We start from the raw sequence: 459494 nt of genomic DNA on the forward strand, positions 1-459494 counted from the left end.
TGGCTTTGCAACTTTGCGAGCTGAATTTTATCAAAGGTTTCAGGACCTGAATATTGAGACTAAATGAGTGCCCTGAGCCAATAGGCACTACTGTTTTCTTGAAGGTGGCCTCCTCACTAATTTACGTTGGGTTTGCTTTCAAATGACAGGACCAGCAACTCTGAAACCTTAGCCACTGGAGGCCTCAAACAGAAGTGAAATAAAAGATAATAATACCGCAAGTGGACAGTGCTGAGGATTGTAGGAGAAAGCCTCCCTTGGGGGTGATCATTGCATCTTCATTCTTTGACCCCCAACACCATTTTCAGCCTTGCAGCCTAAGGGCAGCTACCTCCATAAGACCAACAGCTTTCCCATATGGCAGACAAACCTGCCTACCATCAAGGAATGCCCTTGATTATTCCAAATGGTTGTCCTCTTCTGGGCCTATCTCTTGCCCTTCAGTGCAACTCTTCGCTATTTAACCGGCACCTTCAAGCTCACTATCTAGGGGCCAATGATAAAATTCTGCCTGATAATCACAATCCTTAAAACAATTGATTGTCTGTGATGCCAGCAACTTGCCACTAGAGGGCAGAACATGACAGTAAATTAATTTTTCAATTGTCAGGATAAAATGCATATTGAGTTACTGCTGGCATCTTATGGAATTAACCATAACTCAGTCCTCCGATTGTAGTGAGTAAGTAAATGCAGCAAGGTTTCCTTTATGAGACAGAAATGGGATGGAAATTTAACCTGGAGTGTTAAATGGGTATCTGTGGATGTAAGTAGTTAACGTGGTCAAAATGCCTTCGGGTTCAAAAAGTTAAAAGTTCGCCTTGTTGAGCATAACTCACTTTGGTAGAGTGGGTGAACAATTTAATTCTGTTAATTGGTCATTTCTAGCTGTCCTTCAACTTACTATCAGAGTTAATAGCCCAACCGCAGGTTTCTGAGATAGAACAAAGAACGGGGAATGCTTGAAATCTGAACCAAAAACAAATTGCTGGAGAAATCCAGCAGGTCTGGCAGCATCTGTGGAAAGAGAAACAGAGTTAATGTTTCGGGTCCAGTGACCATTCATCAGAATTCGTAGTAGCTAGGAAAGGGTGGGACACATATGAAGACGGGGGGTTTTGGGTGTGTTCAACTGTGTCCGACCCATTTCCTGCACTTCTGCTCTCAACTCTTCTTTTCCCTCCCATAACACCAAAAGGGTCTCCTGGTCCTCACTTTCCACCCCAACAGCATCTGTATTCAAAGGATCATAAGATGCCATTTTCATCACCTTCAATGGGATGCCATCACCAGACATATATTCCCCTCCCATCTCTTGTTAGCATTTCGCAGAGACCATTCCTCTGGCTCTGTCCACTCCTCCTCCACTCTTAACACCTCTCACACCCACACAATACCTTCCCATGCAATCACAGAACATGCAACACCTGTCTATTTACTTCTTCCCTCCTAACTATTCAAAGCTCAAGACACCATCCAGGTGAAGCAGCAATATATTTGTACTTCAGGAGACAGTCTGGTCTGCAGATGCTGGAGATCAGAGTTGGGAGTGTGTAGCTGGAAAAGCACAGAAGGTCAGATAGCATTCAAGGAGCAGGAAAATCAACGGTTCGGCTGATGAAGGGCTCCGACCCGAAACATCGATTTTCCTACTCTTCGGATGCTGCCTGACCTGCTGTGCTTTTCCAGCAACACACTCTCATACTTGTACTTCATTCAATCTAGCCTATTGTATTAGCTGCTCATTTGTGGTCTCCCCTACACTGGGGAGACAAAACACAGTCTGGGCGATTGCTTTTTGGAACACCGATATTCTGTCTGCAAAAAGTACCCTGAGCTTCCAGTTTCCTGCCACTTCAACACACCATTATGTCCCTGGCCAATATTTTTCCAACGAGGTTCAGTGTAAGCTAGAAGAACAGCACTTCATTTTCTGCTTGGGGTCCCTTCAGCTTTCAGGATTCAATATCGACCTCAATAAATTTAGGCGGCACGGTGGCACAGTGGTTAGCACTGCTGCCTCACAGCGCCAGAGACCCGGGTTCAATTCCCGACTCAGGCGATTGACTGTGTGGAGTTTGCACGTTCTCCCCGTGTCTGCGTGGGTTTCCTCCGGGTGCTCCGGTTTCCTCCCACAATCCAAAAATGTGCGGGTCAGGTGAATTGGCCATGCTAAATTTCCCGTAGTGTTAGGTTAAAGGGGTAAATGTAGGGGTATGGGTGGGTTGCGCTTCGGCGGGTCGGTGTGGACTTGTTGGGCCGAAGGGCCTGTTTCCACACTGTAAGTAATCTAATCTAATCTAATAAACATCTTCGCCTTTAAATTGCATTTGTGCCTGTTCACTAACTTTCAGTGATTTCCTATTTAGAAACTATTCCTGCCCATCCAGAGTTCCTAATTTTTCACCAATAAGAAAATGTTTAAATCTATCTTTCTTGTTGGATGACCTTACACTTCTCTGCATTGACCTCTATCTGCTGTAGTTTTGCCCACTCACATAAGTTGATTAATGTCTCTTGCTACACCATTTACTGTGCCACCCACTTTGGTATGGTCAGCAAGCTTGAATATATGTTTCTCTGATCCTTCATATAAGTTGCTTATGAATTTGGTTAAAAACTGAGGTCTCAGTACTGATCCCTCGTGGACACAATGAACTTAACCTTCCCAAGTACAGAACATACTCATCACCCAACTCTCCTAACTCCGAACCTCTTCTCTACTCATGTACAAGTTGTTTTGTTTTAAGGCGCATTTTATCAACGCAAGTTCACTGTAACATGATTGATGAATAGGGAATGCTATTTCTCAAGCATGAACTTTTAAAATGTGTATTGGTTTTAACGTGATTGCATCGCCAACACTTAAGTGTTATTTGTATTGTGTGATTCTTGTATAGTGTGGGGTTGCACAGGAATGCAACTATCACAGGAATGCAAGAAATCATTGTAAATAGATTGCCAGTGACTTCATTTTTTTTTGTTAATTTTTTCTTTCCTAAACTTGTGCCTTCCAGAAGTCCAGATAAATAATATCCATATGTCCATATTCATCATGCTACTTCCTTCATCAAATATTCAAGAAGACCTTTTAAACATGACATACCCATTACAAATTCATACTAACTCTCACTCTTCAGCTCCTATTTGTCCAATTGCTTAGTCGCCCTGTGCCTGATAATAGATTCTAACTAGCAATAGATTACATTTCTATGGGTTCAGTCTAAGTAACCTGCCTTTATGATAATAAATAAGAAACAGCCATTATGAATCAGCAAAATGAAAATGAAATAAAAAGTAACCAATGAAAATATATTGAACTGAAATTGAATGAACTGCATTTTTTTTCAGGGATACTGACCAAAATACAAAGTTCTAAGAACAAACTAAAATCAAAGCAAGATTCCAACATAATCAAGTGCTTGTTTTCTGTTTAGTGATCAATCAGATATCACTTTATATGAAATCACTACAGTGTCAATACTTTAACTAATTCCTTGGGTGAGAGTGCTTTGTGAAGTCTTGAGTTTGAGAAAGCAGCTGTGTAATTGCATGTTATTTCTTTTATCCTGCACATCTCTCTGTACCCTACCAGATAACCTTTCCCTGTCCCTTTATATCCATGGCTCTTCTCTTTATTCTTCTCTTCTTCCTTTCCTCTGTCCTTATATTTGTCTCCCGTCATGTACTTCTCTTCTTCCCATCCCATCTCTTCTTTTCCCATCCACTTTCTCCCAAATGTGCATCACCCTCCATTCTCTCTCCCCATTTGCTTCCTTTAATCATTTTTATGGTTCAGTTATACCTCGCATTGATACCCTGCTTGATCCAAATATACACTTTGTCTTGTGTCACACTATGACATGCCATAGTTCATTTAGTAGTACCATGTCTACTGGGATTAACAGTTTATTTCATTGGAGCATGTTATGAGACAGTTTAAATGATAATGTACACTGTGTGATGATGATGCTCCTTTATCAAGGCTGTGTTGTACTTGTTTTTTCACAGAGCAGTTGTAAACCCAGAGACTCCGGAAGGTATAGATTTGAAGGGTTTTAGGGCCAATTTGATTAATGCTAACAGATACTACCTCAGGCAAAAGGCTGTCAAGTTTTTTTAAAGCACTTGTACAATGAAAGGGGAGTGGCCAATCCTTCCAGCTCAATTTTTCTCTGATTTGGTTTGATTTTAGCAAGCAGTCAATTGTTGTGAAGTTGCTGGACCCAAAGAAACAGGTCCATGCTGATCCTCCCTCTCTCTGACATCTCTCCTGTAAGAAGCTATGTTGGATTTTCCCATTTATTTTGCAAAAGGGTGTTTATGGGGATTGTTGCAAGTATTTGGAACAGCATCACTAAGTTAAGACAGTCTGTTGGGTTTTCAGAGGGGTTAAGTTATTTTATATTCTGTTCAGTTTTGTTTGTGTTTCATTTGGTAATCTTGCAAATAGATTCTGTTTTGTTTGAAACTAACTGGTTGGGCCAGCTGCATCACTCCTGGAATATCCACTATATCCATACTTAAAACAACTCGCAAAGCTTTGATCTGGGCTACTTTTTTGAAATGCTTTGAGGGGTCTGGCCTGGTCCTAGTGCCAGCACAGTGGTTCAGTGGTTAGCACTGCTGCTACCTCACAGCACCAGGATTCCAGGTTCAATTCCAGCCTCGGGCAACTGTCTGTGTGGAGTTAGCACATTCTCCCCATGTCTGCGTGGGTTTCCTCCTGGTGCTCCGTTTCCTCCCACAGTCCAAAGATGTGCAGGTTAGGTGAATTGGCCATGCTAAATTGCCCATAGTGTTAGGCACATTAGTCAGAGGGAAATGGGTCTGGATGGGTAACTCTTCGGCGGATCGGTGTGGACTAGTTGGGCCGAAAGGCCTGTTTCCACACTGTAGGTAATCTGATCATAACAACCACAAAAGCAAAGAATGGGATATTGTGAATTTAAACCAAATCTCCATATAGCAGGCATCTTTCTTCATGATTGTAATCTTAGCTCTGCCTGCACAACATTACATGGACAGATAAATTCCCCAAGTTACTTAATCGTCAGAATGCTTCCCTGATTGCACCAACTGTGATTTTTACTCAGGTTTCTAGAAGGGTAGGTATGTTACTCACAAAAAGCTGGTGCCCCTATCCTGCGGTATACAACTAAACAGTTTGGGACCTGATTATGTCATTATTGCAATTTTAACTAGGAACTGATCAATAACATCATTGAGGCTTTCTTAACAAGTGAAGGCTGGTTAAACCTGCCAAAAGGAAGAAGAGGCCACAATGGGAGATTTTACATTTTCCTTTCTGAGACCAGGAAGAACATGAATATTAATGTCCCACAGAGAAAAATCGTAGCTTCCTTTTGCTTGACTTCAGTAGCCCAAATTAATCATCGTGAAATCTCACCATAACTCCTTCCTCATTTTTACCCATTCTAGTCTAGAGTCAGCATCATATTAATGATACCTGGAAGTTCTCTGATGAGGTTTTTATTTCCTACTATCATTCATTCACCCAAGGTTAAATTGGTCTCCTTGGCTCCAGCAACACTCAAGAAGTTCAAAACAATTTAGGATAAAACAGTCCATTTGGTTAATAATCCATCTACAAAATTAAACATCCACTCCCTCCATCACCAGTTTATCACGCTGCAGTATATACTGTTGAGTAAGTTGCAGCCACTCATTAAATCTTCTTTGAAAGCAACTTTCAAAACAACAAGAAGGATAAGGGCTACAGGTGGACAATAATACACCTTCTTCATGTTTCCCACCAAACCATGCATTGAATCCTGAACTTATATTGCTGTTCCTTCATTGGAGTTGGGTGAAAATTCTGGGTTGGCTCTCTGAAGAAGCAGTTCCATCAGTACCATTGCATTACATTTTCCCCATAACTCTCTTTTCCTTTCAAGATAATGAACCAGTTCCCTTTTGAATACCTCAGTTCACTTTTCCTTCAACATACTCTGGGTATTGCATTTGAGATTATAACCATTTGCTGCATTAAAACACTTTTCCTAATGTCACCATTGCCCCTTTTGCTAATTATCTTAAATCTGTGTCCTCTGTTGTCCATCCTTCCACTGATGCGAGGAGCTGCTTCTGATTGATATTCTCCCAATCCAGTCCTCTCATAATTTTGAAAACTTCTATCAAATCTTCACTTAACCTTTTCTTTTCCAAGGAAAACTGTCCAACATCTCCAATCTTTCTATATAAGTATGTTCCTCATCCATGGAATCATTCTTGAGAATCTTTTCTAATGTCTTCTCTCATGCCTTCACTTGCTTCCTCAAGTGTGATGCCCAGAACTGGATACAATACTCCAGTTGTGATTGAATCTGGGTAAGAGTATAACATTTAGAATTCTCACTCCTCTAGGATCACACCTGGATTGAAGGAAGATGCCCCCCTTCATCCTTTATATCTGTCTTCTATTAGCTACCCCAATCCTCCATCCATGCTGATACATTACTTCCAATGGCAGGGCTCTTATCTAATTGGCTGGTTCATTTGAAAGAAAAAATATTCAATCAAGCCAGGATGCTGCCTATTGAAATGGCTGTAGAAACCACATTACCCACATGCTGGTAAAAACTTCACGTGGAATTGTAAACTGGATTCCTGAAAACAGTACAAAGGACCAGATTTGCATTAAGATAATTGAAATTGGCTATGGCACCAGATGCTTTTACTGCAGCAACATATGTAGACAATGATCTTCTTGAGATGTGCTTTTCTGTAAGACAGTGGTTGTATCATCCAAGAGTCAAAGCTGAGGCCTTCATATTCAGTCACCTTTGGCAAACACTTGGAGGATAGCTTACATGACATGATAGGTTAATATTTTTGTTGGATCATTAAAGCTTTGAAAACAAGGTTTGAGAGAACCCTGCTGGCTAATGGTGCAATTTGTAAGCCAGTCACATGACTGCAACCATCTCATTTAGTAACTATAGGAAAAGGCAGGATTTCGGTCCCAAGCTCCTACTTTCTTCGTACCCTGTGAGAAAGAGATGGGGCCAGCAGTATGGAAGGCCTGCCCTGGGCTTGGCGAACACGTCCAGGTAGTGGGCTATGCTGAGAGTCTAGTGTCTAACTGTCTGCCCCTCTTCTTTGGTTATATTTGCATTCAGGTATCCATTGAGAGGGAGTGTGTGGTGTCCACCAGCACAAAATAGGCCTTTAGGGGCCTGGTGGTCACTGCAGGGATTGGGGTACACCAAATAATGATATTTTGATGTGAATTTGATAAGTTTCTGTTTCAGTCCTGTAAGTTTCCATTGACCATTTACTTTGTTTTGGGACCGTCTAATCTGATTAATTTGTTTATGAGTAGAAAAGGGCAGGACAGCTTTTTCAAAGAAACCGGTAACATCCAAGAGAGTCCACAGACTGTCACAGTAACATTAAGAATGACTGATTGCAAAGCATATCAAAACATCACTCTCATTCTGCATATTATGTCCAGTACTCTTTTTTCTATTGCATATTGGACTATATCACTGAAATACAGAAATGTATTCCAAAGGAACTTCAAGTGCCATTGCTCCTGTCTGGAGAAGGACAAATTGCATTTAAAAGAGACTGTCTCCAGAAAAACAACTAGTTTACATTGGCCAGAAAACCCTGGAAAATCAAGACCACCTAGGAACATAGAATGTACAGTTCTTTTTACTTACAATTTTCAACTTTTTTCCAATTCCACGTTTCTCACACTATAACTTTGGCAATATGCGTCCATCAAGGAATTTATTCAGGTTTTGCCTTTCTAATAAATTTTATTCTTTACTTGATGGTGAGTTTTATAGTAAAACTAATTCCTTTTTTTTTAAACTCAGGGAAACTGTCCAGTTTATTTCTTAGTAGAACTTTATATGATCAAGTCGATATGATTTGAAAGATCACATATTTTTAAACATTGGAACCCTGTTATAAATAACTTGAGAAGTGAAAAGAGAGAAATGAACTCACCCTTCTGGACTTGGTCATCTGCTATAATTACTTTTGGATTCCCTTTTATGTTAGTTGCCAGTTTCTCTTTGTATTTTCTCTTTCTTTCTATTATTTGCTTTTTCACTTCCCATTTGAATCTTCTGTACTCAGCCTGGATCTCAATTGTATTAATGATGTGACAAGTGACATAAGCACATCTTCTTATAGAGTCATAGAGATGTACAGCATGGAAACAGACCCTTTGGTCCAACCTGTCCATGCCGACCAGATATCCCAAACCAATCTAGTCCCACCTGCCAGTACCTGGCCATATCCCTCCAAACCCTTCCTATTCATATACCCATCCAAATGCCTCTTAAATGTTGCAATTTACCAACCTCCATCACATCCTCTGGCAGCTCATTCCATACACGTACCACCCTCTGAGAACCTGTGGGAAGCTAGAGAAGTGTTGCTTGACCTCTTGCTGAGATATTTATATCATCGATAGTCATAGGTGAGGTGCCAGAATACTGGAGGTTGGCAAACATGGTGCCACTGTTTAAGAAGGGCGGTAAAGACAAGCTAGGGAACTACAGACCGGTGAGCCTGACCTCGGTTCTTATATTTCTTCTTACTTTCTATCTCTTTTATAAACTAGGGTGCTCTGATATATTCACCCTCTCTATCTCCTTCATTGAAATATACATTGAAATTTTTATTTGTGTGTCAGCTTCTGGCAAGGTCAGCATTTATTGTTCATCCTTAATTGCACTTGAGAAGGTGGTACATAGGTGCCTCTGTTAAACGCTGCAGTTAATGATGGGTGGGTACACTCAGAATAGTTTGGAAGGGAATTGCAGGATTTTCATCCAGCAACAATGAAATAATTATATTTTGTTTCAGTCAAGATGGTATGTGGCTTGGAGGGGAATGTGCAGGTTGTGGTGCTGTTGTGTCTGCTGCTCACCTCCTTCCTGGTGGCAGCACTTGTAGGTTTGGAAGGTACTGTCAAAGGAGCTGTGGTGAATTGTTGCAGTTCATTTTGTAGATGATACACACTGTCAGTGGTGGAAGGGGTAAATGTTGAAAGAGGTAGATGGGAAATCCAATCAAATGGGCTGTTTTTTTCCTTGACGGTGTCAAGTATATTAGGTGTTTTTGGAGCTGAACCTATTCAGACAAGTGGGGAGTATTTTATCACATTCTGACTTCTGCCTTGCAGATGTAGCCTTATAATGCTTCCTAAATGTTCCCCTTCTGAGAATTGATCCCATTGACTTACTTCTTTCCCAAGATTAAGGTCAATCATGCCTCTAATCATAGAACAGTACAGCACAGGAACCGGCCCTTCTGATCACCTTGTCTATTCCAACCAAAATGCCATTCTAATTAATCCCATTTGTCTGAACATGGTCTCTCTATTACCTGCCTGTTCATGATTAACCATTAGGTCTTTTCCAGACTTGTTGGAACCAATTCCCAGGTACTGGTCTCATTGATAGACAATTTATGCTGTCTGTTCAAATATAATGCTCTTCCCTGGCGACAAAGCAGCTGCAGAATCTTGTTCAGGAACTGACCTGCAATTCACTTCCAGGTCAAGCTCACAAATTAATAAAAGCTTGTTTGGCAGGTTTTCCTTTTCACAAGCTGCTACCCATGGTTCAAAAGCTCTTGGCTCACAATTCCCAGCTCCAAACTAAAACTGAAAAAAAGAATAAAATGAACAGAGATGAAAAATCAGTGAGAGCTCAAGGACAATCGTGGCAATCAAAGATACCAATTAGCTACTTGCTTCCAGCTGAATCTCATTTTGTACACACATCCTGGTGCGATGCTGCCCATTTGCACCTTGCCCCACTGTTTGCAATGTGTAAAGACAACTTACTATGAGTTTCAATAACTTGCTTTTTAAATATACAGCAATTTCTTCAACAGTCCTTTGTGAAACAGTCCTTTCCCAATTCAGTCCACAATGAAAAATAAAGTAAAATAAAAATATGCGACATTAGGCCTTTATTTAAGTACCACCTGCAAGTTGAAAATAGCTGTGTCTTAAAAATTCAGGCACATTTTTATTTTTTTTGTGCCTTTTTGAGGCAACTACTTTTTGATGATTGCTTAACAACATTTATTATCGGTCAATCCTGGATTATATTATAGAGATGGTAACAGTATAGAAGGATAGATGAAATAATCAAAATACTTGGATCACCTATGTGTAATAGAGGGGTAAATGTTCAATGCAGTATCCATTTCGAAATTGGTAGTATATAGTAAGCAGGGTCTTTTTTAATTGGACAGGAAATATGCTCTGGAGCACTGTCCTGGAAAAGCTTTGAGAACTCTTGCACCTTTCTGGCCCTTGATACTACTACTGTCCCAACATGTACCTGGATGATTAACGTTCTCCATTTTAACTTATCTATAATTCTTCGCTTCTGTGTAAATTCCTTGGGAATATGTTTTTTTTTAACATCTTTTGTTCGAGTTGATAACCCATAGACCCACACAGACCAGTGTAATTGCACCTTTCTTGTTCCTTTCCCTTAACTCTCTGGGGCGTCCTCTCCTCCCAAACATTATATTCAGCACCCAGTTATAAACGGTATAAATAATGAATACTACAGCATTCAGGGCAGTATTAATGCGGCTACAATATTGCATGGTCAGAATGCTACATTGAAACACAACAGTACTCAGTACCATGGATTGACATTGACGACAAATCGTTACGTGAGCCGCAGGGTCACTTGGTGATGTTGTGGGAAGGGAGGCGCCTGTGGGGAAGGAGGTGCCCATTTAAACTGGTGCCATCCGCCTGTCGGGCGGCGGTACGGTACTCTGCACTTGTTATTCTTCCAGCCCACGTACCTTACGCACCGGTCACGCAGCCGCGCCGAGGACCAGCCCCAGCTGAAGACTCCGGCAGGTTCCTAAATCCTTGGGAGATTCTCCTTTCCCTGTCTCTCTCACTACCTGCCGACCGTGTGTGGTGAACAGATCCTCCCAGGCATGTCCACCCGAGGTGAGTGACTGCAGACGGGGGAAATGGAAATGGGGAAAAGCTCAGTCCTCTATAACCTTCATCTCTGCAAATGGTTAAGGATCCCCCACCGGCTGCTGGGGACAGGCTCTCTGTGTGACTTCTGATGCAGATGAGTTTTTGTTTCATTGATTTAAGATCGTGCAGAATGGACGGCCGTTGCTCCCTGTGTGTTGGTTGCAGATGCGTGTTCTTGTACAGTTCAGATGGGTGTATTACATCAAACCACGCAGCGCCGGTGAGATGAAGGGGTAGGCAGATTCCGGGCTGCTCTTTCAGATGTGTCGTTGCCGCAGAGAACAGTGTTTGTCGTGTCAGGTTAGCCCGAGTAGTGGTCCAGGTTTCTTTCAGAAAGCCCACTCCATGCACAGCGCCTTCTGCATGAAATTAAATTGTGAATTCAGACCTCACTAATCTGTGAGCAACGCTCGGGCCAACATTGAGGATGGACCTGTCTCTCGGGACCTCCCTGGTTAGTTGAGACTGGTGGGCAAAGAGGTTAGTGTTCCTGTTAACAGGAGCAGCATCGGACTATAGTGGATGCAGATAACAGCCTGTAATGTGTGATCCTCCCCAGCAGTGCTCCCAGCGCCTATGCGGCACCTGCTCTGATATCGTTATTTTGGTACCTTCTCATGTAGACAGGAGCATCTGAAGTTTTTCTAGCCTTCGGAGCAGCAGCCTGAAATTGCGGAGCGAGCCAGGGTAGAATTCCGAGAGAGAGAGATTTGCTGCTCCCTCTGCTATTTCAGTTGTAACTGAAGGGTGCGATTTCACTCGGAGTGTGGAGTACACCAGCAGCAGATTACTCTCGTGTATGATGAAGACATAATTCTCAGTGGATTAGTTATACAAAAATAGACACTGAGAATAATCATAGGCATATCTTGAAAGGATCAGTCACCCTGATTGATCGTCGCGTTTTCCAAATGCAGTTTAACCCTTTACATGACAAAACCAATCTGATAAGTTGAATTTCTCTACACCAAGCTCCCCAGATAGCCAAAGAATTGTTAGATGGACAGAAAAAGACTTTTCGGCCCATTGCGTGCGGGCCAGTCATTCACGTCTGTGTACTCTAATCCCATTTTCCAGCACTTACCCTGTTGCCTTGGGTGCTCCGGCGCTTCAATTGTTCACTTCAGTCAGCCCCAGCCCCCCTCAGCCTTGTCTGTTCTAAGGAAAACAACCATAATCTATCTAGTATCTCTTCATAGCTGAATTGTTCTAACCACTAATGTACTGGTGAATCTCTGCAAATAGATCTGACATTGAAAGCACCTAGTACCCGGTAGTTTTACTGATTTCGATTCTACAATTTCCCAAAATAACTACCTCCTAATTCCGCCTATGTTGGCTAAAGCAAAACAAAGGTATGACTTTAGCAGTATAGTTGACCTTTGCTTATATATTCAGGTCAACCTGCGGTACAGCGACACGTGGTCCATTGGAAGTGATTTGGTGAATGCAGCACATCCTCTGTTGTTTCACTCAACCATGGCCTACTAAGCATTTTAATTTGAGTTAATTTATATTTATTTGAGGAGTTCAGTTTTGGATGCGTCATCTTTTACATGATGCTTGTCTTCATAGGAGATGGGGAAGCATTTACTGAGGTACCATTTACTGGCACAAAGTAACACTTTGAAAAGGGAAGGCAGCACATTGGAAAGCCGATAGGAAAAGATTTATCATATGTTCTTAATAGAAAGAAAAGTAGTTTCAGATGATGTTAGTTCCTTTCTTTACAGATGGGGCAGGTACATTAGCCAAAAATAAGAATTGTGTGCCTTGATTAGGTTACACACTTGCATATTACCTCTTACTGGGTCTGTTAGCAATAATCTTTTCTCTAAGTTAGAGTATTTTTAAATTAAAATTTCACTCCGCAATTAAACATTAACCCAGGTCTTACACTCTAGTAAAATGCTAAGTAGGTACTAAACTAGGCAAAACATTTTTTAACAGATTTATTAATTTCATCATCATTACTTCATTCTGTTGGAGAAAACTGATTTTTCCAGTGGTGATTGATAGTAACAATTCAAATTAGAATTATAGTGTTGTTCACTAATGGTTAAGCATTCTAAGACCAAGTCCAGGCATAAACTTTCCAGTTAGATTTTTACTTCAAGCAGCATCTGACAGCGCCAGAGACCCGGGTTCAATTCCCGCCTCAGGCGAATCTCTGTGTGGAGTTTGCACATTCTCCCCGTGTCTGCGTGGGTTTCCTCCGGGTGCTCCGGTTTCCTCCCACAATCCAAAAATGTGCAGGTTAGGTGAATTGACCATGCTAAATTGTCCATAGTGTTAGGTGAAGAGGTAAATGTAGGAGTATGGGTCTGGGTGCTATACGCTTCGGCGGGTCGGTGTGGACTTGTTGGGCCGAAGGGCCTGTTTCCACACTGTAAGTAATCTAATCTAATCTAATCTAATCTAATCTAATCTAATCTAATCTAATCTAATCTAACATAAACCTGAGCCACTTTCTGGCTGATCTCTTTTATACACATCTGAATAAAAAAAATTAATCGTTCTGATCAGGCTATGGTATACCTCCAGTTCGGGTTGCATGTGAACCTAGACCTTCTTGTCCAGAGGTAGTTACATTACCAATGCACCACAAGACGGTAACTGATGGATCCAATTAATTTGCAACAAGAAATGGGAGCAACATACCTTTGCGTCACTAGTTGATGCCTAATCTTAGCACTATGCCTACCTGGTTTTGCATGTTAGGCAACCATGATAAGTAGCACTCCACACAAACATAAGAAATAGGAGCAAGAGTAGGCCATCTTGCCCTTCAAGCCTGCTCCACCATTCAATAAGATCATGACTGATCTTTTCGTGGACTCAGAACCACTCACCTTCACTCTGACCGTATCCCTTAATTCCATTATTTTTCAAAAACATTTATCTTAGCTTAACCTGACTGCCCCGGACGACCCATCGTCTCAGCCTGCTCCTGCCCAACCGAACTCATCTCGGCATACCTCGACACGGTCCTGTCCCCATTAGTCCAAGAACTCCCCACCTAGGTTCGTGACACCACCCACGCCCTCCACCTCCTCCAGGATTTCCGCTTCCCCGGTCCCCAACGCCTCATCTTCACCATGGACATCCAGTCCCTGTACACCTCCATCCCCCATCACGAAGGACTCAAAGCACTCCGCTTCTTCCTTTCCCGCCGTACCACCCAGTACCCTTCCACCGACACCCTCCTTCGACTGACCGAACTGGTCCTCACCCTGAACAATTTTTCTTTCCAATCCTCCCACTTTCTCCAAACAAAAGGAGTAGCCATGGGCACCCGCATGGGCCCCAGCTATGCCTGTCTCTTCGTAGGGTATGTGGAACAATCCATCTTCTGCAACTACACTGGCCCCACCCCCCATCTTTTCCTTCGCTACATTGATGACTGTATCGGCGCTACCTCGTGCTCCCACGAGGAGGTTGAACAGTTCATCCACTACACTAACACCTTCCACCCCGACCTCAAATTCACCTGGACAGTCTCGGACTCCTCCCTCCCCTTCCTAGACCTTTCTGTTTCTATCTCAGGCGACCGAATCAACACGGACATCTACTACAAATCAACCGACTCCCACAGCTACCTGGACTACACCTCCTCCCATCCTGCCCCCTGTAAAAACGCCATCCCATTCTCCCAATTCCTTCGTCTCCGCCGCATCTGCTCCCAGGAGGACCAGTTCAAAATACGTACAACACAGATGGCCTCCTTCTTCAAGGACCGCAATTTCCCCCCCGACGTGGTCGACGGTGCCCTCCACCGCATCTCTTCCACTTCCCGCTCCTCCGCCCTTGAGCCCCGCCCCTCCAACCGCCACCAGGACAGAACCCCACTGGTCCTCACCTACCACCCCACCAATCTCCATGTACAGCGCATCATCCGCCGTCACTTCCGCCACCTCCAAACAGACCCCAGCACCAAGGATATATTTCCCTCCCCTATCAGCTTTCCGTAGAGACCACTCCCTCCGCGACTCCCTTGTCAGATCCACACCCCCCACCGACCCAACCTCCACTCCCGGCACCTTCCCTTGCAATCGCAGGAGGTGCAACACTTGCGCCCACACCTCCCCCCTCACTTCTCTCCAAGGCCCCAAAGGAAACTTCCATATCCGCCACAGATTCACCTGCACCTCCACCCACATCATCTACTGCATCCGCTGCAGCCGGTGTGGCCTCCTCTATATTGGGGAGACAGGCCACCTACTTGCGGAGCGATTCAGAGAGCACCTCTGGGCCACCCAGACGAACCAACCCAACCACCCTGTAGCACAGCATTTCAACTCCCCCTCCCACTCCACCGAGGATATGCAGGTCATTGGACTCATCCACCGCCAAACCACAACAACGCAACGGTCGGAGGAGGAGCGTCTTATCTTCCGACTGGGAACCCTCCAACCACAGGGGATGAACTTGGACTTCACCAGTTTCTTCATACCCCCTCCCCCCACCTTGTCTCAGCCGAATCCCTCCAGCCCGGCACCGCCTTCCTGACCTGCAGTCTTCTTCTTGACCTCTCCGCCTCCATCCTACTCCGACCTATCACCCTCACCTTGACCTCTTTCCACCTATCACATTTCCAACGCCCCTCCTCCAAGTCCCTCCTCCCTACCTTTTATCTTCTCCTGCTGAACACTCTCTGCTCATTCCTGAAGAAGGGCCTGTGCCCGAAACGTCGAATCTCCTGTTCCCTGGATGCTGCCTGACCTGCTGTGCTGTTCCAGCAATAAAGTTTCAACTTTGATCTCCAGCATCTGCAGACCTCACTTTCTCCTCCTAGTGATGTAGTGTCAACTACTCCCCTTGGCAAAGAATTCCACAGATTAACAACCCTCTGGGTGAAGAAGTTCCTTCTCAATTCAGTCCTTAATCTGCTCCCTCAAGTCTTGAGGCTATGCCTTCTTGTCCTAGTTTCACCTGCCAGTGGAAACACCCTCTCTACTGATATCTTATCCATTCCCTTCATAATTTTATATGTTTCTATAAGACCTCCCTCATTTTTATGAATTTCAATGAATATAATCCCAATCTACTCAGTCTCTCCTCATAAACCAACCCCATGCCCATACAGTGCAATACAATTAATTAATTAATTCACAAGTTGACCTTATTACCTGTAACTCCTAGGTATTCAGCATACTGTTAATAAAACTATACACTAACATACACATGCAAACAGTGCCTTTGTCCTTGTTTTACAGTGTGTATCATTAACTGAGGTTTTATTTTTCATGAGATGCGAACATCACTGACTAGGCCAGCATTTGTTGCCCATCCCTAACTGCCCTGGAACCAAGTGGCTTGCTAGACCAGTTAAAGGGTAATTAAGAATCAATCATATTCCTGTGGATCAGCAGATAAATATAGGCTAGACCAGGTAAGATTGGCAGATTTTCTGCCCCAAAGGACATTGGTGAACCAGATAATGTTGTACAACAATTAACAATGGTTACATGATTGATATTAGGTTATCTTTTAATTTCAGATCTTATGGAGTTGTCCTTTATGGAAAAATTGAATTACTCACTGGTAATATTAAGTGGCATTCTCCATTTATGCTAAGGTCATCTTCATGAAGGCATACTGGCAATATATTGTCATCATAGATACTATATAGTTAGTTTGCATGTAATGCAAAGACTTACATTGAATTCAACGTATCGGCAAAATTATGAGTGTCATCCATAGTTAGGTCTAGAAACTCTAAATGAATATAATACCACTGAGGTCATTCATTTATAACAAGTGAATAATTTCATTTTTTTTAAGTCACAGTTTTATTTAAATAACTGTTTTAAAACAAAGATATGGTACAAGTGCAAAACTGTTGCACAATTAGAATCAATAACTGCAGTGATTAAGCAGATTTGCATTATTTTGGATTATGGGTATTGTAATTCAATGAACTGATGATGAACTGCAGGATTTTTATCTAATTAATATTTGAAAATAAATTTTCTTTGAATAGTTTTATTTATTCATTTGAATAATTTTGTTTGACAAATTATGCAGTCAGAAGTGATAACAGGAGCATCATATTATTCATGTATTGCATCAAAGTAGCTCTGTAATAAATTTGTCAGTGATTATAGCTTTCCTTTGGTCACACCCGCTCTATAAAATCATCAGAAATCTACAAGATTTTGAGCTGGTTTGTTTCAGAGCTAAATGTGTCACTAAATGCTCTCTTCTTCCTTTATTTAAATAGTGACTAACTATTCCATCATACTATAAGTACATAAGCTTAATAATTTTTTTACCTTCTGCTGGGAGAGCTGAATACCAGCTGTGAAGAAGCTATATTATGATACTTGGATAGTGACTGATCTCTAATGAATGATTAGACAATTTCATCAGTCCTAATTCACTGTGATCAAATCTATAAGTATTAAAAGACATTCATTTACTTTCATTGCTGCTAGTACCTTACGCCTAAAGGAAATTCACATGGTAAACTATAGTAGTCATTGGAAAATCATTGAGGGTGCAAGTGCACACATTTATAAACAAATCAAGAATGATGGAAATAGATTAAAGCCAGACTGTTTGCCAACCATATTTAAATATGGATTGGTAGTAATTACATTTCATAATGACTGAACTGGACTAACTTGTAGCACCCACGTATTAACTGAGCTGGGAACAATAGAATCCAAAGAAATATTTCATTCTGTGATACTAGGAAACATGAACCTGCAAACTCTCATAATGAGGGTTATAGATTTGTTTCTGAAATTGCTTAATTATGTACTTATTCACTGTACTTTTGCCTTTTTTTTATTATGCAGCTTGTATAACTTGACATTTAAAACTGAAATTAAAAAACTGCAAATGCTGGAAATGTGAAACAGAAATTGCTGGAAATTCAGCAGGTTCTGGAAGCATCTCAGGATAGAAAGCAAAGTAAACATTTCAGGCTCAGTGACCTTTCTTCTGAAAAGTAATTTTAACTTTTGACAGTACTTGTCTACGTTCATGGAGTTACTTTGCTGTTACTTCAATGCGCTGAGGCATTGGACACTTAAAATCTGAGATTATGTACCCTCTATTACAGAGGTAGACTATTGCCTTCACTGCCTGTGTAATCTGATGCTCTGACAACGTGATGACAAGCACCTGGAATGGAAATTAAATGGGTTCTATAAAAGTCAGATGATCTACTCTAATAAACTAGGCAGTGAAGATGAATATTTATCTGTGAGGTAGCAGTTTTCCAGCTACTTCTCCATTGTTCTCAAAAGGTAGAAACAGAGTTACACTTTGAGAACATTAATTGATTGACGTTTCTAAAGGCTGAGTGAAGCTATCTCTTGAGTAGTTCAGTGATAAAGACCAGAAAGGACCCAGGTTCAAACTTCATTCTGTTGCTGAGCTGGTTGGTCATAGGAGTGCTTTAATTTAACTTGGCATTCCTGAGTTACGGAGGTGATAATCACTAGGGCCACTTGTGCCTGATTGCAGTCAATTTACCTCTGTTGGAAAGTTTGCATCTCTGGTTGTCATTTAAGGACAGGCTTGTGTCAAGTTGAGTGGGTTTCAAAGTTGCTGATAACATGACCCTGTAGTAATAGTGCTGGATAATCAGTGTACTTCCAAGTTGACCTTTACTCAAAACGTAAGGCAATCTGTTTCAGATATCCTCAAAATATGTAGCATATATCATGGAAGGGAGTGCCATGGCCAGCAGATTGTTGGTTGCTAGCACTTGCTCTTCAAGATGTTCAGGTTTATGGTAAAAAAAGTAGCTTGTATAAAATGGTACAATTTGCTAGAATGAAGTTACAGGATTTCCCCTGCGAAATGGTAGAGCAATTTTATCATAGTTTTTAAGTACCCTGATCTCGGCGACATGGCACTGAGGATGTCAGACCACAGCAAACTTTGCATCAGCTGTATGAGGGGAGAAGTTGATATGGTTAGAGATTTGGGGGGAAGAATGAGTCTCAGAAATTGTTGCAGTAGTTATCATTTTTAGTGAGGCAAAGGCCTCACCCAAGTTATAGTGATAATGTCAATTTAGAGACATTTCGTTGGAATTTTTACAATTTCCCTGTCACAAAACTGTGGATGCTTGATGCCTTTCACGAAGTGCGATTCTGAAGAAGTGCTAACTGTTTTATGTTCCTTAAGAAAAGTGAGTGGCATGGTGGCTCAGTGGTTAGCACTGTTGCCTCACAGCATCTGGAACCCGGATTTGATTCCCGCCTTGGGTCACTGTCTGTGTGGAGCTTGCACATTCTCCCTGTGTCTGTCTGCATGGGTTTCCTTCAGTTTCCTCCCATAATCCAAAGATGTGCTGACCAGGTGAATTGGCCATGCTCAATTGCCCATTGTGTTCGGTGCATTAGTCGGGGTCATTATAGGATAGGGGAATGGGTCTGTGTGGGTTACTCTTCAGAGGGTCGGTGTGGACTTGTTGGGCCGAAGGGCCTGTTTCCATATTGTAGGGAATCAAATCTAAAAATGTGATTGTACCTGATTGTGTATTCTGAACTCATTGCCATTACTGTGTCTATCTTTCCTGGTATGTCACAGGAGCAACAGTATAAGCATTTTCCAGAAGGGCATTTAAGTATGGTTCTGAAGTTACATCTTGTGCTATGGAGGAGTCATTAATGTCAATATTATGGTCAATGAACATAGTGATTATAAAATCTAGTTTTTTGAATGATGAAATGTGATGCTTAGGCATCCTGCTTCATATTGTGTCATAAAATCTTTGTATATAATAAGGCTCATAAGTATGCTATCTGAGGTACACTTTATTTATCACCCATAGATAAAAACAATTTTGGCTATGTTTCATTTGCATCCACTAAGAGGTTACACAGCTATCTAACAGATCAACTGCGTATGTGTTTGTACCATGATTGGATGGGGCAGGTTTAATAGTGTTAAAAGTCTTTTAATAGCCAATTTGTATATACCTTAACTATTTTTTGTTATTCTGCTGAATATAAGTTCTTTCAGTTATTTGAATAGTTTACTCAATATAATTAACAGAAATTACTCCTTAGACATAATGCTTTCCTGAGGTGAGATTAGATTCCTACATTATGGAAACAGGCCCTTTGGCCCAAAAAGTCCACACCCACCCTCCGAAGAGTAACCCACCCAGATCCATTCCCCTACCCTTTATTTACCCCTGACTAATGCACCTAACACTCTGGGCAATTTAGCATGGACAATTCACCTGACCTGCACATCTTTGGATTGTGGGAGGAAACAGGAGCACTCAGAGAAAACCCACGCGGGCACGGAGTGCATGTGCAAACTTCACACAGACAGTGGCCCGAGGTGGGAATCAAACCTGGATTTCTGGCACTGTGAGGCAGCAGTGCTAAGCACTGAGCCACTGTGCCACCCCAGTTGCTAGATTTATCCCTCAGAATGAACACTTTGATCTAAAATGTGCCATTGAATATTTTCTACATATTCATCCCAATAAATGTTGAACTAAATTCTTGAGATTAGATCATGGAACTGAGAAAATATTCCTGCCTATATTTAGATCACATGACCTAAAATACTGTGTACACTTGCACATAAAGTGGGCTTTTCACTCCCCATGGAATTTATTTTTAAATTCTGGCATTTGGGAGGCAACTGAAACTGGACAGGGTACAAGTGAAAATTCACAGGTTTAATCCTGGTATTTGACACTTTGGGCACAGGTAATTTAAGTTTAACATTCATATAACAGATACTGATGCCATAAAGTATTGCAATTGCTTGTTATCTGGTGTCAAACAATGGATGATTATTTTAGTTTCATATGTTTCTTAATTATAGAAAAGATGCCACCATTTTTGATTCAAACCTGTGATTGTAGTCTGCCAAAATTAATACACACTTTTGCTAATATTTCTTTAAAGCATCCAAGTTTACTAACTACGGAAACAATTTGACAGTACATAGAAGAGAAAATTATTTATGAATGCATAATAATACCAGAGAGAAAGAGATCATTTGGCCTATAATATCTGTACTTACTCCTCAAAGAATGATTTAATTAATCCTCTGCTCTGCTCTTACACAATGATCTGGAAAAATTCACTTTTTTTGAGTATAATCATTTTTTGTAAGTAACCATTAAATCTCCTTCAGCTATTTTTTCACGCAGCTCATTCCAGATAATAACATTCTGCTGAGTTCCAAAAAAAACTCTTCATTTTCCCATTGAGTTTTTTGGCAATTAACTTAAATCTTGAAAATTTGTCTGAAAATTTATTTATATGGGCATAGTTTTGTGCAGCAGCCATTTGCCGTTCATCCTTACACAGTAATATTTATGAAATGTTTGTGTAACCATTGCTAAAAGTGCAAGCTAATAATTTTTCAGAGAGGAAATTGGGGCAACAGGAACCTGGAACACCTGGGTATCTCCTAACCAAAGGGGAAGAAGGCTCCTGAAGTATCCCCACGATCAATGTTTAGGTAGCCCGGCATTTCGGTACAAATGACAAGGCTGAAATATCTTCAGCTAGAAGTGCTGAACGGATGATCCATCTCAGCCTCCTCTTGTGGTCCCCAGCATCTTAGATGTGAGTCTTCAGACAATTTGGACATTACGAAATGGCTGAAGACACTGGATACTGCAAATGTTGTGGGCATTGACAATATTCCATCAATAGTAATAAAGACATGTGCTCCAAGGTATGCTACACCCTGAGCCAAGCTATTCTAATATGGCGGCAGCACTACCCAACAACTTGGAAAACTGCCTCGGTATGTCGTGTCTACAAAAACAAGGAAAAGTTCAACCTGACCAATTAATACCCTATCTGTCTATCCTTGATCATCAGCAAAATGATGAACAGAGTTGTCAATGAAGTTATCAAGTAGCATTTACTCAGCAATAGCCTGCTTACTGACACTTAGTTTGCATTCTGCCAGGGTCACTCAACTCCTGATCAGATCTGATCATACACTTGATCCAACCATGGACAAAAGTGTTGAACTTCAGAGGTGAGGTGAGAGTGATTGCTTTGACATTAAGGCAACATTTAACCAGAAGTGGCATCACAGCAGTCTAGAATCAATGGGAATCACGGGGAAAACTCACCACTTGTTGGAGTCATACTAAGCACAAAGAAAGAGAGTCATGATTATTGGAGGTCAATCATCTCATTGCAAGGGTATCACTACAGAAATTCCTTGGGGTAGTGTCCAAGACCCAAATATCTTCAGCTGCTTCTTTAATGATCTGATAATAAAGTCAGAAGTGGGTTATGTTCTGCATATGATTGCACAGTGTCCAGCATCATTAACCATTAGGCAGATATGAAAGGTGATTATGTGCATGTGCAGCAAAACCTTGTCAACATCTACACTTGGGCTGATGAATGGCAGGTGACATTACTGCTACAAAAGTGCCAGGAAATAATCATTTACAACAACACAGATCTAGCCCTCTCCCTTTGACATTCAATTGCATAATCATCAATGAAATTCCTACTACTACCAATATCGTGGGAGTGACTATTGACTCAAACTGAACTGAACTTTGCCAGCCATCTGTGGCTACAAGATGCTAGGAGTTCTCTAGTAAGTAACTAATCTCCTGTCTCACCAGGTCTTGTCCACTATCTGCAAGGCACAAGCCAGGAGTATGATGAGTATACTTCATTGCCTGGATGAGTCCAACTTCAACAATGCTCAATGTTTGACACTATCCAGAAAAGATATCCTATTTGATGGTGGCCAGTTTACCACTTTCAGTATTCACTCCCTATACCACCTATGTACAATGGCAGCAGTGTGTACCATCTACATGACACATGGAAGGAACTCACCTTAGCACCTTTGACAGTGCCTTCCAAATCTGTGACTTTTACCTAGAAGGACATGGGCAACAGATGCATGGGAATATCACCTCCTGCAGTTTCCCATATTCTTGACTTGAAACCACATAACCATTCTCTCACTGTTGTTGGATCACAATCCTGGAACTTCCTTCCAAATGGTACTGTCAGTGCACCAATATACTAAGGACTGCATTGCTTCAAGAAGGCAGCTCATCACCTCTCAAGGGTAACTAGGGATGGACAATATATGCTGGCCTATCCAGTAATGTTCATACCACATAAACAATTTTTTTAAAAAAACAGATTGCTTTGAAAAAAAAAATGCAAGGACTGAGAAGGAAGTGTCAATACAGAAAGGGAAATAACTGGAAAGGGACAGAAATGGACAGATTATGAGAATAACAAAAAAAGAGCGAAAACAAAAATATATTGAAGACACTTGCCATTTTGGTAATATCTGACAAAAATTAAAATGTGAAAGTGTGTTCCAGGCAGACAGAAAGAATGTGTACACAAACAGTGTGTTTCAGCTTTCCAAAATAGCTGTTCTTTAGTTAATTTCTCAGAGCAATGCCTTGACTAATCAGAATCATCCTGCCTGTCATCATATGTAAACAAAGCTTGATATTTAATCATCATCTAACTGGTGCATTATCCATGGCAACGCCTCTGGCAATCAGAATTCACATGTCAACTAATCAGCACTCTCCTCTCATACCGTATAAATGTTGTTTTCTTTTTAATTTAGAATTTCTTGTGAATTGTTCTGATATACGCAAGATGAAAATTTTAGACAAATGTGTCTTTTTTTAATAATACTCTAATTCCATACTCATGACTACTTATAATAGTGCATTTTTATTCCAGTGAGATTGATGAACAGTAGTGATTCAACAGTTTCATCAATAGATTGATAAATATCACAAATGGTGAAATCCTAATTCCCTAAAAATCAGGAATTAGGAGTCTAACGATGACCACAAAACATGGTCAATCATTGGAAAAACCTATCTGGTTCACTCATACCCTTTAGGGGAGGAGATTTCCCATCTTTACTTGGTCTGACTTATATGTAACTCCAGACCCACAGCAATATGGTTGCCTCTTAATTGCCCTCCAGGCAATTAGGCATGGGCAATAAATGCTATACCCAAATTGCATGACCACATTTAAAAAAAGACTTCTGTACTTAGTTTTCATCTCATAAGTACAAAACTATGTGAAGAACAGTTCACTGAATGTTACAGCACATACTTTTGAATAGCAATTTTTAATGACCCTGTCTGTACTATTCTTTAAGTAAGGGGTTTAAGCAGATACTCTCTGCTATTATGGCTGTTTAACCTGCATAACAGGAAGGTGAGTAGTGATACCCATTACTTGAATTTCTTGAATTCTTCTTGGTTTACTTAGCAGCTGAACTCAAATCATTAGCTGTCTCAGTGAGAAGCACTGTAATATGCCATAAGGTACAGCCAGGCCCTGAACCAGTGTAATGCCTAAGAGTGGATATATTTTAACTGGAGTGTACATTTTAACCATGACAAAGTGAGTGATTGCTCACATTACACATAATGTTCTGTACAGAATTTCTGAAGCATCTTCAGTGCTGTACTCTGTCTACTGTGGCCAGTGTTTGACATTCTATTCCCTTTGAAAATCAATCCACTTTCCACCAGATTTAACTTTGATTTAATGGAGGTCTCTTTTCCAGAAAGCTGATGAAGTTTCTTGGCATAGAGTTGAGGTACTTAAGGGAATCAATTTTGAAAATAATTGGATGGAGTTGATGCAAAAAGCATTTCTCCTCAGACACGGCAAGTCTTAAGTTGATTACTGTGGAGGTTATATTGATAGCAGCTGAACAGTAGCCTTTCCAGAAATGAAAATTGTAATAAAATACTCTCCCAAGAGAGATGTACAAGAGTAGATCTCTTTACCAAAACACCATATAAATGTACAAGATTACATTTAGAACACTTTCTGTGATCCAAGATCAAATGAGATTCCACAGGAGATTTTCATAATCCTCCAAGGGAATTTCAAAAAATATGTCTACGTAATCAGAAAGATATGCTCTGACATTTATGATAAATAATTACGATCTTTACAAATGGCGATGCCTCAAACCCATATAGCCTTTCATAGAACCATAAGTAGGAATTTAGAATTAGGAGTAGGATTTAGCCCTTCAAAACTATTCAATTAATCAATTGATCATGACTGATCTGCACGTTTAAACACCTTAATACTGTTGACTAAGAAATGCTTCGTGATTTAATAACTTTTTTAAGAGGCAATTGTTCCAGATTTTCCCTACCCTTTGTGTGAGAAAATACTTTCTGACTTACTTCCTGAGGAACTAAGCTGTAATTTTAAGACTATGCTTCCTTGAACTTAAAAACTTTGCTGCAAAGAAATCTGCCAGCTCACTGAGAAATGACCGTTCAAAATTGATTGCCAGGATTCTGAATTCCAGACATGTGGTCATAGGCCTAAATAACTTAAATTGCATCTTGTGGCAAAAATAATTGAATTGAGAGGGCCTAGTAAGAAAAATGAACATTATAGCCTTTTCATATGAGGTACTCATCTCTGTATATTATAAACTGGAATTTTATTTTTTATGATTATTCAATTTAAAATCTGCTCAGTTAAAAATAGTTGGAAATTATACACATAACTTCTTTGTGTGTTATGAAGGTCTATAATCTGCATTTAAATAATTATTTTAAGATGATTAAATTATCATTCTTATTTTCAAATCTCTCCTTGGCCTCTTTCCTGACTGTAATTACTCCACCACTGTGTCTTTAACTGTCTGTAATCTAACGTCTGGAATTTTCTCCTGACATATCTCTGTCTTGCTTTCACCTTCAACACTCTTAAAAATCTACCTCTTTGACCAAGTATTTGTCATCTTCACTTACATTTCCTAATGTGATTCCGTGTAAAATGTTTCTTTGCAATGTCGCTGTGATGTCCATTGAGACATTTTATTATGGTTGCAATATAAATGCAACTTATTGTTGTTGATTTGTTCTATTGCCATTGAACAAATTCAAGTTCTGCAAAAAAGATACTGTGAACACTGACAATCTGGAATATAAACAGAAAATGATGGAAATAGTCAGCAGGTCAGGCAGTATTCATGAGGAGAGAAAAAGAGTTAGTGGACTTAATTTTAACACTAATTAATGAGTTTTGAGTTGGGTTAAATTCAGGTCCAACATTTCAGGTTGATGAGCTTGCATTAATTTTGTAATTGTTTGATCACAGTTTAAATCTAAAGAGTCCAGCACTGTCTAAAACGTAATTGACTTCCTCTCTTTCTTATTTCTCTTACAGCAATGGTTAATGTTATCACACATTTTACATTATTCAAGAAGAAAGAATCACAGTTTTAGAAAGAACAACCAAAGTTGTTCTCTGTTCTGGAAAAATGGCTAACAAAAAGAAATATGACATGAAAGAATGTCCAGCTATTGCTAGTAATACTTACAGACAAACAATTAACAAGTATGACATTGCTTTGTTGCTTAATTTGTCTGAGGTTTAATCAATTTTATATTCAAAGGATTGAACCCTCCAGATAAATATCCTTGCCGTCTGAAGAGGAGCCACACGCACATTGAGCCAGGGACTCCTTGTTGCATTCCCAACAAAACCTTGAAAACGCTAAACTAGTTTTACCTTTTTGGTTCTTTGCCTTGTTGATTGTTCTTCCATGGCAGGTTTCCCTGAATCCAATTATGCAGGTGTCAGTTAAGTTGCAATTGGAATCTGAGTGGAGTCATTTAATCCGGACTTCTGAATATCAATAAATATTACATTGGTCCAACATATATTCACCCTAGCATGATTTAAAGTGAACTAAACTTTGATGCAAAATGAGTGAACTGAATTTTTTTTTTGCACAATTTTTCCTTCTCAGAACTTTATAATTGATCTGTTGTCTAGTGGAAGGGGGAGTCTCAGAAAGTAATTAACAGCAAATACTAGTAGTTTGATATTGGAAAAGTACAGTTTATGTTGCTGCTAAAATGTAACTCTTGCTCAAAACATTGTGACAGCTAAGTTCCATTTCTGGCAGGTTTTGATTGTGTTCCATGCATTAATGGGCCAATATAACAAATTTGTACTTAAGAGCGAGCAAATGCTTTGATTGAAATATTGGTAATTGTAAGATAGATCCATCTGCTGTATAGATTATTTTACCAGCAGCTGCTGACTGTGGCATTTCTTTCACTAAAGCCAATTTTAAAAAGCTCTTTAATAAGATCAGAGCATTGCTAGAATCAGCACAGATTCCAGCTGGCCTGCAATGATCAGACTGAAATGTAAAAGTAACAAGGGAAACACAAATCCTCATTTTTCCCAATAGAATTCTGTTAGCACGGGAGCAGATTGTTCCACCCATTGATTGTGCACCAACCCTCTGAAGAGCACCTAGACCCACCCTATGGCTGATCCACCTAGCCTACACATCCTTAGATACTGCAGGGCAATTTAGCATGGCCAATCCACCTAACCTGCACTTGTTTGTATGCTGGGAGGAAACTAGAGTACAGAAGAAACTCACACAGATACAGGAAGAATGTGCAAACTCCACACAGTCACCTGAGGGTGGAGTCAAACTCAGATCCCTGGCTCTGTGAGGTAGCAATGCTAGCCACTGAGCCTCCGTGTCATCCTTCCAGAATGTTTATCAAAATACTTAATATATTTTGATAAGTTAACACCTAACTTTGAAAGTTTTGTTTGGTGAAATACCCCCCACAAACAGCAGGACTGTGTATTTTCTAAATTTATTCAGTAGATTATGCATTTGTTATTGACTGTATGCTTGTTAGCAAAGGTTGGCTTAAGTATATAATTCATATTGTAATTTGGGTGTGTAATTTATCTTTATTTTAATAACATTTATTTTATATGTTTTGAAATTAGAGTTAGTGACATTTAGGTTTTTCTGTGTGTCAGCAGGCTTAAATATTAACTCGTAAGTACTTCTGTAGCTATGGTAATTTCTTTTAAAACATTTGAGAAAGATAGCCTCTCTAGTACCAATGGGCTTTTGTGTACATTAGCAAAGTTTATGACTGGGAAGATAAACGGATTTCAGTTAGGTTTCAGTTAGAGGTTTCTAGACTTGATTCTTTTCTGAACTTGAAATGCACAGCCTGAAGGAAAAATGCATCTTGGTTTCAGTTTTGAGTAGTTCTGCAGAAGTCTTGGATGAAGATGCGTGTGTAAAACAGTGCTCCAGAAAAGGGAAGATGATAGTAAAAATAAATTACCTTTAAATAAGGAGTTTACTAATATGGTAATTTAAGATCAGATTACTTACAGTGTGGAAACAGGCCCTTCGGCCCAACAAGTCCACACCGACCCTCCGAAGAGCAACCCACTCAGACCCATTCCCCTACATCTAACACTATGGGCAATTTAGCATGGCCAATTCACCTAACCTGCACATTTTTGGACTGTGGGCGGAAACCCACGCAGACACAGGGAGAATGTCTCCACACAGACAGTTGCCTGAGGTGGGAATTGAACCCGGGTCTTTGGTGCTATGAGGTAGCAGTGCTAACCACTGTGCCACCCATATATGGATAAAACCCTGAAGATGTTATTTGAAGCTGAGGACATTTATGTTGAGATTCATGAGAGCTCCAGGAAGAGACTTCAGATTCTTCAAAATGGGAATTAAATTCATAGTTAAATGGATAGATGTGTTAGTCTGGTGTGAGTATTGTATGAGGTGCTGTTACTGTTAAATGTACAGATGTGTCACTCTGGTGTGAGTACTGTATGAGGTACTGTAAAGAGGCAATATTTTTGATCTGTAAAAGAGCACAACATCTTAAGAGGCATATTATTTGTAAATAGTTTGGTTTATTAGATTTCATTTTCATTTCCTTTGCCTGGTAAACCCCTGTTTTGTTGTTAAAACCAAATCTGCAACATTGTGTGTTTATATCTCAGTGAGAGACCACCAATGTATAAACAAAGCAAAATATGACCTTTCAAGTCAGATTGCAGTCTGAGTTCTGCCATTTTGAGTAAGAACTTCAGCTGGGGTAATAACATTATGCTTGATACCAAGTTCTCAACATAACTATTCGAGTCAAAACTTAGTGAAGGCTAGAGACTCTAGGATGACAATGGAAATTCTTTAGGGATGTCCAAAGAGCATCTCTGAAAAGAGTAAGCATCCCTCTGATTCATGCAAGTCCCCAGCTGGTGATCAATAAAAATAGGCATTTGCTTTATTAGTATATGGGATATGGGCATTGCTAGCAAGGCCAGTATTTATCGCATGTCCCTAACTACCCTTGACAAGATGGCGGTGAGCTGCCACCTTGGACGTTACAGTTTATTTATTCAGGAAGATATTGAACAAGTTGAGACACTTAGCCAGGAGCATGTGGACATGAAGTTAAGCCTTCAGGGAAAGCATGCAAACCTCCAAATGCCTCCAAATGCCTTCAAACTGCCTGCCTTTGGCAGAGTCTGCAGATTGAGCACTGGATTTATCAGCCAACTCAGAACTTATCAAACTAGAATGGAACAAGTCATCCTTGACCAAGGAGATTGCCTGAGAAAAAAATAATATATTAATGATTAACTTGAGAAATATTCTGCAAATCATTTGCAGGGTATTACCCCTGTTTTGGTTCTAAAGATATTAATCAGTAACGTTCTAACGGCTGAGACTGCAATGTAGATAGAGTTCAAACTGATATCATTCTTTTCTTCAGCATAATGTTATGCTGTAGTAGCCACATAATTAAATGAAGAGCTTAGCACTGATCTTGTTTGGTGAAACTCTAAATTAGTTAAATATTCATGACTCTTAGTGCATTATGAGTTTTTGTTTGATTTCTGAATTGCTGATATTAGCATTGGTGTTTCATTGCTCCAAATTAGTAGTGTAAAATGTCATGGGAGTGGGATATCATAGATATTACAGAAACATGGCTCAGGAATAGACAGTACTGGCCATTTAATGTTCCAGGGTACAGATGCTGCAGGAAGGATGGAAAGGGAGGCAAGAGAGGAGGCGGAGTGCATTTTTGGTTAGGGATAACATTACGGTTATAACTTAGGGAGGATATTCCTGGGAGATTGTCCAGTGAAATTACACATGGAATTTAAAAATAAGAGAGACATGATCACCTTGTTGGGATTGTACTATAGCCCCCCCCCCCTCAGTAGTCAGCAGGAAATTAAGAATCAAATATGTAAGGAGGTTTCAGGTATCTGTAAGAAAAATACACTTGTACTATCGGGAAATTTTACCTTTCTAAACATAGATTGGGACTGATACAGTGTTAAGGGCTTGGATGGGCAGGAATTTGTTAAAGACGTGCAAGAAATTTTCTGATTCAATATGTGGATGTACCTCCCAGAAAAGGCGCAATACTTGACCTTCTGTTGGGAAATAAGACAGGGCAAGTGACTAAGATATCAGTGGAGGAGCACTTTGAGGCAAGTGATCATTATTCTATTAATTCTAAAATAGTTATAGAAAAGGATATAACTGATCAAAAAGTTAAAGTAGGGCCAATTTTGATGGTATTAGAGAGGAGCTTTGAAAAGTTGATTGGGGAAGCTAATCGCAGATAAAGGGATGGTTGGTAAGTGGGAGGCCTTTAAGAATGAAATAACAAGAGTTCAGAGACAGTATGTTCCTGTTAGTATGAATGGCAAGCCAGGTTGGCGTAGGGAATGCTGGATGACTAGAGAAATTGAGGCTTTGGTCAAGAAAAAGGAGGCATTTATCAGGTATACAGAGCTAGGATCAAGTGAGTCCCTAAAAGGCTTTAAGGAGCATCCGTTAGAGGGAAATCAGGAGGGCAAAAAGAGGACATGAGTTAGCTTTCGCAAATAGAGTTAAGGAGACTCCAAATAGATTTTATAAATACGTTAAGGGCAAAAGAGCAACTAGGGAGAGAATAGAGCCCCTTGTAGATCAACAAGGCCGTCAATGTGTGGAACCGCAGGAGATGGATGAGATTCTAAACAAGTATTTTGTGTTACTATTTACAACAGAGGAGGACATTGAAGCTAGAAAATTTGATAAGTGTACATATTATAGAAGATGGGGTGCTGGATGTCTTAAAACAGATAAAGGCCCAAGACCTGATCAGTTGTTTCCCAAAACTTTGTGGGAAGCTAGTGAAGAGATTGCTTAGGCCCCTTGCTGAGATATTTGTATCATCGATAGTCATGGATGAGGTGCCATAAGACTGGAGGTTGTCTAATATGCCATTATTTAAGAAAGGCTGTAAGGAAAAGCTAATGATCGGTAAGCCTTCCGTCAGTGATGGGTCGTTGTTGGAGAGGATTCTGAGGTACAGGATTTACACTCATTTGAAAAGGCAAGGATTGATTAGGGATAGTTGGCATGAATTTGTGCATGGGAAATCATGCCTCACTAACTTGGTTGAGTTTTTTTGAAAAGGTGACAAAGAACATTGATGAAGCCAAGACAGTGGATGTTGTCTGTATGGACTTCAGTAGAGTGTTCAGCAAGGTTCTGTGTGGTAGACTGGTTAGTAAGGTTAGATCACGTGATCCAAGGGAGCTAGCCAATTGCATACAAAATTGACAAGAAGGTAGGAGACAGAGGGTGGTGGTGGAGGGATTCTTTTTGGATTGGAGGCCTGTGACCAGTGGTGTGCCACAAGGATCAGTGCTGTGTCTACTGCTTTTTGTCATGTATGTAAATGATTTGGATATGAATATAGGAGGTATGGTTAGTAAGTTTGCACCAACAACAAAAATAGAAATTGCAGGAGAAGCTCAGCAGGTTTGGCAGATTTACAGCATTCACAATTTTTTTTGTTTTTTATTTAGTACGTTTGCGCAGTAGATGGTGCAGTGGACAGTGAAAAAGATTATCTCAGAGTACAACGCTACCTTGATCAGCTGGGCCAATGGGCCAATGGACTGAGGAGTGGTAGATGGACTTTAATTTCAATAAATGTGAGGTGTTGCATTTTGGAAAGGTAAACCAGGGTAGGACTTATACAGTAAATAGTATAACATTGGGGAGTGTTGCCAAACAAAGAGACCAAGGGGTACAGGTGCATAGTACCTTGAAAGTGGAGTTGCAGATAGACAGGGTAGTGAAGACGATGTTTGGCATGCTTGCCTTCATTGGTCATAACATTGAGTATATGAGTTGGAATGTCATGTTGTGGCCTGTACAAGACATTGGTGAGGTCACTTTTGGATACTGCATACAATTCTGGATTCCCTTCTGTAGGAAGGATGTTGTTAAACTTGAGAGGGTGCAGAAAAAATTTATAAGGGTTTTGCCGGGTTTGAGTTATCGAGAGATGCCCAGTTGGCTGGGACTATTTTCCCTGGAGCTTCACTGACTGAGGGATGACCTTTATAGAGGTTTATAAGATCATGAGGGGCATGGATAGGCTGAATAGCCAAGGTCTTTTTCCTAGGTTGAGGAGTTCAAAACTCGAGGAAAGAGGTTTCAGGTTTGAGGGGAAAGATTTAAAAAAAGACCTGAGGGGTAACTTTCTCTCACAGAGGGTGGTGTGTGTGTATGTGGAATGAGCTGCCAGAGGAAGTGGTGGAGGCGAGTACAGTTACAATATTTAAAAGGCATCTGGATGTGTTTGTGAATAGGAATGGTTTAGAGAGATATGAGCTAAATGCTGGTAACTGGGACTAGGTCAGATTGGGATATCCGGTCAGTGCAGATGATTTGGACTGAAGAGTGTACTTCTGTGCTGTATGACTCAATGTACTTCTAAGGAGTAACGATACTTTTTTGCTAACAAAAATGGCAGAGTCCTATTCATGCCAAAAGATGCTCTGTTGACAAATTATAAGGTGTATATTATCTAAAATCGGTGGATAGTTTGGATACAATTTTAAAATGCCACTGGCTATGTTGTTGGTGGTCATGTGGTAGCAGCACTCTCCATTTTGAGGTCAATATCATACGATGAACTCCAGGTGTAATGAATGAGGTTGACCTCCATGAGTTCAAACCCCACTAAGCCAGTTTGAATTTAGCTTAATAAAAAAAAACATGTGATTTATTTTTAAAGTTATCAATTAAATTGATCATAAAGCTTTTGGATTGTCATAAATGTCAGCTGGTAAGCAACTGTTCATTTGGAACATTCTTGCTGGGCCTGACTGCATGTGACTCTAGTTGCATGCTGATGTCGCTTGGCTCTTAACTGTCTTTAAAGTGACCAAGCTCGCAACATGGACATATAAGGGCAACTTAGCATATGCAGTATATACCAGATTTCTAGTAACATTCGTACCCTTAAAAATGAATTCATAAAATCCCATTTTTTAAATGGATGCATTTGTTAATATCAAAGTTCTTCCTGAAAGAAGCTAGGGATTATGAAAATGAGGGATGAGATCTCTTTAACTTGCTTCAACTTGGGAGTTTGTTTCCATTATGAATAATGAAGAAGGATTTTAATCCTATCATCAACAATATTTCAGTTGAAAGTTCAGTTGATTCATTATTTTCAAGCTTTATTCTATTTGAATTTTCAAAAGCAAACTTATCTCATGAAGGGATCTGGAGAAATGCCAAGAAAATAATCAGATTTTCCTACAAACTTGGGAAAGTGATGGCCTTTCCTCATCAAACGATCTTTACTGAACTATAATGTACCCAGTTAAAGGAAAAGTTGAGATAATTTTGCAATTAAACATTCAAAGCTAACGTGCATCAATGAAGTAAAACCAGAAAATGCTGGGAATAGTCTAGCAACTTATCACCAATGTAGAGGGGAAAATAAGCTTCAGGATGAATATCTGTATCTCTCTCGACAGGTGCTAGGCAACTCGCTCAGTTTTTCCAGCACTTTCTGGTTTAATTGAGTTTTTCAGCATCAACAGTATTTTGCTTCTGGATGAACAGGATGTAGTTGAAACAAATTAACTGCGAATGACTGTTTTTTTCATCATAATTGACCCAAATACTGCGAGTTATTTTATGTTGGACATTTTTCTGGACAATGTACTTTGAAATGTAAGATGTATGAAATGTGGATAAAGAACAGGATATGCTGTTGAAAAATATTGCCTTGACTAATTACTTTTCTTGTAAACATTTAATCCAGTAGAAAAGGACCAGTCAGCAATATCCATTACATATGACCTGTAAAAATATACCTTCTCACTGTTTCTATTATTTAGAGGTAAGGAATAAAAATCTTTGAATTTTTATTTTAGTTTGACCTTGTAAGTTCACAAATCATAAACATGTAGGAAAGAGAAAATGCTGAGTGTTTTCATGTAACATCCACCCCCTCCACCAGCGACATTCATTATTACGTACTAGCTACAAGATGTATTGCAGTAACTTGCCAAAGTTCTCCAGCAACAACTGCCTAAGAGACAAAGTTCCTGGGATTGGAGGGGGAGGAATTGCATTTAGTCCCAGTGGTGGTACCCTCAGAATGTTGATAAAATGCCCGCTCTGATTTTCCATAAACATTTTGACCTGGATTTAACCCAACCCCCATAGTGGTGGCTAGTCTGTTGCCTACCTGCCTAGTCTTCCTCCATCTCCATTGCAATCATAACAGCAAATAAGATGGGGTTAATTAACCTATATGCCAGTGAGCCAATTAACTCCTTTAAGTGTGAATTTAATATCTATCATTGACATTTAAACATTAACAGGAAAGCCCCAGGTCAAGTGACAACCCACCAAGCTTCTCGGCATGGACTAACGATGAGTATGGACAACGGATGGCCTCTTGGGCACAAAGGAGGAACCTTCAAAGATGTAGCACCTCCACAGGGCTTGCCCTCCACCTATGGCCCCTTAAACCTCAGATCCAAACCCTCCCTGACTTCTAAATATTTCCAATCCATCACAACTCGCTTCCTCATCAGCAGAGTGCAACATTAACAGTGGTTGCCATTCCCCTTGTACAACTAATACATTGACAGAAGGCAGTTGTCCTGCCTTTGAAAGGTGAAATCCTGCCTCCAGCCTATTAAGGGCCAGTTGGCTGTGAGATGTCTGTGTAAAACCTGTCCTACCTGCTCGGGTTCACCCCAACTTTTCAGTCAGGGTGTTGTGAACAATGGCATCCCATATCATTCAACCCTTTGACATTTTGTCAGTATAGATTGAGTTAATACAAAGCAATAATTATGTTTGCCTTTGCCTTTTTTCCTCAATCTCAAACAATATTAACAAAAGTCGAAGGGGATCTTTCAAAAGTAAATAGTTAATTTAGAACTTTTCTCAACAAAAATTGAAGAAATCCAAATCTCACAATGCAAGTCGAACAATTAAAATAGTTATGGTTTATATTTGTTTCGCTCTTCATTGATGATTATACTTGGCTTGATTTATTTCTCAACTCAAATGGAATGACCCAGTAAGGAAAATCAATTCTCCCTATCTTTTGTACTGGACTGGACTAGACTTGTGTGATGCTTCCACAAATCTCACATGGTCCATATTGCTTAGATCACTTTAAGATTCTGCAGAAAAGAAAGGAAGACTAGATTAAGAGAGAGAGAGGGAAAGAGAAAGAAATGAAAAGAACAAAAGAATGCACATTTAAACTATGCCTTCAAAATTTAAAGGCTGAAGGAATGTGATTCCACACATGAAACTGAATTTTGTATCTGTTGTATCTGTTGTTCAAATACAGTGCCTTTCTAACATTCAATGGATCACAATAGTGAGGTGAAGTGGAAAATCATACAGTACATTGTTGTATGTAACCATATATTTACTTGTCACCTGAAGTTGTTGATTCATAAAGAATGGTGAGCACCCTTAACCTCACCATATTTTGACAGGAATATTAGGCCTTTTCTTCAGTTGTCTGTCTTTTTTTTTAGATTCTGAAATGACTGATTATGAAGTCAACTTATTTGATAGTATTTCTATGTTTTCCATGGAATGAATGCCACTAAGAATGGCTATTGAATTTAGAAGTGATAAAATATTATATCTGTTGTCAGTCTTGAGTTATGGGCTTTAGTAGGAGGCGATTGTTAATTCAATGAATAATTGTTAAGTCAGTGAACTAATTTCGCTATCTGTCTTGTGTGTCAGACCTGTCATTGAAACCAGGCCAGTTCTTTTCAAGAACAATACAGAATACTGTAAAGGGAATTAAGTATTAAAAATTACTGATATATTATAATCAGCACCCTGAAAATGAAATATACAGGGATTAAATATTTGTTTTACAGGCAAACTCTAAATTCTGGGAAGATTAAATTGCAACAAAGAGTGCTCTTATTGTTGCTGTGTGCTGAGATGGAGAAAGATTTCCATTTTTCATGTTCACACCTATTGCCAAGAAGAAGAATAATTCACAAAGAAATTAAAAGATTTGTGTTTAAGATGGTGTGTTGATCTACCTGATAGTTTCGAGTTCTAAAAGTGAAATAACATTTTGTGGTGCTCCGGTTTCCTCCCACAGTCCAAAGATGTGCAGGTCAGGTGAATCGGCCATGCTAAATTGCCCGTAGTGTTAGGTATAGGGGTAAATGTAGGGGTATGGGTGGGTTGCGCTTCGGCGGGTCGGTGTGGACTTGTTGGGCCGAAGGGCCTGTTTCCATACTGTAATGTAATCTAATCTAAGAAAGGAGGAGATAGATTAGGTCAGTTGCTGACAGGATGATCTCTGATGTAGTGCAATGCCAACAGCATGAGTTCAATTCCCACACCTGCTGAGGTTGCAATAAGGCACTATCAATCTCACCCCTTGTCTGACGTGTGTTGACCCTCATGATTCCTGATGAAGGGCTCCTACCCGCAATGTTGATTTTCCTGCTCCTTGGATGCTGCCTGACCTGCTGTGCTTTTCCAGCACCACTTCAATCTTGACTCTGAGCTCCAGTATCTACAGTCCTCACTTTTGCATAAACCACCACCAGTGAACTCTCACTCTCAACTTCCGCCTCTCTAAGGAGAAAGCAGCCCTATTGTCTGGTAAGATAATAGCAATTTTAAAAGAGGGAAATATATTAACAGTTCTTGTGCTAAGAGACATGATTGATCATGTATTCTCCATTATTATATCATCTTGTATCATTTTAAAATCTCTTTAAATGGAGTGAAAATTAACTGGTGAAATTTTACCAGTCTCCAGGTAGTGGGATGGAGATGGTGGTAAATTGCCAAGGAACTGTGTCGAGATGGATTCTTGATTCAGTCCTCTTGGCAGCAGAGTTCCCAGTGGTGAGAACAGTTGCAGCTTAGTCGCCAGTTAAAAAAGGTTAATACTGAAGCTTATTTAAAACAATTGGGCAAAACAATCTTCAATCACAACTTGAGAAAATATTGCCTTTCCAGTGGATTCTTGTCATGGAGGTGGAAGGCTTGTGGGGGAAGTCACATGACTGAGCATTCCTATTGCCATGGAAAGATAATAGCAACTTTATGAATTGTTTTCACTCTCAGAAGTGTCTGACTAAATCAGCCCGATGCCTTCTGAAGCAGTTTTGAGATAGCCATGGAGACGGGCAAATACTGGCAGACTGGTTCAACGGCATGGGTTGTCTGTGTGGAGTTAAAAATTAGCTTATAAAAATTACAATGTCTATAATTCCAAGGGAACAAGGTCAAAAACCAGATGACACCAGGTTATAGTCCAACAGGTTTATTTGAAGACGTTTTGGACTATACCTGGCGTCATCTAATTTTTGATCTTCTTTACCCCAGTCCAATACCAACACCTCCAAAACAATTCCAACTGAGAGTAAGTTACCCAGGGTTCCTAGGGAACTATCCGTTGGGCTTAGACAAGATCATTCCAGAATCTGACTTTCATTTTCAGTCAGTGCTAAGAGGTTTGTCGGATCAAAAGGTCTGCTTCCATGACTCTACAACTGTATAAGGAAATTTGTATGAAGCACCGAAGTGCTAGGAAATCTTTCCATGCAGTGACGTGCTAATTTGCATTGCTAAGAAAATGAAATTACAATAATGAAATTGTAGAAAAAGAAGTTATTATTAATCCCAGAGTGGAGAGAGGGATGTAGTCTGTGGGAAAAAAATGAAGTTAGGATTCTGAAGTTCCTTAAGAAAAGAAAATTGAATCTGCATCAGGTGAATGAAGCTAATTCAGGATCATAATATGAAAGCGTTATCTACAGTTCCAGTAAATATGTTGAAATTTTAACTACATCAAGCCCATCGAAATATCAAAAAAGAAAAGGCTCTCTCCTTTGGAAATGAGTGGACTGGATGTTGCTGGAACTGTAGCACTCGATGTTCTTAAAGTTATGACAATGTTTATAAGCTGTCTTGCACACCAGGGTCAACTGAATCCAGTATGAAGCTGCATTTCTGTTTAATCTATAAGGTGTGCTGCATTATTTCTCATGTGTTTTTAATGCTTTTTTAATCTGTGCATTAAGGAAAGAGTTTTTTTTTCTTTATCTTCATTTCTGCTGTTCATGAACTTTTGTTTGTTTTATTATTAAAACAAAGATTGCAACATTGCATGTTTAGGTTTTAGTAAAAGATCACTTTGAAAATAACAAAAATTATGATCTATCCAACTAAGTTCATGTCTGGGATCTGACATATCCAGTATCAGCATCAACTGGACACAATGTTATAACAATTGGGACCACTAGATCATAACAATATTAAAACAAATTGTTATTTAGTAATCATATCAAAGTCAGTTAATCCTTTAATAGCTTTAAAACTTGTCAATCAAAATCTCCATTCCCTCAGCGCAAAGTGTTTTGGAGCTTTTGAAACTCGATGAGGCATATATGGTGACACGGTGGCTCAGTGGTTAGCACTTCTGTATCACAGCGCAAATAACCTGGGTTCGATTCTAGCCTTGGGTGACTGTTTGTGTGGAGTTTGCATGTTCTCCCCATGTTTGTGTGGGTTTCCTCTGGATGCTATGGTTTCCTCCCACAGTCCAAAGATGCGCAGGTTAGGGTGGATTATCCTCCATGCAGGGATGTGCAGGTTGGTGGGTTAGGTCATGGGAAATGTAGGGTTACATGGACGGGGTGGGTCTGGGTGGGATGCTCTTCAGAGGGTTGGTGATGAGTCGAATGATCTGCTTCCACACTGTAGGGATTCTATTCTATTCTATATAATGTGCTCATCTGTAATAGTCCTTGGGAAATGTCAACAACACTGAACTCTAATGAAACTGCAGGAGTAGATGATAATGGTTTTTCGAGATAGCTTGACAATAACTGCAGTATAGCAGTGAGTGCTTTTTACTGTAAGTGAGAAAGACAGCACTTTTTTAATGTTTAAAATGCTGAGGATTCAATTGACTACAGATCATGACACTTAAAAAGAACTTATCCTCCTTTGGAGCATTATGTCTCCTTCGTCAATTCATGACTCTCTCACTGAGCTGAGGACCCAAAGACACTGAAGTTGCTGGAAAAGCTCAGCAGGTCTGGCAGCAACTGACGATGAGAAATCAGAGTGAATGTTTTGGGTGTAGTGACCCTTCCTCAGAATGGAGGAAATGAAGAAATTCAGTGAAAACTCATTTTAAACACCCATAATGAGTCCAGAGTTTCTTGTCTGTGTGATTTATACCTCAAATCTTTCTCCCAAATGACAAAAATTGCATTATCCAGAAATGGGGGTAGGACTGATTCTTGGCATTTGCCTCCTGCCCAATATTTATAAAAATTTTTGGAATTAGTCAGACCTCACAAAAATCTGGTCTTTAATTATAGAGCCAAAGAGTCATACAGCATGGAAACACATCCTCAGTCCAACGAGTCCATGCTGAACATAATGCCAAGCTAAACTAGTCCCACCCGCCTGCTCCTTGCCCATATTCCTCCAAACCTTTCCTATTTATGTACCTGTCCGAATGTCTTTTAAACATTGTACTCACATCGACCACTTCCTCAGTAAGTTAATTTCACACATGTAACACCCTGTGTAAAAAATGTGCCTTTTTAAAATCTCTCTCCTCTCACCTGAAAAAATGTGCCTCCATCCGAGGGAAATGACAACTACCAATAACTCTATCTATATCTCTCATTATTTTATAAACTTGTGTCAGGTCATCTCTCAACCTCCTGTGCTTCAGTGAAAGAAGTCACAGCCTATCCAGCCTGTCCTGAGAACTCAAATCTTCCATATCTGGCATTACCTTGATAAATCTCTTCTGAACCCACTCCAGCTTAATTTTTTTTGTGTGTATATATTTAATTGAAAGAAATTTCACTCTTTTACAAGAAAACAAACCAAAAAAGTTATAAACGTACAAAAGTACTGAAAAGTGGAAATAATACCGTATTATTATATTATATTTCACTAACGTTGACAATAAACTGCCTACGATTCTTCAAGATACAGTCGTCTCATATTTACTTAACAACCCAAATTAGCATAAAGTCAAGTTAAATAAAATATCATTAAACTACATTACAATCCATGAAAATTAAATTACACTATATTGTACTATATTACATTACTTCACTTCCATCAAGGCTCCTGTCCACAGGAGCAACAATGATTATACCCGTATTTACGAGGCCTCCCTCGCCAGGGTCCCCGAATCACCATATACAGCCCTCGTGGCTATATAAAGGCCCTAGTCAGTACCACCGACAGATCCATGTCTATGTAATTTAGAAAGGGCTGCCATGTCTTATAAAATTGCGCTGCTCCGTGGTGCACCATACTTGTCAGATAATCTTGAGGAATGTGCTCCATCACAAGTCTGTGCCACCTTTCAAGACCTGGAGGCTTTTCTGATATCCGATTCATTAGGATGTTCTTCCTTGCACAGTATGTAAGAATATTGAATAACCTCTTCCCGTGCTCACCCAAAGAGGGAAGATTCGGTAGTCCCAGAAGAAGGGATACTGAATCCTCTCTAACTTCCATTCCCAGGATCCTCTCCAGCTCATTCACTATGGCCTCCCAGTATCCGCAGATCATGTAACAGGACCAAAAGCAATGTGTAAGGATGCCAATACTGTTTTTACATTTGGGACATTTCGGGGAAGATTCTTTCTTAAACATTGCTAACCTCTCTGGCAGCATATGGGCCCTGTGGAGGATCTTCAATTACATTGATTGTGCCTTTTGTATGTTGAAATTTTCTTTACATTTCCCCATATATCCTCCCATGTTTCCAATGAGATTTCTTCTAACTCCTGATTCCAAATCTCATGCAGTCTCTCCATATCCCCCAAGGCATTCCCTCTCTCTGCACATGATATATGGTACTAACTGAGAGAGTACCCCCACATTGAAGCACTCTTCTCTCTATATCTGACTTGCAGGGCTGGGCCAAGAGCATGGTCTTTTCTGTATGTAATCCCTAACCTGGAAATATTGGAAAAGGTCCCTGTTAGGGATTCCATATTTCTGACCTAATTGGCTAATAGACATCAAGACCTCTCCCTCAAATAAATCTCCCAGACAGGAAATTCCTTTACCCTCCCATGCTCTGAAACTGGAGTCCATTGACCCCGGTTTGAATCCTGGGGCTCCCACTAATGGGGTAAAGGGCCATGTCTTAAGCAAATTGCCCTCACCTTGCCGCATATCCTCCATGCTTTTACCGTATTTATGATAATCAGACTTTTACAGTGCTCAACTACAGATCTCATCTTATCCATGTACAGTAAGTTTATGAGGGGACATCTCATCTGCGAGGCCTCTACATCAAGCCATATTGATTTTGAATCATAGCGCACCCATTTGCCTACATGTGACAATAGGGCACCTATTTGATATCTGTCCAGATCCACCCCACCCCCTCCCCAACCAAGTTACAACTTGGTAAATTTAATTAGGGGGTGCCTATGGCACTGAATAAATGATCCAAGCCATCCCACAAATCCCATCTCCACAGCATCCGTTTGGGTAATAACAATAGAAGCATCCTCATAGGATATAAAAACAGAGGAAGAACATTCATTTTAATCAAGGCTATACGGCCTAGCCATGATATGGGTAGTCCCTCCCATCACTGTAAGTCCTGCTTTATCCTCTCAAACAGCTGAACAAAGGTGGCTCTGTACAGCTGCCAAAAGTAAGGGCTAATAAAAATTCGCAGATCGAGAAAACCTTTTATGCGACCATCTAAAAGGAAACTCCATTCTGTCCTCCAGTTTCGGTAATTCCACCCATCCCCCCATGGGCATGACTTCCGATTTTGTGAAATTTATCCTGTATCCTGAAAAGCTGCCGAATAATTTAATTTTTTGTATTAGCCAGGGTATGGACTTTTCAGGGTTAGCCAAAAACAGAAGGTCATCGCCCGCATGAGAGTGATTTTGTGTTCCCTAACTCCCACTTTCGGTGCCATTATTTCAGGGTCTTTTCGGATAGCCTCTGCCAGTGGTTCAAGTACCAAGGTAAACAGTAGTTGTGACAGGGGACTTCGCTGTCGGCTGCCCCTCCCCACACCAAAATTGCTCGATTTAACCCCGTTCATGATAATCGCCACCTTGGGGTCTTCATACAACACTGCCACCCACTTGACGAAGACCCCTCCAAGACCAATTCGATCCAGAACAGCGAAGAGATATGACCATTCCACCCAATCAAAAGCCTTTTCTGCATCCAGGGAGACCACCAAACAGGAATCATTCTCTGCTGACATATTCGCACTATATTCAAAACCCACCTGATATTGTTGGAGGAGCAAAAGCCCTTGGTGAAACCTATCGAGTCCTCTTTTATAATAACGGGCAGCACCGTCTCCAGTCTCAAAGCCAACACGTTTGATAGAATTTTAAAATCCACATTTAACAATGAGATGGGTCTATATGATGAGCAATCCTTGGGGTCTTCTCCTTTCTTTAAAATAAGGGAGATATTAACCTCCCTAAGAGAGGGCAGAAGACAGTCCTGGCTATACGAATGACTATACATCTCCAGCAGTGGTTCAGCTGACATGTGTACAAATTCCCTATAAAATTCACTCGAGAACCTGGCTGGACTGGATGCCTTACCACCTTGGAGCTGCCTTACCACCTCTTCCACCTCCTGTATTGTCAGAGGCGCATTTAAAAAGAAGGCCCGATCTGCGCTTATACCAGGGAGGTCCAAATTTTCAAAAATGAATCCATTCTCACTTCTCCATCCCCACAGCCCTCCGACCGGTATAACTCTGTGTAGAACTCCCAGAATCTGGCATTGATCTTCCTCAGTTCATGAGTGACATTGCCAGTTCTCTCCCTGATAGACACAATGGACTGTGGAGCACTTTTCTTCCTAGCCAGGTAAGCCAGGTATCTATCTGCCTTATCCCCATATTCAAACAGCCTTTGCTTTGCCCCCTCTTCACCAATTGGGTGAGCATTGAGTCCAGAGCAGCCCGGAGAGCTGTGACCCGTTGCAATTTGACCACAGGTGGTCTGGTATAATATGCTGATTCAGCTGCCTTCAGCCGGGCCTTAAGCATTTGCTGCTGCTTTCCTCTCTGCCTCCTTCTTATTGTCGAGTATGAAACAATCATACCCCTTACGAATGCTTTGGTGGTCTCCTAGAGCACTGATGGATTACTGGCCATACCCCAATTGATGTCCCAAAAAACCCTGAACTCCTTTGTGATGTACTGTGCAAAGTTGTCATCCTTCAACAGAAACGGATCAATGCACCAGTGCCGCATGCTGACTCCACTACCTTTGGCCTTAACATCTAAATATACTGCCGCATAGTCCGAAATAGTTATGCTCCCAATTTTGCAGACTAACACAAAGTCCAAACAAAACAACAGAACAAAGAACATATCAATTCTTGTATGGCACTTGTGCGGGTTGGAGTAAATGCTAAAGTCGCTCCCATTCGGGTGGAAGCACCTCCACACATCCACCAGCCCCATCTCCTCACACAAGTCCACTAACTGTCTAGACTGTTGAGGTGTACCTGACAGCCCTCTTGACATCCTGTCTACCCCAGCGTCCATGAGACGATTCAAGTCTCCTCCTACATTTTTATGGCACACCCCAACAGCCATTAATTTAGAGATTGCATCAACTAAAAATTTGAGAGGATGTGCTGGGGCACAGTAAACGTTCAGGATGCCATCCTCTTCTCCGTGTATCAGCACCTTGAGAATGATGAACCATCCATACCCATCCTTTGATTTGATCTGTCACCTGAAATGAGAGGTTCTTTCGTACCAGTATGGCCACTCCTCTGCTTTTGGAGTTAAAGGAGGAAACGAATACCCTACTGTATCCCCCCCACTGTAACTTCAGATGTTCCTCCTCAGTCAAATGAGTATCTGGCATAAGCGCGATGTCAACCCTTTCCTTCCTAAGATTTGAGAGATCTTTTTCCTTTTTCTTCCACATCGTAATCCCATACATCTTTATATCAAAGGAGTAACCGACCCTCACTTAGCAAAACAGAACAATAGAATAACTAATAATCACCAAACAGATATAATATGAAACATACCAGATTTTACACAAAAGCAATACCAAGCCTAGAAGTCCTGAGATCCCAAAAGAGAAAAGAACAAAGAGGAAAGATTTAAAAAATTATATGATGCCATTGTCCACACACATCTTTTCCTCCTTCCCCCTTGGCCAAAGTCTATCATTTCAGCAAATTCAAAAATTCTTTTACTTTTTCTGCTGAGTCAAAGTTGTTGTCAGCTCCCCCATAATTGAAATGTAACCCTGCTGGGTACTTCAGAGAATATCGAATGTTTAAATCTCTTAATTTTTTCTTTACTTCATCAAAGGTCTTCCTTTTCTTACTTAAGTCCCCAGAAAAGTCATGAGAAAACCTTTATAAGTCAAAGTCTGTGGATCTCCTTCCAGTCTTCTGGTTGCTTCTATTATTAATTGCTTTTCCTTGTAATGCTGGAATCGCACTAGGACTAGACAAGGGCACTGGGCCGGCCTGGACCTGCGCATCGTGATCCGGTGGGCCTGCTCCACACTCACCCGGCCCGACTCAATCTCTATCCCCAGCAACCCCTGAAGCCACCTCTCGAGAAAATCAGCAAGGTTTTCACCTTCTTAACGCTTCAGTAAGCCCATGATCCATAGATTTATTTTCTCCGACCTCAATTTTCGAGGTTGTTCCTGCAGGCCCCGAACCTGGCCTTCCAAGTTTTGGATCTGCCCCTTGGAGCTCTCCGTCGCAGTCTCCAAGGCCATGGTCCTCTGTTCCACCACTTCTATGCGCTGATCCAAAGCCTGGTTCTCCTGCTCATGCTTTGTCAGCAGGGCAGTAATTGGTCCTAGCACTCCCTCGATTTTTTCATGGAGTTTCATAAAGTCCATGAGTAAATGCTGTTGCTTCACTGAATTTGATGGCGCCGCCACGGGAGCCAAGGTAACGGCTATGGGTGTGCACAACATAGTAGGGGAGTGCCCTGCCCTTTGCGCTCCCTTTGCTCCCTTTCCCTTGGATGTCTTATTTTCAGCTCCAGATCTGTCAAATCTTAATTTAAAAGTGCTCTAGGTATTCTACCTACTTTACATTATAAACTTTCCTCAGGGTGGCTAATGGGGGGGAAGGGTGCTCACCATGCCTGGGGTATGGCACAGAGCCCAACACAGCAGACTGTTCAGACTGCTGCCATCTTGAATCTGTCCACTCTAGCTTAATAATATCCTTCCTATAACTGGGCAACCAGAACTGGACACAATATTCCAGAAGAGGGCTCACCAATGTCCTGTACATCCTCAACATGATTTCCTAACTCCTATACTCAAAGGATTGAACAATGAAGGCAATCGTGCCAAATACCTTTTTAACCACCCTGTCTATATGTGATGAAATTTCAACGAATTATGTACCTCTACCCAGAGGTCCCTCTGTTCTACAACACTACCCAAGACCCTACCATTAATTGTATAAGCTGTACTCTTATTTGTAGTACCAAAATGCAATACAGATCACATTTATCCAGATCAAACTGCATCTGCGATTTTTCAGCCCATTGACACATTTGATCAAGATCCCTTTGTGATCTTAGAAAACTTTCATCACTGTCTACTATGCCACCATTTTGGTATCATCAACAAACTTACTCACCATGTCTCCTATATTATCATCCAAATCACTTGTATAAATGACAAACAAAACAGGACCCAGAACCGTTCCACAGCTGGTGATAGGCCTCTAGTCCGAAAGGCAATCCTCTATCACTCTGTCTCCTGCCAATTAGCCAATTATGTATTCAATTCGCAAGCTCACTCTGAATCCCATGTGACCTAACTTTACTAATTTGTCTACCATGCTGAATCTTGTTGAAGGCTTTACCAAAATGCACATAAACAATGTCTACTGCTCTGCTATCATGAATCTTTCCAGTAATTTCCTCAAAAAACTCAATTAAGTTAGTGAGACATGGTTTTCCTCACACAAAACCATGCTATTTATCCCTGTTCTTGGACCAAAGAATCATACTCAGAATTTCTCCATGTTCAGACTGCAGCATTTTGGGATTTGCAGTGCAAAAGCTTTTATTTGAAAATGATAAGTGCTCTCTAAATTTTCTCATAATTTAGTGATTAAACCCCAGCAAACTTCTGTCTGTTTGTACTTGTAATGGCAAAACTTTTCCATCTTCAAGAGGTAGATCAGATAAAAACATTGTCACTGAAGACCCAGAACAGGGCATTGTGTATTATTTGATTTTTATTTCCATATAAAACATTATATCTCATTAAGGAGAGTCGGGGGGCAGAGTTGAGTATGGTAGCCATTACAAAAGAGAAAGTGCTAGAAAAGCTAAAAGGTCTAAAAATTGATACATCTCCTTGTCCCAATGGGCTACATCCGAGAATTCTGAGGGAGGTGGCTGAGGAAATAGTGGAGGCGTTGGGTGTGATCTTTCAAAAGTCACTGGAATCAGGGAAAGTCCCAGGTGATTGGAAAATCACTGTTGTAACCCCCTTGTTCAAGAAAGGAGCAAGACTAAAGATGGAAAATTATAGGCCAATTAGCCTAACCTCAGTTGTTGGTAAAATTCTAGAATTCATCATTAAGGATGAGATTTCTAAATTCTTGGAAGTGCAGGGTTGGACTAGAACAAGTCAGCATGGATTCAGCAAGGGGAGGTCATGCCTGACAAACCTATTAGACTTCTTTGAAGAAGTAACAAGTAGGTTAGACCAGTGGATGTTATCTATCTAGACTTCCAAAAGGCCTTTGACCAGGAGCCTCACAGGAGGCTGCTGAGTAAGGTGATGGCCCATGGTGTTCGAGGTGAGCTACTGGCATGGATTGAGGATTGGCTGTCTGACAGAAGGCAGAGAGTTGGGATGAAAGGTTCTTTGTTCGGAATGGCAGCCAGTGACAAGTAGTGTCCTGCAGGGTTCAGTGTTGGGACCGCAGTTGTTCACTTTATATATTAATGATCTTGATGAAAGGTCTGAGGACATTCTGGTGAAGTTTGATGATGATATGAAGTTAGGTGGACAGGCAGGTAGTACTGAGGAGGTGGGGAGGCTGCAGAATGATTTAGACAGTTTAGGAGAGTGGTCCAGGAAATGGCTGATGAAATTCAACATGAACAAATGCAAAGTCTTTCACTTTGAAAAAAAGATACAGGCATGGACTATTTTCTAAATGGTGAGAAAATTCAGAAAGCCAAAGTACAAAGGGATCTGGGAGTGCTAGTCCAGGATTCTCTAAAGATCAACTTGCAGGTTGAGTCTGTGGTTAAGAAAGCGAATGCAATGTTGTCATTTATCTCAAGAGGGTTGGAATATAAAAGCAGCGAAGTGCTTCTGAGACTTTAGAAAACTCTAGTTAGGCCCCATTTAGAATACCAATTTTGGGCCCCACACCTCAGGAAGGACATACAGGCACTGGAGCGTGTCCAGCGAAGATACATATGGATGATCCCTGGATTGGTATGCCTAACATACGATGAACAGCTGAGGATCTTGGGATTATATTCATTAGAGTTTAGAAGGTTATGGGGAGATCTAATTGAAACTTACAAGATAATGCATAGCTTAGAAAGGCTGGAGGCTGAGAAATTGTTTCCGTTAGGCAAAAGGAGACTAGGACCCATGGGAACAGTCTTAGATTTAGAGTGGGTCAATTTAGAATGGAGATGAGGAGACATTTCTTCAGCCAGAGAATGGTGGGCCTGTGGAATTCATTGCCACAGAGCGCAGTGGAGGCCAGGATGTTAAATGTCTTCAAGGCAGAGATTGATAAATTCTTGATCTTGCAAGAAATTAAGGACTACGGGGAGAGAGCTGATCAGCTTTTAACTTGCCATATTGTTTTCTCTATTAAGCTTACTGCTATAGGTAAAATTTTGAACTTGATAAAGAAATTAAGTATTATCACACATATATTATATATTGGATTTTTTGATAATATTTATTAATTGAAAATACCTGGAACTTATATTTTTAGGATTTGTGTTTCAGAAATTCTTTAGATTTCTAGTGCTCTTAGGCTTCTTTCAAAGAAATATAGCTACAGTTGCAGACCTGCAAGATATTACATTGTCAGGTGAGGCATGAGACAGGACCTAGTCTGTTTCAGGCTGGTGAGGAGAAAGTGAGGTCTGCAGATGCTGGAGATCAAAGTTGAAACTTTATTGCTGGAACAGCACAGCAGGTCAGGCAGCATCCAGGGAACAGGAGATTCAACGTTTCGGGCACAGGCCCTTCTTCAGGCTGGTGAACCAATTTCCTCATCTCTGCTGTCCTTTCCTAAAGGACACAATATCCACTTCAAACCACAAGGTGGTCCTATTGTTACACCACCTGATCAGCCATTCTGAGCACCATTCTGATTTGAAGATGCTTGGACCACTTAGAGTGATTAGCACCACGGTACCTGAGGGAATATGTAAGACAGCCTGAAATTTAAAAACATTATAAGAAAATTATTTGCTTGCATATATGCTACCATTTTATGTGTTAAAAATGTCTCAGCTACTGTATGCTGTCTGGATGTATTCCAAAACTGAGCATTGAGTTCAGCTGAAGAAAGTTTAAAAGAAAGATAGAAGACTTTTGTTCTAACATGAATGGTGTTTCGGCTGACAAAATCTTTTTTACATGCTTAGTAGAAAGACAGCACTTTGAAGGCTGTGTCAGAACTTGCTACTTAGACATTCCTCCTTTTTGTAGTTATAAAGAAAATCTTGCAGGGAAGACATTTCAAGGAACAGAGAAAGTTAGATGAATTTTATTATTTTTATAAGTTGAAACATGAACTCTTTCAATTTGTTCTGATTTTATTTATTTAGCAATAGCAAATCCCCTGAGCTGCTGCAATAGATGGCCTAATTTCCTGAGTTTAAGCAGTGAAGGCTGGCATCCTGGTCCAAGGTTGCCACCTGTGTCAGTGCAGTCTGGACCAATGCCTTGCAGTATAGGAAAAAGGTCCTCTTTGATACCTCACACACACTCTACCCCTGTAACTATATACACATGGCACCATGGCTGAATCTCTATCTCTCTCACTATTCTCTGCAACATCTTCCTCACCTGCTGTCAACTACCCCAATCTCTGATATCACTAACCCTGCACGCCCTCCACATGTCCAATGCCTGACTCAGACACTGACCCACCGGCACCAACAGTAACAGCTAAGTCACCCATTTTCGCCTCCTATAATGCCTGTCTCTCATTCCAAGAGGGAAACTGCACACAGTAAGGCACAGAGAGTCAAGATGGGTGGTGGGCTGCCCAACATTCAGTTCTTCAACTGTTTATGTGGAGAGGGTCTTGATTCTGACCCCTCTGAAAGTCTAACTGACTGGTCTTCAGTGAATGCCCTTGATTTATTGAGCTGGGACCCCCATACTGAAGGCTTTCTTCCTTGACTTGGCCTCTAGCAAACATGCAAAGCTTCTTGGCTTTGTGTTTGTGCTAAACAACAAGCAATACAGCAATACTGTCACCACGATAAATTTGGCTGAAGGGCCAAAGTGTATAAAGACATAGAAAGGCAATGCAAATCTGGGGTAGGTTCCGAGTGACTGAGTGTTAGGAAAGCAAGTGAAGAGCCTGGAGATGCAGCATGACCCAGTCTGAGTTGAATGTATGTCTCCGAACACACAGTCTCCTTAAAGCAGCATCACCCTGATAGTTCTCGAGGTGCAGTATTGAAGTGTCCTGTGCATGAATTGGAGATGTGCCATGAGTTTACTTGGAAGCTGGCAGATGTCAGATGTCAATCTCGTTGGATGTGGGTTGCATGTGGCCAATGTCCATGGAGCATGCCCTGAGATCTTGATGCCTGGTGTCCAATATGGAGGTATTTTGGAGAAAACAATCAGCTGAAGATACTAGGTACATAGTCTGACTTCCATGCTGAGACCTTTCTTGACATCTAGCTTGTTTGGTTGTTTGGAAAAGTAAAAAGCTGAATATTAATGAGTTGCATTATGGTTTAACAAGATGTTTAACAAGCTGTCATTCTCCTTAATTTGCAACTTACCGCTGTGTAGCAAGAAACTCACTTTTTGCCTTGGCAAATACACAAAAATGGCAGTGAGCTGCCATCAATGTAAAAATAGGTCTTCATTGGTCATTTTGACAGACTGTCAAAAATCTTGCCATTGTCCACATCATTTAGTCCCCTATAAAACTCCACCCCTTTCTTTCATCAGAACAGGTTTAGATTGCTAGCATCTACAGTATTTTGTTTTTGTAGTGAAAACCTTTTATCTTTGTTTATTGCAGAATTCAAACGTGTTAAGTTTTGGAAAACTTGTAACATTGGAGAAGTAAATTCAAACAAAAGGGCAATTAGTAACACTTGATGTTGCAAATATGTTTGACACAAAGGGAAAGATACAAAATAGTTTAATCTTTTAAGTTTTATTTATTTCTTGCCTTCCACTGTAAATCTCTTTTCTTCCCTAAGCAAATAGGTTCACAAAACCGCTTCACCATATCACAGCAAAGATTTATTTAGCTAGGTGTAGTGTATGAGAAGCACAACCTGATTTATTTACCTGTCTACTCCAGGAAATGAATGTCTTATTTATTATCTATTACATGTCGACTTATTTAACTGTATGGGGAACGTCGAATCACAAAGGGTGATTCATACCTGCCAGTCTGAGGGAAATTAGGTCCAGCTGTCCTCCTCCAGGTTTGGATTTTAATCTACTCTTCTAGGTGACTGAAAGAAATGCCTGATGGAAAAACTCACAGAAATCCTCTTTAAATATGTAGTGCAGGCTCCGACAAGGTCATCAGGGCATGAGTACTTTTTGAAATTCAGGTTCTGTGTAGGACAGCTGTCTGTTGATTTCTAGAGAGGTTGATATTGAGAAAAATGATCTATTGTAAGTGCATTGGTAAATCTGATACAGCCCTGTAACAATGAGTCTTCGTCTCATACTAAACTAAATTACCATTGTCAACTTTACCTGCTATAATAACATTCTTTTGATAGTGGAGGGATTCACTTACACACCCTCCCGTTCCTCAACCTGTACAACAGTTTAGCATGCACAACTGAGAAATTCATCAGTCTGACCAACCCTACTTTCCAACTTGTCTTAAACTCTGATGTGTCAATAAATATTTTAAAATCCAAGTGTTAGATAAAGGGAAGGGAAGAATATATGACTTTTAAGTGGAGAGTCTATTTGTGTACCCTGCTCCAATCACTGCTAACTCTTTAACACGGTTTCTTTTGAAACTTTGTCGGGACAGCTGTTGTTTAATATCATAGGAGATTAGCTGGTTATCATAAAGGCTGTACCAGCATAGTTTGTGTGGGCATTAGACTCAGACTGCTTACATACATATTCAAGTTTCAAATGGAAAGAAGTTATTTGAAAAATATACTTTTATTGTAATGACCAAGTTGAAGGCTGTAATGTTTTGTTCCTCAGAAACAGCACTGAATACTATCTGGGTGAAAGTGAGGACTGCAGGTGCTGGAGATTAGAGTCAAGAGTGTGGGCTGGAAAAGCACAGCAGGTCAGGCAGCAGCCAAGTAGCAGGAGAATCAACGTTTAGGGCAAAAGCCCTTCATCAGGAATGAGGCTGTGAGCTGAGGGGGTGGAGAGATAAATGGGAGGGGGTGGGCCTGTGGGGAAGGTAGCTGACAGTGCGATAGGTAGATGAAGGTGGGGGTAATGGTGATAGGTCAGAGAGGAGGGTGGAGAGGATAGGTGGGAAGGAAGATGGACAGGTCGGACAGGTCATGAGGGCGGTGCCGAGTTGGAAGGTTGGAACTGGGATAAGGGGAGGGGAGATGAGAAAACCGATGAAATCCATAGTGATGCCATGTGGTCGGAGGCAGAAGATGAGGCGTACTGTAGAGAGAAGAGGAGAACTTCTTCAAGGTAGGCATCCTTGGAAGAGCTTGTAGAGAGAGGAGAAGAACTTCTTCAATGTAGTTTTGTAGAGAGAAGAAGACTAAGTACTATCTGCTCAATTCTAATGCATACCAGATGTAAACTATTTCTACCCATGCCAACACTGTATTTGAATCCAGTTTCAGAAGAGCATTTCTTAAGTTACCAGTATTATTAGTATTAGCAACCACAACATTATAGCTGAGCAGAGCTACTAATTATTTTGGATACCGCATTCTCCTTTTTTACTGTAGAATCATGTTTGTGGAATGTCTATGAGCTTGAGACTTCTCAAACTCTGAACTTGGACAACAGGCTGAAGGCAGGGAGTTATTTGGGTTTGATTCAAACCATGACTAAAATTGAAAGGATATTTGCTAGTCTGCAGCACCACCCAATTCCCTGCTGTTCAATTGTTATTGACTCTTTGGAATGAAATTACAGTCTAGAAGGATATTGAAAATAATTTCAGAATTCATGTTGGCTGCTTTTGTGATGTGTTTGCATACCACTCAGCTACTTATATTAATAATGATTGTTGGGATCAGGTAGTTGCTAATTATATCTAGTTGTTCCATGAGTTCCAATATAATAAAGGCTTTTCATCATTTGAAATTTTTGCATTTAGATATTCTCAAAAATATTGTTTTGTGAGATAGATTCAGAATGTTCATGTAGCAAAGTTCTGAATAGTTACATTGTGACTTATTTACTGTAATTAAACAACAATGATTGAATTTGCAGGTAAAAGGCATCACTGTATTCTGTTTTACATTATTCAAAAATACACCTTCTGCCAGCATTTGTTGTTAGTTTGTGAAGTGTTACATATGCAAGTGTCAACAAGCACTTAACACCTTCCACATTTTGACATAACAGTGAGAAGAAATGCATTTCAAAGTCATTTTATTGGCTGTCACACTGAATAATAAAATTTAGTCCAAGACTTATAGATATTATCCTCAATGATGGAAGATCCCAACACATCAATGCAAAAGATATAGGTAAAGCATTTGCAGCAATCTTCAGCCAGAGGTACTGAGTGGATTCATCATGGCCTCCACTGGCAGTCCCCAGTATTACAGATGCCAGACTTCAGCCTATTTGATTCACACAGACATGGGGAGAATGTGCAACTCCACACAGTCGCCTGAGGTAGGAATCAAACCTGGATCCCTGGCACTGTGAGGCAGCAGTACTAACCATTGAGCCACCATGCCGCCTTAATTTATTACAAGTTAGTTAGAATTTGTTACAATAATTCCAAGTTAAATTGTATTGAATTACATACAGGTTATCTCCATTCTGTCGACAAACTTTTCTGAGCATTTCTGATATCAGGTGTGGTCTTCAGGTTAAATTTAGAACAGGCAGATTTATCTTACTGTTAACTCTGTTCTTAAATCCATATTGTCTGCAGTCTCACCAAAGGAAATTATAAGTTGTCCTCCAAAATGTATTTTATTCTAAGAGTTAATCGCTGTATTTTTTAGAGTTTTATCTTGCTGCAAGTTTAGTTCTGGAGGACTGTCTTTCAGGGGATTAAAAAGGCTCATGATAACATTTTGAATAAAGGAATTATTTTGAGAATTATTTTTCAATATTTAATATTCTATTTCACATTACTGTTGTACTGACAATTCTCAAGTGCTTAGTTTCAACAAGAATCTCAAACAGGAAACAGGATAAGAATCTCAGGGCAAAAGGATTAGCAATAGTTAGAGACCTCTAGTCATATTAGTTCATATCTATACATTGCAACTTGATATAATTGTAAAACCTTTTGGCTCAAGACAATGACAGAATAAGGGAGTGCTGTGAAGGAGATAAACTGCTGATTATCATAGAATGATACAGCACAGAAAAAGCCCACAGAAAGCCCTGACTTTCTGAAAAGCTCTCCTTATACTTCTCATCTCAGTCATCAAACAATGAGGGCTTGTTTTTACCAGAAAGTGACTAAGTATTAATTTTGGCAAGTTTCTTTGAGGGTTCTTCTCTGTGAGCCCGAGTGAGATTTCTAGCGCAATTTTCTGAAACTCACTTCATTAAATTATGCACCACAACTTTACAGCTTGTTGTATCTACCCTGTGTGCACTAATGCTAGCAGTCTCCTGAGATACCTGATTGGCAGCCCACTTTGCTGACAGGGTTCTGGAGGTCCTGGTGGATAGAGTGGTATGGAGAAGGACCATCCTCTTCCCTCAGGATGGCAGTCAAGGCCAAGACACCATACCCTGCCAACTTTGTCTGAGGTTGCTACCTGAAAAAAGCACAGAATGCCACAAGAAGGTGAATGACCTTCAGTGATCTGTGAGATAATTACCATCATCTTCTCTCTGCTATTTCACACTCACTCAATCTCTGCTACTGCACCCACCTCCCATTAAGGCTCATGCTCCACCACTCTCGCTGCTGCCTGTAACATCTTTCCTCACTTGTTCTCACACAATTGCCCCAACGCTACTAACTCTACATGGCCTCTATGCCTCCTAATCATTCATTCCGGACACCCCCACTATCTTTCACCTTTCTGGCACTAGCAGTTGTGCCACCCACTTTCACCTCACTCAATCTCTCCCATTTTCTCATTCTTGGAGACTCAAAGTAGGGGCAGAAAGAGCCTACACAGGCAATGGTGTGCTTAGCACTTATTTCCTCACCCACTATGTGGAGAGGATCCTATCCTGCTCGGTGAGAACCACAACTGGATATGTGGTGATAGTGAAATCTCCATGCCCCTGCAACCAAGTAAGATGCACTGTCCATTGTTGTGTTGCTCTTCCATGACCTCAACTGAGAATGTGTTCCTAATGCACCCTCTTGTTCGCTTCTCATTCTTTCTTTTGTCTCCTGCAGGCATCAGTAGCATCTTCATAGTCTCTGCCCTCAATCAAGATGTGCCCTCCATCACTCCACAGATCCCCCAGAGGAGGCATCAGCAAGGCAACCTCCACCAGCTCAGATTCTGACACTTCAATGAATATTTTAGGTAGATTAGAATCAGAAACAAAATATGGTGAGCATATTACTGCAAGATCTCTGCAGTATGTCAAGGAAGAAATGTCCCAGGTCATTGGCGCTGGGAGGAATGCTGAAGATCAGGCACCAACTCAACCCAAGACAGGAGAGGATCCCATGGTGTTGGCCATTAGCAATTTCATGGAAATGCTCAAACAGACACTGGAGCTCTAGGCAGATTTATCATGGGCACTGATCAAACTGATTCAAATGGTTGGAGGATTGCACCCAATATTATTAATACTTTGCTGCCTCAGTTCTGAAGATGACTTATTGGACGCAAAATGCTAACTCTGCTTTTTGCTTCCAAGATGGGTTGACAGTTGCCTCAGGTGCATTCAGTATCTGCTCAATTTACTCAGACCTGCGCACACTATCTCTAGCCATTGGTGCTTAGTACTAACAGCAAAGTGACAGGGGATGAAGGACCTTTACTTCAATCCTCACAAGGAGACAGGGTTGTACTGAGGCAAAGGAGGAACTATATACAGGCACCTCTCCAACCCCACCCCCTCTCAGGACATTTCAGAAGTGACCAGGCCTTTCTTCTACATCCTGCCTGCTGCCCTCAGCCAAGTTGAAGAGGGTGCACCTGTCTCTGGGCAGGACACACTCAGTATGTCCAGCCACAAATGCCATGGGGTCACCCAACCAAACCTCCAAGGCCCATGGGCTTCACTGTAAGACAAACTCCTTCCAACCCCAGCTGCAGAAGTATTAAGATTTTCATCCCATTGTTCAGTGATGTGGGTCCATCATGTCATGACCACATGTCCTACAAATGTTTAAAAATTGTTTTGACAATTAAACTTGAGCTCAATAAAAGCTACTTGCTTAATTAAGCACTCAATTAAGCAGTTGCAATCATTCTGGAAGGACAAGTATTCTCATAGTAACATGATATTAATAGAGTGGATTTGTCAAATAAGCTTTGGCAGCACTTAAATGTTTCTGAAAAACCTTTGGAAAGGAGACAACACTCCCACACCAAAACAAGAGAAAGCTTTTTAGTTTAACGTTCTCAAAAAGCATCCATAGTAACAGCAATTCAAAATAAAGATTCCAAGGTTATGTCAGCTATTCTGTTCCATATTATTTCTCAAGATAACGCCTTTGAAAATAAATCGTACACATGAACCTGAAGGTAAACTTAAATGTAACTTAAAATATATTTGTGGCTATGTGTCACTGTGTGCAGGTTATAGTTTGAACTCCACAACATGTTACACTACTGTCACAAAGTCAAACAGAAATTCCCTTACATCTTCAAGTTTCTAGGGGCAAGAGAAAGGACATTTGATATTAAGTACTAACATAACCAACTACTAGCATTTCATCAATCTGACCCCCACCAGTGTAGGTTTACTGTCAGTGTAATGATTTTTAATTTTTGTAAAATAAATCCTCACTGTAACAATCACTTGGTCAGTTGCTGCTGTGTAATCATGATGGAACAAATGGGCGTAGTCGTCATTAAAAATCTGTTCTTGTTTTCTGAACAGTTGGACAAAATTCATGTCAAACTGTATCACCACATTTTTATGCATATTGTTATTAGGACAGAAATGAGTCACTGCTTCAGAGTTGTTCTTCCAGAGCTGGACCTTGCCAAGAGCCTGTAATTGATAGTCAATTTTTGTTGTTTCATTACAACATTGATAGCCAGTTTAAACGGGTTATACAACAAATTGATAGGGGTCTTGTGGTACAATTATAGTGTTCCTACCTTTTGGGCTAGGAGACCTGGGTTCATGTCCCACCTATCCCAGAGATGTGTAATATTAGAAATAAGCAAAACAAATTTGTCAGCTTGTGACAGGAGTATTTTTGCTTAGTCTATAGTAATTGTGCAGTAACATTTGTTTGACTGTGAATGAACTAATTCAAGGATGAATTGGTTTTTTAAAGTTTGTGTCACTTTGAATGCAAAGGAAAATATTTAAAACTAGAACTTGGCTTACCAGGGGTGACTGGCACATCCACTGGGATAGAACCTTTCTTTTCTCTCTCTAACAATGATTCATATTCAGTGCATGGAATTGGGATGTATTCTCTCTGATAGTGTCTGCCACTGGTGGACCAGAAAAGTGGGGGTTGGTATAGCAAACGAATTTGGCATGAAGTTGTAACAGGAGCTGATTTTCTGATTTTGGCAAATGTTTTTGCTGTCCAATGTGTAATTGTATTTTTACCCCAAATGACCAGTGGAGTGCCACAATGATCAGTGCTGGGCCCGCTACTTTTCTTCATTTATATAAATGATTTGGATGCGAGCATAAGAGGTATACTTAGTAAGTTTGCAGATGACACCAAAATTGGAGGTGTAGTGAACAGCGAAGAAGGTTACCTCAGATTACAATTTAGATAAATGTGAGGTGCTGCATTTTGGGAAAGCAAATCTTAGCAGGACTTATACACTTAATGGTAAGGTCCAAGGGAGTGTTGCTGAACAAAGAGACCTTGGAGTGCAGGTTCATAGCTTTTTGAAAATGGAGTTGTAGGTAGATAGGATAGTGAAGTACGCATTTGGTATGCTTTCTGTTATTGATCAGAATATTGAGTACAGGAGCTGGGAGGTCATGTTGCAGTTGTACAGGACATTGGTTAAACCACTTTTGGAATATTGTGTGCAATTCTGATCTCATTCCTACCAGAAGGATGTTGTGAAACTTGAAAGAGTTCAGAAAAGATTTACAAGGACGTTGCCAGGGTTGGAGGATTTGAGCTATAGGGAGAGGTTGAATAGGCTAGGCTGTTTTCCCTGGAGCTTCGGAAGCTGAGGGGTGAACTTATAGAGGTTTACAAAATTATGAGGGGCATAGATAGGGTAAATAGGCAAAGTCTTTTCCCTTGGGTCGGGGAGTCCAGAACGAGAGGGCATAGGTTTGGGGTGAGAGGGGAAAGATATAAAAGAGAATGAAGGGGCAACTTTTCCACGCAGAGGGTAGTATTTGTATGGAATGAGCTGCCAGAGGAAGTGGTGGAGGCTGGTACAATTGCAACATTTAAAAGGCATCTGGATGGGTATATGAATAGGAGGGGTTTGGAGGGATATGGGCCAGGTGCTGGTAGGTGGGACTAGATTAAGTTGGGATGTCTGGTTGGTGTGGACGAGTTGGACCGAAGAGTTTGTTTCCATGCTGTACATCTTTATGACTCTATGACTCTAAGACTGAGTTTGTTGTCATGTATAAAACATTAAAAGTGCGGGTGTCAGAAAAGTTGAACAGATAGGTTGGGATGTGCCAATCTTTTTCACATAATTGTTTCACCTGTTTTATAAATCTATCTGTAACAGTGCCAATAAAACAATGCTTCACACACTGGCAAACATATTGATTATTTTTGAAGAGTGTGCAACTATTCCAAGTTTATAAATCTGACCGGCTGTCATTTTTCTTTTGGTCACATCTTAAACTATTGTAACTGAGGCTGGTCGCTCCCATCTAACTTTCAATTACTTGGGCACTTGACAAAAGATGATTTGTGGTGACCTTAAACAATTTACCTATGATTTGTATTATGTGTAGTGGATTAGGGGTGAAATTGCAGCTCAATTCAGTGATTATTTTCAAGCTTTTAAAAATGTTTTTTGATTATTTTTAATTTTTGTGCTTGTCAAGGTCATCAAAGTCCATTCAAAGAGATAATACTATTCCATCTAGGTCATCTATAAAATAGCCTGGTACATAATAAAGCTGTCCCTATTCTTTCTAACTGCTCGTTGTTAGTCGGAAAATTAAAAATGGCAAGTCTTGCTGTTGGATAATCAAGTCATTCTTCAGAACAATATAGAGAATTTTGCAATCTTTATCAACCCTCAAACTAATAATTGTTTATATCTGCATGTGACATTTGCTGCATGAAGCATGTTAAAAAATGCACCTGTTAGTGTCAAAGATGTAGATACCAAGTTTACTGTTGCTCTGCCAAGGGACAACTGAATGCATCAATTTTAAAAAGGCTGATTTACTACAGTGAGCAATTCCTTTGTTAAATAAGGACTGTTTTATAACACTTTAAAGCATTGACTTGTTTCAATTAAAGCATTACAGATTCTGAAAGTTTACCATTTTGTACATGAGGATGAATTTATGCTTCTGCCTAGTATTTGTGGTGAATCTTTGTTGATTTGAATAACCTCAAAAGGTCAGATGTCATACAAATGCAGTGAACTTGTTATTAAACATTACTGTGCAATCTTTACTTCACAATATTGTAAAACCAAGGATATTACTGAATTGTCAACATTGGATAGTGATAGGTGTGAGAGTTATGAGTCATGTAGGGCAATTGTCTATTTTTGCCAAAAGCATAAACAAGTCTTAAAGCATCCAACCTATTATTTCAGTACTGCCTGAGACTTGCCAAAGAGTGTTAAGCTTTTTTTCTCTTTCCCACTATCCTGTTTGATTCTCTCTTGTATGTTTCTCTTTTTCATAACTTGCACTGATTATATAAATATTTTCCTTGGCCTTCTCGACCTCTATATATGTAGCAGAGTCGATAAAGTTGAATAAGTGAAGAAATTCACCACTAATAGGGAACTACCCATCTATGGTTGCTAATGCAAAATTCTTGAGGTTCGGAAAGGCGAGGCAAATTCTGTGATGAATCTCACAGGGAGATTTGAATCTGCCAGAGTTCAACACCATTGGCAATTTGAGTACTTCCAGAAAAATCCCAATAACACAGCTGTTTGGAAATGGAAAGGCATACAAGGACAAATATAAATGAGAGCAACTTGCCAATAGGTTTATTTTTCTAATTACCATGTAGCAGAGATGGACAGATGTGAATCATTGGCATCCAGTCCCTTTTCCTAAAGTTTCCACTGCACTAACATAAATTGCTTATTATAAACTCACTGATTGTGATTTTTATGATGCTAATGTTTGTCCAGTTATAAGAATTGAGAATAGCAAAAAAATGTATTGCTGGAAAAACGCAGCAGGTCAGGCAGCATCAAAGGAACAGGAGAATCGACGTTTCGGGCATAAGCCCTTCTTCAGGAATGAGGAGGGTGTGCCAAGCAGGCTAAGATAAAAGGTAGAGAGGAGGGAGTTGGGGGAGGGGTGCTGGGAATACAATAGGTGGAAGGAGGTTAAGGTGAGGGTGATAGGCCAGAGAGGGGGTGGGGACGGAGAGGTCAGGAAGATGATTGCAGGTCAAGAAGGTGGTGCTGAGTCTGAGGGTTGGGACTGAGAAAAGGTGGGGGGAGGGGAAATGAGAAAGCTGGAGAAATCTGCATTCATCCCTTGTGGTTGGAGGGTTCCTAGGCGGAGGATGAGGCGCTTTTCCTCCAGGTATCGTGTTGCCATGGTCTGGCGATGGAGGAGGCCAAGGACCTGCATGTCCTTGGCGGAATGGGAGGGGGAGTTAAAGTACTCAGCCACGCAGCGGTTGGGTTGGTGGTGCGGGTGTCTGAAGCATTCCTCAAGTTGGCGGCCTGTCTCCCCAGTGTAGAGGAGGCCACATCGGGTGCAGCGGATGCAGTAAATGATGTGTGTGGAGGTGCAGGTGAATTTGTAACGGATATGGAAGGATCCCTTGGGGCCTTGGAGGGAAGTGAGGAGGGAGGTGTGGGCGCAAGTTTTGCATTTCTTGCAGTTGCAGGGGAAGGTGCTGGGAGTGGAGGTTGGGTTGGTGGGGGGTGTGGATCTGACAAGGGAGTTGCAGAGGGAGTGGTCTTTCCGGAACGCTGATAGGGTGGGGAGAGAAATATATCCTTGGTGGTGGGGTCTATTTGGAGGTGGCAGAAATGATGACAGATGATACGATGTATCTGGAGGTTGGTGGGGTGATAGGTGAGGACCAGTGGGGTTCTGTCCTTGTGGCGACTGGAGGAGTGGGGTTCCAGGGTGGAGGAGCGGGAAGTGGAGGAGATACGGTAGAGAGCATTGTCAACCACGTCTGGGGGGAAATTGCGGTCTTTGAAGAAGGAGGCCATCTGGGTTGTTCGGTATTGGAATTGGTCCTCCTGGGAGCAGATGCGGCGAAGGTGAAGGAATTGGGAATATGGGATGGCGTTTTTACAGGGGGCAGGGTGGGAGGAGGTATAATCTAGGTAGCTGTGGGAATCAGTCGGTTTATAGTAAATGTCTGTGTTGAGTCGGATGTCTGAGATAGAAATGGAAAGGTCTCGTCAGGGGAGGGAGGAGTCTGAGACGGTCCAGGTAAATTTGAGGTTGGGGTGGAAGGTGTTAGTATAGTGGATGAACTGTTCAATTTCCTCATGGGAGCACGAGGGGGGGAGTCGATACAGTCATCGATGTAGCGGAAGAAAAGGTGGGTGTGGTGCCAGTGTAGCTGCGGAAGATGTACTGTTCCACATATCCAACGAAGAGGCAGGCATAGCTGGGGCCCATGCGGGTGCCCATGGCTACTCCTTTGGTTCGGAGGAAGTGGGAGGATTGGAAAGAGAAGTTGTTCAGAGTGAGGACCAGTTCAGTCAGTCGAAGGAGGGTGTCAGTGGAAGGGGAGAAAGTGAGGTCTGCAGATGCTGGAGATCAAAGTTGAAACTTTATTGCTGGAACAGCACAGCAGGTCAGGCAGCATCCAGGGAACAGGAGATTCGACGTTTCGGGCACAGGCCCTTCTTCAGGAATGCTCCAGGGAACAGGAGATTCGACGTTTCGGGCACAGGCCCTTCTTCAGGAATGCCAGGGAACAGGAGATTCGACGTTTCGGGCACAGGCCCTTCTTCAGGAATGCCAGGGAACAGGAGATTCGACGTTTCGGGCACAGGCCCTTCTTCAGGAATGTCAGTGGAAGGGTACTGGTTGGTACAGCGGGAAAGGAAGAAGCGGAGGGCTTTGAGTCCTTTGTGATGGGGGATGGAGGTGTATAGGGACAGCTACCTAGATTACACCTCCCACCCTGCTCCCTGTAAAAATGCCATCCCGTATTCCCAATTCCTTCACTGCATCTGCTCCCAGGAGGTCCAATTCCAATACCGAACAACCCAGATGGCCTTCTTCTTCAAAGACCGCAATTTCACCTCAGACGTGGTTGATGATGCTCTCCACCGCATCTCCTCCACTTCCCGCTCCTCCGCCCTTTAACTCCGCCCCTCCAATCGCCACCAGGACACAACCCCACTGGTCCTTACCTACCACCCCACCAACCTCCAGATATATCGTATCATCCTTCGTCATTTCCGCCACCTCCAAACAGACCCCACCACCAAGGATATATTTCCCTCCTCACCCCTATCAGCGTTCCGGAAAGACCACTCCCTCCGCGACTCCCTCGTCAGGTCCACACTCCCCCCACCAACCCAACCTCCACTCCCAGCACCTTTCCCTGCAACCGCAAGAAATGCAAAACTTGCGCCCACACCTCCCTCCTCATTTCCCTCCAAGGCCCCAAGGGATCCTTCCATATCCATCACAAATTCACCTGCACCTCCACACACATCATTTACTGCATCCGCTGCACCCGATGTGGCCTCCTCTACACTGGGAAGACAGGCCGCCTACTTGCGGAACGTTTCAGAGAACACCTCTGGGACAACAGCACCAACCAACCCAATCGCCCCGTGGCTGAGTACTTTAACTCCCCCTATTACTCTGCCAAGGACATGCAGGTCCTTGGCCTCCTACATCGCCAGACCATAGCAACACAACGCCTGGAGGAAGAGCGCCTCATCTTCCGCCTAGGAACCCTCCAACCACAAGAGATGAATGCAGATTTCTCCAGCTTTCTCATTTCCCCTCCCCCCACCTTTTCTCAGTCCCAACCCTCAGACTCAGCACCACCTTCTTGACCTGCAATCATCTTCCTGACCTCTCCGTCCCCACCCCCTCTCCGGCCTATCACCCTCACCTTAACCTCCTTCCACCTATTGTATTCCTAGCGCCCCTCCCCCAACTCTCTCCTCCCTACCTTTTATCTTAGCCTGCTTGGCACACCCTCCTCATTCCTGAAGAAGGGCTTATGCCCGAAACGTCGATTCTCCTGTTCCTTTGATGCTGCCTGACCTGCTGCGCTTTTCCAGCAACACATTTTTAAGCTCTGACCTCCAGCATCTGCAGTCCTCACTTTCTCCTAGTTGAGAATAGCAAAAGTCAAGTGTTTGGCTTGAAAATCTGAAGGAAGTTCTTTCTGAAAATGAATTTGTTCTTTTTCAAGTTGAGATTGATATGCAGTGGAGACTAGTTGAAAAACAGTATGTTGTGGATGTGTTGCACCTTACACAAGCAATTGCCATGCATGCCAGAAAAAAGTGAGGTTTCTTATTTTGAGGCTAATACAATACAGGTTATAGTGGCTATTGTATTGTTGATGAGTTGAAAAAATCTTAATAAGCGCAATTATTTAACCAGGGGTTAATGGAATATGACAAGAATTGACATGAGCTGCTTTGAGTTTGGATAAGATCAATATTTTGTCAGTTTCCTGGTACAACTTTCAAGTTATATTTTCCTCCTTTGCCTTAAATCATTTGGTGTGAGTCTTAGAACTGACTCTACAGCTTTGACTGCAAACTTGGCTTAAATTAAAGACAGAAAACAAGCAAGAGGTGTGGGAAGATTCCATGCCTCATGGAGAACCAATTACCCTAGCAACACATCTATCTCTTGCATTATGGAAATTATATTGGCACAATTGTTCCCCTCTTTTTAAATATAGTGGTGTAGTCTAACCAGCTGTCCATGATAGAAAGTAATCCCAGGTCTTACAGTTCAGCAAGAAAGTGTCAATTCTTGACCCAGTTTCAGCTGCAAAGAGGGGACTCCTTCCCTCTTTGAAGATTCATCACCCAAGGGTTTGATAACTAACCTGCCTCATAACAGGAGTATGCAAAAAATGTGGAATCAAAATGGAATTTTCATGTCTGTTGAGTTAGCTTTGATATTTCCATTAACCTGATCAATTTAATGCTAACCTCAGGTGGTTGCCTCCCGCACAATCAGTGGTGTTTAGATTAGATTCCCAACAGTATGGAAACAGGCCTTTCGGCCCAACAAGTCCACGCTGACCAAAGAGGAACCCACCCAGACCTATTTCCCCACCCAACATTCATCCATGACTAATGCACCCAACACTATGGGCAATTTGACATGGCCAATTCACTTGACCTTTCTGCTTCTTCCTGCTTTCCCATTGTCCCAACTAATCCAATATTGGTCTATCCTAGTCTGACAATAACCAGACAATGCCATTAACTTCTAACTTGTGTCAGCAGTTTCACGATTTGAACATTATCATTTTGAATGAATTGGAAAATGGGGATGGTTAATAATGCTAAGGAAGAGATGTCCATTTTTAATTCTACACCTAATATTCTTAATGATGGAACTTTATGGCACCAGGGATTGCATAAATTTTCTCATATGTGGCTTTAAGTTGACTGCAGCAGAGCTGCATTGCTCCTTGCTAGAAATCCAGAAGATAAAACCAAACACTGCGGGTGATAGAAATCTAAAGCAAAAACAGAAAAGGCTGGAGAAACTCAGCAGGTTTGCCAGCATCAGTTCTGATGAAGGGCCACTGGACCCAAAGCATTGACTCTGCTTTCTCTTCACAGATGCTACCAGACTTGCTGAGTTTCTTCAGCAATTTCTGTTTTTGTTTCAGAATGTCAGATGACTACTCATTATGCCGTATTAACTAATTAATAGAGGAATAATGGAATATGCCAAAAAGTGGAAATTCCATATTCACAATCAGTACCAGATCAAATATAAGTGGTAATGGAAGTCTCAGTCAATTTTGAGTTAAACATTTTCATGTGTCAATTCAGTTTATTCGAATGCTAACAGGACTGACAAAATCCTGTTTGGACTCAGAAATTTCTTGTAAAATAATGGTGAGTTCATGTCGTCAGCCATTAATAATATGTAAGGTTTTCATCAGTTTGTTGCAAACAGTAGTCATGCCATGAATTTCAGTTTGTTACAAATTGCTGAGTTATTTGTTTTTACTGTTAGTGTTACTATATATTGTGTATTGTTGCAAATATCTAGTTTGTTGTTCATGTGTTTAGGATATAACTTTCAGGGCATGGCTTTAAAGAGGGCAGAATAGATGAAAGATTGTGCTAAAACAGCAGGTGGATTTCCTAGAAGTGTTGGATATGTGATGTCTGCAATGTTTGTAATGCACAATTCAGAGAGATTGTTTTGGAGGGAGAACTAAATTAGTTTATGTACACTCAGTGAACCTTGAAAGATTAAGTCCTATTTGTTCAATCAGATCAAAAAATATTGTAATTGAGGGATAATCAACTTAAAGGGTAGGCGATGCTATCATGGAAATGGGTAGTATTTAGGAATGTTCTCTGCTTTCAATTTGAGTCTTTTGCTGAAAAGGAAGCCGCAGTTTGGATCTGACGTGGTTTGCAGCTCCTTGGGAGGAAATAGCCGTAAATAACAATTGTACAGATCTTCACAGAAGGAGAGTAAAATCCTAACTTCATAATTAACCAGGTGACATATGGATGAAGTTTAATCAGTTTTGATTTTGGGAGGAAAAAGAAGATGGGAGATTGCTTCATTTGAAGCAAGTGGGAGTACCTACAGTGTGCTTCACCTGTCTTATTGCAAAAGAAAATAATCAGCTTGAAGTAGCTTGCAATTATTGAAAAGTGATCACAATAAGGGACTAAAAGGTCCAGTCAAGAGAGGATAAATAAAAGTTTTACTTTCTGAGAATAGCTGTAGCTGAGTAGAACCCTGTGGCATACTGACATGTAGTCCATTCAAAAGTAAATAACTTTAAGATTGATGTGTCTTATCAGAAGAAGTGACAGGTTAACCTAGGTGCATTATATCCATACTTAACAATGTGGTTTAACAGTTAGTGGCGGTTCTTTTATTTGATAAACAATAAAGATTTTGGTAAAAAGTGAAATCTTTCAGCATAGTTCTGTTAGTTAAAATAAGGTATTGGGATTTATTTTTAAATGTTAATGGCCCTTGATTGAATCATAACATTTTAATAAAATTACTAGATTTGTGCCAATAATATGAATGAATCTTCTCCAGTCAGTTAGGGCTGGTAATTCATGAGATAAGCACTTTGTTCTTGATATGATTTATAAGCTTGATGTGCCAGCTATCCCCAGAGGCCCAGAAAAAGAACAATGAATTCTCTTTCCTTTCTTTTTCTACTCCTAAATCTAATTTGACTTTACACCACAGTACATTCTTCTCTACCATTCTTTTGTTTCATTCCCAGTCTTTAATTTTAATTGAGTAGGGAGATAAACTATTTATGATGAGACTCTGTTTTATTGCCTTATTGGGGGGGGCCTTATTGTACTGTTATCAATTCACACTTCCAGCATTTTATGCTCTAAACATAATATGATCTGAAGGTTGATCCCAGAATCTAATTAATGTCAAGGCATCAGTTTCTGTGCTCAGCATGAAGTTGCCATAGCCTTACCAGTCCATAGGGCTGCACTTTCATTAGAGAGAGATGACTGGTGGTGGCTTCACCAGAAGGTTGCCATGCCTCAGGTGAGTGGAGAGATTGAGAAGAAGAATCCTTCAATAGCAACCTCAGCCAGTGCAGGAATTGAATTTGTTCAAGATGGCAACAAAGCTGAGCCCAGGGCTTGTCCACTCCAGCGTGCTTTCTTTCTCTTCCTTCTTTTGTCTCCGTGCCCCACTTCTTTTAATGCGCTTTTTCTCTTAGTTTTCTTTAAACCTGGAGAGTGGCAGATGAAGAGGAGGCCTCCGGCAGCAGTAACTCTAGGATGAACCGGACACAGCTCCACCCCAACCTGGGTTCTCCAGATAAATGAAAAATATTGCATAGAACTTTTAGAACACAAGAACAGGAGTAGGTCATTCAGCCCTTCAGGCCTGTTCCACCATTCAGTGAGATCATGGCTGATCTGTGATGTAACCCCATAGATCTACCTTTGGCCCATATATCTTAATACCATTGTTTAAAAAAAAAATCTACCACAGATTTAAAATGAACAGTTGATCTACTGTTGTTTGTGAAAGTGAGTTCCAAACATCTAGCAGTCTGTTTAGAAATACCTCCTAATTTTTTTTCTGAATGATCTGGCCCTAATTTTTAAACTATGCTCCCTTCTCTATCTACCCTGTCTTTCTGTTAATATTTTGGAGTTTTGATCAGATCACCCCTTAACCTTCTAGAGAAAACAAGCCTAATTAAAATGGTGTCCGCATAACCTAAATCCTGAAGCCCAGGTATCATTCCTCTAAATCTGTGTTGTCTTTCCAAGGTCACTATATCCTTACTAATGTGTGGTGACCAGGTCTGCCCCCAGTACTCCAAGTAGAGTATAACTCCAGCATAACTTCTACATCCTTGTACTGCAGTCCTTTAGATATAAAAGCCAGTACTCCTTTGGGTTTTTTGATTATTTTCTGTACCTGTTTGTGACATTATGCATCTATGCAACTGACCCTATAAGTCTCTTCCAGTATTCACTACATTTAACTTCATTGCATCTCAAAAGTACCCTGATTTATCCTTCTTTTGCTCCTAAATAGATACTTAGCACTTGCTTTCAGTGAACTCCATCAGCCGCAGTTTTGCCCAGTACCTTGTGGCGGAAAGGCTGTAGAGAGTCAGGAGTAGAGTTCCTTGCTGCAGACCTGCTCATCTCCCAGTGTTAATATTATCTCATCAACTTGTTCAGAGATGTCATTTTTATTCATGGCTGGAGCAAGTGAAATTTGAACCTGGTTAGTCTGGCTCAGAGGTGGGACGCCACCACTGCATCACAAGTGCCTTTGTCGCCAGACTGTTCATATGACTAAGCTAATGGTGATGATTAAGATAATGATGATAATGTCTTTGAATGTCAAAATGAGATAATTTGACTCTCATTGGCAATGTTTGGTACTTTTTTGGTGGAATACTGCTTACTATTTATCAGCTTCTATCAGAAAGTTGTTCATGTCTTGTTACATATGCACATTGTCATTCATTTTTTCTGAATAGAATGAAGCATTTTTCAGTCATCAATGAGTCATCCCTACTTCTGATTTTATTGTGGAGAGAAGGCCCTAGATAAGACAGCTGATGATGGTTGGGCCTAGGACAAGGTTATGAGGAATTCCTAATAGGTGTGTCATGATATAATTATTACCCAACAATCACAACCTTCTTCCAATGTGACTCAAGCTATGGGAGATTTTTTCCCATGGACTCACATTTTAACATGGCTCCAATGCTGCCTTGTCTGCAGCAATCACTTTCAATTCTATCTCTGGGATTCAATTCATTTGTCAATGCTTAGACCAATGCTACATGGAGCCAAATGTATCTAACTGAATCCAAAGTGGACATTTGATGAGTTCATTATTGATGAGTAAGTGCTTTTGACGAGCACTGCTGACACCTTCTATCACTTTGCTGATGATTGAGAATAAACTGATGGGATGGTGTTTGAATTAGAATTGAGTTTTAGTGTCATGTATACTCAAGAACAATGAAAAGTGTACAAGTCTCCATTTCCGGTGCCATCTTAGAGGTCAAAATATTAGGTATACATTAGAAAAATAAAGAAATAAAGTTATAAGTTCAGCATTATAATCCTTGTAATGCAAAGACAGAGAAGAAAAAGGAGACAGAGTAGACAAGTCTGAGCTGGGCTTCACTGAGGCCAGGAGTCCATACTGATCTGCATCTCCAGTCTGTGCTGCTCTGCTTGTAGTGGACAGGATTTACCTGGGCAATTTTGTACATTGGTGGTTAAATGCCAGTGTTGCAGTGCAATTGGAATAGCTTTGCTGAAACTATGATTATTTTTCACATAGTCTTCAGCTGTCATGTTTTGATTTGACTATGATGCTTCTGCATAACTTGGCACATTCATTTGGCACTTCTGGCTAAAGTGAAAAATGCTTATAAACACGTAGAAATGGAAAAGAGGAACCAGTACATTTCTTGCTTGCTTCTCTATTATAAAAGTGGCCTGGGTCATAATACATTGGTTCATATTTTAACGCAGTCTGCTGGTAACGTATTCAACTGTAGATTTTAAAGCTCTGCTGTTGTCATGGCTGATGTAACATTCTGGCACGAAGACTTCTGATACAGATGGTTCTTTTTACGTCAGTGAGGGCTGTTTATATTACACAAATTATCAGCCAATGTGAATAACAGCAGAATTGCTGTGTTTTAGAGCATTTGTATCAGACCAGACCCATTGCTGTCCTGATGAGGAGTTAGAACAAAAGTTTTGCATTTATATATTTTTCATGATGTCACAATTTCCGACAGTGTCTAATCACTAATAAAGTACTTTTGAAGTGAAGTTGCGGTTATAAGGCAGGAAGCACGACAGTCAATATACACGTTGCAAACAGCAAATGATAATATCAAACAAATCAGTTCAATGATTTTGATTGAAAGGCAAAATGTTGGTCAAAATACTGAGGATAACTTCACTGCCCTTCGTCAAAGTAGTTGAGTTTTTATTCCACCCGAGACAGAAGGTCAGGCCTAGGTTTAGTGTATCATCTGAAAAATGGCATTTCCAACAGAATAAAAGTGAATAGTCTCAGCCTGAGGAGAGTCATACAACAGACCCTTCAGTCCAACTTGTCCACACCAATTATGTTCCCAAACTAAACTAGTCCTACGTGCCTGCATTTGGCACATATCCTATCAAACCTCTCCTATTTAAGTACTTGTCCGAATGTCTTTTAAATGTTGTAACTGGTACCTGCATCCACCACTTCTTCTGGCAGTTCATTCCACACCCGAACCACTCTCTGTGTAAGGAAGTTGCCCTGTCCTGTTTTAAATCTTTCTCCTTTCAACTTAACATCATGCACCCAAGTTTTGAGGTCACTGGCACTGTGAGGCAGCTTGCCATTATTGGTCAGTACATTGAGTATAGGAGTTGGGAGGTTGTGGTTTGGCTGTTCAACTACATTAGTTAGGCCACTTTTGAAATACTGCCTTCTGGTCTCCCTGCCAGAGGAAGAATGTTGTGAAACTTGAAAGGCTTCAGAAAAGATTTACAAGGATGTTGCAGAGTTGGAGGGTTTGAGCTATAGGGAGAGGCTGAACAGGCTGGAGCTAATTTCCGTGGGCTGGCTGGTACAGTTACTACATCTGGATGTACGAAGTTTAAAATCACACAACACCAGGTTATAGTCAAACCTGTTGGACTATAACCTGGTGTTATGTGATTTTTAATTTTGTACACCCTAGTCCAATACTGGCATCTCTAAATCATGGCTAACATCTGGATGGGTATATGAATAGGAAAAGTTTTGAGGGATATAGGCCAAATGCTGGCAAATGGGACTAGATTTATTTCGAATATCGGCATGGACGGGTTGGTCCAAAGGGTCTGTTTCCATGTTGTACTTCTCTGACTTGGTTATAGGAGACACCTACCCCTGGAAATGGAGTCAGCCAGGCAGGGATTCCACGGTGTGGGTTCACCATCTGCACCCTTATCCCACATCACTGTAGTTTACGAGTGGCTGGAATGAGGAAAGGCAGAGCCGGAATGGGAAATGCAGTCCCAGAATGGGGTCCTATTTTCCATTTCTACAAGGCTTCTGAGTCCTTACAAAACTCTGGCCCAATAGCTTTTTATGTGCCTTGGTGTTGTCCCTAGTTTAATTAAGCTTCTGTGAAACATATTGGATGTTTTGTTGTGACAAATGCTCTATACCTGTAAATGTAATTTGTTATTGTCTTTAAATTATACTATGTTGCTGTGCTCAGTCTAAATGGAATATTGCTGTATTTTAAAAGGTTTATAGAGTTCAGTGACTGCACAGCATAAATCATCCATTAAAATCAAACCCTCACCCTCACTTTCATAACATAAAACTGTCAATTATAGATTCATAGAATGCTTACAGTGCAGGAGGAGACCATTCAGCCTGTCAAGTCCATGAATTTAAAAAAATTAGTTATATGCTGTGAAAATATTGTGATATAGACAATAATCTCACTTAAATTCAATCTTGTCAATTAGGAAAGATTAGGAATCTTTCTGCCATGTAAAATTATACACTTTTTTTTCTAATGCAAACCTAATAGTGATCAATGCTTGAATGTCAACTGAAACAGTGACTAATAGAGCTGCCAGTAGACTATTCTCTGACTGTAGATTTTGAATACATTGGCATTTCCACTATAATTACTATTTATTATCTGGAAAACCAGCCACTGTTGGCAGATGTATTTTGGGAGGGGTATGCATGACAACAATAAATTATAATAGAAGGTGATTCCCTTGCTCATTTAATATAATTTAAGTGGAATAGACCTGGAAATACAATTAAAATAACATCCAGAGGGGTTTTTCAGCAAATGAACAACAAAATTCCAGCTGAAATTTATCTCTTTGACCAGAAACGTTTACATTTGGAAAGCACTCAGTAATTTTGGTGTAATTGACTGCCAACTAATTATTTAAATAAAGGTAAAGTCACCATGGTCCCAGAGGACTGTGTTTTCATCAGTGAGAGATGACTGGTCGTGATTTAATCTGAGGGTCACCATGCCTCAGGCAAGAAGAAAGTTTGAGAAGGGACCTTCATGGTAACCTCCACCAGTATGGGAATTGAACTTGCAGTGTTGGCACTGCTCTCCATCATAAACTAGCTGGTCCAGTCAATTGAGCTAATCTGGAACATTTATTATGATAACTCTTTGACCTATCAGACCCACCTTACCAACCAATCAGCACCCTTTTCTCATGCAACAATACATTATTGACCCCTTTCCAATTTGGCATTTTTGTATCTGACCTGATAAGCACAAGACAGAGCTTCAACAGGATCTGTTTTAATTTGATGTTAACCTGACTATTTGAGAATCAAATTACATTTCTCAATAGACAGACAATTGTTAGAATCAATTTTAACAACTAAAGAATGAACAATTGCGTTTCTGTTACACAATAGTTATTTCTTGACATCAACAACAATTCAAATCACATCACACCATAATTTCTAAGTTCAATCATTCCATTTAAATAACTTACAAACAAATACTGCCTCAATGCTTCAACCATTAGCAAACTTCCAGCTCCACACTGTCCCCTAGACCTGTCCGGACTTGTCCGACCTGCCGAGCTCCTTTTCCACCTATCCACTCCACCCTCTCCTCCCTGACCTATCACCTTCATCTCCTCCCCCACTCACCTATTGTACTCTATGCTACTTTCTCCCCACCCCCACCCTCCTCTAGCTTATCTCTCCATGCTTCAGGCTCTCTGCCTTTATTCCTGATGAAGGGCTTTTGCCCGAAACGTCGATTTTGCTGCTCGTCGGATGCTGCCTGAATTGCTGTGCTCTTCCAGCATCACTGATCCAGAATCTACTTCCTCAGTCTGTGGACCTGCCTTTATTAGTATTTCAAAGAAGGATTGCTCTGCAAATTTGCAGTCTTTTACTTTACTGGTTTCTGAGTGACCTAGAGATTAGCTGCCTCTTAATATTTGTGAATACAGGCAATATAATAATACTTTTAGCTATCGTGTTCTGAAGGTAAAAACAATGACTGCAGATGCTGGAAACCAGATTCTGGATCAATGGTGCTGGAAGAGCACAGCAATTCAGGCAGCATCGAGGAGCTTCAGCAAAATCGACGTTTCGGGCAAAAGCCCTTCATCAGGAATAAAGGCAGAGAGCCTGAAGCGTGGAGAGATAAGCTAGGGGAGGGTGGGGGTGGGGAGAGAGTAGCATAGATTACAATGGGTGAGTGGGGGAGGAGATGAAGGTGATAGGTCAGGGAGGAGAGGGTGGAGTGGATAGGTGGAAAAGGAGCTCGGCAGGTCGGACAAGTCCGGACAAGTCAAGGGGACTGGAAGTTTGAAACTAGGATGAGGTGGGGAAAGGGGAAATGAGGAAGCTGTTGAAGTCCACATTGATGCTCTGGGGTTGAAGTGTTCCGAGGCGGAAGATGAGGTGTTCTTCCTCCAGGCGTCTGGTGGTGAGGGAGCGGCGGTGAAGGAGGCCCAGGACCTCCATGTCCTCGGCAGAGTGGGAGGGGGAGTTGAAATGTTGGGCCACGGGGCGGTTTGGTTGATTGGTGCGGGTGTCTCAGAGATGTTCCCTAAAGCGCTCTGTTAGGAGGCGCCCAGTCTCCCCAATGTAGAGGAGACCGCATCGGGAGCAACGGATACAATAAATGATATTAGTGGATGTGCAGGTAAAATTTTGATGGATATGGAAGGCTCCTTTAGGGCCTTGGATAGAGGTGAGGGAGGAAGTGTGGGCACAGGTTTTACAGTTCCTGCGGTGGCAGGGGAAAGTGCCAGGATGTGAGGGTGGGTCGTAGGGGGGCGTGGACCTGACCAGGTAGTCACGGAGGGAACGGTCTTTGCGGAAGGCGGAAAGGGGTGGGGAGGTAAATATATCCCTGGTGGTGGGGTCTTTTTGGAGGTGGCGGAAATGTCGGCGGATGATTTGGTTTATGCGGAGGTTTGTAGGGTGGAAGGTGAGCACCAGGGGCGTTCTGTCCTTGTTACGGTTAGAGGGGTGGGGTCTGAGGGCGGAGGTGCGGGATGTGGACGAGATGCATTGGAGGGCACCTTTAACCACAGGGGAAGGGAAATTGCGGTCTCTAAAGAAGGAGGCCATCTGGTGTGTTCTGTGGTGGATTTGGTCCTCCTGGGAGCAGATACGGCGGAGGCGGAGGAATTGGGAATACGGGATGGCATTTTTGCAAGAGATAGGGTGGGAAGAGGTGTAATCCAGGTCGCTGTGGGAGTCGGTGGGTTTGTAAAAAATGTCAGTGTCAAGTCGGTCTTCACTAATGGAGATGGAGAGGTCCAGGAAGGGGAGGGAGGTGTCAGAGATGGTCCAGGTAAATTTAAGGTCAGGTTGGAATGTGTACGTGAAGTTGATGAATTGCTCAACCTCCTCGCGGGAGCACGAGGTGGCACCAATGCAGTCATCAATGTAGGGGAGGAAGAGGTGGGGAGTGGTGCCGGTGTAATTACGGAAGATCAACTGTTCTACGTAGCCAACAAAGAGACAGGCATAGCTGGGGCCCATACGTGTGCCCATGGCTACCCCTTTGGTCTTGAGGAAGCGGGAGGATTCAAAGGAGAAATTGTTAAGGGTGAGGACCAGTTCGGCCAAACGAATGAGAGTGTCGGTGGAAGGGTACTGTTGGGGACGTCTGGAGAGGAAAAAACGGAGGGCTTGGAGGCCCTGGTCATGGCGGATGGAGGTGTAGAGGGATTGGATATCCATGGTGAAGATGAGGCGTTGGGGACTGGGGAAACGGAAGTCTTGGAGGAGGTGGAGGGCGTGGGTGGTGTCTCGAATGTATGTGGGGAGTTCCTGGACTAGGGGGGATAGGACAGTGTCGAGGTAGGTAGAGATAAGTTCAGTGGGGCAGGAGCATGCTGAGACAATGGGTCGGCCAGGGTGGTCAGGCTTGTGGATCTTGGGAAGGAGGTAGAACCAGGCAGTGCGGGGTTCCTGGATTATGAGGTTGGAAGCTGTGGATGGGAGATCTCCTGAGGTGATGAGGTTCTGTATGGTCTGGGAGATGATGGTTTGGTGATAGGGGGTGGGGTCATGGTCGAGTGGGCAGTAGGAAGAGGTGTCCTCGAGTTGGCGTTTGGCTTCAGCGGTGTAGAGGCCAGACTACCACTGCACCCCCTTTATCCGCTGGCTTGATGTTGAGCTTGGGATTAGAGCAGAGGGATTGGAGAGCTGCGCGTGGTGAGGGTGAGAGGTTGGAGAGAGGTTGGAGTAAGGGAGGGGGGTAGACAGGTTGAGGCGGTTAATGTCCCGGCGTGTTCTGAAGCCAATTTAATTATTACCTCAACCTTATGTATCTCAAATCATATCAAAAATGTAATACGAAGAACTGATTTGGTCACATTGATTATAAATAGAGACAAAGCATTTGAAAAACCCAGCATGAAAGTGCACCTGATACTGCCTTTTTAAATTGTTTTCCTCTTTGCCGTCTTGCTTGTTCAACTGCGCACAGAACTCGTTGCAGGACAAAATTAATGATGCAGTAAAAATGTTTGCCATGTTTCCCTGCTGAAAACAACAAATACTGAAGATCACAGCTGGTCAGACTGCATCCATGGAGAGAGAGCCACCACGACTCAATGTTTTGAGTCGTGGTGGCTCTTCATCAGATCTGAAGTGAAGTGTGGAGGGGACAACATTTATGCTATTGATGGGGGGGGGGGGGGGCGGTGTGCAGAGTGTTTAGGGTGCTGATGGAGGAAAGATGTTGATAGTTCAGATTTAAGTGATTGGACTAAGATCAGGTCATCTAGACTCAAAATGTTAGCTTGTTGTCTCTCCATGGATGCTGTCTGATCCACTGTGATCTCCAGCATTTGTTGTTTTCAGTACAGATTCCAGCATCAGCAGTAATTTGTTACTGCCATATTTGCCTGTTGTCCTGCAAGGAAACTTTGTTCAGTCACATGTTTGATTGTGGAAAGGATTTCTTTTATGTTACTTAGAGTCTTAAAGTCATAGAGATGTACAGCATGGAAACAGACCCTTCGGTCCAACTCGTCCATGCCGACCAATTCAATCTAGTCCCACCTGCCAGCACCTGCCACATATCCCTCTGAACCCTTGCTATTCATATACCCATCCAAATGCCTTTTAAATGTTGCAATTGTACCATCCCCCACCACTTCCTCTGGCAGCTATTCCATACACGTACCACCCTCTGTGTGAAAATGTTGCCCCTTAGGCCTCTTTTATATCTTTCCCCTCTCACCCTAAACTTATGCTCTCTAGTTCTAGACTGCCCCAAGCGAGGGAAAAGACTTGTCTATTTATCCTATCAACGCCCCTCATGATTTTGTAAAGCTCTATAAGGTCACCCCTCAACCTCCGACGCTCCAGGGAAAACAGCCCTCGCCGATTGTCAGGTTAAAGTTTTCAGCTTCCTTGTGAATGGCACTTAAGTTCATTCTTCATTTACACTATGCTGAGAATAAAACATTCTGAAATATAAAACATTCTTTTTTTAAGTAACTTATATATACCAGTTAAATTATTGGGTATTCATTCAGCAGACAAATATTGGCAGAGTCAAGGTAAGCAAAACTCTTGGAGAACATTCATTGTCTTTCTGTGTGGTCCAGAGTTCGGTGTAGTGGGTATTGATTTTACATGTGCACATATTTATTTACTTTGGTATTGTACCAGTTTACTGCCTCTGCTTCATAGAGTCATAGGGATGTACAGCATGGAAACAGACCCTTCGGTCCAACCCATCCATGCCGACCAGATATCCCAACTCAATCTAGTCCCACCTGCCAGCACCCGGCCCATATTCCTCCAAACCCTTCCTATTCTTATACCCATCCAAATGCCTCTTAAATGTTGCAATTGTACCAGCCTCCACCACTTCCTCTGGCAGCTCATTCCATATACGTACCACCCTCTGCATGAAAAAGTTGCCCCGTAGGTCTCTTTTATATCTTTCCCCTCTCACCCTAAACCTATCCCCTCTAGTTCTGGACTCCCCGACCCCAGGGAAAAGACTTTGTCTATTTATCCTATCCATGCCCCTCATAATTTTGTAAACCTCGATAAGGTCACCCCTCATCCTCCAATTCTCCAGGGAAAACAGCCCCAGCCTGTTCATCCTCTCCCTGTAGCTCAGATCCTCCAACCCTAGCAACATCCTTGTAAATCTTTTCTGAACCCTTTCAAGTTTCACAACATCTTTCCAATAGAAAGGAGACCAGAATTGCACGCAATATTCCAACAGTGGCCTAACCAATGTCCTGTACAGCCGCAACATGACCTCCCAACTCCTGTACTCAATACTCTGACCAATAAAGGAAAGCATACCAAATGCCTTCTTCACAATCCTATCTACACTTTCAAGGAGCTATGAACATGCACTCCAAGATCTCTTTGTTCAGCGACACTCCTTAGGATCTTACCATTAAGTATATAAGTCCTGCTAAGATTTGCTTTCCCAAAATGCAGCACCTCGCATTTATCTGAATTAAACTCCATCTGCCACTTCTCAGCCCATTGGCCCATCTGGTCCAGATCCTGTTGTAATCTGAGGTAATCCTCTTCGCTGTCCACTACACCACTAATTTTGGTGTCATCTGCAAACTTACTAACTGTACCTCTTATGCTCGCATCCAAATCATTTATGTAAATGACAAAAAGTAGCGGACCCAGCACCGATCCTTGAGGCACTCCACTGGTCACAGGCCTCCAGTCTGAAAAGCAACTCTCCACCACCCTCTGTCATCTACCTTTGAGCCAGTTCTGTATCCAAATGGCTAGTTCTCCCTGTATTCCATGAGATCTAACCTTACTAATCAGTCTCCCATGGGGAACCTTGTCGAACGCCTTACTGAATTCCATATAGATCACATCTACTGCTCTGCCCTCATCAATCTTCTTTGTTACTTCTTCAAAAAATTCAATCAAGTTTGTGAGACATGATTTCCCATGCACAAAGCCATGTTGACTATCCCGAATCAGTCCTTGCCTTTCCGAATGCTTGTGCATCCTGTCCCTCTTGATTCCCTCCAACAACTTGCCCACCACCGAGGTCAGGCTCACCGGTTTATAGTTCCCTGGCTTGTCTTTACCGCCCTTCTTAAACAGTGGCACCACGTTTGCCAACCTCCAGTCTTCCGGCATCTCACCTGTGACTATCGATAATACAAATATCTCAGCAAGAGGCCCAGCAATCACTTCTCTAGCTTCCCACAGAGTTCTTGGGTACACCTGATCAGGTCCTGGGGATTTATCCACTTTTAACCATTTCAAGACATCCTGCACTTCCTCCTCTGTAATCTGGACATTTTGTAAGATGTCACCATCTATTTCCCTACAGTCTATATCTTCCATTTCCTCTTCCACAGTAAATACTGATGCAAAATATTCATTTAGTATCTCCCCCATTTTCTATGGCTCCACACAAAAACCGCCTTGCTGATCTTTGAGGGGCCCTATTCTCTCACTAGTTACCCTTTTGTCCTTAATATATTTGGATTTTCCTTAATTCTATTTGCCAAAGTTATCTCATGTTCCCGTTTTGCCCTCCTGATTTCCCTCTTAAGTATACTCCTACTGTCTATATACTCTTCTAAGGATTCACTCGATGTATCCTGTCTATACCAGACATATGCCTCCTTTTTCTTAACCAAACCCTCAATTTCTTTAGTCATCCAGCATTCCCTATACCTACCAGCCTTCCCTTTCACCCTGACAGGAATATACTTTCTCTGGATTCTTGTTATCTCATTTCTGAGGACTTCCCATTTTCCAGCTGTCCCTTTACCTGCGAACATCTGCCTCCAATCAGCTTTTGAAAGTTCTTGCCTAATACCGTCAAAATTGGCCTTTCTCCAATTTAGAGCTTCAACTTTTGGATCTGGTCTATCCTTTTCCATGACTATTTTAAAACTCATAGAATTATGGTCGCTGGCCCCAAAGTGCTGCCCCACTGACACCTCAGTCACCTGCCCTACCTTATTTCCCAATAGTAGGCCAAGTTTTGCACCTTCTCTAGTAGGTACATCCACATACTGAATCAGAAAATTGTCTTGTACACACTTAAAAAATTCCTCTCCAAATAAACCTTTAACACTATGGCAGTCCCAGTCAATGTTTGGAAAGTTAAAATCCCCTACCATAACTACTCTATTATTCTTACAGATAGCTGAGAACTCCTTACAAGTTTGTTTCTCAATTTTCCTCTGACTATTGGCGGGTCTATTACACAATCCCAAGAAGGTGATCATCCCTTTCTTATTTCTCAGTTCCACCCAAATAACTTCCCTGAATGTATTTCCGGTAATATCCTCCCTCAGCACAGCTGTAATGCTATCCTTTATCAAAAATGCCACTCCCCCTCCTCTCTTGCCTCCCTTTCTATCCTTCCTGTAGCATTTGTATCCTGGAACATTAAGCTGCCAGTCCTGCCCATCCCTGAGCCATGTTTCCGTAATTGCTATGATATCCCAGTCCCATGTTCCTAACCATGCCCTGAGTTCACCTGCCTTCCCTGTTAGGCCCCTTGCATTGAAATAAATGCAGTTTAATTTATGATTCCTACCTTGTCCCTGCCTGCCCTGACTGTTTGACTCACTTCTGTTCTCAACTGTACCTGTCTCAGATCGTTCTCCTTCCTCACTATCTCCCTGGGTCCCACCCACCTTACTGGTTTAAATCCTCCCAAGCAGTTCTAGCAAATGTCCCTGCCAGTATATTAGTCCCCTTCCAATTTAGGTGCAATCCGTCCTTCTTGTACAGGTCACTTCTATCCCAAAAGAAATTCCAATGATCCAAAAATGTGAATCCTTCTCCCATACACCAGCTTCTCTGCCATGCATTTATCTGCTCTATTCACCTATTCCTGCCCTCACTAGCTCGTAACACTGGGAGTAATCCAGATATTACTACCCTTGAGGACCTCCTTTTTAAATTTCTGCCAAACTCTCTGTAATCTCCCTTCAGAGTCTCAATCTTTTTCCTTCCAGTGTCGTTGGTTCCAATATGGACAATGACGTCCTGCTGGCCCCTCTCCCCCATGAGAACGTTCTGCACCCTCTCTGAGACATCCTTGATCCTGGCACCAGGGAAATAACACACCATTCTGCTTTTTCTCAGCTGGCCACAGAACTGTCTGTCTGTACCTCTGACTACTTGGAAGCCGACGTACCCCTCGTTGCATTAGAGCCAGTCTCAATTCAGTTAATGCTGCTGCAGCAGGACAGTATATCAAAACCAATTGTTCATGTTAATTGGGCAGACTGAGTAAGTGTTATGTATCATGTTTCACATCTGACATTGGTATAAGTTAGTCATTTCTAAACCTACCAATCTGTCATGATAAAAATATAAATGTAATACAGATGCAAAATGTTCCTATACTTGGTTCTGTACAGAATACCAAGTATCCATTCCTCCTACAAACAACAATAATTTGTTATTTGATTGTATTTCTCCTACAAACAGCTCTCCATCTTTAAGTGTTAATACATAAGGAAGAATAGAATGGGTGAAGTCTTTAGCTGATTAAATACTCTTCTTTCAGAGGCAATTGCAATCCAGACTATTATGGATTATTTTTCTATTCATTTAATATTCTGGGGGAACATTTTATGTATAAATACTTATGCATTTTCAAAAGCAATTCATGTGACCTGGAGCTAGATGCCCTGTGTAATATTTTTGCACTGTCTGTATATTTACTTAATCTCAATGTTTCTGTTGTGCTGTAATTTAAACTGCCAACCATCACTTGCAATAATCCCATTGTTCAGCATAAGAATCATCATGAGCAATCTCACCCAATGCTTAGAAGATACAATCCCAGACCTTGTTTGACAATGCTTATCAATATTACTGACTCCAATTGAAATTTAGTCCACACTTGAACTATGGTGAAAGGTGAATCACTTTTCTTCCAATCTCTGGTATCACTTGCAACTTATTAATTATGAAGTTGCTAAACAAAGAAGTGTTCAACAATAATTTAACATGGCACAGAGCCAGTTTATGCCCCTAAAGGTGAAGGAGATCTACTTACTAAACAAAAGCTATGGATAATTGAAGAGGAAAATGAAAGTATAAATCCAAAAATGAGAATCATGCAAAAGATCAAAAATGAAACCATTTCTAGCATTTAGAAAGTTGCAAACAGCATTGTAGGAAAGAGCTACAAAAGAAACTTGGCGAGAACTTCAAAATAAACTCAAAATATTTCATTATTTTACTAGAAAATTGGACTGTCAGAAGTAAAATATGCTCCTTGACAACTCATATGTGATATTGTCGATTAAATTAAATGGCGGACAAATGGGAAAGCAAGCCTTCTTGTTAATTATGACAGAGGAAGAGATCAATGTGCTGGAATTTCCTAGGAAACTAATATTAAATCAGAGACAGGGATTGCCAAAGTTAATTTGACCCTTTAGATAAACACTGAAATAATTTACATTAGGATAATGTGCACTTCTGTATTTTTTTCCATAACATGTTCTATCTTTGTTATTGTTGGATTTCAAACTTTTGATGAGAATTATTTTTGAAAAACAGTTTTTTCCTGCATTGCTCAAATTCCATACTGACAAATAACTATTTAGTTAAAACAATTCATGTGACCTGGAGCTAGATGCCCTGTGTAATATTTTTGCACTGTCTGTATATTTACTTAATCTCAATGTTTCTGTTGTAATAATATCCATTATTTAAACTGTCAACCATCACTTATTTCTCTTGTGTAAAGTGCACAAAGTAATATTTGTTGAGAGTTTGGGTGATGGATCAAACGAGAAATTTCTTCATGAGAGGGTTGTGAACTTTTGGAATTCTCTTTTTTCCTGTAATCGCTCAGCTCTGGATATATTTAAACTGAGATCAATAGATATTTCAGCACTAAGAGAATCAATGGATGTGGAAATGTGGTGGGAAAGGTTAAGTTCAGGAAAACCTGGGCTCAAACCAGAGTTTTTGTTGTCTAGTCCGAGTTGTTGTGGCTACAAAAATTCTACATTGGGATTTAGCAATCCCGAGAATGGAGATGGAAAATTGGACAGGATTCACAGTCCTCATCTTTATCCGCTGATCCTTTGTTATAAATATGGATTGTGTTTACAGCCCGTGAGGACATGACTTGGCTCAGCTGTCACACCCCTTGTGTTCAAATGTCTCGCTGATAGTCAAGTTTAAAATCACACAACACCAGGTTATAGTCTAACAGGTTTAATTGGAAACACACCAGCTTTCGGAGTGTCGCTCCTCCACTGTCACCTGATGAAGGAGCGACGCTCCAAAAGCTAGTGCGCTTCCAATTAAACCTGTTGGACTATGACCTGGTGTTGTGTGATTTTTAACTTTGTACACCCCAGTCCAACACAGGCATCTCCAAATCATGATAGTCAAGTGGCAGTTAAATTCCCTCTTACACAACAAATGAATTGGTTTTGACTCCACCTCAATGCACAGGTGGCAATAAAATTAGGATCAGTTCCTGAGCTAATGTCCAAATGCACCTATAGCCAAGAGAGCTATTGGATTATCTGGCGGTTTGTACAATCTCAAAACTAACACAGATAATGCTGGAAAAACACAACTTGTATGGCAGCATCTGTGAAGAGAGGAACAGAGTTAATGCTTTGAGTCTAATATGACCTCTTCTTCAGAATGAAGAATGATATTGGTTTTGAAAGGTTAACTCTGTTCCTCACTTCACAGATGCTGCTAGACCTTTTGAGATCCTTCCGCATTATCTGTCCTTGTTTCAAATTTCCAGCATCTGCAGTATTTTGCCTTCATTTGGAATAACTTATGGCTGGTGTGAAGCACACTTTAAATATATCTGGTCTGTTTTATAAGAATACCCCGAATGTTAAAAAATTTCGAAATAACAGACAAAAATTGTAGCCCCCTAGGATGTGTGCTTTGGAACATAGACAAGCAAGCTGTATCCTCCCTCTGTTGATGACATAAACTATCCAGGTTAAAAAGAGAAGTCACTTGGTAAGGTAACAAAGTGGTGATATGACTTGGAGGTGCCGATGTTGGACTGAGGTGGACAAAGTTAAAAATCACACTTTCTCATATGCACACACACACACCCCTCGCACTCACACCGACACATGCATCCTCTCACACATACCCCTCACATCCACACACACTTAACCAAGTTTACACACACATATACACACACATGCTCTATCATGTGCAACCATACCCACATGCACACACTCACATGCACACTTAATCTGTTGCTCCTACATGTGCACACATATAAGCCTATGGGATGAATTTGTTTTTGCAGAATTACATTTTATTTCATGTAAAACTCTGTAAAACTATACCGAGGGTTTCTCAGTCTGACATAACATTGGGATACAGATAGAATTCACACCTGTTGTTTAAAAAGCTGAGCTATCTTGAGAATGTAATTTAAAAGAAGTTCTGGGATTTACATATCAAATAACAGAAACCAGCATGTACCATTATAAAAGGTGAACATTTTAATCTAAGATTGTTTACTGTATCAATCTCCATGACACTGGACTCCTTTGGCTATAAATTCCATGAGCATGATCTTAACCTCCATCTAAAAACTGCATGAATCCATGTAAGATTCTGTTAATTCATTTTTTAGGTTTGAATCAGTCTAAACATTATGGCACAGACAGCAGCACACGGGGGGCTAACACCTTCAATACATTATCTGGGCTGACATGAATTGTTACAGTTGATTTGAGGATGTAACTTTTTAAAAACGTTTTGTGATTTACACTTGAAAAAAGTGAAACTAACATGGTCATTCTAACAGATGAGAGACTTAACAAACAATTAAGGTATTTTTCAATGTATAATTTCAGTTACATCACATTGTTAACTTTTGCTATAAATTCTGTGTCTTACAATCGTATACTCCACAACCACCTGATGAAGGAGCAGCGCACAAAAAGCTAGTGCTTCAATTGAGCCTGTTGGACCATAACCAAATAAACTTGTTGGACTATAGCCTGGTTTTGTGTGAGTTTTAAAGTGGTAACAAGTAACTTTAAAACCATATTTCAGTGTCAGTTAGTGTCTCCAGGAAAAGGAAAATATTCAAAAGGGAAAGCTTCCTAGCCTTCATTTGATGGTTGTTCTTCAGCAGTTAGCGGATGGGAGCTCAACCTGGCTGAGGTGGCTGCTATAATGAACAGTACAGTATTCAAAAATCTTGCTTGCATTATCTTCCACAGACAAGAATATGCACTTGCAATTAATAGTGTCTTTCATGTGGATGAAATATGGTGGGGTATTAAGATATAGAACAGATAAAAGGAGAAAAAGATAAAAAAGAGCATTCTGATACAAAGATTATGAGGAATTAAACTTGCTCATTTGAAAATAAAAATTGTTAAAAAGCGGAAAACATTTTGTAGATAGACTTTAGATGAGGTAACTAAATTTCCTGAAGAGCCCAAGAGGTATGGATACAGTCTTATTAAATACAGAATAACCTTTAGTGTCTAAGTACCCTGATTTTTTTTTTAAAAACCGACAACAGCTGTGAATATCAAAACAAACCTAGAAAAGCCTGTGTACCGCGAACACTAAATAAAGGTTTGTTTTGCCTGGAATAACTGTGGACTCTCTATCAAATATCTCTGGCTGGAAACCTTCACGTATTTAGTGGGACATTTCAGGCATTTGAGCACGTTAGTTGGCATCACTCCAATAGAGGTTACAAGCCAGAACCACAGCATGTCTCCTTGTAACATGCCGCGATAAATTCAGTACTGAACTGGGGATCTGATGTTCCCTTTCCAGCACTCATTAAGGTTGTAGATACACAGCAGGCATAGACTCAAAATGCTTCATCAAGATTAAAATACATCTGGTTTGCATCAAACCTCGAGAGCGACTTGATGTGAGACTTTCTTGGCAGTAATGAAAAGTGTACCTCACAATAAGTAGTTTTAAGTTGGCATAATGATTGTGATTAGGACTCAAATGTCATATGTCCTATAAATTTTCCTATGGCCAATCTATTTATTATTCAAAGAAGAGCACTTGTTACGTTTATTTATTCCCTTGGTCAATATTCAAAGAAAGTTAATAACAATGTTTCAAATATGAAAGCTCAATTATTTACCTTTAATAGTGATAGACCATTCTGATACAGTAGTTGTGCTGAGTAATGAGAGTAGGCTGCAAAGAATCTTATTATGGAAATTTCTGTCTGCTAAACAAATCCCTGGACTTTATTTTAACATATACAAAACTGTTTGAACTTGTTTCCCATCATAGCGCAGTATGTGAAAGAAAGATTGAATCAAATTTATGAAGAGGAAATCATATTTTCCAAACCTGATAAAATGTTTTTGAGGATGTTACGAGTAAAGTATATAAGGGGAAACAATGGATGTGACATATTTAGAATTTTGGAATGCAGACCAATAAAATATGCATTTTTTGGTTCTGTCTTACAAAGAATGATACAAAAAACTATGCCAAAAATGTTGGGGGACACAAACTCTAGTGAGAGAGAAGAACTGAAGGAAATCAGTATTTGTAGGGAAAAGCTGTTAGGGGTATTATGTTATAAAGGCCTATAAATTCTTAGGCAAGGTAATCTATATCCCCGAGTACTTAATGAAGTGGCCCTGGATATAGTGGATACATTGGTGGCCAACTTTCGAGATCCTCCTGATTCTTGAACTGTTCTAATGGGTTGGAGGGTTGCTCATGAAATTATAAACCGGTTAGCCTGACGTTGATAATGGGAAAAATGTTAGGGAAAATGTAAAGATTTAATCTAAGAACGCTTGAAAAACAGTTACAGGATTAGTGAGAGTCAGCATGGAATTACAAAAGGGAAATAATGCTTGACATATTTACTGGCATGTTTTGAGAATGCAACTAGTAGAGTTGATAAGGGGAACCAACGAATGTGATTTACTTGTACTTACTTGATAAGGTCCCACATAAATATTAACTTGTATAATTAAAGTGCATGGAATTGGGGTAGTGCATTGAAATGGATACAAAGCAGATTGGCAGACAGAAAACAAAATTAGGAATAAAAAGATCTTTTCTTGAGTGGCAGGCAATGACTAGTGAGGTAACGCAAGGATCAATTCTTGGATCCCAGCTATTCACAATATATATTAAAGATTTAGAAGAGGGTATTATGTCCAAGTTTGTAGATGACATAGAAGTGAGTGGGAGGCTGAACTGTGAGGATGATACAGAGATGCTTCAGTGTGATTTGAACAAGTTGAGTGAGAAAAGATATAGCAGATAAAGAATAATGTGGATAAATGAGAGGTTATTCACTTTGGTAGCAAAAAACAGGAAGCAAATTATTATCTGAGGAGTGATAGATTGAGAAAGGGGGAGGTGCTGGGAGACCTGTGTGTCTTCTGCACTGTTGCTGAAAGTAAGCACACAAATATAGTGGGTAATGAAGATGGAAAATGGTATGTTAACTGTCATGGAAAGAGGATTCAAGTTCATGAGAAAAGATGTCTTTATGCAATTGTACGGGGCTTTGATAAAACCACACCTGGAGTATTATGTGTTGTTTTAGTCTCCTTACCTGAGGAGGTGTGTTCTGGCTCAGGAGAGAATGCAACAAAGTTTTACCAGGCTGATTCCTGGGATTGCAGAACTGATGTATGAAGATAGAAAGGGGTTGATTAGGACTATAATCGTTGGAGTTTGGAGGAATGGTGCGGGAGCGTGGGAGGGTTGTGCGGGAGGTGGGAAGGTGGTCTCATTAAAATCTATGAAATTCGAACAAACAAGAAAATGCAAGAAGGATATTCCTGATGACCAGGGAGTCTGGAACGAGAGGGCCATAGTTTAACATGATGGGGTAAGCTACTTAGGACTGAGATAAGGAGAAATTTCTTCAGTCAGAAAGTGGTGACCTTGCTTATGGAAACCAGTTGAGGCCAAAATACTGAAGGGGGAGAAAGCAGGAACAGGGAAATAAGTTGCATGATCAGCCAATATCATCTTGAATGATGGAGTGGATTCCAAGGGCTGAATGGCCTATTCCTGTTCCTATTTTCTAAGGTTTCCACACAGGAGATTAATAAACAAAATACACATGGGTCTGGGGGTAATATAATGGCATATATTGAGAATCAGTTAATAGTTGGAAAGCAGAGACTAGGAATAAATGAACAATTCTTAGGTTATCAGACTATGCCAGGTAGGGTACTGCAAGGATCAGTGTTTGGGGCCCAGCTGTTCACATTCTGTAACAATGATTTGGATATGTGCAAGTGAGTTGGAACACCTGGTGGGAATGTGAATTGTGAGAGGGTTGCAAAGAGGCTTCAGAGGGATTCTTCAGGCTGAGTAAGTGGGCAAGAGCATGGCAGATGGAATATAATGTGGATAAGTATGAGGTTATTTATTTTCATAGGAGGAACATAGAGTACAGGGTATTTCCTGAATGCTGAAAGATTGGAAATAGTTATGTCCAAAGATTTCCTTGTTAATGAGTCAGTGAAAGCTCGCACACAGGTATAGCCAGCAACTCACAAGGCAAACAACATGTTTGCATTTATAACAAGAGAGTTGGAGTAAAGGAGCAAAGAATTCTTGCTTCAGTTATACAAAACATTGGTGAGACAGAATCTGGAGTGTTATGTATAAATATGGTCCCTTGCATGAATAATGATATACTTGACATAGAGGGAGTGCAGCAGAGGTTCACCACACTGATTTGTAGAATGATGGGAGTGTTCTAAGAGGAGAGATTCAGACTCAGGCTCAGTACAAGATTGTTGGCAAAAGACCACACGTGGCATGAGGAAAAATGCCTTTGATAAAGCAAAAAGTAAGGGTTTGGAAAGTGCTGCCTTGGTGGTAAGGTGAATAAAGATTCTACAGTAGGCCTCAACAGGAAATTGGATAAATGCTTGAATAAGAAAAGATGCAGGGAAAGGAGACAAGAATGGGGAAGTGAGAGTACCTGAATTGCTTTTGACAGAGCCTGTGCAGATTCAGTGGGCCAAATGGACTCTTTCTGTGAGATAATATTCAATGATTTTATGCGGATGTAGGTTTGCTTGCTGAGCTGGAAGGTTCATTTTCAGATGTTTCATCACCATACTAGGTAACATCTTCAGTGAGCTTCCGGGCGAAGAACTGCTGATGATTCCTGCTGTCTATTTATACGTTTGGGTTTCTTTGGGTTGGTGATGTCATTTCCCTTGCTGATGTCATTTCCTGTTCTTTTTCTCAGGGGGTGGTAAGTGGGGTCCAAGTCAATGTGTTTGTTGATAGAGTTCTGGTTGGAATGCCATGCTTCTAGGAATTCTCGTGCGTGTCTCTGTTTGGCTTGTCCTAGGATGGATGTGTTGTCCCGGTCGAAGAGGTGTCCTTCCTTATCTGTCTGTGAGGATATTAGTGAGCAATGGTCATGTCGTTTTGTGGCTAGTTGATGTTCATGTATCCTGGTAGCAGGAATCATCAGCAGTGCTTCATCTGGAGGCTCACTGAAGATGTTACCTAATATGGTGACGCAACATCTGAAAATGAACCTTCTAGCTCAGCAAGCAAACCTACATCCAGAATGTCAACCTCAGCTACAAATCTACTCGAAACTCGCGAGTGATTTTATATCATTTAATGCAACACAGAATTCTTAATCTTTACCTAGTGAACTATGAAATAAAGTTATGTACTTATTTAATAATGATCTATATATGTATGGGTATTGTTTTATTGTAAATGTGAGGATAGCTGGCATAGAAAAAAATGAAAAAATAGAAATTTGATACATAAAATACTGGAAATGCAGAGTTGGTCAGTCAGCTTTCCATAGGGAATATCAGGTTAATGTTTCATGTTAGAACCTTTGGTAGAATTGGAATAATTAATAGTTAAGGTTATAGAATAGTGGCACTGTGGCACAGTGGTTAGCACTGCTGCCTCACAGCACCAGATTCCCGGGTTCAGTTCCCACCTTGGGCAACTGTCTGTGTGGAGTTTGCACATTCTCCCCATGTCTGCGTGGGTTGGCCATGCTAAACTACCCATTGTGTTAGGTGAAGGGGTAAATGTAGGGGAATGGGTCTGGGTGGGTTGCTCTTCGGAGGGTCGGTGTGGACTGGTTGGGCCGAAGGGCCTGTTTCCACACTGTAAGTAATCTAATCAATAGCATGTACAGTGTAAGATAAATTTGAATGTTGTATTCTAACTTAATAAGGAAAAGATTTTGTCTTACCATTTCTAATAATTAAAAGTTGAGAAAAAAAGCACAGACATGGTGTCTGACAATGATTTTAACTTTCTATATGTTCTATTACATAGTGGAAATTTGCAAAAATGCAAAATGATTTCTCAATTCTGACTTCAACATCTGCCACTTCAAGGAGTGTTCAGAACAGATATTAAATACCCATTAAAAACAGGAACCAACTGAATTAAGTTTTTAATTGTTGCATGAGTGTAACTGCACAGCAATTTACCCCAGCAGAAATCCATTAGATTCATTTTGGCAAATGAATTCGACTGTGGTGTGAACAAATTGTTATATTTATTTTTGTTATGAAACCGAACTAAAGTGGCAGTTTTTTGTTGGAACTCACAATGTTTTTCATTATGAAAGAGAATGATAGGAATTAAGCAAACCTTGTTGTGAGGAAGGGTGAATCAGCATTGAATCATTCATTGTATTACATGTAAATCAAGTTCCCAGATTTCTTAGATATCTCAGAAAATTTTGATGACTGTAATTCTTAATCTTTAGTTACCACATGTTAAAGCATCTCAGCACTTCAAGGGATTCCAATACGTATGGTCTTTCTGGATCCCAGATCTTTTCCAGAACATTCCTAGTCAACACAGCAGACAATGAGGATTGCAGATGCTGGAGAGTCAGAGTTGATAAAGCATGGTGCTGGAAAAGGCACAGCAGGTCAGGCAGCATCCAAGGAGCAAGAGAGTCAATGTTTCAGGCAGGAGCCTTCTTCAGGACTGGGGAGGGGAAAGGGGTTGAGAGAAAAATTGGGGTAAGAGGGGGTAGGGTTGGGGGAAAGGTAGGTGGGATGGCGATAGGTGAGCAAAGGTAGGGGGTGATGGTGTAGGTCAGCGGGAAGTATGGAGCGGATAGGTGGGAAGGAAGATAGGTCAAGTTATCAGGGTGGATCTGAGTTGGACGGTTGGATCTGGGATGGCGTTGGGGAGAGAAGATTTAGAAACTAGTGAACAGGTTTAAGCAAACAAACAAGTGTACAAGGATCAGTAAAGCAGATTAATTAATCAAACATTGAACACTACACCTGGATGCCATGCTGTACCTTTGCAACCGAAAACAACATTGTCAGCAGCTGACTGCTGGATGATTAATTCCATATTCTCTTCATCTCAAAATAACAGATGGGATATGGAGAGAAGAACCAAATAAAAAGGAGGATTAAAAAAAGTTATATTTCAACAAATATATAGTTAGGCAGTAAATAATGAATAAGAATGTGCATTTAGCTCTCTGTTCATAATTAATTGACTGTCATTGTCAATATCAGGTTGTTTTTTAGAACAGTATGAAATGTTGTAACTAACTGAGCTCAAGTTATTAGAAATATCAATTTTTTCCTCTATTTTCGTTAGATTTCTTCTTGTACAATTCTGTCTTGAAAACAGTGGCTCAAACCGACATATAATTTTATGGATGTTGCCTAGGTTCCTGCTCGCATGGCTATTCTTCTTGTGGAAGTATTGATTGATTGCTCACGCATGGGGTAGGCATGGGGTAGGAAGATGATCCCATCAGCTGCTCAGATTCTTTTCCTATCTCTGGTTAGGGTTCTAAATTTCAAATCCCATTTTATCAGTTACTTGGGGATGCTTCATCGTGTTAAAGATGCAATGTATGTTCAAGTAACTACCTGACAAAGGAGCACTGCTCTGAAAGTTTGTATTTCCAAATAAAGCTGTTGGACCATAATCTGGTGTTGTGTGATTTTTAACTTTGTCCAACACCAGCTCCTCCACATCACAACTTGTTATTGGCACTGTCACTGATATTATTGTTGTTGCCCTTTTATATCTGACATTTTCAAAACTATAAATCCAGCAAGTGGAAGACATCCCCAGATAATTTTTCTCTTTCTTCCCATGAGAATGCTGAAGACAATTGTCTATCTGCTGTTGCAGACACCTGCTGATATATCACACATCAGGGATCTATGCCATTGTTAAAGTGCAGTATAACACCACATGACACATTTATCCCCAGGGATGGTCGTTATTTTAATTTGTAAATTGTTCTGATTCAGTGTCATAAATACATCTGTAGGTGGTCTGAAAATAAATAACATTTACCAGGAAAACTACAAACGTCCTGGGGTGTTCAATGCTGGCATTCATTACTATTTTGTGAGGTTTGTATTCTAATTCTTTAATCAAGAGAAGTATAATTATGCCACATTGTTGTCCTGGCTAGTACAATAAGAATTCTCTAGTTAGCGGTTTTACCTATTTTCCTATTACTGATAGGTATTTCAGACTATGAGTTTATGTGTATGTTCCTCATTAATTTGTTGAAGATGATTTACAAGTAATTAATGTGTTTCATGCAAACCTTTTAATGGCGCACAAAAGTATTGTAAATTGTTAAATTCAAAATTACAAAAGGTTCTGACAAGGTAGATATGGAAAAACTGTTTTCACTCCAGGAGCTTCAGTAACCAAAAGATGCAGATGTGAGATTAAAGGCAAGAGAGCAGTGAGCAAATGAGAATAATTTTTTTTCGATGTATGCAATGAGTTGATGTGAACTGGAACGTACTGCTTTAAAAAAGTGGTGGTAGCAGTGGCAAAAAGGAACCATATAAATACATTGAAAGAAGAAATTTGTAGGGATATGGGAAGAAGTCCGTCTAATTAGATCATTCTTTAACAGGAACAGTAGATTAAATGACTACCTTTTGTACTGGATAATTTATTGAACTGAAATTGCTGTTTCATTGAATACACCATCTGAACCACTTTTTATCAAATTATTTCGCTTCCTACAATTTATAAAATGGGAGCATGTACATTCTTCTTAAGCCTCATAATATTCCACATCAGTGTGGCATTCAAACATTTTTCCAACTTTCCCAATCATCTGACATTCAAAACTTTAGTGTTTGCTTTGACTTTCAGCGCACACTATCACACGTGCCACTTGTTCACGCTGACTAGCAGCAAAGATGGGAATAACTCTCATCTCAGTTGATTCAGGCTGGCTTTTCCTGACTAATATTCCGTGGAATCTTGTTGCATTGACATTGCTGAACAGCAGGATTTCTAGGAAAGTGCCTGACCTAGCAGTTTGATACCAGGACAAACCATATGAACAGTGAGGCCCTCAGAAGTCTCTTTCTCGTTTTTTTTATTCTGCCCAAAGCAAGCAGCAATGTTGTTTCATCTTTTGTGCTTAATAAGTAATGATCAATTTATTGCTGCTAATATTTGTAGAAACTATCTTTGTTTTCCAAACATTTTTTATGAATTATTTTAGAGCTGTGTTATGTTCTACCAGAAGCTTTCTGAATAATACATAGTTGGCAAAGAGGAATTAAATTGCAGATATGCAAACTCCAAACTCCCAAGGAGTTAATCTCATCACTGCTACCTGACAGTGTTTCTGATGTCCTCTCAGCAACATTGCAGAGTTTACATTAAAACAGAGCTGATCAAATCATAAGTTCTGATAGTATTAAAGTAACACTGCAAGTGTGACATCTTATCAAATCAAAACATTTCTAAAGGAGAATTTGTAATCATGAACCTTATAGGGATATTGTCATCTGAATTAAAGAACTATTTTTGTGACAGTGCATTTGAACATGGACAAATTATGAAGATCACAGTTTAATTCCTAGGTTAAAAATCACACAACACCAGGCTATAGTCCAACAGGTTTAATTGGAAGCTCCAACACCAGCATCTCCAAATCATAGTTCCTAGGTGTTACTGTAGTTGTCTCAGCCAAGAGTCTAGCAGGGAGGTGCGGACAGTTTTAGAGACTGGGCCCCATTAACCTTGTTGTTGTTTTCTGACTTCCTGATGAAAATGGCAGAATCAGTGTCAGAAGTTGTTGGGAAGATGTTGCCCAGCTGTTGAGATCAAGCAGTTGATCATTGCCTTTGGGGGTCCCGGGAAACAGGGCTCAGTGGTTAGCACCTGGTTGCTCAGTGTCTAGCACTGCTACCTCACAGCACCAGGGACCCGGGTTTGATTCTGGCTTCGGGCGACTGTCTGTGTGGAGTTTGCACATTCTCCCTGTGGCTGCGTGGGTTTCCTCTCAGTGCTCCTGTTTCCTCCCACATTTCAAAAGATGTGCGGGTCAGGTGAATTGGTCATGTTACATTGCCCATAGTGTTAGGTGCATTAGTCAGGGATAAATGTAGGGAAATGAGTCTTCGTGGCTTATTCTTTGGAGGGTTGGTGTGGAATTGTTGGGCTGAAGGGCCTGTTTCCACACTGTAGGGAATCTAATCTTAAAAAAATCTATTCCTGAACCTCGTGCAACTGCTCTGGGAGGGAAGCCTGGACAAGGGAGATGTGGGTAAGTGAGGCTCGAGGTTTTTTGGAGACAGGTAGACCCACAAAAAAAATTAAGAATTTATTTTGCTAGATTACACTGGGCAGAGAAGAGGAATTTAAAATCTACTGTGCATGTGAATTGTACTTTTTTTCTGTTTATAATTATGTAAGTGTTATCACAGAAAATGTAAGATGCAAATTTATTCCACATCATCAGGGTCACATGTCAGCTTTCATAATGACCACCTGATGAAGGAGCAGTGCTCCGAAGCTAGTGTTTCCAATTAAACCTTTTGGACTATAACCTGATGTTGTGTGACTTTTAACTTTGTGCACCCCAGTCCAACACCGGCATCTCCAAATCATGATTCTTATGCGATCTGGTAAGCTTTCTCAATGGTGGGGGCATCAAGTCAGTTGACAGCTAATATGACCAGGTTCACAATTAGACTGGAAAAGGGAAAACCAAAGCTTTTAGTTTTGTTCAGTGCTTCCAAACGTTTTAGTGACTTGTTTTTTAGAAGTAACTGTTTGTTATTTATGTTCTCCTGTGTTGTGACTTTTATTGTCTCTATTAAACACCAACTTACTTTCATTTAGCACCTTTTAACAGAGCAAAATATCCTAAGGTACTCCAAAGGAGATTTATCAAACCAAATTTGACCCAAAGCCACTTAAGAAGAGATTGCAATATGTGACCAAAGGCTTGACCAGATAGGTAGGTTTAAAGAAGAGTGAGACACCGAGAGGTTTAGGGAGTGAATTCAAGAACCTGGGGCCTAGACAACTGAGAGTTTGGGAGTTTCGAGGAGATTATAGAGACTTGAAGTAGTGTTCAGGCAAACCTTGTGCAAGGATCACAACAGACATCCGCTCGTGAAATGCTTGCCTCAAAACTTTGCTTGAAGAATAAACAGTTAACTTTATGTTTCTTTGTATTAGGCACAGAGTTCCAGATGAAAACATTTGTCCAAAAATGAATCAACAACACAGACGGAGGCCCTTTAGCTCATTGTGGCAACTTTTTGAACAACCATTCAAATTAGTACCACTCCCTTATTCTTTTCCCACAGCTCTGCATTTTTTCCTATTCAAGTTTACATTCAATTCCCCTTTGAAAGTTATTATTGAACCTCCTTCCACCAGCCTTTCTGGCAGTGCACTGCAGATCATAAAAATAAGCTGTGTAAAAATAATTACGCCTCATTTCCCCAAAGGTGCTTCATTCTGTACATAATGTTCTTTGTAAAAAAAAAAATTGCAGCTGTTATTCTGTGCTAATATTTTGGATCAATGTACAATTTTGAGATAATATAGCATAAACACTTGCATTCCTGGTGTACACATGGAGATTTGACAAGAATATTTACAAATCTTCTGGTGCCATAGAAATAATCCAGTGAAAAATTAACAGTTGACCAACAAGTTTGGAGGAAAATTTATTCTGACAAAAGTGTCGACTGTATACATTTTGGCCTCCATTTGTATAACTAGTTCAGTTACAGAGTCATAGTCAGAGAGATGTACAGCACAGCAACAGATCCTTTGGTCCAACTCATCCATGCCTACCAGATATTCTAAATTAATCTAGTCCCACTTGCCCGCATTTGGCACTTATCCCTCTAAACCCTTCCTATTCAAACCCATCCAGGTGCCTTTTAAATGCTGTAATTGTACTAGCCTCCACCACTTCCTCTGGCAGCTCATTCCATACAAGCACCACCCTCTGTGTGAAGAAGTTGCCCCTTAGGCCCCTTTTATATCTTTCCCCTCACCTTAAACCTGTGCCCTCTAGATTTGGACTCCCTCACCCTGGGGAAAAGACCTTGGCTATTTACATTATCCATGCCCCTCACGATTTCATAAATCTCTACAAGGTCACCCCTCCGCCTCAGAAGCTCCAGGGATGACAGCCCCAGCCTAATCAGCATCTCCCGAGAGTTCAAATCCTCCAATCTTGGCAGCATGGTTGTAAATCCTTTCTGAACACTATCAAGTTTCACAACATCCTTCCTGTAGCAGAGAGACCAGAATTGAATGCTGTATTTCAAAAGTGGTCTCACCAATGTCCTGTATAACTGCAATATGATCTCCCAACTCCTATACTCAATGTTAAAGAAAATATAAATCTCTTATGCATTGTTGGTTGGCATTTGGTCCAAAGATGTGCCAGTTAGGTGGATTTGCAATGTTAAATTGCCCGTAGTCCAGGGATATGTAGATTAGGTGGATTAGCCATGGGAATGCAGGGCTAAGGGGATATGGTGGGGGTTGGGTGGGATGGGTCGGAGGGTCCTTGCAGACCCAATGGGGAAATGGCTTGCATGCACACTATGGGGATCTATGACTCTGTTTCATTGTCTGTTCTGTCCCACATTCATAAAATTTTGGAACTATAAAGAAAACGTTTTTTAATTTTGCAACATCAGTATTTCCAATGTAGAATGCATTTTAAGTATCGTAAAGTTACTGAACAATTTGTATTTATGTGGTACTTTTAACGTGGTAAAGTGTGCCAAAATGCTTCATGTAAGTGTTATCAACAAAATTTGACACCAAACATATTAAAGCTGAAAATGTGTTGCTGGAAAAGCGCAGCAGGTCAGGCAGCATCCAAGGAGCAGGAGAATCGACGTTTCGGGCATGAGCCCTTCTTGCGCTTTTCCAGCAACACATTTTCAGCTCTGATCTCCAGCATCTGCAGTCCTCACTTTCTCCCACCAAACATATTAAGGAAAGTATCCAGAAACTTTCATCAAAAGGTATGTTTTTATGAATTTTTGAAGGAGGGAGAGAGATTTAGAGGAGTTCCGTGGTTTTCAAAGTATGGTTGCCAATGAAAGATTGATTAAACTTGGGCATGCTTCAAGAGGAGGAGCACAGTTATTTCAGATGGTTATTGGGCTGAAATAAGCTAGAAGTATCATCTTGCGGGGACTTGAAAACAAAGGCGAGAATTTTAAGATCAAGGTATTGCTTAATCGGAAGCCATTGTAGGTCAGCATGCGTGGGATGGATGGTCAAATGGAACTTGATTTGAGTTAGAATATGGGCAGCAGAGGTTATTTTGCATAGGTTTATGTTACAGACTAAAGGAATATAACCACACAATGCACCTTCTTTATTGAAGACAGCCAATACCTATTGCATTCCTATGGCAAAACCCTGATGAAACAGAATTAACTTGCCTGGTTTGAATTTAATTAATTAACTAAAACAGTGAACAGTTCCTGCTGCATCTCCATATCACCCAATCAGGGCCCTTTTCATATGCTATATAAATTGATATTTCCTCTATAGAGTTGTTTCCTTTGGTATTTAGATCCTGATGAGTACAACGTGAAATGCTTTAACTGCATCTTTGTTGTTAGATGTTGCAAACGATTGGGAATGATTTTCTTTCTCCCCGGGTCAGAATTTGAAGTTTGTGAAGAGGTGGGGAGGAGCAGAGAGAAATAAAGATGTTTAATGCAAATGAGGCAAAGAAGTGATCAGAAAAGGTTTCAGCTTTGACTGACACATTAAATTGTTGAGCCATTTGACATGCTTCAAGCCCACTGATTTGTGTTTGGTTAAATTTGATATTTTTACACTCATTGCCAGATGGCTAATTTGCTTTAAACTGCCCTGAGTCTTTGTTCTTTCACCTGAGGATTATTTTCAGTTCAGCAATTATTATTAAGTGATTTGTCATGGCAATGAATTGCAATCATTATTCAGTTGCATGACTCTATTAGCTATAATTTTTAGCAATTCTAGTTTCACAATATTTTTAGTCTTATTAAATAACTATTTTGAATTAGAATTTATCTCTGAAACATAATTCATTGTTCTGGCAGGTTTCAGTGGCAACTGAAGAAAAGACTGCAATCACGAATATGGACTAGATGGTTATAGTTGCAAGTTTAGGTGCTTTAGTTTCTTGTAACTTCATGGACAGATGGTATGAATTGTGCTCCTTGCAGGCAGATCTTTTGAATAGTGACAGCTGAAATAACACGACAGATGCCAGTATTCTGTCACCAGGTCACCTTTTATTTACATGTGGAGAGTCCTTGACACTGATCCAGTTCCCTCAAAGCCACCTCTCAGAGTGAACAGGATATTTGATACTCATGTTCTTGTGTCAGCCAGGGCTCCCTGATTGGAACAGATTAACAGCCCCAGACAGGGAACGTATGTTCTATGAGGTCCACCTGGCTGACCTTATCACAATGAGTACACCAGCAGTGAAATTGCAGAGATGGGCAGACAATAGACAATAGACAATAGGTGCAGGAGTAGGCCATTCTGCCCTTCAGGCCTGCACCACCATTCATTATGATCATGGCTGATAATCCTCAATCAGTATCCTGTTCCTGCCTTATCTCCATAACCCTTGATTCCACTATCCTTGAGAGCTCTATCCAACTCTTTCTTAAACGAATCCAGAGACTGGGCCTCCACTGCCTTCTGGAGCAGAGCATTCCACACAGCCACCACTCTCTGGGTGAAGAAGTTTCTCCTCATCTCTGTCCTAAATGGCCTTATTTTTAAGCTGTGTCCTCTGGTTCGGGACTCACCCATCAGCGGAAACATGTTTCCTGCCTCCAGAGTGTCCAATCCTTTAATAATCTTGTACACCTCAATCACATCCCCTCTCAGTCTTCTAAACTCAAGGGTATACAAGCCCAGTCGCTCCAATCTTTCAACATAAGATAGTCCCGCCATTCCAGGAATTGACCTCGTGAACCTACGCTGCACTCCCTCAATAGCCAGAATGTCTTTCCTCAAATTTGGAGACCAGAACTGTACACAATATTCCAGGTGCGGTCTCACCAGGGCCCTGTACAGCTGCAGAAGAACCTCTTTGCTCCTATACTCAATCGCTCTTGTTATGAAGGCCAGCATGCTATTAACGTTCTTCACTACCTGCTGTACCTGCATGCTTGCCTTCATTGACTGGTGTACAAGAACACCCAGATCTCTCTGTACTGCCCCTTTACCTAACTTGACTCCATTTAGGTACTAATCTGCCTTCTTGTTCTTGCCACCAAAGTGAATAACCATACACTTATCCACATTAAACTGCATCTATCATGCATCTGTCCATCCTCCTAACCTGTCCAGGTCACCCTGTAATCTCCTAACATCCTCCTCACACATTTCACCCTGCCACCCAGCTTTGTATCATCAGCAAATTTGCTAATGTTACTATTAATACCATCTTCTATATCATTAATATATATTGTAAAAAGCTGCGGTCCCAGCACTGATCCCTGCGGTCCCCCACTGGTCACCGCCTACCATTCCGAAATGTAGACGTTTATCACTACTCTTTGTTTCCTGTCAGCCAACCAATTTTCAATCCAAGTTAGTACTTTACCCCCAATAACATGCGCCCTAATTTTGCTCACTAACCTCCTATGTGGACTTTATAAAAGGCTTTCTGAAAGTCAAGGTACACTACATCCACTGGATCTCCCATGTCCATCTTCAGAGTTACATCCTCAAAAAATTCCAGAAGATTAGTCAAGCATGATTTCCCCTTCATAAATCCATGCTGACGCTATCCAGATGTGTCGTAATTTCATCCTTTATAATTGACTCTAGCATCTTTCCCACCACTGAGGTCAGACTAACTGGTCTATAATTTCCTGCTTTCTCTCTCACTCCTTTCTTAAAAAGTGGTACAACATTAGCCACCCTCCAATCCGCAGGAACTGATCCTGAATCTATCGAACTCTGGAAAATAATCACCAACGCATCCACGATTTCTAGAGCCACCTCCTTCAGTACCCTGGGATGTAGACCATCAGGCCCTGGGGACATATCAGCCTTCAGACCTAATAGTCTCTCCAACACCAATTCCTGGCAAATATAAATTCCCTTCAGTTCAGGTCCTTCAGCCACTGTTACCTCTGGGAGATTGCTTGTGTCTTCCCCAGTGAACACAGATCTGAAGTACCAATTTAACTCTTCTGCCATTTCTTTGTTCCCCATAATATATTCCCCTGTTTCTGTCTTCAAGGGCCCAATTTTAGTCTTAACCATTTTTTTCCCATTCACATACCTAAAAAAACTTTTACTATCCTCCTTTATATTTTCAGCCAGTTTACCTTCGTACCTCATTTTTTCTCTGCATATTTCCTTCTTAGTAATCCTCTGTTGTTCTTTAAAAGCTTCCCAGTCCTCCGTTTTCCCAATCATCTTTGCTATGTTATTCTTTTTCTCTTTTGACTTTATATGTTTCTTAATTTCCCTCGTCAGCCACGGCCACCCCTGCCTCCTCATAGGATCTTTCTTACTTTTTGGAATGAATTGATCCTGCATCTTCTGCATTATATCCAAAAATATCTGCCATTGTTCCTCCACTGTCATCCCTGCTAAGGTATTGCACCATTGGACTTTGGCCAGCTCCTCCCTCATAGCTCCATAGTTCCCTTTATTCAACTGAAATATTGTCACTACCGATTGTACCCTCTCCCTTTCAGATTGAAGCTTATTGTATTATGGTCACTACCTCCTAATGGCTCCTTCACTTCAAGATCCCTGATCAATTCTGGTTCGTTGCACAATACCAGATCCAGAATTGCCTTCTCCCTGGTAGGCTCCAGCACCAGCTGTTCTAAGAATCCATCTCGGAGGCACTCACTTGAGGCACTCAAGTCTCTTACTTGAGGTCCAATACTATCCTGATTCTCCCAGTCTACCTGCATGTTGAAATCCCCCATAACAACTGTAGTAACATCTTTGCGACAGGGCAATTTCAGCTCCTTATTCAACTTACACCCTACATCCATACTACTGTTTGGGGGCCTGTAGATAAGTCCCAAGAGGGTCTTTCTACTCATAGAATTTCTCAGCTCTATCCATACTGACTCTACATCCCCTGATTCTAGGTCCCCCCGCGCAAAGGACTGAATATCATCCCATACCAACAGGGCCACCCCACCCCCTCTGTCCATCAGTCTGTCCTTACGATAGCACGTATAGCCTTGAATATTCATTTCCCAGGCACTGTCCACTTGAAGCCACATCTCAGTTATCCCCACAATATCGTAGCTGTCAATTTCCAAAAGAGCCTCAAGCTCATCCATCTTATTTCTAATACATCATGCATTCATATATAGTATTTTTAATTTGTTACTGCCCTCACCCTTCCTATCAACCCCTATTTCACTCAACCTTACGGCATGATCCCTTTTTGAGTTTTCTGCTTCATTGATACCATTGTCTTTCTTGACTTCCCTTGTTCTAATTTTCCCTTCAATTTCCTTCTTAAAGTTAGCTTGTCCCCTTCCCCCCACTATTTAGTTTAAATGCAGCTGTGTTGCAGAGCAAACTTGCCTGCGAGAATGCGGGTCCCCAACCTATTAAGGTGCAAACCGTCTCTCTTGTATAATTTAAGCTTAACACAAAACATACCCCAGTGATCGAAGAATTTAAATCCTTGCTTCCTGCACCAGTTCCCCAGCCACACATTCAAGTCCATTATCTCCCTGTTCCTGGCCTGTCCAGCCCGAGAAACTGGAAGCAAACCGGAGATAACCACCCTGGACGTCCTGCTTTTCAACCTTCTTCCTAGTTCTCCAAAGTCCCGCTGTAGTATGTTCCTCTTCTTATTCCCGACATCATTTGTGCCGACATGTACACCACCTCTGGCTCTTCACTTTCACCCTTGATGATTTCCTGCACTCTGTCTGCAATGTCCTTAATCCTGCACCAGGAAGGCAACACACCATCCTTAAATCCCGCCTGTTGCCATAGAAACCCTGTTCAGTTCCTCTCACTATGGGGATCCCCTATTACCACGACTCTGTGCGATGTCTGACTCCTCGGCTCTGCCTCCACGCCAACTTTTGATTGACAGACCTGACCGCCTCGCGGACTGGCAGTGTCATCTGTCTCTACTGTTTCCAAAAGATTCAACTTGTTCCTGACAGGTACTTCCCCCGCGGTCTCTTGCACCTGACTCCTCTCTGCCTTCCTCATCGTCTTCTCTCTTCTGCTCTCTTTTGGTATGGTTGGTGTAATAACCTCGCTGAAGGTTCTGTCCAGAAAGATCTCGTTCTCTCAGATAAGCCTAAGGTCCTCGAGTTCTTTCTTCAGTGCTGCGATATGCTCTGCCAGTAGCTGAACGTGCACACACTTTCCACAGAGATACGAGTTACACCAGAGTCGTTGACCTCCCACATCATGCACATAGCACACTGAACCAGCTGGGCAGTCATGTTTTCACCCTCTTCAACTGTGGCGTAATCACATCACTCAGCCTCCTTGTCGAAGACTCCTGAGCTAATGACTCTCTCTTCTCTCAACAGGAACTTCCCTGGACTCTCTTTCTGGGGCAAGTCTGTGGACTTTAAAGTGAGGTTAGAGGAGGAGGGTGAGAGGGAGGCCCTACTTTGTAGGACCTGGGGTCTAGAACACACCCACTCAAATAACAATCACTTATCTTCTCAACTGGCTCTGTGCTCCGACTTCACTTCCACCCAGCTCCCGCCGCTCTCTGCTGCAAAAAAAAAATTGTGAAGGGGGCATGTTCAATGAGATCTAGTTGCTGAAGTGAAAGTGAATGTGAAGGTACAGCAGTGAAGTAAGGAAGGCAAACTGTATGTTGGCCTTCACAACCAGAGGATTTGAGGACAGGAACAAGACTATCTTGCTGTCATTTTTCAGTGCATTGGTGAAACTACATCTGGAATATTGTGTGCAGTTTTGGCCTCCCTATCTTAGGAAAAATGTTGTTGCTATAGAGGGAATGCAGCAAAGGTTTACCAAATTGATATCTGGGAAGGCAGGACTCGTATTTGAGGAGAGATTGAGTTGGTTAGGTTTATATTCACTGGAGTTTAGAAGGATAAAAGGAATCTCATGGAAAGTTCTAATACACTAACAGGTTGGGTGCAGGAAGGATGTTCCCAATGGTGGGGAATCCAGAACCAGTGGTGTTAGTTTAGGGATAAGGGGTAAACCTTTCAGGACTGAGCTGAGACTAAAGTGTTCACCCAGAGAGTGGTGAGCCTATGGAATTCACTCCTACAGAAAGTGGTTAAAACCAAAACATTATATTTTCACAAAAAAGTAAGATGTAAAGTGATCAAGGGGTATCAGGGATGGCAGGATTAGGGTATTGAGCTTTGACCTGCCATGATCATATTGAATGGTCAAGCTGGCTCAAGGGGATGAATAGCCTACTCCTGCTTCTCTCTTCTTCGTTTCTATTTTAGCCCCAACTGTTGTTCAAATTGTGTTGTTGTTCGAATTAAAGGGAGAGTGCACACTTCCAGATCTGAACAACTTGCAGAGGTGTATGATAATCAGTGAACAATGATATGATCATGATATCCCTACTGACCATACCCAATGTAATCACCTTTGGCAGCCATGAATCGGAACTCTTTCTTTAAACTTCTCTGTCTCCCTCTCTTCCCTCTTTTACAATGCCTCTTAAAATCTACCTCTTTGATCAGGATGTTATTGATTTGAATGCAAGTTATTATACCAATTTATAATGACCATTAAGTAATTTGTGTTCAAAATGTATTCGAAATGGGAAATATTGATGCACTCTATTTCAGCATCCAGTTTGCAAAATGAGAAAATGGCTCGAGTTCTAATTAAGATTGCTGATAAGGCTAATTTTATAGCTTATGTATAGGGATCATATGATTCCCTGTAACCAGCTTGCAGTAAACAGTGGTGGTAATATTTGGTTAAGGAAGCTGCTTCATGCTGCTTTTATACAGTCGCTATGCAAATTATAATTTTGAAAACAGGATGCTGTCATCATTGCAAAAAAATGTTTTGCCTATCATGCAATTGAACAGTGAAGTGTGATTCTAGGTACATAAACCATAATCCTTACTAATTGAGTAATCAAATCCATCAGCATGTTCCTTTGGTTGTTCATGATAGTTAGTGTACAGACCATTGTCAACCAAGCCATGTTCACAAAACTCAAACTTTCTACTGTTAGATGAGATTCCACAATTGTGCAAAACTTGCGAAACAGTCTTGAGTAGTTAATGGCTACATTAACAACCAGCTTAAGACAATCAGTCAAACTTGTAACATTTATGCTTGCTAGTAGTGATATATATTCATATCTAGGAAAATGTCCAAGCTTGTACCTTGCTTGAATTACCCAGGATCTTGGGGAGCCTATATTCCTGGTTGCCAGCCATCAGAGGGGAGATGAGAGTGATTGTCCTTGACATCAAGGCTGCATTTGACCAAGTGTACCATAAGGAGTCCTTGCAAAACTAGAATCAATGAACTGTCCACTGGTTGGAGTGATACATGGTACAAAGGAAGGTGGTTTTGGTATTGAAGCTTCATTATCTCAGTCCCAGGACATCAGTGCAGATGTTCTTCAGAGTAGTGCACTATCTGCTACCATTTTCAAGCTGCTTCATTAATATCATTCCCTTCATCATAAGGTTAGAAATTTTGCGATCACCAGCAATCATCCCAATGTTCGGGGCCATTCATGTCTCCTAAGATGCCAAAGTGGTCAATGTTGAAATATCCAGGTCTGGGCTGACAAGTGTTTAGTAACATTGTCTGATACTCATGTGGTATGGATGACCATGTCCAAAACAAAACATAATAACCATTTAACCCTTGACATTCATTGGCATTACCATTGCTGAATTCCCCACTGTCAACATCCTGAAGTATACCATTAAGTGGCTGCAAGAACAGTTCAGAGGCTAGGAATTCTGTGATGAGTAACTCATTTCCTGTCTCCCTAAAGCCTTTCCCTAAAGGTACAAGTCATGTAGTGTGGTGGAATATTCCCCACTTGCCTGGATGTAGCTACAACGAGACGTAAGAAGCTTGATACTATCTGGGTCAAAGCTGTTGGCTTCACCACGCTCCACCAACATCATCGTTGATTCCCTTCACCACTAGTGCATGGTGGCAGTGGTGTGTACCATCTACAAGATGCTAGTAATTCACCAAGACTCATCCGACAATGCCTTCCAAATCCGCAAGCTCGAAAACCTAGAAGGACCAAGGCAGCAGATACTGTAAAACACCACCTCCATCACCTGCACGTTTTGTTGGAGCCACTTGAAATTACATTGCTGTTTCTTCACAGTTGCTGAGTCAAAATCCTGGAACTCCCTTCCAAGCAGTACTATTGGTCTTACTGCACCCAGGACTCCAACAGTTCAAGAATGCAACTCACTGCCACTCTCTGCAGGGTAATTAGGGAGCAAGTAACACCCACAAATTGCATGAACAAATAACAAAACATGTCAGCAGTCTTTTCGCAAGTTCTGAAAGTTGTTGTATGATGATTTGAAACTTGGCATTCTTGATGAGAACAAACTGAAAAGCTCAGTGTTATGTTCCTCTTTCTCAGCAATATTCAATTTCTGAACTACCTAGTGATTGTTTTCACTGCTTTATGGGCCAGGAAGTGTGACTGTGCTGAAACATGGCCTGGTGATAAAGTTAGGTCATTAAATTTCCTTCTCAAAACAGTGAATAAAAGACCATGGAGTAATTCCAACAACCATTGCAGTTTGGTGCTTTGATATTTTGTTGGTAATATATTTTTGTCAAGCTCTTTCTTATATTGCTGCATATATAAGATCCTGGGAAATTAAAAGGGTGTGAATAAGTAGAGGAGTCTGTGTTGAAAATAGGCTTTATGTGTGGATATTTTCCCTTGTTCCAACTTTTTTTGGAGCTTTTATTAAATTGTCACGTTCATTTTGAAAGGAATTGAAACAGCAGATATTAAACATTACAATGTGTGCAAGACTAACTTATTAATGTAACACAGTAAGTATCTAACAATTAGTCCTACTGAATTAATCCCACCTCTCGTGATAATACCTTCAAGCTCAGCAGTTTAATAAAAAAAATCAGGCTCTGCTTCTTCCTTGGAAAATCTAATTATTTGCCTTTTCTTCCTGTGTTGTTTCAAGGTTAGCAAAAAATGCCGTACTGGAAAAATCAATTTTATCATATAAATCATTCAAGAGATAATAAATGGTGATGGAGCAGGAAATTCAATGTATATGAACGCTATCTTTTTGTATTTTTATGATCAAATACCAATTAGTGGAACATTGCTATTCAAGTATATTAGTACTGAGCAAAGGAAGCAATACATGGAACAATGAAAATGTAACTTATTCAGCAAATGAAAAAGACCGTGGAACTCTTATGTTAACAAATTCAGTGGCAATTATTCCTCCCTTTGTGTTCTGTCTAAAACATATGCAAAATTAATGTATAACAAAGCTGTGATATTAAATAAAGTATTCTGTGAAAGATTGAGGAGAGAACGTATTGTGTATATTTTAATGTTGAACTTGTTCCATGCATGCTAATACCTCTTGGAGGATATCCTGTAGAAACATGGGAGGCTTGCCCTTTGCTCTGCGAACCATAACATTGCCTGATTGAGTTCCTCTCACTGTTATGCAGTCCTTGGCTGCCACAGGACAAATTGGCAGCTATACAAATGTAAAGTACTGCAGATGCTGGATACCTGAGATAAAAGCAAAAAGCACTGGAGAAATTCAGCAGATCCAGCAACATCTGTGAAGAGAGGAAACAGTTAATATTTGGCGCCCAATATGACTCTTCTTCTGCACACAAGTTGGCAGCTATTTTCTTTGTGCACCAATTTTCTAGTGAAGTAGACGCTATTTGGGTTTTTTGTGGCAATAAGTTTTATTTGTACAGAGAAATATAAAACGAAGACAGTCTGGGCCACCAGCAGTGTAAGGATCTTAATGAGGTCCTACACGTTGTACAGCTGAGCTCTGTCCATGAAGATCAACTCTCACCCCTCACCCTTCACCCCTCAGAAAATATAAAATGGCAGATTAGAAAAGAGGGGGACTTGATAGAAACATAACATTTAAACTGGACTAGACATGGTAAAAGCAGGAAGGATATTCCCAATGGCCAAGGAGTCCAGAATAGGGGTCAAAGTCCAGGTGTATGGGATAGGCCATTTACGACTGAGATGAAGAGAAATTTCTTCACCTAGAGAATAGTGAACCTATAGAATTCTCTACCACAGAAAGCAGTTGATGCCAAAACATCAAATGATTTCAAGAAAGAGTTGGATGTAGTTCTTAGGATAAAGGAATCAAAGAATATGAATAAAGAAAAGAACAAAGAAAATTTACAGCCAGGAACTGGCCCTTTGACCCTCCAGGCCTGTGCCGATCCAAATCCACTGTCTAAACCTATCACCCAATTCCTAAGGATCTGTATCCTTCTGTCCCCCACCTACTCATGCATCTGTCCAGACACATCTTAAATGAATCTACTGTGCCTGCCTCTACTACCTCTGCTGGCAATGCATTCCAGGCACCTACCATGCTCTGTGTAATGTACTTTCTGTGTGTATTCCCCCTTGAAGTTTTCTCCTCTCACCTTGAACGTGTTAATGAATCCCTCATACCCTTCATGATTTTGTAAACCTCAATCAGGTCCCCCCTCAATATCCATCTGTTCCTTTTTTCTAATGAAAATAATCCTGACCTACTCAGCCTCTCTTCATAGCTAGCACCTTCTAGACCAGGCAACAACCTTCTCTGCGTCTTCTCTAAAGCGTCCTCATCCTTTTGGTAATGTGGCGACCAGAAGTGCACACAGTACTCTAATTGCAGCCGAACCAAAGTCTTGTACAATTTTAACATGACTTGCCAGCTCTTATACTCAATACCCCGTCCAATGAAGGCAAGGGTACCATATGCCTGCTTGACCACTTTATCCACCTGTGCAGCCACCTTCAGGATACAATGGACCTGAACTCCCAGATCTCTCTACTCATCAACTTTTCCTAAGGCTCACTTGAAATTTAGACTTCCCAAAATGCATCACCTCATATTTGCCTGGACCGAACTCCATCTGCTACTTCTCTGCCCACCTCTCCAGTCTATCTGTAATATCCTGTATTGTTTGGCAGTCCCTGTGCTTTCTGCTACTCCACCGATCTTCGTGTCATCTGCAAACTTACTGATCAGACCATTAATGCCCTCTTCCAGATCGTTTATGTATACCACAAACAACTGTGGCACCAGTACTGATCCCTGTGGAACATCACTGGTCACCTTTCTCCATTTCGAGAAACTCCCTTCAACTACTACTCTGTCTCCTGTTACTCAACCAGTTCTTTATCCACCTAGCTAGAACACCCTGCACACCATGTGATTTCACTTTCTCCATTAGTTTACCATGGGGAGCCTTATCAAATGCCTTACTAAAGGAATGGACATCTATAGCCCTTCCTTCATCTGTCAACTTGGTTACTTCCTCAAAAAACTCTATTAAGTTGTAAGGCACGATCTCCGCCGTACTAAATCATTTTGCCTATCACTGATAAGCCCGTTCTTTTCTAAATATAAATAGATTCTATCCCTCAGTATCTTCGCCAGCAACTTTCCCACCACTGACATCAGGCTCACTGGTCTGTAGTTACCTGAAATATCCCTTTTTGTACAGGTGGATAACATTAGCAACTCTCCAGTCCTCCAGCACTACAAAGATAACTGTCAGGACCCCAGCTGTTTCCTCTCTCACCTCACTCAGCAACCTGGGATAGATCCCATGTGGTCCTGGGGATTTGTCCACCTTAATATCCTTTTAGCCTACCCGACACAGTATGGGGAGGAAACAGAATCGCTGTACTGAATTGAGTGATCAGCCATGATTATTCTGACTGGCAGAGCAGGCTCAAAGGGTTGGATGGCCTACTCCTGCACTTTATACCATTTTAGTCTCTGCCCTTATTTGAAATATGATAATTGCTTTAGAAGCAGGTCAGAGAAGATTCATTGCTGGGGTGGAAGACTTCTGAACAAAGATTGAACTGGTTGGGCTTGCATCCATTAGAATTTAGAAGAATGTGGGGTGATTTTTATTAAATCATAGACTTGGAGGGGACGTGACAGGGTAGATAACTGAGTGGCTGCTTCCTCTGTGAGGACTTGGCACATTCTCCCTGTGTTTGTGTGGTTTTTCTCTGGATGTTCTTCCAGTTTTCTCCTGCAGTCCAAAGGTGTGCAGATTAGGTAGATTGGCCAAGTCAAATTGGTCAAGGTGTCTAGCGTTGTGCAGACTTACATGGATTAGCCATGGAAAATGCAGGGTCACAAGGATAGGGTAGGGAGGATGCTCTTCAGAGGGCTGGTGTGGAATCGATGGGCTGAATGGCTTGCTGCCACACTGTAGGGATTCCTGGAATAGATTCTTTTGATATAGAAGCCAACCTGTCTCCAAATTCTCGAAGTTTTTATATCCATTTCTTGTGCTATGGATATGGACATTTCTTGTCCCCCCACCCAACCCCATCCCTCTCCCATTTATCTCTCAGCCCGCCAGCCTACAAGCCTCATTTCTGATGAAGGGCTTATGCCCGAAACGTCAATTCTCCTGCTCGTCGGATGCTGCCTGACCTGCTGTGCTTTTCCAGCACCACACTCTTGACACAATGCTTGCTTCAGTCATTAATAACAACTATTAGGTTATTACTGTGTTCTGCTGTTGTGGACAGTAGTCACCTGGAAGTTGTGGGCAGTACTATGGAATTCAAAGAAAGTTTTAACTTGTTTATAGCTTTTGAGCTTCAGTCACAATATCAAGGAGAGGGGAAGGTAGTACATGTGTTGTGTAGAAGTGATTCTTAATGATTTAGTGATGGCATTTGTGTCTATGCTTGCAGCTGCCCCCTCATTTTTTTGTCCAGGTCCCTCTATCAGGGACTTTTCATTACCTCTGGCAGTCTATGTACAAGTTCAACAGGGTTTCCTTTCTGGGCTCCCCACATGGTAACTGCCTGTCTACTACATGGTACATATTAATGGCAGCAGGATGAGGGTTAATGCTTCTGGAAGAAGAGGGAGCTATGTTGTGATAGGAGGTGGAATTGTTGGTGGGGAGTCCATTGTCTCATCCTGCTGCTATCTACTGTTTTCTGTAGCCTGATAACATTGAGATCTCTGCACTCATCCCATCAGGCTCCATTTAACATTCCTGATCTTAATCTCTCCACAATAGCAGTCTTACCTTTCAGCTACCTAGGATCAAACTTTACAATTCTCTCCCAGAATTTCGCTGCTTCTCCACTTTTATTGGTCCTTATTGAGGCCTTGGAACCTGTCTCTTTCAGCAAACTGCTGGCTTTAACATTTCCTTATGTTTTGGAGGTAGGTTTGCTCGCTGAGCTGCAAGGTTCATGTGAGGCCCACTGAAGATGTTACCTAGTAGCGTAACAAAACATCTGGAAATGAACCTTGCTGCTCAGCAAGCAAACCGACATCCAAAACCTCAACTTGAGCTACAAATCTTCTCAAACCTCATTATTTCCTTATGTGGCTTAATATTAGCTTTTATGTGGTGAGGCTCCAGTGGAGCATCTTTGATTGTTTTAGTATGATAAACTACTAATCAGATACAAGTTGTTGTTACTGCCCTTGCAAATACAGTTGCTGAAGCCCTTTCTTGGGCAGTGTAAAATCCATCCATGAAGAAATTAAGTATTGGGATGATGTGATGGTTGTTATGGTTGTACTTTTATAGGAGTGGATGGGGGGAGGTGAGTGGAAGTTGAAGGTTTCTGTGGAAGGATGAATTATCTTTCGCCTTCATTAATTAATCACGTACACATGCAAAACACAACTTCAATCCAGTGTTGAAGCTATTTCATAAGATAGGTTGAAGCTCAGTGTAACAGTTTTAATAAAAGTATGTATAGTGTAACCTTCCTCTTTGTCAGATACCCTTGTGCAGAGAAATTACAGCTGCATCATTAATGAAACTGATTTGCTTCCTTTTCTTCACTTTAAATCTTAGGTTGATATCTTCAGCCTGAATTAAGTACAGTACTTCAGATCAATTAAAATAAAGCTAAAAGCTCATTCAAGCAACTGAATGGAAGCACTGATTGTACATTGAAAGCCTACAGTCACTGGAGAATCCACATCACTCCACTGATTGAGTGGATTCCATAATCAAGAAGGCTTTTTGTGCTCTCATGTGTAGATGGTGAGTTAGCTCAAATATTGGCTACTCACGTAAATTGAATATTAATCAAAGCAATCTTTTGCCACTTATTTTATAAGAATGGTCAAGGTTCTAGTTAGGAGGACGTCATATAGAAGAGGGTGTAGAATGAATGTACACCCCTTCATTCTATTAACTGGTGAAATAAGCATACTTTACAATAATAATTTTCTTTAAACTTTATCTGCAATTGAACAGAAAGCTTTGCAGACTAGGTTGAAATATTTGAGGAACTTTGCCTTATCACAGAGGCTACATGTTCCATTCTGCGCTTCTGCAATGCCACCCTCGCTGACCTTGGCACAGTATTATTGGATCAATACAGTCATGCCAACTTCAGCATTAAACTTTTGCCAATGGTTAACATATAATGTATAACAACAGAACCTTGTTTTGGAAACTGCTGGCAGGTAAAATGATCAGGAAATGCAAAAGGTTGGAAAAAAATTACCTTTTGAATACACAAATTCTCTTTTGCTTATGGATTAATTCTCAGCAAGCTCTGTCCAAATATGTACTGAACTCTGTGTAAAATAATAGTTTTCTTGCTTAAAAACACTTCTTAAGTACTAAGTGATAAAAATATCTGATGTTCAGCTTATTATATGATAAGCCTCTTCTTCATCTTGAAATGCATGGGTTTGTACTCTCACATGTTCAGAAGCTGAACTAGACTAGCCACTTAATCTGCTATAAGAGCAAGACAGACATTAGGAAGCAAGTGACTCACTTCCTGATTCCCTAAACCCTGCTCACTGTCTATAAGACACAAGTCAGCAGTGCAATGGAATTCTAGGTGAAAGTGAGGACAACAGATGCGGGAGATTAGAGTCAATATTAGAGTTGTGCTGGAAAAACACAGCAGGTCAGGCAGCATCGAAGGAGAAGGAAGATCGACGTTTCAGGCAAAAGCCCTTCATCAGGAATCAGCCTTCCTGATGAAGAGCTTTTTCCTGAAATGTCGATGTTCCTGCTCCTTGGATGCTGGAATGGAATTCTGTCCACTTGCCTTATAACTGCAGCTCCAACAACACACTCGAAGCTCATTGGCATCCAGCTCACCAGCTTCAACATTCACTTTCCCCAGTTTGTACTATGTACAAAATGAGCTGTAGTGATTCTTCAAGGTTCCTTTGATAGCACCTTCCAAACCCATGACTCCACAACCTAGAAGGACAAGAGCATGGGTGCTCACCAACTGCAAGTTCCCCTCCAAGTCACTCACATCCTGACTTGGAGCTATATTGTTGTTCCTTCATTGGCACTGCGTCCAAATCCTGGAACTCCCACCCTAACAACATTGTGAGTATACCCACCTCCTGTGGAATGGAATGATTCAAGAAAGCGACTCGATACCAACTTGTCAGGGGCAATTAGAGGGTGGTTAATAAATGCTGGTCTAATCAGTAATACCCACAATGCATTAATGAATTAAACAAATTGTTGAGAAGTGTCCAGACTGGCTGTCACTGTGGCTCAGTTTATAGTATTGTTACTCTGAGTTAGATTGCAATTTCAAATCCCAGTGCAGGGCTCTGATCACATACAGGGAGAAAGTGAGGACTGCAGATGCTGGAGATCAGAGCTGAAAAATGTGTTGCTGGAAAAACACAGCAGGTCAGGCAGCATCCAAGGAGCAGGAGAATCGATGTTTCGGGCATAAGCCCTTCTTCAGGGCTGAAGAAGGGCTTATGCCCGAAACGTCGATTCCCCTGCTCCTTGGATGCTGCCTGACCTGCTGCGTTTTTCCAGCAACACATTTTTCAGCTCTGATCACATACATCCTGGCTGATACTCCAGTCCAAATTAAGGGAATGCTAAACTGGCAGTGGTGCTGCCTTTCAGGCAAATTGTTCAACTGGGACTCCACCTGCACTTTAAAAGATGCTATGGCAATATTTTTGAGATAAACAGGGTGGTTAACCTTAGGGTGGTGTGATCTAGAAATCTCAATTTATAGAGTTGGATCGATCGGTCTTCTAAGACACAGTCAAGTCTAAGACCAAAGGATGTTAGTCTCAGGTTAAAAGGTGTCAATTTAAGACAGAGTTGAGGAGAAATTTCTTCTGAGGGTTGATAGTCTTTGGAACTTCTTGCCACAGACAATATCCTTGTTTGAGATTTATAGATTCCTGAGATAAATAGTTATGATATGGAGATGCCATTGTTGGACTGGGGTGTACAAAGTTAAAAATCACACAACACCAGGTTATAGTCCAACAGGTTAATTGGAAACACTAGCTTTTGGAGTGTTACTCCTTCATCAGGTGGTTGTGGAGTATAAGATTGTAAGACACAGAATTTATAGCAAAAGTTTATAGTGTGATGTAACTGAAATTATACATTGAAAAATACCTTGATTGTTTGTTAAGTCTCTCATCTGTTAGAATGACCATGTTAGTTTCACTTCTTTCATATGTAAATCACAAAACCTTTTTTAAAACTTACATTCTCAAGTGAACTTTAACAATTGGTGTCAACCCAGACAATGCATTGGGAATTAGCACCCCTCTGTGCTGCTTATACTTTACAACCACCTGATGAAGGAGCAGCTCTCCGAAAGCTAGTACTTCCAATTAAACCTGTTGGACTATAACCTGGTGTTCTGTGATTTTTAACTGAGATAAATAGAATTGGGAATCAAGGGTTATGGGGAAAGGGCAGGAATCTTGAATGAAGGAGGAGGTTCCAGGGGCTGATTGCCTGCTTCGGTTCCTAGTTCTTTGGTTTAATTAGGAATAGTTTCTAGATGCAGATTGAAGGCTATTATTTGAGAACAATGATACTTTTCCTGGAATAAAATACAACACTTGGAAAGTTCTTGAGGCATGTTTGGATGTACAAACCTTTTACTTCTCTGAAACACCACCTTTTTGTTATGTGGTACCTCCCCAAATTAGAGAGACCTACAGTTTATCATCCTTCTCACAACTATCAGACATCTCAAGGATTGACAATGAATAAGGAAATACTCTTGAAGTGTGTTCTCTGTTGTAATGAAGGGAGTGCAGCAGACAGAATACATACAGCAAGCTCCTGCAAGCAACAATATGGTAATAACCAGAAAATGTGTTATTTCATAATACTGATTGTAAAATAAATATTGACTGAGACCCCAGCCTTTCTTTGAAGTAGCTCTGTAGAATGGGACCTTGATCTAACATTTCATTTGAAAGATGAGTGCCTTCTGACTGAATAATCCTCTGAGTACTTTACTGCAGTATTGGCCCTGGTTTTCATACTCCAACCCTGAATTTATGTTTAAACCCATGCCCTCCTGTCGCAGCAGAGCAATGTTACCAAGATATCCACTATTGAGACAGCATGCTAAGAAAGTCCACATTTATATTGTCTGACTGAAATTTTTAAATGTTAACCTGATTGGAGTCAGTTTAAATTAATCCACCTGACTGGAACTCGCAGGATTAAATGGAACTCTGGATTTTCTTTTCCCCTGATACTATACCCTTGACTTCAATGGAGATTAAAATGAGCCTGGGTATAAAACCAGAATTGCACCTGTTCTTGATAACAGGCTAACAGATCAGTTGAGTTGAATCTTACATTTGCAGATTTCTATAACCTATTGCTAAAAGCCACTTATGTACAGCAATTTACAAATGATGTATTGATTAATGCAGTTAATCAAGGCAGTTGCTTGCTGAACTTAGCTTTCTCAATTATACACACACCATTTTTGAGTTAGGAATTACTTCCCAAGTCTCCATACAATTTCATGCTTTCATTGCAAGTATATGAATTACATCCTTTAGTTTTCTTAAGTCCACTATTTTCTGGTATTTAAACAAGTGAGCTATTTGTACTTCAAGTTGGCCTTGAGCTGCTTTATGACTACTCAGCAGATTATATTCTATATCTGAATAATTAATGCGGTTTGAATGTTTCAGCTGGAAGAATCTATCTCTATAGTAACAGCAGGCCATTTGTAATGAGGATGAGCAGAGAATGGCTGCAGAGACAGACTTTCAGACATTAGGTCAGTATCATAGAAAAATGCCAACTTGTTACTTTAGTGATGCTAACAATATTTCAGAAAGCTGCTCTTTGCATCTGTAATCAATTGGAAGTATTTAAATTTGGGCCAATAACCAAACATCTGTTAACACTGGTTCAGATCTTTGTGTTAAATTAATTGGCACATTGTTGCAGTACTAGAGGAATACAGATGACATGTATCTGTGAGTAGCATGAAACAGTATGAATTAATCTTGGGCGGTCGCACAAAATGGGTGACAGTGAATTGGTGGATGGTTTTCTAATCACATCATAGCACTTTCCAGAAGCAAAGGACTGGACATTTCCCCAGATATTACGCAAGATCCATTTGTCTAACTGACAGAAACTCTGCCAGTTCACTTCCAAAGTTCATGGTAAATATTACACACATCAGTTATCGCTTAGCTTAGTTGGAAGGGCTTTCATGTGTTTTTTTTTATTCATAGAAGACCTTCAGTTTGTTTGTAAATTAGTTTGGAAGGATGCATTGCCTTTTATATGCAGTTCTGGAATTCAGGATTTTTTTTTGCAGGTTACATTTTAGGCCATTCAGAATCATTGGGTAAAAGGGATGCATTTTGGTAGGAAGGGTGAGGGCAGGCATTAACAATAAAGCACATTTCAAAGCAAGATGCAGGAGTAGAGAGGTTATAGATACACTAACTTTTTAAAGTTGACACAGAGCATGTTGGAAAAGTTGCTAAAAAGGCGTTTACAAATGTCGGCTTTGTAAATAAAGGTATTGAGTGTCAAAGCAAGAATGTTATGATGCATCTTTATTTTTAAAAATCTGGTTTAGCTTCAATTGAAACATAGAGGAGAATTTGCTGCACCGATCAGAGGCAGACTCGGGGAGGGGTGCTGTATCATGGGGTGGAAAGGTGCAAGTGGGAGACCTGCTGAAGCTAATGAGGGGACCTCCTGGCAGAAACAGAAGATGCCACCTCTCTGACCCTGACAATGATCCTTCCCTCCCTCCTATTTACTGGTCCCTCCCTGACTGGCCTTAGCAATCCCACTGTGCTTATCCTGGCCCAGGGGTTCTGGCAATGATCCATCCACTGGAGTGACTGGTGGCCCTAGAGTGCTGGTAGCCTCTAAATCAATCTTTGGGGATGGTATATTTTGAAATGGCACATTAAATTTCCCTCTTAATGGAGCTGGGAACTCTGGTGGGCTGCACAATTGGGTCTTAATCCTACAATGATCCCCGAAGTGGCCTTAGCAGGGTTTCCACTGGCTCTCCAAATAGTGGACCAGCCCACCGTCATGACCATGACATTCCATCTGTTATGTTCAGTTCTTGGCATTGCACTTTAGGAAGGATATGAAAGCCGAAGACAGGATGCAAGAAGATTTATGAAAATGGTTCCAGAGACGAGAGACTACAATAAAATCCCTGGTGTGAAAAGCTGGGTAGTTTTCCTCAGAAAAGAATGTTGAAAGAATTCTTGATGAAGGTATTCAAAATCATGAGAGGTTTGGATAGAGTAGATGAAGATTATTGTTCCCATTCCCAGCAGGTGGACATGCTGGCCACCAAAACTGATACTGATTTAAGGCAAAAGAAACAAAGGCTACATGAGGAAAACCTTTTTCTGTAGTGAATGGTTAAGCCCTGAAATAAATAGCTTGAGAGTTGTGTGAAAGCAGATTCAATCATGACTTCCTTTAACCAGTTTCTTATCCAATTTCCCCTTGAAAGAAAGTTTAAAGGGCTTTGGAGAAAGGACTAGGAATGGGAATAGCTGAAATGCTCTTGCTAACATGGATACAATGGACTGAATGGTTTCTTTCTGTGATACATCCATTCCATGATTCTACAAAATCAAGACCTTTTGCAGTACAGTCCATCAGGCTCAATTGTATGAAAGTACAGGCTTTTGAAAATGTTGATGCTGACATTTGGTTTGCTTTGTATTAGGTTTACATTGGCCTGTGACTGCAAGTGAGTAAGGAAAGTTATTGGCAGATCTACACTGTCATCATCATCTGCATCCACTTCACTTCTCATTCAATGGATCTGGTGACAGATTGTAATTGAGTGCAGCTGTAGGCAATATCTTCTCCAATATGCGAGCGGTGATGTGCATTCTTTGAAATTGATGTCTTGTGACCTGAGACATGCAGCATCTGTTGGTAGTGCTGAGGTCTGGGTGCGAGATTTGTCCATGTTCAGTTCATGCACTTATATGCGTATGATCTTATGAAGAGGAATGTCAAGAATAACTCATGGACATTTTTCAATGTTTTGCAGACAACTTAAAAGCTGCCTGTGTTGCCACATTGCACGAGGCTTTTAAACTCCATTCAAGCAAAGCCTGACCCCTAATCTGATATAAGAGCAATGTCAGAGTCACTGAACTTGCTTCCAATGTGGCCAGAATTGGAGTTGCCTCACTATGGCAGCTGGAATTGCTATTGAAGATGCATTCCAATCCAGGAAGGTTAGGAAGAGCCCAGCTAATGACTTGAATACATTGGCTGTATGCTGGCTCCATTATATTTGGTTCAGAATGCGTAGTTGGAATTGAGGATGCACAGAATCAATTCTCTGATCTTCAAAATCAATGAATATTTTGATATTGCCAGACAAAGCAGATTGAAATTTTGATTTGTTACTAATTCTAAATCACTGGTTTTACATTGATTTTTGTTTTCAAAGCAAGAAACTTGATATGCATACAAAAAATGAATGTCAAATGGATATATGGTCTGTAATAGCAAATGTGGTTCCCTTGTTCAAAAAGGGGAGTAGGGATAGCCCTAGTAACTATAGGCCAGTGAGTCTCACTTCTGTTGTGGGCAAAGTCTTAGAGAGAATTGTAAGGGATAGGATTTATGCACATCTAGATAGGAATAATGTGATCAAGGATAGTCAGCATGGTTTTGTGAAGGGCAAGTCGTGCCTCACAAACCTTATTGAATTCTTTGAAAAGGTGACGAAGGAGGTTGATGAGGGGAAAGCGGTAGATGTGGTATATATGGATTTTAGTAAGGCATTTGATAAGGTTCCCCATGGTAGGCTACTGCAGAAAATACGGAGATATGGCATTGAGGGTGAGTTGGAGGTTTGGATTAGGAATTGGCTGGATGGAAGAAGACAGAGGGTAGTAGTTGATGGCAAAGTTTCTTCATGGAGTGCCGTCACTAGCGGTGTTCCGCAAGGATCTGTTTTGGGACCATTGCTGTTTGTCATTTTTATAAATGACCTGGAAGAGGGGTTAGAAGGTTGGGTGAGCAAGTTTGCGGATGATACGAAAGTCGGAGGAGTTGTTGACAGTGAGGAAGCATGTGGCAGGTTACAGCAGGATATAGAGAAGCTGCAGAGCTGGGCAGAAAGGTGGCAGATGGAATTCAATGTAGCTAAGTGCGAGGTGATTCACTTTGGGAAGAATAACAAAAAGATGGGGTACTGGGCTAATGGTCGGATACTTGGTAGTGTGGATGAGCAGAGGGATCTTGGTGTCCATGTACACAGATCTCTGAAAGTTGCCACCCAGGTAAATAGTGCGGTGAGGAAGGCATATGGCGTACTGGCTTTTATTGGTAGAGGAATTGAGTTCCGGAGTCCTGAGGTCATGATGCAGTTGTATAAGACTCTGGTACGGCCGCATCTGGAATATTGTGTGCAGTTTTGGTCGCCATACTATAGGAAGGATGTGGAGGCATTGGAACGGGTGCAGAGGAGGTTTACCAGGATGTTGCCTGGTATGGAAGGAAAATCGTATGAGGAAAGACTGAGGCACTTGGGGCTGTTTTCACTAGAGAAAAGAAGGTTTAGGGGTGACTTGATTGAGGTGTACAAGATGATTAGGGGGTTAGATAGGGTCGACAGTATGAACCTTTTCCCGCGTATTGTGTCGGGTATTACAAGGGGGCATAGCTTTAAATTAAGGGGGGGTAGATATAGGACTGATGTTAGGGGTAGGTTCTTCACTCAGCGAGTCGTTAGTTCATGGAATGCCCTGCCAGTAACAGTGGTGGACTCTCCCTCTTTATGGGCATTTAAGAGGGCATTGGATAGGTATATGGAGGATAGTGGGTTAGTGTAGTTTAGGTGGGCTTGGATCGGCGCAACATCGAGGGCCCAAGGGCCTGTACTGCGCTGTATTCTTCTATGTTCTATGTTCTATGTAAATGCATGACTGAACATTTCTTCTAAAATAAGAAAGCAATTTTCTACTTCCAATATAATTTTGAAACTGTTGATTATTTTTATAATTTCAAGGTTGCTGGTTATATCGCAAAGTTTTTAAATTGTAATATATCTTTTGAAGATTATTTTAATATTTAATTAATTTCATGCTAATTTAAAGTATGATCGATTTTAATTCATGGCTTTCTGACACTGGAGTACAAGTCTGAAGAATGATATTCTGGTCTTTAATTTCAAAATATCCATGCTGTATTTGGTTGTGTGTGATGCCTAGTGCCAGCCAATGTGACTCCCGATATTAATGGGTGTTGAAGCAGGAGACCTGCTTAGTGTCTAATTTGCTTTGGATGCTGAGGAAGCAACCCAGACATGTGCTGGCACGAGACTTGCTTTGGCTCTGTCTTCACTGTGCGTTTGGGTCTTCCCCATAAATGCACCTGAGAGGCATTTCATCAGGTTAGGACAAATACTTCAAGGGAAACAAGTAGCAAATTAATTTGTTTCTCTTGGATTGATCCTTTCTTCAGTTAGACCAACTTTACTCTATGCCCTTCTTCTACCTCTGAAAGCCAGTACATTAAAATGGTGCCGTGTCCCAAACCATAATAAAGGAACTAATGTTTCTATAAGCATAAATACACAATTTTAATTTTAACCAATTTTCTAATCAATTTTTTCAGAGACGTTATTACACACCTCTGGAACAGATGGAACTTCAATCTGAGCCTTTCAGTTCAGGGGTAGGGACAATACCACTGTGCCACAAGAGGCCCCTGTGTATAAATGTCCTTGCTTGGTTTCGAACAAGGGTTTTGCTGTGTTTACGGCGAGTGCAATAACCACTACACTACAGAAAGGAGTTCCACAATTTTATAAAAATTTTTGTAACAATCACGTGCAGTTGTAATAGTCAACCAAAACTCAATATGGGCTGAGAAGTGGCCAGCGGTCACTTGATATGAGCTCGAGTTTATTTGGCTCGATCTCAGGAGAATTGGCATTGAATCACAGAAAAATGGCTGTATGTAGCAGATATTGTGAATGTGGGAAATAGGCTTTGGGCCTATTTGTTTTCAGCCTTGAGGTGAATTTCAATATTGAGATCACATACTCGATTCAGCCTGAGACAGCATAATTTTCAGTGAGAGTTTCAGCATCTGCCAGGATTGAGCTAGAGAAAGTTGTGGCTCATAAACAATTTGATGTTAGCTTAATGGATGGACATAATAATAGTGGTTGTGGAATCAGAGATAATGTTCAAAGGCTGACATTGATTTCCTCAGCCACTTCTCTGCATTTCTATAGACCAACCTTTCGAGACATTCATGCAGGAGAAGGTTTTCTTTCTGATTGCTTATTTCAGTTCAGCGGTGACTCGATGGTCATGCTTTTTAAATCTGAATCACCAGGTTCTAAGTTCCAGTCATACTCCAAGGCATGAGTACAAAAGTCACACTCCAGTGTGGCATTAAACGCTGTGCTGTTGAAAAAGCTGTCTTTCTAATGAATCTTCAGACCAGGGGCCTGTCGGTCTGTTTGGTTGTAACAGATGTAAAAGATCCTGTGACACTATTTTGAAGAAGGGTAGTAGATTTAACCTCAGTTTCCTGCCGGATTCTTTTCTCTCAATCAACATCTCAAAAAAACTTGAATATTTGGTCATTATCACATTGCTGTTTATGGGAGACTGCACTCCACAAATTATCTGTTATATATTTCCTAAGTAACAGCAGTGACTGCACTTTTAAAAGTACCTAATTAGCTGTAAGGTGCTTTGAGACTTCTGATAGTGGTAAAAAGTGTTGATATTAATGCAGTCCTTTTTGTTATTTGTCACAGCCTCTAATAACCACATGACTGACATCCTACATACTGCTTCAGCTACATATTGTCTAATATCCACCATGCAGGGGCATGTTTAAAGTACTGAAGGTGTCATGAAGCAGCAATCATGTTGCCAGATTTCCTGACCTCTTAATAAAGGAACACAGTTACTTCTGTGAGCCAATCTGTTTTAAACCAATGAGGCTCACCTTCAAAACTGTTTGGGCTCTTAGTGACTGCATCAGGTATGTGCAGCTTGCCTGCTGATATAATAGAATCTGATCCCATAATATTTAAAAAAATTAAAAGTTGATTCTTTGAGCGGCATCAATTAAAAATAAATTAATCAAACATTGATAGTTATCAGTGATTTAAATACTTCTGAAACCATCAAACATATATTTCTAATCTAAACCCTTAATGGTAATTGGACAGATTACATTAATGTATTAATGTGCATAAGATTACCAATTCTGTATGAGAATATTTATTCACATTAACTTTGGAGGTGTACCAAAAGAATCAGTAATTTAGTTAATTCTCAGTATTTCAAAGAATATGAATGGTGTTAACATTCAGTTTTTATTTGAATCAATAAAGATAAAATTTAGTATTTTTACACTCTAATTTGTTGGTAACAGGAGGTTTCAGAGCTATTTTGTACACCTTTTATTGCTCAATAGCAACTTGATTGAAGTTCAAGCTGGTCTTATGTCCATTGCATCATCTTCATCAGTATAGTATATAGTTTGTTCTTCATTATTACTGAGATTTAGAGAATTGGAGAATTCTTATTATTTATTTAGTGGCTTATCAAATACTGGACTCTTTTATTGTAGAACTAAATCTAGTATAGCATCAAAAGCACTGTATTTGTAATATTGAAATTATGTGGTCACGAATGAGCAAACCCTTGCTAAACGCATTTCAGTACTCAGTCTGCAACAGTTCTGTTTCCAATTAGACAATTTTAGAATGGAAAGGACCACTGTGTGTTTGGTGAATGAAATATTTTGGTGAAGAGAAGTGTGCTGGGGACCTGGGTTCGATTCCAGCCTTTGTGCAAACTGCAAACAGTTGCCCTTCTCCCCGTGTCTGCGTGGGTTTCCTCTGGGCGCTCCAGTTTCCTCCCAATCCACAGATGTGCAGGTTTTTCCATTTTCTTTCTTCTTTCTCTTGGTCAGCTTCCAGGAGACCAAAAGTTGAAAAGTTATACGAGAGGGATGAATTGAAATAAAATCAAAGAATGTCTTCACAGGAGCAGTAATTTCATTTAAACTCTAAACTTCAGCTTCTAGTATGTAGTGTCTAGATTAGAGTGGTGCTGGAAAAGCACAGTAGATCAGGCAGCATCCGAGGAGCAGAAAAATTGACGTTTCAGGCAAAAGCCCTTCATCAGGAATTCTAGTATGTAGTACAGAGTTATCTTAAGGCATGGTAGGTCAGCTTGGCCATGTGGAATGTTCATCCTGTTTCATGTGCGGAATCGTGACATGACATAGACAAAGATGTGCAGGAAGAAACACAGACAATGCTAAAGAAACACCGTAGGTCTGGCAGCATCTGTGGAGCGAGAAACAGAGTTAATGCTTTGAGTCTGGTATGCCTTCTACAGAGCTCATGCTGAAAATGCCACTGATTGCAGAAACCTGAGTTCTAGACTTTGGAACTTGTGTAGTGTCTGTACGCACTGTGGTATATCTGCAAGATTGAGAGTTACGGGTGGATAGTGTGTTCAAAGAAGTGGTCACATCACAGGTTGGGGGCATGTAAGTAAATAGGGAATAGGTAACTACCAGATGGTCCAATTTAACCAGTTAAATAGAGTAGGTGTCACAAATGAATTTGTATTTGGGATAATAATCAATGTGGTAATTTTTTTCAAAGAATTATGGAATCCCTACAGTGTGGATGCAGGCCATTCAGCCCATTAAGGTCCACATTGACCCTTCGAAGAGCATCCCACCCAGACACACCCCCTACCCTATCCCTGTAATCCTGCATTTCCTCATGCTAATTCACCTAACCTGCACATCCCTGGACATTATGGGCAATTTAGCGTGTGGACTGTGGGAGGAAACTGGAGCACCCAGAGGAAACCCACGCAGACAGGGGGAGAATGTGCAAACTGCAAACAGTTGCCAAAGTCTGGAATCGAACCCAGGTCCCTGACACTGTGAGGTATCAATGCTAACCACTTTAAAGGAGTACAGCAAACAGCATGCCTCTCGTACTACAGGAGGACCAGCTTTACAGGAACAAAGGAAGAAAAATGGAACAGCATCATGATAAGGGAGTCATTTATTAGGGAACCAGGCAAGCATTTCTGTGGAGTTAAATATAATTCCAGGATAGTATGTTGCCTCCCTGATGTGTAGGAAAAGAATGTTATAGCAGCTGCAGGAACTTCTTCTGCAAGAGGCTGATCAGCCAGGTGTCATGATCCATGTTGGTACCAACAATATTATAGCATTGTAGAGCAGCATTATAATGATCCAAATGTGGACTGGGATAGTGATAGCGTAGAGAGTTTTAGGTTGTGTTCAGGCAAAAAGCATCAATGTATCCAATCTAATGAGAAAGGAGGCACTGCTAGACCTTTCAGAAATGAGGTAGGCCATGTAGATCAAATGTCAATGACAGAAACATTTAAGGGAGAGTGATAATTGTATCATAATGTTTAGGATAACAGTGAAAAAGGATAATGCATAATCCAGAGTAATTAACTGGAGAAGAGCTGACTCTAGTGGGCAAGAATGGTCCAAGCTGGATAGTTGGGAGCTAAGGGTTAGAAGGAAATATTGTAGCAAAACAATAGAGCACCTTCAAAGAGGAGATGGCTCAGGTATAGTCAAGGAAGGAAAGGTAGGGAAAACAAATCTAGGGGTCTTTGGGTGAGAAAGGAGATAGATTTTAAGATAAAGAAGAAAAAGTGTGCTTCTGACAGTAACCAGGTGGCAAATACCATTAAGAACCACAGTGAACACAAACATTCAGAAGGGACTTGGGGGAAAAAAACAAGAAAAGTAAAAATTATGGGAAAAGACAGACACTTAACATAAAAGGGAATCACAAAGTCTTCAAAAGTCATCCAAATAGTAAAACAGAGGTAAAAGGAGGAATAGACCTGATTAAGGATCAAAAAGGCGATTTACAAATAGAAGTAGGCATGTGCCAAAGGTGTTAAATGATGATTTTGCATCTGTCTTCACCAAGAAAACATGTTATGCAGGATATGGTGATAGAGGAGGAAGCTCAGTAACTAGAAGGGTTCAAAATTGGTAAGAAGGAGATATTGAATACACTGTTGGTACTTAGAGTTGATAAAGCAACAGGACTAAATGAGATGCATCCAAAAATATTGAAGGAGGTGAGAATGGAAATTTTCGAGGCACTGGCCATAATATTTCAAAACCTCCTTGAACTTGGGTGCCATGTCTGAGGACTGGAGAATTGTAAATATTATGTCTTTGTTCAAAATAGGCTGCAAGGATAGGCCTAGCAATTACAGACTTGTCAGTTTAATTTTAGTAGTGGGGGATCTTATACACAATAATTTGAGATAAAATGAATTGTGCATGGTCAATTATAGGTTCATTAGGGAGAGCCAGCATGATTTCTTAAGGGTATATCATGTTCAACTAACTTGCTAGAGATTTTTGTCGAGGTCAGAGTTGATGAAGATAATACTGTTGATGTGGTGTACATAGACCTCCAAAAGGTACAGTGCCATGCAACAGACTTGTGAGAAATGCTGTAGCTTGTGGAATACAAGGGACATTAGCAACGTATATACAGCATTTGCTGAGTAAGAAGAAATAAAGTAACGGTGAATGGATAATGTTTGTAGCTGAGTTCCCCAGGGGTTAGAATTGGTAGCTCTTGCTTTGCATGATTTATATTAATAATCTAGATCTAAAAGTGCCTAAGCTAAATTCACAGCTTGTAGATGATACAAAGTTTGGAAGCATTGCAAGCTGTGAGGAGGACTGTAGAATATTGACAGATGGAATTCAGTGTGGGGAAGTTTGTGGTGATACATTTTGGTTGAGAGAACATGGAAAGGCAATACAAAATAAAGCTTGCTATTGTAAAGGGTGTGCAAGAGCAGAAAAACTTGGTTGGATGTATATGCATGTTATTTTAGGTGGAGAGCAGTTAATAAGGCATACAGTAACCTTGGTTTGGCTAATAGTGGCATAGAGTACAACAGCAGGGACATTATGTTGAACCTGTGCAAGATACTTTTAAGACCTCAGCAAGCAGTTTTGGTGTGATATTTTGGGAAGGATCTGGACGTATTTGAGAAAATGCAGAAGAGATTAATGTAAATTGTCCCATGGATGGGACACTTCAATTATTTAGGGAGATAGGAGAAGTTAGAACTGCTTTGTTTGGAGAGGAAAAAGCTGGGAGAAGATTTCAAAATCCTGAGGAGTCTGGATAAAATTGATTGGGAAAACTGACACCATTTGAACAAGAGTAAGAGAGTACAGATATAAAGTGATTTGCAAAAGAATTAAGTATTATTTGAGAAAAAAAGTTGGGTTGTAGAGAAGACAGGTTCAGCTTAGACATTCAAAAGGGCATTAGATGAATATCAAAATATAAACAATATTCAAGGTTATTGGGGAAGTCAGAGAATGGTAATCATGAACTCATTCATGTGCTGTTGGAGACATGATGGGCTGAATGACTTCCTTCTGTGCTGTAGTAATTTTGTGATTCTACTTAATTGGGAGAAAATGTCAGTCAGTGAGCACGGAATGTTGAATTTTGTGACTAATGTTAATTCTATTTATTGTCCTGTTTTTTTTCTCCAATAAGTAGACATTGGCTGTCCCAGTGTGGTTATCACTCCCTCTTCACTCAATTGCACACTTTGAATAGACCCTGGATCTTAATTATTTCAGGGAGGCTTCTTGTATCTTCATCTATGAACACAAGCACAAAGGTCAAGATTACCACCAAATAAATTGCAGAATATATCTTGTAAAACAGTCAAGGCTGCTATTTTAGCACCACTGAATTACTTTTTACAAAATGAAGGCATTCCTCAGTATGTCAGACAATTCCTTTAGAACCTGTTAGCTGGTCTAGGAAAAAACCTAAATGCGTAATTGGAGTGCAGAGAAACTTGTTTCCACATCAGTGATTTTACATTAAGTCTGCCCTTTAAAACTTACATTGATATGCTTTGACCTGGGGGAATTGTATGAATATTTATTTTGGAATAACCTCACTGAAACATTCATAGATTAAATTCTAGTTTTATTTGTGATTCGTAGACTGAAATGCAAACTAAAGTCATTAATTTGCATGGGTTATCACCTAATAATAAGGCTTGTCTACTGGAATTTTGTGAAAAATGTACTGATTCAAAAATTCTTTTGATTTTTATTCTGTTAGCAACAATTTCTGTTGAGAGGGAGAATTGGAAAATGCTTTCAGTGGCAAGAAAGGTTCCTGTTGTTTGTTTTATTTCTGGTACCTAACAAAGACCATGAATATTATAAGTGACATTTTGATGTAATAAAAATGATAGAAACCAGAAATTTTTTTGTTGTTGGGAGGAAATAACAGAAAAGTGTTAAATGGAGCTGGGTTGAAAGTGCTCTATCAAAACTTTATGCATAATGATGGCACCAGTATGAGTGAATGAATGAATGAATTTTATTGTCCAATGTATTTTACAGTGAGAAAAACTGTAAAAAAAACAATGAAAGCTTTTCCACTGTCACTATGACCTGGATCCCTAATGGATATGATACCATTGTCGATTTTCCTGCTCCTCGGATGCTGCCTGACCTGCTGTGCTTTTCCAGCACCACTCTAATCTCGACTCTGGTTTCCAACATCTGCAGTCCTCACTTTTGCCCTGTCCCCCTAAGGAAGACAGGAACTGAATTTTAAAGGATATTCCATATTTGGGAAAGATAAGCAAAAAGGGAAAGGAGAAGGGATGGTGCTGGTGATAAGGGATGGCATTGGGTGTTCGTGAGGAAGAACGGGATGCAGAATCTGAAACAAACACAGAATGCTGGAGAAACTCCACAAGTCTGGCAGCATCTGTGGAGAGTTCAGAATGGTTCTGCTTTAGAATTTAAAAAGCTGCCTGCTAAACCAAGTTGTAGGCCTGAAGATTATAATTTTAGAATTCAGCAAAATGAGAGCAATGAATTGATTTTTAAAAAAGAATCTGAATATAAAATGGATTGTAAAAGTCATGATAAGTATGTAAAATGGAAAATATTAGCAAATATGATTATGGGTCGATTACAGGCAGAACCAGGAGAGTTTATAGTAGGAAATAGAGAAAAGGCAGAGAAGCTAAATAAATACTTTGTGTTTGTCTTCACAGATGAAGACACAAGAAGCCTCCTTGAAATAATTAAGATCCAGAGTCTAGTCGAAGTGTGCAACCAAAATAAATTAATATTAGTAATTAAAGGGGCTTCGGAGAAATTTATGGGGTTGAATGTTGACAAATCCCCAGGACCTGATAACCTTCACCATAGAATGTTGGAAAAGATGGCTACACAAATAATGAATGCAAATGTGATCACCTTTTTAAATTCTACAATGGCTCCTACAGATTGCAAGGATGCAAATTTAACCCTTCAGTTTAAGATGGAAGGAGAAAAAAAAGGGAACAACATCTCTCTTAACCTAACATCAGTAGTAGGAAAATTATTCAAATTCATTATGAAGGACATAATTATTGGATATTTAGAAAATACTGGTCTGGTTGGGTAGAGTCAACATGGGTTTATGAAACAGAAATCATGTTTGACAAACCTAATTGAGTTTTCTGAGGATATTAATAGCAGAGCCAATTGGAAAATCTAATGAACATAGTATATTTGAATTTTTGAAGGCTTTTGATGAAGATTCACACAGGAAGTTAGTCACCAAAATTAAAACACATAGAATTGAGGATAATAGACGAGCATGGTTTAAGGATTGGTTAACAGGCAGAAAGCTGATAGAAATAAATGGGTCACTTTCACAATCTAGACAGATTGTGGGCAGTGGAATACTGCATAGATCGTTGCTTGAGCTCCAGCTTTTCACAATTTATATTAAAGATTTGGATGTGGAGAATAGTGTAATATTTCTAAGTTTGCAGATGATAAAATATATGGTGGGAATGTGAGTTATGAGGAGGATCCAAAGAGGCTTCATGGGGATTAAGAAAGGCTGGGTGAATGACTAAAAGCATGGCAGGGAGAATATAATGTGAATCAATGTGAGTTAATCCACTTTGGTAGGGGAGTATTTTTTAACTTGAGAGTTTGAAAATTGTTGATGTCCGAAGTGTCCTTAAGGTGTTGAAAGCTAGCATGGAGGTGCAGCAAACAATTTGCATGGCATGTGGTATGTTAGCTTTTATTACAAACAGATTTGAGTACAGGAGCAAAGATGTCTGGCTTCAGTTGTGTGGAACACTGGTTCGCCTTTTAGGAATAAGTGTACTCTTCTGGTCCCCTTGTCTAAGGGAAGATTTACTTACTATTGAGGAAGTGCAGGGGAGTTTCATCATAATCCCTGTATATGGGACTGTTCCACGAGGAGTGATTGAGAAGACTAGCCCTGTATTCACTGGAGTTTAGAATAACAAGAGTAACTTACAAAATTCTTAAAAGGAAAGGCAGAATAGGTACAGAAAGGATGTTTCTTATAGCTGGCTGTAGGGCCTAGAATTAGGGCACACACTCTGAAAAGGCAGGGATGTGGTCATGTCACTGAGCTAATAATTCAGAAACACTGGTTACTCATCTGGGGACAAAGGTTCACGTCCCACCATGGTACATGATGAAATTTAAATTTACTCAATAATTTTGGAATTTATGGTGACCATGAAATGATTGTAAAAAAAAATCTGGTTTGCTGAAGCTGTAATCTATAATGGTGAAGAAGCTTCAATAGCCTGAAAGGCTACTCTTTATTTAATGAAAAGGCTTATTTATTGAAGAGAGATATCAGGTTCCTATTATCTTCTTTGAGCTAACAATTTAAAAAAGTGAACTTAAAAAGGAACTGTTTTGAGGAGCAAGTAACCTATAAAGCTTCAGGCCAAAACAGTGGTTATATGTTGCCATTGTATTAATAACCTGGCTGCTATTCATTATATTACCCCCATGACCTTAAAAACACAACCTCCGCTCACTGTTTTTGCACTGGCCGAATTGTGAATCTGACTAACTCTGGAAGATTGTCTCTGATATGTATTGTAAGATACATTAATTCAAAAGAAGGAATCATCTCATATTAGGTGGTGTGCTGGTGGGTGTGTTTTAACACTCTGAATAACCCCTGCCTACACCAGTACTTTACATTGCAACGTTACATTGCTCAAAAATAATTCACATCTGTACATCACATCATATTTCACATCTGTACATCCAAAGTAAGTGTTTGATGTGACCTTCGAGAGAAGTAGTGTAAGACTCCCTTCACGTGGTTGCCCCTCAATTCTTTGGCTTAACATAACATGAAATATAATTCTGGGTCTGTGTTAGTACAGATGAGGTCCCTTTTGAACCAATTTAAAAACTATTTCAGGCAGTTTTGAAACACCTGGAGTAAGTTTAAGTGTTTAGATAGCACAGTTCGCATTGCCCATGCTAACAATCTGCAACTGTTTTAGGCAGGGTAAGACCTTGAATCTGTTTGACCCACCTTTACATCGAATTCTCTTGGTCCATTTCTAATAAACTGGAATCCCATATGTTAACAGAAACCTGTTATAGCAGCATGTGAGCAGTGAATTCCAGCCATACATCATAAATTGAGTACAGTCTGACTACCATAAAATGAAACCGATGACTAAAGGATAAATGCAATAAGAATATACTAATCTAGCAGAGAACTGTATGATCAGCTTTTATTAAAGATCTCCTGTTTAATCTGAGTTTTGATCTATTGAAATTTCCTTATTATTCTCATCCACAGGACTTCTCTTTGTAATATTAGCACATTCCTGAAAGGTGTTTCAAAAATTAAAAGTACAAAACCAAATGGAAGTATGCGAATGCATACTGTTCTCTGAAAACTAAAACTGCTTCAGGGTATATATGGAAATATCTGTGTTATATTAGACCAGATTATAGCCGTTGTAATGGCTTACTCATCCTATGAGGAGAAAGTGAGGTCTGCAGATGCTGGAGATCAGAGCTGAAAATGTGTTGCTTGAAAAGCGCAGAAGGGCTTATGCCCGAAACGTCGATTCTCCTGTTCCCTGGATGCTGCCTGACCTGCTGCGCTTTTCCAGCAACACATTTTCAGCTCTTACTCATCCTATACCTAGGATCTCTCATATTAGCTCAGTACATCATCATCTGCCATTGTAACGTTGTCTGCTATGAGGATACCAGAGTTATTAATAATAACAAATTGATATGTGAAGTACAAATGAGAAAGTTACATCAATTTAACTCATTCAACATTCACTGAAGCGCAGCCATTATTGTAAAAAGAGAAATCAATAAAGACAAAAGACATTGGTTTAGACATGGACCACTTTTGGTGTTTTTAAGGCAAACGTTTGGAGAAAATGGGGTGACAGATTAACAACTAAGCTCCAGTCAATAAAAGAAAATCCAAATTTCTGCTATGTGGGTGACGTGAACAAATTACATCAGGTTTGAATAATGTCCATTGTTGAGTTTACTTCTAATGTTTGTAGCTGCCTCAAATCCCTAATGCTTACACCAAGGTCGTGATACAAATTGCTGGGAATTTTACCAAATGACAGTACTGATATAGGCAACTTTAAAGATGTACACTATCCAAATATTTAAACTGTTGAAGAATCATTACTTGTGGTTATTTTAGAGGCCATTCTACATCCAAATTAATAGTGGCAATACTGTTTCTGCAATTGTAATTCAACATAGAAACCAGTATTGTCAATTGTTAATCATTTGTATTTTGAAGAAGATGACCTAGGATGAAGAGGAGTAACTCACTAATAAGGGTTTGACAGATACCACTGGAAGAGTCAGTAATTCACATGTCGGAACCATGCAAGTATACTCACAGTCCCCGACAATCATATCTTCGACAGTTGATCCTTACTGTATTCAGTAGCACTGATTTCAGTGTAGCACATTGTGTGTGAGTAAGGTTTTGCAGTCCAAATTAGAAAATGTGAACTAGCAACTAGCATTTGTGGAACTTTCAAATTTTAGTTATTATAGACGTAAGTTAGATTTCTGTAAATGATAGGTAGAACACTAGAAATACCAACCTGTATTATCATAATAAGTCATGTTCAGGCACTGACGACAGGATTTTATGAATTCAATAATATAAACTCAAATGTCGGTGAAATGGATTTCTAAGAAAAATAGAAATTCGGGTATAGTAATTAGACAGAGCAGTGCTCAAAGAGTCTCTTCAGTGCAGTTTGACTCTAATGTTCGAGGTGTGAGAGAGGAGTTGATTGATGATTATCCAAATCAAGGAGTGGGAACCTTTACAAGAATTTCTGTACTAGATAAGCTATAAAACCAAATTTTATTCCATTTTTTTTGTTTCATAAGATGTCAGCTTCACTGACCAGGGCAGTATTGTTTGCACATCCTTTATCACCATTAAACGGAGTGACTTACTAAGGTTATTGTGAGTCATCCACATTACTAAGAGTCTAGAATTACATGTAGGCGAGACTGTGTAAGGTTGGCAGATTGACTTCCCTAAAAGACACTAAAGAACCAGTTGAGTTTTGGTTACAATCAATGATAGCTTCATGTTGACCACAACTGATAGTCTCATTACCTTAATTTGTATTTCACCAGCTATTAGGTTGGGATTTGAGTCTATGTATCCTGAGAAAATCCCAGAGTTTCTGGATTCTAAGACAAGTTACATTGCCATTACATTACAAGCTTCCAATTAATTACTATCTATCTGTTGTTTTCTCAAAATTGAACCCTGTAATAACCATGGATTTTAATGCTTTTACTATCTACTATGTGACTTCAATTACATTGAGAGTATGCTGCGTTTAGTTCAGTGACTCTTCTTTCACACTATTGACACTGCCCTGATAAAATACAAATGTTTACTGGGATGATAGTTCATTGAACTGTTTAAACTGAAAAGATAGTGTTGCTTCATCATATGTTTAACACAGACTTTACCAGAGTTTCATGACAAAGGCATTAATGATGATGTGATAATCTCTGAACCACTATTCACCCATGGCAAACACATCAACTTTAATATTAAATAACCAGAAAATGGGTTGCCAACTGGTTTCTGCCCAGAATTTAAACAGCTTAGCTTGAAATGGTAGGAGGGGTGCAACAACACTGGGATCTTTCAGAAACATTTTTAAATTGAGATCTTAGTTTGGTAAAAAGTTCCATGGCACAGGAGAAGAGCAGGGTGGTCCCTCATCAATATTTATCTTAATAATAAAAAGCCTTTCGAGATAGGTCACCTATCTTAATGTTACTTGTGTTTCAGAAATTTGAAAGATTTGATTGGTTAGATTGTCTTTGGCTGTCTCCAGAGCAAAGAGTAGGCCATTCAGGAGTGATATCAGAAAGCCGATCTGTATCCCAAAGTGTATTCAAAATCAAGAGCTCTGTCCTCAAAAACCTGTTAGGCTAGGTTAGTTGACAATCCCCAAATTGTTGCGATGTAGTTTAATAATATCAAGATGTCAAGGTTTATGGAATCAGGGTGGGAAGATAGAGTTAAGATGGAGATCAACTGTGATCTAAGTGAAGGGTGGATCAGGCTTTACAGATTGACTGTCCCATTCTTGTTCCTGTGGCTCTGCCAGCAAATTTGATGCTGCACTTGGCTACAAAGCAGTGTCTGTACTTCAAAATGATACAGTGACTATGAAGCCTTTGAGATGCGCATGGTACGTACAATTTCTTTCTTTCATAACAGACGTAATGAAATACTGTATTTGGGTAGAATTTACACAGAACCTACATTTTCATGTCTATAAGAAGAATATTATACCATTCACATTGTGGTTTCTTTGAGTGATTTGCTGAAAGAATAATAAAGTATTTGGCTGGAGGGGTAGCACTTAGTTCTAACTCAGAAGGTCATAGATTCAAACACCACTCCAGGGACTTCATGATATAATCTAAACTGATGCTTCAGTGAAGTGCTCTGAAGAATTATGCTGTTCGTGGTGCCAATTTTTCACTGTGATGCTAAGTTGAAGCCTGGATGTAAAAGAACCCTTGGCAGTATTTGAAGTGGAGCTGAGGAGTTGACCTTGGGCTTGGGCAGAAATTAATCCTTCAAACAAGACCTGAAACAACTGGTCATTTGTTTCTTTGCTGTTTCTGTTATCTTGGTAGTTTTAAATTATCTGATGCTTTTAACTTAAATCACAACAGTAACTGCTGTGTTTCATGGTCAATACATCTGTACACTTTTAAGAGGCATGATTATGGCACCATCACTATACCTTGGCATGAGACCAAAGAGTGTAAATATTGCAAACTCCATCTTAACACTGATCACTTAAAGCATGACACACTATTGAAAATGTGCTGTTCTGTGTAACCTCAGAATTTAAATTAATCTGAAAAGTTATATGCCTGTGAATATGATATTTTATATAATCACCTATGGGATTATTCATTACCACAATATCCTGCTTAGATTTTTATGTTATGAGGAATAATATAAGCATTAACACATCAGGTTAAAATACCCAGCTAGAGCCCAAAATCCACATCACAGTTTGCAGTGGTGGCTGTCTATAAAAAAGACTTCAAGATCTCAGGGGCAGACATTTGGAAATCTGATGGAAGACTAACCGTACAACAGTTTTGGATATCAGAATGTTTAGACATTCAGCAGCATCAATTTTTGTGAAAACAGATTGTTTCGCAGATCTGTAGATATGGCATTGATCACTAAGAAGTCAGAGCTAACTTCCATTTGATTACAGAATAATGTCCAACAAGATGCAATGAATTTCGACTTAAAAGTGATTATACTTAAAATCTGAAGTAACAAATACAAGCAGAACTAAAGGCTATACAGTGTGAATTCTACACCTCTTTCTCCTTTTAAAAATAAATGTTTGCTTATCTAACGTTTAAAAAGAAATTTAAATGGTCCTGAAAGCATAGATCTCCTAGAAGAAAATGTAGCCTTTAAACACAAAAAATGTTTTGTACATGAAGAAGGCTTATGTGATCAGAGGTCAGTCAGGTTTGTGATTTTCTTTCTCCAAATAGACATAACAATGAGGAGAACGACATGATGTAATCATTCCTTATTTGGCATGAAAGCTGCCTATACACAGAAACCTGCAACTACAAGCTTGCAGTCGTTAAATGACAAGCCTATAGTTCTTGACATTTTAAAGGGGCCAAGGCTTGTAAAGGAGGAGCAAGAGGGCAAAATACAGACACACAGAAGAAAAAAAGGGTAAATAGAAAGAAAGAAAGCGAAGCAAAACCAGGAAAAGAAATAAACAAACACTGCACAGCACTCAACTTCTTGAAAAGAGTAATCGGGTAGGGGAATGGGTCTGGGTGGGTTACTCTTCGGAGGATCAGTGTGGAATTGTTGGGCCAAAATGGTCTGTTTCCATACTGTAGGGATTCTATGGTTCCATGAAAAATGGCAAAGGTCTGCAAAGTAATATGGAAGGCAAAAATTTCATTATGGATTGGGAAGTATCCAGTGATATATTTACATCTGTTCAAACAACACATGCAGTTCTAATTTACAGGTCAAGTGATATATATCCTCAGAAAGGAGCTATAAAAATCTTGCTTGCAAATGGCATAAGTGGCTTTGCAGAATTAACATGTACAGTCTTTTCTTGGACAATTAGAAAAATTCAGAAAAGTTTTGGAAATTTCTCAAAAGATTTGCTCAAAATAAGAATTACCTTCGGGATTAACAGACTAAAACTTATCTTGTGTAGACAGTGATCCTCAGATGATCAGTACAGGAGTTTGGACATTATGTTGAGGTTGTACAAGACCTTGGTGAAGCCTCTTCTGGAGTCATGTGTTCAGTTCTGGTCTCCCTGTTATAGGAAGGATATTATTAAACTGGAAAGGATTCAGAAGAGATTTATCAGAATGTTGCCAAGAGTGGAGGGTTTGAGTCATAAGGAGAGGCTGGATAGACTGTGGCTTTTTTCACTGGGGTGTTGCAGATTGAAAGGTGACCTTACAGAAGTTTATAAAATAATGAGGGGTAGAGATAAACTGAGTAGTAGGTGTCTTTTCCCTAGGGTGGGGGATTTCAACACTAGGGGGCATATCTTTAAGGTATCAGGAGAAAGATTTTTAAAAAGTAACAAGGGGCTTTTTTTTACACAGAGCGGTTTGTGTGGAATGAACTTCCAGAGGAAGTGGTGGATGTGGGTACATTTACAATGGCTAAAAGACTTTTAGATAAGTGCATGAATAAGAAATATTTGGAGGGATATGACAAGGCAAGGGAGGTTGTAAGAGTTTAGTTTGGGATTATTGTCGGCATGAACTAGTTAAACCGAAGGATAGGTGTCCGTGCTGTATGACTCCATAACTCTGGGTCTATGACCTGTTTGTTAGAAAATGCATCAGCAAAGGACATGGGTATGATTTTTTTAAAACAGTACAATCAAAGAGGCTCACTGAGTTATTCATTGCCAATATGCCAGTGAAAGCCTTTGCAAAGGTCCTTTTTAGGTAAGAGAAATGACCATACTATTAACGCATTACTTGAGATGAACATAAGTATGAACCCATAGTGGCAGACTACCAACAATTATATATTATTGGTGCAGCCAACATTCTTACTACTGTCTGCAAAGTATACCAAATGAACAATCTGTACCCAGAATCTGTATCCAATTTGTTTTATTGTACCTACCCAAAAGCTTTCCAGTTTTTCTTGACATCTATAAAATACATGGCATCAAGGGACATTGGATGCACATATACAGATAATCTGGTTCCAAAGGTTATGCCAGACTCCAGAACAAAATATAGGTGACCATTTGCAGCAGGGTATGTTAAAAAACTACACAAACACAAACGTATCCATGAGGTTCATGGTCAACCAACTGAAGGACTAATTGCCGGAAATGACTGGGCTTTCCATGTTGTTGTTCTCACACATCATGTCAATGGTATAAGGTGATCAAAAGCTTTTCCAACTGTTAATATTATTCTGAAAAGGCAGGATTACATACACAATAAGCTAAAATCAACATGAGTGCCAGTGTGTTGACAGGCGTGTACTTCAGCAACTGACTCTTAATGATACAACCTGTGACATGATTTCACTACACGTAATGGATCACCCATTTTGTGTATTATTAGAATTACACTTCATTGCTGATGCACCAGCTCATTCTGGCTTACTGAATTCTTCTACCTGGTTCATTTAAGCTTACATTTTTTAATAGAGTATAATTAAGATCTGGAATGCACGACTCAAAAGAACGATGAATTCAGATCTTGATCATTTAAAAGTCAATTGGACATGTACTTGAAGAGGATTAATTTAGTCAGGATTTGATATTTGGCATAATCAGGATTGGCCAAACTGTAACTCCTGTGTAATAATATTTTATTAGACTTATAAATAGCAGTAATTATCTTGATGGAAAAGGTGTCATGAGCTACTTCATGTTTCCTTGTGCACTGACCATATTTTAACAGTTATAATCTGTTGAAACTTACCAGACTCCGTTTCCTGTTTGTTTAATTATGAAATGCAATTCTTAGCTCTTGTAGTTCACAGTACAATGGCTGCTCTTTCATTCAGGAAACCCGGTACAGCAACAATGGTATGAATTCATTCCAGTGTCTCCATTTATGAGATTTTTCCATTTCCATATGGAGAATGTTGATCTCAAGCATACTATGGGTAAGTTGTCAAGCCGAAATGACAGTTACTTCCTTGAAGGGAAGGTGAGGAAATTGGAAGGTAAAAGTTATAGCTTATCCTAACTATTACATCACTTTTGAGCTTGTATACAGTGCAAGTGAAGGCTGAATTATATTACAGCTACTTACTCCTGAAGATGTTCAAATACATGTAATAAAAAAATTATACAGTTGATAATTTGCGTTCACTTTGCAATTCTTTTAACATTAAACTTGTGTTTTTGTTTCTGAAAGTGATGCTGTGATGTATATTTTTAAAAAGTTAGCTGATTAAATTGCCTCTAAAATATATAGGGATGAAGAAATTATTGATCTTGGTGCAGTCTACAAATTGTTTCAAAAGTATTTTTGTTCCTTTAGGGTGTAGGTTTGCTCGCTGAGCTGTAGGTTTGATATGCAGATGTTTCATTACCTGGTTAGGTAACATCATCAGTGGTGACCTCCAAGTGAAGCGAAGCTGTTGTCTCCTGCTTTCTATTTATATCTTTCTCCTGGATGGGGTTCCTGGAGTTTGTGGTGATGTAATTTCAGTAATTGCCAGTAAGTAAACACTAAATAACAATGCATTTTAAATTAAAATATGTTTAAATAGGTTGAAAATTCCCTCTACGTGTTGTAGCCATTGAGACAAGGAAGAACTTTGTTTGAGTCAGGCATTGCAGACATGTTTCACAAGGGCTGAGGACAACATTTAGCTATTTATTTCAAGAGCTGGACCTATTTGTAGCTGGAATAGAAATCATTTTTATGCAATTGATATGCAGGCTGTAAACATAAGTTCGAGACACTAGACTATTGAACTCGGTTTGGCCAAACTAAAGGAGTTGGGAAAGAAGTTTCAAGGTTTTTGCCCTTGGTTGGCTTGCTTTTGTTTTTGCTTCTGTTTTGAAGGCTTTGCAAGTGGGTAGGCTGTGCATGTATTATGATGCATAAGACATTGAGATTGAATGGGAGGTGCCAGATGCTTCCTTTCCTGGCTACGATAATGTGTATGTTTCTGAAAATATCCACAGTTAATATTATTGAATTTGATCTTCTGGTTTGAGTTCAACATTTGGTATCTGCTAAAACTCTTTTCCCTTACCTCTGTTGCTCCAGGATGGGCGCAGCTCATTTTAGGAAATGCCCAGGTAAATCACTAATTGAGAAAGAAGTTTGAGAGTCCTACTCCAGTAAGAAATAAGAAGGAGAGGGGGAAAAACCATACTTAAAGTCTGTCAATTAGGAAAAAAGGCAAACCTTTGACTTGGCACAAAATCAAATTATTGCTGGTTAGCTCTTAGTATTAAAGGTGGGAGATAAAGGAACATTTGAAAGTGTACATTATATCTGCTGTTGGATTGGGGAGCATGCTTTTATTAAAATGTAAATACTATTGAATTCAATTACATGTCCTTTTAAAAATTAGTCAATTTCTTGACTTTATATTATCACCACTTCGCCAGTGTACTTGTTAATTTTGCCTAGTAGATAATTGTAGCAATTAAATGATGGCATGGCATGCATGAAAGACATGGTACTCATACCAAATGGCAAGGAGGACATATTATTACATTCTCTGAGTTAAGTATGTACAAATACACAGTGGGGGCAATGTGATAAAATTATGGACATGTGTTGACATTCATTGAGGTAGACCAACTTCCTTTGCAAGCACAGCACAACCAAAAATTAAATATTCACCTTCTATGTATTGTTGGTATATTGAAGTCAAATGTTACATTTTTATTTATAATGTAGTGTTATGACACGGGATAAGTCCTCCTACCTAATCTATGCCAACAACACAGAAAAGATGTATTCCATGCAGTAATCTGTGAAAATGCAAGAGGTCAAAAACTATTAAAAGTAAAAATTAACAACTGTATTTCTTAAAGTATAACAGAGAATAATTAATAAACAACTATTTACAACTCTTTCCTCTAACCTATCTTTATCTTCCATTCTATAATACCAGTCCGATAAAACCTCCCGAATAAGATTTACCAAAAATTCAAGTTTTCAAAACCAGCCCGCTGTCAAATCTTCCATTTGGATCTTCCTGTGTCTTTTCTTTTTCTGAGGGATGATGCTCCACAAGTCACAGATCTATAAAGGTACCTTTTAAGAGAGCTACTCTTCCGGCAGTCTCGACATGCTGGTGGCGTGGCTGGTCTCTTCCAACTGCTCAATTTTCCCTGGTCTTATATCCTCAAAGCATTGGATTGTGTCATTGGTTTTTAATATTGTCAATATACTAAATCCAAACGTGATTGGAGATCGGTATTTTGGGGTATAATTTAAACTGATTGGCCAAATTAAAATTTGATTTTGTCTCCAGGCAACCAGCTACAGTAACTGCTGGCATCAGGTGTATCCTGGAACTCTGTGGGAAGCTAGGGAAGTGATTGCTGGGCCCCTTGCTGAGATATTTGTATCATTGATAGTCACAGGTGAGGTGCTAGAAGACTAGAGGTTGGCTAATGTGGTGCCACTGTTTAAGAAGGGTGGAAAGGACAGGCCAGGGAACTATAGACCGGTAAGCCTGACGTTGGTGGTGGGCAAGTTGTTGGTGGGAATCCCGAGGGACAGGACGTACATGTATTTGGAAAGGCAAGAAGTGGATAGGAGTAATCAACATGACTTTGTGCATGGGAAATCATGTCTCACAAACTTGATTTGAATTTTTTGAAGAAGTAACAAAGAGGATTGATGAGGGCAGAGCGGTAGATGTGATCTATATGGACTTCAGTAAGGCATTCAACAAGGTTCCCCATGGGAGACTGGTCAGTAAGGTTATACCTCATGGAATACAGGGAGAACTAGCCATTTGGATACAGAACTGGCTCAAAGGTAGAAGACAGAGGGTGGTGGTGGACGATTGTTTTTCAGACTGAAGACCTGTGACTAGTGGAGTGCCACAAGGATTGATGCTGGTTACACTACTTTTCATCATTTATATAAATGATTTGGATGTGATCATAAGAGGTATAGTTAGTAAGTTTGCAGATAACACCGAAATTGGAGGTGTGGTGGACAGCGAAAAAGGTTACCTCAGCTTACAGCGGGATCTTGATCAAATGGGCTGAAAAGTGGCAGATGGAGCTTAGTTTAGGCAAATATGAGGTGCTGCATTTTGGGAAAGCAAATCTTAGCAGGACTTATACACTTAATGGTAAGGTCCTATGGAGCGTTGCTGAACAAAAAGACTTTGGAGTGCAGGTTCATAGCTCCTTGAAAGTGGAGTCGCAGGTAAATAGTAAAGAAGGTGTTTGGTATGCTTGCCTTTATTGGTCAGAGTATTGAGTACAGGAGTTGGGAGGTCTTGTTGCAGCTATACAGGACTTTGTTGAGGCTACTGTTGGAATATTACGTGCAATTCTGGTCTCCTTCCTATCGGAAAGATGTTGTGAAACTTGAAAGGGTTCAGAAAAGATTTACAAGGATGTTGCCAGGGTTGGAGGATTTGAGCTAGAGAGAGGTTGAACAGGTTGGGGCTATTTTCTCTGGAGCTTCGGAGGCAGAGGGGTGACCTTATAGAGGTTTATAAAATCATGAGGGGCATGGATAAGTGGGGGAGTCCAGAACTAGAAGGCATAAGTTTAGGGTGAGAGGGGAAAGATATAAAAGAGACCTAAGGGGCAACATTTTCACACAGAGAGTATGGCATGAGCTGCCAAAGGAAGTGGTGGAGGTTGGTACAATTGCAACATTTAAAAGGCATCTGGATGGGTCTATGAATAGAAAGGGATTGGAGGGATATGGGCCGGGTGCTGGCAGGTGGGACTAGTTTGGGTTGGGATATCTGGTTGGCATGGACGGGTTGGACCGAAGGGTCTGTTTCTGTGCAGTATATCTCTCTGACTCTGTGACTGTATGGACCAAAAGGTTACGTTATACCTTGCTGAGAACACTTGGTGCTGTCAAGTAGTTCTGCTAGCTTTTAAGTTTCTTAAAGGTACAGTACACCCACATCTTCACAACACCTAAGAAAAAATGGACCATCATGGCTTCAATTTTTTTTCTATTTTTCAAATACATTATCCTAATATATCGATAACTTCTTCCCACATAAATGTATATCTAGCTATAACATTAAATAAATACAAATCTCGTCTAAACTCTATCAGTTAAATTCATAATAATGCAACTGCAATTACATTCTTTTGACCCACAACATGTATGATTTTTAAGTTAAAAGTATGTAAATAAGACTCCAACGAAATAGTCTCGTATTGTTGTCTTTAAAGCATTCTAAGAATGTAAGCGGATTGTGATCCGTGTACAAAACCGTCTCCAACATATTGTTCAGACATACAGATTAAATTGTTGTAAGGCCAGTACCAAATTCAATAGTCCTTTTTCAGTTGTGAAGTATTTCCTCTGGTGGATTTTGATCTTCGTCAGAAAGTAACCAACTGGCAGTTCAATCCCATCCTCATCTTCCTGTAGGAGTACAGCTCCAACTCCAATGTCACTAGTATCGATGGTGACCTTAAAAAGTTTTGAAAATTTGGTGTAGCTAAAACTGGTTTGGTGGTTAATATGGCTTTCAAATGAAGAATTGCCTCCTGTGATTTTTCTGTCCACCAAAACTTTGTGTTCTTCTTCAGCAAATCAGTTAACAGTGCCATTATACTGCTGAAGTTTGGAACAAACTTCCGACAGAATCTGCTGAGTCCTAGAATCGAAGCACCTCTTTCTTTGAGTTTGGTCATGGAAATTCCTCGATGGCCTTCGTCTTTGCATTCTGTGGCGTCACCCTTCCTCAACCAATGTTATGTCCCAAGAACGTCACCTCTGCTTTCGTGAATTCAATTTTATTTAAGTTTATCATCAGTTTTGCATCTCGTAGTCTTTCAAAGAGCTCTGCCAATTGTACCATGTGATCTTTCCAGGACTTACTAAAGATCACTATATCATCCAAATAGACTGCACAGTTTATTAACCCAGCCACAACTCTGTTCATGAGTCTTTGGAATGCAGCGGGTGCATTCTTCATTTGAAAGGGCATCACTTTAAACTGGTATAGCCCATTTGGGGTTACAAAAGCAAAAATTTGTTTCGCATCTCTGATAAAGGTACCTGCCAGTAACTATGCATTAAGTCCAACTTGGTGATGTAACTGGCTTATCCGGCTTTCTCGATACAGTCCTCCAATCTAGGAATTGGATATGCGTCCGATTTTGTAACAGCATTGACCTTCCGATAATCCATGCAGAATTGTTGTGTCCCATCTGGTTTGGGAACTCAGACGATCGGCGAACTGCACTCACTCTGGCTTAGTTCGATGATGTCCTTGTCGAGCATGGCCTCCACTTCCATCTGGACCTGTCTAGCTTTGAAAGGATTAAGCTGATAGGGGTGTTGTTTTATCGGAACAGTACTGCCTACGTCTACTTCATGTACAACAGCATTAGTCCTCCCATCTGATTTTTATATATGTCCTTATACTGCAGTAATAAATCTTTCAACTGTGTTCTATGCTCCTGAGACAGATAGTTTACTAACTTCTCCCACTTCTCAAGGATTTCTTCATTTTTTAAATCTATTTTGAGGCACATCAGAATCCACATCATTGGTTTTGATTGATCACCCTGCGGGCAGTAACTAACAGCTGTTTCTCCAGTTTGTTCTCTCTAGTATATAATACAGTGTCAACATGTTCACAAGACATACCTGATACCCTTTTTTCCTAGCTGGCATCTTAACTAAGTAGTTCAACGTTTCTCAAAAGGTTTTTCAAAAACCGACTCAACATTTTCTCAATTTGATAGGGACCACTAGACCTGGCTTTGAAGGGATCCCCTATCATGGGTAACAGCACTAACACGTCATCCCCTCGAGAAGACATCCGGATCTCAGAACTTTTATTTGCCACCTGCTTCATTCTATACTGTGCCCTCTTTAGGTGCTGTTTAGCTAACTCACCTACTCCATTTAATCTCCCCTCACTTCCGATACATAATCTAAGAGTGAGATCTCCGACTTTGGTACCGTCAATTTTTATTTAATTAATTTCACAGGGCCTCTCACTTCATGCCCCAATATTAACTCAAAGGGAATGAACGGAGTAGATTCATTTGGGGCATCTCTAAAGGCGAACAATACAAATGGGATACCTTTATCCCAATCATTCGGGTAGTCCTGACAGCATGCTATCAACATGGTCTCCAAGGTCTGAAGCCACCTTTCTAAAGCTCCCTGAGATTCAGGATGATGCACACTGGATTTGAAGTGCTGTACACCTAAGCTATCCATAACCTCCTTAAACAGCCTTGCAGTAAAATTTGACCCTTGATCTGACTGAATCTCTCTGGGTAGTCCATACCGTGTGAAAAAAGCTATTAATTCCTCTACCACATTCTTTGCCTTGATACCCCGTAATGGAATTATCTCCAGAAATCTGGTAGACACATCCATTATGGTTAACAAGTACTGGATGCGAGAATTGACAACAAAGGTGCTGGTTTTATTACCGCCTGTGGCTTACCTACTATTTGGCATGTAGGACACGTACGGCAAAGGTTAACCACATCTTTGTGCATTCCAGGCAAATAAAAATGTTTTTGTACCTTAGCCTGAGTCTTTCGTACCCCTAGATGATCTCCTACAGGTAGTTCATGTGCTACCCGTAACACCTCCTGTCTGTGTGCTACCGGCAACACAATTTCATGCACTTCTGCCCATTTCTCGTCTGCACTAACCTGCTGTGGTCTCCATTTCCATCTTAGGATTCTATCTTTCAGATAATAACCCTCCAGAATATTCTCTGCTGCCTTTTCAGATAATGCATCCACATATATATCTTTTATCGTCTTGTCTTGCTGTTGCAAGTCTCTTAGTCTTTCAGGAGTAAACAGTTCTGTCTAAGCCTCTGCCTATTCAGGTGTTTCCTGCACCATTACATTAAACAAGGTGTCCGCTAAATGAACCTCAACTCCTTCATCTTTCTCTTTATTTTTCACTTCATACTGTGACTTAAGATAGTGGGATCTGATTACCACACAGTCTGGGAAAATACCAGGCTACTTCTGTTTTAACTCCTCAGTTTCTTGGTCTTCCTTAGGCTTCTCCGCAACAAGGGGTGTCACTCCCATTGTGGATCCTGCCAATTCATTCCCAAGAACAAACTGAATTCCTGGAACTGATACTCTGTCAATTACTCCCACTGTAACCTCCCCAGTCTTGATTTGGCACTCCAACCTGATCTTACATGAGGCAACACTAAATTTCTGTTCATCAATCCTCCAAATTACCACACTCTCAGGTAACAGATCAGAAAGAGTGCATAATCACTCATCCCTTGCTATCATCGACTGGTTAGATCCTGTACCTCTCAAAATTATAACTTTGTGTCCTTCTCCCCCTGTTCTTTCTGAGTAAACGTTACCCACACAGGCGAATTCTTTGTAGAGATCAGGTACTAACTCCAAACCCAGCCCCTGCCTCGGCTGTGCACTCTCCTTCAGCAACTCGGCACTTCTTGGGGTCTCCTTTATTACCTTCACTAATGCCACTGGCTTAGTTTCTTTTACCACATTTTTTCCCACAGCACCTTTCTTTAATGACCAGCACTGTGTCTTTACGTGTCCCATCTTCTTGCAGTGAAAATACCTTTTCCAAGTGCCCTTCTGACACCACTGGCACTGTAATTTTCTGTGTTCCACTTCATTACAGTGAAAGCATCTGAGGCCTTTCACCTCCTGTCCACCTTCCTGGGATTCTTTTTTATCCTATGGTAAATTCTTACCAGTACTCTCTTGGTTTTGTAGTATAGGATCTCCCCTTTTCTCAACTTCTATTCCTCACAGGATGAAATTCTGGCTGGTAGCTTGTCTTATGCACCAACATACATTCATCTGCTAATTCTGCTGTCCTTCTCATTTCCTGAACTTCCTGTTCCTCCATGTGAATTCTTACCATCTCTGGAAGTGTGTTTTTAAACTCCTCCAGCAGAAGAATCTCTCATAGGTCCTCAAAAGTCCTATCTATTTTCAAAGCAATCCCTATTGATCAAAATTACTATGTTTAATTCTTTCAAATTCAACATAAGTCTGGCCTACCTCCTTCTTTATGTTTCTAAACTGCTTTCTGGTACCAATTCATAAGCACTTCAAATAGTCTATTTAGCCTCTACATAATCTCTTGATCCCTCACCTGACAGTGCGGCAAATACGTCACTTGCTCTGCCAACCAGTTTAGTCTGAACTAGCATTACCCATACATCCTTGGACCACTCCATCTGCCTAACCAATTTTTCAAATAAAATAAAGAAGGTCTCAACATCTTTCTCATCAAAATGTGGCAGAGTTTTACATATTTATCACTACCTTCTCTTTTAATCCTGTTAACTTGACTTTGCTGACTAAGTCACAACTGCTCAAGTTCAAATTCTCTCTCTTTCTTGCTCAGCTAAGAACCTTCTCTCTCCTTCCTTTTCCTTTCTCTCTCTTTCTTTCTCTCTCTTTCTCTCCCTTTCTCTCTCTCTCTCTTTTTCCTATGTGTCTCTCCTGTCTCTCTCTCTCCTTCTCTGTTTACTCTCTCTCCCTTTCTTTATCTTCTAACTCCATTTTTCTCAATTGTAATTTAGGTTTTTCTACCTCTCCTGCACTTGTCTATTTCTCTGACAGACCTAAGTATTTGATTAACTCCCTTACAATTGCAGCTTTACTTTTGTCCTTGGTTAAACCAAAATCTAACTTATTTGCTAATTCAAAAGTATGGCCTTTTTCTTTCGTTCTAAACTTCCTTGGTAAATTTGAGAATCATCTTTAAATCCCAGAACCTCTTTAGCAACTTTAAGAGCCATTTCTCTCACTTTTACTTTAATCAACCACAAGTCACTGAAATTAAACAAATTGTCTCTCCTATGTTTTATTCAAAGATCTGGGACACTAACCTACAGGTGGTTAAATCTGCTGGGATGTCTTGTACTCCAAAATCTATTGAAATCTGTCTCAACCAGTTCAAATCCCAAATCCAAGACCCAAAAAAATCATGGACAAAAGCCCCCCAAACCTATTCAAATCCCGGACGAGGCCGCAGACAAGGTAAACCCTCCTGCTTAATGTACACCAGCAACACAGAAAAGATTTATCCCACGCACTAATCTGTGAAAATTCGTGAGGCCAAGAACTACTTAAAGTAAAAATTAACAACTTTATTTCTTGAAGTACAACAGAGAATAACTAACAACTATTTACAACTCCTTTCTCTAGCCTATCTTTTACCTTCCCTTCTATAATGCCAGTCCAATAAACCCCCCACCCCCGACTAAGATTTACCAAAAATCCATGTTTTCAAAACCAGCCTGCTGTCGAATCTTCTATTTGAATCTTCCTTTATCTTTTTTTCTTCTTCTTAGGGATTATGCTTCACAGGTCATGGAACGATAAAGGTACCTTTAAGAGGGCTATTTTTCAGCCAGTCTCTACATCTGGTGGTGTGGCAGGTCTCCTCCAACTGCTCAATTTCCCCTGGTCTTATACCCCAAAGCATCAAATTGTTTCATTGGTTTTTAATATTGTCAATATACTAAATTTAAACTTGATTGGAAGTTGATATTTTGGGGTATAATTTAAACTGATTGGCCGAATTTGAATTTGGTTTTGTCTCTGGGCAACCAGCAACACTAACTACTGGACCAAAAGTTTCCATTACATCTTGTTCAGAACACTTTGTGCTGTCAGGTAGTTTTACTAGCTTTTAACATTCTTCAAGGTACGGTGCACCCACATCTTCATAACAGGAGACATTGCATTTATATATGTTCATTTAAAAAAAATTAACAATACTGATTGGAAAAGATGTCCTCTTAATGTAAAGATTAAAGAATAAATGTGAGGAGCTAGTGATGGATAATTTGCTCTGTTCCTATTGCAGTGCACCTCCATCTGTCATAGTCAAATATCACAACATTATTTATTGCTTTTCCTCACTTCGTTTTTAATACAATTTTCTGTGCAGAAATAGCTAGAGAATAATGGCTGTTTTTCATTTGATCAAGCTGCCTCTCTTCTTATAATGATATTGGGAAATATATGAGGTTGTGTGAAACTGTCAGCAACTTGTCGAGAGCTAGCTGTTGATAATTAAACAGAAGTCAAGGCACCCAAATTCTAGTGAGGCTCCATTTTATTTCAACTGGTGATTCATCTCTTGGTCTCAGAAGCATCATGGAAAGCAATCACTGGCACTGCTATTGAACTGCTTCGGGTAAATATGTGCCATCTATTAGAAAATAACACAATTGAAATTACCAGATATAAATCAACTCATTTATGATTTTGCTGGCTCGGTTTATGGTTGCACATAAGCAGACATTTGAAAGAGAGTTTTAAATCGGTTGATTTGAACTGATGAGCACCAAAGCATCCATTATTCCCAGGGCCGATTCCTGAAGTACTCTGGGATATATAATGTTGAGGCCTGGGATTTGTTAGCCTTTAATTCCATCAATTACCACAAAGCTATTTCCCTACTAATGGTAATTTCCTTCAATTCAACTCTCTCACTAGACTGGGATGTTATTTGTGTCTTCCTTTCGGGAGACAGAACGCAAAGAATGTATTTAATTGGTCTGCCATCTCTTTGTTCCCTATTATAACTTGCCCTAATTCTGACCGTAAGAGACCTACATTTGTCTTTACCAATCTTTTTCTCTTCAAATACCTAAGTACGTTTTTATAATCAGTTTGTATATTTACTGCAAGCTTACAGTCATACTCTATTTTTCCTTTCTTCATCAATCCCTTTGTCCTCCTTTGCTGAAATCTATACTATTCTCAATCACTTTTTTGGCTAATTTGTATGTCCCTTCCTTGGGTCTAATACTATCCCTAATTTTCCTTGTTATTCACGGCTGGGCCATAATTGTCATTTTATTTTTGTGCCAGACAAGCATGAACAATTGTTGCAGTTCCTCTATGCACTTTTAAAATGTCATTGCCTATCCACCATTATCCCTTTAAGTAAGTTCCCCAATTTGTTATAGTCAGCTCATGCTCATACCCACTGTAGTTTCCTTTCTTTAGATTCAGGACCCTAGTTTCAGAATCAACTATGTCACTCTCCATCTTAATGAGGAATTCTATCATATTATGTTGAATGGTTTGTATTTGTGGCTCTCTCAATAAACCTGAGTCCATCCAAAGATCTGCCTGTTTCCTAACTAATAGTATTCTGTTCACCAATCATCATTACGCTTGCTAACCTATATTACCCCTCTTAACACCTCAATTTTAAAATCTCATCTTCATTTTCACATCTCTGTCTATCTCTGTAATATCCTCCAGACTTTTCACTCTTTGAGATTTCTGTAATCTTTGAATTTCTAACCCTTCTAACCTTTAGCCCATTCTAATTCAGACTCGTGCCTTTCACTGTTAAGAGCTCTAAATTCTGTGTTTCTTCTTCCAACATCCCTTAAAACCTACCTCTTTGACCAAGTTTTTGGCTATCTGCCCTGTGCTTTGTGTGTTTTGATGTCAAAGTTTGGTCACTGGCTATTCATCTGGAGCACCTTGGGATATTTGTTGTTCTAAAGCTGCTATATGAATGGACGTTATTATTATTGCCTGTCTCAGTGCCTTACCATGTTGCATATATAGGTGCCAAGATTTCTCCGTAAATAACATACATAAGTATGCAAAATTGTGTTTTATTAAATAATATAGAAAGGGTTTCTACGAGTGAATAATTACCATTTTTATTGTTTGTTCATGGAAAATTAAACCAGAAAAAATAAAATTCAACAAAATTCAAGGACCATGTGTGGGAACTTGGAGGTGACCTATTGAAAGATGTCAGAAGTTGCTTGGCTTTGTGACATGGCTTTCAGACTAATAGCTGTCAATTCCATTGTGGATGCAAAATTAAAGTTAAAACTGGTTAAAAGAAATCTTTTTTTGCTTTTGGCTTCAACATACAGTATTGGTCATTTTAAATTGATCATTCAATAAGAGACATTGAGACAACATTAAGAAATGCAATCCTGTGGCATTAATTAAGGAAGACATTTTGCACAGGTTACATCAGTAGCTGCAGCTGTTTGTTTGGGATGCTTCATTGAAGCTGGCAGAACCATTGCAATCCCTAAATGGTCTCACTGGCCCCCAGGGTTTTAGATAAAGAAAACTGAAGGATTATTTATACCCCAGACTCGCTTCACTTTCAATTCTGCAGGTTCCCAATGGTTTTGAAGAGGCTATCTGTCTCATTTCAGTACTTCAAGGTTGTCACCTCTGCTAGAGGTAATAACAAAGTCATGTTAGTTTTTCTCTGGAAAGCCTTGCTTGATTATTGTAAACTCTCTACTGGTTCATTTGCAAATATAGAGATTTGAATGGAAATCAAGCCAGAGTACAAAGTTACAGTCATTGCTTTGGAATAAACTGACTGAAGAATGTAACTCACTTCAGAGCTGGTGAGAGATTGGCATTGTTTCTAACTGGGTTCATCAGGACTTCAGAATGACAGCAGCTGCTTTGTGTTTTGATGGAAGAAAGCTTTATGTCCTTAGAGTCTTGGCTGTAACGTTTTTTTGAAGTGGAAGCATGTACATGCAAATTAATGATCAATGAGAGTCAAGAGCAAATCATGGTTTCCAACATCATTTCCTGAGGTTGTTGATTAAAGAGAGCTTGGGCTTTTAAGGGTTTACAGGTGTAAAATGATCATATTTTCCATAATGATAAGCAAAAATCTTCTTTAAAATGATTGTATCTATAGTGACACCAGTGTTTACTCCAAAAATTTATAATGCTTTCATGATAGCTTTATGATGGGGTTTTATGTTAAGCCAAGGATTTGTACCTAGACCAACAGAATTATCTTAATGTTCAATTCATATTAATTAGCTTAAAAATAGAGAGCAGGAAGTGAGACCTTTTCTGAAAATGCATGGTGACTAAATGACGAGGGAAATAGAAATAGAAACTACAGTTTATGGAAATATTCTTTACATGAGATATTGGGACTGAATTTTATGATTATGTACTTTATCCATTAACCATGTTTTATTGATAAAATTTCCATTTTTGATATTTGAAATTTCAACTTAAATGTAAGACAAAGAATATTTATTATAGCCTTTTCTTTGCTTTGTGTCAGTTTAGTCAAGAACTCAGTTGAATGATTCACCTTTTTCATTAACTTCTCAAATTTTAGATGGGATTTTAATCTGGATATATTTAAAAATCTATTCTATCCCGTGGACCTATGAAATCATCTCAGTCCATTACTTTGAGATACATAGTGGTTAATTTCTGTTCATTAAATATAACTTTTCTCTTTAAGTTAATCTCTTAGAAAGGGTCAGCCTCATTCAGAGCCTAGAGGGATTTTGTGCTAAGGTATTAAAAATCTTACTCTAAATTTGACCCATGCACTACAGGTTCCTATCACATTACTTTGAAGAACAAAGGACTTCTTTTTGGTTTGATTTGATTTATTGTGGTCACATATACCTAGGTTTGTTTTGTCATCAGTATAGGCAGCTCATAGCAAGCAAGGACATAGAGATCAAAGGGTGCTTAGGCAGAGCGAGGCGTACAGGTTACAACTGCAAAGCAAGATCAACATTATTTGAAGTTAAAGAGCCCATTCATCAGTCTAATAACGGCAAGGAAGAAGCTGCTGTTGAACCTGTTGGTGCATGTGTTCAACCTTCTGTATCTTCTGCCAGATGGAAGAGGGTTGTAGGAGAGCATTACCGGGGTGGGAGGAATCTTTGATGTTGGCAGCCTTTCTGCGGTAACTAGAGGTGTAAATGAAGTGCAGTTTGGTGTCTTAGCCAATATTTATCATTCAACCAACGCCACCCAAAGAAATTATCAGGGCACCATTTCATTGCTGATTCGGGGCCTTGCCTATGCACGTGTTGGTTGTTATGTTTTCTCCATGACAGCACTGATTCCACTTTGAAAGTACTTAATTGGTTGTAAACCACTTTGGGACATCCAAAGTTCATGAGAAACCTACATGGAGTCATAGAGATATACAGCACAGAGTCAGAACCTTTGGTCCAATCCATCTAGGGATATCTCTTAAATTAATCTAGTCTGATTTATCAGCATTTGGCCTATATCCCTCCAAACCCTTCCTATTCATATACCCATCCACATGACTTTTAAATACTCTAATTGTACCAGCCTCCGCCACTTCCTCTGACAGTTCATTCCATATATGCACCACCCTCTGCGTGAATATGTTGCCCTTTACATCCCTTTTAAATCATTCCCCTCACCTTAACCTTATGCCCTCTAGTTTGGACTCCCCGGTCTTGGGTAAAAGACTATTCACCCTATCTGTGTGTCTCATGATTTTATAAACTTCTGTAAGGCCATCCCTTAGCCTGAATAGCCCCAGCCTATTCAGCCTCTCTCTATAGCTCAAGTCCTCTAACCCTGGCATCATCCTTGTAAACCTTTTTCTGAACCCTTTCAAGTTTAACAATATCTTTCCAATAGGAAGGAGACCAGAATTGAACGCAGTATTACAAAAGTGGCCTAATCAATGTCCTATACAACCACAACATGACATCTCAACTCCTGTACTCACTGCACTAACCAGTAAAGGCAAATATATCAAACATCTTCTTCACTATCCTATCTGCCTGCAATTCTGCTTTCAAAGAATTATGAACCTGCATGCCAAGGTCTCATTGTTAGGCAGCATTCCCCAACTCTTTATCATTAAGTGTATAAGTCCTACCTTGATTTGGCCTACCAAAATGTAGAATCTCACATTCATCTAAAGTAAACTCCGTCTATCACTCCTCCGCCCATCGGCCCATCTGATCAAGGTCCCATTGTATTCTGAGGTAACCTTCTTCACTGTCCACTACACCACCAATTTTGATATTGTCTGCAACTTACTAACCATGCCTCCTATACTTCCATCTAAATTATTGATATAAATGACAAAAAGCAGTGGAGCCAGCACTGATCCTTGCGGCGCACCATTGGTTACAGGCTTCCAGTCCAAAAAGCAACCCTCCACCACCACTCTCTGTCTACTACCTTCCTGCCAATTTTGTATCCAAATGGCTACGTCCCCCTGGATCCCATGTGACCTCCCCTTCCTAGCCAGACTATCATGCGGAGCCTTGTTGAACACCATACTGAAGTCCATATTGACAACATCCATTACTCTTTCTTCATCGATCCTCTGTGTCACGTCTTCAAAAACTAAATGAGAGATTTTATTTTTCCTTTGATTATGACCATCCTTACCACTAGAACTAGACATTAAAAGTAGGATGGATCAAGCCAGAAACTGAAAGTTAACAACAATGTTTATTTTCCTAGGGGGGATTATGTGCAGTTCTTGAGAATTCCACTGTTGAATGATGCTCATTATGAATTGGGTTGAAAGTAAGCCGTAGTGGGCTTTGTTGAGATTTGTTGAGATACAGGCGGAGGTGCCTGGTTATAACCTGGTCCAGAAACGATTATATTTATTGAGGCTCGGAGACAGTAAAAGAAGAAATTTACCATGTCTACTTATGGATGAGTCACACACAGAGAAGTCACAAACCCTCTTAAGGTTTGTTTACATTATGATGCATCATGAGCCTCAAATAATGTAGAAAAATCTAGACAAAATTTTAAATGCATGTTCCTATTAATCTGCATCAATGTGAGACTACTTTTGTGAATGTTGGTGATCTGATTTAACATTTACCCACCAATGAGAAATCTGTACGAGAAGATGAGCTGTCAGAGGAGATAATGGAGGCTGGTACAATTATAAAATTTAAAAGAAATCCGAATTGGTATATGAATAGGAAGGGTTTCGAGGTATATGGGCCAAGTGCTGGCATATGGGACTAGATTAATTTAGGATATCTGGCCGGCATGGACAAGTTGGACCGAAGGGTCTATTTCCATGCTGTACATCTCTATGACTCACTAATTGTTTGCAAACTTTTTGATGCACAGCATTCAAATGGGACAAATCAGCAAGAAATATAAGCAGAAATGAGACTGCTTTTCCTAATCCTAAATGGATCAGATTTCTTAGGCTTCATGCCTGCACGTGGCTTATAGGCTGTAGTTTAAATACCTAACTGTAAACTCCATTCACTTACTTCAAATTCTTTCTACCTTTCTGTGTTTGCAGCATTTCAAGTAGTTAGAGAGATTATTTCTATATGTGCAGGAACTGTTTGTCTTGGCTGTTGATTAAAGCTCCCCGATCAAGGAAATGCTGAGGTCACCAAACCCACAGTTTTGTGAAGTTAATGACAGGTCTTGGCAGTCAGGGTGGTATATGTATTTAATGGGAATGCCAGCTGCAGTAGTTGCACACAAGCATCTGACAATCTCCTGTGTCCTAATCCGTGCTACAGAAAGATATTATGTTCTCCACTGTTTCCTGAAGTGAAGATTTGTTGAGATACAGGCGGTGGTGCCTGGTTATAACCTGGTCCAGAAACGATTATATTTAATGTGACAGATTAGGGTGTCAATGTAAAATGGGCTCTTTAACCACAGAGATATTTGTTAATTGTCCTTGCTTGGAGTATTACATTTGTACACAGTGAAATTGCTGGCTTGCTGTAATTATGTGCCCTAAGTAGTTTTGGTTTACCTTTGGCAGACACTAAACATGTTACTTGAAACAATCCTCACCCAACCTGCCATCTGTTTACGTGCTTGTTTGAAACTTTGTCATTTCTCTGACTTTGCCATTTTGAAATTACAACTTTCAGCTGTTTGGATATCTGCCAAATAAGTACTTCCAAAAATCAACAAATTGGAGCTTTACATTTTTGTGATTGTTGAATAAAAATAGTTTTAGAAACAATTTTAAATTAACAATTTAACAAACTTTAGTAGAACATTATGGAACTTCTTATCTGACACTAATTTCATAACAGTATATGCTTTTTTAGAAACATGAGTAGTTTAAGCTTAAGTTCTGATCGTGACGTTTTGAGGGAATGTTACAACACTCAATGTGCTGCAATGTCAGAGATGCTGTTCAGCAGATAAGATCTTAAACTGAAACCCTGTCTGCTTGTTTCAGTCTTTCAGAAAGCCTATGAGGATTCCACTTACCATCAGAATTTAGGTAGAGGAACAGCATCATTACACCAGCATCATTCTTCAGCCATCTGATTACTGTATTGTTCAAACAAGATAGATGAGCTAAGAAGCTTTTCTTTTGCTCATAATTGTCTGAAGCAAAAGATGTTTTGGTAATCTCAATCCAGTCTGTGAGAACATAACTAATAAACAGCATAATTTGGGGCCTTTTTACACACCAGAAGGAAGAATAAACACAAGTTCAAAATTCCAACTAACTGCTTACACAAATATTCCATTCTTCCCTCCTTTGTTTCTTGTCTGATCCCAACGTGTCCTTTCTTCTTATAAAAAGCTCTTACTCAGCCCACAAGGACAGTTCAGATGGGGCCATGGCCAAACAATTTACCACATCATTTTTTCTTCAGTTCAGTATTTATGTTTGCTTCTTGGCACTTGCAGTTCACTTCTATACTTTTGCTTTGACAACACGCTTGTTCAGTCTGTTCAACTGTTGGTGAATCACAGATGCTTTCTTGATGAGTGTCCCAAACAGAATGCATAATTAAATTCTGGAATGATGAAAGGCTGAAAATATTTTGGTTGCTCTTTAATTCCTAGTCTTGTCTCTTTCATAAGTGGTTCCTTCTATGAAGCAGGCCTGGTTGGTTTTTCAACATGCTCTTGGCTTGTTGCCATCCTGATGAAAGGACAAGATCTGTGGACAGCTTTTTTAAAGAGACCAAGTGGGTATTAAATGGAGTTTCATTGAAACGAAAGCATTAATCAGTGTAAAATCTGTTGAGCAAGCTGGATATGCTCCAGCACCTGGCTAATTCGGATTTTGCATGAGCCTTTTTTTTCCAATTCTTTCATTGCAAGATCTGTTTTAAGATTTTCAGCATTGATTGTTAGCTTGTGACAAAGGGATAGAGAAAGATCACTTGCATTTATAACATCTACCGCCACGTCAGGACATGATGTAGAAGTGTCGGTGTTAGACTGGGGTAGACAAAATTAAAAAGCACACAACACCAGGTTATAGTCCAATAGGTTTAATTGGAAATACAAGTTTTTGGAGCACTGCTCCTTCGTCAGGTAGCTAGTGGGACAAGATCATGGGACACAGAACTTATAGTAAAAGGTCAAAATGTCATACAAGTGGTGAGATGTATTGAACAAATCTAGGTCTCTGTTCAGTCTAGGTTTGCTCAAAACGTTGCATCAGTTGTATGACATTTTGATCTTTTACTATACAGTAAATCCTGTATCCTATGATCCTGTCCCACTACCTGATGAAGGCGCAGCACTCCGAAATAAACCTGTGTTTCCAAATAAACCTGTTGGACTGTAACCTGGCATTGTGTGATTTTTAACTTTATTCGCCTCAGGACAATCAAAAGCATTTTACAGCCATTAAAATACTTGTTTGTTGACCAATGAGTATTTGCCAGGACATTGAGAGACCTCCTCTGCTTTTCTTGAAATAGTGCTATTGGATCTTTTTTATCCACTTTTGAGCAGCCAGACAGAATCTTAGTTGAACCTCCCATCAGAAAAGCAAAACCTTCAATGTGGGTAGGGGCTGCCGTCAGGGACGTCCTCTCTCGCCATTGTTACTTACGCTAATAATTGAACCACTAGCAGAAGCTATATGAGCTGATCCTAATATAACGGCCCCGAGGATTGGTACAGGTAAACATAAAATTACCCTGTATGCAGATGATATTCTTCTATTCCTCAGTAATCCTCTGATGTCCGAACCTCGCCTAATCCAAGTTATTAATACATTTAGCGCATTCTCAGGCTATAAAATTAATTTTTCAAAATTGGAGGCTATGCCAATGGGTGGCCTTGTTATGATACCCCACTTAGTGGACGGATCCCTTTTTCCCTTTTGTTGGTCCCTGGAGGGCTTCTTATATTTAGGCATTTTTATTACCCCAGTATTTGGTCAGTTGTATAAGGCTAATTTTGTGAATTTACTGGAAAGGATAAGGCAGGACCTCCAGCGATGGGGGGACCTTCCAATTTCCTGGTTGGGTAGAATAGCACTAATTAAAATGAATGTCCTGCCCCGTCTCCTATATCCTATGAGAATGCCTCCGGTGATGCTGCCGAGGCTGGCTCTACGTAAATTATATGGCTGGCTGGGTTCCTTTATCTGGAATCATAGACGGCCCCTCATTAAGCTGAAGAAGCTACAGCTTCCACAGGCAAGGGGAGGATTGGACTTCCCAGATTTTAGGAAATATCAGTTAAGTTCCCTGTTAAGTTACATAGCTGATTAGGTCTTGTCTGATCCACAATCAATCTGGTTGGACATCGAGGCTTCTCAAGTAAAATACCCACTTATTAACCTTTTATTTTCAGACAAGAGGAAAATCATTACAGATCACTGCAAAAACCCTATAATACTAAAGACAATTAAGGCTTGGAATATAATGCGGCAAAATGAAGGTAATTCACAAAAAACATCCCCCTATGCACCGATAGTGGGAGCATGGGGATTCCAACCGGGTTTACAGATGCCACTTTTAAACTCTGGAGATCCAGGGGTATCTCATGTCTAGGGGACCTATTTAAAGATGGGGTCCTGATGTCTTTTGAACAGCTGCGTCAGAAATTCGGATTACCTAATGGAGACCTCTTTCGATACTTCCAAATTCGAGACTATATACAGAAGAAGACTACGTTATTAGATAGTCTTTATAAATCAGATAGAGAATGTAGTGTCCTACGACCAGTGGGGGTATCTTCCGTCAGTACTATTTATCATTTACTCCATGATGAAGTATCGGGAGATATGGATAATCTGCTTAAAACATGGGATCAGGATTTGGGACTAAAAATCTCTATAGAAACATGGAATGATATTTGGGAAAACGCTAGAAGAAATATTATCTGTAACAGAACCCAGGCTATCCAGCTGAAGATACTTCATAGGGCCCATATAGCACCGGTTCGATTGGCAAAATTTAAGGCAGGAGCATTTCCAACGTGTCTCAAATGTAAAATAAAGGTGGGCACTCTTGTACATTGCCTATGGACCTGTCATAAGATCCGTAGATATTGGATTAAAGTAGCAAGTACCCTGACAGAAATTTTAGGTACGGAAATTAAAGTGGACCCTGTATCTCTCCTTTTGGGCTTTTCGAACTTTCTCTCCCTGGACATGTACAGGAAGAGACTATTTTCTATTCTCTCTTTCTGTGCAAGGAAAAATATTTTGGTGAACTGGGTGGCTGAGGGCCCCCCTGGACTTTCAAATTGGCACAGATTAATTATGGAATGTATTCCCCTTGACTTCCTTACAAATATGGTGCACCGAAAGACCGAATTATTTTATAAAATATGGCAGCCCTTCTTGAATTGCATAAATGCAGATATTTTGGCTATCCTAACAAGGGCTTTTATTTAATTGAGATTACAAACCTGGCTGGTCCGGGGCCCCTTAGGAGTGGAATCCCACACGAATACGGGTTTTATTACATTTGATGTTAACACATTCTGAGCATGTAAGAGACTTAAATATACACTCTGGTTAGTTGTAGGTTAGATTAGTAGATAGTTGAGTTTTGTTTTTTTTTCCTTTTGCGGTATTTTTTCTTTTGTTAAATTTTGGCTATTGTATATTTGATTTAATTGTATATCAATGTTTGTATTTGAGAGTTTTGTTTATTTTTGTAAACTTGTAAAAATGTTAAATCTCTAATCTATTAAAAAAAAAGAAAAGCAAAACCTTGGCCTCTTCAATTTTACATTAAAGTAAAGGCCTGGATTCTGGATTCAAGGTTTGTAGTCTGACTTGAATCCATGATCTTCTGACTCACGAGGCAAGAGCTTTACTATTAAATCTAGTTTGATTCTACATTGGGCAGCCAACTCTGGTCTGGACCATTTCATGGTTAAGTAGTCCAAGTCTTTCTGTGCTAAAAAGCTCACGTTCAGAGGAGCTGCGTGAGTTTTTTGGGTTTTGAAAGTTAATTTGCTTAGTTCTTGCCAAGAGATGCAGTTGATGAGGTCCGTGTATGTGTACTGGCACGCTCCAGTGGAAACATTTCGATGTTACTGCTTTACTGTAGCTAATTGCAGAGACCATTTCCAGGACGGACTGTGAAACAGTGTTTGTAATATTCCTCACTGGCACTTCTTCCCTGACATGAGAGACTGGACAAAAGACAAGTTTATATGTAATAAAATTCCAAATGAGAGAGAAGATTATTTCTGTTGTTGAACTTTCTTCAATGAAAAATTAACTGAGTAAAATTAGAAAGAAGATTTTTGTGAAACAGATACCCTGTAATACATTTAGCCACAAAGACTTGAATGCATTTCCTATTTGAATAACATCCTATGTGGAGCATAGACCATGTTTAGCTTGTCAGGCACTGAATTCTAACTTGCAACTGTTTAATTATCAGAACATTTGCAATTATACCATTAACACTATATTTTTAAATACAACTTTCAAATGAGCGTGTGTGTTTTTTGTAATCTGATCATAAATATGGCAGAAAGAAATGTTTCTCCCCTACCTCTTGGATAACAAGACCACCCTTGCCCACAAAACTCCATAAGAAATCTGGTTGAGTTAAACCAGATGTTTAGCTTTCAGTAGTTACTGTCCTATTCATACTATACTTAAATAGAACATGATTGGCATTTCCAATTTTGGTAGCAAAAGCTCAAATGCGATAAGAAGCTAGTAGAATTTGGGAAATGAAATGAATGCATTGAATGCATTTGGAAAAAATGAACATCTTTTTATTGTATTTACTGTCATTTAATACAAGTAAGCTTTGAAGGTTTTTATTTTATTATTTGTATATGTAATCATGATGTAGTTCACGTAAGGGACATGATGAGGTACTGTGTTCATTGCCCATTTCTATAAGTATGTTCTATGAACATAGAACATAGAACAATACAGCACAGAACAGGCCCTTTGGCCCACGATGTTGTGCTGAACATTTGTCCTAGCTTAAGCACCTATCCATGTACCTATCCAATTGCCGCTTAAAAGTTACCAATGATTCTGACTCTGCCACTCCCACAGGCAGCGCATTCCATGCCCCCACCACTCTCTGGGTAAAGAACCTACCCCTGACATCCCCCCATACCTTCCACCCTTCACCTTAAATTTATGTCCCCTTGTAACACTCTTGTAAAGAAACCAAAGAAAATATGGTAAATGCTTCAAAATGATTGCAGGGGGTTTCAATAAATTTTGAGAAATTATAAGAAGCGCCTGATTATTTGAGTTTAGAAGATTGAAGGGAGATCTAATAGAAACTTACAAGATAATTTATGGCTTAGAAAGGGTGGACGCTGGGAAATTGTTTCCATCAGGCAGGGAGACTAGGACTCGTGGGCACAGCCTTACAATTAGAGGGGGTCAATTTAGAATGGAAATGAGGAGACATTTCCTCAGCCAGAGAGTGGTGGGCCTGTGGACTTTATTGCCACAAAGCGCAGTGAAGGCCGGGACATTAAGTGTCTTCAAGGCAGAGATTGTTAAATTCTTAATCTCACAAGGAATTAAAGGATACGGGGAGAGTACGGGTAAATGGCATTGAAATGCCCATCATCCATGATTGAATGGTGGAGTGGACTCGATGGGCTGAATGGCCTTACTTCCACTCCTATTTCTTATGGTCTTATGAGAGAGATTTTAGAAATTTACAGCCTTCGCAGAGTAGTAGCAATCCAAACAAGAATACTGATGGCTAAGTCAGAGAGGCTCTTTGGTTATAGATTCAAGTAGTTATAGACCACTTGGAGTGGGGACAATGACTTCCAATACTTGTTTTTGTATGGGATTGTGCACTTGACTGAAATGTTTGTTGTTTTAAGGCTTTATGTTATTGAAGGATTGTAAATATAGTAAATGGATTTCTATGAATGAAAGTCTTCTTTGCAATATAGTTATGTCTGCAATAGACATGCAAAACTTTATTTTATTTCATCTGTGAAAGGGTCCTGAGGTTTGCCCATGGTGGATTCTGGATTGCTCAGCATGCTAGGTCAATGGACAATGTGTGGGGAATACCAGGGGTTGGAAGTGTTGACATTAATTTGGCATGGGGCAATAATTGATCATAGTGGTGTGTGCAGGGGCATGGGCTGCATGGGTTAGCATTAGATAGGGCAAGGGGAACTGAGGAAGTGAGGAGTGTTAGTATTGAATATTGGAGGGATTAGATTGTTTACAGTGTGGAAACAGGCCCTTCGGCCCAACAAGTCCACACCGACCCGCCGAAGTGCACCCATCCAGCCCCATTCCCCTACATTTACCTCTGCACCTAACACTACAGCAATTTAGCGTGGCCAATTCACCTAACCTGCACATTTTTTTGGAGGGTGGGAGGAAACCGGAGCACCCGGAGGAAACCCACGCAGACACGGGGAGAATGTGCAAACTCCACACAGTCGGTCGCCTGAGGCGGGAATTGAACCCGGGTCTCTGGCGCTGTGAGGCAGCAGTGCTAACCACTGTGCCACCGTGCCGCCCACGGATATTTTATGCTTTAATTTATATTTTTACAAACTTCCATACATTGCCTCCATTCTCATCTTGGTGTTGGCTAGCCCAGCTACCAAGATACCTCATCATGCTGGAATGAAAATCTGATGTCCAGGCTGTCAATGTTAAGTGCAGATCCCTTTGAAATTCATCTAGAATATGTCCTTCAGAACTAATTGAGAGCAAGTGATGCTCATTGGACTTAAGCCAGGAAAAGTTTGTGAGGTTTCTGATTGAAATCTGCCCTCTGGCATTGCCAGTGCTGATTTAAGGGCTAAGTATTTCCCCTGTGGGGTTAGGCTTCCTTATGGGGAAAGGATCCAGAAAAGAAAGGTGGGAAATATTATGTATGATAAACTGTAGGGTTATGGCAAAATCCATGTAAATTTCTGAAAGTATCGCACTACCTAATTCAACATATGGCTATCTGTCCATGCCAACAAATGCAATGACCTGAATTGAGCCTGTAACTGATACTGCAATGTTGCCTGAAATGAACACTTTTCTACCAGTCCCCTATCTTGCACTTAGAAATAGAAAAGGTGTTATCAAATATTATTTAGGGTTATGTGTACAAAGCATGCAGCACCCTTTGACTTTTAAATTCAAGAGCATTTAGATAATTCTGAAGATTCTCCCACAAATGCTGAGTAAATAAAAATGTTGTTCAGCTTCAAACGGAGTCGTTTCATGATAACAAAATCAACCTTTAAATAGGTAATAAAACTGAAGAATAAAAGTCATCATGAAGTAAGTTTGTAAATTGAACTTTCAGACTTTATCATTTGTTTCTTTGTGATAAAGAAGTCCTGGTTGAAAGATTTGGGTGCAATGCTGAAAGACTTAGGTGCTATCCTCACATTTGTTCAGTGCTACAGTTTCCATTTTAAAGGCAAAATAGCATCTGAGTCACACTGGCCATTCAGAGTTCCCTTTCCATGAAGGTGGGGGTGTGCACTAGAATTGTCTACAGTGGACAGATCAAACCATTTAGGATCTTATTTGTTGCAATGTCATCTTAGCTAGTCTAACAATTTCTTGTGAGGCAACCCAGGTATCAGTCTGGTAAACCTTATGCAAACTGTTTGCAGTTTATAACCTTACTTAAAAAAGTTAAAAATCAGGTTATAGTCCAACAGGTTGAATTGGAAGCCACTTGCTCCTTCACCTGATGTTCTGTGATTTTTAACTTTGTACACCCCAGTCCAACACCAGCATCTCCAAATCATTACTTAAAAAGGCGATATATTGTGCAAAGTACTCCAGATGTGATGTCACCAGTTCATTGTGTTACTGAAGCATAACCTTTTGAGTTCAATTCATTCCCAATAAATTATAACATTCTATATTTCTCCTAATTACTTGCTGTACCTGCATGATTCACACTTGAAGGCACCCAAACTCCTCTGTGTCTCGAGCTCCAGAACTGTTTGGTGATTTGCACTGTTGTTTAAATTGGGTGAAGTCTACAGCAAGTGGACTGACACATAGTAATGGTCTTGCTTCTGACTTCATGGTTTTATTCAGGTTTAGCTTCAGACAAGAATGCTAAAGTTTCTATCTACTGACGCTTGCAGCGACAGGAAGAAAGAGCAGAGGTGAAAAAGAGGAGCATAGACTGCTTGGAGAGGAAGGATACAGTGCTTTCAGCAGGAGAATGTGTGTACCCAGGGTCGTCACGGAATCTTTCTCCTGCCTTATTGCAAGCCAGGAAATGTGTGCTTGAGGTTTTTGATTGAGCAAGGAAGTGTTCACCAAAATCTGACCTTTGGCATTGTCAATGCTGCATACTGTGACTGTGTATCCATGAACTTCTTTCATGTTGTGCTCTTTCCAGCAAAGGACATCTGCAGCACTTTACAATTTATCATCCATTACTGTATATGTGGGGGACTGACTGTCTCTTCATAAGAAGAACAGATTATATTACCTCCTCTCTTTCCTGACAGAAGCAAGCTGGATGTGCAGGACAGTGGTTGGTGCAGGGTATCATTGATTGCAGACATGATATTTTGCTCCATCTCACTTCAGAAATGTTCCCCAACCATCTAAATTTCAGAAATGTATTCCAATAGTAAAGGGTTCCACCCTCTCAATATGCAGCTGGTGTGCAATCATACTCAATATATCATGCTGCTATTCTAGCAACAGCCAAGTTGCCTGAATTTTGCACCATTTTGCTGTACCATCAACATTGCAGCTACCATAACAGACTGAGTGTCACTATTGGATGAGAAATCTAACCTGAGTTATGACTCCTGTATGTAACCCACACACACACATGGACAACATACATCAGGTGAGAGGTTTACTTCAATATGCAATGTAATTGAGCAGACTGTTAGGATGCTACTTGAGCAATACTTTTATCTGACCACACCGGAAGATGTCTGCAGTACTTGCTGGGGCATGTGGCATGATTAAATGTGGTCTGTATACCTCTCCTTCCTGAGGGGACAGTTGTTGCCAGCGGGCCTCTGGCAAACAGTAGAGGAGCAGGAAGTGGAAGGTAGGAGGCAGCCATCAGATGGCCTTTCTGATTGGGCTGTCTATGATTAGCTGAATGCAACGCTAATTCCCCATTCACCAATAGTTACACGCTTTGGCTCCTCTCTGTATGAATCAACACAAAATTCTCTTAGATAAATCCCTGAAACAAAAGTCTCCATAACACAAACATCCTAAACTAATGTTATCAAACAAGCCATCAAAAATTCTGTATAACTCTGTTGACTAATCACCATTGTGTAATCCCTCAGTGCCATCTTCTGTGTGCCTTTGCCTGTCCTGGTGCTATTATGTCACTGTAGTGGTTGCAACATAGAAAGCGGGCACCTGTTGACTTTCATTGGGAAGATGGCAGTGTGTTCTTTTAGTATGATCTCTGGTCCCTAGAAGTCTTGGACTTTTCCAATTTCTATCTTTCAACATCGTCATCTGTGCCCTTGCAGCAAGACCTGTATTTGACCTTGCTAATATTTAATATTAACTTTGTTAATATTTAATACTACATTCATATTGACATGCAGCTGCAGGAGCCATTCCTGTTTTCTGCTATCGAACCACTTCTGGTAAGCAGGTACCTGCTCTACTCTCTTCTCCCCAGCTGGGCTTCAGATCACTCATGTCCAATATTTCAATACATGAAGATCCTGTTTCTGAGCAAAGTTTTGAAGTATGTGTACAGTTACTATGAGTGTCAGAGGTGAATAATGATGCTTATTCATCAGTCTCTTCTTCTGAGACTGCTTCTTGCTCTTATACCACTGCTTGGCCAGGTTACGAAAACTCAGTGTCTGAAGGTAGAAATGCACATTGATGGGGATGGGAGCAGAGGAAGGCAAGAAGTGCATGCTTACAACATCTGCTGCTTGTATACCAGAAGAAATTGTGACATGAGGGGCAAAGGGCATGTTAAAAATGGTTAGAAATAGGAATACCATCAGTATCAATAGTTTCAGCCCTGCCTCTATTCATGGTCTCAATCTACTAATGGTGAGAATTGTCTACCCCATGAAGAAAAGTACATGCAATCTTGACTGGCCCAGGCCTATTAGGTGCTGCTGCTTCCTATTATGCACCAATCTCTCTCACAAGAGGAGAGACATGTGTCAGTGATGTGATGTGGTGTGTTTGGATGACATTGCTGCCTTAGTTGAATGCTGTGGCCATTGTGTCCAAGTAAGGTTTGTGTGTGAGAGCCACAGCAGTGCTAAGACTGAGGTTGAGATGAAGCTATGAATTGAGGGATGTGTTGGAATTGGCAGAGATTGTTGGAAGGTAAGTGAAAAGGGCACTGGTGAACTGACCATTATCTGTGGCTGATGATTTGTATGTAAGAACATTTCTTTTAACCTCAATTCAAAGACTTTCAAAAGTACTCGTGTGAAGTGATTTGAAATTCCTGGGGAGTGGAATTATAGTCCTCGGGCTACACTGCTTGCATTTACTGTTATGGATATCTGCCCTCGCTACCTTCTGAGTGTTTGTCTGACACTTCTCTTCAACTCCCTTTCCTCGATCAGGGCCTCCAGTGCTGCATCTGAGAACCTGCTGCACACATTTTCCCTTGATGGGGCACAACTTCCTGCACATCAGATTCTTCAGCAGCTTCTAGCTCCTGGTCCAGCCAGAAGACATCTCCCTTTAAGAGATACAGATTGGATCTAAGTAGTACAGGCTTGCTCTAAGCAGTGCTCCCTTCGAGTCAAATTGGGACCTCTGCTGAGCTGTGCAGTCACGCATTTAGCACAGGGCTAGACACAATCACCATGTATATTAGAAGGTCGCAGACTATTTGCATACTGCCTGTATCAATCAGTTGTGGATTAATCACATATCATGATCTCCAAGGCTGGTTCCAGAGGCTATCCAGTTTTGCCCTCTCTGTCTTCTGACTTGAAATTATATTACTTAATACAAGAGCCAGAGAGCTGTGCGTCATTTTTATCAGACAATGGCACTGTTACCACCTTTTTATTGGAGTTTTTGTCAGAGTTGTGTAAATAAATGCTAATTACTTGTTAATATTTAATATTACATTCATATTGACTTTCAGTGGCCAGAGCCATCCCTGCTTTCCCCTATTGAACATTCCCCATGTTCAGTTTTATATAAGTAACAGGTCTGGAAATGATGTCCTTGATGATGAATAAAGTGAAAGCTTGGAGGAAGGCTTACTGATAGGGCATGATGGTTAAGATGATAGGGCGTGGCCACTGGCATTGGCAAGGTGGCAGGGCAATTATTCATTAGCTGCTAAACAATTTCAACTGGCTGGTGGGTTGCCAGGCCATTCTATACTTGCCCTATCCCTGAGGCAGGCATAGGATTTCAGCCTCTCTCTAAACCAAGTTAAGCCTGTTTGTGTGCTTGTAGTCATGATTTGGAGGTGCCTGTGCTGCACTGGGGTGTCCAAAATTGAAAATCATACAACATCAGGTTTATTTGGAAGCACTAGCTTTCTGAGCACTTCTCCTTCATCAGGTGGTTGTGGAGTATAAGATCATAGGACACAGAATTTATAGCAAACGTTTACAGTGTGATGTAACTGAAATTATATATTGAAACGACCTGGATTGGTTGTTAAGTCTCTCATCTTTTAGAATGACCACGTTGGTTTCAGTTCTTTCATATTTAAATCCCAGAACTTTCTTAAAGTTACATTCTCAAGTGAACTTTAACAATAGGTGCCATGTTGGCCCAGATAATGCATTGAAGGTGTGAGGTGCCCTGTGTGAGGCTGTCTGTGCCCCAATGTTCTGATTGATTATAATCTAAAAAAGGGATTTACAGAATCTTACATGGACTCATACAGTTTTTGAACAAAATAAAATGTAATTCTGCAAGTACAAATTCACCCCACAAACTTGTATGTGTGTGTGCGCGCGTGGGGGGACTTCAGGACAGGCAACAACGCAAGGTGGCCGAGCAGAGGCTGATAGCCAAGTTCGGTACCCAGGGGGATGGCCTCAACCGGGACCTTGGGTTCACGTCACACTACAGGTGACCCCACTGCATCATACACACATACACACAGACACAGACATACTCATACACAGACACACTCAGACACTCCTACAAACCATACTCTCATGCAGACCCTCTCTCATACACAAGCTCTCTCTCATATGCTCACATATACACTCCCACACTCACACACACACATACCCTCTCACAGAGTCTTATACCCCTTTACACTCACACATTAACACACTCTCACAGACACTCATACCACCTGATGGAGGAGCAGCGCTCTGAAAGCTAGTGCTTCCAAATAAACCTGTTGGACTATAACCTGGCATTGTGTGATTTTTAAGTCTTGCAGTTAACACAATTATTTTTTAAATTCAGCAAACCACAGGGTGGGTTAAGTTCCATATTGTAGGACACCATCAAGATTAAATACAAGAGGAGAGAACTAAGTCAATTGGGAAGTGGTAATTTAAGTTTTAAAAGCTTGCAGCTTTAATAGAGGTCGACAGATTAAAGCAGCTTCTGTATTGTGTAAACCCTGTGATAGCGTGCTTCATTCCTAAAGTGTGTAAGAGTAGTATCCAAAATTGCTGGCACCCTGCCAGCTTGGCTCCTATGAAAACCCATTTTCAATCTTCTGTTTTGTCTCTAAACATTTTAACAGTCTTTACTGTATATATTTGATAACCAGCCAAACCAAAGTGCTGTCCTGTGTCATGTAAAAGGAAGAATGGGGAAGAATAACTGAGAGGAGGAGATGCTGATAAATCTTGATTTCAGCACAGTAAAGAGCAGAGGAAGCAGAATGTGTATGAAGGAGCATTTTTATCTGTATTCTTCGGATGGCCATTTTGTGCCCTTGTTGCCCTCTGTATCTTCCTGAAGGTGTTCACCATGGAGGGATATTGATTCATCAGTTGTGACAGGATTGAAAGTAATAATCAGAAGAACTGTTTCTTGATCATCTTTGATTTGAAAACATGACACTTTGTTGGCCCATTGACAATGTTGAGTATCATTCCCACCTAATTGTGTAATGCTGTACTCTGACCTTTGGTGGGTGTGGATTGCCAGTTGGATAGAATAGACCCAGGAATGATGAAGGATTCTGGAATATGAGTGTTCATGAGCTGACAGATCGGAACCTTAAATTACTCACAGATATATTAAACTTTTGGACATGGCCTGTTATTTTGAAGCAAAAATTGTAAGTCAGACTTGGCTGGTAATGTACTTCTGAGCACTTGGACTGCACTGACTGCTACTAGATTCCCAGTGTAAACTCCACGAATGTCACACCTTATAGGGTGCAAAGGAAACTTCAAAAAGTGAATCTCCCAAAAGGCAGAACTGTAAGGCAATCAAATTTCCTCTTCTCAGTTGATAAACCTCTTTTGTGGGTGAGATTCCAGACTTGGTACAGCCATCAAAGGACATATTTGTGTTTCCCCTTCCATGAATACACAAAAAACAATTGTATCGACTGGTCTATGTGTGTTTGTTAGTGGACCTGTATGCTTTGAAGTCACAGCTTGAGGATAACCATTGAACAGTGCACTGACCATAAAAAGGAAAAGATTGTCTCTTGTTCTGTGGGACGTAAACCATCCACTGTTGAAAGGAAACAGGACAAAATCACACAACACCAGGCTATAGTCCAACAAGTTTATTTGGAAGTACTAGCTTTAGCATAGCATCCCATCATTTATTCCTCATGGAACTCTGCATATCTTTTAAAAAATAAATCTGACTTGGACTCACCTCTTATTTTAAATCTGTATACTTGTATTGTATTATTGTTTATTTTTGCATTTAGTAACTAACAAACTCACTGTTTCATTAATTTAAGAAATCTGATTGAATTGGCTCCTTTTAAAACATAAATTCATTTGGCCTAGAAAAAAGATCTCCTGAAGAGAAGAGATTATTCCTAAATTAACCTTCCATTAACTGAGAGGGTGAATAAAGAGGGGGAAGCCAATTCATCTCTGCACAGCAGGAAATTTAGTAATATGAGGTATCCTGTCTGGAACCATAATAAATTTTCACCCAGGCACTGGTCATATTACTATGCCAAGTTGTTGCTTGTAAGACAACTTTGTCAACATTGGTCCTGACTCCAGATATTCATGAAGAAGACTGTGAGGCATTCTTTAAACTGGCTATATCAATTTTATTTGTATTTGTTTTATAGATGGGAGTGTCATAAGCAAAGTGCTTATTGCCCATTTCTAACTTCCCTTGAGAAATTTTCATGAAAACATCTGGGGTTGGGTGGAAGAGGCAGAGAGGTGGCAGGTGAAATTCAATGCGGGCAAGTGTGCAGTAATATAATTTGTTACCGAGAATGTGGAGAAAATAAAGAATATAACTCTAAATATGTGTGGGAGCAGACAGATCTGGAGCATGTGCATCCTTAAGTCATTGATGGGAAGGCACTTTGAGAGCACAGTTAGTAAAGCATGCTGTATCACGGCTTTAATAGGGCCATAGAGAGCAGGAGCAAGGAAGTATTTGAACATATGTAAGATTCTGATTTGGTCTCAGCTGGAGTATTGCATCCAGTTCTGGGCATTATGTTTTAGGAAAAATGTGCAAGTTTTGGAAAAAGCACAGGAGAGATCTATAAGAATGGCTCCAGAGATGAGGAATTTCTGTGATGAAGATAGATTGGTGAAGAGAAGGCTGAGAAAAGATATGGTTGAAGTAGTTCAAGTCATGAGAGATCTGAATAGAGTAAATAGGGAGAAGATGTTCCCATTTGTGAAAGGATCAAGAACAAAAAGGTGCAGATTTAAAATAATTAATAATAGAAGGAAAAGTCAAATAAAAACATTTCTCATGTGATGTGTAGTTATGATCTGGAATGCACTGCCTGACAGTATTTTGGAGGCAGGTCCAATTGATGCAATCATTTGGGAATTAGATTATTTAAGGTTAAGGAACAAGTGCAAGATAGAGACAAGGCAGGAGAATGGCTCTAAGTGAAATGTTTATTTAGAGAGCTGGCATAGGTACTCTGAGTTGTAACAGCCTCACTCTGAGTTGTAACAACTCTGTAATTTTGGATGGCTTGTCAGGTCATTTCAAGAGAATTTGGAGTTAACCACATGATACAGTGTCTTGTATAGGTCAAATTGAATAAGGGCAGTGGATTTATTTTCCTAAAGGGCATTAGTGAGGCAGGTGGGTTTTTCACAACAATCATTTGGATTAATGATCACATTGTCAGGGTTTTAATTCAAGTTTCGTTTTAGTAATCAAATTTAAATTTTCTGAGCTATGATGATGGATGTAGGGTTTGTGCCTCAATCATTAGTTTAGGCCTTTAGAAACTAGACTAATAACACCATCATTGTGCTACAGTATAGAATCATACTGTCTGTGTGGCTGGTTCAGTGGAGTCTCTTGTCAATGGTAACCCCCTGGATTCTTAGGGGGAGCATTCATTGATGGTAATGCCATTGAATTTCAAGGGAAGGTGCTGTCTTGGTGGAAGCAGTAATCGGCTGTCACTTCTGTCATGTCAATGTTGCCTGCTATAAAACACAATCAATCTGAATGTTGTCTTTTTTTATTCATTTGTGGGATGTGGGTGTTGCTGGTGGCCAGCATTTATGGTCTGTCCCTAGTTGCCATTGAGAAGGTGGTAGGAAGCTGCCTTCTTGAATCGCTGCAATCCATCTGCTGAGGCATCCACCCTCAATACCAATAGGGAGGAATTCCAGGATTTTGACTGACCAACAGTGATGGAATGGTAATATATATCCAAGTCAGGATGGTGAGTGCTTTGGAGGGGAACTTGAAGGTGGTAGTGTTCCCATCTGCTGCATTTGTCTTTCTCGATGAAAATGGTCATAGGTTTGGAAGCTGCTGTCTGAGGATCTTTGGTGAATTCCTGCAGTGCATCTTGCACTGCTGCTACTGACTGCCGGTGTTGGAAGGAGTGAATGCTTGTGGATGTCATGCCAATCCAGTGGGCTACATTGTCCTGGATGATGTCAAGCTTATTGAGTGTTGTTGGGGCTGCATTCATTCAACCAGGTGGGAAGCATTCCATCACACTATTGACTTGTGCCTTGTAGATGGTGGACAGAATTTGGGAAGTCATGAGGTGAGTTATTCAGCACAGTATTCCTAGCCTCTGACCTGTTCTCATAGCCACTGTGCTTATATGATGAGTCTAGTCAAGTTTCTGGTCAATGGTAACCCCCCGGATGTTGATAGTTGGGGATTTAGTGATGGTAACACGATTGAATGTCAAGGGGCGGTGGTTAGATTGTCTCTTATTGATGATGTGTCATCGCCTGACATTTATGTGGTGGGAATGTTACTTGCCACTTGTCAGCCCAAGTTTAGATATTGTCCACATCTTGTTGCATTTGAATGTGAACTGCTTCAATATCTGAGGAGTTGGGAAAGGTGCTGAACATTGTGAACTTCTGACCTTATGATGGAGGGAAGATCATTGATGAAGCAGCTGAAGATGGTAGGGCCTAGGACATTACCCTGCGGAACTCCTACAGGTCTTGCATTCATGGCAGCCCCAATTCATTAGCTAAAGATTTGTCAATGGAACTGAATGCCATTCAGTTATCAGCACGTGTTCCTGCTTTTGATGTAAAGTTGGAGGAAAGGTCACTGATGAAACAACTATAGATGATTGGGACTTGAACACTATTCTGACTAACTCCTGGAGCAATATCCTAAGAGTAAGATGAATAGCCTCCAGTACCCAGAGCCATCTTCCGTTTTTCACTAGTTATGACTCCAACCAATGTGGAATTTGCTTTGATTCCTTTTGTTACAATTTTGCTAGGGCTTCTCGATGCAACTTAGGGATTGATGCTGCCTTGATTTGAAAGGCAGTCACTGTCCCCTCATTTCTGGAGTCTATCTTGTGTGTCTATGTTTGCAACAAGCCTGTAATGAATTCTAGGCTGCATGGATTTAATGGAACACAAACTGAGCATCAGAGGGCAGATCCTTGGTGAGCAAGTACCACTTGATAGCAATCACAGTTTCCACCTCTTTGATGAATTGAGAATGGACTGATGGAGTGTTAGGTAGGTAAAAACAATGACTGCAGATGCTGGAAGATTCTAGATTAGAGTGGTGCTGGAAAAGCACAGCAGTTCAGGCAGCATCCAAAGAGCAGGAAAATCGACGTTTCGGGCAAAAGCCCGATGGAGTGTTAGGTGACTAGATTGAAATTTTCCTACTTTTTCTGGAAAGAGCAATTTTCAAATTTATTAGATAGGCACTAATGTTGTAACTATACTAGATTAATTTGGCTAGTTCGAGAGCACAAATCTTTGGCACTTAATTCCTCCTCATATGATTCGTCTGGTTTTATTCTTGTTATTCCTTGTTGTGGTTTAATGGAGCTGAGCTGTTTTAGAGTAAGGGTCAAGCAAACTGTGCTGGGACTGGAGCTCCATGTGGGTGAGGCTGGGTATGGACAGTTGGTTTTGTTCTGTAAAGTAGATGAGTAAACCTGCTAGCTTCTTGGTCATTTCTTTGTTTGTCAATACTGGATTTGTTTTTATTTCCAGATCTTGTATTCAAATTCTCAAATTGCAATTGTGGTATTTGAATTGACATTGTTTGCATTATTTGCTCAGGCCTCTTAAGCACAAACATCATAACATTCAGGGCTATGGGCCAAGTGCTGCAAAATTGATTTAGAATAGTTTTTTAATGGTGCAGGCTCAATGGGCTGAAGGGCCTCTTCTGCACTGATTGATTCCATGTTACAAATCCAATAATGAAACCACCAAGCCAGGGGTTTCCAAAGTGGGGATGGGGGCCACAAGCTAAACCTTTGGAGACATTAGATCCAAGACAGTAATGACTGATGTGGAGTTCATACCAAGTTACACAGCTCCTGCTCTCCAGGCCCTCACTCTGACAAAGCCTCAAAATAGATTGCAATTTAATATTGCTTTCTAATTCTATTGTTTTTTTGGAATAACTGATGAACAGTGATTTTTGTTATCAGGGGAATATATAATCTATCTCTAAAATTTCAATGTGTGATTTGCTAACTTTGGAGATCCTGTTGTAATTTATAAATACTGATAATTATCAAGAGAGTAAATAATCATGAAATAATTTTCTAAAGAACATTGGGGAAAGTTTGCACTGTAGTACCATACCTATTCAGAACAAGAGAGGGCATTTTGGAGGAATGATGGTTGTGATAATGTTATAACGATGAATTAGGGAAGTAAGGCTACAGAGCGAAAAGAGCTTGCAAAGCACTGTCATGCTTCACCTTAGCAAGCACAGAATTCTAATCGTTCTAAATCCTTAACAAAGATGACGCACGTTACATTTTCTCGTGTAAGGGTAACAGCTGTGAAAATGACTCCACTCTCAGCAGTTTTTGTATGTTTTGCAGAGGTCATACATTGAAAATAGCAGCACTGATGGCAACTCCACCTCCCTGTGCTTTTCTGATGTTGCTGTTCAAGAATGTGTTGTTGTGTCATTGAAGGGGCAGGACAACGGAAAGCAGCGGAATTTGTATTCACTGCATAGCAGCTGTGAATGGTTATTTCAGCAGGGCTGAATCCACACAGGGAATGCAGAGTAATTCCTGACGAGCCGAAGCACTCAGACCCTGCTTTAGGCTGTCAGACCTGCTTAGAGCTGCTGTGCAAACTAACTACTGGACGCAGAAACCAGGGATATTATATCACTGGTGCCTGATCAAAAACTGCATTTAGATGCAAACCTAGTTTCACAGTTTTTACTGGAGTTACTGCTGATGAAATGGTCATGGTGAACGAAAAAGGTACAACGTTAATATTTCTTGTTTAATTCCAGGACTGTTGTTACTTTGGCATTTAATCATCTATAAACCTTTTGTCTTGAGAAGAACTAAGTAATTTTAATATTCTTCATTACGTTGTACAGTATAAACTTGTTTAATTCTGTTTTGAAAACTGTGTACTTCAATCCATATGATTTAGGGACCCTCCCTTCTTGAAGCATTTACTAAAATTTATAACTTTAATTAACAGTGCCTCTAGAGAATCAGTTATATTGTGTGCATGTCGCTCACTGACTGTATTATAACAAACTTACATCTGGAATGCGACGAGTTTGCTGTTTTGACTTGAGGTTCAATAGTAGAATTGTACAGTGTGTTTACTCAGTGTGAGAAACTCCCCAAAATAGCACGGAAAATACAACTTGCACAACCGACTGGAACACAGATGCATTTGCAGCTTTAACGTTCTTAACGTGTTAAATGTAAAGCTCGTTTAGATGATGTGAGGGCACTTCTTAAAATAAACAACTGAGTCCACTTGCTCGCACTTCCTTTGTTGAGAGTTGGAAGGAATTCCTGAATACGGATGGAAAGTATTCCTGGAAATGGATGGAAGGATACGTGAATTAGTAAGAAATCAGTTTGCCTTTTGATATCAGAGACTTTAAAGTTTCGAGATGTAAAATTGCTAGGGAATATTGAATGAGATGTCATTAGGAATCACAGTGGCCTTATTTCCACAAAGCTGCTGTAGCAATAAACGTGTTATTAACAAGCTTGGGCTGTCTTAACTCGCAATTAATTGTACCTATTGCAAATAAAGGACGTTCAGATTTTGAAAAAATGGCTTTAAAAACGCTTTGCAAGAAACTGTTTGCTGCGCTGACAAAGAATCAGGCAAGGACACCACACACAATGAGGCCATTTGACCCATCATGCATGTGTAGAAACTTTCTGTTAGTTTTCCTTCCTTGTCCTTCCTCATTAGGCTTGCAACTATTTCCCCTTCAACAGATTTTTTATTAAGGCAGATTTTAGTCATTTGATGTTGTGGCTGCTTGTACATACCAGAGGTCAGGAAATTCCGGAATGTTTTACTTTTCAGTTGATAAGGTGTCAAATCCATTGCCATCCCAATACTAGTTGGCAGACCTGGAGCCGTCTTGTAAATAAGTTAGCTGAATAATTTCTCTTAGTAGCCAAACAAACCAAATAGAATCATAGAGTCATAGAGATGTACAGCATGAAACCAGACCCTTCGGTCCAACGCGTCCATGCTGACCAGATATCCCAACCCAATCTAGTCCCACCTAACAGCACCCGGCCCATATCCCTCCAAACCCTTCCTATTCATATACCCATCCAAATGCCTTTTAAATGTTGCAATTGTACTTGCCTCCACCACTTCCTCTGGCAGCTCATTCCATACATGTACCACCCTCTGAGTGAAAAAGTTGCCCCTTAGATCTCTTTTATATCTTTCCCCTCTCACCCTAAACCTATGCGCTCTAGTTCTGGATTCACCGACTCCAGGGAAAAGACTTTGTCTATTTATCCTATCCATGCCCCTCATAATTTTGTAAACCTCTTTAAGGTCACTCCTCATCCTCCAACGCTCCAAGGAAAACAGCCCCGGCCTGTTCAGTCTCTCCCTGTAGCTCAAATCCTCCAACCCTAGCAAACTCCTTGTAAATCTTTTCTGAACCCTTTCAAGTTTCACAACATCTTTCCGATAGGAAGGAGACCAGAATTTCACAATATTCCAACAGTGGCCTAACCAATGTCCTGTACAGCCGCAACATGACCTCCCAACTCCTGTACTCAATACGCTGACCAATAAAGGAAAGCATACCAAACGCCTTCTTCACTATTCTATCTACCTGCGACTCCATTTTCAAGGAGCTATGAACATACACTCCAAGGTCTCTTTGTTCAGCAACATTCCCTTGGACCTTACCATTAAGTGTATAAGTCTTGCTAAGATTTGCTTTCCCAAAATGCAGTACCTCGCATTTATCTGAATTAAACTCCACCTGCCACTTCTCAGCCCATTGGCCCATCTGGTCAAGATCCTGTTGTAATCTGAGGTATCCCTCTTCGCTGTCCACCAATCCTCCATCTGCAAACTTACTAACTTTACCTCTTACACTCGCATTCAACCTTTTTGGTGAGGAACAACAATTTGCATTTCTGAACCACCTTTAGAGCAGAGAAGTGTCCTGCAGCCCTTGACTAAATGATTTGGAAGAAAATATTTTAAAAAGTGGTCAAGAGTTCAAACAAATAAGTGTATTTTAAGGACAATCTTAAAGCATGAAAGAGAAGTCGAGACGACTGACAGTTTACAATCGTAATTTCAGAACGCAGTACCAAGTTGACTACAAGACAGGGTTACTGTTTGTAGGGCAAAGGGTGTAGGCCGTAAATGGCCTCACATCAGCTTAATTCCTGGTCTCCTCTTGAAAGGCCAAGTTAGAGTTCCTTCCCAAACTTGTTGGAAGTGGCGACAATAGCAGATAGTGAGGACTACAGATGCTGGAAACCAGAGTTTAGATTAGAGTGTGCTGGAAAAGCACAGCAGGTCAGGCAGCATCCGAGAAGCAGGAAAATCGATGTTTCGGGCAAAAGTCCAGATACCCAGGCAGGAGAAGCCACCAACATCGACCAAAAGAACTTTGCTGGTACACCGCTGAGTTGCTTAAGGAGGAAAGGTTGGAATTAGGGGAATGAATGTCTTTGTCATCAGAGGTGGCGAGAGGTGTGTTTGGGATGGTGCATCCTTGACAGATAAAGTCCACAATTAAGGCTGTATGTTGGTTAAAACAGCAGCTAGGCTCTAATATCATGATCCAAGCGCAACCAAAACCCTTAAACAAAGGCCACATCAATTTCTGGAAGGGTTCTTCTTGCCTGTCTAAAACAGCAAGTTAAGACCAGAATCTGTGCTAAGTTTCACCTGCCTGTTTCTGAAAAACATGAGCAGGATATTACAATCCAATTCTGTCCTTTTTGGAATAATCTAGGAGTAGTCATTGTTGTTCTCAAGAAAACAGAAATATATATCTAAAATTTCACCATGTTATACACTAACTTTGAAGGCCCCATTGTAATTGATAAGAGCAAATAATTATCAGGAGAGTAAATAATCATGAAATAATTTTCTAAAGATCAATGTATTGATAGCCTTTCTGACAGTTTTAGAGACTGTGTGAAACCGGGAGCCCTGTTTATTGATCTCCAGACATTAATTTTTTGATAACTCTGCAGAAGAAACCCAATCCAATTTATTGTTTGATTCTCAGACAGAGGTCCTCTATATGAGTCTGTAGGTATTGTTGATAATATATCAGACTGTCCTTGACAAATTCCTAAGATTGTTTTCATTGCTCAGAGGGTGATTTGACTGAGGTGCACAACATTATAAAGAAATGGCATATTGTAGATGGAAATAACTTGTTTCAATGACTAAAAGGTCCAAACTATCAGGCCATAGGTGTAGAAAACAAGAGATTTAGGCAATAGAACAAGAAAACTATCTCAACAGTAAATGGTGAGGCTGCAGAATGCATTACAGGGGTTAGTGATTGAAACAGTGATTATATCAATGTTAAATAATAGATTAGGTGTACACTGATAAAGAAATATACAGAGATATTGGAACAGAACTGTTGGGTTAAGGCCACAGCTCTTACTAGTGAAGAACACTCACATGGTTGTAGGTGCTGATTTCAACATTGTAATTTCTATGTAATTGTGTAATTTCTTTATAAGCAATGGAACTCTGGAAATGGTTTTAAGGTTTTGTAGTCATTGTTTTTCCTTGCTTTACATGTTTAATAATCTACTATTCACCTTGTCTTTTCTGAAAGACAACAACAATCTTTTTTTGAGTCATAGAGGTGTACAGCAGGGAAACAGACCCTTCAGTTCAACACGTCCATGCTGACCAGATATCCTAAATAAATCTAGTACCATTTGCCAGCATTTGTCCCATATCCCTCCTTATTCATATACCCACCCAGATGCCTTATAAATATTATAATTGTGCCAGCCTCCACCAATTCCTCTGGCAGCTCATTCCATACACTCACCACCCTCTTTGTGAAAAAGTTGCCCCTTAGGTCCCTTTTGTGTTTGTGTGAGTGCTTGCGTGCGTGTGAGGGTGAGTGTGTGTGAGAGCGTGAGTGGGTGAGTGTGAGTGTGATCTGTATAGATTTCCCTTTACTTTCCTATTTCTTGTGATAGTCCTAATGAGTGCAAAATGAAAAGCTTTGATGAAACATGTCTTTTTTTCAGCAGTACTCAAATTCTGTATGGGTGAATGATTTTTTTTCTTCCTATTACCAGTATGTCAGTTATATGCAAGACTTGGCAGTGTTGCCTGTTAATTCACTAGAAGCCAACTATAACTGAAGCATGTATAAGTCTTCTGTAATACAAGAAGAGTAAAATAAACTGAGGTTGTGAAAGGGAAAGCATGAACTTTTACAAGAGCTCAGCAAGTTACAAGGCATCTAAGTAGCATTGATTAAATGTTAACGAATTTGGAGGATGTGGTTTTGAAAGTGTCCAATCACTGTTGCATGCTGGTTGACACTGTAAATTGATCTCACTCCTCTACTGTCCTGAAATAACTGCTATTATTACCCCATCCTTAAAAATAATACACTTTACCCCCATGTGCTTAAAAGTGTTAGGCTTGGGGCTCCAAAGCTGTTTCCCACTGGAAAACTGTTGTCACGCCACATTGTGCAACTGGGTGGCAGAGTGAGAGTTATGAAGCATTTTCATGATTTTTCAAAAGCTTTTAAGTCCCATCATTTCAGCCCCACTTCATGGCCATTAACCCAATAGCAACATCCTTTTTCTCTCCAAAATCAATGAACTGTTGTTACTTTTGACAGTCTCTGACCAAGTTGTACTTTGCATCCTTTACCTTATCAATCTTCCTGAAACCAGTTAGTCATAGAGTCATACAGTGCTCCCTCAGTGCCTTGCTCCTGTTGTACAGCTCTTGTTCACTCCCACTCTTACCTCTTAGATTATTGCCACATTCAATTTTTTTTTTATTGCTGCTGCAATAGCCTCCCTCCCCAGCCCCTTCCCAAGGGATGTATAATTGGCTCTGCCTCTTCCTCATCTTGTTTTCAGTCATGAAGTAAATGTGAACTTTTTAACACCAGTAAATGTGCAATGTTAATCTAATTAAATCCTTTGTCATAGCATTCCATTCTTCTAAAAATAACCAAAACACAACAGCTGTTTTGTGGAGGGCAAGACTAACAATTTGCTCTTCATTGCTTTATCTCATCATCAGTGACTCATTTTGTGGTTAGTTTCTGCACCACCTTCCAGTGACTGATCATGCCCAAGGTTATTGATTAATTGTTTCATGGAAAAACAGAATCTCAAAACTTCTAACTATAATGAAAAAATTGGAGTTCCCTGCAATGCAAATAAAATTTGATTTCTTAAAAAAATTGTTCTTGGAATGTGGATAATGCTAGAAAAGCTGTATTTATTACCCATCTCTTGTTAACCTGAGAGGGCAGTGTGAGCCTTGTCATTGAACTACTACAATCCTTTTGGCAATGGTGCTCTTAGAGAGGAGTTAGCTATGATTTCAGAATAATGTGTCACTTGGAGGGCACCACTGCAGTGGAGTATTGAACAATTACTGGTGGAGGTGAATATGGAGACCAGTGACAGGAACACTGTTAAGAAAGCTTTTCTAGCAATTTGAATGACTATTTTGCAGCACCAAATTTGTTATATCATATAGGTCCTTTTGTGCAGCTGGGCACATGTGGTAACTGAAAGAGATTGGTCCAGGCTCTGGGTATCAACTAACTCAGTTGGCTGGACAGCTAGTTTGCAATGTAGAGTGATGCCAACAGTGCAAGTTTGAGTTCTGTACCTGTTGAGGTCACAAGGTTGAGTGTCATCACACCTTCTCAACCTTGCCTGAGGTTTGGTGACCCTCAGTCAAAAGTGTGTGGCACTGGAAAAGCACAGCAGCTCAGGCCGAGGAGCAGGAGAGTTGACATTTTTGGCATAAGCCCCCACTGGCTGCCCTAGGTATGGCCTATCAGATATACTGCATCTCACCAATACAATACCTTAATGGGTTGTAAATACGAGAAGGACAAGTGTAACAATGTTCAAATTTCCCTCCAAGTGACATACGTTCTGATGAAGGGCTTATACCCAAAACGTCGACTGTCCTGATCCTTGGATGCTGCCTGACCTGCTGTGCTTTTCCAGCACCACACATTCTCGGCACTGATCTCCAGCATCTGCAGTTTTCATTTCTCCTCTGTGTGGTAACCCTCAGGTTAAAATCACCACCAGCTGTCTCTCTCTAACGAGTGAGCAGCTCTATGGTCTAATAGGACTACAGCGACTTTATCTTTACTTGGTCCAGACATGAACCAATGGATTGCCACATGGCCACACAGCTTAGCAAAGTACTGTTGCAGATTTAAGTCTTGAAGATGGTGCACAGGCTTTGGGGCCTGAGAGAGCTTCAAGGTGAGTTGTTTCTTTTAGTGTACTCAGTATGTTGGCGTGATCTTGTGGCCACTGTGTTTATGAAGCTGATCCTGTTAGATTTACTGACCGGTGATGGACCCCAAGATGTCGATAATGGAGATTTGGAAATAGTAGTGCCATTGAAGATCAAGTGGAGATGAATAAGCCTTTTTTCCTTTGAGTTGGTCATTACCTGGTCCTTATGTGGTGCAAATGTAGCCTGTGTGATGTAGGTTTGTAGTATATAGTTATTACTTGGCAACTTGGATTCAACAGTGGAGAAAAAATATTTCACTTTCAGTTCTGTGAAGCTTGTTATTTTTAACAAAGTTTGAAAAGGCAATTAACCAAACACAGCTTTCCAGCAAAGCATATGACTTAAGTTAAATTAATTGATCAGAAACCTGGAAAGTTAATTGCTAAATGCTTACGGGTCTCCAAACTGTCTCAGCTGTAAAGAAGTATCCAGGCCATCAGGGCTGAAAAGAAGCCATACATTGTTTCAGCAGTCTAAGAAAAAAGGCTGAAGGGAGTCATTTGAGGAAGAAATTAAGAAGTGAAGATAGCAGTATTACTTTCCTGGGATTGAGTAATTGTAAAAGATATTTCTGGGCAAATGCTTGAATCTTTATTTTTACTGTTTATGTTAGACTATTACTAAGTTGACTTACGTAACTTTGTATTTTTTGGTTTACTTGTGTTCGTTTGTTCAAAGAATATTGACAGTCTCTGAACATATTTAGTGACTGACCATCATGATAACCAAACTGCAGGAATAAGATTTATGGTCTATGACTCTGAGTTCAGTCTGAGATCTGACTTGCCTACTTATTACCATTAGCTGCGATCCCACTAAGGATTAGAATTCCTACAGTGTGGAAACAGGCCCTTCGGCCCAATAAGTCCACACTGAACCTCCGAAGAACAACCCACCCAGACCCATTCCCCTACTACTCAACATTTGCCCCAGACTAATGCACCTAACCTACATATTCCTGAACACTGTGGGCGATTTAGCATGGCCAGTTCACCTAACCTGCACTTCTTAGGGTTGTGGGAGGAAGCCGGAGCACCCGAAGGAAACCCACGCAGACACTGTGAGAATGTGCAAACTCCACACAGACCATCGCCAGAGTGGGAACAAATGCAGGTTCCTGGCACTGTGAGGCAGCAGTGCTAACCACTGAGCCACTGTGCTGCCCCTCCTTGTCATTTTTCATTATTGAAGTTCTGCCATAGGTTGGTATGTTGGCTGTTTTGACTATTGATATAGTTGCAAACGGAGCCAATCACAATGAAATTGTCAGCAATATGCCCACTACTGATGTTAAAATGCAGCAAAGATCATTGACAAAGCAGCTGAAGATGTGTGGGCCGAGACACTTTCCTGAGGATCTCCTGCAGATATCACTGCAGATCGGCAGCCCTGTCAGATAATGAATGCTTTAACTGATCACTTCCTCATTTTGAATGCAGCTTGCATTCTCTGTGATTAGTTAAAAAATTCAAATAGCCAAAATACATCATCCATTTCTATCTGTTCTAACAAAGTTTCTTTTTATAAATTTCAATGTTATCTTAGCACTAAATCATTTCATGAACATTTCAGTTCTTCTTTTGTGCTTCAATTAGCAAATGTCTAAAGATATTAATTACTGATTAGGGACTCAGGCAGCATATTTTCTGATCATTTCCTGTTTATTCTCAAAACTACGGCTTTATCATTGTTATTTGGCTGTCTAGTGCCTAAATTACATTTAGTTTGGCTTTGTGTTTACTTGGTTAAAATATTTTAAAATTTCTTTTACACATTTAGATTGTCTGGTTATCAAAGGCTGAGAATCAATGCTGGTGACAAGAACATTTGAACAGGAAAGGGAGAATCAGATCTGTTATAAATCAAGGGTTCAAATTTAAGTGAAGCAAATTCTGAAGGGATATGTCATAAATTAATCACAGTACAGAGAGATTGTGGAAAATATCAAAGAAATAATTGTTACAATACAAAACCAATCCCAGGAAATGTGACCATCCTAAAGGAGATGAGACTAGAAATGATTGTCTTTACATCACTGCTTGTGGGTCGGAAAGAACAGGATTGCTACCTCCAGGTATGACAAAGTATTGACTAAACTCTTATGCATAGAGTTTGCACATTCTCTCCATGTCTGCGTGGGATTCCTTCGGGTGCTCCGGTTTCCTCCCACAATGCAAAGATGTGCAGGTTAGGTGAATTGGCCATGCTAAATTGCCCATAGTATAGGGTGCATTAGTTAGAGGGAAAAGGGGTTTGGGTGGGTTACTCTTCGGAGGGTCGGTGTGGACCTGTTGGGCCGAAGGGCCTGTTTGCACACTGTAGGGAATCTAATCTTAAAAAAAATCTCCATCATTATCTGTCCGCTCTACACACCACCACTCTCCAATCTTGTAATTTCTTGAACATAGTTTGCTCCTCAGCAGCAAAATTCTGTGGGACATTTGGAACACCCATTCTGCTGTGTTTCTCAACAGTCACCAAGCACAGAGCTCACATCCAGTCTAATATCCAAGCGAAAAGGTCCACTTGTGCAGTTAAGCAATTATGGTCAAAAGGTAAGAGACAATATCAGACTAAATTAAAAAGTTGTCAGAAATACAAAGAAAAGTCAAATTCCAAAGGACTGAGAGAGCAATGACAAAGCAGCAGCAAGTTAAAATAATATAAGAGTTGTAAATGGGCAAAATGGGGTCTCAAAGGTATCACAACAAAAGTCTTCATAAATATATTAAGAGCATGGTGAAGGGGAACATGGACCTGTTAAGGGACAGGTAGATGTGATATGATAACAAACATTCATCAGGTATTAAATAAACCCTTCTATCTTCACTGTAGAGATGATAAAGAGATAGAAGAGAAAATAAAGTTGTGCTGAAGAAACACGCTTAACACAGTGGAGCCTCTTGCCCCTATGTACAAACATAAAGATCCAATCATCAACAAAATGGTGAAGCTTATTTACCTCCATTTTAAAAAAAAGTTCCTAAGTTGCAGGAATCAAGAACTACGTTGTTCTTTCTCCACCCATTCCAAAAGTTTTCTCTTGAACATTCCTTTCAGTAATCCACAGTGTCTTCGGAGGATTTCCCACCACTGTGAATAACGGGGCCCTGAGCTGTGTCTGCCCAATTTCCACACTTCTGCTTTCACACCTTCTCTTCACTCTTAGAATAATGATAGGGTCTCCCTGATCCTCACTTTACACCCCACTAGCATCCACACATAAATGATCATAAGCCACCATGTCCAGTGGGATACTACCATCAAACACAATTCCCATCCCCGTCCTTGTCAGCACTTCACAGGGAGCATTTCCTCCAGGACACATTGGTCCACTGTTCCTCTACTTTCAATGCCTCCCCACAGCACCTTCCCATATGATCACAGAGGTTGCAACACTTGCTGTTCCCTCTTCAACATCTAACCCCCATGCCCCAGGCCCTGTTACGACATGGAATGCTTTCATCACAGCCAAACCATTTTCACCAACCTGTTCCCCCATACTTTCTTTCACTGTCATTCTCTCTCTGGGCTCCATCTCCATCTATCTGTTCACTCCTTTTTCCTCCCCCACCTCTCCCCTGTCTTCAGCATGTATACCACCTTTTCTAACTACTATCAGATCAGAAGGGTCACTGGACCTGAAACATTAGCTCTGCCTTCTCTCCACAGAGCTGCCAGACCTGCTGAGTTACTCCAGCAGTTTCTCATTTTGGCATTCCATCATCTGTAGTTGTTTGTTTATTTTACTGTTTGCGAGATATGTTTTTGGATTGATACCCTTATAAATTGGATTTATAAGAAGTTGCTTCTTATTTATGCCAGTCTGATTCTTTCAGAACTTCTCCTATTGTCACTGAGCCATTAAATTCAGTCTGAGAGTGTAAAGTATGATTTATCTCAAGTGACTGCTACCATTAGACAAAATAACTGAATTTGAGTACATCTGTTAATGATCTAGTTCAGGATGAAATATATACACAAGAGTCAGTACAAGATGTAAAGCTTAAGCTATTTCACATAGCTTCACACGGCATTGTCATTAAGTGCCATCAATTTTCAGCTGCTATATTGTTTGTTGTGATGATTAATAGGTCTAGACAGCAGCAAATATAAACCGGGTCAAATTGCATCTTCTAAGGTGAGTATTACTGAAGATGGAATGCATTTAGTAGCAAAGATCAAACACAATTATTTTATGGTGCTTCTCAATTTTACGCTAAATACAAAAGAATAATTGCTGCAAACAGACAAATCAGTCAGCACCTGTGAAAAGTCTAACAAAAAGTTTCAAACATGAGACAGCAGTGTTGCATGTGCAATTTAGTTTTAATATCTTCCAAGAACCCATATATTTACAGCATTGTTCCTGAAACATAAATCCAATGAAGATCCTAAGATTTGGGTTGGATCTGAGCAAGAGGGGTTAGAGCCAACGGGTTTGTGCTGGGTCAGCGGCATGCAAAACGTCCAGCTTCCCTGTGGACCAATGTCATGCAAAAAGGAGATGTGGCTGAGGTGCGGAGAAGAATCATACTGTACTCAAAATGTTAACTTTGTTTCTCCTGCCACAGTTGTGGTCTGACCCACTGAGTTTGTCCAGCACTTTCTGTTTTATTTCAGATATTTCCTCCAGCATCTGCTTTTATTAAAGAGATGATTTTGATGAGATGACATTGTCCACTGTTGAAAACTAAAGAACCAATGCCATTCCAATGTATGGGAGGCTGGAAAAGTGAAGAGGTACAGTACTTGAGGAAGATAAACCTACAGGATTACACATTGGCCTGCAACAGTCTGGAAGCTTGAATGCAGTTGCAATTCTACTAATTAGAAGACCTTGAGAACTTCATAGCTGGTCCTATTGGTTTTGAACTAAATACGAGTCAACAGCAACATAGTGTATTTTACTCTCTGTCACTCTGTCTGTAAGCAGGTCCCCAAAATGTGGCCTGGCTGATTATTGCTGCTTCCTATTTCATTCAAATATCCTCGGCTCAGAAACCAACTGAGAGCAAGACCATTTCAGTCAGACTGATTTTGATTCCTGTTCTAACGTAACTTTAACTGTGGATGCCACTGTAAGTCTTTAGGCAATATATTTGAAAGCAGCATTTGTATTCCACTTTTTTAAAGCTTGAGGCAACCGAGCCTTGGGCATAGTAAAGGGGAATAGCAAAACTGATTCTTCCATGTCAGGAGGAGAGCCAGAGAGCAACTTGATAAGCTCTGCATCTTCAGTCTCTTAAAAGAATATTTTAGTGGAGAGTTATAAGGAACTTTATCTTCAGAGAGACTAAATACAAAAATATTTTCATTTTGACTGGAGCAGTGGGAAAAGAAGGCACTTGTCCACCATTGCATAGTATTGTTGTGATTAGTAACGAGCTCATGTTGCTAAGATTTACTGATATCAGGATACTGTACTAGAAAACAGCAATATGCTATAATGAAAATTGTTATTCTGAAATGCAAATGGACCAGATTGGTCTCCTCACCGAGTTTCTCTTGTGATTTTTTGGACATAACTGTACCTAAGAATGCTTAATTTTACATTAAGAATAAGTGTCACTACCTGTTTCTCTCATATTAAATGGCAGAAGAAACGATCTTAACTTTTAAGGAAGGATTCTTTGTTTTCAGCTGAATGTTTCAATCTCCCAAACAAAAGCAGAAGTTGCTGGGAAAGCTCAGCATGTCTGGCAGCAACTCTGAAGAGAAATCAAAGTTAATGTTTCGGGTTCAGTGACCCTTCCTCAGAGTTCTTATGCAAAACATTAACTTTGATTTCTCTTCACAAATGCTGAAAGAACTGCTGGGCTTTTCCAGCAAATTCTTGTTTCTTGTTTTTGTTTCTGATTTACAGCATTCCCAGTTCCTTCGGTTTTAATGTCCTTCCTTTTGTAGTTGCTCATTGTTTTTGTTGTATCTAGATACTGTAATTTGAATGCTTTCTACATTATTTATCTTCACTCTCTGGGTTGAACTTTGGTTAATTTAGAATGAGCTTCCCTCCCTTTTCTGTTTCCCTGGCGATACAACTAGGCACTTGTTTGATACTGGATCAGTGGTGCTGGAAGAGCACAGCAATTCAGGCAGCATCTGAGGACAGGCAAAATCGACGTTTCGGGCAAAAGCCCTTCATCAGGAATAAAGGCAGAGAGCCTGAAGCGTGGAGAGATAAGCTAGAGGAGGGTGGGGGTGGGGAGAGAGTGGCATAGAGTACAATAGGTCAGTGGGGAAGGAGATGAAGGTGATAGGTCAGGGAGGAGAGGGTGGAGTGGATAGGTGGAAAAGGAGCTGGGCAGGTCGGACAAGTCCGGACAGGTCAGGGGATCGAGTTTGATACCTCTGTCAGAAATGAGCTCTATCAAAACAGTCCATATGATATCATACTCAAAAATAAAATCAACTCTAAAACTTTGTGCAGATGACCGAATACATAATGGGTGGGGAGAAAACATTTTTCCATTTACGGACACTCCCTGTTGCAAATACTATTGCAAACTGAACAGGCTGTTGGAAATTTAGAAAAAGCCATTTTGGGCTGAATTTTACGGCATTAAGGTGGCTGGAATGGAGACAAAGAGTTTGTAAAATAATGGGAAACTATGGCCATAATGCCTTGTTGCCATGAGAATTGCCAAAAAGTGGACAGCATGTGGATTCGCTGCCTGCCCCAGAATCTGGCAATCTGTTGGCACAATTAAAGGCACTCAGTCACTCACTCACTCATTAAAATTGACTCAACTCATTCCTGGATCTCCCTTCCTAACAGCATTGCAAGTATTTCAACACAACATGAGCTTCTGGAGTATTGAAGCTGCTCCCATCCAGGCAAATGGAGAGGATTCTACCACACTCCTAACTTTATCCTTTGTGAATTCCTAGCTTCTGACCTATTCTTGCTGTCACAGTATTTATATGATTTCAATTTTGCTCAGACTCCTTGATGTTGTACTTGGTCAAATGCTGTCAAGAGCAGTCACTGTCTCTTCACCTCTGGAGTCTGACGCCTTTGCCTGTATTTGGACCGAACTGTAATGAAGTCGGAAGTTGTGCAGCCCTGACAGAACCCAAATTGAGTATCAGTAAGAAGGTTATTATTCTGTCTGTGTCACTTGATAGCACTGTCGATGACAACTTCCATCACTTTGTTGAAGATTGAGAGTGGATTGATGAGTTGGGTTTGATTAATCCTGCTTTTTGTGGTTGGACATATGTGGGCAATTTTCCACATTGTTGGGCACATTTTTGATATCCCATGGAGTGAATTGCATTAGTTGAATTGATTGAAGACTGGTATCTGTGATGCGGGGAGCTCAGGAGGAGACTGAGACAAAGCCATCATCCACTCAGCGAATCTGGCTGCAGATGGCTACAAATGCATTAGCCTTGTCTTTTGCATTGTTGTGATGGACTCCCCCACTCTTTGAAGATAGTTTAGCTCCATATAAACTTGCTTTTTCTGCTGTTTGGCATACATATAGTCCTGTGTTATACCTTTACTGGGATGACACCTCGTTTTAGATATGCTTCCGGCATGCCCTCCTGCACTCTTCTTGAACCAGAGTTGAGCTTGTGGTTTGATGGCAGTGGTAGAGGGAGAGACACATTGGACCATGGCATTCTAGATTGTAGTTTAATAGAATTTTGTTGATGCAGATGGCCCCACAGGGCCTCATGGATACCCAGTTGAGTCCTTAGAACTGTCCAAAATCTGTCCTCTCTAGCAAAGGGGTAATGCCATTGAACATGATGGAAGGTATTCCAGAATGAAGATGGGACTTCATCTGCACAAGGCCCGTTCGATGGTCACTCCTACTTATGATGTCGTGGACAGATGCAGCTGAGAAAAGTCAGTGTCAAGGGATTTCTCTCTTTTATTGGTTCCCTCCCCACCACTTCGAAGAGACCAAATGGCCTAATTCAACTCTAAGTGCTGTGTTCCTCTGTCCTATGTTCCAATGTCCCATTGCTCAAAAAGGAACCATTTAATGGTCTGGAAGTAAATTGGCGGGAATTGGCTTTCATGCAACAGCTCATGGTACATTGGAACTGGAGACTTCCTGGCCCAAAGAAGTAGCTACAGAAAAAAACAGCAGACTCTTGTCACCCGAATTATTTCTTGGAGGGGTTACCTATCTGTCCACAGAGCCCACTGCCTTCCAGTTTGTTTACATACCTGTTTGTGGGCAACACCATTTTGACGCATCCTCAAGATCTCTGAGCAGTGTCACCCATCTCTTCTAATACTGCTAGAGTTTTAACTGATCTTCTGATGAGGCTGGCCACATGCAGGAGTCTGCCCAACAGCCTTTGGATCCAGTGATCCCATTACTGGCCAGTGTGGGCTCAGGAGCTGCTTTTTAACTCTGAAGTTGGAGTCTGGATGCCTGAAGTAAAATTCAGCCCTTTGTTTTCTCTCAGGTACAGCCCCTCTGAAGTACACCTTGTCCATTATGAATCCATTTGGAATAACATCCATCAATACACACAGTTTAATAAATAAATGAAAAATACCAGACTTAATACCAAGTACTTTTTAAACATGAAATAAAATCAGTGTTGGAAATACTCACAGGTCAGGCATAAACTGTGGAGAGAGAAACAGAATTGATATTTTGGATCAACGTCGTCGTCAGAACCTATTTTGGAAATAAGGAGGTCCAGTCTTCTCAATTATTTTTACATTTTCAAAACATTTTCCCTCAAACAACAGGTTTTTCCAAATTTTATACGATACAACTATTACTTACTGAATTAGTTTATTCCTATTTAGTGGTATTCTTTACTATGGACTTAGGCTTAACCTAACTTTCGCAATATATTTCTTTATAGCATCAGGAAGTTCTTACCTTAAATTGACAAACCTGACGACCCCGGTCGACCTCCCATTGTCTCTGCCTGCTCCTACCCCACCGAACTTATCTGCTCATACCTTGATACCATCCTGTCCCCCTTGGTCCAGGACCTCCCCACATACATTCAGTACAGCACCCACGTCTTGCATCTCCTTCATGATCTTTGGTTCCCTGGCCCCCATTGCCTCATCTTCACCATGGACATCCAGTCCCTATACATGTCCATCCGCCATGGTGAAGGCCTCCAAGCCCCCCGTTTCATCCTCTCCCACCAACCCAACCAGTACCTCTCCACCAACACACTCATTCGATTAGCTGAACTGGTCCTCACCCTCAACAACTTCTCCTTCAAATCCTCCCACTTCCTCCGGACCAAAGGCATAGCCATGGGTACCTGCATGGGCCCCAGCTATTCCTGCCTCTTCGTCGGGTACATGGAACAGTCCATCTTCCGCAGTTACACCGGCACTCCTCCCCACCTTTTCCGTCACTACATTGATGACTGTGTCGGCATCAGCTCGTGCTTCCACGAGGTTATACAGGAGGTTGTACAGTTCATCAGCTTTACAAATACCTTCCACTCTGACCTCAAGTTCACCTGGATCATCTCAGACACCTCCCTCCCCTTCCTGGACCTCTCCATCTCCATTTCTGGCGATGACTCAATACCGAGATCCATTTCAAATCCACAGACTCCCACAGCTACCTGGACTACACCTGGTCCCTCATCCTGTAAAAATGCTATCCCTTATTCCCGATTCCTCCACCTCGGCCACATCTTCTCCCAGGAGGATCAATTCCACTCCAGAAAATTCCAGATGGCCTCCTACTTCAAAGACCACAATTTCCCCTTCCATTGTTGACGTGCACAATGGAACAATGCAACAATGCACTCCAGCACATCTTCTCCACTTCCTGCACTTCCGCCTGAACCCAACCCCTCCAAATACAACAAAGACAGAACCCTGCCAGGTCCTCACCTTCCACCCACCAATCTCCAGAATCAACGCATCATCCTCTGCCATTTCCGCCACCTACAGTCAGATCCCACCACCAGAGATATATTTTCCTCCCCACTCCTTTCAGCATTCTGCAGAGATCATTTCCTCCGCTACTCCCTCACTCCCTCATTAGATTCACGCTACACCCCCCTCCCCCCACCAATGTACTTTCCAATCCTAGTACCTTCCTTCGTCACCACAAGAGGTGTAAAACCTGTGCCCACACCACCCCATTCATCTCCATCCAAGGCCCCAAAGGATCCTTCCACATCCGGCAGAGATTTTCCTGCACATCCAAACACCTCACCTACTAAGTCCATTGCTCTCATTGTGGTCTCTGCTACATTGGGGAGACAGGACTCTAATTTGTGGAATGATTCAGGGAACATCTCTGGGACACACGCACTAAACAACCCCACAACCCTGTGGCCAACCACTTCAATTCTCCCACCCTCTCTGCCGAGGTAATGCAAGTCTTCGGCTACCTCCACTGCCAAATCCAAGCCACCTGACACCTGGAGGAAGAGCACCTCATCTTCCTCCTTGGGATCCTCCAACCATAAGGCATCAACATCGATTTCACCAGTTTCCTTATCTGCCCTCTCCCCCACCTTATCCCAGATCCAACCCTCCAACTCAGCACTGCCGTCTTAGACTGTCCTCCCACTCTATCTTCCTTCCATCCACTCCATCTCCCGCTCCAACCTATCACCATCACCCCCACCTTCACCTACCTATCACCCTCCAAGCTACCTTCCACCGCTCTAGCCCCACCCTCCTTCCATTTATCTTCAGCCCCTTTGCCTCAACCCCCATTTTCAATGAGGTGTATGCCCGAAATGTCGATTCTCCTGTTTCTCGGATGTTACCTGACCTGCTGTGCTTTTTCAGCGCCACACCTTTGACTCTGGATGTTCAATCAATTAACTCTCTTTTTTTAAAAAAATAAGAGAACTTCAATTGTGTCTGTTTTCATAAGCTAGAGATTTTCAATTAACCCACAATTCAGACACATTATGACACATATCTGTAGTAGATGAGACTTGAAATTCACTTCTATTACTTAATTGTTAAACAGTTTGGTCAAGTCCATGATTTCTCTAAGGAGATTATTATTTGACTTTATACTCATTGACATTGAGTGATTGTCCAATGTACATTCACACTGTCTGATGCGAAAGCTCAAATTTGATTCATATGTGAAAGTTTTTAAGAACCTGAGACTTGTGCTCAATTGTTATTTCTATCTGTTTATTAATTTCTTAACATCTGACTGGTCAGTTGATTCCATGGCCCATTGAGTTTGTGTAAGCATCTGTCTCAATTGTAATAATAATGTAATTCCTGTTTTTCTTCTCATGAGGAACAGTACAGCTATTTACTTTAACACATGCCTTTGTTCCATGCAGTTTCAACTACCTCAAGAAGACCTCCATTATGTAGCTACCACATGACTGAGTAATTGGTCAGGTTATATTTCCAACACTACAAGTTCTGTGATTTACAGCCAATGCGCTGGATAAAATTGCCTTCAGATGCAGCATAAAATAAAACAAGAGTATTCATGGAAGGAGAATTGTTAGTCCAGGTTTTCCTTTTGGAGATTAGGGAAGTTAATCTTATATGCAGTTGCCACAGTCATTTTGCGTGCTTGATGCCCTTCAATCATGTGGATTGAGAATTGTAGGCAGTAAACCAAAAAGCAGAACACACTTACATTATATTTAAATAATTGTATAGTTGGCAAAATTAAAGAAAGTTTAAGGGAGGGAGATAAAGAGAAAAACAGAAAAAAAACCCAAAATACGATGAATGTTTTAAAAATAAGTAATATTAATTTTCTTCTGAGGTGATAAGATTCCATACATTTTAAACATTTTTTTTGAGGACCGTAGAGGTTGTTTCTAATAATTATTACCTTGTCATCTACTATAATGTTAAAAGCTTGCTTTCTACTGAAGGAGCTGTCTTAGCTTTTTCAGCCGTTGTTAATATAAAGCAAATAGACAGTTCACCTAAGTCCATGACATTACATTATTATTGTCTGGCTTCCACTGTCAAAGATAAAACATCACGCCATGGAGGGATGTGGGGTATTAATAACAGTAACTTCCAGATTTCTGTACTTCACTGTGCATGTGTGGATGCCAGATGTTGCTGTTGGGTTTAACAAGTTGTCCTATCGTAGCACGTTCCATCCTCCATACATGACTAATGTGATAGTAAACATTACTGCACAATTTGTCATGGAGAATAGTACAGCCATGTTTTAAGATTGGAGACATGTATGCCATGGGACCTTTCAGGAATTAAGATTAGAGCCATGGTCTTTGCTGACTTGAAATTGGAAATATTGTTTTGAGGGAAATGATACTGTTGTACTACTGTGTGAGAAATGTAATAAATAATGAGGAGGATGATAACAGACTACATGAACACGAATCTGCTTTGGTGAGTGGACAGACAAATGGCTGATAAAACTTAATGTAAATTAAATTTAGGGTGGCACAGTTGCTCAGTGGTTAGCACTGCTGCTTCACAGCACCAGGAACTCAGGTTTGATTCCAGCCTCAGGCGACTGTCTGTGTGGAGTTTGCACATTCTCCCTGTGTCCAGGTGCTCCGGTTTCCTCCCAGTCTAAAGATGTGCAAGTTAGGTGAATTGGCCATGCTAAATTGCCCATAGTGTAAAGGTGCATTAGTCAGACGGAAATGGGTCTGGGTGGGTTACTCTTCGGAGGGTCGGTGTGGACTTATTGGGCCGAAGGGCCTGTTTCCAAATTGTAGGGAATCTAATGTAAACGAGTTTGAAATGATGCAGTTTGGGAAGAACAGCATAGTGATGCAGTACAAACTACTTTTTTGGAATTTGAAGTAGACGCAAGACCAGAGAGAGCTGGCGATGAATATTCACAGATTTCTGAATCTATCAGAGGATGTTGATATGCACTTGGCTGGTTGGATAGTTCAGTTGGCTGGATTCCTGTTTTGTGAATGTAGAGTGTTGCCAACAGCATGGATTCAAATCCAGCACCAGCCCCAAGGTTACCATGAAGGACATCACTTCTCAAACTTGCCCCTCACCTGAGGTATGGTGACCCTCGAGTTAAACTATCACCAGCTGTCTCTTTCTAATGAGAGAGTAGCCCAGTGCTCCACTAGGACTATGGCTACTTTCCCTTACTAATTTTCTGAGAGCTCCTTGATGCCACACTCTGCCAAATTCAGCCTTTTTACAGATGATATTAATACTGTCCTCAAATGCATGTTTTTAATCACAAGGTGCTGGAGAAGACAAATCTGGATATAGGTTTGCTTGCTGAGCTGGAAGGTTCATTTTCAGATGTTTCGTTGCCTAACTAGGTAACATCTTCAGTGAGCCTCCAAATGAAGCACTGGTGGTGTAGCCCGCTTTCTATTTATATGTTTGAGTTTCCTAGGTTTGGTGATGTCATTTCCTGTGGTGACATCATTTCCTATGGTGGTCATTTCCTGTTCTTTTTCTCAGGGGTGGTAAATGGGATCCAAGTCAATGTGTTTGTTGATAGAGTTCCGGTTGGAATGCCAAGCTTCTAGGAATTCTCATGCATGTCACAGTTTGGCTCATCCTAGGATGGATGTGTTGTCCTAGTTGAAGTAGTGTCATTTCATCCATATGTAAGGATACTAGTGAGAGTGGTCATGTCTTTTTGTGGCTAGTTGATCTTCATGTATCCTGGTGACTAGTTTTCTGCCTGTTTGTCCAATGTAGTGTTTGTTACAGTTCTTGCAAGGTAGTTTATAAATGGTGATGACATGTCTGAAAACAGACCTTCCAGCTCAGCAAGCAATCCTACATCCGGAACCTCAATCTGAGCTATAAATCTTCTCAAAACTCGCTAAGACAAATCTCTCTCAATTTAAAACCATTGTTGCTCCCACAATCTGCTGAAACAGATCCAAAGTATTGAAGAGAGTGTTGCTGCATGAGTTCTTAATGCAATTTTATTTTGAAAATACAATTTAAGAGAAAACAAGACCACTGAGATTATGCTGTCAGCTTCCTGCAGACAAGTGATTAATGCTCATGTGAAACATTCTGTTGTCATTATTGGAACTATGGTGTTCACTCTTCTCAATATATGGCCTTAATTGTACCAAAATCAGCTAACTATCAATTTTATCAAGTTTCATGAAGGATTCTCTCCGAGTTATAGATGGCTTCCTTATGCTATTTTCCACAACTCACTTTATTAACACTGCAACATATCTCTATGGTATCCCAGTATCATTTCTGTTGCCAGAGAAGGACGTGCTGGGATTCCTTGCACCAGTGCCATTTTCAAAGTCCAAGTGAAGCACGCCCACTAGGAGCTGCCCTTCAACAGTGCATACAGTGGGAGGGGAACCAAAAAATGCTCTGGGGTATGACGGTTGCACAGATGATAGTTTATTGCAAACATAAGGGCACATTTGTAAATGTATTACCTTTTTAAGAACCAAGTTTCACAGTTTACCTGCCCTTAGCATGATTCCATCTCTCAAGCCTGTGTAAGAGAGTCAATCTTTCCTCCATGCCAAGTGTAGCCTAGCATCATCTCATTGATTAATATGAAAGCATCATATACTGGAATGTCTGCAAAAGGTTGAAACTAAGCAGGAGCATGAGCATTCTTAAGTCATAGAGTCATAGAGATGTACAGCATGGAAACAAGACTCTTCGGTCCAACCTGTTCATGCCGACCAGATATCCCAACCCAATCTAGTCCCATCTGCCAGCACCCGACCCATATCCCTCCAAACCTTTCCTGTTCATATATCCATCCAAATGCCTATTAAATGTTGCAATTGTACCAGCCTCCACCACATCCTCTGGCAGCTCATTCCATACACGTACCACCCTCTGAGTGAAAACGTTGCCTCTTAGGCCTCTTTTATATCTTTCCCCGCTCACCCCAAACCTATGCCCTCTAGTTCTGGACTCACCGACCCCAGGGAAAGGACTTTGTCTATTTATCCTATCCATGCCCCTCATAATTTTGTAAACCTCTATAAGGTCACCCCTTAGCCTCCGACGCTCCAGGGAAAACAGCCCCAACCTGTTCAGCCTCTCCCTATAGCTCAGATCCTCCAACCCTGGCAACATCCTTGTAAATCCTTTCTGAACCCTTTCAAGTTTCACAACATCTTTCCGATAGGAAGGAGACCAGAATTGCACGCAGTATTCCAACAGTGGCCTAACCAATGTCCTGTACAGCTGCAGCAAGACCTCCCAACTCCTGTACTCAATACTCTGACCAATAAAGGAAAGCATACAAAACGCCTTCTTCACTATCCTATCTACCTGCAACTCCACTTTCAAGGAGCTATGAACCTGCACTTCAAGGTCTCTTTGTTCAGCAACACTCCCCAGGACCTTACCATTAAGTGTATAAGTCCTGCTAAGATTTGCTTTCTCAAAATGTAGCACCTCGCATTTATCTGAATTAAACTCCATCTGCCACTTCTCAGCCTATTGGCTCATCTGATTAAAATCCTGTTGTAATCTGAGGTAACCATCTTCGCTGTCCACTACACCTCCAATTTTGGTGTCATCTGCAAACTTACTAACTATATCTCTTATCCTCACATCCAGATCATTTATATAAATGACAAAAAGTAGAGGGACCAGCATTGATCCTTGTGGCACTCCATTGGTCACAGGCCTCCAGTCTGAAAAACAACTGTCCACCACCACCCTCTGTCTTCTACCTTTCAGCCAGTTCTGTATCCAAATGGCTAGTTCTCCCTGTATTCCATGAGATCTAACTTTGCTAATCAGTCTCCCATGGGGAATCTTGTCGAAAGCCTTACTGAAGTCCATATAGATCACATCTACCGCTCTGCCTTCATCAATCCTCTTTGTTACTTCTTCAAAAAACTCAATCCCGTTTGTGAGACATGATTTCCCATGCATAAAGCCATGTTGACTATCCCTAATCAGTCCTTGCCTTTCCAAATACATATACATCCTGTCCCTCACAATTCCCTCCAACAACTTGCCCACCACCGAAGTCAGGCTCACTGGTCAAGGATATAGGCTATTTGGCAGCTTCCAGGGTATCTGGCACATACCTGTAAGATATTATTCCAATGATCACAAATGACCTGTACATTGATGGAATCGAATTCCTTTCTGTTGATGAAGTTAGCTGTCTTATGTTATAGCATTCTCAGTTCATCTTTTGTAGAATCTGTAGTGCCCTGCACCTAGGAAAAGCCAGCTATATTTCCAAAGTCTACTGCCTGTGCTGTCAGGGAGAAATGAGATGAAACAGTGTGATCTGGCACAAGTTGAGTTGGTACCTGCTGTTATGATTGTAACAAAGTGAGCCAAGTGGACCTTGTAGAATAAGAGTTTGCTGATTGGTCCAATCAGGGAGGATTAGCTGACAGGGAGGACTGTGAGAGTTTCTGTTCACTCTGGAAGCTGGTTCTGAGAAGGCTGAATCAGTGTCAAAGACTCACCATGTGTAACTAAAGGGTGACTTGGTGATGGGATATTGACCTCTGTGGAGTTATTTCACCTGCCTTGACATGTTTAAGGTAGTGTTGTGAGATCACACACATGTCCCCAGTGGAACCTTGGAAGCAGGCAGTTGCATAAATGTTTTTAGTATAGCTTGACACCTTGACGACTATTGGGATGTAATGAACCCCACTCCGTCAGGTCTCAGGTTCCAGTCCAGCTGTTGGCATAGCTCTATGACAGTGTCTCAGGACACTCACATTCTGTGGCAGCAGTGCATTACCCATCTGATGGAAAAAGGATGGTAAACTCTGGATCTTCTGCACTTCTTGCACACCTGTATAACTGCAGCTTCACTGGAGGCTATTTGGCAGGTTGTTGCGGCTTGTTGGGGTATCTGTTCCTCCATTTCTGTGCATTTTAATTGCACCACAGCCACAGTGATAACTTCTGACCCTGACCACCCCCACCCCCCAAGAAAAACTGGGAACCTCCTGTTGCTTTCTTCTTGGCACTCCCTGTTGAGTCCTTCCTTACAACGCTTCCTCGTATTCCCAAACGCCTGTTTATAAGGTTGGCCTAAAAGGGGAAAATGGTTTAATCTGGTCACTTGGCACATGTGAATACAAATTGATGGCCATTACTAAAAGAATGAAAGGAGAGATTCAGAGAAATGTTTTTCGGGTGCATGGTTATTACCTCCCACACACAGCTGTGGAAGCAAACTTTATGATGGTTTCGAAAAAGACACTCACTAATTTAAAGTTGAAAAAGGAAGGGAAATGAAACTAAATGAGTACATTTATCAGAGACCCAGCACAGACACAATTAGCTGAATTCCTGTATGCTGCAAAATAAGTTAATTTTTTTGTGGAAATAGGAGAGTCAGGAATTTAGAAAATGTGTTTGCAATTTCAGAATCAAGATAATTTTGCTTAAAAACTTGAAGGATTAATGATTCAGAGAATATAATCAATGGTCTTGTATTCATTCAGCCTCTGACTCAGGCACTTAGGGAAAAAGGTTTCAATCTTTTTTCTGACTGCAGGCCTTGACTAATGGATTTGTACAAACAAGCTTGGGTCAGGGTTAATATGTAAGTGTATCCCAGTTAAATCTTGCTCAAACTGGAAGGAGTTGTTCATTGATCACAATAAGCAAACAAAGCAGTATGCTTTCTTAATAACTGAGACTGTTTAATCAAACAAGTGTAACAGTAGAAAGCTTTGTCAACTGGTCAGACCAGTCGCCCATCTAAGACTGATGTCCAAACAGCACCTCTTGCGAACATCCAAATGCTAACAACTACTTCTTGATTATTGTAGTGTTCTCTGTCAAAACCCACGTGAAAGTGGACTTAAATTTTAACACAACTGAATTATAAGCCCTTCTGCAGTGGCAAAAAGTAATCAAATCAAATCACTTTTTCAGTTTGGCTAAACTACGAAGGGACTTCTGGAGAATTACAGTTCATCAAATGTGATCTAAGTAGAACCAAAAAGACTTGCATTTATATAGCACCTTTCACAACTGCAGGACGTCCCAAAAAGATGTTACAGTCAATGATGTCGACATGACACCAATTGTTAAAGTTCACTTGAGAATGTAACTTTTGAAAAGGTTTTGTGACTTACATATGAAAGAACTGAAACCAAGATGGTCATTCTAGAAGATGAGAGACTTAACGAACAATCCAGGGCTTTTCAATATATAATTTCAGTTGCATCACACTGTAAACTTTTGCTATAAATTCTGTGTATTACAATCTTATACTCCACAACCACCTGATGAAGGAGCAGCACTCTGCAAGCTTAGTGCTTCCAAATAAACCTATTGGATTATAACCTGGTGTTATGTGATTTTTTAACTTTGTCTAACCCAGTCCAACACCAGCGTCTCTAAATCATGACAGTCAATAATGCATATTTTTGACTTATATGTTCACAGTTGTAATGTTGACCAATTATAATGCCCCAATAAGAACGATGCAAAGATCTTTGTTAAATAGCTGTTGGCAAACTTTAATCTGCAAAATTCTGTTTGATGCATTTGTGCATTGTTAATATTGTGCGGATAAAGCAAATAGATTTGGATTGGATTCCATTTTAAATGCCTCTCAAGTTTTCTGTCTGTTGCTTTCAGTAGAGAATCATGTTAAATGTGGGGTCATTCAAGTGGGCTAGAAAACAAGAGCAGAGATGCACTGCTGAAGATGTATTTGGAACATTGTGAGCAATTTTGGGCCCATATCTGAGGAAAGCTGTGCTGGCATAGGAAGGGGTGGTTTGCAAGAATGAACCTGGGGGTGAAGGGATTGTCAGTGGTTGAGGACTCTGGGCCTGTACTGTATTCCGTAGAGTTTAGAAGGATGAAGGGTATATTATTGAAACTTACAGAATACTGAGACGTCTGGATAGTATCGACTTGAAGAAGATGTTTTCAGTAGTTGGAGAGACTAGGACCTGAGGGCACAGCCTCCGAGTGAAGGGACCTGCTGCCTCACAGCACCAAGGTCCCAGGTTCAATTCCACCCTCAGGTGACTGTGCAAGGATTTTGCACATTAGCCCCATGTCTGCGTGAGTCTCCTCTGGGTTTTCTGGTCTCCTCTCACAGTACAAAAATGTGCAAGTTAGGTGAATTGGCCATGCTAAATCGCCCATAGTGTCCAGGGATGTGCAGGCTAGGTGGATTCGCCATGCTTACAGAGATAGGTAACGGGGTGGGTCGAGGTGGGATGCTCTTCGGAGGGTCAATATGGACTCGATGGGCCGAATGGCCTGTTTCCACACTGTCGGGATTCTATAGATTATATGAACTGGGATGAGGAGGAATTGCTCCTGCCAGAGAATTGTGACTCTGTGGAACTCATGGCCGTAGAAGGCTGTGGAGGCCAAATCATTGAGTGTATTTAAGACCAAAATGGATAGGTCCTTGATTGGTAAGGGAATCAAGGTCACAGGGAGAAGGTAGGAGAATGGGGTTGAGACACACATCAGCCATGATTAAATGGCAAAGCACACTCAATGGGCTAAATGGTTTTATGGTCAAATGGGGACACAATCCAAATTTGCTCATTTTCTGCTGAATGGGTTAGCTTAAAGGGAGTTATTAAAATAGCCTGTGCTCAACCCACTTGGCAACTTCACCATTCTGTACGAATATATTTCAGCCTATTTCAACATTATTTGATAGGACTTATCACCAGTTCCCAGATATATGTTCAGCAACCCTGAGGCAGAATTGTAATCACTACAAACTGGAGATGAAATCAGAAAGCTCAAGTCAGAGTTTGCCTACTATTGTGGAGAATGCAATGAAGCAGTATCTCTGAAAAATTGATGTCTTAAAAATATATTTCTTACATTCATAACATTATTATTTTTATATGTAATGCATTGTATTGCTACCTAATTCAAACATAAAGTGAAAAGTAATAGCTGTCGTTTGGATTTTCTCATTTTCAAGACTTTATCCATTTGTGTGAACTAATTAGTGGCATTGCACTGAAGAGAAATATAATGCTGTTCATAGGTGAACATAAGTTGAGAGTTATTATTCTGTGTACAGCCAATGTTGGATAGATTAATCTTCAGAGAAAGGTCGTATAGCAAAGGCATGCTGATTTTAGACCTACATCTTTGCATCTGGAAAAGGCATGGCTAGGACATATATTTGCAGGAAAAATCTATATTGCAAGCTTGGTACCCAGCCTTGTTATCCATGTGGCATGTCTCCACAGCTAGAATTGTCCATTTGTTATAATGTTAATTATGGACAGCCCATGTGAATTTTGTGCTGTCCTGGAGAAATGGTCCATTAAAGATATAACAAAAAGAAGGGAGACATGGTTACTCATTATTTACATAGAACATTGAACAATACAGCGCAGAACAGGCCCGTTGGCCCTTGATGCTGTGCCGACCTGTGAACTAATCTAAGCCCATCCCCCTCCACTATCCCATCATCATCCATGTGCTTATCCAAGGATTGTTTAAATCTCCTAATGTGGCTGAGTTAACTACATTGGCAGGCAGGGCATTCCACGCCCTTCCCACTCTGAGTAAAGAACCTGCATCTGACATCTGTCTTAAATCTATCACCCCTCAATTTGTAGCTATGCCCCCTCATACAAGCTGACGTCATCATCCTAGGAATAAAACTTTCACTGTCTACCCTATCTAATCCTCTGATCATCTTGTATGTCTCTATCAAATCCCCTCTTAGCCTTCTTCTCTCCAAGTCTCTCCGCCTTTCCTCATAAGACCTTTGAATTTGTTTCTTATCTCTTTAGTGCAAATTGATCTCATGACTGATTTCTTAAATCCTGCAAGAGAGGATTCTGTTATTTGGAGATCAGTCAGGCTTTGTATCCCAGACTGAAGTAAAGTTCATACCGTGAATGTAATAGAGCTGAAGCATAGACAGAAATTTAGAAAAATATTCAAATTCGCGCCATAACTAATTGGTAAAAGTTCAGCAAATAAAAAATGGAATGTTGACATTTGCAGATAGTATTTTGGAGACATTTCTATTCTTTAGAGTCAAATGTCAAAGTTCTATAATTCCATGTTATATTTAATCCCCCGGTTAAGTTTGGCAATGTCATTTGTAACCAATTGGTTCCCATGAAATGCAAGAATGGCCTGGGTATCAGCCTCTCTGATCTCCTCCTTCTTCTGTCTCTCCATCAATGAGGGACCACAGATTAGTATTCAGTGTCTGTTACAAATGATAGGATATCTTGATTATTTATAAAACTATTTAACGGTGCATATAATGCATTTCAATAATATTTGAGGGCTTTTGAAATTTAGCTGTAATAAACTGAAGAAACAAATGGATGCAATACTTTAAAGAAAAAATTCGCACCATGTTGTATATAACCCAAAATATACTACTGTTATAAAGGTAGGCTAAATTGTTTCTCTTTCCACATGCTCTCCAGACTTGGATTTATCTCTATTCATTCAATGTTACTATATCAAAATCCTGTAATTTTTAATAGCACTTGTGTATGTAAAAACCTCACATGAACTGCAGAGAATTTAGTGGACAGGCCTTTCCTTCTGTAGGTCATGATGTGGAGGTGCTGTGTTGGACTGGGGTGGACAAGGTCAGAAGTCACATGACACCAGGTTATAGTCCAATAGGTTTATTTGCTGCTCCTTCGTCAGGTGAAGTGTCTTCAAGCTTGTGATTTCAAATAAACCCATTGGACTATAATGTGGTGTTGTTATGACTTATTATCTTGTGAAGGTCAATTAAGAATGGACAATAAATGCTGGCCTAGCCTGCAATGCTCACCTCTGAAGAACAATCTTTTTAAAAAATTGATTCCATAAAAGTAATATGTTCAGTCTTTTCCTAGCTATTCAAGAATTGGGGTTGCCTCCGTTTTTCTTAGGGTAGCAGTGACCTTTTACAGCACAAATAATGATGTCAAAAGAGAAATCTAATATGTTGTACAGATATCTTAGGTTCTGTGACAATTAGATAAAACATAGTAAACATAGGCTGTACTTTTATAAAATTCCCTTTGAGATATTTGATTGGGTACATTGAACATTAGATGATCTCAATATTCTGATTATTAATAGCTCTTAAATAGAGGAAAATGAACTTCTTCTGAAAATATGCTAATACACTTGCAGTGACTTTTTTTTTGGTAACTTTAGACTAGCTGTAAGGCATCCAAAGTAATTTGTAACCTCAGGTACCTGTGTCACTGCCATTTATTCCAGACATTAGATAAAAGAAATAATTTGTATTTCTGTTGTGGAGTCATGTTTCAAACTACATCACAGCAGGTAAAGTTACACAGAAACAGACAACTTACCATACAGAAGGAAGCCGCTTAACCCCCTTGTGGTTGTACTGAACAGAAGCAAAGCCCTCTAAGCAAGTCCCACTTTTCAATTGAGGCTATAGCACATTCAACAGCTTCCTCAATACAAGAAAGCCTGTGACTTGACCATCCTTTCAGGCAGTAATTTCCAAATACTCACTGTCCAAAACTAAATTTTCTTAACTCCCCTGTAATTTTTTTGTTCTGATCTGTGGTTATTGATATTGATCTTGCTGCAGAAAGAAATTGGTTCTTCCAAAAGTCTGTTTAGACCTCCTAATGATTTAACTCTTCTTAATTAAATCCTCGCCCTTTTTCAGCTTTCTCTGTTCTGAAGTAAAACCATTTTGACCCACCTGGTCTTCCCTCATAGCTGAAATTCTCCATATGTGGCAGCATTTTTGTCATTAATTTCTGCCCCCCACGCGCGCACACATTGCATTTAGGTCTACTCCTTGTTTTGTGAGCAAATCCAGCAACAAATTTGTGCAGATCAAGGTCCCACAAAGAGAGCCTGGAATAAATAAATACTCTGTATTTGTGGAGTTTGATGAAGGAGGATCAGCCCTTGAAGATCTTCTTCAAGTTGTGCCACGTAATACTTTAGCTTCACTTGAACAAGTAAAGAAGTGTACCTAAGCCTGGCAGAAGTTAGATTATCTGTAATCAAATTTGAAATAACTATCCCAAAGTTTAAGTACTATGGTGGTGATGATTGCGAAAGTTGTTCCCTTTTAATTGCTTGCCTGTGCAACTTTTCATTTTCTAGGAAGCAGATGTTTTCCGACATAATTCTTTCATTAAAAGTGATGTGATTCAGAATCCTAAATCTGCACAGGTACAATATCATGTGTGACGAGTAAAACACAAGATGTTGCAGCAGAGGAAGTAATGTTTTTAAACAGTGGATGCAAAGTAGAAATAGTGGAATACTCATTCACTTTAAGTCCTCATTACATAGAGTTAAGAAAACGTGAGGCCAGATTTCACTTCTAGTTTATGAAAAGCAATTTTCAAAAAGTAAGTGAATATGCCAATAATTTATGCAAAAGTGCAATGCGTACTAATGATTGTTGAGCAAAAAACATTTGGTAAAAATTGTGGGGTTCTCTGTCATTCTGCGAACTGTAATTAAAATGGTTTGCACTTCAGTTAGTTTCTGCTAAGCACACACTTCATTGAATAATAAATCAATATTTTGGTTGCATGGAAGGAAGGGCCACATCAAGCTGTGCGTGTTTCAGATAATGGATAAAACAGACAAGGGCAAAGCAATGTCACATTACACTGCGACCAAGAATGCCAACAAAGCAATAACAGGAAAACACATCGTTAACAGGTCAGGACCTTGGCAAGTTGAATGCTGCCATGATAAACTGAACAATATGATATAGTGTTTAAAAGCTTTGAAGAGGAAGTGATTGCACTTTTAGCTATGCAAAGCACTTGGACTATGTATGAGGTGCATCTCACTGGAAACGCTTATGTAATTTTATTTAATTCTGTGGGCATTGTGTTACATCTTAAAACATTGGTTAAATTAGGAAAAACGACGTTGCAAATTTCATTGTTTTTATTGCCATTATATTTATCAAGTATCTAATATTGAAATCTTACTTGTAGCTTCTCTTGAAATGTTGTGATTATTATTATGTAGGGAAATATTCTCATTATTGTGACCACTCACTTCCGATAATGCAACTGGAAAATTCTTGTCACTTATTTTTGTTTACTTCAGCATTAAGTTCCAGGTATGTTTTCATTTTTTATAATATGAACACACTCAATGTAGCAAAGATTCCAGCACCACGGGGAGGGGGCATATCCTTTTCTCATCTTTTAGACATGGATAATGCCACCTCTTTCTTCATCCACTTCCTCTGTCACCTGCTCTTGCCTATTCTCTCCTGGACGTGCGTCTTTGTTTGAGCTTCATCAGGTCTTTAGTCACAGTTATTTGTTGTGAAACTTAGGATGCTTTCACACTGATGTTCCAGCTTTTAGGCACGCACACAAAGGACTGGCATCTATGGGTTAGCAAAGGGTAGTGAGTAAAAGGTCAATCTTGAAGTTAATTCATTAAGTTAGATTTTCCAAACAAGCACTCATAGTACAGAGAATCTATTAGTACATCAGGCAAAGGTCAACATGCCCTGCATAAGTGGGTATTAACAACGGATGATGGTTTTAGGACTTTCCTGCTGGTCTACTAGAAACACATATCAACTTTCAATTGCAATGACTTTCTGCCTTATAACATTTAATAAAGAAGACAAAAAAAACCCATGTAATATTTGAATAAGAAAAATATTTTAAAAATTACAGAGCAAAAACTGGGAAGTATGATTGGAGTAATTAGCTTTGATTGGCAAGCTGGCATTGGCATAGTAGATCAATGACAACAAAGCCGATAGCTCTGGTGAGAAGCTAGCATAGTTGTCAGAGACCAAGTAACCTCTTACCATTAGGAGATTTCCACGATTATACAGCTCATAAATGAAAAGGGATTTACACAACATGCAATGTTTGAAGTCAGTCAAGGAAGCTAAAGATGCAAAGTGATATAATGACATGAATAGATTAATTCCAGAAACCCATGTTCTTGGCTGAAGTTAATCATCTTTGATGATTTAATCAAAGATGACATATGCTGTACAATGTCTGTCTCAAGGGAACCCGATCCTAGAGTATTCTAAAAATAATTCGTCAGTTTAAAAAATGAATGAGATGAGCAGAGTGCATCTTAAAATGCCGTTAACAATCTGAAAATTCCTTTCCCTACATTGAAATACAATCTGGAGAGGAAATCCAAAAGCTAGATGCCACTCTGCCTGAAAATCTTACTGTAGCACCACATTTTAGAAATCTAACAGTTAATCTATTTTACAGTTGGTTTTATCTTCGGATCTATTTTAGGATTAAAATACTTTGAGAAAACGTGCTCTATACTGGTGCAAATTAATTTCTTTTGAGGCTGAGTCAGAGTACAGGCAGCCATCTTAGTTCACTTTCTACAATGGCTGATTGAATTACCTATGTTTTCATAATCCATGCTTGGTTCAGCAAAATTGGAAACTTGATACTGTGCAACTGGTCCATGTTAGGACTGATAGTAATTCTCTACTTTCCAGTTCTTATCTGGTTAAGAGAATAGGTATTTCTGTACTTTGCATACCTGCAAGAAGCGATTTCTATGGCTCAGTACATTAGGTAATTCTCTTCTGTCCACTTTACATCTGGTTCAATATACCGGCCACTAGAGCGGCCAGCTGAAACTGCCAACCGGGAGCGGCAGGGACAGACCACTATAAATGCCGGAGGAAACACCACAGAAGCGCTTCACAGGAGGCTCCCAAGCACTGAGGATGTCACCTAGACAGGGGACGAAACGTTTGCAACAAAAACTTCCAGCTCGGCGAACAGAAGCACAGCATCTGGTTCAATAATTAATTCAAATAATTCCAGTTCATATTTGCTGCAGAGTTAAACATAATAATATTTAACTGGGCCCTGAAGAAGTAATGATTCAAAAATGCCAAACATTCCTTTCAGTGCATGTTAACACAAGTAGGCTCATTGGATATTCCTATCCCCACACAACATGATGGATTTCCCATTAAAAATTGTAAATTCCGATTAACTTAGGGACATTGTTAACGATTACTTCAAACAAAAAAAAAACATTTTGAGGTAGATTGTTCCAAATTGCTGGCAATATAACCTTACATCAAATGTTCAGTGACATTGTCAACAATATGGAAATAAGGAGGAACAGAAAAAATGGAGACAGAATTGATATGAAATTGTAAATGGAGGCTTAGAAACTTCCAAGACCTTTCTCTGTTAGGATACAAATTCTGGTACAGTGTTCCTTCCATCTGAGAACAGGACTCAGCTCAAATTCCAGGGGTGGGGTACTTATATAATAGGGATGGATCCCAAACACCTGTAAGGGCATACCATTGACAGTCACTCTGGCTCCAACTCCTTCCCTCTCTGTGTAGAATAAAAATCTAGTAAGGACTAAGAAATAATTGCACATTCAGTAACTTGATGCATATTGGCATGCAGAATATGAGAAAATGCAAAGTGACCAAACTTTACAGGTATTAATTTTTCTGGAATCACATAAAATCAGTGAACTGATATAAATTAACACTACATAGAGATATTTTTTGCTATGGATTAATGTATCCTTCCTCCCCTCGGAAACAGACGTCAGTACCTTCGGTATCAAAGAGGGCAAGATATCCATGTTTCATGTGGGTCCTGTTCTCTTATGTCTTCTGGCACACGATGCCTTGTTTTTGGCTTTCTCTATTTTCCACTCAGCTTTCAACACTCTTGCTGTGTACAGATAACATTTACTTTTATTGACAATGTCAGCTTGCTTTTCTTTGTTAAATGCTTGATAATCATCATTTCTCGATGTGTGGCAGTTTAGTAGTCTCAAAATGTTGCACTGGAAAAGCACAGTAGGTCAGGCAGCATCCGAGAAGCAGGAGAGTCGATGTTTCAGGTATTAATCCTGATGAAGGGCTTACGCCCGAAATATCAACTCTCCTGTTCTTTGGATGCTGTGCTTTTCCAGATCCATACTTTTCAACTCTGATCTCCATCATCTGTAGTCGTCACTTTTTCTCATGAAAGTTTTGTAGCTTGTCAGGATGAAATCTCCTGCTCCCTTGAGCAAGGTGAGCAATAGCAGGGAAATAGGGAAAGTATGTTGAAAATGGAAAAATCAAATTTTCAACATCCCCTTCGGATTTAAACAATGATTTCTGAGTCTCACTAATAAGCAGTGACTACCTTATTATCAAGCATTTGCTAAGTTGTTTCCTTTATATGCAGCTCCCAATTCTCATTTCCTTCCCTGAGAAATAGATGGTGCTAATTCCTGAAAGTCAGAGTAGGAACTTGGTGGCAGCAGCTCGCCATTTGTTTCTCTGGACTTCCCTTTTAATTCTTTTTTTACACAGCGTGCCTATATACTCCTTAGCTACCGTCCTCTTCTATCCTCCAACTGAGCAAGCTGGCCTCATAAACCACCAGCATCACCATACCATTATGCATGCTCTCAGTCCAACTCTCACACCACGTCAGCCCTTCAGGTCTTCACTTTGGAGCTGATGGACACCTAAGATTTGCATGCTTCAGCAAGATCAGTTTGTGTGCTGTGCCACACGTGAATTTCATGTGTCCTAACTGGATGCATTTTTTGGCCCTTAACTTCATTTTTTAACGCACACTCACTTAGAATTTGCTCTGAGACTGCCAGCCTCTTCCTAACATTGCTTTTTATTGTGGAGGGAAAGGCTTCAGCTTATCACAGTGGGGAGCACTGAACAATCAAGGGGCTGATGCTTTGCTGTGAGGCGATGTGCTATGTCAATATCATGGGTCAAGAGTGTGGTGCTGGTAAAGCACAGCAGGTCAGGCAGCATCCAAGGAGCAGGAGAATCGATGTTTCGGGCATCAGGAATGAAGGGCTTTTGCCTGAAATGTCGATTCTACTGTTCCTCGGATGCTGCCTTACCTGCTGTGCTTTTCCAGCACCACACTCTTGACTCTAATATCCAGCATTTTCAGTCCTCTCTTTCTCTTATGTCAATGTCATACCTACAGCATGTGTCAGCAGCTTACCAAGCAAATATGTGGCAAGTGCTTCGACCAAATGGCTATGTGTGAAAGTCAAAAGGGGCTAGTCCCTAGTTGGGTCAAAAGGTTCAGTCTAGGGGCATCAATACAGTCAGCAAAGGATTCCAGTCCAGTCCAGGGTGTTGGCCACAGTTAGTCATGTTGGTCAGGTGTAATCAGTCCAGGGATTACAGGTTTACCATTCGGATTACTGTGGAGACATTAGTCTTGTGGGTGGGAGGTGGATGCAGGCTGACTTTTCCTGCAATGCGACAACTTGAGGGACTGAGTATGATCACGTGCATGAAGGAGAAGTTAGTGGTGCTGCAGGAGAAGTGGTGAACTGTCTCCATTGAATGAGAAGAAAGCACGGGGGCAGGAAGGGTAAGTAGGTTGGGAGGAAGATGTGAGTGAGAGTTGTTAAGTAGACATGCCCAATGTAATGAGAGTTGGAGTCTGTGAGGCTTGCAGAGATTGGCATGATGCAGTGGCAAAGTTCTGATGAGGACAGTGGCCCTGTGATTGTGAGGAAGCAGAGAGAAGATTGTGGCATCTTTGCTTGCAGAGTGTAGAGGACTATTAACCTCCTTCCTGCACTGCTGTGCATTGTGTTTCACCCAGAACACTGCACTGACCCAGGCTGCTGGCTCGATCCAGCCTGACTGAAACCAGTGGTGTGGCTTCTTTTGGTGGTCAATGGAATACAGCACTTCTCTCCTTTCCAACACCCCATCCACCAGCACCTCCAGGTGCCTGTCAAACATAGCTGGATGTCAGCTTCCCTTTCTGGGCCATATCCTTATCAGTAATGATTTCACACTTGGGTATGGCAGGGGGGAGGAGAGGGGGGGGGGGGGGGGGGGGGAGGACTCGTGTCAGGCTTGCAGCATCTGAAGTGATGCACAGTATGGTGCCAGCTGCATTAACAGCACAACGTCTGGCAGAGGTGAGCATATCCACTTCTCCTGGACACATGATTCCAAGAGAAAAGAGCCAAAGAGCCAAGTTGCATAACTAATGAGCTGTACAGCAAAAGATTCCTGAGAGAAGTCACCATGAATCAGGGTGGACCACCTGGTCTGAATCTCTCCAAAGAAAAGTCTTTACCAAAAACTGAGAAAATTCAACCCATACTAAGAAAGCTGTCAGATTGCTGTAAAAAAAAACAAGTTTACTAATGTCCTTCTTGGGAGAGAATGTCCGATCTCATTCAGCCTGTACGCGTCACAGAATATGTGGTTGAATCTTCATGGTAACGGGGCATGAATAGTAAATACTGCCTTGGCACTGTCACCCTCATTCAGGAACAAATAAAAGAAGTCTACATTTCAGTTTTGTTTTGCAATCATTCTGCTATTTTTGACTTGTTGGTCAGATTTGAACTCCTTTTGAAATAAAAGCCAGGATTTGACAACGATGTGCCACCTATAACAATGTACATGTGAAGTAGTTCAATTTGGACACTTATATTGTCTCCATACTCAATTCCCTGATGTTTTGAAAGACTGAGCAATGCATCAACTATGCATTCAGTACAAAATAATCTACCAATGTATGATACTATTTAGCCATTTCTGTCTGACTGCTGATAGAGGATTCATCTTTGCCTGTCTGTCTCACTCTAGCCATTTGATGTTGATGATAAAAATGCAATCTGAATTGTAATAGTTAATGACCTGCTTTGCTCATGTTTTCTTTTCTTCTCTGCAGTGGCTCACCCTCAGGACCCCCACAAGCCGACAGAAAAGCCAGCCATCCACTGTTTCAAATGTGGAGACCCATGTAAAGGACAAGTACTACGTGTCCAGTCAAGACATTTCCACCTCCAATGCTTCACTTGCAAAGGTAAGCGTGTCAAATGTAATTGTTGACTTTTGAATTTTCCCATTTCTGCTTAACTCCAAAGCTTCAAAATAAACACAAAATCTGTTGGAGACCATGTCTCATGTGTTCACGCTATGACAATTTATTTTCTTAAATAATATGTCAAGTTTTACTTGTTGGACACGCCTTTAACCTGTGTATTCCTAATTTGGGTACAGCGTTTGTTGAATATCACCTTAGAGGGCTGTTTTGATGAAAGGATGAAACAGTTGATGAAGGGGTGACACCATGAATCAATGTCTGAACCTTCATTTTAGCAGGCAGGTTTGGTCCTGGTTGCTAATTATTATAGATCCTGTATAAAATCATTTCAATGAGACTGTCACAAATTGCTCAGTTTCTGAAACATTACACAATTAGGTGAGAGACCTCACATCATTGCAGGTGACTGCTACTTCTCATTCATACAGACTGATTGGCTTGCATTTGCGTTTGCTGTTGCTGAATTTTATCTTAGCAGAAGTTTGAAAATAGAAATGAGGTGCAGGGATATGAAAGCTACTTGACGTTCATTTTAGAAGAGCTATTCATCCGTTCCACAGACTCATTCCAAGAATTTCGAATGAGCTCTGGAAATCATAGGTAAAGGAATGTTAATTGTGCCAAGGATGCAGTCAGATTTTCCACTCTGCACATGGTGCCTTTAATATTTATTTACCCTTGACCCGAAGAGTCCTTTTTAACATCCTGTTATGATATCAAAACTCAATTGACAAGGATTGCGCCTTACTAAACTCATACAGAGTCTTGCTGATTCTGCAAAGCAGGAAGATTATTATTGGGCACCTTGCCAGCACAGTGTTAGAAGCTCGTGCCAAATTTTATTGTTTTGACAACTTCTGGATTTTGGGCCTTGGATCTCTTCAATATGTAGATGATGTTGCAGTAGAGCCCCCGCTCTGCTTAGTTCTCCAGTTCACAGGGACGTGAGCTGTACGGCAGAAGGAGGAATGGGTGGGTCAATGAGTTTGTGATTTGGACTTGATAGGAAAATGGGTTGGAAGGTCAAAGGCCTCAGTGTACTTTAGTGGGGGTGGGTAGGAAGCTTGCAATATTCAGCAGTATCATGGGAGTTGAGTACATGGTCATGTGGGCCAAGAGGTCAGGGCTTGGACACGTGAGTATTGCGTGTTTGGTGGTTGAGTGGAGTGGAGTGGGAATTGGATCAGGCGATAGTGTAGTTGACGTTATTTTAAATACTCACTTCATTGCATTTAGTGTTACTTTTCTACACTGACAGTGACTGTCAAAGGACAAACCAAAGTTACAGCGGATCAGAAGTGTGTGTTAAGCTCTATATTTACACGTACAAAAGGACCAACAGCTGCTTCTGATGTAGGTAAATGATGCCTTTGTTTGGCCTTTGGCAAATGTACAAGAACATCAGTGCTGTTTTGGATCCCGAATGGCACATTTGGCACCCAAAGAATGTGTGCTACTTATCCCAATTTCAAGCTCACAGCTTTAAAATCAAAGGTCCTTGGTGCAAGTTTAGAATTAGAATGTTTTTTCGATACATTCCCCATGTCATAATGTATGTGGGCTCCACACATCCCCTTCCACTGAAGGTGGGGCTCCCCACATTCCTGATGAAGAGCTAATGCTCGTAAAGTAGACTCTCCTGCTCCTCGGATGCTGCCTGACCAGCTGTGCTTTTCCAGCACCACAGTTTTTGACTCTGATCTCCAGCATCTGCAGTCCTCACTTTCTCCTCCTGAAGGTGTGAATTGCCCTGGATGATATATAGGATTGCTTGGGAAATAAAGGGGAGGAAACACAAGTATTTGGGCATAACACTGGAAGTCCAAGCAGAGGAGGCCCAGAAGAGAAGGAAGGTCCTGTTCTCAGAGTGTGGAAGAGGAAGCTGGGATGGTGAGGAAGTGTCGGTCACACAGCTCCAATCTCTCCTGCCCATCCCTCTGGTTCCCCTTCCATTCATTGTGCAGAGCACTGCCTTTCTCTTGGTGACAGCTGTATATTCCAGCACAGCACTTAATCATTTTGGATTACTTTACAGAGTTAGAATTGAAGAGCTTTGGAATAGTCTTGCAAAGAGACTCCTGGTGGATTTAAAACATCCTCCTCAAATACACACCAGCAAATGAACAGCGAAAACTCTGCATAGTTTGAGAGCACACTCAAAACAATGTTCAACAATTTCTTTATCCCTGTTCAGTTGCTCACTGATAAACAAGTCCATTAATTAAAGTAGTAGTTACTGAAGTGCAATCTAGCCTGTTTCATGAGCATTAGTTGTCACTAAGACCACTCATGATCTTCCAGGAGTCTATTCTTAGTGTGATCTCAAACTATGTGGAGTTTTCGCTGTTCATTTGCTGGTGTGTATTTGAGGAGGATGTTTTAAATCCACCAGGAGTCTCTTTGCAAGACTATTCCAAAACTCTTTCAATATTCTGAACACAAAACAGATTTAAACTCACTTTGTTCCTCTAGTATTGGGAAAGATTTTCTGGTACTTGCTTATCATGAAGGGTGGCACAGTGGCTCAGTGGTTAGCACTGCTGTCTCACAGTGCCTGGGACCTGGGTTCAATTCCAGCCTTGAATGACCATCTGTGTGGAGTTTATATGTTCTCCTTGTCTGTGTGGGTTTCCTCTGGGTGCTCTGGTTTCCTGCTGCAGTTCAAAGAAGTACAGGTTAAGTGATTGGCATGCTGAATCGTCCATAGTGTCCAGGAATGTGTCAGCTAGGTGGATTAGCCATGGTAAATGCAGGATTATGAGAATGGGGTGGGGGATTGGGTCTGTATGGGATGCTATTCGGAGGGTTGGTGCAGACTTGATAGGCTGACTGGCCTGTTTCCACACTGTCAGGATTCTATGATAAAGCAAATTGGAAGCCACTGGTTTACCAGGGGGAAATAGTGCATAGTTAACAGCTCACTGTATTGCTAGATGGTTTATCAGCATTTTTACCCACAATTGAGAGAGAAAAACCTCTATAAAGAAATTTTAAGGGACATTTTTACCATGATTTACGCTATTTACCCTTGCATAAAAATTGGATTGTTAATTAGAAAAGACAGGAAAGAAAACCTGAAAGCTATAAAAGCAAATTTTTAAATCTTGGCAATGATACAATAGCTCATTAGCCTTATATCCGCAGAAAATAAATCATTCCAGTGGCAAGTCTTTGATCTTGGATGACTGGTTTCTGATGTAAAGGAGTAGTCAAGTAAAGGATAAATTGTTGGAATTCCGAAAGCAATCAAGGCATGAATATTTGACAGCCTGTGGATCATTATGGATACAATTACCAGGACAATGGGAATATCACACCGTTGGCAGCACATCTCAAAGAAAAATTCATAGGAACATAGGAATAAGAGTGTGCCATTCAATTTCTCAAGCATGTTATATCAATCAAGTAGGTCATGCTTGATCTATATCTTAACTACATGTACCGATCTTATCTCAGTCTTTGATAGTTTGTTGCCTATAGGAATTGATCAACCTCTTCCATGAGAGTTGTAAGACTTTCCAGAGAGATTCCATATTTCTCTAACCCTTTGTGTGAAAATTGCTTCCTTTTTTTGTCTCCTAAATGGTTTAGGCTAATTTTACGATTATGTCTCCATGCCTTCCTACCAGAGGAAATAGTTTCTCCATGTCTGCCCAACAAAATATCTCAACATATTAAACAGCTAAACCAGACCACCTCTTGAAATAACTCCACAGAGGCCGGTATCCCATCACCAAGTCACCCTTTATTTCCACATGAGCAGTCTTTAACTCTAATACTACCTCATTTGGAGCCAGTTATCAAAGTATCTCTAATATTCTCCTTTTTATTTATTTTTCCGGACACTCCTGTTCTTTTTTTTTGATACTCCTGTTTTTTTTTAACCCCCACACTACCGCCTAACTGCGGTAGTGCTTATTTTTCCCCAGCACCCATGGTGTGTGTGTGCAGGTGTGAGACACAGTGAGAGACACAAGGTGCACGAATCTTTATTCAATTTCCACCACCAGGAAGATAGGAAAACACCCGGGTGGCCAGTGACAAGCACTGCCCTTCACATCAAAGGGCAATGCTGTGTGATCAAACAGTGAAGGGGAGGGCAAGGACTAAATCAAAATTGAGTTGGAGGGGGAAATAATGCACTCAACTCCCTGCGGCACCCACCTCTCCCTGAACAACTCCAGGGTGTTGGTGGACACCGCGTGCTCCTTCTCCAAGGACACCCGGGCTCTAACGTAACTCTCCTTTTTAATCTGTCTTGATTGGACCAGATTAACAGCCCCAATCTGGGAACTCATATTCTATGATGTCTAGCTGGCTGACCTCATTACAATCAGAACACTTCTTATTCTTCTGTTTTAAGGAAATAAACACCTGGCCCTGGAATTAATGAGTCTGTGCAATAATCACTGAGGGCAATACTTCCTCCAAATACTTTGTTATCCAGATTGCAGTAACCAAAGCAGAAATCTAACTAACTTTAGAGCTGCCTGAACCTCGAGGCAGAGCGTTGATATGGAAACAGGTGGATGAAGTAAATTGAACAAAAAAAATACAGCTGACTATTGCATGAAGCTTTTAACAAGATAAGGGAGGGGCTGTGCAAATTCAAAACAATAAAAAATATTACCAAACCAAGCCATTTGTTTAACAGCTACAGAGGAACCTCGATTATCTGAATACCAATTATTCAAAAATCGGATTGTCTGAAGGAGACCTCGAGGTCCTGATAGAAACATTACATCAAAGATGCGTTTCCAATTGTGATCGCATCTTTTGTTTACAGTGATTAAACCAGCACCGTCTCCAAATGACTAGGTTGGGGGTGGGTGTGGGGGCGCGGGATTTGGGGTGGGGGCTCACGCGCTGTGAGCTGCTGCAGTCTCCTGAACGGGGAACAGACTTTAAAAACTCCGAGCCCCAGATGAAAGGCGTTTAATCGATGAACTGAATAATCAATTATGCAAATGAAATAGTGCCCGCCCATCTCGTTCAGATAATCGAGGTTCCCCCTGTATCTCACTGTCAGAAAATCTTTGTTTTTCAAAATTGTTAGTAGAATTTGATGTATAATTCTTTTAGAACTCATAAATGCACTGTTTCCTATGCCGACAGTACCTCATCTGTGCCATATGCTGACTCAGAAAAATAATCACCTGTCTAAATCTATCTGCAAAGAAGTCCAGCTAACAGCATGAAAGCTGTGAGAAATAGTTTACGGGTAGAATTTCTTCTCAGTCCATGCCAAGAGGACTGAATCAGATCCAATACTGGGCATTGAATGTCATAATTTTATGTGTGAGATGCCAGCACCTGAAATGCTTTACAAATTGTTCAGGTGTTATAGGTATTTAATGTCAGTTGCTTGATGGTAAGCCTAAGAACAGGGTTAGAGAGGGTGATAATGGAGTTCAGGGAAGTTGTGCTGCATATGAAGTTGACAGAGCACATCTTTTTCTCTTTGACATTACAGCAAAGCTTTAAAGAAATGCACTATTGCATTGTGAACATATTTTGCAGAGAGACATCCCAATGCGCTTCACAATGCACTTTTGGATGTACAGTCTAGTGTTTTGATGTAGCAAATGCAGCAGCTGGTCCTCTTCAAGGTCCACAGGTAACTTTTACACGCACTAAACTGGTAGATAGAGCCTTGATTTAACATCTTAACCCAAAGACAACACCTCTGACTGTACAGGGCTAGTATTCCATTGGTATGTTAGTTTTGATTTTTGTAGTCAAGCATTGGAATGGAACTCAAACCCAGAACCTTTGCAACTTAGATGTAAGAGTATTATCAGTTGAGCCCCAACTGACACAAGATTCTTCAACAAGCATTAAGTCCCTGATTAAAATAAACTGCTTTAGATTGTTGCTGAAGACAACTTGGTCATGTGACCAATTAAATTTGGCCCTTGGGAAAAGGGCTAGTGTAGCTGATTCTATAGTTGAACAAATTGATAAAATGCAAAGCAATTGATCTCACTTATAATCTAAAATAACTGACATCAGAAAGCAAAATGGGAAAAGACTTCCTCCTTTTAAATCAAGTGACTTGTTATTGTGAGGTAGTATTAAAATGTTGCAAGTGTTGTCATTCCAGAAGAAACTTCACTCAGATTTTCAGTTAGGCAAATTGCTCTTACATTTTCTATGCAGTTCCAGCAGTGACCTTAACGAAAGTCCTTGTGTTTTATTTGCTTTAACACTCCACTGCAGGACAGGATATTGCACTCCTTGATGATTTACTGATAACTTACTGATGCATAATGTTCAACTTAGCAGAATGATCCAACCATTTGATTCCTTCCTGTACATTTTTTGTAGTTAAATTATAAACCAGTAATATGTGGATTCTAGCACTATGCACACTGCCATTATCAAGGTCATAAATCAACAAGTATTGATAAATCAGGCGAAGTATAAGAAACTGACATTTGTATTGTAGCAAAGTTAATGCATTTTTGTGATTATTTCAAATCCCCAGCAACTTTTTATTCCTGCTGTTTTGCCGATGCAAAACTTGCTGCCTGGAAATTTCTGAATGGTTTACGCCCGCAAACCATTTATTCTTGGCAAAATCGAATGACAAAGCACAAATGCTGATAGAATTTTAAGTGTGGGTGAGCACAAATACAATTCTTTTAACCTTGATCACCTGAGTCTTTGCCAGTCTTGTCCCTGTGCCCAAAACTGACCGTGCTCCAAGGTCAGAATCATGAGTTCACATTGATTGTGTTGGTTAGGGATTTGGTTAAAGATTCATGATATTGTCTCCAAATTCTCAGCAACACAGTGCCCTGACCAACAATGTAGTCAATCTCGCATGTGACATTTTGAGTATAGTTTTCATGCCTCCTTGTATAATTATATTCAAATATAATTTAGATACCTTGGGAAATTTAATTTAATAACCATCAAAAACTTTTTTCAAAGGCTTTTTTTATAATCATATTTTGTATGGTATTACTTGAACATCAAACACAATTAAAGTTTAAATTCATTGCAACATGAAATTAGATTCTGTCAAAAATAAGTTGAATTTGAATGACATATAGACTAGGAAAATTAAAGCCAGGCCAGCAGTCAGTTGAAGCCACAGGTCTGCCCTTTAAACTGGAACAAAGTGATGAAATAAGTGAAGAGAATGTTAAAAATTCTAGTAGACTTAGATATCACGGGGACAAAGTCTTACAAATGATGTAGATTACAGTAGATTGCATAAAAATGCATGGTACCGATGAGCTTCAGATGCTGTTTTACTGTTAGATATTGACCAGCAACATAGATAACTCTTTTGTAACATCCTGCTCCGCAAGTTGTTGCAAGAGTAACTCAACTGAAAAGTTTCATCTTATGTTGTAATCACCAGCAGCAAGATAATCAGAACCATAAATATATAGCTAGCATGGTAAAGCTTACAAATAACATAAGATTGCATTATGTGAAAATCAATTTACGTGAATAATGTAAGGCTGCTAAAGTGGAGACTATTTGTTCCCCATTTAAAGTATATCATGATCTTATGAGAAAACATGATGATATTAAAGTAGAAATGTTCATAAAATGGGATATGGACAGCATTTGCCAACAAATTTCACTTCAGCTAAAAGGATTTTGTGAACAATCTTTTTGCAAGAACACGCTTTGAGATGCATTAAGAATTTCTCTATTTTTCTTCATTTCTGATGATTTTAAATATTTTGTTGAGACCGACCTTTACGGATATAATTACAAATATTTTCTTTTGATACAAATGTATCTGTTTCTCTGTGATATGATTTGTACTGTTTACATTACTGAATGCAGACCATAACTTTGTATTCTCTAATGTTATTAAGTTTTCGATTGGGGTCCACTAATCTGAGAGTAACTGTTCAGTTTAGAACCAGTAGCTTTTTAGTTTGGACAATTGATTCATAAAAAGTTAAAGCTCCATCATGCTAGATGCCGCCAAATTATTAGGAGAGAGATAAATTGATTAGTACATCTAAGGATCTCTGATCCAATAAAACATCTGAGAAGCCATGACCCATCAACATAGTTTTCGATTGTCTATTTATATAGAAAGTTTGGCTGAAAGTGGCAAGCCGCAGGGTACAGGATACTCCCAAGACTTTGAAGCAACAAATACCTTGCCCAACTTTATGGATGTGCTGCATTTAATTAATGTAGATCCATGTCCTTGTGGGTCTAGCCATAGCACCTTGATCAGAAACGTTTGGAATAATAAATAAGCTCATAACATAATTGACTGTGAGTTAGAGAACACAGGATCTCCATTTATCATCTTATCCCTCTTACACTGCTGGTCTTATATGGTACAACTAGACATCAGCATCAGGAATATTTGGATGCTGAATTAAATTCTGGTCCTTCTGATGGATGCTTGGTGAAGCTATGGCAGGTGTAAGCTGGAATATCCTGGGTTTTTGACACAAGGAGGTTAGGTATGGGGGAGTTAACTTTCTCATAAAATTCCAGAGTTTGTAAATTGCACAGAGAGTCCAATGGGCATCTGAACAAATGTTTTGATGTCTGCTTCATAGCAAACTGGATTTATACTAAGATTAGAATGGTGCTGGAAAAGCACAGCAGGTCAGACAGCATCTGAGGAGCAGGAAAGTGGATGTTTCGGGAAAAGCCCTTCATCAGGATTGAGGCTGGGAGCCTCGGGTGTGAGAGATAAATAGGAGGGGAGGGAGCTGGGGAGAAGGTAGCTGAGAGTGTAGTAGGTGGATGGAGGTGGTGGTAAAGGTGATAGGTCAGAGGGGAGGGTGGAGTGGATAGGTGGGAAGGAAGATTGACAGGTGGGACAGGTGATGAGGACAGTGCTGACCTGGAAGGTTGGAACTGGGGTAAGGTGAGGGGAGGGGAAATGAGGAAACTGATGCAGTCCACATTGATGCCATGGGTTGGAGGGTCCCGAGGAAGAAAATGAGAGTGGTGAGGGAGTGGCGATGGAGGAGGCCCAGGATCTGCATGCCCTCGGAAGAGTGGGAGGGGGAGTGGAAATGTTCGGCCACAGAGCGATAGGATTGATTGGTGCGACTGTCCTGAAGTGCTCTGCGAGAAGGAGTCTGATCTCCCCAGTGTAGAGGGGACTGTATCACATACAAGAAATGACATGTATGGAAGTGCAGGTGAAGCTTTGATAGATGTGGAAGGCTCCTTGGGGGCCTTGGACAGAGGTGAGGGGAGAGGTGTGGGTGCAGGTTTGGCAATTCCTGCGGTGGCTGGGGAATGTGCCAGGAGGGGAGGATGGGTTATTGGGGGGCGTGGACCTGACCAGGTAGTCACGGAGGAACGGTCTTTGCAGAAAGTGGATATGGGTGGGGAGGGAAATAAATCTCTGGTGGTGGGGTCTGTTTGACAGTGGCAGAAATGTCGGCGGATGATGCGATTTATGTGGAGGTTGGTGGGGTGGAAGGTGAGGACCTGGGGGTTCTGTCCTTGTTATGGTTGGAGGGGTGGATTTGAGGGCGGAGGCGCTGGATGTGGATGAGATGTGTTGCAGGGTGTCTTCAACCATGTGGGAGGGGAAATTGCAGTCTTTAAAGAAGGAGGCCATCTGGTTTGTTCTGTAATGGAACTAGTCTTCCTGGGAGCAAATGCGGTGGAGACGGATGAATTGGGAATAAGGGATAGCATTTTTGCAGGAGGTAGGGTGGGAGGAGATGTAATCCAGGTAGCTGTGGGAGTCGGTGGGTTTGTAAAAAATGTCAGTGTTGAGTTGGTCATCGCTGATGGGGATGGAGAGGTCCAGGAAGGGGAGGGAGGTCCAGACGAATTGAAGGTCAGGGTGAAATGTGTTGGTGAAGTTGATGAACTGTTCATCCTCTTTGTGGGAGCATGAGGTGGCGCCGATGCAGTCATCGATGTAGCGGATGAAGAGGTGGGGAGTGGTGCCGGTGTAATTATGGAAGATGGACTGTTCTACATAGCCAGGCATAGCTGGGGCCCATGCAGGTGCCCATGGCTACCCCTTTTGCCTGGAGGAAGTTGGAGGATTCAAAAGAGAAATTGTTGAGCGGGAGGACCAGTTCAGCCAAATGAATAAGAGTGTCAGTGGAAGGGTACTGGTGGGGATGTTGGGAGAGGAAGAAATAGAGGGCTTGGAGGCCCTGTTGTGGCGGATGGAGGTGTAGGGGGACTGGATGTCCATAGTGAAGATGAGGTGTTGGGGGCCGGGGAAACGGAAGTATTAGAGGAGGTGGTGTCCCGAATATATGTGGGGAGTTCCTGGCTAGGGGGGGATAGGACAGTATCTAGGTAGGTGGAGATGAATTCGGTGGGAGAAGGAGCAGGCTGAGACAATAGGTCGGCTGTGATAGTCAGGCTTGTGGACTCACATAAGCCAATCCTAAGTGGTGGTTAAAGCTGTTACCATACCATTTTGGGCTGTAATGTAAATTGGAAGGTGAGACAAGCATGTAGAATGGGCAACACAGTAATCATGGATGACTTCTATTTGCATAGAAATTGGGTTAACCAATTCAGCACTAAAGCTGTACAGGAGAGTTTCTGGAGTGTATTAGGAATGGTTTTATAGAGCAGTATGTTGAGGACCCAACTCGAGGACAGGCTATTGTAGATCTAGCTAAATAATGTTGTCACAAGGACTTTAAACTAATAAATGGGGGAGAAGGCTTAGGGAAGTCAATAGTTTCAAAGTCAGGTAATGTGACCGAAGGTAAAGAAATGGAAATTCTGACTGAATTTAAAAATGGCAGATAATGGCAATACTGCAAGGTGTATATTGACTAAACTGGAAGAGGGAAATGAAAAACAGATGAATGAAGTATTGGTGCCGAGGGAGGGATTACAGGGTAAGTCCCTGATGTGAAGTTGCCAGTGTTGAACTGGTGTGGACAAAGTCAAAAGTTACACAACATCAGACTATAGTCCAACAGATTTGTTTCACCCGATGAAGGAGCAGCATTCAGAAAGCTTGGTGATTTTTAAATAAATCTGTTGGACTATAGCCTGGTGTCATGTGACTTTTGACAGTTTAAGGCCCAAATAAGAGTTCAATATATGAATGCACAAAGTCTAAGTAATATATACAAATTGGAGATTATGATATAGCCATTACTGAGACAAGGCTGAAGAATGGTGTGTATTGGGAATTAAATACATCAGGTAATAAGGTTTACAGGATAGGCAGGAAAATTGGCAGAAGAGGTGGAGTAGCCTTACTGATTCGAAACAAAATTAGTTCAAAGGTGAGGGAGGATATAATGAGGGGAAAGCATCCAGTAGAAGCTGTATGGGTGGAACTGAGGAACAGTAAAGGATCTAAAATTATAACGTGTATTGTGTACAGTCTCCCTGGTAGCTGCTTTGAAATACTAAATTGTATAAATGCAGAAATTAGGCAAGTTTGTCGTAAAGCCAGGGTAGTATTAAGGTGAGTTTTTAATTTTAATACAGACTGGGAGAGGCAGATAGGCACCTGTCAGAAGGCAGTAAATTTCTGGAGTGTGTCCCATATATTTGATAACGCAATATCTCCTGGATGCATCCAGGGAAAGCAATATTGGATTCAGTAATGAACCAGATTTAATTTGTAACCTAATTATGCATGAACATTTATCACTAGTGATCATTACATAATCAAGTTCAATGTAGCATTTCATTGCAAAAAGCATGAATCTGCGACTACACTTTTAAATTTAGGAAAGGCTGACTTTAACAAGTTGAGACCGAGACTGTCCATAGTCAACTGGTAAAATCTGATTTGGATGAAGGAGCATCGCTCCGAAAGCTAGTGTGCTTCCAATTAAACCTGTTGGACTATTACCTGGTGTTGTGTGATTTTTAACTTGGTAAAATCTGCTAATAGAGTCATAGAGTCATAGAGATGTACAGCACGGAAACAGACCCTTCGGTCCAACCCATCCATGCTGACCAGATATCCCAACTCAATCTAGTCCCACCTGCCAGCACCCGGCCCATATCCCTCCAAACCCTTCCTATTCATATACCCATCCAAATGCCTTTTAAATGTTGCAATTGTACCAGCCTCCACCACTTCCTCTGGCAGCTCATTCCATACATGTATCACCTTCTGTGTGAAAAGGTTGCCCCTTAGGTCACTTTCCCCTAACACCCTAAACCTGTGCCCTCTAGTTCTGGACTCCCCGACCCCAGGGAAAAGACTTTGTCTATTTACCCTATCCATGCCCCTCATGATTTTGTAAACTTTTATAAGGTCACCCCTCAGCCTCCAACGCTTCAGGGTAAACAGCCCCAGCCTGTTCAGCCTCTCCCTCAAATCCTCCAAACCAGGCAACATCCTTGTAAATCCTTTCTGAACCCTTTCAAGTTTCACAACATCTTTCCGATAGGAAGGAGACCAGAATTGCACGCAATATTCCAACAGTGGCCTAACCAATGTCCTGTACAGCCGTAACATGACCTCTCAACTCCTGTACTCAATACTCTGACCAATAAAGGAAAGCATACCAAACGCCTTCTTCACTATCCGATCTACCTGCGATTCCACTTTCAAGGAGGTATGAACCTCCAAGGTCTCTTTGTTCAGCAACACGCTCCAGGACCTTACCATTAAGTGTATAATTCCTGCTAAGATTTGCTTTCCCAAAATACAGCACCTCACATTTATCTGAATTAAACTCCATCTGCCACTTCTCAGCCCATTGGCCAATCTGATCAAGATCCCATTGTACTCTGAGGTAACCTTCTTTACTGTCGACTGCACCTCCGGTTTTGGTGTCATCTGCAAACTTACTAACTATACCTCTTACGTTCACATCCAAATCATTTATATAAATGATGAAAAGTAGAGGACACAGCACTGATCCTTGTGGCACTCCACTGGTCACAGGCCTCCAGTCTGAAAAACAACCCTTCACCACCACGCTCTGTCTTCTACCTTTGAGCCAGTTCTGTATCCAATTGGCTAGTTCTCTCTGTATTCCATGAGATCTAACCTTGCTAACCAGTCTCCCGTGGGAACCTTTTCGAACGCCTTATTGAAGTCCATATAGATCACATCTACTGTTCTGCCCTCATCAATCATCTTTGTTACTTCTTCAAAAAAGTGAATCAAGTTTGTGAGACATGCTTTTCTATGCACAAAGCCATGTTGACAATCCCTAATCAGTCCTTGCCTTTCCAAATACATGTACATCCTGTCCCTCAGGATTCCCTCCAACCACTTGCCCACCACTGAGGTCAGACTCACTGATCTATAGTTCCCTGGCTTGTCTTTACCGCCCTTCCTAAACAGTGGCACCACGTTAGCCAACCTCCAGTCTTCCGACACCTCACCTGTGACTATCGATGATACAAATATCTCAGCAAGAGGCCCAGCAATCACTTCTCTAGCTTCCCACAGAGTTCTAGGGTACACCTGATCAGGTCCTGGGGATTTATCCACTTTTATGTGTTTCCAGACATCCAGCACTTCCTCCTCTATAATATGGACATTATTCAAGATGTCATCATTTATTTCCCTACATTCTATATCTTCCATGTCCTTTTCCACAGTAAACACTAATGCAAAATACTCGTTTAGTATCGCCCCATTTTCTGCGGCTCTGCACAAAGGCTGCCTTGCTGATCTTTGAGGGGCCCTATTCTCTCTCTCTAGTTACCCTTTTGTCCTTAATGTATTTAAAAAAACCCTTTGGATTCTCCTTAACTCTACCTGCCGAAGCTATTTCATGTCCCCTTTTTGCCCTCCTGATTTCCCTTTCAATTATACTCCTACTGCCTTTATCCTTTTCTAAGGATTCATTCGATCTTTCCTGTTTATAGTCTCCTTCCTATCGGAAAGATGTTGTGAAACTTGAAAGTGTTCAGAAATGATTTACAAGGATGTTGCCAGGGTTGGAGGATTTGAGCTATAGGGAGAGGTTGAACAGGCTGGGGCTGATTTCCCTGGAGCATCAGAGGCTGGGGGGTCACCTTATAGAGGTTTACAAAGTTATGAGGGGCATGGATAAGATAAATAGACAAGATCTTTTCCCTGGGGTCGGTGAGTCCAGAACTAGAGAGCATAGTTTAGGGTGAGAGGGGAAAGATATAAAAGAGACCTAAGGGGCAGCTTTTTCACACAGACAGTGGTACGTGTATGGAATGAGCTGCCAGAGGATGTGGTGGAGGCTGGTACAATTGCAATATTTGAGAGGCATTTGGATGGGTATATGAAAAGGAAGGGTTTGGAGGGATATGGGCCGGGTGCTGGCAGGTGGGACTGGATTGGGTTGGGATATCTGGTCAGCATGGACAGGTTGGACCGAAGGGTCTGTTTCCATGCTGTACATCTCTATGACCTGATATATGCTTCTTCCTTTTTCTTAACCAAACCTTCAATTTTTTAAGTCATCCAGTACTCCCTACACCTACCAGCCTTTTCTTTCACCCTGACAGGAATATACTACCTCTGGACTCTCTTTATCTCATTTCTGAAGGCTTCCCATTTTCCAGCCATCCCTTTAGCCTAACGAGTGTGGATGGTAAATTGTTGGAGTTTATAATCAATCGTAGAGTTAACTGAATACTTCGAAAATTTTCAGTTCACCAAAATGAGCCAGGATGGATTCATGATAGAGATGGGCAGTTATACCTATCAAACCTCATTGAATTTTTTGAAGTGTTGACTAAGACAGTGGGCAGTAGAACATCTATTTTGTTTATGCAGACTTCAGAAGGCATTAGATAAAGTCCCATATAAGAGACTGTTAACTAAGGTAAAAGCTCATAAAGTTGAGGGCAAATTACTGATATGGTTGGGAAATTAGTTTCGTGACAGGTGACAGAGTGTCACGATAATGAGTAGGTACTCAAATTGGCAGGATGTGACTAATGGTGTCCCACAGGGATCTGTGTTCGGACCTTAGTTGTTCACAGTATTTATTAACGACTTGCCATAATGGCACAGAAAGTCATAGATCCAAATTTGCTGCTGATGCAAATTTAGGTTGCAGTATAGACAGTGTAGATGATAACAATGACATTACAAAGGGATACTGATAGACTGAGTAAGTGGGCAAAATTTGAAACATTAACTCTGCTTTCTTCCCAGATGCTGCCACATCTGCTGAGTTTTGCCAGCAATTTCTGCTTTTGTATCACTCATCCTTTACATTCTCTAATCTCAGATCATTCTACCAGTATCCTGGAGGAGGGTCTTGATGTGAATGAAGGCACACATAAGTTGTTAAATTAACCTCAAACAGGACATTGTGTCAAGTTCACTTCCTTTGGTTTAAATTATTATTGTCACATGTAGCTATGTACAATGAAATGTTTTGTTTTGTGTGCTGTCCAGGCAGATCATACCAAAGATCATAGGTTGATCGAACAGGGTGAGGAATACAAAGTTATAGCTGCAAAGAAGGTGCACAAATTACCTTTAATCACTGGCTAAATTGATCTGTTTTGAATTATGCACCTGCAAATCAAATGGAAGTAGAATTGATTTGGCAACCTGAATGATGTCTTTCAAACAGCATCCTAAATATTTGATGAATATAATGACAGTAATTAGGTTTGTTTGAAGAAATTGCATCTTCTTCCATATAACATGGTACAGATTGAAAGGACATGCTGGAGTTATGCTTTAATGTGATCTCCTTGTCATGAATCCACGCAAGGTAAGAAAGAATAAAGGAAATTATTGATCTTTTGGCTAGTTGAAAGTTTCTTCCATCTCTGCTCAACATGAATTGGACTTAACCACAACTCTTAGTGCAAGGAGATACCAGTATCATTCTAGAATTCTACCACTCAAAGTCTGAAACTTTTAATTGCTGCTTAAACAGATTATTTTAAAAATAGAAAATTTGGATGAAGGGGGTTCCTCTAAATAAGATCATAACTCATAACTACAGCAGCTCTCTTTCTTGATTGCCCACCTTTAGGAAATCACATGCTTGGAAGATATAAAGCAGCATTTATTCTATACATGTAAACTTTGCAAAGTGAGTTGTTGACCTTGCCTCTTTTCCTGAAGGACTGCGTTTCTGTATCAGAGGAATGCTGAGCATGGCCAATGTTCAGCTCATATCTGTTTGCAAAACAACTCTTCAAAAGATACTTCAGCTGTAGATAAATTATCTGCACATGTGGAGATGTTTGCCATCGCTGCCATTGTTGGTATTGTAAATATTGCCATTGTTGGTATTGTGGGACACGACCAACAACCATCCGAAAAAGGAACAATGTATCAAGTTGTTCCAGCGTTACTGTTTCATCAATAGTAATATATGTTGAGGTTTTGCTTTATCTCCTGTGTAAGGCTGAATAATAAGCTAAATATTTACAGGGAGTGAGTGTGTTTTTTGTTGGTGTGGTGAGGGATCCTTTCAATCCCAGGCATGTAGTAGGCCTGCTGCAGGTAATGGCTGGACCCCATTGTCACCTTTTAATTCTGTTGCTCAGCGAGATTGAGGACTGGTTCCTGGCTCGATAGGAAGGCCAGTAATAACTGGCAACAATAAGGGATTACTTGGAATAATTCCTGGCAATTAGCACAATGAGGGAATTGGAGGAAATTGAAGAGAAGGGGAAATCAGAAAAGATCATGGGGTAGAAGTGGGTTTTGGAGGAAATAAGCAAGGCCTGAGTGGTGGAAGTCAGAGAAGGCAGTAGATCACCAGGCAGATTTTGGAGGGTGATGTCTGCTGTTTTTGACAGCAAGGAGAAGCCATGAGTGATGTGGGTTGGGAGAAGCACTCATGGTCCACATGGAGTACAGGAAACATTAACTGCTTGATCCCTCATTTTCCATTTTCATTTCCCTCCTGGGTTTCCAAAGTCAAACTTAGACTTAAATCAGACTCCCACTTACATATGTGGGATTCAAATATTATAATGAATTCTTCTGCATTTCCAAATATGGAACACAGATACACCTTGCAACAAGTTCACTACCTTTAACTTCCTTCAACTAATATTCCCTTGGGTTTCATTTCAAATTTGTAATACTTGAAAAAAAAAATTTGAAATTCATAGCTGGAATTCTCTTGGAAGGATCTGTAAGTACTTGGAGATGTCAATCAAACTGATGGTTAAGATGGCAGCAGTGGAGTAGCAGCGTTCAGGCTACTGAAGCCTAGGGCTTGTCCACGTCCATCTGCTTTTCTTTATTTTCCCCTTTTTACATTTGCGTTTTTTCCCTTTCTTTCAAGTCGTTTCTCTTACTCTTTCGCCTCTGTTGCAGCAGCATTGATAAAAGAGAGCCCTGCACAATGGTAGATGAAGATGGCGGTGCGAGCCGGGGGATCGGCAAGGCTGAGTAAATGTTGAAGTAGGAGGCATTTGGATGCGGCGGCACCAATGCCAGGATGAGGCAAATGCAGCTCCCTCCCAGCCAGAGGTCTCCCAAGAATGACCAGCATCTGCCAGGCTTGATCCCCTGTTCCAGATTTGCAGCCTGAACTGAGGCTCCAGGTCTGTCACTAGGCCCGGGCGCCTTAGGACAAAGGTGGTGATGGCGTTGAGTTTGGTCCCAGCACAGAACTCTTTGATGCCAGTAGCGAGGCCGGCCCAATGTGAACTCATGGTGGTGGCAACGTTGGTCGAGGCAAGATGGCACCGGAGTGTAGCGACTCTTTGTTCCAGCAGTGGCAGCATGGCAAAGTGCAGTTGCAGCAATGTCATCAGTTTAGCAGCAGGGACCTGAGGCATTGGGGTAGAGGAGCTGGCATCGAGGCCTATGACTGAGCAAGAAGCGGGAGCTGTTCTAGAGACCAACTAACATTATTGAAATAAGATTATTAAATGAACGTCATTGTTTTATTTTTCAAGCTTTATAATCGGTGTTTTGGGGTTTATTTTCTGTGTCTTAAGGTGCCACCAGACAGTAGCAACATACGCAACAGTTTTTGCTGCATTTGTCACAAATACGTGACAATAAATAAAATCAACTATGAAATGGCAGGCGTCTACTGTGATAATGGAATGTGGAGGAATCCGTTATGTTGCACTAATCTAGCAATAGCAGCTCCCAGAGGGCTGGGGTTGCATCTTACAATTTTATTCACACTCCAATTTCTTAGTGTTTTTTTTAATAGCAAATTCCTCTGAGATTTCCACATTAAAAGAGTGGCGGTGTTTTGAGTACTGGTCACTTTTTAAAACTGCCAGTTTGTTTTGGAGAAAGTAGTTTAAGGTCACTGTAAAGTTAATGATCTGCCTTTTAGGTTTATGGAGTTATTGTCGATGGGATAATATTTCAATCCAAAGTTATTATGGCCTTCATTTCATAGTCTGTACCAAGTGTTGGTTATCATGAAATAGCACTATCACAGAGGCTGCAATTTATTTGACTTATCACCTGAAAAACAGGCGAGTTACTCTGTATAATATCTGAGATGAACAGTAGAATGCCATGAGCTGACTTTTCACTCCTGGGTCAAGTATTCAGAGTCGGGTTGTTTCCCTCTTTATGAACCTGACCCATGAGAAAGTGCCGCAGAGGTTGAGATTTTCATTATGTTGAAGGTTTGAAATCAATCATGCTGTACTAATCCAGCACTGGTAGCCTTCAGGTTTATTTAAATGGACAGAGTGAAATAGCAACCATTCATTTGTTTTTAATGCACCAAACATATTTTTAAAAATTTCAAGGCCAAGAGATTTAAAAGCCTTAACATGTTTGACAGATCCTTTTGACATGGGTGACAAACTGACCTGGAAACCTAGAAATATCGAAAAGTGGAGCACCATTCTTGGGGTGAATGGTGGCTCAGTGGTTAGCGCTGCTGCCTCATAGAACCAGAGACCTGAGTTCGATTCCACCCTCGGGTTGAGTGTCTGTGTGGAGCTGCTTACACCTGGTAAGTCCCCCCCCCCCCCCCACCCCCCCCCCCCACATTGGCACCAACGACATAGGTAGGAGGAGGGCTGAGGATATTAGGCAGGCTTTCAGGGAGCTAGGTTGGAAGCTCAGAGTTAGAACAAAGAGTTGTTGTCTGTGGTTTGCTACCGGTGCCGTGTGATAGAGAGTCGAGGAATACGGAGAGAGAACAGTTAAATGCGTGGCTACAGGGATGGTGCAGGAGGGAGGGATTCCGGATCTGGATAATTGGGGTTCTTTCTGGGGAAGGTGGGACCTCTATAAACAGGATGGTCTACACCTGAACCTGAGGGGCACCAGTATCCTTGGGGGGCGGTTTGCTAGTGCTGTTGGGGATTTAAACTAACTCTGCAGGGGCATGGGAACCTAGACTGTAGCTTCAGGGTGCAGGACCTGGAGTGTAGGGAGGTTAGGAACATGGCATCAATCTCAAAGGAGGGTGCCTGTAAACAGGAAAGTGGCTTGAAGTGTGTATACTTCAATGCAAGAAGTATACGAAATAAGGTAGGTGAACTTGCAGCGTGGGTTGGTACCTGGGATTTCGATGTTGTGGCTATTACAGAGACATGGGTAGAACAGGGACAGGATTGGCTGTTGCAGATTCCAGGGTTTAAATGTTTTAGTAGGGTCAGAGGTGGGGGTAAAAGAGGGGGAGGTGTGGCATTGCTTGTCAAAGATAGCATTACAGTGGTGGAAAGGACGATGGATGAAGACTCGCCATCTGAGGTAGTTTGGGCTGAGGTTAGGAATAGGAAAGGTGAGGTCACCCTGTTAGGAGTTTTCTACAAGCCTCCTAATTGTCCTAGAGATGTAGAAGAAAGGGTTGCAAGGATGATTCAGGAGAAGAGTGAAAGTAATAGGGTGGTTGTTATGGGGGACTTTAACTTTCCAGATATTGACTGGGAAAGCTATAGCTCGAGTTCGTTAGATGGGTCGGTGTTTGTCCAATGTGTGCAGGAGGGTTTCCTGACACAATATGTAGACAGGCCAACAAGAGGTGAGGCCATACTGAATTTGGTTCTGGGTAACGAACCAGGCCAGGTGTTAGAATTGGAGGTAGGTGAGCACTTTGGGGACAGTGGCCACAATTCGGTGACTTTTACTCTAGTGATGGAGAGGGATAGGTGTGCACTGCAGGGCAAAAGTTATAGCTGGGGGCAGGGAAATTATGATGCGGTGAGGCACGACCTAAGATGCGTGGCTAGGAAGAGTAGGCTTCAAGGCATGGGCACAATTGATATGTGGAGCTTGTTCAAGGAGCAACTATTGAGTGTCCTTGATAAGTATGTACCTGTCAGGCAGGGAGGAAAGGGTTGTGTGAGGGAGCCGTGGTTTAATAAGGAATTGGAATCCCTTGTTAAATGGAAGGGGGTGGCCTATGTAAAGATGAGGCGTGAAGGTTCAATTGGGGCGATTGAGAGTTATAAGGTAGCCAGGAAGGATCTGAAGAGAGAGCTAAGAGCAGCAAGGAGGGGACATGAAAAGTCCTTAGTTGGTAGGATTAGGGAAAACCCTAAGGCTTTCTATAGGTATGTCAGGAATAAAAGAATGACTAGGGTAGGAATAGGTCCAGTCAAGGATAGTAGTGGGAAGTTGCGTGTGGAGGCTGAAGAGATTGAGGAGACACTGAATGAATACTTTTCGTCAGTATTCACTCCGGAACAGGACATTGTTGCAGATGTGAATATTGAGTCACAATTAATTAGAATGGACGGCTTTGAGGTATGTAGGGAAGAGGTGTTGGAAATTCTGGAAAGGGTGAAAATATATAAGTCCCTTGGGCCTGATAGCATTTATCCTAGGATTCTCTGGGAAGCAAGGGAGGAGATTGCAGAGCCATTGGCCTTGATTTTTATGTCCTCGTTGTCTACAGGAATAGTGCCAGTAGACTGGAGGATAGCAAATGTGGTTCCCTTGTTCAAGAAGGGGAGTAGGGATAACCCTAGTAACTACAGGCCGGTGAGTCTCACTTCTGTTGTGGGAAAAGCCTTAGAGAGAATTTTAAGGGATAGGATTTATGAACATCTGGATAGGAATAATGTGATCAAGGATAGTCAGCATGGTTTTGTGAAGGGCAGGTCGTGCCTCACAAACCTTATTGAATTCTTTGAGAAGGTGACTAAGGAGGTAGACGAGGGTAAAGCGGTAGATGTGGTGTATATGGATTTTAGTAAGACATTTGATAAGGTTCCCCATGGTAGGCTACTGCAAAAAATACGGAGGTATGGCATTGAGGGTGAGTTGGAGGTTTGGATTAGGAATTGGCTGGCTGGAAGAAGACAGAGGGTAGTAGTTGATGGTAAAGGTTCATCTTGGAGTGCAGTTACTAGCGGTGTTCCGCAAGGATCTGTTTTGGGACCATTGCTGTTTGTCATTTTTATAAATGACCTGGAGGAGGGGCTAGAAGGTTGGGTGAGCAAGTTTGCGGATGATACAAAAGTCGGTGGAGTTGTTGACAGTGAGGAAGGATGTGTCAGGTTACAGCGGGATATAGATAAGTTGCAGAGCTGGGCAGAAAGGTGGCAAATGGAGTTCAATGTAGCTAAGTGTGAGGTGATTCACTTTGGTAAGAGTAACAAAAAGACGGGGTACTGGGCTAATGGTCGGATACTTGGTAGTGTGGATGAGCAGAGGGATCTTGGTATCCATGTACACAGATCTCTGACAGTTGCCACCCAGGTAAATAGTGCGATGAAGAAGGCATATGCGTACTGGCTTTTATTGGTAGAGGAATTGAGTTCCGGAGCCCTGAGGTCATGTTGCAGTTGTATAAGACTCTAGTGCGGCCGCATCTGGAGTATTGTGTGCAGTTTTGGTCGCCATACTATAGGAAGGATGTGGAGGCACTGGAACGGGTGCAGAGGAGGTTTACCAGGATGTTGCCTGGTATGGAAGGAAGATCGTATGAGGAAAGGCTGAGGCACTTGGGGCTGTTTCCATTGGAGAAAAGAAGGTTTAGGGGTGACTTGATAGAGGTTGTACAAGATGATTAGGGGTTTAGATAGGGTTGACCATGAGAACCTTTTTCCACGTATGGAGTCAGCTATTACGAGGGGGCATAGCTTTAAATTAAGGGGTGGTAAGTATAGGACAGATGTTAGGGGTAGATTCTTTACTCAGCGAGTCGTGAGTTCATGGAATGCCCTGCCATTAGCAGTGGTGGACTCTCCCTCTTTATGGGCATTTAAACAGGCATTGGATAGGCATATGGAGGATAGTGGGCTAGTGTGGGTTAGGTGGGCTTGGATCGGCGCAACATCGAGGGCCAAAGGGCCTGTACTGCGCTGTATTTTTCTATGTTCTATGTCTACATGGGTTTCCTCCTACAGTCTAAAGGTGTGCAGATTAGGTGGATTGGCCATTCAAAATTGCCCATAGTGTCTCGAGATGTGCAGTCGAGGTGAATTAGCCAGGGGAAATGCAGGGTTACAGGAATGGGGTGGGATACTCTGCAGGTTCATGTGGATTTGATGGGCCAAATGGCCCACTTGTAGTGATTCTATGATTCTACTCTTTGAGTCTGCTCCACCAATTAATATGCGTATGATCAACATTATGATAAAAATTGCAGTAGATTTGTCAAGTATGATTTCCTTTTTGTAAACCTATGCTAACTCTATCTGATCCTAAATCTTTTTTGTTGGATTCCAGCTTTTTCCCCATTACCGATGGTAGGCTAGAAAGAAAGTTACAGAACCATCATGCATTTGGGACAGTTGTCCCATGTCCTGGGTTAGTTAGTTCTGGGATGCTATCAATATCACTTTGTTCTTTGAATATCTGTGCATGCATTATACGTAAAACTCCAACACCACTAAGCCCACTCTTCAACACACCCCCTGCCTCCCCCCTTACCCTCCGCTAATGTGCCCCTTCAATTTCTCATCTTGATTTGGTCACCCTGTTTTAATAGATTATTTTGATAGTTGCTTTTCACACTTCTGATAAATGCTTTTGCCAATTTAATTAGTTTATGCACATTCATGTCGACTTTTAACAATGCTACAAGGTACTTTACCTCTTCTCAAGGGCAATTATCTCTCCTGAACATGTCCAGGTACCATATCCAAAGAGATCTAACCTCTCCAAAAGGTTATCCTGCTATTATAACATAACTGGGAGATTTAAACATATGTATTTTAATATTTTTTACTGCATGATTAGGGTCTTGCAGTTCTAAGTTAAACATATAGCAGATATCCCAACCTAATCTAGTCCCAGTTATACCAGCATTTGGCCCATATCCCTCCAAACCCTTCCTATTCATATACCCATCCAGATGCCTTTTAAATGTTGTAATTGTAACAGCCTCCACCACTTCCTCTGCCAGCTCATACCATCCGCGTACCACTCTCTACGTGAAAAAGTTGCTGCCCCTTAGGTCTCCTTTATATCTTTCCTCCCTCACCCTAAACCTATTGCGCTCTGGGTCTGGACTCCCCACCCCTGGGAAAAGAGTTTGTCTATTTATTCTATCCATGCCCCTCATGATTTTATAAACCTCTATAAGGTCAACCTCTAAAAGCCCCAGCCTATTCAACTTCTCCCTATAGCTCAAATCCTCCAAACCTGGCAACAACCTTGCAAATCTTTTCTGAATACTTTCAAGTTTCGCAACATCCTTTCAGTAGGAAGGAGATCAGAATTACACACAATATTCCAAAACTTGCCTAACCAATGTCCTGTACAGCCGCAACAGGACCTCCCAACTTCTGTGCTCAATACTCTGACCAATAAAGGAAAGCATACAAAACGCCTTCTTCACTATCCTATCTACCTGCGACTCCACTTTCAAGGAGCTATGAACCTGTACTCCAAGGTCTCTTTGTTCAGCAACACTCTCTAGGACCTTACCATTAAGTGTATAAGTCTTGCTAAGATTTGCTTTTCCAAAGTGCAGCACCTTGCATTTATCTAAATTATCTCTATTTGCCACTCATTGGCCATCTGATCAAGATCACATTGTAATCTGAGGTAATCTTCATCGAAGGGTCTGTTTCTGTGCTGTACATCTCTATGACTCTATGTAGATTTGTCTGTATGTTTGGAATTAACGATCAGTTTTTAAAAGCTACAATGCCCATATTTCCAAGTGTGAGGAAATTGTTCAAAGTTCTTAGTAAAATACCAAGAGGGCTTAGAGGAAGAAATTTTCAGACTCTGAGTTTAATTTTTAGTCTATGCTGGGAAATCAGTCAAAAGAGATCCATATATTAACCTCCGAAGTGCTGAGAAGTCTCTTGATGGACTAACATATGTTCCCAAGGAAAGAATTTAAAAGTAATTAAATTATCTTAGGATAAGAATTTACTATTACTCCCGGACTGGAGTGTTGCAAAACAGTTGATGGAAAAGAAGTGAAGTAATACTTTGAATTTTAAATAAGAAGAAAAGGAATTAAAGCTGTATCAGAGATGGTATAGCACTTGAAGAAGTTAATTTGGATTCATGATTCTCTTGTTCCACCAGAGTAGTTAAAATTTTAATTACTTGAAGCCCACTGAAGTATTAAAATAGAAAAGAGTCATTCTCCCTTAGAAATGAGCTGGAGTGAGTCCTGCTAGAGGTAGACCACTAGATATTCTTAGAATTGCAACAACATAAGCTGTATCAATGCATTTTGATTCCAATACAGCACTGTTGTTTCTGTTCAGTCTTTAAAAAGTGCTTGCCTTATTACAGTGATGTGTTCAAAAATTTTGCATATGTGTTATAAGGGATTAGCGTGTTGCTTTAACCTGGTTTATCTTCATTTTTATTGTTATTAAACTTCTGTTTTATTGCTAAAACAAACATTGCTTGCTTTTATTTTAGTAAAAGATCAGTTGAGTGACATATAATTCTGATCTATCAAACCAGGGTCCTGTGTAGGATTCCATTTCTATCTCGGGCGACCGACTCAACACGGACATTTACTATAAACTGACCGACTCCCACAGCTACCTAGATTATACCTCCTCCTACCCTGCCCCCTGTAAAAATGTCATCCATATTCCCAATTCCTTCGCCTCCACCGCATCTGCTCCCAGGAGGACCAATTCCAATACTGAACAACCCAGATGGCCTCCTTTTTCAAAGACCGCAATTTCCCCTCAGACGTGGTTGACGATGCTCTTCACCGCATCTCCTCCACTTCCCACTCCTCTGCCCTTGGACCCCGCCTCTCTAATCGCCACCAGGACAGGACCCCACTGGTCCTCACCTATCACCCCACCAACCTCCAGATACATCGTATCATCCTTCGTCATTTCCGCCACCTCCAAACAGACCCCACCACCAAGGATATATTTCCCTCCCCTCCCCTATCAGCGTTCCGGAAAGACCACTCCCTCCGCGACTCCCTCGTCAGGTCCACACCCCCCCACCGACCCAACCTCCACTCCCTGCACCATCCCCTGCAACCGCAAAAAATGCAAAACTTGCGCCCACACCTCCCCCCTCACTCCCCTCCAAGGCCCCAAGGCATCCTTCCATATCCATCACAAATTCACCTGCACTTCCACACACATGATCTACTGCATCCGCTGCACCCGATGTGGCCTCCTCTAAATTGGGGAGACAGGCCGCCTACTTGCGGAACGTTTCAGAGAACACCTCTGGGACACCCGCACCAACCGAGCCAACCGCCCCGTGGCTGAACACTTTAACTCCCCCTCCCACTCCGCCAAGGACATGCAGGTCCTTGGCCTCCTCCATCGCCAGGCCATGACAATACGACGCCTGGAGGAAGAGCGCCTCATCTTCCGCCTAGGAATCCTCCAACCACAAGGGATGAACTCCGATTTCTCCAGCTTCCTCATTTCCCCTCCCCCCACCTTATCTCAGTCCCAACCCTCGGACTCAGCACCGCCTTCTTGACCTGCAATTTTCTTCCTGACCTCTCCGCCTCCGGCCTGTCATTCTCACCTTAACCTCCTTCCACTTATCGCATTCCCAACGCCCCTCCCCCAAGTCCCTCTTCCCTACCTTTTATCTTAGCCTGCTTGGCACACCCTCCTCATTCCTGAAGAAGGGCTTATACCCGAAACGTCGATTCTCCTGCTCCTTGGATGCTGCCTGACCTGCTGTGCTTTTCCAGCAACACATTTGTCAGCTCTGATCTCCAGCATCTGCAGTCCTCACTTTCTCCTGTGTAGGATCTGACTTGTCTGGTACTCACATCAAGTGGGCATTATCCCCATAATAATTGGGGCCACTAGCTCATGATACTATCCAAATGAATGCACTGATATCAGTCCTGCACATTCCAAGTCTAAACTATGCACTTTGCATTTTACCCTTCACCAAAATCCAAAAGAGTGGAAGTAGTTGCTGATTTATATATGCAGCTGCATCTGCAAACTGAATTTGTGCAATATGCAATCCACCATCATTCCCACTGCTGAGAAAGTGATAGATATTGTCTTTGGGTGCAGGATGTCCAAATTTTGTTGCACAGTATTTGTGCAACAGTAGATAGGCTCTCCACCTTTGTGAAAATTCAGGCCTCCATGTTCATTTAGTGCCTTTGTGTTTGTTCTGAAAAAACTTGTGAAACAGGTGAATTCTTCCCAGGATGGAATTAGCTAGCTGACTGACTGAATTTATGTAAAAGTTCTTCCGCAAAGTTGAGTCTTGCGAAATATCAGTCACACTTACATTAACATTGTCACTAACTGATACAGCAAAAATATCTGCTTCTAAGTTCCAGAAGAGCCTTTAAAACACAATCTCACATTTAGAAAGTCAGTATACCAGACAGGCACTCTACTGGAGCAATGAACAGTAAAGTTTCTAACACAAACACAAAATTCTATCGGGGCTAACTGTACTATTTGGCAAGCTTTGTCCACTGTGGGATTTTCTGATTATATTCTATCGTCATTTGATAGCTTTAATATAGCCAGCAATATCCAAAACAGTATGGATGAACATATATCCTACTTATTTCCAGAATCAAAGTTGTTTGGTGACAATTTACCCAGAAAGTGTACCTGTTCAGAATGACCCGATATGTTCTAAAATGCTTTTTATGTCCAAGGCAATGTCAAGCCATGCATCAGCTTCTTGTGAAAGCTGAAGAGTTTAAATGCTGCTATCCTTTCAGCTATTCCCTTCAATGTTGTACCTCAGGTGGGACTTCAGCTGACTTGAACTGTTTCTCTCCTTTACCACTTATTTGAAGAAGAACTTCCACCATTTAGAGTGAAGCAATTTCCTGCTTTATGTAATTCCTGTTCTTCAAAACTACTTCTCCAGTTGTAAAGTGTTTTGGCACATCCTGAAATCACGAGTTCTTATGGCACAGTGTTTGTATTGCTAGCTCTGGGACAGGAGATCCAGGTTCAACTCCCACCTGTTAGAGGTTTGTAACATGAACATGTTGATTAGAAAATTGCTTCGGGCGGCACGGTGGCTCAGTGGCTAGCAATGCTGCCTCACAGTTCCAGGGACCCAGGTTCAATTCCACCCTCAGGCAACTGTCTTTGTGCAGTTTGCATATTCTCCCTGTGTCTGAATGGGCCCTTCTGGGTGCACCAGTTTCCTCCCATCATTCAAAGATGGGCAGTTTAGGTGGATTGGATATGTTTACTTGCCCATAGTGTGCAGGGGCTAGGTGAATTAGTCATAGGAAATGCAGGGTTAAAGGGATTGGGTAGGAGGGTGTGATTGGGAGGAGTACTCTTCAGATGGGCCGAATGGCCTGCTTCTATACTGTGGAGATTCTATTTTGAGTCTTTCTTAATCATTCGAACAATATTTCCATTGTCTTGGTGTCGCCAGTGCAGATCTGATCTGCGTTGGTTTCCAGTTGCTTCGATGTTTGCTCAGGTAGTACAACACATCTTGTTCTGTGGATGCTGAAACCAGGAAAATGCAGCTAACTATCGTCCTTAAATAATGTATTAATGCTTAAGAAATGTGCACAACCAGGAATCTCACGCTAGAGCAGATGGAGATTGAATCAATGTGGCAATAAGTGTCCCTTTGAGGTGTGGTCTGACTCAGCACCATTGTATGGGTAATGGGTAGGTTCTGTCTTCTTTGAGATGGTCGTTGCCTGGCATTTGTATGATGGGGAATGTTACTTGCCACTCATCAGCCAAATCCTGGGTGCTGTCCAGGCATTGCTACATTTGGACATGGTCCCCTTCAGTGTCTGAGGAATCGTGAATGCTACAGAAGATTATGCACTCCGCAACAAACATCTCCACTTCTCATCTCATGATGGAGGGGAGATCATTGATATAACAGCTAAAGATGGTTGACCCTGGGACAACACTCTGAAGACCTTCTGCAGAGTCCATGTTTATTCTCCTAGGTTCTGCTGCTACTGGATCATGGAACTTAGTACCCATGGACCTCTGATGGATCTGAGAAAGAAAAGTCATAGAGTCATAAAGGTGTACAGAAACAGACCCTTCGGTCCAACCTGTCCATGCCGACCAGATATCCCAACCTAATCTAGTCCCACCTGCCAGCACTTGGCCCATACCCCTCCAAACACTTCTTATTCATATACCCATCCAGATGCCTTTTAAATGTTGCAATTGTACTAGCCTCCACCACTTCCTCTGGCAGCTCATTCTATACACGTACCACCCTCTGCGTGAAAAAGTTGCCCCTTAGGTCTCTTTTATATCTTTCCCCTCTCACCCTAAACCTATACCTTCTAGTTCTGGACTCCACACCCCAGGGGAGAGACTTTGTCTATTTATCCTAGATATGCCCCTCATGATTTTATAAACCTCGATAAGGTCACCCCTCAGCCTCCGACGCTCCAGGGAAAACAGCCCTAGCCTATTCAACCTCTCCCTATAGCTCAAATCCTCCAAACCTGGCAACATCCATGTAAATCTTTTCTGAACCCTTTCAAGTTTTACAACATTGTTCTGATAGGAAGGAGACCAGAATTGCATGCAGTATTCCAACAGTGGCCTAACCAATGTCCTGTACAGCCGCAACATGACCTCCCAACACCTGTACTCAATACTCTGACCAATAAAAGAAAGCATACCAAACACCTTCTTCTCTATCCTATTTACCTGCGACTCCACTTTCAAGGAGCTATGAACCTGTACTCCAAGGTCTCTTTGTTCAGCAACACTGCCTGAGACCTTACCATTCAGTGCATAAGTCCTGCTAAGATTTGCTTTCCCAAAATGCGGCACCTCGACAAAGCTAATAACCAGGGAGAGGAAAGGCCCTATGTGGATGGGCACGAAGCTCCAATTTGGATACCCACTCCACATGGCATCCTGAACAAGGGATTTGTCCAAATCAGTCACTCGAGTACAAATGTTTGGAGCTCAAAACAAGGTGCAAAAAGAAAAGACAGTCAGTGGTGAAAGGATTACAGTATTGGAAGGTTCTCTCCTGATAAAGAAGAATAGTTCCAACAGTCATCGAAAAACAGCCCTGCAAATGGTGACTCAAATTTGCTTTGATTTGTAAATTTTCTTGTGATTTATCTCACTGAAGTCTTATAATTTACAATTGAAAAGAAAAACTTCACTAAAGTAAGTACAATAATATCTACAAACGCTGATCAGATTTCACATGATTACCTGGCACATGACAATCTCTGTCAGGATTGCACCATTTATGATGTACTGTCATGTGATAGAATACCGCATGATCAAACAACAAAGGCTTTGGATGCTCCATTGTTAAATACATTTAAAGCTGGGACAGATAGGGCTTTGGTCTCTCAGGGATGTGAGAAGCGGGTGGCAAAGTGAAGTTGAAGTGCAGGATCAGCCATGATTGTATTGGAGAGCGGAGCAGACTTGGTGGACCATATAGACAGTATTCTGGATCAGTGGTGCTGGAAGAGCACAGCAATTCAGGCAGCATCCGAGGACAGGCAAAATCGACGTTTTGGGCAAAAGCCCTTCATGCCCGAAACGTCGATTTTGCCTGTCCTCGGATGCTGCCTGAATTGCTGTGCTCTTCCAGCACCACTGATCCAGAATCTGGTTTCCAGCATCTGCAGTCATTGTTTTTACCATATAGACAGTATTCCTGCTCCTAATTTTTATGGTCTGGCTTATGAATGAATGCCATGATCAACCCTTTAAGAAAACAGCTAGCAAGTTATAATAACCATAAAAATTAAGTCATATCAAATGATGCATGCCATCCAAATTTGATACAATACTTCAAGCATTTTTAGCCACATATCTGCTATTGAATTTGATGAGATAAGATCAGGTTAAAAATATAATTTGCTTTTGCTCAGATTTCAACTGTTCTGACATGCATAGTATGACTTAGAAATCACCCTGCACAAACCTGTAGAAGAACAGATTTATTTTGATGCCATTGCGATTATATTGATAAGTTGATAGCAGTTTCTTAAACACTGATTAGTCTGTTGGCCATGTTATTAGTCACTTTAGAAAGTCAGGGCAGATTTCTTATGTATTATAGTTTAACTGAACATGTATAATTAGCACTTTGCTTCGTCTGTGAACCTCCCATTTTATTTCATGTGCGATAAAAACACTGATAGAAAAAATAATCTATACTTATAACTAATTAAGGATGATGTTCGAAAAAAATTCAGCGTTGTATTGGATTGATGAGAGCAGCTGAAAGTACATTAAACCAATCAGAATGGGCATGCTAAAAGATTTCTAAATGTTTTCTCACCTGGAGACTTTGCATCAATAATTCTGTGCAATAAAATGTTTTGATGTAATGTTAGTGTTTACTCATTGGTATCTTGTGAATTTAAATGCTATGTATATAAGTTACAGGGCATGCTTTTCCAATCCCTTTAACTAGAAATGTTCCACATTTGGAAACTGCTGCAAATATAATGATCATTCCTATGTCATTTGTGTGTTAAATACCATTATTCAAAGTCTGTGAGAAGATTTGTAGCTCGGGTGCTCGTTGTTGTGGTTCTGTTCGCCGAGCTGGGAATTTGTGTTGCAGACATTTCGTCCCCTGTCTAGGTGACATCCTCAGTGCTTGGGAGCCTCCTGTGAAGCGCTTCTGTGATCTTTCCTCTGGCATTTGTAGTGATTTGAATCTGCCGCTTCCGGTTGTCAGTTCCAGCTGTCCGCTGCAGTGGTCGGTATATTGGGTCCAGGTCGATGTGCTTATTAATTGAATCTGTGGATGAGTGCCATGCCTCTAGGAATTCCCTGGCTGTTCTCTGTTTGGCTTGTCCTATAATAGTAGTGTTGTCCCAGTTGAATTCATGTTGCTTGTCATCTGCGTGTGTGGCTACTAAGGATAGCTGGTCGTGTCGTTTCGTGGCTAGTTGGTGTTCATGGATGCGGATCGTTAGCTGTCTTCCTGTTTGTCCTATGTAGTGTTTTGTGCAGTCCTTGCATGGGATTTTGTACACTACATTGGTTTTGCTCATGCTGGGTATTGGGTCCTTCGTTCTGGTGAGTTGTTGTCTGAGAGTGGCTGTTGGTTTGTGTGCTGTTATGAGTCCATTATGGTCCATCTTCCCTGCTGACATATACTGAGAACCCCATATTCAAGCATCAACTCTCTTCCAGGACCATAAATGTCCAGCTAACTGCTGGGTTGCATTTATTTCTATTCTGCTACTATTTATGGCACAGTTACAAAATATTCAAGGGGTGATAAAAAGCCACAGAATCAGAAATAGCTCTACTCATCCCAAAGACGTCTAGGTCTTTACAAGCAATGATATATACAAGCATTGCAGTCGCTCAGCAGCTGAACATGTAAGTTAACAAGGGCAATCAGGGTTGAATTAGTGGAAGTGAGGTCAAGTGTGTGTGTGCATGTAACTTGATAGTGGCAGTAAGAAATTGCTGCTAATTATAGGGTACCATTGAGTGAAGGATGGATGATAATTTGGGTAGATTGCTGATCCAAATTACCTTACTGGAGAAATTCGCAGTAATGAAAGGCTAACATGGGAGACAAATAAGCTAAAATATGTTATAACATTACAGAAATGGAGCCAATAGGTCTCTTTCTTTTATGTGTATGCCATAGCATAGTTGTCCCAATCTGCGGATCTGAAATTATTGTAGACCCATGAAAATGAATTGAAAGAGTTTGTTTAAGCAGATACATAAAACCATCCTGGCTTTTACATTCTATTCAGTAGCTGTAAATCTGCTTTACACAGTAGAGCTCAGCTCAATTGGCTCAATGTGACTAAAAGGTAAAAGGACAAGGTGTTGAAGGCCCTGTCCCACATTAGCCACTGTAGTGAATTAGATTAAAAACAAAATTTATTACAAGCAGCAGCTTTTGTCAGAGGAATGCAGAGTAGGTTGAGGGGAAAATGCCAGTAAAAGATATTAACAGAAACTGTCAAGTAAGCTCCCATTCAAGAACTGTTGGGACCTGAAGCCACTTTTCAAAATCTTACAAATTTTGTCTGAAGATTTGAACTCGATTTACCAATAGTATTCCAGACTGGATGCAACTCAGTACAGTAGGACCACACCCGGCTACATTAACTCGTTTCTTTGTGATTTGGTGATCGTCAGGTCAAAATCAATTTTTCATTAATCTACAGATCCGCTGTCAATTTAAAGAAATCAGTTTAGTCATGAAAGTATTAAGTACAGGCTTAAATGTCCCTGTCTCCCAAACTAAAATAACCTGATTAAAAAAAACTTGATTTATACACTGGATTGATTGGAAATTCAGTAGGATCTCAAAGAACTGCATCCTTGAGATACAGTAGGTGCAGAATGACTTTCTAATTTAAGCAGGGAAGATAGCTAAAGTGTTCATAGCTGACTCTTGTAAACTGGTACTAAGTTTCAGGGCAAAGACAAGGGCAGTACATATAATGAAAGGACCATTATATGACTTTTAAGTTAACGCATTGTCTCAACATTCTGCTGCTAATAGGTGTGTGGCTAAATGAGGTTTCGAGGTACATTTTAAAAAAAATTGGTTGCTGAATGTTAAGCACATACATCATCTATGTCAGTTGCTTGGTTTCCTTATCATATCTGCAACCGTATTATTTTCCGACAACCCATTGTAGATTAGATTACTGGAGTCTTGGCAGTGATGAAGGAACAAATCGAGTCCTCTGTGATGAGATCATAAATAATCTGAATGTTTTTAATACTGCTGCTTACTTATGTTCCAAGAAATATTGTGTGCAGAGCAGCGAAAATTGTTATTGGTCAGCGAGCAGCAAACCAATTGAGCTTTAGTCTTGACCTGATGTCACCAAGGAGTGTGGTTACTTATTACAGACCACTCTGACTATTAACCTTTATATTCTATCTTACAAATCATGTGATCAAACCATGTGATTCATTAATTTTATTATCATAGCTCATCATGGTTTCATGAGTTGTCATTATGTTTATTTTAATTTTGTTGGACTTTGGATATACTACAGCTGAAAGCGGGTGAGAATGAGATCTAACCTTAAATTTAAGTTTGATGGGAAAAATATTGAGATGAGGGACAAAATTGGATTTAAATTTCAAACATCCTGAGTTAGAATGATGGGCCAAATGGCATCCTTTTGTAGTCTATGATTCCATCCTATGATTCTATCCTATAAGCAGTCCAGTGGCATCTGGAAATAAGTTAATTTTCACTGTTCCAGTTCCTGATGTCATCAGAACCCTCAGAGCTGATGCTGTTTGCTCTCTCCAACTGCCCTGTATGTAACAAGTTAAAAGTAATCAGCACATAAGTTATTAACCAATGGATTCCTATGCATTACTGTGGAATAAGCAGGAGAAAACATTTCAAATAAACAAACTTCCTGAAATATGATCTTTCAAATTATGGTTTTCTGCACGTCCAATAGTGTTAGCTTCATCTCTGTTTTAAACAATGAAAAAAGTTTCAGCTTTCCACTCTTATATTTTAGTTCATGCATTACTTGGTGAGTTTGAAAGTTTTTAGCTGTGGCTCATTGGTTAGCAGTGCTGCCTCACAGCGCCATGGACCCGGGTTCGATTTCTGCCTTGGGCGACTGTCAATGTGGAATTTGCACATTCTCCCTGTGTTTGCATGGGTTTCCTCCGGGTGCTCCGGTTTCCTCCTGCAATCCAAAGATGTGCAGGTCAGTGAATTGCCCATGCTAAATTGCCTCTCGTGTTAGGTGCATTGGTCAGGGCTAAATATAGGGTAGGGGAGTGGGTCTAGGTGGGTTGCTTTTTAGAGAGTCAGTGTGGACTCGTTGGGCCTAAAGGCCTGTTTCCATAATGTAGGGAATTTAATCTAAAAAAAAATCTAATCCAGCAATAGAAAGAACTGCTTTCTTCTTGGTGACTCATTCGCAGCTGTCGAACTGGTTGCAAATACTGTACACTTCATGAGTGAACGGACCTACCCTTCTTTGATTCCATATCCATTTGCTGACGATTTATTAATCCCCAGGCAGTAAATTAAGTTTAAAGAATTGTTCCTGGTCCAGCTGGGCCCAACATTGATTGTTCATCCATTTCCTGTCAACGTTGTGGTAGAAGAACAAGAACAAACAGTCATAAAAAGAAACCGAAATTGCTGGATAAATTTGGCAGGTCTGGCAGCATGTGTGGAGAGAAAGCAGAGTTAATGTTCTGAGGGCCATTACACCCAAAACATTAACTCTGTTTTCTCTCCACACATGCTGCCAGATCTGCTGAGTTTCTCTAGCAGTTTCTGTTACTGTTTCAGATTTCCAACAGTTCTTTATTTTACACCATCATAAAGACTTCTGGAAGGAGGAAGGTTCTCTTGTTCCTTTGGTGAAACAGCAATGCTGTATTTCCTGTTAAAATTAAAAACTTCTACACTGCCATTCAAATACATCTCACATCTTTGGCAATTTCTTTGTGTATCACAGTGGATTTGGGTTATTATTTGAAGAACTACAACAGCTATAATTTGTCCAGCTTAATAATGCAAGGTTTTTTTTAAAATTAGATTCCCTACAGTATGGAAACAGTGTGGCCCAACCAGTCCACACTGACCCTCTGCAGAGTAACCCACCTAGGACCAATTTCCCACTGACTAATGCACCTAAACTATGGGCAATTTAGCATGGCCAATTCACCTGGCCTGCATATCTTTGGACTATGGGAGGAAACCCACGCAAACACGGGGAGAATGTGTAAACTCCACACAGACAGTTGCCCGAGGCTGAAATCGAACCTGGGACCCTGGTGCTGTGAGGCAGCAATGCTAACCGCTGTGCATATTGTTGAAGAAGTGCTCATCACACTTTTATTTGGGCAGCTAGATATCAGAAATTAGTAAACCCATCACAGCCTTCTAACTCAAGAATCAAGAGTTCTAACAGTCAAGATTCTGAAGCCAACTTCAACTAAAACAAGCACTAACGTATTTTTATCCTGTGCTGAATGGTGCATTAAAACACAAGAAAGAACAAAACACAACAAAGCACAGTATTGTCTATTTTTCTACTTGTATCGACTTAGATGTAGAGCTTTCCCATGACTCGTGACACCTGAGCCAGACAAAACACATGTTTTTCCTGGAACAGGTCACCTGAGGTTCCAGCTTGAGCAACACCGATCCACATCAGTCATAGCTGACAAGGGAACTCTCCCAGTTCTGTAACATATCAAAAGTGTTTTTAGCAAATCAGTAACATATACTCTGTTTTCATCAAATTTAGGAGTGTGACTGGTAACTGGAACTTCAGTCTCAAGGCAGGGATACTACCAAACTGCTTAATGAATCCCCCTCGCTTGTAGCTAAACTATTACTAAAATTAAAAATGGAGAATAGAGTAGCTAAAACTGCTTTCATACTCTAGTAGAAGGTCACATGTAACTAAGGATCAGACATGTTTCCCTGTCCTCGTGTCACTAGCACCACATTATGTTCTGAACTTCTTGCTTTTGTGATTCATACAATTCATATGTCAATTGTAATTAACATTGCATTTTAGATTGTATCTCTTTTCTTGCCATGTTTTTTACAATAGGTACATTAAATTGTGTTATTCATGTTGATGGTGCCCAAACTGTATCAACGGGCTCACCATTAACTTCTCAATAACGTACAGCTTTGATAGCCTTATTTAAGGAGCGATGTAAGTATACTGGTGATGATTCAATGGAGATTTACGAGATTGATTCCTGTAATGAGCAGGTTGTCCTGTGAGAAAAGGTTGAACAGTTTGGGTTTGTTTTCACTGGAGTTTAGAAAAGTGAGGGGTGATTTGATTGAAGTGCACAGAATCTTGAACTATGTAGGCAGGTTGGCTGTATTAAATTTGTTTCCTGTTGTGGGTGAGTCCAGAACTAGAGAACAATGTTTTAAAATTAGTTTAGGATTAAGATGAGGAGCAGACTTGAGTTTATGGAGATGCAGCTGCCACTTTAAAAGGTGATTTTGTCCTTTAATTTTGAAAAGAGGTTGTAAGGCATCGGTACCAAGTTGTCTCTAAGAAAGTAAACAATTTGTGAGACCTTTTGAGTTTGTCTTTAAAGGTGGAACAATGGGAGCAGCCTGGGTGTGGCCAGCAGTCACAGACCAGGCTTTGTCGTAGTTTTAGTTTTTAGTTTGAGTTTTAAGCTGAAGTCTTTGGGGTCTCAACCGAGTTGGAAGCTTCAGTGAATGTCTCCTAGCTGTTAGTTCCTCTGAATTTTCTCTTGTTTTTCCTCCTGGATTGGAGAATTGCATGTGAGAATCTGTGTCTGAATTTGCCTTTTCGCCAAGGGCTGTGTTTATATGTTATTATATTGGAACAGTTAATTAATAATAGTTACTGTACCTATTATTCACTTAAGTTTTCCAATAGGCACAAATGTAGTTCTTTAAGATACTTTCATGGAAAAGATGTAGGCTATTCAGCCCAAGTCTGCACCATCATTCAATAAGTTATGGACAATAATCAATATCTCATGCTGATATTTACAAGGACAATGATTTCAAATACTTTTTCAGACCTAAATTTTACTAGGAATCAAATGTATATGTGTGCTTTTCATCTGCACCACTTGATGTTCTATTTTCTTGCGGAATCAATTTGCTCCGTTTAGCTCAAGGCCAACCCTGGACTCATGAGCCCAAAATCTGCGGTGACCCTTGAGTGGCATGCTGAGGAAGGGCTTGTCTGTTAGATGTACTTTGTTTCTCAAGGTATGTTACACCACATCTCTGTTTGCCATCTCACATGTCTGTAAAACAGAAATTCTATTTTGAAGAAAAGTAGGGGAATTTTCCCTGTATACTTGCTGACAAAACAAAAGTGACATTACCAACCATCACAAAAATGGGTTATCCAGTAACATTGCTTTTCATGGGAGCTTGCTGTTTACAAATTAGTTGCCACATTTCTAACATTGTTATGGTGGAATTGATTTTATCTTTAAAGCAAGTAACTGGTTGTAAATGGATTTTGAGACGTTCTGAGGTCCTGAAAGCATATGTAAGCACAAAATATTTCTAAGGATAAAACTTATATTAAAGCTTTCAGCTTCCATACTGAGTATTTAATAAAACAGAATTAAACATATTTTTATAGTGCTTGCTGCTTTTCATTAGGAAATGGTTGGTTTAAGTTGTGGTTTGAATTAGTTCATTCCTCTTATTAATGGAATTCTTGATCTCCAGAAGGTTATTACCCCATTACTCTGAAGATGGTGCAGGCAATAGTGAGAGTGGCAGAACATGAGCCTTGATGGGAGGTTGTGCAATAGCAGAGATAGAGTGAGTGTGAGGTAGCAGAAAGAAGTTAGTGGAAATAACCTCCCCAATAGTGGGCCTCCTCCACCGCCATTCCCTTACCACCCGACACCTGGAGGAAGAATGCGTTATCTTCCACCCCAGGACCCTTCAACCTCATGGCATCAAAGTGGACTTCATCAGTTTCCTCATTTCCCCTCCCCCCACGTTACTCCAGTTCCAACCTTCCAGCTCAGCACCGATCTCATGACCTGTCCCACCTGTCAATCTTCCTTCCCACTTATCCGGTCCACCCTACTCTCTGACCTATCACCTTTACTCCCACCTTCATCCACCTATTGCACTCTTAGCTACCTTCTGCCCAACTCCTCCCCCTCTCCTATTTATCTTTCCACCGCCCAGGCTCCCAGCCTCATTCCTGATGAAGGACTTTTGCCCAAAATGTCGATTTTCCTGCTCCTTGGAAGGTGCCTGACCTGCTGTGCTTTTCCAGCACCACTCTAATCTTGACCCTAATCTGCAGTACCCATTTCCACTTCCTGGACCTTGTGCCAGGAATTATGGGATGTCTCTGCAGTGGTGCGTTCTTTTGCCAACAGTAAATTGGTGAATTGGGCTCGCATTGGATGAGCAGGGCACCATGGGACAAGATTTCTAGTTAATGAGGCAAGTTTGGAATGATTGCAAGAGAAACTCAGAGAGAAATTCTCCATGAAACTTGACATTATTGACACTTAGCTGATCCGTCTTAACACACAGAAAATAGAAATACAAATCAAACTTAAAGCGATACATAGTTCTGTCCACTTAAGAGCCAAAGTTTCCAAATAATAATAATATATCATGAACCATCATCACTATTAGCAGCCTATTATTCTTAACCAACACCTCCTCTCCTGCTTTCCAGAATAACCTCAATAACCCCTTTATCAATATGCATTTTCCCACCTTCCAGATCAATAGAACTCCACAGTGAACTGTAGGTTACCCATGACTCACCAGTAAAAATTCCCCATGAGTATCTTGTACTATGGAAGATCGATCAGCATTTACTTAATAGGTATAAATACCAAACACTATTGTTGGTATCATCAGTAGGACTTCTGATCTGTGATGGATAACTTAGCAGTCATGAATTAATCACCATTAGTCAGATAATGTTCTTTTGTTTGACTGCTACAGTACTATTAGGTAATTAAAGCAAGTGTTAGCACTTAGTCACAGAATCATATAAATGCACTCGTCCACGCTGACCAGATAACCTAAATTAATCTAGTCCCATTTAACAGCACTTGGCTCATATCCCTGTAAACCTTTCCTATTCAGTTACCCATCCAGATGTATTTTAAATGTTGTAATTGTACCAGTCTTCACCACTTCCTCAGGCAGCTTATTCCATACACTCACCATCCTCTGCGTGAAAAAGTTGCCCCTTAGGTGATTTTTAAATTTTTCCCCTCTCACCCTAATCTTATGCCCTCTAGTTCTGGAATCCCCTACCCCAGTGAAAAGACCTTGTCTGTTTACCCTATCTATGCCCCTCATGACTTTATAAACCTCTATAAGGTCATCCCTCAGCTTCCGACGCTGCAGGGAAAACAGCCCTAGTCTATTCAGCCTCTCCCTATAGCTCAAATCCTCCAACCCTGGCAACATCCTTGTAAATCTTTTCTGAATCCTTTCAAGTTACACAACATCTTTCCAATAGGAGGGAGACCAGAATTGCACATAGTATTCCAAAAGTGGCCTAACCAGTGTCCTGTACAGCCTTCCAACTCCTATAATCGATACTCTGACCAATAAAGTAAAGCATACCAAATGCCGCCTTCACTATCCTATCTACCTGCGACTCCACTTTCAAGGATCTATGAACCTGTATCCAAGGTCTCTTTGTTAAGCAACAGTCCTGAGGACCTTACCATTAAGTGTATAAGTCCTGCACTTATTTGTTTTTCCAAAATGCAGAACCTCTCATTTTCTAAATTATACTCCATTTACCACTCTTCGATCCATTGGCCCCATCTGATCAAGATCCTGTTGTGCTCTGTGGTAACCTTTTTCACTGTCCACCACACCTCCAATTTGGTGTCATCTGCAAACTTACTAACTATATCTCCTATGTTCATATCCAAATCATTGATGTAAATGACAAAAAGCAGTAGACCCAGCACCGATCCTTGTGTCACACCACTGGCCACAGGTTTCCAGTCTGAAAGGCAACCTTTCACCAACACCCTCTGTCTTCTGCATTCGAGCCAGTTCTGTATCCAAATGGCTCGTTCTCCTTGTATTCCATGTGATCTAACCTTGCTAAACAGTCTACCATGAGGAACCTTATTGAACGCCTTACCGAAATCCATGTAGATCACGTCCACCACTCTGCCCTCATCAGTCCTCTTAGTTACTTCTTCAAAAAAACTAAATCAGTTAGAGAGACACTATTTCCCATGCACAAAGCCACATTAACTATCCCTAATCAGTCCTTGCCTTTCCAATCACATGTACATCCTGTCCCTTAGGATACCCTCCAACAACTTGCCCACTACTGATGTCAGGCTCACCAGTCTATAGTTCCCTGGCTTTTTCTTACCATTTTTCTTAAATAGTAGCACCATGTTAGACAATCTCCAGTCTTCCAGCACCTCACCTGTGATTATTGATGAAAGGGACCCAGCAATCACTTCCATAGCTTCCCATAGAATTTTAGGGTATATCTGATCAGTTCCTGTGAATTTATCCACCTTTATGCATTTTAAGACATCCAGCACCACCTCCTCTGTAATATGGACATTTTTCAAGATGTACCATCTATTTCCCTGCATTCTATATCTCCCACATCTATCTTCACAGTAAACACTGATGCAAAATACTCATTTATTATCTCCCCCATCTTCTGCAGTTCCACACAAAGGCTGCCTTGGTGATCTTTGAGGGGCCCTATTCTCTTTCTAGTTATCGTTTTGTCCTTGATGTATTTATAAAATCCTTTTGGATTCTCCTTAATTCTGTTTGCCAAAGCTGTTTCACATCCCCTTTTGGTCCTCCTGATTTCCCTCTTAAGAATACTCTTACTGTCTTTATACTTTTCTAAAGATACATTTGATCTCTGCTGTCCAAATCTGACATATGCTTCCTTCTTTTTATTGACCAAAACCACAATTTCTCTAATCATCCAACATTCCCTACATCTACCAGCCTTTCATTTCACCCTAATCGGAACAGACTGCCTCTGGTCACTCGTTATCTCATTTTTGAAGGCTTCCCAATTTCCAGCCATCCCCCAGTCAATTTTTGGACGTTCTTTCCTAATACCATCAAAATTGACCTTCCTCCAATTTAGAACTTTTTAAAGTTTTGATCTGGTCTATCCTTTTCCATCACTATTTTAAAATTAATAGAATTATAGTTGCCAGCCCTAAAGTACACCCCCCACCTCACCCACCACTGACACCTCAGTCACTTGCCCTGCCTTATTTCCCAAGAGTAGCTCAAGTTTTGCACCTTCTCTAGTCGGCACATCCATGTACTGAATCAGAAAATTTTCTTGTATATTGCTCACCATCTAAATCCTTAACACTGTGGCAACCCTTAACAGTGTTTAAGAAGTTAAAATCCCCTACCATAAACACCCTATTATACACACAGTTAACTGAAATCTCCTTTCAATTTTGTTTCTCAGTTTCCCGCTGACTTTATCACAATAAGATGATCATCCCTTTCTTATTTCTCAGTACCACCCAAATAATTTCCCTGGATGTATTCCCAGAAATAACCTCCCTCACTACAGCCATAATGTTATCCCTTATCAAAAACGCCTCTTCCCCTCCTGTCTTGCTCCCCTTTATATCCTTCCTCTAGCATTTGTATCCTGGAACGTTAAACTGCCAGTCCTGTCCGTCGGTGAGCCACATCTCTGTAATTGCTATAATATCCCAGTCCCATATTCCTAACCATGCACTGAGTTCATCTGCCCTCCATGTTAGGCCTCTTGCATTGAAATCAGTTAAAATAAGCAACCAGCATTGAACTGTGCCCGAACATCTAACATTATTTAAAGTTGGGAATTAAGGGAAAGGGATACCTATTCTATTTTGGATGTGCTTGGTATTGGTAATATCTTATGGTCTTAAGTATATAGGAGCAGAATTATGGCCTTTCGGTCCATCAAGTCTCCTCTGCATATGATCACAGCTGATATATTTCTCATCCCCATTCTCCTCCCTGTAATCCTTGGTCCCTTTACTCATCATGAACCTATCTATATCTGTCTTAAATATACTCAGTGACTTGGCCTCCTCAGCCTGCTGTGGCAATGATTTACTACCTCTGGCTGAAGAAATTCCTCCATCTCAGTTGTAAAATGTCAACTCTTCACTCTGAGGCTGTGCCCTCAGGTCCTAGTCTCTCCTACTAGTAGAAGCATCTTCTCCATGTCCATTCTAACCAGGCCTCTCAGTATTCTGTAAGTTTTAGTGAGATCCCTCTTCATCCTCCTGAATTTCACTGAGTACAGACCCAGAGTGCTCAACCATTCCTCATATTACAAGCCCTTTATCCTCCAGATCAATCTTGTAAACCTCTTCTAGACCTCCCCCCATGCCAGTACATCCTTTCTTAGATATGGGGACCAAAACCACTCAGTGTTCCTAAGGCAGTCTGACCAGACCCTTATACACTCTCAGTAATACATCTCGGCTCTTGTATTTTAGCCAGCTTGAAGTGAATGCAAAATTGCATTTGCCTTCCTAACCACCAACTGAACCTGCATGCACCTTCTAAACCTGTAACAACCACTACTGATGAGGACAAGAGCAGCAGGGACATGGAAAACCATTTGCCCCAGATTCTCCTCTAAACCACACGCTGCCCTGACTATCTAACTTTCACCATTCCTTCATTGTTGGATTAAAGTAGTAGGAGACCCTGCTGAATTGCAGAATGAGATTTGAAGTGCTTTAAGACCCACATTCTAAAGGACAATTATGAACGGGCAATAAATGGTAGCCTTGCCAACAACTCCCACATCTAAAGAATGAAGTAAGCACAGACTGGAAATTGTTTTGGCAGCTTCTCCTGGTCTGTGGCAGTCTCAATCCACTGTGGGTAAACAGTATTGTTCTGTTAGACAGGAAAGCCAATTACAGAGAGCCATACTGTGGTCTCTATCAGATCAAACAGCTGGAAAACCTGTTCTGTGTTTCCTGTGTCAATTTGAATTCACTTTGTACTTATGCCTGAAAGAATGAACATTCATTCTTGATAGTCTGGTGACTTGGAAAGTGAATTGTAGTGGAGAAAAATGAAAAGGGTCAGTAGTTACTTTGTGAAATGATATTATAGTATTACGGATGCTTCAAGCTTCCACTTCATTTGTAAGTAAAAACAATAGATTGTAAAAGAGTTGGTAAAATATTCCCAAATATAACGAATGGATGGAATGGAATATGAAGGAGGGCCAGTGAAATCCGAAAGACTAGATAGGCTGAATACGTTTCCCATATTTATATTATTAACTTATTGCTTTTAATAGCACACATGTTTCCAATAACTTACTTCATTTTTAAAATATGTTTCTGTACCGTCAATCCTGCTACCATCCATCCTTACATTTTAACGGTGAGTGCATTCATGTTTGTTGCTGCTGCTTACAGTGCAAAGAACCATTTCTGAGAGAAAAAGAAGAGTTAAATCATTGTGACACAGATCTCTGACAATTTTGAGAGACGTGGAATGCTATGGAAATGTATGTTTGACTATGGAGAAATCCAGGGTGGAATCTTTTACTCTCGCTGGTGGAGAATGTGGAGGCAAGGAGAACATTTAATTTGGCAGGATGGTCTCCTTATGAACCCTGCCCCCTTTTTGCTTTTTGCCAGAATTAAATTTAGGTGCGAATACCTCTGTTTGACTTTCTCAATTTAGGTCCTTAATTAGCCAATCAAAACCACTTAATGCAATGATATTGTTCTGTTATCTAAGTGTAACACAGATGAGGTATGTGGATTCCATTTGCTTGAAGATCGCGGAGGGGATGTGGCACCTGCGCTAGTACACAGTCATCTCCAGACACCAGCCATGCCAGATGTACCTCTCTCTCCTTGTGATCCCATCTCTCTCCCCAATTGGTCAGCAGCATTCAATTGGTGGGACTTTGGGATCTTGATTCCAAAGGAGGCCTGGTGTTGCCTTCACCTCTGCCTGCTGGACTTGTGGTATGGTGGACTTTCCTTAAGGCAGGAGTGCAAGTCTCCCACCGGTTCTCCAGGTGATAGTCCCGACTCCAGAATAGGATTCCCCTCCCAAATCTCTTTCTGATACTTGTGCCAGCCTCCAGTCCTAAATTCTTCCCTATAAAGAGACAAAATGAACAGAAATTCTGGAGGCTGACATAACAACCATCACACATTTTTAAAAGAATAGACATTTTAGGAGGAAAATCAGATGTGTCTTATTAAATATGGGAAAGATCAAAAGCAAACAAATCAAATAAAATACTTTCGAGGGTTAACTTAGAATAAAAAATAACAAAGCAGTTTGTGAACAAAACTAAATCTATTTAACATATCCATAGATGTGTAATTCTCATCTAATCAGTTATGATGGAATTTGCATTGTCATCAAAAACTCTGAGTAAATTTGCATTGCTGTTATAGTGTATCCACTTCAGGTAATTGCTTTTCAGTGTCAAATTTATGTTTTCCAAAGCAGAATGGTGACAATGACTGTAGAGAGAAAGGCAAAATTCTTTTTAAAAATTTATGAAATGGAAGTTTTCAAAAAATTGTTCTCAATTCCATCTGATCCCTTCCAATTTCAATTAATTCTTTTTCTTCGCTCTGCTTGGCTCCTTATTTCTGACGTGTCTCTCATGGAATCAATCAACAATTGTCACAAAGCGAACTTGCCAGAGTCACAACAACCTGCAGCCATTTCACTGCCAGGAAATCATTTCACCAGTCAGTGAGCTCTGATCACAGAAGAAGAGCTAATTTCCCCTTTTGATGGAAAAGGAGTACTTAATCTATTAGTTGATTTGACAGTGTGGCTCTACAAGTCCTGTGTACACGAAAGCAGTATGTACCTGCTGTTTGCAGCACTCCCTCTATGGAAGGGTACTTCTATTGTGATGCTGATTTGGTTTGAATTATACAAGGAGTGGTTTCTTTCAGCTGCCTTCCATTGTTGAAATTGCTGTGTCAGTAATATGGAACTTAGAGTCCATCTGATCTATGTTGTTTCTTGTACTCTACCTCCCACTCTATTTCCTCTAATCCAAATGGTGTATCTTTTAATTCCTTTCTCCCACAAGTACTTAACTAATTTCCCCTTAAAGGCATTGTGACTTCCCTACTCCTTGGGGATTACTTACAGACTCATTTTTTCTTTATATATGAAAATCTGTGGTTGAGATAAAGGAGATGGATTTAATGATGTAAACACCAAGGGTCCACTTGCAAATGCCAGTATAGCAGAACGTCAAACTGAGACAGTTCTTGTATAAACACCTTAACATTAGAATGTCACTGGTGATGGCTTTAACAATACCACTCAATTAGACATTAGCAACATAAAAATCACCGTGTTCTGTTATTTTGCTAATACCTGAGTGAACTGAAATGGTAAAGACCTAGTGTGCAAATGTTAAATTTTTGCTTCCCACATCTCCTTTACATGAGAAAAGAGAAAACCGTAATGTTTGCCTCAACTTGAAGTTTTGGCTCAAAGCTCTGCACCAGATGCCTGACTCAGCATGTGAATAGCACTCCCTTCACAAATATTGGTTCATCCAATCTGTACACAGACTTATGTCATGTAGAAAATGTGTTCAAATATTTCAGTTCATTTTTGTTTGTTTGTCTTCCAATTGAGAGTGACACTGACGAGGCTGCTATTTCTGCCAGATCTTAATTGTGCTGAATATAACAACTGTACAATTGAAGCTAAGTAATAATCACCTCTAAATGTTAGCTCTGTTTCTCTCTTCACAGATGGTGCCTGACCTGATGAGTTTTTTGAGTGTTTTGTTCTGTTTCTATTTCAGATTTTCTGTCTCTGCACTATTTTTCTTTTGTTAAGGATTTGCTTTTGCTATTTCAAAAGAGTTAAAAATGGAAAGCATGGACTCTAGATGTAAGCTCGGCTGGACCAGGGCATACGGTTCCAAAATATCCTAAAGTCTCGGAATTTATCTGGAACAAGGAGATTTCTACATCAAGCGTTTCATCCAGCAGCCTGGGAGATCAAAGATTTGGATATTTCCCGTACAATAGAAACTTTTGTGAGGTGCTGCACATAATGGGTGAGCCATCAGAATGGGGTTAGGCTGAATTCTTCATAGTGCTCAGCACTAGCTGCTACTGAAGGCTGGTCATTGTCAAAAACTGTCATCAGCTTATGGAGGAGTAAGGTATCTGGTGCAAGCTCTGAAACCTGAGGTGGGTGGTGATCTAGAATCAGCCAACAGTCTCTGAATTTGGCAAAATTGAAATTGGCGAGTTTCTGAAATCTGAGGTGGTCCTAAAATGAGGGGGCTTCAAAAGTGGGAGAATGTGTGAAATCTGATTGGAAGCTTGGGGACAGATGGAGCCTGGAATTTGGATCAGAGTCCAAGGGAGATTGGGAATAGGGAAGAATTGAAGCTACAGATTCGGCCTAAGGAGAGAGATGGAAAGTGAGGGTGGGGGAGACAGATAAAAATTATGAAATGAAGGATTAGGGGAAATGATGACTGCAGAATGGCCACTGGGAAAGATGTAGACTAGATCTTGGAGAATTGAAGGAAGAGGTTGGGACTGGGGAATGGGTATCAAAAGAAATAGAGATTAGGGAATAGGAGCTCAAAGAGAGATGTTGATTGGAGAGTGAAGCTTGGGGGAGATACAAGCTGGGGAATGAGGAGACTCTGGTGTGGGTAAAAGGTGAGGAATGAGGTCAGTGTGGGGTTCAGTATTTCCCATAAAGCTGGGAGAAGCAGCAGCAAGGCAGCCAGTGTGACTGATACTTCGTAAGGAGCAGTCTCTTTTAAAAGGATTAGCAAAAGCTGGGAGGCAACTATGGATAACAAGTGAAATATTATTTACACTGATGAATAAATGCAGAACTAGGGAATGTAAACCAAGGATGCTCACTGGAATAAACTTAAGGGTAGAAATGGGGTTGTTGAGTGGAGGGCTATAGACCACAGGATCCTGGACTTGGGGTAGAAATTAAGACATCATTTTGAAGTGAGTATGTTAATACACTGATCATGTGATCAGGCATCATGTGATCAGGCCTCCAATCAGAGTTGAGAACCCGAGAGAAGTGGCAGGTTCCCTTTGGGTAATTTGTCAGTTTTTGTGTGAACCGAATATCTTTCAAAGTTGCTATTAATGTTGCTAGCTCACACATTTTCCAGATTTCATCCATTCACTTCATAATTTGTTCTGGAAGGAATAGCAGGCATTGCCCATGGGGTTTTTGTCAACCACAGTATTATTTCAACAATTTAAGTAGTTGGCTAAGTTCCTGATTTAAAGAAGAAAGCTTGAGATAAATAATTTAAAAATAGACTAAGAATTCGCGATGAAATGTACACTGCCCTGTTAATATCGTTGGTGCCAGTGGGAATGAATTGAAGCAACAAGGAGCCAGAACTTAGTGAGATAAATGCAAACAGGATTTGAACAGGGAAACGTGAACAATGTGAGTGACACAGTTGTACAACGATAATGAACTAGTTGGATCAATTATTTGAACAATGTTCAGAGTAGATAATAATTTAAAAAGAAAAGTATTCTCTTTGTACCCTGACATTCAATTTCACAAAACTGAATAGACATAGATCTGAGACTCCTTATACTGGTGCAGTTTTATTGACAATATGCTTACACAAATGCTGGATGATAGAGTTCTCTGATCTATTTCCAATTATTAATGGAGTTAAACAGGTTCTAACAGCATCCCTCTTTTGCATATCTTTCATTGCTCTCTCCTCCAATGCCTTCCATAATGGTGATCGTGACATTCAAATCTGACATTAAAAAGATGATGCTCAGATCACTGAAGGCAAAATATTGAGAACATTTTGCAATGTTTGGTTTACCAATACTGTGCAGTGGCTTTGGTTCAGAATGGCACATCCAAGTTCCAATGTATGATGGACTTGTTCTGTAACGTTTGCAATACCTTCGGCCTTACAATCACTACAAACAAAAAAAGTCTGGTCTTGGAAAGACCTATCTCGAGCCCAAGATTTCAGTTCATGACTAGAACCTAGCAGCATTAAACATGTTCACTTATCTCAGCACACCCTCCTGAGACATCTGTACTGATGATGAGACACATGCAAGAATTCCTTTGGTAGACTTTGAGTAACAGCCTGGAAATAAAGAGGACTAAGTAACAGAACAATACTGAACTCTAGAGTGGAATAGTCCAGCCCAGTGCCCAGTACACATGGGACACTTAGATGATGCACCAGCGCATATCAAAAAGCTTGACTACTGTTGTTTTGAATTGCATTCAGAAGCTGGTGAAGAGCAGATGGCAGAACAAAATACAGGCATTCAAATACTCACCTGCGTGAGTATACTGAGCATTCAGGCCATTCTGAGACAGTTATAGCTGAGTTAGTCTGGTCATGTAGCCAGTATGTCAGATATTGTCTTACCAAAGTGAATCTTTGATGGAAAGCTTGAGTCTGGGGTGTGCTGTCAAGGCAAACAAAGGAAGTACAGTGGGGATATTTGCAAGGCTTTCCTAAGGACTTTTGATACTGAGCCCATCTCACTCAGGATCACTGTGCCTGGTGCAACCAAATAAAATAAAGAGAAAATGCGAGGTCAGGAAATTTATCATAGGCATTGACATGTGCAAAACCCTGTCCTATTTGGAGCAAAGTGAAAGTGAGGACTACAGATGCTGGAGATTAGAGTCAAGATTAGAATGGTGCTGGAAAAGCACAGCAGATCAGGCAGCAAAGACCCTGCTCCTCGGATGCTGCGTGACTTGCTGTGCTTTTCCACTCTAATCTTGACTATTTAGAGCAAAACCTACCAGGCCTAAATCAGCCTTAACTGTCACTGATATACTCACCAGAACCCAAATAAATACTTCTGATAACGAACATGGGCAACACAGTGGCTACAGGCAGCACGGTGGCTCAGTAGTTAGCACTACTGCTTCCAAGCAGCAGGGACCCGGGTTTGATTCCAGCCTCAGGCGACTGTGTGGAGTTTGCACATTCTCCCAGTGTCTGCATAGGTTTCCTCCAGGTGCTCTGGTTTCCTCCCACAATCCAAAGATGTGCAGGTTAGTGAATTGTCTATGCTAAATTGCCCATAGTGTTCATGGATGTGGAGGTTAAGTCAAGATAAATCTAGATTACAGGGAATGGGTCTGGGTCGATTACTCATTAGAGAGTCAGACTGGACTGGTTGGGCCGAAGGGCCCATTTCCACACTGTAGGAATTCTATGATATTCTATGATCTTAGTCTGCAATGGAAAGCAACAGATTTATTGGATAGTACAAATGGCTGATTGTGTCAAATGTGTAAGAGCTATTTGTTGAAGTATACAGAATTTACTTCACTCATTGTTCCTTACCTTGTCATGTTACATGCCATCGTCTATGTCTATTTCTCATACCTTCGACACCTCGACCATACTTGCCAGGTAACCATACATCCACTCCAACTGGGCACTATCCGTTCGAATGGGAATGGCACAAGTCACATCAGTACAAAAGAGCTCATAGGCTGGTGACCTTGAGGGTTTGTGTTTGTGAAATCCAGGCAGTATTTTTAAGCATGTGATAGCTTCTATAGATAATATTTCCAGTCTTTGATTTGTGTGTATGATCTATCATGTCTGTTGAATATTTCCTGTCAGAAATTGTTTTTAAGAAATTACTTTCTTGGAATCTTGAGCTAAAAGCAAATAACTTTTATTTCCCAATTAATCATAGACGGAACATAATGTAATGTTAGTATTAATGGGATGTGAATCATATGGCAATTGCCATTCAGGATATTAGATAGATATACATGATTAAATATTATGGACAGCAGTCAAGTATTATTGAAAATAATTTTATTGTTGCAAAGTCCATCCTCTGGTAAATTTTCAGATTTGTTTTTGGATGACGCATCAGCAGACTATTGTCCTCCTGAAATCGATGTAAACAACATTTGCAATTTCCCATAGTTTTACCAAAATCAAAACCACAAAATATGTGCCAGTCGCATAGGTTACATTGAAATGTACATTCCACAAGTGCCACATTGGCTTCCTGGATGTGATGCATGCAGACTACTGGACCAATTTTATTTGCGAGGAAATGAAATGAAGCCAGAAAATTTGGATTTTGGATTTTTTTCAAATGATTGGCATAATGGATCAGTGGTTAGCACTGCTGCCTCGCTGCACCAGGGACCCAGGTTTAATTTCCACCCTTGGGTGACTGTCTGTGTGGAGTTTGCACATTCTCCACGTGTCCGTGTGGGTTTCCTTCGGGTGTTCCGATTTCCCCTCACATTTCAAAACATGTGCAGGTCAGGTGAATTGGCCATGCTAAATTGTCCATAGCGTTAGGTGCATTAGTCAGGGGTAAATGTAGGGAAATGAATCTGGATGGGTTACTCTTCGGAGGGTCGGTGTGAACTTGTTGGGCCGAAGACCCTATTTCCAGACTGTAGGGAATCTAATCTAATCTAAAAAATTGAAAACTTATTCTGAACTCTATCTACTTTATATCAGAGCTAACATTAGATTTCCACTAGGGATGAAAATTTTTTTTATTTGACTTTATACCCACATCCAAAAGTTTAGTTTCCAGACAGACTGGTTAACGAGAAGGCAAGGTCAAGAAATGTGTTCAGACATGGGCTTCTATATAACACTGCTTATTATGTATTAACACAAAATGCTATAATACATGATATTCAGAGAAATAACAGACTGTAATGCTGTGATCTTACTGTAGAATTATAGAAAGGCTGTTCCATAAACTCTACTGTCTAATGCTAGTCCAAGTCTACTCTAAATGCTTTTCAGCATGTGTCTCACTTTTTCATTTGGTCAGACGTTTTGGCTCATGTCTAGGTGTCTTCTCTCTTTATTCTCACTCTGCCCATACTGTGCTCAGTGAGGAGAAGCTCCGCTCTTTGCAAAGTTGCTCCAGGATCCTAAATCTCTTGCACAACAAACATGTTCTAATGCAGTAATCACACTAATCATCCCTTGAAGACTGAGAAGCTAATATTTTGATTATTATTTAACAAAGTGCTCACAGTTGTTTGGGACCCAAGTGTGCTGCTGCCTAAAGACTCTTGCTCCCACCCAAATTGCAAAGACTAGCCATTAATATAGACTGGATAGCCCTGCAACCTACTTGGAAATGTTCCTGTGAGTAGTTGTGGATAAGATCACTCTATTCCCTGGCCCAGTGAAATATTTTTTAAAGGATGTATTTGTATGCATTCATCTCAGCAAAAGCATCGAGAGAAAATTCTGGTGGAAATCTTCTGATATATTTGAGTCAAGAGGCCATTACATAGAATTATGACACATTTAGAGAACGGAAACAGGCATTTCTACCCAATTGGTCAATGGCAGTATATATGCTTCACATAAGTCTCTTCCCATGTTAGTTGATCGATTGTTATCCATGTGTCTATCTATCCCTACCCTTATTCTTCCCAATCTCATTCTCATGCACTTATTTAGGTACCATTTTGAAGCACCAAAATGGATGTCACTGTGAAATTGTTGATCCTTGCAAAGCTAAGGCCTGTAAAATCTTGTGATCCATTTATTGTTTCAATTAGCACTAACTGGTCCAACAGCTGCAATGTTCTGAGCCAAAGCTATTTCGTTTAAAATGTAATTGAAGTGTCAGTTTAATCTGTATTGTTGTGTGGTTCAGTTTGCATGTTGTTTCAGTACTGTGTTAGAAAAGGATTATCTATATTTCCTGGACTACTTTTAGTCATATTATCTAGTTCTTTGGGAAACCTTTTAAAATATAATATGGGGTGGAATGTACCCAAGCCCTGAATGATGCAGGTAATGGAGAGAAATTTTGGAATATTGTGTGAAGTGCCTAGAGAGGTTCTTCTCAATGTCGAGACCAAAACATTGCATTCTCCAACCAAATATTGAATGTCAAGATGCAGTTCTGGCGAATGAGGACGAGAGGTTTAGTTGCATGGATTATCAGCCTGACTACTAATCCATTTTGTCTGGTTAATATGCACTCTCCTAAATTTCCAACCACTGGATTGAAATTAGACTCTGAGTATTCCAAAAATAAAAGTCAGAGCATGTACCTGGGTGACTACAGCTCACTGTTTGCTTCTCTGGACCTCCATTTTGGACAGCAGTCACCACCATCACAGGGCACACTCCATGGGCAGTGAATCACATACAACCCATGTCCTTCACAAACCAGCCTCACCACATCATCATGGCACACCTCTCATCCATTTGCAGTGGTTCTGCACTTCCATGTTGTACTTTGCATTACACTGATTGGAATGCTGCTGCTAGGACACTATGTGCAAGATATCCAGCTAACTGCTTGGACCAGTCTGCCTCTCAGGGCTGCTAACTCACTCAATTAGCTCCCAGTCATTTTATGCCTACCTGGAGTGTTCCTGTCTTTCCTTGCCCTTTTGCACTTTGTCCACCTTCGCCAAACTTTACAGGCTTAAGGTGCTTCAGTCTTGCCTTACTCTTTAGAGTGGACATAGAGCCAGGCAACTTGCCATGGTTGTCAGCAGTGATCAGTCAAGGGGGTGGACAGATGCTACATTAGTGTTACACCTGCATCATATCCTTGCTGTGTATGTGCTAAGGGTATTTTATGTGATGGAAGCAAATGCTCCCAGAACTCCTTGTGAGAAACAGGCACTTAGAGTGAAGGTCAAGGTCCCTCATTTCCCTGTTGCCTTCCTGTTGGCAGTGACGAGAGTGATGGATTACAGGTCTGTGCATAAATCAAGCAGACACTGAGTGTGCTGGACCTGGTTCTCCATGGCAGCTGCCAGCCTGTTAATGAAGGTAACCAGATGGTCCCATCCTGATTCAGCAAGCTCCCAAAACCTTTGTGTCAGATTACCTGCTGTCCCCTGCTGTTCCTGTATCTATTTGTGCCTGACAATGGCATCATGAATCGCAAACATCATGGGATGCTCTTCTTCCTGGGGCTAGCAGGTGCCTAATAGAACGTAGAATGTTACAGCACAGTACAGGCCCTTCGGCCCTCGATGTTATGCCGATCTGTGAAATTAATCTGATGCCCATCTAACTTACACCGTTCCATTATTATCCATATGTATGTCTACTACTGTTGCAGGCAGGCCATTCCATGCCCCTACTACTGAATAAAGAAACTACCTCTGATATCTGTCCTAAGTCTATCACCCCTCAATTTAAAGCTATGTCCCCTCGTGTTAGTCTTCACCATCCAAGGAAAAAGCTTCTCACTGTCCAACCTATCTAACCCTCTGATTATCTTATATGTCTCGATTACGTCATGTCTCAACCTTCTTCTTTCCAATGAAAACAGCCTTAGTTCCCTCAGCCTTTCCTCATAAGGCTTTCCTTCTATACCAGGCAACATCCTAGTAAATCTCCTTTGAACCCTTTCCAAAGCTTCCACATCCTTCCTATAATGCAATGACCAGAACAGTATGCAACATGCCAGGTGCAGCCTTACCAGTGTCTTGTACAGCTGAAGCATGACCTTGTGGCTTCAAAACTCAATCCCCCTAACAATAAATGCCAATACGTCATATGCATTCTTAACAACTCTAGCAACCTGGGTGGCAACTTTCAGGGATTTATGCACCAGGTCACCAAGATCTCTCTGTTCATCCACAGTGTCAAGAATTTTACAATTAGTCCGTACTCTGCATTCCTGTTGCTTCTTCCGAAGTGAACTACCTCACACTTTTCCGCAATAAACTCCATTTGCCACTTCTGAGTTCAAGTACGCATCTTATCTATGTCCCTTTGTAACCCACAACATCCTTTGGCACTAACCACAACTCTGCCTACCTTAGTGTCATCTGCAAATTTACTAACCCATCCTTCTACACCCACATCCAGATGATTTATAAAAATGACAAACAGCAGTGGCCCCAAAATAAATCCTTGCGGCACACCACTGGTAACTGAGCTCCAGGATGAACAGTTCCCATCAACCACCACCAGCCATCGACTTTCAGTTAGCCAATTTCTGATCCAAACCACTAAATCACCTTCAATCCTGAAACTCCGTATTTTGTGCAATAGCCTACCATGGGGAATCTTATCAAACACCTTATTGAAGTCCATATACACCATATCATCTGCCTTACCTTCATCCACCTGTTTTATCACCTTCTCGAAGAACTCAATAAGGTTATTTAGGCACAACTATCCCTAAATAAAACCGTGTTGACTATCCCTAAATAAGTTATTCCTTTCCAGATGATTATCAATCCTATCTATCGTAACCTTTTCCAACACCTTTCCCACAACCAAAGTAAGGCTCACTGGCCAATAATTATCAGGTTGTCCTGACTCCGATTCTTAAACAAGGGAACAACATTTGCTATCTTCCAGTCTTCTGGCATTACTCTGTCAGCAATGATGACATGAAGATCAAAGCCAAAGGCTCTGCAATCTCCTCCCTCATTTCCCACAGAATTGAGGCTAAGTCCCATCCGGCCCTGGGGGTCATATCTATTTTCAGATCTTCCAAAATTGCTAAAACCTCCTCTTTGTCAACTGTTATCCCATCTAATCTAGTAGCCTGTATCTCCGTATTCTCACTAACATTGCCTTTTTCCAATGTGAATACTGACGAAAAGAATTCATTAAGTGCTTCCCCGACATAGAGTCATGGAAATGTACAGCATGGAAACAGACCCTTCGGTCCAACCCGTCCATGCCGACTAGATATCCCAACCCAATCGAGTCCCAACTGCCAGCGCCCGGCCTATATCCCTCCAAACCCTTCCTATTCATATACCCATCCAAATGCCTCTTAAATGTTGCAATTGTACCAACCTCCACCACATCCTCTGGCAGCTCATTCCATACACGTACCACCCTCTGCGTGAAAAAGTTGCCCCTTTCAAGTTTCACAACATCTTTCCGATAGGAAGTAGATCAGAATTGCATGCAATATTCCAACAGTGGCCTAACCAATGTCCTGTACAGCCGCAACATGACCTCCCAACGCCTGTACTCAATACTCTGACCAATAAAAGAAAGCATACCAAACGCCGCCTTCACTATCCTGTCTACCTGCGACTCCACTTTCAAGGAGCTATGAGCCTGCACTCCAAGGTCTCTTTGTTCAGCAACACTCCCTAGGACCTTACCATTAAATGTATAAGTCCTGCTAAGACTTGCTTTCCCAAAATGCAGCACCTCGCATTTATCTGAATTAAACTCCATCTGCCACTTCTCAGCCCATTGGCCCATCTGGTCAAGATCCTGTTGTAATCTGAGGTAACCCTCTTTGCTATCCACTACACCTCCAATTTTGGTGTCATCTGCAAACTTACTAACTGTACCTCTTATGCTCGCATCCAAATCATTTATGTAAATTACAAAAAGTATAAGGGCCCAGCACTGATCCATGTGGCACTCCACTGGTCACAGGCCTCCAGTCTGAAAAACAACCCTCCACCACCACCCTCTGTCTTCTACCTTTGAGCCAGTTCTGTATCCAATGGCTAGTTCTCCCTGTATTCCATGAAATCTAACCTTGCTAATCAGCCTCCCATGGGGAACCTTGTCAAACGCCTTACTGAAGTCCATATAGATCACATCTACTGCTCTGCCCTCATCAATCTTCTTTGTTACTTCTTCAAAAAACTTAATCAAGTTTGTGAGACATGATTTCCCACAAAACCATGTTGACTATCCCTCATCAGTCCTTGCCTTTCCAAATACATGTACATCCTATCCCTCTGGATTCCCTCCAACAACTTGCCCACCACCGAGGTCAGGCTCACCAGTCTATAGTGCCCTGGCTTGTCTTTACTGCCCTTCTTAAACAGTGCCACCATGTTTGCCAACCTCCAGTCTTCTGGCACCTCACCTGTGACTATCGATGATACAAATATGTCAGCAAGAGGCCCAGCAATTACTTCTCTAGCTTCCCACAGAGTTCTAGGGTACACCTGATCAGGTCCTGGGGATTTATCCACCCTTAACCGTTTCAAGACATCCATCACTTCCTCCTCTGTAATCTGGACATTTTGCAAGATGTCACCATCTATTTCCCTACTATCTGTATTTTCCACATCCTTTTCCACAGTAAATACTGATGCAAAATATTCATTTAGTATCTGCAGCTCCACTCAAAGGCCACCTTGCTGATCTTTGAGGGGCCCTATTCTCTCCCTAGTTACCCTTTTGTCCTTAATATATTTGTAAAAATTGCTTAGATTCTCCTTAATTCTATTTGCCAAAGCTATCTCATGTCCCCTTTTTGCCCTTCTGATTTCCCTCTTATGTATACTCCTACTTTCTTTATACTCTTCTAAGGATTCACTCAATCTATCCTGTCTGTACTTGACATATGCTTCCTTCTTTTTCTTAACCAAACCCCAATTTCTTTAGTCATCCAGCATTCCCTATACCTACCAGCCTTCCCTTTTCACCCTGACAGGAATATACTTTCTCTGGATTCTTGTTATCTCATTTCTGAAGGCTTCCCATTTTCCAGCCGTCCCTTTACCTGCGAACATCTGCCTCCAATCAGCTTTTGAAAGTTCTTGCCTAATACCCTCAAAATTGGCCTTTCTCCAATTTAGAACTTCAACTTTTAGATCTGGTCTATCCTTTTCCATCACTATTTTAAAACTATTAGAATTATGGTCGCTGGCCCCAAAGTGCTCCCCCACTGACACCTCAGTCACCTGCCCTGCCTTATTTCCCAAGAGTAGGTCAAGTTTTGCACCTTCTCTAGTAGGTACATCCACATACTGAATCAGAAAATTGTCTGTACACACTGAAGAAATTCCTCTCCATCTAAACCTTTAACACTATGGCAGTCCCAGTTGATGTTTGGAAAGTTAAAATCCCCTACCATAACCACCATATTATTCTTACAGATAGCTGAGATCTCCTTACAAGTTTGTTTCTCAATTTCCCTCTGACTATTAGGGGATCTATAATACAATCCCAATAAGGTGATCATCCCTTTCTTATTTCTCAATTCCATCCAAATAACTTCCCTGGATGTATTTCCGGGAATATCCTCCCTCAGCGCAGCTGTAATGCTATCCCTTACCAAAAAAGCTACTCCCCCTCCTCTTTTGCCTCCCTTTCTATCCTTCCTGTAGCATTTGTATCCTGGAACATTAAGCTGCCAGTCCTGCCCATCCCTGAGCCATGTTTCCGTAATTGCTATGATATCCCAGTCCCATGTTCCTAATCATGCCCTGAGTTCATCTGCCTTTCCTGTTGGGCCTCTTGCATTGAAATAAATGCAGTTTAATTCATTAGATCCTCAGATTCCACGCACAACTTTCCATTACTGTCTTTGATTGGCCCTAATCTTACTCTAGTCATTCTTTTATTCCTGGTATACCAATAGAAGGGCTTTGGGTTTTCCTTGATCCTATCCTTCAACAACTTCTCATGTCCCCTCCTGGCCCTTCTTGGCCCTCTCTTTAGATCTTTTCTGGCTAACTTATAACTCTGAAGCCCCTAACTGAGCCTTCACACCTCATCCTCACATACGCCTTCTTCTTTCTCTTGACAAGAGCTTCAACTTCTTTGGTAAACCATGGCTCCGTCTCTCGACAACTACCTCCTTGCCAGTTAGGTATATACTTATCAAGGACCCGCAGTAGGTTTTCCTTGAATAAGCTCCACATTTCAGTTGTGTCCATCCCCTGCAGTTTCCTTCCCCATCCTATGCATTTTAAACCTTGTCTAATTGCATCCTAATTGCCTTTCCCTGAGTTACACCTCTTTCCCTGAGTTATATCTCTTTCCCTGCGGCATATACCTGTCCCTGCCCATTGCTATTGTAAACATAACCGAATTGTGGTCACTATCGCCAAAGTGCTCGCCTACCTCCAAATCTAACACCTGACCAGATTCATTCCCTAGTACCAAGTCCAATATGGCATTGCCCCTTGTTGGCCTGTCTACATAATGTGTCAGAAACACTCCACACATTGAACAAAAACTGACCCATCTAAACTACTTGAACTGTAGTGTTCCCAGTCAATATTAGAGTCATAGAATCATGGAGATGTACAGCATGGAAACAGATCCTTCAGTCCAACTCGTCCATGCTGACCAGATATCCCTACTTGTCCCAGCCAGCACCTGGCCCATACCCCTCCAAAAATTGGGGAAGTTAAAGTCCCCTATAATCACTACACTGTTGCTCTCGCTCCTATTGAGAATCATCTTTATTATCCTTTCCTCTACATCGCTAGAACAATTCGGAGGTCAATAGGAAAGTCCCAACAGAGTGATCTCTCTTTTCCTGTTTCTAACCTCAGCCCAAACTACTTCAGTGGCTGAGTCCTCAAACGTTCTCTCAGCTGCTGTAATACTAACCTTGACTAACAGTGCCACACCCCTTCCCCACCCCACCCCACCCCCTTTACCATCTTCTCTGTTCTTGCTGAAGCATCGAAATTCCGGAATCTGCAACAGCCATTGCTGTCCCTCCTCTAGCTATGTCTCTGAAATGGCCACAACATCAAAATCCCAGGTACCAACCCACCTTATTCCGGCTGCTCCTGGCATTGAAATACATACATTTCAAGCCAACATCCTGGTTGCCGGTGCCCTCTTGCAACCTTGTAAACCTATCCCTGACCTCACTACCCTCAACCTCCTGTACACTGGAACTACAATTCAGGTTCCCATCCACTTGCTGCATTATTTTAAACCCCCCCGCCCCCCCAAAGAGCATTAGCAAATTTTCCCCCCAGAATATTGGTACCCCTCTGGTTCAGTGAAGACCATCCTGTTTGTAGAGGTCCCACCTTCCCCAGAAAGTGCTCCAATTATTCAAGAATCCAAACCCCTCAGCTCCATTCTCTCCCTGTTCCTCGTTTCACTAGCACGTGGCACAGGTAACAAACTCTGTTTGTTCTAGCTCTAAGCTTCCACCCTAGCTCCCTGAATTTCTGCCTTAGATCCCCAACTTTCTTCCTACCTATATCATTGGTGTCAATGTGGACCATGATTTGGGGCTGCTCCTCTTCCCCCTCAAGGATCCCAAAAACTTGATCAGAGACATCACGAACCCTGGCACCTGGGAGGCAACACACCAACCATGAGTCTCCCTCGTTCCCACAAAACCACCTATCTGTCCCCTAACTATGGAATCCCCAATGACTAAAGCTCTTCTCCTCTTTCCCCCTTCCCCTCTGAGCAACAAGGACTGACTCTGCGCCGGAGACCTGTCCCCCATTGCTTACCCCTGGTAAGTTGTTCCCCCCAACGATATCCAAAACAGTATTCTTGTTGTTGAGGGGAACCACTACAGGAGACCCCTGCACTGCCTGCCGGTTCCCTTTCCTACTCCTGACGGTAACCCATCTACCTTCTTCACATGGCTGTAGTGTAGCTACCTCCCTGTAATTCTTCTCAATAACCCCTTCCGCCTCCCGAATGATCCGAAGTTCATCCAGCTCCAGCTCCCTAACACGGTTCTTGAGGAGCTGGAGTTGGGTCACTTCCCACAAATGAAATCAGCAGGGTCACTAGAGGTGACCCTTACTTCCCACATACTGCAAGAGGAACATTCAACTGCTGTAACCTCCGTTCCGACTATTCTAAGTTCCCAAACAGACTGCTGAAAAAATGAAACACAAAAGAAAACACTTGTCACCTTACCAACTGACGCACAGAACTTTTGTTTTGGTTAGAGGTGGAGGATGGGTGGGAGACACTACCTGAGTGGTGTTCCAGGTAAAACAATCACCCAAATATGTAACCTCATGACCTCTCCAACTGCCTCCAGGAACTGAACAACACCCAAGGTAAAAGTAAGTAATTTACACTGTATACTGATGTATCCCAACAGGGTCTGCTGCTCCCTGGTGAACTCATGGCCTCTCCAACTGCCTCCAGGGACTGAGTATAACTGCTCTCAATAACCCCCATCTGCCTCCCGAAATACCAGCGATCTGTGGCATTCCCTCCTTAATGAGTTGTGGAGATGTGGCAGTGACGTGCTCACCGCCATGCGTTTCTGACTCTAATCTGGAAAATCAATCCATTGAGGAGTCAGTAGCTGACCTGGTGAAGGGTGCAGGAGGCAGCCTTGTTGGTGCCTTCTCAGGGATATTCATGCTGTCTTCTTCAGAGCTGAAGGAGGGAATGTCTTATGGCACCACCCTCTTGGAGACATTCTGCTGGTACCTACAGAGACAAAAGAGAAATTGTTATGATCATGTGACACAGGCTATGGCATGTTAATGGGTGGGAGTGTGGGAAAGGAGCACTACTGACAAAGCAATAAGGAAGTTTCAGCACCTCCATGAGTGGTCTCTGTCCTCACCAGTGAGGGCCAAGAATCCCTTCATAGTGAGATTGGAAGACAAATAATCGGCTCGTCACCACCTGTCACTGCTCTTTCAGCTCCCTTTTCTCCTGGAATGCGACAAGGGAAGGTGTTGAGTGAGATCAAAGTTCCTGGCAAAGCTGTTAGTGCTGGTGCAGATATGGGAAAGGGGCTGGGGTGCTGGATGAGTGAACAGGCAGTAATCAAAAGCTCTGCAGAGTTAATGGCAGTTTTGGAGGGGGTGATGAGTGAGGGAGTATGATTCTGGAAGTAGTGAGAGTGGTAGAGCATGAGCATTGGTGGTGGTGGGTCCAGTGACAGATCAGTGTGAGATGGCAGAAAGACAATGGTGGCCCTTACCCGGGCAGGATGTAGAAGGTCATTGACCCTCTTCCAGCACTGCCATGCTGGTTGTTTCAGTGGACTGCGTTCACCCCGCTGACTTGGGTAGCAACCTCGGACCAGGCTGACAGGGTCTGCTATCTTGGCTACCTCTGCCTGTCTTGGGGATTGGGAGAGGTGCAGGGGAAACAAGGATGTTCTTCCCGTGCACCATCCCATCCACCAGGACCTCTTGGTAGTTGTCCACGAAGTTAGGCACCAATTTTCCCATACCTATCATGACTGTGGTGAATGTCTCCCACCTTGTAGTTCACCTCCGCTCTGCCAGCACTTGACCGTGCACACAACAGTCTTTGAAATATGGCACTGGCATAAGAGATCCTGGGCTATCACAGAAATGTAAGTGCTTCCACCTATGGAGTGGGAGAAATCCAGCTGGCATCAGACAAGGGGAGCATCATAGAGTAATGGTCTCCAGTTACTAACAAAAGCCGATGTTGTTGGAAAAGCTCAGCAGGTCTGGAAGTTTCTGTGAAGAGAAATCTGAGTTAACATTTTGGGTCCAGTGACCATTCCTTAGAACTGTAGTTACTGAGTTGATTTTCGGATGATCTGGGCCTTGTAACAAGAATCCCTCCATGAAACCCAATGAATTTTCCCATTTCCAATAATATTCAGTCCCATGGTGCTTAAGTTAAAATATTTGACACAACATGGGAAGGATGTTACTTATTGACAAACTGTTTGGCATTAAAGTTCTGTTACTTTGAATGGCTTCATATATCAAATCACAAAAAAAACTCTACATGGGCTAGCAAGTAACAGTGAAGAAATATTTCAACATTTCTGTTGTGTTTTTTAATGGCTGCTGGCTCAGAAATTTTACTTAAATTGTTCCAAAATCATGACCTGATTTGGAAAAGATGACTTGACCATTTAAACACTCTTTGCTGCTCACTGTACAGTCAGTGTAGCTAGACATTGAGAAAGCGTATGCAAGAGATCCTAATTGTCTCTTGGTAATTTTTATTGTTCCAGGTTTTCAATAGCAGAAATTAAAATGAAGGGAAACCTCTGATTGAAAAAGTAACCTGGTCTGTCTAAGGCCAGCACGATATTAGCAATGATGACATTTAAAAACCTTGATAATCTGTTTTCACCTTAATGTTATTCTGATCTGCTATTTTAAGTCTGATAATTCTAGAAAATAGCTTACAAGTGATTGATTGCATCAAGGCTTGTTAGACTTTTTTATTGTGCTATAGAAAGGATGTTTTACATTTCTGATGTGATACAATATTTCAGAATAGTAAATTAAATGGTTGTGAATTATGATGCTCAGGTCTCTCAGTTTTGCTCTCAGATAACCTTTCTATGTAGCAGTGTCATTCCACTTAGCTCCTACCCTGGCATTTCCCTTTGAAAATGCAATGTAAACATTTCCTAGCGCAATCCAGGAAACTATATAGCTCCATGTAACTCCTTCTGATAACAGTTGAGGTCAGTTTAAGATCACAAATTGCTTGTGCTTTTTACACTGCAGGTCAAAGTAACCAGTGTGGCTTTCCTGCTCTTTATAATGATTGTAATTGTAAACGTTAGAGCTGGATTTTATGCCCCCTCACTACCACCATCTGATGACAGGTTTGCAGGCAGTGGGACCTGAACTGTCATGGGTGCCATGTCCATCATCTCCTCACCATCCCCTGCCCTGTCTCAATTTTACCAGTGGCTTGGAAGGTATTTGGAGATCTGTCCACCCACTGGCCTTTTAATGCCAACTAATGGCTATTTAGGGGCTTCATTACATTGCTGCTGTGATTTGACCAGTAGTGACTGAGATCTGGGCCAAAGGTTCAACCCAACAGCTTTCAATTTGCATGCTGTTATTAGTCAAAAGCCAGGGCTCATATTAATAGCTCTCCCCAAGGCTCATCAGGCTATTCTAACCTGGTCTTACTGGCTATCTCAGAGGCAGGATGTTGTACACCTATGGGGTGAAAGGCCCACCCATGAAGTCAAGCCCCTGTTATCTGAGTCGTGTTCTTTGGGTAATTTGAGCATTCACTGTTAGACTCTATAATATCCCAAATGATAACCCAAGGTGTAGTTCACAGTGCGTTCATAGCTTTAAAAGACCAAGGATATTTATGTATTATCAAGGACCAATGTTTTGAGTGGTCATGAGATTTGGAAAAACTGGTTAGCATTCTGCGAACTTGCAATATTGAGATGTGAGTGTATGGTCTTGAAGTATCCCAACATTTCCAAAATTATGGGAAGTGTTAACAATAGTAACATTAAGCAACACTTAGGTATAGCCTGCTCAGTGACGCTGAGTTTGGATTCTAACATTCTAACTCCATGAGAGTCTTAGTTAAAATATGGGCAAAAGGGTTGAATTCCAGGGTTGAGGTGAGTGTGGCAGACCTTAATATCAAGGCAGCATTTGACCAAGCTTGGCCTAAAGGTGCCTGAGCAAAATCGGAGTCAATGGGAATTGGCGGAATGCTCCTAACTGGTTAGTGCAAAAATCTTGTCGAGACTGTGCAGGCTTCCCAATTTTTACTGAACAGGATCCAGGGATGCTGTGACAAGCACTGGTTTGACTGATTTCTGTTTAGAGTCGGAGCTTGCTAATTATATTCTAGTAACCTGTTTGTATTGATTCATGAGGTTCCCTTCCTTTTTAGATTGAACATAAATCAATTTCAAAACTAGTTCAAAATTGGCAGCTGATTGGCTTTTGGTGGAAAGATGGGGGAAACACATTATTTAGAAGTTTGGTATCACTTAGCTTCAAATGCAAATCAGGATCAGGAAGAGACTAAAAGCTGTCCCAAACAAATCAGTGTGCTGTTCTTAAAAGCAACTCATTATAATGTTTTGAATTCAACATTTGCATTCATTTGTTGAACGGTTTTGTAGCCCTATACACATGACCTAAATATCCACAGAAGAGTCATTATTTGCACTGTGACTGGATGATTTGCACAAATTATGAATGGGAGAAATGCAATATTTGTATTTGAATTTGCACAAATGGAATGAAGTTTTTGACATTATCTTGCAACTGTTTTGATTCTCAAGAGTGAGTTCTGCGTGGCTTTATTTCTCAGTCTTAACATGCACAGCTGATTAGTGTTTGATGGAAGACAAGATTAGTGGAACATCATCATTACAAGTCACATTTTACAGGATGATTCCTGTCATGCAATTGGAAGACAGGATACTGTATCAGTGGATTTCCTGTGAAGATTTTGTCCCCAGTTGGTGGACAGTTTTGCAATGGTCATTCTTCAAGGCATTGTGGGATGGGTTTGAGTCTGCAAAACCACAATACTTCCTCTTTAGACTATTTAACATTGATCCATTTGAAATGTGAATAGGCAGCACAGCACACTGCTGCATATGCTAACACATATCAGACTACGATCTATATTTGTAGATAGACAAGGCTGAAGAGAGAATATGTCATCTATTGGTCAAATCTAAAATGATTAACCCACATTGTCACCATTGTCTGTGTGGAGCTTGCACATTCTCCCTGTGTCTGCGTGGGTTTCCTCTGGGTGCTCTGGTTTCCTCCCACAGTCCAAAGATGTGCAGGTTAGGTGAATTGGCCATGCTAAATTGGCCATAGTGTGAGGTGCATTAGTCAGGGGTAAATGTTGGGAAATCGGTCTGGGTGGGTTACTCTTTGGAGGGTCATGTTTCCACACTGTAGGGAATCTAATCTAATCACTATACTCTTAATTCCAGATTTTTTGGGCGGCATGGTGGCACAGTGGTTAGCACTGCTACCTCACAGTGCCAGAGACCCGGGTTCAATTTCTGCCTCGGGCGACTGTGTGGAGTTTGCACATTCTCTCTGTGTCTGCGTGGGTTCCTCCGGGTGTTCTGGTTTCCTCCCACAGTCCAAAAATGTGCCGGTTAGGTGAATTGGCCATGCAAAATTGCCCATAGTGTTAGGTGAAGGAGTAAATGTAGGGGAATGGGGCTTGCTTTTCGGAGTGTTGGTGTGGACTTGTTGAGCCGAAGGGCCTGTTTCCACACTGTAACTAATCTAATCTAATCATACTTTAAAATATTCTATGGAAATGTGAGAAAAAAACAATTGCTCTCTGTGTTTGTGGGCCTGTAAAACAAGAAATTGGAGAGTCAGGTTGAGTATTTCATCTTAACTAGAGATTAATGTTGAGTGGTTTAAGAATGTGACTTGTTTTGTGAAGTGTAAAGGACCCTGGAGGTGTTCACTTCAATTGTTTTGATAATATTGCATCCAGCTGTTCAACTCTTTGTTTAAGAAGGAAATGGAATGCAATTACCGTAAATCTATATGGAGGCAGAAAATCCTGGAAGCACGTGTAAAGTGGAAAATCTGTTTAACCCTATGCTTGGTAACTATTCTCAGGACTGCAAACTCAAATATAAAATTAGAGTGGAAAGACAGGCCATGGAAAAATTATAACTCCAATTGTTGAGATACAGTTACTGTCGTTAATGACCTAAGAGTGCCCAGTTGAGAAGTAGCAGGCAGTTAACTGAGGCCAAACATCCTCATGAGACAGACTTACTATTTGGCATTAAGGAGTCAGAGAGGATGGTGGAAAGTTGTTTCTATGTGGTACTTCACCAAACTCCAGCACACCAATGTGGGTATTTTATCATGAACCTGGTGCTGGCAACGTGTCCAAACTTGACATCTTTCATGGCAAGAGGATTACACTATCAGTAGCCTGCCTTTGGTACACATTATTCATCATTTTGCCCTGTAGGAATGTGGGGAGGAGATCAGTACTTTAGAGTGTTTCCCAGCTGAAGCAAATAGTGTCAGGGAGGAGGGGGTTTGGGTATCAGACTGTGTAAGTTGAGGCAGAGGTTTTGGAGTTGTGTGTAGAAGCAATTGCTGTTAGAGGAACTAAATTGCCCGACTAAAGGTCCACTCAACTTTTTTACCAGCATGTATTGTGAATGTCAAATTGATGCTTTGAATAGTTGAAGATTCCACTGGGCAAGGAAAATAAGATGGTGAAATTTGCTCTGGCAAAATTGATTAACTGCTTACAGTGTCAGTCAGCAGTCCTAAAGTGATGATTTCATTTTTGTTTAGGGATCCAGCAAATCTTTAAACCTCCAGACCTTGTGGCTGCTGTTCTCCAGTTACAACTGGAAGTCACTGAGAATATAGCTCAGTCTGTCTCCAAAGCCTGAAGTTGTACATTTGATTCTTTCCCCAATACTTGGTGTCAGATTCTTTAGGGCTGAGGAAAGCAGAGAGGCGGATATAATCGTGGTGAGGATGAAGGCAGAAAGAGAGTGGGATTCAGGTAGGCCAGCACCCTCCCCAAATAAGTGACCTTCCCTCCTGCAATCTCATCAAGTGAAAACAGAAGCTTCAGTCCTATATCTTTAAACTGAAAGGTTGCTGGATGGAGTTTTCCCAGTTGACCTTCAGTGAATGAGATGGCCATGCCAGGTGAGTTAGACATTAAAAGTAAGTCTGTCTGGGTTGTAAACTAACTAGTTAATATATATTTTGGATATTTATTGTAATCATGGAGAGACAGTTTAGTGAAGCCCTCCATAAAGGTATTTTAAACAGGAGTTTGTGAAGACAGAATGTAAAACTTCTGTTGGGAACAAAAGTAATAACTGGATACAACATCCTTGTTCATAATTTGCTTCAATGAAGGTTTGGCAAATGATCAAACAACAATTTTTTTTAAAAATGATAGTCTGAGCATTACTTTTGATGAATGTCTGTCTGAGAGTCTGTTCCACATGGTTATGCCTGTAAGGTTATTTTGTAAACTTCAGACTTTCAGAAACAAGAATGAATGAGCACTGATTAAATTTTGGGTTGTTCTGTGATGAACGGATATTTCTCAGTTAGCAATGAGGCAATCCTTCGTTTTCTTCCTCTGGACTGGAGCCAAACGTAGATGCTGACCTATAAGTGTTCTGGAGCCCATATATGAATTTCTTTGTTTTGAAGAGTTTAAAGAACATTCATCTAACATCCATTTTATTTGCAATTTATTTCCAGTTTGTGGCTGTGACTTGGCCAAAGGTGGATTTTTCATGAAGAACAGTGATTACCTTTGCACCTTGGACTACCAGCGACTGTATGGAACTCGTTGCCAGGGCTGCAGAGAGTTTGTGGAGGGAGAAGTAGTCACAGCATTGGGAAAGACCTATCATCCCAAATGCTTTGTTTGCTCCATATGCAAGTAAGACTACATTTAATACCTGAGGAAAATGCAAAACTGCAAACATCATAAGAACTTACCATTCAGAAATATTCTTCACGTTATATCAATGGTGCAATAACAGTTAACAACATTGAAACACAACCAACGTGTCTATTCTGACATACAGTAATCTGTCACTAATTGAGCTGTCCTGTTGTCTTCCTATTGCCATGCTTTTCTCTGCTTCAAATAATTATCCAAATATTCCTTATGGTCTTTGTCTCAACTGCTCCCAGTAGCAAGGTATTCCACATTCCAACAAAGCGCTGTGAGAGAAATTTTGCCGACCCATTCTCCTCACCCTTGGTCATAATAATAAATTGCCAATCTTCTGTCATTTTGTCCAACAGAAGGGCATAGTTTTTCTATATTTGCTACCAGCAGATCATAAGATAATAAGAAATAGGGCCAAGAGCCTGAAGAAGGGTTACACGTGAGACATTGACTTCTCCACCTCCTGATGCTGCCTGGCTAGCTGTGTTCTTCCAGCCTCCTGTTGTCTACCATTCAACCCATCAAGCCTGTTCTGTCATCCAAGCAAATGTTGTCCTCTTCACTCTAAACTGTGAGGCGCTCCAAAACCTTTTTCTTAACGGAGCACCAGGGACTGTTCTTGTAATCCCGACAGATGACCATCTGCTGTCTTAGATTTCACTCCTCCTCCTATTCCCCTTAACCCATTTACCAACTGCTCCTTTTCAGTGGCCCTTGTAGAAATTCAGCAAAAGTTAAAATTGTTTGGATTTATCCCGTCAATAAAGACTATGTAATTTACCTGTGAACAGCTGTTGCACAAGGAATATGTCTGAAGTTGTGCCCTTCTACTGAGGTGTACGTATGCAATCTATAACTGCTCTACTTCTAGTATATCAGCTGTGTGCACCATGATTTGTACATCCCATTAATATGATTTACACCAGTATGTGTTCCATTTAACCAAATTTTCAAACCTGAAACTATGGAATCGGTTTACGTGTAACATCAGCTTAAAAGTTATTGGTTTATATAAAAGCTCCAGGGTTGAAAAATGTAGTGCTGGAAAAGCAAAGCAGGCCATGTCGTATCTGAGGAGCAGGGAAATCGATGTTTTGGGCATAAGCTCTTCATCCAGGAATGTTACGGGGGGAAGGGAGCCGAAAGAGAAATAGGAGGTTGGAGGTAAGGTTGGGCCTGGGGGGAAGGTAGTTGGGAAGGTGATAGGTGGATACAGGTGGGGGGTGATGGTGATAGGTCAGAGAGGAGGGTGAAGCAGATAGGTGGGAAAGAAGGTGGACAATTTGGACAGTTCAAGAGGATGGTGCCAAGTTGGAGGATTGGATCTGGGATAAGGTGGGGTGAGAGGAGATGAAGAAACTGGGGAGATGAAGAAACTAGTGAAATCAGCGTTGATGTTGTGTGGTTGGAGGATCCCAAGGCAGATGATGAGGCGTTCTTCCTCCAGGCATCAGGTGGGTTGGATTGGTGGTAGAGGAGGCCCAGGACTTGCATGTGGGGAGAAGGCGGAATGGGAGAAGGAGTTGAAGTGGTCGACCACGGGGCAGTGGGGTTGTTTGATGCGTGTGTCTCAGAGATGTTCTCTGAAACGTTCCGCGAGTTGGCATCCTGTCTTCCCAATGTAGAGGAGACCACATTGAGCAACAGACACAGTAGATGAGGTGTTTGGATGTGGATCTTAAAGCTCCATACAATGATATTGTCAGATACCAAATATATATCAAAATACATTGATTTTCTTTCTCAATCGCAATGGAATTTGCAGTAGTTAACTGCATTGGCAAGATTTTTTGGATAGTAGGGTTTCTTGTCCCATCACCAGAAATGGCAAGAGGGAATGTCCCATTGATATTTGCAGTGCCATGGCCAGTAAATGCTCTGTGCCCATTATTGTCTAAAGACAGGATTTCCGTCCCTCACTCAAGAAGACATCCTGCCTGAGGGAGCTGTTGGTCAGTCTGACTGCCCAGACATTCTGTAACCTCCACAGTGTCACTGGGAATCAGTAGCCACGGCTGGGACTACAGCTGTCAGCAGATTCTAAATCGAGGGAGCCATGATAAAGGTGCATCAAGGGATATCTTGGTGAGTACAGGAGAGGAGACCTAGGGTGGGGGTGCAATGTTGTAAAGGCTAATGGGAGAATGGGAGATTTGGTGGGTAGACTGATGATACGTATGTCAGATCTATGTCAGACTCCTGCTCATAGACTACAGCTTGCCTTCAACACCAGTATCCCCTGCAGACTGATCTCAAAACTCTGAGACCTAGGTCTCTGCTCTGCCCTCTGCAACTGGATCCTCAGCTTCCTGACACACTGACTGCAGTCAGTGAAGATATACAACTGCACCTCCTCTACAATAACACTCAACACTGAAGACCCCCAAGGATGCATTCTCAGCCCCTGACTGTACTTCCTGTACACCCACAACTGTTACCAAATTCTGAATCAGTGACATCTACAAGTTTGTTGACGACATCACTGTGGTAGAATGTATATCAAATAACGACAAATCAGAATACAAAAAGGAGATAGAGGGCTTGGTGACTTGGTACAATGAGGACAACCTCTCTCTCAACATCAGCAAAATGAAAGGACTGATCATTGACTTTAGAAAGAAAGGATGAGAACACGCCCCCATCTACATCAATGGAGCTGGGGTTCAGAGGACTGTCAAGTTCCTCAGAGTGACATAACCGACAGCCTGTCCTGGACTTCGCATGTACGTGTGACAGTCAAGAAGGCACAACAGCACCTTTTCTTCTTCAGGCAGCTCAGGAAATTTGACATGCTGATAAGAACCCTCACTAACTTCTACAGATGGACCATTGAGAGCATACAGTCCAGACGTGTTGTGGCCTGGTATGCCAACTGCACTGCCCAGGGCCATAAGATACTACAGAACATTGTGTGCACAGCCCAGACTTTCACGGAAGCCAACTTTCCAGCCATGGACTCTATTTACATAGCTCGTTGGCACAGAAAGGCTGCCAACATCATCAAAGACCCATTGCATCCCAGTAATGCTTTCCTACAACCGCTGGTCAGGCAGAAGGTACAGAAGCTTGAATGCATGCACCAGCAGGTTCAACAACAGCTTCTTTCTTGCCTTTATTAGTCTGATGAATGGACTCGGTAACTTCAAATCCTGCTGATCTTGCTAATGTTGATCTTGCCAAGCACGCACCCTATGCAACCTAACCAAATGCCTCTGTCCAAGATTTTCTTCACCCTATGATATGCATGTCCTTACTTACTATGATCTGCCTATACTGCTTGTAAACAAAGCTTCTCACTGTACCTCAGTACATGTGACAATAAATCAATCAATCAATCAATGATGGAAGTGCCTTCCCAATTCCCACCCAAAGCCTGAGTAGGCCAGACCTCCCCACTCGCAGCCCACCTGCACCCTCACCACTCCACTCTAAGTTTATATCTGAACAATGGGAAAGAACAAAATCAAATCCATATAACTACATTGTGCATTTAATAATCTGACTGTTATCCCTGCAAAAGAATCTAATAATTTTATTTGTTGGATAGTCTCATTGTCCAACTGCAGATTGATTAGTCAACTTGTGGACCTTAAATGGTGATAGGGAGATTCTGCTGGTCCTTTATTCTCTCTACAGCATATTTCTCTCATAGTTGGAAAACAAGTCCTCAGTTGACTTTATAGTAACAGGAAGTTGTCTTTCTATACTGAAATGTGCGATAGCCAATATCTGCTTTGTCCCTGTCATTATCAGGAGTGATACATTTGTCTTGTTATCATGTCAGTTCTGGCTCAGTCGGAAATATTCATTTCTCTGGGCAAAAGAGTTGCAGGTTTAAGATCCATTTAGAGAGCACAGTTGTAGGGAGGCTAGGTAGTTAGCAGTTTGGATTGGACCAAGGTGCAATCTGGTCTCACTACTATTTGGAAAAAAGAAGAGTGTTGTCCCTGGTGTCTTGGCCAATGTTTTACCTCACAACTAACATCATCAGTGCTTTGGTCATGCCGGGTGCTGGGAGGAAACTTGCTGTGCACAGATCGGCAAAAACATTTCCCTACATTTTGATTGAGTGTAATTTGTTGGCTGTAATACAGTTTGAGATGTCCTGAGAATATGAATAGTGAGATAAGCGCAGATTGTTCATACAGTTTTTAACAATTTGAGCAGCATATTTTGATATTTTCATTTAGCTATTTGCTGTTATTCAGTATTTGATAACAATGCTTTTTCTTCCTGTTTTCCAGACGCCCGTTCCCAGCAGGGGACCGTGTGACTTTCAATGGAAAGGATTGTCTGTGTGAGCACTGTGCCCAGCCAAAGTCATCGAGTCCCAAAGAAATTGTCAGTAGCAGCAGTGAGTATACATAAGGGAGAAATTTGGCAAAATTTAACTTAGCAATGGGATCTCCAAGTCACAAGTTGTCCTGAAAAGCTCTATTAAGGCTGATAGCTTTCACTCTATGAACTGAACAAGTTCATCTTTCATACTGGTTCCAGATACATGAGTCAAAACATGTGTGGTGTGTCAGATTTCTTTTATGACAAGGCAGAAGTTGCATGGTCACAGTTATCAAAGCGAGCTTTGCATTCTGGATCTATTACCTAAATTTAAATTCACCACCTACTGCTGTCGAATTTATCCTTATTTTGCAGCATTATTAGTCTAGGCCTCTCAATTACTCAGACAGTAATATAAAATAACTTAAATACCCCCATACCTTAATTCAATTATTTTCATTCGAGAAACATACAAAATTACACGTAAATCTTCTCTTGATAAATGCAGGGCAGAAAGACTAAGTGATTGCAGGGGACAGAAGGCTTTAGGGCAGCACCTATAATCTGGGTACAGATACCTGTAGATGAGCAAGAGCCAGTGTTGAAGACCATTCAGGATGCCGCAAACCATCGTGTCTCAACTATGTCAGTTGCTGGGCAAGAACCTGTGATTGTATGGACTGGATGACAATCCAATCCCTCTTGTCCTCAGGTAACAGACGTCTTAGGAGTTTTTGTCAGATCACCTAAGAGACCCACTGGGGACACCTGAGCATTTCACAGCTCACAAGTGGCTCACAAGGCAGCGGCTCTCAAGTGCTTTCAGAATGTCACTGACATTGTCTTTGTAATAGCCTACCAGATCATCTCTTTGTTTCTTGACATGGAGAGTCAGGTAGTGAAGGTGATCAAATTTTCAGCCCTTGCTGTTGCTCTGAAGGTTCTGGGTGCAATTGCAACCAGAATGTCCTATCATGATGCATTAGTCTTCATTAATGGAAAAAGATTCCATCCCGTAATGTCTGAGTCAGCTGTGAGTACAACAGCTATATAAAGTAGGTCTCTGTTAGATATCTAAGGAGGTACATCCTGGATCTCCAACAGGTTCCAGCCTCTTTCAAAGGCCCTCACCAGTTGGAAGAGGTTTTTGGGTGACAAAGGATACCTCCTTCATACCTGGCTGATGACAACTCTAGGAGAAAGTGAGGACTGCAGGTGCTGGAGATCAGAGCTGAAAATGTGTTGCTGGAAAAGCGCAGCAGGTCAGGCAGCATCCAAGGAGCAGGACAATCGACGTTTCGGGCATGAGCCCTTCTTCAGGAATGTATTCCTGAAGAAGGACTCATGCCCGAAATGTCGATTCTCCTGCTCCTTGGATACTGCCTGACCTGCTGCGCTTTTCCAGCAATACATTTTCAGCTCTGATGACAACTCTAAGAAATCATCAAACTGGCAACTAGCAAAGGTACAAACCGCCCGGACTTCAGCCAGGTCAATTGTAGAACACATCATATGGCATCTAGGAATAAGGATGTCTGGATCAGTCAGGTTGTACCTTACAGTATACCCCAGACAGAATGTCCGCATCACTGTTTGTGCTGCACCATCTGCAATATCAATCTCAAGGGCGATGTGTTGGCTGGGGAGAAGATGCAGAAATGTGAGGAAACCTCTCAGGCGGAAGATGAGGGTGATGATCATCTAGATAACTTTCATGTTTATAGTGACTTGCTTCAGGATGACTGACCTGGGTTGTGAGATTTTTTGCTAGGGCGAAGTTTCCGTTTGTGTAGTTGGATGTCAGTTCTCTGCTTGCTCTATGTCTCAGTCCTCAATGAATGTGAGTATGAGGTAGCAGAGATAGGATAGTGCCACTTACCCATGTGGAACACAGCAAATCATTCAATTTTTTTCTGGCACATCTTGGCGTTCTATTTCTGACCTGCACTGCTATTTAGTCCCAGGCTGCAGATGGTTCATGAGGATAGACACGTGGTGCCATCTCGCAGAAAGAGGATATCCCTTCTCTCAGTGACTCATAGAGTCATATAGATGTACAGCATGGAAACAGACTCTTTGGTTTAACTTGTCCATGCCAAACAGATATCCCAACCTAATCTAGTCTCACTTGCAAGCACCGACCCATATCCCTCCAAAACCTTCCTATTGATATACCCTTCCAGATGCCTTTTAAATGTTGCAATTGTACTAGCCTCCACCACTTCCTCTGGCAGCACACTCCATACATGTACCATCCTCTGCGTGAAAAAGTTCCTCCTTAGATCTCTTTTATATCCTTCCCCTCTCACCCTAAACCTATGGTCTCTAGTTCTGGACACCCCCACCTCAGGGAAAAAACTTTGTCAATTTATCCTATCTATTCCCCTCATGATTTTATAAACCTCTATAAGGTCACCCCTCATCCTCCGACGCTCCAGGGAACACTGCCCCAGCCTGTTCAGCCTCTCCCTGTAGCTCAAATCCTCTAACCCTGGCAACATCTTTGTAGATCTTTTCTGAACCCTTTCAAGTTGTACAACATCTTTCCAATAGGAAGGAAACCAGAATTGCACGCAATATTCCAACAGTGGCCTAACCAATGTCCTGTACAGCCGCAACATGACCTCCCAACTCCTGTACTCAATACTCTGACCAATAAAGGAAAGCATACCAAACACCTTTTTCAATATCCTATCTACGTGCGACTCCACTTTCAGGGAGCTATGAACCTGTACTCGAAGGTCTCTTTGTTCAGCAACACTCCCTAGGACCTTACCATTAAGTGTATCAAGCAACAGCTACTGGACAGCATCACTAAATCTGGATGCCATTTTCAGCTTCACAGGCATTTCTTGGCTTTTGAGGTGGAGGGGTGGGAAATGAATAGGGAGAAGAGAGAGGGTAGGGTGGGATATGTCCACTAGGCTCCTGGGATGCTCATGGAAGGTTCCTGCAATGAGTGAAGTGGTGTTCAGGCTAACGTTAAATATGTCTCAAGAACCTTTGACTTCAGAAGTTCCCACCAGGGATGAGGACTTCCTTCTTGTTCACCATGTTTTCCAAATCAAACGCACAACATCTTGCTTGCATAGATAAAAGGATGAAAAGGATGTAATTGCATGAGGTAATTCACTCTGAGTAATGACAGATATGGTTAAAAATCACACAATACCAGGTTATAGTGCAACAGGTTTAATTGGAAGCACACTAGCTTTCGGAGTGACGCTTCTTCATCAGGTGATCACCAGATGAAGGAGCATCACTCCGAAAGCTAGTGTGCTTCCAATTAAACCTGTTGCACTATAACCTGGTGTTGTGTGATTTTTAACTTTGTACACCCCAGTCCAACACCGGCATCTCCAAATCATGGCAGATATGGTGCCATCTAAAATGCTCACTGTGATAATTTTACTCCAAAATGGAAAATTTCAGTCAAATTGTTTTAGTAGCATCCCAGAAGTAAACAGCTATCATTTCTGAGAGCATCTGTGGAACTATTTCCTACAAGAAATGATTTGTCTAAAACAATTACACTTGTAGACTAAATCTTGTGCTTACACTCATAGAAGGATGTCCCTCGTTACCTCAGTGATGCATCTGAACATCTGTTTTTCAATCCGTCTCTCTATCTCTGTCTCTATGTATCTATCTATCTCAACAGTATTTAACGTGCAATTTCCATTTGACATTTTCTTTTGGACTCTTGTGGGATGCTTGAGTCTGACATCTAGGGTATCCACCTTAAATTCTAGGGGAACTTCTCCATTGCAACAACAGCATTGTGAATTGGTGTCACATTGGGACCTGTGCATATTGGAACAACTGGAAATGTGGAGAATTTTTAAAATCAGTTTCAAATGTGTTAGGAAACAGAATTCAGGTCTTAGTAAGAGCCAACAGAGGATGCTTTTGAAAATAAAATAACATGGATACATTAAAAGCAGCCTCGTCATTGTCCTGACCTCTGTTCGAAATCAGACACTGGATACAGTGTTCTCTGTGGTTTAATATCAGACTGACACTCCGTATATAATGTTACATATGACAAATGGTCAGTTAGTCTGTGAAATATGCTATTTTACACATTCTCCTTGTTATTCTGATTTATTATCATTAATGTAAAGTGTATGGGGTTGGTTTGTAAACTCCTGCTAGTAGGGTTTAAACGTTGGGGGGTGGAGGAGGGGGTGTTGAGTAAAATCCAACATGTGGCCTTCGCATTATTCACCTATCCCTGTTCTATGTGAAAAATTTACAATGTTGGAGGAAGAGTGATCTCCACTGGTGTCTGCCTCTAGCCCCAGCAGTGTTCAACACTCATCCCTGGTTCTCAGGGAATCACAGAACTGCTGGCCATCTCTCCCTCTCCCTGAGAGGCGCAAGTCCTGCCCCAGCCATTAATCACCAGTTGATTATTAGATGACAATGTCGTAGTTGTTCATTCCTCAATGGGGATCTTCCTGCTGGCTGCATATAAGGATCATAGGACCTCAAAAAACCCAGCCCAGGTCAGAAAAACAGGGAAAGACAGGGGAGTGGGACTGGGGTGTTCTAGCAGAGAGTCAACATGTGCACAATGCGCCAAATGGTCTCTTTCAATGTAGTAACTATTCTTCATTTCTACGTAAGATTCATTGCTGCAAAAAGAGAAAGCAGACTTGCAGAACATTTCAACAGTGGAATGAGATTCATGTGTATTCTGTAATTTGTGACATTATCATAAAAACAATTTAGCATGTTTGAGGCTGCATGTAACTGTAAACATTGGAAAATTAACTCTTTAGGAAAAGCATTAATTGCTACCAACAGCAGCCTTTCAAACCTGCTGATCCTAGATTTGTACCAGAACTGCCAAGCCCAAGGGAATCACATTTTCTGCTGGGGATTCAGATTTAACAAGTTGATCAGATTTAAACCAAATCTTGAATGTGAAGTTGAACACACTCAGCACACCCAAACCCTGTTTCCTGCCTGTGAGATTCCTTTTTTAGGGGATGCTCTGGGATTGGATGTGTCAAAAAGAAAGACCGGAGTTCAGGAGATCCCTTCCCCAGGAGGCAGTAAATTGATGGAGAAAGTGAGGTCTGCAGCTGCTGGAGATCAGAGCTGAAAATGTGTTGCTGGAACAGCGCAGCAGGTCAGGCAGCATCCAGGGAACAGGAGAATCGACGTTTCCTTCTCCTGAAGAAGGGCTTATGCCCGAAACGTCGATTCTCCTGTTCCCTGGATGCTGCCTGACCTGCTGCGCTGTTCCAGCAACACATTTTCAGCTCGGCAGTAAATTGATGTTTCTACAAAATGTCAAATACCACCAAGGCAGGCCTATTATTTTTCAATTCGATTGGGAGAGCATTTGAATAAAAGAAAATCTTGCACAATTTTTTTATTATCGTTTTAATAATCACAATGGATCAAAATACCCATACACACAAAAATCATGAAATCTAACACCCATTGCACTTTACATGATAAAGGAAGGCTTGCCCATTGCCTCCTGCCATGCTATGATGTGAATTAAAATGGAAAGCATTCTGTATGTCTCAGCACACTCCTTTGTGGTGTATAGGGATTTTAGTGTTTAACCTGGATAGATCTCTCCAATTACACAGTGTGAGATAATGAAATTTGGCTGGATGCCAGTTGTGCAAAATGCATCCAAACATCATAATTTATGACCGAATATTTTGATAGATTCTTAGGTTATTTTATAAGATACTAGTTGAGTGAAACTTCATCATAATTAGAACAAATGTTGGACTGCAGAGAACTGAATAACTAATCCTGTTTTCAGCTCTCCTCCCTCAGATTTCCATTTTCATACTGCAGAGGCTGTGGGTAGAAGCATTATTTGTTTTACAGAAGCCATATCCTATGTACATACTGTAATCCATTTCTTGGCCTTAAACATTTACTGCCCTCGCATCTGTTCATTAAAGAATACAGTGTGTACTCAACATCATAAAAGATTTGCATCCATACTTTATTAGCAATATTTGTCAAATATGGGGTTTACTACTCCTACTTACGCAAGAGGAAAAGCTGTGTTCATTATTCTGCACATCCCACCCATATATCATTTAGCTGGAGCATGCTGTGTCCAGTTTCCATAAGCGCCCACTAGCAAATGGAAAGTGACCTCTGAGTCTCAAGAGGCATTGTATGAAATAGGATCTTGAATAAGTTAGTCAATCAGTTTTTCCACTCAACCGTTGACTAATAAGCACCATAGAAGGAATGCTGAAATTGATGAAAAGGGAATCTTAACTATTGTCTGTTGACATTTAGTGGCATTATCATAGCTGAATCCCCCACTGTCAACATCCTGAGGGAAACATTGACCAGAAACTGAACTGGGTGAGTCAAATACATAGTGGCAAGAGCAAGTCAGAGGCTAGGAATCCTTTAATAAGTAACCTGTATCCTGATTTCCCAAAGCCTATCGCCCATCTGTAAGACACAAGTCAGGAATGTGATGAACTATTTCCCACTTAACAACACTCAAGAAGCTTGACACCATTCAGGTCAAAGTGGCCAACTTGACTGGTGCCACATCTACCAACATTCACTTCCTCCACTACTGACAATCAGTAGGACTGAAGTGTGACATTACAGAAGTTCACCAAGACTTCTTAGACAGAACCTTCTAAATTGATGACGATTACCATCTAGAAGGACCAGTGCAGGAGAAATATGAGATCACCTGCAAGCTCTCCTCCAAGCCACTCACCATCCTGACTTAGAGTTTTATTGCTGTTACTTCTGTGTCATTGGGTCAAAATCCTTGAACTCTCTCCCTAAAAACATACCTACACAAAGTGGTTTGCAGTGGTTCAAGAAGGCAGCTCATCACTACTTTTGGAGGGCAATTAAGGATAGGAGTGAACTAAAGTCAAACAAGTCTTTGGACAAATATTCCCAGTGTACTGCTCACTTTCCTGTGTAACCTGGTGCAAAACCCCAATTCTTCAATCAAAATACTTTTTCTTCACCAAAATACAGAGAAAAGACACATATAACCATAGTTTACTGTAAAGAACAAAAAAAAGACCAGTCTGCTTTCTTCCCACCCTGCCTTAGCTTAATGTCTGATTGTTTCACTGCTTTTATTACTCTGAAATGTTCTTTGAAGGCATTGTGACTTCACTGTTTAACACAGACATATTTCTTTCTCTAATAATTAGGCCTATTCTACATGAAGTAAATGCAGGGATCTTTTTTCAGAGTAGTGGCTGATTGCCAAACAAGCAAATGGAACATAGAGTGTGCGATTGAAATTCCAGCCCCTGAAGAGAAACTGCTTTAAAATAGAAAGTTCATGACATGTGGGTTAGGGGGGACAATGCTAGGCACGCAGTGAGTTGTGAGAAATGTTTAATGGGAATGTTGTCCTATAGCTATCCCAATGTTCACAAATCGCACAAGCTGTCGTGGGACAGTCTGTTTCCTCAGGCAAGAGCAATTTCTAAAGTACATCAAACGTTTCCAGTTTCAACTGCAAATGTGACAAGTACAGGGGCTTTATGGTGTGGACTGTGTGCAGTGGTAAATTTAATGTGCCTTTAAGCAGCTCATGCGATGGTTGACTTGACACCAGAAAGCTATTCTGCAAATGAAAAACAAATTTAGTTGACTGCATCACGGCCATCCATCCATAAAAGAGAAGACAGTAACACTGCTACCAAGCATGTATAATTCATGAAAATTAATATTTTATGTGTGTATAGATGTATTCAAACTTATTAATCATTTTCATAGAGAATACCATACACTGAACAAAGACAAGCCTTTTCTAATGTTTCTGCGGTTTATTAACTTAATAGCAGTGAATAAAGATTATTTTGTTAATCTGTGCAATATTTGATAAAAAAAAAGTTAATTTTTACATGAATGGGGTAAAATCTCACATTGTTAGGTTATTTGAATAACAGCTAGGATTGAATTAGAATTTTGTGACATACTAAGTGGCCTATGTGATTACAAGAATGGAAAATCTTACTCAGAAATGACATGAGATGAATGAGTTACTAACTTGCTTTAACATACTGGAAATCAGTTCAGCATCTTGCAAGTTATAATGTTGAATATCTTCCTTGACCATTGATCATTTTGTGTACCTCTCCAAATTTTGTGGACTTCTTCTCATAAGACCAATCACTACAGATTGTTGGCTTGGTCTCTCTTATTCTCTGGTCTTCTCTATGTGCTTCTTTCACCATGCTTTCTTCCAAAACATTTGCTCTACTTTTTCCCCTGTGTACGATCTGCTGTGGTTTTCCCTCTTTTGCCCCTACTTACCTTCACATTGCCCTTGTATCCTTGCTCTTCTACTTTGGGCTTGTTCCTTCCTATATTTGCTCAATTATTCATGTGTTCTGTTCCTAAGAAAATGGCAACACCTTCTGTAGCTGGTGTACTCCACCAGTGGTGACCAGTCAACAGAGCAGCTTGGCAGCAGGCACAATGCCAGAAACAACAATTTACAAAAACAGAAATTGCTGGAGAAACTCAACAGGTATGGCAACATCTGTGGAGAAAAAACAGAAATAACATTTGGGGTTCAGTGACTCTTTTCCAGTTCTGTTCAGTGACCTTTCTTCATTTCTAAAGAATGGTCATTGGACGAGAAACATTAACTCTGCTTTCTCTACACAGCTGCTGCCAGACCTGCTGAGTTTCTCCAGCAATTTCTGTTTTAGTTTCACATCTTCAATGTCTGCAGTTCTTTGTTGTATATTAACCTACATCAACACTTGATAGCTTCATGTGTGGCATGTTAAAACCTGCCCTCAAGAAATGATTTCTTCAGTCATCAGTATTGGTGTGCCATATCACACCCCATCTGAACTGGATTGATTGCTCCATGTCTCCTGTAGATGCGGATGCCCATGATAACAATGATGATGTGCTTATCAATGCTTGATTCTCTGCTTTACCTTTCTCTGCACCGTGCTTTGACTTCTCTATCCCCAGTTTCTTGCTCTGTGGTTTGTTATCACTGTCTGATTCTATGAGCTGCACGTTTCCAATGAACTATTATTGTGTTTTTTGCCAGATTTCATCTGATAGCTTTTAAGACTGTGGAGACACTTGCTGTCTTTGAAATTCAGCTTTTCTGGTTTATACATTATTGCCTGTGAAAATGCCTTAAAAACAGATATGGAAGAGTTTTCAATGCCATCCTTAGTTGTGGTATTATATTGTCACCTTACTAACTAGACCAGCAAATAAAACCTGAATTGAAAAGAACTAACTCTCATGATATAAGAGACATTTTGTAGATACTGTCACAGCAACAAATTATGCACAACGAGCTTTTCTTGTCAATTTGAGGAACTGTGCTGCTTCCGAATTTGCCTTTTTATTGTCCAGTGATTGTTGGATGTTTTCAGAAAATGCTTTAAAATCCAGTGCTGCAAATGGAACATAAATCCTACCAGTTTCTCCCAGCGCTGCATGGCATTTAATTCTCATTTAATATTTATATTGACATCGATCCGGCAGTACTGCAGATAATTCTAAGAGCTAGTACATGTTTACAGAATTTACTACTTGAAGCAAAATTTAATCTTTTATCATTTCTTTTTCTGATGGGGGTTTTCATTTATGGTACGTCTTTGACTGGTCTACATTCTGATATGATGCTTTATCTAAACTGTGATAAATCCTTGTCACTGCTCAGAAGTGCTCATCACTTGTATAAGAATCTGCTGTGGAAGAAATTTGTGGGCGGCACGGTGGCACAGTGGTTAGCACTGCTGCCTCACAGCGCCAGAGACCCGGGTTCAATTCCCGCCTCAGGCGACTGACTGTGTGGAGTTTACACGTTCTCCCCGTGTCTGCGTGGGTTTCCTCCGGGTGCTCCGGTTTCCTCCCACATCACAAAGATGTGCAGGGTCAGGTGAATTGGCCACACTAAATTGCCCGTAGTGTTAGGTAAGGGGTAAATGTAGGGTTATGGGTGGGTTTCGCTTCGGCGGGTCGGTGTGGACTTGTTGGGCCGAAGGGCGTGTTTCTACACTGTAATCTAATCTAATCTAAAAAAAAAATTCTCATTGATCTTCCACATTTAGTTTAATTAACTATGGTAATAATCACTTTGATCTGCAGAATAACCTTTGTCTTCCAAGTGAATTAATCTACATGTTGCTTTATAAAAACAGTTGATTCCATTTTGATCTGTATGGGCAAATCAAAGGATCTCCAACTATCCTACTTGACCACTGCTGATTCTGATTTCTTACAATGCTCGTCTCGCACCAATACTGGATGAACTCAATATTGGGAAGACCAAAATTATTGTCTCAGTCTTCACATGAACTCCAATGTCTTGATATTATCTTCATCCTTCCCCTGATCACTGTCTGTGGTGCATCAAACAGATGGTTACCTTTGCCTCCTGTTAATCTGTCTGACACAATGAGGATTCCTTTCTGTTCCATCATATAACAAAATATGATAGGTCGCGGTGGTAAGAAGAGGAGAATTAAAATTTGCTTGGGCAAAATCATCAGTGGCGAATCAACATTTTGCTGTGAACTCTTCCCCATTCTCATTTCTATTTAAATGGGGCAGAATATTGAATGAGCTGCCAATTTTACTGCTGTTCTGTTCTGCAATCCTCGCTCGGATTGTTGTATCCTGTAGTGCATGTCTGCCATCTAGTGTTTGATTTTCAGAACCAGCTGTAAAGTGAATATGATGCAGTAAAACACTAACTAAAAGTGTCGAGTGGAACTGATTTATTTCGGAAAGATTGCTGAATTCTGCTGTTAGGCCAATGGGATCCTGCCATTTACAGAAACAGAAAGAAAGGTCTAATGTGCAAAAGCAACATACTGCAGATATTGGGGATCTAAAATGCTGGTGATCTCCATAGGTCTGATAGCATCTGTCGAAAGTGAAATGATGTTTAAAATTCAGGTCATTCCACTCTATTTGGTAACGGAGGGCAGCTGGGAGACCTGCTCTGAACATCCTCCTATGCCACCTGGCATCAGTCTGTGACTGTCTGCAATCTGTGGTGACTCTTGACCTTTGTTTCTTGTCACTTCTGAGCCATGTGGTATTTTCCATTTATTTTACTCTTTGCTGTAGAGAGTATGCAGTTACGTGGTGAAGTTATTAATCACCAGGTCCCTTGTGATCCCATTCTCAGCTGTGGTGAGTGAATCAACTTCTCCCAGAACTCTCCTTAGCCACGACTCAAGTCCACCTTCTGTTTATTATAATTAATGTTACAATAACCTTTTAGCGATTGTCATCCCACGTGGAAACATTTCACTCAATCAACTTTCTCACTAAACACTGAACCATTCCATAAAGCAAGGCGTACAAATTCAACCCAAGTTTCTCTTTCTGAGCCTCTCTGGGTGTTCTGATTCTCAGACAATGTCTTTATCGTCCACATGAGCAGTCAGCCTAATCCCGAGACCTGTTCGGTCTCCCTGAAAACATCATAGGATTCCAAACTTATGACATCTTTTGGGAAACACGTGGTTTGTTATATTAAACATTGCCTATGTTTGCAATGGAAATCTGAACATAGAAAGCTGCTGTTGGACCCTTTAATATTGAAGACAGCCACCAAAATATTTCTTACTGATCTGTTTGCTCTAACTAAATGAACCAAACTGCTCCACTGATAAAGCTGGGTGTGGTTTTGATCTCTGCATTGGCAGACTTCGGTTTTACAATACTGGGTGACAGCTGTTGGTTGAAAAAAGGGGATACACCTTGTTGTTGAAACATCCTTGTGATATAAAACTGTGTGAAAGAAACATATGTGAAAATCAAACAACACAGGAAATGTTTTCCTGTAAATTATCATTTTTGGAAAACTCCTGAATTGGTATTTCATCATGAGGCAGATCCTAACTGATCAGGATAGTGCTGAAAATGTGTTGCTGGAAAAGCGCAGCAGGTCAGGCAGCATCCAGGGAACAGGAGAATCGACGTTTCGGGCATAAGCCCTTCTTCAGGAATGGATCAGGATAGTGACTGAGCTGACTTTTTCCAGAATCCTCCTCAACCACTGCTCACTGCTGCCCTCTTTTGGGAATATTTTGCTTTGAAAATTGTACTTTGGTAATCATTGCCTTGATATATTCTGCGAGACTGTTTGAATGAGGATGATGGTGTAATATAGGTCACTTCCCATTCAGTACATATAACTTGGTATCATTTAACAGTCTACAGTTGTTTGTTATCTGAGTTTTTGCTCTGAGTAAACTGAAATTACTGGTCGTTGATGGTGATGTTTATACTCTTGTGCTGCTAAGTCAAGCAGTTGGAAATTTGAAAAAAAAAGTCTATTGTATGAATATTTACCGTTCATTGTGAATGTGTCCGTTGCAGATTTTATCCAAGGAATGGATGGAACATCATGCGAATGTAAACCACTATCTCCACTACTGGGGTTTGTATATTTGACATGTCTCGTACATTCACAAATCATTGAACGTCCTGATTCGTCCTTGGATAGTACACAGACTGACATTTCAGCTGTCTTGTACATTCAACACCTGTGTATCCCTGGTGTAAGACGTACATGGTATCTTGGCATAATGCTTTCAGTATTAGGACATATTTCTCTTTGAAAATGACTTACCAATGATATGCCAAGTTCATTTCTTATGACAAAATGAATGCTCTCAGGCACTTCCTTGATACTGTCAGACCATTCCTGGATGGTAGTCTTTTCCATCTCTTGTAGTTGCTTATCCTTGGGAGTTGACAATTGAGTAAGTGTAATTGATCTGATTGAGTTATTTCCCTAATAATCAATGAAACAGCTTCAGTTAATCATGAAAGGAGTCAACTTGACAGATATATGGGGCAATAAAGTAGAGCAGTTTTAAACCAGGACCCTTTAATTCCAAGCTCAGGGAAAGTGTGAGGTTTCAGGAAAACTCAACAATAATTTCAGTTTGTGCATACAAGAGACAGCCAAATCAGATTAAACTGGACTGAATCTTAACTTTTTATTTGAATTAATTTGAAGGTAAATGGAACCGAAAAAATTCAAAAACAACTAAAGGAGAAGCCTAGAGACACCACAGGAAGTTCCACAAAAATAGGGATGATAAGGTTGGAAGGACAGAGAGCAGTTAGGGCAAATTGCAATGCAGAATGGAACAATAGTTTGGGTTTTTTTTAACGTTGGAGATAATCCTCCCTCAATATCAACATCATCTCACCCAGTGTTGTGGTGAGGACTAGTCTATAGTCCAAGGTTTGAGCAAGAGTTGAGGATTCTCATCACCTGCAATCTGATGCCATATTCATCGAGTCACTGTCAAAGAGGACAGTGTGATTCCCAGAGTGGTTGGTTGTAAAACAACCTGCTGTCCCCAGGGTTAAGTCAGCAGCTTTGTTCAGGTGCTTGGTTCCAAATAACTGCACCATCACGGTCTGCACTAGAGACACACTCCTACCCAAACACTCAGAACTGTCAACAAGGACTCCCTGAGGCTCAGAGGTGGCTTTGACCCTACTCTATGGAAACCTCTGGCCTAGCAACTGTTGCTATGTGTTAGGCCAACAAGCAGTTCCAATTAACACCTGCACCAAGAACAAACCCCTCACTACGAAAGACATAATGTACATGGGAATTGTGAATTTCCAGTGGAATACAAAGATTGAAGATTGCATGTGGACCCTTTTTAAAAGTCTGGACTAAAAATGGATGGGATGATTGCTCAAAGGAAGTCCCATTTCCTGTTCTAAATAAATTCTGCAAATATTTAACTTTGCAGAAGATTTCCATTCAAAAACTGTGTAAAAAGGCTTAAAGCCTCCTCATTCCTCCTTTCTGTCAGCCTTTACCTTTTTTTAACCCTTTCTGATTTACCTGATTCCCTCTGCTGGTTTTGGGAGGGGCCAGTGTTTGTCTGAGTGTGATCAGAGTAGAGCTGTGCCTGAACTACTTCAGTTGGCTTCATGCATAATTTTGAACCAAGATTGCTGATCGTTTAGATTATTTTCTGTTCAAAATTTCCCTTTGGGCCATCTGTTTTGTCCTTCTGTTGTACCCTGGTTCCAGCACAATTTGCTCCTTGGGGTCAAGGATGTGGAATTAGATGAATCGGGAGCTCAAGGAAATACTTTGGGATCGGACAAATTCAGTTTTGCTGATTGTTAATTTTCAAGCTTTGACCAAGTTGTCAAATTGCCTTAAAGCCATTTAAATCCCTGTACTTATGCAAGTGATCATCAATGCCCAGACTCATTTTATTGGACTTTCAAAACGATGACTCCCTCACTGGTTACTGCCCTCTCTGCCTTGTCACCTTTGTAGTATTTTACCCTATGTTTGAGTCTTTGTTGCTCTTCTCTTTCCATTTGCAGAGTTCATCTGCTTTTCTGCCAGTTCTCTTGCTATTCCATGATCTGACTGGCTGATAGGAGAATATTAGGCTGGAATTCTATAAGTCAGTTTTAGGTTTGAACAGCTTTCTTGCTGTGTGAATGCACTTACATTGAAAATGTAGCTTGTGTGTTTTGCAGAAAAATCAATAACTGAACAATGACACTTGTGCTCTAGAACTACCTGGGCCTCTGGCCAAACAATTCCAGAATAGCGACACACTGATATCTGTCTGACAAAGTGGAAAATTGACCTGGTGTATTCTATACCCAAAAAAAAGGCCAACTCTAATGCAGTCAATTACTGCCCTGTCAGTCTAGCCTCCATTGTCAGCAAAGTTATGGAAGATATTTTCAATAGTGCTGTCAAGAGGCACTTATTCAACAGTAACAAAAACAGAAATTGCTGGAAAAGCTCAGCAGAGTTAACATTTCAGAACAGAGGAGAGGTCACTCAGCCCAAAACTTTAACTCTAATTTCTTTCCACAGATGCTGTCAGACCTGCTGATTTTTTCCAGCAGTTTCTGTTTTTGTTTCTGATTTACTGCATCTGTGGTTCTTTCGGATTTTATTTATTCAGCAGTAACTGCTCACTGACACTTAGTTTGGATATTGTGTGGCCCTCTCAGCTCCTGACCTTATTACAGCCTTGGTCCGAACATGAACAAAAATGTTGAACTCAAAGGGAAAGTGAAGATGATTGCCCTTGACATCAAGGCAATAATTGACAGGATGCGGCATCAAGGAGCCCTATTGCAAAACTGGAGTCAGTGGGAACCAAAGCAGAAATTGCTGGAGAAACTCAGCAGGTCCAGCAGCATCCATGGAGAGAAACATTTCAAGTCCACTGAGCCTTCTGAACTGCAACTCCCCCTACAAGCTGCACACTATCCTGACATGGTAGTATACTGCTGATTCCTCACTGTCACTGGGTCAAAATCCTGGAATTCTCTCCCTTTTAGCATTGCGGGTGTCACTTGTAAGAGACTGCATCTTTTTACTTGTGTCTGAAAATGTACTGAAAATCAGGAAAATGGACAGTGCTCTTAAAAGGGGATAATACAAGAAGTTGTTTGCAATTTTGGAAAAATAATTACACAAAGTAGTGCTTTGGGAACAATTTAACTTCTATGAACTTTATGTCGAGACAAATTGGCTCCCAATGGGTGTTTTAGGGCAGTTTTACCCAGAGACCGTCTTTTATTAACTTTTTAGTTGGCACCGGTTGTCATGGGTTCTGGAGAGCTCAGCATAGTAACAAACGTCCAGTTGTATTGCAGTTTAACACAAACTCTGAGGGTACTTGTGATGCTGGGAATAGGGGATTGATTTACAGTGTACTACTCCAGTGGATTGTGACACAGTACACACTGTGGTTCACTGTGAGGAAAGGCATCAAAAGCTGGTCTAGCTAGCAACACCCACAATCTGCAAATTCATTTTTAAAAAATCCTGCCTATTGCCCAGTGTGCTCTCTGTACAAGGGTGCATCCTCAGCTGGCGATGCTTGGTGCTACAAAACAATTACCTGTTTATACTGATTTTAGTGTGACATCAAAAGCTTTAGGATCAGTCTGCACTCGACCAGTCCTCACCTCTGGCAATTGGAGAATGTGTTTAGGACACATCTGGTCGAAGGTGGCAGCAGAGAGATTGAATGGGTACAATTTAGATCATTTGATGTAGGTTGCTGGTTACGGCAGAAACTAAATTAGCACATCCAATATAGGAATCAATCACTGGCATTTTTAGAATTATTTCTTGTCAATTTAGTTTATGCTTGTGACCTTTTGAATTCTAATCCACAACACTGCATTAACTGTCAAACTAGGCTGTCTTGGTTTCTGAGGCACAACATTCTGTGAACAAATTCTCCCAATTCCTTCGTACTCAAATTCACCTGGACAGTCTCAGATTCCACCCTCCCCTTCCTCGACCTTTCTATTTCTATCTCAGGCGACCGAATCAACACGGACATCTACTACAAACCGACCAACTCCCACAGCTACCTGGACTACACCTCCTCCCACCCTGCCCCCTGTAAAAACGCCATCCCATTCTCCCAATTCCTTCGTCTCCGCTGCACGTGCTCCCAGGAGGACCAGTTCCAAAAACGTACAACCCAGATGGCCTCCTTTTTCAAGGACCGCAATTTCCCCCCCGACGTGGTCGACGATGCCCTCCACCGCATCTCTTCCACTTCCCGCTCCTCTGCCCTTAAGCCCCGCCCCTCCAACCGCCACCAGGACAGTACCCCACTGGTCCTCACCTACCACCCCACCAATCTCCATGTACAGCGTATCATCCGCCATCATTTCCGCCACCTCCAAACGGACCCCACCACCAAGGATATATTTCCCTCCCATCCCCTATCAGCATTCCGTAAAGACCACTCCCTCCATGACTCCCTCGTCAGATCCACACCCCCCCACCAACCCAACCTTCACTCCCGGAACCTTCCCCTGCAACAGTAGGAGGTGCAAGACTTGCGCCCACACCTCCCCCCTCACCTCCCTCCAAGGCCCCAAAGGAAACTTCCATATCCGCCACAAATTCACCTGCACCTCCACACACATCATCTATTGCATCCTCTGCACCCGATGTGGCCTCCTCTATATTGGAGAGACAGGCCGCCTACTTGCGGAGCGTTTCAGAGAACACCTCTGGGACACCCGGCCCAACCAACCACCCTGTGGCTCAACACTTCAACTCCCCCTCCCACTCCACCAAGGATATGCAGGTCTTTGGACTCCTCCATCACCAGACCACAACAACACAACGGTTGGAGGAAGAGCGCCTTATCTTCCGCCTAGAAACCCTCCAACCACAAGGGATGAACTCTGATTTCACCAGTTTCCTCATTTCACCTCCCCCCACCTTGTCTCAGTCAAATCCATTGAACTCAGCACTGCCATCCTAACCTGCAATCTTCTTCCTGACCTCTCCGCCCCCACCCCAGTCTGACGTATCACCCTCACCTTGATCTCTTTCCACCTATCGCATTTCCAACGCCCCTCCCCCAAGTCCCTCCTCCCTACCTTTTATCTTAGCCTGCTGGACACACTTTCCTCATTCCTGAAGAAGGGCTTATGCCCGAAACGTCGATTCTCCTGTTCCCTGGATGCTGCCTGACCTGCGGCGCTGTTCCAGCAACACATTTTCAGCTCCATTCTGTGAACAAAGCCTTGTGGAACTTCAGAAAGGTTCTGCTGCACTTTGCTCCAATTTTTTTTTCCGCTGCTTTCTCAAGAACAGAATTTGTAAAATCTCTTGCTGGGCAGTTTTGCAGGCTGCCTGTAAAATTACACCTCCCTGATCTTTCCACCACAGCCCTGTCTGAGCCTGATCTGTCCACAATTCTATGAAGGAGTGGATGCAACTCTATAGGGGGGCAGGATGAGGGTGGACAGTCAAGGCCTGTGATGGCTTACTCATTCTAACCTCAGCTGAGGCCCTTAAAGGGCTGCTTTCCATTTTGAGGCTGGTGGAAGGAGGTGGGAGAGAAGCCCCTGCTCGAACTTGAGACAGAAAAATGAGTGCTGACAAGGTCTATTTCCCAATTGGGGTGCTTTCGGGGGTTCCCTCCTCATTACCTCTCACTGAAGACTCTCTGCATGCTTGCACCTCAAACCCCATCCTTTGCTCCACTGACCACGCTGTCATTAAAAGAACACCCCCTCCAATATCTACCTTCCATATTGAACTCGGCTGTTCTTCACTGGAATTGGATGTAGGCCCAGCATCGCCTATTGTTCCGGATGGTGTTCCTGGTTGAATGTCAATGCATTGACTGCATTGAATCCATGGCTGATATACTAATGTTGCAATTCATTGAAGCAGTTGAAGCCAGTCATGCCTGTGATGACATGCGTAGAATTAAAAAAAAAAGTGAATAAAAAATCTTCACTATTTTTCCAAATAATGTATCATCATAATCATAACTATTGATTCACAGGCTAATTAATCAAAGGTCTTTACATTGCAGGGATAATCTTGGAGCCGAACGTTACAGGGGACTGAACAATATGGGCTATGGTGCAAAAATCTAACAGAATCATGTGAGATATCCCGTGAGGCCTCTTGAAATTGGGAATAATTCGCTGCATCTTTTAACTAAGTTCCATGTGTAGAGATGTGGTTCTCACTAGGCAGTGGAAGTTACCTAGTACTGGGGATTGTTGTTTTTAATGACCTTATTAATCTCCCCTTACTAGTATGGAGATTTTTTTCATACCACCTGGTGCAAGCAAACGTAATGCTGAGGTTTCTCAACGTGGAGGTCAGAGAAGGTACTGCTGACTTTGGCTGCTTAAAGGGGCTCCATATTGGAGAATGGACTCCATGGATACCACCAACATGTATCCACATCCCACATTACAGGGCACATCTGCACTTCAGAGCTGCAGCTCAGGGTGCAACCACAGCTATCGTTGTTACGCTATAGCAAGGATACTGCAATTATAGACACTATCCAGTTCTAAAGAAGATTAACTCTACTTTTTCTCCACAGATGCTGCCAGATCTGCTGAGTTTCTCCAGAAATTTCTGTTTCCATACCTAGCTCCTGAACTGAACTGGACCAGACTGCTTCCCTCATCTGTTTGCTTGGTGTCAATGTGCTCGCTCACTATGTGCCTACCTGCTGTATACAGCATCCCTGCCTTGTATTGGCTTCCATTGCCTTTTTGTGTCTGGGAGAAAGTGAGGACTGTAGGTGCTGGAGAGTCAGAGTTGAAAAGTATGGCTCTGGAAAAACACAGCAGGTCAGGCAGCATCTGAAGAGTAGGAAAGTCGACTTTTGTGTTTTGCCTGTCAGTCAGCAATATCCGGCTCATATTACTGCTGTATTGATGTGCCATTTCACACAGGTATAAAGGCAGAAAATTTGTCAGCGGTCCTCAGTCAAGAGGGGAAGTCTACATTCAGTGAGGTCCCTGCATAGTTAGTCAAGGCAGCCTCCGACAACAGTCCACGCCTTGATAAGAGTCAGTCGGATGGTTGGGATGGTCAGAGTCAAGTTGCTCTCCATGTAAGAGGTGAGGAGCCGAATATTGGGCAGCCCACCACACATCCTGGCACTTTCTGCTCTATTGTGATATTATAGGAGAGGAAGGTGGGTGGCACAGCTGTTACTGTTGGTGCATGTGAGGAAGTATGCCAGTCGAGTGTGTAGCTAGCACAGAGGACATGAATGGTTAGTGTTGGTAATGAATGAGAGTGAGTGAGGGAAGATGTTGCATGCAATAGTAAGAGCAGTAGATCTAAGAGAGCAAAGGAGTGGGGTGGCCATTGTTGCACAGAAATCACCACCCCAAAATTGGATCTTGTGACCCCATTTGGGGTCCTGACCCCCCACTTTGGGAAGCCCTGATTATTAAATCTTGATTTGTGCTTTCCTTTTTTGTGCTGCATTCACAGATGCTAGGATGGTGATCAAAGCCAAGTGATGTTAAAGGATCTCACAAGATGTGTATGGGATTCAGATATTTGCTAACTTAAAATAATACAAATGTCTATTTGACGGATACCATTAAAATTCCATATCAACGATTCAGAAAGCTATTTCCTAAATTATCCTGCACTTTAATGTATATAGCGTGTTTGTCAATTAAGTTGAATTCTACATCAAAGCACTTAAACTGATAAAGCAGTAACTGTCACTCAAAACTCAATTGACTGCATTTTTAATGACACACTATTCTGCCAAAAATGGCAAATGGCAAAAGGCAAACAAAAAGACATTATTTAAAATTAAGTTAGTTAAAACATTACTCACATGGATGCAAATCAGACTATTTGTTTCAATATTTTTCACCTGCATTTAGTATAGTGTTTATTTATTCTCTTTAAGCATTTCTCTCTAATGTAGCCCCTCTTTCAGAACCCAGAATGATTTAGGGAATCTCTTGCTTATCACGTCAACTCACAAATCCACTCCATGGCATTGCGTGTTGGTAAATTACTACACAGCTCTGAGGTTTGGGTCAAAAAATCTTTACACTTTTTCTTCCAATTTTCTCCATGAGTCTTTCCTCACAAAATCATTTAGAGACAATTATCCATTGGTAAGTGATTGAACCATATGATGGGAAGTGAAGCTGTTTAATTCGCAGAGTATTGAAAGGAAAATGTTTATAATCGAAGAAAGGAACAAATTGTAAAAGTACAATTTGGTGGCTTCTAATGAATGAGATAAATGCTTTCTGTTTTACCAGAGCGAGAATGGGACTTCAATATTTGCTGAACTCAACTTCTTGGCTCGTTTTTTTAATTATCCAGCTTTTCATCAGTTTGGCAAGACAATGCACAAATGAACTTATTACTGTTCAAAATAAATACAGACTAATCCAATCTAAACATGACATTTAATTTATACGTATTTCACACTGCCCACTCGAGATGAATTATAATCTTAGAGCTACGTTTGTTGGAACGTACATTTTTTAAAAAATCTGTATTTTAATAAAGCCATTTGTGTAGCAATGCCAGGGACAAGATCTCTAATCTTCAAAGGAAGTTAATTCTTTCATTCTTCAGAGGTTTGAAACTGATGCGTCTGATATCTGCTATTTGGCTCTGCTGCTTACTCCAAAAAGCCACACTGCTGAGACTTGAATGCATTCCATCCTCAAAGGTAGACTCTCATAAACAGATGCTTCCAAACACCTATATGTTTGCTCTTGCATACGTGTTCATGCATACAGTTATTCATACAACAAATGTGGTAAAAACAATTTTAATATAAATTTATATATTGTGACTGTTTTAAAACACATTATAACAGCTCTACTAAGGTGACTGCTATAATTGCGTGTCCTGACTTCGAATGACCTACCAGAAACTCTTCGGAATGTTTGGCTGCTAACTCTAGTTTTGGAGATTTGTAAAAGCAAGGACATTATTAAACTAGTATCCAGCTTGTGTTTTTGTACTTGTTAGTAACGGAATGATCTCTTTATCCTTTCCAATTCCATCTCTCCTTGTATGTTTGTAGGTATGCCTGTATAGACAATAGACATTGGGTGCAGGAGTAGGCCATTCTGCCCTTCGAGCCTGCACCACCATTCAATATGATCATGGCTGATCATCCTTAATCAGTATCCTGTTCCTGCCTTATCTCCATAACCCTTGATTCCACAATCCTTGAGAGCTGTATCCAACTCTTTCTTAAATGAGGTAAAAACAATGACTGCAGATGCTGGAAACCAGATTCTGGATTAGTGGTGCTGGAAGAGCACAGCAGTTCAGGCAGCATCCAAGGAGCAGCGAAATCGACGTTTCGGGCAAAAGCCCTTCATCAGGAATAAGAAATATTCTGGATTAGTGGTACTGGAAGAGCACAGCAGTTCAGGCAGCATCCAAGGAGCAGCGAAATCGACGTTTCGGGCAAAAGCCCTTCATCAGGAATAAGAAATATTCTGGATTAGTGGTGCTGGAAGAGCACAGCAGTTCAGGCAGCATCCAAGGAGCAGCGAAATCGACATTTATGATGAAGGGCTTTTGCCCGATACGTCGATTTCGCTGCTCCTTGGATGCTGCCTGAACTGCTGTGCTCTTCCAGCACCACTAATCCAGAATCTTTCTTATTCCTGATGAAGGGCTTTTGCCCGAAACATCGATTTCGCTGCTCCTTGGATGCTGCCTGAACTGCTATGCTCTTCTAGCACCACTAATCCAGAATCTTTCTTAAATGAATCCAAAGACTGGGCCTCCACTGCCCTCTGGGGCAGAGCATTCCACACAGCCACCATTCTCTGGGTGAAGAAGTTTATCCTCATCTCTGTCCTAAATGGTCTATCCCTTATTTTTAAGCTGTGTCCTCTGGTTCGGCACTCACCCATCAGCGGAAACATGTTTCCTGCCACCAGAGTGTCCAATCCTTTAATAATCTTATATGTCTCAATCAGATCCCCTCTCAGTCTTCTAACCTCAAGGGTACACAAGCCCAGTCGCTCCAGTCTTAAGGTAATCCCACCATTCCAGGAATTGACCTCGTGAACCTATGCTGTACTCCCTCAATAGCCAGAATGTCTTTCCTCAAATTTGGAGACCAGAACTGCATACAGTACTCCAGGTGTGGTCTCACCAGGGCCCTGTACAGCTGCAGAAGAACCTCTTTGCTTCTATACTCAATCCCTCTTGTTATGAAGGCCAGCATGCTATTAGCCTTCTTCACTACCTGCTGTACCTGCATGCTTACCTTCATTGACTGGTGTACAAGAACACCCAGATCTCTCTGTACTGCCCCTTTACCTAACTTGACTCCATTTAGGTAGTAGAGATGGAAATGTGTTGCTGGAAAAGCGCAGCAGGTCAGGCAGCATCTAGGGAACAGGAGAATCGACGTTTCGGGCATTAGCCCTTCTTCAGGAATTCCCAAAAGAGGGCAGCAGTGAGCAGTGGTTGAGGAGGATTCTGGAAAAAGTCAGCTCAGTCACTATCCTGATCCATTCCTGAAGAAGGGCTAATGCCCGAAACGTTGATTCTCCTGTTCCCTAGATGCTGCCTGACCTGCTGCGCTTTTCCAGCAACACATTTCCATCTCTGATCTCCAGCATCTGCAGACCTCACTTTCTCCATTTAGGTAGTAATCTGCCTTCCTGTTCTTGCCACCAAAGTGGATAACCATACATTTATCCACATTAAACTGCATCTGCTATGCATCTGTCCACTCACCTAACCTGTCCAGGTCACCCTGTAATCTCCTAACATCCTCCTCACATTTCACCCTGCCACCCAGCTTAGTATCATCAGCAAATTTGCTAATGTTATTACTAATACCATCTTCTATATCATTAACATATATTGTAAAAAGCTGCAGTCCCAGTACTGATCCCTGCGGTACCCCACTGGTCACTGACTGCCATTCTGAAATGGAGCCGTTTATCACTACTCTTTGTTTCCTATCAGCCAACCAACTTCCAATCCAAGTTAGTACTTTGCCCCCAATACCATGCGCCCTAACTTTGCTCACTAACCTCCTATGTGGGACTTTTTCAAAAGCTTTCTGAAAGTCCAGGTACACTACATCTATTGGATCTCCCTCGTCCATCTTCATATTGCAAAGTATTGCCGCATATCTATGAGTGTGTGAAATAAACCTTAACTCTGGGTTAACTTTACTAGTCTTACGGAAGGCCTTACAATGCCAGAGTTGTGAAGCAGTGGAGGTTGGGGAATATGCTCCCACTATTTAAAAAAAATGAAAAAAAATCAATCTGCTTGAGTAAAAATAGGGAGAGATATTTGTTTTAATATGCAAAATCTGTCAGTAACACTAATATTGGTGTTGATAAATTGGCCCTTACATTTAATTTACGGCATTTCCCAGAATATTAGCTGATTTCCTGATTAATATTCTGGCAATAATACCACTTTCATCACCTCCCCCTTGTTATGGAGATTGAAATAGGCAGTCATAGGAAGACCACGAATGCTAGGTCAGAATCTCATCACAGAATTAAAGGTAACACAGATTAGTCCTCGCCAGGAAAAGATGGAGTCTGTTGCTCTGGAATGGAGTTTGGAGCGGGGACCAAAAACAGTGGCTGCAGACTTCCAAATATTTAATTGGAGGAAATTACTACTTATTCTGTAGTGGATGTTGCAAAAGCAATTTCAAAATTGACAAACAGTGGCGAAGTTTAGAGAAGTGATGGTGGGATAGAACTGTATATCGTGTATGGCCATGTGAACACTAATGCTATGCCTTTGCATGATGTCACCAGAGAGTAGCACGTAGATGAGAAATGCTGGAGGACAAGGATTAGCCCCTGGGGAAAAACAGAGGTACTGATGTGGGTGCAGGCAGAGAAACCATTGCAAGTGGCTTTCTGGTTACCATTAGGTCAATAAAAATTGGAACTAGGAGAACAGCTGGACAACAATGGAAATACATTGCTGGGGTTCATGTGATCACTCAGTGCAAACAAACAAAAGTTTGTTTTTCAAAATCACTGACACACACCTCGACATGAAAAAGGGACATCCACATCTTTCACAGATTGATGAGGTCATGGCTAGTATGTTTCTATCACAAATGTGCAAAGCTGGAACATTTTAACTAGGTAATTATTACACTTGCTGTGGCAGCAGGAGAAACCTGTTGGAGAGGGGAGGCAGATTGGAGATAGGACATAGGTAACTCAATCATTGCGTGCAGGTATTCAAGCAGTTCACACTGTTGAAACATTTTTGAGATTCTCAGTTTGTGTAATCACTATTTAATCGGTTGCTGTGGCCTGAAATGTCCAGGCAATTGTACAGTTACGTGTTCCAAATAGTGTAGTTCAGGCTGGTACCACATTCCTGTATGTACTGTGATTATATTTTAAAATAAATAGTTAACCCTGCATAAAAATAATGCTCATAAATTATGAACTGTTAGGCATTGATATGTGGACTGTTCCCATTCTTTAGCATTGAGGTGATTTATACAGGAACTTTGATGCTTAACTAAGATGATTTAATATGTGGTCTAGACATCTGCATAAAAATCATACTTGAACCATTTAAATTGACTTCTCACAAAATCCCTTTTTTTTTCAGATTGTGCAGGCTGTGGCAGAGACATTAAAAATGGACAAGCTCTACTGGCTCTTGAGAGACAGTGGCACCTGGGTTGTTTCAAGTGTAAGGCCTGTGGGAATGTTCTTACTGGGGAGTACATCAGCAAGTAAGTGATAACTCTGTTGTGTTGAGATGCTATCCAAAGACTATGTTTCTTTATTTTTCAGCTTTGTTGGCTTCTAACTTGAGCAGTTTTATTCTGGAAGTGAAAGGGGAACTAGTGTTGGAGATGTTGTTGTAAGGTTAAAAATAAAAATTAATATTGCAGTATTACAAGCACTCCTAGTAAATCACTTGACACAACAAAAGCATTAGTTTCCTAGAAAATGTAGTATTTAAATTGGAGCAAGACAATAGGCATAATTTAGCAACACAAGTTGATGTTTCAAAATAACTGACACACAGTTCTTCACGTTAAAAAACATTTACCCTAAATATGTCGAACACAGAGTGGTGAGGCCACACCTAGTATGTTTCAACACAAATGTGTTAAGATGGAAAATTTTAACCAGGCAATGGTTGCAATTTTTATTGTATCTCTGATCATTATCCCAGATTTAAATGTAATGATTAATTCAGTATTAAGTACAAAAGCATCCACAACATTTTCCCCATATTGTAGCTCCTGAACTTATTTAACATTGAGTTTGAGATTTCACATTTGTTTACTTCAGTGATTTCAGTTTTCCTGGCTCTGCATTAGCTGAGTATTCTTTTGTTGACAGGTTAAAAACAGTCCTGACTCCTTTGGAGTCTTATTCCCTCTCCACTGCATCCTCTTCCTCCCATCTACAGCCATCTGTCTGCACCCTTGCAGCCTTTTCCTCCTTCTGTTCAACCATCTTCTTCTGTTTCCCTTTTGGAGCACCCTGTGGACGTCCTCCTCGTCCATCCACACAGTTCCCTTCTTCCACCACCAACCCTTCCTTTCTCTTATCCTTGAATCCCTTGGTCAATAAATGATAACCTACCCTGAGGCTGGAGCTGACAACAAACCCAGAGACATGCTCATGTAGCCGCTTATCTTCCCCAATCATAGGCGGTTTCTTTTTGCATTTACAGCTGATTGGCTTCCCATTAGCTCAGAGATTCGTGAATGTTTCCTGGTGTTCAGTAGTGAGTTTGCTGACCACACCTGTGTACATTGAGCCCTGAGGCAAGGAACAGTCAGCACCTACACTGGGAGTCCAAGTGAGGTCATGAAGAAAAAATCTTTTGAGACACATGGAGCATATATGGGCAAATGAGTTTCCTTATCCATATTTATCTTGTGAAAACTTTAAGCATGATTAAATTCATTTTATTGTTTAAAAATGGTTTATTAAGTAACACTGTACTGCAATTGAGTTTCATCTCTTAATATTAATCTTCTGTTAATATTAATCTTCTGTTAGCATTTGTAAATATGTCTTGTTGGAATTGATGGTATTGATATTTAAGACATCAGAGTTATCCTTTTGTATCAGGTACTAAATCTAATTCTGTTTACAAGAGCAAAGCTGTCCGACTTTATTTATAAACTTTTGCAGTAATTTACAACATTGTATTTTTCCTTTTACTCACAACCTCTGATAGGGATGGTGCACCCTATTGTGAAAAGGATTATCAGAGTCTATTTGGTGTGAAATGCGAAGACTGTGACAAATTCATCACTGGAAAGGTCTTGGAGGTAGGGACTATTTGTCTCATAAGACATTATGAATAGACTGGACATGTTCCTCACATAATTCCCAACTGGGTTCTGTCAAATTTATATATTCTGTTAGAATAAATCTGAGAGCTTTCAAAACATTACAATATGTTGTTTAAAAAGTTACTAATTTATAACAGCTTTGCAGTTGAACTTTTACCACCTACTGTGCTATTTTCCCTTCCATTCAATTAGTTTCTGAAGTTTGCCAAGTCAAATATAACATCTAAACTTATGCTTTGTTTAAAACAAGCTAATTTGTATCATTAATTTATTTGACTTAAGGAATTTCTATGTATAGTCTACTAGGAGTTTTTGTAATTAATTAGTAAATAGTTTATTTTATCAAAGTGATGTTGTTTATCATGCCTGATTTGCACTGCACAGCTAAATTGAAAATAGAATTGTGACAGGACCATGTCATCGGCTGATGAAGCAGTCTATTTATGCTACAAGGCAAGTTTCTAAGGTTGATTGGTCATTGATTGTACAGCTGTTTGTGGGATGTCCATTTCAATAGGGTGACTTTGACATCTTTCAATATTATTTAATTTATTTTAATTATTGTAAGTAATCTGACAATTAATTGATCATCACCGATTGCATGAAATGTTCTGATAATGAACGGATATTACATCTTGTATTGTTCTCAAACTTCTTTTCAATTGGCTTCATACAACAAATGTTGAGACCATACATTGCTTTGTGAAAAGTCTAAATAACAAGAACAAGTCAGGTACTGAACCTAAGCAGTTATCTCATATTCTGTTGTGATTTTTAAATATGCAATCGTAAAACCTAAAGCTGAGAAAAGCTTCAGTCAGCAGACTTTCCCATTCGAGTATAAAACCTCCTGGAACGTTCAGCATAAGCATAATGAATGTGGAATTACACTGACCATAGCACAAATAGACAACAATGATAAAGGATGATTGTCAAAGAGAGACTCCCATGAGTAATTCTTGCAATGTGAAGTTTCCTCACATTCTTTGCTTCTTTGATAACAGAGAGAACTTTCTAATATGAAACTCCGGTCTGAGAATCATGATTTTGCCTATCACGTTTTTTCCAAATTGGAAAATAATTTAAAGTTTGTTTTAAATACTCCTGGAATTTTAGAGATGAGAACCTCTCCAGCTATGCAGACAATGTTGCAGATGATTTCATCCATCTTTACTAATACAACCTTTAGTTCAACAGTCCATGTTTCACGAGGTTTGGGACTTTGTGATCAGTTCTGTATTGCTGAGAGACTGCTCCCTCAGATTGCAGTGTCTCCACACTACCTGAGGATGACCATAGTCTAACTCTCGGGAGTTCCAGAAAACTCTTCGATTTACGCACGATTACGTATAGTTCTGATCTCTGTAGTACAGCTCGCTCGTATAGGTTATTCCATCCTCTCTTTCTCAAAGTCTCGATAGCATGTGACTGCTGATGTCAGTGTTACATCATCTTATGATTAACATATGCATCCCTATTGTATTGTAGCAGACTGTCAAATGTTAAAAACATACCTTTTCTTTGTGGGCCCTCAAATGGAGATATCCTCTTTTTCAGTGTTGGTCATCTCTGTTAGTAAAGTGCCATGCTGGGTCTGAAAGCCCACAAGGGCATGCATTCTGCTTTTGGTCATGGATGTGAGAGTCTTTACCTGTTGGAAAAATCCAGTCATATAGGAATAGGTCACCTATATTACAAACCCCGTAACATTGATTCATACCAATACTGAAGTAATAAGAGATTCCTTCTGGCCCAATGAACTTTGCTAAGATGAGGAATAGAGTCTTCAGGTGGGTGTAATACTGTGCGTTATTATCTCTACATCATTATAACTTAAAAACTAAGGCATTTTTTTCATAATTAAAATGATGCAGTTTCTCAAATACAAAGACATCAAAGTTTTACTTCAGTTTTAATTCAAACCATACATTTTACATTGAAATCACTGCCATCAATTAAGACTCAGATTGGTTGATGGAATTGGCAATTGTATAACCACAAAATGCTACAAATTCACGACTTAGTTCAGGTACAAAGCTTCTGTTGTATTCCATTAACAATAGAACTGTTCATCAGATGCCCACCTGAATGCTTCATTCCTCCTGATACGTGAGACATTTTTATTTCCTCATAAGACTTTTTTTAAATCAGCAAATTATATATTAAGTGAAGGAAAATAGAGATCCTGTACATTACTCATTATTGTGAAGTGTTTTGTATTCCATCGTGTATCTGTTGAATGGCTCATATTCCACAATGTAACACATCCTTGTGGTCTGAAGAGACAGTTATCCAGAGAGCACAGAATGTGGCCCACTGTTCTGATGTGACCTGGTTATGTTATTATTGATTAGCCCAGAGATCAATTGAAAAATCCATAACTTACCTGATATTATTAATATTCTGTCAAGGTAGCCAGTCAATAATCTAATAGAATAAAAAGACTACATACCTACAAATACAAACAAAAATATCTGCAATCTCCATTCTGACAAAGAACACACACCCAAAATGTTAATACTGAGAAAATAAATACTGAGAAATATATGGGAGCAAATTCCAAGCTATTTTTGTCTTTCTTAATACAGTATCTAATTATCTGAGATGTTTTCCATTATGTAAAGGCTAATAATAAAGAAACTTCTCAGAGTGACCCATTTTGTTGACATGGCATTAATTAGCCTTCCATTTTACAGCATTGTTAATTAAGAGTAAATGAAAAGATTAAAAATAATCTTGCCTTCAGTATAGCTATTTCAATGTTTTGGCTTTTTTGTATTCATGGGGCTGTATTTACTAAATGAGAACAATTTTACTTTGCCATAATTTTATTTTTTTGTCATATCTGAATGGATAGCTTAAAATGAAGAAATAAAGCAAAACAAGAAGAATACCACAAGGTAGCACTGTTTTACCATGCAATTCTTAGCCAGTGTGAGATTTGTTCTTCAAAGACAGTACCAGGACTCAAATGAGATGTGTTTCACATTCATCATATATTGCAATAATTTGTTAGGCAGTTGTTGCAGCATTTTGTTTCTTGCGGATGTAGTTCCAAAGTCAGTTTGATCAGTTGGAGAAAGTTTGTATGCTTTTAACTTAGGGTATCTCATGTACTAGTCTATACATCCTGACTTTCTCTGTAGTCTCTGTCAAGACTGCAAATGCTGTTTATAATCAATTGGCGTTAAAATGTGTTGAATAGATAAAGGTGAAACAACTTCAATTTAACATGATTAATAAATTGAATGTCTTGATGTAGTAAGATTCAAGTTATTGGTACAATTAGAATTAATATTGCAAGGAGTGACAACTGGAATGTATTCAACTTCTGTGTATTATTGACCAGAATCAGATATACCACAAAATGATCATGTTGGTTTAATTGTACTTGAATTGCCCCAATTCTTTTTATTTAAGCAGGCAAGTAATATTAATCTTATGAAGTTTCTATTCTTAAATAAGTTTTGGTTTGATTTTTCTCTCCATTTGACCATATGATGGAGGGAAGGTCATTGGTGAATCAGCTGAACATGTTTAGGACCAGGACATTTCCTGAGGAACTCCTGCAGTGATACTCCTGAGCTGAGATGATTGGTTTCCAACAACAACCAGTATAGAGATTTCTCACTGACCTCAGTTTTGCTGGGGCTCCTTCATGGCACACTCAGTCAATTCTGCCTTGATGCTGAAGGAGCTCTCACCTCACTTGTGAAATTCATTTCCATGTTTGGAGAAAGACTGTAATCAGCTCTGGCAGAACCTGAACTGTAAATCACTGAGCAGTTAAATGCTGAGCAAATATTCTATCACTGCTGTTGTTTGGGAGTGGGCTGCTGGTGAGATACTTGGCTAGATTGGATTTGTCTTGCATTTTGTGCTCAGGAGATACCTAAGTAGTTTTCCACTTGGTCGAGTAGATGTACCAGAAGAGCATGGCTGGAATGTTTTATTCTTCTTTAAGATGATTCATTGTTATCAGTGTGAAAAACAGATTTGCTTTGTTGGACATGATTGCAGATTATTTTATTTGGGATACATTTCCAATTTTGCATACAATAGTATATTGTCAAATTTAAATAACTCCAGCTGTTTATATGCCAAAGGTTATGTGCAAGCAGTCAGGGATTATCCTGCTTAAAATGTGATTGTCAGAAATCTGTTGTTGGAGCATTTTAGTGTCTCTGCTGAAGATATGTACATCTGCACCAAATTCATATTCAGACATAGAATGGTAATGAAGGTTTATTTTTCCATTGCCCTTGTGTCAAAGGCAAGAATCTGATAAAGTACATGCTCTTTATCATGAGAGATATGATTCCCAAGTAAAATGAAGCCTTTTCTCACAACTTTGTAAGAGAACTCTGAAACCTCACAATATTGAATAAATAATTCTATGAATATGCAACCTGCAGAAGAAATCTCAAGTGAGACATTTGAAGCATTTTGCTTGACCAAGTCTGCACTCTGAAACTGTATTGCTGTCTGCTTTCCTTGAGTCCAGCTCTTTGGCACATGGGGTCTGACGTTGCTGCAGTTGTATTGCTTTCTGGAGTTGCTTTCTGCATCTATCTTCTTCCCTTAGGCTGTGGTGTTTTTTGTACTTAACCTCAATAGTAATTTATAATGCCATACATTGCTACTTTAATTATTAACCTCAATTGTAATTTGTAGTAAAGTTGTTAGAAATCAATCTTTATGCTTAAATTGTCGATTAATTGCTCTTTCAATTGGAGTGGTATTTTGTGAGTTAATTGTAGTTGCATGGTGACTTGTTTGTTCACCATTTGTGGTACTAGGCAAGTTGATTGTGGATTGATTGCTGCTTTAGTCACAATAATATTCTATGGCTTTCTAATAGATGCAATATTGTAATTCAGACTTCACGCAGGGTGTAGGCGAGGGCAGCTAGGCAGCTTCACACTCCAAGCTGCAGGCTCGATGAGGCAGTGTGACGTGGGCGGCTCTGTTTCCAGTTCAATGCATCCTGGAAATAGTTAGCAGATTTGGCAGCATCCAGAAACAGAGTTAACATTTCGAGTCCAATATGGCTCTGTTTCAGAATCTTTTTCCCAATGTTTAATGAGGGCTAACATTCTGACTGGCAAGTCTGGAATCATGAAGGAAGAGTTACCATTTGCTAAGAGAACTATTCCTTGAGATATCAGTACCCAATCAAAAGTTGTTAATTGTGATTCAAATTCCCACCTATATATGTATATAAAACTGAACATCATGTTGTAATCATTTCAGAGAAATCCATAACCTTGCTCCTACTATTGAGTTATTTTTGATGTGTTGCTTTCTAAGCTCCCTGGTAATTCAATGTGCTAATGGCTGCAATTTAAGATCTTCAGTTGAGTTCAGAATTTGGCTAATTCATCCAAAAATGACATATATTCATACATATGGATCTGTTCCCCACAAATAGAAGGAATCTGTTCAAGCCTTGCACCTTTTATTTTCAACAAACCAGAGCTTGGTGAGCCTAAAGTTCTTTGTTGCTTTCCCCATTACAATGCCTCCGCTAACCAGAGCTGACTTGCCAATCAATCAGCATCCTTTGCACCTCGAGTATGAATTATTGTGATCATCTGAAGCTTGCCATTCTTGTGTTTGTCTTGATGATTGCAAGATGTCGAGGTTTGGCAACATGTTTCTCTTTTCAATAATGTTCAAGCTTTGAACTATCTAAAAAATGTGTGGATTTTTCAGATAGTCTAAAATGCTTCCACAGCACTTGGTACCGTGTGTGTTTTTGTTAATCCTATTTTCTCCAAAAAAATTCAAAGTAGATGAACTCATCACTCTGATCTGTTATTATACTAACAATTTGGAAGCAGATGTGACAATCCTTTGATTTGCCTTCACAGTATTTCTACATGTATTATGTTGGCAAATCTATGAGGTAATTTGTTTTACATAAACCTCAAAACACCAGATTTCCTGTCGACAATGTAACATTGGTGACAAACATCATCAAGCCTGCATTTTTATCTGGAATTGGGTCGTTGCTTGTGGTCACTATGTGGGAAATAGTATTTGTGCTTAGATTGACAAATGCCTCAGCTGATAAAATAACCTTGCCACGGAATCTGGAGATCATGCATTCAAGTTCCACTCCAGGACTATAATGAGACCGTATCTGCCTGCTTGGGTAGATGTTTAAGACCCCATCCCACTATTTCAAAGAAAAGCACAGTTATCACAGGTGTTTTATTTATAAAATATGTATTGCTCGATCAACATCAAAAAAAAGGTCAGCATTGTTTCTGAGAGATTCCTGTGCACAGATTGGCGGCCATATTTCCTACATTGGCAGTACTTCATTCGCAGTAAAGCACTTGGAGAAGTTAATTGATTGTGAAAAGTGTTCCTGTCTTTGCCCCGCATCCTGTACTATCAGCCCCTCACCCTCCTATGTTTGCCCCTCAGTCTGTACTATCAGTCCCTCACCATCCTGTGTTTGCCCCTTACCCTGTACTATCAGCCCCTCACCCTCCTATGTTTACCCCTCAGTCTGTACTATCAGTCCCTCACCCTCCTATGTTTGCCCCTTAACCTGTACTATCAGCCCCTCACCCTTCTGTGTTTGCCCCTCAGCCTGTACTATCAGCCCCTCACCCTCCTATGTTTGCCCTCAGTCTGTACTATCAGTCCCTCACCCTCCTGTGTTTGCCCCTTATCCTGTGCTATCAGCCTCTCACCCTCAGTCTGTACTATCAGCTCCTCACCCTCCTGTGTTTGCCCCTTATCCTGTACTATCAGCCCCTCACCCTCTAGTGTTTGCCACATAACCTGTAATTTTCCAAACTCACTCTGCCTTTAGATGGTAAATCTTCCAGGCATCAAGTCACTCTCACCAGATTTCACTGGTTGAGGATCTGGTGGCCTCTTGTTTCTACTTGTGAACTCCAAATTGAGCCTTTAATGGCATTCAGCAGCTTGCAAAAGCCTCTGAATTATCTTCTTAATAGTTTTAACTTATTTCCTACCACATTTATGCACATTCACTACTTCAGTGCCTTGCCACTGGCTGTTTAATTCACCTGAGCTGAAAATGTGTTGCTGGAAAAGCGCAGCAGGTCAGGCAGCATCCAGGGAACAGGAGAATCGACGTTTCGGGCATAAGCCCTTCTTCAGGCTTATGCCCGAAACGTCGATTCTCCTGGTCCCTGGATGCTGCCTGACCTGCTGCACTTTTCCAGCAACACATTTTCAGCTCTGTTTAATTCACCTGTCAAGTCATAGTGCTAAGATTCAATTCATCCACACCTGCAGTACAGGTATATGTGGTCGCTCTTAATGTCTCCTGTTTCAGCAGCTTTCATTAAATTGCCTGCGTTGGCGCACATTGTACTGAAAGATTCAGGCATGTGATAAGAGTGGATAGGAGAGATCCAGCTGACCCCTATGGCGTGTACTGTACAATTACAAATACAAAAGTGTAGAGAAGCAAGGTGGTCATGTTGAAGTTGTAGAAGGTGGCACGGTGGCACAGTGGTTAGCATTGCTGCCTCACAGCGCCAGAGACCCGGGTTCAATTCCCACCTCAGGCGACTGACTGTGTGGAGTTTGCACATTCTCCCTGTGTCTCCCTGCTTCGGTTTCCTCCCTCAGACACAAAAATGTGCAGGTTAGGTGAATTGGCCATGCTAAATTGCCCGTAGTGTTAGGTGAAGAGGTAAATGTAGGGGAATGGGTCTGGGTGGGTTGTGCTTCGACGGATCGGTGTGGACTTGTTGGGCCGAAGGGCCTGTTTCCACACTAAGTAATCTAATCTAAAAAATGTTGTGTGACAGGCCCACAGAATAGAGACAGCTGATAAGAAGTACATGAAGTAAAACCTAGTGACAGTACAATGCTACAGAGAAATATCATTGAGATTAAGTCACTCAACCTGTGGACTAGCTGAAACAGCTCACACAATGGGAGACCAATTATGATTCGGGTTAACAAAGAATTCTGTCCTAACCCATCTACAAAGTTTCTGGACAACGCAGAGTCCCAGATAAGCTGAACAACAGCAAAGTTGCGAAAGTAGATGCAGAATCAAAACAACAATTTAGCAACCAACAGGAACTGGGCAGAAAAGGCTCCATATGCCATTTTACAAGCTTCCTGAAACTACAAGAACATTCAGAGGCAGGAAGAAGGCTGCACCCACACTGCAGAAACCCCTTTCAATACAGCAGCCCATTTTAGGAAAGAAACCATTGTTAAAGGCAAACTCGTACAGATAAATCTTTCCTCTTGGGCAGTCACAGACAAGGGTGCTCAGTACTGTAACTCAGATATGGCTGTCAACAGCTTCTGTAAACACATCACAGTAGACATAAGGTTTGCAGTGGGTGAAAGTGAGTACTGCAGATGCTGGAGATCAGAGTCAAGATTAGAGTGGTGCTGGAAAAGCACAGCAGGTCAGGTAGCATCCGAGGAGCAGGAAAATTGATGTTTCGGGTAAAAGCACTTAATCAGGAATGCGAACAGGTTTGCAGTTACTGTTCTGACAATCTGCAGTGGCTAGAGAGGTTTATCCTACAACCTCCGTCAGTGCACCTCAGAACCAGTGTCAAGGGCAAAGGTCAGCTGCAGCCAACATTAAGATACAAGAACTAGGAAATTGTTGAAACGACAAATGTTTTCAGCAACCAACCATGTCCTTTGCTCTGCAGGAGAACTTGCAAAGCCCTTCAACTCAACCGTAAAGGAGATGCATGTGTCAGTCAGCAATCATTAAGTGAGTTTAGACAACAATTCTGACAGTTTTTAAAGCAACTGGGGAAGCTCAACATTGTGTATCACGTCACATGGAAGGCATATGCTATACTTATCTGCTGTTGACACCCAGGAAGTTCCTATCCACTTAGAAACAAGGTGGAGGAGGAAATTGAGGCAATGCACCAAAAGAGGCTATTTCAGAAATCACACAGCCAATTCTGTGGTGCACCACAACGGCATAGTTCCTTAACAGAATGGCTCCAATAGAATTTAAGTTTATTAACGTGTTTGAATAAGACCAATGAGAGATGCATCAAATGATGCCTGTGCACAAGAGCTTAGCTAAACCTAGTACTGTCTTCAGCAAACTGAATTCAAACAGTAGGTTCTCACAATTTCATTTCGATGAGGACTCTAACCTTCACGCTATGTTTATAACACCCAATGGCCATCCTTGTTTGAACTGGCTGCCTTTTGACACGTAGTCTGCACCCAAGATTTTTTAGTAGTTGATGTCCAACATGGATGCCACATGAATGACTTTCTCATCCAGGAGTTCTCTAAAAGACCGACATAACAACAAAATTAGGACAGTCTGAAAGAAAATTGCAGAATGGTAAATCGAAACTTGAATTCCCAATGCCAATGGTTTAAATTTTTGAGCAAATGTAGTTCGGGCAATAGGAATTATGGTAGATCCACAGAAGACAGAAACCATCAGGAATACTGAGAGACCTGGATAGAGTGGATGTGGGGAAGTTGTTTCCATTAGTAGAAGAGACTACTACTCTGAGGGCATAGCTTCAGAGTGAAGGGATGACCGTTTAGAACAGAGATAAGGAGAAATTTGTTCAGCTAGATGGTAGTTAATCTGTGGAGGCCAAATCATTGAGTGTATTTAAGACAAAGATAAATGTTCTTGATTGGTGAGTGGATCAAAGGCTTTGGGGAGAAGGCAGCAGAATAGGATTGAGAAAAATATCAGGTGAAAGTGAGTACTGCAGATGCTGTAGATTAGAGTCAAAATTAGAGTGGTGCTGGAAAAGCACAGCAGGTCAGGCAGCATCCAAGGAGCAGGAAAATCGCAATTTCAGGCAATAAGGGCTTTTGCCTGAAACGTCAGTTTTCCTACTCTTCAGATGCTGCCTTTCCTGCTGTGCTTTTTCAGCACAATTCTAATCTTGAGAAACATATTCAGCCATGTTTGAATGGTGGAGCAGACTTGATGGGCCAAATGTCTTCTGGTGTTATGTTTTTGTCACCATGCAGGAGCGTTATAGAACTCCTGTGGTTCATTGGAATGATGAACAAGATGGGAAAAATCCTAGCCTAACAGCCCAAGGCAGTGAGCCTCTCAGGTAATCTTGAAGCAAGATCAGGTGTAGGGTTGGAATGAACCTCAGCAGAGCTCACGCGACCAAAACAAAAGCATTCTCATCTTGTCTGAGGTCCTTGCACATTATGATCTTGAACGTCTAGCCATAATAGTGATGATGTATCATCTGCTGGTATGAAAATAGCCGTAATTTAGATGGGATCAGGGACCAGCTTACTATGATTTCTGAGCTCTTACTGGCACAGAGCAAAGGTGTGTCGTCATCAAGAGAAAGATGCTTACAACAAATTGGGTGTGAGAAATTCTATGACCACATTTTAGGCCTACCAGTCAAAACTGAAACTGACCACAAGCTGCTGATAACCTTGTTAAATACAAAAGGAGCTGAAAATGTGTTGCTGGAAAAGCACAGCAGGTCAGGCAGCATCCAAGGAGCAGGAGAATTGACATTTCGGGCATGAGCCCTTCTTCAGGAATGAGGAAAGTGTGCCAAGCAGGCTAAGATAAAAGGTAGGGAGGAGGGACTTGGGGGAGGGGTGTTGGAAATGCGATAGGTGGAAGGAGGTTCAGGTAAGGGTGATAGGCCGGAGTGGGGGTGGGGGCAGAGAGGTCAGGAAGAAGATTGCTGGTTAGGAAGGTAGTGCTGAGTTCGAGGGTTGGGACTGAGACAAGGTGGGGGGAGGGGAAATGAGGAAACTGGAGAAATCTGAGTTCATCCCTTGTGGTTGAGGGTTCCTTGGTGGAAAATGAGGCGCTCTTCCTCCAGCTGTCGTGTTGCTATGGTCTGGCGATGGAGGAGTCCAAGGTCCTGCATGTCTTTGGGGGAGTGGGAGGGGGAGTTGAAGTGTTGAGCCACGGGGTGGTTAGGTTGGTTGGTGCGGGTGTCCCAGAGGTGTTCTCTGAAACATTCCACAAGTAGGCCGTCTGTCTCCCCAATATAGAGGAGGCCACATCGGGTGCAGCAGATGCAGTAAATGATGTGTGTGGAGGTGCAGGTGAATTTGTGGCGGATATGGAAAGATCCCTTGGGGCCTTGGAGGGAAGTAAGGGGGGAGGTGTGGGCGCAAGTTTTGCATTTCTTGTGGTTGCAGGAGAAGGTGTCGTGAGTGTAGGTTGGGTTGGTGGGGGGTGTGGACCTGACGAGGGAGTCACGGAGGAAGTGGTCTTTTCAGTACGCTGATAGGGGAGGGGAGGGAAATATATCCCTGGTGGTGGGGTCCGTTTGGAGGTGGCGGAAATGACGACAGATGATACGATGTATATGGAGGTTGGTGGGTTGTCTCAGCCTGCTCCTGCTCCACCGAACTCATCTCTGCATACCTCTACACGGTCCTGTCCCCCTTAGTCCAAGAACTCCCCACCTACTTTCTGGACACCACCCACGCCCTCCACCTCCTCCATGATTTTCACTTCCCCGGTCTCCAATGACTTATCTTCACCATGGACATCCAGTCCCTGTACACCTCCATCCCCCATCACGAAGGACTCAAAGCCCTCCGCTTCTTCCTTTCCCGCTGTACTAACCAGTACCCTTCCACTGACACCCTCCTTCGACTGATTGAACTGGTCCTCACTCTGAACAACTTCTCTTTCCAATCCTCCCACTTCCTCCAAACCAAAGGAGTAGCCATGAGCACCCGCATGGGCCCCAGCTATGCCTGCCTCTTCGTAGAATGTGTGGAACAGTCCATCTTCCGCAGTTACACTGGCACCACCCCCCCCACCTTTTCCTCCGTTACATCGATGACTGTATCGGCACTGCCTCGTGCTCCCACGAGGAGGTTGAACAGTTCATCCACTTTACCAACACCTTCCACCCCGACCTCAAATTTACCTGGACCGTCTCAGACTCCTCCCTCCCCTTCCTAGACCTCTCCATTTCTATCTCGGGCGACCAAATCAACACGGACATTTACTATAAACCAACCGACTCCCACAGCTACCTAGACTATACCTCCTCCCACCTTCCCCCTGTACAAATGCCATCCCATATTCCCAATTCCTTCGTCTCCGCCGCATCTGCTCCCAGGAGGACCAGTTCCAATACCGAACAACCCAGATAGCCTCCTTCTTCAAAGACCGCAATTTCCCCCCACACGTGATCGACGATGCTCTCCATTGCATCTCCTCCACTTCCCGCTCCTCCGCCCTTGAGCTCCGCCCCTCCAATCGCCACAGGACAGAACCCCACTGGTCCTCACCTACCACCCCACCAACCTCCAGAAACATCGTATACGTCGTCATTTCCACCACCTCCAAACGGACCCCGCCACCAGGGATATATTTCCCTCCCCTCCCCTATCAGCGTACCGAAAAGACCACTCCCTCCGTGACTCCCTTGTCAGGTCCACACCCTCCACCAACCCAACCTCCACTCCCGGCACCTTCACCTGCAACCGCAAGAAATGCAAAACTTGCGCCCACACCTCCCCCCCCTTACTTCCCTCCAAGGCCCCAAGGGACACTTCCATATCCGCCACAAATTCACCTGAATCTCCACACACATCATTTACTGCATCCGCTGCACCCAATGTGGCCTCCTCTATATTGGGGAGACAGGCCGCCTACTTGCGGAATGTTTCAGAGAATATCTCTGGGACACCCGCACCAACCAACCCAACCACCCCGTGGCTCAACACTTTAACTCCCTCTCCCACTCCACCAAGGACATGCAGGTCCTTGGACTCCTCCATCGCCAGACCATAGCACCATGATTGCTGGAGGAAGAGCGCCTCATCTTCCGCCAAGGAACCCTCAACCACAAGGAATGAACTCAGATTTCTCCAGTTTCCTCATTTCCCCTCCCCCCACCTTGTCTCAGTCCCAACCCTCGAACTCAGCACCACCTTCCTAACCAGCAATCTTCTTCCTGACCTCTCTGCCCCCACCCCCATTCCGGCCTATCACCCTCACTTTAACCTCCTTCCACCTATCGCATTTCCAATGCCCCTCCTCTAAGTCCCTCCTCCCTACCTTTTATCTTAGCCTGCTTGGCACACTTTCCTCATTCCTGAAGAAGTACTCATGCCCGAAACGTCGATTCTCCTGCTCCTTGGATGCTGCCTGACCTGCTGCGCTTTTCCAGCAACACATTTTCAGCTCTGATCTCCAGCATCTGCAGTCCTCACTTTCTCCTAACTACAAAAGGAACCTGCAATGTTGGCTCCCTCACTTTATTAGGTACTAGGTGTCATAATGTAAGACCATGAATAAGTACAACAGAATATGGAATGTTGCATGACAGGTAGAGCTTGCACCTTCAGCCAGAAACACACGGCTCATAATTTGCCCATGTTTGAAACAGGGAGCCCAGGTATGGCTCAGGGACCAGAACTACAAGGACACTACTGATGAGACATCAACAGCCCTGATTATACCTGGTTATAACACTGAATGGCAGTATTCAAAGAAACAGCATTGATTCTGCGAAAGAAAATGAAACCAATTGCTGGAATGCTTGCATACTGTGATCTTCATGAGGGAACTGTGACACTGACTCTCCACAAGCTCCAAAGGAACTCCATGCATGTTCAAGGGGAATAGTGGAGGTTAGAAAGTTGTGCAAGTGTATGTAGTCAGTGGGGAAAAAAGATTTAGGAGGAGATGTGAAGAAAAGATTCTGAGAGTAAAGGTATAGTTATTGAGCTTGGGCAAAAGGAGCTATGTAATTGTGACTGCAGATCACATGGAACTGGAACCTGAGGCTGTGGGGTTGGTGAAGATATCCTCTCTTCTCGCCTCTTGTGTGTAAGTGAGTTTAATAAAGCCTGTTAATGATCAAATTTCTTTTATTTGTTCGCAGGATATGGGTATCACTGGTTGGGCCAGCAATTATTGCCTGTCCTTAGTCGCTGTCATATATCTGTTGCTGTTGTCCTTCTAGTTGATTGTGGGCATTACGTGCTGTCTAAGGAGCCTTGGTCTAGTGCATCTAGTAGGTAGAACACACTGCTGATACTGAGTATCACTGGTGGAGGGAGTGAATGTTAATGATGTGATAACAATAAAGCAGGTTGCTTTGTTCTAGATGGTGGCATGTTCCCTTTTTATAGTTGGAGTTGTACTTACCTCGACAAGTGAGGATTATTCCATCATATCACTGATTTTTGCCTCATGATGCACAGGCTTTTGGAAGATAGGAGGTAAGTTACTCACTTATAGGATTCCTAACTTCTGACTTGTCCTTGTAACCACAGCATGAATATGGCCAATCCAGTTCAGTTTCCAGTCATTGATAACCCCCAGATTGTAGATAGCAGGGGGTTCAGTGATGGTAATCCCATTGAATATCAAAGGGCCTTGGTTAGAATTCTGTCTTGACTGAGATGGTCATTGTGTGGCATGAATGTTAGTTGCCACTTGCAAGACCATACCTGGGTGTTGTCAAGGTCTTACTAAATTTGGACATGTATTGCTTCAGTATCCTATGTACTAAGCGTGACTCAACCAGTGCAGAGTTTTTCTCCTGATTCCTGTTGACTCCATTTTTACTTGGATTCCTTAATTTCACACTTGGCCAAGTTCGGCTTTCATGGGCAGACATTCTTGCCTCACCTCTGGAATTTAGCTCTTTTTGTCCATGTTTGAATCAAATCTGTAATAAAGCTAAGCGGCTCCATCAGAACCCAAATTCAGTGTCAGTGAGCAGGTCATTAATAAGCAAGTGCTGTTTGGTAGCTCAGTTGATGACACCTACCATCATTTTACTGAGAGGATCAAGAGAGAGTGCAAAAGATTTTATCTAGAATTTCATGTCTGATCTTTCTTCAGTTTTTCTAATAACTTTGGGGTTGCACAGTCTGATAATCAACCAAATTGCCACACTGCAAAAGTTATCTGAATAGACACTGTAGTCTGTTTCTTTCTCTAACGTCCTCTGTTTTCTAAAGAAATTTATAGACAATAAATCATAAATCAGGAGACAAACATTAACAATCAAGAGATTTGTTATAAAAGTCACGAATTGCAATTATTTTCAAGCACAAACCAATCTAGATTGACAGTTGGTTTCTAAGCCTCATGAAAGACTTAATCGCTGACCCTTAGTCCTGCAGTTATCTTTGGTTCTAAAAGCAGACCCAGACTGTGCTGTTCAAAGATCACCATTGCAACCTCTCACTATTTCAATGACTTTAGCTTTCCATTCCATGCATGAAATAAGCATTATTTTTGATCCAAAGCATGAATTCATACTGTACCAAAAGTGTATCATCAGCTTATGAATGATAATGAAAATCAAGAAGGATTCTGAACCTTAATATTTCACAATTACGATATATCATCACACTCATCTTCATTTGATTCCTTAATGTGACAGATTGTCTTTGTCCATATGCTAATGCAATGCATCAAAACTAAAAAAATGGTCAGATATTTATGGAGAAGAATAACCCCTAGGCAGAAAGCAAAAGCCTTTGCTTATGTAGTTGAAAGCAACTTAATAATTTAAAAGGAAATGAATGAAGTCTTTGCTAAGTGCAAAGCCTCTGTTTCGTAGTACTGCTGGCTCTGTGACCTAGATTCAGTGTAGATTTTGCACAGGACATTGATTGCAATCCTATATCATACACCATGAGAAGGTATAGTATGAACTTCTCTGAAATGAAATGTAGTCAGTTTAGCAAATTTTCCATTTAATGGATGCAATTTTATCTTCGTCTTCCTTTGACTGTATTTTCCATAAAATCAGGTTGGGACCTGGATACCACTGTACTAGCCATGAATTGGTGATTCTACAGATTCTTGTGAGGGACAGATCCTTTCCAAAGCCAGTACAATTGAAAGGCAAGGCAACAACTTCCAAAGTTGGGACTTCCTATGATCCTAACTTCAGTTGGATTGGGCATGTTGTGAGTATCGGTAAGGCTCATATAAAATGCTGTCAGTTGGTTATAGGACACACTTAACGATCAACATTCAGTGATCTTCTACTCCAACTTACCTTCCCTCCACTTCAGTGAAAACCAGAGAAAGTTTTCCAAACATACCTAAACATAGGCCTATTACAAAGAGAACCAGTTGTGTCATTGCTCTGTCTGCCTGGAAGTTGGCAGAGAGTGGCAGAATTTCTCAATAGCCAACTCTTCTTTTTCTGTTGTTTGTGACATCTGAAACTCGGCAGCATATCAGATGCTTTCTTAGTGCCACAGAACCTGCAGTTACATTATAATCAAGAGTCATCTTGCAGACTGTGATTGAGTCAGTGATAAAGGCTCAGACAAGTTCTATCCAACTACTTTGTCTGAGATGGCAAGAACCAGTTAATTCTGACTCCATTTCACATTGGTTTGGAACATTGTATTCAGCATTTGAGTAGTTGATTTATGAGTTGTTTTACAAGGAAAAAGTGAGGACACTCAGTAGCAGCACTAGCTGGAGATCAGAATCGAGAGTATGTGGTGCTAGTAAAGCACTGCAGGTCAGGCAGCATCTGAGGAGCAGGAAAATCTACATTTCGGGCAGGCGCCCTTCATCAGGAATGAGGCTGCGAGCCTCAGGGATGGAGAGATAAATGGGAGCAGGGGTGGGGCTTTGGGAAGGTAGCTGAGAGTGCGATAGATGGATGGAAGTGGGGGTAAAGGTGATAGGTCGGAGAGGAAGGTGGAGCAGATAGGTGGGAAGGAAGATTGACAGGTGTGACAGGTCATGGGGACAGTGCTGAGCTAGAGGGTTGGAACTGGGGTAAGGTGAGGGGAGGGGAAATAAGGACACTGGTGAAGTCCACATTGATGCCATGGGGCTGGAGGGTCCCAAGGCGAAAGATGAAGCGTTCTTTCTCCTGGCGCAAGGTGGTGAGGGAGTGGCGATGGGGGAGGCCCAGGACCTGTATGTCCTTGGCAGAGTGGGAGGGGAGTTGAAATGTTCGGCCACAGGGTGGTGGAGTTGATTGGTGCAGGTGTCCTGGAGATGTTCTCTGAAGCGCTCTGCGAGAAGGCTTCCAGTGTCCCCAATGTCGTGGAGACAGTATCGGGAGCAACGGATACAATAAATGACATGTGTGGAAGTGCAGGTGAACCTTTGATGGACTTGGAAGGCTTTTTTGGGGCCTTGGATTGAGGTGAGGGGGGAGGTGTGGGTGCAAGTTTGACAATTCCTGCAGTGGTCAGGGAAGGTGCCAGGAGGGGAGGGTGGGTTGTTTGGGGGCGTGCACCTCCCCAGGTAGTCACAGAGGGAAATGGTCTTTGTGGAACGCAGATAGGGGTGGGGAGGAAAATATATCCCTGGTGGTGGGTTCTGTTTGATGTTGCCGGAAATGTTGGCGGATGATGAGATTTATGCGGAGGTTGGTGGGGTGGAAGATGAGGACCCAGAGGGGTTCTGTCCTTGTTGCGGTTGGAGGGGTGGGGTTCGAGGGTGAAAGCATGGGACGTGGATGAGTTGCGTTGGAGGGCATCTTCAAGCATGAGGGAAGGGAAATTTCGGCCTTTAAGGAAGGAGGCCATCTGGTGTTTTCTGTGGTGGAACTGGTCCTCCTGGGAGCTGATGTGGCGGAGGCGGAGGAATTGGGAATACGGGATAGCATTTTTGGTAGAGTGGGAGGAGGTGTAATCCAGGTAGCTGTGGGAGTTGGTGCTTTTGCAAAAAATGTCAGTGTTGAGTCGGTCATCATTGATGGAGATGGAGAGGGCCAGGAATGGGAGGGAGGTGTCGGAGATGTCCCGGTGAATTTAAGGTCAGAGTGGAATGTGTTGGTGAAGTTGATGAACTGTTCGACCTCCTCATGGGAGCACGGAGTGGCGCCGATGCAGTCATCAATGTAGTGGAGGAAAAGTTGTGGAGTGGTGCCGGCATAACTCCGGAAGATGGACTGTTCTACATAGCCGACAATACGAGTTGTTTTACAAGTCTATTCTCCTTTTATCTCTTTTGAGATATATTTCAAATTTTAAGAACATAATGAAGAGAATTATTAGATCTAGAAGAGGTGAATAAAAAGTAATATTTTGTAATTATTTTAACTTGTGCTGGTTGGAGTTCACATTGTATAGTACATGCCCCTATAAGCTATTGGGCTGAATGTTCTATTTCTGTCCTGTAAATACTTTCCTATACCGTACAATTCGTATTGTTTTGGTGCTTTTAACTGACCATGGATTTTATTTTCTCTCCAATACACACAATTTTATTTTGTTGACTGATTAAATGTGGAATTGCCCAGCAACTTCCATAGACCTTGATGCTGTGGACAGCAATTTCAGTTTATTAACAACGTGACTCCTGTGAAACATGTTTGTCATGTTTTGATTGGTTCTCACATGATTATTTTGAGTGAGATAGTGATTTTTCAAACAAAAGATTATTGAAATTTAAAAGAACTCTGGAACAATCTGAGTGCAAGTGAAGTACATCTCTGTTGTTCATAATTATGTTTGGTTGGGAGTTATAACCTGGAGATAAGATAGCAACTATTTACAGCATTTATACAAAGTGTCCAGAAATAAAGAAATACAAACCTTGCATTTCACAGGAAGCTGATTGGATTGTTAAAGTTCACTGCTGCCAAAGGTTTAGACCTGGCGGTTGGTCAATTACTTTAGCTATGCTGAACATTGTAAGTTGGATAATTGGAGTTTGTTTTGTTCTTGGATAAGGACATTACATTGAAGTGTTGTACTTGGATCAGGAATTCTTTACACTGAAGTGTATGAGCTGTGGTTTAACATGTTGAAATTCTTTTAGAATCAAGTCTACATTTATCAACTTGAAATGAAATGTATTTCTTATGATTGTTCTTGTTTGCTGGGTCGTTCCACCACTAATTGAAAGAATGTGATTGTTGTTCAGTGGGGCACAACATGCATTTCCTTTGCATCGTCCAGCAAAACTTGATAGGTTCATGAATAAATACGAGACGGTGGTGTCTTCTTCTGAATCTTCATCCAGTCATTGGAAAAATTCCATCTCCGGACAAGGGAAACTTTAATATAGCAACAGTTATGAGAGCCCAGTCAGTACATGAGGCACAGCAGATCAAAAACAGGTGGAAATACTGGAACAGAATTTTTTTCCAATTAGGACAAGAGTGGACAGATGTAAAACTTAGAGAAATGAAAGCAATGTGTGGTAGTGCTTATCAGCTCAATGAGAGATCCCAAGATATGTTCCATATTGGTGTTTCACTTTGTAGTCTCCTACTCTATTTGATGTGTAGTTAGTGACAAATAATGCCCTCCTGTGTACTACAATGCTGATTTGACTTGCTAAATATCCTTCACATGAGTTATTTTAAGTTGAGTAATAAAAGAAAGGTAACCTTGAGGCTAGTTGGGAAGCTGTCATCATTATTTTTTACGATGGTACCAAGTTGATTGTTTTACCTCACAGTAGAGAATGGTGCTTTCCTTACCTGATTTGAATTCTCCCTTTGTTTGAAGTGGACTGTTCCAGCAAATGTTGGTACATGTTTACTGGAACTGGTTTGAAAACCTATGTCGATAAGCCTGTTTTGTCTAATAGAGTGAGGACACATCACTGCTGATTGTTGAAGCTGGGAAGTGCGTGTGTCTAGGCTGAGGGCTGATCAACATCTGTGAGCCATTTCAGTACACTGGATGCAAAAAAAGTCGACACTAGCTGGTTGAATTTGCATTTGAGAGATTATCAGTCCAGGGCTCACACAGGGGTAAGTGCTGGGTTTTCCAAGTGCTTATGTTCTCAAGTATGATTCAGATATTTTTATTTCACATTGATAAAAACCAATATTCTGTGTTTCTATATGAAAACATTGATGATTAGTTCAAGTACATTAATGGTCTGGTTCTTTTGCCCTCAATAAGAAGCCGACAAATATAACTAGTTTTAAATGGCTTATTTTGCAAAGTTTTTATCCATTAGCAACCAATTTTAAAAGAAGCCTTGCATGACATGGAATGATTGTATATGCTTATCGCCTGGGCTGATATGTTTCCAAAAATATGGAACCTTCAGTTCCCTTCTTATTTAATGTGAGTGATAGAAATAATATGAGGTGATGTTGAATTCAAAAACTCTTAATGGGATTGTTCAGACTGAACAATATTTTCCAAGCTACTTGTTCATTGTGGCTTTTACATTATTCAGATAAGATGATGGAAGAACAGATGAACTGCTTCTAAATGCTGGGCCTCCTCCCACCCCTATACCCACTTCTCCCACCAGCTTGAGTTGATTACAAGACACGAGTGTATCTACTCGGCTGGGTGCCAGGAAGAGTGCAGCTGCCATGGAAACGCTTTGCAAAGGGGGAAAGATGACAAATGAATGCTAACAGAAATTAGTGGTTGTTTAATGTAGAATGAAGATAAAAGGAATGCATATATTTTTAGACTAAATTTAAGGGCAAAATCACCATTTATTTCAAGATAGATGGGGGGGCTGGTAATTGATGTGACTTGTGCAGCAATATTTGAAAAGCATTTTACACCATATTTAGGTATTCCACTTAACATGTTGCACAAAATACTAAATGAAGTTACATGTTTCAGTTTATTTAAACGTACCTCTTGAGAAAATAGAACGTGCTGCAGCTTTATCGCAATGATCTTAAATAGTCAGTATGGGAATTTTCCATACCCACATTTTCGCAGAAATAACACCTCTACAATAAACTCATTGAAAGGATTATATGTATTTTATCATCTAACACCTGACCTCTTTAAGGTGACACTGAGCCCAGCTAGAGTGAAGGCAAACGGTCTATGCATTCTCAATGATATGGTGCTTAATATGCAGAAGGTGAAGGGAAGTGTTAACTGTTCATACTTGGGTGTATCTGGAGATTTAACCAAACAAAAAGAAAATGCAAGTGTGTAGAACAACCAGTGCAACTTATTTGAACATTCAAATACTGTCACATTATTGGCTATTCAAGATTAAAAATATTGAGACAAGTAGTTGCAATCAAAAATAGAATAATCTGATCTAATTTTTCAGATCTAATCTATCTATTCACTGCTCTAAACTCAACATGCTACAGGTTATAATGAGCTCCCAGGAATGTTGGCATATTCTGAGACAGTGATGGAAACACATTTGCATGTTCATCACGCTTGTTTTCATTAATTAGGAGAAAGTGAGGACTGCGGTTGTTGGAGATCAGAGTCAAGGGTATGGTGCTGGAAAAGCACAGTAGGTCAGACAGCATCTGAGGAGCAGGAGAGGCGACGTTTCGGGCAAGAGCTTTTCATCAGCCCTTCATCGGGCTTTTGTATTTACTGACATCAATTTATGACATAACAGGAGTGACATTGCATGTATAACTCTATTCAGAAATAAAACTCTAATTTTAGCAAGGGAAAAAGAACTGTATTAACCAAGTTCACTTCTTTTCTTCTCTTGACATCATTTAATGCCTCATTACTTTGGTAAATTAAAGTCTTTGTGATGAGAGGGGAGGGAAAGGGTGTCACACAAAGGGTAATTAAAGGACCTATAGGAAAGGGAGCTGAGGTGAGTTGATAGTAGGAAGAACTTATTTTCAAAAAGAGATATAGGTCACAAGTTGGGAATGAGAAATTAGAGATATTTATGCCTCAGAGTTGTAGCAGCCAGATTCTGAACGTTCTGAACCTGATATAACTGGAGACAATGTACGGATCACAAAAGTTGCAGGGACACCTCATTCCCCGAGTAACTCTACAATTCTGGAAGTAGTTTCCAACATCACTCACTGTACCATGAGAAAGTTCTAATAGGAACATAATAATTAAAATTATAATCTATTTCAATTAGCCTGGATTTTTTCCTTCCAGCTGGCAATACCAGCTTATAACTCGTTTAGGGCTATTTCACAAATGAGTGACAGAACTTTGAGCATCTGGCAAAGTGCCTGTGTATTTGCATATTAGCTGTTTAAGAAGGATGGATCACACTGAATTGAAATCAACTGTGTAAAGTTTGTAACCCTTGTTTTAGGTTTGAAACAACAGAGAAGATTTGCATTTATATACTGCTTTACATAGCCACTGGATATCTCAGTGTGCTTTAAAACGAATGACAGACTTCTGAAGTATCATCATTGTTATGATGAAGCAATATGATAACCAATATTTAGACAGCAAACTGATCAAAAAAAGCATTGTGATAATGGTCAGATAATCTGTTGATTCATGCTAGGACTCTGGGGAAAATCCCCTGTTATTCTTTGATATCATTCTGTTCATGTGAGTGTGCAGACGGTGTGTTGATTTAGTATCTTATTCAAAAGTCAGGACCTCCAATGTGGCAGCACTCCTTCAGTACTGCACTAGAATGTTAGGATAGATTTTTATGTATTTTAGTTGAGCGTGAGTGTGGTTTGTATGGATCACATAGTTGGCAAGCATCTATGACAAGGTGATATGAGGCCTGGTTTTTTTTTTAATACCGACTCCTTAATTTTTCAAGTACGATCTGTGCTCAAAACAGGTGACAATGGTGAAATGTTCTGGAATAGACAAATACAGGGTAGCAGGCCCGTACTATACACAGAAGGGAATGGTCTCCCAAGTGAGTGTGGGTATGATTAGACTCTGGCCTTTCCATATTTAAGAAGCTCACACCTATCTCAGACGTAGACTTCAGACTGCCCAAGACCTGGGCTTTAAATTACCATGAGGTCCAAATAGACTAGGAATGTAGTGTAAGGTGCTGACCACCACTTTAACATCTGCCCAGTTTCCTTTGACTGTTCAGGCTTAAGATCAGGCTTTACATTGCTTTGAATTTATTTACCTAGTTACAAGTCTTTTTAATGTTCAAAGCATACACATTAAAAGAAGTCCCTGGTCAAAATTAATATTTGCAAACTGTTTAGTTTTAGACAAATAATTATTTGAACTGAGGTTAATTTTGTTTTGTGCACATCTGCTGGTGTAAGACCATAAGCCATAGGAGTGGAAGAATTACCATTTGGCCCATCGAGTCCACGCCGCCATTTAATCATGGCTGATGGGCATTTAAAAGTTGAAAGATATGTTGCTGGAAAAGCGCAGCAGGCAGCATCCAAGGAGCAGGAGAATTGACGTTTCGGGCAGAAGCCCTTCTTCAGGAAATGATGGGCATTTCAACACTACTTACTCGCACTCTCCCTAGTAGCCCTTAATTCCTTGTGAGATCAAGAATTTATCAATCTCTGCCTTGAAGACATTTTTAACGTTCCGGCCTTCACTGCACTCCGTGGCAATGAATTCCACAGGCCCAACACTCTCTGGATGAAGAAATGTCTCCTCATTTCCATTCTAAATTGAACCCCTCTAAGGCTGTGCCCACGGGTCCTAGTCTCCCCGCCTAACGGAAACAACTTCCCAGCATCCAGCCTTTCTAAGACATGCATTATTTTGTAAGTTTCTATTAGATCGCCCTCAACCTTCTAAATTCTAATGAATACAATCCTAGGATCCTCAGCCGTTCATCATATGTTAGGCCTACAATTCCAAGGATCATCTGTGTGAATCTCGCAGGTATAATAGAATGTGTGCTGAATAAAATGTTAGATACTGGCACTGTTTGGAATTGGATTTAGAAAGGATGAAGATTTTAAAGAAATGCCAATTGCTTAGTCACAGTGGCAATAACAGATAATGAAAATTACAGAATGAGTTCCCGCACAAACATCACACAATTTGATTTTACCATGATTCTGATTATTTCAGACATTGCTCACCACAGAATCCCACATGTAGGAGAATAAGGTGTGGCCCAATGCCACAGTTCATTTCTGTTCCACCAGGATTGTAGGACATGGTTATCTGCAGGGGGGAGGTTTTCCTCCGTACATGAAACTGCCAATCTGTTCTTTGTAAACACTTTTACAATCCCATTGCTCATAGTGGAAGTTTTTACTGTTCAGGTATTTGACAGCTTTAAGGCTGAACAAATGGGCAGAGTGAGAATCTCAGGCCCTGTTCTTCTTGGGTTCTCTAACTCTCCCCTTGATTGAATACAGAGCAGCATTGCAGAGATATGCCTTGTCAAATGAGTTGTGATAAAGGAAAAATGCAAAACCAATTCAGTTTCCCTTTCTCATTATGGAAAGAAAATTTTATATCTTTCAATGATTGGCATTATTAAAGAACTGGTTCATTTTGATTTGTTCAGTTTATATCACACATCAGAAATTATTGTACATCAGGTGTTTACCACAAATGTTCTGAGAATCAGTAAGAAATATGTTTCATGCAGTAAAATAACATGTAGTGAATCGCAGGTTTTCACATTGAAGTCCCACCTTGTCTGAGTCCACGGCATTATTGCTGGACATCTTATCTTCAGGGAATCCATTGGTGATTTGGTAGATCTTTTTCTTCAAGTCCTTACCAGGTGGGGTTCATGGGAAGAGGAATTTAGGTGATTGAAGGCAAGAGGAGGTGGTTAGCTCTCAGCAGTCACCCTCACCCATCATCCTTGCCCCTTAATTGGCCAAAGACTGGGGCAAATTGAACACCCCCAGAGCTTGTTTCTCAACCAGGAAGCCAACTATTTTTATCACTTGTTGGGAGGGCAGATAAATGGACTGATGGCGATTTGAAATTCTTAAGCAGCTATAAATTGACTACTTAGGGACTTAATTGCTGGTGAGTTGTAAGGCAGCCTGTGGACCTTCTTGCTTAGCACTGAACTGCTGAGGTAATGAGAAAGGGGTGAGCCATGTTATTGTGACATCTGATCACATTGAACTGGAGCTTGAGGCTGTAGGTTAGGTGAAGATATCCTCTCTTCTCATCTCTAGTATATATAGGAGTTTAATAAAGCCTGTTATGGATCAAATTTCTTTTATGCATGTTTCACTGGCTGGGCCAGCATTTATTGCCTATTTCTCATTACTGCCATGTATCTCCTGCCTTTGACATTCGATTTGATAGTCATAAGGAGTCTTAGTGAGGTGAGATTCAGATACAAATCCATTAAAAATTAATAGGAACAGTAATTAGGGATTGATTTAGAAATCTGTAACCAGTGTTCTTTAAAACTTGACATCTGGCTTCTCTTACCTCTTAACAAAGCAATGGTCAGTGCAAAGCTGCAAAAAGAGATTGTTTGTTAGTTAGTTAGTTAGTTGTTTTCTCTTATTTTCTCAACATGTTCAAACATGCAGGCAATATTTTGCAGTTATTTTCCTCAGTTCCCTTCAAGTATTGCAATTGTATCTTATTCAATATCATCAGTTTTCATCACTGCTGCCAAGCAAAGCAACAGTATCTTAAGATAATCTAAAAGAGGCTGTGTAATTGAGAAGTTTTGGCTTGAAAATTTAGAAAGTGTTGTTCAAGCATTATTATAAAGTAACATTAGGAGCTTTATCATTGTTAACATTAGCTCTAATTTAGTTTTGCAATGAAGAATTTAGAAAACCTCTGATATGCAGAGTGGAAACTTGTACATTGTGAAATTGATTAAGATGCTATCCCTTCACCTTTTGAGATTTTGATTTTGAAGCAACAAAATTGATCTTGAGACCCTCCTTCCTCTGATAGCTATAAGGTTCTTAGAAACATTATATGAGCTTACAAAATTTTCAGACAGAAAAAAAGTCAGCTTGTCCATGACACTGTTCCCAAACTGCAATGGCTAAACCATCAAAGGTAATCACTTTTGGCTTCACCTCTACCTCCTCCACAGATGTCCCACCCCAACCCAACACACATCTGCAAGCATATAAATCATCCAACTAATGTTGAGGTATTTTGTTAAGAGGGCAACCTCTTTTTACTACATGATGCTGTCTAAAACAAATAGCATACAATAACATTTTGGATAAATCATTCTTGTCCCAAATTTGAACGCTTTCACTTTTGGAGTTGCGAAAAGGCTGAGTTAAATTTTCATTAAGGCTTTAGTTCTTGAAATAATTGGACAATGATCAAATATATAAGGAGCACTCACAATGATTGCAAGTTGATTGTCCATTTACCTGATTGCTGTTGTAAAGAGACATTTTTTAAAGTTAATTATTTTAGTCAATTCTATGTAAGTGTTATCTGTGGGTTTATTCAATGACATGATTTTGTGAAACTGTTAGATTTGAACCATCATAAGTGTTACATTCTGAAGGTAGCAAACAGTAGGCACTTTGTGTGACGCAAACATTGACTTTTACTTGTCCAATTTCTAAAGTAGAATTTAACAAGAGTGGCTCTAAAGCTGAGCAAAAGTTAATTAGATGTCTTTCTTGTATTAGTAATGCTACCAACTCATTAGTAGTGTGGGAGCTGCTGAGGGTGCACTTATTGTGAAGGAGGTTTGAGTGCTGAGAATCTTTTCAACCGCCTGATTTCCCCTTCCTCATCTCATGGTCTTCTGCTTCCATAGTGACTCAGTGCATTTTAAATGGTCACTGTAGAGACCAGTAAGGCCCTTAATGAAAAGAAACGAAGATCGCATCTATGCAGCGAAGTGGAGGGCAGTAGAAAGAGGGGTTGACCCAGGTCTAGTAGATGTGTGACAATAGAACAAGAGAGACGAGCATGGTACCCCACAGCTTTAGAATCCTGATGGGAGTAACCACAAGCAGCAGTGTCTTATATTAACAACTGAAGGTCTTAGTTTCCCCACTAGAGGAAATGGTTATCCTAAGTTGACCTTATCAGTTCTTTTCATGATTGAAAGACTGCTGACCTGTTACCATTCAGCTCACCTTTTCTGATCGATTTCTCATGAACAGTTTGACATTCCAGTGACGAATAATCTTTTCAATGATTAAATTGATTAACTTAGGCTAATTTATAACATTGTGCAAGGAGTAAAAGGCCAGGCAAGTTTGTACTTTGGAGTCTATTCGATTTCTTATATTAATGTTGAAGATTTGTTTGGTTTGAGAAAATCTCTTGAGGCTGCGTGGTAAGTTCTTATTTGGCTGAAATTAACACTATGTTACATCATTCAAAAACTAATGTTGCCATGGTTGCACAAAACAAAAATAATGGTTTCTGATCCCAGCTGCATGTATATATGATAGTGTTATTTCAAGAGTCTTTATGTTCTTAAATATTTCTAAGAATTATTTTAAAGATCATGATGAAAATTTAAACATATTGTCTTGTAGACCAGACCTTTATTAAATGTACTGTTTTGCTTTGGCCTTCTTTCAGATTAATGGACTGGGTGTTGCTGGAACATGACCTCTTACAGTGTCTGCCCATGGGCTTTAAGCTCACTCTTGCTTTACTGAACCTAAGAGCTTAAATTAACACTGTGTGGGAAGCAGAGCATCTAGGATCTGAGTGACAGTAGCCAATGGGCAACCTCCCGAAACAATGAGATTTAAGCACAACCAGTCCTGCTATAATACAATTGTTCCGTTCTCGTGCAATCCCGTGTTATAAGAAAATCGTGTAACAGCAGTACCATTTAAACTAATGGAGCCAGAATCGTGTTATAACCAATACTCGCTTTAAAAGTTCATGTTTTAGAAACAGTGTTCCCAATTCGTCAATCGCGTTATAGAGAATTTGCACTAAAAAAAACGTTCGTTATAGCAGAACGACCTGCACTTGGAAATAAGACCTGAGAAAGCAGACAAATTAAATGCAACAAATAATGTCAAGCCAGGCAAAGAAAGGTAAATAAAGAAGTGTGAAGAAAAATTGGAATAAGAGAGAGAGAAAAAGAGACACAAAGGAAAAATTAATTTAAAATTTGACACCTATTCCCCCAAAACTTCAAAACATGATGGAATGGATCTTCACTTTGTAATAGTTCATTTTTAATCAGATGGGCTGATTAACAATTATTAACATTTATCACATCCTTGCATAGATTCTTATGCTTGTAATGACAAAATTTAAAGTTGTGAGTTTTGGTGTTGAATTAATGCACAAATACAAAAAGTTCCTAACTGAGAAACAGAGGCTAAGGACAAGATGTTCCTTTCGTGAAATAAATGGCAATTCGAACAGTAGCTTTTAGATATTCATATTAAATTATTTCCCCTTGTCTGAAATTAATGTTCCATTTACCCATAAATAATGTTGATCATCATTAGAATTGCCAGTATATTGTGTCACAACTGGGATTGGAGGAGCGCACGGCTTCTCTCTGGTTCCATTATTCCACTGGTCAGAACATAAGTTTTAAGCTTTACCCAGTTATTGATATGGACATTAGACTCAGAGTGCAAACAATCTCAAGTAACTTTCATTATAAACACCAAAAGTATTGATTTATTATAAAAATCATAGTCAACAAAAATATAAAGCCAACTAATAGTTTGAAGTATAAGTATAAATATTAATTATTCTAAATAAACCACACATGCACAGGCTAAAGGGAAAAATATAAAGATACATAGAAACATAGTCCTGATTGGTCTGCTGGTATCCTGAGACTGTATCCCCTGGTTCTAGACTCCCCAACCAGGGAAAACATCCTCACTATGCCTAGTCTGTCCAGCCCTGTTGCAAGTTTACATATTTCAATCAGAAAGCCTCTCATTCTTCTAAACTCAATTGAATATAGCCCAGTCAAGACAACTACTGTTCATAGGACAGCCCTGCCATCCCCGGTATCAACCTCTTGAGCCTCTATGGCAAGTAAACCCTCCCTGATGTAGGGAGACCAAAACTGCACCCGATACTCCAGGTGTGGTCTCACCAATGTCCTGTATAACTGCTGTTAATATGTCCCTACTTCGGAACTGAAGACCTCTTGCAGTGAAGGTCAATATACCATTTGTCTTTCTAATTGCTTGCTGCACCTGTCTGGCAACATCTATTGATGAGTGTACAATGACATCCAGATCTCTTTGTACATCCATATTTCCCAATGTATCACCATTTCAAAAGTACTCTGGCCTTCAATTTCTCACATTGATGTGTAAGTACTTCACATTTAGCCATGTTATATCCCATCTGCCATGTGTTTGCCCACTCATTCAACTGGTCCAAATTACCTTGAAACTCCATTGTATCCTCCTCAAAATGTACAAATCATGCCAAGTCTTGTGTTGTCAGCAAGCTTGGAAATGTTGCTTATGGTTCCCTCATTCCAGTCATTGCAGTATCCCACTAGTTACTGCCCACCACCGAGAAAAGACCTATTTATTTCCACCCTCTGTTTCCTGCCTGTTAACCAAATATCAATCCATATTACCCCAAGCTTGTGTCCTTTAAATTTGTCCACTAACTTCTTAAACGGATCTCATCAAACAACTTCCTAAAATCCAAATGTATCACGTCCACTGGTTCTCCTTTGTCTATTCTACTAGTCACATCCTCTCAAAACTCCATTATGTTCGCTAAACATGCCTTTGATAAACCAATGCAGGCTTTGTCCAATCCCAGTTAGGCAATACAAGTGTTTTCTGTTATTATATCCTTCATACTAGACTCTTGTATTTTCCTAACTACATATGGTGGGCTAACTGCTCTGTAGTTCTGTTTTCTCTTCCTTTTTATTTAAATGGTAAGATTAAATTTGGTACCTTCCAATCTGTGGGAACAGTTCCATATTCAAAATAGTTTTGGAAGATGATTACCAATGTGTGCAATATTCCCAGGGCACTTCCTTGAATATTGTGGAATGTAGATTATCAGGCTATAGTGATCAGCCTTTAAGTCCATTAATTTTCCTAGCACTATATTCCTCCTAATATTCCTTCAATTCTACCCTCTCACTAGACCCTTAGTTCCCCAACGTTTCTGGGAGGTTATTTGTGTTCTATTTTCTGAAGACAGAACCAAAGTATGCATTCAATTATTTTGCCATTCCTTTGTCCTCTATTATAATTTCCCTGGCTTCTTATTGTTAGGGAATCAGCATTTGTCTTTACTAATATGTTTCTCTTCATATATTTATAGGAGCTTTTACAGTTAGTTTCTATGTTCCCTGCAATTTTACTCCCATACTCTGTTTTCCTACTGTTGATCCAACCTTCCGTCCTCACCTTTTCTGAACTTTCTCTACAGAGATTCATTTAGCAATATAATATTTTTGCCAATAATTACTGTTGAGGGAAAAAAAGAATAAGGTATGAAAAGTTCAAAATGGCCTTCAGTCAGTGTGCTGGCAAAACCCATAGTCAGTTATCAAAGGGACCTCTGTGGAAACAATTCATTCAGAACTCATTGAGGAGAACTCTTTGGGAGGATTTTCAAAGAAAATTGTTTTAGTTTTTTTGCTTCTTGCACTGCAGCCTCAAAAGATTTTCTCAAAAAGGCAGAGGGTGATAGCAAGTTTTGAGAAGATTTGTAGTTCAGGTTGAGGTTCTGGAAGTGGGGGGTTGCTTGCTGAGCTAGAAGGTTCATTTCCAGACGTTTCATCACCCTACTAGGTAACATCTTCAGTGGGCCTCCGGGCGAAGCACTGCTGATAATTCCTGATTTCTATTTATATGTTTGGGTTTCTTTGGGTTGGTGATGCCATTTCCTGTGGTGATGTCATTTCCTGGTCTTTTTCTCAGGGGGTGGTATCACCTTCATCATGTGATTGAGGAGCAGCACTCCGAACGGTAATGCTTCCAAGTAAATCTGTTGGATTTTAACCTGGTGTTATGTGATTTTTAACCTCCTAATTTTATTTCCGTTCATGAGTATCGTTATTGTATCGTTCATGGGCATTGCACATTATGAGATGAATGCCCAATTTGCACAATATATTATTGTCACTATGTTGCTTTCACATCTTTTAAAAGTGAATTAAATGAAATTTCTTTGGAAATATCTCATGTCGACCCTCCATAAAATGGTTCTATGTTTAAGTATTTAATAGATATAAACATAATTATTTGACTACTAGTAGAAATTGTTGTTCTTGTTCCTTTTATCAACAATGATGAGAACATCTAAACTAAAGAAATTAGCTTCAATAGGTATGAAGCTGGAAGAGCACAGCAGGTCAGACAGCATCCAAGGAGAAGGAAAGTCAACATTTCGGGCCGAAAACCTTCATCAGTACTGGGGAAGGGGAGGCCAGAAGTAAATAGGGGGAGGGAAGTGGGGCTGGGGAAAGAGTAGGTGGGATGGTGATAGGTGGATGCAGGTAGGGGGTTCTTGTGATTGGTCAGTGGGAAGGGTGGAGTGGATAGATGAGTAGAGAGATGGACAGGTAAGGTCAAGTCAGGGAGGCGAGAAGGAGGGGCAGGGCTAGATATGGGATAAGGCTGAGGGAGGAAGGATGTTGAAGCTGGTGAAGTCAACATTAAGGCCAGTGGGTGGTAAGCTTCCCAGGCGAAATACAAGCTGTTCCTCCAGTTTCTGTTTGGCCTCACTCTGACAGTGGAGGAGGCCAAGGATGAACATTGCCAGGGGAGTGGGAAGGGGAATTAAAATGGATGGCAACTGGAAGGTCATATTGGTTAGTGCATGCAGAGCGCAGAAGGTCCAGGAACTGGTCCCCGAGTTTGTGTTTGGTCTCCCGATAAAGAGGAGAACACAGCGGGAGCAATGGATACAATAGATCAGGTTGGATTGTTAGGTTATTTTTTTCTTGAGATTCTTACACACTTGATGCAGCTGCAACACGCCAACTTCTGTGAACAACCAAAATGTTATTAAGCACAGCAGAGTGCAAGCTTTCTGGAGGAACCCTTTAACACACTTTTCAGGGCTTGCGGAGCTCTGTCAAAGATCTCTCTGAACAAAGGAAACAGTCCTTCCTTTGTACAAAATCTTTACATCACAGTCAATAACGTCCACAAGACAACCCCCAGCCAATCCCTCACAGTCACATGCCACTCAAGACACAATTCAGTGACCTGATCATCTCCAGAAACAATGGACAGTAAGTCATCCCTTAATGGTCAAATCTGTTGTGAATCATTTTTTAACTGCAGGGAATAGTCAGAATTTTAATTGCAATGTTCTTATTGATTTCTGAATAGGGGGTGATAATGTAATTCTTTTACTTCAATAACGAGGTAACGACCAGGTAAATGGCTCTGAATGGCGGGGGATGGGAATGTAAATTCCTTACAATTTACCTGTAAGGCAGAGACATCCCACCCTAGCCTCAGAACATCTAATTTCCTGCAGATCAGCAAAGCAAATTAATCCTTTAATATCGCAGGATGACGTGCAGACAAAACTCTGCTTGATCTGAAAGGATTGTTGGGGCCTTGCACAGATATGAGAGGGGAGGTGTAGGGGCAGGTGTTGCACCTCTTGTGGTTGCAGGGAAAGGTACCGGGTGTGGTGTGAGGTTGGTGGGGAGTGTAGAGTTGGCGAGACAGTCACAGAGTGACCGGTCTCTGCGGTCAGACAGGGGTGGGGAAAAAGTATCTTTTTGGTGATGGAGTCTGATAGTAGGTGGAAATGTCAAAGGTTGATGTGTTGGATTCGGAAGTTGGTGGGGTGGTAAGTGAGAACTAAGAGGACTCTATTATTATTGTCTTGGGAAGGAGATTGAGGGTAGGTGTGGGAGGTGGAGGAGATGTGGTTGAGGGCATCCTTAATTACAGAGGAGGGGAAACTAGTAGTTCTGTCCCAAATTGGGTGAGGCTGAAATGGAAACACGAGAGAAAAATGTGCAGTAATATATCCATAACCTACCTAATTTCCTTTTTCCCATCAACCTGGGTGGAACCTAACATATTAGTCTTTTACCTTTCTCATGATTTTTTGCAATGTGCATTGGAACTATGTGCTGGAAGGTGGTTGGATCAAAGTGGGCATTAGCTAACTGTTATAAATGGGAAGAGTGCTCAGTAGCTGCCTGCTCTCCCTCTGATCCTTCAACTACCAAAGACCTCTATCTTGTTCTCTTCTCCATCCCTCACTCTTTCTCTCTTGAACACCATCTAATCCTTCTGTGGATCATTGGGGAACTTCCTGTTATGACAGCCATCTGACCTAAAGCAAGTATGAATGACTCAGAAGAAAGTACAAAGCCCAGGCAAAGTGCTTTGACTCACCAAGGATAGAATAAATAAAATGTGTCATTCTAATCTTTATCAATGTTTGTTTTGTCCAATTTTAGACCCTATAGTGTTTATACTGTTATGTCATTCCACCATATCCCATCTTGAGACTGTACGGATCATATATGCCTGTGTGATTAACAACACCTAGTTAACCAGCCTTCCAGGCTGTATCTCATTGAGAAGTACTGGGCAAAACTTGCCTCATCTTGCCATCCGACTGAAAATGGACAGAACGTCCCATTGAAGAAGATTTGAGTTAGATTTAGATTTAGGTTTTATTGTGATCATAGCCAAAACTACTGGTTGGAAATGGATGTTCCATTGCTGAAGTTACCCTCCATTATCTCTCCCAATGACCATGCTTATGAATACTTCAGAAGTACAAAATGAATGTGAAGCAGATAGTATGTGAATCCAATTCATTCTGTAGATATTCATTGTGAGTGAATTGATAAGTTACAACAATGAAAAGTAAAATGGCTTTTATAAGCATATTTACACATTGGTTACTCTTCACTTCAATGTTTATTTTAAGCTGACAAAAAGTCAACCTACCAGGCAGCTGCTTGGATTCTATATTTCAGGGACATGACAGATCTATGATTCTGTGGAATATAATTGTTTCCACAATTGGATTAAAGCCACTCACATAGTAAGGGCAACACCTGCAATATACAGTGTGAATAGAACTGACAATGCTAGGAATTGTGAACGAACAAGCTTCAAGACTCCCTTGTCCTCAGTCATGTGACTGGTTAGTCCTGAAGTAGTTTATCGAGATTGTCAATGGGAGAGCAGCAGTGTTCATTCACAGCAAAGGCAAGTAGGGCAAAGGTGGGTTATCTGAGCTTGAATCAGTTAAATGTTAACTGTAAGCTTGCAAGATTTATTGTTGACTGAATCTCATTAGGTGCCTGTAATTAGTTGGCATGTGTAGTAAAACAAAAGCCTGTCGATGGTAGTCTCTATCTACCAGACGGAGCAGTGTGTTTTACAAGCTGCTCAATCAAGCTCCTCTAATGCATCTGTCTAGACTAAGAGCTGTCAAGGGTAATGTGCATTTCCATCACTTCGTGGAAAGGGTCTTCGATGGTTTGATTGTGTATCCACATTGTGATGTGGCTGATTTAGAAGGATAAACTGACTAAAGATTTCACATGTTATCTTTTTGTGCTTCCTTGTCTAAGCGCAGTGAAGACATTAAGTGAATATTTTTGAGCATACTGAATGGAAATTCCTCTTTGGTGCTGATTGCTGTGGATTAAAGTGGCCAGCATCAAATGCAGCGAGGAGAAAAAGCTGCAGGAAGGTTTCTCACAGCTCTGAGAATATGATACATTGTTAAGTGTGTGAACAAGCACAGCCACGCCTGATGCCAGCAAACTTTGCTTTAATGAGAGCTAACGCCTTAATAGTGTTATTACATTTTCTAAGTTTGAAGAATACAAGTGATGCAATCCGCTGAACTGTTTCCAAAGCAACCACCTTCGAGGTGGCTTAGGCATTTTGCTTCTGTATCAAGTATTTTAAAGCATTTATCATTTAATTATATGTTTGAACTTGATTAGTAATGATGGTATTCGTAATGCAGGAAAGGCCTTCATTTCAAACATCTCTTTCATAATGGACTTTAGTGGAAGTTTTACCACATCCAGAGGTAAAATTTCAGAAAGTTGTTTTGCTGATTCATACTGAAAGGTATTGCGATCTGATGGTTTACTAATGACAGACTGCAACTGCAGTTCAGTGCTCTGAACTTTTGTGCCTGTTTAATTTTTAGCACCTGATGCTATGAGTCCACCGTCTGCTGCACATTTCTCAACACAAAAATGCTGTGCTTTGAGAAATGGGTAACGTAAAATTGATTTGTGGGTAGTCATGGCCCAAGGGTTGTCGTGAAAGTGTGATGCTTTCGTCATCATACGAACATTAGAACATTAAAAAAAGGAGCAGGGCCAGGCTATTTAACCCTTCCAACCTCTCCAACATTCAATAAGATCAATTCTAGCTACCCGCATGTTTCTTACATCCCTGGATTCCTTCAGCATCTGGCTAACAGGACTGTCTAAAAAGGAAACAAACTAAGCATCAGGTTTTATTCCGAGAAAGCCAGAATTGAAGCATAGGGAGGTTAATCCTAAAGATGAAACAAACCTTGACCAGGCCATACCTTAAAAATATTTAGTCTTCAAAAAAGGGAGATTTAGAAGAATGATCCAAGACTTACACTGCTTTCAGTAAAGGATTGACAGACTCGTTCTCCTTTCTCTTGCAGAAAGAAGACAAGGGGTGACTAATAGACTTCTTTAAAATAATGAAGTATTCAGATAAGCAGATGCAGAGAGTTTCCTCTTGTGAGGAAAGGCATAACCAGATGTTATCAATATAAGATAGTCACTAAGATATCCAATACGGAATTCAGAAGAAACTTCTCCACCCAAAAAATGGTGAGAATATGGAACTTACCCCTACAAGGCGTAGTCAAAGTGAAATATTATCAATGGATTTAGAGGAAGCTAGACAAATGTATGAGGGATGGAGAAATTGGGAAAATGGGATAGAATCCTTACAGGAAGCAAGATGTGAGGATGGATATATAAATAATTGTGTAAGTTGGTGAGTTTATAGTGTATATCTGTGGCTAGCCTCTCACCAGAATCAGAAATGGAAATGTTGTTGATGAGAAGGGAGGAGTCAGATATGGCCCAGGTGAAAGTGAGAATAGGGTGGAAAGCGAAATTGATAAGTCTTTCCAATTCAGAAGGAGAGGGGGAAGCAGCACTGATGATGTTATTGATGTACAGAGAAAGTGTTGTGGAGAGGGACTTGAATAAAATTTGAATAAGGGATATCCCATGCATCGAGGAGAAAGTGAGGTCTGCAGATGCTGGAGATCAAAGTTGAAACTTTATTGCTGGAACAGCACAGCAGGTCAGGCAGCATCCAGGGAACAGGAGATTCGACGTTTCGGGCACAGGTCCTTCTTCAGGAATGAGCAGAGAGTGTTCAGCAGGAGAAGATAAAAGGTAGGGAGGAGGGACTTGGAGGAGGGGCGTTGGAAATGTGATAGGTGGAAAGAGGTCAAGGTGAGGGTGATAGGTCGGAGTAGGATGGAGGCGGAGAGGTCAAGAAGAAGACTGCAGGTCAGGAAGGAGGTGCCGGGCTGGAGGGATTCGGCTGAGACAAGGTGGGGGGAGGGGGGATGAAGAAACTGGTGAAGTCCAAGTTCATCCCCTGCGGTTGGCGGGTTCCCAGTCGGAAGATAAGACGCTCCTCCTCCGACCGTCGCGTTGTTGTGGTTTGGCGGTGGATGAGTCCAATGACCTGCATATCCTCGGTGGAGTGGGAGGGGGAGTTGAAATGCTGTGCTACAGGGTGGTTGGGTTGGTTCGTCCGGGTGGCCCAGAGGTGCTCTCTGAATCGCTCCGCAAGTAGGCGGCCTGTCTCCCCAATATAGAGGAGGCCACACCGGCTGCAGCGGATGCAGTAGATGATGTGGGTGGAGGTGCAGGTGAATCTGTGGCGGATATGGAAGTTTCCTTTGGGACCTTGGAGAGAAGTGAGGGGGGAGGTGTAGGCGCAAGTGTTGCACCTCCTGCGGTTGCAAGGGAAGGTGCCGGGAGTGGAGGTTGGGTCGGTGGGGGGTGTGGATCTGACAAGGGAGTCGCGGAGGGAGTGGTCTCTACGGAAAGCTGATAGGGGAGGGGAGGGAAATATATCCTTGGTGCTGGGGTCTGTTTGGAGGTGGCGGAAGTGACGGCGGATGATGCGCTGTACATGGAGATTGGTGGGGTGGTAGGTGAGGACCAATGGGGTTCTGTCCTGGTGGCGGTTGGAGGGGCGGGGCTCAAGGGCGGAGGAGCGGGAAGTGGAGGAGATGCGGTGGAGGGCACCGTCGACCACGTCGGGGGGGAAATTGCGGTCCTTGAAGAAGGAGGCCATCTGTGTTGTACGTATTTTGAACTGGTCCTCCTGGGAGCAGATGCGGCGGAGACGAAGGAATTGGGAGAATGGGATGGCGTTTTTACAGGGGGCAGGATGGGAGGAGGTGTAGTCCAGGTAGCTGTGGGAGTCGGTTGGTTTGTAGTAGATGTCCGTGTTGATTCGGTCGCCTGAGATAGAAACAGAAAGGTCTAGGAAGGGGAGGGAGGAGTCCGAGACTGTCCAGGTGAATTTGAGGTCGGGGTGGAAGGTGTTAGTGTCGTGGATGAACTGTTCAACCTCCTTGTGGGAGCACGAGGTAGCGCCGATACAGTCATCTATGTAGCGAAGGAAAAGATGGGGGGTGGGGCCAGTGTAGTTGCAGAAGATGGATTGTTCCACATACCCTACGAAGAGGCAGGCATAGCTGGGGCCCATGCGGGTGCCCATGGCTACTCCTTTTGTTTGGAGAAAGTGGGAGGATTGGAAAGAAAAGTTGGAAAGTGGGAGGATTGGAAAGAAAAGCATTTGCATCCCATAAAGAGATAAACATAAGTGGGGCCCATGTAGGTACATCAGGCTTATATTGCCTAGTGTTTATACAATGAGATGTAATCTCATTGAAACATAAAAATATTCATAAGGGTCTTGACTGAATGCATATTAGCTATGGCCACACCTTTGACCTGAAGAAAGTGAGAGGAGTTACGGGAGAATGTTGGTGCATTTGCTGTGTATATAAGTAGCCAGCCTATACCCAGAAACAGAGATGTTGAGGACGGGAAGGGAGGAGTCAGAGATGGACCAGGTGAAGGTGAGAGCAGGGTGGAAATTGGACGTGAAATTGATAAAGCATATGAGGGAGAAGAGAATCTTTGGAGGATTTAGATAAGGGAAGTTTTGGGGCATGGCTCTACTGGCATGTAACCACTAGTATGGACTGGTTGGGCTGAATGGCCATTTCTGAGATGTATATCCCATTTAATCCTAAATGATTATAAAAAATGTCAATTTACTGTTATGAACGTTTCTTCATCATTGTCTTAAATCATCTGCGCCTTAATCTGAGATTGTAACCCTGAGTTCTAGACAGAGAAATGGATTTGTTGTAAATAGCTGAAGCCTAAGGACTGACCCCTGTGGGACCTTCATTAGTTACATTCTGGCAGCTTGAAAATGACCTACTTATTCCCATCCCCTGATTTCTGTCTAGTAACCAATTCATAATCCGTGTTAATATATTTACCTCTAATCCCATGAATCCCAATGATATGTTTATAAGATCTTCTGGGAACCTCATTGAACATCCAATAGGGTCCCCTGAATGAACTGTGCAAAATACAACTTCAGAAAACTCTAACAGATTCACCATATGTAATTTCCCCTTCAGAAATCCATGTTGACTTTGTGATCCTATTACAGTTTACTAAGTGTTCCCTTGTGTTGTCAGTTCAGGATACAAGATTCTGTGTGCTCTCATTGCACAATATCTTCATGTATATTGGGCAGAGTGAAAGACAGAACAAATACACATTCTGATAACATGTTTCATAACCTTATGACATTCCAAGCTATTCTTAGCTAATTAAGTTCTCCTTAACTCTATTTGCCTAAGCTATCTCACGTCCCCTTTTTGCCCTCCTGATTTCCCTCTTAAATATACTTCTACTGCCTTTAAACTCTTCTAAGTGTTCACTTGATCTATCCTGTCTAAACCTGACATATGCTTCCTTTTTCTTTTCTTAACCAAATCCTCAATTTCTTTAGTCATCCGGCATTCCCTACATCTACCAGCCTTTCCTTTCACTGTAATAGGAAGATACTGTCTCAATACTCTCATTATCTCATTTCTGTAGGCTTCCCATTTTCCAGCCATCCCTATACCTGCGAACAATCAGCATTTGAAAGTTCTTACCTCATATCATCAAAAACGGCCTTTCTCCAATTTAGAACTTCAACTTTTAGATCTGGTCTATCTTTTTCCATCACTATTTTAAAACTAATAGAATTATGGTCACTGGCCCCAAAGCACTCCCTCACTGACATCTCAGTCACCTGCCCTCTCTTATTTCCTAGAAGTAAGTCAAGTTTTGCACCTTCTCTAATAGGTACATCCACATATTGAATCAGAAAATGTTCTTGTACAGTCTTAACAAATTCCTCTCCATCTAAACCCTTAACACTATGGCAGTCCCAGTCAATGTTTGGAAAGTTAAAATTCCCTACCATAACTATCCTATTATTCTTATAGATAACTGAGATCTCCCTACAAGTTTGTTTCTCAATTTCCCTCTGACTATTAGGGGGTCTATAATACAATCCCAATAAGGTGATCATCCCTTTCTTATTTTTCAGTTCTACCCAAATAACATTCCCAAATATATTTCTGGGAATATACTCCCTCAGCACAGCTGTAATGCTATCGCTTATCAAAAATGCCACTCCCCTCTTCTCTTTCTATGCCTCCCTTTCTATCCTTCCTGTAGCATTTGTATCGTGGAACATTAAGCTGCCAGTTCTGTCCATCCCTGAGCCATGTTTCTGAAATTGCTATGATATCCCAGTCCCATGTTCCTAATCATGTCCTGAGTTCATCTGCCTTACCTGTTAGGCCTCTTGCATTGAAATAAATGCAGTTTAATTTATCATTCCTACCTTGTTCTCTGCCTTGTCCCTGTCTGCCCTGACTGTTTGACTCACTTCTTTTCTCAACTGTAGCAGTCTCAGATCCATCTCTTTCCTCACTATTTCCCTGGGTCCCACCCACCCCCACTTTACTAGTTTAAATCCTCCTGAGCAGCTCGAGCAAATCTCCCTGCCAGTATATTAGTCCTCTTCCAATTCAGGTGCAATCCATCCTTCTTTACAGGTCACTTCTACCCCAGAATAAATTCCAATGATCCAAAAATGTGAATTCTTGTCCCATACATCAGCTTCTCAGCCATGTATTCATCTGCTCTATCCTCCTATTTTTACCTTCACTAGCTCGTAGCACTGGGAGTAATCCAGATATTACTACTCTCCAGGACCTCCTTTTTAAATTTCTGCCTAACTCTCTATATTCTCCCTTCAGAATCTCATCCTTTTCCCTTCGTTAGTTCCAATGTGTATAATGACGACCTGCTGTCCCCTCTTCCCCCTTGAGAACATTCTGTATCTTGTCTGAGATGTCCTTGATCCTGGCACCAGGGAATCAACACACCATTCTAACTTTTTGCTGCTGGCCACAGAAATGTCTGTCTGTGCCTCAGACTAGAGTCCCCTAACATAATCGATCTCTTGGAACTCGACGTACCTTTTATTGCATTAGAGCCAGTCTCATTACCAGAAACTCGGCTGTTCATGGTACCATCCCACTGAGAATCCATCACCCCTACATTTTCCAAAACAGCATACTTATTTGAGATGGGGATAGCCACAGAAGACTCCTGCCTACCCCTTTTACCTTTCCTAGAGTTAACCCATCTCTGTCACTGTATCTGCGATTTTTTTCCTTCCGAGAACTGCCTTCCATCACACCCCCTTTCTCTTGTAAATTCCCCATTGCCTCTAACTGTCACCCCAACCGATCAATTCGATCTGATAGGACTGCCAACCAACAGCATTTATTGCAGATATAATTCTTAGTAACACGTAAACACTCCCTCAACTCCCACAGCCAACAAGATACAATTAGTAAGTTTGCAGATGACACCAAAATTGGAGGTGTAGTGGACAGCGAAGAAGGTTACCTCAGATTACAACAGGGTCTTGATCAGATCCACCAATGGGCTGAGGAGTGGCAGATGGAGTTTAATTTAGATAAATGCGGTGTGCTGCATTTTGGGAAAGCAAATTTGAGCAGGAGTTGCACACTTAGTGGTATGATCTTAGGGAGTGTTGCTGCGAGGTCATGTTGCGGCTGTACAAGACGTTAGTTCGGCCACTTTTGGAATATTGCATGCAATTCTGGTCTCCTTCCTATCAGAAGAATGTTGTGAAACTTAAAAGTGTTCAGAAAAGATTTACAAGGATTTTGCCAGAGTTGGAGGATTTGAGCTATAGAGAGGCTGAACAGGCTGGGGCTGCTTTCCCTGGAGCATCGGAGGCTGAGGGGTGACCTTATAGAGGTTTATAAAATCATGAGGGGCATGGATAGTGTAATTAGACAAGGTTTTTTCCTTGGGATAGGGAAGTTCAGAACTATAGGGCATAGGTTTAGGGTGAGAGGAGAAATATATAAAAGCGACTTAAGGGGCAACTGTTTCACGCAGTGGGTGGTGCATGTGTGGAACGTGCTGCCAGAGAAAACTCATACAATTACAACATTTAAAAGGCATCTGGATGGATATATGAATAGGAAGGATTTGGAGGGATATGGGCCGGGTGCTGGCAGGTGGAACTAGATTGGGTTGGGATATCTGTTGGCATGGACAAGTTGGACTGAAGGGTCTGTTTCCATGCTGTACATCTCTATGACTCTACGACTCTTAAGTTCTGTTAAAGTGTCATTGCTGTTGTAATGAAGGAAACAAGAAACTGGTGTTTCCTAAATATATTACAACCTGAGGTTAACAGGGCATTGATGGGCCTGTTGAAGCTCGCTTTCATGGTTTTGACACATTTCAATCCCTCGCTGTACTGTAACACAATCCTTTGTATCTTGTAGTTAATTTTCAGTCAGGTTTCTATTGTATCCATTCTGCAAGTCCTTTCAACAACCTGTCTTGAATGCAGGAGAATGACGTATCTGTCTCAGGTAAATAATGTGAATAGACACTGTTCCAAAGGAGGAAACATGGGTCAGATGATCAAAACCTTAGCTAATAAAGTAGATTTTAAGGAATGAGAAAGAGAGGAAAACTGTGGGGGTTAAGGAAAGATATTTGTAAAATGTAGACAGACCTTTGTCAGTATGTGATAGAGAGAACTGTGGAAAAAAACATAAGTCAACTCTATTATTACCAACAGTAGGTGCATTAGATGGGACCAATAATTTGAAGGCAGTACAAAGAAAGCACCTTCAGTCTTTTGAGGCAGTGACTGAATCTATCGTATTGTGCTAAAAATCAACTCATGACTGCAAGTGCTTCTATAGTCAAAAATGTAAGATATATTCATGGGTTGAAAGAGTGTAAAAATAGTAATTTACTACTAATACTTTGGTAAATGTGTTTCTGTTGTTTCTGAAAGTATTTCAATTGCTGTTGCATTGTTGTTAATAACCCCTTCCCCACCCCAGACAAGGCCAGAAATTTAAACACAGGTGGAATGGGAGTGAAAAGACAGCAGCTGCTTGATACGTCTCTCTTCCCTCCCTGAAGACCTGCTCAGTTTGCAGTTAGCAAATATCTGTAGCTCATGACATGATTGCTTCACTGCCACATCTCTTCATCCAATTTATCCATCGGGGTTTGCTTTGGCTCGGTGCCACGTTGCTTACTCCAGTACATCTGGCAGAGCTTCACTCAACAGAGCAGGCAATTTCTTTCATTGTCAGGTGTCTCTCTCTTCAACTGAAGGTACAGTACTCTGATTCTGTGGCTCTGCACAGAACTCCATCTTCATGGACAGTGGGTATTTGCAAAAACATTGCAGCCAAATACAGTCCTGAACCAACCAGGCAAGCACACATGAGTAAGCATGAGCAGACATTATTGGATAGAGAGCAACAGCAAGGAGCCTGGCTTAACTTTCTTCTCCAGCCAAGACAATAATATCCAATGCAGTAGCTCAATTATTAGTTGGGATAAGGCAACTTAACACAGACCAAAGATTGAACCAGGAACCTGCCCAGTATAGATAACACAGTGCCACCATCAAGGTATGTATTCTCAAGGGCCAAATACTAAGATGTTGAAATAAAAATGGAAAATACCTGAAACCCACAGTAGGTCTGACACATCTGTGGGGAGAGAATGAGAGATGTGAATATTTAATGGACTAGATTTTCCCAAGCACTTCAGGATACCAATGCTGCATTCATATAGGAGGATTCTGAAAGTACCCTTGGCACCAGTGACACCAGCTGAGCAATTCTCCATATAATGTAATTGTCCACTTCTAGGATCACTGATTTACTAAGTACAGGGTATGGACTCCCAGTCAGAGGGCTGCCCATCTCTGTGTACTAGGCAGGCTCAATTCTCAGCCAACTCCTGAGAATGATCCCCCAAAGTGGGAATGCCTAAGGGTACCATCCTGCTTTTTGACCTCCCTGTTTTCCTAGAGCCCCACCTTCAAGCCTGCATAGGGCTGGAAAAATCTCATCTAGTGTTTCAGGTCATTGACTTGTTATTAGAACCATATTTACATTCTGGATCAAAAAGCTTCAGTATTTGTTAACTTTTAAAATGATACTCATTAAACTCCTATTTAGTTCTACATGTACCATCTTGCCCCTGAAAATTGTTTTGGTTTAATCTACATCCTCAAATCATCTGGCATGTCCTGTATTGCTCATTATGTCTGCACTAAACAATCAAAAAGATATTTCATTTGTTACTGTGGCTGATTGCAGCTTGGCTTATGTCTGAAAATTACTCGTCATCTCACGATTTCTCGGGCAACAAGCCCTGTCAGGAGTCACACTGAGAATTCAGTTGTAAGCATATTGTCATTCATATTTACATGAAGCTGAGACTTGGAAGAATTCCAAGAGATTGTAGTTGCAAGTATGCTTTTTTTAGTTGCAAGTATGCTGCCTGTTTGAATTCTCCAAATTAGTGGAACAGTCAGAGTATTGCATCACTGGCTGCTTGCTATTTGCAATATGGTTTCAGTTACAGAATGGTGGTAAAATCTAGGAGAAGCAAATTCATTCATCCTTGGATAGCTAGTTCATTTGAATCAAAATGCGAGATTTCACACTATAACATTTCCAAGTATGGAACCTTGTTTTGTCCAGTACAGTTGTATGCCTTATCATTTGCTGTTTCTCAAACGTGATTGTTGACAAGCATTTTTTTGGTTCTAGGCAGGTGACAAACATTATCATCCGAGTTGTGCACGATGCAGCAAATGCAACCAGATGTTTACAGAAGGGGAAGAAATGTACCTGCAAGGTAAGATGTTACTCTTTTCAAAAATGTAAGTATGTTTGGTCCAATCAAGATAAGAAATAGCATTGCTGGGAGTTTAAATACTAACCTGCTTCGGTCACCCAGTGTCAACACTGAACACTTGCAAACCAAATATGTCATGATCAGTTGCAAATTAAGGCTCACTTTGCGCCACCCTGAGACTGTACCTTAGCAGACTTCACTACCCTTTCTGTTTCAATGCTATTCTTGTTTTGCTTCACATCCAGGCTTCCTAAAATGTAACATTGTTTTATGGCATTAACTTACCGCAAGCAGGATCAGTACCTTTAATAGCAGTTCACAAGAAAGCGGAGATTTTCAAATCTTCAACTCTAGATGTATTTGAATGGAGGTTCTGCCCAGGATTAGCCAACTTTTCAGATGTGAGAACTTTTCATATGCATAATCACAGGCTAATTGATGCGGGGGTTGGATAACAAGGAAAATAGATATTACTCCACATTTCTCATTTATCTATGAGAAAGGAACATAGCAGTAAGACGAGATCCATTCAGCAAGGCAGGCGATGGGCTTGTGTAAGTGTTACTGGACTATTAGTCCAAAGACTCAACTAATGTTCTAGGGATCCAGGTTCGAATGTTACCATGGTGGATGGTGAAATTTGAATTCACTGAAAATCTTTATTAAGAGTCTAATGACAACAATTGTTGGAAAACCCATCTGGTTCACTAATGTCCTTTGTAGAAGGAAACTTCCGTTCTTACCTGGTCTGGCCTACATGTGGATTCCAGGCCCACAGCATTGTGGTCGAATTTTAATAGCACTCTGGGCAATTGAAGATGGGTAATAAATCCTGGTCTAGCCAGTGACACCCTCATCCTGTGAATGAAACAAAAAACCATCAATTCTGTGCCACCATTCAATTAGATCATTGCTGATCATCTCTCAATGCCACATTAAGTGACGGGGGGTAGTTGCTAGAAATGTATCAATTAGTAGAATCAGTAATGAGATATAGGATTAACTGTTACTTCAAAAGACACAGATTTATGAGGGATAGTTAGCATGGGTTTATTAAAGAAGGTTCTTGTCTTATTAATTTCATTGATTTTCTTGAGGAAGTAACAAGGAAGATTAATGAGGGTAGTGAAGTCGATATTGCCTGCAATAAATCCTCATTATCTGTGGGGTTGAAGGCACAATCCTCCCATGGATAACAAAAAACTCAGATGTCTACAGTATAAATTTCCTATCTACCATAAAGGACCATCTGATCAAACTGGATGCGGCAATGGGAGAGAAAAAAGGGATCTAGGGTCGATGGCAGTGAATCTGCAAATAACAAGGAGTAGGTGTACATGGATTTTAGTGAAGTATTTTGCACAATCTTATGGGTCAGAAAAATTAAAGCCCATGGGATACAGGGGAACGTGGCGAGTTGAATTCAAAATTGGCTCAGTGACAGGACAAAAGCATAATGGCCGATGTTGATTTTGCAAATGGAATCTCTTTCATTTGGTGTTACACAAGATTTGATGTTGGATCCCTTGCTATTTATGGCACATGTTAATGATTTCCTCTTAAGTGTGGGAGTCATATTTGGGGGATTTTCAAATAACACAAAAATTGGTAGTGAAGAGGGTGGATGTTCACTGTCGCATGATATCAGTGGCTTGGATGAGAATGTGTAAAAGTGATAAATAGAATACTACCCAGACAACTTCAATGTTTTGTATTTAGGGAGAGCAAACAAAAAAAAGGGGTTATACAATAAAATGGGAAAATATTGTGAGCAACAGAGAAAATTTAAAGCCGTTGTGGTGCATGTCTATACATCGGTGAAATAGCAAATAGATAAGGTAGTAAACATGACACATGAAACGCTTTCCTTCATTGGACAAAATGCAACAAATGAAAACAAGGCTGCAATGCTAGAATTGTATTAGAACTGAGGAAGGGTCACATGACCCAAAAGGTTAACTCTGATTTCTCTCTACAGATGCTGGCGGACCTGCTGAGCTTTTCCAACAATTTCTACTTTGGAAGCTGAGGGATATTTTATTTGAGGTATACAAAATAATGAAAGGTTTGGATAGTAGCCATGGATTTTCCCTAACAGGGAGATCAGTTACCTGGGGACATGGATTTAGGTCCCCTACCAAAAAAGAGAAAATGCTGGAAAATCTCAGCAAGTCTGGCAGCATCTGTAAGGAGAGAAAAGACCTGACGTTTTGAGTCTAACTGACCCTTTGTCAAAGCTCAATATATAGATTTACATAGATTTAGGTGATTAGTAGAAAGATTACAGAGAGAGGGAACATTAGAAAATATCTTTCCTAATGGGGCAGCATGGTGTCTCAGTGGTTGGCACTGCAGCCTCACAACACCAGGGACCCAGATTCGATGCCCGCCTAGGGCGACTGTCTGTGTGGAGTTTGCATATTCTCCCCGCGTTTATGTGGGTTTCCTCCGGGTGCTCCGGTTTCCTCTCACAATCCAAAGATGTCCAGGTCAGGTGAGTTGGCCATGCTAAATTGTCCATACTGTTAGGTGCATTAGTAAATAAATGGGTCTGGGTGGGTTATTCTTTGTAGGGTCGGTGTGGACTTGTTGAGCCAAAGGGCCTGTTTGTACACTGTAGGTAATCCAATCATATTTTCAATCTCAGGGTGATGGGTGTCACTGCCCAATTTGGTGGTTGAGGTTGTGATGATACTCTGGCATTTTGTCCTTTTTTTTTATGAGAAGTGGTTGTGACAGATGCTGAGCGATCTATTCCAGGCCAATAAAGTAAATAACTTGTGAGGCCTTGGGCCTTTTTCTAAGTTGGATAATAGAAGCAGCATGAATGGGTGGGGTCAAGCTCCCACAGAACTAGGGTTTTAGTTTTAGCTTTTCGTAGTTGCTGGGGTCTCAAAGCCAGATGTGGAAGCTGATATACATCACTCTCTGCTACAGCAAAACACTTGTGTCTCTCTCGCACTCCCTTTCTCTTTCTCTCTCTCTCTCTCACTCTCTCTCTCTGTCTGAGTTTTCTCTTGATATTCATTCCTCCTGGACTGGAGAATTGCATGTGAGACAATCTATTTCACTGAAATTGCCTTTGCCAAGGCTGTGTTTATGGGATGTTACTATATTGGAGCAGTTGCTGTTTAGTAATTAATTAATCTATTATTCTGTTAAACTTTCTAATAGAGTTAAGTTATTCCAATTTCTCTTTCTTTTGTTTGTATTTTAACTATAGTAAAGGAATTGTGTTTTGCTTCAGCCCTGATAGTTTGACAAAATGAATTGCATCCAGAATGCAACATCTTATACTTGCCTTTAAAAATAAGAAATAGTTGCAGTCCAGGCTATCTTCTTAATATATTTTAAGGGGGTTTGGTTTGATCAACATCAAGGTGGAAACTCTGAGCTCATTTAAAGCAATACATTCTAGCACCTGAACCACAGTAACTTGCAAGGCTACGGATGTAGCGCTAATAAGTGTGATTAAGAAGGACTGTTCTATTCTGTTCATTCAGACATGATGGGTTGAATGGTCTCTCACTGCAGTGTAACTTTTCTATGATTCTTTCTGATCAGCCTCTCTTGCAGACCCTCTTACAAGTATAAACCTCCTTTCATATGGGGATTAAAGATGTTCACAATGCTCCAAGTGAGTCTTCACCAAGGCTCATTTTTACTTCTGTAAAGGACATCTTTACTTCTGTACTGAAACCTCATTGAGATGGAGACCAATATACCATTTGTCTTCCTAATCGCTTGCTGCACCTCTTTGCCAACCTGGTGAACAAGAAACATCCATGTACCTTTGGACAAGAGCACTTCCCAACCCCTCATCATTAAAGAAAAATTCTGCTTTTCAGTTTTTTTCAATAGAAGTGAATAATTTCATACATTTTTACATTAAATTTCATCTGTTACGTTCTAGCCCATTCACTTAACCAAGTACTCTTGAATCCCCATTTGCACCTTCCTCATCAATTGTATTTCCATCCAATTTGGAGTCTTCAGCAAATGTGAAAACATTTTCAATGGTCCCCTCATCAAAATGATACATATGAATTGTAATATTTGTGGACTGAGCACTGACCCTTGTGGTACCACACTAATTACAGCCTACATCCTGAGAATGATATATTTATTACAACTCTTGACTTTCTGTCTGTTAACTAATCTTATTCAAACTAGCGTATTAACCTCAATCTCATGTGCCCTAATTTTATTTGCTAACCCCCTATGTAGGATCTTAAGAAAAACCTTCTGAAAATCCAAGTGCATCACATACACTAGCTCTTCTTAATCAACACTGCAGCTAATATCCTCAAAGAGCTCCAACAGTGTTGTCAAACATGATTTCCCTGTCAGAACTCAATGTTGATTCTACCCAGTTTTACCATTCTTTCCTCAATGATCACATCCTTTATAAGAGATTCTAACATGTCACTACTATTGACACACAATAGTTCTGTAGTTCTTTACTTTCCCTCTTCCTCCCTTTTTAAATAGTGATATTTATATCGCGATCTTGCACTCAACAGGAATCTTACTAGAATCTACAGAATTATGAAAGATAACCACCAATAAATTCATTATCTCTTTAGTATTTCCTTTCACACTGTGGGATGAAATTCATCAGGCTCAGAGGATTCCTCAACCTTGTCTAGTTCACTTTTCAAGTATTGTGGGTTTACTAATACCAGTTAATTTTAGTGCAACAGTTTCACAAACTCTGTAGTTGTGACCTCTGTAGGTCATCTTGTAGTTTAGAGAGATTTTTTATGGCTTCTACTCTGAATGCAAATGCAACATAATTGTTTAGTTTCTTCATCAATTTCCCGTTCACTATAAATTCTCCTGTACCCAGCTGTAATAGGTTCACATTTCTCCTACCTAATCTTTTCCTTCTCACATAACTAAAGAAGCAATTTGTAATCGGCCTTTATGTTCCATGATAGTTGATATTCCTGTCTAATACAATTTCTTAATCCTCCTTATTGGGTTCTAAATTGCTCCCAATCCTCCAGCTGACCACTTCTTCTGGCATCTTTATGAGCCACTTCTTTGGTTCGAATGCAATATTTAATTTATTTCTTTAGCCACTGTTGATTTACATTTTTCTTTGGGTATTTCTGTCTCAGAAGAATAGATGTTTGTTGTAGACTGTGTAGTGTTTCTTTAAATACTAGCTATTGTCTGTCTAACTTCAAATCTTTTAGTGCATTTTTGCAAACCACCTTATCTTCTCAAATTTTCATAATTTCCTTTCATTAAACGTAATTTCTGAATGAATTATATGACATTAAAACTTCGAAAATCTATCTTATGATGTTAACCAACACATTTACAGCAAGTCTATTAATTAATCTTTTCTAATTACGTAACAATAAATCCAAAATGTCCGTAAAACTAATGACATAGGAAGGGAAAAGGATGAGATTCTGAAGGGAGAATGGAGAAAGTTAGGCAAGAATTTAAAAAGGAGGTCCTCAGGAGTAGTAATATCTGGATTACTCCCAGTGCTACGAGTGACTGAGGGTAGAAATAAAAGGATTGAGCAGATGAATGTGTGACTGAGGAGCTGGTGCAAGGGAGAACAATTTTTGGATTGTTGGAATCTCTTCTGGGGTAGAAGAAACTTGTACAAGAAGGACGGATTGCACCTGAATTGGAAGGGGAGTAATATGCTGGCAGGGAGATTTGCTGGAGCTGCTCAGGAAAATTTAAACTAGTAAAGTGCGAGTGGGTGGGACCCGGGGAAATAGTGAGGAAAGAGATCAATTGGAGAATGATACAGTTGGGAAAAGGAGCAAGTCAAACAGTCAGGGCAGGCAGGGACAAAGCAGAGAACAACGTAGGACTGATAAATTAAACTGCTTTTGTTTCAATGCAAGGGGCCTAACAGGGAAGGCAGATGAACTCAGGGCATGGCTAGGAACATGTGACTGGGATATCATAGCAATTACAGAGATGTGGCTCATGGATAGACAGGACTGGCATTTTAATGTTCTAGGATACAGGAAGGACAGAAAGGGAGGCAAGAGAGGAGGGGGAGTGGCATGTTTGATAAGGGATAACATTATGGTTGTATTTAGGGAGAATAATCATGGAAATACGTCCAGAAAAGATATTTGGGTGGAACTGAGAAATAAGAAAGGGATGACCACCTTATTGGGATTGTATTATAGACCCCCTCCGTAGTCAGCGGAAAATTGAGAAGCAAATTTGTAAGGAGATCTGAGTTATCTGTAAGAATAATAGGATGGTTATGGTAGGGGATTTATGACTAGGACTGCCACAGTGTTAAGGGTTTAGATGGAGAGGAATTTGTTAAGTGTGTACAAGAAAAAATTCTGATTCAATATGTGGATATACCTACTAGAGAAGGTGCAAAACTTGACCTACTCTTGGGAAATAAGGCAGGGCAGGTGACTAAGGTGTCAGTGGGGGAGCACTTTGGGGCCAGCGACCATAATTCTATTAGTTTTAAAATAGCGATGGAAATGGATAGACCAGATCTAAAAGTTGAAGTTCAAGATTGAAGAAAGGCCAATTTTCATGGTATTAGGCAAGAACCTTCGAAAGCTGATTGGAGGCAGACGTTCACAGGTAAAAGGACAGCTGGAAAATGGGAAGCCTTCAAAAATGAGATAACAAGAATCCAGAGAAAGTATATACCTGTTAGGGTGAAAGGAAAGGCTGGTAGGTTCAGGAAATGTTGGATGACTTGAATAATTGAGGGTTTGGTTAAGAAAAAGAAGGAAGTGTATGTGAATCATCAGAAAAATATAAAGGCAGCAGGAGTATACTTAAGAGGGAAATCAGGAGAGCCAAAAGGGGACATGGGATAGCTTTGGCAAACACAGTTAAGGAGATTCCAAAGGGATTTTATAAATATATTAAGGACAAAAGGGTAACTAGGGAGAGATTAGGGCTCCACAGATCAGCAAGGCAGCCTATGTGTAGAATGACAGGAGATGGGGGAGATACTAAATGAGTATTTTGCATCAGTGTTCACTGTGGAGAAGGACATGAAAGATATAGAATGTGAGGAAATAGATGGTGACATCTTGAAAAATGTCCATATTACAGAGGAGGAGGTGCTGGATGTCTTAAAATGCATAAAAGTGGGTAAATCCCCAGGACCTGATCACGTGTACCCTCGAAGTCTCTGGATAGCTAGGGAAGTAATTGCTGGGCCCCTTGCTGAGATAGTTGCAGGTGAGGTGCCAGAAGACTGGAGATTGGCTAACGTGGTGCTACTATTTAAGAAAGGTGGTAAGGAAAAGCCAGGGAACTGTGGACTGTGAGCCTTATGTCAGTGGTGGACATGTTGTTGGAGGGAATCCTGAGGGTCAGGATGTATATGTATTTGGAAAGACAAGGATTGATTCGGGATAGTCAACATGGCTTTGTGCAAGGGATATTGTGACTCACTAACTTGATTGAGTTTTTTGAAGAAGTAATGCAGAGTATTTATGAGGGCAAAGTGGTTGATGTGATTTATATGGACTTCAGTAAGGCGTTTTGCAAGGTTCCTCATGGTAGACTGATCAGCAAGGTTAGATCACATGGAATATACAGAGAATGAGCCATTTGGATACAGAATTGGTATGAAGGTAATTGCCAGAGGGTGGTGCTGGAGGGTTGTTTTTCAGAATAGAGGCCTGTGACCAGTGGTGTCACCTGTAAGTTTGCAGATGACACCAAAATTGGAGGTGCAGTTGATAGTGAAGAAGGTTACCTCTGATTACAACAGGATCTTGATCAGATGGGCCAATGGGCTGAGGAGTGGCAGATAGAGTTTAATTTAGATAAATGTGAGATGCTGCATTTTGGAAAGGTAAATCAGAGCAGGACTTATACACTTAATGGTAAGGACCTGGGGGGTGTTGCTGAACAAAGCTGCACCTTGGAGTGCAGATTCCTAGTTCCTTGAATTTGGAGTCGCAGGTAGATAGCATACGCCTTCTTCACTATCCTATGCTTTCCTTCATTGGTCAGAGTATTGAACATAGGCATTGTGAGGTCATGTTGTGGCTGTACAGGACATTGGTTAGGCCACTTTTGGAATATTGTGTGCAAATCTGGTCTCCCTCCTATTGAAAGAATGTTGTGAAACTTGAAAGCGTTCAGAAAAGATTTACAAGGATGTTGCCAATGTTGAAGGATTTGAACTACATGGAGGGGCTGTTTTCCCTGGAGCATCAGAGGCTGATGGGTGACCTTATAGAGGTTTATAAAATCATGGGTGTGGGGGGGGGGCATGAATAGGGTACATTGATTAGAGGGCATAGGTTTAGGGTGAGCGGGGAAAAATTTAAAAGGACCTAAGGGGCAACTTTTTCACACAGAGGGTGGTGTGTGTATGGAATGAGCTGCCAGGGGAAGTGGTGGAGGCTGGTATACTTACAACATTTAAAAGGCATCTGGATGGGTATATGAATAGGAAGGGTTTAGAGGGATATGGACGAAGTGCTGGCAAATGGGACTAGATTAGGTGGGATATCTGGTTGGCCTGGATGAGTTGGAGCAAAGGGGCTGTTTCCGTGCTGTCCACCTCTATCACTCTGTGACTCTAATTGATTTCTGTTCCATTGATAACATTGGTCATTAAATTTAGGGGCTTAGAGCAATCATACAGATAAGAACAACCAGATTTAAAATCCTCAAAAACTTGTAAAACTCCAGTGGATGTTTGCTTTTATCAAACTTTTAAATGGAGTATAACTCCTTTTCGAACAGTTTATTATAACTATCTTTCAAAGGCATTAAAAAGTAGAGATGGCATGATTGATTATTATACTAAGGTGGAGATGTTTGAAGAGCGGGAAATTAGCTGGTGTATTGCTCTGGTATTCACTCTTAAACTCAAAATGGTAATTTTAGATTGCTGTCATTTCCTACTGTACAAATAAGGTGGGATACTTTTAAACACAGAACAACAAAATCATGTACTTCACATTGAGTATGTAAATTCATTTCCATGACTGGAAACTATAAAGGAATTTGTGTACAGTAGTTATTGGGGAGCTCAGAAAGACCATTCAGATCATTTTATCTGCATTGAAACCATTGACAGCTTGATTCAGCTGGTAGCACCCTTCTGTTTGAATTAGAAGATTTAGTTTAAAGCACTCTCCAAGACTTGAGCAAAATACCACATCACTCACTGTCAAGAAAATGTTCGCATTCTTTTCCTGATGGAAGTTGAAGGGCACTCAGAAAGGCTGTGGAACTGGCCTGCATTAATCCTTTATTCCCATCAATTCCACTCAACCTACACTTGTTAACAGGCGCAAACAAGGATCCTTCCTTAAGTATTGAGTTTAGGTACAAAATATAATATCAAGCCCAAACTGCAGTTTAGTTAGAGGCCTGTACAGTAGCATCATTGTGACTTCCTTGTCAGGTCAACAAGTTTGAAAAAAGAGCCAAAAAGATCCAGATGTTTTTTTTTGCCTCTTCACGTTTTTAGCTGGATGAGCAGACAGAACCCCTGGCCTCCACATGGAAACCTTGGGTCTCAATTGACCCATCTCAACACCATCCCCAGCCTGATGTTGAGGCCCTCCCAAATACTTCCCTGATGTATCATTTAGCTACCGTTAGTAGGATCTTAGTTGTCCAGATAACTGCCACTGTACTCTAAGAAAATTAAATGTACTGAACCTGTCTTGAGAAGCTTCTGAGACTTTTCTGATGAAATGCTGTATAAATGTTATTCTGCCTGGCTGTATCACTGAGACATCATGAACATAGAGGTATGCCATAAAACACATGAATAAGGCCTGGTTATTGTTCCAAATGCAAGAAGAGTTTTCACTGAGAATAACATTGTAAAAAGAAATGAACTCAAAGCACAGACCATTGCATTTATTTTCCTAACATTTGAATTCAGTCCATAGTAATTAAGTGCATCTTTTGGCACTGAAGCAGCCATCTTTAGCTCTAATGTTCTGCAGGGTTTGATTCCAAGTCAAATTGTGCTAATCTGAAACAAACACAAATTAACATGTTTCAGGAATTCAGGAGCATGTAATGTTAAACTCAAGTCAGGAAAGGTGAACTGACTTCTCTCACCACTCTACTTCTATATTAGTGACAACAGGTTTGAATTTAACACAATAAGGATATTGCGAATGTAATAAATAAATACTTAACTGTGTCTAACTTAGTGTAAAAAATAAGCCAGTCAGGTTCCTTAAGTTATCAATTAAGGAATTTGTTTCATATCTGAAGCTCACTGAATCAAACAGGCAGAAATCATTAATAAAAGGTTTAAAATTTATTGATATATACATATATATCCAATTGCTCACTTATTACTACCTATTAGCTCAGTTGGTTGGATGGCTGGTTTGTGCTGCAGAGTGATATCAACAGCAGCAGTTCAATTCCCCCGGTTAAACTCACCACCATTAGTCTCTCTGTAATGAGACTGCAGTTCTTTGGTCCTCTGGGACTAGAGTTGTAGAGTCATACAGCACAGAAACAGTCCAACCAGTCCATGCAGAACATAATCGCAAGCTTAATTAATCCCACCTGCCAGTTCCTGGCACATATCCCTCCAAATCTTTCCTATTCATGTACTTGTCTAAGTGAGTTTTAAACATTGTAACTATGCCCACTTCCACCATTTCCTCAGCAAGTCCATTCCACACACAAACCACTCTATGTAAATAAAATTGCCCCTCATATTTTTTAAAATCTCTCTCCTCTCACCTTAAAAATGTGTCCCCTAGTCTTGAAATCCCCATCCTAGGGAAAAGGCACCTACCTTTAATCCTGTCTGTACCCTTTATGATGTTATAAACCTCTGTAAGGTTACCTCTCAACCTCCTACACTCCAGTGAAAAATGTCCCAGCCTATTCAGTCTTTCTTCATAACTCAAGCCTTCCATACCCAGCAACATTCTGATAAATCTCTTCTGAATTCTCCCCAACTTAATGATATCCTTCCTGTAACTGGACAACCAGAACTGGACACAGTACTCTAGAAGAGGCCTCACCAATGTCCTATACAACCTCAACATGACTTCCCAACTTTTATGCTCAAAGGACTTAGCAACGAAGGCTAAGGCAACTTTGCCTTACCTTTGCTTTAAAAAGTGTTCAAGATATAAATGACAAGTTAACAAGTTAAATGACAAGTAGTTGTAGATGGGACAGAAACAGGATGTAGTGAAAATATTGGGAAGGTTTCTCATGTGATGAAACAAAGGGATTGGTTAAACTGTGTCTGCTTTAACGCAAGGAGTGTCAGAAATAAGAGTGATGAACTTAGAGAATGGATCAGTACTTGGAGCTATGATGTTGTGGCCATAACGGAGACGTAGGTTTCACAGAGGCATGAATGGTTGCGAGATGTTCCAGGGTTTAGAATATTTAAAATGAACAGGGAGGGTGGAAAAAGGGGAGGGGTATAGCATTGCTAATCAGAGAGTGCATCACGGCTACAGAAACGACTGTTGTTGAGGAAGGTTTGCCTACTGAGTTGGTATGGGTGGAAATTAGGAACAGCAAGGGAGCAACCACCTCATTGGGGGTTTTCTACAGGCCCCCTAATAGCAGTAGAGAGATTGAAGAACTTATAGGCTGGCAGATTTTGGGAAAATGCAGATGTAGCAGGATCGTTGTTATGGGTGATTTCAATTTTCCCAATATCGACTTGAAACCTCCTTAATGCAGATAGTTTGGATTAAAGACAGGAATCTTGGCAGTGTAGAGGAACAGAGTGATCTTGGTGTTCAAGTACATAGATCCCTCAAAGTTGCCACCCAGGTGGGTAGGGCTGTTAAGAAAGCATATGGTGTTTTAGCTTTCATTAACAGGGAGATCGGGTTTAAGAGCTGCGAGGTTTTGCTACAGCTCTACAAGTCCCTGGTGAGACCACACTTGGAATATTGTGTCCAGGTCTGGTCACCCTACTAGAGGAAAGATACTGAGGCTTTGGAGAGGGTGCAAAGAAGGTTTAGCAGGATGCTGCCTGGACTGGAGGGCTTGCCTTATGAAGAGACATTTACTAAGCTCAGACTTCTCTCTCTTCCTCCTCTCGCTGGAGAGGAGGAAGAGAGGTGACCTGATCGCGATATACAGGTAATGAGAGGCATGGATAGAGTCAATAGCTGTAGACTTTTCCCCAGGGCAGGATTGACTGGCACGAGGGGTCATAGTTTTAAGATATAGGAGAAAGGTATAGAGGCGACATCAGAGGTAGGTTCTTTACGCAGAGAGTTGTGGATGCATGGAATGCGTTGCCTTGGTGGTGGTGGAAGCAGAGTCATTAGGGACATTTAAGCGACTGCTGGACATGCACATGGATAGCAGTGAATTGAGGGGTGCGTAGGTTAGATTATTTTATTTTACATTAGGATTAATTCTCGGCACAACATCATGGGCCAAAGGGCCTGTTCTGTGGTGTATTTTTCTATGTTCTATAACATTTGTAAATAAATTAATACAACCAATGACATTGTAAATTAATTTATTAAATAATAATTTTTCATTACAAGAGTTACAGTGTTCATCATATGCTGTCTCTATTTGTCCAACCAATGGCCACAGAAGCATAAATATAAAATAATGTCTTGGAGCAGAGCCAAGGCAAGCTTTTCATAACATCTTCATCAGTGTCAGTGGTCTTACTGGTACAATAGCTCATGTTAGTGGACTGCATCATGTCACAGTACAACCATGAGCTTCTCTAAATTGGCAATTAACTGATCACAGCACTTACATCATAATTTTTCCATTGGGAAATCTTTTATCAGAATAGCAAAGAAAGTATATTGCTTGGATAATGTTTGGCCAACTTCTATTATACCTGACCAAGACACGTTTGGCACTGTTACCAGGTAAAAAGAACAACCTCCAGCTATGCTTTCCAAAATGGAAAAAAAACTTCTATATTCTCTGAGTGCAATCATCATAGCTGCCATTTATACTTTTGTCAACTTACTACCTATGTTAGTGAAATAAGCTTTCAATTTCAGCTCCCATTTTAATGTTTAAAATGGCTATAGTTTATCATTTTTATCAAATACATTTTTGTATTGTTTTATAAGATTAGGGTTTTCTATAGTGCAGGTCATTCTTCTATTGTGTTGTTTTGAGATGTGGGCATCACTGGCTATGCCAGCATTTATTGCCCAGAGGGCAGTTAGGAGTCAACCACATTGCTGTGTCTGGAGTCGCATGAAGGCCAGCCCAGGTAAGGATGACAGATTCCTTTCCTAAAGGACATTAGTGAACCAAATGGACTTTTCCTGATAATCAACAATGGTTTCATTGTCATCATTAGAGCTTAATTCCAGATTTTTATTGAATTGAAATTCCGCCATCTGCCATGGTGGGATTCAAACTCAGGTCCCCAGAACATTATCTGGGTCTCTACATTGATTGTCTAGCAATAATATCACTCAGCCATCATCTCCCCTGTATTAATCTTTCAAACAGAGCAAAACATTTTAAAAAGTGATAATGCAAATGTTGCTTAGTTACTGGAACTGATCATTCACTTTATAGAGTTTCATGTTCAGATTCCAATCATCCTCCTAACAGGTTCCACGGTTTGGCATCCCGACTGTAAGAAGTCTACCAGGGCTGAAGAGAAACAAAGGGTGAGTACATTATGCAAACAAGCAACAATATGAGTGCTAATCATACACATATGCATTATCCAGTTACCATGGATTTGATTTCATCTGGTTCATTTTTTTTGTGTAGAAAACCAGTTTACTTCTCTCCTGAGTCTACTATCCTCTTCTATTTTACCAAGTGGAGAAAGTTTCCTCAGCTTGTTGCACAAAATATAACCTTAAAATGCTTTTACAGAACGTGTCTATGATTTTGGTGAATGTAGTGTGGAGAAAATATTATCAGAGAAATGGAATGGTATATGATTTGTATTCATGACACATGGTGAAGATTAGTGACTGCTCCTTAGTTGTGAGATTTTGTTAATTACAGGGATTTTGATATCTTTGATTTAGCATTGGTACAATTCTGAGGCCACAAAGTGGAGCAAAAGTATAATTAACCAGCCTCAGCACGAGGGCAGCTGGGGAGCAGTGCTTAGCGCAACAGAAGTAACTCAAACCCATTAAACTCTGAATAGTGAAAATAGCATCCCATTTGATTAGCACTCGCTTCAAGTATTAAACATTTACACCCTCTGAATAGAGCTGCACAGAGGCAGCAATATGCGCCTTAACCACTGTAGCAGTTCATCAAGGCTCTTTCAGTTGCACCTTCCAAACATCTGACCTCTAGCACTTTGAAGAACAAGGTCAACAGGCACTGGGGAGCACCACTACCTTCAAGCTCCCCTCCCAGTCTCACACTAACCTGTTTTAGCAATACATTGTCATTGGGTCAAAATTCTGAAACTCCCTCCACAATAACAAAATGAAATTTGTGAAATCGAGTGAACGTATGAACAAGGAATAAAAGTCAATTAGAGGAACTTGTAAAAAGCAATTTTTGAAATTGTCTTGCAAAGGTTTCAGAGAATGTGGATAATATTTCATTGTAAATTTGTTGGCTTTCATCATTGGATTCGGATAGCTCATGATGAAGGAGAATGGGATCAGTTAGCCTGCAAACACAAAATTAATCTGCAGTAAAACCATGCTGTTAACCTTGAAGCCAAGTTGACAGTCAAATTCTTAAGCAGAAGCAGTAAGTTATTTTATGCCATGTAATTGTTGCTTTAAAGTTATAATGGGGCAATATAATAACAGGTTCGCAGTGAAGCAATGTACAAAGTAATATTGGCCTGTCTCTCAGATCAATAGTGAACACTGAAACAAATTGTTTCTATAATTAGAAGGTTAATTGTCGTTAAGATAATTCAAACTTTCAAATCTATGTACCCTCTTTAAATTAAGAAATAAATGGAGAAATTAATGCTCTCATTGAAATTGGGAAATAGCACTTGCTTTGTGGTACAAAACATTTGTCCTGTTCGCTGAAATGACAGAGTATTGTAATTTTTATCCATGTTTTCCATTCCTAACAAAGACGTTTTGCAACCTTATCCTTCTATGGAAGTGATGCAGAGACGGGAAAACAAGCCTTCATCAGATTTTTCAATGGAATGAAGTGGCTGTATCGTATCCTAGCATGCAGATGAATTAATATCTTTGTGTGAAGTTCCTCTGGACTGTATTTTAACAGACACATTACTGTCTTTTTTTCTAGTACAATATGTCTACTTATTTTGGCAAATATTCCATTTATCAAGATGTATGAATTAGGCAATCTCAACAAAAGAACAGAAAAGGCTTTTTAATTACATCATTTTGATTTAAGAGAGATCAAATTATGTAAAAGGAATAATTCTTTTAAGATCATAAGATATAGGAGAAGAATTAGACCATTCAGCCTATCAAGTCTGCTCTGGCATTTGATTATTTGATCATGGCTGAGATCTTTCTCAACCCCATTCTCCTGGGTTCTCTCCATATCATTGATCCCCTTACAAATTAAGAAGCTATCTATCTCTATCTTCAAGACACTCTGATTTGCTCTCCACAGCCTTCTATGGTAATGAGTTCCACAGATTAACCATGCTCTGGCAGAAGATATTCCTCTTCATCTCCGTTCTAAAAAGTCATCCTTTCATTGTGAGGCTATGCTCTCAGGTCTTTGTCTCTCTTCCTAGTGGAAACATCTTCTCCATGTCCACTCTATCCAGGCCTGTCTGTTCTGTAAGTTTCAATGGGATGGCCCCCTCATCCTTCTAAACTCCATTGAGTATAGACCAGAGTCCTCAACCATACCTTGTACGACAAGCCCTTCATCCCAGGGATCCTTCTTGTCAGCTCTCTCTAGGCCCCCTTCCAATGCCAGCACATCCTTAGATATGGAGCCAAAAACTGCTCACAATATTGCAAATGCAGTCTAACTAGAATGTTATGTAGCCTCAACAATACATCTCTGCTCTTGGATTCTAATACTCTTGAAATGAATTCATTTCAATGCTAACATTGCATTTGCCTTCCTAACTGCGGATTGAGCCTGCATGTTAACTTCAAGAGAATCTTGAACTAGCACTCCCAAGTCCCTTTGTGCTTCAGGTTTCCAAAGCATTTCCCCATTTAGAAAATAGTCTCTGACTCCATTCTTCTGAACAAAGTGCGTGACTTCACACTTTCCCATATTGTATTCTATCTACCACTTCCTTGCTCATTCTCCCAGTCTGTCTAAGTCCTTCCACAGCTTCGCCACTTCCTCAACTTTCTCTTTCCCTTCATCTATCTTTGTGTCATCTGCAAACTTAGCAACAATACCCTCATCCAGATAGTTAATATATAACGTGAATAGTTGTGGTCCCAACATGGATTCCTGCAGAACTGCACAAGCTGCTGGCTGGCATCCTGAAAAAGATGCCTTTATCCCACTTGATACCTTCTGCCAGTCTTCCAATCTTCTATCCATGCCAGTACCTTGCTCTTAACACCATGGACTCTTATCTTATTTAACAGCCTCCAGTGTGGCACTTTGCCAAAGGCCTTCTGGAAATCCAGATAGATCACGTCAACTGGCTCTCCTTTGTCTAACTTATAGTCATAAACTCATAGAGATCTACAGCATGAAAACAAATGCTTTGGTCCAGTTCATGTGTGCCATTCAGATCTCCCTAAATAAATCTAGTCGCATTTGCCAGCATTTGGCCCATATCCCTCAAAACCGTTCCTTTTCATCGAACCATCCAGATGCCTTTTAAATGTAATTGTACCAGCCTCCACCACTTCCTCTGGTAGCTCATTCCATACACGCACCACCCTCTGTGTGAAAACGTTGCCCCTTTGGTCCCTTTTCCCTTCTCACCTTAAATCTATTTCCCCAAGTTTTGAAAAGACCTTGTCTATTTATCCTGTCCATGCCGTTCCTGGTTTTATAAACCTCTATAAGGTCACCCTCAGCCTCTAACGCTCCAGGGAAAATAGCTCCAGTCTATTCAGCCTCTCCCTATTGCTTGTTATCTCCTCAAGGAGTTCCAATAAGTTTGTCAGGCATGACCTCCCCTTAATGAAGCCATGCTGACTCAGCCCTATTTTACCATGCACTTCCAACTATTATGTAATCGCATCCTTAATAGTGAACTCTAATATTTTACCAATGAACGAGGTCAGGGTAACTGACCTCTAGTTTCTGCTTTCTGCCTCCCTCCTTTCTTAAACAGGGATGTTACGTTAGCCATTTTCCAGTCCTCAGTGGCCCTCTTGACTGCAGTGGTTCTTGAAAGATCACATTCAATTCCTGCACAATCTTGTCAGCTAGCCCCTTCAGAAACCTTGGGTGTAGTCCGCATGGTCCTGGTGAATTATCCACCTTCAGATTTCAGTTTCACCAGCACCTTTTCCTCACCTCTGCCCCTGACTCTCTTGAAGTTCTGGTATGCTGCTGATGTCTTTCACCATGAAGATTGATGCATATTACCAATTCGGTTCCTCTGCCAGTTCTTTGCTCATTATTACAACTTCTGCCTCATTTTCTAGCAGTCTACGCTTGCCTCACTCTTACCTTTAATAACATGATTTGACTTCAACAGTTTAAAAAATGTGTAACTTTACAAACAGCTTTTTTAGCAATAAAGTGGACAGTTTATTTTTAATTGCACACAATTCTTTGGAAAGGTTTTCCAACCAAATGTCCAAATGTTGATGCAATAGTGAACTGTTTGAACGTGGAATTATTTTGAGACATGACCTGCTGCTGAAGTGAATTGGCCTCTGGTTCCCCATTGATTAGAGCACAATTTCTGAATGCCCAATTCCAATTCAGTGAAGTGAAGTGCATTTTCAGGTTAGCCCTGTCACTAATAAAGAACCTCTCGAAAAAATAATTTAGTGACTTAATTCTCCATTTAGGGTCATAGAGTCATAGAGATGTACAGCATGGAAACAGACCCTTCGGTCCAACCCATCCATGCCGACCAGATATCCCAACCCAATCTAGTTCCACCTGCCAGCACTTGACCCATATCCCTCCAAACACTTCCTGTTCATATACCCATCCAAATGCCTCTTAAATGTTGCAATTGTACCAGCCTCCACCACTTCCTCTGGCAGCTCATTCCATACATGTACCACCCTCTATGTGGAAAAAGTTGGCCCTTAGGTCTCTTTTATATCTTTCCCCTCTCACCCTAAACCTATGCCCTCTAGTTCTGGACTCCCCGACCCCAGGGAAAAGACTTTGCCTATTTACCCTATCCATGCCCCTCATAATTTTGTAAACCTCTATAAGGTATTTGCTGTTCTATATATGAAAATGTTGACAAAATGATGATGGTGTCACCCTTCACACATTCTGAATTCTGACACTCTGAACATTGTTGGGAACTCCCTTTGGATACTTTAGTAATCTAACCTTCCACTATGGAGCAAGATCAACTCATTCTTGGTTCAGGTACATAACATCAAAGGCGGAGAGATCATTGTCATCTAGACTCAAAACATTAGCTTACTTTCTCACCATGGATGCTGCCTGACCCGCTGTGATCGCCAACATTTTTTAGTTTTCCATAAATAAGATTTTATTTGATTTATTAGAGATGGTTTATAAGTTACCTGAAAATCAATGATGCAGCATTTGTTATTCAAAGCCTGCCACTAACCAGCTCATAGCTCTCATTTGACTGAGAGATTTCTCATCATTTCAACTGATATCTGATGTAGCTGAAGGAAGCCAGATGAAGGGTTTATGCTAGAAACATAGATTCTCCTGCACCTTGGATGCTGTGCTTTTCCAGTACTACACTCTCAACTCCAATCTCCAGCATCTGCAGTCCTCACTTTCTCCTAGTTGATATCTGATGTAACATGCAATGAGGATAGATTTGAGGATAGAGAAAAATCAACTTGCAAATAGGTTTTCCATACAGATTCCAGCATCTACACTAGTTTGCTCCTAAAAGTTATTTGTTATTAGTTTTGTATATTATTAATATTGAATGGCAAAATTTTAATTCTTAAGTTTTTTTAATAGACATTAGTAAGTAGCTTGTTTGACTAATATGTGATAAAATATTTATGGACACACACACCTTTTACAATCAGTCTCAGTGAACAGTGTGTGTTTTCCATCCATACATACTAGAGTCCAGCCCAGAAATGACGGTATACCTTTAATAACCTCAATCAAAACCGGAATTCCCTTGAAAAGGGAGTTATCCAGATCATCCTTGTAAGAAGAGCTACATTGCACTAGCTGACCTACCTTCTTGTTATTCAAGATGAACAATTTCACAGAAGCAATTCTTCACTTTCTATTTTGGGAAGTCTTCTGTGATTGTCACTAGGTTAATATTGTTACTACTCTTCAGATATTAACAACAATAGAAAATACATTAATGAACCAATGCAAAATATCAGTAAATTTCACGTTATTTGGAGTTTACAGCACAATTTTCAATGGTTCAGATTACAGGGAATTAATTTGAACAAGTGGTTTTGCTACTTGGTTTATTAGAGCAAAACAACTGGAAGGAAATCATTTTTACTTGTCTCTTTTATCAGAATCTAAAAATATTTTTATTTTACTTATGAAAGGGTAACTGTTAAAGAAATGCAGACAGCTCAGTCCAAACAGGTTTATTTTTCACACTTCCTTGCCTCATCTTGTGTGGGCCACCCACACTGAGTTAGCAGGCAGTCATTGTATAAAGTCTGATTCACTTACCTACTGACAGATCATTTCATCCACTGCTCCATTTGCTGCAATCAATCCATTCGCCTTGCTCAGATAACTTCTGTTGAAATATCACAGAATTGTTCCCTTATGATTCAGCAAACAACCAGGAAGAGAAAAAATGAATGTTTATGGGGAATTATGATTTGGAGATGCTGATGTTGGACTGGAGTGTACAAAATTAAAAATCTCTCAACCCCAGGTTATAGTCCAAAGGTTCATTTGTAAGTACTAGCTTTCGGGATACTGCTCCTTGATTAGGTGGTTGTGGAGTATAAGATCGTAAGACAAGACAATCTTATACTCCACAACCACCTGATAAAGGAACAGTGCTCCAAAAGCTACTGTTTCCAAATAAACCTGTTGGGACTATAACCTGGTGTTGTGTGATTTTTAATTGTGGGGAATTAGACTTTAAAAGTTCAGCCAATGTCTGTATGCATGAAGGAGGAGAATGTGAGGACTGCAGATGCTGGAGATCAGAGTCAAGAGTGTGGTGCTGGAAAGGCACAGCAGGTCAGGCAGCATCCAAGGAGCAGGAGAACCAACGCTTTGGGCATAAGCCCTTCATCAGGATTGTCCAGAACATTGATTTTCCTGCTCCTTGGATGCTGCTTGACTTGCTGTGCTTTTCCAGTACCTCACACTTGGCTCTGTATGCATAAAACCATATTTCTTTTAGTATATTCCAAATTGTTCAAAACATCCCTTTTATTTTGATGTTCTTAATATTTGAACCCTCCATCACAACTTGTACAAGTAGAATTAGACCATAAGGTATAGGAACAAAATTGGTCATTCAGCCCATCACATCTGATCTGCCATTTGATCATGGCTGATATCTTTCTTAGCCCTAATCTCCTGCCTTCTCCCCATAATTTCTGATCCCTTGATATTCAAGAAGAACCTATCTAGCTCTGTCTTATTAAAATTCAATGATTCGGCCTCCACAGCCTTCGGTGGCAATTTGTTGACAGATTCATCACCTTCTGGCTGAAGAAAATCCTCCTCATCTCAATTCTAAAGGGTCATCCCTTCATTCTGAGGGTGTGCCCTGAAGTCCTCATCTCTCCTTCTAGTGGAAACATCTTCTCCATGTCCACTCCATCCAAGCCTCTTTGTTTTCTCAAAGTATCAAAGCGATGGCCCCTCATCCTTCTAAACTCCAGAGTCCTCAACCTCTCCTTACGAAACAAGTCCCTCATCCCAGAATCCTTCTTGTAAATCTCCTGTGGAACCCCTCCAAGGCCATCACATCCTTCCTTACATACATAGCTCACAGTATTCCAAATATGGCCTGATCAGAACCTTATACAGTGTAAGCAGTACATTCCTGCTCATGTATTCTAGCTGTCTTGAAATGAATGCTAACTGCCAAGTGCACCTGCGTGTTCATCTTATGAGAATCCTAAAGTAGGACTCCTAAATTCCTTTGTGTTTCAGATTTTTGAAGCCTTTCCCTATCCAGAAAATAATCTGTTATCCAATTCTTCCTCCCAAAGTGTGTAACCTTATACTTTCCCACATTGTACTCTATCTGCCACTTCTTTGCCTATTAACCTAGCCTGTCCGAATCCTTCGGCAGCTCCCCCCACCTCCTCAACACTACCTGCCCCTCCACCAATATTTGTATCATCTGCAAGGATTTGTATCATCAGAAAGGAACATGCTATCAGTCATCTTTAATTTTCCTGGGCAATGGTCCCATGCAGTTTCCTGTCCATCTGGTATACTGCCAAGAGCATTAAAACAAAAATTAATTTCAGAACAGGAGAAGAAAGTAAATCAATTCTATTCAGCTCTTCAAGCTCTGGATATCACTCACATTTTTTATTCATGATTTGAGCCAATGTTTTTGTTCAGTCTGCAGAAAAAGCAGTATTTTTTTAAAGTTCAGCCATCTCAATGTGATATTAATTATTACAGTAATTGTATTAAAAGCTTATTCATGCCAAATTTTGACTAGGCTCGGTTTCTGAACAAGCCGCGCTGAAAGCTCCATTTTTGAGTAGTGGGCAGACAATAGACAATAGGTGCAGGAGTAGGCCATTCTGCCCTTCGAGCCAGCACCACCATTCATTATGATCATGGCTGATCATCCTCAATCAGTATCCTGTTCCTGCCTTATCCCCATAACCCTTGATTCCACTATCCTTAAGAGCTCTATCCAAGACCTTTAGGTTAGTTCACTTTGGAAAGGCTGGAATCTCTGTTTTATTGCAAAATCTCAGCAGGAAATTGTTAATTTATTGTTTTTTTTAAAAAAAGAAAACAACATAATCCGTGTACATTTGATCATTTATATAAGTACCCTCATCAAGTCAAGGATAATGTTATTTTTCAGTGATTTGTATATCACTGAAAAGCCCTGCCATTGATCTTCAATAGCAAGACTATGTCTTTCAAACAAACCACAGGCAAGTTTTGCCAGCTGGGGTTATTAAGTCTCTAAGGATGTAATGTGTTTGTAATTAATTTAGAACGATTTGTAGGTGGCTATTTCCTAACATAGCAAATCAAACATATGAAATCTTTATTAATAATAAGAATAATCTTATGTTTCAAACCATTAAATTACTTTTATTGGTCCTGAATCTTAGGTCATTGGCACACATTAAGTTCAGTATGCGGAGCATTTAAACCATAAATTATTCACGGTTTATTATGCTAGCTTTAAGGATTTTATAAAGAGGAAATTATTTAGTGCATTAGACTTACATATATACAATGTGAATATATTAGATTAAGCATACAAACCTAACATTATACTTCACTATTCCTTACTCGATTGCATGGCAGATTTTGTGAGCTTGCAACAGTCTCAAGAGGAAATGACAATGTGGTGCAGAGTAAATTACAGTGCCATCAGTATTGTCTGCCAGAAAGCAGTTGATTTAATGGTCATTATAACATTTAGCAAAGAGAGTGCTGTGATTGTAACCAACAAGCAACCAGCACACTCAGCTGGAATTTGGTTTGTTTGAGCCTCCTATTATAATTAACTTGATAAATTTATAATTGATTATAGGTAGCTGATTCTGAGTTAAAACTGTTTAAGTGAAAAGCGTTTTAATTGTGCCAAGTTCTCTTGAGATTTTTGACAGTCTGTTTCATTTAAAGACACTAAGGTCGACAGAACTCCACAATTATTACTTTTCTCAAACTGAAATCCATGTAGTTTCCATTTCTAGGTGTGGCAGTAAATAGGTCAATTGGTCCTTTCCATACATTCTGTTGTGACAAATTTAAGCATTGGTTTTTTTCAATTATCTGGTATGATTAGATTAGATTCCCTGCAGTATGGAAACAGGCCCTTCAGCCCAACAAGTCCACACCGACCCTCTGAAGAGTAACCTACCCAGACCCATTCCTCTACCCTGTATTTACCCCTGCCTAATGCACCTCACACTTTGGGCAATCTAGCATGGCCAATTCACCTGACCTGCACATCTTTGGATTGTGGGAGGAAACTGAAGCACCCAGAGGAAACCCACACAAACACACATGGAGAATGTGCAAACTCCACACAGACAGTCGTCTGAGGCAGGAATTGAACCAGGGTCCCGAGTACTGTGAGGCAGCAGTGCTAACCACTGAGCCACCATGGTGTGTGCTTTCTTGGCAATCAACATATTGCAGTGGCAAAAGCATGAGAAAGTGGGAAGATGAGTTTTCTATCACAAGTGCCATCCAGCAAAGCCTATTGTATGTGGAAGGATAGATCCCTTATTCACAGACACTCAGTACCTAATTGAGATACCTGGCCCTGGGAATGGGGTCTGCTGAAAGAGAACTCCTTGCTTTTGTTTCTGAATGCCCCTGCCACACATTCTCCTCCCCTCCCCCTGCAATACCTATGCCACCCACGTACATCTTTTCAAGGGTCCAGTACTGATCCATAGAGAGGCCTCAGTGGATTACTTCAGTAATCCTTGGCTGGCAGCTCTCAGGGATAGAATTTCCAGCTGATTAGGTTCTTATCTCAGTGGGAGGTCTGTCACTTTCCTGTCTGTCACTTACTCTGCAGTAGTATTGGGCTTGTCAGTGGAAAGGAGACCTGGGACATTTACTCACACTCGGTGAAAATGAGGACTGCAGATGCTGGAGATTAGAGTCAAGATTAGAGTGGTGCTGGAAAAGCACAGGAGGTCAGGCAACATCCGAGGACCTGAAAAATTGATGTTTCGAGCAGGAGCCCTTCCACCAGATATCCACATAAACATGCTAATTAGGAACAACAATGGCTCTTTGAGCATACCCCCCCCATTTAATAAGTTTGTGGCTGGTTTGTTTGTAAACTGAACTCAACATTTCTGTCCCCCCACAATAATCTTTGACCCCTCCCTTGCATATCAAGGATTTATCTACTTCTACCTTTAAAATATTCAAAGACTCTGTTTCCACCTCCCTTTGAAGAAGAGGGTTCTAATACCGCTGACAGAAACAAATGCTCGACATCACATGAAAGAGTGACCCCTTATTTTTGTAAGGTGACTTCAGTTACTACATTCTCCCTCAAGAAAAAAAATTATCTGTACATCCACCATATCTCACCCCCACATTGATGTTATATATTTCAATCCAGCCATTTTATAACCTTCTAAACTCCACCCTGACTCATTGTTCTTCATAGGATAATCCTCTCATTGTAGTATTAGTTTCATAAACCTTCCATGGACTTCTTTCAATGTATTTATAGCTTACCTTCAATAAGGAGACCACTACTCTGCACAATATCCAGATGTGCTGTCACCAATTCCCTGTACTTTTGTACTGAATTTCCCTTGCAATAATCAAGAACATGCCATTATCTTTCCTTTTTACTTGCTGTAGCTCTTCCTCAATCAGCAAGCAGAAAACATGTTACCTCGACTAGATTCCCCATCCTGTATTTCTGTTCCACTGTGTACATGGTAAAAGCACCTGGAAATGAGGCTTAGTTCTCTATCTGAAATGTTTGCAGCTCTACACTTTTGGCAGATGGCAGCAAGTGTGGCATCTTTGTAAAGAGGCTATGGCTGCCTTACTGCATGAACTGACTATATGTAAATACACCCTTTAGTTATGCTTCACAAATTATCCCTGGGCAGTGGTTTTGGAATTTTAGGCTGCTCCTTAATTTGCTGGTTGGCTTCTCTGAATTTTCTGTTGATTTTTTAAAAATTTGTTGGCTGGGGTGGAATTTATTGCCAATCCACAATTACCTTTGAACTAATTAGTTTGCTGGGTTATTTCAGAGGACAGGGTAAGAGACTACCAAACCATTGCTGTGGGTGTGGAGTCACATGTAAGCCAGGCCAGGTAAGGCTGTCAGACTTCCTTCCTGGAAGACTTTTTTGTGATCCAGATAGTTTTTTGACATTCAACATACGGTCACCATTTGGCCAGGTTTCAGTTTCAGATTTTCTTCTTATTGAATCCAAATTTCACCATCTGCTTTGGTAAGATTTGAGCTCATGTCCACAGAACATTAGTCTGGGACTTTGGATTATTAGTCTAGTGGCATTATCACTATGTAGCTGTCTCCCTTTGCATTAGAGTTGCTGTTTGCAACAGTGTGGCTTCAGGTTGGGACTTCTAACCAGTCTCTTACACAGTCAGCACTTGAAAACATTTTCTCAGGCTGAGGGTCAGATTATTCATGACCAGCTATTCTCCATTTGCTAAGAGTGAACTTGCCAGTGCCACTGAGGAATGGTATGTCACAGTATCTCAGGTGTTGATAAGTCAGAAAGCAAAAGGGAAAGTGAAGACTTTTAGCTCAACTTAATTTCAGATATTAAATACTTTATATGTACAACTTGTGCACCTCTCGCACTTTTGCTGTAAAGCATTATATTGCAGAATATTTCAATGTTTTGTCACACAGTGTTAAAGTGTTAACCTTCAGAAAACCAATTCTTTTCTTCTTTCTATTTCCTCTTTGTTTGCAGCCTACACGATCTTCTTCTGAAAGTATTTCCTCCAGACCTGGTTCTAGCATACCCAGCTCACCTGGCCACACAATTTATGTGAGTAGCTAGTAAAAACATTTATTTTCTTTCGAATTCAGAATGACTACATAAAGAGAATGTAATATGGATGATACAAAAACAGAAGGTGCTGGAGAAACACAGCAGGTCTGACAGTATCTGTAGAGAGTAAACAGAGCTAATGTTTCAAGTCTCAGTGATGCAGAAAATCCTGTGCTCCAGAATCCACTCTCTCAAGGGACCTCTGGCTCAACATATCCAAAGTACTTTGGGTAGAGAATTGGCCTGCTTAGCTTTTGTGGCAATGCAGCCAGGTCATTGGCCAAAATTGTGACATTGACTTCCATGCCTATGTGGTCCAATGACCTTTGCCCCAAAGGTCTCCTTCCCAACTGAGGAAGAGAATCGCAACTGTCCTGTACTATCACCTCAATCATTCATCGTGGAAACTGATGCTTGTTCTGTTGCCCCTTGTGCGGGTAGCTCCTCCATCCAAGGCTCCAAACAGTCCTTCCAGGTGAGACAGAGGACACCTGCCTCTCTTCCAACATAATTTACTGCATCAGGTGTTCCCAGTGTAGTCTTCTGTACATCAGGGAGACCGAATGTAAACTTAGGGAATTAGCATCCAAGCCGGGTTTGCAGGGGCCGACTGGACGTCCCAGTCACCGCCCATTTCAATTCCCACAACCACTCCCTTTTCGACATGACCATCCTTGGTCCCCTCCATTGCCAAAACAAATCACAGCTCCTATTGGAGAAATAACACCTTCTCTTCCACCGAAGGACTCAACACTGATTTCTCCAATTTCAAATAGTCTCCTTCCCCATTCCCGACTACCTTCCCAGCCCCTCACCCTACTTTCCACTGCTCTCTGCCACCAACCGGATTAATTCCTCCCATTGACCAACCAGATCATACCCTCTACCTACCTTACCTATCCCCACTTCACCACTCTATCCCCACCACCCCCTTTATCTGCAGCTCCCCCTATACCCTGTCCTGAAGCAGGGTTACACCCGAAACATCGACTTCTGCACCTCCTGATGCTGCCCGGCTTGCTGTGTTCCTCCTGCCTGTCTTCAGTGGTTAACATGACTGTCTCAGTGCCAGGGAGCCGAGTTTGATTCCACCCTCAGGTGTTTGTGTGGTGTTTGCACATTCTCTCCGTGTCTGCGTGGGTTTCTTCCAGGCGCTCCGGTTTCATCCCACAGTCCAAAAATGTGCAGGTTAGGTGGATTGGCCAAACTAAATTGCCCATAGTGTGTAGGAATATGCAGGCCAGATGGACCATCCATGGGAAATGTTGGTTTACACGGATAGCACAGTGAGGTGGTTCTGGGTGGGATGCTCTGAGAGTCAGAGTGATCCTGATGGGCTGAATGACCTGCTTCCACCCTGTAGAGATTCTGTGATTCTATGATTGTGCTAAGTTAAAAATCACACAACACCAGGTTATAGTCCAACAGGTTTAATTGGAAGCACACTAGCTTTCGGAGCTATAAATTCTGTGTTACGATCGAGCCCTCCACAATCACCTGATGAAGGAGCGTCGCTCCGAAAGCTAGTGTGCTTCCAATTAAACCTGTTGGACTATAACCTGATGTTGTGTGATTTTTAACTTTGTACACCCCAGTCCAACACCGGCATCTCCGAATTATGATTGTGCTGGTTGGCAAGCTTCGCCCTGGTGTCCAGCTCTTGCACAACTGCTGCAGCCAGACTGCACCTTGTCTATAAGAGGTCCAATTTTACTTCATGAGCTGCGGGTTTGCATTAACTGTTGCTTTCACATGCATGCACCAAGGGCACAGCTCATTGACTGCATTCTCTGCATGAGGCTGCACAACAAATCTGACATGTCACATCAAGTTTGCCTGCTGTTTGCCTCCTATTGACAAGCTGTGGAGTCACTATGCTGTGTGATTCCCGCACCAATTTACTGTGCATAAGAACTTATAACTCTTGAATATCCCAAACTGTAATTTCTAGGATGTTATATTCTCTCTGTGCATTTCTTCTAGTCACAAGACTTTATGATGTCATGTATTTTGTGAAAAGAGATATATTGCGTTTATATTGCACTGTTTGTGACCACTACAGTCCTTCTGAAGTGCAGTCATTGTTGTTTGCCAGATAATTTGCACAATGGGACCATGACCAGAAACTCTGTTTTAATATTGACTGAGAGATAAATAATGATCAGGAAAACAAAGATCTATCCCCTGCTCTGCTCTGAAATAGTGCCACGAGATCTTTTGCATCTCCCCGCGCAGGCAGATGGGGCCTCTATTTAATGCCTCACTGAAACGACAGCACCTCTGAAGTGCAGCATTCCCTCTGTACAGTTTTTGAAAGTTTACATAGACTTTTGTGCTCAAGCCTCAGAGTAAGACTTGACCTGGATCCTTGTGAGTCAAAGGTGAGAGTTCTACCACCTGACTCAAAGCTGATGTGGAAAAAAAATTAAAGGTTCAAGTTGATTTCCCAGACAGCAAATGAAACATCAGTTTCACACCGTGGATCCAGTAATGATCTGCAATTGTCTCATTAGAATATTTGATCCTTCAGTGTTGTTTCTGTCTTTATTAGGAGGAATATTATAGCAAAATGTTGCAAATTTGGCATCTTCTCATGAGGCTCTTCTTTCCCTGAAGGCAAGCTGCCAGTAAGTGGAAAATGAAACAAAACTTGGCAGATGTGTGGGAAAATAGCAGTCCTTTTAGCTGTTGAAACTCACTTTTATCCAACTTCCCAGCAATGGACTCAAATGGGCCTGAAACCCTCAGGGTGGTCTTCTTAGGCAGAGGTTGGCCATCTCTGCAGATGTTTGAGGTGGAGTAGAGAAAGCTTCATCTTGCATTGACCTTATGCTACACTGATCTGTGACAGTTTAATGATGATACCACCAAGTAAGATGCACCCAAAAAACATAATGCAAAAGCATACAGACTATTCCATTTCAAACCATGATGCCTGTTATAAACTTGTTAGATATGAGACGATGGTTATTGATTAACTTCATCTGACTTTGAGTGAAGTGACCAAATATCTAACTGCTTAAGTGATGCTGAATATCTCCTGTTATTTTTCCAGGCAAAAGTGGACAATGAGATTCTTGACTACAAGGACCTGGCTGCAATCCCCAAAGTCAAGGCCATTTATGACATTGAACGGCCTGACTTGATCACTTATGAACCATATTTTGGTGCCACTTTTGAGGATAGACATGAACGTCATAGTATGGGAGAGGTATAGTACAACAATAACGCTCTTAATATATCAGTTTGAAAACCCGGTCTCACTCATTGCCCTGACATTTTGAGTCAGTTTCAATTCAGATGTAGATGATGGATGAGACGTCCTCTCCACCTGTCTTTTGACATGCATTTCTGTGATTGCAGCCCATTTTACTACAGGAGGTAAATAGTGAATACTAATTGTACTGTTCCTAGGCAGCTTGCCATGTTGAAGGGTAGGAAGGTACACACAGAAGTCAGACACAGCCTGCACTGTGCTTATAGCAGCCTCATTAACTGGGTGGGCTGAGAGGTCGACAGAGTTGATTGAAGTACTTAGAAAATGTGAAGAATGCACACAAAGAATCAAATAGTTGAACTTAAGGGAGCCATTAACGTTTAAGAGTCTTGAAAATAATGAAACCATTGCCAGACCTTCCAGTTTAACTCGGCTACAACCAATGACTATTTTCTATCACGCTGTACATTCCTGTTTCCTGTCCTAAACTACGATGTTTGTGACCAGGTTGAACAGCCATGGGAAGTTAGGTGATAAGTGGATGATTTTACTGACATCCAATTTTTATACCATCGCTACCATGTACACATGAGGTAATAGGCTGTAAGACGATGATTATCAGCCCCTTTCTAACTAGCAAGGTGTTTGTAAAGAAAGTTTTAAAGCCAACTGATAAATTTTCACTGACTCCCAAATCAGAAGAAAGCAGTTTAAAATAAATGTTATTAAAGATGTGCCAATGAAAGGGGCCTCTGTGTCTTAAAGCTCTGCACTTGAAATCATAGATCTCTAAAGGGATGAGTAGTGTAGGTTAACACTCAATACCGAATGTTAAAAATTAATTCTTTGTTGACAGTCTCAATACGCAAGGAGTGACAACGGCTCGCTTGTTCAAAGTGAAATTGTAAGTTGGTGATTAATGACCATTTTGCACAAGAATGCTTGTGCAATAAAACTTGATTAACCTTCTTTGATTTCTGAGCCTAATAGGTATGGTCAATAGAAATCTGCAGAAAATTGGGTTAACACTCAATAATGTTTTGTTAACCACATAAGATTTAGACCATAACTAACCAATACTTGACAACTGGTGGGAGATAACTGACTACTTGAAATTATTGGGGAATTGCCAATTTCTGTGAGGTTCATAGAAGAACTGAAGCATTTTTCTGCTGACCCTGCCAACTAGACTAACTACTACCTCGTTAAAATAATGGCCTGATTTTTGAGAGAACATAGGAATTTACTTATTGAAATAATAACATCCAGTGAGCTTTCCCTATTGTCAAAAATCATCTTAATTTTACAGTGATATTTCAATTAAAGAAATGTTTTACAAGTTCCATCCTGGATAATTTTTTATACAATTTATATAATTTCTGAAGTTGCTTAACCCTCCAAGCTATGGCTTGTACTGTACATCTGCCACTGCAACTTCCCAAAGGAGCAGTCAGACCAATGATAGCTAAGGTGTAACACATACTTTGCCACACCCATTGTATCACTCCACAATCAGTTTCAAAATCAGCCTCTGGGATTTGAAAATATCTAAAACATTTTCATTTTAAAAACCCAATAGCTATATGACCTGGGTTGTCACACTGCAAGCTCTAAAAATCAAGCCCAAAGTGACTTGTTATTGAATCTGTGGGGCTCTGGATCTTTAAATATTCTGAATGATTGCTGATAATAGTCACTATTTGTTAACTTCATGGCCAATATTTGTCAAGAAAGGTGAAAAATCAAGAATTGAAAATGATTGCTATCTGCGCACCACCACAAGCAGGATTGTGGATCAATGTTACATAGCAATGATTTAAATAAAGTCTGGATCAAACTGCAGTGAATCAGGAAGGCCAACCCCGATGTTCTTGTAACATTAGCCACAATTAGGTTGGTTGGGCCATCTAACATGGACTCACCAGTTTCCAAAAAATAAGGAAGACTGGCAGGTGCCAAAATAGGAAGCCCTTTTAAGGAACAAAGAACAAGCTATCGAACATGTTAAAAAGCCAATCAACAGTGATTTGTCAATGTTCATTCCATTTTTCACAAGGGAGAAAAACACAAGGCCGGAGGAGGCAAAGGGCAGATGGAAAGTCTGACAAGAGGGACTACTGCTGCAAATAGCAGTAGAGTCTCCTCCTGTGGTCCCCAGCATTACAGATCCCAGTCTTCAGCCAATTTGATTTATTCCACGTGATATCAAGAAATGGTTGGACCCATTGGATACTGGAAAGGCTATGGGCCTTGACAACATTTAGGCAATAGTAATGTCTTCTTGTGTAAATGAACCTGCTGCTCTCCTAGCCAAGCTGTTGCAATACAGTTACAACACTGGCATCTACACACAAGGTATGTCCTGTACACAGAAGTAGGACAAATCCAATCAGGTCAATTACTGCCCCCTTAGTCTACTGTTGATCATCCGTAAAGTGATGGAAGTTGCCATCAACAGTGCTAGCAAGCAGCACTTGCTCAGCAATAACCTACTCACTGACACTCAGTTTGGGTTTCACCAGGGTCACTCAGCCCCTGACCTCATGACAGCCTTGGTTCAAATGTGGATAGGAAAGCTGAACTCCAGAGCTGAGAAGATATTGACAGCCCTTGACATCCAGACTGATCATTCCTTCCAGGTGTTGGTCTGTACCCCTGCAGGTCTTGAAAGTTCAAGCACAGATTTTTTTTAGTTCACTCTGGCACTCGGGCATCTCTGGCTATGCCAGCATTCATTGTCCATCCCTAATTACCCAGAGGGAAATTAAGAGTCAACCATATTGCTGTGGATCTGGAGTCACAGGTAGGCCAGACCAAGTAAGGATGGCAGATTTCCTTCCATGAATGATATTAGGGAACCAAATAGAACATACAATGTTACAGTGCAGTACAGGCCCTTTGACCCTTGATGTTGCACCAACCTGTGAAACCAATCTGAAGCCCATCTAACCTATACTTTTCTATTATCATCCATATGTTCATCCAATGACCATTTAAATGCCCTTAAAGTTGGTGAGTCAACTACTGTTGCAGGCAGGGCTTTCTAGGCCCTTGCAACTCTCTGCGTACTCTGTCCTTTCCTACATCTATCATCTTTCAATTTAAAGCTACATCCCCTCTTGACAGCCACCACATCCGAGGAAAAAGGCTCTCACTGTCCACTCTATCTAATGATTTGGAGATGCCGGTGTTGGACTGGGGTGTACAAAGTTAAAAATCACACAACACCAGGTTATAGTCCAACAGGTTTAATTGGAAGCACACTAGCTTTCGGAGCGACCCTCCATCAGGTGATAGTGGAGGGCTCGATCGTAACACAGAATTTATAGCAAAAATTTGCAGTGTGATGTAACTGAAATTATACATTGAAAAATTGATTGTCTGTTAAGCCTTTCATCTGTTAGAATACAGTGATAGTTTCACTTCTTTCATGTGTAAATCACAAAACCTTTTTTAAAGTGCTCAAAACCTGCATACATTCATGTAGAACTCTGAGCTCAAAAACTGCATGAATTTATGTAAAGCTCTGTTATCTCACTTTTTAGCTTAGAATCAACCTAAACATCAGGTCATAGACAGAGAACACAGGGGGCTAACACCTTCAACATATTGTCTAGCTATCACCATTGTTAACAGCTAACTCGAGAATGCAACTTTAAAAAAAAGGTTTTGTGATTTACACATGAAAGAAGTGAAACTATCACTGTATTCTAACAGATGAAAGGCTTAACAGACAATCAATTTTTCAATGTATAATTTCAGTTACATCACACTGCAAATTTTTGCTATAAATTCTGTGTTACGATCGAGCCCTCCACTATCACCTGATGAAGGAGCATCGCTCCGAAAGCTAGTGTGCTTCCAATTAAACCTGTTGGACTATAATCTGGTGTTGTGATTTTTAACTTTGTACACTCTATCTAATCCTCTGATCATCTTGCATGTCTCTATCAAGTCACCTCTTCTGTCTAACGAAAACAGCCTCATGTCCCTCAGCCTTTCCTCATAAGACCTTCCCTCCATACCTGGCAACATCCTGGTAAATCTCCTCTGAACCCTTTCCAATGCTTCCACATCTTTCATACAATGCAACAGCCAGAACTGTCTGCAGTATTCCAAGCCATGACCTCATGGCTCTGAAACCCAATCCCTCTATCAATAAAAGCTAACACACTGTACCCCTTCTTAACAACCCTATCAACCTGGTGGCAACTTTCAGTGATCTATGCATATGGACACCAAGATCTCTCTGCTCATCCGCACTACCAAGAATTATAACCATTCGCTAGTATTCTTTATTTCTGTTACTCCTTCCAAAGTGAATCACCTTACACTTTTCAGCATTAAGCTCCATTTGCCAACTCTCAGTCCAACTCTGCAGCTTATCGATGTCCCTCTGTAACCTGCAACATCCTTCTGCACTGTCCACAACTCCACTGACCTTCATGTCATCTGCAAATTTACATCCTCTACGCCCTCATCCAGGTCATTTATAAAAATGACAAATAATAGTGGTCCCAAAACGGATCCTTGTGGTATACCAGTAGTAACTGAACTCCAGGATGAATATTTCCCATCAACCACCACCCTCTATCTTCTTACAACTAGCCAATTTCTGATCCAAACCATTAAATCACCCTCAAACCATGCCTCCATATACTCTGCAATAGCCTACAAAGGGGAACCTTATCAAATGCTTTGCTGAAATCCATTTTCACCACATCAACCGCTTTACCCTCCTGTTTGGTCACCTTCTCAAAGAACTCAATAAGGTTTGTAAGGCACGACCTATCCTTCACAAAACCATGTTGACTATTCCTAATCAGCTTATTCCTTTCTAGATGATTCTAAATCCTATCTCTTATAACCTTTACCAAAACTTTACCCACGACCGAAGTAAGGCTGACAGATCTATAATTTCCAGGGTTGTCTGTACTCCCCTTCTTGAACAAGGGGACTACATTTGCTATTCTCCAGTCTTCTGACACTATTCCTGTAGGTAATGACGACAAAAAGATCAAAGCCAAAGGCTCTGCAATCTCTTCCCTATCTTCCCAGAGAATCTTCGGATAATTCCCATCTGCCCCCAGCAGACTTACCTATTTTCACACTTTTCAGAATTGCTAACACCTCCTCCCTCTGAACCAGTCCAGTCTAATAACCTGTATCGCAGTATTCTCCTTGACAACATTGTCTTTTTCCTGTGTAAATACTCTTGGAAAATACTCATTTAGTGCCTCCCCTATCTCCTCAGACAACTTCCCACTACTGTCCTTCCTCTAGTCTGAAAATCGATAATGGTTTCATAGGCATCACGAGACTCCTAATTCCAGATTTTTTTAGTGAATTCAAATTCAACCATCTGCCATGGTGGGATTTGAACCCAGGTCCCTAGAACATTAGCTGAGTTTCTGGAATAATAGGCTAGTGATAATACCACTTGCCCATTGCCTTCCCATGTATTGTAAGATCCAAACATTTAGATATGTGATGAAAGTTATTGCATCCACTTCTCTTTCAAGTAGTGAATTCAAGATCCCAGCACACCTAGATAAACAAAATTTCCTTAACCTCCCTTTAAGTTTTCTTCTAATCACGTTAAATCTCCATCCCATCATATTGACCTCGCTGCTCAGGGAAGTAGGTCTGCCCTATCCATTCTGTTTAGGTCCACATCATTGTATATACCTAGGGATATTACAGGGGTAGCTCCTCCCTTTAGCATTTCTGAATTTCACTTACTAAATAAATTTTACCTCACAGTTTTTAAGCATTGCCACAGCCCTTGGTGAAATATTGTTTGTTCCGCTGAGCTGCTACTATTATGATCTGCCATCTTCTGTCCTGAACTTTGGCTGTCACTCCCTAGTACCAACACTAAAGGAACTGGAAACGCTAATTTCCTGCCAGTCTTCATAATATGTTAGATATGCCAAAATCCATTTGCTGTCAATATGTGGCATAATCTGATTTTTTTTGATGTGACATTTATTGCTGCATCTTCAGTCCAATCACAGGGTTATAGAGTCAATATTTGTGGCAGCGATGTAAAAGAAATGAGACATTACCATTGACTCGAGAAGTATCTTGCCCTGGCAGCTGCTGCTGACACCACTATTCACTATTGTATCTGATTTTGGATAGGCTTAGTGCATTATTTGATGCCAGTGATGCGATTTTCCACTTTATGCTTATTACGCACTTTTCTCAGCCATCAGAGAGAATCTGGAGTCATGAACCAAAGGCTGCTTCACCAAACAGCTAGACTGTAGTTACATTTTAGGTAATTGATTTTTAAAAAGCCAGGAAGAAGATAAGGAGACTCTTAGTGAAATCAGCAAGTTGTCCTGATTTGGGATTGTTATGCTCCCAGCTGATGGTAATACTAGACAGATCAATTTATACAGTGACACCTGGCTTGATAGGCCATAAGTTTTAATTTTGCAATTTGATTCCTGAAGCAGTTGGTTATATTCCCACAAGGCTGCCAATGTACTTTTAATAAAGAGATATAAATTTAATACACCAAAGAAAAGAAACAAAACAATGTAACTTGGGAAGAGCTTATCATAAACTACAACAAGACAAATTCAGTCCTTTTCCCAGCAGTATGTTTTATAGACAGCGAAGCATCATGTCTATCCTCACTTTAAAATGTCATACTCCACTGAAAACATCCTTAATGCTTTCTTTCGGCGGCTTCCTGTACATTAACCAGATATGATTCTCTCCATCTCTCCCTGAGACATATGGACACAGATTAATTCACTAAATTTTCCCTGACTTTGACTACTATGAGGTTGCTATATAGTCCATCTGCTGAATGGATCTTTTATTCTGAACTAAATCTGACCCCACTTTCTGAAGGTCCTAAAGCTTACATAAGTAAATACTTCAGGAATTATCTCACCCATTGGTTTGCTCGTCATTTAGGTCAAATCGTGTGCTTTCTTAAGACTGACTTGGCACAGTGCTGAAAAAATGACTTCCTGACCCTTCTTAAAAAAAGAAACTCCCAATCACAGCACTAAAACCAAAAATCCAGTTTTCTGGATTTGCTTTTGATTCCTATTTCTAAAACAATAAATATGTTATGAACCTACAACACAAGAAGTTTTGCTTAAAAGGGTGATGGAAGTGAAATCAATAATAATTTTCAAGGGTGAAGTAGATATACAGTAGACATAAAAAGAAAAATAAACATACAGAGCCATGGCCATGTGGACTCCTTTTATGCGATGTGATGATTCTGTGTGATGTTGGTACTGGGGATGTCCAAACTACCTCTAACATTTCATGGAAACTCTTCAAGTAGAAGCAGTTGTATCATATTCACCTAAAATTGCATTCTATTTTTAAAGAATGGTCAAAAACATTTCTCCTGATGTGTTAGTTTATCTGCATTAGGTATATCTTCACAATTTATACCAATAACAAAAGTCAACAAGTGCAATTGTCTCCTAAAACTGAGAGGCTGTTTCCACAATCTCATTTTATATGAATATGCCACTAGTATTTAAAATGGAGAGGTGCTGATAGCCCAGGATTCTATTAAACATAGACTCCATATAACTTTACTCCAGTAGTAACAAAAACAGTGATGGATTTCCACTGCAACTGCCAGGCTTATTGCTGATATCACATTAAACACATCATGTTTTTCCCCAAAAGCTTATTACGCAAAATATACAGCAGGCATATATACAGCAGAGAAGATCAAAATTTATCAGAATACGAGAAGGCAAAATGCAGGAAAAGACCTTTCATAAGCAGTCAATATATCAGTATGTAGCTCCATGAGTGCTACATGATCTCTGTGCTTTTCCAGAGTGATCATTCTCCACATGAAAATTGTAATAAGGAGCACTGGCAAAGTAGTCAAGTGTAGAGGCCATTGTAGCTCAGCTTAGGTTCTGTTGTTCAAGATCAAATGCTGAGCTGCACCAAGATTTATTAGATGGTGAGCATGATTGAGAAATTTGGCTGATTTATATTTTCCCTGTTGTAAGCCAAGAGTGCTGAGGCCACTTGTAGCACTCTGCTGCCAATGTGAGGACAGCTGGCTTAGCACAGATTGGAACGAGTGAACGTCCCTATTTTATATACTCAGTACAGTATATACTGAGCTATCAGGGTGGATGCAAACAACACACGAAAACTGAACAAACAATTAGATTTGAAATGCATATTCCAAAAGGAGTTTTGAAGTGGGAGCAATATAGTTCTCTTAACAGAAGGAAAATGTTGGCTTTTCGTTGTTACTGCATGCCAAAACCACCTCTTGCATTTCTCCACTATTAGTTTCCTTTTCTATCTCTATTATTAATTCACTTTTGTGGAGAGGTTGAAGAAGGAGATAAAAGATCATTTTGTGTTGAAATTCCTGAAGATAATTGAGAATTCATGTTTACTTTGAAATGGTAATCATGCTGTTTTGAGTACATTTAATTCACATGTTCAATTGCCCTCAAATGCAGCACTGATTCGAGAACAATGATCATTTGGGAGTACTAATCGAGTTCAACATTTATTTTTGTAGATATTTTCTGATCAATCTGTTCTGAGATGTTATTACACTCCTCTAGAGTAGGTAGGCTTTCTGTGGTTATAAAAAAAGTAATGATAAATTAACAATGTTCCTGACAACCACTTTGCATCTTTTAACTAATGAGAGAGAATGTAGGTGTTGGATAATTATTTAATTGAATGAATACAAAACACTCCTGAAAATATTCCCCCACCCACTCAGAGTTCCATTTATGTTTATATTAAAACATGATTACAAACATACATTTTATTATTCTATGCAATATGGGAAATTTTCTGCCAATTTACATCTCTCTCCAATTTGCCTGCTTTGGTGCCATCAATGAACAGGATACGTTTGCAATTTGGAATAGCTCTATTCATTTTCATGTGAATTATAACCTCAAGGTCACTATGTAGCTGATCCAAATCAAGAAAAAGGCACATTAGTAGTTGAATACACTGCATGCTTCCAGTAATGTTTTGACAGGATCACCTTTACTAAATTGTGTTACCCAAATATCAGAATCAAATGAGGAGGCGATCACAATGTGTACAGTACATAGTTGAAACTCTGTTTGCATATGCACAATATTTTATTATGGTTGTTAAATAGCTGCTTACCCTAGCTCATGCTTTGTTGATGTACTTTCACTACCAAAATTGTTAATTTGCATCTGTATTGTTATTGCATAAATGTCAACTTTTTTTATCGTAATGTAATTTTTATTTTACCATAAAGCATTTGTTTCTAAATATATATCCTAAAACAATTTGAGAATTTTTTGATGAGTCATTTTCTGAGACACCATCAGTTTCTGTATGATGTTACCAGGAAAATGGTTTTACATGTTTGTTTCTTTTCTAATATCTCACAGTCGCCAAGGACACTTTCCCCTACACCTTCCACTGAGGTCAGTAAATCCCTTCATGTTTAGTTCTCAGCCTTATCTTTTTCACAGTATTCATTTGCTTTGTGCAATAATGTGACTTCAGTGGTTAGAATTGTGACATTTAGTCAAAAGGTTCTTACTGAATACTGAAACAAACACTTTGCAAACAATAACATTTGTCGCCAGATTTACGCTCCCCCACTTTCAATCTTTTGGTCAAGTTGGAGAAAAATTGTCAATATTGGAATTACACAAATAGAATATGAAGAAGAAAAGACAAGATAATAATTTAGGTTAATGTTGAATTATAATGGGGGTTATCACTCAATGTTTTCACTTGCCTTTGGTTTTTGTTGTAATTGACATTTTAGCATTATTTTATAATTTCTGTATGTAACACTGTAAATGCTATAAACAAGTTAACTGTTAGTGACTGCTGTGAATGTTTTTGGGTTGATGGGATAGATCTTTACTACCGAACATAGCTAAGTAAGGCAAATATAGATAAAAGGGACGAGTCCATTACAGAAATGTCCATTAACAACAAAATGCCCATTAATTGGAATACTTTATATTCAAAATGCCGCTGTGCACTTTCATGTTGTTTCTACAGTACTTGTGTCTTGTATTTCCACTAATGTAAAAATATTATAAATTAGAGGTAACAATGGTAGTGTCATGACCTTAGTTCTGGTCTCTAATAGTAATATTGCTCAGTCAGTAACCAATGAGAATGAAGGTTCTTAGCCTGTATTGTCCTGAAGAATAATATTTGTAAAACAAATAGACATTACCCTTCTTTGATTCACAAATCCTGGAAGTTTCGGACACTTAAAATGAACACAGTACTGTGCATGTAGTGATACACAATCCATGGCATTTTGTAACAGACTCTGTCAATATAAATTCTGATTTAAATCTCCCTCTTTTGCTCCCCCCACCTGCTATGATATGCAACAGTCTATTGCTGTTATATATACTGGTTATATATAACTGTATAACCAGTTATGAGAGAGAGAAACACTGTCACCAGTTTTCCTATCCCGTCTTCAACAGTCTGAATGCAACCTATCCAAAATTAAGGGCTCACTGAATGGACACTGGCCTATGACTGCCATTGGCTGTTTCACAGACTTCCATTGTTGTTTCACAGACTTCCATTGTTGTTATTTGGTTGCATGTCTAACGTGTGCTTAGTCTCACTCCAGAATGCCAGGTCTGTGAAATCCAAAGCAGGTATCCCAGAAAATGCATTACTTTTGTATCTTCAATCAGACAGGCCAAACCACCACTTACATACACCAGATAATCAAGTTTAATTCAAACTCAATCAAAGATAAGCACAGATTATTCAATCAGATACTTGGCCCAAACAGTGAAGAGCATTACCCGATGTACACTCACAATTAATCAAATTGACCTCTACTCTCAAGGAAACCTTCTGTGTTGTTTCACTGTCTCATAAGTGTGCATTGCATTTGTCTTTCTGCACAGCTGTTATGTCTGAGAAATATGCCAAGGCTTCAAAAAATGGAAAACACAAGAAGGCTAGCAGCTTTTTTTATACCTTCATCTCTGTCATTTGAAATTCTCTTCCAAAACCATTGCACCTCATTGTTGACCTTTTTCTAGCTTCACTAGCTGTCTTCCTCCTCACTGTCAACTTCCCTGTCTTGCAATGTTCTGTAAGCTGTTTAGATGGAATTTTTACCTGTGGTTTTACTTTCAATAATAGTGAGTCATTATGAATTAGCTTTGCTTAAAGATTTTTTTTTACTTGGTGTTTTTCACTTGCCTGGCCAAGAGTACAACTGTGGTTATGCAGCAACATCCTTTCACTTTCTACTGAAGTAGAATAATAATTACTTTTATCAAATCTGGAATAAGCGTTGTATTTCTTGGAGCTTTCTACATCTCTGTAATGTTGACCAAAAAGACAGCTCATAAAGAAGTTGAGGGAGTATTGAGGGGCCACTGCTTTTCTGAATCTATCTGAGCCAATGTTAGTGGAGCATTATTAACTTGGAAATGAAAAGACTCTACAGGGGCAAAAGTACAAACTGTTTCTCATAAGGTTTAAAGTAATTAAAAACAGTTTTTCAATGAAAATGGTGGTTGATGTGAATGTCAGACTGTTTAAAAGCTCAAAATAAACCAATTGTAGATTTTAACCAAAATAATAGCAGAAATGCAGCTGAAGACACATTAGTTTGCTTCACTTGCTGTTTGTTCTCGTGTGGTTTCTCTCCAATTGGGACAGCTGCAAGAACTAAAGAAGTAATATTGGCGAAGTGCATCACAGCTGGTAACAAAACTAGTGACTTGTGATAAAATAAATTGCATGATTCCCTAAAACAATGTGTATGTTTGGAACACCCAAACATCTGGGACTTGTTGCACATTTCAAATCAAGATTAATGTTTCCAGATGACTTGTATTGAGATTGGAAAGAAAAATGAATAGGACAGTTTGACAAAAACAGTGATGAAAGGCACATTGAAATTAGCCCCTATAATTAATTTTACTAAACTGTTGACTGTTTTCTTTATCACTGATACCCATCTAAAGCATGTAGTTTTAAAAAAAAGACTTTTCATATTCATGGGTGTGCCAGTCTAGGAAGATTAGAGAACACAAAAGCTTCAAAAGAGCTAAAAACTCAAATACAGACTTATGCAGAACATTTATGACGTGACCTTTTTAAGAAGTAATTGGACTAATGTACTAATGGATTGTAGAGATTCCTACTATTTTTTTCTATTGGTATTGGAGAAAACAAGGCATAAATACATGAAAACCTCATAGGAAAACTTAGTTTTGAAGACATGAGCAGTCCCCCAGGAAATGTTGCATTTTGATGTGACATACTTGTTAGTATTTTGAAGTCTATAATGAACATTTTCTTCATATTTTACCTAGCAAAGAGAGATACGTTATTTAATCCTATTGAAAAACGTGACCTATTTGTCATTTGAGAATTAATTATTTGCTTCATATTTGAAGTCCTCTTTCTCTCAGGAGCGCAGTACTGATTTATAACTGAGAGGAATGGTTTCACGTTTCTCTTTTCCAAAACAAAATCTCAAATATCAAACAGAGAATTCAAGTCTAGTCTTTGTGATTGTGGGGTCTTTCCAGTTAGAGCTATGAACAATAAATTTATAATTGTACCAGTCTTTCATAATTCCAATCCTCCATCTACTCTTAGTCTGGTTAATTTAAATGCCCTTATACTCAGGAATTTCTATTCAAAAGAAATATAAATGGCATTTTGTTTTCCATATGCCATCACTTCCACCAGAAACTAGTTGATCAGTAATTCTATCCTTCATAGTGGCATGTTCCCATTTCAGTTTCAATTCTCTCCCAATGCTCAGAAAAGCAACCCTTCTTCCCATCGATGTTCTGCCTTCCCAACTTGATGAAATAGAGCTAATGGACTCAAGCCTTTGCTTTCAATGAAACACGTGGCAAAATGAGCTACTTTGAGAAATGTTTTGCTTTACCCCAAGATTCCACTCAAACTTACTTGCATTTCGCAATGCTGAAAAACTTGATTTGTCAGTAAAATTCTGTTTTATAACTTGGTAGATTGTAGAATGATAATTTGATAAGATATTATTAAAACGGCTCAGAATGTTTGTTTTACAAAGAAAAATATTTTAAATTTCAGAGCCAATTCAGCACTTGTGGGAACCTCTTTTGCTTCAGTAAGCTCAGTTGGCTGACTGGCTACTTTTCAATGCAGAGTGATATTAACCTTGCAGGTTCAATTCCTATGCTGCTGAGGTCACTATGAAAGCCCTGCTGTGTGGACTTCACCTGAGGTGGGGCCACCCTCAGGTTAATCTTATCACTAATCATCTATGTCTAACATAGTGCAGACTATGGAGACTCCCTTCTGAGAAATTTAACTTTAAAATACTGAAAGTGACATTTGAAAATATCCAGAACTATTTTCTACTTATATTGGTGTTAAAAATCCGTTTCTTAGTAATATGAGTAACACTCAAAACATTTAAAATGTACCTGTTAGTGTTTGAGCACCCAAAGCATCTAGCTTAATTTTTGTAGCATCTGCAAAGTCCAATGAACAATTGTAGACTGTGGGAACACCCAATGGTGATGAATTCATCCTGGCTTGTAGCCAATTTTGTGGGAGGTTCTTCATTCCAACCTAATGGTTTTCGACTTAGCACAAAAAATCTCATAAACTCTAGTTTCCTACTCAAGTCACAGGTTGTCCCAAATGCTCCTGGTTCGTGATGGTTCTTTCTCCATCAACGCCTTTACTTGGACCACATCCAAAGCTAATCAAAGTTTAGACAATGTAAGACAGCAACTTAGGGGCAAATCTCCCTGCTTCTATATTCCCTTCAGCATTGGGGTGGCTGGTATGCCTGAACACTTATCCTTGGAAATGCTGCATGACATTGAGAGCAAAATGATGTTGTGAATTGAATCTTCAGTGTCCCAGTGGTACCCATCCAATGTGCAACCCAATTGTTCGAGACTGTTACAGTCTTGGAAAATATAATATTAATAGTTAATTAACTGCCAACTATGCCACATCTATCTTTCATTATTAATACTTACATAATTCTGTTTCTATTGTCTACTAAATTCTCCCCTGAATTCATTGTAAATGTGCCACTTGCTTCGTCTGGCTTGTCTGACCTGAGTGTTACATATATGTAATATGTTTTAGGGATACCATGATGTGCGTGATCGAATGGTGCATAGATCCTCCAGCCAAAGCTCCATCAGTTCTCCCAGTTACACTCGTCACTGCTATACTCCCACTGTGGCTCGCTCTCCACAGCATTTTCACAGACCTGGTAAGTGAAACAACCCAATTGCAGAACTCTAAAAGCACAAGAAAATGGGGCATTTTTATAAAGAGAATATTTGAAGTGGTGAATCACAGTGAGCTTTCTTGCAGGTTTGAAGAATTCATTTGTTTTTGCTGTTGTACTGTATCACATTTGAGAGATAAGGTAACCAACTATCTTAAATGATGATGTCAGTTCTCAAATACAGCAAATTACTTTTTAAGATGTTACTTTTATTTTATTTAGTGCTAATGGGGTGGCACAATGGCTCAGTGGTTAGCACTGCACCAGGGTCCCAGAATCGATTCCAGCCTCGGGTGACTGTCTGTGTGGAGTTTGCACATTCTCCCTGTGTCTGTGTGGGTTTGCTCCAGTTTCCGCCCACAGTCCACAGATGTGCCGGTTAGGTGGATTGGCCATGCTAAATTGCCCATAGTGTTAGGTGCATTAGTCAGAGGGGAATGGTTCTGGCTGGGTTACTCTTCAGAGGGTCGGTGTGGACTTGTTGGGCCGAAGGGCCTGTTTCCACACTGTAGGGAATGTAATCTAAAGTACTTTGTAGAATATTCTTGGCTAATAGAAATAATTGCAATTCTATTAAACTATATAGGATATAATAACATTACAGTTGCATGGTGTTTAACTTTCTGCAGTGCTCACTCAGCATGTGGACAGGTGTAACATTGGCTACTATCAGTAGCGGTGCTGCCACACAATTTTTGGTGATGGATGTTGATGTCCCTCTCCCAGAGTACATTCTGACCCCTTGTTTCCTCCTAATGGTGTGCAACATGAAGAACTGCTGATTCATGCTTTTACTATTTCCCAAACTCTGTGATGTTATGTGTACTGTATTGAATGTCCAGGGCTCCTATGGTGCCTGAGCTTGTATGGATTTCATAGAGACAGGCTCCAAAGGGAGCTTTCTCCTTAAGTGGCTGTGCCAATGCAGGACAGAGAGCAGGATATAATTTACTCCCCCTTCTGAGTCTGGGGTGGAGAATGTGTCCTGGGACTCTCACTATCTCCCTCCTCCTGCTGAGTGTATCGGGCTGCTTCATCCTCTAAATATTCCCAGTCCACCTCACCCCTTTCTTCCACATTGTCTTGCAATTGTACCAGATGGTGGGTGCATATAAAACCTCATTGGCTAGATAACTGGGACTTCAATAACTGATAACTGAGCTATCTGCCACTGGCACCGAGCATGCTGTGCATTCCTGTCTCAGTTTTCAGTTTGAGCTTGGTGAAGGACCTTAATGGCTGACTGTAAATTCTTACAGTTAAGAGTGTGGTGCTGGAAAAGTACAGCAGGTCAAGCAGCATCTAAGGAGCAGGAAGATTGACGTTTCAGGCAAAATCCCTTCAACAGGAACCATTCCTGATGAAGGGCTTTTGCCCAAAACATCAATTTTCCTGCCCCTCGGATGCTGCCTCTCCTGCTGTGCTTTTCCAGCACCACACTCGTGACTATAATCTCCAGCATCTGCAGTACTCACTTTCACCTGTAAAGTCTTATACTTTGTCTCTATCTCTTGGGACTTTTCTTGTGCTGTCTCCATTTCCCTATTAGCCCTTTCCTTTTCAATGTGCGCATTTTAAAATTGCATCAAATAAACCATTTGGACCTGGATTTGTGCCTCCAGGGTCTTTAAATTCTGAATTCTGTTGTCTTGCTGCAACCCTTATGTTTTTAAATCAGTACTCTCCTTGCCTAAAGGACAGATAAAAAACCAGATCATTAAACTTTTAATTCTAAATTTTTATTGGATTTAATAGGTGGTTGGATTTAAATCTTTTTTAAAAATGACTTTCACTTCAGTATATTTTAAGGCATTGCACTGTGTTGTAGTGTGTTGTTTTCTCCTGATGCCACTCACCAGGCATGTGGATATTTAACGAACACAATGAGGTCTGAAAAGGAGGCAGGGTTGTCTGGTTGGGATGGTGTCAGCCTCCATGTCACATAAGCGCCTCCATTGACTCAGTATACATGGGCCACCTCACATATCACCTGCTGGGGATAAATATGTAATCGGGGTGGAGTGGGGCAGAAGAGTAAATGCCATTTTGTTATTAACTTTGCCTGTCAACTCTCTGTCAATCAAGCAATGTTTCCCTTGGCGCATTGCTGTTTCAACATTCTAATACGTCTGGACTGTCAGTGAGGATTGTATAGTGAGGCTTGGCTGAGAACTCAGTTATTTATCAGAATATCAGGCACCAGGGGAAACAATGCTTGACCTACAGCTCTGGCTCTCTAACCTGTTCTGTCAATTGCACAATGTTTAAGGATCTGGAGGATTGACACATTTATTGGGCTGTAGCAAGTAATTTTATAAATGAATAACTATTATTTCAAAAGCATTTTTTAACACATTTCATTATCATTTACAATCCCAGTAACATATTGAGATATCAGGAACACATGATAACACCATTAGACTAAACTATAGGGTGGGATAGTCCCTTCACTGTAAGTGACAGGACAAATATGGGCAGGGATGGCACTGAACAGATACCTGCCCCCTTGCTGCCACCTCAGCAATCACCTTGTGGTGGGAACATCCATGGGTGACCATCGATTAATGGCCTTCAATTATAAACTTAAGGCCTCAATGTACCACTGACCCAATTATCTTCCTTTTTGGGGATGAGGGTAGAGGAGATGACTGCTGAAAGCCTCTGGGCAGCAGCTTCAGGCAGCATGAGACTTCCCTGACATGGCACCAGAGAGGATGAAAACCCACTGGGCAGCCGGCATGTGCTTGGAATGGTGCTTGAAGCAGTGAGCTTTCTCATTGGTGTGGGCAGGGGATTAGTTATCATTACAGATGCCTGGTCCAACCATGTGCAAACAGTATTAAATTCTGCCTACGTGTTCAAAATGAATTTTTGAACACAATGTATGGAATTTAAACATTAAGGCAGATCTTTTTGGTATTTCCAAAACAGCAGGTGGCTTTTTGAAAAATGGCAGATGTTTAATGAAAAGAACAATTGAGACAATGTGCCTGTGATTTTCTGATGAACCCATCATAGCATCAAGTCTCATGGTGTGGGGCCACAGAATATCGGACCTTTATTTCAGTTGGTTCTATCCTTCTTTTCCTCAGTCTTTTTGCTTTTTACTTTTTAATTTTTTTTTCAACTATTTTATTAAATTTCTATCCAATATAACATAAACTTGCTTTTCTTGCAGATTTTTAATTTTAAGAAGTATTTTACTAGTTTTCTCCTTCTGACACTGGTTTTGGGGGTGGAAGAAACATTGTTGAAACCTTTAGTTCTTTACTGGGTGGAGTTTTGTATTCTGAAGTTTGATCTTGTCATAATGCAAACACAATTTTCTTGTATCTTCAATGCATTTTCTTGTTGATAGCAGCAGAAATGTGATAAATAATTTTATTGAATGTATTCTGTTCTTGTACATGAATGTTAGAATCATTATGGCCTACAGCATAGACAGCGTAACCTCTTTAGTCTGGAATGTTTGGGACCAAGTCATTTCTCAGTTATAGATCCAGATTAATATCATGGAATAACATTAGGATGCTTAACCACAAGAGTGTGAACCTGAAAACACCAGAGATATAATTATTTAGTTGAAGCATAAAATAGTGATAAAACATCGTAAATCAGTGATAAAAATTGTTTTATTTATTCACACATTGCATTTCCCAGGGTTCCACTCCCAAAGTATTGCACTAAAATAATGTCATGAGTTGCTTGGTTCTGTGCAAAATGTTTTCAGGCACTGGTGTTTCTGAACAACGGATTTCTGGACTGGAAAGCTTACACTGTGATATTTAACATGTTGCCTATTCTAATATATTTAGTGATTTGAACATAAAGCCCCAGTAAAAGTATCTTTGCTTGGCTTGATTATGTCGTAAACAATATGACTCTCTGATAAGATGAGTAGACAAACTAGCTGTAGTTATCTGAGAGGAAGGAATGATAAGGATGCCAGACAATTGACTCATGATGACAATTATATTGAATTAATTTTTAGCTCCTTAACATTTTTATAATTTCCTATTGTATAATTGTGCAATATTAGTGCATTATGCATTCCAAAAAAGGATGCTATTGCCAATTATGCATTCTATAGGACAGACTAGTTTTTTCAGTGGAATAGATTGGAAAGACTTTGCTGGAGGAAGTAAATCACTCAATGCATGCAGTGAGCCCTCATTCTCTATGTCATTTAACAGAATATATTTAAGAAGCAGAAAATGTTATCTTCACTACCTATATTATAGCATGCTTTCAATGTTCTTATTTTTCAATCCTGTTTCTCTGTCTGTTTCAACATTGTTGCAGCTCCTTCATTTTACATAGGTATGTCATTGCCCATGGTTATACTTTCAAACACTTGTAAGCAAAAAACATTTGCTAGTGTCATGGTTTGAAAGCTTTTCTTTCAATCCTTAGAGATTCCTTTAAGTCAAGCATGCTGACTAAGCATTTCTATTGAAATGGTTTTGCCACAATTGCATAATATCTTTAACATGGAGTGTCATCACATTCTGTTTTGATCACATAAGCCATGTAATTTTATTCTGTGCCACAGATTGTGAAAATAGTGAATGTTTTAATATTCTACTCATCTGCACATTTAATTCATCTGCTGTTGAAGCTCTCATCCTCATTGATATCCTGGTCCAGAAATGCTCATATTATAAAATTCTCATCTTTGCATTTAAGTCCCTCCATGGTTATGTGCCTCCCGAGCTAAGTAACATTCTCCAGCCCAGAACAGGATGGCACAGTGGTTCAGTGGTTAGCACTGCTGCCTCACAGTGGTAGGATCCTGGGTTCAGTTCCAGACTCGGGTGACTGTCTACATGGAGTTTGCACATTCTGCCCGGGTGCTCCTGTTTCCTCCAACAGTCCAGAAAATGTGCAGGCTAGGTGGATCAGCCATGCTAAATTGACCATAATGTGCAGGCTAGGTGGATTAGCCATGGGAAATGCTGGGTTGCAGAGAAAGGTTAGGACGGTGAGTCTAAGTGGGATGCCTTTCAAAGGGTTGGTGTGGACTCATTGGGCTGAATGGCCTGTTTCCACACTGTTGTGATTCTATTTCTTAAAAAAAACCCTCTGCAATATCTATGCTGCTCCAGTTCTGGTCACATTCCTGAGTTATTTCAACATTCGTGACTACGCTTTCAGCTGCCTAGACTCCAACCTCTGGAATTTCCTCCCTAGAGTTCTTTGTGTCTCCACTTCTCCTTTTCTGAGGCTCTTTCAAGCTCACTTCTTTGCCCAAACTTTTGGTCATCTGCCCTTGTACCACTTCAGGTGGCTTGGTGTCAGACTTTCTTTGGTAACACTTCTGTGAAGCAGCATGTTGAATGTTTTAAAAACACAAAATTAATGCAAGTATTTGTTAGCGATCTCACATTTTGGCATCACAGTCTCTAAAATAGCAGTGAATAGAGCCATCACACCATCCTCTGCTGATGGCATTCCTAGATAATTGCTGGGTGTCAGTAGTAAACAGAAATATAGCAATCTAATTCCAGGAAGGCATTGCCAATGCATCTACTGCTTGGGCTTGGGTTTGTGCAATATTTGTTTTGTAATGAAACCTTTAATGGTAAATAATGTACATCTTTGGTAATTGTTTGGTTCAGAATTGTCGTTAATTTAGATATTTGAAATGACATTTCAGGATTATTTATATATTGAATAAGATGGATTTATTAAGGTACAAACTATTAAAAATTCAATCATTCAATTTGCTTGGAATAAAGGTGATAGTTTATGTTGTTTATAATCAACCTGTTTTACTTGTTAGTTTACAATAAAATTCAAATACAGATTTTCATATTGGACTTTGCAATATTTCATGTATAGTGACTAATAGCTTCCAGGTTTACTCAGTTTTATACAGATCAATTGAGAATCATCTTGAAGAAATTCCCTTTCAAAATTGTTGCATATATAAGGATGAATTAATAAAAGAATAACATTCTACACAGATACACCAGTTATAAATTATTACCCCTGCTTAGTCAAGTGATGGAAACTTTCCAATTATTGCACATAAAATGTAGTTTATTTAACCTGCTGGCATGATAATACATTTTGTCCTTGATATTTCATATTTAAATAGTCAGATTGGACATTAAGGTATTATAAAATTACATAAAATGATCCAGTATTCAATTATTTCTGCTCATTGTTGTACAAGTAAAATGATTTTTATGTATTTTATTAGAAATGAAACCTTACAGTTTCGCTATAAGTTATTTTTTGAAATGGGCATCTGATAAGTATGACTGAAATTTCGTCCATAAACTATCACACCATTACAATGTAATTTGCACTACCTATCTGTAAGGTTTTGGATTAATTTTAGTTAGTCTATTAATGCAAACATCCATTTTTGTTGTATAAAATGATAAAAGAATTCTGTCCCATTCTCATTTTTTTTACTTTTCTTATTGGAGGCACTGAGCCATCCAGTGGGCGGAACTCCCCTCTCCCTAGTCGGTCAGAGAGCAGGCCTCTAACACCATCTTATGTTCAGGCCCCCAAACATTTCCATCTTCCAGGTAGGAGTTAAACCACGTCAGTTTCAATGTTGCAGTGTAGGCCGTAGCTGTGTCTCTATGTTCTGTTTCCATTTCTCCTCTCAGATTCTTTGGATGTACATTTTAATCTGTGCTCATATGTACACAGCAAATCTGTTTAGGCACTCACTAACACTTTTTTGAACACGTGGATCATACTGTCACCTGATGCTTTCACAGTGCGGGCATATATAACAAGCATGTCAATGTCTGTTGGCATTTGTGCTCAAATGATTTGGTCTGAAGATTTCTAAAATGGAATTGAAAGATTGTATTTTTTTGAACAGAGATCCAGTTCTTTGTTTTGTATTGTACACCTATCAATTTGATAAGATTTTGATGGTTTTCAATGAATGTTCAGTGGCAAATATTAGTATATGAACCGTAATCCCTCGGCTAACTGCCCATTTGTGAACATAACAGAAAGCAACAACCTAATCTCTGTCCTGCATCCACTTTTATTTCACCTGACATTATGCTACTGAACCTGTTCGGCATGGAGCAAATGAAAAGCAGCAATGTCTGTGAGACAATTAAGGGACTACACAGGCAGAAGCTTTTCAATGCTTATACTTCAATCACTCTGTAGTCCTGGAGCTGTCAACTCAGTTTGCACTATTAAAATAGGCATTTGAAAGCAATTTGTATCTGCAGTGACAGTGCATTAGGTTTATAGGAAAAGCAAAAAATACCAAACAATTACATGGATCTTCATTCTAAGTCACATGAATGAAGACATATTGGCAGCATTTAAATATAGTCTAACTGTTATACATATGTGCTGATCTCTTTTGGGTCTGTTCCTTAAGTGTACATGGAAAATATGGGACCAAAAGACTATTATTTATAATCAATGTTTAATTACATAGACTGCAAGGCATGCATAGAAACAATCACTTTTGGGACAAACATAAAAACCTGGAGATCTTAAACAAACAAAAACAGACATTACTGAAAAAACTCAGCAGGTCTTGGCAGAGCTGTGAAGTGAAAACAGGGTTAACATTTCAAGTCCCGTGGAGAGGAAGCTGATGAAAGCTATATGATGATTAATAGGAAGGCTAATTAAAAACTGTTTTACAAGTCAAGTACTAGAAATGCAAGGGAAATTACAATGGTGCATCAAAATATAATTGATCTGAAGAGTTAAACTGAAAATATGAACAAAGTTAGTCTTTTGGTGTAATACCACACTTTTTACTCTGATTATATGTCACGAATATTGTCATGACCACTTGTCAAATAAGACCCAATTGATAATCTACATCATACTGAAAGAAAATCACAACATTAACAACAAACTATCCATACTAATTATTTTCATATTACTCAGATTATTATTTGCTGAAACAAATTGTGTCTTAGATACATCTTGCTTTCAGTTCTTCTAATTTTCCAATTATCTCATGATAGCTCTCACCAATGATTGTTGCTGGAGCTTGGTCCTGAGGCATCACAGGCAAATAAAATCCCACATGTTCACGTCACACTGGGAATCTTTGTTCCAGTGGAAAACATGGGTAGCATTCAGGAAAGCAAAACTTACTTGAATTGCCACCTCCCTAATTCAGCTGGCCTCCTGAACACAGGCTAGGCTCCCACTGTCTACATGTCAATACAATCAGCTACCTAAGCACAAATTGGGAGTTGTGTTTGGGGCTTTAAAGGTTCCATATTTACTAGCTAAATCAGATTTTGTCATTCTAAAGAAAGTTACTCTTTTGTAAGAACATTGAGAACTTACTGAGCTGAAGAAAGGAGCTGTGAGCTCAAACAAGGACTAAAGCCAGAAAAGTGAAAGACTTCAGGAGTAGAGTCACTGTGACATAGTGAGTCTGGATAATTTGTTGGTATTTTAGTGTTGAATTTCCATCTCTCAGAAACTGCTCTAGTGAAGTCCACAAGGACCTGGTCTGGTGACCATCTCAGGAAATTTATGTATTATCCTGCTATCTTCTGGTGGAATATAACAATATGATAGCAAAACATTTTTCACCTGCAGGCAGCAGAGGTAGTATTTGAATTAAAATAATTAAATGATGGTACAGACGTAGACACAGGCTGTTTGAGATGGTAATATTGAAGTAAAATGTCCATAAATGGAAGTCTTTGGATTTTCTTCCCTATCCCAACACATCATTATTTCCCCAACAAAAGATACAACTTGCAAATTGCGAATCAACTTCAAATCTCGTTAAAGATCCTTGCACTGAGTTGACGAACCAGAAGGATTAGCCATGTGAAAGAACCTTGTGTTGGTCTTTTAGATCTTACCCAGCACTTTGTGTTATTTGCGTGTTTTATGTTTACAAGTCATATCCACAACAATAAGGCTTTAACGTTCTGCAATTCAGTATTCTGCTTCAAACAGTTTATTATTGAAGTACATCCCTCATGATTAATTTTGAGAGACAGCTCTTAATAAATGTAGTTTAGATTGACAATCCCAAACCATCTGACTTGTCGATCTCAGTTCCTCCCTATTAAAACTTTAAAAGTGAGATTTGTGACATTTGATTTTAAGTTTGTTGACTGTGATCTGCTCAAGCTTCTAAAACTCCTAAGCAATGTCAGTTGTACATTTATTCATAATGAAGATGTTGATTAATGTAATAGTGTTAAAATTAAACCTCATCAAAACTAACTTTGCAGTTCACTCCACCAAGACACTATAGCTGCTGATAACACATTCACCTCTCCCCAGTGACATGCTGAATCTGCCTGCTAATGTATTGACCTGATAATATCACTCCAATTATACAATTTGTTATGTTGTACTGGACTGTCCAGTGGTGTAGAAAACCTCCTCTGTGCTGTACTGACAGTTCTCAGTTACATACTGAGCCTCCACTTTACAAAACTGTTGCTGCCTAGAGTTGCACCAGCCCTGACCAGCCTGATGATGGGCTTTTACACAAAACGTTGATTCTCCTGCTCCCTGGATGCTGCCTGACTTGCTGTGCTTTTCCAGCACCACAGACTCGACTCTAATTTCAGCATCTGCGGTCCTCACTTTCACCCAGCTTTTTAATGACCCTGCATGATGCTGTGCAAAGGCTACCGTGAGTGCCTTGTAGTGCACAATGACAATTTGAGTCTGCCAATCACTGTATTAACCATATCTAATGCTATAATGAACCTGTCTTGGTAATTGACCAAGCTTACTATCCTGTTTCCAATGTTGATATTCTTCATAATTTAACATTTGTTGATAATCCTAAAGATAAAGAAATTCATATAAATCTCTGGCATGAAATTGTAGTGCAGTGCATAGTTTATCATTCTTAATTAAATTGTTCTGGCCTCTACCAGGGAAATGGCAGTGCTCAATAAATAGTATTTTAAGTTATGAAGTGAGTTGAGCAATGTACTTAAATGAAAAACTTTAGAAGCAGAAACTCTTTGCACTATACAAAGTTTGATGTAAACTGTGAAAATCTCAATCATAAATTGTTGCCATTGTTTTGATTATTCATATATCAAAGCATTTGTAGTTTGCAGTGTTGATGCCTACGCAAGTTCTGTCCTGCTGTGTGATTGCTGAAGTAGATAGCTGGCATTCCTATTCTGCACTCTAACATTTCACATTGACATTTGCAATCATTTATTTTGAAACCAGTATTAGATCATTGTACCTATTAGCTTTGCTTGGTATTACCAGAAATAATTAATTTTTCAATGGTATCGTATCCTAATTAATAAACTGTGTAACTTTCTTTCCACAGACCAAGGGATTAATATCTATAGAAAGCCTCCGATCTACAAGCAATATGGTACTTTTTCTATCTTTTTTATGATTGTTGAAAGCTAAAATATCTAATTGGATGTATTTTTGATGAGATATTAGCTTAGTGAATGCTAAGAATCTTTTGCCTTGTTAGCTGCTCAATAAAATGATAATGGAAGTGATTTGCTTTATAGTCGGATGGTTATCAGATTATATCCCAGAAGTCAAATCTGCTATTCTCTCAGTGGTGTTGGCAATTGTGGAGAAGTCAGCAACCTTGTTAAACTCAGTCCCTACTGAAGTTAGGCCACTATAGACAACATGATGATGGACTGGATGGAGCACTCAATGTAAAATATTTTTGGTGAGGTTTAGTAAATTTTTCTTCTTTTTGCTTTTTACCAGTGGTAGAGAATGGAAAGAATTTCCATTTTGTATTGAGTATGGCACTCGACTATCCTCGAGTGATTTCTTTTTTTCCATTGACTTGCTATTTTATTGTCTCATTAATGAGTGGAAAAGTTTCATCCAGATTTATGCCCAAATATGCATTGTTTATGGATAGTTTGTGATATACATGGAGACTGACAAGAAACCAGGTTGAGGTTGCCAAAACATTTTCACCAAGAACTTGTAGTCTGTAGAGGAAGTGATTCTCATCCTACAATATTGGTCTTAGTCTCCAGATGCAAATTTAGTATATTAACTGACTGCACCATTTCATATTCAGTTCAACATTGAGCAAAATGACCGTATGAGAGCTGTTTTTCATATTTAGTTCGAATTGATCGCTATGCTTATTTCCACCCATTTATTTCATGCTTAAAGGTTGCTGCAAGGTACATTTGTTACTTTCTTATAAGGCTTTCCATTATTTTGTTCATGACATTATTCTGCTTCACTCTTCCATTAATATGTGCCTGCCTTGATTTTCTACTCATATTAATGTGTAAGTACTGTTTGAAGTCATGCTGCTTGTGAATTTCCTTAACCTGGAGGTTTTTAAAATATAAACTAACCAATTTTAACTATTCTTTTCTGCTAGGTGTAAATGGTGACAAATCTTTATTATTTGGAAATATAAATAATATAAAGTCTCCATTGCTAACGTTTATTTTTAAACAAATCCCATAATTTGAAGAATTGAACAGAAGACTCACCACACTTTTTCAATTTCAAATTCAAATTAAGTTTCAATTCAATTTTAAAATTTGCATTTCATCTTTAAAAAAGAAAAAGGAAAAGGACCATTGGTACAGCTGCAAGTCTGTGGACGCAGTTTAATAAAGTTGTTTCAAAGTCTTAAGAGCAATCATCCATCTTGAGGGACTTTCACGATCCACCCACGTAAATCGATATAGTCCACTTCTCTGGGTAGGACTTCTGGCCACCCACAGACTCCAGCATTCATAACTACCCATAGCTGGATGGGGCTCATCAGAGTGGCCTCTGGTAAGATCAACAGGCAGACCTGATAAACAGTCAGCATTGGGAACTTGGAAATGGTCCTCTGTCTCATTTCAAAACAAAGATTCCACCTTTGACTGTGGGTTCCAACTAGAAACAAAGGATTAATGAATTTTTGAAAGTGTGGGAAAACTTATTTCACAATAAAAATCCTTTCTCCCCAAAATATACTACCATTTAGTACCTGTATTCTGTTGGGCAACATAGGATATGTCAATGACCTAACCATTAATCACGCTACTGTTGGATGTGGTGTTCACTTTTCAGGAATTCGTTTTTACACCTTGAACCACCCTGTTTTCCCAGCGACTGTGTTCCCTTGAAAGGGCACCTGTATCATAATCATGATTGATTTGTACTGTAATGAAGTAAATTTGGCAACAGAACATAAAAGTAGCAAATTTGATCTTAATAGAGTAATCTGGAAATATCATAAACTTCAAATGATGTAGTAACATGATAAATAAGCACGATTACTGTAATTTTCTGAGGATCTTCTGAAATTACCATGGTCAATTGAGAATGCTTCTACAGAATTATATGCTTCCCTCCAGCACACCCCACAAATACTAAGCCTGTACTCCTTTTACTCTTACCAGTTTATTGTGAGCTTGAGCTTTGTGCAACACCACATGCACAAAATCTGATTGTTATATTTAAATATATAAAATCATAAATGGTTGTCATTTAGTAGCCAGTATTCTCAGAAATAGGCCTGCAACGCAGAGCTGAAAGCTGGAGAAATTACATGTTCCTAATGTTTCTTCTGAACCACCAGGGGGCACTAGTCAGCAGTGAGATTGGCATTGGAAATCTGCTCCTTGTGCTTACCTCACTAAGTGTTAATGCGATAACCAAACTCGCAATTATACATAGACATCTGTTTATCAAACCTTCAGATCAAAATTCAGACTGTTTCTAAGTAGGCAGCAAAAACATTTTTTTAATATTAGCATGAACTAAATTAAAGAAAAATAGTTGCTCTGAACAAGACCAGGTGAGCTCCCTAAGCCTATCATATAGCAGTGTTGCACACCCAACTAGAGTGAACAAAGAAACTCTTGACCAATATCATGATGAGAAGTGCTCCTCATTAATCTTTGGTTAGTTCTGAAATTGACTGAGATGATCTTTTTCTTAAAAAACGTTTGGAAAGTAATATCTATAGTACAGGTTAAGAAATGAAAAAAAGTGATGAGTTAAGTCAGCAAGCAATGATAAAGGGAAATATGAAGTCAGAAAATTGTATCTGGAAAGAAATGCTGAGAAAGTTATAGGTTTCTAATTTTGAGATCCTGGGAAAAACTGAGTTAGAATTGGAGATTCCAATTAGCCCTGAATTCAACAAAGTGGCAATATAGGAAAGAGCATCACTGCTATTGGGAAAAAAAAATAAAGAAATAGGCCACCAAGAGCAACGTTGATAGAGTAATTTAAGAGAAAACCAAAGGATAAACATCCAAATTCAACAATGAGCTGACTCAAGGAGAACATGATCAGAAAGTCAAAATTACAACCTTATCTTCACTTCACAAATCAGATTCTCTGCTAGCACTATACAACTAGCAACATTAGGTAGTTATAAATATACCCTTGAAGGCACAAAGCAGTAATCTGTTTGGATTAGTTCTGTGCCAAATCTCATCAGAGGTTTTCAAGAAGTCCAAGACAAGGACAGATGGTTTTCAAGGTTATTCAAGGACAGATTGCAGAGGCATATGTCAGTCGATGTGATCACCAGTAGGACATCTATATCATAAACAATACTGGTGCTTATTTATTAAGCTAGAACTCTCAAAGCCATTTGAAAATTGACTGTTAGTGTCTGCAAGGAATGTTCTGGGAGTATTGTTGTAAGTGCAGTGCAGGGGATTAGTGAATATACATACATCTTAAGGAGATGAACAGGGAGAAGACAGAACAAATGCAGAGTTATGAATCTAGAGAACATAGAGAAGAATACTATCAGGACTGGGCATATATAAAGTTCAGAAAACAGAGTTGATGGACCTGACAACACTAAGATGATGTTAGTCCAAATAAATGAATGGGCCAGCCTGCTGAAAGGTTGTTATGAGATATAAGTAGTATTTTCAGAGGTTTTGTTTTATTAAATTAAATGAGTACAATTAAGTCAACAGACAAGCTCATTGATCCTGAGGCCTCAATGAAGTACAGTATTTAAAGGAACTGAATTGTAGATTGGGTTGCAACACTGTCATATTGATTTTCTAATCTCCACTCCCTCAACTTTACCTCATGATTAGTAAATATTCCAGAAATAAAAGTTATTATCACTCTTGAAGTAATCATTATTGAGCTCTAAGTAAATTTTATGTAATTTCTACACCCTACGACATAAATTAATAATTAATTTGAAATACTTTTTAAAATATTTAAATTATGTTAACTATAATAAATATTGAGGTTGAGAGACAAGTGTGTTAGAAATTTATTTTAAATCTAACATAAGTCACATATGCACTGAAAGCTGAGTCCTATAATATTAGGACTCCTATAAATGAGCTCCAGTTCTTTCCTTAATTACTTGTTATGCTTTCTGTTACGACTAACCCATTATAAAATACTTAACATGATTATTTAGTTGCTAAACTGAATATGTTTATTTTATGTCAGATGAATATGATTTTTATTTGTGATAAGGAGATTTCACTAATACTGTACTGATTAGCGGAGGGTACTGAAAGCCTACAGCAGGCTAATAGGAAACCCCAGACTATTTCAGACAGAGTAACATGTGCTGAGTTCCCACTGGTTGCCACTCTAGATGCAGCTGCAATGGCAGCACAACTCAAGACAGGCGTGGAGATCATCAAGTCATCCAAGTTCCCAGCTGCCCAGGCTCCAGATCCTGATCAAACATCTGAGGTGGAGGCTGACTACTGGCCAGGTTCAGGTACCATAGGTATGATAAAAGCCTGACAAATGAGTTCATTAATTATTTTTTAAAAATTTGTGTTCTCAGATCATAATACAACTTAATATTATCATAATAAGTTTGTCAGGACAACTTTGCCAAAACTAAAATATTAAATGTTTAAAATTTCTAATGTTTTTATTGATGCTAATAATTCTTTAGAAAGGTGCATTTTGAATCTCTAAAAAATCTAAATCTGAATTCCCATGACTGACAAGCAGTTTATTTTTTGTTGTGACCAGCATTTTCATTGATACATTTTGAGATGTCATCAAGTCATGCTTTGCAGATAGAAGATAAATTCCACAGTGGAGCAAATTCTTATTTTAGTGGCTTATATTGTGACTGAATCGCTGAAATTGATGTCCATCCCAAGAAATAGCCAGAAGTGTTCTTCATGAAAAAGTGTAACTGCTAGGTGAATCAGAGAATGGCAGCATGTCATTGTTTGTTACTCCATTGGCAAAACACTATCAGTTCTCTCATCAAGTCAGTGAGGTCATCTCAAGCAGCCTTCCAACACCAACATATTTCCCTTGAATGACAATCAACATTTCATCTGCTGTAATTTTGCTGGAATGATATGCCAGAGGTATGCAGGCAGTGATTTTATTTTTAAAAATCTATATACTTATATTGGCCATGTATCACTGAAATTAAGTTGTTCACATTACAATGGTAGTTATGAGATTAAATAACCATACTCTGAAATCCATTTGTGCAGAGTAACTGGGAGAGATACTTTGTTGAATTTAAATCCAAAAGGTGTAAGGGCACTTTGAGGATAGCATTTTACTTTTGGTTCGTTCAGAGAATGTGGGTTTTTCTGGCTGGGCAAACATATATTGCACATCCCTACTTGCCCTTCTGATGGTGGTGTTGAGCTGCCGTCTTGAACCACAAAATCCATGTGGTGTTGGTACACCAACAGTGCTATTAGGAGGGGAGCTCCAAGATATTGACCCAGTGATACTGAGGGAACAGTGATATACTTCCAAGTTAAGTTGGTGAATGGCTTGGAGAGAAACTTTCAGTGGTATTATTTCCATGTATCTGCTGCCCTTGACCTTCTGGTGGTGAATTTGGAAGGTGCTACCTATGGAGCTTTTGACTGTTTATGTTGGCACAACAGCTGTCCCTGAAGCACTGATACAGAAAATGGAAAGTATGTTACTGAGATCTGGAAGCATTGCAGCGTGTAATCTTGCTGTCAATCCTTCCTTTAAACACCTTTAACAAAGCAATCTTCAAAAAATAACTTGCAACAGATCTGTTTTCCATTTATATATGAATAACCTAATTTACATTTGAATGTTTCATTTGTATCTAATGTCATGTTGATTATGACATTATGTTATTCCGACCTAACACTGCAATTATGAGAAAACAAGATGTTTTGAAAATATTTCTTTGTGCAAATAATGCCCCTTTAATTATATGTTTTAGGACCAGCTTTTCTTCCTCTCGTGTCTTTAGGTATGTCTTCTTCCTCGGTATAATTTGTTGGAAGTCACATCAGGCATGCTGTCTCAAATAGATCTTGCAGAAGTATTCCAGTTTTCTGATTACCAATGTAGAAGGTTTCAGTTACTGATGCTGTGCACTGTGGATGGATTCACAGATTCTGGAATTTTAGTTAATATCTCTGAAATTGGTCTGCCAGAAAGTATACTGTTCACAAAGGATCATTTCCCCACATGTCTTCAGCAATCTGGTTCACTGTTTCCGTACAGCAGCATCACTGTGAGTGTATCTGAGTAAAGTGAGCTAATATAGTATTTCATGCATAAATGCACTTTATTTTCTTTTTTGGGATTGGGGTGGAGAAGGCATGAACAGGTCTTCCAAACTTCATTCAGAGCACTGATTTCCTTCATAATATATAATAGCAATGTCTCTCCAGCTGATTAATGTTTTTGGAAAGAAAGAAGTTTAAATAAAACACAAGCCTTGTTTCATCTTGGCTCAAACTCTTTGCTGAGCCTCTAGTACAGGATAAAATAATTCTGTTTTAGATTCAGGTTTGTGCTGAAAAACAATGATAGGAAAAGGATAGTTTTCTGCCACGCAGCCTTTTGAACTGTTTCCAGGTCTAAACTTGAGAACTAAACATTTTTTTTCACCTTTTCACTATCTTGACTGACTAACTGTTTTGTCAATGGGCACCAGCAATGTTACTCACTGCTACTTTACACACCTCAGAAGTTTGTATTTTACTCATCCTTACAGCCCCGTACAGCAGCAGTAATTCAAAACAGTGAAAGATGTCATGTTGAGTTCATTACAAATTCTCACAAATCTCTTGGCCATTACTCTACTGCACATGCCACTAAATAATGCACTCCGGTATTTTTTTGGTGAGGGTAAGATTCCTGTTGACCTTTGCACCCAACTTTGAAGGCCTGAAGGAGTAAGGAGAACCCAAGATGATTCAGGTATGTTTAGATTTAGTACATTTTTGATCATAAAGGGGATTCTCTCGTAAATTATGAGCACTGCACGTGTGATTTTCATCTGCTTACTGCTCCACTTATGCTGGAAAATGGGCAGTTGGCAAACACGTTATAACCCATTGGTTGGCCAAGGCGAGCAAAATGTAATTGATTGGTAGCTAGCACTCTTGCCTAGATCAGTTGGGAGAATATGGTGGTTATTTCAAGTGTGGTTGTACAGTATAGGACTTTGTATCAGCCTTCAAGAATAATCTGGTGTACATAACCTGTTCATTTGTCCTTGGCACAGAGTAGCCTAACCAGGGATCCTTAAAGTTGCTAACATGGGCTGAATTATTTTATTTTCTTGTTACTATTACAACACCAAGAGGAAGTTTCCTGCTGCTCTGGTTCTTCAAAAGTACTTTGGTGTGTTGGCAGAATCTGTGTTCGCCTTCTTTATGCCTAATCTAACTCACTTACTGCCACTGAGAGCCCATTTCACACATTTGAGATCCAACTGCCTTTCATGGATATAGTCATGATTGGATGATATGACCACAATGCCCGGCAAATCACCTGATTAATGCAACAGCCAAAAAAATCACTGCCCATAAATCTTTTGAGGAGAGAAAGTTATTAAAATCCCATGAACTCATTCCTGTCTAAAATCCAATTCACAAAGCCCTCTCTGTTGGAGCTGGGCCATCAAGCTGATTGCAGGCATCCACCCTCTTTGATTTTAAAGCGACACAAACCATGTATACCTCTGCCAATATACATTGTCACAATTTTCAGAAGTTGTATTTTGTCATTACCAGGAGCAGATAGGAGGCGGGGGAGTGAACGAGAAGAGGAGGATGAGGAAAAGCTCAGACGTCGACAACTCCAGGAGGAGCAACTCAGCAAAGTATGACTGACCTGTGGTATCTAGGAGCAGTTAGAATGTACTATTGAAGGATTGGCATTTTTAGGCTCAAATTTTACCATTTATAAATTGATGAGGTTAAAGAAATAACCAATGATAGTCCCTAAGAACCATTCTGATCTTTGTGTCTGGTTATGTGTTAATAATTAGTATGTGTTCTTGAGTGTTTGTTCTATGTGTCTAGCCCTTGGTGTTAAGCTGATATAAAAAGCAGGCTGAGACATTCAGCCAACTCTCAATTGGTCAGATATCGTCCATTAATCCCGTTGAAAGATATTTTCCAATTTGTATGTACTTGTGCACTTTTTTAACTTAACTATTTTTCGTTAAACAATCTGCTGTCAGTACCATTGCCCCCTTCCTCTGGTTTGGTTCAATAGTTTTGCACCACCTTTCTGACACCTTTCATGCAACTGTACTAGTAAACCCTAGCATTTCTCAAAGCACTGTCATTCCTCTTAGGGGGAGATTAAAGATCCTTTGGCATTGTTCAAAGATGAGCTGGCAAGTTCCCTGGGTGCCTTGGTCTTCATTTATCTTCAGCCAATACCTAACATTGATGATTTGGTTATTTGTTGCATTGCTGTTTGTGAACATTCTGAGCAAATTGGTTGTCATGATTCCTACATTATGACAATTGTTACATTTCCAATGTAATTATTTGTCTGTAAAGTGTTTTAGGATGTCCTGAGGATGTGACAAACACAAGGTCATAAATAAATGCAAAGCTTTGAGTTTCTTCCTTTCAATTTAAGGATTTCCCCCCTATATAACTGAGAATCTAACAAGGCAGGTCACTTTACTCAGGTTGCCATCAACAGTTGCTAATATTTTCCTTTAGTATTGCTTGGGTTAATGTAAAGGAAATGAATTCTTAATCAAAATAGAATTGTTTGTCTTGTATTCCTGCCCAAAACATACCACTGCTTCTGTTTGTACTCTTACCTTTGAAGCAGTTCAAAGTAAACTACGTTCAAAAAGGAATATAGTCCACAGGGAAAACCCAAGCAATGTTTAGCTAAATTCAGCACAATAACTCCTACTTACTGAAGCTACATGCTGTTCAGAGATTCTGGTTCGTTTATTTTTGGAATTTGTTTTTGTAATTGTCCAGATCCAGTCAGGCCTTGGGAAGCTGATCCTGAAGGAAGAGTTGGAAAAGGAGAAGCAAGCCCGATTAGCATCTCAAGCTCTCTCTGCTGACGTCCAGTTCAGACATCGTTATGATTCAGCAGGGAATGCATGTAAGAATATAAATCTTTTTTTAAATGTGTGAGATGAATGGCTTCTTAATCAATTCTTAATCTTTTGGTATGGGCCATTGCACAGGAGGACTAACTAATTTATTTTAATGTTACTTGCAATTGAGCTTCATCATATTGTAAAGTTGCCTCAAAGCATCATGTTTTCTAAGATATCACTAGCATTATTCAGCTTGGTTCACTGATTAGAAGTAGACATGTTTAATATTGAAAAATCCTATGTTTGCCTACTGCAATCACTTTAAATCAGTGTTTAATAATGTCCATGATTTAAGTAGTTCCATGCGATTTGGTCTCTATAAAATGTTTGCTGATAATGAATATTGCTGGAATATTTTTAATTAAATATTCAGTGCTTCAGAAATAAGTGAATTGTTGGGCCATTCTGATTAGCCACACTGATGTTATTAAAAGTTGATTTTATTAAAGAGATTGCAGTAAGCAATAACAGGATTAAAATGTCGTCGTTTTGATAAGTCTCAACTAAATAATATTAGTTTAATTTAAGATGTCAAACTTCTGTGCGGATGGACTTTAGGTTATTTTCATACAGATTAGATTAGATTAGATTAGATTACTTAGATTAGATTAGATTAGATTAGATTACTTACAGTGTGGAAACAGGCCCTTCGGCCCAACAAGTCCACACCGACCCGCCGAAGCGCAACCCACCCATACCCCTACATTTACCCCTTTAACCTAACACTACTGGCAATTTAGCATGGCCAATTCACCTGACCCGCACATTTTTTGGATTGTGGGAGGAAACCGGAGCACCCGGAGGAAACCCACGCAGACACGGGGAGAATGTGCAAACTCCACACAGTCAGTCGCCTGAGTCGGGAATTGAACCCGGGTCTCTGACTGAAATGATGATCCATTTCAGTCTATCCAAGAAGAGTCGATCGTAGTCCTGATTTGAAGATGCTGGTGTTGGACTGGAGTGTACAAAGTTAAAAATCATACAGCACTAGGTTAATAGTGTGACAGGTTTAATTGGAAGCACCAGCCTTCGGAGCACCGTTCCATCTGAAGGAGCAGCGCTCCGAAAGCTGGAGCGTCCAATTAAACCATAACCTGGTGTTGTGTAATTTCTAACTTTATCCAAGAGGAGACAGCAAGGGATGAATTCTACTGGGGATATTGTCCTCACTTCAACCCAGTCAAAAAGTGAGTCAGCAGCCTGCAATGAGGGTACCCTTAATGAGCTTAGAGTGGGACTACCACCCCTCAGGGGCAGAAATGAACACCCTGAAGATCTGATGGTGAATCAGGTTGGCTGGCAGCTCTTGCAGTCCCAGCAGTGACAGAGACAAGTAGTGGTCGCTGTTGAGGTCTCACACATGCAAAGAAGAAGGAAGATGCCGCCCTGACTTAAATCAGGCTTTCTGTTTGGAAAGGGATTGGGAATTCTAGTGGCTGAAGGGGGGCAAAGGGTGAGGCAGTGGATGTGGCTGTCACGTTTTAGTAACTGGAGGTGCAAAAAGGGTGCATCAACTTTGGTGGAGACAGATGTTGAAAGAGAGGGTAAATCACTCCATGCCATGCTCTGCATCATTAGCTCTGACAGGAGTTTTTGGAGCAGGTTACCCTTGCACCCTTTCAATAGTAGATTAGTAGGTGTGGGGGAGGAAGTTCTGAAAAATAGGAAAGAAGGCAGCTACACAAACTTGCACTTTGCAAGAGCTACAAGCTTGATCTTTTAGTGTTTTAATGTTCACACTATAAACTAAAGCTGCCCTAAGGCTTTGTGGATGAAGCCGAGAGTATCTAACATAGTATCAGTCGTAACGTCACTATTATTTTTTCCAAATATTATTATTCCATGTTACCACTTTGAAAACTGTTACTAATTAGAAATCTTCTGAGTGTTGTAGCAATGAGTGGTCCCTCTGTAACTCCCTAAGATCTGGTAAAATACTTTATCCAGCATAACTGCATCACCAACCTCTAAATACAATGAAAAGCCATGGATTAATAAAACAACCAAAGTGCTTCAAATTATACGTTCTTTTGCTCACAGTTTCAAATAATGCAATATTTCAACACTTTGGTTTACCGTTTGAAGCTTGTAATTCTGAAATATTACTCTCACACTCAAGAAATGTGTGCTGCTCACTTTTTCACTCTTTGCTCAAGGAGCATATTTTTATTTCTAAATCAACAATATGATAACATCTTAACATTAAGTTTCCTCTTAAGTTTTATACAAATATACTCTAATGGAAAATAAACAGCAGCAGCAGCTTAGGGGTAAAAAGACAGTGGTAGTAGGAAATAGAAGCCAAGAGTTTGCTTGTCTCAGACTAACTGTGGGTGTGTGGGCATTTTAAGTGTTGACTGACTCGCTACACCCACTGTCAAGAAAGTTTGGCAAATTGTATACCATTTGGTTTGAGCTGAGATTGGCAAGCCATAATATTAGGGTCTTGGCTCATCAGAAAGTGCCAGCCAATCAGAGGTTAGCAGCTTCTGGATCCTAACGTTTGCAGGTTGAGGCCTACTCTTCAGGAGGATCCAACACCTAACAAAGGGAAGTCTTTTTCTTTTTCCCTCATGGTTGTAAGGGTCAATGGAGGAAGGGGTCAGGGGTGGTGTTGAAGGCAAGGTGAGGGAAGGTAACTTTTATTAGCTTCTGTGCAAATATTTTCCCCAGACTAGGGTAAATGTAAATCACCTCCCAACATGGCAGGCAGGTTGTCCATTCAGCAACGAGCTAATTTTAATTTCACTTGGAAAGATAAATCATTGGGGAAGTGAAAGATTGACAGGTTGAGGCTCCTAAATGTGAAATAATTAACTATTTGAGGGCTTTGACTGCGAGTGAGTAAGGGAAGACTTAATGAACCTTTTCAACAAGTATGTAGTGGTGAGAAGGGCGCAAGTATCTCTCTGGGGCTGACTTGCTCAATTATTTTCCATTCTCAGCCGCTCTTGGGGAGGAAAATTGTGCAAAATCCTTCATTGCCTAAGTTTAACATCTCATTCTGACCACAGGGCAGAACCATCCCAGCCCCTGAACAACATGGGCAATGGCAAATCAGTACGTAAATGCAGCACCAACTGAAAAATTAAAATCTTGACGTCCCTGAGAGAAAGAAGTTTGATTTTCCATCCACGATTTTAACAGGAAGATGAGAATCTCTCTAATGAGTGACAAGAGGCTGACTTGGATGTTTGAATGTCTCATTATTATCTAATTGTATATCATTTATATACAATTTTCTGCTCTTACACCCAATATACCAAGTCAGGGCACATGCCATGGGTAGCTACCATCTGCATTCTTCATCCAAGGAGGTTGACATTGGATGTACACCAGCTGCACCACATCGTCTCTGACTCATTTAGAATACAATTTATGTCTGTAGTTCACAACTTTCATTGTAATGCTGCTACCAGGCACTTTGTGCACTGGGACAGCCATGCATCCCGTGCATTGGAGCTGGATGCATCACAAGGCTCTTAGTTTACTCTTTTGGCACTCGCTCACGTTACAGCCACTTGGATGCTCGCAGCATCTCTGACTTGTCTTGCCTTTTAGCGCATACACAAAGCCGGGCAGCTTATTATGGTTGTCAGCAATGATCAGTTAAAGGGTGGACATGTCACTGTGTGACATCATTGTCACATCCACACCATACACCAGAAGCTTACACAGCAAACATACTACATGTACTTCATCCAAATGGCCACCTTTTCAAGTTTAAGAGGAATAATCCTCAGAGGAGTCCAAGGGAATTGTCATCAGTCAAGAGATTCTATTACAGCCAGTCAAGGACTGGCTGTTTTCAGTCCAAGAGTTCAGGCATGGTCAGTCAGCCATTTGGGGTGATCAAGGTCAGTGACTGTGTATCCTTACAGTCTGCGGAGTGGGAAATAGTCAAGGCTACAGGTCCAGAGTAACCAGTTGAGTTAGATTACTATTAGGTCAGTCAGGGAGCTGCACAGATATCAGTCAGAGGTCTGGACAGTGATCAATCAAGGCAGTCCTTCCATCTCAGGGAGCAGACGATGGGGCGGTGGACAGTGCACCACAACTATATTTGAAACAACTAAGCTGTATGCTGGAACTCAGGAGGTAAAGTGGTGAGGTGAGTAGCAAATCAAAGAGTTGGGTGGGAACTTGAGAAGGGAAAAGGCTGACAAAAAGGGCAAAGAAGAAAGGAATTTGTAGATTTGGAAGACCATCTGTGTCTGCAACTCATTCAGGGAGAGCTACCTATGTTGTCTTCTAATCTTATCCCAACCAATAAGTATTAAATTCTGAAAGATAATTCATACTTGCAATCAATGTACATTTAAAGTACGGCATACTACTATTGCTGATGGCATTATTTAATTTTCAAATATGTCCATGTCTATTTGTCCATTGCTCGAGAGACATTATAGTTATACCGAAATATACTAAAAATAACTTGCGATTTAATAAAGCAACCCATCAAGTGCTTCAAGTTGTGTGGACACTTCATGGTTTGAAATAATGCAATCATTGAATACTTGGGTTTGATGCTTGAAGCCTGTAATTAGAGTATTATCTCAAGTTGTATTTTTTTAATACATTACATTGACTTCTGAGGATCTAATGTACCTTTACCTTGCTCTCCGCAGCTCTGCATGCTTCTGCATCCAAAACATCTTCCCTCCCTGGTTATGGAAGAAATGGGCTACATAGGGTAAGGCAAGACTATACATATCACACTCTGTAAGTGGCAAGTGACGTCAGCTGGTATTCCTTTTTACTATTTCATTTCCTCTACCTATAAGACTTTAAGCCCAATTCTGGTACTTCCATACCTGCCAGTTTGGAATTATTTGTGACAAGTTATAAAGTGTGCCAGTCACAATTTATATTTGAAATTAGATGATGATGAAAGAAGGATTGGTGCAATAAAGTTACAGCAAATGCATTTGCAGTGTTTTGTGCACCTATGCCAAATTATTCCTGAAAGTTCTAAGAATGTTGAAAATAAATGACTGCTGTATCAGAACGACCACCCATATAAAAAAAAACATTATGCGTATCCTGTATTGTCCAATGTATGCAAAGGAGTGAACTACTTAATTAATAGAATTTATACTGATGGGATTACTATAATGTTGAAGCTTATGCATTAAAGCCAATGACTTGCTATTTCATTTTTATCACAGTAATTCTTTAACTGCAATGAAACTAGAAGAAATGAATTTGTGTTGCAGTTAATTAACCTACTCTGGGTTTGAAAGCAGCTTAACCCAATGGAATTCTAACAGTAAGGATGCTGTGGGAATTTATACAACAAACTTCCCTATTTTGATATTAATTAGGAGTCTTACTCAGAGGAGCCACAACAATAGTTGAATTTTCCATGCATTCAGGAAAGTCATTGGACTTTTAATTAAATGAATTCAATTAATATCCTTAAGGGGCTCCATCCTGCACACGTCACTATTTACTGCAGCTCAGGGGATTTGACCTTACAAGGGCAGCCCTGTAGCTTTAGCTGTGTGAATATTTATTGGGCATGGGTATTTGGGCTTCCTTTCCATCTAGGAGAAAGTGAGGACTGCAGATGCTGGAGATCAGAGCTGACAAATGTGTTGCTGGAAAAGCGCAGCAGGTCAGGCAGCATCCAAGGAGCAGGAGAATCGACATTTCGGGCATAAGCCCTTCTTCAGGAATGAGGAGGGTGTGCCAAGCAGGCTAAGATAAAAGGTTGGGAGGAGGGACTTTGGGGGACAGGCGTTGGGAATGCAATAGGTGGAAGGAGGTTAAGGTGAGGGTGATAGGCTGGAGAGGGGGTGGGGGCAGAGAGGTCGGGAAGAAGATTGCAGGTCAAAAGGTGGTGCTGAGTCCGAGGGTTGGGATTGAGATAAGGTGGGGGGAGGGAAAATGAGGAAACTGGAGAAATCTGCATTCATTCCTTGTGGTTGGAGGGTTCCTAGGCAGAAGATGAGGTGTTCTTCCTCCAGGCATCGTGTTTCCATGGTCTGGCGATAGAGGAGGCCAAGGACCTGCATGTCCTTGGTGGAGTGGGAGGGGGAGTTGAAGTGTTCAGCCACAGGGCGGTTGGGTTGGTTAGTGTGGGTGTCCAGAGGTGTTCTCTGAAAGGTTCCGCAAGTAGGTGGCCTGTCTCCCCAATGTAGAGGAGGCCACATCGGGTGCAGTGGATGCAGTAAATGATATGTGTGGAGGTGCAGGTGAATTTGTGACGGATATGGAAGGATCCCTTGGGGCCTTGGAGGGAAGTGAGGGGGGTGGTGTGGGTGAAAGTTTTGCATTTCTTGCGGTTGCAGGGGAAGGTGCCGGGAGTGGAGGTTGGGTTGGTGGGGCGGTGTGGACCTAACGAGGGAGTTGCGGAGGGAGTGGTCTTTCCGGAACGCTGATAGGGGAGGGGAGGGAAATATATCCTTGGTGGTGGGGTCTGTTTGGAGGTGGCGGAAATGACGAAGGATGATACGATGTATCTGGAGGTTGGTGGGGTGGTAGGTGAGGACTAATGGGGTTCTGTCCTGGTGGCGATTGGCGGGGCGGGGTTCAAGGGCGGAGGAGCGGGAAGATGCGGTGGAGAGCATCGTCAACCATGTCTGAGGGGAAATTACGGTCTTTGAAGAAGGAGGCCATCTAGGTTGTTCAGTATTGGAATTGGTCCTCCTGGGAGCAGATGCGGTGGAGGCGAAGGAATTGGGAATATGGGATGGTGTTTTTACAGGGGGCAGGGTGGGAGGATGTGTAATCTAGGTAGCTGTGGGAGTCGGTTGGTTTATAGTGAATGTCCGTGATGAGCTCGTACATGAAGCTGGTAAGAGTGTACTTGATATATGTTTGATTTAGCAGCCATCCAAAATAAATTACTGACTCATCAAAGGTTGATTCTGGAGAAAGTGTTTTAGCATGAGCCTGATCTCGAGTAGGAAGTGATCTTCACAACATGTAGTGTAAATGTGCTTGCCTAGTACATTTATTTAACAAGCATCTGCTACTGTTTAGTGCAAAACATTGCAATCTTTCTCTTTCACTGGTTTTGAAATTCTGGCATACATTTATCAGACGCAGCAGGTCTTAACCCAGTTGTAGGTTTTTGAACATTTGTGAGCCATAATCTGACTTCATCAGAGAATATTGACTCATACACCAAGGTCCTCCAGCCTTGTCATTCCTTCCAGTCAGAGTGGGGTTGCGTGTTGCTTGTGCTTTGCTATTAAGTACTCTGTTGAAACTTCCTAATAATGCATGTACATGGTTCATTAGCTGATTGGTCTAGCTAATCCTTCTCCTCTCCCTATTTCCATAGTTCCAGTGTTTCCAATCATGTTCCAAAGTATTTTCACAAAAATACCACACAAGAATGAATGTTGAGATCTCATGCTCCACAATGGTGTCTGTTGCTATCTTTTACTTCCCAATTGCAAATGCAGTCAGTCAAAAGGAATAAAAGGAATTGGTTAAGTCTGACTGCTTTCTCTGCATTCTTTGTATGTCTTTATAGTAAAGCATGATGATGTTGTAATCAAGCTATAATAACTGGCAGAATACAATTATTTGTTAAGACTTTGATTCTGCTTTCCTTTGTCCTGGTAGCCACAATCCACAGATTTCACACAATACGACAGTTACAGTGACGTAGGAGAAGCTGTCAGAGGTAGGTATGCCTTTCAGATGAATATTTCTGCTCAGTTTATACATGTGTTTAAACTTCTCTTCCAGAAAATAGTCCAGGTGTTATAGTTTACCCTTACTCCAAGTATCTGTAGGAATTCTGTTAAATCACACTGAACATAAGTTGCCTACAGTAAGTGGATGAGAGAAAGTGAGGACTGCAGGTGCTGGAGAGTCAGAGTCAATAAGTGTAGTACTGGAAAAAGCACAACAGTCAGGCAGCATCTGACGAGCAGGAGAGTCAGCGTTTTGGGCATAAATTCCTGATGAAGGGCTTATGCCTGAAATGTCAATTCTCCTGCTCCCTGGATATTGCCTGACCTGTTGAGCTTTTCTAGTGCCACACTAAATGGTTGCATTGCTATCCCTATCCCTACTCCTTGTAACCCAGTGATCCTACAGTGCTACTTGGAAGTGGACTTGGTGGAGTGAATAGTCATTTCCTGTTCTATGTTTTATCAACATCCCAGGCAACTCGGTACCAGAATTTAGCATGTGGCATCCATATTTAGTTAAAAAACAACATCTTCCTGTCTTCCCTCCAAACTTTCAAGAAAGTACTTGGCACTGCCCCAGATATCAAAGACCTGCCATTCAACAGCATGTTGTGCCTCACATTGTTCTAATGGAAATCTTATTTCGTTTTCTGAAAGAAATGATTTTTAATTATCATTCCTGCTTCTCACTGACATCAAATACTATGCTTAGACCACAGCTTCTGGATTTTAATTTATGCCCAGCCTATTTTAATAACACTCCCTTTTTAAATTGTGTTGCTAGCAAAGTATAGGGAAGAGTAATCTTTTTAAAAGTTAGCATTATATGCTATATTATTGCTGAAGCAAGTGTTAGAGGCTGTAGCTGCATGTCTGAGTTTCCTTTTACTAAAACAGCTTGGCACTGCCACCTAGCAGTTGGAAGCAGAACAGATGGTGGCCACTGTTCAGTGTTGCGGGAAATTGAAATGACAGAATTCTCAGCTAGATCGATGACAAAGGAAAATAAAATCAGTCCGGATTACTCTCCTTGATCTTTATTCAGTGAGTGCTGTTGGAACTTGCACGTTTGTTCAATGTCTGATGAGAACTGGATTGACTGTGATTAACTCATAGCCAAATAGCTCACTAGTACATAGTACCTGGACACACACATCAATAATTGAAAGAGTTCTGTGAAAGTCAGGGTGCTTAATTCATTTCTTTGTTATTTTAATAAAGGTATTAAACTGTTTATTTACAATGGGTTGATATCTGCAGTAAGCAATAATGAGTGAAATTTCATGTGAATTCATTAGCCAATCCTGAGTGAAGACCTCAGTGGCAAAGGAGTCAAAGGTTAACATTGGAAAACTGACGTGACATCAAGCATGGTTAAGGGCCTTATCAGTCAATAAAGACAATTTTATTTTAGAACCAGTTATGACCTTAAAAATAAACAAATAAGTCTTAATCTTTCTTACCACACTGCAAATTAATACATTGATATAACTACATGTCTGATCCAATTTTATAATGTAGAAAAACATTTCTCTTGAAGTAGAAGAGATAAGAGTTTTATCAAAATGATTCAGACATAGGCAGGGATAACAGCTGAGTAGAGGTGGAGTACTTCTGTCTGAACCAGATGGCCCATGTGTCAGAACTGCCTTTGAACTTTATGCAATTTAGAATCTTTAGGATTGAATGATTGCCTGGCAGAAGTATGTGTTACTAAGCTGGTGTGGCTTCTGTATCTCTGGAGGTTAGTAATGGGCAGTATTGATAGTGATTAGTGTCTACCACCCATCCTACTATAGATGAAGTCACACATAGAGACAAGTAGAACCTGGTTAGCAGAACTGAGTTAGTATAATGGACTCAAAATGCATTGGTATATAAATTTTCAATAATTAAAGAAAACGTAATAACATATACAAAGGTGCTGAGCACCAAAGTAATAGCTTTTCTTTTTTTTCTTTTTCAGAAACGCTGGTATGTTGATGCCATTAAGAAGGTCAAAAAATACATTAAGCGTAAAAAGGAAAAGCTTACTTTTTAAACCATAGTACCTACACTTTTTTGTGCATGCTGAGGAGATGCATAAACTCATGTAATAACTGACTTCAAGTAATCCAGACGCCAGTCAAGAATATTTTGTAGTGATTCTTAGCCTAATTACTTTGAAATAAAATCTAAGAATTTTTATATTCAATAGGACCATTTAGTTATAGATGAGAAGAAGCAATGAATAATGTGTACAGAATGCACTAAGTAGTGTTAACTGTAATGTCAAAATATAGAACTATTTTGACTTTTAAATGTTTTATATGAATAATTGTACACACCGTCTGCTTCAAGGAAACTAGGCCAGGATAAGGATAAAGCTTGAGAATATCATTCCAACTTTTGGTTCTTCCACAAACTGCAAATCCAAATATGCATACAGTTATTCAAGTATATTTAAAAATGCACATCATGAAGGTTTCATTTTATCCTTTAACTTTGGATTTTAGCCCATAATTTTGTTTATATTTTGTTCCTCTTGGAAAATATGCTGAAACAGTAGGTCAACTTCCTCTCCAGTTGACTCCATGTAATATTTCCATATATAGTACTCAAATGAGCTATGGTTTGGAAAGTTAGATTATTTGATTGAGAAATTGGAATCATGCAAATTAAACTCACCAAGCCAATTGAGTTTACCTGAGCATTTCAAAAATAAATCACATTTTGACCCTGAAAGAATTTTATACCTTTGAAGTTAGATTTTCTTTTTGACATTAGCAGAAATCATAATAGAGATTTGGTGGTAAAACCAAAGGTATTTCAATTGCATTGTTCGTACTGCTATTGCAGCGCATTGTAAAATAACTTAAATTCACTATAATGCTGCATTTCAATCATATTAATTCTGATAGTACTTTTAATTCATAAATACAACAAAGCATTAGTTGATCTTGCAACACTGTGCCTGTTGTAAAAGACTGTGGATTGTATAGAATCATTTGTGGGTTAGTTTTTCTTTGAGGAAAAATACTATTATCTATATTTGTTTTACACTTAGAACAAGCTAGCTTACAGCAAATGCATTTTAGTTCTCTGAAGTTTAGTGACTGTCATTGACACACAGTCATTATTTCTCTCTCTACCTTTTACAGCCTACACAGGATGGAACTGTTCAAGGAACAAGGATGGACAGGGGAGTTTCAATGCCTAACATGCTGGAGCCAAAGGCAAGTCTACAAAAATCAGTGAAATTGTACACCGATAATTTTTTAAAAAAAAAGTTTACTGCATATGATAAGAATAACTAAAGTAAGCAAAAAAAAATCAACTGTGTTTCCTAAACTAATTGGCGTACTTCCCGATTATCAGTTCTGTTAGGTGTACAAAAGTTTCAAGTTCTTCCTGTGGAGAAAGGGTGTAGTCCCAACAGATAACCTCTCCGAAATCATAGGCAAGATTATAAACTTAAAACTACACAGCCAGTTAGCCCACATCCTCCTATTGTTTCAGTGCATTATTTCACTATTACGCTCGATTTGTGCATCACTTTTAGAAATGATCATTTGTTTTTAATTCCCTTTCGTAAATAGGTTTGCACGGAGAGAAAACCTGTTGAAAATAGACATGTAAAATATATTTGAAAGTAATTAAATAGACAAAACATTTGGTAGAAATGACCCTGATAACTGAGTAAACATTATGCTAATCTCCTATTAATGTAGATCCCAAGTCAAGACTTGCATTTCATTTAAATAAAAACAAAATATGGCAGATGCTAAAATTAAAACAGAAAATATTGGAAACACTCAGCCAGGCATGCTATAGGGAGAGAAATAAAGTTGATGTTTTGAGTTGAATATGAATGAATAAGAATTATACTTGAAACAAAACATTAATTTTATTTCTCTCTTCATGGAGACCTGCAGACTTGTTGAGTCTTTCCAAAATTTTCTGTTTCCATTTTATTGCAGAATCTCATTAATATACAGCTAACTTTGTCAGCCTCCTATGATTAGGTATGTAGTTGAGAACCTGAGTGGAATTTAACATCTTCCTATGTGTCAAATTTGTAGGTGGGTGCATTTAAACAGGTGTAAGTGTAGAAGGTGGAGTCACTGCTTTCTTCCTAACTCTACCCTGACTAAATCTACAGCAGGAAGGTCCAGGCCCACCTCCAGTTGAGGCCCTAAATGGGGATTTGCCAAGTGAGAAGCCAAGAAGTAAGCCTAGTCAGGACCCCTTGCTCAAAGGCACTTATTGAGGGACTCTGCATTGCAAAGATTGCTTAATGGGAGCAGACTCCCTGACCAGTGACCCACCACATCAAGGCACCTAACTTGTGGCTGGGTGACTCGTGAACTTTGGCCTCTGGTGGGTGCAGTACTGGCAGCAACTACTGCTTTCCCACTAGCACTGTCACCAATAAAGAACTGCTGACTCTGGTTGGCTGTATAAGAGTGTTGATGGGGATTTCACATTGGTGACATGAGTCAAAAAAGAAGGGACTGGTAAAAATACTTGATGTAGTGAGTTCATTGTTAAAACATTAAGAATGCTTTTTTTTTTGGATAGGACTTCCTTTATTTTAATGTTCATACATGCGGTATTAGTATTCCTGTCCAGGCCAACATTGCCCATAGTTGCCCTGGAAAAGGTGAGCTGCCTTTTTAAACTGCTGAAGTCCATTTGGTGTTGGTGTTGGTATCCCCACAATGCTGTTTGGGAGTGAGTTGCAGAATTTGACCAGTGACACTGAAGGAATGGCAATATAATTCCAAGTCAGGATGGTGAGTGGTTAGAGGTGAAACTTGCAGATCATTTTGTTCCGATGTATCTGCTGCGATTGTCCTTCTAGATGGTAGCGGTTGTGGGTTTGGAAGATGCTGTCTCAGGATCTGTGGAGAATTTCTACAGTGCTTCTTACAGATGGTGCACACTACTGCTAGTGAGTATTGGTGGTGGAATATGTGAATATTTGGCTATATGATGTCATTCAAGTGGATTACTTTGTCACAGATGATGTCAAGCTTCTTGGGTATAGTTGGAACTGCCCTGATCCAGGCATGTGGACAGTATTCCATCACACTCCTGACTTATGCTTCGTAAATGCTGGGCAGGGTTTGGCGAGTCAGGAGATGGATTACCTACTACAGGATATCTATTCTTTAGCCTGTCTTTATAGCCACTGTATTAGATAGCTAGTACATTTAAGTTTCTGATCAATAGTAACTCCCAGGATGTTGATTCAGTGATGGTTAGGCCATTGAATGTCAAAGGGTGATGGATAGTTAGCTTCTCTTCTGATGGGGATAGTCATTATCTGACATTAGTGTGGCATGAACGTTACTTGCTACTTGTCAGCAAAAGGATATTGTCCAGGTTTTGCTGCATTTGGACATGGTCTGCTTCAGTATCTGAAGTCACCGGTAGTGCTGTGTAGTCTTCGATGAACATCTCCAAAATGACCTTAGGAAGAATGGAAGGTTGTTGATGAAGCAACTGAAGATAGTTGGGGCTAGGACAGTACACTGAGGAACTCCTGCAGTGATATCCTGGAGTGATATCCTGGAGCTAAGATGATTAGCAACAACAGCCATCTTCCTTTGTGCTAGGTACAACTCTAATCAGTGGAGAGTTTTCTCCTTGAATCTCACTGACTCTACTTTTGTTAGGGTTCTTTGATGCCACACTCAGTCAAATGCCCTTGGCGTCAAGGGCAATTACTCTCACCTTTGATATTCAGCTCTGTAATGGGATCGGGAGCTGAGTGGCCCTGGTGGAATCCAAACTGGGCATCAGTGAGCAAGTTTTTATAAGTAAGCCAAAAAGAAGGGTCACTGGATCCAAAACGTTAGCTCTGCTTTCTCTCCACAGATACTGCCAGACCTGCTGAGTTTTTCCAGCAATTTCTGATTTTGTTTATTATCAAGTGCTGCTTGATAACACTGTTAATGACACCTTCCATCACTTTATTGATGATTGAGATTAGACTGATGGGGTGGTCATTGGCCCAGTTGAATTTGTTCTACTTTTTGTGTACAGGACATTAATGTCTGTGTTGTAACTGTACTGGAGAAGCTTGGCCAGTCTTTGGTACTATTGCTGTAATGTTATTGGAGTCCATAGTCTTTGCTATATCCAGTGCCTCTAACTGTTTCATGGTAACACATGGAGTGAAATGAATTGGCAGAAGACTGACAATCTGAGGATATCTAGTGAAGGTCGAGATGGATCATCTACATGACACTTCTAGCTGAAGATAGTTACAAATGCTCCAACCTTATTTTTTACACTGTGTTGGGCTGCCCACTTATCACTTAAGCAATCGTTAGAGAGTAGTTATGATATGAAGTTTGCATAATTGTCATGCTTTGGGACTGTATTTTTAATTGATAGTAAAATGCAGAAATGAAAGGGATCACATTAACTGTTTGAATTCTGCCCAACAACAGCCTTGAGTTGTATGTGATAATACTATGGCTGTAAGAGGTGTATTTTCTTCTTTTTTTCATGAAGAAAGGTTGAAACAGAGGTATCATGCAGTCTGCTCAAAGCCAATAGTGTAAACAGCTGGTGAGGCTTTCAGGTGTTTTTAGAGTTTAGAACAATAGAAGTTGCCTGAATGGGTGGGATCAAGCTCCCGCAGAACCAGAGTTTTTGGATTTAGCTTTCAGCAGTTGCTGGGGTCATGAAGCTGGCTGTAGAACCTTTTATTCCTCTCCAAAAGCTGGGGTTCTCTTCCTGCTGCTAGAATTACATATGAGACAATCTATTTTACTGACATGTTTATGAGATGTTACTAATTGGAACAGTTAATTAGTATATATTATTAATTAGTATATACTATATTAAGCATTTTGGTAGAGTTACAGTTAAGCTGATTCTTTCATTTTATTTTTATTTTGTCTGTAGTTTAACTGTAGTGTAAAGATATAGTGTGTTTCGCTTAAAGGGCAAACATGAGGACTGCAGATGCTGGAAATTAGAGTTTAGATTAGAGTGGTGCTGGGAAAGCACAGCCAGTCAGGCAGCATCTGAGGAGCAGGAAAATCAATGTTTCGGGCAAAAGCCCTTCATCAGGACTGAAGGCAGGGAGCCCTCCAGGGTGGAGAGATAAATGTGTTTTGCTTAAAGTTGAGTAGTTTGACCAATTGAACTGCATCTGGAATGCAACACCTTTAAAATAAGAACATGATAGGGTCTAAACTGTCCTCTTAATATATTTTGAGGGAGTTTGGTCTGGTCCATAACAGGTACAATACAGTTGTTAAAGGAGGATCCTATAACTGTGTTGTTAGTGAATAGACTGTAAATCTCCAAGACACAGGGAGGTGCTAGGAACGTCAGATTTTTAATGACTACACTTGCTAAACTGCATATTTAATTCCAAAATAGAATGGAGTTGTGGGATTCACACAATAACTGATTAGTCTTTCTAACTGGATGCAGATCCCATGTGATTCCTGTTGCCATGGAGGTTGCCTTTTAAGAGTGAAACAGAATAAAGGAAATAATTGTAAACTGAGTTTTCAGGTTATCTTAAAATAGCTATGAATGTAAAAACAGGACAGTCTGCAAGAACATGGGAAACAAAGAGAGATGGCAGCAAGGTGAAGGCAGTTAGTCCTGGCTCTGTTAGTCACCATCCAAAAAGTGGTGGCTGTGCACATTCGGTTTGAAGAGATCAAGTTCATGAGGTACCAATCGAGATTGGGACATTCACCTACTTTGGCTAGAGGGGAGAATCACCAATTTATCCCTCACTGTGAAAGTCAGTTCTGGGATTAGAAGTATCCAGCTGGGAAAGGAAAAGAAAGAAAGCAAGTGCTATGAGGTGGCAGCTTGAAACTTTGACCACAATCATGTCAACTTTGATCTTATCGAATGATAAAGCAAATTCAAGGTTTGGTAAAGTCTATGCCTACTGTTAATTCTTGTAAGCACTCTAGAGATAGGATTTTTTGACGGGCTACCATGTTGGAAATAGAATGAACTTAAAAAGAAAGGTCACCATTTTATACTGGTTTCTGGAGAATGAAGTGTCCTTTTAAGAGACATAGCCTCCAAGGGATATTTTTTGTTATTTTGAAAGTTAAATAGAGACCTTTTCTGTGGTTGAGATTATACATTTCTGAATAGTGTTTAGAATAGTGTTGTTTTAGTTTGTTGGTTCCGACAAAATATTTTAATGGATCATTTCTGTCAGCGTCTGGAAATTTTAATATCTTTCAGAAGTTATTGATTTCTACCAGGATCATATCAAGTCATATTCTATAGATTAGAATGAGAAGCTCTAAAAGGATGCATATTTGAAAAACTTAATGAAGATAAGTAATCAAATTGAATTTCCCTTACCAATATAATTTTTCTTCTATTATGTAGATTTACCCTTACCAAGTACTTGCAGTGACTAACAGGGGACGCAGCAAATTACCAAGAGATGTAGACAGAACAAGACTGGAGGTGAGATCATGGCATGAAGAATTGGGAATGAATGTTGCTGTTTGGGAATTGGAATGGGCACTTGTACCAAATCTAATAAACTAGCTTGTAATGCTCTGATTTTCAAATGTGTGACCACTTGGAGGAAAAAATCTTGTGTCACTAGAGCCTTTTAAGAAAGTGTTTCAGGATGATGTAGTTCATGTGGTTTGATGTCTTCAGTTCAGCACATAGGAGTTTCATTTCAGGGCAAAGCATCAGGTTCAATATTCTGTATCACAAAGATAACAGGATATGAAGGAAACTGTTCTTTTCATCCGACAATGCTTGCACAGAAATCTGCAACACCCACACATAGCATTTTGGTTTCTTTTAAAATAAGGCAGTGGTTTGCTGTTATGATTTGTTCGTTATTTGAAATATATTTTCTGGTATCAATGCTGGCTTTGTTCTGGCACTTGTGATTTAACTGAAAGTAAAATTCTGGATTTAACTTCTGCTCCACCTAATAACTTGTTCTTGCTCACCTGCCTCATTTCCCAACTCTTTATCTCGGTCTACTGACACTGTAGATTGACTGTGAAACTCTGCACAATTTCCTCAGTTCGATGTGTCTAGATGACCAAAACTGAAACATAATATCTGAAGTGCACTTTTACTAGATAAAGTTTTGTTGAAAAAGGGAATAGCATCCAGTTTGTCAGTGACTTGAGAAAATTATGGAATGTGCATATTAACATAGGACGAAATAAACTAATCATAGATAAATAAATGTAACTTCAGCATGGTTGCAAATAAACTTTAATAACCAAATGTTTTTCCTTTATCATTTACTCTTCTAGCGTCATCTAGCCCCTGATGTTTTTTACCATCTATTTAATATGGCCATCCAGGAGTTTGACAGGCTACCACTTTGGAAGCGGAATGAACTTAAGAAGAAAGCTCACCTCTTTTAGTCAACAAAATGCTTGATGGAAATGGGTGACCGCAGAGGCCAAATAGCAAAGTAATATTTTGTAAGGGAAGCATTATGGAAGTTAGCAAAATCCCAATGCTAATGCAGATGACCAGTGCAAGGTCAGAGAAATTGATAGTCGTATAAAAGTTGCGATAATTTTCACCTGAGAATTCTATTTCAATTACCTTAATAACATTAATGACAGTAATATCATTTCTTGTTAAACAATAACTTTCTCTGACCTTTCTAGAGTTATTATAGATTGGTTATTGTAATGAATTGGATAACAAATTTTCTTTTATAAATAATTTGAATACTGTGCTTTGGAAACATATTTAAATATTTAGCCGTACTACTCTAAGCAACCTGCAGCAACCAGTGTTCTATGCCTTGCACTGTGAAAGCCTGGGTTTGTGGATACAAGTAGTGAGGGTTTTAATTTAGAGTTGGTTTGTACAAAGTTATGCTTTGGATTTTATTGCTTGAAAACTTCTACACTGTGTGCTGTTGTTGAAAAGATGTATGTACAGCTGCTATGCATAATAGTCATGTCAGAGAGAGATATACAAGAAAAAAATGACAAGAGAAATGCTGTTCAGAGTCAGCAGTTCAGGTTCATGGAGAAATGATAAAATGACTTCACATCAGTGTGTCACTTCGTTCATTTGTATTGAAAACAAAACAGGAAATGTTGAAATTATTGCCCAGATATTTTGTGTATCACGTTATTACTTGTGTCTGTACTTGCCTTAATGTTATAAATTGTCACTTGCACCGATTCCCTGAGTACCACATCAGTCCTTTATTATTTTGTACATTGCAAGTGTCATAAAATGACTATTTCATTTGCTTAAGTACTTTGAATAAATGGGCCAGTTTTCATATCATTCCCAGCTGATCTGCAGTTAAGAGCCTAGAAATTATAGCTTGGGGTGTATGTAATTATTCTGCACACTGTTTTAATTGAGGCAGTTACCGTAGCTTACTGTCACTATTGAAATAGTGCAGAATTAATACATTAGTGTTATATTGTATAATTTCAAGACTAATATATTCCCACTTCATAAAAAAAAGTTACATCATCTTTAAAAGTATGATATAGTCTTATAAGGATGCTGCAGTGTGCCTGCCAAAGATCTTATTTGGATTAGACCTAAATGGATAGGCAATTTGGTCCAGTATAGAGAGAACATTATTATATGTATATATGTACAAACTATAGCCTCAGTTCAATAGAAACCAGGCATGTGGAGTTGCTGCCTTAGACTAAGTTTTAACATGTTGAAGAATACAATAGGATAAGTGATACAACAGGTAAGCATCTTATCCTATCTGTGTTCCCACCGGGTGCTTTTTTCCATGTAAATTAGTTTTGCCTCCCTTTCCTGACATGATTCTGAAGTTATTAAGTAATTTCCCTGAAACAATATATTAGAATAATAGATTACAAACAGCCCCTTATAGCATTTCACTCATTGTCTTAGAGGCAATGGTGAGTTTTCAGTCAGTTTATAGAACAACTGAATTATCTTTTGGTTTTTAAATGCTTTCACTGAATATTACAATTAAATATTCAATTATGTAAATCCAACAATTCTCACTGCACCTGAAAATTATATCATCTTGTGTTTGTAAAAGAAAAATGTCTTTAAAAAGCAATTAAAATTAATGAACAGTGGACAATTCACCACATGGCTAACCCCAAACAATATTTTGTTCCTTCAACCAAACATTTCATTTGCATTTTAATTTATCACCAGGTATTCAATTGTAGAATTTGTATGCATTTTCTATATTTTATACATTATGCATTTTATCTAATTTGAAGTCTTGTTCTATTGGTTGCAATGTTTCTCGATACTGTGGGGTATAACTTTGTCTTGAGCAGTAATAGAAATTGGATAACAGCAAATCAACAGCAGGGTTACACTCCACTTGATATTCAGTTCCATGTAGTTTATGGAAAACAGGATTAAGCTAATGGCAAAATAGGGTGCCTAATGTCAGTGCTCATTTAGTATCCCTGCCCAATTTATATCCCAAAGTTTCGAAGGGTGCACGTGAAATCAATATTTAGTGTGTGGGAGACAGTTTTGCAGTAAAGCTTAACCTGCATGTTGTAAATTAGGTGTTAAGCTTTGAACCGACTCCAAAACGAAGGATAGTGAGGCTCACCCCTGCAGGGAGTCTCACTTTGTCACATACCACTATAGGTTGAGCCGATCCTTAAACTTAGGCTATGGCCCACCGGATAGAATTTCGTCTTCTCTGTATTTCTTGGTGCAAATCAGCCATTTATAACTCACTCCCAGCAGTACCCTGCATCTAAAGGGAGAAAAGGAAAGTTGAACTTGTACTTCAGGTGTCTAGAAACAGTCATCAAACCAATATTTATAGATGAAAGTTAGATACCTTTACATAGTTCTTTCCTCAATTGCATAGGATCTTCAGGCAAGCACTCAACTGCTTCCCCTGTCATCAGATGTTATCCACTAAATCCTAAGCAATGCAATTGGGGGATGGATATTTGGTTGCAGAGATCTCTGCCACTATTTCTTCTGCTTTTCTCTTCTTTGCAGGGTACAAAGTGTAGGAAAATAGGCCTCATAATCTGTTGCAGATGAAACACTGAAAACCATATCTGTGTGATTCTGATAATGGGAGTTTGTTAGTGATAAGTGATATGATTCTTATAGTCAACAAGTACTTGCCTGCTTGATATTGTATGGAAACTTACAAGAAGTCATTACATTTAGAGTTTTATCTGGTTCATTTGGATATAGTACAAAGTTTTAAAAATGGACCTAATGCAAGTTGCCTCCAGAATTGTATGTTCAATTCTGCTTTATCCCCTCTGTGCTTTTTAATTGCAACTGCTAGCATTCAGATATCATGAAGTATGTAAGTTTTAAAATAATGATGGAATTTAACATCTGCAGGAAGCGTTCTGATTCAATTGGAAAAGTTAAGTGTAGGAAATGTGGTCAGATTTATAAAAGTTGCTTTTCTTTTAGTCTATCAGTGAATGCCATGAAGCAAGCAAAGTTGTCAGTGTTTTATTTATTGTCTTCGTTCTTTAAATTAGTCATACTAGTATGAATAAAAATGTGAAGAATCATGTTGACATTTTTGGCATAACGTTGGAGTAATACTTTCTGTTTAGAGTCACTGAGGCATGCCGTATGGTTGCTTGGTAATAGTTAATTAACAGCTAATATGTATTGTGCAATATGGAGTAAATATAGAAGTTAAGAATTTACAAGCACCAGACTGAGCATTTTGGTTAAACTGGACTTTGTTAGTTTTCTCATAAGATGTTGTAACTGGCATTTTCACATAATGTTCTGTTTAATATTTAAAACTCCAGTTTTAAAACACTTTCCTAAAACAAGTTAACACGTTACATAAAATTTACAGCAAGGGAAGATACCCTTGAGCCCAACTGGTCTGTGTCTGAGTTTATGTTCCACATGAATTTTCTCCTTTATCTAACCCTATCAGTAGTCTCATTTCAATTTCAGAATACAACTGAATCATTTTTAATATCCTGTGTAATATGTAGTGATGGGAGCTAATTTGTTTTACACAGATTAAGCTTCCAGGGCCACAGTGCTGAGAGACAAGCAGTGTAAAACTGTGACAGATGTCAAAGCAACTTAAAAAAAATGCACTTAAGTCTTTATGAGTTGATAATCATGGCTGTGAACCTAAATGCCTGTAACAGAAACAAACTACAACCTGATAATTGCCGAATAAAATGAAAATGATTAGTAATAAAGTCAGATTTCAGGGTGAGATTTCTGACTTCTCACCAAGCATCATTGGAGTTGATACATATTGCTGAAACTGATGGGCTGTCCTTGTAAACACTGATTACATTCTGACTAACTTTGTTTCATTAAATGAATTGTTTAACAAATGAACTTCTGCCTTATAAAATTACATTAAATGTCAAGGGTGTATATTTATGTATGTGTGTTTCTATTATAAATACGATTTATTTTCCTTGATCTCTCAGTATCACACCACTGTCCTGGCCAAGAGGTCATGTTGACGATCTGCTCAGAACCCATGGGAATATTTCTATTCAGCCTATCTCCATCTCCCATTTCTATTTTCCCTTTATGGAACTCCATTCCAGTGCCTTCTCATGACAGTGTGACTGAGACCATTAACTCACTGTGTGCAAAAGTACAGGTGGCTAGTTTAGGGAAAGGCAAAATTTAAACTGGTCCAGTCAAGAGCTCAAAAACTGTGTTTGAGACAACATAGGAGAAGCAGTACCTTACATTTCATTGTGCCATACTTAATGTGGGAAGGTGTGAATGACAAAAACGTAGCAATTATAATTTGTCCACAATAATATCCTTTGTCTTTATTTTGACAAGGTTAGTTGAAGTCAATGGATATACTGTAATATATTCAAATAAATTAACAGTTGTATTCACCGTTATTTAATTGCATTTATCAGAGAAAAAGCATCAAGAGAGATAAGTTTATGAAAGCAATAAGTGCCTTGGTCTTATATTTGATTTCATTCTAAAACAACTATCAAAATGAAAACTTTAAATTGTAAGTTTTCCAAGTTAAACAATTTGTACTTATTTTTTCAGTTAATTAGGAAGCTGATCATTTTCCAAACCTCTGTGAAGAGTTCCTTTACTTTGCTGTATGATAATATAAATTTCCAAGCCAATTTTCCTCTCCTGCATTTCTTCAGAAGATATTCTAGCCTCTGCTTAGTATTTCCCATTTGAAACTGTCCCAGAAATGCAGTCGAGGAGGTGATCAATTCATGAAGAGACATCAAAATTAAATTAAATCTTTCCACTATCATCTAATCCTTTTAGATAATTCATTGTTGGACCAAACTTCCACTAATTGCATGATTTATGCTGCTTTTAATTCAAGTTATTCGATAATGCATTTATATTGAATACAAAAAGTGACTTTAACTTATTATAAGTGGACTAATAGCAAATTGACTCCATGATGAGCAGTGAGAATTTGGAGCTATCACCCTGGAACTTTAGCTTAATTTGTGTAGTGTTTTGTGCAGAGGTACAATAATTTCAATGATTATCTCTGTGAAAGAGCAGTGGCCTGTAGCATTGATATATTTGATGTTGAGAACAATGTGTACAGATGATAAGAACAATCTAATTTGCTTTTGTTAATATTTTCTATACTTATATATTTGCAAATATAAAAATGAGTTGTTTCAATGAAACCAAATTCAATTGCAAGTCACTTTTAAATGCTCAGTTTTACCTATATGATTATTTTTAACTGCTGTCTTTGACAAAACCAGCCTCAACCAGTTGTGGTCTGTATTAAAACTTTAGGAAAGTATGCAATGTTTTTTTTTGTTAATTGTGACGAGAGTTGTCAATTTGAGTTTGATGTAATTCTAGAATGCAATTCAAGAAATAGTCAGGCTGTGACCTGAACCCTGTATTGGGTAATGTATGGTATACAGTCTTTGCACTGCATGACTCATTTTTGGCTACTTTATCCTGTTCCTAATCTCACACCTCACTCAACTTTATCCTTCATGTATGCATGACATAAACATCTGCAAAACAAAACATATGCACACCCTTTTACTTACAACATGTGGAGGCTAACCCTGATCACTTCTTCATATCTTGTCTATCCTGCTTTTCCCTCTTTTCACTACAATCTCTTTCCATTCACTACAACATCACCCCTGACTCCTACAGTCATGCTGTCTGTTAGTTCACACTCCCTTTCCTTGGGCCCACATCTGCATTAATGTTAATATTTTGTAAATGTACCATTAAATATTTTTGTCTCCATGTCTGATACCCTGGGCCTCACTGCAATCGCTCTCAAGTTTGTGGACCAAAATTCATATATTTTATGGTTAGCTTGTAGCATAACTTCCACATTTATAGTTAAATTGCTTTAAGATTGTGGGATGACCTTGGAACATAAAGCGAAAGCCAAAACTTGACTGCCACAAAAGTCTGACTTCAAGTCCTCCCTCTCCATTTAACCTCTGTAACTAAATCCAAGAAATTTACAGACTTATGTCTTTCCAAAATTAAATACATTTGCCCTGCTTTCTGCACCTCACTAATTGCCCATCCCTGCATTTTAATCAAACTTTTCAGACATGTTATGACACATCTCTGGAGGTCTTCTGACTCCAAAGTAGCCTATGCCACAAGAGTCCCATAGAAACATATTATAGAAATTGGAAACAAGTTTGTAAATGGCATCCAATTAATCTGCACAGAAAGCTGTCATTAACTTGGGTATGAGCACTGCCTTCATGTTATAATTTCTGATTACCATTGGTGGTTATGGTTGGTATTCTGCACTGCTACCAATCTTCCTTTCTAATTATTTTATAATCAAGCTGTTCAGGGGAAATTATTACATGCCTCTCGATCAGGTGGGACTTGGACCCAAGGCCAGGGCAACACTCTGCCACAAGAGCCCCCACCCTCTGTTATTTTACTCTTGTCTGAAATCAGATCTTTGTAGTTTCTGACCAATATGTATCAATGACACCTAACCACGTCACTTCAGAAACCCTGACTACAACAACGTTACTATCCGCAGCAACAAAAACAGAAATTGCTGGAAAAACTCAGCAGGTCTAGCAGCGTCTGTGGAGAGAAAGCTGAGTTAGTGTTTCAGGTCCAGTGACTCTTTTTCAGACCTGATTGTAACTAGGAAATGGTTGATATATATGCTGATGGTGGGGTGAGGGTGGGGTTGGGAGAGGTAGAGTGGCGTGGTAAACAATACGTGGAGATGGAGCCCAAAGAGAGAGAAAACCAGTCGGGCAGACAAAAGAATTGTCATAGCCTGGGAGAATCAAAACTTGGGGACACATTTTTAAGGTGAGAGGAGAAAGATTTAAAAAGGACATGAGGGGCAAATTTTTCTTTATACAGAAAGTAGTTCATCTGTGGAATAACTGCCAGAGAGTGTGGTGGTACAGTTGTTGTAGTCAGGGTTTCTGAAGTGACGTGGTTAGGTGTTATTGCTACATATTGGTCAGAAACTACAAAGATCTGATTTCAGACAAGAGTAAAATAACAGAGGGTGGAGGCTCTTGTGGCAGAGTGTTGCCCTGGCCTTGGGTCCAAGTCCCACCTGATCGAGAGGCATGTAATAATTTCCCTGAACAGCTTGATTATAAAATAATTAGAAAGGAAGATTGGTAGCAGTGCAGGTACAGTTACAACATTTCAAAGACATTTGGATAAAATCATGATTAGGTTTAGAGTAATATGGGCCAAGTGCAGGCAGAGAGGACTAATTTAGTTTGGGGACATGGTCGGCATGGACTGTTTCCATGCTGTGTGACTTTATCATGATAAAGCCTGGTTTGTGGGGTTGGGGTAAGGACATGTTGGGAGACGTTGTTCAAGCTGCAGTTCTTTGGGTTTTTTATTTAATATTATTATCCACATGACCATCTATTCAGCAACATATACTGGATAAGTTTAAAGATACAGCTGAAAATTGAATCTGCCTCATTCAGATCTCTGTTATGTGTTTCTGATGCGGACTTAAACAACCTACTAACTGCTTTCTCAAGATGATTTGCGGCTGTACCCAAAGCCCAAGGTGACAGTTCTACTATATATCCCATCTACTGCTATCTCACTTCCAGATTACTGACTGCTTTAAACCATATTTCAATCTGTCCACTGCCAATGCTCCCCTTGCCACTTTCTGGATTTTATCATACTTTGTCCTGTGGTTTCCAATTTTTTTGCCTTCCGTGTATTTCAGTTCTCTGTTTCAAAAGGAAGGACTTGCGCATTCAGCATTCAATCTATCCCCAGCTTTCGTGGTTCACTTCAGGATCTTCAGCCTCATGTTCAATTCACTTGGCCATATCATTCTGTTTGAATAGCCTTTTCCAACCATATGTCACAGCCCATACTCTTTGGTTCTTTGACTCTGGTTCAATGTTAAATTTAAACTTTCTCCAATCCACCAGTGAAGACTGAGCCTTTAGTCTTTATGGTTAATCGGAAGTTCTCCTTCTAAATCATGTTGTCTCTTTGCTACTTTGAAAGGCCTCCAAAAAAAATGTCTTCAACAATGCCCTGTGTCTCTTTCCTTTCACCTCGTCCTCCACTTGCTGTTTGCTGTTCACACATCTTTGGAAAGTGCTCCATCATTACTTTTCCATATGGGCGCAATATAAATCTAAGTTGTTAACAATTTGACAGGATAAAACATCATCTCATAATATTGAAACTTAATTTAATTTGGACTTACTGAAGTCAGAAAAATAAGCTGTTACTCAATTTTATTCATTGGATTTATTATATTGCATTGTGTCTAATGATGGGCAGCATGAACTACATTTCCTCAAAACTTGTCAACTTTATTAACTTTAAGCAAATAGTTTCAGCTGCAGCTGTATAGTTTTTGTTTCATGTTTTCTGTAGTTTACCATGTATGCACAAATTGAGAAGTCACATTGTCACTCTCTTTGATTCTTTTTCTATAAATAATGGCGATTTACTTCACTCAATATCATTGCAATGCAAGGAGCACATACGTATTGCCCTTCTACACCATTATAGTCTGTGTTACTATTGTATTCAACACAAATAAATAAAGAATGTTTTGTGCTTTATTCTTAAATGTTGTGATTTTCTTTCTATCATTAAGAATCTTGAAGTTATTGGACCTTTCCTTTTTGAGATAGGGATTGGTATTTGAAGTCTTGACTGGCTTCGCCAATGTTTATGCTTAAATTCCCGAAACAGGTTTCATAAGTCTTGAGTGAATGATACAGAAAGAATGAAAATTTTTCATTAATTTATAATTAAAATATTTGGTTTTTGAAAAATTTGCACTTTTTTTCTAAATTTCTCAGGAAAGAATTTGCTATTTCTTTGGTACAGGTGTCTTCCCATTCAAAAGAGTATCTCCTTTGAAAAAGGGATTGGCTATGACATTGATACTTTGAGTATAGTTCTAGATAGCTATTACTTAGAAATTAAAATGAAATATGAAGGAAGAACATGCAAATGAAGGGCTGAATGGCCTACTCCTTCTCGTTTCTGTGCAAAAGGTTTTCCTCCTTGATACAAATCAAAAATTGTATGTTTTGTTATGATGAGCCAGCAGGTACATTACATTTATGACATGAATTTATTGTTTTTCAATATAGTATAGACAAGTGAATTAATATGTCAATATGTGATTTATTACATTGGCAATTTAGTGTATTTTCTTATAATAAGGGAAACAATGGAAAGGAGCTATTAAGATGATACAAATGATATTTCTGTTTAACCAGCTGACTCGCGGATTCTAACCTTACTTTCTAATTTTAAGTCTTGATTGTATTATGACTGACCCCGGACGCAAATAAGCACAATGTTCATCATTGCAATCTGTAAATTAGTAAGAGAATCATTTGAAACCTAATATATTTATTAACACGTCTTGCTAGAAACAAAATCTGCTCATCACACATCTATCCAATGAAATTTATAAACAAGTTGATATTGTTTTTATGTGAGTTTGCTTTTGATAATGTGGCTAAATAACATTTTGCTTTCAAGCAAGTCTATTATTACAATCATTACATATCCATTTCAAATGCAGAATGTATTCATGAAATTGATCTTATTTCCATTAATAGAAAGACATTCAGACACAATACCCCAAAACATTGGGTTTCTGTCACAACATTTGTAATTTTATTTTGCCTCAAGCTATTTTAAATTCTAGGATGCCTGGAGGTGAGGGATTGAACTGGAGCCGATCTTTAAACACACAAAAACAGAAATCGCTGGATAAACTCAGCACGTCTGACCACATTTGTGGAAAGATAATAGTGTTAACTTTGAGTCTAGTGACCCTTCTTCAAAACTGAAATTACCCAGGAAAAGGTTGTATTTGTGTTGATGATGTGGGGGGAAGGAGTGAGTGGACATGTGGAGAGAGAACCCAGAGAGAGATAAAAAAAACCAAACAAAGGAAATGATATAGTAAGCCAGGCAAGAAAAGAAGCTTGATAAGTGAGGCCATGAGTGGTGAAAATGGCTTGGCTGAGATGGAAGCAACCCATGTCATGACAGGATGAGGACGTGGGGTTGGGTAATAGACATGGAAGTAGAAAGTTAAAAATCACACAACACCAGGTTATAGTCCAACAGGTTTATTTTGAAACACTACCTTTTGGAGTGCTGCTCCTTCAGGTGGTTGTGGAGAATAAGATTGTAAGACACAGAATTTATAGCAAAAGTTTACAGTGTGATGTAACTGAAATTATATATTGAAAAATACCTGGATTGTTTGTTAAGTGTCTCATCTTTTAGAATGACCATGTTGGTTTCAGTTCTTTCATATGTAAAGCACAAAAATTTTTTTAAAAAGTTACATTCTCAAGTGAACTTTAACAATTGGTGTTATGTCGGCCCAGAGAATGCATTGAAGGTGTGACCTTCCCTGTGAGCTGTCTGTGCCACAATGGTCAGACTGATTCTAATCTAAAAAACAGGTTTACAGAATCTTACATGGACTCATGCAGTTTTTGAGCAAAGTAAAATGTAATTCTGCAAGTACAAATTCACCCCATAAACTTATTTGTGCGTGTGGGTGGCTGTGTATGTTTGTGTGTGGTGGGGAGGGGGTGTTATGAGTGTTTGTGAGAGCGTGTGTGGATGTGAGTGTAAAGGGGGTATAAATCTGTGAGAGCATGTGTGTGGGAGTATATGTGTGAGCGTATGAGAGAGGGTCTGTGTGTGTGTATAGTGCAATGGGGTCACCTGTAGTGTGACATGAACCCAGTGTCCCAGTTGAGGCCATCCTCATGGGTACTGAACTTGGCTATCAGCCTCTGCTTGGCCACTTTTCATTGTTGCCTGTCCTGAAGTCCACATGGAGGATGGTCACCTGAAGGTCCGAGGTTGAATGTCCCAGACCACTACAGTGTTCTCCGACTGGGAGGGAACACTCCTGTCTGTTGATTGTTGTGCGGTGTCCATTCATCCGTTGCTTGACGTGTATGGTCAAACTGTCAGGAAATATATAAATCATCAGCCATACCCACAAGGTAAGAGCAGAACATCACCCTATCACAATGCAACGCCATCCATTCTCTCAAAACCAATCACAACATTGTCATCAAACCAACAGATTAAGGAGGAGCCATCATCATTCGGAATAGAATAAACTACTGCAAGGAAGTGTACCGACAACTGAACAACCAGGAACACTACAGGCAACTACCGGCCGATCCGACCAAAGAGCACACTCACGAACTAAACACATTGATCAGGACTTTGGATCCAGTTCTTCAAAGTTCCCTATGAGCACTCATTCCACGTACTTCTCATGTTGGCGACATCAACTGCCTTCCAAAGATACACAAAGCCAATACACCAGGATGTCCCATCGTATCAGGCAATGGGACTCTGTGTGAGAGCCTCTCTGGCTATGTCGAAGTCATCTTGAAATCCATTGTACATGGGATCCCCAGCTTCTGTCAGCACCCACAGACCAGTCAAACCGGAAACATTCCTCATCACAATGGACGTTTCAGCACTCTACACCAGCATCCCCCACAATGACAGCATTGCGGCAACAGCCTCAGTACTCAACACCAACAACTGCCAATCTCAGAGCACCATTCGACAACTCATCTGCTTTATCCTCGATCACAACGTCTTCACCTTTGACAACCAGTTCTTCATCCAGACACATGGAACAGCTATGGGGACCAAATTTGCACCCCGATATGCCAATATTTTCATGCACAGGTTTGAACAAGACTTCTTCTCTATGCAGGACCTCCAACCAACACCAGGTATATTGATGACATTGTCATCCCATGGCGAGGAGTCGCTGATAAAACTATACAATGATATCAACAAGTTTCATCCCACCATCAAACTCACCATGGACTACTCTCGACTATTTGTCTCATTCTTGGAGACATGCATCTCCATCAAAGATGGGCACCCCAGCACCTCACTCTACCGCAGACCCATGGATAACCTTATGATGCTATACTGCCTCAGCTTTTACCTGTAACATATTAAAACAGCCATCCCCGATGAACAAGCCCTACACATACACAAGATCTGTTCAGATGAGGAGGAACATGAAGGGCACTTGGAAGTATTCAGGGATGCCCCCATAAGAACGGGGTACGATGCTCAACTCATCAACCGCCAGTTCAAAAGTGCCACAACAAGGAACCGTAATGACCTCCTCAGAAGACAGACGTGAGCTGTGACCAACAGGATACCCTTCATTGTCCAGAACTTCCCAGGAGCCAAAAAACTAAGTCATAGTCTTTGCAGCCTGTAACACATTATCAATGAGGATGAGACCTTGCCAAGACCTTCCCCACACCTCCACTTCTCACCTTTAAACAACCACCAAACCTCGAACAGATCATTGTATGTAGCAAACTGTCCGGCTTTCAGGATGATACCATACAACCCTGTCATGGTAGATGCTGCAAGACGTGTCAAAATGTTGACACAAATACCACCATTACGCATGGGGACACCTCCCACCATGTACGTGGCAGGTACTCATGTGACTCAGCCAACGTTGTCTATCTCATACGCTGTAGGCAAGGATGCCCTGAGGCATGGTATATTGGTGAGACTAAGCAGAGTTATGGCAACGGATGAATGGACACCACACAACAATCAACAGACAGGAGTGTTCCCTCCCAGTCAGAGAACACTTCAGCGGTCCAGGACATTTGACCTCGGACCTTCGGGTGACTGTCCTCCAAAGTGCACTTCAGGATAGGCAACAACAAAAAGTGGCCGAACAGAGGCTGATAGTTAAGTTCGGTACCCATAAGGAGGGCCTCAACTCGGACCTTGGGTTCATGTCACACTACAAGTGACCTCATTGCACTATACACATACACAGACAGAAACACACAGACGGACACACACATACACTCACGCAGACCTTCTCTCATATGCTCACATGTACACTCCCACACACATGCTGTCACAGACTTATACCCCTTTATACTCACATCCACACACTCTCTCACAGACACTCATAGCACCCTCGCCCCCCCCCCCCCCCCCCCTCCCCAAATACACACACACGCGTAAGTTTAAGGGGTGAATTTGTACTTGCAGAATTACATTTTACTTTGCTCAAAAACTGCATGAGTCCATGTAGGATTCTCTAAATCTGTTTTTTAGATTAGAATCAGTCTGATTATTAAGAAGGAAATATGCAGAGAAAAAATGAGGTACATAGGTAAACTGGCCAAAAATATAAAGGAGGATAGTAAAAGCTTTTTTAGGTATGTGAAAGGCAAAAAAATGGTTAAGACTAAAATTGGGACCTTGAAGACAGAAACAGGGGAATATATTACAGGGAACAAAGAAATGGCAGAAGAATTGAATTGGTACTTCAGATCTGTGTTCACTGGGGAAGACACAAGCAATCTCTCAGAGGTAACAGTGGCTGAAGGACCTGAACTTAAGGGAATTTATATTTGCCAGGAATTGGTGTTGGAGAGACTGTTAGGTCTGAAGGTTGATAAGACCCCGGGGCCTGATGGTCTACATCCTAGGGTACTGAAGGAGGTGGCTCGAGAAATCGTGGATGCGTTGGTGATTATTTTCCAGAGTTCGATAGATTCGGGATCAGTTCCTGCGGATTGGAGGATGGCTAATGTTGTACCACTTTTTAAGAAAGGTGGGAGAGAGAAAGCAGGAAATTATAGACCAGTTAGTCTGACCTCAGTGGTGGGAAAGATGCTGGCGTCTATTATAAAGGATGAAATTACGACACATCTGGATAGTAGTAACAGGATAGGTCACAGTCAGCATGGAATATGAAGGGGAAATCATGCTTGACTAATCTTCTGGAATCTTTTGAGGATGTAACTCTGAATATGGACGAGGGAGATCCAGTAGATGTAGTGGACTTTCAGAAAGCTTTTGATAAAGTCCCACATAGGAGGTTAGTGAGCAAAATTAGGGCGCATGGTATTGGGGGCAAAGTGCTAACTTGGACTGAAAGTTGGTTGGCTGATTGGAAACAAAGAGTAGTGATAAATGGCTCCATTTCGGAATGGCAGGCAATGACCAGTGGGGTACCGCAGGGATCAGTGCTGGGACCGCAGCTTTTTACAATATATGTTAATGATATAGAAGATGGTATTAGTAATAACATTAGCAAATTTGCTGATGATACTAAGCTGGGTGGCAGGGTGAAATGTGAGGAGGATGTTAGGAGATTACAGGGTGACCTGGACAGGTTAGGTGAGTGGACAGATGCATAGCAGATGCAGTTTAATGTGGATAAATGTATGGTTATCCACTTTGGTGGCAAGAACAGGAAGGCAGATTATTACCTAAATGGAATCAATTTAGGTAAAGGGGCAGTACAAAGAGATCTGGGTGTTCTTGTACACCAGTCAATAAAGGTAAGCATGCAGGTACAGCAGGTATTGAAGAAGGCTAATAGAATGCTGTTGAAACTTTATTGCTGGAACAGCACAGCAGGTCAGGCAGCATCCAGGGAACAGGAGATTCGACGTTTCAGGCACAGGCCCTTCTTCAGGAATGAGCAGAGAGTGTTCAGCAGGAGAAGATAAAAGGTAGGGAGGAGGGACTTGGAGGAGGGGCGTTGGAAATGTGATAGGTGGAAAGAGGTCAAGGTGAGGGTGATAGGTCGGAGTAGGATGGAGGCGGAGAGGTCAAGAAGAAGACTGCAGGTCAGGAAGGCGGTGCCGGGCTGGAGGGATTCGGCTGGGACAAGGTGGGGGGAGGGGGTATGAAGAAACTGGTGAAGTTTACAGGGGATGAACTTGGACTTCACCAGTTTCTTCATCCCCCCTCCCCCCACCTTGTCCCAGCCGAATCCCTCCAGCCCGGCACCGCCTTCCTGACCTGCAGTCTTCTTCTTGACCTCTCCGCCTCCATCCTACTCCGACCTATCACCCTCACCTTGACCTCTTTCCACCTATCACATTTCCAACGCCCCTCCTCCAAGTCCCTCCTCCCTACCTTTTATCTTCTCCTGCTGAACACTCTCTGCTCATTCCTGAAGAAGGGCCTGTGCCCGAAACGTCGAATCTCCTGTTCCCTGGATGCTGCCTGACCTGCTGTGCTGTTCCAGCAATAAAGTTTCAACTTTGATCTCCAGCATCTGCAGACCTCACTTTCTCCTAATAGAATGCTGGCCTTCATAACAAGGGGGATTGAGTATAGAAGCAAAGAGGTTCTTCTGCAGCTGTACAGGGCCCTGGTGAGACCACACCTGGAGTACTGTGTGCAGTTCTGGTCTCCAAATTTGAGGAAAGACATTCTGGCTATTGAGGGAGTGCAGCGTAGGTTCACGAGGTCAATCCCTGGAATGGCGGGACTACCTTATGCTGAAAGACTGGAGCGACTGGGCATGTATACCTTTGAGTTTAGAAGACTGAGAGGGGATCTGATTGAGACATATAAGATTATTAAAGGATTGGACACTCTGGAGGCAGGAAACATGTTTCCGCTGATGGGTGAGTGCCGAACCAGAGGACACAGCTTAAAAATACGGGGTAGACCATTTAGGACAGAGATGAGGAGAAACTTCTTCACCCAGAGAGTGGTGGCTGTGTGGAATGCTCTGCCCCAGAGGGCAGTGGAGGCCCAGTCTCTGAATTCATTTAAGAAAGAGTTGGATAGAGCTCTCAAGGATAGTGGAATCAAGGGTTATGGAGATAAGGCAGGAACAGGATACTGATTAAGGATGATCAGCCATGATCATATTGAATGGTGGTGCAGACTCGAAGGGCAGTATGGCCTACTCCTGCACCTATTGTCTATTGACCATTGTGGCACAGACAGCTAACAGGGAAGGTCACACCTTCAACACATTCTCTGGGTCAACATGAAACCAATTGTTAAAGTTCACTTGAGAATGTAACTTTAAAAAAAAATGTTTTGCGATTTCTCATCTTTTAGAAAGATGTATAAACTTAACAAACAATCTAGATCTTTTTCAAAATGTAATTTCAGTTACATCACACTGTAAACTTTTGCTATAAATTCTGTGTCTTACAATCTTATTCTCCACAACCTCCTAATGAAGGAGCAGCACTCTGAAAGGTAGTGCTTCCAAATAAACCTGTTGGACAATAATCAGGTATTGTGTGATTTTTAACTTTGTACACCCCAGTTTAACACCGGCGTCCCCAAATCAAGATATGGGAATAGGTAGTCATGTTGTAAGATTATTAAAATTACTGTTGAGGCCTGAAAGCTGTAATGCCCCCAAGTAAAAGATGAGATGCTGCTCTTCGAGTTTGACTTGAACTTTGCTGGAGCACTGCAGCAGACCTTTTACAGAAATGTTGGCATGGCAACATGGTGGTATGTTGAAGTGGCAGGCATCTGGAAGCTTGAGATCATTTTTTTTATACACAGAGCATAGGTGTTCTGCAAAGTAATCACCCAATCTGCATTTTGTCTCCCCAGTATTGAGGAGACCACACTGTGAGCAGTGAATTCAGTTGATTAGATTGAGTGAAGTGTGGGTAAATAGCTACTTCACCTGGAAGGTATATCTAGAGCCTTGAATAATGAGGAGGGAGGAGTTAAATGGGCAAGCGTTGTATCTTCTGCGATTGCTTAGAAGGTAGTGTGTGGGTGTTGAGTGTGGTTAGGAATGGAGGAGGAGTGGACAGGTGTATCCAGAGGTCCCTGTGGAATACTAACAAGGGAGAGGAGGTGAATGTGTCAGGTGGTGGCATTCCCACTGGTTGTGATGGAATTGGTGGTTTATAATCCTTTGAATGTGAAAAGTGAGGATTAGAGACACACCATCATTGGTGTGGGAGGGAAGAGAAGGGGTGAGGGCATAAGTGTGGGAAATGGGTCAGACATGGCTAAGGGCTCTATCAACAATTGTGGGGAATCTTCAGTTAAACAAAAAAATGGATATTTCTGAGACCCTCCTGCAGAAGGTGGCATCATCCAGACAGGTGCCAATCTTTGCACACATCTTTATATATTTATTTACAAAGTTACAATTACTATAATTTACACCCATTCATTCCAACCACTGTAGTTTAATCTTTCTTTATCAGGGCATAAGTGAAATACCAGTCAATGTGGACCACCTGCATGCAGCTAATCAAAATGAGCAACAGACCACAGAATCAAAATGGAAAGTATACTGTACTTCAATAATAATCAGAGCAATTCATGAAAATGTGATCATGCATTCTTTGGTACAAAGATAGTATATTGTTTATTTTTCTGTTATGTTTGACTGTATTTGACAAGTATGGATTAAGAAGGCTACACATTACATGTCTATTACTAATAGGAAATCAATAAGAAATAGTATTAGACCATTCATTCCATTGAATGTGTTCTGCCAATCTGTTGTCCTACAGCTACTATGTTCCATTTACTTGTCTTTTCTCCAAAATCCCTAACACTGTTGCCTGATGAAATCTATCAATTTGAATAATGGAAATTTCAATTAGCTTTGCCATTTGGGAGGAGAGTTGCAGATTTCCACTGCATTTGTTTATAAAAAATGCTTCTTGTTTTCACTAACTTGTCAAGGTCTAATTTAAAGACGATCCTTTTTTTTCCTTGGTTCCCAGACTTGAAGGAATTATTCATATGGTACTTCCCTATCAAATCGTTTCATCATTTTGAATACCCTAATTAGGTTGTACTTCAAGCTTCCGATCTCTAGGCAAAAACGAGCCAGGTTTATGCAACCTACCTTTACAATGGCAGAGGTATGAGAATCTGTACTAGGAGTCAGAGTAAAGGGAATCAAGGTCAAGAACAAAAAGGCAAACAGGGAACAAGAAAAGTGATAGGCAGAAGAATCAAGGGCTAGGATTGAACAGGGCCATGCTGAAAAATAATGGGAACAGGACAAGTATTGTTAAAAAGACACGCTTGAAGGCTTTTGCACAGAACATTCACAATAAAGTGGATGAATTAAACAAATGAGAACAGGTAAGATATCATCAAACATACAGGCATGGCTGCAGGGTCACCAGGAATGGAACTGAACATCTAAGACTATTCAATATTTCAGAAGATCAAATGAAAAGGAAATGGCGGTGAAGTTGCATTGCTGGTTAAAGAGAAAATTAACACAATAGTAAGGAAGGATATTAGCTCCGATGATGTGGAATCTGTATGGGTAGAGCTGAGAAACAACCAGAGGTGGCTCAGTGGTTAGCACTGCTGCCTCACAGCACCAGGGCTGCAATTCCAATCTTGGGTGACTGTATCTATGGAGTTTGCACATTATCCCTGTGTCTGCATGGGTTTCCTCCCACAGTCCAAAGATGTGCAGGTTAGGTGGATTGGCCATGCTAAATTACCCATAATGTCCAGGGATGTGTAGGTTAGTTGGATTAGCTATGGGAAATACAGAGATAGGGTCAGTCTGGGTGGGATGCCCTTTGGAGAGTTAGTGTGGACTTGTTGGACTAAATGGCCTGTTTTTCCACATTGTTAGGGATTCTATGAAAAGAAACTCCTAGTCGGGCTTGTATATTGACTCAAAACTGTAGGGGTGAAGTTGGAAACAGCGTTAAACAGTAAATTAGAGATGCATGCAATAAAGAAATGTGTAATTATGGGTGGTTTTAATCAGCAAATGGACTGGGAAAATCAGATTAGGAACAATGCCATAGAAGAGGAATTCATGAACAGGCCATCTTAGAGTGGATATTGTTTAATGAGAAAGGAATAATTGGCAATTCAGGTTGTATGAGGTCCCTTGAGGATGAGAAAATATACTATTATAAAATTCCCCAACACAATGAAGAGTGGTGCTGAGATGATTCTGAGACTAGGGTCCTGAATGTAAAACAGAAGAAACCACCATGGTATGAGGCACAAGCTGGCTATGATAGATTGAGGATCATTTGTTAAAGGTATGACAGTGGAAAGGCAATGATAAACATTCAGAAAGTCCATGGGTGAACTGCAACAACTGTCTGTTCCTGTCTGGCACAGAAGTAAAACAGGGGAAATGGCCAACCATGCTCACAAGGGAAATTGTATTGGATCTAAGGAAGAGGCATACCAAATGACCAGAAAAATAATCAACAGGCCTGAGGATTGGAAGCAGTTTAAAATTCAGAAAAGGAGAACAAAGGGATTGATTAAGAAAGGGAAAATAGAATGTGATTGTAACATTACAGGGAATATAAATAACTGACTGTAAACATTTCTGTCAGCGTATGAAGAAGAAAAGATTACAAAGGACAAAGGTTGGTCCCTTATAGTCAGAAACAGGGGCATTTATAGTGAAGAACTAAGAAATGGCTGACCAACTTTGGTGTCTTCACAAAGGAAGACAAATTACAAAGCAAAAATGTTGTGGAGCACAGAGTGCAGTGAGAAGGAGGAAATGAAGGAAATCAATATGAATAGGGAAATGGTGTTTGAGAAATTGATGGGATTGAAAGTGGATAAATCCCCAAGGTCTGATAATCCACGTCTCAGAGTACTTAAAGAAGTGACTGTAGAAATATTAGATGCAATGGTGGTCATCTTCCAGGATTCTATAGACTCTGGAGCAGTTTCTACTGATTGAAGGGTTGTTAATGTGACCCCGTTAATTAAGAAGGAATGTAAAGTGAAAACCAGGAATTAGTGACCAGTCGGCCTGATATCAGTAGTGGGGAAAATGCTGATGTCCATTATAAAAAATTTAGTAGCAAAGACTTTGGAAAAGAGTGGTGAGTATGGATTTATGAAAGGGAAATCAAGTTTTATAAATCTACTGGAATTCAGCTGGATAAGCCCCAGCCTAACCCTATATTGGGCGGCACGGTGGTTAGCATTGCTGCCTCACAGCACCAGAGACCCGGGTTAAATTCCTGCCTCAGGCGACTGACTGTGTGGAGTTTGTACATTCTCCCCGTGTCTGCATGGGTTTCCTCCGGGTGCTCCGGTTTCCTCCCACAGTCACAAAGAGGTGCAGGTTAGGTGAATTGGCCATGCTAAATTGCCCGTAGTATTAGGTGAAGGGGGTAAATGTAGGGGAGTGGGTCTCGCTTCGGCGTGGACTTGTTGGGCCGAAGGGCCTGTTTCCACACTGTAAGTAATCTAATAACTCAAGCCCTCCAACACTGGCAATACTCTTGTAAATCTTTTCTGAGCCCATTCAAGTTTCACAACATATTTCCTGTAGCACAGGAACCGGAAATCAAGTCAAGTTACCATAGTCTTACCAGACCATAGGGCTGTTTTCTCATTAGAGGGAGATGACTGGTGGTGATTTAACCTGAGGGCCATCTTACCTCAGGCAAGGGGAGAGGCTGGGAAGGTATGTCTTTTATGGCAACCTCAGCTAGTGATGGGAATTGAACCCAGGCTGTTGGTATCTTATGGCTTCACGAACCAACTATCTAGCCAACTAAGCTAAACCAATCCCAACACCCATGTAGCCAATTAGGAATTTACATGAAAAGCCCATCCTGGGAAAGAGAATCTGTTTTTTTCCTTCTTTCTTTTATACCCAGAATTGCTATCACACACACAACTGAGCAACTTTCCCATCAAAATCACCATGACTTGTTTTTTCACATTTTTTTTTTCTCTAACTACAAGCCACCATCAGTAATTATGTAGTCAATTAAATATTTACAATCAAAGGCCATTATGGTCAGAAATTTACATGCAAAGTCCATTATGGACAATAGGGAGTTTGCTTTATCTTCCTTTATAATCAGAAAGGGGTCTGCTTTATAAAGGACTCCGTGGATGAGTTCCACTTGGGCAGACCATTGCCTGTTACCAAGGAAATGCATTCGCAATGAGTTCTACAGGGAGGCTAATTTGTGATTCCCCATGAGTCTTAAAGGTGTTTTCACATAGCATAACGAGGATGAATGTGAGGTCATCCACCTTGGTAACAAAACCAAGAAGGCAGATTATTAACTGAATGGCTACAATTTGAGAGAGAGGTATATGCAATGAGACCTGAGTGTCCTCATACACCAGTTGCTGAAGGTAAGCATGCTGGTGCAGCATGTGATAGTGGGCAAATGGTATATTGGCTTTCATAATAAAAGGATTTGAGTATAGGAGCAGGAATGTCTTGCTGCAAATGTACAGGGTCATGGTGAAATCACACCTGGAATATTGTGTGCAGTTTTGGTTTCCTTATCTGAGAAAGAACTTACATGCTATAGAGGGAGTGCAGTGATGGTTTACCAGACTGATTCCTGGATGTTGGCACTGAAATTTTAAGAAGAGTTTGAATTGGTTAGGATCAGATTTGCTGGATGTCTCATCGAAAACTGTAAAATTCTAACAGGACTAGACAGGTTAATGCAAGAAGGATATTCCTAATGAGTCCAGAACTTGGGATCGGTATGGTGGCTCAGTGGTTAGCACTGCTGTCTCACAGCGTCAGAGACCCAGGTTCAATTCCAGCCTCGGGTGACTGTCTGTGTGGAGTTTGCATGTTCTCCCAGTGTCTGTGTGGGTTTCCTCCGGTTGTGAGCGGCACGGTGGCACAGTGGTTAGCACTGCTGCCTCACAGCGCCGGAGACCCGGGTTCAATTCCTGACTCAGGTGACTGTGTGGAGTTTGCACATTCTCCCCATGTCTGCGTGGGTTTTCTCCGGGTGCTCCAGTTTCCTCTCAGTCCAAAGATGTGCAGGTTAGGTGAATTGGTCATGCTAAATTACCCCTAGTGTTAGGTAAAGGGGTAAATGTAGGGGAATGGGTGGGTTGTGCTTTGATGGGTCGGTGTGGATCTGTTGAGCCGAAGGGCCTGTTTCCACACTGTAAGTAATCTAATCACGGTTTAAGGGTACAGGGTAGACTATCTAGGACTGAGATGAGGAGAAATTTCTTCACCCAGAGAGTGGTGAGCCTGTGAGATTTGTTACCACAGAAAGCAGTCAATGGCAAAATATTTTATGATTTCAAGAGGGAGTTGAATATAGCAGTTGGGGTTAAGGATATAGGAGGAAATGGGAACTGGTTGTTGAGTTGGATGATCAGCCCTGGTCATAATGATAGAGTAGGCTCAAAAGGGCCGAATGACCTAATACTTCTCCTATTTTCTATGTTTAATTCTTTACAACCTGATATAATTCCAGTAAATCTGCACTATATCCAAAGCCAACGAGTCTCTTCTGAGGTACAGCACACAAAATGGAATGTCATGCTCCAGATGGAGTCTGACAAAAGTCCTCTATAACTGATTCATCAATTCCTCACTAATGCATTACAAACCCCCGGATATAAAGACCAATATTCCATTTGTAATTTTGATTTCTCTTCACACTGCCAAGAATCCTGTCTTTAATCCTGCACTCAACTTTCAAGTTCGACCTTCCAAAATGCATCACTTCGCATTTATCCGGGTTGAACTCCATCTGCCACCTCTCAGCCCATCTCTGCATCCTGTCAATGTCACGCTGCAGCCTACAACAGTCCTCTTTACTGCCAATGACACCTCCAACCTTTGTGCCATCTGCAAATTTGCTAACCCATCCTTCAATCTCCTCATCCAAGTCATTAATAAAAATTACAAAGAGTAGAGGCCCAAGAACAGAGCCCTGTGGAACACGGCTCACCACTGACTTCCAGGCAAAATACTTTCCTTCCACGACCAGCCAATTCTGTATCCAGACAGATAAATTTCCCTGTATCCCATTCCTCCTGACCTTCTGAACGAGCCTACCATGGGGAACCTTATCAAATATTCAGAGAAGCAAAGTTAACATTTCAAGCCAGTGGCCTTTCAGGTTTCTGTTTCTCTCCACAGATGCTGCCTGGCCTGCTGAGTGTTTCCAGTATTTGTTCTCTTAATGTTAATGTTGGTACCTGTCTGATGTTGTGCCACCTACCTGTTGTGTGGGCGGCTTTGTGAGGATGCGGACTTCCCCTTGTGATGCAGGTTTGCTAATGGTTTAGCCACCAGAGGGAGCACCCCACTGTAGGAAGTTGAATATTTCACTGAGAGACAATGGGATATTTGCAGATCCCCAGGTTTGCTCAGAAATCTTGTTCACTGTCTTCATTATCTTGTCACCTATAAGCAGAGTTGATGATATCACTGGGGAGTGGGAGTGGCAGGATCTAGAGGGAGAGTTAATTCACAGGTCAAAGGAATTTAGATATCAGCATTCCCTGTACGGTCATGAATGTGCAAAAAGGCAGGTTAATGAAAACTGAAAATAAACTTGTGGGAATTAGGTGATTTTCTTTGTTTTCGATATATGTGCTCCTGGCTCATCTTTGAACGTATGCAACAGTACCCAAGAAGCCAATAGTTGTACAGTAGTGTTGTATACATTCTCCCTAATGCTTCTCCCCAGTGTGAGTAGCTACAATTTACCAGTGCAAGAATGCCAGCTCCTAATCACGAGCACCAATCAGAATGGCAGGACTTTTATTGTATCAATACCACAGATTGTTGGGGCTCTTGTGGTACAGTGGTAGTGTCCATATATCTGAGCCAGAAGGCTTGGGTTCAAGTGCCATTTGCTCCAGAAAAGTATTGTAATAATAAAAAGGTTGACTAAACATGTCTATCCCAGGTAGATGCCAAACTAAAATGCCTTGATGCACAGTCTGAGTAGTTTTTGTTTAATACATTGTGTATATTTTATTTATTTTATAAAATAAAATTAGATCTTGCAAACCAAACAATGTATCAATTCTATTTCACAAAAAGCATGCTAATTGCTACATCAGTTTTGTTGACACTCCCAACATTCTTATCCTTTCTTTGTGAAGTTCCATTTCTCTCAGCACAGCCAGTTATAAAGGGCAGATGCTAATGAAGTTATACGCTACTGACAGCAAATTCAGTTGGTGGACCAAGCTTGCAGACTATTCATTGTGCTTTCCCTCTAGCGTACTACTCATCACAGAAAAGTTAGAAATTTAGTCTTAACTAATAAATAAGAACCAAAAGAACTGAAGATGCTGTAAAACAGAAACAAAAACAAAGGTTTCTGGAAAAGTTCAGTTTCGGGTCTGGTGACTTTTCCTCAGAACTCAGAGGAAGGGTCACCGGACCCAAAACGTTAACTCAGGTTTCTCTTCACAGATGCTGCCAGACCTGCTGAACTTTACAAGCAGCTTCTGTTTTTGTTTAGTCTTAATGTTTGTTTCTTCTGGTCATGGGTTCTAGTAAATACTTGCACTGTCAAGCAATGAGATAGATTCTGTATTATTAGCCACTTCACCTCTTCCAGAACCTCGTCAAAAAAAAAACCCTTCAATATGAATGGTACTTTAGCTAAAAGCTTTCTGTGGAAGGCTTAAAGCACTAATGGTATTTACAATATTATGAATTTTTGGTACTTTTGGCTGTAATTCATACTAGGCTGCTTACGTTAAATCATAGTTCTTTGAAGAAGGATACTATAACCAAAATGTATTATGCAACTATGGATTGGGAAATGTTAAATGTTTCTGTCCCTATCCGAGATAAACCAGTCACACCAATACTTCTTAACAGACTTAAGTGTCTGGGAAACAAAATGCTGTATCATTGAGACATTAAGTCCTCTAACTATCCAATTAAACACCACAGGTAGCATTCTGTGTAGGTGTCACAGAGCTAGCTATGTATTGTTCAAGAAACATTCTTAGGTGTAATAGATTGTGTTCTAAAAGGCACAATTGTATTTCATGTGGATTTAAATCTTTTAGAATGAGACACTTGTCCTATATATTAACTCAAATTGACATGAAAACAAGCTTAATGTTGAGTATGGAACATAAATAAACTATAATTCTGTATGCATCAGGTAGATAGCATTTTAACAAAAAATGTTTGTCTATTTATTAGTAGAAAGATTGATGAAGAAAAACATCAAAAGCTGATTGGATTGCTTTGTTTAATGATTTCATGAACTGATTCAAGGTTGTGTTAATGAATCACCATGAACAATTGGGTGTTCCTACTTAGGACGAGAAATTCTTTAATCTACCTGAAAAAGTTTGGGAGTTAAATCAATTAAGAAATTCTCTTCATATTCCCTATTATCTATGTAATGACGTGGGTGTACATTGGAAATCCACATGTAATCCAATGGAAGTAAACAATTCTATTGTTTTCCCAGGTTGCCTTCCACACAGACACATTCTGGTTCACAGTGGCTGAGAGTGTTTTCAATAAGAGGGAATCATTCCACTGAGCAGAACAAAACTATCTGCTGAGAGTGCAAACCATATAATAACAACATGACTAAGGTAGGGCCTTATATTCCATTTGTAATATTATTACTTGCTTCATTATAATATTAAATCAGACCATTTAAGTCATTAAATATTTGGGTCTGGGTAAAATTCAAATATTTAAGTAGCTATTTAAATATAAATATTAAATACCTCATGTCAAAACTCATGTGGGTTAGCCAAATTCATTTTTTTTAAATAAATTTCAGTGAGGATTTCTCCTTGGCTCCCTCCTAATTTTCATCTCATTGAATTCATCCAAAAGCACAATTTCAGGTACCACTTGCATGCTAACTGAACCCAATTTCTCATCACCACTTCTGTCCACCCTGCCATTGTTTCAGATTTGTCCCACTTTGTGTCTAACATCCAAAACTAGATGAGGCGATGTTTTCTCTAATTAAATATAGGAATGATCCAAACCACTGTCTTCTACCTCTACCACAAACTCCATTCCTGAACCAGTCATTCCATTCCTGGACACTGCCTGAGGCTGAAACAGATTGTGTGCAACTTATTTGAATCCCAAAATGAGCTTGTGACCACACAGGCACCCAAACATCACGATTATCTACTTTGACCTTTGTAACATTGCCCTACACCCATCCTGCCTCAGTTCGTTCATTGCTAAAACCATGATCCGTACATAAGTTGCCTCTAGACCAGACTGTTCTAATGCTCTCTACTCTACCCTCTGCTTCCTAATCTATATTAAAGTTGAGCGCCTACACTGCCTACACTGTAACATGCAGAAACTCCCATTCTCTCACCAAGTGCTGATTGATGTACATTGATTCCTAATTTGGAGAAGAACTGACTTTAAAATTCCCATGCTTGTTTTTATATCTCATTGCAGCTTCATCACTTCCAATCTCTGTGATTTTCTGCAGCCTTCGAAATCTCTGAGATCTCTGCATTTTTCTCAATCTGGCCCCTAGCACTTCCCAATTTTAAATGCTTCACCTCTGACAACTGTCCCTTCATCCACCCCAGCCCAAAGTTCTGGAATTTTGACCCTAACCTTCTCTTCATTAGATCACTCCTCCTTAAAACCTTCCTTTTTGACCAAGTTTTTGATCACTGTCCAGCAGCTCCTTATTTAGCTGATTGTCAAATGTTGTTTGGCATATTTTGCTATATTAAAAGCTCTATATAAATGCAAATTATTATTGTTTTTGTTGATAATCAACTTGTAAATAACCTAGTAAGTAAAGGGATAATCAAATCTGGCTCTAAACAATACAGAATATTATTGAATTTAAATGCTATGAGTCAGCTGATCTTGAAAAGAAACAACTGTAAGACTTGCATTTATACAGCATTTTTTAACAACCATGCCACCTATCCAATTAAGTTTATTTTGCAACATAGTCAAAATGTACACAGAAAACTCCTGTGAACAACAGTGTGATAATGGCCAGATAATCTATTTTTTCATTGAGGGATAGATATTCATTAGGACACTGGGATAATTCCCTTGCTATTCATCAATATAGTGCCACAATGAGCTTTTACATCCACCTGAACAAACAGACAGGGCTTTCGTTCATTGTCTCACTGGGAAAATAGCAACTCTATCAGTGTTGGTACTCCCTTAGTAAAGCACTGTACTATCATTTTTGGATGAACAGTTTTGGTTTAGCAATTAGCTGCAGCCCTTTAAATGGATGAGGGAAGATTAGCCATGATTCTAGCTTCTAAATAATATCTAATGTCTCCTGATGGAAAATGCATGCAGCTTCAAATCAGGTAAATGCAACTGTGATTTCCAACCAGATTATTTCCCGGAAACCATTGTCTTACACATGAATGTTAAATAACTGCTTGAAAACGATATTTTGTGCAGACATCCACCCCTGTGACAATATCCAAACAAGAACAAGAAGGGGTGTAGAGACAACCCTGGAAATTATAGACCTGTGAACTATAAATGACCTGGATGAAGGCGTAGAAGGGTGGGTTCATAAATTTGTGGATGACACTAAGGTCGGTAGAGTTGTGGATAGTGATGAAGGATGTTGTAAGTTACCGTGGGACCTAGTTAAGCTGCAGAGCTGGGCTGAGAGGTGGCAAATGGAGTTTAATGCGGAAAAGTGTGAGGTGATTCACTTTGGAAGAAGTAACAGGAATGCAGATTACGGGGCTAATGGTAAGTTTCTTGGTAAAAACAATGACTGCAGATGCTGGAAACCAGATTCTGGATTAGAGTAGTGCTGGAAAAGTACAGCAGTTCAGGCAGCATCCGAGGAACAGGAAAATTTACGTTTCGGGCAAAAACCCTTCATCAGGAATACCAATCTAAATGAGCAGAGAGATCTCGGTGTCGAGGTACATATATCCTTGAAAATTGCCACCCAGTTTGATAGGATTATTAAGAAGAATACCATGTGTTTGCTTTTATTGGTAGAGGGATTGAGTTTCAAAACCATGAGATCATGCTGCAGCTGTACAAATCTCTGGTGCGGCCACATTTGGAGTATTGTGTACAGTTCTGGTCACCGCTTTATAGGAAGGATGTGAAAGCTTTGGAAAGGGTTCAGAGGAGATTTACTAGGATGTTGCCTGGTATGGAGGGAAGGTCTTACAAAGAAAGGCTGAGGGACTTGAGGCTGTTTTCGTTAGAGAGAAGAAGGTTGAGAGGTGACTTAATTGAGACATATAAGAGAATCAGAGGGTTAGATAGGTTGGACAGTGAGAGCCTTTTTCCTTGGATGATGATGGCTAACACGAGGGGACATAGCTTTAAATTGAGCGGTGATGGGTATAGGACAGATGTCAGAGGTAGTCTCTTTACTCAGAGAGTAGTAGGGGCATGGAATGCACAGCCTGCAGCAATAGTAGACTCACCAATTTTAAGGGCATTTAAATGGTCATTGAATAGGCATATGAATGAGAATGGAATAGTCTAGGTTAGATGGGCTTCAGATTGGTTCTTTAGGTCAGCACAACATCGAGGGCCGAAGGCCTGTACTGTGCTGTACTTTTCTATGTTCTAACAACTATATCCTGACAGCACACTGGGTGCACCTGCACCACAGATTCAGGCAGCACAACACCATCTTTTCCAGGGCATTTAGGTATGCTCAATAAATACTGGTCTTCTCAGAGATGGCCAGATCCCATGAACACACAAGAGAGTGTTAATACTTTCCAATTCCATTCCTAAAGAGACAATACATGTATAATTCTCATAATTGGACAAAGCAGATTATATTACTTTGGAAGGACACTGCAGCCAAGCCTAATCCTCTCTTGAGATATTAGTAGTTTGATTAGAAAAATAGGTTAATAAACAATGTGTTCATCTTGTTATGACACATCTCTGGATCAGGTGGGACTTGAACCCAGGCCTTCTGGTCCTTGGGACTCTACCACTGTGTCACAAGAGCGCTCCTCACATATGTTTGGTTTAAATGGTGCTGCTATTAAACAATTTTCTTATAATGTGGGATCACACAGGAACGGATCTTTATCAGAACAGTCTGTACCTGTTTTCCTAAACAACCTGTTCAGAAACTATCACTAGTTTCCATACATACAGGCAAAGAAGGACACCACTTTGACTGGGACAACACACATCCTAGGACAGAAGAAACAAAAACACGCATGAGACTTCTTAGAGATATGGCATTCTAACCACAAATCCATCAATAAACTTACATTGACTTCGATCCCATCTATGTTGCCTTAAAAAGAAGAGCTGGAAATGACATCACCCACCTTAAGAAACCAAGACGAATAATTAGAGAGGCGAGATACACCATCAGCGTCCTCACCGACGATGTTACCTAGTCATGGTGATGAAACATCTGAAAACAAACCATTCAGCTCAGCGAACTAACTTACATACTGGTCAGAAATATTGTTACACACATTTGGAGCAGGTGGGACTTGAACCCAGGCCTCCCAACCCCAGCGACACCACCACTGCACCACAAGAGGGCTGCTTAGATATGTTTGTAGGAGATTTGACAGGGTAGAGGTCAGCTGTCACTCATTCTTTTTCCAACTGCTTTTTATGTCAGACTCAGTTGTCCTGCTCCAGCCAATGTTAACAAATCTAGCACTTGTGGGATCAAACTTGGTGAGTGTTTGTGGCAGAACATCAATAGCTGAGCAATTGAGGGTTATTAGAAATTCAGATTTGCAATTACATTTTCTAACACAGTACTCTTCTTCTCAGTTCTGAGTATGGAATCAACTGAAAAATAGTGTATTTCACATTGACATATTGGAATACTCAAGTTAAGATTAGATTCCCTACAGTGTGGAAACAGGCCCTTCAGCACAAAAGTCCACACTGACCCTCTGAGCAGCTATACAGCTGTGATTGTATGGCAATCACAATAAAGACAGTCTAAATACCCAACATTCTGTTCCTAAAACATTCCTGACTGGGTTATACTCACCTTGACACAACTTGGAATATTGAAGTTCTAAAGTGTCATGCTGGGCTCTCTCCATCTCTCAGATTTTCCTTCGTATTCCCTGTGTTTGTTCAGAATATACGTCCACTGCATTCTCAATCTAAAGGGGCAGGCGACCCACAGAGACCTACTTCCCTCTGACTAATGCACCTAAAACTATGGGCAATTTACCTAATCTGCACCCCTTTGGACTGTGGGACGAAACAAGAGCATCCAGAGGAAACCCATGCAGACACGGGGAGAATATGCAAACTCCACACAGACAGTCACCCAAGGCTGGAATCAAACCTGGGTTCCTAGTGCTGTGAGGCTGTAGTGCTAACCACTGAGCCATCGTGCCACCCCTAATGTTAATTACAGCTTGATAACACTATTGTATCAGTGCAGAACTGAGGAGTGCCTTAACAAAGTGGACAGAATAAAAAGGACACAGATAGAAATCTGAAGTTAAAACAGAAAATTATGGAAACTCTCAGTAGATCAGGGGACATCACGGAGTGAGAAACAAGAGTTACTGCTTCAGGGCAATGACCTTTCTTTAGAACTTATTCAAGTTTACTGAAGTTATAGTTATGGGGAAAAGAGGACAGGTTTGGGAAATCACTTACGTCCAATGGACTGCAGTAATTCAAGAAATCACCTTACCACCGCCTCCTCAAAGACAACTGAAGATGAGCAATAAATGATGGACCAGCCAATTTTGCCAATATCCCTGGAGTGAATAATGGTATCACCCTCCCCCAAACTCCAAAAACTGAGAAAAACTCCCTCAATGATCTGTAATTAAACCAGAATTTCACTTGCCCAGTAGCTTGATTGAGCTGGTGACTAAAAGCAAAGTATTGACTTACTGCAATAACAATTGCACAATTGTCAACATTAAAGTTTTTTTTTAAAAAATCCGCTCATTTGTTTCTGTAATGTGAGAAATGTCGACCGACCCCACTAAATGGTGCTTTAAAGAGATGGGGAAAACCGCACTGACAGCACAGTCATAATGCTCGAAACTTTCTATTCAATCCCTCTG

At 40.5% G+C, this 459494-nt stretch overlaps 1 protein-coding gene across 14 annotated transcripts; it reads left to right on the forward strand.

The window, feature by feature from the left end:
* Positions 1-10737: 10737 nt before the first annotated feature.
* Positions 10738-433677, forward strand: ablim1b (actin binding LIM protein 1b). 14 transcript variants are annotated; one of them, XM_087998863.1, is made up of 24 exons: positions 171551-171793; positions 207885-208019; positions 274390-274573; positions 278833-278942; positions 303780-303906; positions 305376-305469; positions 349237-349324; positions 362870-362928; positions 374941-375018; positions 378077-378232; positions 379095-379142; positions 387643-387678; positions 392366-392495; positions 396816-396833; positions 402799-402846; positions 407056-407193; positions 410459-410547; positions 411680-411809; positions 416439-416503; positions 419389-419449; positions 421429-421436; positions 422603-422677; positions 427833-427913; positions 428735-433677. In XM_087998863.1, the coding sequence occupies exons 1-24, from the start codon at positions 171772-171774 to the stop codon at positions 428846-428848; spliced, it is 2094 nt and encodes a 697-aa protein (XP_087854989.1). In that variant the 5' UTR covers positions 171551-171771; the 3' UTR covers positions 428849-433677. The 14 variants fall into 14 exon arrangements, with proteins under 14 accessions (XP_087854977.1, XP_087854985.1, XP_087854983.1 ...); XM_087998851.1 differs by lacking the exons at positions 171551-171793; positions 421429-421436; positions 422603-422677; positions 427833-427913; positions 428735-433677 and adding exons at positions 10738-10972; positions 398951-399055 and having other exon boundaries at positions 419389-419550; XM_087998850.1 differs by lacking the exons at positions 421429-421436; positions 422603-422677; positions 427833-427913; positions 428735-433677 and adding an exon at positions 398951-399055 and having other exon boundaries at positions 171550-171793; positions 419389-419550.
* The last annotated feature ends 25817 nt before the right edge of the window (positions 433678-459494 follow it).

The sequence above is a fragment of the Chiloscyllium plagiosum genome, unplaced genomic scaffold (assembly GCF_037043375.1).
Source record: "Chiloscyllium plagiosum isolate Xiang-an unplaced genomic scaffold, Cpla_swu_hap1 HiC_scaffold_22, whole genome shotgun sequence".
Lineage (NCBI taxonomy): Eukaryota > Metazoa > Chordata > Chondrichthyes > Orectolobiformes > Hemiscylliidae > Chiloscyllium > Chiloscyllium plagiosum.

Bases quoted from the DNA above. Each gene is read 5' to 3' on its own strand.
- ablim1b (XM_087998863.1), top strand. From the start codon at position 171,772: ATGGTCATGGTGAACGAAAAAG. The intron at 208,020-274,389 runs GTAAGCGTGTCA...ATTTATTTCCAG, and splicing joins CCAATGCTTCACTTGCAAAG to TTTGTGGCTGTGACTTGGCC. The intron at 416,504-419,388 runs GTAAGGCAAGAC...TTGTCCTGGTAG, and splicing joins GAAGAAATGGGCTACATAGG to CCACAATCCACAGATTTCAC.